The sequence below is a fragment of the Sphaeramia orbicularis genome, chromosome 22 (assembly GCF_902148855.1).
Source record: "Sphaeramia orbicularis chromosome 22, fSphaOr1.1, whole genome shotgun sequence".
In the NCBI taxonomy this organism is placed as follows: Eukaryota; Metazoa; Chordata; class Actinopteri; order Kurtiformes; family Apogonidae; genus Sphaeramia; species Sphaeramia orbicularis.
Window position 1 is genome coordinate 52265166 of NC_043978.1, and position 576716 is coordinate 52841881.

The 576716-nt window shown below is 37.9% G+C and overlaps 3 protein-coding genes across 4 annotated transcripts; all 3 read right to left on the reverse strand.

The window, feature by feature from the left end:
- Positions 1-14440: 14440 nt before the first annotated feature.
- On the reverse strand, positions 14441-80188 carry palm1b (paralemmin 1b). Of its 2 annotated transcripts, XM_030126889.1 has the most exons (7): positions 79945-80188; positions 44305-44347; positions 40317-40397; positions 23021-23136; positions 15605-15675; positions 14976-15360; positions 14441-14900 (listed from the first exon to the last, which is right to left on the reverse strand). In XM_030126889.1, the coding sequence occupies exons 2-6, from the start codon at positions 44344-44346 to the stop codon at positions 14984-14986; spliced, it is 687 nt and encodes a 228-aa protein (XP_029982749.1). In that variant the 5' UTR covers position 44347; positions 79945-80188; the 3' UTR covers positions 14441-14900; positions 14976-14983. The 2 variants fall into 2 exon arrangements, with proteins under 2 accessions (XP_029982749.1, XP_029982748.1); XM_030126888.1 differs by having other exon boundaries at positions 14441-15360.
- A 31780-nt stretch (positions 80189-111968) lies between these two features.
- Positions 111969-178586, reverse strand: plppr3a (phospholipid phosphatase related 3a). Its single transcript, XM_030127471.1, has 9 exons — positions 177982-178586; positions 149656-149759; positions 149050-149235; positions 140209-140338; positions 137973-138168; positions 133307-133364; positions 122952-123125; positions 120290-121111; positions 111969-113596 (listed from the first exon to the last, which is right to left on the reverse strand). The coding sequence occupies exons 2-9, from the start codon at positions 149734-149736 to the stop codon at positions 112586-112588; spliced, it is 2658 nt and encodes an 885-aa protein (XP_029983331.1). The 5' UTR covers positions 149737-149759; positions 177982-178586; the 3' UTR covers positions 111969-112585.
- Positions 178587-197690: 19104 nt separating this feature from the next.
- On the reverse strand, positions 197691-466864 carry grin3ba (glutamate receptor, ionotropic, N-methyl-D-aspartate 3Ba). The gene is made up of 13 exons (XM_030127637.1): positions 466039-466864; positions 332207-332907; positions 295847-296343; positions 287423-287694; positions 281391-281627; positions 260648-260794; positions 260214-260359; positions 244937-245052; positions 208220-208371; positions 206797-206961; positions 202350-202417; positions 198441-200566; positions 197691-197740 (listed from the first exon to the last, which is right to left on the reverse strand). Exons 1-12 carry the CDS (start codon positions 466576-466578, stop codon positions 199600-199602), a joined length of 4008 nt encoding a protein of 1335 aa, XP_029983497.1. The 5' UTR covers positions 466579-466864; the 3' UTR covers positions 197691-197740; positions 198441-199599.
- Positions 466865-576716: the final 109852 nt, after the last annotated feature.

The window sequence follows — 576716 nt, forward strand, 5'->3', positions numbered from 1 at the left end:
ATCCATGGTATTGTTTATATCCATGGTATTGTTTATATCCATGGTATTGTTTATATCCATGGTATTGTTTATATCCATGGTATTGTTTATATCCATGGTATTATTTATATCCATGGTATTGTTTATATCCATGGTATTATTTATATCCATGGTATTGTTTATATCCATGGTATTGTTTATATCCATGGTATTGTCATGCAATGCTGATGTGATATCACAATAAATTTCACTTTTATTTCCATCCAGTGTTGTATTATCTCGTATTGATGATGGAGAGTCAGACTGCGGTGTAAAATCTTCTCCATCACATCCCAGATATTCTCAGTGGGGTTTAAATACAACAGTGTAAACATACATGTGCCAGACATGAGGCACATGTGGCGTGGGCAGTTATTGCTCATTACATTGCGGTGTGGTGTGTGTTTACAGTCTGCACAGCCCAGGGGAAGAGGCTGTTAATAAATCTAGAGGTGGGAGATTTGATTGACCTGAACCATCGCCCAGAAGGCGGCAGGTCAAACAGGTGATGGGCAGGGTGGGAGATATCAGCTGTGATGAAGAGTTGATGGTTTAACACTGATCAAAAGTCTCTGAAAACTCAGTGAAACTATGAATGGGGAAGGAGGAAGTAAGTTTTTTTTATTTTATTTTTTTTAATATAGAATGATTCTTGGAAACAGGTTGATTAACTTTAAGAAGAACAATCAGAGAGGTAAAAAGTCAAACATTTTCATGTTGACACAAAAGTATGGAGGCCATGTTTAATGACCCTGAGCCGGTTCAACCCGTTCACACGTGTTTCAGTGTAAGTCAGTTCCTCCATGAGAACAGAACGAGTATCTGATGCATATGGGCACCGCCCTGAGGATGAAGGACAGGAAGAGGTGCATGTGGGACAGGTTTGTAGTGCAGTAGAGCCTCCTGCTGGACAAAACACATAACCACACATGTATGGAGTCAGTTTCCTGTCTAAAGCGGGGGGGCCAACCCTGGTCCTGGAGAGCCACTATCCTGCATGTTTTGGATGTTTCCCTCTTCCAACACACCTGACGGTTATTCTCAGGCTTCTGCAGAGGTGGATGATCGGTTCATCATTTGAATCAGGTGTGCTGGAAGAGGGAAACATCTAAAACAAATTCATTTTAGTTCAGTTCCACATTCAGCCTAATATGATCTAAAGTGGGCCGGACCAGTACAATAATATAAATAACAGGATAAGAACTTTTGAGTGAAAAAAGTTAATTCCATAATGAAAATGTTTGCATCTATGAATACTTGAACATAACATGAACAAATATAAACAACCTGAAAATTCTTTAGTAAAATAAGTGTAATGTTAACAATATTAGGCCTTAATTTATCATTTATACATGTGAATCACAACTTACAGATCACAGTGGATCTACAAATACACAAAACATTAAATAACAGGGAGAATATTATTAAAATTCTACATACTTCTCTTAAGACTTTTCAGATATTCACATTTTTTGTAAAAGACTAGTCTTTAAATGTGAACATTTTTGTGTAATTTTAGTTTTTACACTAAAACAAAGAGACAAATTTACAGTTTTTATTATTTATAGTTTATTCTGATAGCATTTTACTGGTCTGATCCACTTTAGATTGAATTGACCTAAAATGATTGTAACATCCTTGATTGTTAATATCTTTGGTGTAATTTTTGCATTTCATAAATTCATCCCCAGGGCCGGACTGGACCCTTTAGCAGGCCAGATTTGGCCCCTGGGCCACATGTTTGACACCTGTGATCTAAAACATGCAGGATAGTGGCTGTCCAGGACCAGGGTTGGCCCCCCCCCCGATCTAAAGATAAGAGAAAATATGCATTTAATCCAACTGTATAGTAACAAAGTAATAATACTTCACTATTGTACGCAAGTATGTTTTGGTAGAATTTGTACTTTACTGAGTATTTTTTATTTCTGTTTACTTTCACTTTTACTTCAACTTCATTGCATTTCCTTCCTCAGTTGCATACTTCTACTCCAATACTTTTTAATGCACAGTATCGTAACTCTTTACAAAAAAATAAATTAATAGAAATTTGGTGTTTTCACCACTGAGATTACTAGCGACTGCAAGAAGCTGATTTGTCACTGGGCCTCATCGAGTGATGAACAAGTGCAAACGACGGTCCACACTCAACCTGTTGATCTGTTGATCTGAGAGACAGTTGAATGAAGCTCTGCCAAAAAACAGGTTTTTATTATGCCAGTGGTTTAGACGTTGGATGCCTTGTTTACGAAGTGTAATGTAGGCTCCAGGTTTTGAGGTGCCACATGAGCTTCATAGTTTTCTTTTCTTCTTTCTGTTTTTTCTCCCCAAAATTCGGACATTTCTAATAGCAGCAATGGCCTACTCCTGTTGAGGTTCTTGAAACCTTCTTTATGAAGTGTGTGATATTGGCATCATTTTCAATATTTGGACTGCTTGTCTTTTACTTTATCATGTTTAAAAATCCTGGATAAATGTTATAATATTCAAAATTCTGACTGCCTTTGGATGTTATTAACATTTACTTTTACTTTTGCTTTTGTTACTTGAGTACATAGATTATTTGATATACTTAAGGACAGTGAATACTAGATACTTAACCCTTTCATGCATGAATTATGGAACCTTTGTCAATATTTCCTGAGTGTTTTTGTTCCTCTTTAGGCATGGAAAAAAAAAATGCGATCAAGGTTGTTGTTTTTTTTTAAGGAGTTACAAAAATGTCCACTCAGCCGGAGATCATGCATTTCATTTTTGAAGCAAAGAAACATGTATTTAAAACCTAATATCAGAAAGTGATATGGAAAACTACGCAATAAGAACATTTTTAATGCTGCTAATCATATGTTTTCTCACATTTTAACACACTCTAATACTATTTATTATTATATTATATTACTCAACTATTTATAATTCACTTCATGGAGATAATATGCAAAACAACAAAAACTTTTGGTGAAAAAAAAACAACCGTTAATTACAGTCTAATAACAATTAACAATTGCTTTACGCTCAAACATGTTACTGCAGATCAGGTTTATCAAGAACAGCAAAGTTACAGTAATGGTCTGAATGTCAGTGTATGAGTTGATGCATGAGTGTCCACTGTGTTCACTGATGTGGAACTGAAACAACAAAACCCATGAATATACAAGAGAACAGCTGGAGAAGAACTGACCACTGGAGTGACCACTATACATGAAAGGGTTAAAGACTTTAACCCTTTCATGCATGAATTATGAGAACCTTAATCAAATTTTTTTCCTGAGTGTTTTTATTCCTCTTCAGGTATGAAAAAAACAAAGTGATTGATTTTTTTTTTTTTAATGAACCTATTTTTCATGGAGTTACAAAAACGTCCATTCAGCTGGACACCATGCATTTAATTTATGAAGCAAAGAAACATGTATTTACTGTCATACTGTGTGAAAACTATGAAATAAATGTTTCTTTAATGTTGCTAATCTGACGTTTTCTCACATTTTAACATACTATAATAGTAGTTATTACTCACTCAAATAATATGCAAAAAACAACAAAACACAGTAACTTTAAAAAAACAAAAACAAAAAAACAACCTGTTAATTACAGTCTAATAACAATTAGCAATTGATTTACACTCAAATATGTTGCTGCAGATCAGGTTTATCAAGAACAGGAATGTTACAGTAACGGTATGAATTGCAGTGTATTATGGGATGGTGCATAAGTATCCACTGTGTTGGTTGATATGCAAGTAAAACAACAAAATCCATGAATATACAAGAGAACAGCTGTAAAATAACTGTCCACTGGAGTGACCACTGTGCATGAAAGGGTGAACTTGAGTGGCATTTCAGCTGATGACTTGAAGTTCTACCAAAGTAATTTTTCAGAAGAATAACAGATTAAATATACGACAAACAAACAAACAAACAAACAAACAAACAAACAAACAAACAAACAAACAAACAAACAAACAAACAAACAAACAAGTGAGCAGAATGAACAGCAGAACCGATCACAATGACATATAACAAATAGCAAAACTATAAACAGGTGCAGTTGTCCAGAAGTGTACCTCTTACTTTATACAACGCTGCTTTATTAATCACAATCTCCCTGGTTTTGCTGGTGTTCAGGAGCAGGTGGTTCTGCTCACACCAGTCCATGAAGTCAGTGATGCCCCCCCCCCATGTATTCCTAATCATTCCCTTCAGTCAAACTCATTTCAGTTCAGGAAAAGCATTCAGCCCAATATGATCTCAAATGAGTCGGACCAGTAAAATAATAACATCATTACCTGTAAATAATGACAACTCTAGATGTTTTAGAGTGAAAAAAGTCAAAATACATTATTATATTACATTACAAATTAAATTATTACATTATTATTATTATTATTATTAGGAAAATGTGAATAACATGAACAGCTATGAAAAACCTTAAACATTGTTAAAATTGCATATTTTTCTTAAGATGCTTCAGGTTTTTTATACTTGTTCAGTGAAATGACATCTTACATGATGGCCAATATGGGCAGATATTGATGTTTGGTTGATATGTCTTTGCATGTCTATTGAAAATTTAAAACAGACAAGGTCAAGGTCAAGGTTACTTTATTTATACACGTAGGTAGATTTGTTTTGCAGTCTAGGTGATTGCCTTGGCATTACAACAACACATACATTAAACATGCAAGACAGGCGCTTGATCACGCTTCCAGACAGGACAAAAAGTGCTCAGTGTTCCACCGTTCATCAGTACAGCAGCATGGAGAAGTAAATAAAATAGGTAAGAGCAAATAAATAAAAATAAGATGCAATAAAACACAATAAAAACCAGAAAAGATAAAAACAATCCGGGATAAAAACCCGAATATGAACATACAATTAAAAAATTAAAAAAAAAACTCGGTGGTAGAATGACACAGACCAGCCCAAAGCAGACACACTGTTGTACATTACAGTGGTTTGTCAAACTGCTTCTTTCATGTTTGTCCTGGTAATGCACATATTCCAAATACTGAAGGAGGTGTATGCCCTGCATCTCTCCCTGGAAATCAACATCTATGGATTAATACTGTAGCCTAGTTTTTCAGCAAACTTGGCATGAAGTAAAAAGAAAAAACTATGTTGTGTAGACAGTGTTGTTTCATACAGCAGAATACTGCCCCACTTGAGTTGCAGCCATTGTGCAGAATATTGTGCAGCAATATAATGAATTATTAAATTAGGTTCCACAGTTTAATTATTTTACAGGATGAGGGAGGAGGACTGAATGGAATTCCACCAATTGAAAATCAAATCACGACTTTCAACCAGTTTCTGATGAATTTAAATTTTTCACAGCTCAGTGCAGGACACTTCTAAATGTGTGCTTGTATGAGAGTTTGGATGAGCTTTGTTGGAGGTATGACCTAAAAAAAACAGACAATGTATCCTCTGTCCCATGATGTGGAACACTTCTAAAACATCCATTAAACTGTTACATTTGTCATAGCTGGAGGACGTGTTTGAATTTACCACATCCATTCTGGACTCCAGAGAGAATTTTTTTTTTAGATTGTGATTTATCAGAGGCAGTGCTGCTGCATAAAGACATTTAATTAAAGCTCTTCTGTCGATTTGCATACCTAACCTGCCTCTGACGAACAACCTGCTTAACCCTTTCATGCACAGTGGTCACTCCAGTGGACAGTTCTTCTCCAGCTGTTCTCTTGTATATTCATGGGTTTTGTTGTTTCAGTTCCATATCAGCCAACACAGTCGACACTTATGCACCATCCCATACACTGAAATACATACCACTACTGTAACGTTGCTGTTCTTGATAAAACTGATCTGCACTAACATGTTTGAATGTAAAAAAAATGACTGATTGTTATTTTACTGTAATTAACAGTTTATTTTTCTTTTTTAACCCATTAAAACCCAAACATCCACCATTTACCAAAATCATCTACTGATATAAACTGTTTAATCCCTGATAATCGACTAATCCATGTCAGTAATTGGTGTAAAATACAATTTTTCATCTTTTCATGGTCATCAGATTTGACCCATTTGGACGTTCAGAAGCTCTGTAGTTACCGTGGAAACACTGTCATCTTCTACAACATAGATTCACCAGTAAAACCCATGGAGTTGGATCAATAACAGTGGATGGACACACTGGGTTTATGTTCAATTAATGATACATTTTGCTGAAAAAGTAACTTTTTCTTCAGTTTTCTATATTTTTGAAATAGTAATCCTCAACTTTTCTCTGAGCTTTCATGAACATCTACATGATTAGTAAATTAAATGTCAGAAAATACCCGATTTTCACTGAAAAAAACACACAATACATCAAATAATATTACAATAATTGGTGATAAACCACTTAAGGATGATTAAATATGGAGAAAAATTCATTTGGGAACTGCCACAAATGTCACACTGGGTCCTTATGGGTTAAACAAAAAGTTGCTTTTTTTTTTTGCATATTATCTCCATAAAGTGAGTAATAACTAATGTTAGACTATGTAAAAATGTGAGAAAACGTCAGATTAGCACCACTAAACTTGTTTTTATTTCATAGTTTTTACACAGTATATCAGTAAATACATGTTTCTTTGCTTCTAAAATTCAACGCCTGGTGTCCAGCAGAGTGGATATTTTTGTGACTCCATGAAAAATAGATTCATAAGAAAATTTATTCACATTGTTTTGTTTTGTTTTGTTTTTCATGTCTAAAGAGGAATAAAAACCACTCGGGGAAAAAAAAAAAAAAATCTTGATTAATGTTCTCATAATTCATACATGAAAGGGTTAAATACCTCACCCTGTTTCTCTCCATTATTAACCCCCCCACACACACACACACACACACACACACACACACACACACACACACACACATTCTCCCTCTGTTCTCTCTCACACAGTCACACACTTGAGGTTCGTCATCATTATTTTCAGGCAGTAGACCAGTGCCCTCTGGTGGTGTGTTCTGGGTAGTGGAGTATTGAGCATCACTTTCTGTTCTAATCAGGCTGAGAATATTTAAGAGTCGTGCCTGTTGTTATTCGTCCTCATAATTGTTGAGAATTTTACATTTTTTACTCATTCTATTATGATGATGACATGTTTAACTTTTTAAAAATACAAATCAGTCAAGCTGAGGGACTCAACAAATACTGATTATTAAGAATTCTAAGAGAAGTGATCCATCCTGTGGTAGAATTCCCCTTACTGTAAGTCAATAATCTAACAGGGTGGAACTGTTTACCTGTGGATCTAAAATAGATCTACATTTAGATCAACATTTACTCCAGGGATAAAAACATGTTTTGTAAGACGTGTTTTGCATTTTTTTTGTCAGACAAATGTTCTGGATAAAGTAACTTCATATGCTTCATATGCAGTTATGTCACTTTCCGAAAATGACTTAAATGTTGTTGTTTTTTTTTGAAGGTGAAAAAGCATATTAACCCTCTGGTATCCGAGTGTGCTTTTCATGCACACTTTGCACTTCATTTTAAAAAACTTCATATTATTTTTCACAATTTAAATAAGGTTAGAATTCAAAAGTTGTTCATTTGTGCATGATCTTTAAAATTCTGGCCACCAACTAAAATGTGGACATTGTAAACAAAAGAAAATTACCAGACTAGCATCCGTCTCTCATGTGTGCCTAAAACGCACTATTTCTTCCATTAGAACCACTGTTTTTGATCCGAAAGCCATTAAGGCATAAATCCTGCTTTTACTGATATCTGGGCTTCATTTGAGAGGTGAGGGTCTAAATTAATTTATTAACATTGTTAATGTTGCTGTTAATCATTGACATATGCCGGGCTGCAAAAATCTAATAATATATAATCCAATTTTTATGTAGTATTTTGAAAAAAAAAAAAAAAATTCATATTTTGTGTTTTTTGCATCAGAAAATGTCGTGACATCATGATGAAAAGAGATCATTTAAAAGGTTAAAAAAATCTAAAATGAATGATTATTTGATCTGTATGATTAGGGCTGACCTTGATTTACAGAAATAAAATCAAATTAGAGCAGAAAAATAAATCAATATTTAATATTTAATAGTTTGATTTATAGGTGTGCCATTTTGGCACACTTGGTGACAGATGCTAGTATTTTTGAACATTTGACCTAGCGCCAAAAATAATAATGCAAATTAACCAATGTTGGAGTTAATCACTGACATATGCCAGGATGAAAAAATCAAATAATATGCAATCCAATTTTTATGTAGTATATTGAAAAAAAATTATTTTATGTTTTTTGCATCCAAAAAATGGTTTATTTACATTACAAACACGGCATTTAAAGGGTTAAAAAATGTGACAATTATTGGGTATTTGGTATTTTTATTTACGGCTCAAGTTGATGAAGTAGAAAAAAGTGTGAAAGAATTAAAAACAAACTGTATGAACATTTTTTTTGACATTATTCCACAAGTGTGCCAAAAAGGCACACTTGGTGCTGGTAAGGGCCTTGGTGGATGAGATACCAGAGGGTTAACAGTGTGGCAGTTCAGTGCAAAGACAAAGAATTTTGTTGTAAGATTCACCTTATTTTATCATATGACTAGAGACCCTCAAGACAAATTTATGACTAAAAAATATTATGAGGTTTTTCATCATTTCATGATTAATATTTCCCAATAAAGTTGATTACCATACTAAAATATAACATATAGTAAATACAAAATTTTCTATTTATTTTTGAATATTTTTCAGCGCTGGCTCTGTCCTAGGCTGCCCATTGGACTCCATCGAGGAGGTGGTGGACAGACGGATGTTGGCGAAGCTGATGTCCATCTTGGATAACCCCTCCCACCCCATGCGTCCCGCTGTAGAGGCCCTGAGCAGCACCTTCAGCTCCACACTTTTACATTCTCTGTGCAAGAAGGAGCGCTTCCACAGGTCATTCCTCCCACAGCCATCAGACTGGAGAACAGTTCACAGTGACCCTCCACCACCCCCACATCACATCATGTACATGTGCAATCACTAGGTAAATATCTTTAAATTTTTTACTTAAATTTTTATACTTTAAGAACATTTTTTTCTACCTGCCTTTCTTTTGCACTGGTATGTTGCATATTGCTGCTGTAAACTGTTAAATTTCCCCATGGAGGGATCAATCAAGTCTTTTCTCTCTTATTTCTTGATGTTTTTTTTAAATTATTATTATTATTATTATTATTATTTATTTATTTATTTATTTTTTTAATCACTGTTGAAGTCTTTCTGTTTTAAGTGTTTGTATCTTTGTGATGCTTCTTTGCTTGTTTTAATGTGATGCCATGTCATCGCAAATTAAAGTAAGTCCTCAATGATTTCTGGAATATACATAAAGGTTAATTGCCAGGATGTTCTGACATATTGGCTGGACATCAGTATCAGCCAGTATTTTGTGCTAGCAGCCAAACATGCATAATTTTTATGCTTGCATCTGTGCTCATTCAAATATGCTGCGACAAAGAGCAGAATGCTTTAAAATAGTCATTATTTTCCAGTTTATACAGGGTGGGGAAGCAAAATTTACAATGAACATTTAGTCGTTTTTTCTCAGCAGGCACTACGTCAGTTGTTTTGAAATCAAACATATACTGATGTCATAATCATACCTAACACTATTATCCATACCTTTTCACAAACTTTTGCCCATATGAGTAATCAGGAAAGCAAACGTCAAAGAGTGTGTGATTTGCTGAATGCACTCGTCACACCAAAGGAGATTTCAAAACTAGTTGGAGTGTCCATAAAGACTGTTTATAATGGAAAGAAGAGAATGACTATGAGCAAAACTATTACCAGAAAGTCTGGAAGATACTATTAAAGAAGAATGGGAGAAGTTGTCACCCCAATATTTGAGGAACACTTGCGCAAGTTTCGGGAAGCGTGTGAAGGCAGTTATTGAGAAAGAAGGAGGACACATAGAATAAAAACATTTTCTATTATGGACATTTTCTTGTGGCAAATAAATTGTCATGACTTTCAATAAACTAATTGGTCATACACTGTCTTTCAATCCCTGCCTCAAAATATTGTACATTTTGCTTCCCCATCCTGTATTGTAGATTTCTTTGTTAAGGGGTTAAATAACAAAAACAAAATAAACAACGTAACATCAGTATTAGCATCAGTTATGTGATTTTAATAATCTGAACTGACCAAGAATCATGCAGTCATTGCTTCACTAGTTGACTGAGTGTTTGAAATGCAAAAGAAGATCTAAATATATAAGCAAATAAAACAGGAATAAACCATGTGCTCAATAAACTAATGCTGCGTGAAAGAATTCCTTATTCTCATCTTCATGTTTCCACCTATTTTCAAAATAACACCTTTAACATCCATGTTGTCCTACTTTGTAAATCAAGGTTAGTTCAACTATAGGTGATTTCATCCTCAGTTTTCACCAGCAAATAGCCCCAGATTAATAATAAATAAATAATCTTTGCATATTTGCGTTTCTCTCCTGTACCCATCTGTGACGCCATCAGCTACAATCGCAGACCGCACACACTGTGTGTCCTGGGTTTAGTGTGTGCTTCTGTCAACAGTATGTGTGTACCTTTGGTTAATTACATGCACGCTTATCTGACTTGCTGTAAACAAACAGTAGTTTTATTCAAGATTAAACATTTAGACAACCACAGAATAGATGAACAGGCATTGGTCTAACACAAGGTTGCTTTTTCTGCTGCTGTCCCAGAGACCCACTATTGATCTAATATTTATCATAACATTTTTACACTATATGTTCATACGTATGTAGGCATACAAATATGCACACACTTATACATGTGTACGTACATAGGATGCCAGCTTGATTCCTGACTACACAATAATATCTCCCTTAACTTTAAGCCTTACAGGAGTTGAAAAAAAGATCCTATATGAGTGGCATAAAAAAAAAAAAAAAAAAATCCTCAACATGAAATCAGTTTTAAAAACTTGGGTACACATCTTCTGCGCTGCACTTATTTCTTAATATTGTGTGAAAATAAGTGTTATATTCTGCAGTTTAGTTGTGTAGAGACCCTCCAGTCTAGAAGGCAGTGTTTCAGGTGGGTCATCATAACCAGGAGCAGAGCGAGAAAAACCCTGGTCTAAAAATGGCGGCAGACAGACAAGTCCAACCAACTGAACCTGACAAAGGCACCAACAATACACAGATGTAGTCATCTTTTCTTTTAAAAATACACACATCAAATACAATATACTGCCTTGCAAAGAGGCTTTAGGAAAAAAAAAAACCAAAAAAAAACCATGAGAGTCAATATCAGAAACAAATTTGCAAGTTGTACAATTACAGAGGAACTGTACACATGGAAAGCATAGCCTACAGATTTCATCAGTCCACGCCTGATGAGCTCCCTTTGGAATGTTAGAAGGGATCATTTTTCTGGTGGTAAAATGTAGGCAGGACTCCAGAGAATGCATCTGGCACTGAGGGTTTCACAATACTCTCAACTCAACAAGTGTACGCAGGAGGCGGTAGACCCCCCCCCCTTTCTCCAGTGATCTTAACGAGACGAGAAGGAACAAGCTGAACAAATTGTCGGTGGATGGAAGAGTTAGACAAGACTCAGGATTAGCACCAACTTCAGAGGTTAGTTTTTTTTAACAGCGTGTCTCCGAGCATAGAAGGTGGAGCTGTGGTTTGACAATACAAGAAAGATGAAACGAGATGATGTGGATGGTGTGAAAGGTGAATCTGGGACATGAATGAGTCTGGGGGGAGCACAGATACTGATGGTAAAGCGTCACTGACCCAGATCAAGCATGGCCTCTACTGTCGACCAAACAAACAATGTGCCTGGGCCTAAATGTTTCCAGCGGCATACAAAGCTTTGTGTGTATTATCTGCCTTAACACCAACCTGAACAGCTCAGACGCTTTGACTGCTTCATTACTGTGACAGTTTTCAGCTAATTCTTTACGCTACCGAAGCAATAAATATTCAAAAGCTTTGGTACCTGGGCTCAACTACAGTGTTCACATTGTAATTTTTTTTTTCTTACATTGAAAACATCTAAGATTTGCACTCAAATGCCCAAAAATCTTGGTTCTCTGTAAATCTATTCAAGTACTAACGGGCCCAGGTCTACGGGTGAAGAGTCAGGGGTTAAACTGGGAGTGAGCAGGACAGAAACCAGCAGCCGATCAAAACACACAGTGAAATTACAGCATCAACATCTTTTATTTGGTTCATAAAGAGACAAAAAGCTTTTCTTTTTTTTTTGTTCGTTTACGATGGGCTGAGCAAGCCCGACTCTTCTCATCATGGAACAAATGAATCCCAATTTAACCCCTGGATTTACATTCATGTGAACGCGATAAGTGTATATAGAGACCTAACAGTGACAAGACAGTCTGAAAAGTTGCAAGGCTTCATGCAGTGCTACCTTATAAGATTTACATAGACTCTACTGTTGAGAACAAAATTAAGCATCTGTAATCATTGCGCAATGGTTTAAGATTGGTTCGTTATACTGATCATAAACTATCCATCTTATTTAAAAAATACAAAAGCTGTGATCTTAATGTACACGTGTCACACCTATGAGGAGATAATGTGGCTTGCAACAGGATCAGTATAGAGGGTATGCAAGGGTCTACACACCCAGAGCGGTACAACAACAATTCAGTCCACTGAAAGTTAACCTCCTACTGGAATTTGAGAAAACACAAAAATATTATCTAAAACACAGGTGTCAAACATGCGGCCCGGGGGCCAAATCCGGCCCGCCAAAGGGTCCAATTTGGCCCCTGGGATGAATTTCTGAAATGCAAAAATTACACTGAAGATATTAACAATCAAGGATGTTCAAATCATTTTAGGTCATTTCAGTGTAAAGTGGATCAGACCAGTCAAATACAATCAGAATAACCTATAAATAATGAAAACTGTAAATTTCTCTCTTTGTTTTAGTGTAAAAACAGTAAAATTACACAAAAATGTTTACATTTAAAGACTAGCCTTTTGCAAAAAAATGCGAATATCTGAAAAGTCTTAAGAGAAGTATGTGGAATTTTAATCATATTCTCCCTGTTATTTAATGTTTTGTGTATTTGTAGATCCACTGTGATCTCTAAGTTGTGATCCACATGTATAAATGATAAACTAAGGCGTAATATTGTTAAAATTGCACTTATTTTACTAAATAATTTTCAGGTTGTTCATATTTGTTCATGTTATGTTCAAGTACAATTCGTAGATGTAAACATTTTCATTACAGAATTAACTTTTTTCACTCAAAAGTTCTGATCCTGTTGTTTATATTATTGTACTGGTCCGGCCCACTTTGTGTCATATCAGACTGTATGTGGAACTGAACTGAAATGAGTTTGACAGCCCTGATCTAAAATGAAAAACAGCTGATGTGTGATTATGCAGAAACCTTCACATCTTCAGTATGCTTGCGGTATCCACTATCCACTACCGACAAACAGAAAAACAGGAAAATATTTAGCCTTCACAGCAACTGATTTCAGTGTGTCCAGAGTCAGACACATTTCAGCCAAAGTTCTGTTCAGTTTTTACTTCACAATTTAAGATGAATGGTTGTGTTGACTGTTAGCTTACTACGTGCATGCTAATAGCGATAATGCTTACAAAGTCGCTAACATCAATGCGTCCAGAGTTTGACCATTTAATTATTTGACAACTACTGATAAAAATGTTTGGTTATATTTGGTTAAGGGTCTACAAGTATCATTTATTACCTTTCTGACTATATATTACTTGAGCCATGTACTTTATTTTTGTCTTTAGCTGTAGTGGTTGCACTAAGAGCTACAGCCAATGCTTTCGCTATATCGCTAGCAGCTGTTTGTAGCTCACTATTGTCGCCAAGGACTTATGATAAATACAAAGTTATGAGATTTGTAGATTATTAAGAATACAGTTTAGCATGGAAAAAATATGTGGTTTTAATTCAAACAGAAAACCTTATCTCTTCAATCATAGCTACTAAATTCCTCAGTGTTGTAGCATGTTTTACCACTCAGTCCCATCTGAGGGGAAATGATTCAGTGCATACCCTCTATACTAACTTGCCTCTTTGTTTTGGTGCTGTAGAAACTTATCGCATATCTCTAACACTGCCAATTAAATGTATTGTTACTAGAGAGACTTGCGTAACTAAAGATATGAGTGCATATGAGTCTAAGAAAGCACAGACACTTGTTATGATTGTAACGCGATTCTGGTAGTGCTTACAAGCTGACATGCAGTTGATGACTGGAGATGATAGAGACAACCAAAAACAATAAATACATTGTATAAAACATAATTTCATATCAATATATTAAAATACTATTTAAAATAATATCTTAGACAATATTGCAATTATGAAATTGACCGATAAATAGTTGGTAGGCTTACACAGAGAAATATATATATATATATATATATATATATATATATATATATATATACACATATATAAGTATCTGTGTCCTTCATATTTTGTTGTTTTGACTTAAGTACAATGATTGAAAGATTCCAGATTTTCCCCAGTGGCTAGCAGTACAATCCAGAGAGCTAATACATATTCTTTTTTCTTTTCCAATGATAATAACGATGAACTTACAGTACACAGTCCCATAATAAAGATATACATACTGAATACAATATAAATGTCAAGACAGAAAAATAGAAAAATATCAATAGAAATCAAAAGTCAAATACATATCAGAGAAAGTATACAGAGGAAAGTGTACTTATGAGTCTTTGTGGTTCTTGTTGACGTAGCTAGAGCTTATATCAGCCCCCTGTGGTGTATTGGCTGTGTAACTGTAATTCCGGTTTTAGTTTTTTTCCAGTCCTGACACACACACACACACACACACACACACACACACACACACACACACACACACAGTTACACACATCTGCAGTTACAGACACATGCACTTGCACACATGACAGGTGTGTACACGTTCACACATACACATATTCCCATCTCACATGACCGTGCAACATTTGCAGGTCTGTTTCTTCTCTTTCTCCTTCTCTCCTTCCTCCCCTCCGTTGGCCTTTTCTTTTTCGGCCATGCTTCCGTTGGGTGGAGCCTGCTCTTCTGTCGCCGCCTCTCCCGCCACTTTGCCTTCGCCGTCCTCGATGACGACAAACTCTGCCTTGACGTTGCCATCGACCCCTTCCATTCCCAGGGCTGTGCGGGTCTCCGCCTCCTCCTCCACCGTCTTGTATCCCATGAACACCAGGGTGACGGGGTTGTCTGCACTTGCTTGGTCAGGACTGGGGCCCAACAGCTTGGCCTCAATCCCTGCCACCTCTCTCTTGGGGGTTTGACCAGAGGTCTGCACTACTCCGTTCTCACCTATAGGGTGCACCAGAGCATCAGTGAAGGGTCAGGAGGGTGCAGCAAAAGGGGAACCAGGGTGAGTCAGACAAAGAAAAAAAAAAGAAATAATCTTTTAATGAGTCCCAGGAAAGAGAAAGGCAATTTAATAGAGTCAATGAAGATGCTATTAGTGGCTCCCTTTCTCTTTCTGGTACAGGTGTCAGGCTGCGTTGCCATGGTTTCATGAGTCATCACATGTTGTCATGGGGACTGAACTTACCTCCATTTTCTTTGGCCACACCCTTATTAGCTGGCACGCCTGTCTCAAGTTCTTCGATCTCCTGCTCCAGCCTGGTTCAGAAACACATACATGAACTCTGATTATTAAAAACATCAATACATGACTGACTTTATGGTCTAGTGCAGAGGTCAGTAACCTGTACAACCTAAAGAGCCATTTTCGTCTCGAAAAAAGAAAGAAATCAGACTGGAGCCATGACAAAAATATTTTAACTAGGGATGCAAATTATCGATTAATTCATTAATTGTTAGTTGGTTGCCCTTATCGATTGATTAATGATTAATTGATAAGCGGCGATTTTCCTGAGAACCTGAATTTCTTTTTCAATACGGTCTATAAGAATAAAAGCTAAATATTGTTTCTATACTTCATGAAAAAAATCACGTCATATTCCTTAATGATTCATTTATTGAACCATTGGATACAGTCTGTTTCCTGTGGAATTCATCTGTTGATGGGGGGGTGCACGCGCGTGCCTTTTGTCGGGGGCGGGTACTCGCACGCGAGCAGTACGGTCGGGGGATGCGTGCGTGTTGGTTGGTAACCGCGTGCGTGCGTGCGTCACTTTCCGTCCTGCTACTAATACTATGGGGGTATGGTGCAGTCTGTGCCCCCGCAGAAGTGACAGTGAAACTTTTCACTGACTGTAGACTAGATCAGCCTCCAGGGAAAACGCTCCGATACCGACCCTGCATTTGTGCGTGTATTTATTCGGGGGTGCACCGCTCCTATAAACAGACGGTCGGTCTGTGTTTGGTCCTCCATGTCCATACACACATTCTAACTCATCAACTCCATGATCTGGTTCAATGACCGGCTATCTCAGCCGCAGCGCAGCACGGACAAACCGGCAGCCTTCGGACAGGTGTGGATGGGCGGAAAAGGGCAATTAACTGACAATTATTAATTTAATCGAGCAAATTCTTATCGACAGTTAATCGTTAGTCGATTAATTGTTTACATCCCTAATTTTAACCCATCTACATTTTACCATGAGGTGGCTGCTCTGCTGTGATAGTTAGCTATTTAACTTTGTATTTCCAAAACAATAATGCAATGTCTGGTGCATTTTTGAAATCATACAGCGACAAGAATGAAAACATTCAAGATTTGTAAATTTTTTTTTAAATGATGGACACTATTTCCAAAACATATTTATGTTGTGTAATAAAGAAGAAGCTTAACTTTCATGTATAGTGGCTTTCTTACAAACTACAAACAAACGCAAATTGAGCATCTTGTATTGAATTTGGCAAAAAAATAGTACATTTTGGTTTTTATACTGTCAAAATGAATTCATTCCATTTAAAGCCAGCACATTTTTGCAGATGGACAAAGTTAGAATATTTAGGCCTATAACAATGTTAAAACGTAATGCCTCATTCTGTTCATTTCAAATTGTTGCTTATGTTTTTAGAGCAGAGCCATAGGGGGGTGCTAAAGAGCCACATGTGGCCCCACAGCCACAGGCTGGACAGCCCTGGTCTAGTGGATCTGATCTGATGTAGATGTTAATTAGATGCATATAGGGCAGGACCGACCAACAGGTAAAGGTTCAGCAGAGACTTTACCCTTTAATGGGCAAGTGACTATTTTTGGTCTTTTCCACATACATTACAAGACAATGACAGCAACAGTTCCAGTGAAGACAGTGAATCCACAATCTCAGGTCCAATGTGGTCTACAGGGTCTGTAAGGTCCAATGTGGTCTACAGGGTCTGTAAGGTCCAATGTGGTCTACAGGGTCTGTCAGGTCCAATGTGGTCTACAGAGTCTGTGAGGTCTAATGTGGTCTAAAGAGTCTGTAAGGTCCAATGTGGTCTACAGAGTCTGTGAGGTCTAATGTGGTCTCCAGGGTCTGTCAGGTCCAATGTGGTCTCCAGGGTCTGTCAGGTCCAATGTGGTCTACAGGGTCTATCAGGTCCAATGTGGTCTCCAGGGTCTGTCAGGTCTAATGTGGTCTCCAGGGTCTGTCAGGTCCACCTCTAATGGAACTAATGTAAGGAATGATGTTCAAAGGGATCCTGTGGATGTGCACAGGTGTCGTAATGTTCTAACAGTGATGTTCTTTCACCTTACATGTGTTTATCTTGTATTTTTACACTTCTCGGATTTCTTTTGTTTTTTTTTTGTTTGTTTGTTTGTTTTTTGACACTTACAGGTAAGGAACCAAATATGGTAACTTCACTGTCCTTGATTTTCTACATAACAATAAAGAATTTCGAAAATGTTCACAAAAGATATACATTCTTTTTATGTCCTCCAATAACACACTAAGGTGGAAATTTTGTATTTCAGATTTTTTCTATGAGTGCACCATAAAGGGTTACGATGCACAATATTCAAGTAAATTATATTCTCACAATCTGGGAAAAACAAATAAATAAAATAAATCTACATGCGCATGCCTTTACTGAGGGAAACCAAAAAAAAAACCCCTCAATGTGACTTTTTCCAAACCAGAAAGAACTTTTCTTAAATGGGCAGAGAAAGGCCTGAGGACAGTTAGTCAGCTGTTTGCGAGGATGACTGCTGAGGCATCTTCCCAGCTTCAGGCTCATTAGATCATGCCTCTAATGATCTGGAATGTTTTTGTCATGTACAGCACTATTTAGAGGCACACAAGGAACAGGGTGAAATTAATTGGATTTACCAACGAAGTTTGAACAGTAGATGACTGAAGGGGTTGAGAACACAAATGCCCTGAGAAAATAATATTTTGCCTATACAGTATTTACATGAATTTACATGAACCCAATGGACAACACACTGGATGTGAAAAGTTAATGGAAATTGAAGTCCAACATCATATTCCTTGGTGGTCTGAGTGTTCTAAGTACTCATACTTGGAAAGAATTTGGTTGAGATTTAAAAAAAAAAAAAAAAAAAAACATTAGTAAAAGTCAACTATGACATTAGATCATTTTTGTTGAAAACATGTGGGCTAGTATGACATTTGTTTTTTTCATATTTCCACACACTTCTTACCCTAAATTACAAATTTACTGGCATAAGATTTTTGGACATAATCACTTCAGAACTAAATAAAACTAAATTATGGTTTGACAAAAATAAGTTGTCAATAAATCTTTGTAAAATGAAATTCATGATTTTTGGTAAATGTAAAACAAATAATGAGGTAAAGGTCCAAATAAAGGGTGTAGATATAGAAAGGGTGAATCAAAACAAGTTTCTTGGAGTGATAACTGATGATAAAATTTGCTGGAAACCTCCCATAAAATATGTACAAAATAAACTATCCAGAAGCGTCTCAGTCCTGGCCAGAGCAAAGGGGATATTAGATCGAAAATCACTTCAGATTCTGTATAATTCATTGATCTGACCTTATTTAAGTGACTGTTTGGAGGTATGGGGAAATACATATATAAGTTCATTACACAGACTTTTTCTACTGCAAAAAAAGAGCAGTAAGAACCGTTCACAATGTCGGTTTTCGCGAACACACAAATCCACTATTTTTCCGATCTAAAACTGTAAAACTCATCGACCTTGTGGACTTTAAAACTATTCAAATATTGTATAAAGCAAAGAATAACTGACTGCTGGGTAATATTCAAGAAATGTTTAGTGAAAGAGAGGGAGGCTATGATTTAAGGGGAAAATTTAATTTAAAGATTCTTAAAGTACGCACTAGGTTAAAAAGTTCCTCTGTGGTGGAAAACTGTGTGGAGATCAAACAAATATCAAACATGATTCAGTTTTAAAAAATATATAAATAATTAATTCTTTAGAGGTGACAGTGTTTAACCCTTTCATGCATGAATTATGAGAACCTTATAGTTGAGTTTTGTTTTGTTTTTTTGAGTGTTTTTATTCCTCCTTAGGCATGAAAAAAACAATGAGATTGAAGTTTTTTTTTCACAGGTTTGCAAAAATGTCCACTCAGCTACACCATGAATTTTATTCTTGAAGCAAAGAAACATGTATTTAAAACCAAATATGATAAAGTGATATGAAAACAGTGAAATGAAACCATGTTTAATGCAGTTAATCTGATGTTTTCTCACATTTTAACATATTCTAATACTAGTTATTACTCACTTCATGGAGATAATATGCAAAAAATAACAATTAACAACTGATTTCCACTCAAGAACCAATCAACAACAGCAAAGTTACAGTAATGGTACGAATTGCAGTTTATGAGATGATGCATAAGCGTCCACTGTGTTGGCTGATATGGAACTAAAACAAGTAAACCCATGAATATACAAGAGAACAGCTGTAGAAAACCTGTCCACTACAGTGACCACTGTGCATGAAAGGGTTAATACTGAAACTGAGGCCTGTTTGTTTCTGGATGATGTTGTACTGATAAATCTGCTGGAATTTTTGAAGGAAACTGTTGAACTGTTGAGTCTGTTTGTATGACTGCACTGACATGAACAGACTGGTGTGTAGAATTCAGTTACTGCATTATGGATTAGTTGTGGTTCGATACTAAAATTAGGAAAATAGTATTGTTTGATTCTTGTATTAATTTAGTGATAAAGGTGTAAAAGCACTAAGGAGTTGGATTAAATCAGTTTATATTTCTTCCTACTCCTTTTGCAAAATTCAGACTTGTATGTGCTTGAAGATAGATTCTGTCCATTTAAATGTTTTATTTTGTTTATTTTGTTTTGTTTTATTTTGTTTCCTTGCATGTTCGAAATAAATAAATAAATCAAATCAAATCAAATCAAATCAAATCAAATCAAATCAAATCTGCTGTAATTATTGAAGAAAACTGTTGAATTGTTGAGTCTGTTTGTATGACTGCACTGACATGAACAGACTGTGGTGTATAATTCAGTTACTGCAGTATGGATTAGTTGTGGTTCGATGCTAAAATTAGGAAAATAGTATTGTTTGATTCTTGTATTAACCCTTTCATGCATGAATTGTGAGAACCTTAGTCAAGATTTTTTTTTCAGTGTTTTTATTCCTCCTTAGGCATGAAAAAAACAATGTGATCAAGTTTTTTTTTGCCTATGGAATTACAAATATATCCATGCATTTAATTTTTGAAGTAAAGAAACATATGTTTAAAACCCAATATCAGAAAGTGATATGAAAACAATAAAATAAAAACATTTTTAATGCTGCTAATCTGATGTCTTCTCACATTTTAACATATTCTAATGCTAGTAATTACTCACTTCATGGAGATAATATGCAAAAAAAAACACTTCTTGTCTTACAAATAACAATTGATTTACACTTAAACATGTTAGTGCAGATCAGGTTTATCAAGAACAGCAAAGTTACAGTAATGGTCTGAATGTCAGTGTATGGGATGGTGTGTAAGTGTCCACTGTGTTGGCTGATATGGAACTAAAACAACAAAACCCATGAATATACAAGAGAACAGCTGGAGAAGAACTGACCACTGGAGTGGCCTATGCATGAAAGGGTTAAGTTAATGATAAAGGTGTAAAAGCACTGAGGGGTTGGATTAAATAAATTTAAGACTTCTTCCTCCTCCTTTTCGACCGTGCAGAGTTCAGACTTGTGTGTGCTTGAAGATAGATTCTGTCCATTTAAATGTTTTGTTTTGTTTTATTTTGTTTCTTTCCATGTTCGAAATAAATAAATAAATCAAATCAAAATCAAATCAAGATTAAAAAGGAAACAACAATGACTGTAGATTGTGATAAATCACTTGAACCACAGCAGATGCTTCCAGGTAATGTATATCCAAGAGAGTTGGGGAAAATATAATATTACATGCTCAGAGCTCATTATTAGCCAGAAAAATGATAACAGCAAGAACTGGCTCAGATTGCACCCACCCACTGTGGATCAATGGACTCAAAGACTTAAAGATATGAACTGTATGGAAAATATAAACGGCACAGTCTTAGCTTCAGATGGACATTTATTTAGAAAGGTCATCTGTTATACAATACCGTATAGTCTGTAGTCCAGCTATTTTAGGAGGAGATTTACTACTATGCATTTTAATAAATATTTCAGACTGATCTGTAATTTATTAATACCATTCACAGAGTACAAAGAGATAAGAATGTATAGAAACTATTTTGAGTGAATACATATGATTTTTTCTTTTTTTTTTTTTTACAAAAAATCAGCAAAAATGCCTTTATCTCTTCACTTTGGCTAAAAAAATTAATCCAACAAACCATTTTATAACCATTTCATGAAGAAAATATTAAAGTATACACTGGAAAAAAAAAAATCCTGTTGTTTTTACAGAAAAAAAACTGGCAGCTGTGGTTTCCAGAACAATACTGTAAAAAACACATCCAACTGTAAACATATTTACAGAGTAACATGTAGATTTAACAGTTTAAACATGTAGATTTAACAGCTTAAACATGTAGATTTAACAGTGGATTTAAATGGTAAATGTTCTGCACTTATTTAGCTCATTTTCTCCTCCTTCATGGTGTCCACAGCTCTTTCCAAATCCACCAGGTCCAACTGGGACCAGTTTAGGGTTCAGTGTCTTCCATGGACACTTGGACATATGGACAGTCAGAGCCAGGATTGGAACCACCAACCCTTTGGTTATTGGACGAGCCGCTCTACCAACTCTACCAACCCATTCATTTACAAATTTAAAATGGTACATTGGTAAATGTTTACTTTTTTATAACTTGTTTTTATTAAAAAAAAAAAAAAAAAAAAAGCAAATATGTCGTTATTTCAACATTATGGTCTTACAATTTAAACGGCACCACATTGTTTTTCAATGTACAGTTTTATTTTCTAAAAACAATAGAAATCCATCATTTCTACATCCAAATCTGCTTTTGTTCACATACTCTTCCTGTAAAAACTGCAGCTATATTTGATTCAATCGTTAACACAGAAATCTTTTCAAATACACAACTTTGCTTTGTATTGTCACCTACAGTTTTTTTATGTTGCAATTTTACAACTTTTTGGTGTTAATTCTACAGTCATTTTTCAGTGTATACACAAAATACTATGGCTACCTAGTTGTATTATTTCAGTATATTCACAAAGACAGCTCTTATACTAAATGGGTATCACTTGATTTAAGCCAAATACCAAAAGTCTCACACAAAACATGTATTTCTAATCAATTAAAGCACGCAGTCATTCATGGTTTTGGAGCTCGATTTATCTGTCTTCCTTCCTGTCTTGATTATATCACTTGTAATGCACGTAACTTCACATGGTATGAAGAATATTATTAGCCTGTGAATCAGCTGTGGCTTCAGATGAAAACATAGTGTTTTGTCCGACTGGCTGAGAGGAAATATCTAATTTTTTCAGCAGCTTATCGTTAAGCCTTGGAATGAAGTACTGATATTTTAACCACAAGAACTACACAAACCAAACGTATTCAAATGTATTCTGACCATTTTCATCCCAAAGATGCATGTGTGTTTAGACTCTGACCTGAGGATGACTTGCTCCAGGAGTTTGGTCTTCACCTCGTCCTCCTGCAGGCGCTTCTGGGTCTCCTCCTCCTCTGGAGCTCCATCTAACAACCAGCGCTCCCTCAGTGCCTTTGACTGTAAGAGACAAAAAATAGAAATCAGCTAAAATTTCCTTAGGGGGTCAAATGAGTGGCCATTTTTGTTAAAAAAAAAAAAAAAAGAAAGTTATCAAAAATGCATAGAACCATGTTGAAATAATGCTAATTAAAAAGCAAATAAAATATTAAAATTATAATTAATTAAATAAAAATATTAAAAAGCTTCCAGTTCAACAATTTCTCCATTTCCTCTAAGTTTTCAGTGTCTAGTTTTGTGATTTTCCTTTTAAAGCCCAAAGCATCATGGATGATACCACCCACCCTGCACATGGATTTTTGACCCTTCTCCCATCAGGCAGAAGACTACAGCACATCCAAGCCCGGACCACCAGACTCCGAAACAGTTTTTACCCAGAGGCAGTTAGAATGATGAACTCCTGCTGAACTTTGAGCCCAGAATGCACTTTAAATGAGCACTTTACTGCTGTGCACGTTATAAATAAAACTTTTTTTTAGTTATTTGTAAGTAATTTTTAGGAGGGGTGTTATTATTTTCTTATATCAGTATTTTATTATTTCATCAGTAACTTATACTATTTTTACTAAATGCTGCTGACAGTCGGGGACCTGAGTACAATATTTCGTTTCTGTGTATTTTTATATGCTGAAATGACAAATAAACTTGAATCTGAATCTGAATCCATTTGTGCACAGACTACTGATATTCTTTGACAGTGGAAGCTCTATTTTCATAAATATTGGATTTGGAATAGCACGTGGATGTGAAAACTTGTGCTGGTGGACAGACGTGACATTACCCATGATGCTCTGGTCAGTACCAGTACTTTATTGGAAATAAACTTATAGACTTACTATTGCTAATTGTGCTCTTCTTCATAAATGTTGGTATTGTGGATCTAAAACAATCCCAGCTGACACAAAAACACTAAATGTGTCAGTGGACGGATGTGACATGGTTGTTGTGGATCCCATCATACTGATGCTCTGCAGCCATGTCAGCGTTTACACTAATGATCCCAGAGCAAAAACTAGGAGCACTATTATTTATTGGATAGTTTATCATCAGACTAAAGAGGAAAGAACAATATAGAATTGTTCTTTCTGTATAAAAATGCTTCTTATTGTAAAACTGTTGATGTAAACAGTGCTGTGTGCCATTCTTCATGTATGTATTGGTGGAACAGAAGCAGGATGGATCAGCTCCATACTCCAGACTGAACCTGTACAAATAAAACATGTGATATGTAGGAGAGAATCTGGGAAGAAAAACTGCGGAATCTAAAAGAATAGAAGATTTGTTTTTCAGCTCAATTCAGTTCAAATAGAACTTGTCCATTTGTGACATGAAAATATAGCATTAATTGTGCTGAAATGGGACATTTTTGAGCTGAAAACATAGTTCATATGAGCATCAACATGTTGAACAGAACTGAAATCCTGTACATTTGAACAACTGTCATTTACCAACACAAAGTTCCTTTGGATTCACTGAGATTGATTTAATATGAACAAAGACACAAATAAGACCTCTAAGCACATTTTAGCCAAAATATGTATATGATGAGCTCAAAAGATGATTGAACTTTTCTATAAATGTTGATCACAAGGAATACGACTACACTGTTAACTGTGCTCCCTCCAGGTCTTTGGTGGAAGACTGTGCAGTGCACTGTAAAAAAAATCCTGTTGTTTTTACAGGTATATACTGTAAAAAACACATCCAACTGTAAACATATTACAGAGTAACATGTAGATTTAACAGTTTAAACATGTAGATTTAACAGTTTAAACATGTAGATTTAACAGTGGATTTAAATGGTAAATGTTCTGCACTTCTTTAGCTCATTTTCTCCTCCTTCATGGTGTCCACAGCTCTTTCCAAATCCACCAGGTCCAACTGGGACCAGTTTAGGGTTCAGTGTCTTCCATGGACACTTGGACATATGGACAGTCAGAGCCAGGATTGGAACCACCAACCCTTTGGTTATTGGACGAACCGCTCGACCAACTCTACCAACCCATTCATTTACAAATTTAAAATGTTACATTGGTAAAATGTTCACTTTTTTATAACTTTTTTATAAAAAAAAAAAAAAAAAAAAAAAAGCAAATAGGCCGTTATTTCAACAATAAAACAATAGAAATCCATCATTTCTACATATAAATCTGGTTTTGTTCACATACTCTTCCTGTAAAAACTACAGCTATATTTGATTCAATCGTTAACATAAATTTTTTTTCAAATAAACAACTTTGCATTGTATTGTCACTTACAGTTTTTTTATGTTGCAATTTTACAACTTTTTGGTGTTAATTCTACAGTCATTTTTTACAGTGTGCTGTAATGAAAGGATGTCAAGCAGATCCTTTTCTCATACATCCCTCAGCAGGAAGGAGTTGTTTAATTCATTAGCAGAACCTGTCTTTTCTACACTGGACCTCAGTATAATCTCTCATCCAGTGTGTGTGAGTTCATCTGCATGGACTGCTACCTCTCAGTGATTCGGTCACACACTTCAACCGCTGCCAACATGTTTGCCAAGTGGACTATGGCGTTGTGCCAGGGCATCAGCCTCTGGCAGTGACCAGAAGAATTCAGCCTTAGAGATAGAATAATACGCCCATTAAACTCAATTGAGCGTGAGACAGAAATCTGGCTCAGAATCTAAAGGATGTAAACAAAAGGTATTGTATCATGTAATCTATCTAACAGTGAAACTGCAGATTAAACTGGACACCCCGGCCCATTTTCACATGACTAATGAAAACATAATCTGTTGTATTTCACAGCTGAAAAAGTACAACACATCCTTAAATCCCTTTAAATCTCACATACTGGACCTGCAAACTGCATCAGATGTTTCCCAAGGCTTGACAGAAAATATCTTTATGGACAAACTGAAATTACAAACTGTTATTAGATCATCTCAAACCATATGCACATAAAGCAACTAGATCAGGGCTGTCAAACTCATTTTAGTTCAGGGGTCACATTCACCCCAATATGATCTGCAGTGGACCGGACCAGTAAAATAATAACATAATAATATATAAATAATGCCAACTCCAAACATTTCAATGTGTTTTATAGTGAAAAAAGTAAAAATTATGGAAACGTTTGCATCTACAAACTGTCCTTTTGAAAATGTGAACAACATGAACAACCATGAAAAAACTGAAATTTATTAAGAAAAATAAGTGCAATTTTAACTCTATTTTGCCTCTGCTTATCATGTGTAAACATGCATTAAAACTTACAGATCACAACGGATCTGCAAATTTACAAAATATTTTAGTAACTGGCAGAATATTAGTAAAATTGCACTGACTTCTCCTAACACATTTCTAGTTTTTCATATTTTTTGTGAAAGACTAGTTTGTATATTTACACATTTTCATGTAATTTCCCTTTTTTTTTTTTTTTTTACACTAAAATAGAGGAAAAATTTGGAATTGTCATTGTTTGTAGGTTTTTATGGTAGTATTTTACGGATCTGACCCACTTGAGACTAAAGTAGGGCTTTTTATGGCCCCTAAAGTAAAGCCATTCACTGTTAATATCTTGAGTGTAATTTTTGCATTTCTCAAACTCATCCTACGGGCCGGACTGGACCCTTTAGCGGGCCAGATTTGGTCCCCGGGCCACATATTTGACACCTGCGAACTAGATTACCACACCAACATACAATCATTTGTCCTTTTCGAACTGAGAATCAAAGCGCTCTTAGATTATTTGTCAATCAGCTCTGTGTCGGATATAAAACGTACTTGTACGGACTCACTGTACGATTAGATAAGATAATTAAATTCTCCCCCTGCATTAATTAAAGTCACCAACAACATGGGAGTAAAATGACACAAAGATTCAGCTCTGAGTCTCTGACACGTTTTCACATCTTCATATCTTTTTCAGTCATGTCCACTGTTGGTTTCCAAACAACTCTAAACTGTACCTTTATCTTAACTCTTTCCATCTTTCTGTCCCAACTCCTTTGCAGATAAGATAATATCAAAGCAAATACTTGGCATGCTTTGAGGTAAATATAAAAGTGTGTGTGTGTGTGTGTGTTATTCTCAGCTGTTAGACTGTGCAGCCAAACACAGCCCTGAACAGCCATATGGAAAAGTGCAAGAAAAAGTGCTTGTTTTCACAACTCAGAATGAAAATCTGGACCTGTGCATGATGTGAATTCCTCACTGATGATGCAACAAGAGCAGCACCCCCCCCCCCCACACACACACACACTCCCTTTTTTTTTTTTTTTTTCTTTTTTTTGTGTAGACCCACGCCCCTTCCTCTCTCATGTATGTATGCATCTCTATCCATCATAAGGTTCATGAACTTGTTCGTTTATGTTTTGCTTAATGAGCTGGCATTTGTCCGTTGCGTTTATCTGTGCTAATCCATTTTGATTTGTTTTCATATTTAAACGCTGGCTGTCATATTTCAACTATAACTTTATTCATTGAGTAATGCAGCTCCAGACACCCAGTCACACAGTATTTTAACCCTTTCATGCATGAATTAGGAGAACGTTAGTCCAGATGTTTTCCTGAGTGTTTTTGTTCCTCTTTAGACATTAAAAAAACAATGACATTGAATTTTTTTTATGAACCTATTTCTCATGGAGTTACAAAAATGTCCGTTCAGCTGGACACCGTGCGTTTAATTTTTGAAGCAAAGAAACATGTATTTAAAACACAAAAACAGAAAGTGATAAACTGTGTGAAAACTATGAAATAAAAACATTTTTAATGCAGCTAATTGGATGTTTTCTCACATTTTAAAATACTTTAGCAGTAGTTATTACTCACTTCATGAAGATAATACGCAAAAAAACCCCACAACTTTTTGTTTAAGAAAACTGTTAATAACATTTAACAACTGATTTACACTCAAACATGTTAGTGCAGATCAGGTTTATCTAGAACAGCAAAGTTACAGTAATTGTATAAATTGCACTGTATGGGATGATGCATGAGCTTCCACTGTAGGAATGTAACGATTACCGGTATAACGATAAACAGTGGTAAAATTGCAGATGGTTAGTATTACCATTTAAATTCTAATTATCATGATAACTGTGTTTGATTACTGCACTTTTCCAGAAAAAAACCCTACGTAAAGATTTGCTTTTATGTCAAATATGTGAGCGTAGTTTTAATTTATTACAATTTTAATTGGATATACCTAATATATGGAACCAATATTCACTTTTAAAGTCTTTGAAAAGGTTCGTTAAGCATCTGTGTGTTATCTTTGCAATAAATTATATACATTTTTCAAATCGAATTTTATATATTTTTTGTGTTTTCTGGCCTTATATGTTTTTATAGTAGGTTAAAGTGAAAAAAAGGCAGATGATATAGATGAAGTTGTGCTGAAAAAACAGATCCCAAACATGGGTATAGTAAACATTTGTTTATATAGTATATAAAGGCAAAATCAAAAGGACTGAAAAACGGACAAAATAGGCTCAGACCACTAAGGGTTAATATTTGAATGTTTCTGACACAGAAGGAACATTGTGACTATTATTTTCTTTGTTTTTTTTGTAGTTTTTCTTTTTCTCTCAAAATACAACTTGGTTAAATTATTTCAGTGTGTGTATTAGTACTTTTTGAACATTTTGAGCACAATTTCAATAATACCGTGATGATAACAATAAATGTGATAATTTTGGTCACAATAACCGTGATATGAAATTTTCATATGGTCCCATCCCTAGTCCACTGTGTTGGCTGATATGGAACTAAAACAACAAAATCCATGAATGTACAAGAGAACAGCTGGAGAAGAACTGTCCACTGGAGTGACCACTGTGCATGAAAGGGTTAAAGCCCCCCCCAACACACACACACACCCTCTCACATGTTGTAATTCAACACTCTTCATACCCCAGCCCTGCATGCTCTCCTGGGCTCTGAATATAACCCTACTTCCATTTCTCTCTCTTTCTCTCTTTTGCTCACCACACCCAGCTCCCAATGTCTGACATCACTTAATGTAGCTGCTCATGCGTACGCAAACACACACACACACACACACACACACACACACACACACACACACACACACACACACACACACCACACACACCAGTCTGCACAAATGCTCGTAAAGCTGGAGCTCTGAAGTTCTGTCTCTTCCATTGTTCTTTGGTGTAAAAGCTGCTAACGTAGCAGACAAAGGGCGGAACTGTGCTACAGACACACATACACTCACACACTCACGTACACACACATCCAAATGTACTGAGCAGCTGTAAGAATTTCACAATTTAGCTTGTTTGTTTCCCTCTACTGGAGGACGGCAATAAAACTGTTCACGGTTGGAAAATGCATTTTGTACGACAGCGTATTAGGGCCACATAAGAAAAAAAAACGCTAGTCACTACAAGAATAAGCTCATTATTTAACGAGAATAAAGTCGTTATTTAACAAGAATAAAGTCGTAGTTTTAAAAAAACTCATCATTTAACGAGAATAAAGTCATTAATTAACAAGAATAAAGTCGTAGTTTTAAAAAACTCATTATTTAACAAGAATAAAGTCGTTAATTAACAAGAATAAAGTCGTTATTTAACGAGAATAAAGTCGTACTTTTATGAGATTAAACTCGTAATATTTTGAAAATTCGACAGTTTCTGGTTTTACAGCGAAGGCCACAGGTGAAGCAGATCCTTTCCTTCTGCTGGACTCCTAAACTCACAGTCGAATCCACAGTTTGTTCAGAAACACAAACCCTGTGTGTTTAGTTCTGCTGTTTCCACTGATAGTCCTACAGACGAACACTGCAGCAGTTTGTCCAAAACAAAAGAGACACTTTACTACAAATCAGTTCAGTTCTGACAACAAACCCAAATGTGTGTAAACTGTCTTCAGAGTCCTTAAACTAATGTGTGGATGGAGGACAGACTCAGTATTTGGCCTCTGAGTCTAAACCCCAAATGAAAGAAGAACTGCACGAAAGGTTCACAGTTCCACATCCATGAGTGGGTATGACTGCTCATTATATTATGACTTTATTCTCCAAATATAACGACTTTATTCTTGTTAAATAATGACTTTATTCTCATTAAATAACGACTTTATTCTCGTTAAATAACGACTTTATTCTCGTTAAATAACGACTTTATTCTTGTAGTGACAAGCGGGTTTTTTTTCTTATGTGACCCTAATACGCCGTTGTAATTTTGAAAGTTAATACACTCAAAAAGAAAAGCATTAATATAATAGTGCTCATTTGTTCATATATGAACCTTTTCCACTCTTCATAGAACTAACCTGGGGTTAGGGCTTGACCTGAAAGGGAATCATCTAGTTTTTGTGTTTTACATATAACTGAAACATGATTCAATCTGCATTAAATTAAATATGACACAAATATGACCCCAACCCGCTCAGGAGGTCAACTTCTGTAACATAAGGCAGACTTACAGAATCAGCCCATTGTACATTCTATTTCACTGATGATCCCAGAACCACAAAACTTATTCCTTTGCTAAATGGTCTGAAATATGCTCCTAAATACTTTCTGGGAGACCAGTTCACATGGGACTGGAAAACCTGTGGACCTCAGCTGATTTGACAGTTAAAGCCAAGCTCAGTGTTTCATGTTGTGCTTTCACTTAGGGGGCAGTGGTTCTCAGTCTTTTTCTGCCCCCCCCCCCCCTTTGGAGGACGAAAAATCTCCAGGCCCCCCTCAACCCCAACAACACTGTAACTGTGGTGCAATTATAACTTTTATTGAAAGAAACATCAGTACTGTAACAATACTTTTAGCTTTTCCTTCAATTATTTGTTGCGCAAATTAAAAGTAACTTAGATTTTTGTGTGAACAATACAAATAAACTCAACCAGATTGCTCCCTGAGATGACATTTTTCCAAATAAAAATAGGAAATGTGTGATTATCTTACAACTATGACAATAAAGTTCCTTTTTTTAGAACAACAAACTAATTTTGGTAACAAAGACGAACATTTTAACAATATCAGTGGCTGCAACAGAACATTAAAGTGCAAACTGTACAAACTGTGCAAAAACACAAACATGTCACATGTTTCTTTTCCAGTCCAGTCCTTGTCCATTCTCCAAACCTAAACTCTTTGTCCAGTCTAGTGACAGATCACCATGGCAGTAGATTGGTTTGTTTTGTGTCCATAAAATAAGTCCAGGGTGCTCCAACGCTAAAACATTAGTTCCACCTGCTACATGTTCTAACCTGAAGAAAAAAAAACAAAAAAAACACCCAGGAGTGATCCCATGGCCCCCACAGCAAGCCTTCGCACAGTTTGAGAAACACTGACTTGGGGTAAGAGAAGTGTCCTTTTGTTTTTTTTCTTACACAAATGTACTGACATAATCCCCTGTTCTGATGTCAAGGCTCGGCGCTTACAGATAACTGCTGAAGACAGACAAATGCCATGTGACATCCACCTCATCATCTTTGGACATGTTGCTTTTCTGAAGGATTTAACTTTCCGTGAATATCTGTCCTATATCCCAACATGAGCCTCCTGAACCTGCACCCAGAAGACTTTTATAAAGTTCATTTATCACCACCAAAGCAGCCTCCACAGTGTGAGACCAGAAAGAGCCACAATGAATGAGCAGTGGAAACAAAGCATGCTGCAAACCACATCAAATCACAGGAGGTGGTGATTCACAGAAGAATATGATCACAGGATGTTTGCTGAAATAAGGAAAGCAAATCGCAGTGGAATTAGCCGCTTTAGCAGATTTTACAGAATTAAGAGCGCAGACGACCTCTCCAATAATCAGAAATGAGTAGAGTTCCGCAGGTCGTATTAGTAAATGGGGCTCATGTCACAGAAATGTTGGCAAAAAGGTTCAAAACTGAGTAAGAGTCTGTAGCAGCTCTATCATGGTCATTCTGTTGTTTACTTGGTATTTTATTTCACTGTTTTAAATTGTACAGCTGTTTTTATGTCTTCTTAATCTATTCTTGTATTTTATTTTATTTTATTTTATTTTATTGTATTACCTCCGCTAAGGAGGTTCTGCTTTTGTCGGTGTTGGTTTGTTTGTCTGTCTGTTTGTTTGTGTGCAGGATAACTCAAAAAGTTATGGACGGATTTGGATGAAAATTTCAGGAAATGTTGATACTGGCACAAGCAACAAATGATTACATTTTGGTGGTGATCGGGGATGTGGGGGGGTATGGGGCCCACTGATTGGCCTTGGCGGAGGTCTGCGCTCTCCGAGTGCTTTTCTAGTTTTTTATTTATTTATTAATTTTTTTATATTTGGTTTTCCCCTGTGAGTCTCTGTGGAAAAAAGCATCTGCCAAATGCATAAATGTAAATGTAACTTCGTGAAAAACTACTTCAAGAAGTCAGTTTCTTCTGCTTCTTTACATAATGGAGAGACATGGAATCAACACGGAATGGCTGAAAATGTCCAGACAGGATTTGGGTCCTTTAAAAAAAATGTCTTCCAAGGAAACAGAAGCATGTGGAGTATGTCTGACCTAAACCTAATCCTAATCTTCACATAGGGCGGACATTAAGAGGGTGTACTATACAAATAAATGTTTACTAGTCATTTATTTTACTCTAAATTCTTTCCTTTACAAATTTGCATATTTTACGTTTACAAAATCTAGACGTCTTGAACTTCCAGCTGCCACTTACGTAATACCATCTGCTGTGAGCGGACATTTGGAAAAACAGAAGTCTTATTATGTTTTCTGTGTTAACAACATATTACCTCATCTCACTATTTGTGTGTGTGAATCTGGTGTGCACTTTATGCAACAGTGTGGTTTTATGGTGTAGAAGGTACACCCTTATAAAAACGTGGTGTGTAAACGGAGATGTTTATTGGGTTTTCCACATGAATGCTGAACCTGGAATACTTGCTGCGGTTTGCACAAAAAGCCTTCTAATGCTTCTCTACTGTGTGATTATGCTTCCCCTCTATGTGTGTGTGTGTGTGTGTGTGTGTCGGAGTGTGTGAGCTGAAAGTGGGGTGCGGTGGGTGTAAGAGCTGTTTCCTGTTGGTGGGAGTGGGACAAAAATCTGTTTCCTCTGCCAAAGCCCTCTGCATTGTCTGGGTTCGTCTGTGTTCTTTTATGGAGCAACACACAAAAATGAAGCCACACACGAACAGATACACACTTACAAAGGTTTGCTCTGAAAATAGAAAAAGTGAGCGCACGCAACGGCAAAAGCGGGGACGCACGCACGCACGCCGCAACCTTTGCTCTTATCTGTGACCTGCTGGATTGTCCTGGGCTGGAATAGCTTTGATAGCACTGACACATACGCTGACAAAAGCCTCAGCTCTGATATAATGAATGTGTGTACGCATCCACGCTGATTTAAATGTGTGTGTTTTAGGGAGTGTGTGTGTGTGTGTGTGTGTCCAGCAGCATGTGGAGGAGCTGCTGCTGTTATCTGTCCATTCAGAACATTCCGTGACAGGGGGAGTAATGGAGTATCTCACTACGTGGGACTGATAGGTTGAAAAGGAATTTCTGAATTGTTGGGAGTTGTTCTTTGGGTTTTTAATATTACAAACATGTAGCATTATTCCCAGAAGCGCTGGCAGTAACTGGCAGTATTTGGGTCTGAATTGCTCTTGTAAGGCAGAGCTGTCAAACTCATTTTAGTTCAGGAGCCAGATTCAGCTAAATTTGATCCGAAATGGGCCGGACCAGTAAAATAATAACAGAATTATATATAAATAATGTCAATTCCAAATTTTTCTTCCTGTTTTAGACCAAAAAGAAGTTAATTTACATTATGAACAGGTTTACATCAACAAACTATTCTTTCAAAAATGTGAAGAACATGAATACACTGTAAAAATAAGTGTAATTTTAACACTATTCTGTCTCAGTTTATCATTTCCGCATGTACATTATAACATACAGATCACAGTGGATCTACAAACACACAAAACATTTAATAACAGGCAGAATATTGGTAAAATTGTACTTACTTCTCTTAAGACATTTCAGGTTATTCACATTTTTTGTAAAATTGCACTTTGTTTTAGTGTAAATACATGAAAATATTTACATTTACAAAGAGAAACATTTGGAGTTGTCATTATTTCTATGTTATTATGATCGTATTTGACTGGTCCTGCCCACTGGAGATTGAATTGTTCTGAATGTGGAACCTGAACTAAAAGGATTGTTAATATCTTAGTGTAATTTTTACATTTCACAAATTCACCCCCAGGGCCGGACTGGACCCTTTGGCGGGCCGGATTTGGCCCCCGGGACGCATGTTTGACACCTGTGTTGTAAGGGTTCACGTTTTAGATCCACTTCTTTTATCAGTGAAAGGCTAAAGGTTGTCAAAATCATCTGGTATCAGAATGTGTCTCCACATGCGTCTTAAGTTGCTCTTGCTCTATATGCAAATAAACAAATTCATCTGTAGCTGAAAACATGCCTCAAGCTCTCAAATCCAGTTGAGCAGGCTGGATTTGTAATGTTTTTTACAAATTTATCCCACTGTGTGGCTCAGCTTTTAAGATGAGGTGTTTCTTAACTGTTACTCCACAGCACTGGGTAATGTAAATCAATCAGTACACCTTAAAAATGTCAATATGCAACTTTGTGTTTTACTGGTTCTCTTGCATACTGTGTTCTTTATTAACCCTTTCACGCATGAATTATGAGAACCTTAGACAAATTTTTTTTCTTGAGTGTTTTTATTCCTCCTTGGGCATGAAAAAACCAATGTAATTGAGTTTGTTTTTTTTTTTTCATTGAATTACAAAAATGTGCATTATGTTTTTGAAGTGAAGAAACGTGTTTAAATCCCAATATCAGAAAGTGATATGAAAACAATGAAATAAAAACATTTTTAATGCTGCTAATCTGATGTTTTCTCACATTTTAACATATTCTAATGCTAGTTATTACTCACTTCATGGAGATAATATGCAAAAAAAAAAAAGTGTAACAATCAACAGCTGATTTACATTTAAACATGTCACTGCCGATCAGGTTTATCTAGAACAGCACAGTTACAGTAATGGTCTGAATGTCAGTGTATGAGATGATGCATAAGTAAAAATGAATTTAAAAATAAAAATGTGGGTCAAATTGTCCCTAAAATGTCCCGTCAGAGAGATTTTGAAAACTGTTTTTTGATCCTAATCAAGTTTTTCTTCCTGAGTGTTTTTATTCCTCTTTAGGCATGAAAAAAACAATGTGATTGAATTTTTTTTTTATGAACCTATTTTTCATGGAGTTGCAAAAATGTCCACTCAGCTGGACACCATGCGTTTAATTTTTGAAGCAAAGAAACATGTATTTACTGATACACTGAGTGAAAACTATGAAATACAATTTTAAATGCTGCTAATCTGATGTTTTGTCATATTTTAACATACTATAATATTACTTATTACTCACTTTATGGAGTTAATATGCAAAAAAAACCCTAAAAAAACAACAACTACAGTCTAATAACAATAACAAGCAACGGATTTACACTTAAACATGCTAGTGCAGATCAGGTTTATGAAGAACAGCAAAGTTACAGTAATGGTCTGAATGTCAGTGTATAGGATGATGCATGAGTGTCCACTGTGTTGGCTGATATGGAACTAAAACAACAAAATCCATAAAAATACAACCGTTTTGAATAACTGTCCACTGTAGTGACCACTGTACATGAAAGGGTTAATGCTTGCATCTTCAAGTCTTTCAAATATGTACATACGAGGGGGGGCTGAAAAGTTCATAGCCTGACTCAGAAGGAGTTCGTCCACAGCTATGAAACTGTGCATACATTAAATTCAACCTCTCCTCATACTAACTGCATGGTTTCCTTCCAGATAAACCCACAGTGGATCAATAATTCAGGACTTTGAACAGTAGTACTACAGACATTTGGTGAACTATCTGTGGCACCATGGTCTGATCAAATGTGTGCAGAAAAAGGGCTGAGCCCCCCCCCCCCCCCCCAGGACATTCATGCTGACATGGTGTCTATAGGGCAGGGGGGGTCAAACTCATTTCAGTTCAGTTCCACATTCAGCCCAGTTTGATCTGCAGTGGGCCGGACCAGTCAAATACTAACAGAGAAAAAAGTAAAATTCTACTCTGATCAGGTTTACATCTACAAAGTTTCCTTAAAAATCTGAATAACATGAACAACTTGAATTGTCTGAAGAAAAACAAGTGCAATTTTAACAATATTCTGCCTCAGTTTATCAGTTTATCATTTACACATGTGCGTTACAGTCACAAAAAACATTTAGTAACAGGCAGAATATTGGTCAAATTGCATTTACTTTTCTGAAGACATTTCTGTTTGTTCATATTTGTTCAGGTTTTTTGTAAAAGTATAGTTCAGTAATGTAAACATTTTCATGTCATTTTACTTTTTTGCACCAAAAAACCAAAGAGAGAATTTGGGGTTGTCATTATTTATAGGTTATTCTGATCCTATTTGACTGGTTCTGACCCACTGGAAATCTAATCAGACTGTATGTGTCTGTATGTGGAACCTGAATTAAAATGATTTGGACACCACTGATTGTTAATATCTTCAGTGTCATTTTTGCATTTCACAAATTCCTCCAAGGGCCGGACTGGAACCTTTGAAGGCTGGATTTGGCCCCCGGGGCACATGTTTGACACCTGTGCTATAGGGGCTGATGCTCCAGCTTTATCAACTATGCAAAACTGGGAAGAGGAATTCAAAAGGGGAGGGAGAACGAGGGAGGGGTGAAAAGCAAGAACTTTCATCAAATGTCTGTAGTACTACTGTTCAAAGTGCTAAATTATTGATCCAATGTGGGTTTATCTGGAAGGAAACCATGCAGTTAGTATGAGGAGAGGTTGAATTTAATGTATGCACAGTTTCACAGCTGTGGAAGAACTCGTTCTGAGTCAGGCTACAAACTTTTCAGCCCCCCCTTGTATGAGAAAAAATAGGACCAATGGCCCTGTAGCTTACCGGCCAAATGAGAAATGGGAAATGTATCCAGATGCCATTTATTCTCACCCAGCTATGTGTATTTATTCTGTTACAGAAATAGTCCATGTTTTGGTCATATTCCAATCAGATCTGTAAAAAATTCTAATTCCAACTTGATATCATTGATACTGATTTATTGGATCCATCCACTTCCTGTCTCTTATAATGGGAAAATTTTTCAAAGTGGCAACAAATCCAGAATCAGATCCAAATAATTTCAATCCCTTGTGTTGACATCATCATACAGAAGCTGTATACCAAGTTTGAAGTCAATCAGAACTGGAGTTTCGGAGAAGAAGATGATTGAAAGTTTTGTAACGGACAACAGACGACACATGACGACAACAGCTTACGGCCTGTCGGCCGGTAAGCTAAAACAGGGCATCCTGGTGCACTCAGCCTGCACTATACAGGACACAGTAATATGGTTATCACGTTTTGATAACACTCAAACCTCTTCACATCCCCCAGGTCACCAGCAACCCATTTTAGAGCTAGGGTTACATTTAGCTGTGTTTAAACTGGTCTGAAGTAGATTTAGTTTCAACCACATGTTAAACACAGATATTCCCTTTCAGATGAAGTGTAATATATGCATTTAGGACTTCATCACCACTTCTTCTGTTATAAGCCTCACTCTAACTCTACTAAAAGTTAAAATGACACTATCAGCTTTATTGACTCGGTAGAATGATGATATCAGACCACCTGAGTGATTGTATTTGGAATGGATGTTTTCACACCTTCCACTGGAGCGGTCCACATGTGATTGGATCGCTCAGGATACGAGTTAATACCAGGTCTGAACAGAGTCAAAGAATACACAGTCTGGTGGGAGGTGTAAATATGCTCATTCACCCACTGAAACTTGAAGTTTGTTTGTTTTTACCAGATGGTGGAATGTACAGGTCAAGGTGAGGGTGACGATGACAACAAAGAAAACACAAGCTACAACCACACTGTTCCACTTTTTTTTTTTTACATCATCATTGGCAAAAACAGGACAAAACTCTTCAGTGTGGCATCTCATGTAAGAGGTGACTGTCATTTTTTCTATGTCCTTGTTCAATCACTGGCCTTATTTGTGGAAATAAGGGATCTCACTCCAACTGGGACTGATTTTTTTCTCCCTACTGAGATCACACAGCAGTGGGTAAAATGGGGACATGTATTCCAAGGTTGCAGCTAAGCACAAAAAAGTGTGATTCTGCATTGACTGAAACTCAGTTTCATCTAAAGCAGGAGTCTCAAACTCATGTTCTTTCAGGTTCCACACTCAGTCCCGTTTGGTCTGCAGTGGGTCAGACCAGTAAAATAATAGCATAATAACCCATAAATAACGACAACTCCAAAATTTTGTCTGTTTGAGTGTAAAAACACCTACATTCAATTATGAAAATACTTACTTTTATAAACTAGCCAAACAAAAAAGATGTGAATGACCTGAAAAAACTGAAATTTCTTGAGAAAAATCAGTGCAGTTTTATCAGTCTTCTGCCTCCACTTCTCATTTGTCCATGTGCACTCTGGATCAGATCTACAAAGACACTAAACACTGAGGAACAAGAAGAGTTCAAACTGGGCTGAATTTAATACAGACATTTCAGGTTGGTCACATTTGTTCAGGTTATTCACATTTTAGTGTTACAGGAGAGTTTGGAAATGTCAATATTTTCAGAATTTAATGGGGGGTTTTTTTGCATTAAAATTTGAAATTGTCATTATTTACAGGCATAATGTTAGGTGTTTTTTTGGTTGATTTTTGAGTAATTTTAGGTGGTTTTAGGGTAATTTTTGGGTGAATTTTAGGTGTTTTTTGAGTAATTTTAGGTGTTTTTTTGAGTAATTGTAGGTGGTTTTGGGGTAATTTTTGGGTGATTTTTAGGTGTTTTTTTGACTAATTTAAGGTGGTTTTGGGGTCATTTTTGGGTGATTTTTAGGTGGGGTTTTTTTGAGTAATTTTAGGTGGTTTTGGGGTAATTTTTGGGTGATTTTTAGGTGTTTTTTGAGTAATTTGAGGTGGTTTTGGGGTCATTTTTGGGTGATTTTTAGGTGGGGGTTTTTTGAGTAATTTTAGGTGGTTTTGGGGTAATTTTTGGGTGATTTTTAGGTGTTTTTTTGAGTAATTTAAGGTGGTTTTGGGGTCATTTTTGGGTGATTTTTAGGTGGGGGTTTTTTGAGTAATTTTAGGTGGTTTTGGGGTCATTTTTGGGTGATTTTTAGGTGTTTTTTGAGTAATTTTAAGTGGTTTTGGGGTAATTTTTGAGTGAATTTTAGGTGGTTTTTGAGTAATTTTTGGGTGATTTTAGGATGATTTTTGGGTGAATTTTAGGTGGTTTTTGAGTAATTTTTAGGTGTTTTTGGGGTCATTTTTGCGTGATTTTTAGGTGTTTTTCTGAGTAATTTTAGGTGGTTTAGGGGTAATTTCTGGGTAAATTTTAGGTGGTTTTGGAGTAATTTTTAGGTAGTTTTCAGGGAATTTTTGGGTGATTTTTAGGTGTTTTTTTGGGTGAATTTTAGGTGGTTTTGGAGTCATTTTTAGGTGGTTTTAGGGTAATTTTTGGGTGATTTTTGAGTAGTAACTTCTCATTTGTCCATGTGCATTATGGATCAGATCTACAAAGACACTAAACACTGAGGAACAGGCAGAAAAGAGTTCAAATTGGACTGAATTTTCTGCAGATATTTCAGGTTGGTCAGATTTGTTCACATTATTCACATTTTATTGTTACAGAATAGTTTGTAAATATTATAAATATTTTCATAATTTAATGTTATTTTTGGTCATAAACAAAGACAAAAATGTGAAGTTGTCATTATTTATAGACATAGTATAATATTATTTTTTTCCAAAGCAAACTCAGAAGAAAATAATGAGTCATTCTTTTTTGTCGGTTCTTCTGCTGTTATTATTTGACTGTAGATCCGATTGGTCTGTATGTGGAACCGACACTAAAATGAGTTCCACAGCCTGGACTGTGGAATTTTTACACTTTGTAAATTCATCTCAGGGGTCGGATTGGAACCTTTGGGGGGGGACGCATTTGGGCCCCGGGATGCATGTTTGACAGCCCTGATCTGAAGCATTAATACATGTTAAATGAAAGCACACCAGGAACAGAATCACTGATTTGTTCTCCAATATTCTAAAGTAAATATCCTCACAAGTGCAGTTGTACAAACAGGTTAGGTTCAGAAAGTGTCAGTGTAAACGTGTGTACCTTAAGATGCTGCAGTTGCCGCCGGTCATCATCCAACTGCCTCCTCTTGTTTTCAATCTCTGTCTGCTTCTTCCTTTTCTCCTGTTATGACACACACAATGCAATGAATCATCTTTAATCATCTCACAACTGAAGGCATCACAACAAAACTAGGAAAATTATTATTAGATACTCTCAAAGGAGCCCACGCTGTCAGTACGATGACAGGGTAAGTCAAGTCAAGTTTCACTTATGTAGACCAACATCAGATCCAAGGTTTGGTGAATGGCTTTAACACCAGGCTTTAGTGACGGCATGAACTGTGTAAATGAAATAGACTGTCTGAACAGGAGACAGTGAGTGAGAAAATAAATGTTAGCGTTAGTGAATAGCAACATCCAACATTTGTTGTAATAAATCACTGAAGTCACACTAGAAGAATATCATCTGACTCAGAAATGAAAGAATACTTCAGAACTGACTGAAAATAAGAGGAAAATTGTTTTGTATTTTATTTCCATCTCTGTGTATGACTCTGACAGCTGTATACTAAAACTATAAATATAACTATAACTATAAATATGACTAAGACTAAAACTATAAATATAACTATAAATATGACTAAGACTAAAACTATAAATATAAATATGACTAAGACTAAAACTATAAATATAACTATAACTATGAATATAACTATAACCATATCAATAACTATAAATATAACTATATGTTTAACTAAAACTATAACTATAAATATAACTATAAGTATAACTAAAACTATAACTATAACCAGAACTATAACTATAAATAGAGCCATAACTATAACTATAACTATAACTATAACTATAACCATATCTATAACTATAAATAGAACCATAACTATAACTATAAATACAACTATAACTTAAACTATAAATATAACCATAAATATAACTATAAATATAGCCATAACTATAACTATAAATATAAATATAACTATAACCAAATCTATAACTATAACTATAAACATATCTATAACTATAAATAGAACCATAACTATAACTATAACTATAACCATATCTATATCTATAACTATAGCCATAACTACAACTATAAATATAACTATAACCATATCTATAACTATAAATAGAACCATAACTATAACTATAAATATTACTATAACTATAACTAGAAATATAACCATAACTTTAACTATAACTATACTATAACTATAACTCAACAATGGATACTTCAATCTTCAGTCAGTTCTTTTCTTGTATCTACCGTAGGAATTAGGGGCTTTTTTGGCCTGAAAAATTCATTCAGTGTGTGATATTCAGTATAGATATAGTTGTAGAATGTAACTAACTGAATACTCACACCACCCTCCGCTACAGCAGCTGCGAACAACAACTCCCTCATTAAAGTTCTATGCTTTTTAGTTGGGTTGATATTAACCCTGCTCCACGTTCAATCGTAGTAAGTGATCATAATGTACCATAATACTGGATGTCACCTGCTAAAAATGTGACGAATAACAAATGAAGTACTTTCAGAGGTACTGTAGAGACACAGTGGTGCGATATGGTCAACTACCATTCCCTCTGTAGTATTATAATATTGTAAACTAATGGAAATAAATCAGTGACCATATTTCAAAACCCTCATTATTATTGTATAACCTAGTGACTGCCTAGATTTCGACGTCATTTTGCCGTAGTAGTAGAAGGTGAATGCTGTACATGCCACCCTCTAACAGGCTGTGGCTCATGAGCTAGAGTGGGCTGTTCATAAAACAGAAGGTTGGCAGTTTGATCCCTCACCCCTATCCACATATTGAAGTGTTATTGAGCAAGATACTGAAACGCACTGAAACACTGCCTGTTTGAGTGGTGTGTGAATTTGACTGCATTTGTGGGTGTGAATGGATGAATGTGCCACATAAAGGACTGAATATATTAAAGGAGTGAATATTTATACTCAGCTACATTTTTGTACATCTGTCTTCTTTAACTAAATGAAGTGTGGGATCTTTCACCTGTTTATATCCCTTTGTTTTGTCCTGTCATATATCTGGACCCTGAGTCTGCAGTGAAGTACTGGTGGACTGATAAAGCAGAACTAGATGGTTCAACATATAGAGACAGAGACAGTCCTAGAAACACAGAGGCAGAGCTCTCAGCAGCTTTCAGTGACCTCTAATGGGTGAAGGAGACGAGGTCACAAAGGTTGAGTCATTAAGACCAGCTGTCAGAACCTGACAAGGACCAGTGATATGTGGTTTCTGCAGCCATCCATATATACCCTGAGTGTGTGTGTGTGTGTGTGTGTGTGTGTGTGAATCCCTGGACCTGCTGTGGTTCTTCTTCTCTCCTGTCTCCATCATCATCATTCATTTCTCCATATAGTTGTGATAGTGTTTATTCTATAGTTCCATGGATGGCAGATGTTTGTATTATTTATACTAACAGCTGCAGTAGCAGTATATCTAGGGATGGGAATCGATAAGAATTTAACAATTCCGATTCCATTATCGATTTTGCTTTTCGATCCGATTCCTTATCGATTCTCTTATCGATTCTCTTATCTATTCTCATTGGGTGAGGGAATAAAAGAGTACAAACAGGTGTGTTTGCATTAACGGTCTTTTATATATCCATCTGTACAGAAAATATAACACATACAGTATAAAGTATACAGTATAAATAATAATAACAGAATGATGCTGGGCCTGGTTCAGGGGTGGTACAGTGAAAGTGAAACTAAAGATGTTTTACTAATTCCTCTATGCATTTCCACTGCATGGAACAGTTTGACTCTGCTTGTCTCCTGTTGTTGTGCACCTCATTTCCTTTCCTCTACCTTCAGAAACTTGTATTTGAGGGGGTACGATATTTGTTGCCCGCACCGGATCCAGAACTGGGCCCAGATGACGGCCTGGTGTTCACTCTGCTGTTAGATTCACAAGCACCGTTAAGAAGAGAATCAAATACGTGACATTCCTGTAAATGAATCAAATGTGGACAAATGTTTGAACAGATTGGAGGGATTCCATCCTTTAGAAGAAATGGAAGCTGTGACAGTGTTCAACTGGACCTGGTGTGGTCTGTTTGGACCTGGTGTGGTCTGTTTAGACCTGGTGTGGTCTGTTTAGACCTGGTGTGGTCTGTTTAGACCTGGTGTGGTCTGTTTGGACCGTTTCTGCCTCAACCCCATGTTGTCTACATTCTGACCAAAACAATGCAGCGTACGAGTGACATCATCGTGCATGAGCAACCAAGGCAGAATTGATAAGCAGAATCATTAAGCAGGCAGGCAAGCAATTCCAAGGAATTGAGCTACTGGGATCCGGTTCTCAAAAAGAACCGGTTCTTGATTCCCATTCCTAAGTATATCCACAATTAATTCTTGTATTTGGAGTAGTAGCGTTAACAGTTATGGATATTTGTTCTAGTTACTGGTAGTTATACTAGTAACAGTAGTTCTAGTTACGCTCAGCCCTTGCTGCAGGATATTGTCATCAGTTCGTCGTCTGTCCGTCTGTCCATCCGTATATGCAAAAACTTTGGCGTGCACTAATAAGTCAGGCCGAGGGTTTTCAAGTGTGTGCACGTTTTGTTTTTTAACAGTTCTAGTTCAGTTTGCTGTGCATCCATGTGTCTCCCTCTATTTCCCCCCTTCTCCCCCCTCCCCAATCTCTCTCTCTCTCTCGTCCTTTAACCCTCTGTCTTTAACCCTTTAACTGGTCAGTTCAGTCGTCCATCCTCCTCAGTCTGGCTCTGCTCCAGGTTTCTAACTGTTAAAGGTAGTTTTTTCTTCCACTGTCACCAAGTGTTTGCACCTGGAGGATTCTGCTGAATTTTTGTAAATTAGCTTAGAGTCTGATTTAGCCCAGCTCTAAATGTGTAGTGTCATGAGATAACTTTTGTTCCGATGTGGTGCTATATAAATAAATCTGATTGATTGATTGATTGAATGTGTATGGGAGACAGAATGGAGAAAGAGAGTGTATCATCCTTTGCTGACTTACAGCGATGGCCTGGAGTCTCTCCTCTTGTGACACCTCAGCCATCCTGAAACAGAGAACACCACACAGAGATAGTCAGAGGCAGTTCCAACCACACGTGACCCACCACCGCTATCACACATGACACTCTGGGACATTCCTCGACTGTAACGACGGCTCACACAGCATTTACTAACAACTTCCTGGAGAGCGAGGCTAAATATCTGTCTGTCTGCAGTAAATCTCGGTGTCTTTTTCCTGTCAGAGGGAGTCAGCCAAGGTATGCTAATGTGTTAGCAGAGCACGGCTGGAGATTCCTGCTCTAATAGGTTCCAGACCAGAGCCTTAGGATGCAGGATGGATGGACGGAAGTGCTGCGAAAGCCTGGGGGAAGAAAGGAAGGAAGGACTGCTTCTACAACTGAGACTGGACAAAGTGAGCACTGCTTCATGGGCTTGGAAAAATCATAAACCTTTGTATAATTAGACTGGACTTTAGTTTTTCTTCTTGATGATGTGAGACAGACCTCTAATCTGATAGTGTTTCAGTCCAGTTCTGTTCAACTGTGCACAGAACAACTGAAAGGGTTCTATCTGCACTCTTCTCTTTTACTTTGTTTTAATTGATTATTACACTGGGTTACAAAACAATATTTTTTGCAAGTTGTCTAGGTTTTTTCAACTGAATTAGGACCATTTTGCACCACTAAATCCAAAAATGACATCTGTTTTTCTCAATCAGGTCAGGTTTTTTTTGCTAATTTGATTTTGAAAAATTTGATCTTCTTACAAAATTGATTACATTTTTGTGACTTTATCTTGGTCACCAAGTTTAATACCAAAATAAGATTGGTAAGCACACTTTATGAAACTTGTGACTTGATTCCTGTTAGGTACAATGGTGTATTCACCGCAGATGTAGCAGAATACATCAGGCTTATTTTTGCAAGATCTTCTAGTCGAAGCCAATTCATTCACCTGTAATATTAAAAAAAACATTAATCATAAATTGGCAAAAGTAAAATCTTCAGAACTTGTTTACTGCAAGAAAGATGAAAGAATTTTGTATCATATGATGTGAAAATGCCCATAAATGTAAGCAAAAATGTTAAAAAGCCAATATGTAGCAGAGCTCATAAAGTTGACCTGAATGAGCAAAATTAATGTGATTTTTGGATTCAGCACACCAAAATTATCCTAAATCAGCTCAAAAAACTTAAACAATACATTTGTTGTTGACCAGTGTTATTTATGTTTTATTGATTATGTTTTAATTATAATTGTGTGTTTTTAATTTGTCTCTTTTCCATTTTTGTAAAGCACTGTGAATCACCTTGTGCATGAGTTGTGTTATACAAATAAATCTGCCTTGCCTATTTTTATCATTATCTGCTGTTGGGGACCATACGAAGCATCAGCCATAAAGATGGACCAAACAGAATTTATCTCCCATTCTTTTAAGACAAACATCAACCAGCAACAGTTAAGTACCAAGGTTATTATCGTTAAGGAAAACTAATGAAATGACCAAAACTAGAATTGTAAAAACAGTTTCGTTAACTGAAATAAATAAAAACTATAATTAAAAGAAAAAGAACAGAACTAACTGAAACTGTATTGTGTGTTTACAAAACTAACTAAAACGGATAAAAATTATGGATAAAATTCACTTTGTCTTTTTGTCTTGGAAATGTCAAATTGATATAAAATCGATTTATTTCACTTGAGCAATTTAAGCTAGCAGCACCATACAACACTTGATGGTCCGTCACTTCTGGTCCCCACTCTACCTGGAAACATGGAGACTAAAGTTGGGAGAAAGCAGCAGAGTCCTGTCTGGGATTTATTTGAAGACGACAACAGAGAAGAAGAGACGACTAAACTAAGATTAATACTAAAACTAAACTAAAACTAAGCATTTAGAAGGAAACGAAAACTAATAAAAACTATCAAACCTGCTCTAAAAACGAATTAAAACAAACTGAATTAGATTTTTTTTAAAAAGTCCAAACTAAATAAAACTAAACTAGAATGAAAAATCCAAAACTATTGTAATCTTGGGGGGGGGGGGCACTGATCTGCCTTGGCGGAGGGGTCTGCGCTCTCTGAGTGCTTTTCTAGTTTACTTCTGATTTTATTGTAAAGCATTTTGTGAATTCTTTCTGTCAAAATGCTATATAAATCAAGTTTATTATTATTATTATTATTTAACATTGTGGTTGTTGTACAAGAGTTGTCGAATACTTCTCCAGGCTTTTCTTAACATTGATGTCAATGTGAAAATACGCAGAATACGCACATGCATTTCCATGTTCAATGGAGTTTAATGAGCCTTAATGGTGGATTTCATTGAGATGACCATGACAAAACAATGAGAGGACCGTTCTGAGCTATTGTCAAAATCTGACAGTGTAACCTGTGGACTCCATGAACAGTGACACATTACTTCTGTAGACATTAACAATTCATTCTAAAGTACAGGTGTCAAACATGCATCCCGGGGGCCACATCCAGCCCTCCAAAGGGTCCAGTCTGACCCGTGGGATGAATTTGTGACATGCAAAAAATCAATGGTGTCAAAATCATTTTAATTCAGATTCCACATACAGACGCATACAGTCCAATTAGATTTCCAGTGGGTCAGAACCAGTAAAATATTATCAAAATAACCTATAAATAATGACAACCCCAAATTTTCTTTGCTTTGTTGGTGTAAAAAAGTAAAATTACATGAAAATGTTTACATTACCAAAGTATACTTTTACAAAAAAATGTGAATAACCTGAACAAATATGAACAAACAGAAATGTCTTAAGAAAAGTAAATGCAATTTGACCAATATTCCTAATATTCTGCCTGTTAGTAAATATTTTGTGCGATTGTAATGCACATGTGCAATGATAAACTGATAAACCGAAGCAGAATATTGTAAAAATGATAAAATTGCACTTGTTTTTCTTAAGACAATTCAAATTCTTCATGTTATTTAGATTTTTAAGGAAACTTTGTAGATGTAAACCTGATCATAATATAATTTTACTTTTTTCACTGTTATTATTTTTCTGGTCCGGCCCACTGCAGATCACATTGGGCTGAATGTGGAACTGAACTAACATGAGTTTGACACCCCCCCCCCCCGTTCTAAAGTAACAAAAGCACAATGGTTCTTGTGTGATTATACACTGATGAATAATCTGTGCAGTTAGAGCCTCATAAATACCTCTAAATCTCATACATTGGACTGTTATGAGATCATAGATGCATATATATTTGCACGTTGGAATTTATGCACTAGGAAATTGATTATATGACATTAGATTCCATTTTATGCCTTCAAGGGTGGGTGAGATTTACGAACCTATTAGGGATAACATATGCCTTTTCCTCACATAAAGCTACACCTTATCTCTGATAGAATGATTCTGGTATAATAGAAAGACCCAGTTGGAACCTTCAGGCACTTCTACAGTCTAATTTCCCCCATTCTCCGTCTGATTGGTGTCTCCTTCTTTCTCACACACATTAAATGGAGCTGAGTCCAGTTTTCTACAGACTGAGGTTGTGCAGGAAGAAGTCAAAGCAGTTGGAACGTTTCAGTGTCAGCAAACCTTCCCCAGACAGGACTGAAACTGCATCATAACACATGTGGGATCCTCATTTCTCGACGCTGGTCCAAACCAAACATTTACCAAGAACTAGGACAAAACTACCGAACTTTACTCCCCACCCACCCGTCACAGTTACCAGTAAAATGCATTTAAATCATTTCACCACTTTTCGGGATGAACGTCTCGGGCACAGGTGCCAAACATGCGGCCCGGGGGCCAAATCCGGCCCACCAAAGGGTCCAGTCCGGCCCTGGGGATGAATTTGTGAAATGCAGAAATTACACTAAGATATGAACAATCCTTTTAGTTCAGGTTCCACATTCAGACCAATTCAATCTGCAGTGGGTCAAACCAGTCAAATACTGTCATAATATAAAAACAATGACAACTCCACATTTTTTCTCTTTGTAAATGTAAATATTTTCATGTATTTACAATAAAACAAAGTATAATTTCGCAAAAAAAAAAAAAGGGAATCACCTGAACAGATGTGAACAACTTGACATGTTTTAAGAGAAGCATGTACAATTTTAACAATATTCTGCCTGATATTAAATGTTTTGTGTTTGTAGATCCACTGTGATCTGTAAGTTATAATGTACATGTGGAAATGATAAACTGAGGCAGAATAGTGTTAAAATTACACTTATTGTTTCAGTTTGTTCATGTTATTCACACTGTTTGAAAGGATAGTTTGTAAATGCAAACATTTTCATAATGTAATTTTACTTTTTTTGCTCTAAAATATAGAGAAAAGTTTGGAGTTGACATTATTTCTCTATTATTCTGTTATTATTTTACTGGTTCGGCCCACTGCAGATCAAATTTAGCTGAATGTGGAAGTGAACTAACATGAGTTTGACACCCCTGGTCTAGGAGGACACCCACTGTCACATTTACATTTTCTTGCAACATTTCCTAACCGAGCTCTCACAAAGCTTGGATTGTGAAGTTTCAACAGATCACATTCCTCTATTATGCTCCTGCTATAGGAATGGTCTGATTGCTACACTTATTATTTTCCACACAAAGGCATGCAGTGTAACAACACTAACCCTTTATTCCACATAAAGAGGAATAGATTCTCTTTCATACTTCCTTACCTAACGCCCATTCCCTGAAGGTCTTATAAAAAACCTCAGGGACGTATGACAATCCATAGAGAGCAGCGTTACTGAGCACATTTCTGTTTTCCCTGAACACACGCATATACAACGCAAACACAACAGCACATTCCTCTCTCCTAACAAGCCACATCATCATCACATGAAGACCCTGTGAAGAAAAAGTACAACCACAATCATCTGATCGACCCACAAGTCCACACATAAACACAAACATAGTGTCTAGACACATCCTTTCTAATTTTCGCCTTTCCCGCTGAGCAAACAGGAAGAACAAAAAGACATCTGGAGATGCACTAACGCAGTGGTTCCAACCTTTTTTGGCTCATGACCCCATTTTAACATCACAAATTTCTGGCGACCCCAGACATTAAATACGGAGACATTTTTTTTACTAAAAATAATTTGTTTTTGATCATGTAATAGTTTGTTATACTATGTTGCAAATAAACGTTCATTTTTCTATATAATGTATATCCTTGGGTTCTGTTTGTTTGTCGTGTCCGGTGTCAATCTCTGTATCATGAGTACACTGTTTGAAATTATAGAAGTTATGCTTGTTAAATGAAACATTCTATAAATGTTGAAAAGTTCTATAAATAAAGTTTAAAAAAATAAAAATTAAGTGTGTCTAAAACATGAACCCTTACAGCAGTGGTTCCTAACCTTTTTTGGCTCCTGACCCCATTTGAACATCACAAATTTCTGACGACCCCAGACAAAAACAGACTTTTTTTTTTTTTTTAAATAAAATTAATTAGTTTTTTCTCATGTAATAGTTTGCTATACTATGTTGCAAATAAACGTTAATTTTAGACAACATTTAGTCTATATAATGTATATCCTTGGGTTCTGTTTGTTTGTCGTGTCCGGTGTCAATCTCTGTATCATGAGTACACTGTTTGAAATTATAGAAGTTATGCTTGTTAAATGAAAGGTTCTATAAATGTTGAAAAGTTCTATAAATAAAGTTTAAAAAAATAAAAATACAAAATAAGTGTGTCTAAAACATGAACCCTTACAGCAGTGGTTCCTAACCTTTTTTGGCTCGTGACCCCATTTGAACATCCCAAATTTCTGACGACCCCAGACAAAACAGACTTTTTCTTTTTTTTTTTTGATAAAATTAATTTGTTTTTTCTCATGTAATAGTTTGCTATACTATGTTGCAAATAAACGTTAATTTTAGACAACATTTAGTCTATATAATGTATATCCTTGGGTTCTGTTTGTTTGTCGTGTCCGGTGTCAATCTCTGTATCATGAGTACATTGTTTGAAATTATAGAAGTTATGCTTGTTAAATGAAAGGTTCTATAAATGTTGAAAAGTTCTATAAATAAAGTTTAAAAAAATAAAAATAAAAATTAAGTGTGTCTAAAACATGAACCCTTACAGCAGTGGTTCCTAACCTTTTTTGGCTCGTGACCCCATTTGAACATCCCAAATTTCTGACGACCCCAGACAAAACAGACTTTTTCTTTTTTTTTTTTTGATAAAATTAATTTGTTTTTTCTCATGTAATAGTTTGCTATACTATGTTGCAAATAAACGTTAATTTTAGACAACATTTAGTCTATATAATGTATATCCTTGGGTTCTGTTTGTTTGTCGTGTCCGATGTCAATCTCTGTATCATGAGTACATTGTTTGAAATTATGGAGGTTATGCTTGTTAAATGAAAGGTTCTATAAATGTTGAAAAGTTCTATAAATAAAGTTAAGAAAAAAAAAAGTGTATCGAAAACATTAACCCTTACAACAGTGGTTTCCAACTTTTTTTAGCTCGTGACCCCATTTGAACATCACAAATTTCTGACAAAACAGACAAAACAGAGACTTTTTTTTTGATAAAATTAATTTGTTTTTTCTCATGTGATAGTTTGCTCTAATATGTTGCAAATAAATGTAAATTTTAGGCGACATTTAGTCTATATAATGTATATTATTATGGACAGAGGCAGTAAATCCAGGTGTAGATTACTGCACAAAGGGAGAATTGGATTTTCCTTGGTCAGGATCTGTCCAGTCAGTCCAGCTGTGATTTACAAGGAGGACAATTAATACTGAACAAACAAGAACTGAAACTATGAATTATCTGAAACTGACCACAATGAACATTTGACACATAAACAGAACCACAGTGCTGCAGTTTCACAACCACAGTTTGTCATGTCTGTTGTGGATTACGATCGTTTCTCTCAACTCACCATAGATTTTTTTATTTAGTAAGTTTTCTATTTTATTTTTATCAATGACTAGAAATTTCAGGTGACCCCATTTGAATTGCAGGCGACCCCATGTGGGGTCCTGACCCCAAGGTTGAAAAACACTGCACTAAAGCTAAAACCAGGATGGACATGGGAAGTCTGACGCACACCTGAACTGAATACATGAGACACAAACACACACATTATAAAAACTACATATGTAAGGACTTAATTATATTTTTTGTTATTCTAATGCACAGGGGCCAAATCTGCCCCCCCCCCCCCCCCCCCCCCCCCCCGCCAAAGGTTCCATTCCGGCCCTGCAAGATGAAAGTGCATAAATGAACCTGAACAGTCCAGGTTGAACAAATCCTTTTGGTTCAGGTTCCACATACAGACCAATGGGATCTACAGTCAAAATAAGAACACAATAACCCATAAATAATGACAACCACAAATTTTCTTTGTGAAAAATTATGTGGATAAAATTTAAGTGAAAAAAATAACATTACAGTGTGAAAATATTTACATTTAAAAAAATATTCTTTCACAATAAAATGCAAATAAATACATAAATTAAAACAAAGATGAACAACCTGAAATGTGCAATTTGAACAATATTCTGCCTGTTACTAAATGTTTGGTGCATTTATGGATCCACTGGGATCTGGAGTTGTGTTCATAATAATAACAGATGGAATATTGTAGAAATTGTTCAAATTTTAGTTCCAAACTCCAAAATTTTAACAATATTCTGCCTGTTACCAAATGTTTACGTAATATTGTGTGTAAATGTACATGAATAAATAATAAGTCGAGGTATAATTTTGCTAAAATTGCATTAATTTTTAAAACGAAATTTCTGTTTTTTCAGGTTATTCACACTTTTTTTGTAAAATGTAAATATTTTCATAATTTAATTGGGTTTTTTTTTTTGTAATAAAACAAACAGAAAAATTTGGATTTATTGTTATTTATAGGTTATTCAGTCATTATTTTACTGGTCTGGCCCACTGCAGATCAAACTGAGCTAAATATGGAACTGAACCAAAATGAGTTTGACAGCCCTGGTCTAAGATGTGTGTTGTCAGTTTTTTTTTTTTTTTACAGTCCTGTTTCTCCTCTCTCCTGTCAGGTTGGAGTAAAAAAACAAAACAAAACAAAACAAAAAAACAGGTCTTTTTGCTAACGGGGCATCTACATCTGAATCAGTTAACAAGTGGGATGAGGAAAGCACTGGTTAGACTCTGACGTGTCGTGACCTGGGAACGCTCAGTGTGAGCATCATCAGCAGAAAACAGACAGGACACGCCCACCGTAGATAAGACAGGCAGGACGGAGACCGGACGCAGGCACAAAATGAAATTAGGTTCAGAGTGTTGTTTAATACAGTAATAATCCTACAAATACACTTAATCATGTGAAACAAATGAGAGTTAATGTTTACAAATAATGTTAGGCCATGTCGTCTGTGAGTGAATTTATGAATATGTAGTCAGACCTGGGCATCACTTCAGATGAGAAGCCTTTTATGCTTTCACATGGTCAGTGCGTGCTGATAAGGTACATACTTCCAGGCACTATGGTAGAAATGGTTTAGTGGATTTCATTTCCTGTACCTTATTAATTTTTCATATACTGCAATACCTTAGTATAGCTAAAATCCTAGCTGTGAGGTTTCAAGGCAGCGACTTACATAACTGTCCACCGTTAAGCGATGTGCAAAATTTAATGAGACAGTTATCTGTTCTTACCATTCTTTGTAGTCATTATAACTCCATAAAATGCAAATTAATACAATTAATATTCGGAGTAAATGCTCAAGTCATTAGCATATCTATTTCTAAAGCCTTTGGAAAATTTGCTTGATTTATGAAAAATAAATATGATATCAAAGTTCAGAGTCTCATTAAGCACCCACAACAATATGAGTGAAAATAAATGTTCATATCTATCAGAAAACCTCACTTAAAAACACCTTATTCTGCTGTTTAGACCATTTAATGTCAGCTCCTGTCTTCGCTGACATCAGGTTAACTATAATATGACCAGGGCTTAGCATTACCACATGTGTAAGTACACTGCATTCACTGGATGGTTAGCAACTTACATTAGCTCTGAAATAATAATTATCTAGCTAGCAGCCTGTGGTTAACAGTCAGCTGTTTGTTTGACAGAACAATTTAATTACATAATTTAGTTTTAGTTTAGTTTAGGTTATTTCAGACACAGACATAATTCAAAACATATGGAGGAAAAACAAAAAAGTAATAATAATAAACAATACATAAATAAAAAATCAAATAATAGAAAAAAAGGACAACTGTTGTGCCTGAAAAGGAGGAGGAAGAAGCCACTGCTTATCCAGTTCTACCCCCCCCCCCCCCATTCCAGTCCTCAGACTGTTAGTGTTTAATCGCATGATATACAACAGAAGATTATGATTAGCTATAAACACAGCCCTACAAACCTGTACACATACACACATACACATATACATACACACATGCACATATACACACATGCACATATATATAAACACATACAGTCACATACACATATACATGCACACATATACATACACACATACACATGCACATATACATACACACATGCACATATACACACATGCACGTATATATAAACACATACAGTCACATACACATATACACACACACCAGTTTATCTCAACAGCTGTACACCAACACACGTCTGCACCCCCATTTACAATCAAGCTTGACTCACATCCATTTCAAATCCACTGTCATTGTTAGGAAGTTATCACACGCAATTTGCATATTAGGGATGTAACAGTATGAAAATTTCATATCACGGTTATTGTGACTAAAATTATCACAGTTATCATTATTATCGTGGTATTGTTGAAATTGTGCTCAAAATGTTCAAAAAGTACTAATACATACACTGAAATAATTTAACCAAGTTGTATTTAAAAAATAAATAAATAATAAAATATAATAATAGTCACAATGTCCCTTCTGTTGCAGAAACATTCAAATATTAACCCTTAGTGGTCTGAGTCTATTTTGTCCGTTTTTCAGTCCTTTTGATTTTGCCTTTAAATACTATATAAACAAATGTTTACTATACCCATGTTTGGGATCTTTTTTTTCAGCACAACTTCATCTATATCATCTGTCTATTATTTTTTCACTTTAACCTACTATAAAAACATAAAAGGCCAGAAAACACACAAAAATGTAAAATCCGACTTGAAAAATGTATATAATTTATTGCATAAATAACACACAGATGCTTAACGAACCTTTTCAAAGACTTTAAAAGTGAATATTGGTTCCAAATATTAGGTATAGAAAACTAAAATTGTAATAAATTAAAACTATACTCAAATATTTGACATAAAAGCAGATCTTTACATAGGGTTTTTTCCCCTAAAAGTGCGGTAATCAAGCACAGTTATGATAATTAGAATTTAAATGGTAATACTAACCGTCTGCAATTTTACCGCCGTTTATCGTTATACCGGTAATCGTTACATCCCTATTGCATATTTCAAATATTTTACATTCTGTAGTTTATGCATTTCATATTGACCACATCCTATATTCTATCATTCTGTGGGAACCTCTTCATTATGATTACAGTAAAATGTTTGTTATGTGACACATTGTAAATTCACTAAATCATTTTTTTTTGGTCATACTGCAATACAAACATATTTCAGTGCTGAGGTTTGATACCCACTACCACACCTAATACTGTGACACAAATACCATGTGGATAGCAGGAAAAAAAAAAAGTCTGTTGTCATTGATCCTACCAAGATTAACGTTCTGTTTGATCAACTCGGGGTTAACTGCTCGATTTTCTCACCTTGTCCAACATCTAGGCTAAAGCTGTGATTAATTTTTAAAACCTACTGAAAAACATATCTGTCAGCCTTGTTAGAACATCAAGGGCCTTTGTCCCATTGCCTCTCATAAATTATGGACTAACAGGAAGAAAGCAGAGCCGACCGATGCTTCTAGACAGGCGTCTATGTGGCATAGTTAGAACAGTAATCACATTTATGACCGACACAGGGAAGGATCCAGAGGAGCAGGCGGTCGCTCACATGGACAGACTGAGACATACTGAGACAGATGAATGCACACACCGACAACATCAGCCAGAGTGGAATAGTGACAGACCAAGGAGCTGATTTACAGAAACAACACACCCGAAAAAACAATCTGTAAAGGCAGGTGCATGGCAGAAGAAGTGAAGGAAATGGGCTGATGACTGACTGGATTCCCAGTTGACTGCATTTCCAGGAACACATTAAGTGCATGCATTGAGCCCCAGCATCCTCTTCTAAAAGCTCTGTGCTCATGGTCACCTGACGCTCTTATGGTCTTTACTGAAATGTCTGAAAACAGATTACCTTAATGCTTATGGAGCAAAATGTAAAGTCATTCTTTAGGAGATACTTGCTGTACGGCCTGATCACAACTGAGGTGTACAAGTATATTTGCATCAGTTTTTAATCAGTATTGCAAACAGATCCCCCCAAAACCATCCCCAAAATGTTTCTTTGGCCATCTATTACTAGATCTTGCAATCCTCCACATTTGAAGAAAATCAGATCAAAACTGATAAAATGGCGACCCAATGAGCGTGAAAACATGTGAACGTACGGAAGACGGAACGTAGGGGAGGTAGAATGTATGGGAGGCGGATCGCCCAGTGTGAGATTTGTAGCAGCAGAGTTATTACCTCCTCCAAGGAGGTTATGTTTTTGTCAGGGTTTGTTTGTTTGTCTGTCTGTCTGTTTGTCTGTCCATTAGTGTGCAACGTAACTCAAAAAGTTATGGACAGATTTGGATGAAATGTTCAGGGTTTGTTGGAAATGGGATAAGGAAGAAATGATTAAATTTTGGTGGTGATCGGGGGTGGGGGGGCCCACGGGGGGGGCGCAGACCAGAAAATTTCATCAAAATCTGTCCATAACTTTTTGAGTTATGTTGCACACTAACGGACAGACAAACAGACAGACAGACAAACAAACAAACAAACAAACCCTGGCAAAAACATAACCTCCTTGGCGTGGGGGGGCCCACGGGGGGGGGGGGGGCACTGATCAGCCTTGGCGGAGGTCTGCGCTCTCCGAGTGCTTCTAGTATTATTCCTGTTTTTCTATATTCTATTGTCTCCAAAAATTGGGGGAAAAATGTTAAAAAATTCATAAAAGTATTAATAGACATTTTGAGGGGTTTTCTTTCTTCCTGTACCGAATGGAAAAAAAAACAAACTGTGGCTTTGAAAACTGAAAATGTACCGAACTGAAAATTTTGTGTACCGTTACAGGCCTAACATCTATGCAATAAACAATGCATGATTCTCCTGAGTGCTGAAACATTTGTATATCTGTGTAGGCATTAAATATGGAGGCTATTAGGCTGGAGTGTCCGTACACCCAAGAATTTCTGATTTGACAGGGGTACAAGCCTGACACATTTATGGTAGACACCACAATACAAACACATTTTGGACTTTAAAAGAGAAATATCAGACAAATAAAATGGCCTGTCTGATTTTTTGATACAGCATTAGTATTTTTTATCTATATGTGCACCCTTTCTGGTACCCTGGATTGTGATCAGGCCGTTTAGGATGTCATCTCTACAGAAAGTCTAAGGTTGATAAATTATGTATTACAATTTCTTCTTCCGCAATTATCATCCTTGCTCAGTAAGATTATATTCAAATGGTAGTATTGTAGGGGAACCTAGTTTTTGCAGCCAGTTACACTAACATGGCCTGAAACGTCGGTTAAGAAACACTGTATTCATTATTCATGCAACAGAGTCTGGGTATAAAAAGGTCATCAAGTGCATTCTGTACTGTACTGCTTTGGACACAAGACTAACAGTTCCACTGTGAGTCTGTGGGACAGTGAAGGTCCATCAGCTGTGGTGGGAGATTACACCGGGTTTCATCACTACTAATCTGGGATTATCTGTACCAAAAAACACAACAACCAGGAACTGAACATACTGGTTTTAATCCATCCTACAGCATTCACAGTTTCACACTGAGATAAAAGCTTGATTTTATAACATTTGATAATAGATTGATAGTAAAGACTTGAATACCTGATACATACATGATCCATTGATGTACATAGTAGTTGTGTGTGATTTTGTCCATAAAGGTCCCAATTCTGTGGCTCTGGCTGAGTTTTTTTTTTTTTTTTTTCCAATTGGTGAACAATGATGAAATGTATTTTGTACAGATAGACTTGTCCTGGATGACTGGTCCCAGAAAGTCCCATAGATCAGTGGGGTTCAATACATGCAGTTAATGTGTTCCTAATACTACTGATAGCACTGGTCTACAATTTTTAGAAATGATTTGCTTCAGAGATTAAATGTGCTAAATGTTATGTATTTTAATAAGATTAATTGGAAAATAAATGACAAAAGTGCCGGTTTCATGTTTTCAAGGTATATGATTAAGTGTTATTACACATATATATTGGTTGGTAGTGGACTGCAACAAAGGAAAACAGATAGAAGGAATACTGTCTTGTATCTGTTTTAGGGAAATTAATTCAAAAACACTGGGAAAAATAACATTTGAAACACAGAAATGCACTGCGCCCAGCCATAGTCTCAGTATATTACTGTGCCATGGCGCGTATCAACCTGTGAGCGTGGATTTAAAGTGTCTGGAAATGTCAGCGATATCAGAGTATTTTGATGTGTTTTACTCTGTCTGGTGACCCAAAGGAAAGGTTTGTCTGAGGCTCTTGAATAGAAAAGAATAGGGATGCGCCCATACCACTTTTTTCCAGACGTTACTTTTGTCACCGTCGTTTATTTCGTTAAATCTCCACACTGTTGACATTACTCCTCCATACCTGCTGCATTTAACTGTGAATGTCACGCTGTCATAAGTGGTATCGGTGCGGTTGTATCGGAGTACTTTTACGAGTATGAGTACAAGTACACACACTGCACTGTAAAAAATGACTGTAGAATTAACACCAAAAAGTTGCAAAATTGCAACATAAAAAAAATGTAAGTGACAATACAATGCAAAGTTGTTTATTTGAAAAGATTTTTGTGTTAACGATTAAATCAAATATAACTGTAGTTTTTACAGGAAGAGTATGTGAACAAAACCAGATTTGGATGTAGAAATGATGGATTTCTATTGTTTTATTGTTGAAATAACGGCCTATTTGCTTTTTTTTTTTTAAATAAAAAAGTAATAAAAAAAGTAAACATTTACCAGTGTAACATTTTAAATTTGTAAATGAATGGGTTGGTAGAGTTGGTAGAGCGGCTCGTCCATTAACCAAAGGGTTGGTGGTTCCAATCCTGGCTCTGACTGTCCATATATCCAAGTGTCCATGGAAGACACTGAACCCTAAACTGGTCCAAGTTGGACCTGGTGGATTTGGAAAGAGCTGTGGACACCATGAAGGAGGAGAAAATGAGCTAAAGAAGTGCAGAACATTTACCATTTAAATCCACTGTTAAATCTACATGTTTAAACTGTTAAATCTACATGTTTAAACTGTTAAATCTACATGTTACTCTGTAAATATGTTTACAGTTGGATGTGTTTTTTTACAGTATTGTTCTGGAAACCACAGCTGCCAGTTTTTTTCTGTAAAAACAACAGGATTTTTTTTACAGTGTGAGTATCGGATCCGATACCCGATACTGGCATCTGTATCGGTGGAACCCATAGAAAAGAAAGAAAGGATGAGTATTTTGATTTGTTAATATTTCATTATCTTTCTGGAATGTCCCAGATATGAATAAAACAGCCATTTCTGGTGATGCCTGAATGGATAAAGTGTCTGGAGACACCCCCCCAAGAAAAAAAAATGACACACACCAAATTACACTACCTGCCTGTCACAAAATGTTTTCTCCTCAGAGAGAATGGAAATGACTCTTGAGCTTAATGACCCGGGTCCTGCATTAGAAAACCCAGACACTCTGGAAAAGGAAACTAATCTGAAATCTCCTTCACACACACTGTGTTGGAGTGGCACTTCGTTCTCCTTCTCTCTCCTCCCCACTTCCACATCTTCCTTCCTTCAGGCCAAAAGAGCACCAAGACAATACCACTCCACCCTGACTGTTAGCGTGGACACACACATGCATACATAAACACACATGCACACACAATTGTCCCGGTCTGACATGAACGCTGTCACACATGCAGCTCAGCATCCTTCTATCTGAGGAATAATACAAACTCTGCCAAATAGAAACAACCCAGCGCCAATAAAAACTGGAGGAAGTCCTCTGAGGTCACATGTTAGCATTTCAGGGTCACAGGGTAACCCCCCCCCCCCGAGGTCAAACATAAATAACAGCTCTGTCAGTGTAGCAAAAGATGCACGTAGTACTGTGCAACATCTAGGGATGGGAATCGATAAGAATTTAACGATTCCAATTCCATTATCGATTTTGCTTATCGATCCGATTCTTTTATCGATTCTCATTGGGTGAGGGAATAAAAGAGTACAAACAGGTGTGTTTGCATTAACTGTCTTTTATATTTCCATCTGCACAGAAAATATAACATATAGAGTATGAACAAATAATAATAACAGATGATGCCGGGGACGGTTCGGGGGGGGGGCTGTTTGGAGTGAAAGTGAAACTACAGACATTTTACTAATTCCTCTATTGCCGCATATTGCCAGTTCAACTCTGCTCGTCTCCTGTTGTTGTGCACCTCATTTCCTTTCCTCTACCTTCAGAAACTTGTATTTGAGGGGGTACGACGTTTGTTGCCCACACCAGAACCAGAACTGGGCCCAGAAGATGGCCTGGTGTTCACTCTGCCGCTAGATTCACCAGCACCGCTAAGTAGAGAATCAAATACGTGACATTCCTGTAAATGAATCACATGGACAAATGTTTGAGCAGATTGGAGGGATTCCACCCTTTAGAAGAAATGGAAGCTTTGACAGAGTTCAACTGGACCTGGTGTGGTCTGTTTGGACCTGGTGTCATCTTTTTAGACCGTTTCTGCCTCAACACCATGTTGTCTTCGTTCTGACCAAAACAATGCAGCGTGCGCGTGGCATCATCGCACATGTGCAACGAAGGCGGAATCGATGAGCAGAATCGTTAAGCAGGCAAACGATTCCAAGGAATCGAGCTACTGGGATCTGGTTCTCTAATGCCGCATTTCCACTACATGGAACCGGCTCGACTTGACTCTGGTACCAGGTCCTATTCCAGACTGTTTCCATTACAGGACAGGACCGACTTTACAGTACCTGGTTGTCATAGCGATGCAGTGCATTACTTCTGTGTCGTCTGCTCAGAGTTGCTGATAAACTCACTCGTTGTGTGTTGTCTCATCAAACTCATGCTGAATTTTTGCGTCTGAACCTCCTGGACAAACCATGATGTAGTTTTACAGACTGTCATCATGTGGATTCACCTACCGACAGATTTACTGTCAACTTCTGCATCTGTTTTTTGTAAAAGGGCGGGTCACAGAGACGACTCTGACCAATCAGTGGTCTGCAGTGTTTACACAGTGTCACCTTTTAGTATCTGGTCCCCAGTCCTGGAACCTCAGTGAAGGTGATACCAAAAAACTAGTACCAGGTATCAGATTCTAGGTCCTTTTTCATAATGGAAACGCAAAAGTCGAGTCGAGTTGAGCCGATGCCACGTAGTGGAAACGCGGCAAAAAAGAACCGGTTCTCGATTCCCATCCCGAGCAACATCCATGAGAAACCACACATAAACGGAGAAATATGAGCCCAATGTGAGGTCTGACTCCTGTTCCAGTGTGAAAGGGGACAAAGTACGTTAATGAGCTGCAATTTGAAGGTATGTTAAAGATTAAACAAGCTGTTGTATTGTGAAAAAAAAGAAGAAAAGATGTTCTGCCTGACTCTAATAAGTCCACTTGAACTGAAGCCTCATTAGTGCCCCCGCCCTCAGCCTCTTTTCCCTGAATTCCTCCTCCTCCTCAACTCTCCTCACGGTTGCACTTCAGCGTTTCTCCACTTGACCACACTCGACCTTCATTACTTCTGCTACAATAAACCATTACGCTGCATTCTGTTGAACTGTGCTTTATTTATTTATTTTTTTTTATAAACATATCCAGGGGGAAACCATGCTGAGTTTACAGCTCTTATGACAACGTATGAATCCCTGTGGTTTATTTTACTGTCATGGAGGCCAGAGCACAGGTTCAGCTTTTAGAAAGAGTAGAAAAACAGACATTAGATTTCTGAATGATGTGCAAAAATAAATCAATACATAAAAAAAAAAACCTGAAAGATATTGTCTTTAAAATTAGATAGATAGATAGATAGATAGATAGATAGATAGATAGATAGATAGATAGATAGATAGATAGATAGATAGATAGATAGATAGATAGATAGATAGATAGATAGATAGATAGATAGATAGATAGATAGATAGATATTTGCCATTTGTACATATTCAGGTACATACGAATTATTATGCACTGAATATGATCCACATTTTATCACACTGTAAAAAATGACTGTAGAATTAACATCAAAAAGTTGTAAAATTGCAACATAAAAAAACTGTAAGTGACAATACAATGCAAAGTTGTTTATTTGAAAAGATTTTTGTGTTAACGATTAAATCAAATACAACTGTAGTTTTTACAGGAAGAGTATGTGAACAAAACCAGATTTGTATGAAGAAATGATGTATTTCTACTGTTTTTAGAAAATAAAACTGTAAATTGAAAAACAATGTGGTGCCATTTAAACTGCAAAGACCATAATGTTGCGTATTTGCTTTTTTTTTTTTTAATTAAAAAAGTTATTAAAAAAAAGTAAACATTTATCAATGTACCATTTTAAATTAGTAAATGAATGGGTTGGTAGAGTTGGTAGAGCAGCTCGTCCAATAGCCAAAGGGTTGGTGGTTCCAATCCTGGCTCTGACTGTCCATATGTCCAAGTGTCCATGGAAGACACTGAACCCTAAACTGGTCCCAGTTGGACCTGGTGGATTTGGAAAGAGCTGTGGACACCATGAAGGAGGAGAAAATGAGCTAAAGAAGTGCAGAACATTTACCATTTAAATCCAGTGTTAAATCTACATGTTTAAACTGTTAAATCTACATGTTACTCTGTAAATATGTTTACAGTTGGATGTGTTTTTTACAGTATTGTTCTGGGAACCACAGCTGCCAGTTTTTTTCTGTAAAAACAAGATTTTTTTTACAGTGCAGGGATGGTAATTTTTGCATTTCAGTACCAGTGTCCCATGAGGGTAGTGCAGATCTGTCTGCATATCTGTCTGTGTGTGTGTATGTGCCTGTACCATCAAATCTACAGTCATTTAACAGAAGGTAGGCCTCTGCTGTACCTTCAGCTTTCATAATGGAGCATTTCCAGACTGATTCACTGTTTGGGAGGTACAGTACTTTTTCATTTTGTCACAAATGAAGACAGGCGCACTGCTTTATGACAGTATCTTTCAACAAGATCCATTTCTTCCTGATTGGGACAACAATCTCCAACTGACAGCACATTTGCATTTTCTAAATCTGCCATATGTGACAGACGTTCACTGTCTGCCTGATAATAGACCTGACAGTAACCGACACTGAAATCAACTTCCCATTCCACCACAAATAACTGTGAAACAACTGATGACAGGAACATGAGTCCAAATCCAAGAGTTGTCTGAAGGGTCAAAGACTTTAGTAATAACAGTTATGTGTTTATTTTAGTGTGTATTCACTGAAAAAATGTCCTAAAATTGAATTGTAGGCAATCTGATCTGATGATGAGGAAAAGTTTTGCTGTGATATATTTTGCTATTTCTCAAAAATGAATAAATAAATAAATAAATAAATAAATAAAAATGAATAAAAATTAAAATAAAATATAGTAATAATAATAATAAAAATGAATAAATAAATAAATAAATAATAATAATAATAATAATAATAATAATAATAATAATAATAAATGAATAAATAATAATAATAATAATAATAATACATGGCATTTATATAGCACTTTTTTGGACACTCAAAGACGCTTCACAAACAATCAAAACAAAAAGAACAGAGAGAAAAGAAAGAGGCTCAAGAAAATGCAAGTTTGAACAGGTGAGTTTTGAGTAGTGATTTGAAGTTTAGAATTGAGTCTGAGTTCCTGATGTTTTGAAATTAAATTACATTTAAATATTGCAGCTTGTGTGACGTGGATTGCTTGCTCAGCCATAAAATAATATATTTCTAATATCATTTTATGAGAGTTCTATGATACCCAATTCAGACCATGAGTACAAAACTGTCATCCATGAACTGCATTTTGCTTTCTATGAAATATTCTTAAATTCACTCTACAACAATCTCTTCTGTTTAACTGACCGTGTGTTTTACGCAGATGATACAGGTGTGAACATTTGTACCCACCAGAGAGGCCAAAAGAGGAGTCAAGTGTCAAGTAAAACTGAACAGAGAACAAAATAACACCACCCTCAAATAAAACACAGGAGATCCAATGCTGTAAATAAACTTCCAGTGGTGTAGTGTAACACGCACTGGTCACTGTAGAAGCCTGGTGGCCATTCCAGCAGGAGCTGCTAACACCGGCTTCAGTAACAAAGCAACATGTACCATCTTACTGTTAAAGGAATTTATCTTCAGAATACAGACCATTCTGAAGATAACTTCCTCCACATATTTAGACAGTATTGGTATAAGCAGATAGTGGCTCCACACTAACATGGGGTTCTAATTACACTGCAAAAATCCAAATCTGACCAAGTGTGTTTTTCTCATTTCTAGTCAGAATATCTCATCACACTTAAAACTAGAAAAGCACTCGGAGAGCACAGACCTCTGCCAAGACAGATCTGCACCCCCCCCCCCCCCATCACCACCAAAATGTAATCATTTCTTCCTTGTGCCAGTATCAACATTTTCTGAAAATTTCATGAAAATCCGTCCATAACTTTTTGAGTTATCGTGCTAACAAACAAACAAACAAACACGCACACAAACACACAAAGCAAAGCGATCACAATACCTCCTGGTGGAGGTAATAAGACATAATCACCTAAAGAGTAACTTTTCAGTGAGATATAAGAACTGATTTTTAGACAATAGATCTGGAAAATCTTATTTCAAGAAATTTTACCAAAATAATTTTCACTTGTTCCATTGGCAGATTTTTTTTTGCTTAATTCAAGCAAAGCTGTTTTCATGATTTAAAGGTTTAATATGATAGTATTTTACTGGTTCTGACCCACTTGAGATGTTATTGGTCTGTATGTGGAATCTGAATTAAAATGATTTTGACATCCTCGATTGTTAATGTCTTCAGTGTCATTTTTATATTTCACAAATCCATCCTACAGGCCGGATTGGATCCTCTGGTGGGCCGGATTTGGCCCCCGGGACGCATGTTTGACACCTGTGTTCTAAAGAGACGTGACTGAAAGATGTGTTTTTTACAGGAAACACCTGACATGCGTACCTATGTAGAAGAGTAGAAGAGCAGCAGGTGGAATAATTGGCTTTTAGCTGAGTCTGTATCTTTTGCTCCTCCATTATAATGGCCTTGGCATTAACATTCCCCACAAACAGCATTGCTTTTATGTCTACAGGTAGTCCATTTCCATAGTCTACCATCTCCTGTGTCCTGGTGTGCTCCCTCAGTCTCTCTCTGGTCAATCAGAAACCTCCACATATCCGGATATAGGAAACCTATGGGCGTGCCATTATTGGACCAGTCTCAATCAGCGTTAACACAGGAACCATTAGACTAAATAGGTGCTTTCCCTAATGGCAAGATCCCAGTCCCCACTTAAGGCTCTCAAGAGGCTCCGAAGTTGTTTATATTAAAGATGTTTGCGTCTGTCTTATCTTTTCTGGGATCAAAACATACCATATTTTATTTGCAAAGCTCGTTTGCTGCTATCGGTTTAACCCTTTCATGTACAGTGGTCACTCCAGTGGACAGTTCTTCAGCTGTTCTCTTGTATATTCATGGGTTTGGTTGTTTTAGTTTCATTTCAGCCAACACAGTGGACACTTATGCACCATCCCATACACTGACACTGAAAACAATACTGTACCTTTGCTACTCTTGATAAACCTGATCTAACATGTTTGAGTGTAAATCAATTCCTTGTTATTGTTATTAGACTGTAATTAACAACAAAAGATTTTTTATTTTTTTGGCATATTATGTCCATAAAGTGAGTAATGACTAGTATTACAGTACACTACAAACAAAAAGTTAAGGATATTTCTTTTTTTCTTGTCATTTTTTTGGTCATTTTTGCCATTTGTAAATAAAACTATGTCTGGTCATTAAAAAAAAAGTGTTTCAATTCAATTCACACACAAAAAAAATAAAAAGTGTCGCGCAAGAATCCCAACTGAAAAAAAAAAAAAAAAGCCCAAAAATTAAAAATATCCATAACTTTTTGTTTGTAGTGCATGTTAAAATGTGAGAAAACATCAAATTAGCAGCATTTAAAGTTTTTTTGTCATAGTTTTCACACAGTAGATCAGTAAATACATGTTTCTTTGCTTCAAAAACTAAACACATGGTGTCCAGATGAGCGGGCATTTTTGCAACTCCATGAAAAATAGCTTCATAAAAAAAATAAATAAATAAATAATAATAATTGCATTGTTTTTTTAATGCCCAAAGAGGAATAAAGAAAAAAAATCTTGATTAACGTTCTCATAATTCATGCATGAAAGGGTTAAAGTGGATGTATGGAGTGGATGTAAAAGAGTGTGCAGGTTCAGATTATCTACACTGCGAAAAGATGGAGGATCTCTGTCTGACTCTTATCAATAGCGCTTTTGATATCATCCCTGCAACAACACTGGTGATCGTCATATGAGTGTGTGTGTGTGTGTGTGTGTGTGTGGTTAAGACATACATCTGACACACACACACACACACACAAATGCCATGCTGAACACATTTCCCTCTGAGATTAAAAGGACTTGGTGGCTAAAAATGACAGTTTATCAGAAGACAGACGATCTGCTGGGATGAGAGTACAGACAAAAACAACAAATTCCCTCTGGTCTTATCTGTCATGACAAAGCAGCGGGGGGGGTGGGGTGGGATGGGGGGGTTGTGACGTGAAAAGGTAAGAAACAAAGGAAACAAAAAAAAAAAAGTGACTATCGAGGAGGAAATGAAGAGGAAGACATTAATAGAAAGTGAGAAAAAACAAAACAAAAAAAACACATGAAGACAGAAAGGCCAAGTTGGATTACATTGCAACATCCAATAATATCTCACGTCTCTATCTGGCCAAACGTTCTTTCTTTTCCCTCCATATGCTCACTGAGCAGCCTTTCACTTCCTCTTCCTCCTCTTGCCCTACAATAACACAATTTAGCTCCAAACTGTAACTGTAATGCCCTTTGTAATGCATGTCATTCATTTTCCATGGTTTACTGGTTGGATTTCATAACCGCTGCACAAATGGCACAAATGACAGCGAGGTCAGTGAGGGTAATTAGTAATATCCATCACTCTGGGGCAACTTGCTCAGGGCAAAATATGAACCCGTGAGATGCCTGCTGTTCTCTATTAATGAACCTCTACCTACGCCGTACACTGCACAAAAGCCAGCAGTTGTGAAGTACTGGTGGTAATATCACATGTGGTGTAATGGTGGAGTTACCTTTAACACAAATTCCTGCTGTGCTGTGTGAGGGCTACCCCCAAGCATCTGATTCAAGTGAAAGAACATAAAGGCACCATATATTAACAACGTGTATGAGACCCACTATTGCTCTAAGACAGGGCTGTCAAACTCATTTTGGTTCAGTTCCATATTCAGCCCAATTTGATCTCAAGCGGGCCAGACCAGTAAAATAATGACTTAATAACCTATAAATAATGACAAATCCAAGTTTTTGTTTTTGTTTCAGTACAAAAAATAACCTAATTAAATTATGAAAATATTTACATTTTCCAAAAAAGATGTGAAAAACCGGAAAAAAACAGAAATTTTATTTGGAAAATTAGTGCAATTTTAACAATATTATAACTATAATATTTTAACTTATTATTTATACATGTACATTCCACACATTGTTACATAAACATTTGGTAACAGGCAGAATATTGTTAAAATTTTGGAGTTTGGAACTAAAGTGTGAACAATTTCTCCAATATTACATCTCTTATTATTATTATTATTATGAACAACTACAGATCACATTGGATCCATAAATGCACAAAACATTTAGTAACAGGTAGAATATTGTTAAAACTGCACATTTCAGGTTGTTCATCTCTGTTTTTATTTATGTATTTATTTGGATTTTATTGTGAAAGAATAGTTTTGTAAATTTTAATATTTTCACAGTGCAATGTTTGTTTGTTTTTTCACTTAAATTTTTTCCACATAATTTTTCACAAAGAAAATTTGTAGTTGTCATTATTTATGGGTTATTGTGTTGTTATTTTTTCTTGAGATCACATTGGTCTGTATGTGGGACCTGAACCAAAATGATTTTGACAACCTGGACTGTTCAGGTTCATTTTTGCACTTTCATCCCATGGGCCAGAATGGAACCTTTATATTTCACAAATCCATCCTACAGGCCGGATTGGATCCTCTGGTGGGCCAGATTTGGCCCCCGGGCCACATGTTTGACACCTGTGCTCTAAGAGTATGATGAATATGCGGAAATTTGACTTTTGACATCCAATATTTTCAACTAGAGTTAAACAAAATCTCTACTACAGAGGTGTTTTCTGTCAGACTGCAGTGGAAGTTCATCTGCCCCTAAAATGACTCCAATTAAATGCTCAAATCTGTTCGGTTGTGTTGACATTTCATTGACTCCAAATGTGTTGGAACACGTTCATCTCACAGACCAGTTTGTTCAGAATCAGCTTTATCCCAAATCAGTGGACTGGATGTTGTTCCTGTGTCTCTGTTTTCTCATTCGATCTCTGCTCAGTGCATTTGTCCGTAGACTCTCAGCGTCCATGCACTTCAATGGGACTGAGTGGAGCTGGTTTGAAAAACCACTCGAAAATGGACTATCATTGGAGAAATGACACCGTGTTGTGTGAATGGAGCTGTGGGCGGAGCTCGGCCGGGCCGGACACCGAGTTTCCGCGTGCCGATTGGAGGATCCCATTTGATTGACAGCTGTTTTCAGATCTGCTCCTTCTCTGACACAGTTCAGTTTAATACCGTCACACATTCTGCTGTGAAATCACAGAAACCAAATGAACTGTTCATTTACTGACCTGGAAAGAAAACACAACCATTGGACCAACTTGTTTCAATTTAACAGAATTTCAACGTTTTCTTGTTTCAGTTCCATAATTTAATCATTTCATTCATTCATTCATTCATTCATTCATTATCTGAACCAGCTTTATCCTCACTAGGGTCACGGGGGTCGCTTGGAGCCTATCCCAGCTACATAGGGGCGAAGGCGAGGTTCACCCTGGACAAGTCGCCAGTTCATCGCAGGGCTGAACATATAGAGACAAACAATCACTCTCACATTCACACCTATGGGCAATTTAGATTAACCAGTTAACCTATCAGTGCATGTGTTTGGATGGTGGAAGGAGCCAGAATACCTGGAGAGAACCCACGCAGACACGAGGAGAACATGCAAACTCCACACAGAAAGGTCCCACCCCCCGTCGACTGGTGTTGGAATCGAACCCAGGACCTTTCTTGTTCAGTTTAATATGGTTTTGTCGATGGTTAAATCAATCATACTGTTGGCTAGGTCGCAGTGAACTAACTATCCAGTCCCTGAAAAAGACGCCGACTGTGTACGATAAGGTCACTGAGCCTTTTCTGAAAAAGGAACGGAGGGACGAATTTATGTTTAAATAACTTGACAGTTTTTTTGATGTAAGCCGACAATGAGCTTCCCCTGTCTGAAAGACGAGCAGCCGCCACTGCTCTACTATTATTCTAAAATTAAAAATAAAGTCATCAGGCTGGCCAAACTAACAGAGGGAATACACATTATACTGAAATGACAGGGTTTTTCCTGGCTCCAAGTGTTTCTGAGGTCATACCATCAGCTAGCTCAAAAAACACCTTTTACAGAGCAGCACTGTTTGGTAGTTATAACAATGATATGACTGAAGAAAATGTCAATTAGCAAGTTCAAAACACACCAGCAGGAACACTGCAAAAAGAAGAAAACTTCATCAGGTCTATGAAGTCCTTTGCAGACTGTCTTTGTGTGTACACTTTAGACCAGGGCTGTCAAAGTCATTTGAGTTCAGTTCCACATACAGCCTAATATTTTATAAAGTGGGCCGGACCAGTAAAAAAAATTTAAATAATAGGATAACAACGTATAAATAATGTCAACTCCAAAGTTTTTTCTATGATTTTGAGTGAAAAAAGTCAAATTCTGTAATGAAAATGTTTACATCTACAAACTGTACTTGAACATAACATGAACAAATATGAACCTGAAAATTCTGAAGAAAAATAATTGTAATTTTAACAGTATTACACCTTAGTTTATCATTTATACGTGTGTATTGTAACTTACAGATCACAATGGATCTACAAATACACAAAACATTTAATAACAGGCAGAATATTGGTCCAATTAGAGTACTGTTAAGACATTTCAGGTTATTCACATTTTTTGTTAAAGACTAGTCTGTAAATGTAAACATTTTTGTGTAATTTTGACTTTTTTAAAACTGAAACAAAGAGAAAAATTTGCAGTTTTCATTATTTATCGTTTATTATGATAGTATTTTATTGGTCTGACCCACTTTAGATTGAACTGACCTACAATTATTTTCATTTCCTTGACTTTTAATATCTTCAGTGTAATTTCAGTGTAACTTTTGCATTTGACAAATTCATTTCAGGGGCCGGACTGGACCCTTTGGCGGGCCGGTTTTGGCTCCCGGGCCGCATGTTTGACACCTGTGCTTTAGACTGACTGAAAGGAAGACGATATCAGTGTGCTAAAGTTTCAAACATCCTTTTGTGCACCAGTACAGGAAGTTTTCTTTTTGGTAAAGATCATGTCAGAAAAGGTGAGTGATGGTCTTCCTTGTTTGAATATTTTGTTCACATTCAATCTTCAAATTACTTCTGAAGCAGGAGCTTTGGCAATTAGTCAACTGAAAACAATGTATCAACAAGCCAACAATACAAAGAACAGACATGTTATCATCCCTGCTAATTCCCTGTCTATCCTTTTACAAAATAACGTCATCACTATCACAGTTCAAACTGGTTTGTCCTGTCAGTACAGTGACATAAGGACACCTGTCAGAGCTTTGCTGCAGGAAAAACGAATAAAAATGGAAATGTGTAATGTTTAGGCATTTAGCCAAAGTGAGTATGAACTTCGATCTTTATCTGTAGCATTTGAGGTAATAATGTAAATATAATGGTGTGCTTTATCAGGTGAGTCAGCAGTGGCTTTTACAGCTAGACCTGACACCTGAACTGAGAACGGAACGCTTCCTATAAGTGGCTTTAATACTTAAGATGTGTTTATCAGGCCGCTTTACACAAGTGAGTCACTTTTTAAGGCTAAAGACGTTCATTTTGTCTTCTGTTTATGTAAATATACTATTTTCTTTTGTTCAGACAAGGAATAGTTAACATCTAAAAACTATTCCTTGTCTGAACAAAAGAAAATAGTATATTTATTGAGTCAGTTTTTTATCAGTTAACATTATTACACATGTGCTGTGGCTTCAGTGTGTAATAATATTTTGGTGTCATTGGACATATTGCATAGTCACCTTTAATACAATGATATGACGGAATAGTTCTAAAAAGGAAACATGTGCATCATTCTGGACTCTTTACTGACTGTAGAAAGCACACGATGTTAGCTAATGAGGTTAAATATTGTTAGCCTCATAGCTCGGGATGTGTATTGACCAGAATCTGGCGATACGATACAAATCACAAGACTAGGATCACCATATGATATATCACGATATATCATGATACTGTTAAAAAGGAAATTTTTTATTGGTTTTGTTTCTTTTTTTTTTTTAAAGATTATTTCCTGGAAAAATTGAATTACACCAGAAATCTGCACAAACACTAAACACATTTTTATTTGATCAGAACAGGATCTAATGTTCTATCACAAAATGTTCCTGTGTTCAAACTTAAGTTATGTTTTACAGACATTACAGTTTCAGATCCTGTTCAAATGTTCATATTCTGAGTTCACAGCTAACGTCAGAACAGTATTTGAGTTCAATCCCAACAAAGGAACTACCATTATTTAATAAAAGAGTGTTAAATAAGAATAAATAAAATAGAAACAAAATAAATGAACCTCCACAGCATCTGCATTTGAATAAATACCTAAAAATATTGATACAGTACTTTTTAATATTGATACAGTATTGTGAAATGAAAAATCCCGATATATTGCAGAACCGATATTTTCTTACAGCCCCACTCATAGCACAATTGCCTAACATACACTATATGAACAAAAGTATGTGGACACGTTGAATTCAGGTGTTTCTTTTCTAACAGGGGTCTGGGATACAAAACAATAATGACAAATGTCATAATATAATTTCATAGTGTGATAAATATCATATCGATTATTAATATTGATGATCTTACAGCTGCAGACATGACATGTTCCAATATTGTTGTCCATATAGTTTATAAACATCACTATTTCCTTAAAGTTTAATGGGAGATTTTTCTTCATAAGTAGATGGTTAGTTGCAGAACATTATTATTTACAGTCAGAGCGCAAACAATATTTTACAAATTTAGAGGTAGAACATTTAAAATCATAGTCATGGATAAAAAACAAAAAAAAAATCAATGTTGAGAAAAATTAAGTCAAAATCATCTCTGCAGCATTTTTGAAGCAAATATCACAATTTAAACCAAACTAACCAATGCACTGATATTTATCACAATATAAAACTATATTATGACATTTGTCAGTATTGTTTTGTATCCCAGACCCGTTAGAAAAGAAACACCTGAATTCAACGTGTCCACAGACTTTTGTCCATATAGAGTTTGACTTGGGCAATTACACTATGAGGCTAACGATATGTGAGTAGGTGTACCTGTGAACCACTGATAAGATTCTGTCCGATGCGACTCCACTGCTCTACTCTGCGGTTCGTCACAAAAAACAACAGTCGTCCGATATGGACCAAGAAGAGGGAACTACAGAAGGAAGGTTTTTATTTTGGCAATATGGACTTTTTTGCCATCTTGAATAGGGCTGGGTAAAAAAATTTATCTAATCAATCTTAGATCAATTTCGTTTTAATTTTGCGTAATCGATTAATAATGGATCAGATTGATTTTTCAGAGCAGGACCGGGAGTACGTGGAAGCACGACCGGCTCCGTCTTGCGAACCCCTGGGGAAGACGGGGCATCTTGGTCTCGCTCACAACGGCTCTGGTGCGGAAAAGACGCAGAGGAAGGGCGGGGAAAAGCCCTCCACTGGAGCTCCTCCTGTCCTCAAACTGGAACCTACAGTGTGAAGGAACTGGGTACATGGAGGTTCTCTGAGGAGAGTCGCAGAAGCCGGTCGTTCTTGGAATAATAACTTGGATCCATACTATCACCTATGGCTGAGTATGGAGTTAGAGGAAGAGGAAAGTGAAAGGGTCCCCTACCCACCCCCCACCCCACTCTGACCAACAATCATGGAGTGCAAAGTAGATGCCTCCAGCCATAAAACACAATAAAGATGACAAAGAAGTCCGTTCTGATCCACTGTAGAAACATGGACATGTTTGTGTCCTGTTCATTATTTCAGAGCAGATTCAGCTACCTCCTGCTGAAATGTCAGATTTATTTCCTTTCTAATATCAATATTGATGTGTTGCATGACTGCGGTTGTCAAATAATCAGGTTACAACTCAAAATTGTACTTTGATATCACTATATTAAACTGAATCAATCAATTAACACTGAATCGAATCGATATTGGATCGAATCGAATCGTGATTCATTGATTCAGACCTCATGAATCAAAACTGAATCGATTATGGAAATCGGCCATGATACCCAGCCCTAATCTTGAATGGTGCTTTGACTGTAGTTGATAGAAAATAGCATTACTCATTCTCATTTTGTCTAATTTTTTATGGCAATGAATGTGTTTCCGGTTAAAAGCCCATTTCCCCCGTCTGTCTAAATCAGTGAAAACAGATCCATCCCAGTGCCCAGCCTGCCACGCCATGATACAATTAACAGACAACTTACACACAAACAAACACACTCACACAACTCATCTTTTTCTTTTTTTTTCTTTTTAACACATTATGCACATACACACAGTCATACAAGCACAAACTACACACAAACACACCAGTGCGGCTGTCCAGAAACATAATGCCACATGATGACTGGGTGGACAAGACAAACGCTGTCAGCTCGACTGTGAGTTGCTGACACAACACAGAGCAGCCAACCGGATATAGACGCTCAGCTAACACCGGGCCTGGCCCAGGACTATGGCCGACTTAACAGGCCTCACTCATACAATAAAACCACTGAACACACAACAAACACTGGCAAAGGTGGAACACTGATGACTTTCTGCTTGTTGCCTCACTAAACGCTGACATCAACACAGACCCATTTCTTCATCCAAACGTATGCAAGCACCAAAACTTGAATGAATGAAAAAGGCGTTTATTTGGTTCGAACTAGAGCTGTGTGTTGAACTTTTAAACTTTTATGGCATTGACAGAGTTTCTTATACACTACTGTACAGAGTCAGTGTACGCAGGAGCAAAGATGCCTTTTATATCATTAATAATGATAGGATTAATAACTCATTTCAAGTCTTGGTAAATAGCGTTATGACAAAAATGTCAATGAAATTATGATTTGTACCATGATGTGTGTGCCAGTTGGTCTCATTTTGGAACTGATATCGAAGCCAAGGCGTTGGTACCGATACCAGACCTTAATGATAATGAAATCCCAAACAGCTTACATTAAACCGAAAACAGATTCATAATCCGAGCCCTGCGATTCTCATCTGAGCTGTTGTTTTCCTTGAAAAAGTGGAGCACAAAATGCTTCATTTGGTAGATATGGTTCAGTCTTTCTTGCTGTAATTCTAAAGCTTAAACCACAGGTGTCAAACATGCGTCCCAGGGGCCTAAACCGGCCCACCACAGGGTCCAATCCGGCCCACGGGACGAATTTGCAAAGTGCAAGTTAAGGCGTCAAACTGAAAAATAACATTATAATAACCTATAAATAATGACAACATAAATTTTTCTCTTTGATTTAGTGCAAAAAAACATTGAATTATGAAAATGTGTACATTAACAAACTATCCTTTAACAATAAAATGTGAATAACCTGAACAAATATGAACAACCTGAAATGTCTAAAGAAAATTCAGTGCAATTTTAACAATATTCTGCCTGTTACTAAATGTTTTGTGCTTTTGTAGATCTGATCTGTAATGCATATGTATACATACACACAGTCTGTTACATTGTTCTTATGCTAATGATTTAAAAAGATGTTTTAAAATGTGAAATAACTGCTAAAATTCATGTTTTTGAAATAAATTGTTTCAGAAATTAATGAGTTTGACTTTAATCCAAAGTTCTGTTTGGTAGCCTATTGTTTTCAAACAAAATAGCTGATTTAAGATGCCATTTCTCATTGTTTTGATTTGTGTCAGATTCGAACTCCGACCGCTGCATTTAAGAAGCTGAACCATGCCTTAAAACAATTCTTAAAAAAGTTAACTCAACTTAAAAAAATTTGTAACCTCGCTGCCTTAAAATATTGATTAAAGCTAGCAAATTATTTCAGGTAATTTCAACTCAAAACTAAGTTTCTTCAACTTAAAAGACCATGTTCACGTGACTTATTGCTTTGTTTTGGGAACTTTCTTTATTAGGTCAAATAAACAAATATTTTTATTGAATCAACAATGGAACTAAAGTAATCTCAACTCATTTTTAAATCTGGTTAACAAATTATTTCAAGTAATTTCAGCTTAGTTGTGGGTTGAATTTACTTTAAATAGTTAGCTAGACTAAATCAAAAGTGAGTTGAGATTACTTGAGTTCCATTGTTGATTCAATAAACATATTTGTTTATTTGACCTAATAAAGAAAGTTCCCAAAACAAAGCAATAAGTCACATGAACTTGGTCTTTTAAGTTGGAGAAACTTAGTTGTGAGTTAAAATTCCCTGAAATAATTTGCTAGCTTTAATCAATATTTTAAGGCAGCAAGGTTACAAATTTTTTTTAAGTTGAGTCAACTTGTAATTTTTTACAGTGTATGAATGGAAAGTCAAGGCAAAATATTGATAAGATTGTACTTACATTTCTTAACAAATTTCATTTTTTTCAGGTTATCCACATCCTTTTTGTTTGGATAGTTTGTAAACATAAATATTGGCATAATTGAATGTCATTTTTTTGTGCTAAACAATTTGGAGTTGTCATTATTTATAGGTTCTCATGCTATTATTTCACTGGTTTGGCCCACTGCAGATCAAATTGGGCTGAATGTGGAACCTCAAAGAACATGAGTTTGACATCTCTGTTCTAAAGCTTAAGCAAAGCTTTGGCAGACGCAAATAAAATATGAGTCATTACCAAGTCACCACACCAAAACACAGCATCCCTCACACTTGTACTGGCCTTGAATACTATCTTAAACATTCACACGTTGGGATAAAATGACTCGTGACTGAGATGATTCAGCTCAGAAGTACCTGAAGGAGGAGGACGAGTGTTTGTTTTCCCAGCTGAGCAGCTCTCCAACAGGTGTCACTGACTCCAGTAGTTTGACCAAATCAAACCAAACAGATCCTGAACTTCCCTTTGTGTACTTGGAGGACTCACTTGTGTTTCCTCTGTAATGTATAGGGTGTGTTATGTTTATGTGCTCAGCTATCATCACGCACATCATGCTGGTCGTGTCAACAAAGATGTTGTGCACAACAGTCCTTTCTGTTCACAGGGCACAAATCCAGGGGAGGAACAATGGAGTCAGTACCAAACAAAAACACTCTTTGTCTGGTAGTGGTTATACCTGCTGGGATCAAACCTGAGAGTCAAAATAACGGAGCAGGTCCACTTTAGATTGTTTCATTCAGAGTCAGGGTGAGAAGCAAAGTCTAGGACAGGGCTGTCAAACTCATGTTAGTTCAGTTCCACATTCAGCTTAATTTGATCTGCAGTGGGCCGAACCAGTAAAATAACATAACATAATAATATAGAAATGTCAACTGCAAACTTTTCTCCATGTTTTAGAGCGAAAAAAGTAAATTTACATTATGAACAGGTTTACATCTACTAACTGTCCTTTCTAAAGATGTGAATAACATGAACAAACTGGAAAAAATAAGTGTACTTTTAACAATATTCAGCCTCAGTTTATCATTTACACATGTACATTATAACTTACAGATCACAGTGGATCTACAAACACACAGAACATTTAATAACAGACAGAATATTGTTAAAATTACACTTATTTCTCTTAAGACATTTCAGGTTGTTCATATTTGTTCAGGTTATTCACAGTTTTTGCGAAATTAGGCATTGCTTTAGTGTAAATACATAAAAATATTTACATTTACAAAGAGAAACATTTGCAGTTGTCATTATTTCTATGTTTTTATGATAGTATTTGACTGATCCTGCCCACTGGAGATTGAATTGGTCTGAATGTGGAACCTGAACTAAAAGGACTGTTAATATTTTAGTGTAATTTTTGCATTTCACAAATTCATCCCAGGGCCGGACTGGATCCTCTGGTGGGCCGGATTTGGCCCCCGGGATGCATGTTTGACACCTGTGCTCTATGAGTTGGCACTTTACTGCTGTGCACTTCACAAATAAAACTTTTTAGTTACCCGCTACCCTCACCTATGGTCATGAGCTTTGGGTCAGGACCGAAAGGACCAGATCCCAGATACAAGTGGTCAAAATGAGTTTCCTCCTTAAGGTGGGTGGGTCCATCCTTACGGATAAGGGGAGGAGCTCAGTCAGGAGGGAGGAGCTCAGAGTAGAGCTGCTGCTCCTCCACATCCAGAGGAACCAGCTAAGGTGGATCAGACAGCTGGTTCAGATCCTCCTGGACTCCTCCCTAGGGAGGTGTTCTGGGCACGTCCCACCAGGAGGAGACCTGAGGGAAGACCTAGGACACACTGGAGAGACTATGTCTGTGGACTGGACTGGGAACACCTGGGGGTCCAACTGGAAGAGCTGGAGGAGGAGTCTGGGGAGAGGGAGGAGTCTGAGGAGAGGGAGGAGTCTGGGGAGAGGGAAATCTGGGCATCCCTGCTTAGACTGTTGCCCCGCGACCCGGCCCTGGATAAGAGGAAGAGGATGGATGGATGGACTTTTTAGTTATTTATAGATAATTTTTTAGGTGGGGTGTTATTGTTATAGTTATTTTATATCAGTATTTTATTTTATCAGTAATTTATAGTATTTTGCTGCTGACAGTCAGGGACCTGTGTACAATATTTTATTTCTGTGTATTTTTTATATGCTGGAGTGACAAATAAACTTGAATCTTGATCTTGAGGCAAAGTGTGGGGCGGCTGTGGCTCAGGTGGTAGAGTGGGTCGTGCAATAACCGAAGGGTTCGCGGTTCGAATCCCGCTCTGTCCTAGTCAGTCTGTTGTGTCCTTGAGCAAGACACTTCACCCTCCCTACCTCCAGTGCCACCCACACTGGTGTGTGAATGTTCGGTGGTGGTCAGAGGGGCTGTAGGCGCAGATTGGCAGCCATGCTTCTGTCAGTCTGCCCTAGGGCAGCTGTGGATACAGATGTAGTTTACCACCACCAGAGGGAGAATGAATAATGGGTCAATAATGTAAAGCACTTTGGGTGTCTAGAAAAGGGCTATAGAAATCCAATCCATTATTATTAGGGATGCTCCGAAACCGATACTCGTATCAGCATCGGCTCCGATACTCAGTGTGTGTACTTGTACTTGTACTCGTAAAAGATATCCGATACAAATGCACCAATGCCACTTATGGCTGTGTGACATTCCCAGTTCAGTGCAGCAGGTACAAGGAGGAGGAATAATGTGTAGAGTGTGGAGATTTTTCAAAATAAATGACGGTGATAAAAGTAACACTGACTGCAAGTAACATTAAAGATACAGACAGATACGGACGCAGCATTCCGTCCGTCCTCTGCGTACATTCCATCTGTTTTCCAGATGCTCGTGGATGCGTACACAGAATGAGAATACCAGCGGATGTACGGAGCGGTGCAGACCGCTGCCAACAGAAGTGAAAACCAAACTTATCACTCATTTCTCTTTTCTCTTCTTGCTGAAGCTAAACTTTTAAACCTTACCAGAGAAAATGCTACAACATTAGTATCACAGTAGTGTTCCCTCTACAGGTTTGTTATTACTGACTTTCTTCTTCTTCTTCTCATTAAACTTTCCTCTTCTTCGTGGTATTTGTCCAGTATGGTTAATTCAGAGTGGCGCCCCCTGGTGGATTAATTGACAAACGTTTATTCCAACACATTAAATGTCAGTAGCAGCACTTTGTTCCAGTCAGACTAATGACAACGACAATAAAGCACATTTACAAAAGGAACTAACAACTGGAATGGGATTATTAAGTACTAGTATCGTAGTATTAAGTACTCGGTAATGGCAAGTACTCAAATGTAAGTACTCATACTCGGTCTGGAAAAAAGTGGTATCGGTGAATCCCTAATCATTATTATTATTATTATTATTATTATTATTGTTATATTGTGAGAGGATGGGGGAGTGGGTTTGTCCTGGTTCAACTGACACTAACATGAGCTAAAGCCAGACCAGGGATGCACTGTGTGTATATGTGTGTATATGTGTGTGTGTGTTCTGTGCTGCTCCTCTAAACCCTACTTGCTTGCTCTGGTGCACAGTGTAAATTCCAGACAGGAGTATGTAATGGCCCAGGTTTATCAGCTCATGTGCGCCATGTTGGAGCAGACTGCTCACATCACATCACTACAGCCCATACTCCTCTGTCCTCCAGTCCACAGCCTGCAGCCAGTCAGCATCTCTCCCACCCGTGATGTGACGGCCATGCTCGGCTGGGGCTGCATGGCGCCACTGGAAATTCACCGTCGAGGCAAAAAAAAAAAAAAAAGAAAAAAAAAAAAAACCTCATGCTGAAACACTGTCCTTTGCAAAACAGATCGATAGTACATGAAGCATCAAAGCCGTCTGCGTAAACATGTCGTCCTGTTCCACCTGTCGGCCTGGTTGGACCAAACCTTAAAGTACAGTAGAGTAATAGAGTAACGCGGGCCTCCGGCAACAAAACACCGATGTTGACAACACACATCTACGCTGCATTTTCCATATTTCTGTATTTTTCCTCATCAAAATAAACATATTAGTTGGAATATTTGCATTTTCATGTTTGCGTTCCCATCCCTGGAGCGCGTCTTGTATCTGATCCAAGTTGTCACCTCATTTTATTCTAAGGATCCGTGTTTACACTAATGAATGTTCCCCGTGTGGACAGATGCTGCCACTGTTTTCATTTTCTATCATCTTTTCTCGCTCGACAGAAAAAAAGGATGCTGTCAAGGCTTAAATATTGCGCCTCTGACTGCAACCCAGCACCGGACACACACACACATTGACACACAAACACACACACACATAAACACACACATATACACCAGTAAAGCAGGTCAAACACGGGCTCACACTGGAAATAAATCACGACTTACTCTCAGTCGCAGATCGCTTCCCGCCACAGACGCCTTCCAAACAGTCTTCTGCTGTTTTTATTTCTGAGCGCTACTTCGGAATACTCTGACACCCCTTCCTCTCCTCCTCCTCCTCCTCCTCCCCCTCCTCCTCCTCTTTTGCTCCTTCTTCTGGCTCTCCTTGTGTTATTGCTGAGGTGATGCAGCCTGCGCGCACAGCCTCCTTAGAATAATACTAATGAGAAGAACAAGAGGAGCGACGCGCAAAAAAAAAAAAAAAAAAAAAAAAAAAGACGCACGACGGGACTTTGCGGTGCGCACACTGTGGAGGAGATCTGACGGCTTATGGGCGTCGGCAGAAGCAGGTTGTAGGCTAGTTAAAGTGAAAGAGAGACACAGAGAGGAGGGAGTCAGAGTGGTATGTGAAGGGGAGAGGGGAAAAGGATACGCCCCCCCTCTGCCTGCTGGAGATAAAGGGGGCCCTGGCCGTGCTGATCCGGTCCTCCTATCCAAACGGGGGCCCTGCTGGCTCTGCTCCAGCCTGATCAGATGACGTCCACAGAAGCAGGCAGTCTGCTCCAGCACACTGCAGGCTGGAGCTGTGGATAATGTCCAGCCTACATTTGGGATCAGATCCACTACAAGAGAGCAGAGGGAACCATTATTCTGTTTTCTGGCCCCAGTTCTCCATCTAGTGGTCGGAAAGATCAGTGTCCAAAATGTGCATATATGTTACACAACCTCAGGAAAAACGTGTCTGGATGGTTTTCACAACCCAACTCAGTGTTTGTTTTAATGGCTGGGTTTGTTTGATTATTCATTTTACAGGAATAAAAGCTAAATGTGGGTTTGCTGTTTTCCATTCTTACTGATTTTTCCGGCTGACCCATATTTTTCGGTCACATCTGCATTCTAAATTCCAGCAGCAGATATTGCACCTGCAGCGTTTGTCCACGAGATGGTGCCAGTGTTTCTGTTTTCATTTCAGTTTTTCAACCCAATATACTCATCTGCCTTATATTTGGAAGGGATTTTGTACAATATTAACCCTTTCATGCATACTGGTCACTCCAGTGGACAGTTCTTCTCCAGCTGTTCTCTTGTATATTCATGGGTTTTGTTGTTTTAGTAGCAGTAGTAGTAGTAGTAGTTTATTTCGAGCACATAGAATCATCAGATAAAGAATCACACAACGTGGTCAAAACAAATAAATGAATACAATTGTTTTGGCGCTCGAAAAGGAGTGGGAAGAAGTATACCTTATTGACTCCCACCCCCTTTTCACAAACTAATAATCAAACTACTACTAATCAAACCTCTGTATATTTTTTTTTACAATAACACAAAACATCTATAAAAAACATTCATATACACTTTTTTTAGTCACCACATACACAATCAGATTTGCAATAATCAACCGCTTTTAGTAGAAACTATAATATATATATCCACTTTAAATATTTACTCCAAATACAATGATCAATAAATATAATAGTATCTTCTTATCATGATAACCAATTAACTACAATATCTTATTTTATGCGTACTTCTAATGTTCTATATTTTGTTATTATAGTGTTTCCCAAACTGTGGGGCGGGCTTTCCGTGGGGGCATGGGATCATTCCTAGGTGTTTTGTTTTTTTTCTTCAGGTTAGAACATGTATCAGGTGGAACTAATGTTTTAGTGTTGGAGCACCCTGGACTCATTTTAGGGACGTATGACAAACAAATCTACTGCCATGGTGATCTGTGACTAGACTAGACCAAGAGTTTAGGTTTGGAGAATGGACAAGGATTGGACTGGAAAAGAAAAATGTGCAATGTTTCTGGTTTTGTACAGTTTGCACTTTAATGTTCTGAGATGTGCAATGGAAACAGGCTCATCGCAGCCACTGATATTGTTAAAATGTTCATCTTTGTTACCAAAATTTGTTTGTTGTTCTACAAAAAAAATTTACCTTATTGTCATAGTTGTAAGATAATTACACATTTCCTATTTTTAATTGGAAAAATAATGTCTCAGGGAGCAGTTTTGTTGAGGTCATTTATATTGTTCAATCAAAAATCAAAGTTATTTTCAATTTGCACAACAAATTATTCAAGGAAAAGCAAAAAGTATTCTAACGATATTGATGTTTCTTTCAATAAAAGTTATAATTGCACCACAGGTACAATGTTGTTGGGGTTGAGGGGGGCTTGGAGATTTTTCGTGCTCCAAAGGGGGGCCCGACAGAAAAAGATTGAGAACCACTGTATTAATGTAATAACACTATATTATATAGATTGAAAACATCAGATAACTGGTACTTATTTGTTTTCCAATTCATCTTATAAGTTTTAGTACATTTAATCTCTGATAATTTCTTTAAAAAAAAAAAAAAGGAAAAAAAAAAAAGATTGACCAGCGTATTCTTAAAGGACTGTATTAGTCGAATGACAGTTCCTTCAGCCCGCCCCCAACCCAGAATACAAGACGACATTTGAAAAAGGATCATGGCATGTATAACATTTGGCTACAGCCACATTAATAACATTTCACTTCATTTTACACATTTCTTAAAAATAATATTTGGATCCATGTCACACTAAGATATTTAAATTAATTCACTTTATGGGTGTTACATCAGTCACCTCTAAGAAGAATGCAAACAATAAGGAGTAGTACTTCAGTTTTGGAAACACACAAGCCTTTGTCTGACATGACATGAATTATAAAGCTACTATTCAGCTGTGACAGTTGGTTTGATCTGATAAAATCTTACAAAATCTTATAAAATCTTATAAAATCCTTAGCCTTATCAGACACATCACCTGCTGACATATGCCACTGAGATATATTTGTACAGAACAGTTCCTGTTTAGTGTCTGAGTGTCATGTTTTTACAGGTAAATAATCCTCACAGACCATTTTCGAGGTTCAAACCCTGCCAGGCTTCTTTTGGCTGGTTATTTTAGGCCGTTCTCGTCAGCTGTGATCACATTAGCAGACACCTGTATGCCAGACGGAGGCTCGTGCTCCTGTCCTCAGCTTCTCCGAGTGTGGAAGGATGGAACAGGTTGACAGGGCAGTCACTAAAGCAGATCAGGCGCTTTTGGATTGTCTGGGGATGTGCAGAAAGTTCAGAAAAGGGGAACTGTTGAGTCGATGTGGGAACAGTTGAGGAGAATAAGAAGGATTTCAACTCACTCTGTGAAATAAAACTGTGTTGTTTTTTTTCCCCCCTGCATCTCTTGCTTATTTTCTGTACATTATTTCATGTTTCTTTCCCTCTAGCTATTTCAAGTCCAAATCTGTATTTTTACTCTCCCGGCGTGGAGAGAAAAAGCAACATATGAATCAGAGGCTCCCCTGTGTTGGATGTCTGTCATGACATTGTGATAAGTATTAGTGACAGATGAGGGTCAGGCATGTTTTGGTACACTGTAAAAAAAAAAACAAACCCTGTTGTTTTTACGGAAAAAAACTGGCAGCTGTGGTTTCCAGAACAATACTGTAAAAAAACACATCCAACTGTAAACATATTTACGGAGTAACATGTAGATTTAACATTTGAAACATGTACATTGAGCAGTTTAAACATGTAGATTTAACATGTGAAACATGTAGATTTAACATGTGAAACATGTAGATGTAACATTTTAAATGTAGATTTAACAGTTTAAACATGTAGATTTAACAGTGGATTTAAATGGTAAATGTTCTGCACTTCTTTAGCTCATTTTCTCCACCTTCATGGTGTCCACAGCTCTTTCCAAATCCACCAGGTCCAAGTGGGACCAGTTTAGGGTCCAGTGTCTTCCATGGACACTTGGACATATGGACAGTCAGAGCCAGGATTGGAACCACCAACCCTTTGGTTATTGGACGAGCCGCTCTACCAACTCTACCAACCCATTCATTTACTAATTTAAAATGGTACACTGGTAAATGTTTACTTTTTTATAACTTTTTTATTTAAAAAAAAAAAAAAAAAAAAAAAAAAAAGCAAATATGCCGTTATTTCAACATTATGGTATTTGCAATTTAAACTGCATCACATTGTTTTTCAATTTACAGTTTTATTTTCTAAAAACAATAGAAATACATCATTTCTTCATACAAATCTGGTTTTGTTCACATACTCTTCTTGTAAAAACTACAGCTATATTTGATTTAATCATTAACACAAAAATCTTTTCAAATAAACAATTTTGCATTGTATTGTCACTTACAGTTTTTTTTATGTTGCAGTTTTACAACTTTTTGGTGTTAATTCTACAGTCATTTTTTACAGTGCACATGATCAACAATTAACACGTGGTGTTCACTGCAGTGGACATTTACTTTGATTTACAACTTGAGATGGTATGTTTTCCTAAATCAGTCATATATTCTCTTTCTGCAAAGAGGATTAATGACTGTTAATGATTTTTTTTTCTTTTTTATAAACTATAAGTACCATAAGAGTGCAAGTTAAATCAGCTCATGTAGTTGCATTTCATATTCCAAATAATACATCCAAAATCCACTTGTACATGTTTTGAGTCAGGAAATATGTCTTTTTAGTGTTGATTCTACAGTCATTTTTTGCAGTGGACTGACATCTTTTAAGAAATGTTTTTCCTCACTGACAAACAGAAACAGTGGGGGGGGGTTAAATATGATTAGAATAGTAGCATTCACGGACAAAACACTTCCATTTGCACGTGACGGGAAACTAAAATTGGTGCGTGTTGGTGGGAGGGTGAGCATGTCAGGGTGTGATATGCAAACATGTGCTTGTCTGTTCCAGCCGTTTGCTACCTTTTTTTTCATGTGTTTTAAAGCTTTTGCATGCGACTACTGTGTTTTGTGTATGTGTGTGTACAAACTGACTTGGAGCCCCCCCAGCCCTCGGGGGCCAGCTCAGCACTTGGCTTCTTATCTCTGTCTCAGAACCTCAGTCATGAATAAACATCGTCAGAATAAAATTATCCCAAAAATAAAAATACATTTTGGAGGAGGCGGGTATAAATCCATGGCAGGGGAGGGGTGATGAAAAAAGTGAATGGATAAGCGGGAGGGAGAGCGAGCTGAGAGGCAGATCGAAGCCTGGGGGAGAGTGAGTAGAAAGAGTTTCCTCCATCCTGGAATACCCACAGTGCACCGGGCCAGGAAAGTGTCCAAATGTTAGCCTTCCTTTGAGTCATTTTCTTTGCTTTCTGTCTACTATCTGCCTTCTATGGATCTGACTGTATCTTCTAAAATGTCAGTTGTGCCTCTGTGGACTACAGGAGCTGTGGATTGTTTTGTATTCTCCCTGTGCTTTGTGTGTGGGCGTAGCAAGGACAGAGAGAATTTTCACTTTGTTGTTTTTGTTGGATTTTAACAAGCTATTTCACTGAAGTACACTGTAAAAAATGACTAGAATTAACACCAAAAAGTTGTATAATTGCAACATAAAAAAACTATAAGTGACAATACAATGCAAAGCTGTTTATCTGAAAAGATTTTTGTGTTAACGATTAAATCAAATATAGCTGTAGTTTTTACAGGAAGAGTATGTGAACAAAACCAGATTTGGATGTAGAAATGATGTATTTCTATTATTTTTAGAAAATAAAACTGTAAATTGAAAAATAATGTGATGCCGTTTAAATAGCAAAGACCATAATGTTGAAATAATGGCCTATTTGCTTTTTTTTTTTTTTTTTAATAAAAAAAAGTAAACATTTACCAATGTAACATTTTAAATTAGTAAATGAATGGGTTGGTAGAGTTGGTAGAGCAGCTCATCCAATAACCAAAGGGTTGGTGGTTCCAATCCTGGCTCTGACTGTCCGTACGTCCAAGTGTCCATGGAAGACACTGAACCCTAAACTGGTCCCAGTTGGACCTGGTGGATTTGGAAAGAGCTTTGGACACCATGAAGGAGGAGAAAATGAGCTAAATAAACGCAGTCCATTTACCATTTAAATCCAGTGTTAAATCTGCATGTTTAAAATGTTCAATCTACATGTTTAAAATGTTAAATCTACATGTTTAAAATGTTAAATCGTCATGTTACTCTGTAAATATGTTACAGTTGGATGTGTTTTTTACAGTATTGTTCTGGAAACCACAGCTGCCAGTTTTTTTTCTGTAAAAACAACAGGATTTTTTTTCAGTGTACAGTATACATTCCTCTCTGACTCTTTAACTCTCTATGATTTGTTACTTTTCAACTTTTTTATTCCTCTACCCGCCCCCCCCCCCGTCGCAGTACAATACCACTGCTAAACTAGACATAAATAATGAAAGAAAAGCATTTGGTCCCATGTCTGAATGTTTTTTACTGTGACATTGTTTTCCTAATGGAGCCGTCCTTTTGAATATGCACACAAATGCATGTCAGTCTGTTCCTGCATCTGTGCTATAAATTCATCGGGGAACAATAATAGTGGTCATGCAATGGAAATGTGAGCGTATGAACTGATGTGTTGGCCTCATTATAAGGCGCCATCATTAGTTCCACACCTCCTGTCACTGTCCCACTGCTGCATCCACCCACACATCCTCACATGTTGGACTCATAGCACTGGGGCTGTTTTCACATTTTCTTTTTCTCTCTGTTTTACCCAGTGTCAGCCTCCCTGTCTGTCTGTCTGTCTGTCATACACACTATAATTGTGATTTCTTGCCCCCCCTTTGGTGCTGGATCAAGCTGGCATCAGATGTGACAATGTGTTAATGGGTGGCTGTTATGCAGGTCAGCAAGTATCATGGTGGAGCCAGTGATCCATTCATAGTCCCGACTGGGAGTTACAGTGGACTGACAGCTCTTTTCTTTCTCCTTTTCACGCTTAAAGTGACTTGAAAGTGGTTTATTTGAACAATTTTCTCTCTTACTTTTTTAAACTTTGGTTTTGGTCCTTAAAACTAAACACACCCATATACAGGATTTATATATGCTTATAATTAGGATATTGATCCGTTTTAAGCACTCAGTATGTCATAAAGGTGTTAAAACACATTAGGAAAAAGGAACAATATTGATATTGTTGTTGCCTGGTGGCATGGTTCGGTCAGACCTCAGCTGCGGAGAAAAACTCACTGAATCCAATCGTCAGATGGTCCAGTCGCCTGATTGGTCAGTCCCAGTCTTGTCCCTCCTCCCTGTCCATTAAACAGGACCAGAGGATGGCTTCATCAGTTCTGAATAATGACTCCCATCCTTTACCAGGTGAATTTCAGCTCCTTTCCTCTGGACGCAGGTTTTTAGTCCCAGGTGCAGGACACAGTGTTATAAAAACAGTTTTGTTCCTGTCGCCATCACTGAGCTCAATAACAAACAGTGACATTACACTTAATTAATTTATTTTAGTTATTTATTCTATTTCTTTGCTCTTTTTATTATTATTGTGACTTCAATTTTTTAAATTTTTATATTCTTATCCTGGTTTTTATCCCAGACTGTTTTTATCTTCTCTGGGTTTTTATTGTGTTTTATTGCATCTTGTTTTTATTTATTTGATCTTATTTATTTATTTTATTCTTTTACTTATCCATGCTGCTATACTGATGAATGGTGGAACGCTGAGCACTTTTGTCCTGTTTGGACGCTCGATTAAGTACCTGTCTAACATGTTTAGTATATGTCTTGCTAGGGCTGTGCAATTAATCGAAATTCAATTACGATTTCGATTATTACACGCAACGATTACAAAAATTATGTAATCGAGAAAAAACGATTATTAATTTTGAGTTGTTTTAATTCACGCGCACGCAAGCTACCATGAGCTGCTCTGCCCCGCCTCCCTCTAAGCTACTGCTGCCTGCTAGCCGGCAGGTCCACCCCAAGAGGAAAGTTGTACCTAGCGGTCTGGACAAATGGCAGGAGAATCACAGCAGAAGTGCTTGGTAAACAAAAAAGGCAAGTCAACTTCAATTGTATGGAATCACTTTGGGTTTGATGAAGAAGACGAAGAGCAAAAACACATCACGTGCAAAAAGTGTTTCGTAGTTGTGTCCGCACCGACCGGTAACACAACAAACCTTTTTAACCATCTAAAGTTGAACCACCGCCACCTTTATCATAATCTTATGAAAAACTAAAACACATAAAAACAACTTCGTCCGCAATGCAATCTTCAGTCTCCGAATCTCTTTATGCTGTAACTCCCGTATTAACCTAACCCTAACCCGTATAACCTTAACGTACGTATTCTTGATGGCTGATGTAAACAGAAGGCCTGAACTGAAACCTCACGGCACGCCACTGAATTTATAATGTTTCATACTACATTGAACATACTTGAATTTATAATTTGCACTTTACGTGAGTTTTTTTTTTTTTATTGCTACAGTTCTGTGGCAAGTCTATAGCAGTTTAATTACAGTGCACTATTTATTTACAAAAGGAAACACACTTGAATTTACAGTACACTTATTTGCATTCAAAGATTTTTTTGTTTCATTCAAAAGTGAACATAATTTGTTTTAGTGGTTAATAGCTTCATTTATGTTTAAAGAGTATATTTTACATTGCTTTGCAAGAAAAAAATAAACAACTTTAAGGTTAAAAAATAATCGTTTTTAATAATCGTGATTTCAATTATTGCTAAAATAATCGTGATTATTTTTTTTTCCTATAATCAAGCAGCCCTATGTCTTGCTGTAATGCCAAAGCAATCACCTCAACTGCAAAACAACTCTATCCGCGGATACAAATAAAGTAACCTTGAACCTTGATGTTCTTTAGCAAATAGTGAGCTCATGTTCCATTTACTGAAAGCCTCAGAATTCATTGGTTACTGAGCTTGTCCATCAGCATCATTCATTTATACATGTCAGCGTCACCATCATACCTTTATACTCAAATTGTTGAAAGTTTGACATGTCAAACTAACCGCTTCATGCAGTCTGAAAGGCGCCCTGTCTGATCACATGACAACTCACCGCATCAAAGTGTAGCCACACCATGTCAGCTCTGTTAACGAACTGTATGTGAGATCATTTAACGAGAACGCAAGTAGTTAAGTTTCCGTTCTAAATCTCCATTTATTTGTGTTGAGTACTGGACTGTTAGAGACGCACACAGATAACAAAACAATAGATCGGAATTGATAGATAATCGCTTTGATAAGTACTTCATCAGAAAGTCATCAGGTGTTTGTATAATTACCATTTGTTATGACCCTTGGTCATAATTTGTCTATTTCTGTTGGGGAGGAGCTAATTAGGGCTAGTTTGTTTGTCTTCTAGCAGCTTTTACTGGACTTTCTCTCATACAGATGAAACTACATATATACATTCAACTTAAATAACACTGGGTTACAAAAAAATGTTTTTTGCAAGTTGTGTAGGTTTTTTCAACTGAATTAGGACTATTTTGCACTACTAAATCCAAAAATGGCATCTGTTTTTCTCAATCAGATCAGGTTTTTTTTTGCTAATTTGATTTTGAAAAATGTGATCTTCTCACAAAATTGATTACATTTTTGTGACTTTATCAGTTGATTTTTTATACAGTTCTCACCCAAAATAGGTTTTAAGAGAAAAAAAAAATTATTTTCTAACAGGATGTATTTATTAAGTGTTACAAACTGTAGCAGAATATGTCGGGCTTATTTTTGCAAGATCTTCTAGTCGAAGCCATTTCATTCACCTGTAATTGTACATTGGCAAAAGTAAAATCTTCAGAACTCGTTTATTGCAAGAAATATGAAAGAATTTTGTATCATATGATGTGAAAATGCCCATAAATGTAAGCAAAAATGTTAAAAAGCCAATATGTGTCACAGTTCAGAAAGTTGACCTGACTGAGCAAAATTTATGTGATTTTTGGATTCAGCACCAAAATTATCCTAAATCAGCTCAAAAAACTTAAACAATAAATTTGTTGTTGACCAGTGTTATCAGTCTGAAACAAAAACAAATAAATGAAAGCATTAAATTCAAACCCTTTCAGTGTTCAATAATCACAAACAAACCAACGCACACATTCACAAAGCAACCTGTGCGTTTCATGGCATACCTATAGCAGGTACCTGAACCCATAACCCACCTGAGGTAAATAAAACAATGGCGCCATCTAGCGGCGTTAATAAACAAACGTGGCGATCACATACATACTCGATCCATAACTCCATATCCACCCCCCGCACTGACACAACAACGAATAATAAACCCCACAACACAACAGATAACTCGTTAATATGTAAACACTCATTAACGAGCTCTAAACTATGCGTCTTAAGGACCGTGACCGGGCCACGGCTCTAAGCTAACATGCTAGCGTGGCTAACATAATCATACAGAGAAAATTAGAGTTACATTAACCATATGTAACAAAACACACAAAACATGTACTTACTTTTGTTCATTAACTAGGAACTTATAACGGTGGTAAAGACGAACATGGGAAGGAAGCTTATATTCATACTCTACAAAAAAAAAAAAATCATACTCTATCATACTACACACATGCCTCTCAGCAGTCGGAACAGGAAACGACGAAACAACGCGAGATCACACACGTAATCTCGCGTGAATTCCAGTAAAGGGCTGAGCCTTTGTTACAATGTCTGTGTATATGTATGTATGTTTTCTGTTTAGTGTGTGTGTTCTCCCCTATCCTGTAGGGGTGCTGTGCCCTTTTTGTGTCTGTCTGGGTTTTTTTTGTAGGTGAAGTTGCTGATTGGTGGAGCGTAATAACCCAGCCTCTTTAAAAATGGCCCTGGACCCAACAGCTCTCTCTCTCCTTAGGCCCTTTCCCACCAAAAGGCCCAGGAACTTTATTACCAGGAACTTTTTGAGGTAAAAAAAAGTTCCTGGTAACTGCATTTCCACCGTACCCGAAAGTTCAGGGTAATTTATTCAGATCAGGTTGATGACAGGAGTGTGTTCAGCTCCAGGCTGCTGTCTCTGACCTGCTCCACTAACAGGCTCAGGAATTCTTTCATCCCCCTGGCCATCAGACTGTACAACTCATCACTGAGTGGTCATGGGGGGGTCTCGGTCTTGGCCTCAGCCATGACCATACTAGGACTGACTTAGTGAGACTTTAAAACAACCAAGCACCTTATGTAGTTGGACTACACCCACTGTCCAAACCACCGTAGAACACTTAAATCACTGCTACACTTTATATCACTGCTACACTTTATATCACTGTTTCACTTTATATCACTGTTTCACTTTTTCTTATCAATGCCCTGAAATGTGAATACAATCAGAAGTCTTTATGTACAGTACTGAACAGGAAGCACTTTCAGAGTAGTTTCTTTAGCAATTGTCTCTTAGAGTGTATATACTAACCTTTTTCTCAAGCTGGTACTAACCCACTTTTGTGTTGTGTGTTGTATGTAAACTGCTGAATACTTGAATTTCCCCCTGGGGATCAATAAAGTATCTATCTATCTATCTATCTATCTATCTATCTATCTATCTATCTATCTATCTATCTATCTATCTATCTATCTGTCTATCTGTCTATCTATCTATCTATCTATCTATCTATCTATCTATCTATCTATCTATCTATCTATCTATCTATCTATCTATCTATCTATCCATCGTAATGGGTCAGTGTGTTTTTCTTGTACTGCTGCTGTAGTAACGAAACAATTTCCTGCAAAGGATCAATAAAGTATCTATCTATCTATCTATCTATCTATCTATCTATCTATCTATCTATCTATCTATCTATCTATCTATCTATCTATCTATCTATCTATCTATCTATCTATCTATCTATCTATCTATCTATCTATCTATCTATCTATCTATCTATCTATCTATCTATCTATCTATCTATCGTATGAGGGAGCAGTAATAGAACCTGTTGTCCAGTTCATGTACATTCACAAACTAACTTCTAGTTGAATAAAATGACACACTACTTGAAGTGGACTGTTTGGGTTTAACATTTTACTGGTTGTTGAATCACTTAATCCATCTGGAATACATTTTAAATGAAGTTAACCATCATTACATATCCAAAATTTGTATTTAAAAATGGAGGAACATGTATTTTCAGCTTCTCATTCCTTAAACTAAACCCCATCTAACTTTCAGTCTGATGGATGGTTCTGTTTCATTTCTGTTGTTTTACAGATTTAGTCCAGGTTCAACCCTAAAGTCAGACAGATTTACTCACATACCTACATATAATTTAACTGCATATTACTGATAAAAGTACTTATACTCATGTTTTGATGCCTTGTAAATGAACAGACAGTATTAGGTTAGATTGTTTTTTTTGTTTTTGTTTTTTTTTAAATAAAAAATTGAAACAAAACAAAGGTGCCTTGAGATTAAAAGGGAAATAAACATGTGTGAAAGATTCAGGCTTTTGGACCAGTGTGTGGTCCAGCTGGTCCAGGACAGCTGGTCTGGAACTCCATGGTCCTGGTCCCTTTTTCGCTTTCCTACAGGAAAAGTAATAAAAATGTTAAAATGAATCACAGAACACATGATGACAGATGACATGATGTGACCTGGGCCATTGTTAACAGCAGTAGATGTTGGACCAGGACACAAATGAGCGACAGGTTCAGAAAAAGAGGCGAGTCTGTCCGGTCCATTTCAGGTGGAAATCACAAACATACAGAATAAATCAGTGTTCAGCTCACAGAGACAACACAAATACATCCAGTTCTGTGATTTAAATTTAGTGTCAGACTGTTGACCAGTTAGCATTAGGTTAACCGGACTTCACTGTTGACTAAACAGCTGATGCTGCTGACTACTGTAACAGCATGGAACCAACTAAACAGGGAATATTTCTGTCATATACAGACCAATGGTTTGTTCGACAGTCAGATCCACTGCGACCGTTGTGGTCCTTTAGTTTCTTTTAATCCTGCATAAATTTCTTCTTCTTTTCTCGTATTTCTTTAGGCTTGTATCTTATATTTGGCTCCGACAGCTTTTACTCGCTCGTTTCGTGTCAGCGATTCAAAGTCCGTTTGAATTTCTTCGTCGTCTGTCCTCTTGTTGTAGCTTCTCTTGTGGTCCATTTTCCGAATTATCAAAATACAAAGCTTGTGGAAATTAAATGAGTTAAATATTGGCGGTGAACAGAATGTGTAAATGCTGCCAGTCTAGTCCACCACTCAGCCTTCTCCAGCACACAGCCCCACCCCTTAAAGTTCCTGGTAATCTGAAAAGTACTACCTCTGTACCAGGAACTTCTTTGGGGTAAATTCGAGGCCGAGGGAGGGTCAGTTACCAGGGTAATTTTCGGTGGAAATGCACCAGGAACTTTGAAACTTCAGGGTAATAAAGAACGTTCCTGCAAAAGTTCCTGCGGTGGGAAAGGGCCTAATGACAACTCCAAATTTTGTCTTTGTTTTAGTGCAAAAAAACCCCCAAAACAAAACATTAAATTACGAAAATACTTACTTTTATAAACTATCACAAAAAAAACCCCTGAAAAAACTGAAATTTAAATTTGAAAAAAAAACTTAAATTTAGTGCAATTTTAACAATATTAAGCATCAACTTCTCATTTGTCCATGTGCATTATGGATCAGATCTACAAAAACACTAAACACTGAGGAACAGGCAGAAAATTGTTCAAATTGTGCTTAATTTTCTTTAGACATTTCAGGTTGTTTGTATTGTACAGGATAGTTTATAAATGTAAATGTTTTCATAATTTAATGTTATTTTTTTCACTAAAACAAAGAAAAAAATGTGAAGTTATAGGCATAATGTAATGTTATTCTTCTCACATCAAACCCAGAAGTAAATCTGCAGTCATTCTTTTCTGTCGGTTCTTCTGCTGTTATTATTTGACTGTAGATCAGATTGGTCTGTATGTGGAACCAACACTAAAATGAGCTCCACAGCCTGGACTGTGGAATTTATACACTTTGTAAATTCATCCCAGGGGCCGCATTGGAACCTTTGGTGGGCCACATTTGGCCCCCGGGCCGCATGTTTGACACCCCTGCTTTACAACTCTACACCAGGTTCATTAGCATTAGCATGTCTGTGGCTAGGCTAGCAGCTAAAAGTGTTTGGTTATGTCATCTGTCAAAGTTTAGACATTAATAAAACTGTTATTTTTACCACGTTACGTTGTTCTATGTCCTGTTTTATGTCATGTATTATTTAAATGTATCTTGTGGATTGTTGAAGCTTTGACAAATCGTACAAGATGTTTTTTTTCTCTTCTTTCTCTCAGCCTTCCTTCCTTGATTTCTTGTGTACCGTCAGTAGCAGATCCATTCTGAAATATTCATCATTTAGCTCATTCCTATTTAGATGGTCAATATCTCATCATCAGATAAATTATGAGTCACACCCAATTTGATCATTAAAATGGTTAAAAAACCGACACATTACATGTACAGAAATGTGGACAGTTTCAGATACATCCAGTCTTTTCCTCTGCTCTCTGCTTGTAGCTAATATTAAATAGTGCCGCAGTGCACTAATTTACTCATTAAGTTGATCCTCCCAAACCGACTGATTTAGACAGGATTAATAATGGGGCTGTCTTTTTTTAATTTCAGACTGGATTATTTGCAGATTTGGTGAAACACTCATGAGGGCTGTGGTTATAATATGCAAACATCTGCAGACATTGCCATTGTGCCATGATGTTGCAGCGTTAGCCAAATATTTGTGCTTGTGTGTTTTGTTTTTTTTTTCTTCGTATGTGCCGACATGCATAATGTCCCTTAGCATCTTAACTGTGGGGGATACGAGGACTGAAACTGGGTCAGATGGTTGGAAAAGTGCATGATCCTCTGCCAAAAGCTTGTGTAGAAAACTCATGCTCAGCTGAGAGTTTTTCATAGCAGGAAAGGGGTTTTTGTGAATTTGAGATGTATGTCAGTAGAAGGTGAAAGAGTGCTGGGAAAGGGGGATCTTCATGAAACATATGCTGTCATTACAGATGCGTATGATGGTAGATGGACTAATATATGCAACCACCAGAGGATGCAAAAGTCCACACATTCTTTACTCCACAGAAGCACAGATAGTGGTGAAAAAAAAACAAAAACAGAGTTGATTCAACTGCTTTACTGCAGTAAAATGAGAAAATTGCAGACCCTGAAATGTTCTGAACATAATGTTAATACTGATTTTAATACTGACCGTAAGTCTTCTGTTAGTTTATAAGACACCTATGACAGCTCTTCAGTTTTCATTCTCTTTCAAACCACAGGCATAGGAATACATATACATACATATTAGGCCTGTAACAGTACAAAAAATTTTCGGTTCAGTACGTTTTTGGTTTTCAAAGCCACGGTTCGTTTTTTTTCGGTTCGGTACAGAAAGAAAGAAAACCCCTCAAAATGTCTATTAATGCATTTATGAATTTTTTAACAATTTCCCCCCAATTTTTGGAGACAATAAAATATAGAAAAAACAGGAATAATATAATTCTGCTGCTATAAATCAAATAGAAAATAAAATAAATTATTAATATTACTAAATTTGTTTTAAACATTAGTATTGCACTTTTTCCTGAAAGGTAGTTTCGAACAAACAAGAAAAATCTAATCACAGTTCTGTCAGTTCACATTCTGCATAAAAATAACAAAAAAATTCCACATGAAGTGCAACATTAACAAGAGGGTAAACTGGTATTCTGTTGAAACAAACTGAAGAGAAACACTGACAACACAATGAACCAAATTATTTATTTTAGGACAGAGAACAAACTGTTTAGGACACTGTGTGTATTTGTGTGTGCCTGTGTGCACGGGGGAGTTTTTTTTTTTTTTTCTCAGAGCCGGGGGGTAGGGGAGGCGCGCAGTTATATACCTGAGGGTGTGGTCCATAACTAACGTAACGAACGCTGTCGTGAAACGAAAGTGAAATTTTACATACTCTCAACGTTCTATTTATTCCTCTATTATACAGCGTGCGTGATAGACAGACAGACAGACACACAGACACACAGACAGACAGACAGAGCTAGTGTCAGTGTTTTAGAACTACCGTAGTTCCTAGGGGCCAAACAACGTCCGTCTTATTAACGTCTCTTTCCTGATTGTTGTCTTTCACCTGAACCTGAACTGATCCAAACTGGACTGGACTGATGGTGGAGGGTCTGCAGTCTCTTCCTTCCAGGTTCACATCATATTTGTTGTTTTTTTTTTAACCTTATATCAGCTGCTACTTCATAGCGACAGCGTCATATATCATATTAACCAATCACATTTCAGATTAGCACAGGCTACTATAAGTTGGACTGACTTCCTGGATGGGTCAGAACTGACTTCTGAAAGAGGGCGGAGCTTCATCTGTCAGTTTGTCACTTGTGCACAATAAAGAAAGGCCTGATTGACAACCAATCCATTCTCCATGAATTTCTTTGTCGTTTACGCCTCCACAACAATAAGAAGTAGAAGTTGAAAAAAGTTCTAACAAATGAAGCATTAAATCATGGAAACAGATACAGCAGGTGTAGTTTCATCATGTTACACCTTTTATGTCATTTTTGTCTAGTTATTTTTTTATGTTTTTTTCATTGTGTAATATGTTTATATATTTCATGTCATTTGTGCCTTAATGTGTCTTTCACTTAATTCCAGTCTTTCCTGTTGTTATTTTCTTACATTTTTCATGTCATTTTCACGTCTGCACTCTTTGACATAATTTTTGCCTTTTACATTCCTTTCATCTTGTTATATACAGTATTTCAAATTTTTATTACCTTATTACATCTTTTGTCTAATTTTCATCTTATGTCTGTAATGTTTTCATGTTTTACATTGTTTTTGTCTTGTTGAATCTTTTATGCTATTTTCAACTTGTTTCATTTACATCTAATTCTTTTTAATCCACTTTTGTCTTGTCTCTATGCCATTGCTTCCATCTGTTTAAATTATCATCTTATGTCTTGTGTGTAGCTGCAATTTTGCATCATTTTTTTTGTCTTTTGGCATCTCTTACACTGTTTTTGTCTTGTGTGATTTCATCGTATTTCTTACACATCATTTTTTATCTTGTTGTCATTTTTGCTTTTGTTATGTCAGTTTCATTTTGTTCAGTCCTCCTTATTGTTTTCATCTTGTTTCATTTGTCGATTGTAGCCTTCACTGATGTGTAAAACAAGTTTTCATCTTTTCCATGTGTTGAAATTGGTCTTCATGTTCTGAAGGTGCACAATGGTGCCAAAAAAAAAAAAGAATAATTCCCCTCAAATGCATTAAAACCAGAACAACATTAGAAAATCTAAGGAGTAGAAAGAACAGAATTTTTGTTATGAATAAAAAACACAGATATCTGAAGAAACTACCTAAGTATAGTAACAAACAGCCTGATCACAGTCAAGGTGTACAAGTATATTTGCATCAGTTCTTAATCAGTATTGCAAACAGATCCCCCCAGAACCATCCCCAAAATGTTTCTTTGGCCATCTTATTACTAGATCTTGCAATCCTCCAAATTTGGAGAAAATCGGATAAAAACTGATAAAGTGGCGACCCAAAGAGCGTGAAAACATGGGCACAATTTGATTGTTATAAGAGCAAAATTATTGTCCATAATGTTTTGGAACACAATAAATAATTCCTACTCAACTCCTGTGTCTTTTTTATTCCAAATACACACATCACATTGCTTTTCATTTATTGATCCTTTTTGTTGAACAGCTGTTTGATTATCAATTCGTATTTTCAGTGTTAAGACAATCCACCATTTTGTTGTTAACCCCTTCTTTTCCAGCCCTTTAATTGGAATAATAGAATGGGAACCTGTTCTTTCAGTATTATTAGAACTAAATATGCACAACTAGACAGATGTGGCTCTGCTCTCTGGTATGCTGCAGAACATTTGGGAACAATGAGTCAAACGGATGTTTACGTCGAACCGCATGTTTTCAATGGTGCGTTGTTCACCCAAATTCATGGAGTGTCCATACACCAATATACTTCCATCAATAATCTGGACTACATGCCTTATAGATCTACTGTTCTCACTTGTTCCCAAATGTTTCTGTCCTCCTGTACCAGGAAGACTTAGTTCCAGATGGAACACAGATGCCACCATGTGCTCAGACACATTTCCATTCACATCTGCTAGAGTCCGTACACCAGTAGTGTCCGTACACCACATTCTAAATATATGGGTCTAATTTTATTGTTTGTCAATATATGGAATTTTTCAGCACGCATGCTTTGGACACCACATCTATGCAATAAACAATGCAGGATTCTCCTGAGTGCTGAAACATTTGTATATCTGTGTAGGCATTAAATATGGAGGCTATTAGGCTGGAGTGTCCGTACAGCCAAGAGTTTATGATCTGACAGGGGTACAAGCCTGACACATTTATAGGAGACACCAGAATACACACAGATTTTGGACTTTAACCCTTTCATGCATACTGGTCACTCCAGTGGACAGTTATTCTACAGCTGTTCTCTTGTATACTCCTGGATTTTTTTAAATACATATCTTTATTAAAGTTTTAACACAGTCCACATATCTTTTCTGACATGAATTGGTAACATTGTGTAGATCTCCCTGAGTATAAACCCCCAGAATCACAAGCCCCCCTCCCCCCATAGTTTTGACACAATTTATCAGTAAATACATGTTTCTTTGCTTCAAAAATTAAACGCATGGTGTCCAGCTGAGTTGACATTTTTGCAACTTCATGAAAAAAAGATTCATAAGAACATTTTCTTTATTATTATTATTATTATTATTATTATTATTATGAGTATTATGAGTATTTTTTTATTTTAATTTTTTTAACTTTACTTTTTAATGTTTTTTATATTATTTATTGATTATGTATTTATTAATCTTTTTCTTTCATTTGAAAAATTTCAATCGCATTGTTTTTTTCATGCCTAAAGAGGAAGAAAAACACTCAGGGAAAAAAATCTTGATTAAGGTTCTCCTAATTCATGCATGAAAGGGTTAAAAGAGAAATATCAGATAAATGAAATGGCCCATCTGATTTTTTGATAGAGCATTATTATTTTTTATCTATATGTGCACCCTTTCTGGTACCCTGGATTGTGATCAGGCCGAAAGCATTCGTACACACACACACACACACACACACACACACACACACACACACACACACACACACACACACTAGAATTCTTATTCCCATACTTGAGAAAGAGCAGATATTAAAGTGCACTTAAGGATTAACAGATGGAGGAATAGTGTATAGGATTCCCCACGACTGCATGGGGGTCACACAGACACAAACTAACACATGTATATTCAAAGGATCTCCTCCACACATATACAGTCATGTCTCAGACCCAATTAGTCTGCTTTGATAACTGTGTCAGTGTGTTACTACCCTGTGCAAAGCCTGTAGGGGTTTGATGCCATGAACTGTACAGTCTTACTCATGCATGTAAGCCCACAACCACATCAGCCCACTCATGCTCCAGTGGGCTGCACTGTGACCCCTATTTTCATGTAACATGAAGACAAAACAGTGGCAGAGCAAAACAAGTCATAGCTGTGTACTTGTGTTTTTGAATTCTTTATTCTAAATTCCCATACATATACAGCAGGGATGGTAGCTTAAATGCATACAACTCCTGATTTGGTTTGCAGATACTTCTTTATATAAAGTCACAAAAAATGTAAAAGCATGGTTTTAGTTTCTATGTGTAACAGGGTCAATTATTTCGCAGCAGTGTGGGTATGTAGAGGATATTGTGTATTGTTTGTTATAATTACACAAAATCTGTTCATTTTATTTTCATTTCTTTTGGTTCATATTTTACATTATGGGCCTCTGAGTCAGTATGTGGAACTTTTAATTTGAGTCTGTTCCCCAATGAGTAATTTACAGTGTGACACTGAATGCTATAACCACAGTTTTCGCACCTTTACCTCTTCCCTTTTGTTCCGGATCTCTATGGCAGAGGTACACTGAAAAAAAGAATCTGTTGAACTAACATAATAAAAGTATTGAAAGCGGTTCCACTAAATAAAGTTATGTTTTGGCAACTCATAAAAATCGTGTGCATGTTTCATGATCTGCTTATGTTACACTCACATGATTTTTTTCATGCTCTTTTAACATGTTACATTTTTGTTAAATATTTTTACTTTCCTTATTTTAACTGACCAGAGATATATTAACCAATAAAAATTCAATCATTTTAATTGGATTCAACTTCAAAATGATTAACTAAAATAATTATTTTATGTTACTTTAAAAGGTACCCTTAGCAGCCGTGCAGTTCATGTAATTTTTGGGTTTAGCCTCTGCTGATTGGATTTTTTTGTATGAACTGGCTAGTTTGAACTGTATGAGGTGCTTATGATGTGCTGGAACACATTTCCGTATCATTTGGTTTGTGCAGGGGCATGTTGTATGGGGGTCACTGACCAGAGGTTTTTGTTTTATGTCATTTTTTGTTTATTGTTAATCATGTCAGATGTAGCAGAATACGTCAGGCTTATTTTTGCGAGATCTTCTAGTCGAAGCCATTTCATTCACCTGTAATATTAAAAAAAACATTAATCATAAATTGGCAAAAGTAAAATCTTCAGAACTCGTTTATGGCAAGAAATATGAAAGAATTTTGTATCATCTGATGTGAAAATGCCCATAAATGTAAGCAAAAATGTTAAAAAGCCAATATGTAGCATAGTTCAGAAAGTTGACCTGATTGAGCAAAACTAATGTGATTTTTGGATTCAGCACACCAAAATGATCCTAAATCAGCTCAAAAAACTTAAACAATAAATTAGTTGTTGACCAGTGTAATTTAATGTATTGCCCTTTTGTTCTGGATTTCTATGGGAGAGGAGCATGTTTTATGGGGGTCGCTGACCAGAGGTTTTTGTTTTATGCCACTTTTGTCAGGAACGAAAAAACACAATAAACGGAGACTGCCTCCAAAGACATACATGCGGGTCTGGTCCTTAAAGGACACAGCGCAGAGTCTGACACCAGTGGTTACATATGTGCACCCAGGCATAAGAGGCAAAGGCTACAGAAATATGTTCTCCCCATCTCTATCTTCCTCAATTCTCAGAGGAGGGTATGAGAAGACAGCCAAGCAAACACATCACGCCTAATTGGAGAAGCACTGAGAGGGAGACTGAAAGACTTGCACATTCGTTGCTTGTAGAGTGGATGTGAGTAGAGTCAAAGTGTCAGAGAATCTTTGGAAACTTGACTTTCCAGGAATATTTAGAAACAGCCTGATTTTCATATTGGAGGTTATGTGGGGTTATTGAATCTTAGGATAGACATGATGCTTGTAATCCAGACCTTCAGGAGAGGAGAAAATGTTCATTCTTAGTTCAGCATAGCCAAAAAACGACAAAAAAACAAAACAAAACAAAACATGAAGCGCTTGTAAAGCAGCTCATAAGGTGAATAAACATGCCAGGGTCCCAGCTGGGCTGTGGATGTGAAACCGTTATCATGGAAGACTGGTGCTGATGTCACTGGGTCATTTGTAATTTTACAACAGTTGCACAAAATCAGTTAAACTGTATGATTAATTCATTCATTTTATGTATTTATTTATTTGTTTTTTGCCTCTTACCTGATCCTCAACTTCATTGTTTGATTTTCAGTCCTGTTACAAGTCTCTCTCTGTTTCCTCGTTGCTGGTTCTCCCTTTAATTCATTTAGATAGATAGATGAAACTGTATCTAATTTGCTTAGGGGAGAGGTTGTCACAGTCTTCTATTTCTTCTATTTCTTATTGTTACATATTTGTGTTATATCCCTGTGGCATCCAGGTGCGCCTTTTAGGCACACTTTGCACTTCGTTTTAAAAAACTTCATATTATTTTTCACAATTTAAATAAGGTTAGAATTCAAAAGTTGTTCATTTTTGCATGATCTTTAAAATTCTGTCTACCAACTCAAATGTGCACATTGTAAACAAAAGAAAATTACCAGACTAGCATCTGTCTGCCAAGTGTGCCTAAAACGCACTATTTCTAACATTTGATCTGTATGATTAGGGCTGACTTGGATTTACAAAAATAAAATCAAATTAGAGCAGAAAAATAAATCAATATATAATATTTAATAGTTGTTTTTATAGGTGTGCATTTTTGGCACACTTGGTGACAGATGCTAGTATTTTTGAACATTTGACCTAGCGCCAAAAATAATCATGCAAATTAACTGATGTTGGAGTTAATCACTGACATATGCCAGGATGAAAAAAAAATCAAATAATATGTGATCCACTTTTTATGTGGTATATCGGGAAAAATTTTTTTTTGTGTTTTTTGCATCGAAAAAAAAAAAGGTTTGTTTACATTACAAACACATCATTTAAAGGGTTAAAGAATGTGACAGTTATTGAGTATTTGATATTTTTTATTTATGGCTCAAGTTGATGAAATAGAAAAAAAGTGTAAAAGAATTAAAAACAAACTGTATGAAAATTTTTTTTCACATTATTCCACAAGTGTGTCAAAAAGGCACACTTGGTGCTTAGTAAGGGCCTTGCTGGACGGGATACCAGAGGGATATTTATGTGTATTTATATTTACATTTACACATGTATCCTAAATTAGTGTAACATCAGTGATCTAGTACAGCATGACATTTTGCTATCATGTTAGCTTAAAGGCTAAATGCTATAGGCTAAAGTCAAAGTAGTCTTGTTAGTGTTTGTGTTTTAGGGAAGATCTGGGCCTGCCCGTGACTGTGAACACTGAAGTACTTCCAGTCTATTAGGAGAATGACAGGAGTCCATCTCTGAAGAGATCCCTATGTGCTGGTTGATTTAATCCACCGTTTACACTCATATATATTGCGGCTGTGTCCAACCAATATCTCACCTTGTTCTATCTGTTTTAGAGGAGCTTGCTAGAGTTCAAGGAATACAAATGAAAGACTATATACATTTTAAAACACAAAGTTACTGTACTGTATGTTCAGTCAAATATCCAGTTCCCCTTCTGTTTCTGAAATGCCATGATGACTCCAAATGGAGTCCATTTGACTCCAAATTGGAATGAGTAAAAAGAAACATGCATATTAGAGAGAATGCAGTTCAGGTGTGGTGTCCTGAAAACCAGTATTTTTACCTCCACCAAGGAGGTTCTGTTTTTGCCGGCGTTGGTTTGTCTGTCTGTTTGTCTGTCTGTGTGCAAGATAACTCAAAAAGTTATGGACGGATTTGGATGAAAATTTCAGAAATGTTGATACTGGCACAAGGAACAAATGATTAAATTGACACGAGGGCCCACTGATCTGCCTTGGCGGAGGTCTGCGCTCTCCGAGTGCTTTTCTAGTAATCAAAAGTATTCAACCTGTCTTCATTTGAAGGCCAGAAGTTATTCTTAATGTAATGTGAAGATTGTACCAGAGTAACTGACCTTTTTTCTTGAGAGAACCACTCCGAAAAAAAGAACACAGGAATGAAAATTTTGAACGTTCAGGGAAATCATTTACATATTCTGGGAAAAAGTTACATATTTATATATGATGAAGTGATACCAGGAAATAGTTGCAGATGTATAAATGCTGCCCAATCCAGACAGACACCAGTAAAAACGTATCCTATCGGGGATGTAGCCAAGAATGGGGCTTCCGATATGGCTAGAAAAATGTTCAAAATATGATGAAAATGAAAAAAAGGGGTATGGTCTATAGTTAAAAGTCATCACTACAAAAATGGTCTCCTAAAGCGAAAACACCAGTTGTCTCTGCAGAATTCAACTCCGTGTTTATTTTGTTCTATAATAAACACTTAGTGCATCTCCAAACGCTGCCTGATCTCCAATTTTGTCTTTGACTCTGTGTGCAGTTACTCAATGAAGCTCCACAACCTTGACAGAACTATAGATGCATAAATTCAGTTTCTAGAACATAGTGCGGAAGGATTCCAAAGAGACCAGAGATGTCTACCACCTGCATCCCTGAAACTTCTGCAACATACGATTTTGGCAACTCTGTAAAAAACAGAACTATGTAAGTACTCTGTGTAGTTGAATGTGGTTACGTATGCTACTGTATTGAAATCAGTCCTAATGGTGGACAGTCATATCATTCCTGAACTAGTATGAGCTGAACAAATATGTGTGTACTTTTTGGCCACTTTCATTTTGTCAAATTAGCTCTCAGAGGAAAACATAAAAAGGTTGGAGACCCTTGTTCTAGTGTGTATCCTGGGAGGGAAATTAAATCTTGACAGAGGAAGGCTGGTGAATTCTGGTTGTAGATGTTAAATAGAAATGTTGAAACGCAGACCTTTAAAAAAGTGCTCCCCTGTCTTGGACCCCCAAGTAGTAACAAGCTTTAAAAAAAAAATACAGAACCAACTCAATGAAGCCAGCCTCCGAGAAATGTCAGTCTTCACCCCCAGATACGATATGTGCACGGCTGACTGGCACATTAAGGGTGGTTACAGTTTGGGATCCGGAAGAGCGCGCTACAAGGTCTGTGTCTGGTAGGTCGACAAGTGACAGGATTTCTAACATGGTTTAATGAGCCCTTGTGAGACTATATTTAATTTAGTATGGATCCTGGCCTGAAAAATTTTAACAACCATTACACCCTGGGAATATGAAACCGTCTCTTTAGCTTCCTTTTCATAAGAGGTGAAGCCCTTCCAGAGGGCTGTTTAACAGTCACTTCAGAACAGAATACTGTGTTAAATCCTCAAGCTTTGAGTTGTACTATCTAGCCAAGCAGCATGATGTGACATTTATGTGAAAAAAAAAAAAAAAGGTCAATATTTGATTTTTTGTAACGGCTAAAATTAGCTTAAATAAATACAAGTAAATGCATGGTAAATGCAAGTTCTGCAAACGTAAAGGATTTCATTTCTGTTCAACATGTTGATGCTCATATGAACTATGTTTTCAGCTCAAAAATGTCCAATTTCATCATAATTAATACTATATTTTCATGTCACAAATGGACAAGTTCTATTTGAACTGAATTTACCTGAAAAACAAATCTTCTGTTCTTTTAGATTTCCCAGTTTTTCTTCCCAGATTCTCTCCTACATATCACATGTTTTATTTGTACAGGTTCAGTCTGGAGTATGGTGCTGATCCATCCTGCTTCTGTTCCACCAATACATACATGAAGAATGGCACACAGCACTGTTTACATCAACAGTTTTGTAATAATTAGCATTTTTATACAGAAATAACAATTCTATATTGTTCTTTCCTCTTTAGTCTGATGATAAACTATCCAATAAATAATAGTGCTCCTAGTTTTTGCACAGGGATCATTAGTGTAAACGCTGACATGGCTGCAGAGCATCAGTATGATGGGATCCACAACAACCATGTCACATCCGTCCACTGACACATTTAGTGTTTTTGTGTCAGCTGGGATTGTTTTAGATCCACAATACTAACATTTATGAAGAAGAGCACAATTAGCAATAGGAAGTCTATAAGTTTATTCCTAATAAAGTACTGGTACTGACATGCATCATGGGTAATGTCACGTCCATCCACCAGCAAAAGTTTTCACATCCACGTGCTATTCCAAATCCAATATTTATGAAAATAGAGCTTCCACTGTCAAAGAATATCAGTAGTCTGTGCACAAATGGATTAGCATTATTTCAACACACTTCTATGCATTTATGACAACTGGTTTTTTTTTTTGGACAAAAATGGACACTCATTTGACCCCCTAAGGAAATTTTAGCTGGTAAGCAAAATTACCCCCCAGTATATTGATCTGACTCTAAGTAAAATGATCCCTATGACCCATCACAATCCTAATCCCTTATTCATGAAAGTGAGAGCTGAAGGGAAATCAGGATATATAAGCTCCAAATCGTTGTCTTTTCCATGTAAAGGTTTACGAGGAGCTGGGGTGAAATGGCAGAGGGCGTGGATCATAGCAACAAAGTGAATAAGATAAAAGCAGAGCAATGGACAAAAGGCTTTTTGTGTGTGATTCTGCAGCGGCAAATCAGTCCTGAAAAGAATGCCAGCAGCGTCCCCTGGACAGACGGTCCCTCTGACACACACATAGACCTGCCCGCACACAGCCGTAGAGGAGATAGAAAACAGACTCATGCATTCAGACAGCTCAGGCTGCATTTTCTGTTGCCTACCACAGTTACACACAAATACACACTTGTTGTATTTTGCTTTCTGGGCCAGCAAGGGAAGAGAGGAAGCGAGGGCGCTGCTGGCCTGCTGAGTGTGAGTCATGGACAGGCCGACTGTCCTCAGGCCTCAGTATACCATCTGCAGCCCCACTACCTTGCCTCTAATCACACAGCTCAGTGCTCTGCGGCACTGGACACACACTCATACACATATGCATACATGCAGATACAAACACTTAAAACTGCTCTATATGCATACACCTACTCACAAAGCACAAACTGACACATATTGGAATGGACACGTAACCTCAATACATCTGGAACATGCATCAGTGCACCCACATTGAATCACGTCCTCATAATCATCCACCCAAATTCATGTAAATCATGGTATAATACCACATACAGTTCTGGGGAAAAGTCTTAGGGTACCTTTAGCTGTGTCGTCTATGCAGAGTTGGAGTGAGTATACATATTTACTTCCTCAGTATCCTTATTCAGATACAGCAACACAATCACAACAACTGTGGACCTGCACACCCACCACCATCAGTAATTCTAATACAACAACAACAACAACAACAACAATAATAATAATAATAATAATAATAATAATAATAATAATAATTTGGTGACTATCTAACAAAGTTCATGTCGCTGAGCAGCTGAACTGGGGGAAATTGCCCGACGCGCCTCAGTCCAAAGAACAATCCAGGGTTTAAACAAGATGCCCTTATTTTGTATCACAAAAAATTCTTCAGGCATCCAAGCATTAAAACATCTTGTGATTTAGTTCATTGGCGTTAAGTTAATCCATGACAAGAAAATATACTTAGATGAACAAAACAAAGTGGTCAGCAAAAAGTGGGCTTCCTCCCATCACCCACTCACTACCAAACCACACCTAAAGTGAACCAGTGATATATATCACGAACTGCTACCGTCACCAACACCACGTGATCCAATTAAAATACGTCATTACATAGCTGCTACATCACCGAGCCTACATCTGTCTCCTGTAAAGGCAAGGCAGATTTATGAGTCTAGTACCATTCATACACAGGGTTATTCACAGTGTCTTACAAAGATGGAAAAGAGGCAGATTAAAAACACACAATTACAATTAAAACATAATCAATAAAACGTAAATAATAATCAATTAAAATAAAGTAAAAGGTCAGAGGTCAGATAGAACCCTTTCAGTTGAACAGCTGTTGTCAGCCTGGACTGAAACACTGTCACAGTTCAGGTCTGTGTGACGTCATCAGGAAGACTGTTCCAGAGTTTAACTGCATAGAACTGAAACACACAGAACTGAAACACACAGAACTGAAACACAGAGAACTGAAACACACAGAACTGAAACACACAGAACTGAAACACAGAGAACTGAAACACAGAGAACTGAAACACACAGAACTGAAACACAGCTGCACCTGTTTAGTCCTGACTCTGGGCACCAGCAAAAGACCAGTCCCTGAGGTTCTCAGGGTCCCAGATGGTTCATATGAGACCAACAGGTCCCAGATGGACTTTGGTTCTAGACCATGGACAGACTTCTAGACCAGCAGAGCTGTTTTAAAGTCTATTCTCTGAGCCACAGGAAGCCAGCGCACAGATCTGAGCACAGGACTAATATGGTGGTCCTTCCTGGTTCTAGTCTAGACTCGAGCAGCAGCATTCTGGATGGACTGCAGCTGTCTTACTTATAAATAATAATAATAATAATAATAATAATAATAATAATAATAATAATAATAATAATGCAATGAACTGGCAAAATGTCCAGGGTGTACCCTGCCTTTGCCCGTAAGTAGCTAGGATAGGCTCCTGAGACCCCCGTGACCCTAGTGAGGATGAAGCAGGTTCAGAAAATGAATGAATGAATAATAATAATTCAGGAATTCCAATCAAATATGGCAGATATTTGATTTATTATGGCAGAGGTGGATACACCCTGGAGATGTCGCCAGTTCATCACAGGGGTAACATATGCAGATAAACAACCATAGGTGTGAATGTGACAGTGATTTTTTTGTCTCTATATGTTCAGCCCTGTGATGAACTGGTCACATGTCCAGGGTGAACCCCCCAGAGACCCCCCGTGACCCTAGTGAGGATAAAGCGGGTTCAGAAAATGAATGAATAAACAACCATTCACTCTCAGTTTCACATATTAGAAAAAGCTATAGTGATCAGTTATCGTATTATGGTCCATGGTGTGGGATGAGGCTGGAGGAGCTGGATCGAACCCACGTGAACATGGGAGAACATGCAAATTCCACACAGAAAGTACTAATGATGGCACCACTGTGCTGTTGGTAAATTCCATTCAGTTCAGATTTATTTTTGTATAGTGCTAATCATAATACAAGATCATCTCAAGGCACTTCACAAATTAAGGCCAAGGCCTTGAAGAAATAAATCAGCAAGAAACTGATCGTGTTGATCGACATTGTCATGCCACATGTTTAAGAGCAGTAGTTAACTTCAGAAATTGACAAAACAGTTGAAAATCTCCCAATACTTCAGAATGTGGATTCATATCTGGACCCTCTTTGGGGAGGACTGTGATATGATTAGGGCAGTGTATTGGCAAGAATCTGGCGATACAATACTAATCACAACACTAGGATCACGATATGATATATGCTGATATATCATGATGCTGTTAAAAAGGCAATTTTTGTTTCTTTTTTTTTTTTTAAATGATTATTTCCTTGAAGAATTGAGTTACACCAGAAACATGCCCAAATACTAAACACATTTTTATTTGATCCCAACAGGATCTAATGTTCTATCCCAAAATGTTCCTGTGTTCAAACTGAAATTCTGTTTTACAGACATTACAGTTTCAGATCCTGTTCAAATGTTCAGATTCTATTAGTTCACAACTAACATCAGAACAGTATTTTTGTGTGACTCCAACAAAGGAACTAACATTATTTAATAAAAGAATGTTAAATAATAATAAATAAAAGAAAAACAAAAAACAAAAAATGAACCTCCACAATATCTGCATTTGAATAAATACTTAAAAATATTGATACAGTACTTTTTAATATTGATACAGTATTGTGAAATGAAATATCGTGATATATTGCAGAACAGATATTTTCTTACACCCCTAGATATGATCGAGGCCTACAGTATGTTGTGTACAGTGTCATACTGAAATATGTTGATTTGGAGTTACAGTCCCAGAGAAATATACCGACCTGACTGCAATACCTTTGGGGGGAGAGAAGAACAAGAAAATACAGGAATCATATGCACAGGAATAGACTCTGCAGGCAAGTCAGTATTTGCTGTGACCTCCATTTACATTTAGTACATCTCTCTTGGTAGACTGTCTTCTCTTCAGTAATTTTGTTATATATTATACAAAGCCTTCTTGAAAACTTCTTCTATAAACTTGTCTCAGTTGTTTTTAATATTGATACATGAGTGATAAATGCATATGTATGTAGGTCAGTATAATCTTCCATCAACAACAAACCTGGTGGCAGTTGTAGACTTTTGCACAACAAAACACTGTGTAAAATTTAGAATATATTATAAACAGTAGCATTTATTTTGCAGACATGCAAACTAATCATACAAATTCTTGCTCTGAACAAATGTATAACCACACTGTATTTTGCGGCTCCGGCCAAAGCCATCTCCATCCCTGCAGGTCATCTGGGATTGTCCAACATTCGAACAGAATTCATTACGGAAACCTGACACTAGCCCACAGGAAAGGAGCAAATGTTTCACTGCAAATACGCACAGAGTAAATCCATCTGGCTATGTGGCTTTGTGTTTGTGAGAGAGTGTGTACAACAACGTGTATGAGTGTATGAAACGAGCATGAAAGTACTCATAACCCAAGAATCAATGGAGGAGATCCTTTTCATTAGACTGGCGGTAAAAGCCGCTCCGGCATTGACCCCCTCTCTATTTTGAGACATGCCATGAACATCTGCTGCTTTCAAACAACAAAAGATGAAACCTCGGTTAAGAAGTCCTCATTTTTTATTCAGTAAGGTTCTTATTGTTACACATCACCACAGATAGAAAACATTAGCCCATAAAAAAGGACTGCAGAGTAATAATAGTATTAATAAGATTAGGTAATATCAAGTATTTTACAATCAAAATGGGGGAAAGTAGTACAATAATCACTAGCACTGAAAAATGCAGCATGTCTGTTTCTGTCAAAGGTTAATGGCGCAGACTTGAAGCACAGAAGTAAAATTTTTTAAAAACACGCCCATACACACATGCAGCACAAACCGACGAGCAACATTATCTACCAGCTCTAAGTTAGCAGAGCTCAACTACAGAATACAACTTTGTCCCATAGAACACTGCCCTTCCTGGCAAAACTTTACAAATATCACTTCATACAGGTAGGTCTATCCTAGTTGGGATGAGAACCAACATATTTAGACTGTTTGGGAGTTTATCTCTGTCTGAAATAAAGCACTTTTTATATCTAACAGAATGTTCTGATTAGAAAAGCTTGCATGTATAAAATGACAAAATTACTTCATACAAAAAATATATAAATAAAACTGAAGGAAACCAGCAGAATACACACTTCCCCCACACATGTATGACAAATCCATATATGTTAATATACTGACTCTTATTTAGTAAATGACGCTTCAGTCCAGATTCTTCTTATACAGCAGTTACAATGGAGAGTGACTAGATCTTCCTGAAGAAAACTTGGTAACAAGACTTATCTGTACACCACTGAAAGGGATTTCTTCACAATGTTGCAACTTAGAGGAACTTACTCTTACAGATCTATAAACCATAAATAAACATTTGTTAATAAAGTAACATTATAAGCATACCCATAAAGTATGCATTACTAGAGACTGGTACCAAAATATCTTAAATGCTCAAAAAGTATAAACACAGATTGTAGCAACACAATCCAAAAAGCTGCATCCAGCCAAAACTTCACTCAGCCAACAGACATACAACGGCATATTGCCGCGTTTCCACTACATGGAACCGGCTCGACTTGGCTCAGCTTAACTCGACTCGGGTACGAAGTCCTATTCCTGGAGACTGTTTCCATTACAGGATACTACCGACTTAGGAGTACCTGATCGTCATAGCAATGCGGTGCGTTACTTCCGTGTCGTCTGCTCAGAGTTGCTGATAAACTCACTCGTTGCGTGTTGTCTCGTCAAGCTCATGCTGAATTTTTACATCTGAACCTCCTGGACAAACCATGGTGTACTTTTACAGACTGTCATCATGTGGATTAACCTACCGACAGATTTCCTGTCAACTTCTGCATCTGTTTTTTGTAAAAGGGCGGGTCACAGAGACGACTCTCTGACCAATCAGTGGTCTGCAGTGTTTACACGTCATGTTTTAGTATCTGGTCCACAGTCCTGGAACCTTGTTGAAGGCAATGCCAAAAAACTAGTGCCAGGTAACAGATTCCAGGTCCTTTTCTGTAATGGAAACGCAAAAAGGCCGAGTCGAGTTGAGTCGAGCCGACACCATGTAGTGGAAACGGGGCAATAGAGTTGGAGTTGCTGGGCTGCACCAGTGGCTGGGCAGGTTTCCATTAGCATTCTCGTCACCATTGTGTTGTGCCAAGGGGCCAAACGCAAAGGGCTACGAAGGGAAGAGTGTGCGAGAATGGTTGATAAACAAATGCTAATCTCCTTAGTGCTGCTTCAGGCTCCATAGCAGGTTTCACACACAGCAAAGACAGACCGGCTGCCTGACTGGCTGCGCTGTGCATCCCCTCCACCCTCTTCATTTTAGGAACAATTCTCTCTGCATTCCACCGCTTCTCGTGTTTACAGCAGTAATCCATTCAGTGACGTCTGTATAGGGGAGCCCAACTGTGCATGATCCTTCTTATACCAAACCCTCCTTCTTCTTCTCTCACAACATCCAGAAGCCAGGCTCCCTAAGTCGACTCTCTGGTGGATACTGGCAGATTTGCTTGGCTTCAAACATGAAATTCCCCTTTTGGTTTGTTTATTCAGAGGAGTAAAAAAAGACCGTTCTGCTTATGTTGATGGCAGCTTACACTCTCGAACCTTGCAGAATTCTTTTACTTATTCCTTACTTTTAGGTTTTGCGTTGCATGATTTTGTCCAGTGGGTACAACAACAAATTCTAAGTGTAAAGCTTGGCATCTTTAAGCCATTCCAAGAGCAGCGGGTGTTACCTGTTGTTGTTGTTTTCTGTCTTATTCCTGTTTTCAAGGAAAGTCTTACTGAACATATCCGACACCATTCATTGTGATATCTCTCTTCCGGCTGGTTCCAGTTTCTCAAACAGACAAGGAGGATGTGCGCACTGAAACCAGGGGCAAACTAGGCTTCTTAATTCTTCACCCTGTTCTCTGCCTCCCCCTTCTTTCCCTTGTCTGTTCTTTTCCCAGTCCATGCTGTTGAGCTGGCGCTGTGGGCAGAGGCATGCAAGCAGGGAAAAACCAAACCTCCTGTTGTGTGAGCTGCCAGACCTCTCCACAGTCCTGGCCCCCCGCTGCCTCTCCATTCCCAGCATTGTGAATGAAGCTGCTGTTGGATTCCAGACTCTCTAAACCTTTTATTTCATTTGTTCACTTTTCAAAATTTATAAATCTCTCTTCACTTGCCACAATCCTTTTTCTGTCATTGTCTGTTCACAAGCATTGGTATAACAATAACGTCTGTACTCTTACTTCCTGTACTATAACATCCTCTCATTTTGCATGGCCTTGTAGTAGTGCTCCTGCTCAGCATGGCTGCGAGCAGAGACTGAGGGCCGACGTGGAAGGGTGGAGTTACGAGACAGCACCTGACTGTGGCCGTCCATCAGTAAGTCTGGGTGGGGAGGAGGAGGGAGCATGCTGGAGCAGGACGGGTGAGGAGGTGGTGGCATAGATGAGGAGGGGTGTGGTGGAGGAGGCAAAGGGGAAGAGGAAGGATGTGGAAGTGGTGGCATTTGGGAGGTTGATGGGTGTGGAGGTGGGGGCATTTGGAGGGAAGATGGGTGAGGGGGCGGGGGCATGTGGGAGGATGATGGGTGTGGAGGTGGGGGCATTTGAGACGATGACGGGAGGGGCGGCGGGGACATCTGAGAGGATGGATGAGGAGGGGGAGGCATGTGAGAGGTGGCAGAGTGAGGAGGTGGAGGGGGCATTGGGGAGGAGCTTGGGTGTGGAGGGGGCGGTAATGTGGACGAAGACGAGTGAGGAGGTGGTGGTGGGAGAGGGGATGACGAGAGCTGAGGCGGTGGAGGCAGAGGGGAGGAGGAGGTAGGTAAAGGTGGGGGAGGCAGATCTGCTCCTCCTCCCTCAGCGCTGCCGCTGGCCGAGGAGGAGCAGAGCGAGTCACTTTTCACCGGCAGAGTCCGGTAATCCCGGTAGTGACTCACATTGTCCTGTCGCTGCAAAGCCCTGTGGTGTTTGTCCCCTGCTGGGTCTCCGCCCATCATATTACCACTGATGGTGTTTCTCCACTCCCACGGCTTTCCGTTACTGGCCGACACACGCACAACTGGGTGGTGAGGGGCGTGAGCGTCGATGGTGACAATGCTCCCACTTCCCGCAATGCTCCCAGGGTTGCTACCGGTGCAACTGTCCCGATCCGATGGAATCCGGTAATAGGGCGACTCGGAGCAATTGGAAGAGCCACCACCAGAAGAAGAGCCCCCCTCTGAGGTGACCGGCCCATGTCCCTGCTTTGACATAGCTATGACCTAGAGGACAGAGAAGATCAGCTTAAGTACTGCACGCTGTGTAGTTGTTTCTGAACCTTTAATGATAAAAAGACAAGGCAGATTTATGAGTCTAGCACCATTCATACACAGGGTTATTCACAGTGTTTAGAAAAATGGAAAAGAGACAGATTAAAAACACACAGTTACAATTAAAACAGAATCAATAAAACAGAAATAATAATCGATTTAAACAAAGTCAAAGGTCAGAGGTCAGATAGAACCCTTTCAGTTGAACAGCTGTTTTTAGCCTGACTGAGACACATAGAACTGAAACACACAGAGCTGAAACACACAGAACTGAAACACAGTTGCACCTGTTTAGTCCTGACTCTGGGACCAGCACAAGACCAGTCCATGAGGTTCTCAGACCAGTCCCTGAGGTTCTCAGGGTCCCAGATGGTTCATATGAGACCAACATGTCCCAGATGGACTTTGGTTCTAGACCATGGACAGACTTCTAGACCAGCAGAGCTGTTTCAAAGTCTATTCTCTGAGCCACAGGAAGCCAGTGCACAGATCTGAGCACAGGACTAATATGGTGGTCCTTCCTGGTTCTAGTCTGGACCCAGTGCACAGATCTGAGCACAGGACTAATATGGTGGTCCTTCCTGGTTCTAGTCTGGACCCAGTGCACAGATCTGAGCACAGGACTAATATGGTGGTCCTTCCTGGTTCTAGTCTGGACTCGAGCAACAGTGTTCTGGATGTTCTGCAGCTGTCTTCAGCTGGTTTAGAGTCCAGTAAAGGCTGGTACAGCAGTCTAACCTAGTCCAGATAAATCATGAGCATGAATCAAGACCATGTGGTGCTACGTCTTTACCAATGGCAGGTTGATCTCTCAGTTAGCCTGGGAACCAGATGAATCCGCCAGAGTAAATGAACCATTTGTTGAAAGGTTTCCTCTGGCAGATCAGCCTGGCTCTGCTCTCATTAAAACTGATTTCCCCTCAGCAAAGATCCAGCTGAGCCAATCACAACCGTTCATCTGTTATTGAGTAGTCCCAGCGTGGTTTGATTCAATGACCACCTGCCATCTGGGATCCTTCAAGATGAGCTCTGACCTTTGTCTGTACAGGAAAACCTACTGGTCCTAGTCTGGTGATTTTCCAGTCCTGGCATAAACTTGACATGTCTTGACTTGGCACAGGTTTTTTCAGTGTTTCCACTGCATGAGAGCAGGAAGTGCCACATAATGTCACATACTATCAGATACTATTTCAGGTATTCAGCTATACCAGGGCTGTCAAACTCATGTTAGTTCAGTTCCACATTCAGCCCAGTTTGATCACAAATGGGCTGGACCAGTAAAATAATACCAGTGAAAAAAGTAAAATTATATTTTGATCAGGTTTACATCGACAAAGTTTCCTTAAAAATCTGAATAACCTGAACAACTTGAATTGTCTGAAGAAAAACAAGTGCATTTTTAACAATATTCTGCCTCAGTTTATCATTTACACATGTGCATTGCAATTGCACAAAACATTTAGTAACAGGCAGAATATTGGTAAAATTGCATTTACTTTTCTTAAGACATTTCCGTTTGTTCATATCTATTCAGGTTATTCATGTTTTTTGTAAAAGTATAGTTTGGTAATGTAAACATTTTCATGTAATTTTACTTTTTTACAGAAAAAAAAAACCAAAAAACAGAGAGAATTTGTGGTTGTTATTATTTATAGGTTTATGATAATATTTTACTGGTTCTGACCCACTTGAAATCTAATCAGACTGTATGTGTCTGTATGTGGAACCTGAACCAAAATGATTTTGACGCCACTGATTGTTAATATCTTCAGTGTAATTTTTGCATGTCACACATTCATCCCCAGGGCCGGATTGGACCCTTTGGTGGGCCGGATTTGGCCCCCGGGACGCATGTTTGACACCAGTGAGTTATACTAACCATAACAGACAATCATGCAGATCACAGATTGACTGATCCAGAATAGTCGTGTGTCAGTATACAGCATATGTGTGAAAAGGTTGTGAAGTGATTGGGAAATCTTCAAGAACACTGGACAAATGTTTTGGCTCTAATTCAGTTATTTGTCAGTTATTGGGTCGAGGACAGCTGACTTGTAGTACATTTGCTTGTGGGTGAGCTGTATTTATCACACATAACTGGATTATGATTTTTGGATGCTTAAAATATGTTTCCATGATTCTGTTACATTTAATGTGTCTGAGATCATTGCAGAAGTGTGAGAAAAAAAGACTTTAAAATGCCAGATAGAGCAAAATAATCTTATTGAACAGCCAAATCTCAATCTTGTGCACTGTAAAAAATAACTGTAGAATTAACACCAAAAAGTTGTAAAATTGCAACATAAAAAAAACTGTAAGTGACTATACAATGCAAAGTTGTTTATTTGAAAAGATTTTTGTGTTAAGGATTGAATCAAATATAGCTGTAGTTTTTACAGGAAGAGTATGTGAACAAAACCAGATTTGTATGTAGAAATGATGGATTTCTATTTTTTTTAGAAAATAAAACTCTAAATTGAAAAACAATGTGATGCCGTTTAAATTGCAAAGACCATAATGTTGAAATAACGGCATATTTTATATACATATATATATATATATATATATATATATATATATATATATATATACACACACAGGGTGGGGAAGCAAAATTTACAATATTTTGAGGCAGGGATTGAAAGACAGTGTATGACCAATTAGTTTAGTGAAAGTCATGAGAATTTATTTGCCACAAGAAAATGTACATAATAGAAAATGTTTTTATTCTATGTGTCCTCCTTCTTTCTCAATAACTGCCTTCACATGCTTCCTGAAACTTGCGCAAGTGTTCCTCAAATATTGGGGTGACAACTTCTCCCATTCTTCTTTAATAGTATCTTCCAGACTTTCTGGTAATAGTTTTGCTCATAGTCATTCTCTTCTTTCCATTAGAAACAGTCTTTATGGACACTCCAACTATTTTTGAAATCTCCTTTGGTGTGACGAGTGCATTCAGCAAATCACACACTCTTTGACGTTTGCTTTCCTGATTACTCATATGGGCAAAAGTTTCTGAAAAGGTATGGATAATAGTGTTAGGTATGATTATGACATCAATATATGTTTGGTTTCAAAACAATTGACGTAGTGCCTGCTGAGAAAAAACAACTAAATGTTCATTGTAAATTTTGCTTCCCCACCCTGTATATATATAAAAAGTTATAAAAAAAAAAGTAAACATTTACCAATGTAACATTTTAAATTTGTAAATGAATGGGTTGGTAGAGTTGGTAGAGCAGCTCATCCAATAACCAAAGGGTTGGTGGTTCCAATCCTGGCTCTGACTGTCCATATGTCCAAGTGTCCATGGAAGACACTGAACCCTAAACTGGTCCCAGTTGGACCTGGTGGATTTGGAAAGAGCTTTGGACACCATGAAGGAGGAGAAAATGAGCTAAAGAAGTGCAGAACATTTACCATTTAAATCCACTGTTAAATCTACATGTTTAAAATGTTCAATCTACATGTTTCAAATGTTAAATCAACATGTTGCTCCATAAATATATTTACAGTTGGATGTGTTTTTTACAGTATTGATCTGGAAACCACAGCTGCCAGTTTTTTTTTCCGTAAAAACAACAGGATTTTTTTTTTTTTTACAGTGTGTCAACATTCTCAGTCACGTCCAGTGTTATATTTCCCATCCAAAAATAAGTAATTGAATTTCAAGCCATAAATGACAAGAAAGATGTGTTCCCGTATTTCCGACAGCTGACTCAAAGTCCCACATGATATTTCTCTGACTGGTTGGAGGCCCATATCACTGCATCCAGAGGCATTTTGTTCTGTGCCTGTAGATGATGCCCCTTGGAAATACAAAAAATAAAATATGAGGTTCCAAATTAATTCTCATTTAAGAATTACTGCAGCAATGCCAGGCAAACTTTCAGTGGTAACTATAGACTGCAGATAAGAAAGTAACAGTCAAAGTTTTTTTTTGCTGACTCACTTGACTCTGACAAGTCCTCTTGTTGCTTTGATTGAAGTGAGTTCTATAAAGTAAACCATAAATGAACCATGACTCTTAACTTGATAGTTCAGCTTGATATAACTTAAGTGTCAAGGCAACAACATGACTTCTCAGAGTTGAGTGGAGTCAGTCAGCAAATCTTTTTTATAGTATATCACAGTTGTAAGTACTGCTATGTGGCTTCTATTTGGATTTGGATGCCTCAGTGTGACATCCACCCACCAATCAGCTGCCAGCAGCCTACTGGATTTATTTCTCACCATACATCTACACTATCGTCACAGTAACTGGTATTTAACCAACTGACCAAAGAGATGACAACTGACCAAACAGATAACTGACCAAAGAGATGACAACTGACCAAACAGATGACAACTGAACATCAAACTAAATCTGTACGATGGTTCCTACCTATAGACACTGAAATGACCTTGAGGAAACAGTCATTAGAAGTCAAGCTTCTTTCTTTCTTTCTTTCTTTCTTTCTTTCTTTCTTTCTTTCTGTATGTCTTTCTGTATGTCTTTCTGTATGTCTTTCTGTATGTATGTATGTATATAGGTGTTGGAGGGTGGATGGGTGGGTAGGTATCAGTGGCGGCTGCTCGTCTTTCAGTCAGGGGAAGCTCATTGTCGGCGTACATAAAAAAAAAAAGCCAAGTTATTTAAACATAAATTCATCCCCTCGTTCCTTTTTAAGAAAATGGTCAGTGACCTTATTGTACCAACTAAACAAGAAAACGTTAAAATTATGTTAAATTGAAACAAGGAAGTCCAATGAGTGTGTTTTCTTTCCAGGTCAGTAAATGAACAGTTCATTTGGTTTCTCTGATTTCACAGCAGAATGTGTGACCGTATTAAACTGAACTGTGTCAGTGAATGAGGAGATCTGAAAACAGCTGTCAATCAAACGGGATTCAGCCTTTGGACTGATCCTCCAATCGGCACGTGGAAGCTCAGCATCCAGCCCAGCCGAGCTCCGCCCACAGCTCCATTCACCCCCAGAGACGCCGAGCGTCCAGGGGCGGGACAACATCATGGCATTTATCCAATGATGGTCCAGTTTAGAGTCAGTTTAAACCAGTTCCACTCAGTCCCATTGAAGTGCATGGACACTGAGCGTCTACGGACAAATGCACTGAGCAGAGATGGAATGAGAAAACAGAGACACGGGAATGGAGGAGAAGTGAACAACCTCCAGTCCACTGATTTGGGATAAAACTGATTCTGAACAAACTGGTCTGTGAGATGAACGTGTTCTGACACATTTGGAGTCAATGAAATGTCAACACAACCGAACAGATTTGAGCATTTAATTTTCATAATTTTAGGGGAAGCCGAGCTTCCCTTGCAGTCTGTGAGAAATCGCCTCTGGTAGGTAGGTGGATGTGTTCTGCAAAAAACCACCACCAGAGGGCAATTGAAATATTTTGGCCACTCTTTTGGGGAATTTGTACAGTATCTTTTAATTTTTAGACCAAAATGGTAGATAAGTCCTAAGTGCTCAGACGAGTACTATTTACAGATCGATGCAATCTTTCTGCTAAAACTGGGACATATCCAAACGCTCTCTAACAGCTTCTTGCCTGGACCTTGTGGGAGGGCAGGATTGCTTTGGCAGCTACTGTTTTTAAGGTCAAAATGGACTTGCTGTCTAAAGTTCAGCAGCAACTATAAAAATCTTAATCAATCAATATGAATCCTGAGTTTTATTAGGGTCAACATTGTAAAGGGTAATGGTAAGGTATTTAATAACCCTAACACACATTTTAATCAGATTTAACTTCACCTATAATTAATGTCTGAACCCTAATGGCAGCATTTTACATTGGAAACTAATCAGTGAAATTGCTTCTGCCAGTGTTGTTCTGTGACAACTTTACAAACAAAATAAATCATATGTTTGTTCCGTACACTCTTGGCAGCTATTACATCTCTCCCACTTTAACTATATAGTCTATATTTCAGAGCTCCCTGCATACTAAAAGGTGCTGAAGACTTTCGTGACCAATTTTTCCTCAGATCTGTCCATCCTCAGTCATATCCTCAGTATCATGAATCTGTTAGTCTGTCAGTCATTACTCAGCTGAATCTCTTGCATTACAGTGAACAGTTTCTTAGTGCCATCCACCACAGACAGTCCATGTGTTTACAAACCGACCTGGGAGGTAATTAAGGCATCTTTGGAATTTTGTCGCGTAGTGCATTGTGGGAAGCGAAGGCTCGTGCAGCCGCCTGACAGCGGCAGCTGGAACAGACACAATTGGAAACAGCAGGAACTCCCTTCCTTCTGTGCATATTCCTCCAGCCGTTTCTGCGTTTCCGTGTGTTTGTTTCATCCATATAATACCATATGGTCATACCTCCGTTTCCCACAATGCACGTCGCGACAAAATTCCAAAGATGCCCGAGTGACCTCCCGGGTCAGTTTGTAAACACACAGTTTGTTTATAGTGGATGGAACTAAGAAACTGTTCACCATAATGCGAGAGATTCAGCTGAGTAATGACAGACAGACGAAGAGATTCATGATACTGAGGAAATGACTGAGGATGGACAGAGACGATGAAAAACTGGTCACAAAAGTCTCCAGCACCTTTAAAATCAAAGTGCAGTTCAGAGTTTGCATGAAGTTTCTATGATTTCAAGGTGTTGGTTTTGCAATCGTGCCTCACCTGAGTGACTCGTTGCTGGCTTGGAGGCTGACTGGGCTGCGTGGTGGGCACACGGGGAGTTGAGACGGCGATAGGCCCTGTTCCTGGCTCTTTGACCACTCCTCCCTCTGTGAGTGACAGCCACTTGGCACGGGTCTTGGCACTCTTAGGGGAGACGGGCGGTGGGCGGGAGGCCTCCTCAGGGATATGAACCAACGGGGGCGCCACCACCATCCTGGCTCCGGTTGGCGTGGCGGTGCCTTTGTTGGCTTGGACAGTGGGATACAGCGAGGACGGCATCGCCTGTTCTCCTTCTCCAACTGCTCCTCCTTCGTCTCCTCCGTCGGTTCTGTCGGCAGCCTCGTCCTCGTCACGTGAGCTCTGGCTGCGGAGCTCCAGGGAACGCTGCTTCCACTCCGACACCAGCTGCCGAGACCTCTGGGGGTCAAAGGGCACGTGGAAGGTCATGTGACGCTGTGTAGCAGCCGGTTCCTCTGTCGGGGAAATGGGGCTGTTGCCGTTCGCGACTCGAGGCAAGGTGTTACTGAACGTCACCATGGTTTCCTTCCCCATGGGACGAGTGGTCGCCAGGAGCTCCACGTCAGCGCTGGCTCGCTTTAGGGAGGCCAAGGATGCCTTCTCTCTCCTCACCTTACTCCGGGCTCCAGAGCCCATCCCCAGCTCCTCCCTGCTCTCTGACACCCTGGGAGTTTTTCTGTACAGCGAGTCGTGACTGCGCTGGCTCAGCACCCTCAGGCTGTCCTTCTGCTGGGCCGGGGCCAGTCTGGGAAAACAGGGAGCGTCCTCCTCTGATGCTTTGAAGTTTCCCACAGCAAACACAGCCTGACAGACGACAGAGGATATGTGGAGGAACAAGAGAGAGACCAAATCAGAGAAGTTAAATTAAGACTGTATTGTGAAAATGTATTTTCTTTAATCTTTTCAAGCTGATTTTCCTATTAGTTAGAAGCAAATGCATGAATAGGCAACTCTTTTCTTTCGCCTATTAAATGAGAGGTCAGCATGAATTAGTTTCTTCCCCCTCTTTCACAATTCATCCTTTAATGACAGGAGGAAACTGTCCCCCTCTTAAATAAGTGAAAGACGGCGGAAAAGAGACGGCGAGGAGGAGGAGGAAAGCGTGGAAAATGGCATAGACAAGTTTTCTTAAAATGAAGTGTGAAATTGTTCCAGAGAATTCTTATCGGATTATTCACTCTCTTTCCCTTCCCTCCGTAATAGAAAAAGCTATATATAGCCTGCCAAAAAAAGAAAAAGAAAAAAAAAACTGCTAGGAGAAAAAAGTATGGGAGATACAGGGAAAGGAGAGGTGATGAAAAAAGACGCATTTGTTAGAACATGCTGTCATAGTGTGAGAAAAATACAATGGAACGATTCAGTCACAGCCAAACTAAGCCACGTTATTAAAAAAAAAAGAAAAAAGTCTATTTATGTGTTTTTTGTCTTCCCTGCCACGCTGCATGCTGATTGTTAACTACTCCCTGGGGACAAAACAAATCCCTAAAAGCACAGAAACATATGCTGGAAGTCGTATCACCCAATCAACTAAAACATGAAAAGAGGAATTCATGTCATTTAATTTCAGTCGTTCAGAGTTACTGCACCATGAAAAGAGTAATCATATTGAAACCAGGGAACTAAATTAAAAATTGCAAAACTTTTCAATAATGTTTATCAAACTCTCCACCTTTAAATTAGCTAAAATTTCCTTAGGGGGTCAAATGAGTGGCCATTTTTGTCCCAAAAAAAAAAAGAAAGTTGTCATAAATGCATAGAAGTGTATTGAAATAATGCTAATCCATTTGTGCACAGACTACTGATATTATTTGACAGTGGAAGCTCTATTTTCATAAATATTGGATTTGGAATAGCACATGTATGTGAAAACTTTTGCTGGTGGACGGACGTGACATTACCCATGATGCTCTGGTCAGTACCAGTACTTTATTAGGAATAAACTTATAGACTTACTATTGCTAATTGTGCTCTTCTTCATAAATGTTAGTATTGTGGATCTAAAACAATCCCAGCTGACACAAAAACACTAAATGTGTCAGTGGACGGATGTGACATGGTTGTTGTGGATCCCATCATACTGATGCTCTGCAGCCATGTCAGTGTTTACACTAATGATCCCTGTGCAAAAACTAGGAGCACTATTATTTATTGGATAGTTTAGCATCAGACTAAAGAGGAAAGAACAATATAGAATTGGTATTTCTGTATAAAAATGCTTATTATTAGAAAACTGTTGATTTAAACAGTGCTGTGTGCCATTCTTCATGTATGTATTGGTGGAACATAAGCAGGATGGATCAGCACCATACTCCAGACTGAACCTGTACAAATAAAACATGTGATATGGAGGAGAGAATCTGGGAAGAAAAACTGGGGAATCTAAATGAATAGAAGATTTGTTTTTCAGGGAAATTCAGTTCAAATAGAACTTGGCCATTTGTGACATGAAAATATAGCATTAATTGTGCTGAAATGGGACATTTTTGAGCTGAAAACATAGTTCATATGAGCATCAACATGTTAAAATCCTGTACATTTGCAGAACTTGCATTTACCAACACAAAGTTCCTTATATTGATTTCTTATGCACAAAGACATAAATATGACCTCAAGGCAACTTTTAGCCGAAATACATCACACTTACCAGGTAGACTCCAATGCCAGCTCCTATCAGGTATCCCACATAAACGTCTATGGGATGACTGCGGTGCTGAGTTATCTGCGTCAGCCCAGCGAGGCCTGCTGCCATGCAGAACGCAAACACCAACAACGGCTTCAGGAGCTTAGTCGTGCTGCTGATGCTGGCATTGAAATACATCTGTGGACAGAGAAATATACATAAATTAGCAAAAGATGGGCAAGTCAGACATATGGTGACCGGGATGGAGATGTGTTTAAAAGACACCATGACTTTGGGCATAATATTAATAATAAAAGGCATATTATTTCCTGAACTGCAGCAAAAGTCTGACCTCAACACAGAAAGACATTTAGAGTTGAAATGGGTGAAGGGAGGAAAACACAAATGTACATTTTGTAACTTCAGATGATCTCACACACCTTGGTTTAACCCTGGGGTGTCAAAATCATTTCAGTTCAGGGGACACATTCAGCCTAATTCGATCTCAAGCGGGCCAAACCATTAAAATTATAGCATAAAAAGCTATAAATAATGACAACTCCAAGTTTTTTCCTTCATGTTAGTGCAATAAAAAACATTAAATTATGAAAATGTTTACATTTACAAACTATGTTTTCACAAAAAAAGATGTGAACCAGAAAAAAATTGAATTTCTTAAGAAAAATTAGCTAAATTTAAACAATATTCTGCCTCAACTTATCACTTGTACATGTGCATTACACACAATGTTACACAAGCAAAATATTGTTGAAATTTTGAAGTTTGGAATGTGTAATTAAAATAAGAATGTCTACAATATTATGTGTCAATTTATTAACACAACTAACAAAATTGGATCAACAAATCCACAAAACATGTAGTAACAGAAAGAATATTGTTCAAATTGTACTTAATTTTCAGGTTGTTCACATTTTATTGTAAGGGTTATCAGACTGTTATTTGACTTTAGATCACATTGGGCTAACACCAGTTCAACACCACAGACTGTTCAGATCTTCAGTGTCATTTTTGCACTCCATAAAATCATGCCACAGGCTGGATTGGACCTTTTGGAGGGCCAGTTTTGGCCCACGGGACGCATGTTTGACACCTGTGGTTTAACCCATAAAGACCCAAACATCCACCATCGACCAAAAGCATCTACTGATCTAAGCTGCTGATCCACTGATCCTTTCAATACATTTTCCCCTGTAAGTTGCTTTGGAAAAAAGTGTCTGCCAAATGCATAAACATAAACATAAACATAAATAATTGGTGTAAAATGCAGTTTGTCATCTTTTCATGGTCATAACCCATTTGGACGTTCAGAAACTTTGTAGTTCCTGTGAAAACACTGTCATCTTCTACAGCATTGATTCACTAGTAAAACCTATGGAGTTTGATCAATGGCAGATGGAAACATTGGTTTTATGTTCATTTATTGATATATTTGACTGAAAAATTCACTTTTTCTTCATTTTTTCCCCCTGTTTTTATATAAAAACTTTTGAATTTATTCTTGAGCTTTTATGAGTATCTACATAATCAACAAGTGTTCAGAGAACGCAAACCTCCGCTAAGCACCCCAAACAGTGTGCATGTGTGGATTGACTATTTCTGTTTAAATTCAACAGTTTCCAGGTTGTTCCATACAGCAGAAAAAGTTGAAGCTTGGTACCAGTCGTGTGTATGCCCAATTAGATTCAATTCCCATCAATATTAGTTGAGTTCTAATTTTAAATGTGTGGTAAATGGGATTTTCAGTGTTAAATGTAAATGTCCACAGAGTCCACATTCCACAGTGGATGTGGACAATTTAGTTCCAGATACAAGATATTGTTCTAAGCTACAGGTGGATCCAATTGGAGGCTAATCGGAGTCATTTTGAATTTTGGATGAATTTTGTAAAATTGCTCAATGATGACAGATGGAAAATTATAGATGTTGTGACCTTGCTGTGACCTTGAACTTTGACCTACTTGGCCCAAAATTTAGTGGGTTGGTCCCAGGGCCTAGGCCTATCTGTGGGGAAGATTTGGGAAAGATGGGTGGAAGAGTTTTCGCCTAAAGTTGATAACAAACAAACAAACAAACAAACTAGAAGCACCCGGAGAGCGCGGACCTCCGCCAAGGCAGATCAGTGGCTCTTCCCCCCCACCCCCGATCACCACCAAAATTTAATCATTTATTCCTTGTGTCAGTATCAACATTTCCTGAAATTTTCATCCAAATCCGTCCATAACTTTTTGAGTTATCTTGCACACAGACAGACAGACAAACAAACCAACGCTGACAAAAACAGAACCTCCTTGGCGGAGGTAACAAACACACAAACAAACAAGAAAAGCACTCAGCCAGCGCAGACCTCCGCCAAGGCAGGTCAGTGCCCCCCCCACCCCCCCCGATCACCACCAAAATGTAATAATTTCTTCCTTGTGCCAGTATCAACATTTAATGAAAATTTCATAAAAATCCATCAATAACTTTTTGAGTTATCTTGCTAACAAACAAACAAACAAACAAACACACAAAGCGAAGTGATCACAATACCTCCTGGCAGAGGTAATGAATGAAATATAGGAAAAAAGATTATTTTTACTGGAAAAAATGCAAAATTCAGAGGATACTATCATAATAAATGGTGATAAGTCAATTAGAAAAGGTTAAATACAGAGAAAAATTCATTTGGGAACTGACACAAATGTCACACTGGGTCCTTATGGGTTAAAGCTTCAACGCACATGATTTTGGAGAATCTAAGTGTAGAAATGGAACATAAAATTCACAAGTATATTTTCATTAGAGTTTAATCACATGAAAATAAGAAGTATGATTTATTTATGCTGTCTTAACTGAGCTGCCACACATTCGTACTGACAGCTCATCACAGATTGACGCTTGTCCAGAGCGGAATATTTTGATGTGTAAGAAATAAGATAAAACTATATTTATCCCACCGTGGGAGAATTTCACAGTTAACAGCAGCAACATACAAAAAGCAGTCGAGTATATTTAGAGTGTAATTTTTTGACACACAGGGAAGATGCACAAGCTAGTCTGACAGACGTCTACACAAATCTGTGGTGAACATTTGGGCACGTTAAGGCGGCAAAAGAGCAACAAAGACAAAAGAGAAAATGCAAAAACACACACAACAGCAAATAGGCCGTTAACAGAATAGTACTTGCAGCAGGCAAAAAAGCCATCACCAAATACTGGCTTAAAAAGGACCCTCCCTCAATCTCCTTGGTGATAAAAATGGTCAACCAAATCCATTTAATGGAAACGATGACATACAGTCTCCACCTACAACAGCACAAGGGTGTGAAGTACTGGAAAAAATGGGACTTTTTCATTCAATCTGTGGACAGTAAACAGTCTGTAAATGTCTGAGTGGACCTGGGACCATTTCTGTTTGTTTTGTACCTTATATTAAAACAATTAAAAAAATCAAGTACAAAAAATAAAAATAGGCCGTTAACCCTGGCCTGTGTGTCAGTCCACATCCTTCTGAGGGTTTTGCTGCTTCACAGCATCAGCTGACACGTCATCAACTTTCACCATCTGAGGACTAGGACTGGATGAGCAGGGTCATGTGGTCATGTGGTTTGAGGAGTCCAGACTAACCCTGTTCCAGAGTGATGGATGGATCAAAGTGAGAAGACAGGCAGATGAAGTGATTACCCATCATGCCTAGCGCCTACAGTACAAGCCTGTGACAACAGTGATTTATGATCTGGGCTTGGTTCAGGTGGTTCAGCAATGTTATATGTCTGTAGAAGCCAACGACGCTGTGGCGAATGTGTGCTGTTATCAAAGCTAAAGGCTACATAGGCTACGGCAAAATATTAGCATAGGGGACCTTCTTTTTGGCCAGGCTGTGGGTTAGGGTTAGGGTAGGGTTAGGGGATTTATGGTTAGGGGGTTAGGGTTAGATGGTTAGGGTTAGAGGGTTAGAGTTAGGGGGTTAGGGTTAGGGGGTTAGGGTTAGGGGGTTAGGGGGTAAGGGGGTTAGGGTTAGAGGGTTAGAGTTAGGGGGTTAGGGTAGGGTTAGGGGATTTATGGTTAGGGGGTTAGGGTTAGGGGTTAGGGTTAGAGGGTTAGGGGGTTAGGGTTAGAGGGTTAGAGGGTTAGAGTTAGGGGTTAGAGGGTTAGAGTTAGGGGGTTAGGGTTAGAGGGTTAGAGTTAGGGGTTAGAGGGTTAGAGTTAGGGGGTTAGGGTTAGAGGGTTAGGATTAGAGGGTTAGGGTTAGGGGTTAGGGTTAGAGTTAGGGGTTAGAGGGTTAGGGTTAGAGGGTTAGGGTTAGGGGGTTAGGGTTATAAATTATAGGAATGAATGAGACTGTTAGGCTCATTTTCCTGTGTTAAACTGTTCTATGTACTGTTTTACAGTTGTTTCCATTCACTTAATAACGTTAGGTGTCATTTATGCTGGATGGTCCGAACTGTGACATGACGAGTCAAAGTGCATTGTCACTGGGATACTTTCTGCTACAATGTTCATGTTTTTTATAAGAACCCTCTAGTGAAGCAATGCATTTTTACTGTTCACCCTCTGAAACGCTTTAACTGGGTGTCCTGTGAATGAAAAATGGACTGTATTGGGACACCCCACACATAGAATACAGATGCCAAGGGTTAGGGTTAGGGTTAGGGTTAGGGTTAGGGCTCATGACGAAGCAGCAAATGTTTTTTCCAAATACAACCCCATGATCAATTATTTTTCACCTTCTATAATTTAGGATTTGACTGTGCCTTCAGGTCATTAGTATGAACATACTTGAGCAGTAAAAGCATCAGAGTGTGGCTGAAAGCAGACAGACTGTGTTTCCACTCTGCATGCAGACCAACCATGTTTGATTCTATAAAGTAGAAGACAGCTGACGGATTGGCAGGAAAGCAGCCTTTGCAAAAACATTTTAACAAGCTTGTCAATCTGCCACTGGGGTTTAAATTCACGCCTTTCTTGATGCAAGAGGGGAGAAACTCCAGAGCACGATGACACTTCAGATGTTTCAAAATGACAATCAGCTTTTCCCACAGTTTTTCATATCAGCTGTCTATCGCTGTGAAGTGAGCAGGCTGATCTGTCGAGTGTTAACAGAAGGACAGAATCCTGGGAGGTGAGGTCCACTTGTTCAGAGGTTTGGACACCTGCAAACCTGCTGGAAGAAAGGAGTGTGGTGATGGTGGGAGCAAGAAAGAAGACCAGTGGAGGAAAAGGAGACGACACCAGTGGGTCTGAGCTTCAGCTCAACTGGACAGAAACTGGACAACATGATGGAACTCTAGCAACACATACGACTCCTCCTCCTCCTCCTCTTCTTCCTCCTCCTCCTCCTCTTCTTCCTTCTCTTCCTCCTCCTCCTCTCCACCTCCTCCTCCTCTTTTTCCTCCTCCTCCTCTTCTTCCTCCTCTTCCTCTTCTTCCTCCTCCTCCTCTCCACCTCCTCCTCTTCCTCCTCCTCTTCCTCCTCCTCCTCCTCTCCACCTCCTCCTCCTCTTCTTCCTCCTCCTCCTCCTCCTCTTCTTCCTCCTCCTCTTCATCTTCCTTCTCCTCCTCTTCTTCCTCCTCCTCCTCTTCTCCACCTCCTTCTCTTCTTCCTCCTCTTCCTCTTCTTCTCCACCTCCTCCTCTTCTTTCTCCTCCTCCTCTCCACCTCCTCCTCCTCTTCCCCTCATCACAAATGTGTCTGGTGAGCTTTAATGAGCACACACTGAGCTCAGTGATGCAGCAGTGATATGTCCAGTGGTTTGCTATAGCCATGGGATGGAGGGTTTATGTGTGTGTGTGTGTGTGTGTGTGTGTGTGTAGGAGTTTGTTGCCTCGTGGAGAACTGACAATGCTTGTTTGCCACAGAGTTCACATACCGCTGTAGTCAGCAGCATTAAGCTGAACGGCAAAAATCTACTTGGTATGTACAGCCGTCAGGCAAAGTGTAACCTTAAAAGGCAGTTCTCATTACTTTTACAATGTGAGATTCACATGGCCTGGGGACACTCTGCAATCAGGAAAACATAATCTATTAAAGCAAGTAAACAGAATTGTTACTTATATATTAAGTGACAGTGATTACAGAATGAAATTCTCTGATACACAGGAATTCATTTTAAGTTGCCTGAAGCAAAGTAAAGCCAGAATAAGGGAGGTCTCTCTTGTTATCATAATCACAAATAAAGAATAAGAGGATGACTGCCAAATCTGCAATAATGGTAAGACTCACTTATATTGTATTTCCTGGTTTTACTTATTTGAATAAATGTTTGTTTGATAAACAAAGAGCCAAACCAGTTACCATACTGAACCCTTTAAACCCTACACTGTAAAAAAATGACTGTAGAATTAACACCAAAAAATTGTAAAATTGCAACATAAAAAAACTGTCAGTGACAATACAATGCAAAGTTGTTTATTTGAAAAGATTTTTGTGTTAACGATTGAATCAAATATAGCTGTAGTTTTTACAGGAAGAGTATGTGAACAAAAGCAGATTTGGATGTAGAAATGATGGATTTCTATTGTTTTAAGAAAATAAAACTGTAAATTGAAAAACAATGCGGTGCCGTTTACATTGCAAAGACCATAATGTTGAAATAACGGCATATTTGCTTTTTTTTTTTTTTTGAATAAAAAAGTTATAAAAAAGTAAACATTTAACAAAGTAACATTTTAAATTAGTAAATGAATGGGTTGGTAGAGTTGGTAGAGCGGCTCGTCCAATAGCCAAAGGGTTGGTGGTTCCAATCCTGGCTCTGACTGTCCATATGTCCAAGTGTCCATGGAAGACACTGAACCCTAAACTGGTCCCAGTTGGACCTGGTGGATTTGGAAAGAGCTTTGGACACCATAAAGGAGGAGAAAATGAGCTAAATAAGTGCAGTCATTTAATCATTTAATGTTATTTTTTGCACAAAAAAATATGGAGTTATCATTATTTATAGGTTATTATGCTATTATTTGACTGGTCTGGCCCACTGGAGGTAAAATTGGGCTGAATATGGCCCCTGAACCAAAATGAGTTTGACATCCTTGCCCTAGGTGGTAGGAAAATGCCCCCCCCCCCCATCATTACACCATCAGCAGCCTGAACTGTTTACACAAGGCAGAGTGGATCCATGCTTTCATGCTGCCTACTCAACCATATGAGTCACTTGAATCAAGGCTCATCAGATCAGGTGATGCTTTATCCGTCATCTACGGTCCAGTTTGGATGTAGCCTCAGTTTCCTGTTCTTAGCTGATAGATATAGTACCTGGTCTACTGCTGCAGTCCGTCTCCCTAAAGGTTTGATGTGTTGTGAGTTCACAGATGCTCTTCTTCATACCTTGGTTATCACCAGGCCTTATGTGAGTGAATGTTTGTACCAGTTTACCACAGTCTGCCCATTCTCTTCTGACCTCTGGCATCAATATGTATCTTCACCCAATAAACTGCTGCTCACTGGATATTTCTCATTTTCAGATGGTTCTCTGTAAACCCCAAGGATGGGTGCGCATGAAAATCCCAGTGTGTCATCACTTTCTGAAATGCTCAGAACAGCCTGTCTGGCACCAACAGTCATATTCAAAGACACTTAAATGACCGTCTTCTTCATTCTGATGCGCAGTTTGAACTTCAACAGTCTTCATCTTCATCAACCTAAATGCACTGAGTTCCTGTCATGTTATCGGCTTATCAGACATTTGCATGAATGTGCAGTCAAACAAGTGTACCTTATGAAGTAGATTCCTAAAACACACTTCTTATAAAAAGCAGAAGATACTATATACAAGATGAGGATGCAACCACCTCGAACCCAGTTGAGTCAAACCCTGTTCTAAAATGACCTTGATGAAGTGTGGGTCAATAATACTGAAAAATCTAGTACTAATAGAAATCTATTAAACCTGGAAGAGCTGATATGGGATTTAGAAGTTGGAAAGAAAAGGGATTATGTAAAATAAAAGATCTATATAGGGAGGGCTCTCTAATGTCTTTTGAACAATTAATGGATAAATATAATTTGCCTAGGAAACATTTTTGTAAATATTTACAAATAAAGAATTACATAACTACACAAATTAAATCCACATCAGAACCTTCTCTATCCACCATTGAAAGTATCACAAAAAAAAAAACATTGTCATAACAAAGGTCTTCTGTCAAAATTTTATGATGCGCTGTTGGCAGGTATGAAGGACAATCCTATTTCTCATTCATCTGTTTGGAAAAATGATCTTCAAACAGAAACATCTGTAGAGGACTGGGAGAAGGCCTGTCTTCCAGCTCAAACACAAACAATTAACACCAGGTTCAGACTATTATAGTACAAATGGTTATTTAGAACATGTGACCCCTATAAAACTACACCGTTTTAATCCTAACATTCCTGACATTTGTTTATTTATTTTTATTTTTTTATTTTACCGTTATTTAACCAGGAAAACCTCATGGAGATTTAAAATCTCTTTTTCAAAAGTGTCCTGGCCAAGATGGGCAGCAGTTCATTAAATAGTTACAGACAGACTTCCATACATAAAACAAATGCAAAAAAGGAACATAGACAAGTCAAACCTTCCAAAGTCAACTTTGCAAAAAGTGCTCATGAAATGTAGACAAAGTGCGTTAGATAAAACATCTGCAGCCAGATGTCTCCCTCTCTAAGTCATACAACGTCCTCTTAAAAGTGTCCAATGAAACCAGATCCTTACGTTTCAGGTCTTTTTGTAGTTCATTCCAGGTGAATGGGGCCGCATACCTGAAGGCCTTTTTTTCTGTTCAGCTCTAACTTTAGGAACAGACAACAAGAAAAGATCCTGAGAACGCAGATTATAAGCGTCTGTGGTTCTCTGACTGATGTAGGTCTGAAGGTAGGATGGGAGCAGACCTAGGATAGACTTATAAATTAAAATACGCAAATGACTAAGTCTGCGAGTCAACAAAGACCATCCTACACGATCACAAAGCAGACAATGATGGGTAAGAGATTTAAAACTGGTGATGAACCTCAGAGCTCCATGATACACAGTGTCCAGTGACTGTAAACTGTGGGTGGAGGCATGCATGTACAAGACATCACCATAGTCCAACGCAGACAGAACTGGAGCTGAAACCAGTCTGCTTCTTGATTCGAAAGACAGACATGATTTAATTCAAAAGAAGAAGCCAAGTTTTAGTTTTAATTTTCTAACAAGCTGCTGAATGTGCGCAGAGAAAGAAAGGGAGCTGTCAATTAAAATGCCTAAATATTTATAGGTCGGGACGAGTTCTATCTAAGTTCCCTGAGTAGTGATCAGTGAAGGCAGGTTTGACAGTTTGGACCTTGAGTTTGAAAACATCATGACTTTTGTTTGATCTGCATTTAAAACCAGTCTTAAGTCATGAAAATTTTGTTGAACAGTACTAAAAGCAAGTTGTAACTGGGTAAGGGCTTTGACAGGAGTGGAAGCAGAAGTGTACATGACTGTATCATCAGCATAAAAATGAAATTTTGCGTTTGATATATTGAGATTGATATTATTAATGTAAATTATGAACAAAAGTGGCCCTTGGACTGACCCTTGTGGCACACCTTTTGTCAAGGTGAGTGAACTGGAAGTACAGCCGTCTACCTGCACACTCTGCTTCCTGTCTGTCAGGTAATTTTTAAACCAGCCAACTGCGTGTTCCGATACTCCTTCCGATACTCCTCCTTTGTACTCAGTGTAATAAGGAAACAGTCCCTTTGTTTCATTGTATGTGGACCTGTGAGAAATTTCAGAATGTTCGGAAAGAGACTCTTAATTTAACTGACAGATTTACAGAATGTGTTTTCCCTGTGGATCCAAAATGTTGTATTTTGCACATCTTCCCTGAGCAGTTTCAAGTAATTGGAAGAAAAAGGAAACTTTTAAATTTTTGTTTATTCCAAGCCAAACAAGTTATTTCTTTGAGATGGAAAGATATTCAAGGACCTACAGCGAACCAGTGGATTAAAGAAATGTCTTCTAACCTGGCAATGGAAAAGCTGACGGACCCGGCAAAAGGAAAAATCAAAGACTTTTATAAGATCTGGACACCTTTCTTGCAATTCTTAAAGGTCTTGTCTGTATAGTCAATTAAGTTGTGTCTGTTAAGTATGTTTTGTTGCACTGAGAGTGGGCGCATTTGTGTGGGTGGGGGGTGGTAGGGTTTGTTTTGATGCGTTTGTGGGTTTTTTTGCCTGTTCTTATAAAACAAAGAAAATGACAAATATATTTATGAAAACAAAAAAATGTATTATCAAATAATGAAACACTGAAAAAGTTGTTCCCCTCAAAACAAGTGATACATCCAATAAACCTAAAACATCCTGTAGGCCACATAAGGCCAATACATGACATGACTCAAACACAAATAGGAAGTAAAAACAGGAAATGCTTACGGAGATATAGACAGCAGCGAAGCCAGAGAGCGTTGCATGCTGGGATGGAAACGTTTTCCTGAGGGGAGAAAAGTAGGTGTTAGGTATGACAAAGCGATACAGTCCTGTTTTTACCAAAGTGCTGTAGAAACACTGGGTGGGTTTACAAACTCTGGAATAAATATGAATAAATCTGTTATGTCTGCTCGTGTTATTTGGGATGTCAAGGAAGGTCTCATTATGACATTAAACCATTGTACCCTGCCTCCAAGTGTGTGTGTGTGTGTGTGTGTGTGTGTGTGTGTGTGTGTCCTTGGATGTGGGCATTATTAATAAGCACAACTAGAATACCGTGAGCATTTGTTTGAACATTAGTGGAGAGTGGATGAGCAGAGGCCAGAGCTGCTACTTTTGTGTTTAGAAAACTGAATTATAAATTACATTTAATTAACCTTAATGAGATCTCGTTTGTGTGCATCAGAGTGTTTACCCTTGTGTTTTCAGCTTTTTAAAGGCCAGTCTCTGTGTGTGTGCTTATGTAAGCAGATATTTGGCCACGTGAAGAGAATTTAAGACCTTGAGACTCAGAAAAGTTTCAGAACATTCCTCAAAGTGCCACAGGCCTGTCATGTTTCAGTCTCAGGCTTAGATATAGTTGCAGTTGATGTAGTTTGTCCACCAAAGACATCAAAAACATGTTTTTTTTAGTAATGCTAGTATTACCCATGTTTCATCTTTAGTTATACTTGTTTGATATCTATATTACAGGGTTGTTTGTTTGTGTGGTGTATACCTCTTTTGTTGTTAAATATCAGAAAAATAGCAAAATCTGGCCGTAGGTGACACCCGACAGCCAGCTATAATGAGAATTTGTTAAGGTACTGTGGACTGTGCAGATAAATAAATCAATGATTTTGAAGTGCAGCTTACAGGTCATTACTGTATGAGAAAACAGTCAAATAACAGGATTTCTATACCTACTGTATATGTAGCATAACCTGAAATGCTTTAGCGACATTTAGAGGTATTTTTGTTGAAGGTTTTGGTTCACCTCAAAAAGCTTGTGAGACATAGAAAGAGGATGATAAGAAATAAGTGGATAGCAATGAAACAGCGATGCTGAAAATCTATACACTTGTGACAGCCTTATTATTATGTGTCTAGAGCACAGGTGTCAAACATGCGGCCCATGGGCCAAAACCAGCCCTCCAAAGGTTCCAATGCGGCCCGTGGTACAAAAATGACACTGAAGATATGAACAGTCCAGGGTGTTAACCTCCTCAGACCCAGGAAATGTCAGCAAAGTACCAGCTTTTTTTGGTTTTTACTAAATCAGTGCCTATATTGGAAACATCATGATGCAACAGTTTTTTCAGATGCAGTTTTAAAAATTTTTATGGAATGTCCTTTGTGGTGGACAGTTTTCTTTCTTTTTTTTTTTTTTGTATAAAGTTGTGAAACTCTTGTGCACAAATGTGGACAGAAAACCCAGAGCTGGGCCTGAGGAGGTTAAGCTGGTTTTAGTTCAGCAGGCAAATTCAGCCCAGTGTCATCTCAAGTAAAAGAATAAAATAAACAATAAAATATAAACCTGAAAATGAAGTTCAGTTTTAACAATATTTTAGTAATTGTTTTGTGCATTTTTAGATCAGATCTGTAAGTTGTTAACAATAATCTGACAAATGATATTGTAGAAATCAGTCCTTTTTAAGGTCCAAATTCCAAACTTGAAAATGTTAACAACATTATGCCTGTTACCAAATATTTGTGTAACATTGTGTGTAAATGCACATGTACAAATGATATGTTGAGGCACAATATTGTTAAATTTCTTCAGAAATTTCAGTTTTTCTGGTTATTCACATCTTTTTTGTGAAAGGGCAGTTCATAAATGTAAATATTTTCATAATTTTGTGTTTTTTATTGCACTAAAACAAAGAGAATAACTTGGAGTTGACATTATTTATAGGTTATTATGCTGTTATTTTAATGGTTTGGCCCGCTTGAGATCAAACTGGGTTGAATGTGGCCCCTGAAATGACTTTGACAGCCCTGGTCTAGAGGAATAAAAAGGATCCAGAACAGACAAAGATAAGGAGAAACAACTGTGATGAGGAGGGAGATGAGTTACAACGTGATGAAACTGAGCTTACTGTGTTAAAACTGTATCGTTCTATTTCTATCACATACGATACAGCACCAGAACAAGTTACTGCTTGCCACTGCCAAAAGTATGTAGATATTCAGATGCTTCTATGAAACTGGTACCTTTGGGTCTATTTTAAAAATAAATATTTACTGAGATAAGAGAAATAATTTTTCAGATAAAATAGATTTTTGTTTGACGTGCACATACAAAAATGTGCATGTAACACCGTAAAAAGGACACAAAAATTATGCGCTACTATTTTTTCGAATACTTTTTTATTCTCACAGGCGCATTTTGGGAAGCAAAGTAAATATGCACGGCAGAGTGTTAACAAAAATGACCACTGTTGTAAAATCCCTCAGTTTGTATGTGTTCAAATGGGCAGGTTCCTTACGTAACGTGAGTGGACACAGTGGGTTACACATAAAACCTGGAATGAGAAACCCGCATGTCTGGGTTAGAAAATCCACTAGGATCATCAAATTTAACACAGTGTCTTTATTTATAGCAGCATGTAAGACCATTTCAAGCAACATTTTCAAGATACAATGCACTGACACCTCGGTAGCTTTGGTCCTATTTTTGGCCCTAATATTTTATTAAAAATTCATTAATTTTGGGATGGCTCAGAGCAAGAGTATAATTTTTTTTTGCATTTATCTGAGGTCATCATTAAGTACATCCTGGGGGGAAATATGGCTATATTTCTCTTTTATTATTGGGTCTAAAAAGCTGGCAAAGTGCCAGATACCAAAATAAACCCAGTTTTATGGAAAGACCCATCTGTCATTTATATTTATGTAACATCTAAACTAGAATAAAAACCAGTGGTGGAGTGTTTCTCTTTTTGTGTCTGAGTCTCAGCTCTGGTGCCAAATGTCAGCAGAGCTGGAAAACCTGGTCTTAAACCAACACTGATACAGCTTCATCTGCTGACAGCAGCCTCCAGGACAGACACTAATACCATCTTATAAGGGCAGTATGACCTGAGTGAAAGGTGGATTTATTCGTCTTTTTGGAAATGTGATTTCAAAACAGGTTATTGGCTGTATTAAAGAGTGCAGAACCCAGCTAATGAAACATGGCTAATGTACAGATGGCAGCTGCAGTTGTAGTGTACATACTGTACTGTAAAAAAAAACAAAAAAAAGGTGGGAAAAAATTAACAAAAGAAAAATATTGGCAATTATATATTAATTATAGAACATTGCTGAGCTTCTTGAATTTCTCTGCCAGGAGCTGCATAAAGTCATCCAACAGCAGTGGAGGAGAAAGAAGACACATGAAAGCTGTCATTGAAAACCAGAGTTCTTGATATCTGAATGTTTCCCCAGTTCCAACATTCTCAGTAATGTGTTGTGTAGCAGTCAGTATGAACTGGTTTTCTTTGCATTATCTGAGGTCTGAAAACACCTGCATCTTTTTGTTATTTTGACCATGTGTCGTGTTCTGCAAATACACGCAATATTATTATTTGGAATTTTGGAGAAATGTTATCGGTAGTTAAGAGAATAAAACAAAAAAAAAAAAAAGAATTTTTACTCAAACACATACCTAAATGGTAAAATCAGAGAAAATGATAATTTTGCAGTGGTTTCTTTTTTTTTTTCCAGAGCTGTATTTAATTTTTCACTCATTTGTGGTTTTTCTATTGTCTTTTTCTCTGCACTTGCTTGTTGTATGTTGCTGCTATCTTATCTTATCTTATCTTATCTTATCTTATCTTATCTTATCTTATCTTATCTTATCTTATTTTATCTTATCTTATCTTAATGATATTTATTTGCTTTGGAAATCTTTGTAAAGAATTTGCCAAATGTGATTTGATTTGATTTAAGATGGATACTGTCCATTTAAATATTTTATTTTGTTTTGTTTTATTTTGTTTCTTTGCATGCTCGAAATAAATAAATAAATAAATAACTAAATTATATATAGTTATTTACAGTCCTGTTTGTTTACTGCATTACACAATGCACTGTAGCGGATCAGAGACAACTCTATGACATATTACTGTGAGTGTTGAAAGAAAGACCGTTTTTAAGAGTGAGAACAGTGACCTTTTCATTAAAAATATTCTTATAGTTTCCATTTAACACCCTGCAAAAATCCACAGAACACTTAACCTGCAAGTTGCGTATAGCTCATGAGTCTATAAGTAAAAAATAATTAAAAATTCCACCTGTAACTCTCTGTGGATTGAATCTAATATAGGCTGTTTGATTCCAGATTAGTTCTGATGACTTTACATATGCAGTTTGAATACACCTGGCTGTATAGTAGGAAGTAAATCTAATATGATTCATTTTTACGTCACAACGTCAATGTACTGCAGCCTTTTATTGGAAAAGAATATATTTGTTGGAGGAGAGCCTAAGCTGTGGACATGGATTCTATATAAAGTTTGTTATTGCTTCTGTGCTGACAACAGAGAAACAAGAGGCTGAAATAAACGGAAAAATTCAATGTATGTGTTTTTCTTTTTTAATGCATTCATTTTTTTTCTTTTTTTTTTTTACTGTGTGTGCTCCGTCTTACCGAGCTGACATGATGGCATACTGATCTTTCCCCATGCAGATGTCCTGTGTGATGTAGGCATTATTGTCACATGACACTCCCGGTGCTGTATAATTGGGTTGACATACGGTGAGGAAGAAAGGGGCGTGGTAACCGGTAGCGAGCTGGATGACATCTGTCACCAGGGCTGTTGCCAGGAGACCGAACACATGAACACCTGAGGGAGGCAGAGGTAAGAGACAGAGTTACAGGGACGCTCAGATAAATGATCCCGAAGCCCCTCCCTGGTGGCTGCGCTTGCATAAACACCGCTGAATTTGCTCCAATGTCCTCAAGTGCCACCAGAAGCCTTCCAGTTTGTCGGGTTATGAAGGTTTTCTGCAGCCAGCAAAATTTGGCAAGGTGATTTAATTACTCTTTCCACATCAAAGCTCAAAGTCTGCCTGGAGATCTTTCCCCTGTGGAGCATTCTGTCAAGCCTATTCCATTTTAAATCACCATTCATTTATTTAATGCATGTAATTAGCTTATTCCTCACCTCTAAAAATAAGAAATGAATCGAGGGCTTAGCTGGTAAATGCAATCATTTGTCCATGTTGAGCATCTATTTGTTAATTTGTTTATGTCTTTATGCCTTTAACCTTTTAACATTCACTGTTTTTACACTAGAGTTAGGCTTATGACAAAAGAAATATAAGGCCAAAATGTATGGATTAGAGCAGGGGTCACCAATCCTGGTCCTCGAGGGCCGGTATCCTGCATGTTTTAGATATTTCCCTCTTCCCGCACACCTGACAATCATTATCAGGCTTCTGCAGAGCTTGATGATAGGCTTATGGTTTAATCATGAAAAAAGGTGAACGACACGCACATCCAAAATTAGAGGTGTGCCGGATCCCAAAAAAGTAGAACGTGAGAAAAAATAAAGGAAGGTCCGCACAACCAGTGAGCTCCCATGGTTTAAATCAGGTGTGTTGGAAGAGGGATACATCTAAAACAAGCAGGATACCGGCCCTTGAGGACCAGGATTGGTGACCCCTGGATTAGAGTTTGTGTTCTTTGACTTCCATATGAATATTTGTACTGTAAAATCTTACATTTGTGCTTTAAAATGAGCAAAAAAAAGCATGTACACTGAACAAAAATATAAATGCAACACTTTTGTTTTTGCTCCCATTTTTCATGAGCTGAACTCAACGATCTAAAACTTTTTCTGTGTACACAAAAGGCCTATTTCTCTCAAATATTGTTCCTAAATCTGTCTAAATCTGTGTTAGTGAACACTTATCCTTTGCTGAGATAATCCATCCACCTCACAGCTGTGGCAGATCCAGATGCTGATTAGACAGCAGGATTATTGCACAGGTGGGCCTTAGGCTGGACACAATTAAAAGGAAGGCCACTCTAAAATGTGCACTTTTCTCACACAGCACAATGCCACAGATGTCACCAGTTTACCAGGAGGTATTGTGATCACTTTGCTTTGTGTATTTGTTTGTTATCAGCTTTAGGGGAAAACTCTTCCACCCATCTTTCCCAAATCTTCCCCACAGATAGGCCTAGGCCCTGGGACCAACCCACTAAATTTTGGGCCAAGTAGGCCAAAGTTCAAGGTCACAGCAAGGTCACAACATCTACAGTTTTCCATCTGTCATCATTGAAACATTTTCCAAAATTCATGCAAAATTCAAAACGACTCCGATTAGCGTCCAATTTGATCCACCCATAGCTTAGAACAATATCTTGTATCTGGAACTAAATTGTCCACATCCACTGTGGAATGTGGACTCTGTGGACATTTACATTGAACACTGAGAATCCCATTTACCACACATTTAAAATTAGAACTCAACAAATATTGATGTGAATTGAATCTAATTGGACAGACACATGACTGGTACCAAGCTTCAACTTTTTCTGCTGTATGGAACAACCTGGAAACTGTTGAATTTAAGCAGAAATAGTCAATCCACACATGCACACCGTTGAGGGTGTTTGGAGGAGGTTTGCATTCTCTGCATTCTCTCTTTGCATTCTCTCACTTGTTTTAATTGTTATTGAAGATAGGGTGTGAGCATGCATGTTGTTTTTTATATTTATAACCCTTTTTATAACTATTTTAATGTTCATTATACTCTATGGACTGTAACTATTTACATGTCAACACAAATACAAATGAAATAAATAAATAATACAAATAAATAAATAAATAAATAAATGAATAAATACATGCAACACCAGTGGTTGTTGGACGTACCGACAAAGCGCACAGTTCTGCGTAAGAAGGAGTTGAAGCTGCAGCCTCCAGCGTTGATGCTGCTCTCAGATTTGGGACAGGTCTTCAGTTTGGACTGCATACAGTACATCAGAGCCTCCCCCATCATAATCTAGAGAGTAAAGTGAAAGTGTCAGAGAAAAAACAAAGGAAGAGTGTGGATGTAGAGATACACTAATAGACGTTTTTGTCTTCGCTCTGTCTGTTGTGATACAATGTAGGTCACTTAGAGAAACATCCTTTAAAAGTCAAAGAATGAGACTGAGAAAAACATAAATGAACAAAACAAAGAGCAGAAGGTATTAATGTCAGATATCCGATCCCGTTGATCGTGATCTACGGTCCGAGAGAGTGTCGGAGCGAGAACGGAGGCAAGGTGCTATCGAATAGTAATCACTTCCAATCAGAGTGATAGATGAGCATTGCAGAGCTCTGTTGGTTTCCATGCTCCTGATGCATTCACTGTGTGTGTGTGTGTGTGTGTGTGTGTTCGTGTATTGATTCTGGGGCCTGGGGTGTGTTTGACAGGGTTTATTGGAATGTCAGGTGTATATTTATCAATGTGTCCATTGATTGTGCATTTCTGAGGGACGATTGAATTTTCTTTAGGTTTGCATATTTGTGTGATCTATGTATTTGTCTTTGTATGTGTGTGTCTGTGTGATGGATGGATGTGTGTCGAACTAGAGCAAATACCTCCCTGAAGACACAAGTGCACATTAGGTTGCTGATCCTCTGAGACGAGATTTACTCGTAGAGATTTGGTAACATGGTTTCCACCATGAGAGCTACTATGCCCGAGTGCAGGGCTGTCAAACTCATGTTAATTCAGTTCCATATTCAGCCCAATTTGATCTCAAGTGGGCCAGACCAGTAAAATAATGACTTAAGAACCTCTATATAATGTCAAATCCAAGCTTTTCCTTTTTGTTTTAGTACAAAAAAACCCCAATTACATTATGAAAATATTCACATTTTACAAAAAAGATGTGAATAACCTGAAAAAACTGAAATTTCATTTGAAAAATGAGTGCAATTTTAACAATATTATGCCTGGACGTATTATATATACATGTATATTTACACACAGTGTTCCATAAACATTTGGTAACAGGCAGAATATTGTTCAAATGTTGGAGTTTGGAACTAAAATTTGAACAATTTCTGCAATATTCCATCTGTTATTATGAACACAACTCCAGATCCCAGTGGATCCATAAATGCACGAAACATTTCAGAAAAGGCAGAATATTGTTCAAATTGCACATTTCAGGTTGTTCATCTCTGTTTTTATTTATGTATTTATTTGCATTTTATTGTGAAAGAATAGTTTTGTAAATGTAAATATTTTCACAGTGTAATGTTATTTTTTTCACTTAAAATTTTTTCCACATAATTTTTCACAAAGAAAACGTGTAGTTGTCATTATTTATGGGTTATTGTGTTGTTCTTTTGACTGTAGATCACATTGGTCTGTATGTGGAACCTGAACCAAAAGGATTTGTTCAACCTGGACTGTTCAGGTTCAGTTATGCACTTTCATCCTGCAGGGCCGCAATGGAACCTTTGGTGGGCCAGATTTGGCCCCCGGGCCACATGTTTGACACCTGTGCCCTAGTGTCTGTGCTCTGTACTAAACAGTCTGTGTGGTAAATCAAATCCAGCTGTTTTTCAAGGTGATGTGATTGGTTCAGCAGAACTGCTCAACTCAATAGTGCACCTCGAACACTTTGTTAACCTTAAAAACAGGGCGATTCTAGGATCAGAGGTTTAGGGGTGCTGAGTACCCAGAGTGCTGCCTGGCCAGGTAAGAGGAATTTCACTGTTTTGCACATTTTAATGCAATTTTGGACCATCATTCCCACATTTGTGAAAGAAAAGCATAACATTTTTTGCATATGAGAAACTCTGTGACTAAACCATCAAATCTGATCAAAGTTATTTAAATGCTGAGCCACAGTAAAAGAGGAATGGATTAGAATCATAAAAGAAATAAACCTGAACTCTAATTGCTAGTGGAAGACAATCCTCCATCACAGCACCTCTGAGGCAGATAATTTCAAGAAAAAAAAAAAAAATGTAGACCAGTGTATATGTTAAGCATCTCTCTGCTCTGCTCTCTCTCTTTGTGCTTTAACCAAAAGGTAAATAACCAAACAATGAGTTTTATATCTAATAGGAAATATAAACTGGTACATTTATCCAACTATCCAACTGACAATATCATTCTAATAGAATATTTGGTTGCTGTGGAAAATTAGGTTACACAAGTTGATCTTAGAATCATACCTGAATCTGGCTCTTTTTTTATTTTTAGAGAAAAAAAAAAACCAAAAAAAAACAAAACAATCGTACGTTCATGATGAGGCTGACTGTCTACACACACGCACACACACACACACACACACACACACAATAGGAGTTAATGATCATCCAGTCAGTTAGTCAGTCAGATAAAAACAGTCTCTCCTTGTCTTTAATCTGAACACATGCACACACACAACAGCAGCTTCTGTCAGTCCAGTTCAAACACAGCTCCCAGCCGGCATGTCCATGTGGGCCCCAGAAGGGTTATAATTGGGCTGCATATAAGGGTCCCATGTGGGTTTGTCCGCAGTTTCCATGGTGGCCCCGCATGTGTTTGCCCATATCAGAATCAAAGATCTGAATATCTCATATTATTTATTCTTCACACTATTCATCCTATGTTATTTATCTTTCATGTCATCTGCACTACTTCTCATGTTATTTGCACAACTTAAATTCTGTGTTTTACAAATAACTTAGTTTGCAATACTTTTTATTTTTTTTAATGTAAATAACTGTGCCTTTTACTGATATTTGTTGTTGTTTTACTGATATTTGTTGTCTGTCTGTAAATTCTTGCACTGAACCTGAGAACTCTACCTCAATTTCATTGTACTTGGAACAATAATGATAAAGAGATTCTGATTCTGATTCTGATTTTGATTCTGATTCTGATTCTGATTCTGATATGGGCAAACCCATGTGGGGCCACCATGGAAACTGCGGACAAACCCACATGGGACCCTTATATGCAGCCCAATTGTAACCCTTCTGGGGCCCACATGGACATGCTGGCTGGGGGTGGACTGAACCACATGAACAGAGGACAGAGGTGGACTGAACCACATGAACAGAGGACAGAGGTGGACTGAACCACATGAACAGAGGACAGAGGTGGACTGAACCACATGAACAGAGGACAGAGGTGGACTCAGCCACATGAACAGAGGACAGAGGTGGACTCAACCACATGAACAGAGGACAGAGGTGGACTCAACCACATGAACAGAGGACAGAGGTGGACTCAACCACATGAACAGAGGACAGAGGTGGACTCAACCACATGAACAGAGGACAGAGGTGGACTCAACCACATGAACAGAGGACAGAGGTGGACTGAACCACATGAACAGAGGACAGAGGTGGACTGAACCACATGAACAGAGGACAGAGGTGGACTCAACTACATGAACAGAGGACAGAGGTGGACTCAACCACATGAACAGAGGACAGAGGTGGACTCAACCACATGAACAGAGGACAGAGGTGGACTCAACCACATGGAACATTTCTTAAGTAGAAAAAACATCAGCTAACTCCCACCTAACTGCATAAACAGTGGTCTACAGTTCAATGCAGCAAAAATAGGGACTGGTGTAGATAATAATGTGTTGGTATTCAGTGGCAGAAGTAAACAAATGTCCTGGTTGAACCCAGGTACTTCCACCACTACTGTACACAACTGTAGAAGGCAGCGCCTGTGCACTGCTCTGTACAGGTGGAGCCCAGAGTCCAAGGGAAAGGGGGAAGGGATGGAGTGGACCAAACCATTTTCCAGACACGGTGGGTGGGGTGCTGTATTTTTGTTGTTAAAATATTACGTTTCAACCATGTACTGTATGTGGCTTTGACATTTTCCTGTCATGTTAAGAATGGACATAAAGTAAATAAGAAAAAAGAAACATTTCAGCATAGTTTAGGGGTGCTGGGAATCAATTTAGAGGTGCTTCAGCACCCCCAAAAATGGGCTAAAAACGCCCATGCTTAAAAACGACATCACTTGGAATGATTGTTCTCGTTTGGAACATTCCAGCTGCTCAGGTGTCTTATGTGAGCCGGTTGTTTAATGTTTGTATGAAAGCAGAGACTGTAAATAATGACTGAATGAAGGAACTGTGAGGTCACCCATTGTTTCTGCTCATTGCTTTGAGGCCAGCGGTTTGCAATTTGCCTACTGCCATGTTGACTTTTTGAGCCAGAAGTGACTATATCTAGACAAAAGGGGCGGAACTATGGGAGCACCAGGGGGCAGTGGTGAACTAAACAATATGAACTGTAAACTTCAAACCAATCATTTTACAGTCTTGTTAGTGGTACCTATTAACCACAACTACAGAGGAGCTGTCTTTCAAGAAAGAAAAAGTGTTTTATGAAATAAAAATTCCATCTTAACATGAAAGTAAGCTGTCACAAAGCTCTGTGAATCAAAGCCTGACATGGCAGACGTCAAACCCTCTGTCTAACCTGAGAACCTGAATAAAGGAGGAAAAAAATTATGATTTTAAAACCAGGTCACTTATCTGTCATTCCACATAAAACAAATCAAACCAGAATGACGCGTGGAAAAAACTGTGTTAGTATTTTTTGAGAACAGTTCACCATCTCCAGGAGTCAAACCCAGCGGCCGTCCGTGGTATTTCAACTAAAGCTGAGCTCCTTAGATATAATGGACGAAGCCTCTGTAGGAACTACAGTTTGAAGCTCCAGTTTGGCATTTTGGGTATCATCTTAATTTTTTAGGGAAAAAGTGAAGATATCTGGATAAGAGAGGAGAATTAGGGAGATTAAATAACATGGAGACTTTTGCTGAATAATGAAAACACAGACCACACTATGTCATTATAAGGTCACCAAGAAATACCATTTTAAAGCTTACACTTGTGTTTGATTTTGAAAGTTGTTAATGTCAACTTTACATAAAGAATTAAACACACTGATGAGCATTAGCTGGCCTAATCAGCAGACTAGCTGATAGACCACAGGTGTCAAACATGCGGCCCGGGGGCCAAATACGGCCCACCAAAGGGTCCAGTCCGGCCCCTGGGATGCATTTGTGAAATGCAACAAATAGATATTAAGATATTAACAATCATTTTAGTTCAGGTCCCACATTTAGACCAATTCAATCTGAAGTGGGTCATAATAACCTATAAATACTCACAACTCCAAATTTTTCTCTTGTGTAAATGTAAATATTTTCATGTATTTACACTAAAACAAAGAATAATATTGCAAAAATAGCTGCATAACCTGAACAAATATGAACAACCTGAAATGTCTTAAAAGAAGTAAGTGCCATTTTAATAATATTCCACCTGTTACTAAATGTTTTGTGTGTTTGTAGATCCACTGTGATCTGTAAGTTATAATGAACATGGGTAAATGATAAACTAAGACAGAATGTTGTTAAAATTACACTTTTTTTTTTCAATTTGTTCATGTTATTCACAGTTTGAAAGGACAGTTTGCAAATGCAAACATTTTCATAATGTAATTTTACTTTTTTCACTCTAAAACATAGAGAAAAGTTTGGAGTTGACATTATTTATATATAATTATGTTATTATTTTACTGGTTCGGCCCACTGCAGATCAAATTTAACTGAATGTGGAACTGAACTAAAATGAGTTTGACACCCCTGTGATAGACAAAAGAGTCCAGTACTAATTCATGCTAATGTATATAATCTAGGTTACATCCACATAAATCAACTTCATGGCAGAATCCACTGATGGTGTAGCCCAGACCTGGGCATTGTACGGCCCGAGGGCCACATGCGGCCTGATAGCTGACCCTGACTGGCCCGCATGAGGTCACTGGCAAATTAAAAGTCAATGCAAATATATATCACTGTAATAGATGCAACTAATACAACGGCAATGCTTTTATTTTGAAGAATCTGCTAAATTAGTATATTTTTGTGTGTACTTTCTGTACTTAGCACAAGGCTTATGCACTGATTGGTTTGTCAGTCAGCTAATGGCAAAAAAAGAAAGGTTGATTTTGAATGCAGAGGTTTTAACAAGACATGGACTGTAAGTATTTCTTCGCTGAAGTCAGAGGTAAAGAAAAAAAAAAAGAACTGAGATATGCAAACAAAGGTGGATGGATTTATTGTTTTTCATGTAAAGTTAATGTAGAGCTGGTTTTGCACATTTTCGAAAAGGTTTTTGTGAATATTCATTACATAGTTGTATCCTGTGCTCAACATTTTCAATGTATTGTTTCATTTACTGCTTTTATAGAGATGTATATAGAACAGAGCTACAAGTGTTTTGATCCGGTCCTTAACAACTGTCAAACTTTCTCATGTGGCCCCATGAGAAAATTAATTGCCCACCCCTGGTGTAGCCTGTCAGGAAAGAAACATTATATTCAATAAACAAAACCTCGAAAGGTCTGAAGCTGAAGCGCATGTCATCAAACCCACATAGCATAAATGGAGGGCATGACCCAAGGTTCTAATAGTTTTGGATTTTTCATTCTAGTTTAGTTTTATTTAGTTTTGACTTTTTTTCTCTAATTCAGTTTAATTTGTTTTTTGGGCAGGTTTGCTAGTTTTTATTAGTTTTTGTTTTTTTCTAAATGCTTAGTTTTAGTTTAGTTTTAGTTCAGTGGTCTCTTTTCTCTTCTTCTCTGTCGTCGCATTCAAATAAATCCCAGACAGGACTCTGCTGCTTTCTCCCAACTTTAGTCTCCATGTTTCCAGGTAGAGTGGGGACCAGAAGACGACTGGAAACCACAAGTGACGGACCGTCAAGTGTCGTATGGTGACAGCACAGAAAACTGATAGAGCCAAAGGAATCGATTTCGTATCAATCTGACACTGACAAAGACGAAAACAAAGGGAATTTTATCCATAATTTTTATCTGTTTTAGGTAGTTTTGTAAACACACAATACAGTTTCAGTTAGTTAAGGTTTTTTCTTTTAATTATAGTTTTTATTTATTTCAGCTAACAAAAATGTTTTTACAATTCTAGTTTTTGTCATTTTGTTAGTTTTCGTTAACGATAATAACCTTGGCATGAACGCAAAATTTTAACTCTTCATAGAATTTAAAGATGAGAATTAGAAAAACGTTCACAAACAGGGGAATTAGCTACAGAGATCAAAAGTGTTTTGTACCAGGGTATTAACCCTTTCATGGATGAATTATGAGAACCTTTATCAATATTTTTTTTCCTAAGTGTTTTTATTCCTCTTTAGGCATGAAAAAAACAATGTGATTGAATTTGTTTTTTTTTCATGGAGTTACAAAAATGTCCACTCAGCTGGACACCATGTGTTTAATGTTTGAAGCAAAGAAATATGCATTTACTGACATACTGTCAGAAAACTATGAAATAAAAACATTTTTAATGCTGCTAAGGTGATGTTTTCTCACATCTTAACATACTCTATTACTAGTTATTACTCACTTAAAAAATATGCCAAAATAAACAATAATAATAAACAATTAGCAATTGAAACACTAAATATGTTGCTGTAGATCAGGTTTATGAAGAACAGCAAAGTTACAGCACTGGTATGAACTGCAGTGTATGAGATGATGCATAAGTGTCCACTGTGTTGGCTGATATGTGAACAAAACAACAAAATCCATGAATATACAAGAGAACAGCTGGAGAATAGCTGTCCACTGTAGTGACCACTATGTATGAAAGGGTTAATACAGTGGTTCCCAACCTTTTTTGGCTCGTGACCCCATTTTAACACACACATTTCACACATTTTTGGTGACCCCACACATTCAAAACAGAGACATTTTTTTGGCTAAAATTAATTTGTTTTTGATCATGTAATAGTTTGCTATACTATGTTGCAAATAAACATTAATTTTAGACAACATTTAGACTATATGATATAAATTTAAATTAGTAAGTTTTAATTTTTAATTTTTTTTTAAATAAATTATTAGAAATTTCAGGTGACCCCAGACATTCAAAATGGAGACATTTTTTTGGCTAAAATTAATTTGTTTTTGATCATGTAATAGTTTGCTATAATGTGTTGCAAATAAATGTTAATTTTAGGCAACATTTAGGCTATATAATGTAAATTTTTATTAGCAAGTTTTATTTATTTTTTTTTAAAAATAAATTATTAGAAATTTCTGGAGACCCCAGATATTCAAAACAGAGACATTTTTTTGGCTAAAATTTTATTTTTTTTATTCATGTAATAGTTTGTTATACTATATTGCAAATAAACATTAATTTTAGACAACATTTAGGCTATATAATATAAATTTTAATTAGTAAGTTTTAATTTTTTTTTTAAATAAATTATTAGAAATTTCTGGAGACCCCAGAAATTCAAAACTGAGACATTTTTTTTGGCTAAAATTAATTTGTTTTTGATTGTGTAATAGTTTGCTATAATGTGTTGCAAAGAAACGTTAATTTTAGGCAACATTTAGGCTATATAATGTAAATTTTTATTAGCAAGTTTTAATTTTTTATCAATTACTAGAAATTTCAGGTAACCCCATTTGAATTCCAGGCGACCCCACGTGGGGTCCCGACCCCAAGGTTGAAAACCACTGGGTTAATGTGTATTTCTGCTGTAAAGTTAGTCTTTGTTTGTCTGTCTGTCTGTCTGTCTGTCCTTCTTTCTTTCTTTCTTTCTTTCTTTCTTCCTTTCTTTCTTTTTCCTATGTTCAAACAGCCTTGACTCCCAGTAACACATGGAAAAGCAGAACTGCCCCTTCACTTCCATCCAATTATCAACTTACAGAAGCAGCAGGACCGGCGAAGGCCAAACTCAGGAGCATCAGCAGAGGTATGAGCTCATCACCCGTTTCCACATAGGGCATAGAGAGGTCGCGGTCATGGCAACGGAAGGCCACCATCGCTGGCGACAACACATCAGTCAGCTCCAGGAAATACAGGGACACCAAGGAGGACAGGACTATAGGAAGCTAGATGGAAATACACACACACAAGGACACAGCCGACACACACAAGGACAAAACAAAGAATGAGCAGAATTTCAGATTTGCTTTTCGGAGAGAGCCGGTCCATCTCATGTTTATCTGTACTGACACCACTGCGGCGAATACACACCCTCAATTACACACACAAGGGCAAAGGAGAAAGTGATGACACCATTATAATTTACTCCTGAAAACACCAGCTTCAGCTCTCAGAAGATCAGACACAAGCAGATGTAATCTACATAAATGGCTTTATTTATGTGACTCAGTGGCTATACAGCAGAACAGGTTATTTACCTTCAGATGGATTCAGTGACATGAGTCACACACAGTAATGGGTTGACATCAAAAGGTGAGTCATCAATCCACATCATCTACTGCTCACATCAGCACACACAGACGTACCTCTACAAAATAAAAGCACGGCAGAAGCGTCATGCTGTCTTTGGGCGGCTTCTTCTTGGCCTTGCTTTTGGGGGACATCATCTTGGGGTGGGACCAGTCACAGCCTGTGGGGGGGGGCAGATTGCAGGAAAGATGTCAGTGAAGAAGTGTCACAGCACTTTCATTGATATCTTGCATCAAGGGATGGGAATCATTAAGAATTTAACGATTCCAGTTCCATTATCGATATTGCTTATCGATCCGATTCCTTATCGATTCTCTTATTGATTCTCATTGGGTGAGGGAATGAAAGAGTACAAACGGGTGTGTTTGCATGATCTGTCTTTTATATTTCCATCTGCACAGAAAATATAACATATACAGTATGTATAAATAATAATAACAGATGATGACAGGCCCGGTTCGGGGCGGGGGGGCGGAGGCGTACAAGTGAAAGTGAAACTACAGACTCTTTACTAATTCCTCTATTGCTGCATTTCTACTTCGTGGAACCGGTTCAACTCGGCTCGGCTTGTCTCCCATTGTTGTGCATCTCATTTCCTTTCCCTTCTTACTTTCAGAAACTTGTATTTGAGGAGTTATGGCGTTTGTTGCCCACACCAGAACCGGCCCAGTGTTCACTCTGCTGCTACATTCACAAGCGCTGCTAAGTAGAGAATCAAATACGTAACATTCCTGTAAATGATTCACATGCTGTGGACAAATGTTTGAGGATATTGGAGGGATTCCACCCTTTAGAAGACATGGAAGCTTTGACAGTGTTCAACTGGACCTGGTGTGGTCTGTTTAGACCGTTTCTGCCTCAACGCCATGTTGGCTACGTTCTGACCAAAACAATGCAGCGTACGTGTGATGTCACTGCACATGTGCAATGAGGTGGAATCGATAAGCAGAATCGTTAAGCAGGCAGGCAAACGATTCCAAGGAATCGAGCTACTGGGAACCGGTTCTCAAAAAGAACCAGATCTCGATTCCCATCCCTACGCATCAATATTTCTGAAAGGACCAAAATATGTTCAATATCTGATCAATGACTTTCAAGAACTTTTCAAAGACTGATTTAGGCTGAGAGAGTCCAACCCAGACACCACAGACACACTAAAATCTATTATGGGATATTTTGTGAGTGGAATTTGTTTGCTGACCTGCAGAATGAATTGCAGCCACAGTCATATTCACAATATGAGCTTATGTTATATTTATTGACTTTTTTTTTGCAGGGACAATATATAACAGTTAAAATGTGCTTAGAGGTCTTATTTGTGTCTTTGTGCATAAGAAATCAGTCTCAGTGAATCCCCAAAGGAACTTTGTGTTGGTAAATGACAGTTCTGCAAATGGACAGGATTTCAGTTCTGTTCAACATGTTGATGCTCATATGAACTATGTTTTCAGCTCAAAAATGTCCCATTTCAGCACAATTAATGCTATATTTTCATGTCACAAATGGCCAAGTTCTATTTGAACTGAATTGAGCTGAAAAACAAATATTTTATTCTTTTAGATTCCCCAGTTTTTCTTCCCAGATTCTCTCCTACATATCACATGTTTTATTTGTACAGGTTCAGTCTGGAGTATGGTGCTGATCCATCCTGCTTCTGTTCCACCAATACATACATGAAGAATGGCACACAGCACTGTTTACATCAACAGTTTTACAATAAGAAGCATTTTTATACAGAAATAACAGTTCTGTATTGCTACTTCCTCTTTAGTCTGATGCTAAACTATCCAATAAATAATAGTGCTCCTAGTTTTTGCACAGGGATCATTAGTGTAAACGCTGACATGGCTGCAGAGCATCAGTATGATGGGATCCACAACAACCATGTCACATCCGTCCACTGACACATTTAGTGTTTTTGTGTCAGCTGGGATTGTTTTAGATCCACAATACCGACATTTATGAAGAAGAGGAGAATTATCAATAGGAAGTCTATAAGTTTATTCCTAATAAAGTACTGGTACTGACCAGAGCATCATGGGTAATGTCACGTCCGTCCACCAGCAAAAGTTTTCACATCCACGTGCTATTCCAAATCCAATATTTATGAAAATAGAGCTTCCACTGTCAAAGAATATCAGTAGTCTGTGCACAAATGGATTATTTCAACACACTTCTATGCATTTATGACAACTGTTTTTTTTGGACAAAAATGGACACTCATTTGACCCCCTAAGGAAATTTTAGCCCATAAGCATTTCTATATTTAAAATGTGTGCAACCAATGAACTGAATGCAGGACTGGTAGCTGCAGCAAATTTTCAGACCTAGCTTTAAAGAAATAACATTAAAAGAAACATTGGGCCTGAAAGTGTGACAAAATACATATACTTTGACACTTATCAGGAAATTAAAAACTACAAAATTGTAAATTGAATGGATTTTAGGGATCAATAAAGTTAACTTGTATTTTTTTTTGCACTAGTTGAAGTATTTACAAATTCACAACTTAGAAAAGTAACATGTGGGGTCCCACAAGGTTCAGTTCTGGGACCCAAGTTATTTATACTTTATTTAAATGATATTTTTATGGCATCTAGTGAGTTAAAATTTACAATATTTGCAGATGATACTAATTTGCTTTATTCGGGAGCAAATATGAAACAAATATTAGAAACGGTGGAAAAGGAATTGGTCAAGTTAAAAAAATGGTTTGACGTAAATAAGTTGTCACTTAATGAAGATAAAACAAAATTTATGGTTTTTGGTGGTGCTAGGGGAAATTATGATATAAAACTGAAAATTAATGAAATTGAAAGGGTGTATGAAACAACATTTTTGGGAGTGATTATTGACCATAAACTCTGTTGGAAACCACAAATAGAATATATCAAACACAAAATGTCCAAAGCTGTTGCGATTCTTTATAAAACTTGGGACTTGTTAAGCAAAAAATGTTTGCATATGTTGTACTGTTCACTTGTAATGCCATATATGTCAGACTGTGTGGAAATATGGGGCAATGTGTATAAAACTAATTTAGACCCGATAATTAAACTCCAGAAAAAAAGCTTTTAGAGTCATAAACAAAGCTGGTTATCTCCAATCAAGTAATCCACTTTTTGTAGAATCTGGTTTACTAAAATTTTTCGATATTGTATATTTAAAAACAATGGAATTTATGTTTCGCGTTATAAGTAAAAACCTTCCTTTTTGTATTCAGAAAATTTTTAAGTTAAGAGAAGGACATTATAATTTAAGAGGGATGTTTGTGTTTGAAAAATGTAAAGTAAGAACAAACGTTAAATATCATAGTGTTTCAGTTATTGGTGTCAAGCTATGGAACAAATTGAAGGATGAAGTGAAATTGTGTAGCTCACTGTCGAGTTTCAAAAAGAATATAATTTGTCAAATTATGAAGGGCTATGAAAGTAATATGATTACAAAATGATTTATAACGCTGAATATAGTATAATTTGTGTTTACGTATTTATCTGCTGCTACTTCAGGTGTGGACTAAGGATGTGAATAGGAGAAGCAGAAATAAGCCTCCAGCTTCAGCTTCTTCCTTTTTCAGTTACAAAATGTGTTAATTTTATGTTTGTTTGTTTTTTTTTAATATGTATGTGTTTTGTTTTGTTGTTTTTTTAATATGTATGTGTTTTGTATTTTGTATTTAACTGAAATAAACATTCATTCATTCATTCATATTTCTGTTTATGACTGAGCTGCAAAGAAATAATTGTCTGAAATCTGTGCTTTTTGTTTTTTTATTTGCCAGAAATTTCATCCAAATCACAATCAAGTCCACAATAGTCCCACCACATCATGCAGCCCTGTTTGCTCGGTAATGAGGTCAATATTAGTGTTTGCATGTCATTACACAATAATTGGATATATAACTCTGAAGACATATATTTAACACAAGACTTTCCCTCGTTTTCTGGTGACTTAGGTGTTGTGGTTACAGTCTGCGTAGTGGGCTTTAGGGTGGTTTGATGTTATTTAACTAAAAGGATTAGCATTTTCATTACGATTAGAATACTGATCAAAAAGCGTGCATACATTTTAACTTTACACTGAGAAATTAGCAAGAAAGATGTAGAAAAATATGCTCATTAGTGAAATAAGTCAGGTCATCCATCAGAGTTTTCTATGGCACAAAAAACATCACTATAAAACGCCATTGGTGAAGTGTACGCCTTTTAGACTGACCATAAATGATCAAGTCTGGTAGAGAACTCTCAGATTAGTGTTTCTCCTCTAGACTGCAGTAGGGGTTGTGAAAATGTAGATTTCCCAGCCTACAATTACCAAACATGGGTGCTTACATGTAGGACACAGGTGTCAAACATGTGGCCCGGGGGCCAAATCCGGCCCACCAAAGGGTCCAGTCCGGCCCTGTAAGATGAGTTTGCAAAGTGCAAGTTAGGGCGTCAAACTCAAAAATAATATCATAATAACATATAAATATGACGACACCAATTTTTTCTCTTTGATTTAGTCCACAGGTGTCAAACATGCAGCCCAGGGGGCAAATCCAGCCTGCCAAAGGGTCCAATCTGGCCCCTGGGATGAATTTGTGAAATATAAAAATTACACTGAAGATATTAACAATCAAGGATGTTCAAATAATTTTAGGTCTGTTTAATCTAAAAATGATCAGACCAGTAAAACACTGTCATAATAACCTATAAATAATCAAAACTGTAATTTTTCCTCTTTGTTTTAGTGTAAAAAAAGTAAAAAATACCCAAATGTTTACATTTGCAGACTAGCCTTTTATAAAAAAAAACAAACAAAACAAACAATGTGAATAACCTGAAATTTCTTCAGAGAAGTATGGAGAATTTTAATAATATTCTGCCTGTTTAATGTTTTCTGTATTTTTAGATCCACTGTGATCTTTAAGTTGTATAAATGATACATTAAGGTGTAAAATTGTTAATATTGCACTTATTTTACTTAAGAATGTTCAGGTTGTTCATGTTTGTTCGTGTTAAGTTTGAGTACAATTCCTAGATGTAAACATTTTCATTATGGAATTTTACTTTTTTCACTCAGAAGTTCTTATCCTACTGTTTACATTATTATACTGGTCCGGCCCACTTTAGATCATATTAGGCTGAATGAGGAACTGATCTAAAATGAGTTTGACAGCCCTGATTTAGTGCAAGAAACATTCAATTATTAAAATGTTTACATTAAAAAACTATCCTTTAACAATAAAATATGAACAACCTGAAATGTCTGGAGTAAATTCAGTGCAATTTTAACAATATTCTGCCTGTTACTGAATGTTTTGTGCCGTTGTAGATCTGACCTGTAATACACATGTAGAAATTATAAGTCGAGGCATAATATTGATAAAATTGTAATCACATTTCTTAACAAATTTCTTTTTTTTTTCAGGTTATTCACATCCTTTTTGTTTGGATAGTTTGTAAATGTAAATACTGGCATAACTGAATGTTATTTTTTGCACTAAAACAATTTGGATTTGTCATTATTTATTGGTTATCATGCTATTATTGTACTGGTCCGACCCACTTCAGATTAAATTGAGCTGAATGTGGAAACTGGAGGAAAATGAGTTTGACAGCCCTGATGTAGGAGGACTGAACTTTGATAACTTTCCTAAACTATGGAACCGTCTGCCTCTCCATATCAGACACACCTCCTCTGTCTGTTTTTAAATCCCTTCTTCAAACCATCTTTTCTCCTTGGCTTTTGAAACCGTGTGAGATGTTTGAAGGTATTATCTTTATTCTATTGTTTTTCTTTGGTAGTGGTTTATTGTTCTTATTTATTTATTTTGTTGTTTTTAATTGTATGGCTTTTTAATCTATTCTTGTATTTTATTCTTTTTATTTGGTTTTATTTATTCTTCTGTATAGCACTGTTTTCTTTTTTGTACAGTTTCTATGTCGTTAAATCTATTTTGTATTTTATTCTGCTATTTTGGTTTTAATTATTCTTCTGTACAGCACTTTAGTCCACTGCAGTTGTTTTAAAGTGCTTTACAAATAAAGTTGGATTGGATTGGATTGGAACTTTATGGCACTGGCTGAAATCACCTGCTATCATTTGATACCAACTTAGGAGTAAATTTCGTTATCTTTCAGCATGTACTTATACATGTTATTTGGAAAATGGATGGATCTGAAGTTAACACAGAAATCAGAGCTGTGGTTAATAGGTACCTTTTAATATTGTGAGACTGCTTTGCATGTAAAAGTGCAAATGAGAGGGGGACTTTAATATTTAATGTAACATATTAAATATAATGTAATGTATTAAAATGAGAAATTGCTATTGAATTTTTTAATAATACTCAGACAGAGAAAGAATATTATCTTTATGCAATAAAGATATATAGAGAAAACACAAACTACAAGTATTTCAACTTCTGAAATTATGATTCTAGAGGTGTCGTCCCAGTGGGCTCTAACTGGGAAAGAAACACATACAACTGCCAAAGGGAAGACACGTAGAACCGTCTGATCCCATTTGGATTGTATCTCCATTATCACATTTGAAGTCAATTATTATTCACATGAATAATTTTATGATTTTATGAGACAAGAAATTCACAGTTTGTGGTAAATATCAGGTTTAGTGTGAAGTGACTCAGTAGAGTGCATTTCTCTTTGCATGTTCTACACATCACTGACACCAAAACCACCGCTGACTTTGGACATTTGACCTCATTCTTAAAGAGTGAGATGAAAAAGTAATAAAACCTAAAGGCTGTGTATTGGCAAGAATCTGGTGATACGATACAAATCACAATACTAGGATCACAACACGATATGTCACGATACTGTTAAAAAGGCAATATTTTGTTTGTTTCTTTTTTTAAATGATTATTTCCTTGAAGAACTGAATTACAGCAGAAATCTGCACAAATACTAAACACATTTTTATTTGATCCCAACAGGATCTAACGTTATGTCACATAATGTTCCTGTGTTCAAACTGAAATTCTGTTTTACAGACATTCCAGTTTCAGATCCTGTTCAAATGTTCAGATTCTGTTAGTTCAGAACTAATGTCAGAACAGTATAATCAGTCAAACTTTTTGTTTTTTAAAAACTTTCTAAAATACATGCGAGGGGCGGGGTTTGTTGTGCCTGGCACCACTTGTTTTCTTTAGTGTTTCATCATTTTTTTGTTCCAACTTTTATGCTTTTTTTGTCCTGTTATGTAACTTTCATCTGTTATTTATGTCTTGCAACAGTCAGTTTTTTTTCCTCCTTCAAAATGTGTTTTTTTAACCACTTTAATGCTGTGTTTGTGTTGTCCTTTTGTGCCTTCTTTGGGTTTTAGTTTGTGTGTTTTGTGTTTTTTTTTTTTTTTCATTTTTGTCCTGTTGTGCAACTTCTACCTGTTGTTTGTCTTCTCATGGCTATTGTATATAATTTTCATTTTGTGTTATTTATGTCTGTTTTATTTTGCCTTTTTTCATCTTAAGTTCTGTTTTTTTCTGCCATTTTTACCTTGTGTTCTGTACGTTCAGCTCAGAGCCTTTGTGCAGTTTGTGCTTTTTTGTTTACATCATTTACATCTTTTATCTTTACATCTTTTCTGTCTAGATTTTTTTGTTGTTTTCATGTCGAATGTTTTCATGGTTTCTTACCACTTTTATTCTTCTTTGTCCTGTTATTTTATGTCATTATATCAGCTCTTCTCCATTTTTGATTCAATATTGTTCTTCAGTTTCGACAGTATTGAAGCCAACGCTGTCACTCATCTCCCTCTTTCTGACACTCAGTGGGCGGAACCGCCGTGACATCCGCTAGCACTGACGTCACATGCAGACCCTCTATAGAAAAACATCATTGTACACAGATAAAACTAATCCACAGAAATCCACACTGGAGAGCCTCTGTCAACAGGACCCTGAAGGCAGTCAGGAGGATTACGAGCCAAAGGGCCCAAATGGAAAACCAAACACATTTAAATATTCACTGCTCTGCCTACAGCTTCATATCCTCCACTATCTCTGTGTGTCCTATCTCTACGTCCTCTACCCAGTTCTCTGCTCGTCTCTCCTTCAGTCCTACCCTTGCTGCATCTCCCGTTTCTCTTTGACCCATTTTACTTATCGGCCTCCCTCCATCACCTCCAATCCGCCCACCACACTTCAATTTATCCACACCTCCACTTCACATCTCTTTATCTGTCTGTGTCGCCTCTACTTCCCTACTACTCTATTTTAAATAACCAATATCCACAGTCCATCTGATATCTCTGTTTACTGTTGTTGGGTCAATATTTGCTTTTTAATAAAAAAAAAAAAAAAAAAGTGGAAGTGGAAGTGGAAGTGGAGTTCACATTTGCTCAGCTGCCTTAAGGCGTCGATGTGGCCAAAAATGTGACTGTAATAAAAAAGCTTCATATCAGCTGATATCGATGTCAAAATGAGAAATGTTGAACCACAGTTTCTGTCCAGTTTCAAGGATGATTTTTAAGCCTGAGTGAAAATAGTAGAAGAAACCAGACAAGACGTAACATGACCTGTAATGTACACTGTAAAAAATGACTGTAGAATTAACACCAAAAAGTTGTAAAATTGCTGTTGTAAAAAAATTTTTTTTTTATACAAAAGTTATAAAAAAGTAAACATTTACCAATGTAACATTTTAAATTTGTAAATTAATGGGTTGGTAGAGTTGGTAGAGCGGCCCGTCCAATAACCAAAGGATTGGTGGTTCCAATCCTGGCTCTGACTGTCCATATGTCCAAGTGTCCATGGAAGACACTGAACCCTAAACTGGTCCCAGTTGGACCTGGTGGATTTGGAAAGAGCTGTGGACACCATGAAGGTGGAGAAAATGAGCTAAAGAAGTGCAGAACATTTACCATTTAAATCCACTGTTAAATCTAAATGTTTAAAATGTTAAATCTACATGTTTAAACTGTTAAATCTACATGTTTAAAATGTTAAATCTACATGTTTAAACTGTTAAATCTACATGTTACTCCATAAATATGTTTACAGTTGGATGTGTTTTTTACAGTATTGTTGTGGAAACCACAGCTGCCAGTTTTTGTCTGTAAAAACAACAGGATTTTTTTTACAGTGTATATTTATCCATGAAAGACTGAAATATACTCTAACATCACATGAAACATAAAGTAAACGTTAAATGTAACTTGTTCAAATCTACAGCAAAATGTGTCAGCATCCATGTCATTTAGAATCTGCTCAGAAGCGTTTGGTGAGACCGGCTCCTTAAGTTTCAGGTCATTTTGTAAATTAATCCAAGGAAAGGAAGTAGCATATTTAATCCTTTTTTTCTCAGTTCAGTCAGGATCTTTCAGAACAAAGAAAAAGAATACATCCTGTGACTAATGATTGTGACTACCTGTGGTTTTTCACACTCATACTTTTAAAGCTGAAGGCAGGTCATGATTAACCTCAGTGCTCCATGATAATAAGAAAAAAAAAAAAAAAAGGATGCATGTAAGTACAGAACTGTGCAAAAGTCCTGTGACAGCATTAAGTTTGTTGCTTTAGAAAAGACATAATGAACATACAAATGCATTTCTCAACCTCTACAAACCTCTAGAAACCACAGTGGTCACATTTAGTGTGACCTCCCTTTGCATTAACATGTCTTTAACCCTTTTGTTCCGACAATATGAGACTTATTGCATTCATTTTTGGATGTTTTATACCAGGTTTCATTCAACATGTCAAATGTTTTTAACTGTTTGTGCTGCTTCTTGTCAGAGGTCAGAGGTCACAGTAAATAGTGACTTTAATAATTACAACCACTAGCGTCATTGTACGATAGCATGAGAGGCTAAAATCACCCAGCATACCTCACAACATATGAATACCAGTGGCGGCTGCTGGTCTTTCAGACAGGGGAAGCTCATTGTCGCCTTACATTTAAAAAATTGTCAAGTTATTCAAACATAAATTCGTCCCTCCGTTCCTTTTTTCAGAAAATGCTCAGTGACCTTATGGTACACAGTCAGCGTCTTTTCCAGGGACTGGATAGTTAGTTCACTGCGACCTAGCCAACAGTCTGACTGATTGAACTGTCAACGAAACCATATGAAACTGAAACAAGAAATGATTAAATTATGGAACTGAAACAAGAAAACATTGAAATTATGTTAAATTGAAACAAGTTAGTCCAATGGTTGTGTTTTCTTTCCAGGTCAGTAAATGAACAATTCATTTGGTTTCTCTGATTTCACAGCAGAATGTGTGACGGTATTAAACTGAACTGTGTCAGTGAAGGAGCAGATCTGAAAACAGCTGTCAATCAAACGGAATTCAGCCTTTGGACTGATCCTCCAATCGGCATGCGGAAGCTCAGGGTCCGGCCCGGCCGAGCTCCGCCCACAGCTCCATTCACCCCCAGAGACGCCAAGCGTCCGGGGGCGGGACAACATGGTGGCATTTATCCAATTAGCGTCCAGTTTAGAGTCAGTTTAAACCAGTTCCACTCAGTCCCATTGAAGTGCATGGACGCTGAGCGTCTACGGACAAATGCACTGAGCAGAGATGGATGAGAAAACAGAGACATGGGAATGGAGGAGAAGTGAACAACCTCCAGTCCACTGATTTGTGATAAAGCTGATTCTGAACCAACTGGTCTGAGAGATGAACGTGTTCTAACACATTTGGAGTCAATGAAATGAAAACAACCGAACAGATTTAACCATTTAATTGGAGTCATTTTAGGGGCAGATGAGCTTCCACTGCAGTCTGAGAGAAAACACCTCTGGTTCATTTTCTGTATTTTAGTGTATGCATACTGACTTACACAACCTTGGATCAAAATAAAGAAAGCCAGAACAATACGAGATCTTTTCTGACAGAGTAAAAGATGCTTATTTTCGGTTTTAAACTTTTCTTTGCCATTATGATGATTGTAACAATCCACTGAGTAAAAAAAAACAAAACAAACAAAACCAAAGACTTTTGCACAGGACTGTATATCACACATCGCTGTGATCCAACACAAACATAAATGATTACATTTACACGTACATCACTATGTTGTTGGTTTTTTTTTCTGAAAAGGACAATATACAAATCAGCTCTTTACATGAGTAATGAAAATAAATCTTCCTGTTTACATGCAACCTTGTTTACTCCATCAAAAATCGCGCTTTTTCAAAGTTGTCCACTGGTGGCAGATGTGTCACTGTGTGAATTCAGTCACCTTTTAATCCTTCAAACAACCTTCTGAAAAAAATCTGTTTTGTATATTTGCTCACATCAATAAACCTGTGATATCCTGTCATAGTGTTTGGCAGTAGCTGGGCTTCTCCTCCTGACTAGAAATGTGGACTTATTGGATTTCTGTTTGTACTTTGTCTGACCATAAACAAGGACCACAGTCTGCAGTAAAACACACAAAATAGGTTCATTTTCTGAATGTGCTGAGTACATGTCCTAAGATTCCTCATAAAAATGGAATAATACAAGGGCATCGCACATGTGTGAAGTGGAAAAATGCTCTGTTTGGAGTCTGCTGTTTCTATGACACCTATGAAATACAAAATATTGTTCTATTCAGAATAAGAGTGGATATTAGTGTACATGTAAACAGTCAATGATGCAGCAACAATTCTCTTTTAAGCGTTAGAACAAAGACAAGACATGATAAGACATGAGATGAAAACAATATATTACATGGAACAACGTGAAAAGCATAGTATGACAAAAGCAATATACTGATGGCCAGAATACAAAACCTCCTATCTGAAAAAAATCAGTTTTTTCAGGAAACAAAAAAACCTTTAGATTTATTATAGTATGGTCTTTGTTAAAGATTTCCAGGCATATTCTACTGTTCTCAGACTCTCTTTCTATATTATGTGTGAACAATACATACTACGTATTTATGCCTCAGAAAGTGCAGGCCATTTAATGTGAAAACTCAAAATCTAAAAATCTGCAGATAGGAGGTTTTGTTTTTTGGCCATCGATATAAGATGTAATGAGCTGAAAATGATGTAAAAGACATGAAGAGATGAAATACTACAAAACAGACGCATCCACATAAAAATTTCAATCAAGTGTCAACAAGATGACAATGATGTATGACGTCTAACAAGATGGAAACAACATAAAATATATAATGAGATTAAAACAACATAAAAAAACACAAGACGTGTCAATACAAACACAACATGATGAGAAGAGATGCATGTAGAAGACACAACAAGATGAAACCACATTCTGCAAAAATCCAAATCTTACCAAGTGTATTATTCCTCATTTCTTGTCAAAATATCTCATCACCCTTAAAATAAGACATAATCACCTAAAAACTAACTTTTCAGTGAGATATAAGAACTGATTTTTAGAGAATAGTCTCTACATTTTCACTTGTTCCATTGGCAGATTTTTTTCTTTTTTTGCTTGAATTAAGCAAATGAGAAAAATACACTTGGTAAGATTTAGATTTTTGCAGTGCAACAATGAAATGAGAACACAATATTAGACATAAGGTGAAAACGTTCTGAAAGATGCAAAATGACATAAAACACACAAGATGAAAATGACATAAAAGGTGCAACAAGATGAAAACAAAGGAGTGACATATTGTGACAAACTGTTAGTGTCATATTCTAAGGTTTTTTTTTGTTCATTTCAGTGGCAGCTGCTGGTCTTTCAGACAGGGGAAGCTCATTGTCGGCTTACATTAATAAAAATTGTCAAGTTATTTAAACATAAATTCGTCCCTCCGTTCCTTTTTTCAGAAAATGCTCAGTGACCTTATCGTACACAGTCGGCGTCTTTTCCAGGGACTGGATAGTTAGTTCACTGCGACCTAGCCAACAGTCTGACTGATTGAACTATCTACAAAACCATATGAAATTCAACAAGAAATGATTAAATTATGGAACTGAAACAAGAAAACGTTAAAATTATGTTGAACTGAAACAAGGAAGTACAATGAATGTGTTTTATTTCCAGGTCAGTAAATGAACAGTTCATTTGGTTTCTGTGATTTCCCAGCAGAATGTGTGACCGTATTAAACTGAACTGTGTCAGTGAAGGAGCAGATCTGAAAACAGCTGTCAATCAAACAGGATTCAGCCTTTGGACTGATCCTCCAATCAGCATGTGGAAGCTCAGGGTCCGGCCCAGCTGAGCTCCGCCCACAGCTCCATTCACCCCAGAGATGCCGAACATCTGGGGGCGGGACAACACAGTGGCATTAATCCAATTAACGTCCAGTTTAGAGTCAATGAAAAAACCAGTTCCACTCAGTCCCATTGAAGTGCATGGACGCTGAGTGTCTGCGGACAAATGCACTGAGCAGAGATGGAGGAGAAAACACAAACACGGGAATGGAGGAGAAGTGAACAACATCCAGTCCACTGATCTGGGATCAAACTGATTCTGAACCAACTGGTCTGAGAGATGAACGTGTTCTAACCCATTTGGAGTCAATGAAATGAAAACAACTGAACAGATTTAACCATTTAATTGGAGTCATTTTAGGGGCAGATGAGCTTCCACTGCAGTCTGACAGATAACACCTCTGGTTCATTTTCTGTATTTTGGTGTATGCATACTGACTTACACAACCTTGGATCAAAATAAAGAAAGCCAGTACAATCAGAGATTTTTTTTGACAGTGTAAAGGATGGTTATTTTTGGTTTTAAACTATTCTTTGCCATTATGATGATTGTGACAATCCACTGAGTAGCTGACCATTTCACAGACGTAGACGACGATTCATCTTAACAATCCTAATGATAAACTGTGATAATGTTTCCTCAGCATCAAAATACAGAGTGAAATTAGGACATTGGAGTGTTTTCTCAGTGTTTCAGTTGTTAGCCTAAACAGAATAATCCCTAAAGACGAAAGAAAAATGCATATCGTGATAGTGATATTCATGACAACCTGTCTTTATAGTTATTGTTTAATCACTCAGCTGTTCAGTGAAACGTAGTGCTGACCTCACAACCAGGATTAAGGACTTACGGCCTTTGTTGGACAGTTACATATGGTGTAAATACCATTTTCTACTTACTTTTCCCATTTTTGTCACACCAGTGGTCATATGGCTGACATGTGCTGATTGATGCAGTACAGATTAGCTTTAATCCGAAAATATTATTTGCAAGAAACCCATATTTGCTGAAAGCTGTCTAGGCATCTCTGCATCTTTCTCTTTCTGCCTCTGTCATCTTCTGCCTCTCTGTATTTAAGTCTCCCATTCGGCAGTTTTTGCTTATTTCTCTGTCTCGCTGGCCCTTTATCTCCTTATTTACATTCTCTGATGTGCATTTTAGGGCTGCACTTCTTCCCAAATCTGTTTTTTTGTGTCATATCTTTTTCATCTGCATCTGTCCTTTTTTCCTGGCACCTCACTCTACCTTTCCCCCACTTCTTTATTTATTTCCATCCTCCCGTTTTTCTCCCTCTCCTGCTGTTTGTGACTCTTCTTTTTCTCCGAGATAACAGGGCCTGACCCCGAGGCTGTGGAAACCACAGGAAAATCAAAGACTTCTGCAATCTAATTTCCATGACAGCTAGAAATGTACTGAAGAGGAGAGAGCAAGGAAAGGAAGGAGAGGAGAGGAGATAAGTGGAGATCAAAGAAATAAAAAAAAAAAATGATAAAAAAGAAGAATAAAATGCAATGCAAAAAGAGCGTGTAGCTCAAATGTGTGTGCAAATGTGTACGTCTGGCCGTCTGGAGTGTGTGTGTGTGTGTGTGTGGGGGGGGGGGGATCAGAGACGGTGAGGATATTGGGATGGATGGATTCCAGTGAGGCTGAAAGCAGCTTAGGAAGACGGCGAGGCCTGGGTCTCAGTCTCCCAGCCGCTTGGTCTCAGTGACCTACTCCAGTCAGCACTTAAACCTCACCCCCCCTCAGATCACACACACACACACACACACACACACACACACACACACACTGAGCCTCTTGATAGAAGAAAGGGAGTTGTTTATCGAAAAGAGCAGTGTTCGAGCTGGGTGAGGAGATCCCAGAGGGGATATGGTACAATATGTGGGAAACACACCAATCAACATCACAGTCACCTAAATGAAGAGAATTTAATTGGAAAAATCGAATTCGTTATTTCATCACACCTAAAATTAAAAGTAAACAAATGAATACTCAACAGCCGGGTTGGAGACTTTGTAATCACATGGATCCAGATCACACACACATGTTTTGGAAATGCTCACATATCCAACCCTTCTGGGGGAAGGTTCACTCAGCTCTCTGTGAGGTGTTGGATATGTGATCCCAAATTCTGGTCTTGTTCTGTGCCTCGGACATTTGGAAGAATCAGTGCATAAAGAAGACAGATATCTGGTCCAGATCCTCCTGGTGGTCAGGAAGAAGCCCATAATGAAGAACTGGCTTCAGACTGATGCTCCGTCTGATAAACAATGGATTTGAATCATACATGATAGACTTGTCATGGAACATCTGACATATAAACTGAGGTTAAAAGAAAATCTCTTTATGAAAAACTGGGGAAAATGGCTGACATGCAGAGACAAATGTATCTATTAAGGGACCTGAAATATTCTGACACTAACACAGGCTGTTGTTTTCATCTGTTTGTTTTTCTGTTTTTTTTGCTGTTCTTTTCCTGCTCCTCAGCCTGAGGAGATTGTATTGTACTGTTAAAAACTGAGAAATAAAAATTGTTAAAAAAAAAAAAAAAAAAAAAAAGCAGCGTTTGTCCTCTGGGATGCATCAAGTCTGTCTGCATCTGTGTGTTCATGCCTGCAAATGTATGGAAACAGAGCTATTTTTATGTTTGCAAACCTAAACGTGTCGTGCATGCGTGTAGAGTTTCTAGATTTCATATCACATGTCATATTTGGTGTGTGGAAAAGGCTGTGAGTCTGTCAGATGGTAAGAAAGATGCAAGACTCAGAGAGCATCAACACAACAGAAGGATGGAGGTGAAGATACTGAGCAGAAACTCGCACACTCCCATGGTGTATGAGAGTATGATGCAATGTGTTTTTCTCTTTTTGCGTTGTGTTGTTGTGGTGATATGGTGTGGAGGGGTATTTAAGGATGTATACTTTAAAGCCAGCTTTTTCAACTGGTGGGTGCTGATCCAAAACTGGGTTGAAGACTCCTTCCAAGTTTGTTGTGAAGTGTGTTTTTTAAGCTTTTTAAATATGAATTTCTAAACAACGATGATAAGAAGTAGAGATGGGAATCAAGAACCGGTTCTTTTTGAGAACTGGATCCCAGTAGCTCCATTCCTTGGAATCGTTTGTCTGCCTGCTTAACGATTCTACTTAGCGATTCCGCCTTCGTTGCACATGTGCAATGATGTCACGCATACACTGCATTGTTTTGGTCAGAACGAAGACAACATGGTGTTGAGGCAGAAACGGTCTAAAAAGACGACACCAGGTCCAAACAGACCACACCAGGTCCAAACAGGCCACACCAGGTCCAAACAGGCCACACCAGGTCCAAACAGGCTACACCAGGTCCAAACAGGCCACACCAGGTCCAAACAGGCCACACCAGGTCCAAACAGACCATACCAGGTCCAAACAGGCCACACCAGGTCCAAACAGACCATACCAGGTCCAAACAGGCCACACCAGGTCCAAACAGACCATACCAGGTCCAAACAGGCCACACCGGGTCCAAACAGGCCACACCAGGTCCAAACAGACCATACCAGGTCCAAACAGGCTACACCAGGTCCAAACAGGCCACACCAGGTCCAAACAGACCACACCAGGTCCAAACAGACCATACCAGGTCCAAACAGGCCACACCAGGTCCAAACAGGCCACACCAGGTCCAAACAGGCCACACCAGGTCCAAACAGGCCACACCAGGTCCACTCGTAACACTTGCAAAGCTTCCATTTCTTCTAAAGGGTGGAATCCCTCCAATCTGCTCAAACATTTGTCAACAGCATGGAGTTAATTTACAGGAATTTCATGTATTTGATTCGCTACTCAGCGGCGCTTGTGAATCTAGCAGCAGAGTGAACACCAGGCCGTCATCTGGGCCCAGTTCCAGTTCTGGTGCATCCAACAAACATCGTACCCCCTCAAATACAAGTTTCTGAAGGTAGGGGAAAGGAAATGAGGTGCACAACAACAGGAGACGAGCAGAGTCAAACCGGTTCCATGTAGTAGAAACGGGGCCCGGCGTCATCTGTTCTTATTATTTGTTCATACTGTATATGTTATATTTTCTGTGCAGATAGAAATATAAAAGACAGTTAATGCAAACACACCCGTTTGTACTCTTTTATTCCCTCACCCAATGAGAATTGATAAGGAATCGGATCAATAAGCAAAATCGATAATGGAATCGGAATTGTTAAATTCTTAACGATTCCCATCCCTATTAAGAAGGGACTAAAACTCAAGGCTATGACATGTCAGAGCTGAAATACTAAAAGTGAAATGTCATTTACAACTGAAACATACACTCTTTACAGCAAGATCTATTGGGGGAAAACAGCCCGTTCTGTTCGCCTTACGTGTCATGTGTACTGAATGCTCAATGAGTTTTTTATTAGAGGAATGTGCTCTGAATGCACTGATGAAAATATCTGCATATGTACAGATCCAAGGGATTGGTTGTAATGCCTAAATGGTTAATAATGGGACTGAGCTCAAGAAATCATGTTCTTATGGCATATATGTATGCATTTACATCCTTTCGCGTGTTATTCAATGCCATTTGATTACGTGTCAATTTACGCTAAGCTCTCTGGTTCACATAACCCTAACCCTCAGTGCGTGGTATGTGACGCAGCATGAACCTACACACGGAAAGCTTATGATGCGTACAGATAACACGCCAATTAACGCTGTGTATATTTACGCAAGTTAAGATATCACATTTTAAATGATGCTAGATATTTGTAAAACCTCTTGAATTAAAGCTAAAAGTCCACACTACCACTGTCAATTCGCAAAATTACATCTAACATGTTTTTTTTTTTTTTTAGGTGTACTAGTGAAAAATAGGTTTTCTTGGTTTGTATTATATAAAAGTGCACTTGCACCTGTAAAAAGCATTCACCCTCTTGAATGATTCCTTTTACTGCTTTTATAAACAGAATCATAGTCAATATAATTCAGCTTTTCTTACAAGAATTTACCAAGCCCAAACCTCCGTCCAATAGTGAATTTGTGGCTGAACTTGAAAAAGGCTGTTCATGTCCACTGTCGTGTAACTTGACGGAGCTTGAGCAGTTATTGCACAGAGGAATGCTGTAACATTGCTGTGTCCAGAGGTGCAACTACATGAAGGGGTGAATATTTATGCAATCACTTATTTTACATAATATCTTGTTAAATCTTTGAATACATGTCTTTTCGCTTTATAACCATGGTTCTGTTTATAAAAGCAATCAAACAGGAAAACATCCAAGGGGGTCAATAATTTAATAAGCATTGTAATGACCAGGAACCACTGCTTTAAAGGTTCAATGTGTGATTTTAGTGACATCTCGAAGTGAAGCTGCAACTAATGCTGCGTTTCCACTACATGGTACCGGCTTGACTCGACTCGACTTGAAAAAGGACCTGGAATCTGGTACCCGGTACCAGTTTTTTTGGCATCACCTCCGTCGAGGTTCCAAGTGACACTAAACCGTGACATGTAAACACTGCAGACCACTGATTGGTCAGACAGTTTTCTGTGACCCGCCGTTTTACAAAAAACGGATGCAGAAGTGGACAGTAAATAGAGTGGTACATTAATCCACATGATAACAGCCCAAAACTACACCACGGTCGGTCCAGGAGATTCAGTCTTTGGTGGCTGACGTAAAAATTCAGACGAGACAACACGCAACGAGCGAGTTTATCAGCAATTCACTGAGCAGACGACACGGAAATAGTGCATCACTATGACAACCAGGTGCTGTAAAGTCAGTAGAATCCTGTAATGGAAACAGTCTGCAGGAATAGGACCTGGTACCCGAGTCAAGTCAAGCCGAGTCGAGTCGAGCCGGTTCCACATAGTGGAAACGCGGCAGAACTGAATACCCCCCCCCCCCCCCCCCAAACATTCTGGGTTTTTTTGTTTGAAGAAGGTTATTACCTCTGATCCACATTCAAACATGCAGGTGACAGTAATGCTCATTAATACTGGATGTCATTTACCATAAAAATGAAAAGAAAATAAGTCCATTCAGAGCTTCAGTAGAAACATGCAACATGATGGACACTGAACTGCTTCTTCTCTATGGTGACAAAATCACAAACTCTCTGATTTTCATGTTGTATTATAACATGACCACATCACAACAAGAAAATATTCCAAGTAGAGTATGCAGGTTTCTGTTAAAGCCTTCAGCATGTAGGACTTAAACCTGCAGGAGCCAAAATCAGGGAATGAAATACCACAACTTGAAAATGCACAGCTTCCTGCTGCAGCTCTCACCTTTCGGCACAATAAAAACTAATTCCACTTTCCAGCTGATGGTATCAGACCACCTAGCCTCGACTTGGCTCAGATTTGGCACCAGAGCCCTGCATTTCCACTGCAGGTGTGGTAGCCCCTCACTGCAGCTTATCATATATAATGATTAATGTAAATTGTTTGGTCTGCTTGGATCCTTGGTGGAACCAGAAATTTCTAATAGCACCTGGTGGTCCCTGCTGAGTTGAGGCAAATCAAGCTGATCCCAGTGATGGAGTGACATAAAATAGACTAAATATCAACATATGTGACTTGACCTGATCATCATTTCAGCTTCTGTGTTGAGGCACAGAGTGGAACAGAAGATTCTGATCTGACTGAAGCTTTAAGGTGAAGACACACAAACCCAACTGCCGATCGTCACCAGAAAAGGTAGCCCAACTATCAGTTGGCTCCCGTCTCCCCGACATGGTCAAAAAAGTGTGATGAACCCACCAAATCCACTACCAACTTCAGCGTACGTTCTGCACTTGCGTGAGACATAAAACCGGAAAATGACTGAGCATCTCTCTAAACACAGAGCTCGCTGTCGTCAGTCGTTGTTGTCAGCAGAATGTTGAGAAGTCATGAAGGGTTGTTGTTGTTGTTGTATTTGTTGAACGGATGGCTAGTAGTAAGAAGATACTGTTGCTGTCAGCTCTTGGGCTTCTTCTTGTGGAAGAAGAAAGATGTCGCAGGTGAAAACTAAGGAGAAATCGCACTATGCTAACAATGCTAACAGTGTTCACTTCAAGGAATGAATGAAGTCCATAGTCAACACTGACTGGCACTCATTCAGATCCAATCTGAGCAGTGAATGGACTATTTTATAAGACAAAAATAGTGTGAAGTACCTTGGCACAGCTGGATTCACATGGAAAGTTCTAGTTCACTGATTCACTAGTCAAGGCCTATCCCTCCACCAATCAGATTGGTCCAACTGGATGATGGGTAGTAGCCGACTACATATGTTGAATCAGCAGAAAAGACTGGAGACAGCATTAACGATGGCCGATCGCAGAGAACACACCGACCAGACTCATGTCATGGACCTCGCCAGACTGCCTGATGACGTCCGACTGCCAAAAATCGGGTTGGTGTGTCTTCGCCTTTAGAGCAGTTGGTTATTAGAGCTGTCACCCATGATCAGCCAGAACATCCTATCATGGAGACTGACTACAGTTCTAAAACTGAGTCCAGAGAAGAAGGCAGGAGTCTAGTTTCCTCTCAGACCAATTACAAGACACTAAAGGCAATTGTGAAATTTTAGCCCAATGACGGCAAAAACTATCAAGCACTGCCATGGCTTTTCCAACTCCGATGCTAACAGAACAATAATGATGCATATGTTTCCCAGCTTGCATGGCCTTATGTGATAAGGTGTGTTTCCATCCAGTCTACCAGAGGGTAAACAAGAAGTCAGCTCCAGAGTTTTGGACAAAATGGTTGAAAGGCCTCTGGTTACATCTATCAGCTGCTCAGTGAACACCTCAGGTCATATGTTATTGTGTGAAAAATGATCTAACTGGCAGTGTTTAGACGTCTTCTGTACTTTATGTCATAATAAATGAGTTTAAAATGACAATAAGGAGCTGATGAATCAAACACTAAAGGACAGAAATGCACTAACTCACATTTTTTTTTATAAACGGCCTGATCACAATCCAGGTGTGCAAGTATATCTGCATCAGTTCTTAATCAGTATTGCAAACAGATCCCCCCAAAACCATTCCCAAAATGTTTCTTTGGCCATCTTATTACTACATCTTGCAATCCTCCAAATTTGAAGAAAATCGGATAAAAACTAATAAAATGGCGACCCAATGAGCGTGAAAACATATGCACAATTTGATTGTTATATGAGAGCAAAATTATTGTCCATAATATTTTGTAACTCAATAAATAATTCCTACTCAACTCCTGTGTCTTTTTTATTCCAAAATACACACATCACATTACTTTTCATTTATTGATCATTTTTGTTGAACAGCTGTTTGATTATCAATTCTTATTTTCAGTGTTAAGACAATCCACCATTTTGTTGTTAACCCCTTCTTTTCCAGCCCTTTAATTGGAATAATAGAATGGGAACCTGTTCTTTCAGTATTATTAGGACTAAATATGCACAACTAGACAGATGTGGCTCTGCTCCCTGGTATGCTGCAGAACATTTGGGAGCAATGTGTCAAACGGATGTTTACGTCGAACCGCATGTTTTCAATGTGCGCGTTGTTCACCCAAATTCATGTAGTGTCCGTACACCAATATACTTCCACCAATAATATGGACTCTATGCCTTACAGATCTACTGTTCTCACTGGTTCCACATGTTTCTGTCCTCCTGTACCAGGAAGACTAAGTTCCAGATGGAACACAGATGCCACCATGTGCTCAGACAGATTTCCATTCACATCTGGTAGAGTCCGTACACCAGTAGTGTCCGTACACCAGATTCAAAATATGTGGGTTTAATTTTATTGTTTCTGTCAATATATGGAATTTTTCAGCAGGCATGCTTTGGACACCACATCTATGCAATAAACAATGCATGATTCTCCTGAGTGCTGAAACATTTGTATATCTGTGTAGGCATTAAATATGGAGGCTATTAGGCTGGAGTGTCCGTACACCAAAGAGTTTATGATCTGACAGGGGTACAAGCCTGACACATTTATAGTAGACACCAGAATACACAAAGATTTTGGACTTTAAAAGAGAAATATCAGACAAATAAAATGGCCTGTCTGATTTTTTGATGATTTTTTTTTATCTATATGTGCACCCTTTCTGGTACTCTGGATTGTGATCAGGCTGAAAGGTTTTCCTCACATTCTGTTAAAATGTGAAATCCAGCTAAGTGTCATGTATTCCCTATTAAAATTGAAATGAGGGACAAAAATGACACAAAGTGGAAAACATGGTAACCCCACTGATTATACACTATACAATCACTGCCTCTAAAACCATCTAAATTTGCCACAATGGACCTTTGATATGGTGACACGATGACCTAAATTCACATTTTCTTGTTCTTCTATCATCTTTTTTCACTCCTCTTATTTCCTGTCATCTCATTACTGTCTATTTGTTAAGGCGTAAAATACTTCTTTAATACTGAAGCATAATGAGTCGTACTGTGGTGTTTAGAGCCGCCTTGATCTGTGAGAACACATTCACTGACACTCTGGCACAGATTCTGTGACTCTGAACCCAACTCCATGGATCAGCACTATTCTTCTAAACGCTCTGACTCTAGGTTTTGTTGATACAATTTTTCTTGATCTGACGGTCCAAAATTTCCTGTAGGGTAACGGACTCATATCTGCTGATTACGTATGCTCGCCATAGCACATAATTAGATTTTCAAGCCAATTAGCCTCCTGATGCTCATACCCCATATGGAAGCTACAATCATTGGGTTTTTCAAATCAATAATTCAGCTTATATACCTTCGATTGATCACAGGACTGTACATTTTGCAATATACACACCATAATATTGTGCAACATGGTACAGTACAGCAGAATGTTTGGACTTTTGGGTCGGGACTTAGCAGAGGAGAACATTTCTAGCAAAGTAATTCAAGCCAATCATCATGATTTTTGATGAAAAATAAAAATCCGCTGCCTTTCTGTGGCTGCAGTTACGACTACTCATATATGTGTAACCATAATTTCCCTATCATAACTGAATTACAATTATTTTTTGGTCAAAATAATGCACATCCCCCCATTATTCTACTTTACCTTTATCTAAAAACAGTAGAAAAGTGCAGAAAACAGGATGAACATGGGATCAGTACTAGTCTGTCCCCATAGACCACACACTTAAAGGTTTAGAGTCAGATGATAGAGGGAAAAAAACGCTGCTATTTTGACATCCCGGGCTTCATAAACATGAATTTGCAATATTAATTAATTAGACGAACAAGCTATAAATGAGGAGTGATTTTTTTTTTTTTTTTTTCTTTCACAAGGTCTCATTCGTTACTCTAGACTCATTCAATGTTTTTAATCAGCTGTGGTCAAAATGTTCTACAGTCCATCAGTCTGCTTCTGTATTTGTACAATCCAATCTAATACTCCGGTATGTGTGAGATGGTTTGAAGGTGCAGAAAGTTCAGCCCATGACTAGAAACACATTAGAGCTGTTATGTTCAAATGAAGTGATTTACATGCATGGCTAAAAAGGTGATTTCACCAAGACAAAGACACAAAACAAAGATGTCAAACTGAACCATGATCATATCTGTGGACTGCACAGGAAGGAATGAGAATACAGGAAATGTTTGAAAAGCATAAAACACAACAACAATGCATTTAACATTCTACTGTATTTTGATTTGTGCCTGAAATATGTGTTTTCCTTTTCATAAACAAAGACATTTTCACTCTAAACTGACATAGAAAGGGCAAAAATTTATCCAAGTGTTAAATGCTCAAAATGTCTGGTGGGAGGAACCCCAGACCCAGACTGAATGTGGTCCCTGTGCACAATGTTCACCTGAAAACTACACCTATGATGAGGAAAACACAGACCATAATAGTACCAGTTAGAGCTGGACGATAAAACCAGAATAATCACAATATTTATCAAGAAAAGCAAGGCACATATTTTATATTTCAATGTTAAATAATGCCCAAAAATATGTGTTTTGTTATGCTACTTCATTTTCTTCCTCTAATGTTGAACAAAGCATATTCTTATTGTTTTGAACGCTCTACTCCTGCTTTTTGACATGTTTTACTGTTTAGCAATAAGTGTTGGACTCAAAGAAGAGTTTGCAAATAACAACACAAATAACCACCATGGTTCCTTAACCCTTTCATGCACAGTGGTCACTCCAGTGGTCAGCTGTTCTCTTGTATATTCATGGATTTTGTTGTTTTAGTTCCATATCAGCCAACACAGTGGACTGTACTGTACACTGTAGAAATCTAAATCTGACCAAGTGTATTTGTCTCATTTCTAATCCAAATATTTCATCACACTTAAAATCAGACATAATCACCTATAGAGGAACTTTTCACTGAGATATAAGAACTGATTTTTAGACAATAGATCTGCACAATCTGATTTCAACAAATCTTACCAAGATAATTTTCACATGTCCAAAGATTCCACATAAAAATGGAATAATACAAGGGCATCGCACATGTGTGAAGTGGAAAAATGCTCTGTTTGGAGTCTGCTGTTTCTATGACACCTATGAAATACAAAATATTGTTCTATTCAGAATAAGACTGGATAGTAGTGTACATGTAAACATAGTCGATGCAGCAACAATTCTCTTTTAAGCGTTAGAACAAAGACGACATGATAAGACATGAGATGAAAACAATATATTACATGCAACAACGTGAAAATAACTTACAAAGCATAGTATGACAAAAGCAATATATCGATGGCCAGAATACAAAACCTCCTATCTGAAAAAATCACTTTTTTCAGGAAACAAAAAAAAAAACGTTTAGTTTTATTATAGTATGGTCTTTGTTAAAGATATCCAAGCATATTCTACTGTTCTCCGACTCTCTATCTATATTATATGTTAACAATACATACAAGGTATTTATGCCTCCCAAAGTGCAGGCCATTTAACGTGAAAACTCAAAATCTAAAAATTTGCAGATAGGAGGTTTTGTTTTTTGGCCATCGATATAAGACATAATGAGCTGAAAATGACGTAAAAGACATGAAGAGATGAAATACTACAAAACAGATGCATCCACATAAAAATTTCAATAAAGTGTCAACAAGATGACAATGATGTATGACGTCTAACAAGATGGAAACAACATAAAATATATAATGAGATTAAAACAACATAAAAAAAACCCACAAGACGTGTCAATACAAAAACAACATGATGAGAAGAGATGCATGTAGAAGACACAACAAGATGAAACCACATTCAAGATATAACAAGACACACTACAAAAATCCAAATCTTACCAAGTGTATTTGTTTCATTTCTAATCCAAATATCTCATCACACTTAAAATCAGACATAATCACCTAAAGATGAACTTTTCACTGAGATATAAGAACTGATTTTTAGTCAATAGATCTGCACAATCTGATTTCAACAAATCTTACCAAGATAATTTTCACTTGTTCCATTGGCAGATTTTTTTTGCTTGAATTAAGCTAAAAAAAAAAAAAAGTTACTCTTTAGGTGATTCGGTCTTATTTTAAGTGTGATGAGATATTTTAATTAGAAATGAGAAAAATACACTTGGTCAGATTTAGATTTTTGCAGTGCATGCACCATCCCATACACTGCAGTTCATACTGTTACTATAACTTTACTGTTGTAGATAAACCTGATCTGCACTAACATGTTTGAGTGGAAATCAATTGCTTGTTATTGTTATTAAACTGTAATTAACAGGTTTGTGAGGGTTTTTTTTTTTTTTTGCATATTATCTCCATGAAGTGAGTAATGACTAGTATTAGTGTATGTTAAAATGTGAGAAAACATCAGATTATCTGCATTAAAAATGTTTTCATTTCATAGTTTTCTCACAGTTTATCAGTAAATATGTTTCTTTGCTTCAAAAATTTAAATGCATGTTGTGCAGCTGAGCGGACATATTTGCAGCTCCATGAAAAATGGGTTCATAAAAACTATTTCAATTGTATTGTTTTTTTTAATGCCTCGAGGAATAAAAACACTAATGAATAAAAATCTTGATTAACCCTTTCATGCATACTGGTCACTCCAGTGGACAGTTATTCTACGGCTGTTCTATTGTTTATTCATGGGTTTTGTTGTTTTAGTTCTGTATCAGGACTCTTATGCATCATCCAAAACACTGCAATTCATACAGTTACAGTAACTTTGCTGTTCTTCATAAACCTGATCTGCAGTAACATGTTTTAGTGTAAATCAATTGCTAATTGGTATTAGACTGTAATTAACAAACAAATTATTATTATTATTATTATTTTTGCATATCCTCCTGAGACCCAGAAATGCATTTTGTCCTCTGTAGGGGACAAAAGTTTGACAGTTTTACTTTAAAAATGCTGTCCATTACAAAGGACATTCCATTAAAAAAAATCAATCAATAAATAAAAATAGTTTTCAAAATGCATCTGAAAAAACTGTTGCATTATGCAGTTTCCAATCAAGACAATTTTTTAATGTAAAAAAGCTAAAACTGTCCATTTCCTGGGTCTCAGGAGGATATTATCTCCATGAAATGAGTAATAACTAATATCAGAGTGTGATAAAATGTGAGAAAACAGTAGCAATTTAGCAATTAGTGGCATTAAAAATGCTTTTATTTCATAGTTTTCACACAGTATATCACTTTCTGATGATGATTTTTATAGAAATGTTTCTTTGCTTCAAAACTTAAATGCATGGTGTCCAGCTGAGTGGACATTTTTGTAACTCCATGAAAAATATGTTCATAAAAAAAAAAAAAAAAAAAAATCAATTGCATTGTTTTTTTCATGCCTTAAGAGGAACAAAAAGACTGACTAAGGTTCTCATCATTCATGCATGAAAGGGTTAAAAATCAGCCTTTAAACTGGAAAGGAAATTATTTGGCATATATTGTGATAACTATCTACATAACCTGGCATGAACATTTTAACCATGAAAACATTTTTCTACTAAACAGTGGCATCTATAAAATCTCTATTTATCAACATTATATATATGGAAACTTCTATGGCACAGGTGTCAAACATGCGGCCCGGGGGCCAAATCCGGCCCACCAAAGGGTCCAATCCGGCCCCTGGGATGTATTTGTGAAATGCAAAAATTATACCAAAGATATTAACAATCAAGGATGTGAGGGTCATTTTAGGTCAATTCAGTCTGAAATGGGTCAGACTAGTAAAATACAATCATAACAACCTATAAATAATGAAAACTGCACTTTTTTTTTTGTGTAAAAAAAGTACAATTTCACAAAAAAATGTTTATATTTACAGACTATCCTTTTGCAAAAAATGTGAATAACCTGAACACATATGAACAATATGAGATTTCTCAAGTCGTATGTAGAATTTTACCAATATTTTGCCTGTTACTAAATATTTTGTGTATTTGTAGATCCACTGTGATCTGTAAGTTGTGATTCACATGTATAAATGATAAACTATATTGTTAAAATTCCACTTATTTTTCTTAAGAATTTTCAGGTTGTTCTTATTTGTTCATGTTATGTTCAAGTACAGTTTGTAGATGTAAACATTTTCTTTTACGTCATTTAATTTTTTTTTTCACTCAAAAATATAGAGAAAACTTTGGCGTTGACATTATTTCTAAGTTTTTAACCTATTATTTATATTATTTTACTGGTCCGGCCCACCTTAGACCATATTAGGCTGAATGTGGAACTGAACTAAAATGAGTTTGACAGCCCTGGTCTATGGTGTCCACTGCAGGTCCCTCATCGGCCAAACAGACTGTGGGGGCCCTATGTTTGACATCCGTGGACAGTGGGGATGCTGATGGAGGGAAATCTGCCTTTATATTCTAGGAGAGTTCACCTACTGTTGTTATCTGGTATTAATATGTACTCTGATCCACAAACTGCTTCTGCAGACCAGTGGGTGGGTTTGTTTCCTGTCGTGAAATATGCTACAATAGTGGTTTGTTTAATTCAAAAAAAATAAATAAATTAAAAAAAAAAATCCACCACCACCCCCACCACCCCTCAGATAAATGGCTGTAGTTTAAAAATGGCATAGCTGTTACTCCACGGCAGATGCGTCGGAACTCATCAATGATGGAAAGGTGAAAACCATGTGCTGTGGTTTTTCTTCCCGTCTGTGCGTGGAGGTGGTGGTGGTGGTGGTGGAGGTGGAGGTGGGATGCATGCAGATCCACAGCAGACACAGAGGTGTGTGTGTGGGTGTGTGGGGTGTCGTGGGTGCTGATGGTGGGAACAGGAGCCACCTCGTAGCCCCCCCACTAGTAACCGGCCAGGCTGTGCGCACTCACCTCTGTCCCGGGGGCTCCGTGAATTCACCGAGTCCCGTCTCCCCCGTCCTCCCCGGCGTGGTCTCGCGTGCTGCTCCAGTTTTGCGGTGCGTGGATGAATACAGTCCCCCTTCTTTTTTTTTTTTTTTTTAATTTCAATCCATCTCCAAGCTTCTCCCAAGTCGACCCCCTCTATTTTTTTTTTCTTTTTTTTTTTTTTTTTTTAAATAGAAAATCCCACTGATGTTTTGGCTGAGAGCGCTCTGGTGGAGAAATGCTATTCTGGGATGACTGAAGGTGATGAAAGAATGAGGATGAGGAGAAAGTGGGGGACCTATGAGGAGGAGGAGGAGGAGGAGCAGGGATGGCGAAACAGGGGAGAGAGTGGTTGCTGATGGTGGAAAAGTCCAATGTGCGGCACTTGCGGATCCGTGCGTCCTCTTCTGTCCGTTTCCAGGCTTTGGTGAAGTGGGAGCTCAGGTCGCACCCGCTTCCTCCTCCTTTCCTTTCTCACAGACACCTGCAGGTTTTTCTGTTTTCTGCAAAATACACAGGAAGGATGAAGAAGGGCTTTTTTTTTTTTTTTTTAGTATCTTTTTTCTGTGTCTGTACTGTGCGAGGCATTCGTCACAGGGTTTTCGGGTACGCAGGCAGATTCACTACACACACACACACACATACATACACACAAAGGCGCATGAGGAGGTGTGTGTGTGTGTGTGTGGGGGGGGGGGGGGGGTGCATGGATGGAGGGAGGGAGGAGGAACAGGAGGAGGAGGAGGGGGGGGGTGGTTCAGTGGGAGGAGAGTGTGTGGTGTGTGCGCCTATGGTGGGGGGAGGAGACAGTCTGGTCTGCGCACGCACACACGCACACATATACACACACTATACACACACTATACACACACTTCCCCCCTACTGAATTCCTGATTCGGGGCTACCGACCAAGACAAAGGAGGGGGAGATTTTTTTTTTTTTTTTTTTTTTTTTTTGGACGGGGGAACGTATGTGTAGTAAATCGCGGCCTTGCGCATGTGTGCGTAAAATCGAGGGGGCGGATTTAGGAGACCCAAACCTCTCATCTCCAGAATAATCAAAAGCCACATTCACTGTAATTATCATATTAGGTTCAAGCATCACATGGAAATACCGCCACATAGATTTGTTTTTGGGGTTTTTTCTCCAGGCTGCGCGCCCATGTGTCCGCCTTTGTTTACTGTGGAAGGGTGTGGCAGGCAGGCGGATGACCACTGGGCTGCATTTGGACCCCCCCCTCCCCGGGGGATCCAGCCCACACGCACCATGGAAGAGCCCTTTACACACACACACACACACACACACACGCACACACACACACACACACATCCACGTCCACAGACACCTCAGATCTGATCCACTTGACTCATAGTGAATGACTTTGCGGTGATTAACACCAAAGACAAGCCTGACATGTTCTGTGGCTGTAAAATACAGAGCAGATTTATACACTGTTAAAAAATGACTGTAGAATTGACACCAAAAAGTTGTACAATTGCATCATAAAAAAACTGTGACAATACAATGCAAAGTAGTTTATTTGAAAAAAAATTGTGTAAACGATTTAATCAAATACAGCTGTAGTTTATAAAGGAAGAGTATGTGAACAAAAGCCGATTTGGATGTAGAAATGATGTGTTTCTATTGTTTTTAGAAAATAAAACTAGAAATTGAAATACAATGTGGTGCCGTTTAACCCTGTCATGCATGAAGTATGAGAAACTTAATCAAGATTTTTTTCCTGAGTGTTTTTATTCCTCTTTAGGCATGAAAAAAAGGCAATTGATTTTTCTAATGAACCTGTTTTTCATAGAGTTAAAAAAAAAGTCCACTCAGCTGGACACCATGCGTTTAATTTTAGAAGCAAAGAAACATGTATTTACTGATGTACTGTATGAAAACTATGAAATAAAAACATTTTAGTGCCGCTAATCTGATGTTTTCTCACATTTTAACATACCTGCATGAGGATAATATGCAAAAAAAAAACAAAAAAAAAACACAACTTTTTGCTTAAAAACAAAACTATTAATCACAGTCTAACAACAATTAGCAATTTTTTACACTCAAACATGTTAGTGCAGATCAGGGTTATCTAGAACAGCAAAGTGACAGTAATGGTCTGAATGTCAGTGTATGGGATGGTGCATAAGTGTCCGCTGTGTTGGCTGATATGGAACTAAAACAACAAAACCCATGAATATACAAGAGAACAGCTTTGAACAGCTGACCACTGTGGTGACCACTGTGCATGAAAGGGTTAAATTGCAAAGACCATAATGTTGAAATAATGGCATATTTGCTTTTTTTATAAATATAAAAAAGTTATAAAAAAGTAAACATTTACCAATGTACCATTTTAAATTTGTAAATGAATGGGTTGGTAGAGTTGGTAGAGCGGCTCGTCCAATAACCAAAGGGTTGGTGGTTCCAATCCTGGCTCTGACTGTCCATATGTCCAAGTGTCCATGGAAGACACTGAACCCTAAACTGGTCCCAGTTGGACCTGGTGGATTTGGAAAGAGCTGTGGACACCATGAAGGAGGAGAAAATGAGCTAAAGAAGTGCAGAACATTTACCATTTAAATCCAGTGTTCAATCTTTCATGTTTAAACTGTTAAATTTACATGTTTCAAATGTTCAATCTACATGTTACTCTGTAAATATGTTTACAGTTGGATGTGTTTTTTACAGTATTGTTCTGGAAACCACAGCTGCTAGTTTTTTTTTTTGGTTTTGTTTTTCCATAAAAACAACAGGATTTTTTTTTTTTTACAGTGTATCTTCTTCTCCCACAGTTATCAATTCTTAATGGGTGTCACTACAGATCTGGTTTCCTGTCTTGTTTCAGTCCAGAGTTGAGGTGGAACATTCAGACATTCTCATATGAGCAGGTGGAAGTGTCCTGCAGACCAGATTCCAAAGGTTTTTTCAGAGTGGGGCTTTGACGCATATGTGCTGATAATATCTAGTTTAAATATGGATATATGAATATATTATTAATATATAGGACAATATAGAATATTATAGAAATGTATATTATATATGTATAGGTGGGTTTTTTTTTTTTGTTCTTTAGTTTTTATTAATATCTGATAGGAAAAGTTATAAATGGGCATTATCATATTAGTGTATATAGGAAAAAGGATGTGTGATATTGTTATTGTTGTTGTTCTTCTTCTTATTATTATCATTACTATTATTATATTAACATTCATACAAAATAATAATTGATATATAGGGATCATAAGGAATAGAAATTGGGGGTAGGAGTACATAAGTTTTTACTTCTTCCTACTCCTTTTTGAGCATCTATAATTTCATTTCATTTGTTTTATTATTATTATTATTATTATTTTTAGTAGTAGTAATAGTAGTAGTAGTAGTATAAGTATTATTTATTTACTATTATTATGTATTTATTTATTTTGTTGTTTGTTTGCTATCAGTCATTTTTGTACCAGCACTTATATTTTGTTGGTTGATTTTTGTTTTAATTTCACTGTTTACATGCTCGAAATAAAGATTTCATTCATTCATTCATTCGTTTTTACACTCATTCAGATACATGCGCGCGCACACACACACACACACACCTCCCCCTCCCTCTCCATCTCTGTCATTTGGCTCTGTGTTGTCGCTGCTTGGTGTTAGATGAATGGGGCGCCCCATTTTAGTGTCGATCCTTTCCGTGTGGTTGCCAGGGAGTTTCTCTGGTTCTCATGGGGTACTCCCTCAGTCTCAGACCCCCCCCCCCACTCCTCCTCATTCCCCAGTCTAGATCCCCACCCACCCTCCCATCCACATCATGCACACACCCCCCACCCCACCCCACCAATAATACCCCAGGGTTGGTCACAGCTGGCAGGAGCTAATAAACTCATCACTCACAGAACCCTGGCTCCTATTTACTTACTAGACAAAGAAGTCCAGAGGGAGGGGTGGGGAACAAGGTGGAGGTGTTTGGACTGCCTTCGCTGCTTCCTGTAGCTGGATCATACTCAGCCAAACATGCTGAACTAGCTTAAGATGTGGCTGTCATCACAAAACTACTGTCTTGGAGTTTACAGAGTGCATTATCAGGTCTCTTTACCATTAAACTCAATTCAAAAGTAATTGATTGCCGGGGGGGTGGGGGGTGGGGTTCGTACATTTGGGATTCCCAAGTTTGATTAAAATTCCTCCTCTGCTGTTCACATGTGACCCAGTTACTTTGTCTGAGCAAAAGGCCATTTCCATTCAGATATAGACATGAATGCATTAGAGCTGCACAATTAACCACAGTCACAATTTGGGTACATTTATAAAATCACAAAAGACTGCAGTTTAACCCTTTCATGCACAGTGGTCACTCCAGTGGACAGTTATTCTACAGCTGTTCTCGTATATTCATGCACTGTAGAAAATGACTGTAGAATTAACACCAAAAAGTTGTACAATTGCAACATAAAAAAACTGTAAGTGACAATACCATGCAAATTTGTTTATTTGAAAAGATTTTTGTGTTAATGATTGAATCAAATATAGCTGTAGTTTTTACAGGAAGAGTATGTGAACAAAAGCAGATTTGGATGTAGAAATGATGGATTTCTATTGTTTTATTGTTGAAATAACAGCGTATTTGCTTTATATATATATATATATACGTAAGTTATAAAAAAGTAATCATTTACCAATGTACCATTTTAAATGTGTAAATGAATGGGTTGGTAGAGTTGGTAGAGCGGCTCGTCCAATAACCAAAGGGTTGGTGGTTCCAATCCTGGCTCTGACTGTCCATATGTCCAAGTGTCCATGGAAGACACTGAACCCTAAACTGGTCCCAGTTGGACCTGGTGGATTTGGAAAGAGCTGTGGACACCATGAAGGAGGAGAAAATGAGCTAAAGAAGTGCAGAACATTTACCATTTAAATCCACTGTTAAATCTACATGTTTAAAATGTTAAATCTACATGTTACTCCATAAATATGTTTACAGTTGGATGTGTTTTTTACAGTACTGTTCTGGAAACCACAGCTGCCAGTTTTTTTTCTGTAAAAACAACAGGATTTTTTTTTTACAGTGTGGGTTTTGTTGCTTTAGTTACATATCAGCCGACACAGTGGACACTTATGCAGTATCACAAGTACTGTTACTGTAACTTTGCTGTTCTAGATAAACCTGATCTGCAGTAACATGCTTTAGTGTAACTCAAATGCTGATTGTTATTAGACTGTAATTAACAGTTTTTTTTTTAAACAAAAAGGGTTTTGATTTTTTTTTTGCAAATTATCTCCATGAAGTGAGTAATAACTACTATTAGAGTGTGTTAAAATGTGAGAAAGCATCTGGTTAGAGGCATTAAAAATGTTTTTATTTCGTAGTTTACACACAGTATATCCACTTTCTGATGATGGGTTTTAAATACATGTTTCTTTGCTTCAAAAATTAAATGCACATTGTCCAGCTGAGTACATTTTTGTAACTCCATGAAAAATAGGTTCATAAAAAAAATAAATAAATCAATTGCATTGTTTTTTTCAGGCCTAAAGAGGAAAAAAATCACGCAAGAAAAAAATATTAACTAAGGTTCTCATAATTCATGCATGAACGGGTTAAAGGTCCGTTGTTAAGATTTAGGAGGATTCAGGGAGAACAATGGGAAAAAAATAAAAAAAATAAAATAAATATGACCTCTCCTGTATGGTGATATTTTAGAATTAATGATGTCTAAGCCTAAATATTCTGAATTACCACTTGCATAATGATACTTGGTCAAAATGTCACATTTTGAGTCATTTTCGATGCACAGAGTATGTGATATGTTTGTTTGATGATGCCTAGATTTGGTTAGGTTTGGACAAAACTTGGTTAGGGTTAAGAAAAGAATTTGGGAAGGGGATAAAATAAGAAAGACAAGCAGAGAAAATTCTAGTGTAAACGCAGCTTGAGACCCAACACACACTGTGATCTCCTGTGTCTTAAATCCACAGACTTTAGTGTTCCATCATAATCACCTCAACTATCTACGACTGAGGTTTTTACCTTCTGAACAACATGGCCTGGCTTGTGTCTGAATCTGTGACATCTAAGGACGTACATAGGTTTTTATCTGGTAACCCATGACAATAGGACCTTCAAGAGGATTTACATGAGGCAGACTGGGAAAGTGCATGTTTAAAAGCCCAAACACAATTAATTAACACAAGGATGAAACTCCTCCAGTAGAAATGGTTGATGAGAATTTATATCACTCCAATCAAACTGAGTCGTTGGTCGCCCAACATCCCAGATACCTGCAGCAAATGTCTAGAAGGAAAGGGTACTTTGTTGGACTGTGTCTGGAGCGGTCCAAAATTACAGAATTCTGGAAGTCAGTTATACAAACTTAGTCCAAAATTGTGGGTGTGATGGCGCCTTTTCGAGCAAAGACGTGTGTGTTGGGTTTCTTTCCAGACAGCTGTGTTTTTACTTCAAGTCAGTCAACACTCATTGACTTTGGACTCCTGCAGGCCAGGAGGATGGGATCTGTATACTGGAAGAAAATGGACTTACCCTCAATACATGTGTGGGTGAGGGAGATGACATCTTGTATTGTACTGGAACGACTCACTTCTATTGTTAAAGGAAGGGGAGGGGGTTTTGTGAAAATATGGTCACCTTTAACTGAGTTTCTCAGATGTTATGAGACCAATTAATTTTGACAATGGTGCTGATTTATGGAGCTGTATGCTGTTTATTTATGCTTATTTTATTTTGTATTTATTTTTATTTCATCCATCCATTATCTTCCACTTTATCCGGGGCCAGGTCGCGGGGGTAACAGTCTAACCAGGGACGCCCAGACCTCCCTCTCCCCAGACACCTCCTCCATATTATTTTATTTTATTTATTCATTTATTACCTCCGCCAAGGAGGTTATGTTTTTGCCAGGGTTTGTTTGTTTGTCTATTTGTTTGTTTGTTTGTCTGTCCGTTAGTGTGCAACATAACTCAAAAAGTTATGGACAGATTTGGATGAAATTTTCAGGGTTTGTTGGAAATGGGATAAGGAAGAAATGATTAACTTTTGGGGGTGAGCCGGAAGAAATCCTGGATTCTGGATCACTTTGAAATTTTCGTTAACATTGTGGTAAATGGGGCCAAAATTTTCGTTTCCCAATATCTCGCTTAATTATTGACCAAAACTCATGAAATTTACCTCAGGAATTGACAATGGGGTCCTCTATCACATTTCAAAGGCTGATCCGGATCTGATCCAGAAGGCGGATTTTATCTCAATTTATATAAAAAATGGGGGTGCCCTTACTTTTTGGCCTACTGTGCCTTTAATATTAAAGGTAGAAATTTCTGACAAGCGCCATCGTGTAGCTCAGTCAGTTCCGCATCGGGAGTATGCCACCGGATTTCATGTAGCTTTAATACTTAAGGAGCTAGATCCAGAAGAAAACCGCCATTACGAGAAATGTGATTTTCGTGAATAACTACTGAACTAATAAGGATATAATTATGAATCCAGTTGCTAATGGTATGTTTTCATGGTCAAGGAATCTTAAAATACAGGTAAAATAAATATGGGACTAATATTTATGGTGGAAATCACAATATGGGGAAATTGTGCAAATCTCATGCAATTTGACTCAGGGATTTACAATGGGGTGTTCTATCAAATGGCAAAGACTGATCCGGATCTTTCAAAAAGTTATGGACAGATTTGGATGAAAATTTCAGGAAATATTGATACTGGCACAAGGAACAAATGATTAAATTTTGGTGGTGATCGGGGGGGGGGGGGGGGGGGGGGGCACTGATCTGCCTTGGCGGAGGTCTGCGCTCTCAGAGTGCTTTTCTACTTTATTTTGCTGTCATTCATTTATTTATTTGGGGGGGGGGGGGGATACGTTGCTTATTGTTTGCTTTATGTTGAGTATATTGTTAATTCTGTAATATAAAGTTCAACAAAGATATTGTTAAAAAAAAAAAAACTGTGACAACTGGCTACATAACTGAAAACTGACTCTAAGGGTTTTGACAAAGGGTCAGTAAGTGACAACAGCTAGAGAAAGGTACAGTGTAAAATATGTAAAATGAAAAGTTACTGCATTTTTTTTGTATTTTTATGGCAGTTTGACTTAAAAAAAAAAAAAAACTGTAAGGAATCTAGAGATAGATTGGGGAAACATCAGCGCACTGATCTTCCTTGGTGGAGGTCTGCGCTCTACGAGTGCTTTTCTAGAAAAGACAGTGCAGACCTCCACATGGCCTAAAACAGTTCAGTTATGACTTTTAACAATGCAAATTGCACACAAAAGAGGGAAAAAATAACAAAACAAAGAAGGAAAATGAATAAAGAAAAAAAACATCTGCATCAGCCCATAATTTCACAATTCATTCTTCCTTTAAAAAAAATGCACATTGCAGAACGAGTAATCTTTGCAATTTCCTTGATAGTTATGTAAACGGACTCAAATTGCACAGTAATGACACTGCAGTTTTTTCCCCAAACCGTGCAGCCCTAGTATGGACGCTCACGTCTGCATGGAGACCAGCCTCGTGCAGCACATGTGCCTGTTTTCATGCAGGGATGCACCAACTACACACATGTGCATGTGTGCAGCGTAAAGCAGGGCCGTCCAGACGCGTCACATATGCACCGCATGGACACATCAACACACTTCTCCACCCATCCACAAAAGCCCACACAGTTCCACGTCTGGATCCCCATTGATTATTTCACAACCTGTTCGTTGCATCCACGGCACAGAGCGGCAGACACATGACAAAGAGACCATTGTTTATTTTATTACAACAAGGAGAATGGGAGCATGTGTGGGATGGATGCAGAGGAGAGTGATTGATTGGCTTTATCACCGTGTGATTATGTTGGCTTTACACACTCTGGTCGATGCTCCGGCACTAAATCATCAGCATGCTGCTCCCATCTCTGTCTCATCTTCTTCAAACATCCCACACAGTATTAGTCTCATCTGTACTGGAGAATTAATCACGTGGTATCAATTTCAAGTCTGTCTTTACTTAGTGTCATGTTTCAGAGAACCACTCAACTGCCGTATTACATAGTATTTCAACAGTATTAATGTTTCTAATTGATTCATTCTAATTAATGTGGTTAAACATTCCTCTATAACATCAAATACGGGACTCAGATCAATACAGATGAGAGGTAACATTGATTATCCTCTCCAGGTTATGTAGAGCAGTCATTCAAGAGATGACAAATATGCATATAATAATACAGTCTTATTTTTAGGTAAGTGATTAGAGCAGTAATGAGTAAAGGTGTCCTTAATGTGAAGTCATCCACTGCATGTTTATCCAGGCTCCAGGATAGATTTCAAGAGCCCCTGTGTGGTTGAACGACGTCACTGCATGATAGCTTAAACAATGCTATCATCCCCTCAGGTGGAGTAGTGCTTCAAACCGCCTCTTTCAATGGCCTTAGGTAATCTGTTATTTTTAGACCGCTGTCTCAGTGCTACGATGAAAGTTCACCACTAGTGATTTCCATCTCGTTTTCAATTCAGTTCGAGTCTGAGTTTGATGGAATAGGTTTATAATGAAGAAAATACACACGCAATTTGATGGATTTACGAAAGAGATTTACAACATATTCACTGGTAATACGAAGGGTTCAGATACTTTGTTTCTGTAGTTAGGTAGGGTTTTCAAGTATGATTAATATAATTTACATCAGTGTTTTCCAACCTTGAGGTCGGGACCCCACATGGGGCCGCCTGAAATTCAAATGGGGTCGCCTGAAATTTCTAGTAATTGATAAAAAAAAAAAAGAAAAAAGAAATTACTAATAAAAAATACATGGTGAGTTGACAGAGACAATCACAATCTGTAGCAGACATTATGTGTCAAATGTTCATTGTGGTCAGTTTCAGATGCTGCAGCTCTTTCATAATTCATAGTTTCAGTTCTTGTTTGTTCAGTATTAATTGTCCCTGTAAATCACAGCTGGACTGACTGTACATATCCTGACCAAGGAAAATCAAATTCTCATTTGTGCAGTAATCTACACCTGGATTTACTGCCTCTGTCCACAATAATAGACATTCTATAGACTAAATGTCCTCTAAAATTAACGTTCAGAGTATAGCAAACTATTACATGTCAAAAACAAACTAATTTTATCAACAAAAAAAAAAAAGTTTCTGTTTTGAATGTGGGCGACACGGTGGTGCAGTGGTTAGCACACGTGCCTCACAGCAAGAAGGTCCTGGGTTCGATTCCAACACCAGTCGACGGGGGGGTGGGACCTTTCTGTGTGGAGTTTGCATGTTCTCCCCGTGTCTGCGTGGGTTCTCTCCGGGTACTCCGGCTTCCTCCCACAGTCCAAAAACATGCACTAATAGGTTAATTGGTTAATCTAAATCACAATCAATAAACAATCAATCTAAATTGCCCATAGGTGTGAATGTGAGAGTGATTGTTTGTCTCTATATGTTCAGTCCTGCGATGAACTGGCGACTTGTCCAGGGTGTACCCCGCCTTTGCCCCTATGTAGCTGGGATAGGCTCCAAGCAACCCCCGTGACCCTAGTGAGGATAAAGCGGGTTCAGAAAATGAATGAATGAATGTTTTGAATGTCTGGGGTCGCCAGAAATTTGTGATGTTAAAATGGGGTCACGAACCAAAAAAGGTTGGAAACCACTGATTTACCTGTTTATTTTCTGATGATTTTTTTCTTTCACTGCTTACATTTTACCACTGATATCTGGACGTTTTGTTCCTTCTATTTTCCAAACTGACTTGCGACCTTTTAGTTTAACTTCATTGATCAGACATGACAAATATGTGCAAAAGGATGCGTAGATGTAAAAATCCAACTTAAACAGTGTAACAAGACTGAGACAAGGATGTTACACTCTGACTACTGTGTAAAAGACACAACAAAAAAACTACTTATGTTTTGGTCGGAACATCATTATTATTATTATTATATATATTTTTTTAAAATGTGGCCACTGTCATATTCATGTTCCGACCAAAACATAAGTAGTTTTGGTCAGAACATTATTATTATTATTATTATTATTATTATTTATTTTTTTTTTTTTAATGTGACCACTGTCATACTCATGTTCTGACCAAAACTACTTATGTTTTGGTCGGAACATTATTATTATTATTATTATTATTATTATTATTATTATTATTATTATTATTATTATTATTATTTATTTATTTATTTATTTGTTGTTGTTGTTTTTTTTTAATGTGGCCACTGTCATATTCATTTTCCGACCAAAACAACTTATGTTTTGGTCAGAACATTATTATTATTATTATTATTATTATTATTATTATTATTATTGTTATTTATTTATTTATTTATTTATTTTTAATGTGGCCACTGTCATATTCCAGTGTGAAGTAGTCACAGTCCTGCACTGAGTCATATAAACAAACCCAGGGAAGTTAGAAGTGTTCACACACCAGTACAGTAATGCAGATACTAAAAATATTCCACTACTACCTTATTACATAAGATATGTACTAGGTATTATTTTCATTGTTTAGTAAGGGGGTTCCTGTTAGTGTTTTACTGTTGAATAAGATGAATGAATGAATAGTTTATTTTGGTTTGTATATTAATCATTGCACTCAGTACAATAATTATAATCAGCATAAAAACCAAAAAAGGAGCAAGAGCTTATTTTGTGCCTATCTTTTCCACCTGATACACTGCTTACATTAAATTAAATGTGTACAGCTTCAAGAATTCTCATTATTACAAAAGAATCAACAATACTAAAAACATATCTACCATCTCAACTTAATATCCCTGAATGATTTTATACTTAAGGCCTTTTTTAAACTTTGTCAAAGAAGTGAACAGCTTAATGGTGCTGGAGACTTGTTTACCAGTTTTTCATCGTCTCCGTCAAAGCTCAGTCATATCCTCAGTATCATGAATCTGTTCGTCTGTCTGTCATCACTCACCTGAATCTCTTGCATTTCAGTGAACAGTTTCAAAGTGCCATCCACCAGAAACAAACCATGTGTTTACAGTCAGACCAGGAGGTCACTCGGGCATCTGAGGAATTTTTTGTCACGAAATGCATTGTGGGAAACGGAGGCTCGCGCTGCTGCTGGTGCTGCATGCGGCTGGGAGGTTCACGCAAGAGATTCAGGTGAGTAATCACAGACAGACTTCCAGATTCACAATGCTGAGGATATGACTGAGGTTTGACAGATTTGATGAAAAATTGGTCACAAAAGTCTCCTGCACCTTTAAATTAATCATCATGTCCATTCCATAATTTCACTCCCACAACCCAAATGCATCTAAACTTCACATTTGTCCTCATTCTAGTACATTCAAAAACATAAAGACTTCTTCATTTAAAGAAATCTTGAATGCTATTTGGGACACTCTTTTTTTTTTTTTTTTTTTTACTTTATAAATCATCTCTAATATTTTGATATATACAATATCCCACAATTTTAAGGTTTTAAGTTGAATAAATAAATTATTTAGTTGCTTCAAAATATCCTACTTTAATCATTCTAATAGCTCTCTTTGGAAATTTTACTAATGTATCTATAAAAGTTTTTCCTGCATTTCCCCAGATTTCTGCACAATGTGTTAAGTAGGGCATAATCAAAGAACAATAGATCATGTTTCGGCTGTTTTTGTTTAGTAAGTCCCTTGTTTTATACACTGTAAAAATGACTGTAGAATTAACACCAAAAAGTTGTAAAATTGCAACATAAAAAAACTGTAAATGACAATACAATGCAAAGTTGTTGATTTGAAAAGATTTTTGTGTTAACGATTGAATCAAATATAGCTGTAGTTTTTACAGGAAGAGTATGTGAACAAAACCAGATTTGTTTGAAGAAATGATGGATTTCTATTGTTTTTAAAAAATAAAACTGTAAATTGAAAAACAATGTGCTGCCGTTTAAACTGCAAAGACCATAATGTTGAAATAATATTTGCTTTTTATAAAAAAGTTATAAAAAAGTAAACATTTACCAATGTAACATTTTAAATTAGTAAATGAATGAGTTGGTAGAGTTGGTAGAGCGGCTCGTCCAATAACCAAAGGGTTGGTGGTTCCAATCCTGGCTCTGACTGTCCATATGTCCAAGTGTCCATGGAAGACACTGAACCCTAAACTGGTCCCAGTTGGACCTGGTGGATTTGGAAAGAGCTGTGGACACCATGAAGGAGGAGAAAATGAGCTAAAGAAGAGCAGAACATTTACCATTTAAATCCACTGTTAAATCTACATGTTTAAACTGTTAAATCTACATGTTACTCTGTAAATATGTTTACAGCTGGATGTGTTTTTTACTGTATTGTTCTGGAAACCACAGCTGCCAGTTTCTTTCCGTAAAAAGAACAGGATTTTTTTTTTTTTTTTAGAGTGTACTAAAGCATTATATTTGTGGTCTCTTCTGTCAGTGTGGGGTTGAAAGATCTGTGATGACATCCAAGAGGCTCCACTATAAACATTGTTGCTGTGCAGGAAGTTCTTCTGCATGTGCAAGAATAATGCACACAACACCGTGCATGTGAAATGGTTTCAGTGCAGCACATATTCATACATTTAACTCTAACAGAACAGGTCAAAGCATGGGGAAGGTGTTGTAGCTTCTGTTGTCATTTGAACAAATACTCAAAATATGAGCAAGTAAATATGTAAATAAATGTTTATTTCAAAACATGAGAATGGTATTTATGATAAATTTCAGTAATATGCTGATACAACTTTAATAAGGGGTAAATCTTTAAAAGTATTTGCTTAAATATTCAGTACCACAAGCTCTTTCTCGATAAAGACCTAAAATATTTTTGTCTTCATACACACCATGGCATGTGAACACGACCACTTCACACCACAGCAAAGGTTGAAACATTACATGTACAGAAGTTCTGTTTCAGCAGTGTCAGTGTCTGCGGACCTGAGGGCCACTTTACTTCCCCTACACCTGCTGCAAGTGTCGACACTCACACAAGATGGAGTACCACAGAGGTACACGCTGACGATGCATGGTACTCTTAGTGCTGGAGGGGATTTCATAAAAGCCTGATTTCCCCTGGTCCTATTCTGCTGCATGAAAACAGGACAAAGGCAGCTTCAGTCACCCACTGATGTTGATAAATCAATTGCCTAACAAGATTTATTCTTTTTTCTTCCAGAGTAAAACCTCAATCCACAAACCCTATCAGTCCATAGCCGTGGGAAGCAGGAGAGTGGCGCCCTCTGGTGGCTAAACTAATGAAAGCCCCTGCATGATGAGCCACTGAAGCCCCCCTGCTCATGTTTGACAGGAAATGACGGATATGAAGCATGGTGCAGATATTTGTGAGCAAAATGGACCCAGAGTCATGTGAAAATCATACGTTTGATGGATAATTATTCAAATCTAAGGCAGAAAATCAAGGTTGTTGCATTCGCATCAGACGGTTTTTGGATGGGTTTGTGAGATTTTGACTTGTTTCAGTTGAAAAAAGTTTCATAAACTGATTTGAGACGCAAATGAACAGCTTTCATCTATCTTTAGACAGTTTCAGATAAAATACCTTTAATCAATATTCAACAATCTAATTTTATGATGTTGTTACAAAACTAAAATGTACAACACCTGTCAGAGGTTTGCCAACCTCCAGCCTTTAACCGCTTTTGAGAGATACAGGTTCCTGTTGTTTACATGCAACAAACTACTGTTTAACAGTAGCAAGCGCTGTTTTGACCAGACAAATATATTGCTACAACAAGCTTAATATTGATCAAACTGTTACCTTGGGCAATAACAGTAGATCATGAATGAAATAAATGCGGCTATGTTATGTTCCACTTGACAAATTTCTGTTCCCAACAGGTTTGGAGAGCACGCTAACTCAGTCTATACCAGTGGCGATTTCTCACAGACTGCAAGGGAAGGCCGGCTTCCCCTAAAATTATGAAAATTAAACGGTTAAATATGAACAGTTGTGTTGACATTTCATTGACTCCAAATGTGTTGGAACACGTTCATCTCTCAGACCAGTTCGTTCAGAATCAGCTTTATCCCAAATCAGTGGACTGGATGTTGTTCACTTCTCCTCCATTCCCGTGTCTGTGTTTTCTCATTCCATCTCTGCTCAGTGCATTTGTCCGTAGACGCTCAGCGTCCATGCACTTCAATGGGACTGAGTGGAACTGGTTTGAAAAACCACTCGAAACTGGACGCTAATTGGATAAATGACACCGTGTTGTCCCGCCCCCAGACGCTCGGCGTCTCTGGGGTTGAATGGAGCTGTGGGGCGGAGCTCGGCCGGGCCGGACGCTGAGCTTCCGCATGCTGATTGGAGGATGGGTCCAAAGGCTGAATCCCATTTGACTGACAGCTGTTTTCAGATCTGCTCCTTCACTGACACAGTTCAGTTTAATACCGTCACACATTCTGCAGTGAAATCAGAGAAACCAAATGAACTGTTCATTTACTGACCTGGAAAGAAAACACAACCATTGGACTAACTTGTTTCAATTTAACATAATTTCAACGTTTTCTTGTTTACTTGGTACGATAAGGTCACAGAGCATTTTCTTAAAAGGGAACGGAAGGATGAATTTATGTTTAAATAACTGGACTTTTTTTTTTTTTTTTTTATGTAAGCCGACAATGAGCTTCCCCTGTCTGAAAGACAGCCGCCACTGGTTTACACATGTCCAGATGCTGATTGGACAGCAGGATTATTGCACAGGTGGGCCTTAGGCTGGACACAATAAAAGGAAGGCCACTCTAAAATGTGCACTTTTCTCACACAGCACAATGCCACAGATGTCACCAGTTTGGAGGGAATATGCACTGGTCATGTGACTTCAGGAATGTCCAGCAGAACTTCTGCCTGTGAACTGAATGTTCATTTCTCTACCATCAGCCATCTGCAAATGGGTTTCAGAGAATTCATGAAGAAAACTGTGTGAGGAAAATGGTGGTCACACCAAATACTGACTGGTTTTATCTGACCCCCCTGGACCAGCCACTACAGTAAAAGTGCACATTTTAGAGTGGCCTTCCTTTTATTGTGTCCAGCCTAAGGCCCACCTGTGCAATAATCCTGCTGTCTAATCAGCATCTGCCACAGCTGTGAGGAGGAGGGATTATCTCAGCAAAGGACAAAGGACAAGTGTTCACTAACACAGATTTAGACACATTTAGGAACAATATTAGAGAGAAATAGGCCTTTTGTGTACATAGAAAAAGTTTTAGATTGTTGAGTTCAGCTCATGAAAAATGGGAGCAAAAACAAAAGTGTTGCATTTATATTTTTGTTCAGTGTAGTTTCAGTTGTGTTTCATCTGCTCTGAAAAAACAAGGATATATGGGGATGTTTCTTCTCAAATCAAGTTCAATACATCCATACCAGCCTTGCATTCCTGTTATAAGCCAAACACTAACCCTAAAATGGATCACCAGTGATCTGGTGGATGTGCAGAGCTAATAATATTTTAAGTGTTGTAATAGACTAAAGCAGGGGTCAGCAACCCTGGTCCTCAGAGCCTCTATCCTGCATGTTTTAGGCGTTTCCCTCTTCCAGCACACCTGACGGTCATTATCAGGCTTCTGCAGAGCTGGATGGTAGATTGGTGGATCATGTGAACCAGGTGTGTTGGAAGAGGGAAACAACATGCAGGATAGTGGCTCTGAGGACCCCTGGACTAAAGGTTAAAATGGAGATACTTCATACAGCACATCTGTAAAAAAAAGACCAGTGTTGGGAATAATGGCCTTAAAAATAATGCCGTTACTAACACCGTTATTGTTTTCCAGTAACGGGTAATCTAATGAATTACTATTTAAAACGTTCCAACGCTGTTCCCGTTACCGGCAGCAAAATGTGGTGCGTTACTATGCACTGATACCTAACAGCTGTTATCTGTCCTGACTCGTTCAGACAGGCACCAGAGGTGGGACGTTCACGGATGAGTTGAGTCTTTTGAACGGTTCTTTTCAGTGAACGATAAGAACCGATTCATTACGAGCCGTTCGTTAACGAGTCGTTCTTCTATTCAGATTACCCACACTGCCTTCATGCTTCACCTGTGTGTCCATGAGTCTGAGTTGTCCACGCCCCCTTCACCTCAACGACTAATGACATCTGTGAGTTTGAGTTGTCCACAGCTAATTTAGGGGAGGAGTTATCAGCTAATTTAGGGGAGGAGTTATCAGTGACAGTCCATCTGACTGGACTGAACACATTTACCTCTGGATCAGGAGGAGGAGATATTAACGACTGAAAAAAGTACAGATGTGGATTAACTGGAGGAGCATCTGCTTCTATAAATGCACATCTGCACTGATGAGGTGGAAAAGCCGGGCCCTGGTGGACCCCAGCCTGGCCCTGGTGGACCCCATCCTCACCCCAGTCCTGGTCTTCTACCTGTCTGCTGTTCTACTCTATGAAACTGACAGTGAAACACACTCAAAAATCAATTTACTTTTACATACTTGAAGGTTTTTCAAAAAAGTAATGCAATAATTACTTTCCCTGGTAACTAATTACATTTATGAAGGAGTAACTCCATTACTAATTCAATTACTTTTTGGGGAAAGTAACTAGTAACTATAATTAGTTTTTAAAAGTAATTTGCCCAACACTGAAAAAGACTAATGCCCTCCCCACATTTACACTGATTTTTCTTCTTCTGTTCATTTTACAACATGAGTACAAATCAGGACAAACTGTGGATAATAGTGGACATAGCCAACGCAGAAGTTTTAATCTGTTATGAAGTGGAGCAGCAACAATCAGTTCAGCTGTAAATGTAGGTTATCTTAGGTGCTGTTGGGGGTTGTGGAAGTGTTTTCTTTACATGATGTGGATTTGTCCGTAACGCCTCCCTAAAGTATCTGAGCTGACTGTGATCTACTGCAGGTCATACACTGATTTATCCACCCACATTTGATGTTTCAGGTGCAGGTACAATACAAAAATACTTATGTCTATTTTATGTAAAAATATAAGCATAACAGACTGTAACGCCATTGTTTTCCAGTGTCTCAGTTTTCACTGAACACAGATTCACACAAGAACTGTAGTTAAAAAAAATCTTGACTCTGCAAAGTGTAAAAAAAAACAAAACAACTCCTACAACATTGTTTACATGTGAACGAGAGGAACAAACGCCGAGAAAAATATCTGTTTCGCAAAATATCTGCATTAGTGTGGATGAGGCATGAGAAGTCAGTGTGTACCTTTAGGATCTGCTCACTGATCATTACTGCACAATGAACTGTTTTAAAGCTTTATTTTATTCTTTGACTGTATACGGTAACACTGTGTGGGTTTCTGCTTGCCCTTTTCATCTCAGTCGGTAAACTTCTTTCCACTTTTCATGTGAACATAGGAGTGCTGTGTGTTTATGTCTAAATATGCAAATCTAACTCATGACCTTCCTTGCACTTTCCAGAATGTCTTCAGTTTGAATTCAGACATTCACAGCTATTCCACGTTCTGTACTGCTGGACCATCTCTTTGGAACAATTTACTTCACCCGACATCTATATTAATTTTATTCATTTAAAAAATATAAAATAACATAATCATAATAATATATATTATTAAGTATAAAACAATAGTGTCTTATTAAACATATGCTTCTATATAATCTGTAATCTTCTTTAAATGCTATTTATTCTTAGTTCTGAAACATTTCACAGACTTTTTACATTTTTATAGTAAATCAGTCTCAGCTCTTATGTGCAAACAACATTAATTAACTAAAATAAAAATGAACGCTCCCATGAATCAGTTCCCTGACTATAACTTTGTATTGTTTTGGCAGTGGCTCAAGATAAATACAGTTGTTTGAAGTGAAATTATTATTAAGTGTGAGACTGACATGATGTAACACTCCCTTGAAATTAATATATCAGATCTATCCAGTCGGCAACGGCAGCCCTTTGGGAAATTAAAACATTTTTTCACTGACACTGATATCCAAACACATAACTCTGACCCAAGTTTTGTTTTTGTTTTTTTTTTTCTTCTTTTATCTCTCTTTTTTGTTTTTTTTTTTAGCTATTACATTAAATATTAATGTTGTATACCTTTGAAAGAGCCTTGACAAGAAAAGGGAGGCTTTTTGAGCGGTAAGTGTGGGTGTAGATTGGAAAATCCCATCTCCACTTTCTTGCAACTGCATGTTGTAAACAAAATGGCCTCAGTATTTTTCACAGCTAACACATTCCCACCAACATGACTTTTCAGAATATGCCCTCTTGACTCCTGCCTCCACATCCTTTTCTTATGCTGAACACGTGTACCTACACCCTCAAAGTGTCTGTTTGCAAACTTTGATTTTTAAAGGAAGACAATTGTGAAGGATGTTGTTCTGATAATATCATCATTTAGAAAAGGGGATAAAAGGGATCAGTGTTTCATCAAGTAGATATTTAAGACCGTCTCATTCTCAGTCTGGTTTCCTTTCTTTATCTTTCAAATTCTGTGGAAACATATGTACAATTATGTTTTTATTCATTTGATAAATCTTACTTCTCGTCATATAGTGACGCTGGGTTAATTTCATTTTGCTGTGCTCATTTTACTGATGTTCACCTGTGCTTATTGTCTCTTTAAGAGTCAGCCTCGTACCAGAGTCAGGACCACTTTTTGAGAGTGTCAGTCTCATCTTAGCCTGAAATTTTTCTTGGTCTCGTCTCAGTTTCAGACAAGTCGAACTGAAGGTTTTATTTCAACATTGTTTTCGAGCATAAATGCATAATATCATTAACCCTTTCATGCATAGTGTTCACTCCAGTGGACAGTTTTTCTCCCGTTGTTCTCTTATATATTCATGGATTTTGTTGTTTTAGTTCCATATCAGCCAACACAGTGGACCCATACACTGCAATTCATACCATTACTATAACTTTGCTGTTCTTGATAAACCTGATCAGCAGTAACATGTTTAAGTGTAAATCAATTGTTGTTATTAGTCTGTAATTAACAGTTTTTGTAAAAATTTGTAGTTTTTTTTTGCATATTATCTCAATGAAGTGAGTAATGACTGGTATTAGTGTTAAAATGTGACAAAACATCAGAGTAGAAGCATTAAAAATAAATGTCTGCTAAAGGTTCGTACTGTCTTCCACATATAATTATTGTAGGTAATTCATTTATCAGACAAACTAGTAAAGAGAGTAAACAAACAACTGCCCCTGTCTGAGAAATGAATTACCTAAAATAAGCATTAAAAATGTTTTTATTTCATAGTTTTCACACAATATATCACTAAATACATGTTTCCTTGCTTCAAAAATGAAACACATGGTGTCCAGCTGAGCGGACATTTTTGCAACTCCATGAAAAATAGGTTCTTAAGAAAATTTTCTTTAGGCATGTTTTTTTTCATGCCTAAAGAGGAATAAAAACACTCAGGAAAAAAAAAAATCTTGATTAAGGGTCTCGTAATTCATGCATGAAAGGGTTAAACTGCCAGTGCACTCATTTATTCGTAGGCATCATTGCTGTGATTTGATGTAAAACCTCCCTCTTTACACGTTCACAGAAACGTCAAACTGCACATATTATTGACTTCCTCTCTGAAAAACTAGCACTGCATGAGCGACATCCTTCAACACACGCTAACTTTACTTAGATAGCCTGTGCATCTAGTTAGGTAGCAAACAGCTGGAAAACAACTGAAAATAAACAACTGAAACATACAATATGCTAATGTATTTATACATTGGTGGCTAATAAGACATTTCTGAACAGTTTTCGTACAGAAGCTGACTGCTAACGTTAACTGTGAAATGTTTCGGAGCAATGCTTTCAGGCTGTTTGCCACTCAGCCAGGCACACAAGCTAGCTATTATAGCTGGCTAGCATAAATTTGTTTATATATATTAAGTTCAGTATGTATTTAGGAATGCCACTGTCGCTGTGGTGGCTTGGTGAGAGACTGAACGGAGAGGAATAGTTTTCCCCGAATTGTCATTTTGGGTCGATATAAGTAATGACAAGACAGGCAGCCAACAAAAAGCTATTTCACTGCTAAAGTGACATCACAATGTTAGCGACTGACAACTCAGTCACTTAGTCTTTTCCACATTGACCGTTTGATACACTTGTCCCCTTCTATTTCACAGTCATGGAAAGAAATATTTTTGACAATATCCTACGATAGCAATCATTTTGTCATGGAACTATGCACAAAAGTTGATTGCCATGTACCCTTTTTGTGTATCTGGTCTGGTCTTAGTTCAAGTGGTTTTCACTACAAGTCAGCCAATAAATCTCTTAGTTCCTTTTATCTGCAAGCCTCTGTTTGTGAGCTGACAGCCACTGATTTATAGTTTCCTGTGACTTCACACGAAAACCTGTGATTTTCCAATAGCAAACTTACCCATAATGGCTCAAATGTTGATGTCTTTGCTTTTCAATATACTGGGCTGTGGTTATATTCTTTTAGAGTATAAGCAAAATTAATTCTGAGAATAAAAATCATTAGATTGCAGTGAAATGGCATGTAATGAGGAGTTAATGCACTATCAGTTTTCAGTCCTGCCGGACCTGAACCATTCCTACTGGAACACTTCCCACGGCTATGATGCAGAATCTAGGTCTAACGTCCCCTGGTTATCCTTCAATCAGGTCCTGCTTCCACTTGATGGACTGGCTTTTGTCCTCTCCAAAGTGTTCAGAGTACGTGCTAAGTTCGCTTTCTGTCTGTCCAGGCTAGAAGTGTTCCGTGATTGGACAGTTACATTTCCAGCCCCTGGTTGGTTGACTCGACTTCGTTCTAAACTAGAAGAAGTGCGTGACTGGACAGTTCTTTCACCTGTCAAAGTGTTGACGGAGCGTACTTCGTTGGGTCTCCCTCTGTCCAAAGTGTTAAGTGTGTTTAACTGGCTGTTCCTCCCGTGCTCCAGAGTCCCCGGACCGCCTGATTGGTTAGCCCTCCCTGTCTGTTGATTGTTCAGCGTTTGCAGTTGGCTGGTCCTGTCTCTGTCAGGGAGTTTTGGCTGGGTGGAACTGCTTCTGTCAGTGTTAATAGTTTGTATCCTCTGTCTCTCCCTTTCTAAACTGGTGTCCCTGCGCACTAGTCCACTCTTCTCTCTCTCCAGGCTGCTCTGGATCTCTGCTCTCCTGGCCAGAGCCTCTCTCAGTTGGGTCCGGAACGTCTCTATCTTCCCCTGCAGCTCCTGGAGCTCCCCCTCCCACAGGCTGGTCTGAGCCACCCTGCTCCCCAGCGGAGAGAGGACCAAGCCTGTGGAGGCCAGAGCTGAGACGGGGCCCCCGTTAGCGTGGAGGGTGATCTGCGAAGGGGAGGTAAAACTGCCCAGGCTGCCCAGCCCCAAGCCTCCGAGGCCTAGCCCGGGACGACCCACCATCCCGGGCCTGCCACGCACCGAGGCGGTGTGTGTGCGCAGGCGGTAACTGTGAAGCGTTTCCAGGTCAAAGTGCACACGTTTCTCCTTGGGCTCCTGTGATGGCGAAGAGGCAACTGTGTCTCCAGCTGTGGTCGAAGCAGGGAGGGATGTGGGAGGAGAGGGGGGAGGAGGCTGGTGCTGTTTCCGATGTAGAGTACAGTTCTCTGAGATGCAAGAGGACGGGCTGGTGAAAGAGAGGATGACAACACAGGACATACATCCAGTCAGATGGATTGCACAGCAAGCCACAGATTTACTTTCCATGAAAAGTAAAACAGAAGCCTATTTACAAATGGAATGTAATTTTATAAACACATTGTCAGAAAAGTTGGGACATTTTCTAACACAAACTAAAACCTAAAATCTGTGATTGCCCAGATTGCAAAGAGATACTGGGACGGATCTGGAACAGAATTGCACCCCGACTCGGCCCGAAACCATTTGGCAGATCCGTCCCGGTGTCCAAACGCACATCGGCCAAAACAGGTACTGCTCCACGAAACAGATCTTCTACAGAAACGGTCCAGCTCTGGACCAGCTCCGTTCAGTCACATCTAGAATATACACAAGAATCATGTCGGCCCAGATTCATATTACGATTCTGGTCCAGATCAGCATTAAAACTCTGAAAATCAGTCTTGGTTGTGTGATGGGAGACTGTTCTGGGCCGAATACGTAAGCCAGCACGACTCCAGAACTGTTGGACAGAGCTGAAAGACTGATCAGATGCAGATTTGGTCCAAAGTCAGAAAACAGATGGGAGCTATAAACGGAGGTAAAGGCTTTAGTGCGGATCTGGCCCAAAGGTAACTGCTATCTGGGATGTTTATAGTAATTTGGCCCCTGTATTAAACTGACAAAACTACAAAGAAAACATTTTCAGGGTTTTTATCAACCAACCTGAATTTTGTAAAACTAAACTAATTTTAATTTCAATGCCTATAACACACTCACACGTGCTACAGTGAGCATAAGCATTATACTACACAGCCTTTCTTCTTATTACACTTTTCAGTCATTTGGCAGCTGAGGACAGTCAGTGTCTGTTTCCATGACTGGAGCTGTTCAGTCTGTGGTGGCCATTGTTTGATTGTCCTCTTCATCGTGTCCATACATTTTCAACAGGAAACAGATGTGGGCTAAAGGTAGGACAGTCTTATTATGATGCTACGCTGTTGGACCTGCTGCAAATCAAGGTTATTATTGTTAATGAAAACTAACAAAATGATGAAAACTAGAATTGTAAAGACATTTTCATTAACTGAAATAAATAAAAACTATAATTAAAAGAAAAAAACATAACTAACTGAAACTGTATTGTGTGTTTACAAAACTAACTAAAACGGATAAAAATTATGGATAAAAGTCCCTTAGTTTTCCCTTAGTCTTTGTCAATGCTGGATTGATACTTAATTGATTTATTTCACTCTAGCAATTTTAGCTGCTGGCACCATATGATATTTAAGGGTCCATCACTTGTGTTCACTTGTGGTTTCCAGTCGTCTTCTGGTCCCCACTCTACCTGGAAACATGGAGACTAAAGCAGCAGAGTCCTGTCTGGGATTTATTTGAATACAACGACAGAGAAGAAGAGAAAAGAGACGACTAAACTACAACTAAACTAAAACTAAGCATTTAGAAAATAATGAAAACTAATACAAACTACCAAACCTACTCTAAAAACTAATTAAAACTAACTGAATCAGAGAAAAAAAAGTCAAAACTAAATAAAACTAAACTATAACGAAAAATCCAAAACTATTAGAACCTTGCTGCAGATTAAGGCCTGGCATCGTCCTGTATCTGCGTTCATCATCTGACCATGTCTGGTTTAGAACATGTCCAAACTTTTCTGGAATTGGGGTTTATACAATATACATGATAATATGCATTGTAACTACAGCAAATTGTATATGACAGTTAACAAAGTTGCTTGAAGTTGAACAAATCCATCAATAATTGATTACTTTTGATCAAGTCCAGTCAGCTCCTTCCCCACGTCCTGATATGTGGTGTGGAGGGCTCGGTGGATTTTCTGGGAACAGATGGGAAAAAAGAAAAAGAAAACACAAAGGGGAGTGTCTGATGAGTAATAAGAAATGTGTTATCTCTTCATCAGTTTTGAAATAAATCAGGGAAGATGGAGAATTAGAATTTCTAAGAGCCATTATTCCACCCAGTTGCACAGAACGTCTGTGACAGCTATTACAATTCCTGCTGTGGTGCCTTTTTGAATAATTTAAACAAATGATTGTAATTCAGTGAGAGGTTGTTCTTTCTCTCCTGCTTGAAATTTTGAGAAACATTAAGGTGTTGGTGTGCTATCCTTTTATGATTTAGCGACATAACTGCTAAAAAACAGACCAAAGTCAAACAGTACTATGGTGTGTTTTTTCAAACGTTAATATGCCTCAGGAGAAGTGAGAGTGTGGCTCTACGGGGGGATTATCTGGAAGGACTAACTCAGATGTCATCTTGTGATGAATGCTAGCGGCTGCTTGGGAGTGATTGCCCTTTGAGAATGATGAAGCAAACAAATATGTGCAGTTTTCATATCCACACTGCCAGTTACATTATGTACTCCCAGAATGCCACAGGCATCTTGGTTATTAATGGTTAGACTCGCATAAAATATTATGAATTTGAAGATTTACTGAAGTTTGCAATTATAAAGTTTCCAATATGTTGTTTATTTGGTGTTATGTACAGTAAACACAATATTTAAATTGCCTATTAGCAGTGAAATTATATTGACACGTACAGATTGTTTGATTTTTATATTGAAACAATACATTTTTGAAAGTATTTTGCTGTGGGGAATAAAGGTCAAAATAAAAAGTGACACAAGGAATGGAGACGTATATAATGTTTGCTGTAAAATGTTTATCATCTGCCCATACCACAGCAAAAACGAAAAGGTTTTACTTTATATTTAATAAAAACAAACAGCTTTATTAGGCCTAATAGTGGTTTGTCTTGGTAAGTAGCATTAACCCTCCGGTATTCGGGTGTGCCTTTTAGGCACACTTTGCATTTCGTGTAAAAACTTCATATTATTTTTCACAGTTTAAATAAGGTTAGAATTCAAAAGTTGTTCATTTTTGCATGATCTTTAAAATTCTGTCCACTAACTAAAATGTGCACATTGTAAACAAAAGAAAATGACCAGACTAGCATCCGTCTGCCAAGTGTGCCTAAAACGCACTATTTCTTCCATTTGATCTGTATGATTAGGGCTGACCTGGATTTACAAAAATAAAATCAAATTAGAGCAGAAAAATAAATCAATATATAATATTTAATAGTTAGATTTATAGGTGTGCCTTTTACGCACACTTGGTGACAGATGCTAGTATTTTTGAACATTTGACCTAGCGCCAAAAATAATAATGCAAATTAACCAGTGTTGGAGTTAATCATTGACATATGCCAGGATGAAAAAATGTAATATGTGATCCATTTTTTATGTAGTATATTGGAAAAAAAAAAAATTGTGTTTTTTGCATCCAAAAAAATGGTTCGTTTCCATTACAAACACGCATTTAAAGGGTTAAAAAATGTGACAATTATTGAGTATTTGGTATTTTTATTTACGGCTCAAGTTGATGAAATAGAAAAAAGTGTAAAACAATTAAAAACAAACTGTATGAAATTTTTTTTTGACATTATTCCACAAGTGTGCTAAAAAGGCACACTTGGTGCTTAATAAGGGCCTTGCTGGATGGGATACCGGAGGGTTAATAAAGTGATATATTTGACCTAGAGTTATAATAGTGTGATATAAACATGCATGTTATTATATTGTTAGAAAATAAAATTACACTTTATTTTCTATGAGGAAAGTGGATTTGATTGAAATAAACCTCATATTATCATGGAAACATCTGACAGTACAGATTTGCGCTTGCAGGTCTGCTGGTTTAGCAATATTCTAATGACCTTTCATAAGCATTTCCTAGTCTGTATCAATACACACACAAAAAATATGTAATCAGTATTAAAAACAAACATTTCAGAAAAAAAATGTCTCTACAGATCAAAGTAGTAAGTGTTTCGAGTGACCTTCCTTTGCACATCACATGTCTTTGGCCAGACAAGACGAGTTTAACTGCACCGTTAAACCATGTTTCATTCAACATGTGTCAAATGTGTTTTTTATTGCCACGATAATGGAGGTCACGGAGAATATTGCTTTACTGTAAAAACAACTGAGCCTGAATCTGCTCAGGGACGTGAGGGTGAATACACAAAAGACCTCAGCAACATCTTTGTGTTTTCTCGGTGGTAAGTGTTTTTGATTTGATTGTACATTTTTTGTGCATGCAGTGAATAGAAATCTGTAAAGACAGTAATACAGTTTAATATCATATCAGTAATATCATATATCATTTTAAGCTTCAATTACAAATATGTCACATGTTGTTAAAAGCTTAAAGTTACAGTTTCAGCATCTTATTCCCCCATAAAACTGTACATATACCAGTAAATGACAGCTTTAATCAAACCTCTCCACATTCTGGTTTTTACTGTTTTTTTTTTTGTTTTTTTTTGTGCCATGTCCTCTGTGTTTACATAAGATAAGATAAGATAAGATAAGATAAGATAAGATAAGATAATTTATTGTCATTATACAGAATGTACAATGAAATTCAGGTGAACTATCAGGATACAGACTCATAAAATAGCAATAGTAATAAATAGCATTAATAACTATAAAATATAAATATATAATAAAAACAAAATATAAAAGCAAAATACATGCACATCAGTATCCTGGTTATGACACTCATCATCATTTTGATCATATTTATTTGATTGATCATATACTACTATTGACATTAGCCTGTAGAGGCCATTGTTCAGATTTGTGGTGTTTTTAAAACTGTGCACATATTTCCACTGTTATCTTGTTATATCTGGACAAAGGGACTGACAAACAAATGTTACAGCAAAACTAAAACAAGAAAGAAGAAGATTTTTGCACAGTAAAGTGTTTGTGTTATTATGCAGCCAACTGTGATTTTCTGTAAAAGGCTCTTTAACATGACCTTTTGATATTTTGCTCTTTAATGTTATTGGTTTCTCTCTTCCTCATCATCAGATAATCTTTTTTTTATCTAATTTAATTTCTTACTGTCAAATTCAGTTTTTTTTTTTTTTTTTTATTGGTATTTACTTTAATACATCTTATTTCTTTATAAAACATGTAAAGTAATCATAGACCACAGGTGTCAAACATGCGTCCCAGGGGCCTAATCTGGCCCCCCCCGCCAAAGGTTCCATTCCGGCCCTGCAGGATGAAAGTACAAAAATGAACTTGAACAGTCCAGGTTGTCCAAATCCTTTTGGTTCAGGTTCCACATACAGACCAATGTGATCAACAGTCAAAATAACAACACAATAACCCATAAATAATGACAACGACTAATTTTCTTTGTGAAAAATTATGTGGAAAAAATTTAAATGAAAAAAAATAACAATACACTGTGAAAATATTTACATTTACAAAACTATTCTTTCACAGTAAAATGCAAATAAATACATAAATAAAAACAAAGATAAACAACCTGAAATGTACAATTTGAACAATATTCTGCCTGTTCCTAAATGTTTGGTGCATTTATGGATCCACTGTGATCTGGAGTTGTGTTCATAACAACAGATGGAATATTGTAGAAATGGTTCAAATTTTAGTTCCAAACTCCAAAATTTGAACAACATTCTGCCTGTTACCAAATGTTTATCTAACACTGTGTGTAAATGTACATGTATAAATAATAAGTCGATGGATATTGTTAAAATTGCACTAATTTTTCAAATGAAATTTCAGTTTTTTCAGGTTTTTTACATCTTTTTAGTAAAACGTAAATATTTTCATAATTTAATTTTTTTTTTTTTTTGTTCTAAAACAAAAAGAAAAACTTGGAATTGTCATTATTTATAGGTTCTGAAGTCATTATTTTACTGGTTCTGGTCCGCTGCAGATCAAATTGAGCTAAATATGGAACTGAACCAAAATGAGTTTGACAGTCCTATCATAAACAGACTTTTTGGGTCATATTTACAGTAAATTTCCTTCTGGCTTCACTTTTATGACAAATGTTGACCTTTCATTATTTTGTCATGGTCAAACTAGAATTATTTCCAAAGCTGTATGACTAAGATTTGGTAAAAGTATTTGGCTGTTTTCAAGGCTGCAGTTACAACACTATGACAGTAGAGGGCGTAGGTTACCAGAAAAAAAAAGGACATTCCAATGTGTAAGGACTTCACCAACAGCAGCAGGATGCTTCAGTCTAAGGTTTATGTAAACACTTGCCGATTGTAATCAGTAATAATCCAGATCTTTTTTTTACTTGATCATACAAATCTGTGTGTATGCTTATATGCACACACATGTTAGTGCTTACTCACCTGGCTGGTGTGCAGCCAATACTGTAGAGAGTTTGCACGTCGGAGGCGGGGGATAACCAGGTGATAGAAGGTGTGTTCACCTGCCAAGGTCAGCAAGGCTCCGCCCACCCCCATACACAACAGCACAAACAGGCCTGAAAAATGCTGGATCCCCATCTGTAGAGTCTGGAGAGGGGGTGGTGACAGAAAGAAAACGAGGTTGTGGGGAGGGGGGGGGAGTGTGTGATTCAGATTAGCAGAGACTTTAAGATGACAGAGAGGGAAATGCTGAGATTGATGATTTGCATTTACATAATTACCATTTAGGCTAGTTTTTGTGCATGTGCAATTGATATTCTGCTCTTGTCTATCTAGTTTGGCTGTGTAAACCCATAAGAATAGAAGCAGAAATACAGAAAAGGAATGGTCATAGAATAATGTGAACAGGCAGGCAGGGAAGGGGGGGGGCTGGGTGGGTGGGTAAGAAGATGAGGGGAAAGTAAAAGAGCAAAACTGAGAGTAATCGGAAGAAACAGCAGTAAGGAGGAAGATGGTAAAAGACGAGGCTGTTTAATTGAAGAGCGGTTTGTTCCCATTGGCTTCGCCCACATTCCCCCTGACATAACGTCTATCTCTTATGAGGCTTTCATCGGCCTGGAGGAAGTGGAAGAGGAGAGGCCCAGCTTTTTTTTCCAATGCACTCTAATCATGTTTCCTCTACCCGGCTCGTTCCTGCACCGCCGCAGATGGCAATTAGCCCCATGCTGACTCGACAAATTCATCTACGACAACACTGACCCCCTCCTGCTCCCATTCCAGGGGGCCAGATCGCACTCCGCCTAACAGCCACATTGTCTAAGCCTGGGCCGCTCTCTAGGCTTCAAATGCCAGGAATGGTAATAACTTCCTGCAGGGTGAAGTTAAGGTTTTCATTTCATTGGAGGAACCTATGACTGTGTAATTGCGTTTGTTGCAATAATATGATTCAACTTTGAAGTGGGATTTTTAAAGAATGGCCAAGGGGAGTTGAATGGCTTTTCTATTCACAAACAACAGATACAGATACAGACAGCGCGCTCTGTCTAGAGATTTCCAGTTCTTTAAAAGGAGTGGAAAAAAGGGAGGGCGAGAACTGAGAGTTCTCTGCTGTAGCGCAAATAAGTATCTACGCTCAGACAGTATGTGTCTGTATCTCCGGTTAAGGTCGGTAAATAGGCCTGAGTTTATGTGATTGTATGTCTTTGTGTGTGTGTGTGTGTGTGTGTGTGTGTGTGTTTGTGGTCATCCCTCTGTGTGTATGTGAGTGTATGCGGTTAGCTGGCAGGCAATTCTGTCCGTGTCCCAGAGGGGAGACTCATTTATAGAAGTACAACAGCAGACGGCTTTGCTTTACACACAATACACGTACACCACAGATGAACACACTCTCGGGCCGATGACTTACCTCAGTGACGGCAAAGACTCGCTTCCCACAGGGCACAACCTTGTACCATTTGTCATGTAGCATGTCCATGAAGCCGTCTGACTTGTAGCGACTCACAAACTCGGACACGTTACGGGTAAGAGGTGAGCCCTGGGGTAGGCCTATACCGTAGCCTGTGGGAGGAGGAAACCCAAGTGTAAGTACATCCAGTTCACTACAGGTAACACAGCTTAGAGCAACAGCCATGCCCGGGAAGAGGCTGAGCTGTCTAACCTGGTGTTCCTCTAAAGAAACCACAGTGTTTCTGCTGTAGTTTGCCAAAGGGCAGATGCCCTCTGGAAGAAAAAGGAGATTTATGGGTTTACATAGCTTCAAACCAACCAAACCTGTTTTTTTTTTTTGCCAAGTTTTGTTTATACCAGGGCTGTCAAACTCATTTTAGTTCATTCCGCATACAGCCTAATAGATCTAAAGTGGGCCGGACCAGTAAAATAATGTAAATAATAGGATAAGAACTGATAAATAATATTAACTCCAAAGTTTTCTCAATTTTTTTGAGTGAAAAAAGTCAAATTCCAAAATGAAAATGTTTACATCTACAAACTGTACTTGAACATAACATGAACAAATATGAACAACACTGTAAAAAATGACTGTAGAATTAACACCAGAAAGTTGTAAAATTGCAACATAAAAAACTGTAAGTGACAATACAATGCAAAGTTGTTGATTTGAAAAGATTTTTGCGCTAACAATTAAATCAAATATAGCTGTAGTTTTTACAGGAAGAGTATGTGAACAAAACCAGATTTGGATGTAGAAATGATGGATTTCTATTGTTTTTGGAAAATAAAACTGTAAATTGAAAAACAATGTGGTGCCGTTTCAATTGCAAAGACCACAATGTTGAAATAATAATATTTGCTTTTTATAAAAAAGTTATATAAAAGTAACATTTACCAATGTACCATTTTAAATTAGTAAATGAATGGGTTGGTAGAGTTGGTAGAGCGGCTCGTCCAATAACCAAAGGGTTGGTGGTTCCAATCCTGGTTCTGACTGTCCATATGTCCAAGTGTCCATGGAAGACACTGAACCCTAAACTGGTCCCAGTTGGACCTGGTGGATTTGGAAAGAGCTGTGGACACCATGAAGGAGGAGAAAATGAGCTAAAGAAGTGCAGAACATTTACCATTTAAATCCACTGTTAAATCTACATGTTTAAACTGTTAAATCTACATGTTTAAACTGTTAAATCTACACGTTTAAAATGTTAAATCTACATGTTTAAACTGTTAAATCTACATGTTACTCTGTAAATATGTTTACAGTTGGATGTGTGTTTTACAGTATTGTTCTGGAAACCACAGCTGCCAGTTTTTTTCCCCCGTAAAAACAACATGATTTTTTTTTTTTTAAGTGAACCTGAAAATTCTTAAGAAAAATAAGTGTAATTTTAACAATATTACACCTCAGTTTATCATTTATACATGTGCATCACAACATATAGATCACAGTGGATCTACAAATGCACAAAACATTTAAAAATGGGCAGAATATTGTTCAAATACTACATACTTCTCCTAACACAGTTTAGGTTGTTCATATTTTTTTGTGAAAAGCTAGTCTGTAAATGTAAACGTTTTTGTGTAATTTTACTTTTTTGACACTAAAACAAATAGAAAAATGAGCTTTTCATTATTTCTGGGTTATTATGATAGTATTTTACTGGTCTGACCCACTTTAGATTGAACATAATTGATTGTTAATATCTTCAGTGTAATTTTTATATTTCACAAATTCATCCCAGGGGCCAGATTGGACCCTTTGGTGGGCCGGATTTGGCCCACGGGCTGCATGTTTGACACCTGTGGTTTATACGCACTGCAAAAACACACATCCTGGTGTTTATATATGCAGGGAAACAAAGCACTGAAGCGCTAAAGCTGGCGTGGGTGTCCCCTGTGGTACAGAAGTACACAACTGATGTAATCTAATGTTGAATTCTGTTCCTCCCTTTATCACTTTCCACATTTCCTGAGAAGTTGTTGTCTGTGGAGCTAAAAGCAGTGGGTAAATGCCAGCATCAGGCTTTTTGGCATTTCTATATCTCTAGGCAGTGGCTTTGTCAGATTAGGTAATGGTGAGTTCTAGCTTGTGGCCTGAATGTCCTGCAGAGGTGATAGACCAGAGTGGACAAAGACAGAGCTCTGGGATCAGAACTGTCAACAGCTGCCATGTGTCTCCAGTCCCATGAACAGCAGCGAGACTGAAGACCAAAACACATTCTGACATCTTAGTCTTTCTTTCTTTTCCTTGTGAAGAATCCTCGCCTAAAGCTTCAGTACACAGTATTTTTCAGCAGCACTGGGAAAAAAAATTCCATAATGTAATTAACCCTTTCATGCACAGTGGTCACTACAGTGGACAGTTACTCTACAGCTGTTCTCTTGTATATTCATGGGTTTTGTTTTAGTTCCATATCAGCCAACACAGTGGACACTTATGCATCATCTCATAAACTGCAATTCATACCATTATTGTAACTTTGCTGTTCTTGATTGGTTCTTGAGTGGAAATCAATTGTTAATTGTTATTTTTTGCATATTATCTCCATGAAGTGAGTAATAACTAGTATTAGAATATGTTAAAATGTGAGAAAACATCAGATTAGCTGCATTAAACATGGTTTCATTTCACTGTTTTCATATCACTTTATGATATTGGGTTTTAAATACATGTTTCTTTGCTTCAAGAATAAAATTCATGGTGTAGCTGAGTGGATATTTTTGTAACTCCATGAAAAACAGGTTGATTTAAAAAAAAATTCAGTCACATTGTTTTTTTTTTCATGCCTAAAGAGGAATAAAATCACTCAGGAAAAAAAAAATCTTGATTAAGGTTCTCATAATTCATGCATGAAAGAGTTAAGCAACAATGTTATTCAAGTAGTTTGCAAGGTTAGAATAGTTTTGGATTTTTCATTCTAGTTTAGTTTGATTTAGTTTTGACTTTTTTTTCCCCAATTCAGTTAGTTTTAATTTGTTTTTAGAGCAGGTTTGCTAGTTTTTATTAGTTGTCGTTTTTTTCTGAATGCTTAGTTTTAGTTTAGTTTAGATTAGTTTTAATATTAGTTTCATTTTTTTTCATATATTTTATCTTCCTCACCATCCTATTCAAAGAAATTAGTGAGGCACGGATCAGCGGGTAACCCTGGACACTTTATTTGGGGGTGGGGTTAGGGCAGCTCACTGACTGAGCAGAGACACAAACATATGTACAGTAGGATGTATAAATTGCCTATAACAGGTTGGGGGGGGGGTAATGCAGGTGGGGCTGCGATCCATACACAACGTCACTTACGGGAAAATGAAACTGAAACTTTCCATACTTTCACCGTTGGCCTCTCGACTTCTATACCTCTCTTATTCCGCTGATCTAAGAGGAAATTTTCACATGTTCTATCCGATATCAACACTGACGAAGATGAAAACGAAGGGAATTTTATCCATAATTTTTATCTGTTTTAGTTAGTTTTGTAAACACACAATACAGTTTCAGTTAGTTGTTTTTTTTCTTTTAATTCGAGTTTTTATTTATTTCAGTTAACGAAAATGTTTTTTCAAGTCTAGTTTTCGTCATTTCGTTAGTTTTCGTTAATGATAATAACCTTTGTAGTTTGAGAGAAAACTAGACTGTTTATGTTTAGGTGAGAGCTGCTGGAGAAGGGGGGGGGGGGGGGGGGGGGGGGGGAGTTCTTTTTTACCTTGACTTCTGTTTGCTGTAGCTTTAAAGCAGTGTTTTTCAACCTTGGGGTCGGGACCTCATGTGGGGTTGCCTGAAGTTCAAATGGGGTCACCTGAAATTTCTAGTAATTGATAAAATTTTTAAAAAATTACTAATAAACAATATGTGGTGAGATGAGAGAGACAATCACAATCCATAATGGACATGACAAACTGTGGTTGTGAAACTGCAGCACTGTGGTTCTGTTTCTGTGTCAAATGTTCATTGTGGTCAGTTTCAGAGGCTGCAGCTCTTTCATAATTCATAGTTTCAGTTCTTGTTTGTTCAGTATTAATTGTCCTCCTTGTAAATCACAGCTGGACTGACTGGACAGATCCTGACCAAGGAAAATCCAATTCTCCCTTTGTGCAGTAATCTACACCTGGATTTACTGCCTCTGTCCACAATAATATACATTATATAGACTGAATTTTTTTTAAAATTTCCCAACTGACTCAGTGCTACTACAAACTAATTGCACTTTATGTATTTATCCTATTTTAACTGTTTTTTAATTGTGTTTCATTGTGTTTTACTGGTATTTTAGTTGCATTTTATTTGTACTGTTTATTTGTATTTTGCACTGTAAAGCACTTTGTGACTCTGTCTGTGAAAAGTGCCCTATTAATAAAATTTACTTACTTACTTTTACTTAAATGTCGTCTAAAATTAACGTTATTTGCAACATAGTATAGCAAACTATTACATGATCAAAAACAAATGAATTTTAGTAAAAACATGTCTCCGTTTTGAATGTCTGGGGTCACCAGAAATTTGTGATGTTAAAATGGGGTCAGGAGCCAAAAAAGGTTGAAAACCACTGCTTTAAAGGTTCAGTTTGACACTTGGTGACATCTAGTGGTGAAGCTGATCACAACCAACTGAATTGTGCAACTTGCCTCAAAATACGTTCCCCTTAATACAGTCAACAGGTGAGTTTCCATTCAAATGTTTAACAAATTTTAACAGAATTTTCTGTAAATTGGCAAAAGACAATGTGAATTTCCTTCCGCTCCTGTTTATTTATGTAAATCGGCTAAAATTTCCTTAGGGAGTCAAATGAGTGTCCATTTTTGTCCAAAAAAAAAACAAAAAACAGTTGTCATAAATGCATAGAAATATGTTGAAATAATGCTCATCCATTTGTGCACAGACTACTGATATTCTTTGACAGTGGAAGCTCTATTTTCATAAATATTGGATTTGGAATAGCACGTGTATGTGAAAGCTTTTGCTGGTGGACGGACGTGACATTACCCATGATGCTCTGGTCAGTACCAGTACTTTATTAGGAATAAACTTACACTACCAGTCAAAAGTTTGGACTCACCTTCTAATTTAAATGGCATGAGATGGACCGCAGATCGACAACAAGTGCCCAACATCACTGGGAACTCTTTTGGAAAACATTTCAGGTGACTACCTCATGAAGCTCATCGAGAGAATGCCAAGAATGTGCAAAGCAGTAAAAAAAAAGGAAAATGTGGCTATTTTGAAGAATCTAAAATACAAAACATACTTTGAGTTATGTCACACTTTTTAAAATAAATAATTCCATATGTGTTAATTCATAGTTTTGATGCCTTCAATGAGAATCTACAATGGAAATAGTCATGAAAATAAAGAAAAACCAAGTGAGTCCAAACTTTTGACTGGTAGTGTATATTCTTATTATTGATAATTCTCCTCTTCTTCATAAATGTTAGTATTGTGGATCTAAAACAATCCCAGCTGACACAAAAACACTAAATGTGTCAGTGGACGGATGTGACATGGTTGTTGTGGATCCCATCATACTGATGCTCTGCAGCCATGTCAGCGTTTACACTAATGATCCCTGTGCAAAAACTAGGAGCACTATTATTTATTGGATAGTTTAGCATCAGACTAAAGAGGAAAGAACAATATAGAATTGGTATTTCTGTATAAAAATGCTTATTATTACAAAACTGTTGATGTAAACAGTGTTGTGTGCCATTCTTCATGTATGTGTTGGCGTAACATAAGCAGGATGGATCAGCACCATACTCCAGATTGAACCTGTACAAATAAAACATGTGATATGTAGGAGAGAATCTGGGAAGAAAAACTGGGGAATCTAAAAGAAGAGAAGATTTGTTTTTCAGGTCAGTTCAGTTCAAATAGAACTTGGCCATTTGTGACGTGAAAATATAGCATTAATTGTGCGGAAATTGGACATTTTTGATCTGAAAACATAGTTCATATGAGCATCAACATGTTGAACAGAACTGAAATCCTGTACATTTGCAGAACTTGCATTTACCAACACAAAGTTCCTTTGGATTCACTGAGATTGATTTCTTATGCACAAAGACAGAAATAAAACCTCTAAGCACATTTTAGCTGTTATGTATATATTCATGCTGCAGTCCTTGATAGCTCCTTTTGTCATCACTGGGGCAAAAATTCCATAATTAACTTCGAGTATAATGTAATTCAAATGGTTTAAAAGAATCAAGTTTGTCTCACTTCTGTGGTCCTGGAGCTTCATTTCATGAACTCAGACACACTCACAGGTGTTTTAATGCAGGTAGGGGGGTTAAATATGCGACTGACAGCTGTAATTACTGATCACTGTTAGGATTTCATCAGACGTGACTCTAATACTGCCAAAGATACTAAGACTTAAGAGGAAAGATTCCAATCTGGCTGCTTTCCCTGAGGATGAAAACAGCCAGATTGGAACTGAAAATGGCTAACCTGCAGCTAATTAGCTCATGCTTTGATCAAGTGCATCACTGTGGTTTTCTTAGTAGTGATGGTAGAGATCAGAGACATGTTTGGTGAGTGTGGTGATTTTTACCTTGGTTTTGATGAAATAAAGAAGAAAAGATTTTTAGAAAAGTAATGTACGTTCAGCTCATGGTTTGGCTTCATCACCTCAAACTGTCACTCGTCTCACAAAAGGATCATTCAGTTAAAGTTAGATCTTACCAAGTGATATTGCAATAAATGAAATAAATGAATAAGTGAAATTGCTATAAATAAGAGATTAAAGATCATCGCAGACAACTTCTGACTGGTGTGGAACCAACAGTTTTTTTACAGAATTATTCAGTGAACTGTGTAATTTCTCCCATAGGATTTCATTCAGACAGATCAGACAGTGGTCTTCTCATAAGACCCCAAGGCTGGGACGTGGTTACGTCCCAAATCTTCAGACAGAAAATCGTTGCTACTGTTCTGCTCTATGGCTCAACAGAAGGTTGGAAAAGCCTCTCTGTATTCCACAGCAGCATGAAACTCTCCTTGAGTTATATATGTGTACGCTGTAAAAAATGACTGTAGAATTAACACAAAAAAGTTGTAAAATTGGAACATAAAAAAAACTGTAAGTGACAATACAATGCAAAGTTGTTAATTTGAAAAGATTTTTGTGTTAACGATTAAATCAAATATAGCTGTAGTTTTTACGGGAAGAGTATGTGAACAAAAGCAGATTTGGATGTAGAAATGATGGATTTCTATTGTTTTTAGAAAATAAAACTGTAAATTGAAAAACAATGTGGTGCCGTTTAAACTGCAAAGACCATAATGTTGAAATAACAGCATATTTGCTTTTTTTTTTTTTTTTTTAATAAAAAAGTTATAAAAAAGTAAACATTTACCAATGTACCATTTTAAATTTGTAAATGAATGGGTTGGTAGAGTTGGTAGAGCGGCTCGTCCAATAACCAAAGGGTTGGTGGTTCCAATCCTGGCTCTGACTGTCCATATGTCCAAGTGTCCATGGAAGACACTGAACCCTAAACTGGTCCCAGTTGGACCTGGTGGATTTGGAAAGAGCTGTGGACACCATGAAGGAGGAGAAAATGAGCTAAAGAAGTGCAGAACATTTACCATTTAAATCCAACTGTTAAATCTACATGTTTAAATGTTAAATCTACATGTTTAAAATGTTAAATCTAAATGTTTAAACTGTTAAATCTACATGTTTAAACTGTTAAATCTATATGTTTAAACTGTTAAATCTATATGTTTAAACTGTTAAATCTACATATTTAAACTGTTAAATCAACATGTTTAAAATGTTAAATCTACATGTTACTCTGTAAATATGTTTACAGTTGGATGTGATTTTTACAGTATTGTTCTGGAAACCACAGCTGCCAGTTTTTTCCGTAAAAACGACAGGATTTTTTTTTTACAGTGTAGTATTATTTTCCTGTGACTTTGGCTCCTGCAGCTTCAAGAACAGATGCTGTATTGCCGTCACAGGTGCCACTTAGATGGTATTTCATACAATAACACACGACCTGAGCTACTGACTGTGACTATCTGTGTGATTTAACCGTAGCCCATATTTGACGACAGAAAAACACTGCTGCTTGTTTGTCAAAGCCTGTTTGTCAGTTTGTCAAAGCCTTTGTCTAACACACAGGTGTCAAACATGCGGCCCGGGGGCCAAAACCGGCCCGCCAAAGGGTCCAATCCGGCCTGCAGGATGACTTTGTAAAGTGCAGAAGATATTAACAGTCAAGGGCATCAAACTCAAAAATAACAGCATAATAACCTAGAAATAATGACTCCAAATGTTCTTCTTGGTTTAATGTGAAAAAAATAATATGACATTATGCCTCTAAATACTGGCAACACTATTTTTTTTTCTTTTTGATTTATTGCAAAGAACATTAAATTGTGATATCCTTTAACAATAAAACATCAATAACCTGAACAGATATGAACAACCTGAAATGTCTAAAGAAAAATAAGTGTAATTTTAACAATATTCTGCCTGTTTTATCCCTTGGTAGATCTGATCTGTAATGCACGTGTATTAATCATAAGTTAAGGCATAATATTGATCAAATTTTTCTTATTATTTCTTCTTAATTTTTCTTCAGAAATTTAAATTTTTTTCAGGTTTTTCACATGTTTTTTGTTTGGATAGTTTGTAAAATGTAAATGATTTCATAATTTAATGTTATTTTTGGCTTATAAAAAATTTGGAGTTGTCATTATTTATAGGTTATTATGCTATTATTTGACTGGTCCGGCCCACTGGAGAGCAAACTGGGCTGAATGTGGAACCTGAAAGAAAATGAGTTTGACAGCCCTGCTCTGACAGATCTTTATCGATGTATTCACTCAGTGAATGTTGCAGTCCCCTCATGTTCCACAAATACAGACATAACTCTCTGCTAAATTGTTGAACATTGCCAACTTCTCCAACTTCTAGGCAATTTTGGCATTTCCACAAATTGAAAATGAGATTGGAGCAGCTGGATGGAAATGCATCTATTGTCTTCATTTTGTATATAACACCACCTGCTCAAAAATGAAAAAAGAAGAAGAGGAATTCCCTAGAACTATGGTGATGGTTCATGTGATCCACAGCAGATACAAATGGCTCATTCTAAGGCACTGAAAATACAAAACATATTCTCATTTATGTGTGATTCTACACTGAAGAGGACATAAGTATGAAAATTATTGTCTATTTCTTCAATTACATCCTCCTACACATTTTGCCGTGACTGTTTCCTTTGGATTATTTTCAGTTTGCTTGACTTTTCTCTGCATTTTCATCAATGCTTTCATATAAGGTCCCCTGGAGCTTGCCTGACGAATATTAAAAACTACATCACACCTCACACACATTCAGACATCAACCTGTGATATTCCGCATTCCATTCCATTCATCGTCAGTTTTCAAGGGGAATATGCTTAATAAAGAACTCTCAGTGCCTTCAGAGAAAATCCGCTACCCTTCTCCACCTCTCAGATCTGGTTTGTCATCAGAATCCTAGATGTGAACAAGACTGGGCAGCATCAATACAAATCAACCACAGCATCAAAAATAATTGGACCTCATGCTTCTCCTCTGACCTCATCGGCAAAGACGTCAGCTGCAAAACACTTAACATAATCCGTGATAAATGTTCATCCACTCCAGCCTCGCTTCACACCCATCCTCTCTGCTTCCAGATACAAGGCCGAGTTTTATTAAAAGGCCAAATAAATGCCACTTTCAGTGCACTGTGGAGAGGAACTTGATACCATGCTGTTACAGACCTGGGCTGTGGATCTCTTTCCTCCTGTTGATAGTGTTCTTCTGTAATTACTGTTTGGTGGTTGCAGGTGGCTGTTGTAGCTGTTGCTGTGTTTTGCTGTTTGCACAGCTTTAAACGGTAAAACACAAAATCCCCCCTTGAACTCAAAACGGAATTTTTTCTCCAATAAAGGAGAATGAAAAATAATATGATTTTAACTCGACTACATGCAACGTGGTTACACACAAAACCTGTCATTTGAAATAGTTTGCATTTACAGTTTGTCTGTGTCATTGTGTGAGAGATAAAGCTTTGTGTGTATCTTGCAGGAACCTCTAACAATGCAGTAAACAGTGCTAACCATTATCAGTCTTGTTTAAGGTCAGACCTACAGTATAGGGAGTAATGAGACTAGATACAGCAACTCCAGACTCAGCAGAACAATTACAGGGTTTTCCCAACAACAGTGAGGCTTAAGCAAGGCTCACAAGTACTTTTATGGAACACCTTAAGGTCCAGTGTGTAAGGTTTAGGGGGAGTTAGGAGGATCTAATTGTGGGAAAAGAACGTAATATTCACAACTGTGTTTTTATTAGTTTATAATCACATGAAAAGGATTATGTTTTCTTTACTTTAGAATGAGCCGTTTATATCTACATAGGGATCAAGTCCCAGGTCCTGTAGTCCACCACGTTGCATTTCCTTTACTTTCTATTACTGTTTTGTAGCAGGTGTCATCCAGTGTTGGTGCATTTCTGTCACCAGAGGCGATTTCTCACAGACTGCAAGGGAAGTTCCGCTTCCCCTAAAATGACTCAAATTAAATGGTTAAATCTGTTCGGTTGTGTTGACATTTCATTGACTCCAAATGTGTTGGAACACGTTCATCTCACAGAAGAGTTCGTTCAGAATCAGCTTTATCCCAAATCAGTGGACTGGATGTTGTTCACTTCTCCTCCATTCCCGTGTCTGTGTTTTTTCATTCCATCTCTGCTCAGTGCATTTGTCCGTAGACGCTCAGTGTCCATGCACTTCAATGGAACTGAGTGGAACTGGTTTTTTCACTGACTCTCAACTGGACGCTAATTGGATAAATGACACCATGTTGTCCCAACCCCGGATGCTCGGCGTCTCTGGTGGTGAACGGAGCTGTGGGCGGAGCTCGGTCAGGCCGGACGCTGAGCTTCCGCGTGCTGATTGGAGGATGGGTCCAAAGGCTGAATCCCGTTTGATTGACAGCTGTTTTCAGATCTGCTCCTTCACTGACACAGTTCAGTTTAATACCGTCACACATTCTGCTGTGAAATCACAGAAACCAAATGAACTGTTCATTTACTGACCTGGAAATACACAAAAACACAAATCACAAGGAACGGAGGGCTGAATTTATGTTTAAATAACTTGACAATTTTTTTTTATGTAAGCCAACAATGAGCGTCCCCTGTCTGAAAGACGAGCAGCCAACACTGACTGTCACCTATTGTTTGTTTTGTTTAATATGGGCCAGAGTTAATATCCTCTAAACTACAGTCCTGTCCAGACCTTGCATTAATATGTATCCTGAAACCTCTGAACAGAAGTGTCCAGCTCTAAGTGCGACTGTTTAAACCAATTATTGGAGTGATCAGTAAAACCCAGCATTCATGTTCATTTCAGGCTGATCAGACCACATTCAAAATGTTTCTTTGCAAATTTAATTCACTGTGGCGCTTCAAAGGAACTTTTAAGGTGGACTTCTCATTGTTACTCACTGCTTGAAATGACACCATGAATTAATCAATTCTCATTTATTATTCATCTGTTTTTCTGCATGACATGCTTTAGCAGTGATTGAATCTTCAGGTGCTTAAAACATGTATGGATCTACTGAATAATGTGAACTGTGGGTTTTCTTTTTCAAAGTAGAGCATTATTCAGGTGAGCTCACACACCACCATGCACACTGAACTCTCCATTAAGCAGAGTGAACAATTTTTGACAATGTGCGATGTCTTTAAAATATACAAGTGTTGGTGCACTATAAAAGATCAGAGGAGCTGAATGGGCAGTCCTTCAATGTGTCCCATGTGAACCTGTTCACTAGGAGAATGTGGACAAATGAATCCCAGACCACATCTAAATGCATGCTAACTGCGGTCAGACCTTGTAATAAAATTGGATGTTAATTCAAGGACTGAAAAGGGCCTAAAATGTTTTGTTTTATGTTTTTTTTTTTTAACCAGTGTAGATGAAAGAGGTGTGGTGGAATTCAGTTAGTTACAATCTGCAACTTCAACACTAGATATCACTAAGGCTACGTTCACACTGCTGGCCTAAATGCTCAATTCTGATTGTTTGGCTGTTCACATTCTATTTTGAAATGTGGCCTGTTTACAGATTGCTGTGTGAACAACTTACGCTCCTGAAGTGACCCGCATGCGCAGCTGATCAATAATGACCCCACGCACACAACAGTGTTTACAGAAGTGAACATGGTGGCAGCCAGTGTACTTTACAGCCCAATGCTAAAAACAGTGTGGCAGCAGCAGGTGATATTAAACAGGAGGAAGAGGAGAAGGAAAATATCTATTTTAATGATGTCTCTATACCAGTGTTTTTCCACCTTGGGGTCGGGACCCCATGTGGGGTCGCCTGGAATTCAAATGGGGTCGCCTGAAATTTATAGTAATCGATAAAAAAAACAAAACTTATCAACAAAAAATATATGGTGAGTTGACAGAGACAATCCCAGTACATAACAGACATGACAAACTGTGAGTGTGAAACTACAGCACTGTGGTTCTGTTTATGTGTCAAATGTTCATTGTGGTCAGTTTCAGATGCTGCAGCTCTTTCATAATTCATAGTTTCAGTTCTTGTTTGTTCAGTATTAATTGTCCTCCTTGTAAATCACAGCTGGACTGACTGGACAGATCCTGACCAAGGAAAATAAAAGTCTCCCTTTGTGCAGTAATCTACACCTGGATTTACTGCCTCTGTCCATAATAATATACATTATATAGACTAAATTAACATTTATTTGCAACATAGTATAGCAAACTATTACATGATCTGAAAAAAATGTAATTTTAGCAAAAAAAAAAAAAAAAAAAGTCTCTGTTTTGAATGTCTGGGGTCACCAGAAATTTGTGATGTTAAAATGGGGTCACGAGCCAAAAAAGGTTGGAACCACTGCTCTATGCGGAGCAATAGCTGCAACATCCGTCCAGAGGAGTCTGTGGATGCGGTGTCAGAGCCAGGAGTGGTGGACTCAGGATGGGACTGGTTTCACAGAGCAGGAGCTCTTCCACAACTTCAGAATGTCAAGGAATACCTTTCACCACATTTGTCAGTGCCTCGCCTCGAGACTTCTGAGGCAAGACACGTCGTTCAGGAGACCCATCTCCTTGAAAAAGCGAGTAGGAGTGAGGCTGTATTGGTTAGCAGTGGGGGCGGGTTACCTCACCTTGGCCAACCTGTTCAGCATCACAAAGTCCTCCATCTGTGCAATGTGTGTCATGACCACTAATGACGTCCAGGTTGCATTCAGTGTGACCTGGCTGTTCAGATTCCAGTCATTCATTCATTTTCTGAACCCGCTTTATCCTCACTAGGGTCACGGGGGTCTCTTGGAGCCTATCCCAGCTACTTACGGGTGAAGGCGGGGTTCACCCTGGACATGTGACCAGTTCATCACAGACTGAACATATAGAGACAAACAATCACTGTCACATTCACACCTATGGGTGATTTAGATTAACCCATTAACCTATCAGTGCATGTGTTTGGATGGTGGGAGGAGCCAGAGTACCAGAGAGAACCCACGCAGATACGGAGAGAACATGCAAACTCCACACAGAAAGGTCCCACCCCCATGGACTAAAGGACCCACCCCCATGGACTGGTGTTGGAATGGAACCCAGGACCTTCCGTCTGTGAGGCACCAGTGCTAACCACTGCACCACCATGTCGCAGATTCCAGTCACGTTTAAAAAAACACTATATATATCTGATTCAGTACCACATTTGAAAGTGGCCCAATCTGATTTGAAAAGATCAGATTCATGTGACTTGTGCTGTTCACACTGTCATGAAAGAATCTGACCTGAGTCACACGGGGCAGAAAATCAGATTTGGTCCACATTTGCCTGCAGTCTGAACATCGCCTCAGTGTCACACACTGAACCTTTAGGCTGAATGATGTAAAAAGGCATTTACCCGGTTTTAGTCTCTTTCACAACTAAAGAAATTGCTAAGATGACCGACTTATTTAGATATTATTGTGCTGAATTAAGTAGCAGTGGACAGCAAAGCTAGTCAGCTGACATATTAAGATACGTCATTGAACTAATTTATGTATCTAACATGGCTCGCTAAGCAATGTAAAGCTGTCCACCTATCTGTTTTTTTTTTTTTTTAAGGAAAACCACCACTGCATCTGTGGAAAACCACAGAAATCTCTGATTAAAGCCAAGTCAGTCTATTTTAGTTATTACCTCCGTCAAGGAGGTTCTGTTTTTGCCAGCGTTGTTTTGTCTGTCTGTCTGTCTGTTTGTCTGTGTGCAAGATAACTCAAAAAGTTACGGACGGATTTCGATGAAAATTTCAGGAAATGTTGATACTGGCACAAGGAACAAATGATTACACTTTGGTGGTGATCGGGGGTGGGGGTGGGGCATTGATCTGCATTGGTGGGGGTTTGCACTCTCGAGTGCTTTTCTAGTTTATTTATTTATTGGTTTATTTAATAGGGACCATACACATTTATGAACATTGCTGTATAAACTAGAAGCACTCGGAGAGCGCAGACCTCCGCCAAGGCTGATCAGTGGCCCCCCCCATGGGCCCCCCCACCCCCGATCACCACCAAAATTTAATCATTTCTTCCTTATCCCATTTCCAACAAACCCTGAAAATTTCATCCAAATCTGTCCATAACTTTTTGAGTTATGTTGCACACTAACAGACAGACAAACAAACAGACAAACAAACCCTGGCAAAAACATAACCTCCTTGGCGGAGGTAAAAATACACCCATGTAAATATGCAAGAATTAGTCAAAATAACTACTTTTCATCTGCAGTCCCTAGGCAGGTGACAGAAACAAGACATAAAACAGCCAACATTAATACACCCATTTACATCCAGTCACACAGACCTGTCTGAAAATGCCTGTGACTGGCAAAAACCTGAAGACAGCATGAAGAGAAGATGCAAGATACAAGTGTCGTTTCCTGTCAGACCATTTGAATTACAAGGTATTTAAAGGTAATTATATATTTAAGATAATCCACATATATTTCCATTAAATCTCATACAGGCTACTTGGTGGAACTGGTGAACCCAAGTGCAGTAAATGTTGCCATAATATAATGGTCAAATACTAGGGATGCACCGATACCACTTTTTTCCAGACCGAGTATGAGTACTTACATTTGAGTACTTGCCGATACCGAGTACCGATACTAGTACTTAATAATCCCATTCCAGTTGTTAGTTCCTTTTGTAAATGTGCTTTATTGTTGTTGTCATTAGTCTGACTGGAACAAAGTGCTGCTACTGACATTTAATGTGTTGGAATGAGCGTTTGTCAATTAATCCACCAGGGGGCGCCGCTCTGAATTAACCATACTGGACAAATACCACGAAGAAGAGGAAAGTTTAATGAAGAAGAAGAAAGTCAGTAATAACAAACATGTAGACGGCAGAGGGAACACTACTGTGATACTAATGTTGCAGCGTTTTCTCTGGTAAGGTTTAAAAGTTTAGCTTCAGCAGGAAGAGAAAAGAGAAATGAGCGATAAGTTTGCTTTTCACTTCCGCTGGCGGCAGTCCGCACCGCTCCGTACTCCTGCTGGTATTCTCCATCTGGGTACTCATCCTCCATCACCTTGAAAACAGATGGAATGTACGCAGAGGACAGACAGAACGCTGCATCTGTATCTGTCTGTGTCTTTAACGTTACTGTCAGTCAGCGTTACTTTTATCACTGTCATTTATTTGGTTCAATCTCCACACTCTTCACACTTCACACACATTATTCCTCCTCCTCGTACCTGCTGCGCTGAACTGGGAATGTCACACGGCCGTAAGTGGTATTGGTGCATTTGTTTCGGATTACTTTTATGAGTATGAATACGAGTACACACACTGAGTATCGGAGCCAATACCTGATACTGGTATTGGTATCGGTGCATCCCTATCAAATACAATGTTAAAAAAATGAAATCTTAAGATAATCTTTAGCTTTAATTTGCATATTCTGTATATGGCTCAAAATCCATCATTAACCCTTTCATGTATGAATTATGAGAACCTGAATCAAGATTTTTTTTTTTTACCCCCCAAGTATTTTTATTCCTCTTTAGGCATGAAAAAAAAAAACAATGTGATTGATTTTTTTTAACCTATTTTTCATGGAGTTACAAAATCATGTGTTTAATTTTAGAAGCAAAGAAACATGTATTTACTGATATACTGTGTGGAAACTATGAGATAAAAATATTTTTAATGCTGCTAATCTGATGTTTTCTCAGATTTTAACAATACCTACATGGAGATAATATGCAAACAAAACAAAACAAAAAAACAAAACAACTTTTTGTTTAAAAAAAAAAAACAACAAAACTGTTAATTACAGTTTAATAACAATTAGCAATTTTTTTTTGCAGTCAAACATGTTACTGCAGATCAGGTTTATCTGGAACAGCAGATTAACAGTAATGGTATGAATTACAGTGTACAGGATGATACATAAGCGTCCACTGTGTCGGCTGATATGGAACTAAAACAACAAAATCCATAAAAATATACAAGAGAACCCCTTTGAACAGCTGTCCACTGTAGTGACCACTATGCATGAAAGGGTTAAACTCCTTAAAAGTTAGAGTAGAAAGGTTGCTGTGTCCTGCCCAGTCTTCGTAGCTACATCTGTTTTACATTAAAGTCCATGTTCCTGCAGGTACAAAATGTATGAAATCTGTCCCTCCCGGAGATTTATTGCTATACACGACCCCCTGGGGTTGTTTGTTTCATTTCATTTCTGTTCTGCAGTCAAAGACACCGGGTGTGCCAGCAGCGTTTTCATGTGTGTGTACATGAGTGTGAGCGTCTCGGACCTGGCAGCTGTTTGTGTGTTTATGTGTGTGTCGGGGGGTGGGGGGTGGTTCTGTCAAGGTGTGTGAGCCTGATGGGGGTTTGCGGACAGAAACAGAATAGCAAAGGTTCACGTAACTGTCACACTCCGCTTCCTACATGACAAAGACCGTCTCTGCTTCCCTCCTGTCGCTCTTTCCTTCCTTTTCGACTCCTTTCTCGTTCCTCTCCAACCTCATTTTCTGATGTTTCCCCCCCCTTCACCTCTCCCCGCAGCCCCTCTCCTCTCATCTTTCCTTTTTTCCCTGTCCGAGGTCATTTCTCTCCCATCACCTCAACCAGTTTCGTCTTTAGTTAGTCTGCTCCTTATCTCTGTCATCCCTTCACTTTTGTTCAATTTCTGCTTCACTCCATTCTTAATCTCTTGACTGCTCTCCCGAGTCCACTGCTTTGTCTCAGCGTGTCTCCCTTCTCTTTCTTGCTTTTTTTTTTGTCTTCCAGCAGACAGACAGCACTTTTCTATCGTCGGCCTATCTCTATCCGCACTTCTTCAGAGCACTCAGTCAAATTGTGAAATACAAGTGGGCAGCTACTTGTCATTTGTTTAGAATCTTTTCCCCAGACGTCCACACATTCCATCACGAGCCTCCTGTCCCACAGCTGTCACTCCAAACTCTCTTGCACACTTACTCTTTCACAGACACTCCCCTAAAGAGTGTTATGCCAAAAATTCTCTATGTAGGTTTGTAAAAACTTTGCCAGAGACAAAAATAACTCCTTGCAAAGAAATATATTTTTTGATGTAGTGCTTTTACGACCACGTAGAAATGACGATCTTCTGAAATTAGAGGTCAATAGATAATGTTTCTTTAAAAGCCCAGGGGTTAAAAAAAAATCAACACAGTTAGATAATTATTGTTCTGGAGCCCATTCATATTCTACCACTTAGTAGCCTAAACTAAGGCGCCCACCTCTCCAGCTCATCCAGGGGCGACACTGAGGGATTTGTACACTCACAGTCAACGAAAACTTTGAGACCATATTTTTTGACATAATTTTTATTTTGAAACCCTAAACTGGAATTTTTTCATATGAATCATTTGTTTAGGATATTGGCATACAGAAACAAAAATGTAAAGTTTCAAGAATAATTTCAAAACAAAAAACTTAACAGTAGAAAATGTCACCTGCCAAACACACAGTCCCAACAGTAGTGGTCCTGGTCCTGGTCTATGCGGTCTCTGTTCACCAGAGCCTGTGGTGTTCTCCCAGGTTTTTGGAACAGCCCATCCATAGTCCTGGCTGTATGACTGGAGCTCAGACCGGCCTCCACCATACCCAGGTCCAACCCACAGACGACGTTCAGGTGACAGACGTGGCATGATGCCGTTCACTGGACTAACAACGGAGGCCTTTTTTGGGCCTTTATATAGGCCTTCCAAACCAATCCTCAGATTGTGCACAGACCCACTGAGTATTCCTCAATGTGTGTTTGGTCCACTTTAGCAAAGAGACCAACCCATGTGCAATGAACCGTGACAACATGACAACTCATCATTATCTGAACTACCCCAGCACTAAGGGTGTATTCACACCAGGAAAGTCCGATAGTTCACTTGCTTTGGTCCGGACCAAATTTTTTTTTATTTTTTATTTTTTTTATTTGGTGCGGTTCGCATTCACATTGTACATTTTTGTAAGTGGACCAAAATCTGTAAACAAAACCACGTGTGCTGAGGTCGTTCATCCATTGGACAGAAATGAGCAGTGTCGATTGACGCGCTCAGTCCAAAGTGAAAGGAGAGAATCATGGAAATTTTGCATGCTGTTTTTGTTATCGTCATAGCGGTTTTTACAGATGCAGACGTTTGCACAAGTGTTTGAGCAGCAAGAGCGTTTGATGCAGCGTCAGGTTTACAGTATTGTAGATTTCATTTCTCAATGATGAAGACATGGGGCCAGACCGCTATGGAGGACAGTGCTCATGTGTGCACATCATGTTGTGACTGTTGGTCTGATTCACGCAAGATGTAACAGGTATGAAGTATATCCAAACACTGTTATCAAAAAGCATTAGTGCTACGTACTGCTGACCCATATGTAGCTATCTTATATCACCGTTCAGTTTAGCCAGGGACAGAATTCCTTAACGCAGGTAAAGTTTGCTGGGGGTGATGAAGTCGTTTATTATCTTTTCTTTTCAAGCACAACAGACAAATCTAACCGTCATCCTAATCATTCTCTTGCTGAACAAGCTGAAAACATCGGAGTTTTGACGTGTCCTTTCTAGCAGTTGTGTTATATGGACATCTGCCCAGATGTCCAAAAGGCAGCGTGTCTGTTCCAAGCTCCAAGTTTGACCACGGCTCATTTTCAGCTATGTAGCCTATTTTCACTCTGAGCGCTTCTCTGGTATAACTCTGTTGTCCATAATGCTTGACACACGACGGGAGCTCGTTAGGTACAAAAAACCCAACTGTGTCGGATCAGGTCCGGTCTGCTTTCACACCTCAAACGAACCGCACCAGGGTTCGTATGGAACCAAGCCAAGACCACCTCTTCAACTGGGTCTGGGTTCGCTTGTTTGGTCTGGAACAGAGTTCGGTGGATTTTATTCACACCAGCCTAAAAAGTCCAAATCAAGGGAGCAAACAAACTATGGTCTGTTTTAAATGGACCAAACAGGCAGGTGTGAATACACCCGAAGTCATCAATAAATTCACAATGAATAATTACAACCCCCCTACAAGTAGAAATATGCAGACATTTAGAGTGTATTTACTCAGAGAGCGCTAACCTCCGCCAAGACAGATCTGCGCCCCCCCCCCAACCCCCCGATCACCACCAAAATTTAATCATTTCTTCCTTGTGCCAGTATCAACACTTCCTAAAACTTTCATGAAAATCTATCCATAACTTTTTGCGCTATCTTGCTAACACACAAACAAACACGCACGCACGCACGCACACAAAGCAAAGTGATCACAATACCTCCTAGCAGAGGTAATAAGTTATAACATTATTGTCCAAAAGCTATTACGTCAACAGTTGAGGACTTTTATTACGTTATTGGCCTAGTACATTTTAAAAATGGCAAATTTATTACATTATCAGCTGTTATTCCATTATCAGCTGTTATTCCATTATTGGCTTCTACAAGGAGGAAGACAGTCAATAATATCAAGCGTGGCAGTGACAGAGGAGGTGTTATTAATGTTGATATTGAGAAGAGTAGTTGTCATAAACATGTCAGTGGTGTTTCACTAATTCACACAGTCAACACTGGCCTCAGTTCCCAGTGTTACTGCTCTGTACTCTCTGAGGACGGACAGAAATACGGACATAATGAACACAGAGGACGGTATATGAACACATTTGTCTGTATATGTATGCGACTTTAACGTAGAGAATAAATGGGCCTTAAGGATGAGCCCAACCCCCCCCCCCCGGAGGAACTCATTTCACCTACTTATATCTGCGATCCTGTTCTTTCGGTCACTACCCACAGCTTGTAGCCATAGCTGAGGATAAAGATGTAAATCAACCAGTAAATATTCACCACAACAGTTCGCTATCCGCTTCATTGCAGACGCTGTCCCAGTCTAACACTTGATCTTCTGCTCAATGGTTCCCTCCTTTGTGATCAGGACCCCGAGATATCTAAACTCCGCCACTTAGGAGAGCAACCTATTCCCAACCCGGAAAAGGAACTCCACCGTTATCCGGCTGAGAACCTTGACCTCTGACTTGGAAACACTTATTTTCATCCCGGACATTTCACACTTGGCTGCAAACTGCCCCAGTGGAAGCTAGAGGTCACAGCTTGATGAAATCATCAGGAAAACACCTGAGACCAACCTCTGGCTCCATTCATACGAAGGGTCGAATAGCCTGTAGCAGTGAACCGTGGACCCCCCACTCCTGAAATACTCCCCATCTAAAAACACCTAAATCAATCTAATAAATACAGAAATTATTAAATTAAGTGAAGCCGGGATAAATTTCACACACAACATCAAATGCAGTTTTATGAGGAATTTATTTTCTTTCTGCTAATGTCGTGAAATTGTGATTTTCAGATTTAATAATAGTTTGCTATACTATGTTGCAAATAAACATTAATTTTAGAAGACATTTAGTCTATATAATGTACATTATTCTGGACAGAGGCAGTAAATCCAGGTGTAGATTACTGCACAAAGGGAGAATTTGATTTTCCTTGGTCAGGATCTGTCCAGTCAGTCCAGCTGTGATTTACAAGGAGGACAATTAATACTGAACAAACAAGAACTGAAACTATGAATTATGAAAGAGCTGCAGCATCTGAAACTGACCACAATGAACATTTGACACATAAACAGAACCACAGTGCTGCAGTTTCACATTCACAGTTTGTCATGTCTTATATGTATTGTGATAGTCTCTCTCAACTCACCATATATTGTTTATTAGTAATTTTAAAAAAAAAAAATGTATCAACTACTATAAATTTCAGGTGACCCCATTTGAATTCCAGGTGACCCCACATGGGGTCCCGACCCCAAGGTTGAAAACCACTGGTTTATAATAACTAAACAGCAAATACAAACAGTACCTTCAGTATTACTCTGTCTTTCCCCACATTTCCTGTTGATGGGTTGGATTTTTTTTAGGCTCTGGCTAAGTATAAACCTTTCTTTACTGTGTACATGAGGCTTTCCCCACATCTGCTGAAGATTAGTTTAACTTTGGCAGATGTTAAACCATCCATGAACATAGTATTGATTGTGCTTTAGCCACGACACATAGGATTATATAGAATGAACTGGGGTGAACGATGTGACATAAAAGCTATATAAAGACAAATGATCAGGCCTGGATCTAATGGAACCTGCAAGAAGGATTACTGCTGCCTTTCTTGTGTTGGCTGATGGCCGATGTTGGCTGATTTCTAATAAATAGAAGTATTATCAGCAAAATGTACTGAATGTATGAAAAGCAAAATGGCTCTTGTTAATGTTTTATTTAGCGCTGTCAAACGATTAAAATTTTTAATCAGATTAATCATGATGATGGATTTCTCCACATTAATGTGTTAATTTTGACAGCCCTAGTTTTCTTATTGTATATGATGTTCTGGATTAATCTTCCTGCTGTAGCCATATGTATGGTATATTTCACTTCTATACATGTTTAATATGCTCATTTGAACTACTTTATATTCAGCTCAATTAAATTTTATTTGTAGAGCCAAATATCACAACAAAATCGCCTCACAGGCTTTACAGAAATGGTTGAATTGATTAAAAAAAAAAAAAAAAACACAATGAAAACAGTCAAGTAATCAGTTAGTAAACAGTCAGTGAAGCAAATGGAACAATGTCCTGGGCATCCCCTGTCCTTAGACCCTCTGTAGGTTTTCCAATAAAACCTTCCACTGGAGCTTATGGCTGACTCGTGTTGAAAAAAGTGTGTCCTCCACAAAAGTTCGTCTTCTCAAATTTATTGAACAAAAATATGAAAAATAATAAGTACATACATAGAAGAATCCACTGCGTAAGTTTTCTGTCCAAACACGGCAAAAATACAAACAAACTTATCCACGATAGTCCAACACGGTTCAACACGGTCGGAAAAAACGTGAGCTCCTCTCGGCTCCAACGCTGTATACCCACCCCCCCCCAGGCACGTAGCACCCCCCAAGCTCAGCGCAACTTCTTAAAGCTGCAGGCTCTTATATCCATCCTTAGTAACCTGCCCGTACATCGACACAAAACAACCAAAACACCATGACTGTGCAAATAATAATGCAAATATTAAAATAAAATCATGCGACACCTTTCTAAATGTAATTAAATTATAAAATTACTAATCACTCATTAATGACAGAACCGAAATTGTCATCAAGTTACACATTAGAATTTTGAATTTGCATGTATTCTGTAAATGCTCGAAATAAGTAAAAAATGAATGAATGAATAGTTTTCACACAGTATATGACTTTCTGATTATGGGTTTTAAATACATGTTTCTGTGCTTCAAAAATTAAATGCATGGTGTCCAGCTGAGTGGATGTTTTTCCAACTAAATGAAAAACAGGTTCATAAAAAAAAAAAAAAAAAAAAAAAAATTCAATCACATTGTTTTTTTTTCATGCCTAAAGACGAATAAAAACACTGAGGACTCAGGTTCTCATAATTCATGCATGAAAGGGTTAAGATCAGTCATGACGATAATGGTGGAAAACATTTGAGAACAACAGCTTCAGCTTATCAGAACTTGGTTTCACCGAAGTAGCTGAAGATGTCGGACAAATGTAAAACAAGATTTACCTCTTAAACAAAGTGGACTAGAAGTATGAAGCTGAGAGTACTCAAGTAAAGTATGAGGCTTTAGGAGGTCATAGGAAAAAAATGAAAATACCACCCTTCCTTCTGCTGCTCTCTCCAAATGAAAGGACTAAATATAAATAGAGATGACCTGAGGCCATTTCACGCCGCTGTGGACAAGTGAAGCCACTTCTCCAAATTTCTGTCCTGAGTCAGAGTAGAGCAGTAGAGTCACGTCTGACTGAATCTGAGCAGCGATCAGTTACTCCAGCTGTCAATCACATATTTAACCCTTCTTCCGTCGGAAAACACAAAAAACATCTAATCACGGGGTAGATTTTTCAGAGCCAAAAAAAGAGCCAAGAGGCAATGTAGGGTTCAGCTCCTTTTCCTGTAGCAAAGTAAAAGCGCTACAAATACATTCTGTCTCTTAAGCTGCAATCAGTTTATTTCTTAGGATTTGGATTCATGAGATCTACAGCGATAGACATGTTTACTTTGACATGACTGATGTGGAATGACTTTGTGTACCCGTATTTCCACACCAAAGTTCTGATAGTTTTGGATTTTTCATCATAGTTTAGTTTTATTTAGTTTTAATTTTTTTTGTCTCTAATTCAGTTTGTTTTAATTAGTTTTTATGTATGTAGTCTAGGTTCCATCCACATAAATCAGCTTCATGGCAGAATACTCTGATGGTGTAGCCTGTCAGGAAAGAAACATTATATTCAATAAACAAAACCTTGAAAGGTCTGAAGCTGAAGCGCATGTCATCAAACCCACATAGCATAAATGGATGGTATGACCCAAGGTTCGAATGGTTTTGGATTTTTCATCATAGTTAAGTTTTATTTAGTTTTGACTTTTTTTTTTTCTCTAATTCAGTTAGTTTTAATTTTAGTTAAACTTTAGGTAAGTTTAGTTAATTTAGTTAGTTAATTTTTAGTTTTTAGAGCAGGTTTACTAGTTTTTATTTGTTTTCATTATTTTGTAAATGCTTGGTTTTAGTTTCGTTTTAGTTTTTTTTTTTTAATATCTTTTCTCTTCTTCTCTGTCATCGTATTCAAATAAATCCCAGACAGGACTCTGCTGCTTTCTTCCAACTTTAGTCTCCATGTTTCCAGGTAGAGTGGGGACCAGAAGACGACTAGAAACCACAAGTGAACACAAGTGACGGACCCTTAAATATCATATGGTGCCGCTAGCTAAAATTGCTTGAGGGAAATAAGTCGATTTTATATCAATCCGACATTGACAAAGACGAAAACGAAGGGAATTTTATCCATATTTTTATCCGTTTTAGTTAGTTTTGTAAACACACAATACAGTTTCAGTTAGTTATTGTTTTTTCTTTTAATTATAGCTTTTATTTATTTCAGTTAAAGCTATACCTACCGATGTGGCATTTCTCACAGCAGTTAGCAAAAGTTTGAACATGAACAACCTGCCTCCCTCCAAAGCCCCGCCCGCTCATCCCAAGTCGTTAGAAATGGACGCATGGTCAGAACCCCGTAGCGGCACTATTTGACGCAGGGGGTACTCCTTCTGCGTAGGAGTTCGACGTGGAGGGCGGCCTGATGGAACTGCATGTAAATCCCTCAGTGTCGTTGAGCTCTGACGCTCTCCTCCTCTTACCTGGTGGTGGAGGTCCGCTTCAGCGTGTCCGTGGACCCCTCCCACAGTAATCAGATACATCATCCACCTGCCGCGGCTCCTGTTTCATCAGTAGACCCTGTATTTAAGGGTGTGGTCTGTATTTAAGGGTGTGGTCTGTGCAGTTCTGGGTCAGTGTCTTCAGCTGATGAGGTGTCCAGGCGATGGGTGCGCGCACTGTGGATACACGGCCTCCACGAATTTTCCGTGGACATTTGAAGATACATTTATCATCCTACGTCATCCTACATTGTGTGACAGCAAGTACATGTACCTGTATGAGTCCTGTGGTCATAAAAGCTGACCTTTGACCTGTCTGTTCAGTCCACTACACCAGTATACTGGACTTTTATCTCCATCCTTCATTCATCAGACTCCTGTTTGTTCCCCTTCATTGTTGTTTCTGTTCATAAATCCATTTTTTCCTTCATGTGCATTTGAGTTCTATCCATACACATCCTAGACAGTAGACTGTGGTCAGTGGTCAGTAGACAGTGGTCAGTAGACTGTGGTTAGTGACAGGAGGAGCAGAACCAGTGAAGCGGCAGATTCAGAGGTACCCATATCGGATGCGGGGACGGCAGTAATGGGTGATTGACAGGAGGCTCAGCCCGGTTCGGCCAATTATTTGACTTGGACCGAATAAAATGATTGGTCAGAATTTTATCAGAAATATGAGCAATATATGAGAATTAAACATTTTTGAGTTTCAATACCTGGTGGATTTCTTTTACATTTTAGTCTGACACGTTTATTAGGGGCATTTGAAGATGACAAAAGAAAAGTGTAAAAATGCCACATCATACGGTAGAGCTTTAACGAAAATGTTTTTACAATTCTAGTTTTCGTCATTTCGTTAACGACAATAACCTTGTTCCACACACACGCTTGCACACAAAAGCATGTGCAGACAAAGGCGTCAGCATGTCATTCAGCTCAACACAAGCCTCGGCCCAGCAACAAATCTTCCGCCAGCCTCATTCTGATCTTCAGGCGTGCTCTGTCCTGCTTGACTGAGCTTGTGTGGACCACTTTGACACACAGGGACACACACTCACACACTCACACAAACACCTCACACAACACATCCAAACAACAAGCATCTAGCGGCTGCGTGTTCAGCTTCAGTATTATTAATGGGGTGTATCTAGGCTGTCGTCTCCCAGCAGCGCTCTGTGAAAACAGACGCACGGCGACACCTCCGCATCTCACTCTCCACTTAAGTAGCCTGTGGATTTGTGCAGAGCACCTTCGCCTGCAGCGACTCCACACTCCAAACCAGGGCTCTAAAACTCACCAGTAAAATACTAGCATAATAACCTATAAATAATGACAACTGCAAATTTTTGTCTTTGTTTTAGTGCAAAAAAAAACAAAACAACCATTAAATTATGAAAATACTTCTTCTAAATTTTTCAAACAAAAAAGATGTGAATAACCTGAAAAAAAACAAAAAGAAATTTCTTAAGAAAAATAAGTGCAATTTTAACAATATTATGCCTCAACTTATCATTTCTACATGTGCATAATGGATCAGATCTACAAAGACACTATTGTTTATCCATCAGTCTCAATGTCGACCTTGACTTCAGTTTTTGTGGGTCCTCCAGTGGCTTGTCAGCCCGATTTTTGCCCTTAAGTATCTGCTACAAAGACACTAAAGGAAAAATCAGGCTGAATTTTCTTTAGACATTTCAGGTTATTCATATTTGTTCAGGTCATTCACATTTTATTGTGACAGGATAGTTTGTAAATGTAAGTATTTTCATAATTTAATGTTATTTTTTGCACTAAAATGAAGACAAAAGTATGAAGTTGTCATTATTTACAGACATGATGTACATTTTTTTTCCACATCAAACCCAGTAGAAAATCTGCAGTCATTCTTTTGTGTGGGTTCTTCTGCTGTTATTAGTTGACTGTAGATCAGATTGGTCTGTATGTGGAACCGACACTAAAATGAATTCCACAGCCTGGACTGTGGAATTTTTACACTTTGTAAATTCATCCCATGGGCCGGATTGGAACCTTTGCCTGGCCGCATTTGGGCCCTGGGACACATGTTTGACACCCCTGCTCCAAATTCTCTGACCTGTCTATATCTTCCTGAGCACAAAGCGCTCTGTAATTCCTGCCCACATCCTCGTACTGACCAAATACCACCTCTCTACTTCCTTCCTCTCTTTCTTCCCACTCTGTCTCTGTTTCCCTCTCCCTCACTCCATCTGCTTGGGGTGAAGGTTTGTCTTGATTAGGGGGACTCTGTTGGCTGGCTCTTTTATCACTCGCGGTGCAGAAAGGCACAAACTGGCAGTGGGCAAATGAAAGCCCTCTATCTCCTTCTGGTACTCAACTCCCACCTCCCTCACCTCTCTCTCTGGTCCTTCCTCTTCATTGTTGCTCTTTCTCTTACTTAATTTTTCATTCTATCTCATATTGCCTCCTCCATTTTTTTTTTTTTGTTTCATTTCCCTCCCCCTCCTCTTTTGTTTTCCCCTCTTATATTTCCTGTTTGGGACATTTCCTACTTTTTTATTCCTCTCCCGTTGAGAGTTTTTTTTACTCTCATCCAGTGGCGGCTGCTCATCTTTCAGTCAGGGGAAGCTCATTGTCGGCTTACAAAAAAAGAAAAGTCAAGTTATTTAAACATAAATTCATCCCTCCGTTCCTTTTTAAGAAAATGCTCTGTGACCTTATCGTACCAAGTAAACAAGAAAACATTGAAATTATGTTAAATTGAAACACGGAAGTCCAATGAGTGTGTTTTCTTTCCAGGTCAGTAAATGAACAGTTCATTTGGTTTCTCTGATTTCACTGCAGAATGTGTGATGGTATTAAACTGAACTGTGTCAGTGAAAGAGCAGATCTGAAAACAGCTGTCAATCAAACCGGATTCAACCTCTGGACCCATCCTCCAATCAGCTCGCGGAAGCTCGGCATCCGGCCCGGCCGAGCTCCACCCACAGCTCCATTCACCCCCAGAGACGCCGAGTGTCCAGGGGCGGGACAAGACGGTGTCATTTATCCAATTAGCGTCCAGTTTAGAGTCAGTTTAAACCAGTTCCACTCAGTCCCATTGAAGTGCATGGACGCTGAGCGTCTACGGACAAATGCACTGAGCAGAGATGGAGGAGAAAACACAGACACGGGAATGGAGGAGAAGTGAACAACATCCAGTCCACTGATTTGGGATAAAGCTGATTCTGAACCAACTGGTCTGAGAGATGAACGTGTTCCAACACATTTGGAGTCAATGAAATGTCAACACAACCGAACAGATTTGAGCATTTAATTTTCAGAATTTTAGGGGAAGCTGAGCTTCCACTGCAGTCTGGGAGAAATCATCTCTGCTCTCAACCCATTTCTTCCTCAACTGCAGACCACAAATGGTTGCATAGCTATGAAAGACATCGCAGATTCTCTGGCTTTTCATGTTGATAATGAATCAAACAGTCTTTAAACTGACCCGCTCTATGTGCCGAAGAGACCTGCTTTCTCATCCTCACAATCGCGACTAATACCACAGTCATGCCTCATGGCTCATTTTGTCTTACACAATAAAGAAAGCATTAGAAAATCTCTCATGTACACCAGTTCTTCCATGAATAGGCAACGTAGGAGTAGGGTCTTTCTGAGGCTATGCTTTGACTGACAGAGAACTGGTATCAAAGTTAGCATTGGTTCCCATGTGGCAGCCTTACTAGTCTTTGTTTACTGTGCATATACTCCTTTGTACCTGTCTCAGCGGTGCTAGGAGAAGAGAAGCAGCAGAACTGAAACTAAAAACTGCACTCGCATACACACTGTTTATGCATGCACATAAATGTACATCAGTGAGGGGTCCATGAGCATGCACAATAATTCCATTCCCATAAATAACTACGATGACTAAGCTAAGATTGGGCTGGAGGTTACACATGAGCAAAAACTGCACTTCAAAGTCACCTTCACAAGGCGTATATATATATGTGTGTGCAGATGCTGTGTGACTGGAATACTGTAAAACATCCAATAAAAAACGGAGGCTTTATTTACCTCAATGAAAAGCAGTGGCAGTGCTTTTATTAGTGCAAGAGCATAATTTCTTTTGGCGGGCTGACAGAAAGCCTTATTTTTAAAGTGCAATTTACTGCCGTTCTTTAAGACAAAATCCCAGCGCTGATGTGTATTCAGAAGTGCACAGCGTACACTAAACTGTAACCACCACCACCCTCGGATCCAATGGAACTTATAAGGTCAGTCAATAATGAAACATAAAATACTGTATGTGCATCTGATTATACTAATTAAGTAATTAATCAAAAGTGCTGCTGGTAATTTATCACTCAACTTTCAAACACGTTAGTCATTAGTCTCTGAACACGGTATCTATAGCTCAAACCTGAAATGAAATAAGACCTTATTGACTTATTGACTGACACAGTCCAGGCTGAATTGTGGTAATAACACAAGCTACAGTTATGTTATGGATTATGTCAGTGGAAGCAGACAGCTCTGTCTGCATAGATACATATATCATATGAAAAGGCACATATTTCTATATTCATAGTATATTTATGTCATTTATGACTTTGTTAAGTTACAAAAATAAACAGATATCCTTTTGATAGTTTTAGTTTAGTTAGCAAACAGATGAAGTGTGTTTTTTTTTTTTTTTTTGCTCTGCTGCTACTAGGACTGGGCGATACCTACAAAAACATTAGGATAAAAGTGTTGATATCTGGGTCAGTCCATGTGAAATCACCAAAAACCTTCCATTAAACCGTCTCATCACTTTTTCTTCATACTTTAAGAAAATGATATTATTAGCTTAAGTAAAAACCATACAGAGCATTCATTCATTTTTGAGATATTGGGGCTTTGAAAATGGGATTTTACTGTAAAATTGATAGCATATAAAAAGATGCTGAGCTCAAGAAGTCATTACTTTTGGACTGTTGATGGTAGCTGCATGAGATTTTCAAGAGTTGTTTTAAGAGAATATCACTCATGAGCAATATGCATTTTTAAAACAGGTGTGACTTTTTTTCTTTCATTTTAAATTCCTCATGAATTGGAAAATTTTATGTAGATAAACTGGGACAAAGTTCCTCTGACACAAGTATTATTATTTTTTCTTTACAGTTTTCAGCAAGCTATAATTTGGTATATATGTGATTTTCAGTCTTCTTTTACAGAAGCTAAAAACATCTTGATCTTGTGTCTTAGAAGAACTCCTTGAAATTTGATCCATTTATCATGAACAGTACAAAAGTAATGACTTCTTAAACTTGGCATCTTGTTGTGTTCATGTGGTTTTATTACCAAATCAGGGTCACAACCCATTTTCAAAGTCCAGATATCGCAAAAATAGTGAAGATGTGGCTAAAATTTTGTTTGGTGTTTACCTGCACTGGTAGCGTTACTTTCTGACAGAATGAAGTAAATTGGAAATAGTTATTTTGGAACATTTTCTGAAATCTGGTAAGTTGAGGTGGAATTCCCATCAGTATTGGTAATTATAAATGTGATGATTCTTTATAAATTTAATAGCGGGTAGGCTGATGGTTGACAAACAGATGGACATTTTTTGGTTTAAACTAATTGTAAAAAATGCAACAACTGCAACAAGACAAAAACAGATGAAAACAATAAAAAGTATAAAAAAATGAAAGCAATGCATTTTAAAAAAGAAAAAATGAAAACCTGTTACAAGGCAAAAACATCTGTAGTCAGTGATTTTGATTTAATACTTATTTTGCTCATTTTCTTTATATTGATTTAATCAACATAAAACATAATTATGTTGATTTAAGTAACATAAAGAAATGGGGGACAATCTGCACAGTACAAGTACAATTAAAAACAACAAATTTAGCTCAGAATATACACAAAATTACAATATCAACCATAAAGACAAACTAAAACCCACTGGTGTCTCTTATCTTTGCACACATTCCAAAGACAAAGGCACAACACACACACATTCTCTCCATTCCCAACTCCAAATCTTGTTTTGCTCTCAAACCCTTTTTTTTTCACACTATCCCCCGAAATCCTATCAAACCCATGAAAAAGTACCAGCATGTGTTCACGCATACTGTGTGAGATCTGTATGATGTGTTATATTTGTGCTTTGCATTATCCTGTGCTCTTCACTGCAAATTTCGAAGAAAAGGGTTCTGTGGCAGCGCACCAGTTGCGGCGGCCCGATGTCCCTAATCATCGAATGTAATCTCGTTTACTGTACTCTGTGCTGTCAAATGACAATAAATAAATAGCAATTCAATTCAATTCAATTCAAAATGTATGTCATGATGCTATGTATTGCAGTATCAAATGACATATTCATGTGACATTAAAGCTGGATAAAGGACTCAAGTATCTGTTATAAACCACCAAGACCAGCCGGTGTGTGATCATGTGTGATTTGCAATGCTAATATTCAAGCAAATTGTTTTTTTAATACTTTAAGCCAGTGGTTTTCAACATTGGGGTCGGGACCCCACACGGGGTCACCTGGAATTCAAATGAGGTCACCTAAAATTTCTAGTAATTGATAAGAAAATAAAAATAAAAACTTACCAATAAAAATATATGGTGAGTTGACAGAGATAATTCCATAAATAAAAGACATGACAAACTGAGTGTGAAACTGCAGCACTGTGGTTCTGTTTATGTGTCAAATGTTCATTGTGGTCACTTTCAGATGCTGCAGCTCTTTCATAATTCATAGTTTCAGTTCTTGTTTGTTCAGTATTAATTTGCAGTCTTTTAAATACAAGCTGGACTGACTGTACATATCCTGACCAAGGAAAATCAAATTCTGCCTTTGTGCAGTAATCTACACCTGGATTTACTGCCTCTGTACATAATAACATACATTATATAGACTAATTGTCCTCTAAAATTAATGTTTATTTGCAACATAGTATAGCAAATTATTACAAGATCAAAAACTAGAAAAGCACTTGAAGAGCACAGACCTCGACCAAGGCAGATCAGTGCCCCCCCCCACCCATGATCACCACCAAAATTTAATCATTAGTTCCTTGTGTCAGTATCAGCATTTTCTGAAATTTTCATCCAAATCCATTCATAACTTTTTGAGTTATCTTGCACACAGACAGACAGACAGACAGACAAACCAGCGCCGGCAAAAACAGAACCTCCTTGGCAGAGGTAACAAATACATTCTAGCAAAAAAAGTCTCTGTTTTGAATGTCTGGGGTCACCTGAAATTTCTGATATTAAAATAGGGTCACAAGCCAAAAATGGTTGGGAACCACTGTTTTAAGCCCAGGTGTAGCTGCCACTAGTGGGGATTTTCTCATAGAATCGAGGACCTTAGACTGAAAAATGTACCACGAGTGAAAAGCAAAACAACTGACCTACACACTACCACTGCTCAAACAAAAATCCAACCGCTCATATTCATATCACAAATCAAGTCCGCTTGAATGTAGATAACCCCCTGTGTGGGTCATTAGCTGTTTTCTGACTTGGTAAGAGTTTGTCTGTGCAACATGACCACAGTCGGTCCAACCTGAGAACGTTAAGGGTGATGTCTTCTGACTGGCCGTTGCAGTTAATAATAGATGCTTGAGTAGATTTACCCTGCAGCGTTATAAGTTCACGCGGTGAAGCGCAGTGCTCTTCTGCCAGTCATGGAGCCAGAGTCAGCATTTGATCTGTGATGTTTATGTATGTGTGAGCGTGTACCGCCATGATAGGTCTATGCACATGGAAGCAGATGTGTTTTTTTCCCCTTAAGGCGCAAATATGTACAAGTACATGTTTATATGTTGTGAGAAGCCTGTGGTTTTACACACCAGACACTGACTGATGGTGAACTTTTAAAGGCTGATATCACAACCAGAGTTTGGAATAGGCCTATAATGGGGGGGGGGGGGGGGGGGGGGGGGGGGGGGGGGTTATTTCAGAAAAATGCTCAGATTCAACTTTAGCCCAGATTTTCTAATGCTCCCATGTCTTGGGAATATAAAACTGTGAAAAAATTTCAAATCAAGCCCAACCCCCCCCCCCACACACACACACACACACACACACACACACACACACACACCCGAAGATTACTTTTTCCACCCTGAAAACGTGGGGTTTTTGTCAACTTTCAAACCTTCTGCACTTTTGATAAAGTACAGTGTGTCAGTCTGCTAATGCTGGGCCTTCAGTGTTTTTTTGTCAGACATGTCATGTCTTCAGAGTGCTTTGCACTACAGAAGGTGTAGAGTCAAGGTCCAATTATAGGTCAAAGGTCACCCAAATGGTCCAAATGCATATTTGATAGAACTCAGCTGTTCATGTGGGTTCTTCCAAATGTTGGCCTCAGGTTCTCTCCTCAGAACACATCTACTGACCACATACAACTGACATTCAATCAGACACATTCAACACAACTGTTTACTCATGTATTCTCCATACAGACACGAAAAAAGAACAGACAGGAGTTTCACATGACTTTGACATTTACATGAATATGTCCTGTTGTGGGTGACACAGTGGTGCAGTGGATAGACCTGGAGCCTCACAGACAGAAGGTCCTGGGTTCAGTTCCAACACCAGTCCATGAGAGTGGGGCCTTTAATTCATGTGGGTGGGGCCTTTAATCCATGGGGGTGGGGCCTTTAGTCCATGGGGGTGGGACCTTTAGTCCATGGGGGTGGGACCTTTCTGTGTGGAGTTTGCATGTTCTCCTCGTGTCTGTGTGGGTTCTCTCTGGTACTCTGGCTCCTCCCACCATCCAAACACATGCTCTGATAGGTTAATGGGTTCATCTAAATCACCCATAGGTGTGAATGTGACAGTGGTTGTTTGTCTCTATATGTTCAGTCTGTGATGAACTGGTCACATGTCCAGGGTGAACCCCACCTTTACCTGTAAGTAGCTGGGATAGGCTCCGCCCCCATGACCCTAGTGAGGATAAAGAGGGTTCAGAAAATGAATGAATGAATGAATGAAGTGCTAGTGTTTCCCGCCACACTAATGTACTGTCCATGTTTGAATCTTTAGTCTGTAATGTGTCTTTAAAGGGCCAAAGGCCTTGGGGGGTCCCACCAGGAAACCAGAGGGAAGAGAACTGAGGACAGATTTGATCAAATGTCATAATGGTATGAATGCTTGAAAAAACTAGTCATTTTGGTGACCTTTAACCCACAACATGACCTTGACATTAGACTGTTCATAGTCCACAGTACTCTGACCATACAATATGGCACTGACAGGATCATTAACCGGCCCATCATGAACATATTTATCCACCGAACTGGACAAAAGAGTGGAGCGGCTGGGAAAGAGGAGATTTTCAGAGTTAGAAAAGTAACTTTCGGGGTGGGGTGGGGGGGGTTTGGATGAAAATTTCAAAAAAATTACACAGGAGTGCTTAGAACATCTTGTTGCATCAGAAAATCAGGGCTAATGCGGTATTTGATACTAACCCCCCCCACACACACACACACACACCTATAAATAATTAACTGGCTTCTATCATCCCTATCCCTGAAATTAACTAATTACTTTAGATTTTATTAGAAGCCTGATTGCTTTTCAAGTAAATGTAAGTCAAAGTAATAAAGGCTTAAATAAATAAATGTGAATTATTGAACATCAAACTCAAAGTAATTAATCAATAAATGTATAACTGAACATATGACTAGGCAATGTAGCAAGTTTTTGAGCTTTTGAGCTAATATTTCTTTGTAAGTCAGTATTTCCAGTATAAAAGCCTAATATCAAACCTGCCTTAGAATCCATATCCCACATGAGTATGAAAGTTAGTTTTATATAGCCTTATAGAAGAGACAAATAAAAAAAAGAAAAGAAAACATGCACAGGAAAAGAAAGAGACAAGACATATACCACAATAAACAATGTTATGAAACAACTAAGTAGAGTGCAAACATATGTCAAGGAAGCTAAAGTCACCAAAACAACAGACTATTCACATACTTCATGAGAATACTGAGGATGAAATAATTGTCTTTTATGCTGTTTATTACTGTATTATTACTAGATTTGGGTTTATTGATCCTAAATATGCAAATATATGCAAATTGACTCATTTTATGCTGTATTTGGAAAATGGTCCAAAGATGTCCAGTTAAAGGCTAAAATAAATCCATGACAAAAATCTTGATATAGTAAATTTAAGTGGAATTATCTAATGTGACCTTGACATTTGACCTTTCAAGAACTGTTAAATAAAACATGCATGTGGTAAATTAGAATAAAATCTGATACATTTTGATTTGAATGTGGTATTTCAGATTTTTTTCTGACCTTGACCTTGAATGTATCATGTATAATGTAATGCTACTAGGGATGGGAATCAAGAACCAGTTCTTTTTCAGAATCGGATCCCAGTAGCTCGATTCCTTGGAATCGTTTGCCTGCCTGCTTAATGATTCTGCTTATCGATTCTGCCTTCGTTGCGCATGCGCGATGACATCACACATACACTGCATTGTTTTGGTCAGAACGAAGACAACATGGTGTTGAGGCAGAAACGGTCTAAACAGACCACACCAGGTCTAAACAGACCACACCAGGTCTAAACAGACCACACCAGGTCTAAACAGACCACACCAGGTCCAAACAGACCACACCAGGTCTAAACAGACCACACCAGGTCCAAACAGACCACACCAGGTCCAAACAGACCACACCAGGTCTAAACAGACCACACCAGGTCTAAACAGACCACACCAGGTCCAAACAGACCACACCAGGTCTAAACAGACCACACCAGGTCCAAACAGACCACACCAGATCCAAACAGACCACACCAGGTCCAAACAGACCACACCAGGTCCAAACAGACCACACCAGATCCAAACAGACCACACCAGGTCTAAACAGACCACACCAGGTCCAAACAGACCACACCAGGTCCAAACAGACCACACCAGGTCCAAACAGACCACACCAGATCCAAACAGACCACACCAGGTCCAAACAGACCACACCAGGTCCAACAGACCACACCAGATCCAAACAGACCACACCAGGTCTAAACAGACCACACCAGGTCCAAACAGACCACACCAGGTCCAAACAGACCACACCAGATCCACTGTCAAAGCTTCCAGTTCTTCTAAAGGGTGGAATCCCTCCAATCTGCTCAAACATTTGTCCACATGTGATTCATTTACAGGAATGTCACGTATTTGATTCGCTACTTAGCGGCACTTGTGAATCCAGCGGCAGAGTGAACACCAGGTCGTCATCTGGGCCCAGTTCTGGTTCTGGTGCGTCCAAAAAACGTCGTTCCCCCTCAAATACAAGTTTCCGAAGGTAGGGGAAAGGAAATGAGGTGCACAACAATGGGAGACGGGCAGAGTCAAACCGGTTCCGCGTAGTGGAAATGCAGCAATAGAGGAATTAGTAAAGAGTCTGTAGTTTCACTTTCACTGTACACCCCCCCCCCAAACTGGGCCTGGCGTCCTCTGCTCTAATTCTTTGTACATACTGTATATGTTATATTTTCTGTGCAGATGGAAATATAAAAGACAGTTAATGCAAACACACCTGTTTGAACTCTTTTATTCCTTCATCCAATGAGAATCCATCAGAGAATCGCTAAGGAATCGGATCAATAAGAAAAATCAATAATGGAATCGGAATCGTTAAATTCTTATCGATTCCCATCCCTAGATGCTACTGTCAGACTCAAAGAAAAAAAAAATCAAGATGATCTGATCAAACTTGTGGATGTTAGGATGCTAACATACCATCAGCCTTAACAACAGAACCTGAACAACAGTAAGTTGAGGCTGAGGTCAAATGAGAGAGGCTTGAAACAGGGAATAAATGTAAGTCAATACAATGTCTTTACAAGTGATAAAAACAGCTGTATTTGTGTGCATTTGTGTAAGTGTGTGTGTTTGTGTGTGTTGGGTTTGCACCTTCAATGGCGAACGGCTTCCCCACAGTGAGCAGTTTGCAGTCTGCATCGATGGAGACCTCAAAGTCCAGCAGGGCTTTGTCCATGATAAACGCATCCAGGGCAGGAGGATCTGTCCTTCACCACCAACACACACACACACACACACACACACACACACACACACACACACACACACAAACGCCACACACACATTCACACAAACACCACAAGAGAGGGAGAGAAGCATTAAGTGAAGATCACTAACCCTTAAACTTTTGAAGACCTCTAAATCAGATTTTCTTTGGCCAAACTTTTCCTGGCTGCCTCCACAGGGACCCTGCATTCGGGGCTGTCATCCTACTGTGTCATTTATACAGAGGATTAGATTAACTGCATTCTAATACACTGTGTAAACACATACATCATTACCCAAACCAACAGCCGCTGTGGTGAACTGATAAGGCATTATACACACCGCCCAAGACTCTCCTGCTCCGGCAATATCGATCCAATTGACCCTAATTGACCCCTAATTATAGAGTTTTCCTCTGTGTGCAGCCGTTGGTGCTGACCACGGCCAGCAGGAGATAACTTTCAGGATACTAAGCACATATCCGATGAGAATAATATAAACCCACACCAACACACTAATAACAAATAAAAGAGGTTTTGTGGGGCACATGCCTAGACATCTAAATTTACAAATCAACTCACAGAAATAGACCCACTGCCACCCACACACACTCAAATGACAAACACATAAATAAGCATAACGTATTGGAAAAACCACACACACACACACACACACACACACACACACACACACACACACACACACACACACACACACACACACACACACACACATAGACAGCAGACAGTCCATTGGGAAAAATAGACCAGACTGATCAAATTACCTGAAACTTCTTGTTATTCAGGACATTTGCTGCTAAACAAAAGATTGACTTTACAAAGTCTTCGCTGTGCTGGCAAAGCAGAAAAGTGTTTTTCCTCTGTCAAGACCTGTCTAACACTGTGCGAGGCCCAGAGAGTACAGAGTACAGAGTACAGAGTACAGAGTACACAGGATAGAGGGCCGGATCTACTCAGATCCCAGTTTGCGTGTAGTAACTTGCTTGCACAATCTAGAATTTTGCGTGTGGGGTGTGACCACAGTTTGCGGGTGATTTACTCAGATTACTTGCGCAAATTACAGCAGGTGCAAAGTCTTACAGACCAGCCTATTTAAATGAGGATTTGATGAGACAGTACGCTGGAAAAACTGCTCTGGGATACAGCAGCATTAATGGTAACAGAATGATCCAGACGAACAGAAATGTGACGTTGGAGGAGTTTAGTCATAGAAGGTATGGCATGACTCATTCATTCATTCATTTTTCATTTTAAAGGCGTGTGCGTGTGTGTGTGTGTGTGCAGTGTGTGTGTGTGTGTGTGTGGTGTGTGTGTGTGTGTGTGTGGGGGGGGTAGTTGGATTGAATGACTGTCATACACACATAATTTAGTCCCACTGTAGCCGAATGTCGATGTGTATTTTTAATCACAATCATCAGGAGCTGTAAGGTGCGTGTGTGTGTGTGTGTGTGTGTGTGTGTGTGTGTGTGTGTGTGTGTGTGTGTGTGTGTGTGCGCACGCATGCATGTGTGTGGGGGGGGGATACGTCTCAATTATTTTTTCTTCCGTCATTCCAAAAACATTGACACATGGGTGAAAAATACGTTCTCTGCATCTGGTTTCATCATTTCTTTGTCTCCTATCCACTTCCCTGTGTGTAATTACCCATCCAACCCGTTTGCTCCTCCTTTTCAGACGCGTTAAATACAGACTCAGTTACTCAGTATAACTTATTTGTTATAGGTATTATTTATGCGAACGTGGTATACAATATTTTGTTCATGCTTTCTTTTCTTATATTCATCATTTCATAGGTCTTATGTTTTTCATTGTTGTGTTTTTTTGATTTTTTTTTGTAGTTTTGTTTGTTTTGTTTTTTTCTCTCTCTTTTTCTCTCGTTTACTCAGTTCTGGTTGTAGTTATTATTACCATTATAATTGTCTCCATGGTTGTTACTGTTTGTATTGTTGATACGTTCTTGTGAGGGTCTTTGCCACCTTCTTTTCTCTTGCATCCACCCCCCCCCCCCAATGTCAGGTCCGGCATCGAAATGTGGTTCAACTAAACTCATAATAAACACAGTAGAATATCAAAGGGTGCTTCATATACTTTATGAAGTTACCCTCGGCAAAGCACATTTGTTCAGCACCAAAAGGAACCAGACTACCATTCTGCTGTTAGGACGCTGGACAAGACAAGTAGAAAAAAAAAAAAAAAAAAAAGTAGTGTGAGATACTCCCTGATAAAATGTCCAAATAAAAGAGGATACACAAGCAAAGGTGTCAGAAAAACGGGCAATGATGACTGGGAGTACAGTTGGTGTCGGCTGCTGCCTTATCGGTACAGACAGCTGCCTGTCAGCCCGCTGAGCCCATAAAAAGAAGAAGAAGAAAAAAAAAATACAGACTCAGTTTCTATCAGCAAAATTTCTTTCTGGTTTGATAAATCACTTTGTGTGTGCTAAATTAATATATTTACATTTTCTTCTCCCACCACTCATACAACTATGTGTAAATGCCCCATATTTCATATTAATTGTGTCAAATGTACTAACTGGATGCAGACACACTATTCTGCACCTTTGAAAAACGCACCCTTATTGCGCACTGTTACTAAATCAATATGGACATTTTTGTGCATGTGCAATGAGTTTGCACATGTTTTAATACACGCAAACCTTTGACAGATCCGGCCCAGAGTCTTCTTTTGGGACTGAAGATGACCAGAAGTTATCGAGTATGTGCCAATGTGCATGTGTATTGGGCATAAAAGTGTTAGTCTGCTGCTAAGTTGTAACCCTTGGTATGTGCTTAAGCATCATTATTTCCTCTGAGCTGCTCCTTTTGTGCGCATGTGCATAGCCTTTGGCATTCTGCCTCTACAGGAGAAGACTTGAAAGATTTTTTTTCCCTTTAAGATTTGAGTCCAGTATTGGGGTCAGTGGTTTTGCCAACATAGTATTTTACTCTCTTACTCCGGGTCTGTGCACTGCTGTGATTTCCACTTCTGCTCTGCTTCTCGTGCAAACAAATGCTGCCTTCATCTTCACTGTTCTCATCTGCTTTCTCTGAACAAGCGCTTTATATCTTCCCACTTGTATCACAAAGTCAGCACATGCTCTATCTCAGCATCTGTACTGCTGTACTCCATGGAGCACACGTTGTGTTAGAGGGCTGGATCTGCTTCTGGCTGAGGCTGGAGGACACTATGCATGTGCAGCTCTCATCAAGGGGAACTGGGGTAACCAAGGGAAACACATTTTTATTCCTCTTTTAGTATTTTTTGTATGTATATCGGCTAAAATGTGCTTAGAGGTCTTATTTGTGTCTTTGTTCATAGTAAATCAATCTAAGTGAGTCCCCAAAGGAACTTTGTGTTGGTAAATACAAGTTCTGCAAATGGACAGGATTTCAGTTCTGTTCAACATGTTGATGCTCATATGAACTATGTTTTCAGCTCAAAAATGTTACATTTCAGCACAATTAATGCTATATTTTCATGTCACAAATGGCCAAGTTCTATTTGAACTGAATTGAGCTGAAAAACAAATCTTCTCTTCTTTTAGATTCCCCAGTTTTTCTTCCCAGATTCTCTCCTCCATATCACATGTTTTATTTGTACAGGTTCAATCTGGAGTATGGTGCTGATCCATCCTGCTTCTGTTCCACCAATACATACATGAAGAATGGCACACAGCACTGTTTACATCAACAGTTTTGTAATAATAAGCATTTTTATACAGAAATAACAATTCTATATTGTTCTTTCCTCTTTAGTCTGATGATAAACTATCCAATAAATAATAGTGCTCCTAGTTTTGCACAGGGATCATTAGTGTAAACGCTGACATGGCTGCAGAGCATCAGTATGATGGGATCCACAACAACCATGTCACATCCGTCCACTGACACATTTAGTGTTTTTGTGTCAGCTGGGATTGTTTTAGATCCACAATACTAACATTTATGAAGAAGAGCAGAATTAGCAATAGTAAGTCTATAAGTTTATTCCTAATAAAGTACTGGTACTGACCAGAGCATCATGGGTAATGTCACGTCCGTCCACCAGCAAAAGTTTTCACATCCACGTGCTATTCCAAATCCAATATTTCTGAAAATAGAGCTTCCACTGTCAAAGAATATCAGTAGTCTGTGCACAAATGGATTAGCATTATTTACACACACTTCTATGCATTTATGACAACTGTTTTTTTTGGGACAAAAACGGACACTCATTTGACCCCCTAAGGAAATTGTAGCTGATATGCATACAAAAATAAGTCATCCCCATGCCTGTGTGTCCTTTGTGTCCTGTTACCATACGCTGTATTAGGGCCTAATTGGTGAATATGTTTATGCAAGACATTTATAGAGACTCTGCACTGACTTCACCCAGGAACATTCTGTTTGTTTTAACCCTTTCATGCACAGTGGTCACTCCAGTGGACAGTTCTTCTCCAGCTGTTCTCTTGTATATTCATGGGTTTTGTTGTTTTAGTTCCATATCAGCCACAGTGGACACTTATGCACCATCCCATAATAATACACTGACATTCAGACCTTTACTGTAACTTTACTGTTCTTGATAAAACTGATCTGTAAACCACTGTTTTTTTGTTAGACACAAAGGTTTTGTTTTTTGTTTTTTACATATTATCTCCATGAAATGAGTAATAACTAGCATTAGAATATGTTAAAATGTGAGAAAATATCAGATTAGCAGCATTAAAATGTTTTTATTTCATTGTTTTCACATCACTTTCTTACAGAAGAGGATTAGGGCCACTGAAAAATAAAAAAAAAGTGTAATATATATTTATTGTTATTCTGAGGAAAAAGTCAGAATTCTGACTTTAAACTCTGAATTCGGACTTTTTTTTTCAGAATTCTGGCTTTAATCTCAGAATTCTGAATTTTTTCTCAGAATTCTGACTTTTTTTTCAGAATTTTGACTAATCTCAGAATTCTGACTTTAAACTCAGAATTCTGACTTTTTTTTTTCTCATAATAATAATAATAAGAATAAGAATAAGAATAAGAATAAGAATAAGAAGAAGAAGAAGAAGAAGAAGAAGAAATACATATTGGACCTTAGTTTGTTGTATTTTTTTCCAGTGGCTCTAATTCTCTTCTGTACTTTCTCATATTGGGTTTCAAACACACGTTTCCTTACTTGAAAAATTAAATGCATGGGCATTTTTGTAACTCCATGAAAAAAAAAAAATCACATTTTTTTTTCATGCCTAAGGGGGAATAAAAACACTCAAGAAAAAAAATCTTGCCTAAGGTTCTCATAAGTCATACATGAAAGGGTTAATGCATAACTAATCTAAGGTCCACATTTCTGTATTTCTTCTTGTTTCACACTACTGACCCAGTTTAGGTCTGTAAAAATTCACATCTATGTAGTAATGTGGATGCAGTCAGGATGAATTCTGCTGGAATAAGAGGTCGATATTTCCATCATGCTGTGGCAGGATTTTATCATTCCCTTTATTTCCTCCCTCGCTATGTGGAGGAACAACCTCCAAGCTGCAACTACCCTCTGAAAATGACAAGTTTTGACAAATACTGTACATGTCTTTTTAGACATTAAATTCTCATTTAGAGTTTATACAGTTGTGTATGGTGTTGCTTCCCTAAGCTGGCATGCATTGTCTCATTTGTCTTTTATAAAGGTTAGGGAAGCAAAATTTACAATGAACATTTAGTTGTTTTTTCTCAGCAGGCACTACGTCAATTGTTTTGAAACCAAACATATACTGATGTCATAATCATACCTAACACTATTATCCATACCTTTTCAGAAACTTTTGCCCATATGAGTAATCAGGAAAGCAAACGTCAAAGAGTGTGTGATTTGCTGAATGCACTCGTCACACCAAAGGAGATTTCAAAAATAGTTGGAGTGTCCATAAAGACTGTTTATAATGGAAAGAAGAGAATGACTATGAGCAAAACTATTACCAGAAAGTCTGGAAGATACTATTAAAGAAGAATGGGAGAAGTTGTCACCCCAATATTTGAGGAACACTTGCGCAAGTTTCAGGAAGCGTGTGAAGGCAGTTATAGAGAAAAAAGGAGGACACATAGAATAAAAATATTTTCTATTATGTCAATTTTCTTGTGGCAAATAAATTCTCATGACTTTCAATAAACTAATTGGTCATACACTGTCTTTCAATCCCTGCCTCAAAATATTGTACATTTTGCTTCCCCACCCTGTAGATATTTAGACATTTTAATACCATAAAGCACTCTTTTGTACAAATGTTCCAATTTAAACAATGTCTCTCAACTGTTCGGTTAAATAGTGCTTTTTCTTTGACTACATCACAGGTGTCAAACATGCAGCCTGCGGGCCAAATCCGGCCCTCCAAAGGGTCCAATCTGGCCCCTGGGATGAATTTGTGAAATATGAAAATTACACTGAAGATATTATCAATCAATGATGTTCAATCTAAAGTGAGTCAGACCAGTAAAATACTATCATAATAACCTATAAATAATGAAAAAAAGCTAATTTTTCTTTTTGTTTTAGTGTCAAAAAAGTAAAATGACACAAAAATATTTACATTTACAGACTAGCCTTTCACAAAAAAAATATGAACAACCTAAACTGTCTTAAGAAAAGTATGTAGTATTTGAACAATATTCTGCCTATTATTAAATGTTTTGTGTCTTTGTAGATCCACTGTGATCTATATGTTGTGATGCACATGTATAAATGATAAACTGAGGTGTAATATTGTTAAAATTACACTTGTTTTTCTTAAGAATTTTCAGGTTCATATTTGTTTATGTTTTGTTCAAGTACGGTTCGTAGATGTAAACATTTTCACTACAGAATTTTTTTCACTCAAACAGATTGAGAAAACTATGGAGTTGACATTATTTATAAGTTCTTATCCTAATATTTACATTATTTTACTGGTCCGGCCCACACTGTAAAAAAAAATCCTGTTTTTACGGAAAAAAACTGGCAACTGTGGTTTCCAGAACAATACTGTAAAAAACACATCCAACTGTAAACATATTTACGGAGTAACATGTAGATTTAACATTTGAAACATGTAGATTGAACACTGGATTTAAATGGTAAATGTTCTGCACTTCTTTAGCTCATTTTCTCCTCCTTCATGGTGTCCACAGCTCTTTCCAAATCCACCAGGTCCAACTGGGACCAGTTTAGGGTTCAGTGTCTTCCATGGACACTTGGACATATGGACAGTCAGAGCCAGGATTGGAACCACCAACCCTTTGGTTATTGGACGAGCCGCTCTACCAACTCTACCAACCCATTCATTTACTAATTTAAAATGGTACATTGGTAAATGTTTACTTTTTTTATAACTTTTTTATTAAAAAAAAACGAAATATGCCGTTATTTCAACATTATGGTCTTTGCAATTTAAACAGCACCACATTGTTTTTCAATGTACAGTTTTATTTTCTAAAAACAATAGAAATCCATCATTTCTACATCCAAATCTGCTTTTGTTCACATACTCTTCCTGTAAAAACTACAGCTATATTTGATTTAATCGTTAACACAAAAATCTTTTCAAATAAACAACTTTGCATTGTATTGTCACGGACAGTTTTTTTATGTTGCAATTTTATAGTTTTTGTTGTTAATTCTACAGTCATTTTTTTACAATGCACTTTAGAACTATTAGGCTGTATGTGGAACTGAACTAAAATGAGTTTGACACCCCTGGACTACATTCACAGCAGGTGTTCATCCCCCCTGGTCGTGTATTATGTACAAACTAAAAACACTTCGATGGACAGATACTGTTTAAAAGCACTAGTGTGGCTGCAGCCTAAGTGCATACAACATCAAATTCTGGCTCTGAGAAATCCAAATATGGATGCCAGAATACAGAGATAGAGGTAGTAAGGGATGCGAGCATGTAAAAACAGATGCTTAGGTGTGCCCTAGTTTCTGTGATGGAGAGCTGTAAGACATATAACACCATCCCTGAACCTGCACTGCCTTCATAATCCAGGTTAAAACCCTTTGTCGTCACTGGTCTTTGAGGGAACCTTAGCTACTCATCCTGTCGTCTTTCTTGTATTTGCACTTCGTCAATTTTAAAAACTTGTTCCTAGTCTTTTTGTCTTGTGTTACGACTCCTTTAATTTTTATTTATTTATTTATTTTTTTAGTTTTAAACAGATTCTGTAAAACATTTTAATTGCTTTGGTGAATTAAACAAGCCTGCTTTTCTTTCTTTCATCTGCTCACCATCCCCATCCGACATCTGATTCCTCCATTAGTCCTTGGCTCTCACTTCATTAATCTGTCCCTGAAACTCATTCAACAGTTTTCTTTAATAATCAAAATGAATTCTTAAATCTTTGTTTTTGTCTTTTCAAATTCATAAGCCTTTACCTCATGTACACAGTACGCTAAATAATGAGCATCTCTGGATAAGGAGCAGTGCATACAAATGTGTGGGGTAAAAATATGCAGCAAACAGAATGATGAACATTTGATTCTATCTCTGTCATGTGAAAAAGCAAACAGTTTGTTGGCTATAATAAGAAAACTGCTGGTGGAAAAAAAAAAAAAAAAATCAAAGGAAAATTTCAGTTAAACAAAAATGACATTAAGCTGCTCTGAGCTAGTTCACTGATTTTAGATAACAGTAGGAGGTAGGAACAGAAATAACACTTTGTTTGTACTGTGATGTATTTTACTGTGACTGAATGATTGACTGAACTTGTCAAGGTTTTCGATAGAAATATTCGACTCAGATCTGAATATAGGCTATGCAGAGAGTCAATCTGAAAAGCACAGAGGAGTTGGAGGTGTTATTCCATTATTTACTGTCTGTGAATCAGCTCCAGGATCCGTCTCTTGGTGACATCATGAAAAGTAATATCTTTGCTGTAAGTTCAAAATGCATCTGTAGGGTATAAGAAAAAAAGTACACGTGAATTTTATCTCAGAGTTAAAGGTCCTGAGTGTAAGATTTAAGGGGATTTATGGTTCTATTAGGGCATAATCATGCAGAAATTTGAGTCATTGTATTTTCATTTATCTTTAGAATAAGCCGTTTATCTACATAGAGAGAGCTCAGAACAGACTTCATCTTCTTTTATTTCCACAGTGTGCCTGCAGTATTAAGGTAAATTACTGTCACCTACTATGTTTAAGTGTAGACTTCAGGTTGACACTGGAGTGGATTTTCACTTCGATACCATCTTATAAAATACTCCTGTCCTGCCCCAGTTCAATCAGAGCCTTGAAACAACAAATCATTCCCATCTCAATCTAAGAATTTTAACTGTTTATGTATTGTGTTTTATTTTTATGAGGAGGAATAGTCTTTAGGTCAGTGTTTTTCAACCTTGGGGTCAGGACCCCACGTGGGGTCACCTGGAATTCAAATGGGGTCGCCTGAAATTTCTAGTAATTGATTAAAAAACAAACTTGCTAATAAAAATATATGGTGAGTTGAGAGAGACAATCCTAATACATAAAAGACAAACTGTGAGTGTGAAACTGCAGCACTGTGGTTCTGTTTATGTGTCAAATGTTCATTGTGGTCAGTTTCAGATGCTGCAGCTCTTTCATAATTCATAGTTTCAGTTCTTGTTTGTTCAGTATTAATTGTCCTCCTTGTAAATCACAGCTGGACTGACTGTACATATCCTAACCAAGGAAAATCAAATTCTCCCTTTGTGCAGTAATCTACACCTGGATTTACTGCCTCTGTCCACAATAAAACTCATTATATAGACTAAATGTCCTCTAAAAATAACGTTTATTCGTAATATAGTATAGCAAACTATTACATGATCAATAACAAACTAATTTCAGCAACAAAAAAAAAAGTCTCCTTTTTTGAATTTCTGGGGTCGCCAGAAATTTCTGATGTTAAAATGGGGTCATGAGTCAAAAAAGGTTGGGAACAACTGGTTTAGGCACATCTGGCACCTTGTGTTTTGCAAAAGAGGTGATTTTCAACTATAGCCACCTTTACACACAGATCCTGGAAAAAAGGTGACATGGTGATCCCATCTTCTTTCCACCACTGACCGATTTACTCAGCCAAGCCAAAGGTGTACCAGAGGTGAGACGGGCTGGACTTTTACACAGCAGACCTGCGTTCCGGAATCAAAGAGGCAGTGATGTGATGCAGCGCTCATTTTTAAATCCCACAGCACAGGAGAGACAGCAGGTGCATATGGAGGCACCGGCATGGCTTCATGCCCCGGTTGAAAATGGCCCGTAGCCACAGAATCATGCCAGTACCTCCATACGCACCTGCTGTCTCTCCCGTGCTGGGGGTCGCTGTCATCAAAACGTCACACCTTGGTTGTGAAACGAGAGGCTTTCCTTTTACAAAATGTTCCAGGATCATAATACCATCTTTATCATGGCTCTGTTACTACCTCCAGAGGCGTCACAAAGCCGCGATAAAGATGGGGCCAATGCGTTTACATAGATATTGTTCCGGAATAAAACCGAAATATTCCCGCAACGGACATGCTGAGTAAAAAGGGCTAGTGTCTCATTTTATTCATTATATATTCATGTGTTCATCATACAACTGTACACACACACACATATATACATATACATATACATATATATATATATATATATATATATATATATATATATATATATATATATATGCACACATTTATATATAATGAGAGGCTTCTATGTCTTGTGGCAACTGGAGTTGAGCACTTTAGGGGGTATTCAACTGGTTTTAATTAGCAACTTTAGTTGTCACCAGATATCACAGCCTAAACCTTTAACTTATAGCAGATGATGAATTTAACTTGACTTTAATTGGTGTTGTTGTTAGTCCACTTGTTTTTCAGAAAGGATATGGAAATGAAAACTTGACTGGACAGGGTATTCCCCAAGGTTTGATCCTAGGCCTGCTCCCTTTTAGTAACTTTATAATTGACCTGCCTACAAGTTGCCCAGAGGCTGGCTGCCAGCTTTATGCAGATGACATGGTCATATATGCAGCAGCTAAGTCACCTAACAAGGCAGTGGAGATCTAAACTGTGTACGTGGATGTTATAGATGAAAATTTAAACTGAAGATACAGAATGAAGACTGAGGGAAAGGAAATTATTCCAGATTGTTGGAAACAGTCTGAGATCCACCATTAAAATTTAATAAAGATACAAAGAAGCTTTCAAAACAGAAGACACTAGTCTTAATTGTTTCTTCTTAATCAGTCATACTGTAGCCACCGTGGCAGCTCACTGATTTATGCATTCTGACTGTCTCTCATTTTTCATATTTTATAAAAGTATTGAGTCTGGCAACATCTATGATCAGCAGCTTCACATTCTCATACACTTAGACTCTGAAAAACATGAACCGATCAGATCGAATCACTGTCACATCCTGGGAGGAGATACAGTCATACTAAGGGTGAAGAGCTCCGGTCATTTTTGTTTTCTCAAATTAGCCTCCAAGTAAATCAACAGTTTGGCCCCAGAGCCTCTGTCAGATCTATAAAAAGACAGGACGGTAACAGACTAACTGGGTACACAGTGAATGGCATCTGTAAAAGACTGCATCGTAGATCTAAACTTCAACAGTCAGCTTTCTCCATAAAGGCCTGTCAACTCTGGAATACAGCTGCAACTGAAATTGAATTAGATACAGATATAAAATCTTTTATAACAAAGGTCGAGAGCCTGATAAAAACAAAGCAGAGCTGTAACCATTTTTAGCTTATTGTACTTTTGGTGAACGAATTTCATTACACTTCTGTATTTGTGGTGTTCTGTGATTTTATAGATAGAGACTATATTTTATGTGTTACTCTGTATCTGTAAGTCCAACAAGGGATACAGATGATAACTGCAAAAAGATGATCAAAGCCCATGCAACAGAGGTGGTTACAGCTACTGACGGTATGGTGAATACTTTCAGAAACAAGGTTTTCACATCTGTTTATAGCAGCATCAATGACTGCTGATGACGTAACAGGTCGCAAAGGGTTGTGCCATTTCATAGGGGGATGTTTCAGCCACTACCCATGAAAGCTTCGTTTCAAGGGTTAGTGCCAAGTGCAAGGGCCAAGGGGTAAGGGTAAGGGCTAGAGCTAAGGCACAGGTGTCAAACATATGGCCCGGGGCCAAATCTGGCCCACCAAAGGGTTCAATCCGGCCCGTGGGATGAATGTGTAAAATGCAAAAATTACACTGAATATATTAACAATCAAGGATGTTCAAATCATTTTAGGTCATTTCAGTCTAAAGTGGATCAGACCAGTAAAATAATATCATAATAACCTATAAATAATGAAAACTGTAAATTTGTCTTTGTTTTAGTGTAAAAAAAAAAAAAGTAAAATTACACAAAAATGTTTACATTTACAGTCTAGCCTTTAACAAAAAATGTGAATATCTGAAATGTCTTAGGAGAGGTGTGTGGAATTTTAATAATATTTGTCCTGTTAATTTAATATTTGTCAAGTTATTTATTTGCCAACTTTTCCTCAGCTTTTAACAAAATGCAGCTCCACATTTTAATGGAGAGGCCGGCATCTTACTTTTGTCTTCCAGACCAGCTGCTCATGTTACTGCTGAATTTCCTAACAGAGGGTCCAGCAGGTTTGTGTTAATGGTCAAATGTCCAGGAGGACACTATCAAACACTGGCTCACCACAAGGTTGCGTATTGTCTCCACTTCTGTTTATCATGTACACTGACAGCTGTAGAACTTCTTTAGAGGACAGGTTTATTGTGAAGTTTTCAGATGACACCATCCTTTCATCCCTCCTTCAGGGGTCAGAGTCCGCTCACGGTCCATCCTCATCAAAATTTGTCAGCGGGTGTGATGAAAATCATCTGGACTTGAATGTCTCAAAAACTAAAGACATGATCATTGATTTCAGACACAACAACAATGACCACAAAGTGAGTCTGATCCATGGTGAAGATGTTCAGATAGTGGATTCATACACATATCTGGGCACTACTATTGACTGTAAGCTCAGGTTTGACGCCAACACTGAATCTGTGGTTCAGAGGAGCCGACAGAGAACCCACCTCATGAGGAGACTGAACTCTTTTAATGTCAGTGAGAAGATTTTAAGAAACTTTTATTGTTCATTTATTGAAAACCTTTTAACTTTATAGCTTACTGGCCGACAGGCCGTAAGCTATTATCGTCATGCATCCTCTTTCGTCGTCTGTCGTCTGTTACAAAACTTTCAGTCGTCTTCTTCTCCGAAACTACAATTCTGATTGACTTCAAACTTGCTATACAGCTTCTTTATGATGATGTCAACAAAAGTTAGTGAAATTATTTGGCTCCGGATCTGATTCTGGATTTGGTGCAACTTTGAAAAATGTTCCCATGATAAGAGACAGGAAGTGGATTGATCCAATAAATCAGTATCAATGACATCAAGTTGGAATTTGAATTTTTTACAGATCTGATTGGAATATGAGCACAACATGGGCTATTTCTGTAATAGAATAAATACACAGAACTGGGTGAGAATAAATGGAATCTGGATACATTTCCCAAAGCTTTCATTTGGCCGGTAAACTACAGGGCCATTGGTCCTATTTTTCTTTTATCTGTTGGTTCAGTGTTTTAACTTTGAAAGACAAGAACAGTCTGCATGCTATTGTAAAAATATGCTCCCAGATCACTGGAGTCAGACTCAGAGACTTGTCTTCCCTCTGGGAGCTTCAGGTGGTGAGAAAAGCCTAGTCCATCATCAGGACCCTCACCATGTGTTACATCTGAAGTTTGCCTTAATGCCTTCAGGCGTTACGACGCTCCTCAGAGGAGAACCAACAGATATTCAAAATCTTTTATTCCTTCAGCTATCACACTTTTAAACCCTGACAGAAGCCATTTTAGTCATTTTATATGATTTTTTTGTACTTGTTGTTGTTTTTTTTTTATATTAGCAGAACCAATATGGTCTTTTAGTCTGCATTGGTATTTATTGATTATTTATTGTTGATTATTTAAATGCATTTATTCATAGTTGCATTCAATAGTCCTGTATTTGCACACTGACTTATTTATGTTTGTCACATTTCACTTTGGATAAGCTGCAAATGAATTGCCCATATGAGATAAATAAAGTTTTCTGAATCTGTATCTGTTTTGTGTATTTGTAGATCCAATGTGATCTGTAAGTTGTGATTCACATGTATAAATGATAAACTAAGATAGAATATTGTTAACATTGCACTTATTTTACTAAAGAATTTTCAGGTTGTTCATATTTGTTCACGTTATGTTCAAGTACAATTCCTAGATGTAAACATTTTCATAACAGAATTTACTTTTTTCACTCAAAAGTTCTTATCCTATTATTTATATTATTTTACTGGTCCGGCCCACTTCAGATCATATTAGGCTGTATGTGAAACTGAACTAAAACGAGTTTGACACCCCTGGGCTAAGGGGTGAATTGGGATTGGGCCGAAATTTAACATGGATGCATATAACAGAACTTTTACAAACCTTCACTTTGTAAGGCATTTAAAAAAATACATTTTACTGACCTAAAGCACCATTTACATACGAATGAGAAGAGAAAAATGACGACAATATCCATGTTAGGGCTGAACAGGAATGAGTCTTGTTCCACTTTAACCCTTTCATGCAGTGGTCACTCCAGTGGACAGTTCTTCTCCAGCTGTTCTCTTGTATATTCATGGGTTTTGTTGTTTTAGTTCCATTTCAGCACACAGTGGACACTTATGCACCATCCCATACACTACAATTCATACCATTACTGTCTTTTTGCATATTATCTGCATGAAGTTAGTAATAACTAGTATTTGAGTATGTTAAAATGTGAGAAAACATCAGATTAGCTGCATGAAAAGTGTTTCATCTCATTTTCTGATGATGGGTTTTAAGTACATGTTTGTTTTTTCTTCCAAAATTAAATGCTTGGTGTCCAGCTGAGTGGATATTTTTTTAACTCAGTGAAAAATAAGTTCATTTAAAAAAAAAAATCAATTGCATTGTTTTTTTTTCATGCCTAAAGAGGAATAAAAACACTCAGGGAAAAAAATCTCAACTACGGTTTTCATAATTCATACATGAACGGGTTAAATGACTGTTCCACCTTAAAAAACTCAAAGTGTGAATGTCATCTTTCGCTGATGTACTTGAGGTGCGTGTTTCTGTCTTACTTCAACATATGGACGCCCTCGGGAGTTGTGGGCTGGTTGAAGCGTCTCATGTAGTCGTGCATTTCGGGGAAGCTCTTTTTCATGTAATCTTCGGCGCTGCTCTCCCTCACCGTCCCAAATCGGAATCCCAGGGAGGGATGGTGCAGCTGGGTCATGACATGACATGGGCAGACATGGGTGATAGAGAGAGGGAGAAGGGGTGGGTGAATGAGGGGGGCAGATATCATAAAGGGTCTCATATAATATTCACTGTAGCCATGAACTCCCTATAGGTTTACGGATATGGAAAGCGATAATCCTTCACAAATAATTCTCTGTGCTCATTAGCTTGTCCTTGTGTGAGATTACGTTGTGTGTTCATGAGGTTGTGTGTGTCCAGATGTGTGTGAAGGTGCTAACATGCATGCACTTTACGTCCTTGTAAACAGTCAAACCTTGTCGTCATGAATTCCAGAGACCTGCTCGAAGGTCTTCTCCCCAACCATGACTGCAGCCAGGTTGGCCGTGTAGCTGGACAGAACCAGCAGACAGAATATGGCCCACAGGTTCATCAGGAAACGGCCCGTCCAGCATTTCGGAGTCTGCACAGAGGAGATGTTGTGGTGTCAGAAATCAGTATTTTAATCACAGTATTAGAAACCAGTATTTTAATCAAACTATTCACTTTATAATCAAAGTATTCATTTTACAATCAAAGTATTCATTTTATATTTAAAAAGTATTCAGTTTATATTCAAAAAGTATTCAGTTTATATTCAAAAAGTATTCAGTTTATAATCAAAAAGTATTAATTTTATATTCAAAAAGTATTAATTTTATATTCAAAAAGTATTAATTTTATATTCAAAAAGTTAAATTTCAGTGTAATGTTTAGATTCTGACAGATCGTTGACTTTTTTTTCCCGGGGAGACCCACAAAAGAACAAACACGTGCAGCCATCGAAAGAACACGTGAATTTGTGCAAAGTTACAAAACGGGGCAGGCAGAAAGAACATGTGAGCTCATGGAAAGTTCTGGAAAACGTGGTGTACGAAAGAAGTACATGTGAGTGGAAATTTTTGAACATTCTGGGAAGTACCTTTTCTTGGAAAAAGTTACATATTTATATATGGTAATCAAATACTGGGACCAGTCCTGACAGACACCAAAAAGACCTTACCCTATTAGAGACAAGCTAAACAGGGGGGTTTCAGACGTGACTAGATTAATGTTCAAAATATGATAAAAATGGGTATGGTTTGTAGCTAAACCCACCCTACTTTTGACGATATAAAAGTGGTCTCCCAGAGCGAAAAGTCAGTTGTTTCTGCAGATGTCAACTCCATGTTTATTTTGTGTATGAATAAACACTTTATGCGGCTCCAATTTTGCTCGATCTCTGAGTTTGTCTTTGGCTCTGGGTGACTGTTAGTGGACGAAGTTCCACTCCATAGATGGGAGTACAGACATAAATACAACTGGGGAAGAGCGTCAAAGAGACCAGAGATGTCTCCCACTTATGGTCGTAAATTTTACACGACAATGTAAAAGCAAGAGTAAGTTTTGTTGTTTGGCTTTGTCTTATTAAAAAAAATAATTAAACAGAACATATAAGAAAAAAAAAACCAAGCAGATCTAAAAATACCTGTGCTAAAAATTAACCCTTTCATGCATACAGTGGACAGTTCTTCTCCAGCTGTTCTCCTGTATATTCATGGGTTTTGCTGTTTTAGTTCCATATCAGCCAACACAGTGGACACTTATGCATCATCCCATACACTACAATTAATAACATTACTGTAACTTTGCTGTTCTTGACAAACCTGATCTAACATGTTTGAGTGTAAATCAGTTCCTTGTTATTGCTATTAGACTGTGATTAACAAAAAATAGGTTTTGTTTTGCATATTATCTCCATGAGGTGAATAATGACTAGTATTAGAGTATGTTAAAATGTGAGAAAACATCAGATTAGCAGCATTAAAATGTTTTTATTTCATAGTTTCCACACAGTATATCAGTAAATACATGTTTCTTTGCTTCAAAAATTAAACGCATGGTGTCCAGCTGAGTGGACATTTTTGCAACTCCATGAAAAATAGCTCAATAAAAAAAAACGTATCACATTGTTTTTTTTAACACCTAAAGAGGAATAAAATCACTCAAAAAAAACAAAAAACAAAACTTGATTAAGGTTCTTGTAATTCATGCATGAAAGGGTTAAACAAATGTCATGATGTTAAGATAAAAAAATAAAACTACAAAAAAAATGTACACGATTAACCCATTTCAAACCAAACCAGTGTAAGTGGTGCTTTCAGGTGTCTCTGTAAATATCAATGCTCCCCTAGCACTCTCTACATCCTCTCCTCTCCATCATTTTTATTTTTATTCAACCTTTATTTTTAAATTTTTTTCTATTGAAACTGAATGCAGGTACAAAACACATTTCACTGCGCATTGTACTGTGTATAATTATGTATGTGACAAATAAAGATTATCTTATCTTATCCTCCACTCTAAAATCTGAATTTAACCCCTCAGTAGGTGTAATCGAGTTGATCAAAACAGACGAGGAGAACTGCTACTGCACGTCTAACAAAGAGTGACTGTTTGTGAGACACATCAGAAATATCTTTTCCGTGAAATTGTCCGCCTAAGGGAATGTATCCACCTGAACACTGTGATCATTTATTTATTCTTCCAATTAAAATCCACTTAACAGAAGGAAAGAGATGAATTTCTGGTGATTTAAAGGGCTCGTGATTAATGAGACATTAATTATACAAACAAGGTTGTAACCCATTATTAGGAAGGTGTTCACAGGCCCCTGAACTCGAAGCATAATTAGCTGCGGATCTTAATGAAAGGGTGAAAGGGAAGGCGAACACACTGTATACTTGAAAATGAATGTCACAAATAATGATTCTGAAGTACTTAGTGAATATGATTAGAATCTAGGAGAACACAGGCCTACTATAATTGCTCCAAAACTAGTCTTAATATTATTTTGACACATTGAACATTATTTCTTTTTAAAACCCCTTGTGGAGGGATTATAAGTGTACTTACTTTAGGAACTAGTAAGAATCAATAACGACATAATATACTGTATTTCTCGAATAAAAACCTAGAGTCAACAGCTGGTGTTGAGGTTGACATGAACAGCCACTCTCAAACACCATCACATGTTGAGTTCTGTTGAGCTGCAGTCACTTAGTATACATACAACATTCATTGTTTTTAGTTTAAATTTGGTTTATTAGCACTTTGATAATACACTGTCACTAGATGGAACATGCATAGTTAGTTTACATTGTCATTTTGCTATTAATTATTTTTTCTTTTCTTTGAATTACCTGCTGCTGGGTGGCATTTCCTGCTGCAGACAAAAGATGGGGTTGAGGGTGGAGCAAGGTTTTATACTGAAGCCCCTCCCATGGACCAGACCAAGAGCTTGTGCATCAGAGGGGGGATTAGGGTTTCTGTGTGTTCGTTTTTTTGTTTTTTTGTAACTTATATTTTATTAGTTTTAAAAAAACAACAACAAAAAGAAAACACAACAACATATATAAGTCTGGGTAGCACAGTCTTATCAATTATTACCTCCGCCAAGGAGGTTATGTTTTTGCCAGGGTTTGTTTGTCTGTCTGTCCGTTAGTGTGCAACATAACTCAAAAAGTTATGGACAGATTTTGATGAAATTTTCAGGGTTTGTTGGAAATGGGATAAGGAAGAAATGATTAACTTTTGGGGGTGATCCGGAAGAAATCCTGGATTCTGGATCACTTTGAAATTTTCGTTAACATTGTGGTAAATGGGGCCAAAATTTTCGTTTCCCAATATCTCGCTTAATTATTGACCAAAACTCATGAAATTTAACTCAGGAATTGACAATGGGGTCCTCTATCACATTTCAAAGGCTGATCCGGATCTGATCCAGAAGGCGGATTTTATCTCAATTTATATAAAAAATGGGGGTGCCCTTACTTTTTGGCCTACTGTGCCTTTAATTTGGATAAAAATTTCAGGAAATGTTGATACTGGCACAAGGAACAAATGATTAAATTTTGGTGGTGATCGGGGGTGGGGGGGCCCACAGGGGGGCCCACTGATCAGCCTTGGCGGAGGTCTGCGCTCTCCGAGTGCTTCTAGTTTTGCTTATATAATGTCCATTTTTTCCACTTTTTGTTGATTTGTGGTTCTTGTAGTCTCAATCTGTGTGTTAGTTTTTCCATTAGAAATATGTCCTCGATCGTAGTTATCTATTGATCCTTTGATGGTACATTCATCTTCCCCCAATTCTTTGTTATACTTTTTTTTTTTGCAGCTATCAACATCACCTTTACCAAATATTTATCGTATTCACGTATAATGCCATCACCAAAGTTGCATAAATAAAGAATTTCAGGTTTCTTTGGAATTGTGTATCGTATACTTGACATATGACATTGCAGATCATTTCCCAATATTCTGAAAGTTTTGAACATTTCCAAAAAACATGAAAATGGTCAACATCCATCTCCCCGCATTCTCTCCAACATTCCTGATGCCTCTGGAACTGTTTACTTTTAAACTTGGGTGTAATAAAAAAAATCTCATAAGGTTTTTCCAGGCAAATTCCCTCCATGTCCGAGAGCTAGTAGTTGTATGATGTAATTTCCACATGTTTAGCCAATCTATATCACCAATTTCTATGTCAAATTCTCTTTCCCATTTCACTTTTAAATAGTAAGTTGTTTGCTTATCGAGATTTATTAAGGCTTTATATCATGCTGAGATTATCCTGGTATTACTATCTTTACATGCTTTAGTCATGATTTGAACCACATTGCTCTCTTCCATGGTGGCTCCCACCTGTATTTCCCCTTTATAATAGTCTCTCATTTGAAGAGAACGGAAAAAATCATGTTTCTCAAATTGATATTTTTGTGCCAAAGTTTGGAAACTCTCCATCCTCCCATTATTTTCCAGAACGCACCAGGCTGTGACTCCCTTGGTTACCCAATATTTATAGTTTTGGTCAATTTTGGATGGCATAAATTTACAATCATATGCTATCCATTTTAGTTTTGTTGCATGTCTTTGGACTTTAGGTGTACGCAGCATTCCAAACCAAATATTAAATGCATGTTTAGTTATGAAGTCTAAATTAATTTTATTTTTTCTGTGTGTTCGTTTTAGTTTATGTCTATTTCCTTTCCCCCTGTGTGTTAACTGTGGTTTACTCTGTTAGTATATTTACTGCCCCAGTGTCTTTGTGGGTACGATTACATGATGTTTTTTCAATCCGATTTATTTTTCCAGAAGAAATTAATTCAGAACTAAAGTATTTTCTCTTCTGTTTACATGGAAATGTTAAACCCAAAGAAAGGTTTACATGAGAAACGTTTATTCGGTTCTCGCAGCCCTTCTGTTAGCTTAGCTTAGCATAGTCCCTGCATTTCCATGGTCACACGTAGCCGGTTTTTTAAAGGTGATTTGTCGTCTTTTGTCAGTGATTTTGTGAAATCCGACTCTCTCTAATTATTTCATTAGATCTGCGACTTACTGCACTCATACAATCTGTGGACTGTTGTGTTGACGGAAGTTGGAAAATCTTTTTGTTGGAAGGGATGCATGTGCTAAACTAGCTTTGCTTTACCGATTTAGCTTTGCATTAGTTTAATTTCCCAAGATTTTATTAGTGCAGTAAGTCACATGACCATAATTTGAGCCTCAGTTTGTGATCATATTGACCCCAACGGACTAAAGGAATGATTAGGGAGAACTGAATTTACCAAAATCACTCCTAAAATACTACAGATTGCCCATGAAAGCCTGACTACGTCTGAGCAGAGAAATGAAGCCATTATGCTAAACTCGGCTAAGCTAAGCTAACGGAAGGGCTGTGAGAACAAGGCAATCGGTGCAATGCAGTGCAAACTGATTTGGCCACTTATGGAACTCATTAGTTCATGACAAATGAATGAATAAAACAACAGGTGTTGAACTGTTCCTTCAGGGTTTTCCAGGCTGGTAGATCCCATCAGAATAGCCCACTGGAAAGCTTTGGGAAGACCAGACTGCAGTGCATATTCTTCCGCCAGTGCAGAATGTGTGCGTCATGGCCGCAGGACAAGACACTGAGCATGTGCAGAATGGAAGGAATAAAGTCCAAACGGAATAAAGGGTTTACATGTCCAGGAAGAATTTAGACCGCAATTAAAAGGGAATTAAACTGGTGACTTTATTTGGATTTAAATTTATTCCAAACTATTCTTTTTCAACTGGAATAAGGTGTTTACATGGGCATCTGAAATAGGATCTAACATTTATTCAGATTAAACCAGGAATAAAAGTTGTCTGGCAGGTCTGTTAGTTGAGTTCATGTCTAGTTTTGTTCGCATTTTTCTTCAGTAGAGTTCTATTTTGTTGACCTCTTTTAAGGGCCCTATAACTCCTTTTTCAGTTATCTATTTTGTAAAGATTTTTTCCAGGAAATAAATCCCTTTTTCCAGAACTTTAAACCTGTGTTTTGTGCTTTGACTGCTTGGTCCACGACAACAAATAAATGCCAATACACGGTAATATCTCAGTTAACTGATAAATTGTTTCTATTAAGCGAAATGCTGAAGTTAAGGAAGTGTTGCATGTGTAGGAAAGCACATTGCAGCACTTTGCAAATTGAGGTTTTGTACTAAACAGGGCCATTGCCATTCATTAAAGAGAGGAAATTAGAAATAAAGGCCTGGCTCCAATACAACACCCCTAAAATAAATGAGCAGCTTCATTTATTTAGAGAAACTGTCTTCATTCACCTGTATAAAAGTAGCTGAATAAAACTGAAATATTGTATTTACATCATTTTTAGTATTAACTAGAAGCACTCGGAGAGTGCAGACCTCCACCAAGGCAGATCAGTGGGCCCCTGTGGCCCCCCCACCCCCACCCCCGATCACCACCAAAATGTAATCATTTGTTCCTTGTGCCAGTATCAACATTTCCTGAAATTTTCGTCCAAATCAGTCTATAACTATTTGAGTTATTTTGCACACAGACAGACAGACAGACAGACAGACCAATGCCAGCAAAAACAGAACCTCCTTGGCGGAGGTAATAATTTCTTTGTTTTTCTCAGTAATAGGTTCTTTACATTTAGGTCAATTGTGCAACAGCTATCCTGCAAAACTGTAATTATGTTACGATGTTCAGTGCCAATAAATGGTTCTAAGGTCTACTATATGTAAGGCTTACCCTTTAATAATAGCATAAAATGAACGGATAAAGATTAAACATCAATCACAGGTTTTTATGACAAATTATCATCAACTGAAATTGTTCTATGACAGCTCTAATAATGATTTTCTTGGCATTTTCTTACTATTTGCACCTATTGAACCGTATTATGCAAATAAATGCAGATTCAGATGCTCCATTTTTTATTTTTCACTCAGGAGAACAGTGGTCCAAAGATACCCCAGTGAAAATGTCAAACAAACCAGTGTGTATAACTCTTGACATTCAGTATTGTCAAATAGTCTACTGTGACCCTGACCTCTGAGCTATAAAGGTCAAACTCTTCATAGCAACAGGTCATGTGTGAGTCAAATCAGATCAGATAGGACTGAAATATGGATGGAAAATATGGGTCAAAATTTCCCCTCAGTTAAAAAATGTTTAATTACCTCTGCCAAGGAGGTGATGTTTTCATTGGGGTTTATTTGTCTTTTTGTTTGTCTGTTTGTTAGCAAGATAACTCAAAAAGTTCTGGACGGATTTTGCTGAAAATTTAAGGAAATGTTGATACTGGCACAAGGAAGAAATGATTAAATTTTGGTGGTGATCAGGGGTGGGGGGGCCCATGGGGGGGCCCCACTGATCAGCCTTGGCGGAGGTCTGCACTGTTTTTTCTAGAAAAGCACTCGGAGAGCACAGACCTATGCCAAGGCCAATCAGTGGGGCCCCCCCAACCCCGATCACCACCAAAATTTAATCATTTCTCCCTTGTGCCAGTATCAACATTTCCTGAAAATTTCATGAAAATCCGTCCAGAACTTTTTGAGTTATCTTGCTAACAAACAAACAAACACGCACGCAAACACATAAAGCAAAGCAATCACAATACCTCCTGGCGGAGGTAAAAATAGATATAACATTTCTTAGGTCATATAGTTATTCAAAGACCGGTCAAATTAATGTAAGGATAACTATTAAAGTTTAAGAAACTGTTCCACCTCGACGTTTCATTTAACTAAGCTGTTCATAATATAGTTTAAAGAGCCTATAAAGGGGAAACTGAGGATATTTCCATCTTTTGGGAATTTCATTTATATTTTTGATACCTGCAGGTGTGTTTATATGTTTTAAATGACTGTTTATGTGTTTTATTATCATTGTTCAGTAAAATTTCAATTCTACGGTTAAAGTACCTGGTCTCAGCCAACATTTTATGCTTTTCGCTCCACTCCTTCCAAGCCTAGAACTGGTCCAGTAGCCCTGTTAGTGTATAGGTTGGTACATGGGCTACAGTAGGAAAAGACCAAATGGTTAAAGTACACTGTAAAAAATTACTGTTAAAAAAAAAAAAAAGGAAATTTGGACAGCATCATGCTATTATTTGTAAATACAGTATAATGCTGTAAATAATGAGGTCTTTAAGGTGCAAATTAGTAAGACAGTAAGCTACTGCAAAATTTGACAGTATTCTACAGTATTTTCTTCAGTTCCTCCACTACTTTCCGCCCATACCTGATCTGAACAAAATCATCTGGTATCAAATCCTACCACCTCATTTAGAAAAGATTCCATCAAATGAATGTTAAGTATAGACTTACTGCATCAAAGGTAAGTGGTTCTTTTTTGAAGCAGAAGGATAAAATAAAAAGAGAAAATAACTGAGGATAACTATTTTCACCTGGACTGAACCCCATACAGCACTGGAACGGAACCACCTGAGGCTCCTGTACCAACACTGCCAGAACTCCATCCTGCTCCAGTTGTTCATTTATCAGGTAATTGTGATTTTATCAATGTAACTGTGGCATTTTGGGTTCATTAAACATTAAATTGCCTCCATAAACTGCGTTCACACTGGACGCAGCTTGCACGGTATAACACGTGTGATAATACTGCTTCATATTTCAGGGTGTTAGCCGTATGTAGCAAACATGCAGCTTATTTAAGTTGAAGCATACTTACTAGCTGCAAAGTGGACACTGTTAAACTAAACAGTGTGTCAAATTACGCAGTTAAATGTTATAATGTCATCTCTTGTTTGAGCTTTTTCTAGCAATGTTCATGATTTTGTATTTTAAAATGTAATTTGAAATGTTAAAATCCTATCTTTTTGCTGTGTTATACTGTAAATATTACATTAAATATGTTTGACAGTAATATATTGTTTCTTGGAATACGATAGTTACTGTAAAATGCAGCAACTGTGGCTAACAGTATTTTACTGTAAAAGGAACATTCTATACAGCCTATACTGTCATACTTTTTACAGTAAGAAACTGTAGTTGTAGATTACAGCAGATACTGTAGAACAGGGGTGTCAAACTCATTTTAGTCCAGGGGCCACATTCACCCCTGTTCAATCTCAAGCGGGCCAAACCATTAAAATAATAGCATAATGACCTGTAAATAATGACAGCTCCAATTTTTTCTCTTTGTTTTAGTGCCATAAAAAACATTAAATTATGAAAATATTTACATTTACAAACTATCCAAACAAAAAATTTGTGAATAACTAGCAAAAAATACCAGAAAAAACAGAAAAATAAGTGATTTTTTAAAAAAAATATTATGCCTCAACTTTTCACTTGGACTTGTGCATTACACACAATATTACACAAACATTTAGTAAGTAAAGTAAATTTTATTTATAGAGCACTTTTCACAGACAGAGTCACAAAGTGCTTTATCAATTCAAATCAGAATCAAATTAAGTTTACAGAGACCCAACAGAATCCTTCAGGAGCAAACACTTGTGATTGGTGACAGTGGCGAGGAAAAACTTCCCTTTAACAGCAGAAACCTGGAGCAGACCCAGACTCCTGAAGGATGGCTGTCTGCCTTGACCAGTTGGGGTTAAAGAGAGAGAGAGAGAGTAAAGGAGGAGAAAAGAGAGAGCGATAGAGATATAGAGAGACTGGGGGGGGGGGGGGGATGACACATGGAGTATGTTATGATGAATACATAGAGTGTAATCAGTCTGTGGTGGTCCTGGGTCAGGTGGGAGACTAAAAAGCCTTTTTGAACAGGAGGGTTTGGAGGTGTTTCTTAAAGCTCTGTACAGAGTCCATGGACCGTAGGTGTAGAGGCAGGTCATTCCATAGACGTGGTGCCACAGCTTTAAAAGACCTGTCACCGCGTGTGCTAGAACAGGTCCGTGGAACCATCAGCAGGTGCTGTCCTGAAGACCTCAAGCTACGAGTCGAGCCGTAGGGCTGGATCAGGGAAGCAATGTATGCAGGGGCCTGGCCATGTAGGGCCCGGAAAGTTAGCACAAGAATTTTGAAATGAAGACGATATAGAACAGGGAGCCAGTGGAGAGATTTAAGGATGGGAGTGATGTGGGTTCTCCTGTTTGTGCGGGTCAGGAGCCTGGCAGCAGAGTTCTGGACAAACTGTAGACGGGCCAGCTCCTTCTTGTTTAAGCATGTAAACAGGCTGTTGCAGTAGTCTAAGCGAGAAGATACGAAAGCGTGAACGATCATCTCGAGCTCATTTGTGGACACCATAGATCTGAGTTTGGAGATGTTGCGTAGGTGGAAGAAACAGTTTTTGACTAGGTGTTTGGAGTAGAATTCTAAAGACATGTCCTGGTCAAAGATGACACCCAGATTCCTCAGTTTTGTCTTTACCGAGGAACTCAGGTCTCCAAGGTGATGTTTGATCCCTGGGATTGCACTATCCGGGGCAATGATGAGGGTCTCAGTTTTGCTGGAGTTCAGCTGGAGGCTGTTCTCATTTAGCCACTGCTTCAACTCTGACAAGCAGTTGATTAAGGAACTCAGTTTGTGGGGCTCAGAGGAGTTAAAGGAGCAGTATATCTGGATGTCATCCGCGAATAGATGATAGGAGACATCACTATAGTGTTGGATAATGTGGCCAAGTGGGAGGACATAGAGTAAGAATAGGACTGGTCCCAGGACAGAGCCTTGGGGCACACCACACAGTAGATCCGCTGAGTCAGATTGGAAGTTGTTTATTGACACAGTGAAGCTTCTGCCGGTCAGGTAAGAGGAGAACCAGTCTAGCACATGACCTGACATCCCTACCAGGTCCCTCAGTCTCTCAATCATTATGGTATGGTCCACTGTGTCAAAGGCCGAGGAGAGATCTAGCAGGACCAAGACCGTGGATTTGGCAACAGTCATACTATTGTTGAAATTTGGAAGTTTGGAATTTAGGACTAAAACAAGAATAACTTCTACAATATTATATGTCATCTTATTATTAACTCAACTTACAAATCAGATCTACAAATACACACATTTACTAACAGGCAGAATATTGTTAAAATTGTACTTACTTCTCTTAAGACATTTCAGGTTGTTCATATTTGTTCAGGTTATTCACATTTTTTGTTTTAGTGTATATACATGAAAATTTTTACATTTACAAAGAGAAACACTCGGAGTTGTCATTATTTATGTTATTATGATAGTATTTTACTGAATCCTGCCCACTTCAGACTGAATTAGTCTAAATGTGGAACCTGAATTAAAAGAATTGTTAATATCTTAGTATAATTTTTGCATTTCACAAATTCATCCCAAGGGCCAAACTGGACCCTTTGGCGGGCCGGATTTGGCCCCCGGGCCGCATGTTTGACACCTGTGCTGTAGAATAACAGTAACATGCTGGCAACTCTAGCTGCCAGTATTTTACTGTTATTTAACGGTAAAATTTGTTACAGTGTAAGATTTCTGACATGATTGAAAAGAGAGTGGATTTTCTGGTGTAAGTCGCTCAGATAGAATTGGAGCCGAGAACTGATTCGTAAGTGTTTTTAAGGGTCAAATACAAAGTTACGGCATCTGAGGACTGATTTGTTTCATTACAGACCATCCGAACAGGCTCAGTCCTGTAACAACTGACCCGTATCCTATAGGTGACTCCAGAGACAGAAGAAAATATTACCATTTAGTAAATAATTTAGCTCTGCAGTGTTTGGCCTCTTGCTGTTTGACTCAGCATACCGGGTCCAGCGTTTTGCTCAAGGACATTTGAACAGGTCACAAGGCTCTTAATGAACACAACCTGTTAATTGACACATTGCCAGTAGCGAGGATCAAATCTACGACCTTTCAATTACAGCAAGGTCTTTTTAATCACTTGGCCTCTGTTCCAAACGGAGTCATTTGCCCAATTTCCTTCGGGGACAGTGTAAAAGTGAGGGTTATTAAGTGGTCAAAGAAATATTAGGATGGGATGCACATTCACTTAGAGAGACTGGAATAATTTAAGCAAATGATGTTTTCTATGTTTCATCCCAATAAGCTGCATAAAATATTTCCGGAGTAAGCATAAGTTGACATAATGACGGGCGTTGGCGCAGTGTGTGCTGCGATTTAAAAAAAACAAAGTGAGCTGTTTTTCATCACTCTTGTAGCTTGATAAGTGCGTAGACAGTTTTTCTTTCTTTTTTTGGGGGAAACGCTGTTGTTGCAAAAGCACATTTAATATCTCTGGTACCAAATAAATGACATAAAGCGTTTTTTTTTTTGGTTGTTTTTTTTTGTCTTGTTTTCAGTTTGCTACATGTTTTATTAATGAAGACATTTTACACTGGTAGGTCCATTTGTCTCACATTTCCCTCTCACTCACTTACCTCCACCACCTGCTTCTCCATCTACTTGCCTCCTCCCCTTTACATCATCCTCTGTCTGCACACCTCCACGTCACCCTGATTCTGTTTCTTTTTTTTTTCTGCTCTACCCATTTACCCTTTCAACCCCATCTCACCGTCTTTCTGTCAACCTCCCCATTACCTTCTTTTTGAAGCCCATTTCCTGGTGTGCCCTCCTGCCTTTCCACCCCTCCATTGGTCCTCTTCCCTTTGCCTGCTTGTTTTCAACTTGAGCTTTCGTACTTCAGGGAGCTCACCTCTACTCACCCCCTCCTCTTTTCTACCTTCATCCATCCCCATCATCCTCGCCATAACTCCTTCAATCTCTGTCGGCCCACTTACCCTTTCCCCTCTCCCTCCCTGTATGTGCATTATCCTCCCTGTGCCTCTCTAATTCATCACTGCCTACCTTCTTAACCTCTTCCCTATCCATCTTTTTCTTTTCCTGGCCATCTCTATCATCTTTCTCCATCTAACTTCCCCCTATACCTTCCTCTTTTACACTAGCGTTTACTCTTTGTGTACTCCTTCCCATATTTCCTGCCATAACCTGATAAGATCCTGCAGCCTTTCCAACGGACATGGCTTTTCTAGGATATATACATCTATGATTACAGTCATAGGTTGATTGATTGATGAATGTTGAATACAGTTTGTCATCCACAATGTTAGACACCAAGTGAACGGCAGCAGAGCCACATCCCCTTTTTTCAGCAAGCATGACCAACAGTGGGGCTGGGAGGAAGCATCGGGTGGGATTTATACCACTTCATCCACTGATCGCATCAGCTCAACACATCTCAACTTTGCTTGACTTGCCTCTATGTTGATAAAATTACATTGAATTTCCACTGTGGGTATGTGGTGCACCCAAGTATGTGCAACCACATTTGGGATAATATTTATTAGGCCTGTAACGGTACACAAAATTTTCGGTTCAGTACGTTTTCAGTTTTCAAAGCCACGGTTCGTTTTTTTCGGTTCGGTACAGGAAGAAAGAAAACCCCTCAAAATGTCTATTAACGCATTTATGAATTTTTTAACATTTTTCCCCCAATTTTTGAGATAGAATATAGAAAAACAGGAATGATATAATTCTGCTGCTGCAAATCAAATAGAAAATAAAATAAATTATTAATATTACTAAATGTATTTTAAACATTAGTTTTGCGCTTTTCCCTGAAAGGTAGTTTCGAACAAACAAGAAAAATCTAATCACAGTTCTGTCAGTTCACATTCTGCATAAAAACAACAAAAAAACTCCACATGAAGTGAAACATTAACAAGAGGGTAAACTGGTATTCTGTTGAAACAAACTGAAGAGAAACACTGACAACACAATGAACCAAATTATTTATTTTAGGACAGAGAACAAACTGTTTAGGACACTGTGTGTATTTGTGTGTGCCTGTGTGCACGGGGGATTTTTTTTTTTTTTTTGTCGGAGCTGGGGGTAGGGGGGGCGCGCAGTTATATACCTGGGGGTGCGGTCCATAACTAACGTAACGAATGCTGTCATGAAACGAAAGTGAAACTTTACATACTTTCAACGTTGTATTTATTCCTCTATTACACAGCGTGCATGACAGACAGACAGACAGACAGGCAGACAGACAGACAGACACACAGACAGACAGACAGACACACAGACAGACAGACAGAGCTAGTGTCAGTGTTTTAGAACTACCGTAGTTCCTAGGGGCCAAACAACGTCTGTCTTATTAACGTCTCTTTCCTCATTGTTGTCTTTCACCTGAACCTGAACTGATCCAAACTGGACTGGACTGATGCTGGAGGGTCTGCAGTCTCTTCCTTCCAGGTTCACATCATATTTGTTGTTTTTTTTAACCTTATATCAACTGCTCTTTCGTATTTCGGGTCAATGTGTGCTCCTTCAGTGTGTCCGTGTGAAACTTGCGCGGATTTAAAGTTCCGCATCGAACGACGTCTTTCCTTCCTTTTTCTTTTTCTCATCATACTGTGCCGTTTCGGTACAGCTGTGTACTGAACCGAACAGATGTGTACCGAACCGAACAGGTGTGTACCAAAACGGTTTGGTTCGGTACGTGTACTGTTACAGGCCTAATATTTATTGTATTGTAGGTAAAACCTTTTTGTTTTCACTATTTGTACAAATATACTCTCAGAATTAAAGGTGGGGTTTGAGATCTTGGAAAAACGGTTCCAGCAGCTACATTTTGAAAATACCCCTTTCTTCAGACGTCCCTCTGAAGCCACGCCTCCACAGTAGTGGCACGTGCAATGCTTGTTCCCAAGGGTTCCCGAGCGCTGCACAGCAACAAGTGGCCGGCTGAGGCTCTGCTCTGTCCCCGGGTTGGGCTCCGACGCCGTCTACGGTCCGGTCCGGCCCTGGCCACAGCTCCGTCCTCTACACGGGCTGGGGCTCCCTCACCGGCTACGGCCCCGGCTGAGGCGTATCCATGCATACCTCCTTCAGTCTCCTCCAACCCCCCCACTCTTCCAGAACAGAAATTTTAACTGTAATTTAGTATTCCTGTGGTCAACATATTAAGATAGAGTCTTAAAAATGTTCTCCATTTTTCGCAGATATTTTCCCATAGTGTTGGTATCCTATGTTGCAACATGATGACACTTTATTTGTATTTTTGTATTAGCTATTTTTATGCAACTATGATTCAGACGCCACTTGTCTGTGAGCTGCATGGTTTTACATCGCATGTCGTGTGGCTTTACCTCAGTCTGAACCTTGGTGATGGTGACAGTAGAAATAATATCTGACAGTGCATGGTGGTCCCTGCCCTCACACATTGGAAACACACAAAATAATATGCGTTGTGTCGGGCCGAAAAGAGCTGATACCAGCAGTGGAAAAGTAGCATTTGTCTTGCTCACAGGATGTAATTTGTTGGAATATTCCTGCCATTGCAAAACTATTTCAGGCTTCATTGTCTTCTTCCACAATCCAGGTTTTACCATTTTTAAAGTTTGCCCCCGCAGTGTCAAAAAACAACAACAACTGAGCTGCAACTACACACTGCAAATGGCAAGTTTTGACTTGTATTTTTATGTGAAGCTTTGTTATTGTGGGGATTTAGTCATTTTAATAGCTTGGCTTACTTCTCCACATGCACGTTCTACCAAAACAACTTCTCCCCTGACACTGTTTTGGAAAGGTGCTGTTGCTGTATCCTGAACTTGCTGCCCAAGTCGAGCGTAACTTGATTAAAGAAATATAAATTTTGCCAAACAACCCACAGGGAATGGTGCCAGACCCCTCTAACACTGGTATGAGAGTATGTTGAGTGTGGAAATAGGTCTAGCTCTACAACACTAGTACATTTTACACTATAAATCAGGCCACTTCCAATTCTGGATCCCTAAATCCTCACAGACTGTTCTGATGTCAGCTGGTTAGTGTCTGAGTGTGAGAGGCTGGAAGGATGGAAGATGATACAAAAGCAATGGGAATGCTTTTTACACAAGTCATCTGACCTTTTCTTTAAATGAAATTAAATGAAATTAACCCTTTCATGCATGAATTATGAGAACCTTAGTCAATATTTTTTTCTTGAGTGTTTTTATTCCTGTTTAGGCATGAAAAAAACAATGCAATTGAATTTTTTTTATTAACCTATTTTTCATGGAGTTTCAAAAATGTCCACTCAACTGGACACCATAGGTTTAATTTTTGAAACAAAGAAACATGAATTTAAAACTCATCATCAGAAAGTGGATATACTGTGTGAAAACTATGAAATAACACCATTTTTAATGCCGCTAATCTGATGTTTTGTCACATTTTATCCTACTTTAATATTAGTTACTACTCATTTCATGAAGATAATATCCTCTGAGACCCAGGAAATTCACAATTGTACCTTTTTTACACAAAAAAAACCTGTCTTGTCACTAAATCAAATTGTCAGATGGTCCAGTCGCCTGATTGGTCAGTCCCAGTCTCGTCCTACCTCCCTGTACATTAAACAGGTCCAGAGGATGGCTTCATCAGTTCTTAACAATGACTCCCATCCTTTACCAGGTGAATTTCAGCTCCTTTCCTCTGGACGGAGGTGCAGGACACAGCGTTTATAAAAACAGTTTTGTTCCTGTCACCGTCACTGAGCTCAATAAGAAATAGTGACATTGCACTTTACTAACTTATTTTAGTTATTTATCCCATTTCTTTGCTCAATTTACTATTATTGTGACTTCAGATTTTTAAATTGTTTAATTTTATGTTCTTATGCTGGTTTTTATCCCGGATTGTTCTTATATTCTCTGGTTTTTATTGTGTTTTATTGCATCTTGTTTTTATTTATTTGATCTTATTTATATATTTTATTCTTTAACTTATCCATGCTGCTATACTGATGAATGGTGGAACACTGAGCACTTTTTGTCTTTTTGTTTTGTCTGTAAGCGTGATCAAGTACCTGTCTTACATGTTCAACGTATGTACTGTTGTAATACCAAAGCAATCACCTCAACTGCAAAACAAATCTATCTACAGGTACAAATAAAATAACCTTGACCTTGACCGTGACCAGTTTTTTTCAGATGCATTTTTAAAATAATTTTTTTTTTATTTGTTGATTTTTTAATGGAATGTCCTTTGCAATGGACAGCATTTTAGTAAAACTGTCAAACTTTTGTCCACTATAGAGGACACAATGCATTGCTGGGTCTCAGGAGGATATGCAAAAAAAAAAAAAAAAAAAAACCTTTTTGTTTAAGAAAACTGTTAATTACAGTCTCATAACAATTAGCAATTGATTTACACTCAAACATGTTAGTGCAGATCAGGTTTATCTAGAACAGCAAAGTTACAGTAATGGTCTCAGTGTCAGTGATGGTGCATAAGTGTCCACTGTGTTGGCTGATATGAAACTAAAACAACAAAACCCACGAATATACAAGAGAACAGCTGGAGAAGAACTGTCCACTGGAGTGACCACTGTGCATGAAAGGGTTAAAAGAAAAAAACATTATTTAGGCTACAAAAATATAACCATAGTGCTTCATGCCTTTGTGAGTTTGGGACTTGAAATGAGTTTACTAAGTTGTGTAAAAACAGTATTATAAAGTAAAAAATAAAAGACGTGGTTGATGAATAGATGTAGAATCAGATGAGTGCATTCCTCTGATCTGAAAATCCTTTTATAAATCTTAAATGTAATACTTCTTTGTACCAGGATGCCTGCTGTTTTTTTTTTTTTTTTGGCTTTGGGGCTTAGATAAACACATGTTTCATGACACAAAACTATGAATTGTGGGTAATTCCCTCTGAAAAAGTCTGCAGAAGTTGCAGGCTTGTAAAAAGCGTCCATAAAAGAGTTCAAATGTCTGTGATTTAAATCCTACTTTTAATTCACACTTTGACAGCGGAACAGACCAAACAGGAATGCATCCATGGGTGTGGATATTGAGCCACCGGTGTTAAGGGAAATAATTTGACTAAAAATTATGTTTAATGTTAACACAAGAAAACATCAAGTGGAAATGTCATAGCTGATTAAAAACAAATCTGTCTAGTGAAATATCGCTTTGACTTTTAACAGCTGTAAAAAGTTTAATCAGCTGATAATGCATTTGGTTGTTTTCACATACAGAATATTCAACTCAGCGAAATCAATAGTGGCTTCTCATTTCTGAAACAACCATCAGTTTGATAAAGAACATAAAGATTGGACTTTGCTTTGTTGGAAAAAGGTTAAATGGTCTGATGAGTTCAGACTGACCCTGTTCCACATCAGGGTGAGAACAGAGGTGGATGAAGTGATTACCCATCATGCCTGGTGCCTACAGTACAAGCCTGTGGGGGCAGTGTTATGATCTGGGGTTAATTCAGTTGATCAGGTCTATATTCAGAAATGTTATGTGTCCAGAAAAATGATGGATAGAAATAAATGATTATATACATTTAATGAAACAATATTATGATGAGTTTTTGTCATGATCAAAGCTAAAAATGATCCAGTGAAATATTACTGTTGGACTTTTTTCTGGCTGCCTAATCCAAATTAACCATTTCATAAATTGCATTTCTTCTCCATTGTTAAGGTTAGGTTAAAGGTTAACCCACTTTATTATTTATTATTATTTTACTATTTAACCTAGCATTCACATTAGTGATTAGCGTTAGCACTTAGCTGCCTTTGAAGGTACTTGGGGACCCACTGTAGACTGAACTCACAGTCAGTAAAAGGACAAGGATGCTGACAGCAGAATTAACGTTTAGATGTTAAATGTTAGAATTAATGTATACCTGTTAATTGAAGGGAAGAAAAAGAATACAGAGATAACAGAGTGACCACAGTTTAACTCAGGGGTGTCAAACTCATTTTCTTCCGGAGGCCACAATCAACCCAATTTAATCTGCAGTGGGCCAGACCAGTAAAATAACAGCATAATAACCAATAAATAATGACAAATCCAAATTGTTTTAATGCAAAAAATAACGTTCAGTTATGCCAATATTTGTTTACAAACTATCCAAACAAAAAGGATGTGAATAACCTGAAAAAAAGGGAATTTGTTAAGAAATATAAGTACAATTGCATCCATATTATGCCCCAACTTATCATTTACACATGTGTACAAAACATTTAGTAACAGGCAGAAAATTGTTAAAATTGCACTTAATTTTCTTAATTTCTTCATTTTGTTCAGTGTTCAGGTTATTCACTTGTTATTGTTAAAGGATAGTTTGTTAATGTAAACATTTTCATAATTTAATGTTTTTTGCACTAAATCAAAGAGAAAAAAATGGTGTTGTCATTATTTATAGGTTATTATGATATTATTTTTGAGTTTGATTTGCACTTTGCAAATTCCTCCCACGGGCCGGATTGGACCCTTTGGCAGTCTGGTTTTGGACCCCGGGACGCATGTTTGACACCTGTGGTCTAACTGAACTGGAAATCTGGGCTTAACCCTTTCATGCATAAATTATGAGAACCTCAGCCAATATTTTTTTCTTAAGTGAGTTTATTCTATGAAAAAAAAACAATGCAATTGAAATATTTTTATGAACCTATTTTTCATGGACTTACAAAAATGTCCATTCAGTCAGACACCATGTTTTAATTTTGAAGCAAAGAAATGTGTTTAAAACATCAGAAAGTGATAGACTGTGTGAAAACTAGGAAATAAAAACATTTTTAATGCTGTAAATCTGATATTTTCTCATATTTTAACATACTCTAATACTAGTTATTACTCAAATCATGGAGATAATTCACAAAAAAGAACCTTTTTGTTTAAGTAAACTGTTAATTACAGGCTAATAACAATTAGCACTTGAGTCACACTAAAACATGTTACTGCAGATCAGGTTTATCAAGAACAGCAGTAAAAGTATGAATTGCAATGTATGGGATGGTGCATAAGCGTCCACTGTGTTGGCTGATATGGAACTAAAACAACAAAACCTATGAATATACAAGAGAACAGCTGGAGAAGAACTGTCCACTGGAGTGACCACTGTGCATGAAAGGGTTAAAGTGCTAACTACTGTATATAATAAGTAGTAATTTTTTAAAAGATGTGTGATACATCTGAAGTATGAATGTATATATATATATATATATATATATATGTGTGTGTGTGTGTATATACAGGGTGTGGAAGCAAAATTTACACTGAACATTTAGTTGTTTTTTCTCAGCAGGCACTACGTCAGTTGTTTTGAACCAAAACATATATTGATGTCATAATCATACCTAACACTATTATCCATACCTTTTCAGAAACTTTTGCCCATATGAGTAATCAGGAAAGCAAACGTCAAAGAGTGTGTGATTTGCTGAATGCACTCGTCACACCAAAGGAGATTTCAAAAATAGTTGGAGTGTCCATAAAGACTGTTTATAATGGAAAGAAGAGAATGACTATGAGCAAAACTATTACCAGAAAGTCTGGAAGATACTATTAAAGAAGAATGGGAGAAGTTGTCACCCGAATATTTGAGGAACACTTGCGCAAGTTTCAGGAAGCGTGTGAAGGCAGTTATAGAGAAAGAAGGAGGACACATAGAATAAAAACATTTTCTATTATGGACATTTTCTTGTGGCAAATAAATTCTCAAATTCTCATCTCAATAAACTAATTGGTCATACACTGTCTTTCAATCCCTGCCTCAAAATATTGTAAATTTTGCTTCCCCAGCCTGTATGTATGTATGTATGTATGTATATATATATATATATATATATATATATATATATATATATATATATATATATATATATATATATATATATATATATATGTAATTATATAGTTTTGAACTTTAAACATAGTTGGGTTATGAATTTGTTCATCTGTGTGTTACCTGCCATGTGCTGCATAATGCAGATGTATTACAGAGTCTCTTTACCTTTGTGGCAACGGTTCGTCCAAACAGGATGGCGTAGCAGAGGTTGAGGGCGGAGGAGTATGAGAACACACGCAGTCTGTTCCTGCCGTGCGGTGTCATGCCAAAGGGACTGTTCCACTCGTACAGGGTGAGGAAGAGGGCGGTGAGATGCAACGTGACGAAGATGCCCACCCACATGGACCAGTGCAGAGGCCACATGAAGGCTCCGATGGGGGCTGCAGTGTCTCGACTACGTACCTGGTTAGTGAAAAACAAACAATTTGGCAAGGTAGTGGCGCATAGGTGATTATGCTCTGAATGAATAAAGAGCAACGTCATTAAAAAGTGATTTAATTCAATCCAGTCTGTAAACAATATAAAGCTGTGGTTCCTTTTATTTAAAAGTGGGATTACTTAGTGAAAGTCAGCTTTAGGCTGGTCATTTTCCACATGTGGGATCATTAGGATGATACCAGCCTTGCCACTGTTCTTCTTCTGAATTTTCTCAAATAGTTTAAGATCATTCACTTGACAAGTAACAAAAAGCCAACAAAAAATACCCCCTGTTCAAAAGTATACAAACGGTTTTAAAAAGATTCAAAGTGAAAAGTGTTTCTGTTTACCACTATGAAACAAATCTGATGTATTAAGGGAGAAAAGGTTTTAGAATACAAAAAGTGTCAATGATATCTAACAGGATGAATGGTGTCTGTGTGGAAACACATATCCTTAATCTGTGATACAGATGCTTGGGAAAATGTACTCCTCTATCACTGCAAGAAGTTTGAGAATCATTGAAAAGTATCCACACTTCCTTTTCATCACTGAGTAAGAAACCATTTTGTCAAACTCTCATTTTCAAGTGGAGTAGTGTAGTCTGATCAGTGGTGGGCTGTCAGCAAGGCCTTCTCTGCCGGCATAAACATCATCAGAAACACTGACCTACATTACAACCTAAAATGTAATATTTGTTCCATGAAATTATATTCATTTATTTCCAATACAGATTCTCTTCATTTCTTCGCATTTTTCTGGGCTGCACTGCTTCCAGTACATGTATGTGAATGTAAGATACTTCGTCCAATCAGATTTCTGTCTCTGTGTTGCCATGGTTAATCTAATCTTCCCTGGGCCTTCAGAATGAATAGTGAAGGCTCATGTAACTTAAACTGCAGAGCATCGGGACTGCTTCTTTAACCAATCAGACTTCAGGTTCAGCAGACAGGGCCAGCTACCCGGCCCCCAATGTCGTCAGCATTTATCCTCCCTCTGATTGGATGGTAAGAACAAAACTCATCTGATATGGCTTTGGCAATATTCTTTTTGATTCTGCCAATAAAGCTCATTGAACTGAACTGAATTGAACTGAATTGAACAATTAATATATTTGAGGTAGAATTTTATATGCCCACAATGACTGACGGAGGTTTGGTCTCAAACATATTTAAAAATTAGATTAAAAAAACACAAGCCTGGAGTGCTGCGTGGGTATCATTGGTCTTCTTTCCTAGCTTCTGGTGCTCATCAGCATTGGGATCCAAATACTTGTTGTTTGTAAAAACTGAGGCACTCAGAGTAGGGCTGAAATTAAAAAGCCTTTATTTCAGCATGGCCAAACAAATAAAAACTGAGCCGACATGTTGCGGCCTATGGGCCTTCATCAGGGCTGATATAAGAAGGCCGCCCATATGGATCCTCCTATATATAGGGAGAGGTCACATGACTGGGCGGACCTTAAACACAGAGATTAGAGAATTAAAAATTGAAACAGACAAAAAAAAACAAAAAAAAAACAGATATATATAGGAGGATTCAAAGGCCGCAACGTGTCGGCTCAGTTTTTATTTGTTTGGTCATGCTTTAATAAAGGCTTTTTAATTTCAGCCCTACTCTGAGTGCCTCAGTTTTTACAAACAACTAATATTTAGAAATCAATTTTCAAGGCGGCACATGGTGAGTCGAGTTCAGACAACCCCAACGCTAGCTAGCTGATCAATCGGACATTCTCTGCATAATAGAAACTTATGCCAGGAATACGACTGGACAGAGGAGACACGCAGCGTTGGCCTCCATGGACATAAAAACAGGACTTACTAATGGAACTGAAACACACAGATCACCAATGACAGTCACTGAAGTTTTACTGCGCAAAGAAAGGAGGTTGGATTTTATATATAAATAAAGAGCATATCTGGTGAGTAGGTTATGATGGGGTTTTTTTTTAATTGAAATTTTGTATGTTGTGGTCATGTTATTAGATAAATATTGATTGTGAACTGCTCCAGATAATGTACATCAGTGGTTTCCAGCCTTTTTTGGCTCATGACCCCATTTTAACATCACAAATTTCTTGTGACCCCAGACAGTCAAAACAGAGACATTTTTTTTGCTAAAATTATGTTTTTGATCATGTAATAGTTTGCTATACTATGTTGCAAATAGTATTATAATATAATATAATAATATACTAATAATAATAATAATAATAATTAAAAAAATAATAATTATAATAATATAATATTTAGTCTATATAATGTATATTATTGTGGACAGAGGCAGTAAATCCAGGTGTAGATTACTGCACAAAGAGAGAATTTGATTTTCCTTGGTCAGGATATGTACAGTCAGTCCAGCTGTGATTTACAAGGAGGACAATTAACCCTTTCATGCACAGTGGTCACTCCAGTGGACAGTTCTTCTCCAGCTGTTCTCTTGTATATTCATAGATTTTGTTGTTTTACTTGCATATCAACCAACACAGTGGATACTTATGCACCATCCCATAATACACTGCAATTCATACCGTGACTGTAACATTCCTGTTCTCGATAAACCTGACCTCCAGCAACATATTTGAGTGTAAATCAATTGACAATTGTTATTAGACTGTAATTAACAGTTTGTTTGTTTTTTTAAGTTGTTGTGTTTTGTTGTTTTTTGCATATTATTTGAGTGAGTAATAACTACTATTATAGCATGTTAAAATGTGAGAAACATCAGATTAGCAACATTAAAAAAAAAACATTTATTTCATCGTTTTCACACAGTATGACAGTAAATGCATGTTTTTTTTGCTTCAGAAATTAAACACATGGTGTCCAGCTGAGCGGATATTTTTGTAACTCCATGAAAAATAGATTGATAAAAAACAAAAATTTTAATCACATTATTTTTTTCATGCCTAAAGAGGAATAAAAACAGTCAGGAAAAAAATCTTGATTAAGGTTCTCATGATTCATGCATGAAAGGGTTAATACTGAACAAACAAGAACTGAACCTATGAATTATGAAAGAGCTGCAGCATCTGAAACTGACCACAATGAACATTTGACACATAAACAGAACCACAGTGCTGCAGTTTCACACTCACAGTTTGTCATGTTTTTTATGGATAGTGATTGTCTCTCTCAACTCAGCATATATTTTTATTAGTAAGTTTTATTTGTATTAATTACTAGAAATTTCAGGCGACCCCATTTGAATTCCAGGCGACCCCATGTGGGGTCCCGAACCCAAGGTTGAAAAACACTGATGTACATGGTACAGTTGTGGTTGTAGTGTAGAGGTTTGGAGTTGTCTGAACTGGGTTTCTTTTAGTATTAACCCTCAATACGGATAATGTCTCTCTCTCTCTCTCTCTCTCTCTCTCTCTCTCTCTCTCTCTCTCTCTCTCTCTCTCTCTCTCTCTGTCTCTCTCTCTCTTTAATGCCACGCCTTGTAATTTTGTGCAGGAGGTTTGTATAGTATTGATGGTTTCTATAACTGTGACATCATAGTGGTGGTATTAAGAGGTGGATTAAGTCGAGTACGTCCCCACTGAAAGCCCAGGTACTAAATGCACGGCCCACCACTGAGTCTGATCATATTATGCTCTGCAATTCGTCAGCAACGGAGAGAGATGTTCAAATCAAATCAAATAATAACTGCAGCATGTTTGAAGACTCTGCTCAGACGTCTGTACCCAACGTCTCTCAGGCACATTATACACCACTGGAGTGCCACTCATTTGAAACTTTAATATCAACATACCCAGCCAACACTCAGCCAACTAATTATTCACCGACTAATAATCTCTCGTTCTCCACCAGAGGACCTCAATGAGAGGGGCATGAGGGTGAAAGCAGGGTGAAGTAATTGTGGACCACATCACTGAAATCTTGTCAGCCAAAAAGAGGAGAGATTAAGAAATCAAAGTAACACTGAAGACACAGGATTCTGCCACTGTCACACCATGTGTTATATTTTTAGACATAACCTCTGTCCTCCACTGTCATTAAAATGCAAACTCCTGACTCTTACAAACTAATGATGACTTTAACCCTTTCATGCGCAGTGGTCACTCCAGTGGACAGTTCTTCTCCAGCTGTTCTCTTGGATATTCATGAATTTAATTGTTTTAGTTCCATATCAGCCAACACAGTGGACACTTATACACCATCCCACACACTGCCATTTCTACCATTACTGTAACTTTGCTGGTGATAAATCTGATCTGCACTAACATGTTTGAGAGTAAATCAATTGCTTGTTATTGTTATTAGACTGTTTTGTTTTTTTTTTGCATATTATCTCCATAAAGTGAGTAATAACTAATATTAGAGTATGTTAAAATGTGACAAAACATCAGATTAGCGGCATTAAAAAAAATTATTTCATAGTTTTCACACAGTGTATCAGTAAATACATGTTTCTTTTCTTCAAAAATTAAACACATTGTGTCCAGCTGAGTGGACATTTTTGTAACTCCATGAAAAATAGGTTCATAAAAAAAAATTCGGTAATACTTTACTTGAAGGTCTAGTTTATAATGCATTAAGCGCACATTCATAAGACATTATAATGCATTATAAAAGTCATTACAACAGTTTATGATCATGTACAACAACTTATACCAAGGTTAATAAAGTATTATACGTGTAGGCATACTGTATTATAAATTCAGCTTTCATAATGTTTTATACATCCATACCAAAGTGACAACAGTGTCTGAAGGAAGAATCTCCAGTCCTGGGTTACAGAACACATTCTAACCATCAGAACTGTAGCCAGTTATAAAGACACAGAGAACTGTTCTGACATGTAGTTTTTGAAACTGAATAATGCCTTAGAAACATCAATAATAAGTTACAGGAGGACTTTAAGAGCTTTTAGTAAAGTGACAACACTGTATAAGGTTATTAGCAATTGTATGATATCATAACACAAGTATGATGACGTATGAGCAGTATCTGCTGGATCTAAGTAAAGTGTAAGTCCAAAATTATACATCAAAGTGTTCTGAATAACTCTTTATTTTGCAAAAACCAAACATTAAAAGAACAGAGACAGGAAATAGAAGTGTTATATGTTGCTTTATACATAAATTAAAAAAAAAATGTAGCAGCTCTAAATCTCTGTTATTTCAAACACATACTGTTTTTTTTTTTTTTAATAAATATGAAATCCCTAAAATAGATGGGTATAGGGACCAGTGACAAAATCTAACAAAAGTTCCCACCTAAAAAAATAAATTCCTTCTCACTGCTTTGGTATGGATGTATAAAACATTATGAAAGCTGAATTTATAATACATCAGGCCTACACTTATAATACTTCATTAACCTTGGTATAAGTTGTTGTACATGATCATAAACTGTTGTAATGACTTTTATAATGCATTATAAATGCATTATAATGTCTAATGAATGTGCGCTTAATGCATTATAAACTAGACCTTCAAGTAAAGTGTTACCAAAAATTCAATTGCATTGTTTTTTTCATGCCTAAAGAAGAATAAAAACACTCACGAAAAAAATCTTAATTAGGGTCAAAACACAGTTTTCAAAATCTCTCTGAAGTGACATTTTAGAGACAATCTGACCCACATTTTTACTTTTAAATTCATTTTTGCTTTAGTTGGACCATAAGGCATTATCCAAAACATGGAGCTACTTTATATTCAAATAAATGTTGGAATGGCGATCAATTAAAGTTCGCTCTCTGACGGGACATGACTGTGTTTTGACCCATTAAGGTTCTCATAATTCATGCATGAAAGGGTTAAGCAGCTGTACCAGAATGCCCAGGCTGGTGGAGTAGAAGGGCGAGGTGAAATCGATGACTCTGCTCCTGGCAGAGTTGATGGAGAAAGAAGTGACAGCCATGTCAGCGGTTCCGCTCAGCAGATCCCCGACCAGCCCTGTCCAGCGTCCGCTCCCGCTCATCGCCCCGTACTTCCCATCTCCGACAATGTAGAGGTCGAAGGTGAAACCCATGTCCTCCGCCAGTTTCTCCAACAGGTCGATGCAGTACCCATAGCAGCACTTCCTCAGGTCCTCCGGCAGGTCTACAAGGACACACATGATGATGATGATATGAAATTTATCCACTCTTGTCTGAATATTTATGCTTTGGAAGTGCAGAGATCGCACTCCTGGGAATTTATACACAACAGTTGGTTATGAATCAAGGAAAATGTTGATATATCCTCATAGGACACTCACACGTGTGTTTTTTAAATGATCCTGGCTCACGTCAGGCCTACATTAAGTCATATTACATTCTGTTCTGACATTAATTTCACTTTTTATACTTTCTCGATTAAATTTTTTTGGCAAACATTCTTGCAAACTCACTCAAAATCCAACAGTATGCCAGTTGCTCTTAAAACTTGGCACTTGTACGTGTGCTGTCTGTCCAAGAACCATCCTATAGAATTCGGTGATCACATATTTTGTAATGACATTGCAGCAGCTATTACCTCTGTGTGTTATACAGTCTGGCTTATATCTCTTTAACTGCTGGCTATTAAATGAAAACGTTTACTTTCTTTAGGTCCTGGGTCATCTTTAATACCAACACCAATTTCAGTTAGCTTCCATATTTGCCATTAGTTGATTTAAGTCAAAGAAAATGATGATGCCTCACAATTTACAGCTACTCTCCACTATAGTACAGGGGTGTCAAACTCATTTTAGTTCAGTTCCACATTCAACTAAATTTGATCTGCAGTGGGCCGGACCAGTTAAATAATAACAGAATAATATATAAATAATGTCAACTCTAAACTTTTCTTTGTGTTTCAGAGCGAAAAAAGTAAATTTACATTATGAAAAGGTTTATATCTACAAACTATCCTTTCAAAGATAAGATAAGATAAGATACTTTATTATCATTATACAGAATGTACAATGAAATTCAGGTGCACTATCAGGATACGGACTCATAAAATAACAATAGTAATAAATAGTATTAATAACTATAAAATATAAATATATAATACAAACAAAACATAAAAACAAAATATGCATCACTCACATATCAATATCCATACATTCATTCCCTCACACATCCACCTCCTTCTTTATCACACAGCGATACATCACACACACATCCCGTCAGTGCCAGTGTATACAGTGCAATGTACAAAATAGTACAATTTAAAAAAAAAAAATGTCTGTACTTTAGTGGTTGAGTTTATTGTTTAGAAATTTCAATAACATGAACAAAGTGAAAAAAATAAGTGTAATTTTAACAATATTCTGCCTCAGTTTATTATTTACTCATGTACATTACACTGTAAGCCCGGAATTTATATTTACTAAACGGCTTTAATTACAATGCACTTAAATGATTTAAGTTTTATGATGTTACTATAAAATCTTAAGTATATTCTACTAATTTGTAGACATAGTTGAAAGCACGAAAAAGTTTAAGTTGAATGGAATTAAATCACTAAGTTTTACCTTTTTATCTTCGCATTGCATTGTGGGTATTGGGCATGTTGTTGAAAATGTGTTCTTTTTCTGTGCAGGGGTTGTGGTGTTAGTGTTAATTTGGATTTAATGTGTGTATGGCAGTGTTTATTGGCCTTTTTGTGTTTGTTTTTGTATTTTTGTAGAGCTGCACCATGAGTCAGAGCCAGAGGAAGAACTATGGCTTCACTGTTCATCTGAGACTGATATTATACAATGGAAATCTTAATGTCTTAACATATTAAAAGCATTTCCTGTGTAGGCAAGACATTGAGCTAACTTCCATTCATACTACAATACCTTAAGTTTAATAATTTTATACCTATTTTGGTCAGGAATAGGATTTTGAGTTTAATTAATTTAAAAGAAGTTGTTAAATCAATGATAAATTCATCTGGCTTCAATTGAGAAAATTAGTCAGTGTAACCTAAAATGCTGAGTTGAATGGTTGGATAGTGGGGTTGATTTTACAACAGATTTAAAGTACATATAACTTGTCTTTTAGTGTTTTCTACTTAATAATTTAAGTTCAATACTTTTAGCATTAAAGTTGAACCTACTTAAACCAATTGATTAGTCAATCATTACTCAAATCATTTAAGTGCAATCACTTGCCTCAAATTTTTTGAGTAACCGCTACTTATCCGGGCTTACAGTGTATAATTTACAGATCACAGTGGATCTACAAATACACAAAACATTTAATAACAGACAGAATATTGTTAAAATTGTACTTACTTCTCTTAAGACATTTCAGGTTGTTCATATTTGTTCAGGTTATTGCCATTTTTTGTGAAATTATATTTTGTTTTAGTGTAAATACATGAAAATATTTATATTTACAAAGAGAAAAATTTGGAGTTGTCATTATTTATACGTTATTCTGATAGTATTTGACTGGTCCTGCCCACTGGAGATTGAATTGGTCTGAATGTGGAACCTGAACTAAAAGGATTATTAATATCTTCAGTGTAATTTTTGCATTTCATAAATTCATCCCAGGGCCGGACTGGACCCTTTGGCGGGCCAGATTTGGCCCCCGGGACACATGTTTGACACCTGTGCTATAGTACGTTACCGTAGTAATACTGTGCAAGTGCTCTCAGGAGCAAGAGATACAGTATCAGGTATTTCTTTGAAGTGGACTCAGTGGACTTGATCTTTTATTGATTTATTGTGTTTAAATATCTTATTCATGAAATAGAGGCGTAGGTGCAGTGCCATACCCCTGATCTTTACCTGGTGGTGCTGTTGAACTGGACTGACCAGCCATGATCCCATATTGATTTTGTTTTTGATATCAACTTTCAATGTTCAAAACTATTCAAATAACGTATAAAGCAAAGAATAACTGACTGCCAGGGAATATTCAAGAAAAGTTTTGTGAAAGAGAGGGAGGTTATGATTTACGGGGAAAATTAAATTTCCAGATTCATAAAGTAGGCACTAGGTTCAAAAGTTTCTGTATGACCATCTGTGGAGGAAAACTGTGTGTGGAGATAAAAAACAAATATCAAACATAATTCAGTTTAAAAAAAGATAAAAATAATTAATTCTTGAGAGGTCCAGCATTTAATAATGACACTGAGGCCTGTTTGTTTCTGGATAATGTTGTACTGATAAATCTGCTGGAATTATTGAAGAAAACTGTTGAACTGTTGAGTGTGTTTGTATGACTGTACTGACATGAACAGACTGGTGTGTGTAATTCAGTTACTGCATTATGTGTTTGTTGTGGTTCGATACTAAAATTAGGAAAATAGAATTGTTTGATTCTTGTATTAAGTTAATGATAAAGGTGTAAAAGCACTGAGGGGTTGGATTAGATCAGTTTATATTTCTTCCTACTCCTTTTGCAAAATTCAGACTTGTATGTGCTTGAAGATAGATTCTGTCCATTTAAATATTATTTTGTTTTTGTCTTAATTTGCCTTGTTTTGTTTATTTGCATGATATAAATAAATAAATAAATAAATAAATAAATAATGAAATAATGAAATGAAATGAAATGAAACGAAACGAAATGAAACTTCAGATTTGAGGAAAGGTAGAACACATGTAGGTAGATGCCAGAGTAAAGGGATCTAACCCAAATGAGTTAATAGCAGTGTTGGGGAGCAGTGACCTGAATGTATTTGCCATAACTTTCTAATATTCCAACTACATTTAAATTCGCATATCGATCCCCCCAGGGGTGCAAGAGAATGATCACAGCAGTTGTGAATTTGTTTGCAGAGCCAAATTTTGTATGTTTCAGTCTGCTGATAATGTGTGATATAATATTTGAGCAAACTCCGCTTGTGTTTTAGAGTTTTAATAGTATTTTAGGAAAAGGAGATATGACTGGTTTCAAAACCCAGTTTTCCACATGACAAACCTGCAGCCTGACAGTAGTTAGTGTAAGGGGGCCCTAATTAGCCCTATCGTTGAATAGCCAAGGGGTGCTTGGCCTCATACTCTATTGTCCCTGTGTAAAACTTAGAGGTGTTAAAGCTGTTTTCACAGCTAATAGACTCAGCATGATTGGGGTTGGAACATTCAGCTGGTCCAAGTTTGCTTTCACACTGCACTTTGTCAAATGAACCCAATCTTTTTAATAACATATCCTCCTCCTTGCTGCATCAACAATTACTGAAGGATCAATTGTGCTTTCTCACCTGCCCAAACGAACCAGACTTTCTGAGCAAACTAGACTGGATTAAACAAAGCTGGTGTGAGTGCACCCTTAAACTACTGTCCTTGTGTAAAACTTAGAGGTGGAAGAGGCTGAACAGGACAAAACTTTATTGCCTGTGACATTTAGAGCAGGTTAATTATCTGTTCATGTTCATTCTGGAGTCCTGAAAATGTCTATATCTCACTAAGGGCCACTTGACGGGCCAAAATCATCTGAAATTATCAGGACAAGAAAATAAAAGTAATTCTTATTGGCAAGGGTTGAAAAATGGGTGCCCTACACTGATCATCCAATGACAACAGTCTCAGGTCACCTGCTAACTCACTGTCAAAGCTAAGGCTTCACCAGCTCTGCACTCTGTCACTATTGTCAAGACGGAAACGATGGATGTTGAAGAACTATTGGAAAATGAGATGGTGATTGTGTTAGAAAAGCAGAATGTAACAGAAACTTAACCAAAGCACAGAAGCATTCACATATCGAACATGTTGAACCTTTAATTCTCTCTCACCTCTGTCCTCCTTCATCGTCATCACTCACTTATCCAAATAGTTCTGATAGTGTTTATTATACAGTTCCATAGATGGTAGAGGTTTATAGTATTTGTACTAACTGTTGTAGTAATAGTATATCCACTGTTAATACTAGTATTTGTAGTAGTAGCATATCCACTGTTAGTACTTGTATTTGTAGTAGTAGTATATCCCCTGTTAGTACTTGTATTTGTAGTAGTAGCATATCCACTGTTAGTACTTGTATTTGTAGTAGTAGTAGTATATCCACTGTTAGTACTTGTATTTGTAGTAGTAGTATATCCCCTGTTAGTACTTGTATTTGTAGTAGTAGTATACCCACTGTTAATACTAGTATTTGTAGTAGTAGCATATCCACTGTTAGTACTTGTATTTGTAGTAGTAGTATATCCACTGTTAGTACTTGTATTTGTAGTAGTAGTATATCCCCTGTTAGTACTTGTATTTGTAGTAGTAGTATATCCACTGTTAGTACTTGTATTTGTAGTAGTAGTATACCCACTGTTAGTACTTGTATTTGTAGTAGTAGCATATCCACTGTTAGTACTTGTATTTGTAGTAGTAGTAGTATATCCCCTGTTAGTACTTGTATTTGTAGTAGTAGTATACCCACTGTTAGTACTTGTATTTGTAGTAGTAGTATATCCCCTGTTAGTACTTGTATTTGTAGTAGTAGTATATCCCCTGTTAGTACTTGTATTGTAGTAGTAGTATATCCACTATTCTAATTACCATGATAACCGTGTTTGATTACCGCACTTTTAGGGGAAAAAACACTAATGTAAAGATCTGCTTTTATGTCAAATATTTGAGTATAGTTCTAATTTATTACAATTTTAATTTTCTATACCTAATATTTGGAACCAATATTCACTTTTAAAGTCTTTGAAAAGGTTCGTTAAGCATCTGTGTGTTATTTATGCAATAAATTATATACATTTTTCAAATCGGATTCTATATTTTTTGTGTGTTTTCTGTCCTTTTATGTTTTTATAGTAGGTTAAAGTAAAAAAAAAATAATAGACAGATGATATAGATGAAGTTGTGCTGAAAAAACAGATCCCAAACATGGGTATAGTAAACATTTGTTTATATAGTATATAAAGGCAAAATCAAAAGGACTGAAAAATGGATAAAAAAAGACTCAGACCTCTAAGGGTTAAAATTTGAATGTTTCTGCAACAGAAGGGACATTGTACCAATTATTTAATTTATTTCTTTGTTTCTTTATTTTTTCTAAATACAACTTGGTCAAATTATTTCAGTGTGTGTATTAGTACTTTTTGAACATTTTGAGCACAATTTCAATAATACTGCGATAATAATGATAACTGATAATTTTGGTCACAATAACCATGATATGAATTTTTCATATCATTACATCCCTAATTTGGCGCGAAATAAATAAAATTTGATTGACTGATTGATTGATTGATTGATTGATTCAATTTCTCTCTGGCGTACTTCAAATACCTCCAGTGGGAAATGGTAGGTAGTTTGCAAAACAATGCTTTCAAAGTCGTTTCCCCAACATTGGCAAAGAGTTCACACAACAAACTCAGATTACATGAATTAGACCGCATGTCCTCCTTTATATCTAAGTACACATCACATACTAGTAGGGATGTAACGATTACTGTAAAATTCCCGACGGTTAGTATTACCGTTTAACACTTTCAGTGCCATGGGCCGATTAAATCGGCTTTACGAATACAACCTTTAAAGTGCCACGGGCCGATCAGATCGGCTTTGGAGAACACGCCATATTTGTGTACAAACAAACCATCCGCCCCCATTTCTTTCTCACATTTCGATGACGTTCTTTCTGTGTCCCCCTTTTGAGACCAAGCAGACGGGAATTTGAGGTCACGCGACCGAATAATATTTTTATATCTTTTTAATGTTTCTTATTCTCCGGTGTTTCATCAGAGGGAGCCCTCCATGCCGGGGGGCGGCTGTGGACTCCGGGGGCTGTGGCGCCTTCTCTCACTGGGGTCCGCTCCTTTCTGGTGGGTGGGGGTCCCAGTTGGCCCTCTCCCACTAGTTGGGATGCGGGGCTGTGTTGCTGGTGCCTGGTCGCCGGGGTCGGCGGCTGCATCCTGGTGCGGATGGCTCCCTGAGACAGCGCCTCCTAAACTGATGTTTTACTTTTACTTGTACATTTTTGTTCTGGTCTACCCGTGCTCAGTCAGTCTTCTTAAGTATGTGTGAGCTTGTGGGTTTACATGTATATGTGTGTGTGTGTGTGTGTGTGTGTGTGTGTGTGTGTGTGTGTGTGCGGGTGAGTGGGTGGGTGTGGGTGGGGGGCGGTACTGATTTTTAAACTGATATGTAAAGCACTTTGTGCTACAGTTTTTAATGTATGAAAAGTGCTATATAAATAAAGATGATGATGATGATTATTATTATTATTATTATTATTATTATTATAATAAATTATGCAAATTACGATCAATAATGAATCGGCTGCGTCCGGTGCGTTTTGGATCTAATCAGCAATCGGTCGGATGTTACCGAGCGGTTTCCTGCAGGATTCTTCAAATATTATACAAACGACGCGAAACACTGAAAAATGGCCAAATTCTGTGGCACTTTTAAGGCTTATTAGCCCCTTAACTGTCTGGCACCGAAAGAGTTAAACTCTAATTATCATGATAACTGTGTTTGATTACTGCACTTTGAAAAGTCACAGTACTGCACATGTCCTGAATCATTGTGCTACTGATTTACATTTAGTTTTATTCATTTTCTTGCCAATTTTGGTCAGTTTTTATTCATTTTATCTCGTTTTTTGTTCATTTTTCATTGATTTTGCTGCTTATGTTTGTATTTTTGTCCTATTTGTTCCTTATTTTGTTCATTTGTCGCTTATATTCAACATTTCTATGAAGTTTGCTTGCATCTATCTATCTATCTATCTATCTATCTATCTATCTATGACAAAATAAACTACAACAACTCAAACTTGATATGGAAAAGGGTCAAACAGTGTCCATAAGCTGCCATCTTCAATGCACATTTGTATGTTTGATGTTTACATGTTAATATTGTTCATTGTTGATTCTGTTGGGTTTCTGTAAATTGACTTAGAGTCTGGTTTTGACCAACTTTATATATAAAATGTCAAGAGATAACTTTTTTGTGATCTGGCGCTATATAAATAAAATTTGATTGATTGAGTGATTTAATTGGTTTTCCCCTGTAAGGCGCTTTGGAAAAAAGCGTCTGCCAAATGCGTAAACATAAACATAAACATAAACATAAACATAATATTGGAATATTTCTGCAACAGAAAGTACATTGTGCCTATTATTATTATTATTTTATTTTATTTTTTTTTTTTTTTTTTCAAAATACAGCTTGGTTACATTATTTCTTCATGTGTATAAGTATAAATACCGCAATAATAATGATAACCATGATAATTTTGGTCACAATAACCGTGATATGAAATTTTCATATGCTTCCATCCCTACATACTAGTACTTGATCTCTGCTGTGGAGTGTGAGGACAAATCCCAAAACCAAACTCACCAATGCTGTCCAGGTCTACAGCGGTGGAGTTTGGGTTGTGCAGCTGGTTGAAGAGGCTGTTGATTATATCTGAGCGGTTGGTTTTGGGGTCCAGACAGAGCTGACCAGCTGGACACAGACCGTCCTCATCCACCTCCCGTGTGAACACAAAGGGATGCTCCACTAGCGTCACCACTCTCAGGCGGTGACCCTCCACGGATAATCCGGGCCTCCATCGTCCTCCCACGTGGCCGTCCCCCTGGCCGTCCCCCCCTCTAACACCTGCTCCAAGACCTTGGCCCTGGCTGCTGCCAAAGCCTCCCACCAACCCCAGGACCCCCCCTTCTAATTCCAGGCTGCCGCGGGTCCACTGGCCCACAGTCACCCATGCCGGCTGGCCCAGAGCGCCCCTCTTCAGGCTCCAAACATGGAACAGCTGGGAGGAAAGGACTCGAGATAGACCAGCATCCACTTGGATCAGGCCAGTGGCACCAGTGAAGGAAGTATTGGAGAGAAACCTAGGAACGAAAGAGGCAAAAAAGAGAGAGAAAATGAAAAATGATTTCCAGAAAAAAGGCTGTGATTGAAGATACATGAAATGTCTTTTTTTTTTTTAACCTTTATTGAAGCAACACCAAGTGATATTATGTACAGTATTATACAATATTTATATTACATCATCATAATGTGTGTGTGTGTGTGGGGAGGGGGGGGGGTGTAGATATATGGCATGTAATAAACAAAAGAAACACGTCAGTCAGTAGTAAAAATCAATGTCCTGTCCTGGTTGTGTACATGTTCTGTGTGTAGCGTAGTGTGTAAGATGTGTAAGTGGTGTGACTGATGTGATGTGGACTTCTTAAGAAGAAAAATTTTTTAAAAAGTAATAATAATAATAAAATAATAATAAATAAAAATCAAATTAAGTCAAATCAAATCAAATAAAGAAAAGGAAAGAAATAAAAGTAGGGATGTCTGATATTGGCTTTTTTGCCCAAAACCGATATGCCGATATTGTTCAACGCTTAATTTCCAATTCCAATATCTACCGATACCGCTGCCAATATATGTGGGATATTAAACTAATTTTAGGTAACATCACATATCTCCTGTCATGGAATTAACACATCATGCCTAATTTTACTGTGATGCCCCATTGGGTGCATTCTCAAATGCAACAAGGCTTTCAAAATGTAAACACTGTCTGTGCAAAGAATACATACTTCAACTGAAGTTGTGGAAAAAATGCCATATTTATTTATTTTCTCTCCCTCCCTCCATTAGTCTATTACAGTGTGGCAACTCTACTGTACAGTTTTGAAAACTTCACATTTCTTTCAGCTACAAACAATGCTTCATTTACGCGTCGGTAAATGCCGGCGAAATCAAGGCATTATTTTATCGGTTTTAATGATAGGCAAAAAAAACCGATAACGATATTCACTGATATTACATTTTTATGCCAATGTCGGACATCCCTAAATAAAAGAAAATAAAAGTCAAGGATACGACCAAATATGATCATTAGGTAGCTGAAACTGAGTAAGAGGAGGAGAAAGGAAAAGGAGAGAGAGAGAGAGATTGAGAAAGAGAGAGAGAGAAGAAAAGGAAAGGAAAAAAAAGAGGGAAAAAAAAGGAAAATAGGGGGTTAATAAAAATGAATAAGTAAATAAATGAAAATAACCAAATGTGATTCAAAGTACAATTTATCAACATTTGATGCTATTGCCCACGCTGGTTCACCTCGCCATCCCAGCACTGCTGCAGGTTTATGTATTTAGCCTATTTATTTATTTATTTTAAAATTGTTTTTATATATTTATTCATTTTGCTTTTTCAGCGGTGAAAATAAACTCCCGGCCTATGTTGGGAAATGTTAGTATGAAAGTGTCTGTACTGTGCATTAAAAACACACAAGCTTGTTTGTTCTCACTCCTTGCTTAGCCTCCCTCCTCATTGTGTGTGGATTATTTTTTGCTACATGTATGGCTCCCATTTATTTATCACCATTAAAAAACATCGCACCTGTTGGTGTAAAATGAATCGAATTTACAGAAACTAGGGTTGAATGTTGGAATATGGGGGCAGAACCAGGTATATGATGGCAATAGAGGCGACGGCAGCAAAAACAACACCAATAGTACACTAACAACAATATGTAACTATTGTATTAATACTATAATATACTGAGGATGAGAATAAAGAGAATGGAAAGAAGAAAGAAAGGAAACAGAAAGACATCAGGAAAAACAGAAAAAAAAAGGATGAAAAAGACATTTCCTGTCAAATTATATTGACAGGAAATGTCAATATAATTTGTTATTGAAGGATTCAGTACTTTTCCAACTCGCCACAGTTTTTATGTTTAGGCTGGAAAACACTGGTTTGGCTCAAATATTATTTCAGACATTTTTTTCCACACTTGTGCTGAGTTCCTCTGTATTAAACCCATTCGTTTTTAGGCTTAAGCAATAGAAATGCTTTCTATATGCCAGGGCTGTCAGACTCATTTCAGTTCAGTTCCACATTCAGTTAAATCTGATCTGCAGTGGGCCGAACCAGTAAAATAATAACAGAATAATATAGAAATAATGTCAACTCCAAACTTTTCTCTATGTTTAAGAGTGAAAAAAGTAAATTTACATTATGAAAAGGTTTACATCTACTAACTATCCTTTCAAAAGGTGTGAATAGCATGAACAAACTGAAAAAATAAGTGTAATTTTAACAATATTCTGCCTCAGTTTATCAATTACACATGTACATATTAACTTACAGATCACAGTGGATCTACAAACACACAAAAAATTTAATAACAGGGAGAATATTATTAAAATTGTACTAACTTCACTTAAGACATTTCAGGTTGTTCATATTTGTTCAGGTTATTCACATTTTTTGTGAAATTAAACTAAGTTTTAGTGTAAATACATGAAAATATTTACATTTACAAAGAGAAACATTTGGAGTTGTCATTATTTATATGTTACTATGATAGTGTTTGACTGGTCCTGCCCACTGGAGACTAAATTGTTCTGATGTGGAACCTGAACTAAAAGGATTGTTCATATCTTCAGTGTAATTTTTGTATTTCATAAATTCATCCCAGGGCCGGACTGGACCCTTTGGTGGGCTGGATTTGGCCCCCAGGACGCATGTTTGACACCTGTGCACTAGGACAGAGGCAAAGATTGTGGTTTGGTTTAAATATTAACAAATATATATTTTTTTACAATCACCTTATGAAGGATTTGTAACTTGTCTATGATGAGGTTAATAACTACTTTATAAAGTTCAGCTTTAACGTTTAAGATATGTGCTGTCTGTAAGAACACCCATGAAGCAATCTGTATTAATCTGGTGTGTATGTCAGTAAACAGCTGTAAGAAATAAGCAGATTCACAGCCACATCTGTCATGATACTTAATGCACCAGAGTAGAGCTTAGAGTTTTAAAGAACTGCTTTCTTTTTTTCACATTGACATTACTGGAATTGCAGCAGTATTACATAAAGCATTCTCGTAGTTCTTAAAATAAAGGTGCATTCCTGTAAATGCATTTCAGTTGATAGCAAGAGAAAGTAATATTTTGATCCACTTTGAATTATTCATCATTTACTCTTATGATATTTTGCCGTTTAAAAGATCATTTTACAAGTCAAGAATGTTTGTTGTAAAACTGATGTAACTGTCTTTTCTACAGTCTGTTCAGAGTTGCTGAAGATGTCTGTGCATCTTCAATATGACCAGACATGAGTGTTTTTCACTTGCTTCAATCTTTTTTAACCTTTTGCAGAATGAGCTGAAATAGGCCAATGCAACATCCATTTTGGTGTTGAGATTAGGGCTGTTAGAAAATATCGGTTCTGCAATATATCGCGATATTTCATTTCATGATACTGTATCAATATTAAAAAGTACTGTATCAACATGTTTAGGTATTTATTCAAATGCAGATATTGTGAAGGTTCATTTTTATTTTTTGGGTTTTTTTTATTGTTTTTAATCTTATTTAATATAATTAAACACTGTTTTATGAAATAATGGTTATTTGAATCATCCTAAAAGCACTCTGTGCTGTCTGAGAGGCAGATGGGAGTTCCTTTGTTGGGATCGCACAAAAATAATATGTTAGATCTGAACTAATAGAAATGAACATTTGAACAGGATCTGAAACTGTAATGTCTGTAAAACAGAGTTTCAGTTTGAACACAGGAACATTTTGTCACATAACATTAGATCCTGTTGGGATCAAATAAAAATGTGTTTAGTATTTGTGTAGATTTCTGGTGTAATTCAGTTCTTCCAGGACAGGAAAAAATTGTAAAAAAAAAAAAAAAACCAAAAAAGCAAAAAAACAATTAAAAAAAAAAAAAAAAGCCTTTTTAACAGTATTGTGATATATCATGATATATCGTATCATGATATATTGTATTGTGAGTCTAGTATTGCGATTTGTATCGTATCACCAGATTCTTGCCAATACATAGCCCTAGTTGAGATGTACGTCACATGTAATAAGAGATGCAGTCCATTAAACTGTTTCCACACAAAATTAGATGTTAGTTTACTATCATTACCACAAACTGCGACCTTTGTAAAAGAAATGTAAAATGTTAAAAAGACAAAAGTCATATCTGTAGTTGATGACACAATTCAAAAGGGATCGAGAATTTCTCTTACCATCAACCAAACATTCTTTTTTTTTTCTGAGAGAAGGTGCATGAGGCACAGATAAAGGGTCAGTTAGCATGCTAACCACTAGGGAATTAATCTCTAAAAAGCAATTTAGTCAGTTTATCAAAGAACTTAAGTCATGTCTCATTATCATACACTTATTGTCATGGATGTGCACAGTCCAACACACAAGTCACTGCAGATTCAGGCAGGAAAGAAGTAATAAACTGAGTTGAATGACATGGGTGAGGTACATGCACACATGTAGTGGTTGTGTGGTGAAATCTATTCAGCAGGGCTGTCAAACTCATTTGGGTTCAGTTCCATATTCAGCCCAATTTGATCTCCAGTGGGCCAGACCAGTAAAATAATGACTTCATAACCTAGAAATAATGACAATTCCAAGTTTAGCAGCTTATCGGCCGATAGGCTGTAAGCTACTGTCGTCATGCGGCCTCTGGCGGCCAAGGGCGGCATTGTCGTCTGTCGTCGTCTGTCGTCGTCGTCTGTCGTCGTCTGTCGTCGTCGTCTGTCGTCGTCGTCTGTCGTCGTCGTCTGTCATTGTCGTCTGTCATCCGTTGCAAAACTTTCAATCGTCTTCTTCTCCGAAACTACAATTCCAATTGACTTCAAACTGGGTATACAGCTTCTTTATGATGATATCAACAAAAGTTAGTGAAATTATTTGGATCCGGCTCTGATTCTGGATTTGGTGCCACTTTGAAAAATTTCCCCATCATAAGAGATAGGAAGTGCCGGTAAGCTCCAGGGCCATTGGCCCTATTTTTCTTTTTGTTTTAGTACAAAAAACCCCCAATTAAATTATGAAAATATTTACATTTTACAAAAAAGATGCGAAAAACCTGAAAAAACTGAAATTTAATTTGAAAAATTAGTGCAATTTTAGCAATACTATGCATCAACTTATTATTTCTACATGTACATTTACACACAGTGTTCCATAAACATTTGGTAACAGGCAGAATATTGTTCAAATTTGGGAGTTTGGAATGAAAATTTGAACCATTTCTACAATATTCCATCTGTTATTATGAACACAACTCCAGATCACAGTGGATCCATAAATGCACCAAACTTTAAGTAACAGGCAGAATATTGTTCAAACTGCACATTTCAGGTTGTTCATCTTTGTTTATATTTATGTATTTATTTGTATTTTATTGTGAAAAAATAGTTTTGTAAATGTTAATATTTTCAGTGTAATGTTATTTTTGTCGCTGAAATTTTTCCACATAATTTTTCACAAAGAAAATGTGTAGTTGTCATTATTTATGGGTTATTGTGTTGCTCTTTTGACTGTAGATCACATTGGTCTGTATGTGGAACCTGAACCAAAAGGATCTGGACAACCTGGACTGTTCAGGTTCATTTATGCACTTTCATCCTGCAGGGCCGCAATGGAACCTTTGGTGGGCCAGATTTGTTTGACACCTGTGCTATACGGCATAGACAGATATAATATACTATACAGATATAAAGAATACACTTCAACAATTTAAACCAACACATATGTTTCCCTGATTTTAAAACTTGTCATTGTTGTTTAATTTCCTGACAGACTAAAGCCTCAGAAGTGTCCACACAGTTTAAAGTCCATCAGAAAACTATGGTTCGTCTGAGTGTTTTGTGACACTTTGGAGTCATTTATGCATTGTAGTGAAGACATGGAGGATAAATACCAGTCCAGAAAAGTATCTGTATTAGTGTGGATGAAACATAATAAAAAGACTCCTCAATGTGAAGCGGCAGTCAGAGAATGACTAGTGTAGAGATGTTCAACAACTCTGCATTACAGTGTTTACTTGTAAAATGTAAAATATACTGCTAATAAATATTTAAACAATGTTTTTCCTTGCTTAGTTTAGTTTTTATCTTTTCAATTAATCTTCTACACCATTACGCCACTTTTATTATAAGCAATAAGAAGCTCTTCTTTTTATGTCTTTGTCTTAGTAAACTGCATGTTTTCATAAAGACATTTGCTCAAAGAAGGGACAACACGATCTTATCAGAGACTAAATATTTGATAAGAACCAGTGGTGTTATACATTTTATGTAGTCTGGGTTTGGGCATGTACTGTGTTCATTTATAATTAAAAGGGTTGTAAAATCAGTTCAAGTAAATTTTAGCATGACTTTGTCCACTTTGAAACCTATGACATATGGGGCCTGATTACGTCCGCCAGGAGGTTTTGTGATCACTTTGCTTTGTGTGCACGTGTGTGTGTTTGTTTGTTTGTTAGCTAGATAACTCAAAAAGTAATGGACAGATTTTCATGAAATTTTCAGGAAATGTTGATACTGGCACAAGGAAGAAATTATTAAATTTTGGTGGTGATGGGGGGGGGTCTGTCTTGGCAGAGGTCTGCGCTCTTCGAGTGCTTTTTTTGTTTACTAAAGGTTTGCGCGTGTAAAAACGTGTGCAAACTTGAGTGTGCACTCAAAAACACCTTGAAGCTGATCTACTAACAGGACGCACCGAGGTTTGCATCTCGTCTGTCGTCCGTTACAAAAATTTCAGTCTTCTTCTTCTCTGAAACTACAATTCTGATTGACTTCAAACTTGGTATACAGCTTCTTTATGATGATGTCAAAAGTTATTTAAATTATTTGGATCCGGATCTGATTCTGGATTTGGTGCAACTTTGAAAAATTTCCCCATTATAAGAGATAAGAAGTGGATGGATGCAATAAATCAGTATCAATGATATCAAGTTGGAATTTGAATTTTTTTTACAGATCTGTTTGGAATATGACCAAAACATGGGCTATTTCTGTAATAAAATAAATACACAGAACTGGGTGAGAATAAATGGCATCTGGATACATTTCCCAAAGCTTTTAATTTGGCCGGTAAGCTACAGGGCCATTGGTCCGATTTTTTTTGTCTCTAATGTGTTATAACAGCTTATTAATGATTTATAAAGCATTTACAACCTAAATAATTCCCTAAATATAATCTTTACCTAGGGATAGAGAACTGGTTCCCAGTAGCTCAATTCCTTGGACTTGTTTTCCTGCCTGCTTAACAATTCTGCTTATCGACTCCGCCTTTGTTGCACATGTGTGATGATGTCACACGTACGCTGCATTGTTTTGGTTTAGAATGAAGCCAACATGGTGTCGAGGCAGAAACGGTCCAAAGTAAGGCTATATTTCATGCAAAAACATGACACCAAGGCCATTTGTAACACTTGCAATGCTTCCATTTCTTCAAAGGGGGGAAATATGCTAAAAAACGTGTCCACACAGCATGCCATTGATTTGCAGGAATGTCACATGTTTGATACGCTACTTAACGACACTTGTGAATCTAGCCGCAGAGCAAATACCAGGGCGTCATCCAGGCCCGGTTCTAGCGGGGGGCAACAAATGTCTTGCCCCCTCAATTAAAAGTTTCCGAAGGTCGGGAAAAGGAAAATGAGGTGCTCAACAGCTGGAGACATGGAGGAATTACAAAAGCATCTTAAGTTTCCCTTTCACTTTGTACGGTCGTATGGTGTGACACCCCACCCCCACCCCCAATAGGGCTGTGTATTGGCAAAAATCTGGCGATATGATACAAATCACAATACTAGGATCATGATATGATATATCACGATATATCATGACACTGTTAAAAAGGCAGTTTTTTGTTTGTTTCTTTTTTTTAAATGATTATTTCCTTGAAGAACTGAATCACAGCAGAAATCTGCACAAATACTAAACACATTTTTATTTGATTAGAACAGGATCTAATGTTATATCACAAAATGTTCCTGTGTTCAAACTGAAATTCTGTTTTACAGACATTCCAGTTTCAGATCCTGTTCAAATGTTCATATTCTATTCGTTCACAACTAACATCAAAACAGTATTTGAGTTCAATCCCAACAAAGGAACTACCATCTGCCTCTCAGACAGTAAAAAGTGCTTTTAGGATGATTTAAATAACCATTATTTAATAAAACAGTGTTAAATAATAATAAATCAGATATAAACAACAAAGAAAACCACAAAACAAAAATAAACCTCTGCCATATCTGCATTTGAATAAACACCTAAAAATATCCATACAGTATTGTGAAATGAAATATCGTGATATATTGCAGAACTGATATTTTCTAACACCCCTAACCCCCCAGTCACCACTTCCATCACCGGCATATGCCACCTTAACATTCCTGATTGCCGTCTCATATATGTCTATCTGGAACCGGGCCTGGTGTCACCTGTTATTATAATGTGTGCATACTGTATGTGTTATATTTTCTGTGCAGATGGAAATATATAAGACAGTTAATGCAAACACACCTGTTTGTACTCTTTTGTTCCCTCACCCAATGAAAATCAATGAGAGAATTGATAAGGAATCGGATCGATAAGCAAAATCAATGATGGAATTGGAATCATTAAATTCTTATCAATTCCCATCTCTATCTTTGACATAAACATATCAACTGTAAGTGTGCTCTTATCCTAAAGTTGTATAAATAAATATGCCACAGTCACTTTTTATCACATCTTTGCAGACTTTTAAATTAAATCAAGCCTTGGCATTTCTCATTAGTGCTTAAATGTTAGAATTTTGACTTTAATATGCATGTAATAATTTGTTTCAGACAGTTAAAAAGTGTCATGCGTAATTAATCACTATGGCTAATGTAGCAGGGTATATCAAGCAAGGCTGATATTAAACCTATATTTGATATGGTGCGTATCCATGATAGACAGGAATATACAAGGATAACATTTCATTCCTGGGTTTTGGAATTAAATCTAAGATGGGATGTTGAAAATGAAAAATGTGTAAAAGATGAAAAAAGAAGAGGGAAAAAAAACCTGTTAGAGTTACATATGATACAGACGGTCATGGTGTGGTTATGGAGCTTTAGCAAGTCTGGACTCAGATGGGTAATTGCATTTTCCAGAAAGTCATAATTAAAAGTTAATGCAGTGCAGTGAGGGTCTTCTTCTATCTGCCAGTCCATACAGACAGTCATTGCTATTCGTCTCACTCGCCCAGTGGCCCCACATCGGTCTTTACGGAGGAATATATTAGGAAGAGCAATCCCCGCTCGCACATAAATCTGCCCTGGCCTCTTGAACCATGCCGCGATTGTTAGCTCATGTCTTAGCATTTGCTCATGTGGACATAGTCAGCTGATGTGTCAGAGCGAACCCATACAAGTACTGTTTGATCATGTCTTGATTAGTGGGGGATTGTCCGGAGGTCATTGTAAATCGTAGGGGTGGTTGTTTAAATGTTAAAGTATGCAGGGATCACCGCATTTGCTATGGGTGCTGAACCGTGATAGGACTGTTGATTATGTCTGGGTCATGGCTAAAATGGCAAGTTTCCCTTCCTGTTAATGAAAAAGGCTGGTAAAGTCACAGCTCTTTCTCAGAGCAGAAAAAAAGCTGTTTTTTGTTTTGTTTTTTTTTTGTAACCCCCTTTTCCTCTTTATTTTATTCTTTTACTCTTTATTTTACCCTCTCCTCTGTATCTATGAAGTGACAAGTGTGGAATGGAACCGCTGCAGGAGAACTTCTTCTAATAAATATGTGACAGGCTTTGGAAAATGAAATAAGTAAAATTCATCATAAGGGTCATTAACTGTAGCTCTGAGCTTAGCCTTAGATTTGTGCCACACAGAAGCCCAATACAACACATGAACATCTGTACGCGCTGCCCTTTCTGCACCTTCACAGTCTAATTTACTTCAACGGCACAATATCAATATAAAAACCCATCCCATGCACTATATTTCTCAAGAATCTGATTAAAAAATGTCCCTGATTTGAAAGTCATTCCCATCCTTTCCCGCTTTAACTTATGTTTCCTCATCAGCGGCTCCCTCAGTCTCTGCGACCATAAAGCGGAAGTGCTAGCCTCGCCTTGCGCGGATATCAGTCAAAGTAATAGTGCGGCTGAATCATCACATCCCATAGACAGCAGATTCATCAAGCAGGCCACTCTAGACTCATATACTTTATTGTAGGGGCCACGGTTGGCCACTCAAAGACAAAAAAAAGAAAAAAAAAAAAACCAACCCACCAACATAGGTTTCATTATCGGCTAAAATGTGCTTAGAGGTCTTATTTATGTCTTTGTGCATAAGAAATCAATCTCAGTGAATCCCCAACGGAACTTTGTGTTGGTAAATGCAAGTTCTGCAAATGGACAGGATTTCAATTCTGTTCAACATGTCGATGCTCATATGAACTATGTTTTCAGCTCAAAAATGTCCAGTTTCAGCACAATTAATGCTATATTTTCATGTCACAAATGGCCAAGTTCTATTTGAACTGAATTGAGCTGAAAAACAAATCTTCTATTCTTTTAGATTCCCCAGTTTTTCTTCCCAGATTCTCTCCTACATATCACATGTTTTATTTGTGCAGGTTCAATCTGGAGTATGGTGCTGATCCATCCTGCTTCTGTTCCACCAATACATACATCAGGGGTGTCAAACTCATTTTAGTTCAGGGGCCACATTCAGCTAAATTTGATCTGAAGTGGGTCGAACCAGTAAAATAATAACATAATAATATATAAATAAAGTCAACTCCAAACTTTACTCTATGTTTTAGAGCAGGGGTGTCAAACTCATTTTCGTTCAGAGGCCACATTCAACCTAATACGATCTAAAGTGGGCCGGACCAGTGAAATAATATAAATAATAGGATAAGAACTTATGAATAATGTCAACACCAAAGTTTTCTCTATGTTTTTGTGTGAAAAAAGTAAAATTCCGTCATGAAAATGTTTACATCTACGAACTGTACTCGAACATAACATGAACAAATATGAACCTGAAAATTCTTAAGAAAAATAAGTGCAATTTTAACAATATTACATCTTAGTTTATCATTTATACATGTGAATCGCAACTTACAGATCACAGTGGATCTACAAATGCACAAAATATTTGGTAACAGGCAAAATACTGGTGAAATTCCAAAGACTTCTCTTAAGAAATTTCAGGTTGTTCATATTTGTTCAGGTAATTCACATTTACTGTAAAAGGATAGTCTGTAAATATAAACATTTTTGTGCATTTTACTTTTTTTTTTTTTTTTAAACACAAAAAAAAAAGACAAAAATTTGGGTTTTTCATTATTTATAGGTTATTATGATTGTGTTTTACTGGTTTGACCCACTTCAGATTGAATTGACCTGAAATGATTTTCACATCCTTGATTGTTAATATCTTCATTACGATTTTTTCATTTCACGAATTCATCCGAGGGGCCGGATTGGACCATTTGGCGGGCCAGTTTTGGCCCCTGGGCCGCATGTTTGACACCTGTATTTTAGAGTGAAAAAAGTAAATTTACGTTATGAAAAGGTTTACGTCTACAAACTATCCTTTCAAAAGATGTGACTCACATGAACAAACTGAAAAAATAAGTGTAATTTTAACAATATTCAGCCTCAGTTTGTCATTTCCACATGTACACTATAACTTACAGATCACAGTGGATCTACAAACACACAAAACATTTAATAACAGACTGAATATTAGTAAAACTTTATTTACTTCTCTTAAGACATTTCAGGGTGTTCATATTTGTTCAGGTTATTCACCTTTTTTGCAAAATTATACTTTGTTTTAGTGTAAATACATGAAAATATTTACAGTTACAGAGAAAAATTTGGAGTTGTCATTGTTTCTATGTTATTATGATCGTATTTTACTGGTCTGGCCCACTGCAGATTAAATTGGTCTGAATGTGGAACCTGAACTAAAAGGACTGTTAATATCTTAGTGTAATTTTTGCATTTCACAAATTCATCACAAGGGCCAGACTGGACCCTTTGGCGGGCCAGATTTGGCCCCCGGGCCGCATGTTTGACACCTGTGACATACATGAAGAATGTCACACAGCACTGTTTAAATCAACAGTTTTCTAATAATAAGCATTTTTATACAGAAATAACAATTCTATATTGTTCTTTCCTCTTTAGTCTGATGATAAACTATCCAATAAATAATAGTGCTCCTAGTTTTTGCACAGGGATCATTAGTGTAAATGCTGACATGGCTGCAGAGCATCAGTATGATGGGATCCACAACAACCATGTCACATCCGTCCACTGACACATTTAGTGTTTTTGTGTCAGTTTTGTGTTTTAGATCCACAATACTAACATTTATGAAGAAGAGCAGAATTAGCAATACTAAGTACATACACTACCAGTCAAAAGTTTGGACTCACTTGGTTTTTCTTTATTTTCATGACTATTTCCATTGTGGAGTCTCATTGAAGGCATCAAAACTATGAATGAACACATATGGAATTATGTAGTTTAAAAAAGTGTGCCATAACTCAAAGTATGTTTTATATTTTAGATTCTTCAAAATAGCCACATTTTGCTTTTTTTTACTGCTTTGCACATTCTTGGCATTCTCTCAATGAGCTTCATGAGGTAGTCACCTGAAATGTTTTCCAAAAGAGTTCCCAGTGATGTTGGGCACTTGTTGTCGATCTGCGGTCCATCTCATGCCATTTAAATTAGAAGGTGAGTCCAAACTTTTGACTGGTAGTGTAAGTTTATTCCTAATAAAGTACTGGTACTGACCAGAGCATCATGGGTAATGTCACGTCCGTCCACCAGCAAAAGTTTTCACATACACGTGCTATTCCAAATCCAATATTTATGAAAATAGAGCTTCCACTGTCAAAGAATATCAGTAGTCTGTGCACAAAGGGATTAGCATTATTTCAACACACTTCTATGCATTTATGACAACTTTTTTTTTTTTTTTGGACAAAAGTAGACACTCATTTGATCCCCTAAGGAAATTTTAGCCATTATACATTTCTTATCTGAGCAAACAAGTTCAAAGCTCTCCTTGAGACATTTTAGGATTCATGCCTACAGATAAGAATGTGAGATGAGCCAGAGATAAGAAACAGCTGTGAAATAATATGGCACACTTTGAAGCAGCATCACCTTTTTAGTTCTAAGTGATGGGAGCTGTTGTGTTGCATCAGGCCAGAGGATGAATTTAAAGAATGGCTGTGTTTGTCAGAGCAGGTTGATAAGTCAGCCTGCGGTGGCAGAGATGGAAAGCTTCCTCACGCTAACACCTGGCTGCAGTTTACGTGCTCCGGTAAATGATGGCTCTATAACCCAGGTGTGGGGATATGTCTCAATCTCTTATCGCTCCATCTCCTTTAGTTTGGAAGAGGAAAGTTTACTCTCTCCATCTTTGTCTGTCTATCTGTCCAGATTGATAAAAGCCTGCTTGTTTCAATAGTTTTAATCTCTTCAAGGGAAGATGGAATCAGCATGTCGACTGAGATGGCACTGACTGGCAGATCTCACTCCGATAACAACAACTCTCCATCTCTTTCCTTCCCCCGTCCTTCTTATTTATTTATTTTTTTTACCTCCTCCCTCACATCCTTTTCCAAACAATCACTCACTCTATTCCTATTTTCTTTAACCCTCCGGTATCCTGTCCAGCAAGGCCCTTACTAAGCACCAAGTGTGCCTTTTGGCCAAAAAAAATCAAATCAAAAAAAAATTTCATAGTTTGTTTTTTATTCTTTTACACTTTTTTCTATTTCATCAACTTGAGCTGTAAATAAAAATACCAAATACTCAATAACTGTCACATTTTTTAACCCTTTAAATGCCGTGTTTGTAATGTAAACAAACCATTTTTTTGGATGCAAAAAACACAAAAAATTATTTTTTTTCAATATACTACATAAAAAGTGGATCACATATTATTTGATTTTTTCATCCCGGCATATGTCAATGATTAACAGCAACATTGGTTAATTTGCATTATTATTTTTGATTGATTTATTTTTCTGCTCTAATGGGATTTTGTTTTGGTCCTAATGTTTTTGCCCTAATCATACACATCAAATGGAAGAAATAGTGCGTTTTAGGCACACTTGGCAGACACATGCTAGTCTGGTAATTTTCTTTTGTTTACAATGTGCACATTTTAGTTGGTGGCCAGAATTTTAAAGACCATGCAAAAATGAACAACTTTTGAATTCTAACCTTATTTAACCCTTTCATGCATGAATTATGAGAGCCTTAATCAAGATTTTTTTTCCTGAGTGTATTTATTCCTCTAGGCATTAAAAATACAATGTGATTTTTTTTTTTTTTTTTTTATGAACCTATTTTTCATGGAGTTGCAAAAATGTCTACTCAGCTGGACACCATGCATTTAATTTTTGAAGCAAAGAAACTTATTTATTGATATACTATGTGAAAACTATGAAATGAAAAAAATTTTAATGCAGCTAATCTGATGTCTTCTCACATTTTAATATACACTAATACTAGTCATTACTCAATTCATGGAGATAATATGCCAGAAAAAAAAAAAAAAAAAAAAAAAAAAAAAAAATATATATATATATATATATATATATATATATATATATATATATTAATGACAGTCTATTAACAATACCAAGCAATTGATTTACACTCAAACATGTTAGTACAGATAAGGTTTATGAATAACAGCAAAGTTAGAGTAATGGTATGAATTGCAGTGTATGGGATGATGCATGAGTGTCCACTGTGTTGGCTGATGTGGAACTAAAACAACAAATCCATGAATATGCAAGAGAACAGCTGGAGAATAACTGTCCACTGTAGTGACCAGTATGCTTGAAAGGGTTAAATTGTGAAAAATAATATTAAGTTTTTTAAAAAAAAATTTGCAAAGTGTGCCTAAAAGGTTCACCCGGATACCGGAGGGTTAAACCGTTTCCTACTTCCTCTGTCTTTCATCTAACTTGTGTTGGACTACTTTCTTCATTCTCTAATGTATTTTTTTTGGGGGGAAAAAAAGTGCCCAGGGATGTTTTTATGTTATTTATTTTTGGTGGACATTCAGAAGAACTGCATCAAAAGTGGTTAGTTTCTGGTGTTTTATTCTAGCCCTTTCCTTCATTGCTTCACTGCTTTGAATCTAAAGTATTAATACTCTGCATTCTTTGCTCTCCGTCTGCCTCTTACTTTTTTTTATTTCTCTCACTTCTATCTCCAGACATCCTCTCTCCCTCCCTGCCCTCCTCGCTCTGTCCCCCGGGTATTGAGCTGTTAATTGCCTTTTCCACGTGGAAGTCTCTCACTTCCTTTAGCTTTGTTTAGGCTCTCCAGAGCAATGGCACGTCGAGCTGTAGCAGGAGGGGGATAAGAATCAGGGACTACACTGGAGGGTAAAGGAATCTGACTGGACTGGTTTGAATAGGGCATCAGAACAGCTTATTTTATCAGTCCCTCACAGGCCATGAACAAAGGTCACTGACACTGCATTGTGGAGGACTCTATTTTAAATAGCCTTGACTATCAGAGTTGACTAATTCTTAATTGGTTCTCCACATTAATGGGACATTTCTGGGTAGAGTGATCAAGTTGGACTCGGGCTTGTTTAAGCTTTACAAACCATTAGTATTGGCAGAAGTCAGTGTTGATAGTGTCTGATAGCTTTAACTATGAACCAGTGAAAGTAGGTAAAAAAAATACTGGCTCTTAGATTTTGTATTGAGTCTGCTGAGATTTTATCGATTCATTCCTTTGACTTAAATGTTCAATTATACAAATGTGTTTATTAAGTGTTTATTACGGTGACTGTGCAAGTATCCTGTTTCTAACAAAGTGAACATTTTCCAAAATGGATAATGCAATTTCAGTGTACATTTTTTTTTTTTTTTTAAGGGGGGGGTGGTGGGGGATGGGAATGCCATTAGCTGTATCCCATAAACCTTATATAATTTGTGGATAGAGGAACCATCATGAACCACTTTGCTTCCAAACTGCTGTTTTGGTGCCAGTAGTTTATGATTTGATCACTGACTTGTTGGATTTTTGGAACTGGAAGTGACCTTATTTAGGCATAATGGGCGGAGCTACAGCCGCAGCAGTGCCAGAGTTCTGAGAGGAGTAATTTGCAAATTAATGCTTGATGATAGGGTTAGGAATCTTAGCTATAAGGCCAATATGATACGGATGTTGATACAGCATTTCCGATCCAATATATTAACCCTTTCATGCATGAATTATGAGAACCTTAGTCGAGATTTTTTTCCTGAGTGTTTTTATTCCTCTTCAGGCATGAAAAAAAAGGAATGAAACTGAAATTTTTTTATGGACCTATTTTTCCGGGAAGTACAAAAATGTCTGCTCAGCTGGACACCATGCGTTTAATTTTTGAAGCAAAGAAACATGTATTTAAAACCCATCATCAGAAAGTGATAGACTGTGTGAAAACTATGAAATAAATTTTTTCATTCTGCCAATCTGATGTTTTCTCACATTTTATCATACTCTAATACTAGTTACAGCTAACTTCATGGAGATATAATATGCAAAAAAAAACCAAAACTTTTTGATTAAGAAAACTGTTAATTACCATCTAATAACAATTAGCAATTGATTTAAAACATGTTAGTGCAGATCAGGTTTATCAAGAACAGCAAAGTTACACTACTGGTCTGAATGTCAGTGTATGGGATGGTGCATTAGTGTCCACTGCGTTGGCTGATATGGAACTAAAACAACAAAACTCATGAATATACAAGAGAACAGCTGGAGAAGAACTGTCCACTGGAATGACCACTGTGCATGAAAGGGTTAAAGGTACATGTGTGGCGTGGCGTGACGCAAAACGATATGATTCACACCCAAATCATAATACAGAGCGATTAAGCACATTCTGATTTAACACATTCATTCTGGTAAAAGAATATGCAGTGCAATTGAATGAGCTTGATTATTGAATTTGAATTGTATTCGTTTTGTCAGCTCATCCATCTCTCCTGTAAAATCTGTAATGCTGCCAAACTTAAGATTCTAAAACAAGAGGAGGAGGATAAATTTGTTCTTCTGACATGTTTCCAAAGTCGTTTCTCTGTATGTTTCTCACGCTGAACTTGCTCCCTCACTGAATCAATATCGTATTCATGAATGGCGCACATGCCACGGGGCACCTGCGGAGCTCATACTGTAGTGTGCAGTGTCCACATTTTAGACAGGACTTCTGTGTAAGTCTATTGCTGTGTTTCCACTACGTGGTACCGGCTCAACTCGACTCAACTCGGCCTTTTTGCGTTTCCATTACAAAAAAGGACCTGGAATCTGGTACTTGGTACTAGTTTTTTGGTATCATCTCCGTTGAGGTTCCAGGACTGGGGACCAGATACTAAAAGGTGACGTGTAAACACTGCAGACCACTGATTGGTCAGAGTCGTTTCTGTGACCCACAACAGATGCGGAAGTTGACAGTAAATATGTCGGTAGGTTAATCCACATTAGGGCTGAAAGATATAGCGTTATCGTATCTATATCTAGATATGAACATTCAAGATATTAATAACGAAAAAGCAACGATATAAACGATATAGATTTCCCCTTTTCGCTCGCCCTGCATGTACAGCTCTGGAAGTCACAACAAATCTCATTTTTACGATTGCCCTTGAATGCACCACTAAGGCCAGCCAACCACAAACCTTATTTCATGCTTGCTGTGGATTGACAGCTGAAGCCGACCAATGACAAACATATGAGGGCAGGAGTGAGGACCATTCTGAAACTCTATAATGAGTGTAAAATAAATGTTGAATCCATATCAATATCGTATTGATAGCAAGATATCTGGCATGAATATCGAGATAGGAAATTTTGTCCATATCGTTCAGCCCTAATGCACATGATGACAGTCTGTAAAACTACACCGTGGTTTGTCCAGGAGGTTCAGGCGGAAAAATTCAGCATGAGTTTAACGAGACAACACGCAACGAGTGAGTTTATCAGCAACTCTGAGCAGACGACACAGAAGTAACACGCCGCATCGCTATGACGACCAGGTACTGTAAAGTCAGCAGTATCCTGTAATGGAAACGGTCTGGAATAGGACCTGGTTCTTGTGTCAAGTCGAGCTGAGTCAAGCCGGTTCCACGTAGTAGAAACGTGGCATATGGCGACCAGGGCCTTTTGGATGCAATCCCAGCTGCTGTTAGCAGGATATTTAACTTTCAAATACTTCTGAATGAGCTTCATTCTGAAGCCAAGGTCCTTGCCCCTTGCTTTATCCTCATATCACCCTTCAAAAATCCCTCATGTAAAGGAAATCCAGAGTTTATTTTCTAAACACATCATGCATATTAGAATAGTTGCTGACAACATGAAAAGACTTTGAAGTATGTAGCACTAAATTGTGAAAACTGCCAAACAGTTTTTCATCAGTTTTGTGTGTTCAGGAGTTTTTCAGGGGGTTGGAAATAGTGGCTTGATGATGCATTGGAACCATAATCAGCATGGCCACAGTAACAACAAGCAAACCCAATTGCATTAGACAAAGTGTTATTCCCACTGATCATGGCAAGATTACAGACTGATAAATGATGGAAAAAAATATAGCCATATGGTATTTGACATTTGAGAGAGGCTGCACCTTTCATGCATGTCGGCAGTGTCCCAGTTTGGAGAGGCACACAAGAAACCCACCAAAAAGTCCTGGCTCCCATAGACTTACATCGAACTTCCGTCTAAAAATACTGACAATGATTGTTTTCCAGGATTTTTTTCTGGTCTCATTGGTTTTATGTAGACCACAGGTGTCAAACATGCGGCCCAGGGGCCAAATCTGGCCCGCCAACGGTTCCATTCTGGCCCACAGGATGAAAGAGCAAAACTGAACCTGAACACTGAACAGTCCAGGTTGTCCAAATCATTTTGTTTCAGGTTCCAAATACAGACCAATGTGATCTACAGTCAAAATAACAACACAATAACCCATAAAAAATGACAACTACAAATTTTCTTTGTGAAAAATTATGTGGAAAAAATTTCAGTGACAAAAATAACATTACATTAACATTTACAAAACTATTCTTTCACAATAAAATACAAATAAATACATAAATAAAAACAAAGATGAACAACCTAAAATGTACAATTTGAACAATATTCTGCCTGTTCCTAAATGTTTGGTGCATTTATGGATCCACTGTGATCTGGAGTTGTGTTCATAATAATAACAGATGGAATATTGTAGAAATTGTTCAAATTTTAGTTCCAAACTCCAAAATTTTAACAGTATTCTGCTTGTTACCAAATGTTTATGGAACACTGTGTGTAAATGTACATGTATAAATAATAAGTCGATGCATAATATTGTTAAAATTGCACCAATTTTTCAAATGAAATTTCAGTTTTTTCAGGTTATTCACATCTTTTTTGTAAAATGTAAATATTTTCATAACTTATTTGGGTTTTGTTTTTTTTTGTACTAAAACAAAACAAAAAAAAACAACTTGGAATTGTCATTATTTATAGGTTATGAAGTCATTATTTTACTGGTCTGGCCCACTGCAGATCAAATCGGGCTGAATATGGAACTGAACCAAAATGAGTTTGACACCCCTTATGTAGACCCTTTAATGAGAGATTAGGTGGTCTTTCTATTTTTTGTCTATTAATCACATCTTTAGTCAAACAGAAGACTTATTTCTGCCATGTCAGGTTTTACTGATGAGTCTATACGACAGCTCACTGTAAAATGAATTTGTTACACACTGCTTCATGAAGTTTACCGTTTTAAAGCAAGAGTGTGGCATTAGCTCACCTCTGACCCTACAGGCTCCTGTAGTTCTGCCAAATTTATCCAAATATAGTCGCTTCCAGCTCCAAAAAGCCAACATGACACATCCAAACCATAAACTACTGGCATCAAAACAGCAGTTCAGAAACTGATGGGTAACATCATGGTTCCTCTGTCCACTACAGTCTGTGCCGCCAACGTGGAACTAACCTGGCCAAACATCAGTTTAAGAATTCAGTGTGTAATACGTCACCCTGGCTCTGACCTTCGACGGCAGCCAAACATGCCTGATGAAGTCCCTCATTAGAGCCAGTGTTTGTTTTGTCTGTGCTGAGGGTTGAGTTAAATATAAACTCTGATTCGCACGTAAACCAAGTAGAAGATGGGAATCAGCTGAAATGTGCTTAGAGGTCTTATTTGTGTCTTTGTGCAGAAGAAATCAATCCCAGTGAATCTTCAAAGGAACTTTGTGTTGGTAAATGCAAGTTCTGCAAATGGACGGGATTTCAGTTCTGTTCAACATGTTGATGCTCATATGAACTATGTTTTCAGCTCAAAAATGTCCAATTTCAGCACAATTAATGTCACAAATGGACAAGTTCTTTTTTTTTTTTTTTCTTTTTTTATGGACAAGTTCTATTTGAAGCGAATTGACCTGAAAAACAAATCTATTATTTTAGATTACCCAGTTGTTCTTCCCAGATTCTCTCCTCCATATCACATGTTTTATTTGTACAGGTTCAATCTGGAGTATGGTGCTGATCCATCCTGCTTATGTTCCACCAATACATACATGAAGAATGGCACACAGCACTGTTTACATCAACAGTTTTACAATAAGAAGCATTTTTATACAGAAAGAACAATTCTATATTGTTCTTTCCTCTTTAGTCTGATGATAAACTATCCAATAAATAATAGTGCTCCTAGTTTTTGCACAGGGATCATTAGTGTAAACGCTGACATGGCTGCAGAGCATCAGTATGATGGGATCCACAACAACCATGTCACATCCGTCCACTGACACATTTAGTGTTTTTGTGTCAGCTGGGATTGTTTTAGATCCACAATACTAACATTTATGAAGAAGAGGAGAATTATCAGTAGTAAGTCTATAAGTTTATTCCTAATAAAGTACTGGTACTGACCAGAGCATCATGGGTAATGTCATGTCCGTCCACCAGCAAAAGTTTTCACATACATGTGCTATTCCAAATCCAATATTTATGAAAACAGAGCTTCCACTGTCAAATAATATCAGTCGTCTGTGCACAAATGGATTAGCATTATTTCAACACACTTCTATAACTTTATGACAACTGTTTTTTTTTTGACAAAAATGGACACTCATTGGACCCCCTAAGGAAATTTTAGCCATAATGCACTTTAACACTGGGTGCTGCCCATCCTAAGATGAAATCTCTGTTGATAGAGACTAATGCTAAGGGGGAAAAAAAAGCACCAAAAATGTATATTTTCATGTGATTACACAGCAATTAATCCAAAATTCTGATACATTTCTAGATCATATAAAAGCCTCTTTAATCTTATAAACTTGCCCTTTAAGTGCACACTATATTTAGAATCAACACTTAAATTTGCACAAGACAGCCGTTCCAAATCCTTCCTATGTTCTATTGGGTAAAAGGACTATTTTTGTCATGGGAGTTTAGTGATTTTGGAGAAAGTTATAAAATGGCTTCACTTTGGTTTTACTAAAAAGGTCTTTCTGACAGCAAGGTAAAGCTGTGAACATTCCCATGCATGCTAATTATTACTTACACTTGTTATCGGGGATGTAAGAAAATATCAGTTCTGCAATATATCACGATATTTCACTTCATGAAACTGTTTTGATATTAAAAAGTACTGTATGGATATATTTAAGCATTCATTCAAATGAAGACATGGCGGAGATTCATTTTTGTTTTTGTTTTTTTTCTTTTTTGTTCATCCTGTTCTTTTATTTCTGTATTCACATGGGTATTTTGCTCTGTTGTTTGTATACTACAAAAGTAGTATTGTGATATTGCAGGTCATACATGTAGTTTTTTAAAAAATTGATAACGGTTACTTCAAGCGTCCTGAAAGCGCTTTTTACTGTCTGAAAGAGGCAGATGTTTTTTGTTTTTTATTGAAATTGCACAAAAATAATGTTCTGATGGATGGTTCAGGGACTGAACACTTTGCATTTTTTTCACAACTAACAGAATATAAACATTTAAGCAGGATCTTAAACTGTAATATCTGTAAAACATCATTTATTTATTTGTGTGTTTTTTTGTACTGGTAAAGCTGCATGTTAAAACTTTATTTATCCAAATGCTGTACTTTAAGTTTTTCCAGGACATGATCTTTTAAAAAAAGAAACAGAACAAAAAATATCGCCTTGTTAACAGCATTGTGATATATTGCGATATATCGTATCATGATCCTAGTATTGTGATTTGTATCGTATTGCCAGATTCTTGCCAATACACATCCCTACTTGTTATATTGTTTTGATGCATTAAAAAAGAAAAGAAATGCAGCTGAAATATGTTGTTTTTCAAAACCCCATCCACAGGCTGCATTTCTGAGCTTCTATGTTGGATGCCTCCAGCATTTTAGAGCAGGCTAACGGTCTATTTATTCATGATTTTGAAACCTAATTTCATATACTTGCTGATTTTATTTCTCGGCGGTAATTAACACATTTTTCTCTGGTGTGACACAACTCGGAACACATAATTATTACTGCTTTACACAGACTTCAAGGTTAATCACAGGAAATGTAATAAACTTGCTGTAGCTCTCTATGACTCCAATAACATTTCGGCAAACGCTCTACTAAACTACGGATGGAGGGGAAGCTGTGTGCTCTGCTAAACTGCTTGAAGGAGGGAATGCTGTGAGAAGACGGCATGTGATTATGTGGGTGTTGTTGATGATCACTCTCAGCTGGCAGGCTCTGTGTGTGTTCAGTGTTTGCTGTGTGCTCGGCTCAAGTCACAAATCCTTCCCTCACTAGTAAGGCATGACCACAAAAGTTGGATACACGCTGTTTTATCCAGTGCACCGTTTGACAAATATCCATGTCAACCGGAAGATATTTTTTTACTCTGGACTGACTGTACAGGACGCTGCTCAGTACATCTCAGAGTATCATCCACATATGGCTTTAACCCTTTCATGCGCAGCGGTCACTCCAGTGGACAGTTATCCTACAGCTGTTCTCTTATATATTCATGGGTTTTGTTGTTTTAGTTCCATATCAGCCAACACAGTAGACACTTATGCACCATCCCATACACTGACAATCATTCCATTAGTGCCATTTTGCTGTTCTTACTAAACCTGATCTGCAGTAACATGTTTGAGTGTATATCAGTTGGTAATTGTTGTTAGACTGTAATAAACAGTTTTCTTGAACAAAAAGGTTTGTTTTTTTTGCATATTATCTCCATGAAATGAGTAACAACTAGTATACTCAGTGCCAATGAAAACGCAACACTTGAAGATTCTTATATTTTTTTAAATCGATGAGGATTTTTATTCCATAAGCTCTTTGGAATTAATCATAGGCCATTTCTATACAGTAAAAATAAAAAATCACATCCAAATTTGTTGACAAAAAATAAGGATAAAGAAAGAAACTTAAGGACCCCCAAAACCAAAAGTCACAAAGCGGTCCTGGAGGTGCTGCAGCTCAGTGTAGCGGTCCTGCTGTGGCGTGGTCACACGTGCTCGTCCAGGACCAGGTCTGTCTGCAGCTGGGCCAGTTTCTTCATGCCTCTGTTGCATCCTGACTGTGGTGGACACATTGCATCCAAAACGGCGCGCCACCTGCCGAGCAGAGATTCCGGCCTCCAGGAGCCCCATAGCATGGCATCTGTGGTCACGTGTCAGTCCAGGCATCGCTGAGTTATTGCAAATGATTTTCGTACTTTTCAGTTTGCCCTTATATACAGAACATGAGCACCCCTTAACTGACCACAGTTCCTTAAGTTGAGCAGTTCATTGCTGACCACTGAGAAAAACAAGTCTTATGAATGCAGACAAGTTCATTCAAGCGTGACAATAGCTCAACCCGTCTCAGGTTGTTAAGAAATTGTCTGGGATTATCTCATACAGGTGAAACTTAAACATATTGATGCAGTTCAGGAACAATAAAACACATTCAAATGTTGCATTTTCATTGGCACTGAGTATATGAGAGTATGTTAAAATGTGAGATAAAGGCCTTAGTGGCATTAAAAATGTTTTTATTTCTTATTTTTCACACAGTATATCACTTTCTGAAGATGGGTTTTAAATACATGTTTCTTTGCTTCAAAAATTAAACGCATGGTGTCCAACTGAGTGGGAAAAAAAATCAATTGCATCGTTTTTTTCATGCCTAAAAGAGGAAACAAAAAACCTCACTCAAGAAAAAAATATTGACTTAGGTTCTCATAATTCATGCGTGAAAGGGTTAAGGGAGGGTCTACACTATGTCTTTTTTTTTTATACCTTGATGCATACAAATAGAGAGGCATTTTCTGCTTCAATCTGCGGGGACTGAAAAAGCAGCAGCTGCAAAGGAAAAACACACTAAACTCTCTGGTGTCAGTCAGTGAATCTGTATGCCATAAAACCCTCCTCCCCACCCCTCAGTATGACAGCGCTATTCAGAAGGCACCACCCCCGTGGTGCAGAGGACAGACAAGGGCAGCAACCAGAGCGTACAGTACCACAAGTGGAGCGAGCGTCTTTTCACGAAAATGCCAAAGTGTCACTCAGAAAGCAAATGAGGTTTCAAGTATTAAGTGACACGACCATATTTAATAGTAGTTTTTCAGTTTATCTGAATGAGCAAACATTTTAGATGCCCAGAGAGGATTGTGAAACAACAACAGAAACAAAACTGTTTGGCCTAGAGACGTCAGGTGCAGCAGAGACCCATTTCAGACACTGTTAAGTTTGACTATATCTGCATTACCTAAAGCCTTACATTTACAGCCATGTTTTTGATATAAACATCCCATTATCCACCCTGCTGGTGTTCTTAAACAAACCTAATCCATCTGTAGAACATGGTTTTACAGCGGAAAAAATGTTAGTATTTTTCACATCCTTCTCATAGTAATTTAGATACAGATGATTGTCCTTTTGTCAGTTGTCATTTTGGGGTTGTGTTCTGGGTGGTCCCAGTGGCATCAACAGGTGTGTCCTGAAGTGTGTCCAGTTATTTCCAAATGGTTGTAAATGGGATCCATTGGTGGAGTAATATATGCTGCGCTTAAAAACAGTAGTCCTTTTGGATGGATTTTTTTATGTTTCTAAATGTTTTAATAATAATAATAATAATAATAATAATAATAATAATAATAATAATAATGATAATAATAATGGATTAGATTTCTATAGCGCTTTTCTGGACACTCAAAGCACTTTACATTTTTGACCCAATATTCATTCGCTCACACATTCACACTCTGGTGGTGGTAAACTACATTTATAGTAGGGATGCACCGATACCACTTTTTTCCAGACCGAGTACGAGTACTTACATTTGAGTACTTGCCGATACTGAGTACCAATACCAGTCCTTAATAATCCCATTCCAGTTGTTAGTTCCTTTTGTAAATGTGCTTTATTGTCGTTGTCATTAGTCTGACTGGAACAAAGTGCTGCTACTGACATTTAATGTGTTGGAATGAGCGTTTGTCAATTAATCCACCAGGGGGCGCCGCTCTGAATTAACCATACTGGACAAATACCACGAAGAAGAGGAAAGTTTAATGAAGAAGAAGAAGAAAGTCAGTAATAACAAACATGTAGACGACAGAGGCAACACTAATGTGATACTAATGTTGCAGCGTTTTCTCTGGTAAGGTTTAAAAGTTTAGCTTCAGCAGGAAGAGAAAAGACAAATGAGTGATAAGTTTGGTTTTCACTTCCGCTGGTGGCGGTCCGCACCGCTCCATACCTCCATAATATTGTAAGTAGGGTGGAAACGGACCAAACCCTGGGCAGCTGTCATAAATCTGTCAGTAGTTTTTCTCTAACTCACACATGGCTCTTTGAACAGATCCTCTACCTCCACAGTTCCCAGTGGTATTCTCCATCTGGTTACGCATGCGCGAGCACCTGGAAAACAGATGGAATGTACGCAGAGGACGGACAGAACGCTGCGTCTGTATCTGTCTGTGTCTGTAACGCTACTGTCAGTCAGCCTTACTTTTATCACTGTCATTTATTTGGTTCAGTCTCCACACTCTTCACACTCCACACACATTATTCCTCCTCCTCGTACCTGCTGCACTGAACTGGGAATGTCACACGGACAGAAGTGGTATCGGTGCATTTGTATCAGATTACTTTTACGAGTACGAATACGAGTACACACACTGAGTATCGGAGCCGATGCCCGATACTGGTATCGGAATCGGTGCATCCCTAATTTGTATCCACAGCTGCCCTCTGGCAGGCTGACAGAAGCATGGCTGCCAAATTCGCACCTACGGCCCCTCCCACCACCACCAAACATTCATACACCAGTGTGAGTGACACCGGAGGCAAGGAGGGGGAAGTGTCTTGCCCAAGGACACAACGGACCAAAGTATTAATAATAAGTGCTCCCTCAAGTGTTTGAGGTAATCTCTATAGTTTTTTTAACATGGCCGGCAAATGGTAATAAAGGCTATGTGCAACAAAAAAGCTCGATTTGGGCTGGTTTTCATTTGTTTCAGTCCTTTCAGTGTCTTCACAAGAGCAACTTCATGTGTTTCAGTTAATTTCTGAGGCATTTTAATGACCAAACAGTCTCTGATTTTGGAGTAATAAGGCAAAAATGGTCATTTTGGACAGTGTTTAAGGGGTTTCAATAGAATAAAAAAGGGTGTCTAAGTTTATTTCTAAGCCAATTAATTATAAGTAAGACTGACATTCCTTCCAGTAGATCATTTTCAAAAAGTAAAGTTTACCAAAGGGGATCAAAGGGACAGGAGAATTAAGATAGCATATATATATATATATATATATATATATATATATATATATATATATATATATATATATATATATATATATATATGTATAGATATATATACAGGGTGGGGAAGCAAAATTTACAATGAACATTTAGTTGTTTTTTCTCAGCAGGCACTACGTCAGTTGTTTTGAACCCAAACATATATTGATGTCATAATCATACCTAACACTATTATCCATACCTTTTCACAAACTTTTGCCCATATGAGTAATCAGGAAAGCAAACGTCAAAGAGTGTGTGATTTGCTGAATGCACTCGTCACACCAAAGGAGATTTAAGAAATAGTTAGAGTGTCCATAAAGACTGTTTATAATGGAAAGAAGAGAATGACTATGAGCAAAACTATTACCAGAAAGTCTGGAAGATACTATTAAAGAAGAATGGGAGAAGTTGTCACCCCAATATTTGAGGAACACTTGCGCAAGTTTCAGGAAGCGTGTGAAGGCAGTTATTGAGAAAGAAGGAGGACACATAGAATAAAAACATTTTCTATTATGGACATTTTCTTGTGGCAAATAAATTGTCATGACTTTCAATAAACTAATTGGTCATACACTGTCTTTCAATCCCTGCCTCAAAATATTGTAAATTTTGCTTCCCCACCCTGTATGTATGTATAAGACCATGTAAAGTCCATACAGAAAGGCTCTGGTCCAAGTGGGGATCGACAGGGAAAATGTTTACAATTTCATGAGAAAAAAGTCTCCATCTGGATTTAACTCAGCAAATAGGTAAGAGCTTTACATTGGGTAATTAATGCAGTGATTAATATGTTTTAGCTGAACCGCTTCAGTAAACCTAATACAGTGAGTACTGTCTCATTTTCTACATAGAGAGTCTGAACGTGACGTCAGCGCTAGTGTAAGTCATGGTGGTTCCGCCCACTGAGTGTCAGAAAGAGGGAGATGAGTGACAGCGTTGGCTTCAATCCTGTCTAAACTGAAGAACAATATTCAATCAAAAATGGAGCAGAGCTGTTGTGAGATTGATTGTATGAACAGGTTCTTAAAGCAGTGGGAGCTATCGTTTTACAGACACCCAAAGACAAAGAAAAGAGAAGGAGATGGATCCACAAATCCAGGAAACCAAACCTAGATCTGTGGATCCTGTTTGGTGTCAGCTAACATTCACTGATGCTGTATTTTTGGGTCCAATCAGACCTGAAATGACCTATTGTTTTGGCTAACGGTCCTTCTTAGTGCAGCTCTTGGTTTCATGATCAGATCTTTCATGGTTTTTGTCTTCATTTTGTGATTGTGAACCTTGTGCTCCTACATGATTAGTAAACTAACTGAAACTGAGGCCAACCTAGTTTTACAAATACGGAGGAACTGGAGAATAAAGCTACGACGGAGTATTAGGACCACAGAAGAAAAGAAAAACACTGGTCACTACGAGTATAAAGTGATAAAATATCGATATAAAACCCATCATTTTATGAGAATAAAGTCGAATACAAAAAGAATCACAATGTTATGAGAATAAAGTCGTAGTTATAAAAAAAAAAAATCATAATTTAACAAAAATGTCATTGGTTTATGAGATTAAAGTCGTCATATTCTAACAATAAAGCCATAATATTCTCAGAATAATGTGTTAATTTAAACCAGGTGTGTAAATCTGCTAATTTCCCAGAATCCAGTGGTGCCCTGCTGGTCCACAGCAGTAGTATCTGTGTTGGATAAAGGACTGGATCTGAACTAGACTCAGTAAATCTGCTCAGTCCCAGTAGATCATGCATATATTCACTGGGGTCAGTCCACGCTCGACTGGAAATGACCTTTGGATCAGCTGCTTCTGGTCCTAGTTTTGGACCCTTTGGATCAGCTAGTTCTGGGCCCTAGTTTTGAACCCTCTGGATCAGCTGGTTCTGGGCCCTAGTTTTGAACCCTCTGGATCAGCTGGTTCTGGGCCCTAGTTTTGGACCCTTTGGATCAGCTGGTTCTGGTCCTAGTTTTGGAGCCTTTGGATCAGCTGGTTCTGGGCCCTAGTTTTGGACTCTTTGGATCAGCTGGTTCTGGTCCTAGTTTTGGAGCCTTTGGATCAGCTGGTTCTGGGCCCTAGTTTTGGACTCTTTGGATCAGCTGGTTCTGGGCCCTAGTTTTGGAGCCTTTGGATCAGCTGGTTCTGGACCCTAGTTTTGGAGCCTTTGGATCAGCTGGTTCTGGGCCCTAGTTTTGGACCCTTTGGATCAGCTGGTTCTGGACCCTAGTTTTGGAGCCTTTGGATCAGCTGGTTCTGGGCCCTAATTTTGAACCCTCTGGATCAGCTGGTTCTGGGCCCTAGTTTTGGACCCTTTGGATCAGCTGGTTCTGGGCCCTAGTTTTGGAGCCTTTGGATCAGCTGGTTCTGGGCCTAGTTTTGGACCCTGGTTGTCAGTCCTGATGAAACCATGTATATTTGTTTCAGGTCCAAATAGCGCTGACCCCCTCCCCCCTGGATCAGGTCTGGATCCTCCATTTGTGTCCACATGTCAGTGTTCATGGACCACTTGTTCTTTGGTAGCTCGTACAGATCCATGTCCAGTCCAACTGTCCTTCATTTGATTTCAGATTTCCCATGGTCCTTTGCTCTGGCTGTGTTTACTGCTATACTCCGTCATGTTGAGCAGGTTGGTTTAAGACACTCAGTCTGACTGAGAGGGGCGTGGCCTGGGGGGGAAGTGACAGATGTGCAGACCCTCTATAGTTTGCCAAAGAGCATAAAGACCGGATTGGACGTCACAGAGTCCACACCTGAACCACGTTGGGAACCATTATGGGATGTCCTGGAGATGATGTGAGGCAGCAGTCTGCCCACTGCAGGAGCACTGTGTGGTATAAAGGATGTTACAGTGAATGTGTGCTGTAATCAACGTTAAGGGCGATCCAATGAACTATTGCAACTGGGACTTTTTTTTGGCCATTGTAGTGTATTTCATAAATAAAGGGATAACACTGGTCAACAACAAATTTATTGTTTAAGTTTTTTGAGCTGATTTAGGATAATTTTGGTGCTGAATCCAAAAATCACATTAATTTTGCTCAATCAGGTCAGCTTTCTGAACTATGCTACATATTGGCTTTATAACATTTTTGCTTACATTTATGGGCCTTTTCACATCATATGATACAAAATTCTTTCATATTTCTTGCAATAAACGAGTTCTGAAGATTTTACTTTTGCCAATTTATGATTAATGTTTTTTTTAATATTACAGGTGAATGAAATGGCTTCGACTAGAAGATCTTGCAAAAATAAGCCTGATGTATTCTGCTACATCTGGGGTGAATACACCATTGTACCTAACAGGAATCCTGTTAGAAAATGATTTTTTTTCTCTTAAAACCTATTTTGGGTGAGAACTATGTAAAAAATCAACTGATAAAGTCACAAAAATGTAATCAATTTTGTGAGAAGATCAAATTTTTCAAAATCAAATTAGCAAAAAAACCTGACCTGATTGAGAAAAACAGATGTCATTTTTGGATTTAGCGGTGCAAAATGGTCCTAATTCAGTTGAAAAAACCTAGACAACTTACAAAGAACATTTTTTTGTAACCCAGTGTAATATATCCCCATTCATTTCTGAGGGAAATTTTAAATATTGAAGAATAAGGCTGTGATAGGAATGTGGAAGATTTGTTAATAAAGTAAACTTGACTTTTACAGGTTATATTTGCTTTACATTTATGTTAATTTTGTTCGATATAATCCATTAACTGGGCTATAGTTCAAGTAAAACCCTGAATATACAGCCGTTTCCTCAGCAGCCTGCTCTACTTCTCTAACCTGCTGCTGTGTTAGTTACTGGTGACCTTGTGATTAAATTTACGACGAGATTATTGATCTGACAGTTTGATATATCCGCCCATAAATGTTTACTCCTGCTGACAACCTGATTACTTGACAGGATCCAGGATTATCTTGCTAGTTAACACTACCTAACATGGTTAAATACCAGATTATTATTTTCCACAGTGGAAAAGTGGTGTCTTAGGGCCTTTTCACACAGTGTACTCGAGTCCGTATTTGAGTGCGCTGGGCTCCAAAGTCCGCTTAATTTTATCCATGTGAATGCAACCGTTCTGTTCCCGAGTCCTGGGTAAGGACTGCCCGGACTCCAGCACGGTACATTGTCATGTGAATGCGAGTCCAGAAGTGACCTGATCACCACTCCGACAATGGAAGTGGCTTAATCACTACGAGACCATAGATGGCGCTCCTGTCGTCTCCTGCTAAAGCCTTGGATCCACACGGCATGGGTTTGCCTTCTCAACCGAACCACTGGGTGATATATCAGGGACAACGAAGGTCGCTCTGCTTCTCTTAGCCTCAAACAGGCTAACAGATAGGTAAGGGTTTGTCTAGTGAGATGTATCTTACGTTAAATGGAAGTTGAATGTGTGACTTTAAATCTTGCTCTAAAATGTCAGATGACCATCATACATCATACGTCATGAACCAAAATGGAAAAGAAAAAATTAAATGTTATAAGTTGTTTTGCAAGCCTAAGTTGTTATATTCTGATTTATATTTTGTATCTGTATTTTGTAATTTTATTTTCTGTGTGCTGAACTTGGAGAAAAGGTCAGATTCTACATAAAAGTGTCTGTTTTGCAGATTTGGTTATAGTGGTTAGGGCAAGTTGAGTTAATCTAGGTTATGAACTTAAAAGGGACTCTCTGTGGTCAAGAAATGCTAGTTTAATTGCGCAAGAGTGTACTTCCTGAAACTCTTTGTGGTTAAACTATGCAGTGCAAACTGAATGATTGGAGCAGACATCAAACCAAGGTTTGATTGACAGGTGTCCATAGCATTTGTTAAACTCAGGTGAACTTTCAAATGTGTTTTTTCTTAGAATTAGTTTATGTGGGGTGACTGACGTATGTCTGACGTGTTTTTACCCAGCAACGACTGTGACCAGTCACTGAGACCATGCACCAAATATGGACGTCTTCAGAGAGTGACTGAAGACTATGAAAAAACAGAAGGGGAAGAGACAAAGAAAGAGATGAATAGTGTGTTTGATGCTAGACTAGTTGATAACTGACTTCTTTCTTTCTTGTAACTTTTTCTATTTTTGCCTGAAGCAATAAATCAAGCTTTGTTTTAACTTTTTAAAACCTCAACCCTTCTTTTTGGTGAATTCTTCATTTCTCCTGGTTTGGTCCTTCCATCCAAAACTTAACTGATGAGTTAATTTTAATTACGCGACCCCCCCTCTGGTGTTCAGCCTAAATGGAGTAGTCCAGAGCCACCATTGGTCCAAAAATCTCTAGAACACGCAGCTTTTTGCCCAAGATAACCGGAGATTTATAGTACCAAGGTGGTTTAAAGATAAAGAAACTGGGGCAGTAGTTCATTAACCGAAATTATTTGTGGTTTTTGAGATTTACTGCTCGCTGCGTGTTTACAGTCTTCTTCTGACTTCCACGTTTGTATGACAGCCACAGAATTCCTTCCACACTGCCACCTACTGTTTCCACCTGTAACACCCATTTGTACTCGGGCACAGGCTGCGATACGCATGTGTGAATGCAACATCTGCGAGAAAGGTGTGAACGTATCCAAGTACGTTACGGACTCGAGCACGCTGTGCGAAAACACTCTTACAGTCTGGGTGGAAGAAAATCTCCTAGCACCATTTCTCCTTTTTAATGGTGTTATTACAAACGTGTGAACATGGACAAACTTACATTATATGTGTTGTACAATGTGTAGTTACTACATACTGCGATGAGAATTCTTATGTAAACCAATAACATCCTGAAGGATAATGTTAACAAGTTCAGATGAATATTAGTGCGTGCAAATCTGTCCCTATGGTAGTCTATGGCCTTGAGCTCAACTGTACACAAGGTTATGTTTGTCCTGCATCATAAAAAGCTAACGTGAGCAGCCTGTCCTTCATGAGTTTAGATCTGATTACGTGCAACAAAAAGGTGAAAGTCCTGTAACCTTCATACTTGTGATTTGAATCATGACACAAATGATGTACAGTACAGAATGCTCAAACACCTTTAAGGGTCGACGTCCATGGCTCTGTTGACCCCACCGCTAAATTAATAATAAACATGCGGAGGTCCTACCCACAAAGATATTCCCCAATCATTAGTGGGTATTTGGCACCGATGCTTACAGAAGTTCATAGGTGTTTCTGTACGTCTTGTTTCTATTTTCAACATACAAACAATGGTGGAATGTAACGGACCAAGCAATTTTGCTCAATTACTGTAATTTTCAGTTTTAAGCACCTTTTTACCTCCACATCCCAGAGAATACAATACTTATTACTCAGCTGGCCTGCATTTGACTAACATCTTTAAGTACTTTTTAAATCCCAATTTTTACACTTTGTCTAAAGAAAACTATGCATCAAATATTTAAATATGGTGAATTTGAAGTTTTATGATGAAGTTATAGAAGGATGCAGTGTTTCTGTATGGGCTGATCAAGTCCAATTATTTTTCAAACCAAATAAACTATTTGACTGAGCTCATGAAAAGTTGACTTTTTAGTCTTCTGTGATTCTCACACAACAGCAGCGCTACAAATATATGATGATTTCATGCACTGCTGCCTTCATGCATTATAGATTTAACTTCCCAACAGTATATAAGGCAGTTAAAATGAGCTCAACCATACATCTACAGGAATAAATTTGACCATACAATGCAGAAGTATAAGTGCTATTACATAGTGAACCAGTGATGATGGTGAAAGGGTTTATTTTCCACAAATGACAGACTCAATGTACCTTATCGAGCATATTACACAACTATGTACTGGAGAAATCAATAATTTGACAAAACGTATCAATACCACTTCTAAATTAAATGGTCTAACATAGAAACTGTCATCATAATGGTTTGGTATAGAGAAATTATAAACCGTACAATACCATCATTGATCAGGACTGAGAATTCAACAGTAAAAGGAACAGCAATAAAGGAGTGTATGCACTGACTGATTATATGTGCACTGAAAGAACTGAATGGTCAAACATGCAGCAGCACAGCTGGACAGCCATCCTTACATCTGACTGGTGATCTATAAACACTGACACCAGATGGATTTCTGACATTTATATGTAATTCCCTGATTTCAGTGACAGGGAACACACTAAGAAAAGCCTGAAAGCATATAAACCAGGATCCTTGGCACTTAATAATCACACTTCTACACTTGATGTTTACTAAACTCCGAGTTCAGGCGCATCAACCTCATTTTAGTTCAGGAGCCAGATTCAGCCAAATTTGATCTGAAATGGGCCGAACCAGTAAAATAATAAACTTAACTAGAAGCACTCGGAGAGCGCAGACCTCCGCCGAGTCAGATCAGTGGGCCCCAGTGGGAACATCATTTGTTCCTTGTGCCAGTATCAACATTTCCTGAAATTTTCATCCAAATCCGTCCATAACTTTTTGGACCCTTTGGCAGGCCGGATTTGGCCCCCGGGACGCATGTTTGACACCTGTGTCCTAGTTCATGGTAGTTACATCACATGCAACTAAAACATCTGTGATAGAGCTGTTTTCCTAGTGCTGGTAAAGACAAGTTTAAAGTATATGGTTCAAACTAATGTATAAAACATACATTTTACATGCTAGTTTTCATCATTAGGTAAAATACAAACTAAAAATGTCACCTAAAGGTCAGATGCAGAACATTAGTCACTGTACAAGTCTGGTGATTAGGAGTTATGTAGCCTTATGTTAAATGGTTCTTGAACATAGTGTTTTATTGAAATGGACATTTCAGGGTATTTTCAGCCATACAACAAGAATGCAACAGTAATAAGTGACATACAGAAAAGATCCTCTGTACCTGAACTCAGCTGCCTGTGGCTCATCTGCTGCTCTATGGAGGTATTTACTGTTTTTGATTTACTCTGCCAAATTTTTGATTCAATATTGTTCTTCAGTTTAGACAGTGCTGAAGCCAACGCTGCCACTCATCTCCCTCTTTCTGACACTCAGTGGGCGGAACTGCCATGACTTCTGCTAGCACTGACATCACGTGCAGACCCTCTATATTAGGGTGGTCCAACAATCCTGGTAAAAAATAAAGTTTCAGATAACCTCAATTAGAACCCTGCATTAGGTTTTGGCATTCAAAAGATGATTTAGGAAAACATTTGGAAGAAAAAGGAGATGTTTTACAGGTTGCACAAGTTGCTGGAAGTTTCCTGGAAATGGACTAATTGTTCATTTTCAGCATAGCCGAGCTGACCTGTAAGAGAAGAGCAGTACTATCAAAACCAAGGTTTGAGTGATTCATCTAGAAATATATGTATGAAGTAAGACCGCCTACATCTGTGGAACTGGAGTGAAGAACTGGTTGTCCTGGCATTCTGTGACTCCAGTGTGACACCAGAGCAGAAGCAGCTGATGGTTCACAACATGATGGAAAATGAAGGTTCAGAGGTGCCACTAAAGCGTTGGGATGTCCTTAATCCATCAGATTCTGAAGGGAAGCAGATCAGGGGTTTTGTCCCCAGCAGCACCATGTGTTTGTTTGAAACTTTGGATCTTCCACAAACCTTCTTCAGAATTCCTCCAGTAGACTGGGCTGATGATGCAGACTTTCAGAAGGAGGAGAAAACTGTGCATTCCACAAAAGTTGTCAGTGATGTCGCTGACAGAGGGGCGGAGCTTATTCCAGATTTCAACTGTAGCCGAACAACAAATGCAGATCACAAACAGTACTGGCTACAAGTTGTCAAAGAACACAGGAACATTTTTGGTCATTTCAATAAACCAACAGTGGTTGCTGGACTTTCTAAGGAACATTTTTTATGCAAGTTGCAGTTTGATTTTGAGAATAAAATGACAAATTATTCTAATCTGCCTTATTCATTTGGCTAGTTCTGTTATAGTATATGAAGCAATCTGCATCTGTCTTGTGCAACCTCTAAATATTAATTAATTTGCATAAAATTTGGACCGAAGTAATTTGGCCACATATGGAACCAAATGCAGGGTTCGAATCCAGAGAATCTTAAAAAAAAAATTTTGGACCACCCTAGTCCATATTGGTTTCACTACTGGATACACCTACATGAAAATATGTGTTGCATTTAGGTCAAAGTAAACCCGTGGTGTGTTTGTGTGCATACCTGGCCAAATATTGTCCTGAGGAGGGGAGCTCATGTCGGTTTGGTTTGTCGTAACAGTTCACCATGTTCTGAATCAGTGCCAAGTCCGGCCTCACCAGGGTTGCAGCACTGACAGCACGGCTAATCAAATACAAAGCATCCCGAATATAGAAGCTGAGAGGCTTACGGCCCACCTCCCCGTAGGCTAACAATCCCAGGGGACCTCCCAAAGTGTGTAGTGAGTCTGGAGACAAGGGGTATCCCATGATCCACTGCAGCGCCGGTAGTGATGTTGCGAGACGTTGAGCGGCACGTAAAACAGAGGAGAGACACTCAGGGTCAGAGCCAAGGAGGAGGACAGAAGAGATAGGGGAGGGGGAGCGCAGGAGTCGTGTGGAGAAGATCCTCAAAGCCTCTTCTTCCCTCTGATCCTCCCTCCTCTCCTCACTGGCTTCCCCTCTTCGATCTCCGCCCCCCGAGACGTGGGTCAGGTTGATTATGTCCCACAAATGCCAGGCCGAGCCGCTGTGCATCTGCAGGTGAGACAGCAACCCTTCGCCTCCTTCCTCCCACCCGGGGCAGATCACAGCTGCTCCTCCCCAGCTGCCTTCGCCTCGGCTTCCTCTGTCCCTTTCGCCATCTCCGCCCCGCAGGACCGCCAGCAGCAGGCTGCCCAGGGCTGATGGAGGCACTCGGGCTGACATCTGCAGGTGGAACCGGTTCTATTAGACAGGAGAGGAAAGGGAAGGGGGAGAAAACAAAAATGCACTGTGAAAAATGACTGTACAATTAACACCCAAAAGTTGTACAATTGTAACATAAAACAGCTGTAAGTGACAATACAATGCCAAGTTGTTTATTTGAAAAGATTTTTGTGTTAATGATTAAATCAAATATAGCTGTAGTGTTTGCAGAAAGAGCATGTGAACAAAACCAGATTTGGATGTAGAAATGATGCATTTCTATTGTTTTTAGAAAATAAAACCGTAAATTGAAATACAATGTGTTTCCGTTGAAATTGCAAAGACCATAATGTTGAAATAACGGCGTAATTGCTTTATATATATATATATATATATATATATATATATATATGTAAGTTATAAAAAAGTAAACATTTTCCAATGTACCATTTTACATTTGTAAATGAATGGGTTGGTAGAGTTGGTAGAGCGGCTCGTCCAATAACCAAAGGGTTGGTGGTTCCAATCCTGGCTCTGACTGTCCATATGTCCAAGTGTCCATGGAAGACACTGAACCCTAAACTGGTCCCAGTTGGACCTGGTGGATTTGGAAAGAGCTTTGGACACCATGAAGGTGGAGAAAATGAGCTAAAAAAGTGCAGAACATTTACCATTTAAATCCACTGTTAAATCTACATGTTTCAAATGTTAAATCTACATGTTACTCTGTAAATATGTTTACAGTTGGATGTGTTTTTTACAGTATTGTTCTGGAAACCACGGCTGCCAGTTTTTTTCCGTTAAACAACAGAATTTTTTTACAGTGTGGCAAAGAAAAAAAAAGGGTAGAAGTGACATATTTACGGGAGTTAAAATGATAAAGTTGAGAACAGAAATAAATAAGCAGGAGGAAAATGGGAGGGGAGAGAGAAGAGAGAAAACAAGATCAAAACAGAGATTAATCGATATTGCCTAACTGCCAACACCTCGAGGCTGAGCAACATCAAAATCACATTAAACACAGCTTTTATGAGCACCACAGTACTGTCCCTGTCGCTGCAGCGATTCGCCACAACGCTGATCAGAAACAATCAGTCACATTTGTTCATTATCTCTCACTCTGAATGAGAGGAGTCGCGCTGATACAAACAAGGAGTCAATGATTCGCATCTAATCTGCCGCATCACAGTTGGCTTGGCAAGACAACAGTAGCAACCACAGTTCATCCAGAAGCCCTGCATTTCCAAAGCCCACTGAAAACACTGGCCTGTTTCATACTGTTCCAAAATGGATAACACTGTTGTCCTTGAATGCAGCTCACAGATGGACCTTCCCCCTCCTTCCTCAGGGGCTTCCATCCATTTTTCATCCTATCAGTGCCCGAGGCAAGGTTGGGGGGAGGGGGGAGGGGGGTACTTCTTTTATATACAGGGTCCAAAGTTTAGCTAAGCGTGAATTAAGATTTGCTTCAGATGGCTCCACCTCATTGAAGTGAGATGATAGGTATGCACTACCACCTATACACTTAAATACCCTTTGGATGTTTCAGTGCATACATATTTTCAGCATCTTTATAGCTTATGCATTGCACATTTGCACCCTAGAACTAAACTGAATACTGTAGATGCATGCAGGTGCATACAGAATACATAGATAAACTTGTAGAATCCGCTCTCTGCCAAATGTATCTGAAGATGAGCTGCAGCTGCAGCTCAGACTCACACATTTAAATGGAAATATCCCACCCGGGAGTACAAAGTAAACAGAGCGACCCTCTTCTGAAGTCCTTGAGTCTCTTAAGAGAGGCAAAAAAGAAAAAGAGGTATGGTGACAGAAGTCTGCAGAGACATGGATGAATTAATGCGGTATGTGTATTTATCCTCCTGGGAGAAAGTAAGTGTATTTGAGCGGATGGGCAAAGATAGGCCTCTTCTTTTGAACTCAATGGGGGGTCCTAAAGTTGGTCATGGACAGGCGGTAGCAAGTGGTGAGTTGATGGTATTATGTGAATAAAGAGAGGAAGGAGGCGTTTTCTACAGGTGTGAGCATCATAAGCCATATCACTGTTAGGAAAGAAACTAACATCCTGAATATATTTCATCAAATAAGTCAGACAACCCAATATGTGGTGGTAGAAGATCAAAACAGAACCTCAAGGCAAGTGGAATTACTATGCAAATCTACGATATAGCTGCTCTCATTCCAAATAGCTCCGGGTAAAACAATCTATACCATCAGTTCCTTAAATATAAGTGGAAGGCTAAATATCAACGTAAACACAAAAATATGATGTTGTGGCAAAAAAAATGCACATCATGTTTCTTGTAAGTATAGCTTGTTAAAGACACAGAAGAGAATTCTTACTAAATACATCATTGTCAAATTAATTGGAGTAATGATCATCTGCAGAACATCCCACAGCTGCGTCATCTGTTTTGCACCGGCGTTTATTATTTCTTTTGCATAACAAGAGTTATAAGTAAGTTGCTTGACTTTTGGAGAGATTCTTTTACAATTTCATTTACATTTAAAGTCACTTAGCAGGCGCTCTTATCCGGAGCTACTTACAAATGAGCACAACAGTAGAATTACTCCAAGAGCCGCGACGTGAGGATAATAATAAGAGAAGAAGTGGAGCGGCTGTATAGAAGTTGTATTTAGAGTTGCTGCTCTTAGAAGAGGGAACACAATTAGAGAGAATGGAGGAGGCAGATGTGGGAGACGTGATGTGATTCTGAACAGATAAGGTGATATGAGCCTTTGAAGACACGAGTTCCAGCCCATAAGATGTGGAAATACACTCCTGTTTTGACCACAGGAAGGAATTAAATGAAGTTCTGTGGGCAATCAAACGTACCAAGGACCAATGAAAAATGGGGGGAAAAGCACATTACCGGAGTTATAGCTTATTATTATTAGAGCTGCAGTCGCTTCTTGCCAGTATTTGGATTTTTTCAGCACAATTAATTCCAGTGATATATTGGAGCGATAATACTCACGAGAGCACTCTTTCTTGTGTTTTATACGTACAAATGTGATGTTCGGTGCTTTCTCAAAAAGTTTTGTTTAAACTAGTGCAGAGAAAAATAACACTTAACAGCAATAAGCGCCGTGAGAAATATCAAACGGTGTTCCTCGGCGAACACAACCTTACAGCTTTGTGCCGTGAAAACACAATAGGTACATATATTGTTTACTCAAGCAGGAGTGCAGATACTGGTGTTGAAAAATACATTTGGGTAAAAGTGGAAGTACTGATTCAACTTCTTTACTCGAACAAAAGTGAGGAAGTAGAGGCTATTGGATGTGTACAAAGTATTAAACTAAAAAGCAGCCCATTGTAGTATATTTTGGCTAAAATTACCTTAAGGGGTCAAATGAGTGTCCAGTTTTGTCCAAAAAAAAACAGTTGTCATAAATGCATAGAAGTGTGTGTAAATAATGCTAATCCATTTGTGCACAGACTACTGATATTATTTGACAGTGGAAGCTCTATTTTCATAAATATTGGATTTGGAATAGCACGTGTATGTGAAAACTTTTGCTGGTGGACGGACGTGACATTACCCATGATGCTCTGGTCAGTCCCAGTACTTTATTAGGAATAAACTTATAGACTTACTATTGATAATTCTGCTCTTCTTCATAAATGTTAGTATTGTGGATCTAAAACAGTAACAGCTGACACAAAAACACTAAATGTGTCAGTGGACGGATGTGACATGGTTGTTGTGGATCCCATCATACTGATGCTCTGCAGCCATGTCAGCGTTTACACTAATGATCCCTGTGCAAAAACTAGGAGCACTATTATTTATTGGATAGTTTATCATCAGACTAAAGAGGAAAGAACAATATAGAATGGTTCTTTCTGTATAAAAATGCTTCTTATTGTAAAACTGTTGATGTAAACAGTGCTGTGTGCCATTCTTCATGTATGTATTGGTGGAACAGAAGCAGGATGGATCAGCACCATACTCCAGATTGAACCTGTACAAATAAAACATGTGATATGTAGGAGAGAATCTGGGAAGAAAAACTGGGGAATCTAAAAGAATAGAATATTTGTTTTTCAGGTCAATTCAGTTCAAATAGAACTTGGCCATTTGTGACATGAAAATATAGCATTAATTGTGCTGAAATGGGACATTTTTGAGCTGAAAACATAGTTCATATGAGCATCAACATGTTGAACAGAACTGAAATCCCATCCATTTGCAGAACTTGCATTTACCAACACAAAGTTCCTTTGGATTCACTGAGATTGATTTACTATGAACAAAGACAGAAATAAGACCTCTAAGCACATTTTAGCCGATTTGAACCTTGTGTTACATTCATTTAATGTGAAGATGAACAAAAAACAACTACATTGAAAATAATATACATGAACATAATGAACTTTTCTTTGCAAATCACTTTTCAATGTTGCCAAAAAACTTGAAAAATTACGATCAGTCTCCATTTAAATTGTCCTTTACTATTTATTTATTTATTTATTATTTAGCAGTTTGTCTTTTAGCAGTCATACACTGCCCAGCCAAATAAAAAGTCACACATGCCATATTTCACTGCACCACCTTTGGTTTTGATTACAGAGGACATTCACTGGATTTAAGTAAGCAAATAGTTCAGATCCTTCCATGGGTAAGTACTGCAGTGGTTAACTAGAAAAGCACTCGGAGAGCGCAGACCTCTGCCAAGGCAGATCAGTTGATTTTTGCAGTGTATCCAAGTGCTGGTTTCCACACTGACGTGTTATTCTACAGAACCTTATTTTGACCAAACCACGACAGGTTTCCAGAGCTCTATATCTACATGTCTGCAACTGTAGAGAATAAACATCATAACCTACACCCACGCGTTTCTGTAGAGAGAATATTTATGCAGAGCACAGCATCAAGAGTGAACTGAAAGTGAACCCTCAACTCTGTTACACCACAGCACAAGGAAGGAAGGCACTGCCTGGTGGTGCTGTTTGGTACAACACATTAACCCTTTCATGCATGAATTATGAGCACCTTAATGGGTCCAAACACAGTCATGTCCAGTTAGAGAGTGAACTTTAATTGATCGCCATTCCAACATTTATTTCAATATGAAGTAGCTCCTTGTTTTGGATAATCCCTTATGGTCCAACTAAAGCAAAAATGAATTTAAAAGTAAAAATGTGGGTCAAATTGTCTCTAAAATGTCCCGTCAGAGAGATTTTGAATACTGTTTTTTGACCCAAATTAAGATTTTTTTTTTTTTTTCCTGAGTGTTTCTATTCCTCTTTAGGCATGAAAAAAAAAAACAATGCAATTGAAAATTTGTTTTGTGAACCTATTTTTCATGGAGTTGCAAAAATATCCACTCAGCTGGACACCATGTGTTTAATTTTTGAAGCAAAGAAACATGTATTTATTGATACACTGTGTGAAAACTACGAAACACATTTTTTAAAATGCTGCTAATCTGATGTTTTGTCACATTTTAACATACTCTAATATTACTTATTACTCATTTTATGGAGATAATATGCAAAAAAAACCCAAAAACTTTTTGTTTAAGAAAAATGGTTAATTACAGTCTATTAACAATAACAAGCAATTGATTTACACTCAAACATGTAACTGCAGATCAGGTTTATCAAAAACAGCAAAGTTACAATAATGGTTTGAATGTCAGTGTATGGGATGGTGCATAAGTGTCCACTGTGTTGGCTGATATGGAAATAAAACAACAAAATCCATGAATATACAAGAGAACAGCTGGAGAAGAACTGTCCACTGGAGTGACCATTGTGCATGAAAGGGTTAACAGGACACTGGCTGTTCCACTTGGTTTGGTATTCGATGTTGCAACATGACACATACATACTATATACAGTAATGATTCTGGATTGAACCATCTGTATTGAGTATCACTTTGTCCCGCTTGTAACCTCAGCGAAGGTCGTACTACAAATAGTATCTGATAGTGATAATGAAATGCCAAAGAAGCTGTGCCAGGTCAAGGGAAGCCGAGTTGATACCAGCAGACACATAACTGCATATTGTTCCATCCATTTAAGAAGTAATTCCTTTTAAATGTAATACAATTGAAGTCATGTAAGAAGTAGAATATAGAAATATATCTGTGTTACAATTTAGAAAGTGAAAGCCAAGGATAAATATTCAAAAACCATTTATGTTTGATATCTGAGTACAGCATATTTAAGTATTTGTATCTGAGGACATTGTCTCTTTGCTTGGGAACACGTGGGCGTATGTTCTCTCTTTAACTACTCAATAAAAAAATCCTGCATTTAGTCATTTCAGGACCCTGTAAGTATTTGAACAACAATAAAATCCTTGCCAGTCATCGCTCCAGCTTAATCCAGCATGATGGTACATCTCAAAACAAGCTGACAGCATCGGTGTTTATCCCTACAACATACCAGATTTAATGTATGTGTGTATAATGAATGCAGAAGTGGCTGTGTACTTGTGTTTGAATGCTTATGACAGATTTCAAGACCACTGGGGCTGTGTCCAACCATTTGTTTGTTTGTGATATCCAGCTTTTTTGTCTTTAGTCTGGGCTAAAGCCACTGTCGCACTTATCAGACATTTAAATTTTAAATGGCTCTCTCTCTCTCTCTCTCTCTCTCTTTTTTTTTTTTTTCACTGGACCTGAGGGAACGTGAGCATAGTTCTGATCTCAAGAGGACTACATTCAGTATTTTTCATGCCATAGTCTAGACAAGATAAAAAAAAAAGTGGCTGCACTGCCTTGGATTGGAATCTGTGCAGACCATAGGCAGTTTCTTGTGAAGCTCAGAAGCATAAGGATATTTCCCAGGTTGCAGGCCAGATCAGGTGGATCTTTTTCATTGGTCAGGAACACGGCTGATGTTTTCCCTCTAAGCAGTTTCCCATTTTGGACCTGTAACAATCTCTAGTGTGTGTGTGTGTGTGTGTGTGTGTGTGTGTGTGTCCCATGTGTGAATTTCTGTGTGTGTGCTCTTATCTTTTTTCTATTCCCAGGTAAAAGCTCCATCTGTAAGCACAAGGTTAGAAAGACTCAGGATGCAAGATAAGCACAGCTGAAAGGAATGTCAGCATTATTCTGGAATAAAATGCAAAATCCATATCCCTTCTCACACATCTGCAAATTGGAAGCCTTGAACTAAACCTTTGCCTCTATACCAGATAAATGGAGAGGAGTGTTTGATGCCCTGCCTGAATATTTCCAGGTGTTCTAATAAAGTGCATGTGCATATGCACTAAACCCCCTCCAGGCACAAACAGACGAGCACAAGGCACCGTTGCAAGATGCAAGACTGAGGATACAATTCAAACACACCGTGGTGTGAATACTCCAGCACAAACCCACAGGGATCTTGGGGCAATGTGGAGTAAGCAAACCGACAGGAGCGCGTTGAAACAGAACAGGAGGGAGAGTCTCCCAGTTACTGAGCTCATTCCTTATTTAGGTTTCCATAAGAAAAGCATCAAGACTTGGAAGGTTTGAAAGTGAATGCATACTGCCAAAAAAGAGGGGGGAGAGAAAAAGACTTCTTGGAACAAAAAAATTTACACACAAGAAACAGCAGCACCTGCAGATTCTGAGCTTATTAACCCTTTCATGTATGAATTATGACAACCTTATTTAAGATTTTTTTCTTGAGTGCTTTTATTCCTCTTTACGCATGGAAAAAACAACGATATTGAATTATTATTATTATTCTTTTAAATTAACCTAATTTTCATGGAGTTACAAAAATGTCCACTCATTTGGACATCATGTGTTTAAGTTTTGAAGCAAAGAAACATGTATTTAGATGCAATATCAGAAAGTGATATACTATGTGAAAACTATGAAACAAAAGTATTTTTAATGCTGCTAATCTGATGTTTTCTCACCTTTTATCATATTCTAATACTAGTTCTTACTCACTTCATGGAGATAATATCAAAAGAAAAAAAAAAAACTTTTTGTTTAAGAAAACTGTTAACCCTTTCATGCACGAATTATGAAAACCTCAATCAAATTTTTTTTCCTGACGGTTTTTATTCCTCTTTAGGCATGAAAAAAAAACAAGGTGATTGAAAATTTTCTCCTGAAAAAGAAATTAAAAAAATAAAATAAAATAGAAATAATTTTAAAAATTAAATAAATAAATAAATAAATAAATAATGAAAAAAAAATTCTTATGAACCTAGTTTTGATGAAGTTGCAAAAAATGTCCACTCAGCTGGACACTGCATGTTTAATTTTTGACGCACAGAAACATGTATTTACTGATAAATTGTGTGAAAACTATGGGGAGGGCTTGTGATTCTGGGGGCTTATGCTCAGGAGAGATCTACATAATATTACCAATTCATGTCAGAAAAGATATGTAGTGTCTTAAAACTTTAATAAAGATATGTGTAAAAAAAAAACAAACAAAACAAACCCCCCAAAAAAACAAACAAAAAAAAAAAAGCGAAAAGAACAACAAAATCCATGAATATACAGAAGACCAGCTGTAGAATAGCTGTCCACTGTAGTGACCACTATGAATGAAAGGGTTAATTTCAGTCTAATAACAACTAGCAATTGATTTACACTCCATCATGTCACTGCAGATCAGGTTTATCAAGAACATAAAGTTACAATAATGGTATGAATGCCAGTGTATTATGGGATGGTGTAGAAGCGTCCACTGTGTTGGCTGACATGGAACTGAAACAACAAAACCCATGAATATATAAGAGAACAGCTGGAGAAGAACTGTCCACTGGAGTGACCAGTATGAATGAAAGGGTTAAAAAGACATTTGAGGTGGAAGAATGTAGGGATGTAACCATATGAAAATTTCATATCACGGTTATTGTGACCAAAATTATCACGGTTATCATTATTATTACGGTATTATTGAAATATGCTCAAAATGTTCAAAAAGTACTAATATGCACACTAAAATAATGTAACCAAGTTGCATTTTGAAAAAAAAAACTAATAAAATAACATGCACAATGTACTTTCTGTGGCAGAAACATTCAAATATTAACATGTAAACAACAAACATACAAATGTGCATTAAAGATGGAACCTTATGGCCAGAGATATCTGCATATTGGGTGGGAATTGGTAGGATTTTATCAATATCAATGCCATTGTCCATTCTGTTTACCAATCCAATTTCTTATCAGTTCTCCTATCGACTCCTGAGTGTGTTTGGAGTTTGGAAAAAAAAAGGAGTTGGACAGGTCAAAGTGGAGCTTGTTTGACCACTTACATATCAAGTTTTCTAGTTTTCTTAGTGTGGTAACTGAACACGGTTATCGTGATAATTAGAATTTAAATGGTAATACTAACCATCAGAAATTTTTACCACCGTTTATCGTTATACCGGTGATTGTCACATCCCTAGAAGAATGTGTCGGCCTGATCACAATCCAGGGTACCAGAAAGGGTGCACAGATAGATAAAAAGTACTAATGCTGTATCAAAAAATCAGCCAGGCCATTTTATTTGTCTGATATTTCTCTTTTAAAGTCCAAAATATGTTTGTATTCTGGTGTCTCCTATAAATGTGTCAGGCTTGTACCCCTGTCAAATCAGAAATTCTTGGATGTACGGACACTCCAGCCTAATAGCCTCGATATTTAATGCCTACACACATATACAAATGTTTCAGCACTCAGGAGAATCATGCATTGTTTATTGCATAGATGTGGTGTCCAAAGCATGCCTGCTGAAAAATTCCATATATTGACAGAAACAGTCAAATCAGAGCCACATATTTAGAATGTGGTGTACGGACACTACTGGTGTACGGACTCTAGCAGATGTGAATGGAAATCTGTCTGAGCACATGGTGGCATCTGTGTTCCATCTGGAACTAAGTCTTCCTGGTACAGGAGGACACAAACATTTGGAACCAGTGAGAACAGTAGATCTGTAAGGCATATAGTCCATATTATTGGTGGAAGTATATTGGTGTACGGACACTCCAGGAATTTGGGTGAACAACGCGCACATTGAAAACATGCGCTTCCACGTAAACATCTGTTTGACACATTGTTCCCAAATTTTCTGCACAAAATCTGTCTAGTTGTGCATATTTAGTCCTAATAATACTGAAAGAACAGGTTCCCATTCTATTATTCCAATTAAAGGGCTGGAAAAGAAGGGGTTAACAACAAAATGGTGGATTGTCTTAATACTGAAAATAAGAATTGATAATCAAACAGCTGTTCAACAAAAATGATCAATAAATGAAAAGCAATGTGATGTGTGTATTTTGGAATAAAAAAGACACAGGAGTTGAGTAGGAATTATTTATGGAGTTACAAAACATTATGGACAATCATTTTGCTCTCTTCTAACAATCAAATTGTGCCCATGTTTTCACGCTCATTGGGTCGACATTTGATCAGTTTTTATCCGATTTCCTTCAAATTTGGAGGATTGACAGATCTAGTAATAAGATGGACAAAGAAACATTTTGGGAATGGTTTTGGGGGGATCTGTTTGAAATACTGATTAAGAACTGATGCAAATATACTTGTACACCTTGATTGTGATCAGGCCGTGTGTGTTGCAGGGTTTGGGTGGTTCTGGGAGGATAAAGGGGCTAAAGATGTGGGTTGAATTGCTCTAGGAAAAAAAAAAAAAGACAGAAAAGAGAAAAGGTGTCTCCTCTTGTCCTGCTTCCACAGCTCCAGGCAAGGGATCTATTGCATCTTGACTTACTGCTAACACTCACTCTAGTCCCATTTGGGCTTAACATTGCTGGCGTGAATCATTTGCATCAAACACTGGTGGAAAGGATGAGGGGAGGGGAGGGGAGGGGGTGGTTGGCGTCAGGACTTGGAGTTGTCCTCCCTGTTGCATCCAGCTGTGTGGAACTCTTCCTGAGCCTCTGAATGGCTGCTTAGCTCCCTGCTCTGTCCAGAAACAAAGCTCACGGTCAGGGCAGGACTCCAAACAACAACACTTCACTGAACACATTAATATTTCACCAGCACTGTCACCAGGTGAGCTGGCTGTATGTAACAGGGAGGATGGAAAGAGATAGGCTGGAAAGAGGGAAAGACAGAGATTGGTTTGTGGATGTGAATATATGTTTGAGATGAAGGAGAAATTGATAGGTGGTTTAATATCCGTGTTTTTGAAACGGGGTGAAAGGTGATGGTTTGCATTTGAATGTGTGTCTGGGAAAAAAAAAAGAGCAAGAGAGAGAGAGGACGAGAAAGACGGTCATGATGGTGTTTGCTTGTAACGAGACGATGACAGAGGAAGATTTTCTCGGCAGGGTGCATATTTTAAAGACCTGACATGAAAACTAAGCATATCATAATCTGAATGTCAGACTAAAATGTCATAGCAAATGTGGGCTCGGGTGCACATAATAGTCTAAATCCAACCTGAACAATTTGATTCAACCTCTAGTGCAGATGTAGTTTCCTGTCAAAGGCCCCAACCAGAGCAACTAGCATTACCCGCTAACTCAGGGCTGTCAAACTCATTTTATAATAATAATAATAATAATAATAATAATAATAATAATAATAATAATAACAATAATAATAATAATAATAATAATAATAATAATAATAATAATAATAATAATGGATTGGATTTATATAGCGCCTTTCTAGACACCCAAAGCACTTTACATTATTGACCCATTATTCATTCGCTCTCACATTCTCCCTCTGGTGGTGGTAAACTACATCTGTAGCCACAGCTGTCCTGGGACAGACTGACAGAAGCGTGGCTGCCATTTTGCGCCTACGGCCCCTCCGACCACCACCAAACATTCATACACCAGTGTGAGTAGCACTGGTTCAGTTCCATATTCAGTCCAATTTGATCTCAAGCAGGCCAGACCAGTAAAATGACTTAACCTATAAATAATGACAAATCCAAGTTTTTTCTTTTTGTTTTAGTACAAAAAAACCCAATTAAATTATGAAAACATTTACATTTTACAAAAAAGATATGAATAACCTGAAAAAAACAGAAATTTCATTTGAAAAATTAGTGCAATTTTAACAAAATTATACCTCGACTTATTATTTCTACATGTACATTTACACACAGTGTTCCATAAACATTTGGTAACAGGCAGAATATTTTTCAAATTTTGGAGTTTGGAACTAAAATTTGAACCATTTCTACAATATTCCATCTGTTATTATTATGAACACAACTCCAGATCACAGTGGATGCATAAATGCACCAAACATTTAGGAACAGGCAGAATATTGTTCAAATTGTACATTTCAGGTTGTTCATCTTTGTTTTTATTTATGTATTTATTTGCATTTTACTGTGAAAGAATAGTTTTGTAAATGTAAATATTTTTACAGTGTAATGTTATTTTTTTCACTTAAATGTTTTCCACATAATTTTTCATAAAGACAATTTGTCGTTGTCATTATTTCTGGGTTATTGTGTTGTTATTTTGACTGTTGATCACATTGGTCTGTATGTGGAACCTGAACCAAAAGGATTTGGACAACCTGGACTGTTCAGGTTCATTTTTGCTCTTTCATCCTGCAGGGCCGGAATGGAACATTTGGCGGGCTGGTTGTGGCCCCCAGGCCGCATGTTTGACACCTGTGCGCTAACTCATGCATTATGAATAAAGAAACTGTTGAATGTGTGTAATTTTTTCTGACTTTTCTCACAGTCCAGATAAACGCCGGTCATTGAATAAGGCCAGCCACAGTTGTTTGCATAGTTAATGAGGTAACGCTTTGCAGAACGCTTTCGTCGACGAGACGGTACCTAACCGAACAGTTTGCTGTGGCGTCGTGTAATTATATGCAAATAGCATTGTTTAATTTTCTCCTAATGTCTCCTTACGTCTCTTAGCACAAAGTGTAATATTGGTGACTTTAATCTTTCCCAGCCATGCTGCAGGGGACTGGTGCTAAGTTGGTGAACGAAAGAGGCTGCCAGCGTTAGACACATTAAACACGGCTACAAAACTATAATGCACACAAAAAAGCGGCGGCAGAAAATTACATTTATGTGCTTACACATGCATGAAACTGCACACTCACACACACGCAAAACACAACTGTGAAGCAATCAGCCACTTAACACAGCAAATGACTATGGTTATCTAAGCATAACAGCCTGTTGGCTCAGAGAAACAGTGATAAGCAGGAAGATACACACTATTAGGCACCACCACAGGACCGGCCACAGAGCCTCTGAGAGAGAGAGGGGCTAAATCTGGTTTCACAGCTGATGGAGATGGTACTGTGAGACGTATCTTACATTAAATGGAAGTTGAATGTGTAACTTTAAATCTTGCTTTAAAATGTCAGATGAACATCATACATCATGAACCAAAATGGAAAAGAAGAAATGAAATATTATAAGTTGTTTTGCAAGCCTAAGTTGTCATATTCTGATTTATATTTTGTATCTGTATTTTGTAATTTTATTTTATGTGTGCTGAACTTGGAGAAAAGGTCAGATTCTACATAAAAGTGTCTGTTTTGCAGATTTGGTAATAGTGGTTAGGGTAAATGGAGTTAATCTAGGTTATGAACTTAAAAGGGACTCTCTGTGGTCAGGAAGTGCTAGCCTAATTGTGCAAGAGTGTACTTCCTGAACCTCTTTGTGGTTAAACTATGCAGCGTAAACTGAATTATTGGAGCAGAAGTCAAACCAAGGTTTGATTGACAGGCGTCCAAAGCGTTTGTTAAACTCAGGTGAACTTTCAAATGTGTTTTTTCTGAGAATTAGTTTATGTGGGGTGACTGACGTATGTCTGACGTGTTTTTACCCAGCAACGACTGTGACCAGTCATTGAGACCATGTACCAAATATGGACGTCTTCAGAGAGTGACTGAAGACTATAAAAAAAAAAAAAAAAAAAAAAAAAATAGGACCAATGGCCCTATAGCTTACCGGCCAAATGAAAAGCTTTGGGAAATGTATCCAGATGCCATCTATTCTCACCCAGTTCCATGTATTTATTCTATTACAGAAATAGCCCATGTTTTGGTCATATTCCAATCAGATCTGTAAAAATTCAAATTCCAACTTGATATCATTAATACTGATTTAATGGATCAATCCACTTCCTATCTCTTATAATGGGGAAATTTTTCAAAGTCGCACCAAATCCAGAATCAGATCTGGATCCAAATAATTTCAATCCCTTGTGTTGACATCATCATACATCATACAGAAGCTGTATACCAAGTTTGAAGTCAATCAGAACTGGAGTTTCAGAGAAGAAGACGATTGAAAGTTTTGTAACGGACAACAGACAACAACGATAGACGACAGATGACAAATGACGACGACAGACAACGACAGACAACAACAGACAATGACGACGCCGGACGCTGCATGACGACAATAGCTTACAGCCTATCGGCCGGTAAGCTAAAAAAGGGGGATAGACAAAAAAAGAAGACGAATAGCGTGTTTGATGCTAGACTAGTTGATAACTGACTTCTTTCTTTTTTGTAACTTTTTCTATTTTTGCCTGAAGCAATAAATCAAGCTTTGTTTTAACTTTTTAAAACCTCAAACCTTCTTTTTGGTGAATTCTTCATTTCTCCTGGTTTGGTCCTTCCATCTGAAACCTAACTGGTGAGTTAATTTAAATGACGTGACCCCCCCTCTGGTGTCAGTCTAAATGGAGTAGTCCAGAACCACCGTTGGTCCAAAAATCTCTAGAACACGCAGCTTTTTGTCCAGATAACTGGAGATTTTTGGTACCAAGGTGGTTTAAAGATAAAGAAACTGGGGCAGTCGTTCATTAACTGAAGTAAATTGTGGTTTTTGAGACTTACTGCTTGCTGTGTGTTCACAGTACCATGTCTCTTTTGATTGTCACCACCGGATCACTTTTTTTGCAAATACCTTGACTCAGTCTAATTCTGATTGGCCCATGCAGTGAGCATATGGAAATGGTATGCAGGAGACCAAGGCCCATCGGGGAGCTGTGAAAACAGCAGGTGAAAAAGTGTAAAACACATTTTGAATTAGGTTTGATTAGGAGGGAGAAACGGTATGGCTCAACACTTAGGTTTCTCATAGCTGTGGTAATTTGGCAAGTGCTGCTAGAGGAAGGGGAGATAAAGTGTGTCGAGTCCATTAAACATAAGGACCTTGTTAGTTTCCTGGTGGTGTGGTGAGTTGAGAGGGGGCAAGCGAGCGGTGTGTGTGCGTGCATGTGTGTGTGTGTTATACAGTAGCATCATAAAAACACCATTGTAGTCCTGAACGATTGTGGGTAGAGCCATAAAAGTCTGGACGGGCCATGTCTCCTCTTTTCCTCCAGGCTTTGAGTTTATGAGGATCATTGTGAATGGAAGAAAAGCCTGAGAGAAAATGGGATTCGCTCATTTTCGCACTCTCGTGTCAAACCAACCGTAGCAAGGTGTATGTGTAGCTGTGTCAGTAAATGCATAGGAGGAAGTGCACTCAAACTATTTGTGTCTATTCCCTGTGTGTGTGTCTGCTCCACAGTAAATTGTATACGTGTTACATCTGCCATTATGTTTGTGCTAGGGATGTTACGATTACCGGTATAATGATAAACGGCGGTAAAATTGCAGACGGTTAGTATTACTGTTTAAATTCTAATTCTCATGATAACTGTGTTTGATTACCGCACTTTTAGGGGAAAAAACGCCTATGTAAAGATCTGCTTTTATGTCAAATATTTGAGTATAGTTTTAATTTATTACAATTTTAATTTTCTATACCTAATATTTGGAACCAGTATTCACTTTGAAAGTCTTTGAAAAGGTTCATTAAGCATCTGTGTGTTATTTATGCAATAAATTATATACATTTTTCAAATGGGATTTTTTTTGTGTGTGTGTTTTCTGTCCTTTTATGTTTTTATAGTAGGTTAAAGTGAAAAAATAATAGACAGATGATATAGATGAAGTTGGGCTGAAAAAACAGATCCCAAACATGGGTATAGTAAACATTTGTTTATATAGTATATAAAGGCCAAATCAAAAGGACTGAAAAACGAACAAAATAGACTCAGACACTAAGGGTTAATATTTGAATGTTTCTGCAACAGAAGGAACATTGTGACTATTATTTTTATTTATTTGTTTATTTATTTATTTATTTATTTTCAAAATACAACTTAGTTAAATTATTTCAGTGTGTGTATTAGTACTTTTTGAACATTTTCAGCACAATTTCAACAATACCGCGTTAATAATAACCGTGATAATTTTGGTCACAATAACCATGATATGAAATTTTCATATGGTTACATCCCTAGTTTGTGCATGTGCGTGTGTTTGCGTGTGTAAATTTGTATGACTGTCATTTACAAACCACTGGATGGAATAGTGTTCTCAGCGTGCCTCGAAAATTAATTTGAATGATCAAGACACTGAACACATCAGCACTTTTTCCCCTGGAGCATTGTGACTGAGAGCAGCCAATGAAATGCACACATGCACTTACATATTAGGACACACCGACACAGACAAAGTCATCACATACTTAGCAAAGTGCTCCGGGCTTTGCACCAGTGAAGAAGTTTTTACTACAAGATTTTCAAGCCAGACAGTTTAATTACATGTGATCCAGAGGGAATAAGTAAAATACAAGTCTGTATCAAAGTATGCAAATGCACTCCTGCTAGTCTGTATGGTGTTGAGTAAATGAAGTAATCCAGTGCAGAGTGTTCACTTTCATTATCAGCTGACTTCTGATTTAATGAGCCTCCACGGGCCCAGCGAACGTCCTGGTGTCATCAATAATAATCAGATCGAGGGAACAGCGGGGGTACCAAATATGCTGTTGTGGACTGGTTAGTCAGGTCTCTAGTCAGCCAATGTTAGTGCTGAGTGCACCGCTAGCATTGGTGAAGGCTGTCATCTCAGCACGCTGCATCGGCGCCTCTTTTGTCAGGAGCTTCTTTGATCCCCTTCGTTGCAGAGATACAAGCCCAAAGCAGAAATATGCTGAATGGATTCATGTATCATCCTCCCCCCTACAAACAGCCTCTGGCCCGCTCACTATTTATGATCATAATAGCTGCCGTTATTTATTAAAGAGAGCGATTGTTGTCCTTGCTCTATAGACAATGTTGTTTTTTCTGCCGGAGAGAATAATATTTGTCCTCTTGGTGCGGCCCTGTGTGTGATATGAGGCGGCATAGTGAATGTGATGGTGATTGATTCCTGTGTTGAACACTGGAGCGAGGTACAGAAGAAGGCTAATCTGAGTTATGATTGCCACTGTAATCGCATTTTCTCCTCTGACTCATCCATCCGCTCTACAGTAGTGTATACAGGCTGTATTCTGATTACGCCACACATCTGTCAATAACGTAGACTATACGATGGAGCGAGAACATTCTCATTCTCCAACACCTTGCATCCCCGCGATTATCTAGATCATAATTCTCTTCTGCCCGACGCCCTCTCTGCACATGTGTTTTATCTTGCTCTCATGTTAACCTGCTGCAGGTAGCATCAAGCATTTCCAGTAATCATGCCATCATGTTGGGGATAAAACAAGTTGTTGCTTTTTTTTTTTTTTTGGAGAGGTGGGAGGGTGGTCTACTGAGCCAGTACAAGGGACCGTCATGGAAGAAATAACCTCTTACTGCAGGGCTGTCAAACTCATTTTAGTTCAGGGGCCAGATTCAGCTAAATTTGATCTGCAGTCGGCCGAACCAGTAAAATAATAACAGAATAATATAGAAATAATGTCAACTCCTAAATTTTCTCTATATTTTACAGTGAAAAAAGTAAAATTAAACAACGAAAAAGGTTTACATCTACAAACTATCCTTTCAAACAATGTGAATAACATGAACAAACTGAAAAAATAAGTGTAATTTTATGTTTATGTTTATGTTTACGCATTTGGCAGACGCTTTTTTCCAAAGCGACTTACAGGGGAAAACCAATTAAATCACTCAATCAATCAAATTTTATTTATATAGCGCCAGATCACAAAAAAGTTATCTCTTGACATTTTATATATAGAGTTGGTCAAAACCAGACTCTAAGTCAATTCTACAGAAACCCAACAGAATCCTCCTGGAGCAAACACTTGTGACTGGTGACAGTGGCGAGGAAAAACTTCCCTTTAACAGCAGAAACCTGGAGCAGACCCAGACTCCTGGAGGATGGCCGTCTGCCTGGACCAGTTGGGGTTAAAGAGAGAGAGTAGAGAAGGGGAAAAAGAGAGAGCGATAGAGATAGGGACTGGGGGAGAGGGGGAGAAGGGGGGAGTAGGGGGAGACACATGGAGGCGGTTGAGGATAAGTGAGTGGTGATGATGAGGGCAGGGAAGAGGCCGGACCACCGCAGCAGGTCCAGAGATAATCGTGAAAGAATCTGTGGTTGTCCTGGGAAAAACCTTATTAGAATCTTTAAAATGGAATGTTTGAAAGTGCTAGGACAGGAGGTGCTCTCGGAAGAGCTGGGTCTTCAGGAGCTTCTTGAAGATAGGCAGGGATGACTCTGTTCTTGGAGCACTTGGTAGAGCGTTCCACCAACGTGGAACGACCCATGAAAAGAGCCTGGATTGTCTTGTACAAGGTCTGGGGACCACCAGACTACGTTCCCCAGACGAGCGGAGTGGTCGTGGGGCGACATAAGCTTTTATTAGTGCACCTAAGTAGACAGGAGCAGACCCACGGAGAATTTTGTAGGCTAGGATTAAAGATTTGAATTTGATGCGGGCAGCTATGGGTAGCCAGTGTAACTCAATGAGTAAGGGGGTGACATGTGCCCTTTTAGGCTGATTGAAGACCAGACGCGCTGCTGCATTCTGGACCATCTGTAGTGGTTTGACAACACAAGCTGGGAGGCCCGTTAGAAGAGCATTGCAGTAGTCAAGACGGGAGATAACCATAGTCTGCACCAGGAGCTGGGTGGCCTGTTCGGTTAGGTATGGCCTGATCTTTCTTAGGTTGAACAGAGTGAAACGGCATGATCGGGTGACAGAGGCAACGTGATCCGTGAAGGTCAACTGATTATCAATCATGACTCTCAAGTTACGTACTACACTGGTAGGAGCCAGAGGTATGGAGTCAATAGTGATGGAGATGTCCTGCTGTATGGTTGGCTTAGCTGGGAAGACCAGCAGTTCAGTTTTGGACAGGTTCAGCTGAAGGTGATGGGCTTTCATCCATGCAGATATGTCAGAGAGACAATCTGAGATCCGCACTGAGACTGTGGAGTCATCAGGTGGGAATGACAGATAATTTTAACAATATTCTGCCTCAGTTTATCATTCACACATGTACATTATAACTTAAAGATTACAGTGGATCTAAAAATACACAAAACATTTAATAACAGGCAGAATATTATTAAAATTGTACTGACTTCTCTTAAAACATTTCAGGTTGTTCATATTTGTTCAGGTTATTCACATTTTTTGTGAAACTATACTTTGTTTTAGTGTAAATACATGAAAATATTTACATTTACAAAGAGAAACATTTGGAGATGTGAGTATTTATAGATTAGCAAAGAGACCCCGCTGCTGTCGGTCGAAATTGAGAAGCACTTCAGAGCGGTGAGTGACAATGTGAAGGAATTCCAACGGGTGGTGACGCAGTCGGTGGACAGTATGCCAGACCTGGACGGACGGGCTGTGGACTCGTATAAGAAGTTGGATTACATCGCGGGTCAGACTGCAGAAGGACTGAGAGCAAATGTGGAGGGGCTCCGTCAATCTGCAGGACTGAAGGAGAAAGTGGACGAACTGTGGAGAGACCTGACCGCTCAGAAGTGAGAAATGCTGAGGCCAGGTAGAACAAAATGTAAGTTATACTAAATTAAAGCAGAAATCAAGTTTCCCCCATGGCCAAATTGTTTTCCCCTGGGAGCGGAGGAAGTGCTGGATTCTTCTCTAATCTACTCCCCCTGCAGTCAAAACATCTTCCATGGCCAGGACAACAGTAGGAGGGAACTGATAATAAGACTGGAAACAACTGAAGGACAGATGGACCCACTGTGTCTCTTATCGTGCACACATTCCAAAGACAAATACACAACAAACATACACTTCTCCTTTGCCCCAACCCCAAAATCTTGTCTGCTGTCCATAGGGATGGGAATCGAGAACCGGTTCCCAGTAGCTCGATTCCTTGGAATCGTTTGCCTGCCTGCTTATCGATTCCGCCTTCGTGGTGCATGCGCGATGACGTCACACGTACGCTGCATTGTTTTGGTCAGAATGTAGCCAACATGGCGTTGAGGAGGAAACGCTCTAAACAGACCACACCAGGTCCACTGGAACACTGTCAAAGCTTCCATGTCTTCAAACGGTGGAATCCCTCCAATATCCTCAAACATTTGTCCACAGCATGTGACTCATTTACAGGAATGTCACGTATTTGATTCTCTACTTAGCGGCACTTGTGAATGTAACAGCAGAGTGAACGCCGGGCCAGTTCCGGTGTGGGCAACAAACATCGTAAGTCCTCAAATACAAGTTTCCAAAGGGAAGAAAGGAAAGGAAATGAGGTGCACAACAACGGGAGACAAGCCGAGCTGAGTCGAACCAGTTCCACGTAGTAGAAATGCAGCAATAGAGGAATTAGTAAAGAGTCTGTAGTTTCACTTTCACTGTACGCCCCCCCCAAACCGGCCCAGCGTCATCCGTTATTATTATGTGTTCATACTGTATATGTTATATTTTCTGTGCAGATGGAAATATAAAAGACAGTTAATGCAAACACACCTGTTTGTACTCTTTTATTCCCTCACCCAATGAGAATTGATAAGAGAATCAATAAGGAATCCAATCAATAAGCAATGATAATGGAATCGGAATCGTTAAATTCTTAACGATTCCCATCCCTAGCTGTCTACCCTGTTTTTTTCACCCTATCCCCCAAATTCCTATCAAATCCATAAAAAAATACCAGCATGTGTCCACATGTACTGTGTGAAAACTGTATGATGTCTTATATTTGTGCTTTGCATTATCACGTGTTCTTCACTGCAAATTTTGAAGAAAAGGGTTCAGTGGCGGCGCACCAGCTGCGGCGACACGATGTCCCTAATCATCGATTGAAATCTCGTTTGATGAGCTCTGTGCTGTATGTACTCTGTGCTGTCAAATGACAATAAAGAAATCTGTAATCTGTAATTATTATGACAATATTTGACTGGTCTGACCCACTTGAGATTGAATTGGTCTGAATGTGGAACCTGAACTAAAAGGATTGTTCATATTAGGGCTGAAAGATATATCGTTATCATATCTATATCTAGATATGAACATTCAAGACATTAATATCGAAATAATAATGATATATCGATATATGGATCCCACTGCTGCCATAGAAGCTGAGCTGAGTGCCCACATGCAGTCCTCCACAACTGACAGCGAACAGGACCCCCTTCTGTGGTGGAGAGCTCTCAAAGTCAACTTTCCCCGGCTCAGCAACATGGCAAGAAAACACCTGTGCATGCAGGCCACCAGCTCTGCCTCAGACAGAATCTGTAGTGCATCAGGACACATTGTGAGTTGTGAGAGGTCCTGTCTGAAGCCAGACACGGTTAACAAACTAGTGTTCCTGGCAAAGAATCTGTAGAAGTTGTGCTGTAACTACCTCTGTTCTGTGAGAAGCAAATGCATTTTCTGCAAACAGTTCTGTTGTCTTTAGAAGAATAGAACATGTTTCACTTCAGTGCACTTTCAGTGTTTCACCTTCCACCAGCTGCTGCATATATTTATTTATTGGTAAAGCAGAGCTACAGTAAAATGTTTGATTTGTAATTTATTTATTCGTACTTTATGTTAATGTTGATGACTGGCAGTGAGTTCTTATAAATAAAACTGCACTTTCCACATTCTTTTGTATTAGGATGTTTGTATTTTTCTGAAAAATGGTTGGTTTTCACCGAACCCGTAGTCATATCGTACCATATCGATATCGAGATATCTGGCATGAATATCGAGATATGAAATTTTGTCCATATCGTTCAGCCCTAACGTGAACCAGAGCCAGGTTGTGCAAGTCGTGCTTGGCGAAAATTGCGACAAAGCAAGGTAGCACAACAAACATGTTTCACACCTGAAACAACACCATCGCGGACTGCACGAAGAGTGTATGGCAATGAGAGAAACACCGGGGACTTCTCAGTCATCCCAAAAGAGGCCGAAGCAAAGTTTGAGGGCTGATGCGTTCAGTAGCGTTACACCGTACAAGTCGACATAAACTAGACACAAAGACATTACAGAAGCTAGAGCATACCACATTGTAAAAGACATGGTACCCATGTACACAGTCTCACAAGAGGGCTTTAAAAAAATGGTTCAGACGCTGGACAAGCGTTATAAAATACCATCCCGAACACATTTTACATTTCTTATAAATAAAACTGCACTTTCCACATTCTTTTGTATTATGATGTTTGTATTTTTCTGAAAAATGCTTGGTTTTCACCGAACCCATAGTCATATTGTATTGATATTGAGATATCTGGCATGAATATCGAGATATGAAATTTTGTCCATATCATTCAGCCCTAGTTAATATCTTCAGTGTAATTTTACATTTCACAAATTCATCCCACAGGGCCGGACTGGACCCTTTGGTGGGCTGGATTCAGCCCCCGGGACGCATGTTTGACACCTGTGTCTTACTGGGTTGTAATTCCGCCAGGCAGGCAGCTGGACCAGTGAGACAGCAACATTATTTAGTTACCAGGCGAATGATACAAACAGTTCCCTGAGTACAGATGCAGAATGGCGTGATGTCATTAACAGTCAGCCCACGGGGAACAGAGCCACAAACAGCAAAACTTCAGGGTGGAACATTTATTCACAACACCCCAGTGAAGAAAGCGCACCATGCCAGTAATGAGGTGTCTAGAGCTTTGGGCACAGGGTGCGCTTCAGAGTATGTGTGATATTTCTTCATCTGAGGGTGTGTGTGTGTGTGTGTGTGTGTGTGTGTGTGTGTGTCATTCTTGTGTGCTTGTTTTGGTGAATGTGTATGCTCGGGTGTGCAACCAAGCTACTTTTTAATATAAAAGATCCCTTTGCTCCGGTCATGTTGAATACTGAAACACAGCGCCGACTTCCCAGGAGTAAAATAATACACCTGGAGAGATGGAAGTCATTTAGGGCTAGTGTGTTCATTCAAGAGTGTGTGTCAAGTCACAGGAGGGTGTGTATGTGTGTGGGTTCCAGGATGGATGGGCCGGCGGTGAGTAAATGACCTGCCTTGATTCAGCCTATCAGCTGAGCTCTCCACCCAGACTCCCTGATATCCCTTTTCATCCATCTCTATAAGGGAGAGATGACGGAAAGATGGAGAGGCAGAAGGGAGGCCGGCTGAAGAGAAGAATGTGCACAGAGGAGAGCAAACGATTTCAAGTGCAAGAGCGAGAATAAAAGGGACTAATTAGCGAAGTGGGAAAAAAAATTTGGGGAGGAAAGAGACACAGACACAGAGGAAGTGAACAAAAGGACTATTAGACTCCAATCTGAATCTGGGGTAATGCGTATGACAAATGACACTGCGTTCACACCACAAGTGCTTCTCTAATGTGACTATGGGAGCCAATGGATTGAGGAGCCATTTGAGGTGAGTCAACCCGAGGCACGACCCACTTCTGATGCTACATAATCAAGATCAAAGTCATGACATGATCTGTAGACGGGGGCCAATGGGCAGAAAACATGCAAGAGGTCTGTTTCAAAGAGTGGTATTAACTCAGTTTCCAACCTTTTTTGGCTCGTGACCCCATTTTTACATCACAGATTTCTGGTGACCCCAGACATTCAAAACAGAGCCTTTTTTTTTTTTTTTTTTTTTTTTTGCTAAAATTAATTTCTTTTTGGTCATGTAATAGTTGCTATCCTATGTTGCAAATAAATGTTAATTTTAGAGGACATTTAGTCTATATAATGTATATTATTGTGGACAGAGGCAGTAAATCCAGGTGTAGATTACTGCACAAATGAGGATTTGATTTTCCTTGGTCAGGATCTGTCCACTCAGTCCAGCTGTGATTTACAAGGAGGACAATTAATACTGAACAAACAAGAACTCAAACTATGAATTATGAAAGAGCTGCAGCATCTGAAACTGACCACAATGAACATTTGACACATAAACAGAACCACAGTGCTGCAGTTTCACAACCACAGTTTGTCATGTCTGTTATGGATTGTGATTGTCTCTCTCAACTCACCATATATTTTTATTGATAAGTTTTTTTTTCTTTATTTTTATCAATTACTAGAAATTTCAGGTGACCCCATTTGAATTCCAGGCGAACCCACGTGGGGTCCCAACCCCAAGGTTGAAAACCACTGCATTAACTCCTTGAAAAGAAGAGGCACTTACTCTGAAAATAATTCCAGGCACATTTCAGATTACTTCAAAAATGAGTCATACGAATGCCTTTGCTAAGAAAATTGTTCTGTTTACCAGATGAATATAATGCATTTCGTAGGAAATGAAATCCAGCAGTAAATGTCCTTGCAGTGTGCTATGGCTGTACAAACCCAATCCACTGCCCTCTGTCCCCCACCCACAATCAAGGCTGGGGGCATTTTAGATTTCTGATTTGTTTGCTGCGTCAACTTTAATTTTTGGTAAAAAGCACAAAATGTGGCTTAGAGAAAGTAATTTAAAAGACATGAGATTTGTCTTAGAAAATCCCAGAGAAGGGCATGGTTACTGATACAGATAGAATCAGATGCAAACCGTACAACTGTGTTGAAACCACACATTATATGAGATCTGGGACACAGTGGCATTACCACAGCACTGAAAGGCTACAAGGAAAGCCAAAAGTTAATCTAGATCTAACCTACTTTATTCAGAGTAAAGGTAAACTAAAACGGTCTTGGATTTTTTTCTTCAGGCTTAAAAAATCTCTCAGAGAAAAGTGTGTGAAACCTCAGAGTTACAACCTACAATTCAAGGTTCAAGGTTACTTTATTTGTACCCGTGGGTAGATTTGTGTTGCAGTCGAGGTGATTGCTTTGGCATTACAGCAAGACATACATTGAACATGTTAGACAGGTACTTGATCGAGCTTCCAGACAGGACACAAAGCGCTCAGAGTTCCACCATTCATCAGTATAGCAGCATGGATAAGTAAAAGAATAAAATAAATAAGTAAGATCAAATAAATAAAAACAAGATGCAATCAAACACAATAAAAACCCAGAGAAGATAAAAACAGTCTGGGATAAAAACCAGGATAAGAACATAAAATTTTAAAATTTGAAGTCACAATAATAATAAATAGAGCAAAGAAATAGAATAAATAACTAAAAGACGTTAGTAAAGTGTAATGTCACTGTTTCTTATTGAGCTCAGTGATGGTGACAGGAACAAAACTGTTTTTATAAACGCTGTGTCCTGCACCTGGAACTAAGAACCTTTGTGCAGAGGAAAGGAGCTGGAATTCTGACCTCTGTTCTGCTTAACCCTTTCATGCATGAATTATGAGAACCTTAGTCGAGATTTTTTTCCTGAGGGTTTTTATTCCTCTTTAGGCATGAAAAAAACAATGCAATTGAATTTTTAAAAATAAACCTGTTTTTTATGAAGGTAGATTTGTTTCTTTATTGCTTTAACTAAAAAAAAAATTCTCAAGAAAAAAAGTGTTTGAATGCCAAAAAAAAAAAAACATGATCCAAAAAATTGCATTTAAACACTTTTTTTCTTTAAAGTGATTTTTTTTTCCAAATTGATTTTTTTTTCCAAATTGATTTTTTTTTTTTTTTTTGTTAAAGCAATAAAGAATCAAATCTACCTTCATAATATTTCATGGAGTTCCAAAAATGTCCACTCCGCTGGACACCATGTGTTTAATTTTTGAATATCAGAAAATGATATACAAAATCAAAACACTTTTCAGGCAGCTAATCTGATGTTTTCTCACATTTTATCATTTGCACAATTTTTATTAGCAATTGATTTACACTCAAACATGTTAGTGCAGATCAGGTTTATCTAGAACAGCAAAGTTACAGTAATGGTCTGAATGTCAGTGTATGAGATGGTGCAAAAGTGTCCACTGTGTTGGCTGATATGGAACTAAAACAACAAAACCTATGAATATACAAGAGAACAGCTGGAGAAGAACTGTCCACTGGAGTGACCAGTATGCATGAAAGGGTTAAGGTTCAGTGTGTAGCCAATAAGATCTACTAGCAGTGTCTACGAGGAGTGAAGTGGCAGGTTTCTAACATCTGAGTATCCATGCTTCACCCTCCCCTAGGAAAAAGACCTATTCAAAGCTACTGCATTATATTATATTATATTATATTATATTATATTATATTATATTATATTATATTATATTATATTATTGTTGGTTAATGTTTATCTGTGGTAATGCACTTGACACTAGATGTCATCAACCATAACCAAAAAAGGAACTAAAGTAAGTTTGTTTTGGCAGCTGCTGAAACATGTTAACGTACCACAGTGGATCTCCACAGAGGGGATTTGGTCTTGTGTCGACATAAACAGCTCGTTCACAGGTAACAAAAATACAGCAATTTGTGTTTTCAGGTGGTTATACACTGATGACACTGATGAATGTATACTGACAGTCAATAGAAACTTTAAGGTCTAAATGTCTGCATATTTCTACTTGTAGTTGGTTGTAATTATTCACAGTGGATTTCTTGCTGCCTTAGTGCTGGGGTCGTTCAGATAATGAGGAGTTGTCATGTTGTCACGGTTCATTGCACATGGGTTGGTCTCTTTGCTAAAGTGGACCAAATACACACTGAGCAGTACTCAGTGGGTATCTGCGCCATTTGAGGACTGGTTTGGAAGGCCTATATAAAGGCCCAAAAAAGGCCTCCATTGTTAGTCCAGTGAACGCATCATGCCACGTCTGTCACCTGAACGTCGTCTGTGGGTTGGACCTGGGTATGGTGGAGGCTGGTCTGAGCTCCAGTCATACAGCCAGGACTATGGATGGGCTGTTCCCAAACCTGGGAGAACACCACAACACCACAGGCTCTGCTGAACAGAGACCGCATAGATCAGGACCAGGACCAGGACCAGGACCAGGACCAGGACCAGGACCAGGACCAGGACCAGGACCAGGACCAGGACCAGGACCGCTACTGTTGGGACTTTGTGTTTGGCAGGTGACATTTTCTTTTAAGTTTTTTGTTTTGAATTATTCTTGAAACTTTAGATTTGTGTTTCTGTACGCCAATATCCTAAACAAATGATTCAGATGAAAAAAAATTCCAGTTTAGGGTTTCAAAATAAAAATTATGTGGAAAAATATGGTCTCAAAGTTTTCATTGACTGTGAGTGTATTATTATGAAAATGAAGGCAAAATGTGCAAATGCACGGACCAGGTCGTATAAAAGCTGCACACCTCTGCTTCCCTACAGCAGACACATGGGCCGACATAAGGCCCATGCCCACATAAATCCAGTGCATCTGTGCCTGTCATTAGCTCAGTCTGCCAATAAACTGTGAATAAACTGCTCTAATGTTGTTCTAATGAATAACTTTCAAGAGAGGATTACTTGCAGTAGCTGCTGCTGCAGTAATTCAACTTAGATTTCTTACAAAAGCTACCTTGTAACATCTATATTTAAACCTTTATTTATTCCTGGGTGATTTTCTAAGCACGCTGAGCATGCATGTTCTTTTACAGCAATGGCTGACATTAATACATTTACAGATAGCTGCAGCACACGCTGATCCCTCAGTGAGCAGATTCACAGGTTAAGTGCTTTGCTCCTGGACAGTTGAGTTGACATTTATGAGGGTGAGGAAAGTATGCGTTCAATATCCACACCAGCATATTGTAGGCTTCAAACCGGCGATGATGGCTCGCCAGATGTTTGATTTCTAAGCAGTTATTATGATAATGTATCCCTCACACTGTGTTTTTCATCAGTGCCTAAACAACAAAATATATGCAACAGCACTGCACCCATCAAATGCAGATTTTAAACTACAGGAAGCAAGTCACAGGAGGAAATGATTTTTCTCCCCTCTCTCTTTGTTGGATAATAGTACACAAGGACATTTTCATAGGCTGTTTGAACCTTCATTCAAACAAAGGAGGGATTCACTGTATATTTTGATTAGTGATGGGGCTGTTGGCTCTTTGAAAGGAGTCGTTCAATCAGGAGTCGTTCACTGAAAAGAGCTGTTCAATAGACTGGCTCTTTTATGTTTTCTGCATTATTTTGAAACACCAATGTTTTCATGACTAAATAGGCTACATGTGATGATTGACATTACATTTTAAAGGTGTTTAATTGGTGCGGCAGTAAATATTATCTTACTGTAAAAAAGAATAGTTAGTTCAAATGTGTGGGTGACATGAGAGGTGACATTAAGCAAATGATGGAATTTGACAAAAAACATGACGGTACATTATGTGGACTAGTCTGTAGACTAAAAATGAAGAAGAAAATAAAACTTTTTATTATGAAATAACATTTTATTCTCCTCAAAACAAGAACAATAAATGTGTGTAAATGTAACGGCTGTACATGTGTGTTGTGAATGATTTTCCAACACGATCCTTTGTCTTTCATTGCCGTTTATTCTGGCACAAAAAAATTACATGTCTCATGAAAACCATGCAGTCCGTTCTATCAGGCAGAAGAAAAGGATAGCAAAACTGCTATTTTTCTCAAACAACAAAGTAAATATAAAGTAAATAAAATACATACCTGGCACAAAAAAATATATATGTCTCATGAAAACCATGCAGTCCGTTCTATCAGGCTAAAAAAAAAAAAAAAAAAAAAAAAAAATCACAGTTAGCTAACACCACAATCATACCACGAACATACATAAAGAACATTGCCATTCAAAAAAAATACTCAACCAACAGAGAGCCGATCATTACACAAACACAACGGTACATAACAATCATTCAAATCTGAATTTGAATTGAATTTGAAAAAAATGTAAAATAATGATGGGACCAACATGCGCGTACCCACCAGGAGAAAAGGATAAAAAAACTGCTGCTACCTCCCTGGGGTGCACGACCCTTGTTTGCAGGGATGTGGTGTTCAATGTCCCCAAAATAAAATTGTAATTAACACAACAAAACAGTCTGCGATGGCAAGTGGAATCCTACACTATATACATTAACTCCGTTACAGAAACATATGGAAACTAGAAGCACTCAGAGAGCGCAGACCTCCGCCAAGGCTGATCAGTGGCCCCCCCCGTGGGCCCCCCCACCCCCGATCACCACCAAAATTTAATCATTTCTTCCTTATCCCATTTCCAACAAACCCTGAAAATTTCATCCAAATCTGTCCATAACTTTTTGAGTTATGTTGCACACTAACGGACAGACAAACAAACAAACAAACAAACAAACAAACAAACAAACCCTGGCATAAACATAACCTCCTTGGCGGAGGTAAAAATTGCACAAAACACAACAGTGATTAATCACTGCAATTACTTAAATACCTGAACGGTAGTGCAGTTCTCAGAACAAGAACAGTATGTTGGTAAACATACAGAAAAAATGCACAAAACACAAAAGTAATTTATCTTTGCATCTTTTTTTCTGCTCGAACATTCTCCTGCCCAATCCCTCCCCAGTGATGCTAAATTGACAGGCAATCGGACACTCCCTCGTTAAAAAAAAAAAATGAACGGCTCTTTACAAAGACTCGGTTCCCATCGTTCATTTCAAAGAGCCGTTCAAAAGATTTGATTCGTTCATGAACGTCACACCACTAATTTTGATGCAGGACCGAGAGGTTTAAATTGTGACCTCTGTGGAAGCAAACACTCTACTTTTTGTAGCTGTAACAAGGAAACTAAATGCCCCAGTGATCCCAGATTCAATCAGATAACCACTGTGCAAAATGTCTGCTTTATGTAACCGCAGCTTTGTGTCCATCCACATCCTTCCTTTGAAGTAAAAACAATAAATCCTTTCTCATTCAATTTCTGCTCTATATATGTCATGACAGATTTATACATTATCTGCAGGTACAAACAGTGACTGTAACGGTTTTTAACAAGATGATAAGCTGTCACTTTGATCACTTAAGCAATCCATTAAATAACAACTGTTTCTTCAAGAGCTAAAGTGGTGTACTTATCATGCTCTGGGGGGGGGGGATGCATAATTTAAAAAACTCACAAGTAATATTATGAGACCTTTGCACTTAACATTCGCCCCTGAGTCCCTTCTCCTTGTTCATGTGCCATTAGTCATTTAGATGACTCATCCAGCACAGAAAGGTCTAATTGTTTACACCAACCTACCACTTAGGTTGTAACCTTTAAATAACCTTAAGAAGAGCATGTGTGGAACATGTTATGCCATTTTTATCTGTTACTTCAGCACCAACCAAACATTCACACAAAGGTGTTAATAAGTAACACACAGAGAGCTGGAGGTCACCTGATATTGGATTTTCATACGACAATATATATGGATATTTTGGCCAAAAGCCAGATCAGGCCAATATCATCCCCTGAAAACAAACCTTGAAACCAATGAAAGATTGTGACTTCGGATTAAGTGTTGAACTGAACATACAAATCATTACCACATTTCCTCCAATAGTCTCCAGGTCTTTTATTTCTCTCAACTGCTGCTGCCTATCACCACCAGATCAACTGCCCATTTGTGCATGCACGATGCCAACTCTGAAATCTCACATCATCACATAAAGACTATTTTTAACTTCTCTTAACTGATTTATCACCATTTATTCTAATATTATGCTCTATATTTTGTACTTTTAAGCATAAATCAGGTATTTTCCTATATTTAACTGACAGATTATGTAGATGTTCCAATTAAAGCTGGGGGTTATTATGTCACAAACAAAGAAAAATGGAGAAAATGGGACACTAGGAAAACCTATCATTAACTGAACATGAACCCAGTGTGTCCATCCACTGTCATTGATCCAACTCCATGGGTTTTTCTGGTGAATCAGTGTTGGAGAAGATGACGGTGTTTCCACGTTCAGTACAGAGCCTCTGAACATCCAAACAGGTCATATCTGATGACCATGAAAAGATGATAAACTGTATTTTACACCAACTATTTCTATGGATTGATAGGATTAGTGGATCAACAGGTCTTAAACAGTTTAGATCAGTAGATGGTTTTGGTCATCCGTGGATGTTTGGGTCTTTATGAGATGTATAAAAATGACAGAACATAAAACTCACTATATAAACACGGAACTGAACTTCAGGCTGACATAAAAATCTTGCCAATTCTTGAAGAGGTATTAATTTTCTGAGCAATTATTTTCCCTCATTGCCAAAATATATGTATGAAATTGGTGGACACAAAAGTGTGACAATTACCAATTGATTAGATGTAGGAAAAAATATATGTATCGGCTAAAATTTCCTTAGGGGGTCAAATGAGTGTCCAGTTTTGTCAAAAAAAAAAAAAAAAACAGTTGTCATAAATGCATAGAAGTGTGTGTAAATAATGCTAATCCATTTGTGCACAGACTACTGATATTCTTTGACAGTGGAAGCTCTATTTTCAGAAATATTGGATTTGGAATAGCATGTGTACGTGAAAACTTTTGCTGGTGGACGGACGAGACATTACCCATGATGCTCTGGTCAGTACCAGTACTTTATTAGGAATAAACTTATAGACTTACTATTGCTAATTGTGCTCTTCTTCATAAATGTTAGTATTGTGGATCTAAAACAATCCCAGCTGACACAAAAACACTAAATGTGTCAGTGGACGGATGTGACATGGTTGTTGTGGATCCCATCATACTGATGCTCTGCAGCCATGTCAGCGTTTACACTAATGATCCCTGTGCAAAAACTAGGAGCACTATTATTTATTGGATAGTTTATCATCAGACTAAAGAGGAAAGAACAATATAGAATTGTTCTTTCTGTATAAAAATGCTTATTATTACAAAACTGTTGATTTACACAGTGCTGTGTGCCATTCTTCATGTATGTATTGGTGGAACATAAGCAGGATGGATCAGCACCATACTCCAGACTGAACCTGTACAAATACAACATGTAATATGTAGGAGAGAATCTGGGAAGAAAAACTGGGGAATCTAAAAGAATAGAAGATTTGTTTTTCAGGTCAATTCAGTTCAAATAGAACTTGTCCATTTGTGACATGAAAATATAGCATTAATTGTGCGGAAATGGGACATTTTTGAGCTGAAAACATAGTTCATATGAGCATCAACGTGTTGAACAGAACTGAAATCCTGTCCATTTGAACAACTGTCATTTACCAACACAAAGTTCCTTTGGATTCACTGAGATTGATTTCTTCTGCACAAAGACACAAATAAGACCTCTAAGCACATTTTAGCCGATATACATATCTTGGTCAAGGTTAGGAGAAGATCACAGTTGGGGCTAAAACATGAATAATAAGTTACATGACAAACATTTCAAACACAGGAGGCTGGATAGTAGCCCTTTTCAACGTCAATTTGCTATTTAATGTTGATATTACAGACAGCCAACTAACCCAGTGAAGCCCCCAGGGTAACACTGAAGCCATCCAGGAACCAATCACCACTCAAGTCAGCTCCTTGATATTTTGTGTGCAGCCCCAGAGACCAACTAAAAGATAATACTCTACTTAGCTTTCCCTGCTCCTGCTTTTCTGTGTGTCAGATTGAGCAATTTGATTAAACACTGCAAAATATCCACCATGTCATCATAACTGAAGATAAATTACAGGGTGGGGAAGCAAAATTTACAATATTTTGAGGCAGGGATTTAAAGACAGTGTATGACCAGTTAGTTTATTGAAAGTCATGAGAATTTATTTGCCACAAGAAAATTTCCATAATAGAAAATGTTTTTATTTGTGTCCTCCTTCTTTCTCAATAACTGCCTTCACACGCTTCCTGAAACTTGCACAAGTGTTCCTCAAATATTCGGGTGACAACTTCTCCCATTCTTCTTTAATAGTATCTTCCAGACTTTCTGGTAATAGTTTTGCTCATAGTCATTCTCTTCTTTCCATTATAAACAGTCTTTATGGACACTCCAACTATTTTTGAAATCTCCTTTGGTGTGACGAGTGCATTCAGCAAATCACACACTCTTTGACGTTTGCTTTCCTGATTACTCATATGGGCAAAAGTTTCTGAAAAGGTATGGATAATAGTGTTAGGTATGATTATGACATCAGTATATGTTTGGTTTCAAAACAATTGACGTAGTGCCTGCTGAGAAAAAACAACTATATGTTCATTGTAAATTTTGCTTCCCCACCCTGTAATCAATGGGATAAAATTGATGAATTGCCTCTTTCCATGAGAGGACCTTCACAGTATAGCCTGAAGACATTTTCTGTGTCCATTTAAATGACTGCAATATGTTGCTAAACAAAATTCTGGTTAATGAAATTACCGCAACATTGTAACTGCCAGTCAGTCATTCTAGGTCACTGGTGTCAAACATGCGTCCTGGGGCCAAATCCGGCCCGCCAAAGGATCCAATCTGGCCCCTGGGATGAATGTGTGAAATGTAAAAATTACACTGAAGATATTAACAATCAGTGGCATCAAAATCATTTTAATTCAGGTTCCACATACAGACACATACAGTCTGATTAGATTTGAAGTGGGTCAGAACCAGTAAAATATTATCATAATAACCTATAAATAATAACAACTCCAAATTTCTGTGTGTTTTTTTGGTGTAAAAAAGTAAAATTACATGAAAATGTTTATATTACCAAACTATACTTTTACAAAAAATGTGAATAACCTGAACAAATATGAACAAATGGAAATGTCTAAAGAAAAGTAAATGCAATTTCACCAATATTCTGTCTGTTACTAAATGTTTTGTGTGATTGTAACGCACATGTGTAAAAGATAAACTGATAAACTGAGGCAGAATATTGTTAAAATTGCACTTGTTTTTCTTCAGACAATTCAAGTTGTTCATGTTATTCAGATTTTTAAGGAAACTTTGTCGATGTAAACCTGATCATTATATAATTTTACTTTTTTTACTGTTATTATTTTACTGGTCTGGCCCATTTGAGATCAAATTGAGCTGAATGTGGAACTGAACTGAAACGAGTTTGACAGCCCTGTTCCAGGTTAATACAGAACCCTGAGGGATGTTCTGCAAAGGCGAATTTACCTGTATTTTATTTTGGTTTTCACAGACTGACTGAATGATTGATTGAGTCACTGAGCAGCTGGTATTTAAACCTTCCTGATCTGGATCACAGTGCACAGAATGTCTTAGCAGGAGCCATTTTATTGTAGGCCAGAAGGACTTTAAGACCCGCCCCCTAATTATGTACAAATATAATCACTAAAGCATCACTGGGCATTTGGCCTTTTCCCTTTAGGCAAAAGAAAAATTAAGTAACTAATCTGCCTCCACTCTGTTACCTCAGTTATACTATTAATTGCAGCATCAAATAAATGGGGCAAATCTCTACACTGGGTCCTAATCACTTATCTGCCATTAGCGCCTCTAGCCAGGGGGTGTAATTGAAGCAGTTCACAGTTGTGGAAAACAACTTGGTGTTATCGACAAAGACACAAGGGTGGCCCACTTAGAACATAGCAACGACTGTCAGGGCAGACGGAAATATGAGATTAGATGTGAGTTCTCTGGCATCGACTGTGGGAGCTGATATCCAGCAGAGACACCGGGTCATTGAAGACCCACGTTACAGAAGGGTTAGGGGTGTGAAACTATCACGATGACCCTCCTCAGCAGAGAGCGGCTTCCTCAACGGTGTGAAGCGGAGGATCAAAGGGAATGCTCGAACACATGACACTCAACGTACAATGAACTGCAAGTTGGCCTTCTGCTCCAGCAAGATAAAGGCTTAGGGTTAGATTTGATTAAGGTTTAAGCTAATGTGGTTTGAGTTGTGTTTCAGTCACATGTTAGACACAAAACTACAAGATGTTCCTGCTGAAATGAAGCCTCATGCATAACCTTACACTGAAAAAAAAGGGGAAAAAAACCCCTGAAAAAACAAACGTTAAAATAATCATGCGTGAAAACCTACTCAGAAGAAGTCTGAGGTCACCCTTAGCTAGGTTGTTTTTACACAGCTGTAATGAGCACAACATCTATTTCTCAGTCTATTTATTAATCCTCTGATGCATGAATTATAAGAACCTTAGTCAAGATATTTTTTCTTGAGTGTTTTTATTCCTCTTTAGGTATGAAAAAAAACAATGTGATTGATTTTTTTTTTTTTTTTTAAATGAACCTATTTTTTATGTCGTTACAAAAATGTACTCAGCTGAGCATCATATTACTATTATCATTAAATGTATTACATGTTTAATTTTTGAAGAAAAGAAACATGCATTTAAAACACAATAACAGAATATGATATGAAAACTATGAAATAAAAACATATTTAATGCAGCTAATGTGATGTTTTCTCACGTTTTATCGTACTGTAACACTAGTTATTACTAACTTTGTGGAGATAATTTGTAAAAAAAAAAAAAAAACCTTTTTGTTTCAGAAAACTAGCAATTGATTTACACTCAAACATGTTAGTGCAGATCAGGTTTATCAAGAACAGCAAAGTTACAGTAATTGTGTGAATGTCAGTGTATGAGATGGTGCATAAGTGTCCACTGTGTTGGCTGATATGGAACTAAAACAATAAAACCCATGAATATACAAGAGAACAGCTGGAGAATAGCTGTCCACTGTGGCGACTGTTAGGCATGAAAGAGTTAAAATACAAAATACTACTACTACAACTAATAATAATAATAATAATGATAAAACAAAAAAGAGGGGAAAATCATGCACAGCATAAAAACTGCATGACTTATACAGGAAACAGTCAGTTTTTAATGTCATCACTATTCCCATGACAAAAGTAGCTCTACTAATAAAAAAACACGAGACACGTTGAATCAACCTGATGTAAAACACTTGGAGATGACTTCAATAAATCATAACCACAGTAAATCTTGGATACATTGGTCTGTTTTTAATGCTGTTCTGTATTTCAGTTGTGTCTTGGTACACAGAAAGGCGTTCATAAATTAGAATTAATCAAGATACGCTTGCTACAACAACAACAACAACAAACCTTCTTGTTGCCGAAAACGTTTGCACAGTACTGTAGGTCATCCATTCATGATCAATTATGATTTTACCGTCCAACATTCTTAAAGTGTTGCAGCTGAACTGTGCTAAACTCAAATGTGCATGTTCATTAAAAATCAACCATGTATTATTTTATCATTAACTAGTATTAACTGGGCTTAAAGCCTTGATTGTAGAAATAAATAATGAGAAATTAAAGGGAGGGTGGGAGATCATGGAAAAACGGTTTGAGCAAGCTACATTTTGAAAATACACAATTCAAAAGTCCAAACCCATTTCTTCAGTCTTCCCCCAGAAGCCACACCTCCAGTATTTTGGAATGTGTAATGCTTGTTTCTGAGGGTTGATGAAAACTTCCACCCATCTTTCCCAAATCTTCCCCACAGATAGGCCTAGGCCCTGGGACCAACCCATTCAATTTTGGGCCAAATAGGCCAAAGTTCAAGGTCACAGCAAGATCACAAAATCTACAATTTTCCTATTTGTCATCATTGAAAAATTTTCCAAAATTCATCAAAAATTCAAAACGACTCCGATTAGCCTCCAATTCAGAACAATATCTTGTATCTGGCACAGAATTGTCCACATCCACTGTGGAATGTGGACTCTGGACATTTACATTGAACATTGAAAATCCCATTTACCACACATTTAAAATTAGAACTCAACTAATATTGATGTGAATTGAATCTAATTGGACAGACACATGACTGGGACCAAGCTTCAACTTTTTCTGCTGTATGGAACAACCTGGAAACTGTTGAATTTAAACAGAAATAGTCGATCCACACATGCACAGCGTTCAGGGTGACTGGCGGAGGTTTGCGTTCTCTGAACACTTGTTTATTATTTTATCTGCCTCAGATTAAATGTGCTGAATTGTACATTCTTTAATCAGATGAACTGTTAAACAAATGACAAAAGAGCTGGTTAGCTGTTATTTTCAACATATATGATAACGTGTTATTACACATATATATTGGTTTATGTACATTTCTATTTCTATTTCTGTTAAGATTTCTAAATCTTCCACAAGAAAGAACCTGTAAAGTGATGTATTGTAATGTGCAGACAGTGTTTTGAAGTAGATCTATAGCTCTGAGATAAACATTCCTTTTGTGTAGAACCTATTCTCTCATAAATTCTAAGAATTTCACATTATGACCCAAAACTGTATCTTAGAAATTACAGCCAAGCAGCATTTTTGACTTCATTTTTCTTTATTACGGACTCAAACTTGCTAAAGTTTCTCTACTTACATTCTGAAGGCATTTTTACTTGTAGACCAGTGAAGTTAATCAGACTGATCTTAGTAATGGTGGCTAAAATTATAATGGTGGATTAAATTCAGAGCGAGTAAATCAGGAGAAATAAACAGGGTATTGAAAGTGATGAAATGCAACTTGAACATCACCCATTATCACCCGTTTCTTCTTTAATGTGTATTTTGGTGGGATTAGGGCACCTATTTTTATGTAGCCCTTATTTCTTTTGACCTTTGATGATGTGACGCTTGTGACAGGTTAACAGTTTCAATGTATGGAACTAGGGATGCAATCATATGAAAATTTCATATCACAGTTATTGTGACCAAAATTATCACAGATATCATTATTATCACGGTGTTATTGAAATTGTGCTCAGAATGTTCAAAAAGTACTAATACACACACTGAAATAATTTAACCAAGTTGTATTTTGAAAAAGACAAAAAAAAAAAAACAACCCAAAAAACAAATAAAATAATGGGCATACTGTACTTTTTGTTGGCAGAAACATTCAAATATTAACATGTGTAATGGCTAAATTACTTATGTCCATATATGTGCGTGTATTTCATATATCATATAGGCTTTTAACCTCATTTCAGATATCTTCATGTGCATACACATGTCACTGTGTATTATGGAGCAGTTTTTGACCTCTTCTAAACATCAAACATACAAATGTGCATTAAAGATGGCACCTTATGGACACTGTTTGACCGTTTTCCAGATCATGTTTGAGTTGTTTTAATTTCTTTTTCATAGATAGATAGATAGGAAGTATCGCTTTCTCCCTCTCTTTCAAAATGTGGTAATCAGACACGGTTATCGTGATAATTAGAATTTAAATAAAAATACTAACCATCGGGAATTTTACTGTGGTTTATCGTTATAGTGGTAATGGTTACATCCCTATATGGAACAATGGAAATTCAGTCCTGATTGACGGGATCACCTCCAGACCTCCCAGCTGCAGATGCCTGTGTATTCAAGGTCCAGGATAACATTAATGGTAACCTGGACCAATAAAACATGCATCTTTTATGGTGTAATGAAATTAAAGGAGGTTTAAAGGTACAAAAAGGTTGGCTGAGAGGTCAGTAATGAAACCTTTTCCCCTAACCCTAGGCTTAAGGTAAGGGTTAACTAAGGGTTAAGGATCCATGAAAACAGAGGATGTTAAAAGGTTAAAGATGGTGGCTGACACTGACTGGAGTGTGCCAGAAGATATCGATACACTTTGTTGAAGAGAGACAGCGTGTGTGTGTGTGTGTGTGTGTGTGTGTGTGTGTAACTGCTCTGTATATTAAAACTCAACAGACATATCCAGAAACAAAGTCAGCTGCTGATAAGACACAGACTTGCCTCAGAGACAGAAATTGTTCTTTCTTGACAGAGCCCAGTGATAACTATAGCCCTGCTCTTCTAACGCTGAAGTCACAAAAAAAGAAAAGAAAAAGGCAAAAATCTTTCTATAAATGCCAGCTCAGAGTTTACCACTCCACAAAGTCACCTCCAATTTAGATTCATAAAAAAGATTGCAAGCGTCAGTTCTTCCTAAGTAGTTGGACTTCTAGAAGCCAAACTTAATTTCCTTCCTTGGCAAACACCTCGGCAATGTGTGATCTTTCAATTATAGGGAGCAGCTGTGACACTGGACAATCTGTGGATGTGGGTCTATAGAGGGTCTGCACGTCACGTCAGCACTAGCGGAAGACACCATAGTTCCGCCCACTGAGTGGCAGAAAGAGAGAGTAGAATCACAGCGTTGGCTTCAATCCTGTATAAACTGAAGAACAATATTGAATCAAAAATGGGGCAGAGCTGTTGTGAGACTGATTGTATTTTCAGGTTCTTAAAGCAGTGGGAGCTATCGTTTTACAGACACCCAAAGACAAAGAAAAGAGAAGGAGATGGATCCACAAATCCAGGAAACCAAACCTAGATCTGTGGATCCTGTTTGGTGTCAGCTAACATTCATTTCTGCTGTATTTTTGGGTCCAATCAGACCTGAAATGACCTACTGTTTTGGCTAACGGTCCTTCTTAGTGCAGCTCTTGGTTTCATGATCAGATCTTTCATGGTTTTTGTCTTCATTTTGTGATTGTGAACCTTGTGCTTCTACATGATTAGTAAACTAACTGAAACTGAGGCTAACCTAGTTTTACAAATACAGGGAACTGGAGAATAAAGCTACAACGGAGTATTAGGACCACAGAAGAAAAGAAAAACACTCGTCACTACGGGAATAAAGTCATAAAATATCGATATAAAACCTGTAATTTTATGAGAATAAAGTCGAATACAAAAAGAATCACAATGTTCTGAGAATAAAGACGTAGTTATAAAAAAAATCCTAATTTAATAAAAATGTAATTTGTTTATGAGATTAAAGTTGTCATATTCCGACAATAAAGCCATAATATTATGAGAATAATGTGTAAAAACAGGTGGTGTAAATCTGTTAATTTCCCAGAATCCAGTGGTGCCCTGCTGGTCCACAGCAGTAGTATCTGTGTTGGATAAAGGACTGGATCTGAACTAGACATAAATCTGCTCAGTCCCAGTAGATCAGGGCTGTTAAACTCATTTTCTTTCAGGTTCCACATTCAGCCCAATTTAATCTGAAGTGGGTCGGACCAGTACAATATTAGCGTGACAGCCCATAAATAATGACATCTACAAATTGTTTTAGCACAAAAAATAACATTCATTTATGGCAAAATTTACATTTACAAACTACCCAAACAAAAAGGATGTGAATAACCTGAAAAATGAAATTTGTTAAGAAATGTAATTACAATTTTATCGATATTCTGCCTCGACTTATCATTTCTACACGTGCATTACAGATCTGATCTACAAAGACACAAAACATTTAGTAACAAGCAAAATATTGTTAAAATTGCACTGAATTTACTTAAGACATTTCAGGTTATTCACATTTTATTGTTAAAGGATAGTTTCTTAATGTAAACATTTTCATAATTTAATGTTTTTTGCACTAAATCAAACAGAAAAAAATTGGTGTTGTCATTATTTATAGGTTATTATGATATTATTTTCGAGTTTGACGCGTTAACTTGCACTTTGCAAATTCATCCCACAGGTCGGATTGGAACCTTTGTTGGGCCGGTTTTGACCCCAGGGACGCATGTTTGACACCTGTGCAGGAGATCATGCATATATTCACTGGGGTCAGTACACGGTCTACTGGAAATGACCTTTGGATCAGCTGGTTCTGGGCCCTAGTTTTGGAGCCTTTGGATCAGCTGGTTCTAGGCCCTAGTTTTGGAGCCTTTGGATCAGCTGGTTCTGGGCCCTAGTTTTGGAGCCTTTGGATCAGCTGGTTCTGGTCCTAGTTTTGGAGCCTTTGGATCAGCTGGTTCTAGGCCCTAGTTTTGGAGCCTTTGGATCAGCTGGTTCTGGGCCCTAGTTTTGGACCCTTTGGATCAGCTGGTTCTAGGCCCTAGTTTTAGACCCTTTGGATCAGCTGGTTCTGGGCCCTAGTTTTGGAGCCTTTGGATCAGCTGGTTCTGGGCCCTAGTTTTGGAGCCTTTGGATCAGCTGGTTCTGGGCCCTAGTTTTGGACCCTTTGGATCAGCTGGTTCTGGGCCCTAGTTTTGGACCCTGGTTGTCAGTCCTGATGAAACCATGTATATTTGTTTCAGGTCCAAATAGCGCTGATCCCCTCCCCCCTGGATCAGGTCTGGATCCTCCATTTGTGTCCACATGTCAGTGTTCATGGACCACTTGTTCTTTGGTCGCTCGTACAGATCCATGTTCAGTCCAACTGTCCTTCATTTAATTTCAGATTTCCCATTTTCCCTTTTCTCTGGCTGTGTTTACTGCTGTACTCCGTCATGTTGAGCAGGTTGGTTTAAGACACTCAGTCTGACTTAGAGGGGCGTGGCCTGGAGGGGGGGCGTGGTCTGCAATGGCATTTGACCCTGTAATATATGAAGTCAAAGGACGGCGATTGTCACTCATCTGTTTAATATCCTCCCTCTGGTTCCCTCTCCGGCTGCATTTTTCAGTCTCAATTAATATGAAGCGCTGCATTCCAAGCGCTGATTGATGTTGATTGAAACATGTAAAGGGCATCAAAGAGCAATGAGAACTGGCTTGTCGGCCCACACATACATCAGGCTATGAAACAATAATGAGCGAGCGTACAATGTGTGGATCGCATTTGTGCATCCCTTTGCACTCAGTATGCCCAAGGAGGACCACATAAATTACAAAATATCAGAGATAATCGTGTCCAGATTAACGATCTCATTTTGATTAATGCTTAATGTTTAATTAACTCTACTTTAGGTCTTCGGTGTCGTTGGAGGGTCCTCCTGCATAGTAAACAGGCTTCCTGCTCTTCCCCAGGTACACTGTGGGCACCAGTGTGTGCTTGTGAGGAAGTGGGACACATACATTTTATATTAATCTCCTGGGATGATATTTGTGGGCTGCCAGAGGTGATGAATAATTAATATTTCCCAAACAAAATCAGGAACAGCGAAATAATAAGTAGCAGTTGGAGTGAATGTCTATGTACAGTTGATTTATATACACACACACAAGTTTACTTCTTCTACAAAACATACAGTATGTCATGACATATTGGGCATGTGTGTGTGCTGGAAGATAACTGCTGTGTCTAATAGACTACACATGTGATAAAAGTGTGCAAGCTTCCAACTGAGCGCGCACATGCCAAAGCAGGGGAGATTATGCCAGCGCTGTGTGTAGTATGCATGAGCATGTGTGAGCGCATATTATGTCGGTGATTATACGCTCCTCTCTCTATCGAAGACATTTCTTTGAAGCTTAGGTTGGTGTACAAGACAAAGTAACCATGAAATTGACACCCAATCCTATTGGCCGGACGGCATCCCCATCCAAAACGGACCACTTTAACTGAGCTGGCCGCAGAAAGTGAAGCTCTCTAGTAATAAATCAACAATATAAAACTCAGCTTTTCAACGTGTATTATTTCGTAGCCAGGATATGAAAGTCGACAGTGTCTTCAACAGTTTTTTTTCCTGACTCTGAGCCCCTCCTCCTCCAGCTTTCTTCTCCCGGCTGGCATACCCTGTGCCGGTCTGATAACGTGATTTCACGCAAAAGTGAAATCCTCCTCGTGTCTGATGTGTGCATCACTCACTCAATCCCCCCCCCACCTCCAACAGTCATCCCTCCTCTTCCTTCAACCCCACCGCCACTACCCTACCTGACATTTGTAAGAAGGCTGCTCCAAAGGAAAAGGTGATTTACGGCACTGGCAGGTCAAAGTGTGTGTGAGAAAGACAGAAAAGAGAGAGCGGGTTAGAAATCAATGCCTTTGGCAGGTGTGTCCTCGTATTTAAAGAAAGACTGAGAGCAGGACCGAGGTATAGGCAGGAAGAAGGAGTAGGAGGGAGGTGTCATTGGCAGGTGTGCATGTGTCTCAGAGGTAAATGGGAGCTCTGAAGGGTAGTGTAGCATTTGGGAGTACATTTAATATCAGATTAAGTCTGTGACAGATGAGGGAGAGAGAGGGAGCAAAACTACACCCTTAAGAGAGACAGAGAGAGAATGAATTTTTGAAAGATAGCCAAGAGATAAAATGACATTTACGGATCAGAACTTCACACATATTTCATTCTCCAACATCAAGCAGCCCGTCCTTTCCTGGGACTGATCTGTCACCTCAGCAGGGCCCCTGAGCTCAGAAAAAAACACATGCAGATGGAAATTGTGTACCCTCGAGAAAAAAATATCACTGGTTCCTTTGACTTCCAGAAAAGTAGAAGAAAGAGAGCAAAGAGCTCTGTCAGGGTGTTTTCTTCCCATTGTACATTTCTCCATGCACCAGCTTTGACATATTCACCTTTCAGGGTTTAATGCCAGTTCTCTTCATGTCACAGTTTTGTTAAAAATATACTTTTTCAACATTTTCCCAGTAGCAACCATCCAAACCTCCCTTGACTACCTCAAGGCTTTAGGGGATGCATGACCAAATCGATCCACGTAGGGGTTTTATGGCTCTGGGAGTGGTATGGGATCCCTTCAAAAGGGTGTGAAATAAATGAAATATAAGAACTCGGGAATAGGCACCTCTGGTTCATTTTCTGTTTGGGCACAAAACAGGGGAGATGTAAGAGCACTACAGGGAGCATAATCCACCATTTCCTGCAGGAGAGGTGGGGTGACCAACTTGGCTGTTAGACGTACAATCTCTATGCACGGCACTGCACATGAGTACAGAAAATCGGCAGAGGAAGCAAGAGCAAAACAGACAAAAATGGCCTTTGGCAGTGCCCACAAAAGCATTTCTGCTGCTGTGCTGCAGCCATTTTGAGGACATTCTGCACGGTTGACTGTTGGGTCATTTATTATATCAGGTCCTAGAGTTAAGTAAGCTGTCACTAATGTATTTTTATACTTTCAAGTTGAACCAGGGCTGCACGATTTGGTGAACAAAATCATTGTGAACACAGTAGCATTTGGGGTCCACTTGCTTGGTTATTGTTAGGAATACACAAGGCTTGGACCCAAATGCACGGGACTGAGACAAAAAGAGCTTAGTTTGAGCATTTATTAACTCAATGAATAAAAGTAACAAAAATCTCTTCACAATCTTGGAATTACAATGAACACAAAAGTCTTCTCAATCGAGGTATCAAAGTCGAACAAAAAGATCTTCACATATGTGGAATCAAAAATTAAACAAAAAAATCTTCTCTAACGAGGTATAAAAATCTAAAAGTTCTTCACAAAAACGTGGTATCAAAAGATAAACAAAAAGGTCTTCTCTCATGAGGTATCAAAAATCTAACTAAAAGTTCTTCACAATACGTGGTTTCAAAATACTTACAAAGCAGCACAGGAGAATGTCATGGATAGGGATGCACTGATACCGATACGAGAATCCGCATCGGCTCTGATACTCAGTGTGTGCACTCGTACTCGTAAAAGACATCCGATACAAATGCACCAATACCACTTAAGGCCGTGTGACATTCACAGATAAGGGCAGCAGGTACGCGTAATGTGTGTGGAGTGTGAAGAGTATGGAGACTTTTCAAAATAAATGACGGTGATAAAAGTAACGCTGACTGACAGTAACGTTAAAGACACAGTCAGATACAGACGCAGCGTTCTGTCCGTCCTCTGCGTACATTCCATCTGTTTTCCAGGTGCTCGCAGATGCATACACAGAATGAGAATACCAGCGGGAGTACGGAGCGGTGTGGACCACCACCAGCAGAAGTGAAAATGAAACTTCTCACTCATTTCTCTTTTCTCTTCCTGCTGAAGCTGAACTTTTAAACCTTACCAGAGAAAACGGTGCAACATTAGTATCACATTAGTGTTGCCTCTGTCATCTCCATGTTTGTTATTGCTGACTTTTTTCTTCTTCTTCTCATTAAACTTTCCTCTTCTTCGTGGTATTTGTCCAGTATGGTTAATTCAGAGTGGCGCCCCCTGGTGGATTAATTGACAAACGCTCATTCCAACACATTAAATGTCAGCAGCAGCACTTTGTTCCAGTCAGACTAATGACAACGACAATAAAGCACATTTACAAAAGGAACGAACAACTGGAATGGGATTATTAAGGACTAGTATCGGTACTTGGTATCGGCAAGTACTCAAATGTAAGTACTCGTACTCCTACTTGGTTTGGAAGAAAGTGGTATCGGTGCATCCCTAGTCATGGAGATCTTATCTTGGCAAAGCATGAAAAACACACTGACAACAGACACGAGGAGCGGAGGGAATATAAAGGATAGAGGTAATGAGCCCCACGTGAAGATGATCAGGGATCAGGGAGGACACAGACAAGACAGACACAGAGCACACAAACGAACAGAACCCCTCACCAAAATAAAACAGGAAATGAATGAAACCAACTAACATGAATAATTAGCACCGCTGAGGGCGGTGCGTCACAGTTATCAAGGAAAATTAGTAGATTATTGATCACTTTGAATTGTTGTTTTTGTTATTTATAATCCCATCATATGAACTTAAACTAGTAATGAAAATACACAATATGTTCAACTAAGAAAAAAGTAATGAGTTTAAGTTTGCCTTTTCTGTACCTTTCACTGATCAGTGTCACTGAATCCACAGTAACATGACACACACTGGACCTTTAAATTGCAACCACTGTAATTATAGAATTGTACTATTTCATGCCTCACTGAAAACATGTCAGACGTACGTGTATGATTTGATCATTTGACTTAATTTTAGTGTTTCAACTGTAGATAAGGTAGGCCCTATAGTTAAAATGTCTTTCAGTCTGTTTTACTTCCTTTCACTGACTGGCAGCAGCTACAGCCAAAGTAAAACCAAAGTAAAGCAGAAAGTACAGACAGTCAAAGTTAAGTTGAGCTGTGAATGTAGATCACGTAGTAGTGATTGTGTTTTCATTTGAAAATGGACTTGGAGCTTCATTCTACTGAAGAGAACTAAACTAGTGTTGGATTGTTTCTGGGACGATCCTTTGAACGTGGACAGGTGGAAAAAATATAATGGAACAAACTTCGTGCTCCAGTCACAATCCACACTCAGAATCACAGTTTTCTCACTTCATGTCTTTTTGAAAATAGCTGATGAAGTTAACATTAGTCCACATGTTCCTGACTGTACATACAGCTGCGATGCTGGCTCCTATTAAGTACATAAACTGTAGATACATAGACTCTTAATTGTCTGGCAGTAGATTTAGAATGAAACAAATATGTTTTTACACTTCAACATAACTCCAAAGCATCTCTGTGATTTAGACTCCAGGGTTCAGAACCGGATTGTCACAAATTCTGCACTGTAAAAAATCCTGTCGTTTTTACGGGAAAAAACTGGCAACTGTAGTTTCCAGAGCAATACTGTAAAAAACACATCCAACAGCAAACATATTTACAGAGTGACATGTAGATTTAACTGTTTAAACATGTAGATTTAACACTGGATTTAAATGGTAAATGTTCTGCACTTCTTTAGCTCATTTTCTCCACCTTTATGGTGTCTCTTTCCAAATCCACCAGGTCCAACTGGGACCAGTTTAGGGTTCAGTGTCTTCCATGGACACTTGGACATATGGACAGTCAGAGCCAGGATTGGAACCACCAACTCTTTGGTTATTGGACGAGCCGCTCTACCAACTCTACCAACCCATTCATTTACTAATTTAAAATGTTACATTGGAAAATGTTTACTTTTTCATAACTTTTTTATTAAAAAAAAGAAGCAAATATGCCGTTATTTCAACATTATGGTCTTTGCAATTTAAACGGCACCACATTGTTTTTCAATTTACAGTTTGATTTTCTAAAAACAATAGAAATCCATTATTTCTACATAAAAATCTGGTTTTGTTCACATACTCTTCCTGTAAAAACTACAGCTATATTTGATTTAATCGTTAACACAAAAATCTTTTTCAAATAAACAATTTTGCATTTTATTGTTACTTACAGTTTTTTTTATGTTGTAGTTTTAGAACTTTTGGTGTTAATTCTACAGTCATTTTTTACAGTGTGGGTAACAATGCAAAACAGAGCAAAACAAGTTAACTCGGTGTAAGAAAGACACTTTAGTGCATGTTAGCTTAGCAACATTAATGCTCGCTGGTCATAGTACAAGTCAGTAGTGGTTGATTTATGCCATATAATATTTGTCAGTTGAAAAGAAATTTTACATGTCAAGACAGTTGAAGAGATAGTGAAGGAACATCTGTTTTGTGTTAAACAGCTCAGTGGACTGCATCTCTCAACAATTATGATACATGTAACCAAGACCAAAAAGCTGCTGCCTGGGTACATTGTATCTTAATGTCTAAGAGCAAGGTGAAAAAGTCTTAAAAGAGATGAAAATCACCATAGTCTGGTCATACTGACACTGCACAGATGCCTACAAACTCTCACCAGATCATGGAGAGACATTTAGTATGACGTTATCTCTGCGTCCTTTAGGTAGTAGTCTTTCTATGTATGGATTTTAACGGTCAAATAAGTTTTCTCACATATTGCAACTTTCTTGACCAATAAAATTACTTAGTAATAAAATTATTATTACACATGAAAGTGTTGTCAGTTCATTCCGAGGTAAACTTATACAGACAGACAACTATTCACTCTCACATTCACACCTATGGGTGATTTATATTCATCAGTTTAGGGATGTAATGATTCCCGGTATAACGATAAATGGCAGTAAAATTGCAGACGATAGTATTACCGCTTAAATTCTAATTATTATGATAATCGTGTTTGATTACCACACTTTTCCAGAAAAAAACTGTGTAAAGATCTGCTCTTATGTCAAATATTTGAGTATAGTTTTAATTTATTACAAATTCAATTTTCTATACCTAATATTTGGAACCAATATTCACTTTTAAAGTCTTTGAAAAGGTTTGTTAAGCATCTGTGTATTATTTATGCAATAAATTATATACATTTTTCAAATTGGATTTTATATATTTTTATGTTGATATAATTGGTTAAAGTGAAAAAAAATTATAGGCAGATGATATAGATGAAGTTGTGCTGAAAAAACAGATCCCAAACATGGGTATAGTAAACATTTGTTTATACAGTATATAAAGACAAAATCAAAAAGACTGAAAAACGGACAAAATAGGCTCAGACCACTAAGGGTTAATATTTGAATGTTTCTGCAACAGAAGGGACATTGTGCCTATTTTTTTTTTTTTTTCAAAATACAACTTGGTTAAATTATTTCAGTGTGTGTATTAGTACTTTTTGAACATTTTGAGCACAATTTCAATAATACCGCGATAATAATAACTGTGATAATTTTGGTCACAATAACCGTGATATTAAATTTTCATATCATTACATCCCGAGATCAGTTAAAGGTGGGGTCCAAGATGTTTTCCTGGAGCCTCAGCCAGGGTCAGAGCTGGAGCTGGGGCCGTACGGAGCCGGAGCCTCAGCCGGCGAATTGTTGCAGCGCGGCGCTCGTGAACCCTCGGGAACAAGCATTGCACGTGCCAGTACTCTGGAGGCGTGGCTTCAGAGGGACGTCTGAAGAAAGGGGTTTAGACTTTTGAATTGAGTATTTTCAAAATGTAGCTGCTGGAACCATTTTTCTAAGATCTCACACCCAACCTCTAACCTATTAAAGTGCATGTCTATGGACGGTGGGAGGAAGCTGGAGTACCTGCAGAGCACCCACACAGATGGGGGGCACATGGAAACTGTGTTAAGAAAGGCCTGGAATCCAACAGAACCTTCTCATTGTGAAGTGTCATTGGAAACAGCTTGTGTTTTAATTAGTTCATGAGACTAAAAATGTTCAGCTTTATATTTTTTTCTACTTCTCCCTGTTTCTCATTATCAGGGTTGGGAAAATTACTTTTAAAAAGTAATTAGTTATAGTTACTAGTTACTTTCCCCAAAAAGTAATTTAATTAGTAATGGAATTGCTCCTTCATGAATGTAATTAATTACCCTGGAAAGTAATTATCGCGTTACTTTTTTGAAAAACCTTCAAATATGTAAAAGGAAACTGATTTTTGAGCGTGTTTCACAGGTTAGTTTCACAGAGTAGAACAGCAGACAGGTACTGAAGACCAGGACTGGGGTGAGGATGGGGTCCACCAGGGCCAGGCTGGGGTCCACCGGGGCCAGGCTGGGGTCCACCGGGGCCAGGCTGGGGTCCACCGGGGCCAGGCTGGGGTCCAACAGGGCCCGACTTTTCCACCACATCAGTGCAGATGTGCATTTACAGGAAGCAGATGCTCCTCCAGTTAATCCCACATCTCTTTTTTCAGTTGTTCCTCCTGATCCAGCTGGAAATGTGTTCAGTCCAATCAGTCGGACTCACTGAAACTCCACCCCTAAATTAGCTGCGTTCAGGTGCCTGTGTTGTGCTGGGACAACTCAAACAGGTAGATGTCATCAGTCGTTCAGGTGAAGGGGGCGTGGCCAACTCAGACTCATGGACACACAGGTGAAGCATGAAGGCAGTGTGGGGGATCTGAATAGAAGAACGAACGGCTCGTCAACTAATCGATTCTTATCGTTCACTGAAAAGAGCCGTTCAAAAGACTCGACTCGTCCGTGAATGTCACACCTCTGGTGCCTGTCTGAGCGAGTCAGGACAGACAACAGCTGTTAGATCTCAGTGCACAGTAACGCACCATATTTCACTGCCAGTAACGGGAACGGCATTTGAACGTTTCAAATAGCAATTAATTAGATTACCCATTACTGGAGAACAATAACGGCGTAAGTAACGCCGCTATTTTTCACGCCGTTATTCCCAACAGTGGTCATGATAGTTTTCTAGTAAAAACAAGCTGAGTTTTCTATTCACACACATACAACATACACATTAAAAAAAAGATGAAGTTGATGTCTCAAAGTCAATAAAATCAAGAAATCTGAAAAACAGGAAGCTTTATTTACATATCACATCAGTAAAATGTCTCTTGAGGAGTCTGTTCAGTATAACATGTATGTGTGTGTGTGCTTTCTAACCTTATTTGGCCAAGTGCACAAGTGAAAGACCTAGGAAATGAATCACTAGGTCTAGTATTCAATTGAAGTATCCATCATCAGCCAAAGGCAGAATGTCTTCTTAGAGGTTTAAGATAAAAAACCATATTTCCTTCCCTTTAGGCAGTTAGGAAAATGACAAACTATGCACGACAGAGAGATATAAATTGAGTGAGGGTAGTGTTTTTATTCACAGCAGAACACAATTGTAGATATCAATATCATTCATCAACCCCACAATCATGATAGAGAATTTCTGCATAAGTGAATGTCTGGCGGTCGAGTTTTACAAGCCAGCGAGAAGGTGGCAGCTGACTAAAAATAGCCCTGCAGCAGGGTCTCATAAATGGAAAGGAGAAACAGTAAAGGGGAAAGAAAAGAAAAACACACACACACACGCACACACACACATGCGCACACACAGCCAAGTGGTGATTTCATTTCCCTACCTGTCGTAGCGCGGCTAAATAACTCTGGTCAGGGTATTACGAGCTGTGGGCTCGATGGCTCTGAACAGCAATCCCATGCAGGTGGGAAATGAGCGGGAGGAAAAAGGATGGAGAGAACGCAATGAGAAGGGAGTGAAAAGGGTGGAAGAAACATGGAGAGGGGATAAGATGGATAGACCAAGAAGTACAGATGAAAAGAGAGAGTGAGGCGTGGAGAAGAGAAGAGAAGAGAAGAGAAGAGAAGAGAAGAGAAGAGAAGAGAAGAGAAGAGAAGAGAAGAGAAGAGAAGAGAAGAGAAGAGAAGAGAAGAGAAGAGAAGAGAAGAGTGATGGAAACTAGGAAGAGGAAGCCAGAAGGAGATAAAGAGAAACAAGAGAGGGGGGAAGACAAGTCTTAAAAGGAAAAAGAAGGATGGAAAAGTAGAACGGCTGGAAGAACAGGAGGCCGTCCTGCCGCCTACGCTCATGCACACCAGTCTGGGTTTCATACGTTTAAGGAACTGGGAACTCTTTATTTGAAGGTCTAGTTTAGAATGCATTAAGCGCACATTCATAAGACATGATAATGCATTATAAAAGTCATTACAACAGTTTATGATCATGTACAACAACTTATACCAAGGTTAATAAAGTATTAAAAGTGTAGGCCTAATGTTTTATAAATTCAGCTTTCATAATGTTTTATACATCCATACCAAAGTGACAACAGTGTCTGAAGGAAGAATCTCAAGTCCTGGGTTACAGAACACATTATAACCATCAGAACAATGAACCATTGCACATTAAATGTAAATTAAGCTTATGGTTTGTTCTTGAAAGTGCACTGTTTAGTTCCTCAGATGCTTGGTTTTAAGTTTAACGTTCTCGGATAAACATTGGGAGATTTGGATTCAGGCACAGAAGCAGTGTGAAGGAATTTAGTTTTTTAGGTGAGAACTTTTATTAGGTTTTGTCACTGGTCTCTATACCCATCTATTTTAGGGATTTATTTTTTATTAAAAAAAAAAAAAAAAAGTATGTGTTTGAATTAACAAAGATTTAGAGCTGCCACATTATTTTTTATTTATGTACAAAGCACCATGTAACACTTCTATTTCCTGTCTCTGTTCTTTTGTTTTGTTTTTGCAAAATAATGAGTTATTAAGAACACTGATGTATAGTTTTTGACTAACACTTTACTTAGAGCCAGCAGATACTGCTCATACATCATCATACTTGTGTTATAATATCATACAATTGCTAATTGCTACAATTGTCACTTTACTAAAAGTTCTTAAAGTCCTCCTGTAACTTATTACACTGTCACTTTGGTATGGATGTATAAAACATCATGAAAGCAGAATTTATAATACATTAGGCCTACACTTATAATACTTTATTAACCTTGGTGTAAGTTGTTGTACATGATCATAAACTGTTGTAATGACTTTTATAATGCATTATAATGTCGAATGTGCGCTTAATGCATTATAAACTAGACCTTCAAATAAAGTGTTACCAAGGAACTTGTCCATTGATTTACATTCATTCATCTTTCCTTAACCTAAATGATAAAAACTTGTCTAAACCTAACCCTAAAAAGTTTTAACCCTCAAACTTAATGATTTGCATTGTGTGCACTGACAATAGAAGCTTTGTCTCAGCTTGTCACAGTTATTACATAACCATTATTACATTTTTTTTTTTTTTTTGCATAATTGTCTCCATTCAGCTATGTAAAAACAGGTGGATGAAACTGACAGAAATTTCATATTTCACCACTATTTCTCATGACATCATTATCTACCATTTCAGCTGTATTCATTTAATGGCCTTACCCAATTCCAACTCTGTCATACCAAGATGCTAAATGTCCATGGGTACCTGGCATTATTAGTCATTTCTTTGCATTATTCACTAATAGGCTTTACACCGTCATTCATGGCAAATTTGTCTTGTGCAATTTTAATTAACAAATCCTGAAGGCAAACATAAATGTTATTTTTAAGTATGTGTTTCACTGCTCAGTGCTGATATCACCTCTTCTTCCTTATGTGCACAGAAAAAAAAACCATTTGTTAGAAGTTAAGAATATAAAGGCAAATAAATATTCAGATGCAATCATTTTTTTCACATCCACTTTCATTGTTTTGACAGGCCAAGCAATATTCCACAACGTGATATAATGTAATAAATATATGGCCACAAACAGATGTTGCGTTTGTTTTCTGGAGGTTTATTGCAACTCAGAGGTTGGCAACTTTTACCATCCAAAGAAGAAGAAAAAAACTGTCTTTGATTCACAAAATCTTAAAATATCCGAGCCCTTTATGGTCAGATTATGCACTTGACATATGGATTATTTTACACCTTTTCTTACTTATCGGTTCACACAGCTCCAGGTCCCAAGTGTTTTTGTAGAGCTCAGAAAATCAACACTAAAAACACCAAGATGGGGAAACAGCGTGTTTAAATTTTATGCTCCACAGAGGTGGAATAATTTACAAAGACTGCTGAGGTTGGACAGTCTGATCCCATATGCTTGGTTCAAGGCTCTCGTGGTCGATTTGGAGCTGTTTGAGTGCATGTGTTTTCTTTGACTGCCTGTGAAGTGTTGATTTATACTGCTAATATATATATATATATGTTTTTTATTGTATATTGTATTTCTGAGTTATTCAAATATGTTGTTTTCTTACTCGGACATCAAGGAATTGCAGTCTGGGTTGATGATTATTTGTTATACAAATACGTGCGAGTAACCACGGTATTATTTAAAGGTTAAGTTGTTTAATTATCTCCGAAGGGAAAATGGGTCTGTGTGTTTACTCATCCTGATGCGCATATTAGAGACGGTGAGCTGCCACTGAAGGCACTCAGGGTCCAACTTCAGATCGTCATCAGCACCATCACCAGAGACACCGACAGGAGAATTAACATTTACCTGCTGTTAATGGCAGAGTAAACACACACAGCAATGATGAAAACAGGTCAATTCAACACAGAAAGGCTCTGGTCTGACGGAGAATTGTCTGTTCTGTTAACTTTACCTCCCGTCTGTATTGTAGGTGTATTAACTGTTGAACTGTACACAAACAGCTCAAGAAGAACAGCCGTGTATTGCCAAAATTCAAAACAAACTGTTCTCCATTGAACCTACAACACTAAGATGCTACCATTAAAAGAGTCCCAGTCCAATGGTGGAAAGTGGAAATAATAATGAAATATGATATTTCTGTTTTCTGTTGATCTGTGAATGGTTACAGTTATAAAGATTATGAAAAATGGTGGTGCAGTGGATAGTACGGGTGTCTCACAGACAGAAGGTTCTGGGTTCCATTCCAACACCAGTCCATGGGGGTGGGACCTTTCTGTGTGGAGTTTGCATGTTCTCCCCGTGTCTGCGTGGGCTCTCTGCGGGTACTTCAGCTTCCTCGCACCATCCACACACATGCACTGACAGGTTAATGGGTTAATCTAAATTGTCAATAGGTGTGAATGTGAGAGCGATTGATTGTTTCTGTATGTTCAGCCCTGCAATGAACTTACTGTACCCCCCCTTCACCCATAAGTAGCCGGGATAGAGGGTCTGCACGTGACATCATCGCTAGTGGAAGTCACAGCAGTTCCGCCCACTGAGTGGCAGAAAGAGGGAGATGAGTGACAGCGTAGGCTTCAATCCTGTCTAAACTGAAGAACAATATTGAATCAAAAATGGGGCAGAGCTGTTGTGAGATTGATTGTATTTTCAGGTTCTTAAAGCAGTGGGAGCTATCGTTTTACAGACACCCAAAGACAAAGAAAAGACAAGGAGATGGATCCACAAACCCAGGAAACCAAACCTAGATCTGTGGATCCTGTTTGGTGTCAGCTAACATTCACTGATGCTGTATTTTTGGGTCCAATCAGACCTGAAATGACCAATTGTTTTGGCTAACGCTCCTTCTTAGTGCAGCTCTTGGTTTCATGATCAGATCTTTCCTGGTTTTTGTCTTCATTTTGTTATTCTGAATCTTGTGCTCCTACATGATTAGTAAACTAACTGAAACTGAGGCCAACCTAGTTTTACAAATACGGGAGAACTGGAGAATAAAGCTACGACAGAGTATTAGGACCACAGAAGAAAAGAAAAACACTGGTCACTACGAGTATAAAGTCATAAAATCTGGAGATAAAACCTGTAATTTTATGAGAATAAAGTCAAATACAAAAAGAATCACAATGTTATTAGAATAAAGTCATAGTTATAAAAAAAACTCATAATTTAATAAAAATGTCATTGGTTTATGAGATTAAAGTCGTCATATTCTGACAATAAAGCCATAATATTATCAGAATAATGTGTTAATTTAAACCAGGTGGTGTAAATCTGCTAATTTCCCAGAATCCAGTGGTGCCCTGCTGGTCCACAGCAGTAGTATCTGTGTTGGATAAAGGACTGGATCTGAACTAGACTCAGTAAATCTGCTCAGTCCCAGTAGATCCTGCATATATTCACTGGGGTCAGTCCACGCTCAACTGGAAATGACCTTTGGATCAGCTGGTTCTGGGCCCTAGTTTTGGACCCTTTGGATCAGCTGGTTCTGGGCCCTAGTTTTGGACCCTTTGGATCAGCTGGTTCTGGTCCTAGTTTTGGAGCCTTTGGATCAGCTGGTTCTGGGCCCTAGTTTTGGAGCCTTTGGATCAGCTGGTTCTGGGCCCTAGTTTTGGACCCTTTGGATCAGCTGGTTCTGGGCCCTAGTTTTGGAGCCTTTGGATCAGCTGGTTCTGGTCCTAGTTTTGGAGCCTTTGGATCAGCTGGTTCTGGGCCCTAGTTTTGGAGCCTTTGGATCAGCTGGTTCTGGGCCCTAGTTTTGGAGCCTTTGGATCAGCTGGTTCTGGGCCCTAGTTTTGGAGCCTTTGGATCAGCTGGTTCTGGGCCCTAGTTTTGGAGCCTTTGGATCAGCTGGTTCTGGGCCCTAGTTTTGGAGCCTTTGGATCAGCTGGTTCTGGGCCCTAGTTTTGGACCCTGGTTGTCAGTCCTGATGAAACCATGTATATTAGTTTCAGGTCCAAATAGCGCTGACCCCCTCCCCCCTGGATCAGGTCTGGATCCTCCATTTGGGTCCACATGTCAGTGTTCATGGACCACTTGTTCTTTGGTAGCTCGTACAGATCCATGTCCAGTCCAACTGTCCTTCATTTCATTTCAGATTTCCCATGATCCTTTTCTCTGGCTGTGTTTACTGCTATACTCCGTCATGTTGAGCAGGTTGGTTTAAGACACTCAGTCTGACTGAGAGGGGCGTGGCCTGGGGGGGGAAGTGACGGATGTGCAGACCCTCTATAGGTGTCAAGCGACCCCTGTGACCCTAGTGAGGATAAAGCGGGTTCAGAAAATGAATGAATGAATGAAAAGTAATTTAAAGTATTTCAGATAATTCCATTATGGTTCTTGTCATAACTGAATTATGCACATACAAACAGTACATATATACATACATATATATTTCTGTTTGCCCTTTGCAGATAGGTTATTACTGACACATTAAATCAAAATACAATTCAAAATAAGCCGTTTTTTTCTAAGGCTGGGTGATGTCATAATATCAGACAGTCATCCATCTTCATTTGGGATACGATTTACTTTTCAGAGGGATCACACTGATCATGTCATGAAAAACAATACATGACATTGCTGTCAAAACTTTGCTCATCTAACCCTTTATCAGTATAATAACAGTATTTTACAGTAAGAGTGACACAGACGCTGAACTAACCGCTGTGTCTTTATAAACACTTCAGTGTTCAGGTTTGCTTCACATTATCATTTTTTTTGTGTAATTTGTTGTTTTGCTGCTGTTTTCTAAATGGGATGAAAACTCAGAGTTCATCAGCTGTGGCTCCGGCTTCTGAACATCAACATGCAGTGAGTCTGACTTACACAGATGCTTTAAAGTGACATCTGAGTGTAAAAATATTGTTGATTCATTCTAAAACTCCACTGGGGCAAATTAGGCTGCTGCTTTCTACGTAAATAATGAAACACTACAGCTGTGAACAATAATGTCCCCTGTGTTTACTTCATCCAGATATTGTCAATAGTGTAATGTTGATCCAAAATTATGCAAAATCAGATAAAAACACAAAGCTATCACACACAGCCTAAACCGTCAAAAACAAGAGACAACTACAACATGTCATAATTTGCTGGTAACTCAACTACATCTATAAGAGGTGAGAGAACTGGGATTCAGGTGCTTCTATGAAACTGGTCCTAAAAACAGGACATGGGGGCAAAAGATTCAAACCAGATGTAGACTAATGTTATGAAGCAAGTTTGGAAGCACTTTGGGTCTATTTGAAAAATAAATACTTACTGAGATAAAAGAGAAACTATTTTTCAGATAAAACACGTTTTTATATTATTTTTCATTACATTTAATACAAAAATCTGTATGTAACATGGTCAAAAGGACACAAAAATTACGTGCTACTATTTTTTTTTAATATCTCTATATTCTCTCACAGGTACGTTTTGGGAATTCAACTAATTATTCTAGGCGGAGTGTTTCACAAAAATGACCGCGGTTGCAAAATCATTCACAATTTATATACAGTTAACTGGGCAGGTTCTGTATGTAACACCAGTGGACACGATGGGTTACATACAAAACCTGGAATGATACTGACAATTCATGAAAAACCCACGTCTGGATTTGAAAAACCACTAGGATCATCAAATTTAACACAGTGTCTTTATTTATAGCGCTATATAAGACCATATTTTCAAGATCAAATGCACTGACACCTACTGTAGGTAGTCTTTCACGTCCCAATTTTGGTTCTTTTTTTTGGCCCAAATATTTGATAAAAAATTCATACATTTTAGGATGGCTCAGAGCAAGAGTCTAATTTTCCTTTTTTTTTTTTTTTTTTTTTTTTTTTTTTTGCATTTATCTGAGGTCATCTCTAGGTACATCCTGGGGGGAATACGTCTAAATTTCGCTTTTATTATTGGGTTTAAAAAGCTGGTAAAGTGCCAGATACCAAAATAAACCCAGTTTCATAGAAGCACCCATATTCAGACCATGAGTGATGACTCTACCTCATGAGATCATCATATGATCCTTTGGGTCAGGCTTCCCAGCCCTCCCATGATGTATGGCCAAAAAAGGCCATAAACTGAGCAGACACAATATATAACGTATATGAACCAAACCCATTACTGGAATATCAGACTAAAGCTCAAAATCAGCTGCTTTGGCACTAGTTCTCCATTATACTCACAACATCAATGAGGTACAACAAGATGATATCATTAAAAGAACGCAGGTCAAACAATGGAAAATGATGTCTTTCATAAAAGTCTTTCAGTCCTCATATCTTGGAATAAATATAGATTCAAATATGTAAACTAAAGAAAAAAATTGATGAAAAGACACTGTATATGTTGATACTAGGGATGGAACCATATGAAAATTTCATATCATGGTTATTGTGACCAAAATTATCACAGTTATCATTATTATCGTGGTATTGTTGAAATTGTGCTCAAAATGTTCAAAAAGTACTAATACACACACTGAAAGAATTTAACCAAGTTCTACTTTGAAAAAAAAACAACAAATAAAATAACAGTCACAATGTCCCTTCTGTTGCAGAAACATTCAAATATTAACCCTTAGTGGTCTGAGCCTATTTTGTCCATTTTTCAGTCCTTTTGATTTTGCCTTTATACACTATATAAACAAATGTTTACTATACCCATGTTTGGGATCTGTTTTTCAGCACAACTTCATCTATATCATCTGTCTATTATTTTTTTTCACTTAACCTACTATAAAAAAAAATATAAAAGGACAGAAAACACAAAAAAATATATAAAATCCGATTTGAAAAATGTATATAATTTATTGCATAAATAACACAGAGATGTTTAACGAACCTTTTCAAGGACTTTAAAAGTGAACATTGGTTCCAAATATTAGGTATAGAAAATTAAAATTGTAATAAATTAAAACGACTCAAATATTTGACATAAAAGCAAATCTTTACATAGGGTGTTTCCCCTAAAAGTGTGGTAATCAAACACGGTTATCATGATAATTAGAATTTAAATGGTAATACTAACCGTCTGCAATTTTAACGCAGTTTATCGTTATACCGGTAATCGTTACATCCCTAATATGTTGATACCAATATCAGCAAATATCAGCCAGTATCGATGTTCAGCCAAAATATTAGTGCATCCCTAATAATTATGGCATGTTTTCCTAAGGTACCTAAGGTGTAATTACTGTCATTAGCCTTCAGTGTGTAAATACAGTTTGATTAAATGTAGGTTTTATTTTCTGTAACCTCTTAAATCTCTGGAGGGAGGCTGGAGCCTGTCCCCGCTGACATCAAGTGAAAACGATGGACACGATCCTGGACGTGTCGCCAGTCCATCACAAGACAGAGACAAACAGCCATTCACGCTCACATTATGGGTGATATACAGTCAGCAGATAATCTATGAATAGTAGAAGGAAGCTGGAGTACCTGGAAAACCCACACAGACACGGGGAGAAGGTGCAAATTCAACACAGAAAGTTCCACAGCAGCCCGGGTGGGTTCAGTCTCTGGATGTTCTTCAAGGTTTCTGCAGGTTTGATGAAGCTGAAGGTGTCTGGTCAAATTTAAGACCTTATATTTACAGAAACAAACAGTACGACCGCTCTCATAGTTACTGCCTTGAACCAGTCTAAACCATGTTTCAGTGAAGCTGATCTTACCATTTCTCCACAACTAATGTCTCTCCTACTGACGTTCAGTCTGTGAAAGCTCATATCTGATCCCCTCCACCCATAAGTGTTGGAGGCTCCACTCATCCACATCTCTGTTACACTAAAATGCAGAACACTAAACCAGGGGGGTCAAACTCATTTCAGTTCAGTTCCAAATTCAGCCCAATTTGATCTGCAGTGGGCCAGACCAGTAAAATAATCACAGTAAAAAAAGTAAAATTCTATTCTGATCAGGTTTACATCTACAAACTTTCCTTAAAAATCTGAATAACATGAACAACTTGAATTGTCTTAAGAAAAACAAGTGTAATTTTAACAATATTCTGCCTCATTTTATCAGTTTATCATTTACACGTTTGTTGTGCCAGTATCAACATTTCCTGAAAATTTTGTGAAAATCCATCCATAACTTTGAGTTATCTTGCTAACTAACAAACAAACAAACAAACAAACAAACAAACAAACACGCACGGGAGGCAGATCTGTCTTGGTGGAGGTCTGCATTCTCCAAGTGCTTTTCTTGTTTATTTATTTATTTATTTAGGTTTATTTTCTCAATACAACTTGGTTAAATTATTTCAGTGTGTGTATAAACATTTTGAACACAATTTCAACTAGAAAAGCACTCGGAGAGCGCAGACCTCCGCCAAGGCAGATCAGTGGGCCCCCGTGCCCCACACCCATTTCCTGAAACTTTCATCCAAATCTGTCCATCACTTTTTGAGTTATCTTGCACACAGACAGACAGACAGACAGACAGACAGACAGACAGACAAACCAACGCCAGCAAAAACAGAACCTCATTGGCGGAAGTAACAATACCGCAGTATAACCGTGATAATTTTGGTCACAATAACCGTGATATGAAATTTTCATATCGTTACATCCTTAGTTGGAATTCAGCAGACACAGGAATGGAATGGCTGTCATACATGCACACATGCTGATTTCAGAGGAAATTGCAGTAATCTTTTAATTTTTTTCCAGAGCTATATATAGGCAAAAATAAGAAATTTGGTGTTTATGTAAATATTTATATAAATATAGATTTAGAATTAGAGTTAAATATTATTACCTCCTCCAGGAGGTATTGGGATCACTTTGCTTTGTGTGTTTGTTTGTTTGTTAGCAGCTTTAGGGGAAAACTCTTCCACCCATCTTTCCCAAATCTTCCCCACAGATAGGCCTAGGCCCTGGGACCAACCCATTCCATTTTGGTCCCAGTAGGCCAGAGTTCAAGGTCACAGCAAGGTCACAACATCTACAGTTTTCCATCTGTCATCATTGAGCAGTTTTCCAAAATTCATCAAAAATTCAAAACGACTCCGATTAGCCTCCAGTTGGATCCACCTGTATCTTAGAACAATATCTTGTATCTGGAACTAAACTGTCCACATCCACTGTGGAATGTGGACTCTGTGGACATTTACATTGAACACTGAAAATCCCATTTACCACACATTTAAAATTAGAACTCAACTAATATTGATGTGAATTGAATCTAATTGGACAGACACATGACTGGCACCAAGCTTCAACTGTTTCTGCTGTATGGAACAACCTGGAAACTGTTGAATTTAAACAGAAATAGTCGATCCACACATGCACACTGTTCAGGGTGTTTGGAGGAGGTTTGAGTTCTGAACACCTGTTTGCATATTTACATTTTGGTTGCACGGACACAAGGTGTTTACTGAGAACTGTTGCATAGTCAAAGGATTAAGGATTAACTATCAGTTTTAAGAATAATCAGTCTACTTTAAGACAATCAAATATAAAACTTGAAGACTTTTAAAGGATGAGACACCCTGCTTCTTGCTGTGAGCTAACACTGCTAAAACCTATTTAATCCACTGCATAGGTACTCATCTTTCTGGTCGCCTACCAAAGCCCTTCACTCTAAAATTTAATCATTTGAATTACGGGGTCCAGCAATTTGGCCCTCATGAAGCCGCTTCCGGTGTTTGGACATGACGGATCCAGAAAAACATGCCCTTCCCACACTCTGTCACACACATACACACAAAGAGAGACACACTGTGCAAGCCAGCGAGCTAGAGTCTGACAGATGGAATTACACACTCCTATAACTCTGTAACTGTCCTGGAACACACACAAAGGTGACAGTTGACTTTCTGATGCAGGAGTTCTCTGGGCAAGGTTACTTCCTCAGCAAGTTTTCTGTCTACCTCCCTCCACACACACACACACACACAAACACACACTCATATATATATATATATATATATATATATATATATATATATATATATATACAGAGACGGAGAGAGAGAAACAGAGAAATACTCTTTAAGTGATTCCAATCTGTACCATATTGCACTGTGTGTGACAAACTGCAGTTGTCCCCGCCAAAGAAGAGATAGAGACGGGGGGTGTGAAGGAGTAAGAGAGGTGGCAGTAGAGAATAAAAATAGTTCAACACGGGAGAGAGAGGAAATACTGGAGAGACACAGCATGAGACAAAGACCACAAGAGGGAGGGAAAACGGAGGAAAAGTGCATTTTTTTTTGCAGCTACACTGTAAAAAATGACTGTAGAATTGACACCAAAAAGTTGTAAAATTACAACATAAAAAAAAACTGTAAGTGACAATACAATGCAAAGTTGTTTATTCTTTGAAAAGATTTTTGTGTTAACGATTAAATCAAATATAGCTGTAGTTTTTACAGGAAGAGTATGTGAACAAAACCAGATTTGGATGTAGAAATGATGGATTTCTATTGTTTTATTGTTGAAATAACGGTGTATTTGCTTTTTTTTATGTGTATATATAAAAAAGTTATTTAAAAAAAGTAAACATTTACCAATGTAACATTTTAAATTTGTAAATGAATGGGTTGGTAGAGTTGGTAGAGTGGTTCGTCCAATAACCAAAGGGTTGGTGGTTCCAATCCTGGCTCTGACTGTCCATATGTCCAAGTGTCCATGGAAGACACTGAACCCTAAACTGGTCCCAGTTGGACCTGGTGGATTTGGAAAGAGCTGTGGACACCATGAAGGAGGAGAAAATGAGCTAAATTAATGCAGAACATTTACCATTTAAATCCAGTGTTAAATCTACATGTTTAAAATGTTAAATCTACATGTTTAAAATGTTAAACCCACATGTTACTCCATAAATATGTTTACAGTTGGATGTGTTTTTATAGGATTGTTCTGGAAACCACAGCTGCCAGTTTTTTTCCGTAAAAACAACAGGATATTTTTTACAGTGTAGCGAGGCTACAGCGACAGGACACAGTCTGCTATTAGATGACAGCGTTCCAGCGTCAGTCATTAAAGTCTGTGCACACAATGGGCAGGGCAGGTATTCCACTTAAAGGGATCACAGTCTTCCAGCCAGGATAAGAGTGCATGATCTGAGTATATTTGGGCTTCAAGGACACTTGATTGAAGTCATAAAAATGAAAGATGACTTGTTGGAACGGAGTCACTGCGGAATCTCTCTCCTCAACTTCTCATCCCTCCCTCTTTTCCTTCTCTTTATTTCCCCCTTCTCTCCCTCTCTCCTCTGCGGACTCTTTATCCTGCCAAAACAGTGCCTCTGTCCGTAACCCTCAGAGGTACAGGCGGGGATAATTGAAAAAGTTCTCACAGTGGGAGTTAAGTAAGGCAGATAAGAAGAGGGTGAGGTGGGGTAGGGGAGGGTGGGGTGGGAGTGGAAAACGTTCTCCGCAACAACAAATACAACAGGATGAATGTGCTCAGTCTGTGAGAATGTTTGCAGTGAGACAGAGAAGGAAACACAGGAGGGGAAGGCTTTTCTGTACCCAGCCAAAGCAAGGAAAATAAAGAGGAAGCAGTAAACAGACAGAGTTAGTGTGTGGTAAACGGGTACGGGTGGGAGGGAGGGGAAGGGAAAATGAAAGCTTTATCTACTTGAGCCATCGCTACTGTCCACTGGCTCAGAGTATAATACCCACTTATGCAAATACATCCACATCTCTGCTCCCTTGATACTGTGGAAGCTCTAACAATGTTTAACAAAGTGTGGGCTTATGTGTGCGAGGAAACGTTTGTGCTTTTACGTGTGCTCAGCTCAATGCGCCTCACGGGTCAGCGTGTACTGTATTTTCTGGACTATAAGTCGCACTTTTTTCATAGTTTGGCCAGGGGTGCGACTTGTACTCCCGAGCAACTTATATGTGAAATTATTAACACATTATTATGTAATTTCACGTTTGTTATTTTTACACTGACAACCGCAAGAGGGCGCTCTAGGCTTGTGTACCTGTATCTGCTACGTCTGTACCAAGGTTATTATCGTATTATCGAAAACTAACGAAATGACGAAAACTAGAATTGTAAAAACATTTTCGTTAACTGAAATAAATAAAAACTAGAATTAAAAGAAAAAAAACATAACGAACTGAAACTGTATTGTGTGTTTACAAAACTAACTAAAACGTATAGAAATTATGGATAAATTCCCTTCGTTTTCGTCTTTGACAATGTCGGATTGATACGAAATCGATTTATTTCACTCAAGCAATTTTAGCTGCTGTCACCATATGATATTTAATGGTCCGTCACTTGTGTTCACGTGTGGTTTCCAGTCGTCTTCTGGTCCCCACTCTACCTGGAAACATGGAGACTAAAGTTGGGAGAAAGTAGCAGAGTCCTGTCTGGGATTTATTTGAATACGACGACAGAGAAGAAAAGAGACGACAAAACTACAACTAAACTAAAACTAAGCATTTAGAAAATAACAAAAACTAATGAAAACTAGCAAACCTGCTCTAAAAACAAATTAAAACTAACTGAATTAGAGAAAAAAAAGTCAAAACTAAATAAAACTAAACTAGAATGAAAAATCCAAAGCTTTTATAACCTTGTTCTGTACCACTGAAAATTCAAAATTTCAACATTGCTGGTAACTTATAAAGACAACTGAGAAGGGCTGAAAAAAAAAAAAGCCATCAAAAAGAAAATCATATTCTGCAGATTACAAGCTGCAAGTAGCTGAAAACGGTAACAGTGAACGGTACCTCCAGAGTTGGCAGAGTTGTTTAGAAGTGACACCGAGGATGAAGAATTCAATGGATTTAGTGACTGGGAGTGAAATTGATGGTTGGGTAAACTTGTTAGCGTGTTCTTCATGCTATAGTTATCTGAATAACTGTTCATATGTTCCATTAACATACCAGACACGTGCTCAGTTTGTTGTCTGTGTGTCATGTAGCTGAATGTGTTACGTTAGCGTACCGTAACCCTATTCGGCCTGTTGTTCTTTAATCCATTATTATTTTAAATTGCCTTTCAAGATGAAATGTCTGTTCTTGGTCTTGGGTTTTATCAAATAAATTTCCCCAAAAAATGTGACTTATAGTCCAGTGCGACTTATTTATGTTTTTTTCTTCTTTATTCTGCATTTTTTGGCTGGTGCGACTTATACTCCGGAGCGACTTACAGTCTGAAAAATACAGTAGTCGAGTGGATGTTGTTTGTGCAGGAGTCAGTGCTCTGGCAGGAGGGGACATGGCCACCCCCCCACCTCCGCCCTTCCATCCTTTCTCCCTTACTGCCCATCCCTCTGGTCCAGCTTCCCTTCATCCCTCATTCCCTCTCCCTGTTTCTTCCCGCTGACATCTCTCTCCCCAAACCCTCTCATTTTTTTTTCCTTCCTTCCTTCCATCTAAGGATGTAACCATATGAAAATTTCATATCACCGTTATTGTGACTAAAATTATCACGGTTATCATTATTATCGCGGTATTACTGAAATTGTGCTCAAAATGTTCAAAAAGTACTGATACACACACTGAAATAATTTAACCAAGTTATATTTTGGAAAAAAATAAAATAAAAAATATATATATCAATAAAAAATAAAATAATTGGCACAATGTACCTTCTGTTGACAGAAACATTCAAATATTAACCTTTAGTGGTCTGAGCCTATTTTCCTGAGCCGTATTTTTCAGTACTTTTACAGAAATGTTTACTATACCCATGTTTGGGATCTTTTTTTTCAGTACAACTTCATCTATATCATCTGTCTATTATTTTTTCACTTTAACCTACAATAAAAACATAAAAGGACAAAAAACACAAAAAATAGATATAAAATTCGATTTGAAAAATGTATATGATTTATTGCACAAATAACACACAGATGCTTAACGAACCTTTTCAAAGACTTTAAAAATAAATATTGGTTCCAAATATTAGGTATAGAAAATTAAAATTGTAAGAAATTAAAACTATATTCAAATATCTGACATAAAAGCAGATCTTTACATAGGGTTTTTCCCCTAAAAGTGCAGTAATCAAACACGGTTATCATGAGAATTAGAATTTAAACCAGTGGTTCCCAACCTTTTTTGGCTTGTGACCCCATTTTAACATCACAGATTTCTGGCGACCCTAGACATTAAAAATGGAGACATTTCTTTGCTAAATTTAATTTGTTTTTGATCATGTAATAGTTTGCTATACTATGTTGCAAATAAATGTTAATTTTAGACAACATAAAGGCTATATAATGCACCTTTTTGGTGCGTGTTTGTCAGTTTCTCTTGGAGATGTCTTAGCAGGACCAGGCGGGTGACGAAATCTTTCTCTGTTTAGTCTGGTTTTCTGACTAAGACTGTGTCCAGGCAGGTTGAAGCATAGTAATGCATGCAGTCACATGATTGGGTCAATCAAGATATGCCCTCTCAGATATTATATGCTGCATTTTATTTGAACTGGGTTTTTATTAGGAAAAGAGTGTGGTGTTTTAATTGTACTGAAATATATATTGAATCATAAAAAAATATTTTTTATTAGTAATTTCTTTTTTCTTTTTTTTTTCTTTAATCAATTACTACAAATTTCAGGTGACCCCATTTGAATTCCAGGTGACCCCACATGGGGTCCCGACCCCAAGGTTGAAAAACACTGATTTAAACGCTAATACTATCCGTCTGCAATTTTACTGCTGTTCATCATTGTACCCATGATTGTTCCATCCCTACTTCCATCCGTTCGTCCCTTCCTGCCTCCTCCACAGTTTCTTTGCTCCAACCTCTCTGCCCTCTTCATCCCCCGCCCCCCCCCCCCCTCCTTCTGTCACTGCCTTTGTCTTTCCACAGCCACCTCAAATGGCTTCAGATCAATCAAAGGCACTCAGAGGAGTTTGTTAGTGAGCCACTGTTGTGGGTGAATGAAGCCATGCACCCAGGGGTCTGCCGCCCTCATAATTAAATAGCTGGAGGACTGAATGCTTTCCTCCTGAGAACCTCCTGCACTCTCCGCTGACAATATACCTCTGAGCCATTTGTGCCACGGCAAAACTAATCACTTAGGCTCGTGCAATCTCAGGCATGCTATAGAGAGAAAAAACAGCAATATTATTAGGTTTTGGAAAATATCCACTGTTAATAAATGCTCCGGGAGAAGCAGCTGATGCTGATTTGAAAGCACTGTTAACCTACTGTCTGCTGGCAGAACGGCGGTACGCTGATGAAATAAACAGTCGATGGGATGGACAGCTCCAAACCCCGGACCTGTCAATCACAAAGTGATTTACGTAAAGCAGGAAAACAACTTGTGTGTGCAGCGATCAATATCTCATCATTTAAGTGCCAGCAAAGAATTACAACTGACCAGTGCTCTTTCTACTGTATGACCTAAATACTGTTCACTTACATGGCCGCTCTGTGGTAATGCACGAGTACTCCGACAGTGTTTGATCGACTCTGAATCAAATCAGATGATCAAATAGAAATGCTTCCAACTGCTTTAAACAAGTTGGAATTAAAGTTAAAAGTTGCTCCACAAAACTTTTTCATTGAATATCATTGATGTTCACAGTGGATGAAATGACTATGTATGAGCTTTTCCAGCCCACAGGGGTGAAGCCCCACAGAGTCATTTAACTCTGCGTTTCCCATCACGTTCAGAGGACTTCAGTTCAACAGTGGACGCTTGTACAGTCATGTGTTGTATTAAAAGGTCCAGGGTGTAATATTTAGGGGGATTTAGTTGTATCTTAATGTAGTGTATAACTAGAAGCACTCGGAGAGCGCAGACCTCCGCCAAGGCTGATCAGTGGCCCCCCCCCGTGGGCCCCCCCACGCCAAGGAGGTTATGTTTTTGCCAGGGTTTGTCTGTCTGTTTGTTTGTTTGTTTGTCTGTCCGTTAGTGTGCAACATAACTCAAAAAGTTATGGACAGATTTTGATGAAATTTTCTGGTCTGCGCCCCCCCCGTGGGCCCCCCCACCCCCGATCACCACCAAAATTTAATCATTTCTTCCTTATCCCATTTCCAACAAACCCTGAAAATTTCAACAAAATCTGTCCATAACTTTTTGAGTTATGTTGCACACTAACAGACAGACAAACAAACAGACAGACAAACAAACCCTGGCAAAAACATAACCTCCTTGGCGGAGGTAATCACACCAAAATGACAGCTTGTTAGAACTCCTTGGCATGTGAAATGGAGGACTCAAATGCTCAACTCACAAAAACTGAAGATTTTCACAAAAGTATTTTAATAATGCAAAAAGTGATGAACTAAAGGCACTCACGAAGAGGATATAAAAAATCGGACCAATGGCCCTGTAGTTTACCGGCCAAATGAAAAGCTTTGGGAAATGTATCCAGATGCCATTTATTCTCACCCAGTTCTGTGTATTTATTCTATTACAGAAATAGCCCATGTTTTGGTCATATTCCAATCAGATCTGTAAAAAATTCAAATTCCAACTTGATATCATTGATACTGATTTATTGGATCAATCCACTTCCTATCTCTTATAATGGGGAAATTTTTCAAAGTGGCACCAAATCCAGAATCAGATCCGGATCCAAATCATTTCAATCCCTTGTGCTGACATCATCATACAGAAGCTGTATACCAAGTTTGAAGTCAATCAGAACTGGAGTTTGGGAGAAGAAGACGATTGAAATGTTTTCCCCATCAGAGCCCATGTTAAATTTTCCGTAAGTTCCCGGATCCAGAAGAAGATCCTGATCAGCATGTGGACATTATGTTTGGGTCATCTCCCCATCAGGGCTGGACTGGAGACATTTACACTGGATATCATTTAGATTTACTGAGTTATTGCATCCATCCACTTCCTATCTCTTATAATGGGGACATTTTTCAAAGTCGCACCAAATCCAGATTCAGATCCGGATCCAAATAATTTCACTAACTTTTGCTGACATCATCATAAAGCAGCTGTATACCAAGTTGGAAGTCAATCAAAATTGTAGTTTCGGAGAAGAAGACGATTGAAATTTTTGTAACGGACGGCAGACGCCGACGCCGGATGCCGCATGATGACAATAGCTTACGGCCTGTCGGCCGGTAAACTAAAAAACTACAAACAAATCGCTATGATAACAGAAAAACTTGAAGCATGAAACTTGACAAACATGGAAAAACCTGGTTGGCTGCTTGACGTGAAACCAATGACAGAATCAGACGAACTGGCACAAGACAAAGGGAGACAGGACTATTTGTATAAGAGGGAGGGGAACACAGGTGACACCAGTCAGGGGTGGGGCTAACAGACACACTGGAGGGAAAACACACAAAGGGAGGAAGTCAGGGTCTGAAATGAGAGGGAGGAGATGTGTATGAAATAAAACAGGAAGTGCAAGACAGGACCAAATGTGATGAATGAAACAAAGCCAACAAAACATGAATCCAGACTCATCCATGATAACAGCCTTTCTATGTGGTGTCCTCAGGTCAGATCTCCCACTTCTGCTCATTCCCTGGTTATGTCAACTAATTTTATCAACAATCAACCTGTTTCCATCACAACCCAGACTTCAACACAAAGTCATCCGAGCATGCACATGTTCCACTTCAGGTGGTTGGTTTCCTGTAGTCTCTGTAGCTGACATTGTCCAGTGGAGCTGTGAATAACCCTTGACCTCAAAGTCTGATTCATCCATGATTCTGTTAACATGAATGAACTGTATCCTTACTTTCTATATTAACCCTTTCATGCACAGTGGTCACTCCAGTGGACAGTTCTTCTCCAGCTGTTCTTTGTATATTCATGGGTTTGGTTGTTTTAGTTCCATATCAGCCAACACAGTGGACACTCATGCATCATCACATACACTGACATTCAAACCATTACTGTAACTTTGCTGTTCTAGATAAATCTGATCTGCACTAACATGTTTGAATGTAAATCAATTGCTTGTTATTTTTATGTGGCTGTAATTAACCAATTTCTTAACCAAAAAGGTTTTTTTTGGTATATTATCTCCCTAAAATGAGTAATAACTAATATTAGAGTATGTTAAAATGTGACAAAACATCAGATTAGCAGCATTAAAATAATTGATTTAATAGTTTTCACTCAGTGTATCAGTAAATACATTTGTCTTTGCTTCAAAAATTAAATGCATAGCGTGCAGCTGAGTGGACATTCTGGCAACTCCATGAAAAATCGGTTCATGAAGAATTTTTCAAGCGCATTGTTTTTTTTCATGCCTAAAGAGGAATAGAAACACTCTGGGAAAAAAAATCTTGATTAGGGTCAAAACACGGTATTCAAAATCTCTCTGACGGGACATTTTAGAGACAATTTGTCCCACATTTTTACCTTTAAATTCATTTCTGCTTTAGTTGGACCATAAGGGACTAGGGATGCACAGATACCGATACGAGTATCGGCATCGGCTCCGATACTCAGTGTGTGTACTTGTACTTGTAAAAGTAATCTGATACAAACGCACCGATACCACTTACGGCCGTGTGGCATTCCCAGTTCAGTGCAGCAGGTACGAGGAGGAGGAAGAATGTGTGTGAGTGTGAAGAGTGTGGAGACTTTTCAAAATAAATGACAGTGATAAAAGTAACGCTGACTGACAGTAACGTTAAAGACACAGACAGATACAGACGCAGCCTTCTGTCCGTCCTCTGCGTACATTCCATCTGTTTTCCAGGTGCTCGCGGATTAGTACACAGAATGAGAATACCAGCGGGAGTACGGAGCGCTACGGACCGCTGTCAACAGAAGTGAAAACCAAACTTATGGCTCATTTCTCTTTTCTCTTCCTGCTGAAGCTAAACTTTTAAACCTTACAGTGAAAACGCTGCAACATTAGTATCACAGTAGTGTTCCCTCTGTCGTCTCCATGTTTGTTATTACTGACTTTCTTCTTCTTCATTAAACTTTCCTCTTCTTCGTGGTATTTGTCCAGTATGGTTAATTCAGAGCGGCGCCCCCTGGTGGATTAACTGACAAACGCTCATTCCAACACATTAAATGTCAGTAGCAGCACTTTGTTCCAGTCAGACTAATGACAACGACAATAAAGCACATTTACAAAAGGAACTAACAACTGGAATGGGATGCTTAAGGACTGGTATCGGTACTCGGTATCGGCAAGTACTCAAATGTAAGTACTCGTACTCAGTCTGGAAAAAAGTGGTATCGGTGCATCTCTATAAGGGACTATCCAAAACAAGGAGCTACTTTATATTGACATAAATGTTGGAATGACGATCAATTATAGTTTGCTCTCTGACGGGACATGACTGTGTTTTGACCCATTAAGGTTCTCATAATTCATGCATGAAAGGGTTAATGTGCATCCATTAATACCAGCGGTCACATAAATTGGAACTCCTATTTATTTATTAAATGGTTTCAGAAATCACCATGACAATGTCTAATACAAACAATTGTGTCCTTTCAGCGCTGATATCACAGGACATGAAAGTAAAAAACAATGCATAAACCCTAACGCAGTTCATTACACATACAGCTGTGAATATTCCCCCGCCTGAGGATTTGTGATTACTGTCATCGCCATAATGACATTTTAGTTCAGACAATAACAACAAAATTGCCTTTTTTGTTTTATTGTGGCAACTATAGCATAAGCCTGACAACAGCTTATTAACACACATACTGTCCACCTAATGACAAAATACAATATGTGCGTATACAGACATACGGTACTGTGCAAAAGACTAAGGCCAGCTCTAGGTGTAGAAATGAGCATATATATTTATTTATCGTTCTCTTATTTTAATACAGAGACTGAGAAACCTAATGTTGACCTAGGACTTTGACACACTAGTGAGTATATACACACAGACGAAAACAAAGTGATGCTCAATAGTGATGGAATAAGGACACATTTGTTCATATCTGTCTTCAAATAAAAATTGTTTTTCAATCATGATTACGAAAATGCCAAATTATTATGGTTACCTCTAATGATATAACAAATAAAATGTTTTATTATTATCTCCACTCTCTCTTCCTTTATTTTGCTGGTGCTCTGTTAACCATATTGTCTCATTTCACCGCAGTCATCTTCAATGGAAAAAGAAGCGTGGTAGTTTAATTTGATTTTGAACCTTGCTCCAGTATTTCAGTAATAGATTTTGATTATTAACTTCCATCATACCTACCCAATTTACTTTTAAGCTTTTCTGGCCATTAGAATTTTTAGATCACGGTGCCTCATTTATTCTGTTTTGTATCTTGGTTGACTATTCCACTAATGGACTCTGTGTGTTAAAATGTTATTATATCTGCTATACTGAACTTTTATTAACGAAAGGAAAACAGAAGTTGTTTAAGTTTCAACCTTTTATGCTTTATAAAGTGCATATACATAATCCAACAGTGGCATGAAGCTAACAGAACAGATATCAAATAGATTAATGTAATTATGTGTACAACAACCAACTTACATTTGCCATCATAGTCTTATATTGGAAATATGTAATAACTGTGACAGGCCTAATCTCAATATCCTCACTTCTTTTGTTCAGTTCAGTCCAGTCCACAGTGAAATAACTGAAATGTATATATTTTTTCTAAATGTGATATGAAGATTTTCAGACTCAGAACTGTGGATTTAATGGATTTTGAGAAAGATCTTATCCACTCATCCACAAATACCAAAATGCACAACGGCTAAAATGTGCTTAGAGGTCTTATTTGTGTCTTTGAGCAGAAGAAATCAATTTCAGTGAATCCCCAAAGGAACTTTGTGTTGGTAAATGTAAGTTCTGCAAATATACAGGATTTCAGTTCTGTTCAACATGTTGATGCTCATATGAACTATGTTTTCAGCTCAAAAATGTCCAGTTTCAGCACAATTAATGCTATATTTTCATGTCACAAATGGCCAAGTTCTATTTGAACTGAATTGACCTGAAAAACAAATCTTCTATTCTTTTAGATTCCCCAGTTTTTCTTCCCAGATTCTCTCCTCCATATCAGATGTTTTATTTGTGCAGGTTCAATCTGGAGTATGGTGCTGATCCATCCTGCTTCTGTTCCACCAATACATACATGAAGAATGGCACACAGCACTGTTTACATCAACAGTTTTCTAACAATAAGCATTTTTATAAAGAAATAACAATTCTATATTGTTCTTTCCTCTTTAGTCTGATGATAAACTATCCAATAAATAATAGTGCTCCTAGTTTTTGCACAGGGATCATTAGTGTAAACGCTGACATGGCTGCAGAGCATCAGTATGATGGGATCCACAACAACCATGTCACATCCGTCCACTGACACATTTAGTGTTTTTGTGTCAGCTGGGATTGTTTTAGAGCCACAATACTAACATTTATGAAGAAGAGCAGAATTATCAATAGGAAGTCTATAAGTTTATTCCTAATAAAGTACTGGTACTGACCAGAGCATCATGGGTAATGTCACGTCCGTCCACCAGAAAAAGTTTTCACATACACGTGCTATTCCAAATCCAATATTTATGAAAATAGAGCTTCAACTGTCAAAGAATATCAGTAGTCTGTGCACAAATGGATTAGCATTATTTACACACACTTCTATGCATTTATGACAACTTTTTTTTTTTTAAATAAAACTGGCCACTCATTTGACCCCCTAAGGAATTTTAGCCAACAAGAGTCCACAAACATAACCCCAGACCACACACATCTTTCACTACAAACATTATGACAGTAATATTCACACATGCATACTAAGCGTAACATTGGCAGAGCACTGACACAGCTGGGAAAGCCTTGGCAGTCTACATGTTGGCTAGAAGTGCTCCAAACATGATGGTCTTATTGAGACTGACACAGAATGGACACAGAACTGGAACGAGCAGACCGAAAGGGCACATCCCGGTCTGTCGGCCATCTTTTAACCAGAGCTGACAAGGCTGCCAATGAATGCTGCAACTGTAATACAGTGCCATTTGGAAAATTAGCACTGTTAAACAAAGTGAGGGAGCAACTGTCACTGAAATGTCCAATATAATGATTGCCTCACTGAGTCATAAGCTTTGCTTTGTTTCCTCTGCCAGAAAAAAAACAACAACTAAACATTAAATACAATCACCAGAACACAACTGGATAACCATATCCACCAGTGACTGGATGAAAGCAAATCTGGAGCATCCCTGTTGATTTATATGGAGAATTCAAATGTTTATTGAGTTGGCACACAATATACAAGTACACTGAAAGCATTACATTTCAATTTCCATGCTTGATGTTTAATGGGAAATGAATCCAACTTTTTTTCATTGGCAAATGGAGGATTGTGGGTAAGCAACATTTAGGCTGGTTAGTCCCTAAGAAACAAACATGTTATATAACCCTGGCACATCTGCACACAGTCCAAACTGAGACAGGGGTCTGTAGAGGCCAATAATATAATAACAACTGATGACGTAATAACGGTTGATAATGTAATAAATTTGCTGCTTTTAAAATGTAATAGGCCAATAATGTAATTTCTGGCCAATAATAATAATAAAAGTCCTAAACTGATAACGTAATAACTTTTGGCCAATAACATTATAACTTATTATGTTATTGGCTCAGTTATTACATTTGCAAAGAATTTTTTTTTACCAGGACAATAACGTAATAACCAGCCAATAAGTTATAACGTTATTGGCCAAAAGTTATTACGTTATCGGGTCAGGACTTTTATTACGTTATTGGCCAGATATTACGTTATTAGCCTATTACATTTTAAAAATAGCAAATGTATTACCTTATCGGCTGTTATTATGTTATCGGCTATTATTACATTATTGGCTTCTACAGGGTCACTTCATACAATACATTCAACAATTAATTAAAAATCTGTTTTATTTGTAAAGACTAAGTGGAATTACTTGGTTTTGTTGCATATTCGAAATAAATAAATAAACTAAACTAAACTAAACTAAACTAATATTTCATGATAAATACATATGCAAAAAGTAACATTTCCCTCCCAAAATAAGAATCACTGTTTTCATTCATTAATTTTCCATAACTGATCCTATCCCAGACTTCAGGTCTGGGGTATGCCCAGGACAGGGTTAGTTTATCAAAGATAAACCACCAATTAGAGAAACCAATTAAACTATTTCAGTAAATAGTTTTGGACTGTGGGAGGAACACAAAATACCCAGAGACCTGCTGCTGTGAGTCAGCATCATTAACCTTTACTCCACTGTGTCGCCACTTGAGTGACTTGAACAGTTATTTTAATTTAGATATTGTTCACTTTCCAACAAAAAAGTTGCTTAGTTCTTGAAAAATGAATAAAACAATAAAATCGTAACTTTCCTCAAATTCTGACTCTAGCCTCCCAGTACACAATTCTGAAATGTTCTACGATATGAGAAAGAGACTGAGAGGTGTGGCTGCTGCGAGTCCTTCAGAGAAGCTCAACACAGCAGTTATTTGGGCTTTTTGTTTTGCTTTACCATCCACAAAAGCCCCATCTAAAAATATTTGTACTATTTTTAAGATTTAGTTTGAATAGTTTCCCCACTTTACCTTGCCAACATACAGTCCTCTCCCACAGGTGATTTGAAGCCCTTTGAACCAACCACATTCATTCATTCATTCATTCATTCATTCATTTATTTTCTGAGCTGCTTCACACTCTGGAGGTTGACGCAGACGCTGGAGCCTGTCCCACCTCCCATCAGGTGAAGCCAGGGTTAAACATGTTGCGATAATTACTATATTGACTTATCGCTCGATGAATAAAAATGGGCACAATCACATTTTTAGACTCGATCAAATCTCGATAAGAGCTTGCGGGTTGCATTACATGAGAGGAAGCTCACATAAAGGCGCTTCAAGTGTGTGTTGCGCAAGACCCAGCTGAAACGTCATCACACAGTCTTCCCATACTTTCCATCTACGAGGCTACATCCATGGGCTAACCACACGGAACTTCTTGCAGAGAGGCGGGGTAGTAAATAAGACAACGTGCACTGCACTTGGCAACGGCAGACCGAGAGGAACTAGTTAAAAAGCCACACTCAACTGCTCCCGTGTGGGATCATTTTGGATTCAAAGCAAACGAACACGGTGAGCCCCGCAATATTAACGAGCCGGTATGTTGCTTGTGCATGAGAATGGTTGCTACAAAGACTGGAAATACATCGAACTTGAGAGCTCATCTGAAACACAATCACCCTAGCATATATGCGCAAATGGGGGCAAAGAAGGTGACCGCTGAACAAGAAGAGCCTCATCATCACAAACAAAGTTCAATCGAACATAGCTTTGCCCAGCAGTCAAAATACAAATGTGACAGTGTCAAATGGCGCTCGCAAACTGATGGTGTTACTCATTACATCGCAAAAGAAATGTTACCGTTCAACACAGTTCATAATACAGGGTGGGGAAGCAAAATTTACAATGAACATTTAGTTGTTTTTTCTCAGCAGGCACTACGTCAGTTGTTTTGAAACCAAACATATACTGATGTCATAATCATACCTAACACTATTATCCATACCTTTTCACAAACTTTTGCCCATATGAGTAATCAGGAAAGCAAACGTCAAAGAGTGTGTGATTTGCTGAATGCACTCGTCACACCAAAGGAGATTTCAAAAATAGTTGGAGTGTCCATAAAGACTGTTTATAATGGAAAGAAGAGAATGACTATGAGCAAAACTATTACCAGAAAGTCTGGAAGATACTATTAAAGAAGAATGGGAGAAGTTGTCACCCCAATATTTGAGGAACACTTGCGCAAGTTTCAGGAAGCGTGTGAAGGCAGTTATTGAGAAAGAAGGAGGACACATAGAATAAAAACATTTTCTATTATGTCAATTTTCTTGTGGCAAATAAATTGTCATGACTTTCAATAAACTAATTGGTCATACACTGTCTTTCAAGCCCTGCCTCAAAATATTGTAAATTTTGCTTCCCCACCCTGTAGGGCTGAACAATATGGACAAAATTTCATATCTCGATATTCATGCCAGATATCTTGATATCGATACGTTACAATATGACTACGGGTTCAGTGAAAACCAAGCATTTTTCAGAAAAATACTAACATCCTAATACAAAAGAATGTGGAAAGTGCAGTTTTATTTATAAGAACTCACTGCCAGTCATCAACATTAACATAAAGTACAAATAAATTAAATTTGTTGTGACTTCCAGAGCTGTACATGCAGGGCGGGCGCAGGGGGAATCTATATTGTTTGTATCGTTGCTTTTTCGATATTAATATCTTGAATGTTCATATCTCAATATTGATACAATAACAATACATCTTTCAGCCCTAGTTCATAAGCCATCTTTTAGAGAAATGCTGCAGAGGTTTGACAGAGGTTTGACAGTTACCAAAAAAAACTTACATCTCAGAAACAGCTATACCAGCACTGTCCAATAAAGTAAAAGAGCACGTTATAAACGACATAAAAAACATATTATTCTTCTCAGCAACTACAGACATGTGGTCCAGCTCCAATATGACCCCTTACATGAGTCTGACATTACATTACATTGATGAAAACTGGATGCTGAAGTCAAAATGTTTAGAGACAACATTTGTACCTGAGAACCACACTGCTGCCATCCTTGCTGAAAACCTCCAATGTGCTTTAGCTGACTGGGGACTGCAGGACAGTAAAATGTCCTGTATAACCACAGATAATGGTGCTGATATAGTGGCTGCAATTCACAATCTTGGCTTGGCTACTTGATACAAGTTTGCACTTTGGTTGTTATACTGAATGCCAAAGATTCAATAAATATTCATTTAATTAGATGCTTTGATACTGCTTTTGTATTCATTAATTGCACCAATATTTAATTTCAGTTGCAAGCAGTTTTAAATTGTATTTATCGAATATTATTGTTAATCGAAATATTTTCTGAAACAATATATCGTCCTTAAAAACAAATTATTGTGACAGGCCTGGGCAGGGTACAACCTGGGCATGTTGTCAGGGTGTACCCTAGAACAGTGGACCCCAACCTTTTTTGTACTACGGACCGGTTTCATGCATGAACATTTTCCGCGGACCGGGTAGAGGTGCGGGGGTTCCAAAAACAAAACCCTTTGTCAGTTCAGAGCATGTGATCTGAAACACTTCAACTGTATATCAGACAATTCCACTGATTCTACAGGAGAATATCAACTCACCCTAATGCAGAACCAGTGGAACCCTGGACTGGTTGAACTGGAACTAGACGGTCCCATCTGGGGCTGATGGAGACACACAGTCCAGGTGTGTTCCGTATATAAACCCAGACACAAAGATCTGAGGTCGGAAACAGAAGACGGACTTCCAGGGCTTTTGTGGCGATATCCGCATATTCTGCTTTGACTTGAATCCAGAATGCACAGAGGTTTGAATTTGTCTCAGACATGGATGGATGTGTCGCAGCAGTTTGGAGGCACTTGTGTGTCACCTGAAGCTGCTGATTGGTGGAGCGTGATAACCCGGCCCCTTTAAAAATGGCCCTGGACCCCACAGCTCTGTCTCTCCTTGTCTACTGCCAGCTCCCAGCTGTGTTTCCTGTGTGTGGTCATCAGTCTACGTGCCTTCGTGTGATAATTCGTATTAGTAGATAGTTGTAAACAGAGTTTTTGTAATTGGATCCTTTTTTTCTGGTAGGGGAGGACGGCTCTTTCATTTTCACGTTTTCTCTTGTTTTGTCACAGGGAGTTTAAGTTAGTTTTCTGTATTTTATTTCTTGCATTTATGCCTCGATTCCACTGCGTGGTATTGGCTCGACTCGACTGGGCTCAGCCTTTTTGCGTTTCCATTACAAAAAAGGACCTGGAATCTGGTACCTGGTACCTGGTACTAGTTTTTTGGTCTCACCTCTGCCGAGGTTCCAAGGAGTACTAAACTGTGACGTGTAAACACTGCAGACCACTGATTGGTCAGACAGTTTTCTCTGTGACCCGCCCTTTTACAAAAACCAGATGCAGAAGTGGACAGTAAATCTGTCCGTACATTAATCCACATGATAACAGCCCAAAACTACACCATGGTCAGTCCAGGAGATTCTGTCTTTGGTGGCCGACATAAAAATTCAGACGAGACAACACACAATGAGCGAGTTTTTCAGCAACTCTGAGCAGACAACACGGTAATAACGCACTGCATCGCTATGACAACCAGGCACTGTAAAGTCAGTAGTATCCTGTAATGGAAACAGTCTGCAGGAATACTGAGTCGAGTCGAGCCGAGCCGAGCCGAGCCGGTTCCGCGTAGTGGAAACACGGCATTAGTTTGAACGTTGAGGAAGACTTTTTGTTTGTTGTTTTGCCGAACCCTCCCCTAACCTTCCTTTAGTTGTTTAAAAAAAATAAATATTGTGAACTTTAGTTTTTTTCTGATGCGTGTGCTTGGGAGCTGGGAGGGGACAAAAGTGAGCACATTATGTTCGCCCTGGTAAAGCCCTAGGCCGGGGTGGAACACAGAGCCAATGGGCTTTGTCCTGTATATTCATGTCATAGCAGAGCTAAGATGTCAAAGATGTCAATCACTTAGTATTTCAGCCAATCACCTTCCCTGTAGTGAGTTTTTTTGTGAGAAAGGAGCCAAAGATCATCTATTGATCCGCTCTGTACAAGATGTCTCACTTTGTTGTGGTGCCAAGTCCAATCATTTACTGAAGTGAGTGCATAAGGCTCTGTGTTTGCAGGCACACCTACAAAAACAATGCTATCTTTTGTTTGTGCTTTTGATATATTTTATAATTTTTTTTTAGCTTTTTTATGTCATGTTGCTTATCTTTACACAGGTTTTATATGGTGGCAGATAGTAAAGTGATATATAGTAGATTTCAGTAGTGTTATGTATGGAAGACCCCAGCTCCCATAAGGTCAGGTTAGTTGACAAGATGTAGAAGATATGTGATGATGTAGCATAAATCTGGTGTAAAGCATTTTCTAGTAACAGTTGTTTAAATGTAATGTAAATTCTGTTTGAACCACATGTCAAACAAACACAATCTAATACAGTTGAAGATGTTATTTGTCCATTCGATATCATACAAGTGTATCTTGGCCTCACAGCTCTTTTGTTATACACGTATGCATTTGTGTTTGCCAAAGACTCCACCCACAGGTGCCAAACATGCGGCCCAGGGCCAAAACCAGCCCGCCAAAGGGTCAGTACGACCCGCGGGATGAATTTGCAAAATGCAAAAATTACCCTGAAGATATTAACAGTCAAGGGCGTCAAACTTGAAAATAACAGCATAATAACAGAAATAATGACTCCAAATTTTCTTCTTGGTTTAATGTGAAAAAAAGTAATATGACATTATTGTTATAAATAATGGCAACACCAATTTTTTCTCTTTGATTTATTGCAAAGAACATTAAATTCTGATATCCTTTAACAATAAAATGTCAATAACCGGAACAAATATGAACAACCTGGAATATCTAAAGAAAAATTAGTGCAATTTTAACAATATTCTGCCTGTTTTGTGCCTTGGTAGATCTGATCTATAGTGCACATGTAGAAATCATAAGTTGAGGCATGATAGTGATAAAATTTTGCTTATTTTTCTTCAGAAATTTCTGTTTTTTAGATTATTCACATCTTTTTTTTTTGTTTTGGATGGTTTGTAAAATGTAAAAATTTTCATAATTTAATGTTATTTTTTGCACTGAAAATTTTGGAGTTGTTATTTATAGGCTCTTATGCTATCATTTTACTGGTCCGGCCCACTGGAGATCAAATTGGGCTGAATGTGGCCACTGGAATAAAATGAGTTTGACAGCCCTGACTCCACCCACTCTCTGCTCCAGCAGTTTCATGATCCTCCTCATTCCAAAAAGTCTGTTCCACTGTCGGTCAATCATCATTCCAGTTTTCTGCCATTTATGACTGGAATTGTTTGTAATGTTCCTTAAAACTCACCTCATTCAGTCTGCTCTTGACGTTTAAAAGGTCAGAGATACGCTTCTGGACCACAGCACCTGTTTTTAGCTTTTCTGTTTGTTATATGTCATTGTGATCGGCTGTGCTGTCCATCCTGTTTGTTTGTTGTATATATAATCTGCTCTGTTGTTTGTTGTATATGTAACCTGTGCTGCTATTTATTCTGTTTGTGTGCTGCCTCAGCTCTCAACTAACTTACCTGGTTAAATAAAAGTTAAATAAATAAATAAATAAATAAATAGGTGACAATGTCATGAAAAAGGAGTTCATCCTTTTTAGTTCACTCATAGAAATACTCTGAAATTCAATTTCCATTTCAACCTTAGTGTGTTATTGACGGACATAACCAGACTATTGTCATGTAGAAAATCAAGGTAAGTGAAATTACCATATTTGGTTCCTTACCCATAAATGGCAAAAAAAAAAAAAAAAAAAATCCAAGAAGTATATATAAAAAATACAAGAAAAACACATGTAAGGTGAAAAGAACATCACTTTTAGAATATTCCAACAACATCAGTGCTGGTCCAGACCCAGTCCACATCCACATGATCCCTTTGAACATCATTCCTTACATTAGTACCATTACTGCAAGGTACTGAACAAAGCACAGGTGGACCTGACAGACCCTGGAGACCACATTGGACCTGACAGACCCTGGAGACCACGTTGAACCTGAGATTGTTCAACACACAAATTAGGAGCAGATAGAACGGCCCTCATTTTGTTTTGTATTGACATCGATGTGGACTGTAGACTTTTACACAGGTCTGAACGTGACGGTTTATTGCGACCCACTGCCGTTCTGTGTCCGGATCCGCTGTCTGTCTGATCGGAGTCTGCGTAGAACGGTCTGTCCCCATGTTAGGGCAAGGGAGGGGCGGGGTCTGGAGGGGGACGTTAACAGGCCGGGTCTGACCGGGGACTGTCGGAGTGGAACCGGGCCACAGTAAGAACCAGACAGACCTGTTTAGTGTGTGATCACAGGTCCTCCGGCCGTGTTCCGGTGTTTCCATTGGTCTGGGTCCAACCCCCCCTGTTTGCAGCTGTGAATGGACTCGTCAGCGGGCCGCCTGTAAGCCCATTGCAATTTTAAAACCAACTAATACCTCAGAAAGTATTGGTCAAATCAATAAGCTGTTTTTTCCTGTCTGATCCTTGACCCAAAATACGTAAGTACTTTAAAGGCAAAGGCTGGATCTGTCCAGTTTTCCAGTTATAAATAGGGATGGGAATCGAGAACCAGTTCTTTTTCAGAACCGGATCCCAGTAGCTCAATTCCTTGGAATCGTTTGCCTGCCTGCTTAATGATTCTGCTTATTGATTCCGCCTTCGTTGCGCATGCGCGATGACGTCACACGTACGCTGCATTGTTTTGGTGAGAACGTAGACAACATGGTGTTGAGGCAGACACGGTCTAAACAGACCACACCAGGTCTAAACAGACCACACCAGGTCTAAACAGACCACACCAGGTCTAAACAGACCACACCAGGTCTAAACAGACCACACCAGGTCCAAACAGACCACACCAGGTCTAACAGACCACACCAGGTCCAAACAGACCACACCAGGTCTAACAGACCACACCAGGTCTAAACAGACCACACCAGGTCCAAACAGACCACACCAGGTCTAAACAGACCACATCAGGTCTAAACAGACCACACCAGGTCTAAACAGACCACACCAGGTCCAAACAGACCACACCAGGTCTAAACAGACCACACCAGGTCTAAACAGACCACACCAGGTCTAAACAGACCACACCAGGTCCAAACAGACCACACCAGGTCTAAACAGACCACATCAGGTCTAAACAGACCACACCAGGTCTAAACAGACCACACCAGGTCCAAACAGACCACACCAGGTCCAAACAGACCACATCAGGTCCAAACAGACCACACCAGGTCTAAACAGACCACATCAGGTCCAAACAGACCACACCAGGTCTAAACAGACCACACCAGGTCTAAACAGACCACATCAGGTCTAAACAGACCACACCAGGTCCAAACAGACCACACCAGGTCCAAACAGACCACATCAGGTCCAAACAGACCACACCAGGTCTAAACAGACCACATCAGGTCCAAACAGACCACACCAGGTCTAAACAGACCACACCAGGTCTAAACAGACCACATCAGGTCTAAACAGACCACACCAGGTCCAAACAGACCACACCAGGTCTAAACAGACCACACCAGGTCTAAACAGACCACATCAGGTCTAAACAGACCACACCAGGTCTAAACAGACCACATCAGGTCTAAACAGACCACACCAGGTCCAAACAGACCACACCAGGTCTAAACAGACCACATCAGGTCCAAACAGACCACACCAGGTCTAAACAGACCACATCAGGTCCAAACAGACCACACCAGGTCTAAACAGACCACACCAGGTCTAAACAGACCACATCAGGTCTAAACAGACCACACCAGGTCCAAACAGACCACACCAGGTCTAAACAGACCACACCAGGTCCAAACAGACCACACCAGGTCTAAACAGACCACATCAGGTCTAAACAGACCACACCAGGTCCAAACAGACCACACCAGGTCTAAACAGACCACACCAGGTCCAAACAGACCACATCAGGTCCAAACAGACCACACCAGGTCTAAACAGACCACACCAGGTCCAAACAGACCACACCAGGTCTAAACAGACCACACCAGGTCTAAACAGACCACACCAGGTCCAAACAGACCACACCAGGTCTAAACAGACCACACCAGGTCCAAACAGACCACACCAGGTCTAAACAGACCACATCAGGTCTAAACAGACCACACCAGGTCCAAACAGACCACACCAGGTCCAAACAGACCACACCAGGTCTAAACAGACCACATCAGGTCTAAACAGACCACATCAGGTCTAAACAGACCACACCAGGTCCAAACAGACCACACCAGGTCTAAACAGACCACACCAGGTCCAAACAGACCACACCAGGTCTAAACAGACCACATCAGGTCTAAACAGACCACACCAGGTCCAAACAGACCACACCAGGTCTAAACAGACCACACCAGGTCCAAACAGACCACATCAGGTCCAAACAGACCACACCAGGTCTAAACAGACCACACCAGGTCCAAACAGACCACACCAGGTCTAAACAGACCACACCAGGTCCAAACAGACCACACCAGGTCTAAACAGACCACATCAGGTCTAAACAGACCACACCAGGTCCAAACAGACCACACCAGGTCCAAACAGACCACACCAGGTCCAAACAGACCACACCAGGTCCAGTTGAACACTGTCACCGCTTCCATTTCTTCTAAAGGGTGGAATCCCTCCAATCCGTTCAAACATTTGTCCACATGTGATTCATTCACAGTATTTGATTCTCTTCTTAACGGTGCTTGTGAATCCAGCAGCAGAGTGAACACCAGGCCGTCATCTGGGCCCATTTCCGGTTTCAATGCGTCCAACAAACGTCGTACCCCCTCAAATACAAGTTTCTGAAGGTAGAGGAAAGGAAATGAGGTGCACAACAACAGGAGACGAGCAGAGTGGAACTGGTTCCATGCAGTGGAAATGCAGCAATAGAGGAATTAGTAAAGAGTCTGTAGTTTCACTTTCACTGTACCGCCCCCAACCGGGCCTGGCATCATCTGTTATTATTATTTATACTGTATACTTTATACTGTATATGTTTTATTTTCTGTGCAGAGATGGAAAGATAAAAGACAGTTAATACAAACACACCTGTTTGTACTCATTTATTCCCTTACCCAATGAGAATCGATAAGTAAGTACATGTTCAACATATGTGCTGTTGTAATACCAAAGCAATCACCTAGACTGCAAAACAAATCTACCTATGGGTACAAATAAAGTAACCTTGACCTTGACCTTGTAATCAATAAGGAATCAGATTGATAAGCAATAATGGAATCGGAGTCATTAAATTCTTATCGATTCCCATCCCTAGTTATAAACCACACACACACACACACACACACACACACAACCATACAGAGGCCACTTGGCTTTTATAATATGAACTAGTGATCACATTTTTAGTCTGTGCTTTTTTCATATTGATTTTAGTATTTTGGATTAGTTTATGTTTTCCAGGGCTAATGGAAAACCGTTGTTGATATCTGTCTACAGGGCCATGAGGCATCCAGGAAAGGTAGTTTCACACCTCTGTGGCTGAGATGGAAAAGTATTAAAGTGGAAACAATATGTTTAGACACTGTTTTGAAAGCATTTCCTTGATGTAAACACCTGCGTGATGAGAAGAGCTTCAACATGTGGGTGAGACGCTCTTCCATCCACGGGGCACCTTCTATTATTCTTATGTCACATTATCACACGCTCGACTGCAAACATCTGAAAGTACATTTTTTTTAGAGTATATCTTCTAATGTACTCGTTTGGGATTTCTCTCTCCAAATTGAGATGTCTCCACTCATGTCTTATTTTCTTACCTGACAGATCTCTACAGCAGTCCACACCAGTGAGCTGCCAAATAAAAAAAAAAGACATCTCCATCCAACCATTCTGCCTGACTATCTTGCCCGAAAAGGAATTGTCTACCAAACCATTTCAGCTGAATGCATCAGTGCAGACTCGCTCATACAAAAAATATATAAACAACTTTCTCCAGCAAAGAAACCATCACATCCATAAAAAAAAAAACAGACCGCTACCTGCCCATAATTGCTAAAAATTTTCTATGCTTATCCATTCAGTCCTCCTCAATTAAAAGTCTTGACTGCTGTATTTTCTCTGCCTGAGGTATGACACAACTCATTGATTTCTTCCTGTGCTGCTTCTTGCTGCAACAGCCTCTTGACAAAACCAGAAAACATTCTATTTTTCTTCTCTTCAACTTTTAAAGGAGCAATTCCAACTTAGTATGACGCTGCTGTTTGCTTTCATCACGGCGTCGCATCCGGATAAAAACGCCATCGCCACACAAATGATGACTTGTTCATGTTAGATGCTACATGCTATTTATCATTTTACCTGAACGAATGCATCTTCTTCCTGAATATTCCAGCTCTCGCTCGTAAAACATATTTCCGATAAATATGTACAATTTTATGGTGTCAGGAAGCAATGTGAATGGGGGATAGATGCAAGATGTATGCACGCCACTGACCTAAATTACAGTGAAATATTGCTCTGCTGTGTAGCGTGACTTGGCATGAGATAAGTGCGACAGGAGAAGCTACTTTAGCGCTATCCGCAGGACGGTCTGTCCTTTTGTTGTGAAGGGCAATGAGAAAGGAAAATTGATCACATCCCATTTCTCTGGTCTCTATCACACTTTTCTTACCCTTTACTTCACTGCCTCTTCTTTGCCTTCTGTGTCACTTCACCCTCCTACTGTCATTTATTGTCTCCTTGGCTCATTCACACATCCATTGCCTTCAATCTTCCCCCTTTAAAAAAAAATTCTGTTTCCTCCCCCTTGCTACCGTGTGTCTCCTACTCTCTCTATCTGTTACACCGTGTTTCCTTCCAGCCCATAAATAGTGTTTATGTGTTAGCTGTTGTACATATGAATATCAGATCGTCTTGATGTTTCTCCTGCTCCGGCAGTCGGCCCCCAGAATATCAGGATTTATCTGTCGTTCCGCTCCACTCTGCTTTACTGTGACAGCTCACACACAGAGGTCAATACAGAAAGTGAGAGGGAGAAGAGAGAAAACCCAAAGCTGACTTCCAACAAATGACATCTGCTTGTGTATATGATGTATCTGCTGAAGGATACAGTCTGAATGAACGGACGTATCCATGCAAACGTGCGGTAGAGCTCTGACTGTTGTGTCTGAGAGTGTGCCAGTGTATGTATGTATGATTGCATCTGCAGCAATATGTCTTTGTAGTGATGGCAGCTACCGGAGATTCCAGGTGTGTTACAAGGTGTGTGTTCCAAGGTTATTATCTTTAACCCTTTCATGCATCGTGGTCACTACAGTGGACAGTTCTTCTCCAGCTGTTCTCTTGTATATTCATGGGTTTTGTGGTTTTAGTTCCATATCAGCCAACACAGTGGACACTTATGGACCTTCCCATACACTGACATTCAGACCATTACTGTAGCTTTGCTGTTCTTGATAAACCTGATCTGCAGTAACATGTTTCAGTGTAAATTAATTATTTGTTAGAAAAAAAAGTTGTTGTTTTTTTTTTTTGCATATTATCTCCATGAAAAGAGTAATAATAATTAGCATTAGAATATGTTAAAATGTGAGAAAACATCAGATTTTATTACATTGTTTTAATATCAATTTCTGATATTGGGTTTTAAACACGTTTCTTTACTTCAAAAATTAAATGCATGGACATTTTTGTAACTCCATGAAAAAAAAAAACAACAACTTGATCATAGGAATAAAAACACTCAAGAAAAAAAATCTTAACTAAGGTTCTCATAATTAATGCGTGAAAGGGTTAATGAAAACTAACGAAATGATGAAAACTAGAATTGCAAAAACAGTTTCGTTAACTGAAATAAATAAAAACTATAATTAAAAGAAAAAACCATAACTAATGGAAACAGTATTGTGTGTTTACAAAACTGACTAAAACCGTTAAAATTCTGGATAAAATTCCTTTCGTCAAGGTCAAGGTCAAGGTAAACTTTATTATCTCCGAGGAGCAATTTGTTCTACAGCCAGCAGTTTCACACGGATAACAAACCAACAATAAATACAATAAATAAAATAAATAATCCATAAAGACAATAGTACCAACATTACAAAGAATTATTCAGCAGAACAATGGCTGCTGCAACCAAAGAATTCCTCATCCACTCGTTTTCGTCTTTGTCAATGTCGGACAGATGTAAAATCGATTTATTTCCCTCAAGCAATTTTAGCTGCTGGCATCATATGATATTTAAGGGTCCGATACTTCTCATCACTTGTCGTTTAGTCGTCTTCTGGTCCCCACTCTACCTGGAAACATGCAGACTAAAGTTGGGAGAAAGCAGCAGAGTCCTGTCTGGGATTTATTTGAGTACGACGACAGAAAAGAAGAGAAAAGATGTAAAGAAACTAAAACTAAGCATTTAGAAAAAAATGAAAACTAATAAAAATGATCAAACCTGCCCTTAAAACTAATTAAAATGAACTGAATTAGAGAAAAAAAAGTCAAAACTAAAAAAAAAACTAAACTAGAATGAAAAATCCAAAACTATTAGAACCTTGGTGTGTTGTGTACATGGCTACAGTGCATGTGTGGCCTTGAGTGTGAACCTGTAAATGTGGATTTGGATGAGTGAGAAAAGTTGCAGAGTTTCAAAAGTACGTAGACGTGTTTTTGAATCGAAGCTCCACTGATACAGTTTAAATTAGATTTTAAAAGGATTCATAACATAAAATGCTGACTGTTTGCTTTGAAGCCCTCTTCATACAGATCTCCAGTTTGGGGAGACAGAAAGTGCTAGGATGAGTTAATGAACTAGAACAAATCAAGATACTTAATGTTTGAAGGAACTTCTTTTGCACGTTGACGTACGTGACTCGTAGCCATCAGCAGATTCCTGTTTTTTCTCCTGGTTATGCATTAACACAGTCTACGCTGCAGAACTGTCCTTCTGTTGGGGTTTCAGTAGCAGTCAGGATTATTCTTAAATACTGGAAAACACTTCAAGCCCCACAGTTTAAAGCACTGGTTCCCAACCTCTTTTGTCTCGTGACCCCATTTTCACATCACTAATTTCTGGCGACCCCAGACATTCAAAACGGAGATTCATTCAGACATTCAAATTTTTTTTTAGCTAAAATTAATTTGTTTTGATCATGTAATAGTTTGCTATACTATATTGCAAATAAATGTTAATTTTAGAGGACATTTAGTCTATATAATGTATATTATTGTGGACAGAGGCAGTAAATCCAGGTGTAGATTACTGCACAAAAGGAGAATGTGATTTTCTTTGGTCAGGATCTGTCCAGTCAGTCCAGCTGTGATTTACAAGGAGGACAATTAATCCTGAACAAACAAGAACTGAAACTATGAATTATGAAAGAGCTGCAGCATCTGAAACTGACCACAATGAACATTTGACAGATAAACAGAACCACAGTGCTGCAGTTTCACAACCACAGTTTGTCATGTCTGTTATGGACTATGATTCTCTCTGTCAACTCAACATATATTTTTACTAGCAAGTTTTTTTTTAATCAATTACTATAAATTTCAGGTGACCCCATTTGAATTCCAGGTGACCCCATATGGGGTCCCGACCCCAAGTTTGAAAAACACTGGTTTAAAGAATGGGTCAACACAATGATAAAGACTGCTTCATATGAATGTGTGCTTTAGGTTAACAATAGGGATGGAACCACAGCACCAGTTTGGAACCATTCTGGTCTGACAGAACTATGACTGACAGTCAGCAGGATGACAGATGAACTACTGCCCTCTTGTGTTTAATTAATTAATTAAATAATTAATTATCTTTTTTTTTTTTTTTTTTCTTCTTGAGAACTTTCACGCTTTGTAGCATTTCTTTTTGATACTTTTCATGTATGTACAGAAGCCCTCAATGTTAACATTAAGCAACATTGTATGAATGTCGTGATCCAAGTGAAAACTCTAATAAAAACTTGAATTATATAGAACTGTCCTTCTGTTAACCCTATAACGCCACACGTGTCATATTTGATACATGAGTTTTGAAGCCCTCTACATGATCCGTGTGACATTTTTTTCTTGAAAAACCTGATGTATACAATTAGATACATGCAATACACAGATAATCCACCAGGGGGGAGGAATTAATTCACCTGAGGCTTTTCCAGTCACACTACAAGACTGTCACTAATGAGGAAGGAGGAAGAACTTTTGCCAATTTTGAAAAGAAATTATCAATTTGTTAGACATGTTTGTGTTGTATTACGTTTTTAATTGTTCAAAAATAATAATATTTGAGCATTGAGATCTGATGGATCAAAAATGATACAAAATTGAAACTCATACATGGAAATTGATATTTGAAAAAGCAATGTTTTGGTTGTTCAGATTCAGATTCAGTTTCAGATAACTTTAGAGTATTCAGATTTTGAGGCTAAGAACTGGGTTGGTTTCTGGTCCAGCCAGTCTGTTACAGTAGGAGCTAAAACCAGGTTGATTTATTCAGACTGGCTGAAACAACATCTGTTCTTACCACAGACTGTGTCAAATGAAGATGGGTCCTACACGTGCTGCCGGATGGCATCAGCATCACGCCGCTAAATCCAACTGGCTGTGCATCAGTAAGAAGCAACATGACAATGTGATAAATGTAATATTATAATGCTGTTATATATTCTATAGTTATAAACAGACTGCTGCTATCTGACAAAACATAAGTGATTTTCTGTCAAGTGGAAGCTGGTAACCCCATGGTTCTCAGCAGAGGGAGGAGGAAGATGCACAGGATGTTTGTTGTGTTTGTTTACTATTAGGGCCGGGCAAGTTAACACATTATTACCGCATTCATTAAATAACGCCCGCAATTTTTTTATCTCCCGTTAATGCCGTTTTTTTCTAACTCCTATTCTTCTGCTTGTGTGCGTGTAGCGACTAGCTCGGCAGATAGACAACAGGACAAAACATACATTAGTGCAACTTATTCCCACCACTAGAGGGCCCCCTTTGTTTGCTTTGAACAACTGAACATCACATATTATTGGGTTTATTAGTATTAGTGCTTATTAGTAGGCTTAAGACTCCTGTCAATCACTCACAAGCGGAAATAAACTGGTGTGGACATAAACATGTGTAACAGTAGCAATCTGTTCCATGGACATTTTCATTTTAAATGTCTTCAGATGGTGGGGGGGGGGGACACAGGTGTTTGGAAGCACTGACGTGCAATTATTTTTATCAGCGGAGTACTTCCAGTCTGAAATATCACTGAAAGGAAATACACACTGTTGATGCCAGCAACACGCCCCCATATAACTATGCGATTAATTGTGATTAATCGCAGAAATCCACACGATTAATTGCAATAAAAAATTTAAATCGCTGCCCAGCACTAATTACTATACAATTCAAATGCTTTTTAGGGCAGCATCCGAGACTAAAACTGCACCAATATGGCAAAACTTGAAGATAAGGAAAGAAATGAGAAAGACTAAGTCAACGACACAGCTTACTAACACTGCAGGTAGAAAGTTGAAGCACACCTGTTTATAGAGCTGAATAAGTTTCACATAGCCAACCCCATCTGAACAGCACTGAAGATGGCACTGCTTCCTCCTCCTCCTCCTCCTTCTCATTATTTAGTATTTATTGGCACTTGGCAAACCAGCTTAGATGTGCATTAGCACCACCAACACTAATTTAAGGACTCCACTTACAGTCATGGGCTCTGGTACTCTAATTTTTCTCACCTCAACCGACCTTAAGTACCATACCTAATGGTAAAATCTGATATACTGATTTGATCTGGTGTTAGGTTGAAAAAAAATAAATAAATCACTGTCTACACTGTAAAAAATGACTGTAGAATTAACACCAATAAGTTGTAAAATTGCAACATAAAAAAACTGTAAGTGACAATACAAAGTAAAATTGTTTATTTGAAAAGATTTTTGTGTCAATGATTAAAATCAAATATAGCTGTAGTTTTTACGGGAAGAGTATGTGAACAAAACCAGATTTGTATGAAGAAATGATGGATTTCTATTGTTTTATTGTTGAAATAACGGTGTATTTGCTTTTTTTAATAAAAATGTTATAAAAAAGTAAACATTTACCAATGTAACATTTTAAATTTGTAAATGAATGGGTTGGTAGAGTTGGTAGAGCGGCTCGTCCAATAACCAAAGGGTTGGTGGTTCCAATCCTGGCTCTTTTTTTTTTTTTTTTTTTTTAAACATAAAAGTTTTTTTTTTTTTTTTTTGCATATTATCTGAGTGAGTAATAACTAGTATTATAGTATGTTCAAATGTGACAAAACATCAGATTAGCAGCATTAACCTCCTGAGACCCAGGAAAATGAAAATTTTAGCTTTTTTCCGTTAAACAATTGTCTTCATGGGAAACCGCATAATGCAACAGTTTTTTTTTTTTGTTCGTTTTTTTTTTTTTTTATAGATACATTTTTAAAAATTATTATTTTTTATTTATTTTTTTTAATGGAATGTTCTTTGCAATGGACAGCAAGTAAAACTGTCAAACTTTTGTCCCCTACAGAGGACAAAAATGTATTGCTGGGTTTCAGGAGGGTAAAATGTTTTATTTCATAGTTTCCATGCAGTATGTCAGTAAATGCATGTTTCTTTGCTTCAGAAATTAAACGCATGGTGTTCAGCTGAGTGGACAGTTTTGTAACTCCATGAAAAATAGGTTCATAAAAAAAAATAATAATAATAATTAAAAAAAATCACATTGTTTTTTTCATGCCTAAAGGGGAATAAAAACACTCAGGAAAAAAATCTTGATTAAGGTTCTCACAATTCATGCATGAAAGGGTTAAGCTGCATGTGGCCTCTGAACTAAAATGAGTTTGACACCTCTGCTCTAGTGTCTACATGAAAGATGAAAAAATGTGTTATGTCATACTCCTATTACATGATAAATACTAATATCCCACTTACTGATCATTGCTGCTGTTTATGCCGGTGCCCTAATGTTCTCACAGTAATTGAATCTGACTGCTGCCCTAATTTTGAATTCACGTGACTGTGCTGTAGAAAATGAGGCAACATTGCGTAACAGCATGCCCACTTTGTTGTGGATTTTGCTTATTCACCTTACTGCTAGCGATGAGAGACACGAACGACAGGAAAACACACTTTGTTACCACCTAGAACAAGGGAGCAGTGGATTAAGATACATGGACGTCATGTATCCTGTTTACTGCAGACCTGAACTGCATTCTGTTGTTTTTCAATAGTCTATTGATTCATTGGAGTTTTGAAAGACACAGCTGTTCTTTCATCACCACAGAAGTGAGACAGTTTGGTTGCCACAGTCATTCTTAGTATTTCAGTCACTTGGTGCCTGTGCAGTAATCCATACCTGCCAGAAACTACGATAAGGTGTAAACACAAACAATATCTTTTTTTTTTTTTTTTTTTTCCCCCCCGAGTATTGCTTTGAGATTACTTGGGATTCTCAGTGAAAGGTCTTCTCCTAGGTGTCTGAAATTGGGATATGATGTTTATATGTGCAAACACAGAAAGGGCACTTAAAAAACCTGGACAATAACCAGGATTTACAAGTCCATGTAAAGGCATTGACAGAAATTAGAGAGAAACATTCAAAAGAATAATAGGAACTTTCTGCAATAACAGTTATGAAGTAGCAGAGGAAAATCCACTTTAGAGATGCAAATTATCGATTAATTCATTAATCATTGGTTGGTTGACCTTATCGATTGATTAATGATTAATTGATAAGCGGCGATTTTCCTGAGAACCTGAATTTCTTTTTCAATACGGTCTAAAAGAATAAAAGCTAAATATTGTTTCTATACTTTATGAAAAAACCATGTCATATTCCTGAATGACTGATTTATTGAACTATTGGATACAGTCAGTGTTTCCTGTGGAATTCATCTGTTGATGTGGCGGTCTGTAATGGGGGGGACACACGCGTACGTTTCGCCAGTGTGTGTGTGTGGGGGGGGTACTAGGTACGGCGGGGGATGTGTGTGTGTTGTTTGGGAACCGCGTGCGTGCGTCGCTTTCCGTCCTACTTCTAATACTATGGGGGTACGGGGCGGTGCAGTCTGTGCCCCCGCAGAAGTGACACTGAAACTTTTCGCTCATTTATCTTTTCCTGAAGCTTCACAAACCTGTGGCCCGCTTCAGGAGCCTGGAGGATGTTTTCAACTCCTGTCTCACTGACCGTGGACTAGACCAACCTCCAGGAAAACGCTCCGATCCGATACCGACCCCACATTTGTGCGAGTATTTATTCGGAGGTGCACCGCTCCCACAAACAGACGGTCGGTCTGTGTTTGGTCCTCCATGTCCATACAGACTTTCTAACTCATCAACACCATGATCCGGTTCGATGACCAGCTATCCCAGCCGCGGCGTCGCAACGTGGACAAACCGTCAGCCTTCAGACAGGTGTGGACAGGAGGACAAGGGCAATTAACCGACAATTAATAATTTAATCGAGCAAATTCTAATCGACAATTTATCGTTAGTCGATTAATTGTTTACATCCCTAGTCCACTTAGTTAGAGCTACCTTATCTTTATAGTGTAACGTGTCTGACCCACCAAAATCCCCTGTGTTTGCTCTAAGGCGCTAACTAACTCTAGGCTGACTGATGCAGCTAACGGTAAACCAATATTCACTGGAAGTTATTCATGTTAGTCAGTGCCATTTCACCTGAGGCTGAAAAATGCTGTACAACACATTCCTGAAACAAGTAAAAATGTTATTTATTTGACAACATTTACAGTTATATGCAAATATTTGGGCACCTACCGAAAAACAGCATAATTTGGTGATTTTACCAGGACGATATTACCAACAATATTAATGCATAGTTGCTTTTCATTTCATAAATTGCAGATAAACAGTATATACTAGGGTATTAACAGAAAAGCCAGTTTGTCAATGTGTCGACAACTGTGGTACAAGTCGACGTTACTTTGTTGGAGTCGACTAGTCGTGTGTTATTCTCTCTCTCTCTCTCGCCTTCATTCAGCGCATGTCGACACTCTCATCTTTCTACATAAAAACATGGAGCGCAAGATAGTGATGCGTGGATCAGTTGGACCTGGGGCGGGTTGGTGCGGGTCCAAAAAATCGCACTTTATTTGTGGGGCAGGTCAAGTAATTCCATAAAAGCGGGTTTGGAAAAAAAAAAAAAACCCTGACCCACACATCACCGGCACAAAGCCAAGACTGAAGGAAGAAGACGACTCAGAGTAGGATTACTAAATTGATTGTGATCTAGAAAAACTATCGTCTCAGTAATGTTCTGTGAACCATGTAAGCACAACCAATAGGACTGGGTAAAAAAAATCGATTTAATTGATTTTGGATCGATTTCTTTTTAATTTTGCGTAATTGATTAATGGTGGATGAGGTCGACTTTTCACAGCAGGACTGCAAGTAAATAACACGGAAATCGCCGATGCGGAAGCACGGCCGGCTCCATCTCATGAGCCCCTCGCGTAGACGGGGAGTGTTGGTTGCGACGGTTCTGGCACGGGAGGAAGACAGAGGAAGGGTGGGGAAAACCCCTCAGTGGGAGGAAGGGTGGGGAAAACCCCTCAGTGGGAGGAAGGGTGGGGAAAACCCCTCAGTGGGAGGTCCTCCTGGCCTCAAACTTGAACCGGCAGTGTGGAGGAACTGGCCAGCGGAGGCAGGTCGCAGAAGCCAGTCGTTCTAGAAATATTAACTTGGATCACCTGTGGCTGAGGGCAGAGTTAGAGGAATAGTCAAGCGGAAATCACGAAGCTCCGCCCACCGACCCCCTCCAGTCAGTTTCTTGTACTAAGGGCCCAACGTGATTCTGTTCCAGGGGGGCCAAACTGGTGTCAGTGCCCCAGGGTGAAAGTAATGTGCTTTAAGGCTGGAAACAGCAGGTATAAAACAGAATAAAGATGAAGAAGAAGTCTGTTCAGATCCACTGGAGAAACATGGACATGTTTGTGTCTGTTCATTATTTCAGAGCAGATTCATCTGTTTACTGATGAAATGTCAGATTTATTTCCTTTCTAATATCACCACTGATTCTGTGTTGCATGGCTGCAGGAGTCAAATAATCAAGTTACAACTCAGAATTATACTTTGGTATCACTAAATGAATCTGAATCAATTAATTAATACTGAATCGAATCGCAATTAATCAGTTCAGAACCTTATGAATTGAAATCGAATCGATAAAGGAAATTGGCCATGATACCCAGCCCTAACAACCAACACTGAATGATAATTTGGACCGCCAGTGTGTTTGGATTATTCTGTTCATTTAGTTCATTCAGACAGTGCGCTCTTTTCTCTAACATACTGTGCGTCTTCTCTGCCGCTGTCTGAACCTTTTCCCACTTGATGTCGTTCACTTAAATCTAAAAGAAAATTCCAGGTGTTAGCCTATGTTTTGTTTTGGTTAAATGTCTCAGAAGGACTGTTGATGCTTGTGTCTTTCCAGGTTTTTATTGTGCTCTTTACTGTACATTGTTAATGCTACAGTAAACATTAGTACAAGTTGCTTATTGTTGATCAGCTGTGTGTCTGTGGTGTTCCTCATCTGTCAATGTGATGACATCATCACACGACAAGTCGACTTGACTTCAACTTTATTGACAAGTAAGTCGATCTCAAAAAATCTGAAGTCAGTAATGCTCTAATATACACACACATGCCTCGTAGAAAATGAAGGAATGTATTAGAATATGAAAGGAGCTGTAGAATTTATGAGTACCAGTATGAGTATTATTGCCTTCATTTGAGTCTTTGGCTGGTGAAATGCAGGGTAATTTGGACAGAAGTCAGGTCTCATGTCTAATTTTCTCTGGCTGATGCATGTGGCACCATTTCCTTTCAAGCAGATTTCCAAAGCTGGCCAATCACAGTTATTTATCTGATTTGGGGCGAAACGATGGCAGACAGCGGAACGGCACCCAGGCACTTTCTTCAACTCCCAACATGGCTGCCGCTGATGTGCAGACTTCTGAATCCACTATTGCATCACCTTTAAAAGTACTCCACAGTGAGTTCATTGTTAAGGATGTGTGTGTTATTTCATCAGTGTTTCATTCTGTTTATATTTTGAAGCTGTGACTGGTTGTCGGTCCATAATAACTGCATCCAGAGGCATTTTGGACTGCACCCCTTGGAAATCAAAAATGAACTGAGATGGTCCAGACTAATTCTCATTTGAGAATGGGTTTCTCCAGCCGGCCTGTTGATTCACTCCGCTGAGCAGGAGCGCTGTGCAGCATCGGAGAAAGTCTTTTGTTTACCCGTCGGGATGTTAAGGAGCATTCTCCTTAAAGTCAGCAGGGTAACCTCGTACTGATTATTTAATTTCACGTCCAACAAGCTGGAGCGGAGCCAAGTGGGAGAAACGGCGTGCGTCTTTACACAAGTAACTGATGTAAACGATGTAACGATGCGTGTTTATGTGTGGACGTGACTGCCACCGGTGCACCGTTGTGTGTCTCCTTGCAGGCAGCTTTTCCTCTGTGGGCAGGTGGTGTTGAAGTCCATCCAGATGGGCTCTAAATCATCCCTGTTTTCTTGCCAACTCCCAACATAAATATCCCAGAAGGAACGTAGAAGTTACCTTGGGGTCCACCATCTTTCAATCCCCTGTCTTTGCCTAACCCGCCTCTCACATAACTTCATCTCTGACAGGTTTTCTCTCTGTCACATTTTCTCCAACTTCTGGCTTCTCTTTTTTTTTTCTCTTCTCTATCTCGTACTAGCTTGTTCACTTTACTTTGCCGTTTGCCAGTTTTTTAATCTGTCCCCTCTTGTCTGTCTATCTGTCCGGATCACTCACTGTTGCCGTCTAAGCCTGCTTCTCACACACTGTAAAAAAAATCCTACTGTTTTTATGGAAAAAAACTGTCAGCTGTGGTTTCCAGAACAATACTGTAAAAAACACATCCAACTGTAAACATATTTACAGAGTAACATGTAGATTTATTATTTTAAACATGTAGATTTAACAGTGGATTTAAATGGTAAATGTTCTGCACTTCTTTAGCTCATTGTCTCCTCCTTCATGGTGTCCACAGCTCTTTCCAAATCCACCAGGTCCAACTGGGACCAGTTTAGGGTTCAGTGTCTTCCATGGACACTTGGACATATGGACAGTCAGAGCCAGGATTGGAACCACCAACTCTTTGGTTATTGGACGAGCCGCTCTACCAACTCTACCAACCCATTCATTTACTAATTTAAAATGTTACACTGTTAAATGTTTACTTTTTTACAACTTTTATATATATAAAAAAAAAAAGCAAATACGCCATTATTTCAACAATAAAACAATAGAAATCCATCATTTCTACATCCAAATCTGGTTTTGTTTACATACTCTTCCTGTAAAAACTATAGCTATATTTGATTCAATCGTTAACACAAATTTTTTTTCAAATAAACAACTTTGCATTGCGTTGTCACTTACAGTTTTTTTATGTTGCAATTTTACAACTTTTCGTTGTTAATTCTACAGTCATTTTTTTTACAGTGCAGCATTTCTTCTTTTTTTCCTCCATCTTAAATTTTGACTGTCCCCTTTCTGGACATTTACCCCACTTTCCCATCTTCACCCCCAGGTGTTTTCGTGAACCTGCTGCTTTGGCACTCACTCAAGCGTGTCCCGCGGCCATCTGTCAGCATCTGTTTAATCTCACATGGGCGCATGTCTCTCTCCCCTTCTCACACCTGTCTCACTTCCTGCCTGCCTCTCCCCTCTGCTCGTCTTTCACCTGTGACCTATGGGAGCTTCTATAGGGCCTTATGCATTGTATGTGTTGTCTCCAGGTCTGGCCTTATCTCTGAAACCCACCTGGCCTAGATTTCTGGTGTTCTGGCTCAGCTGTCGCCTACTGTAACACAATAACACACTTCCTAACCTGTACACACATTAACCCACACTAGCAAACAGCTGCTGCTCAATCAGCAGCATGAACTGGCTCTCAGTGGAATAGAGGAAAGATAGAGGAGACCTTTGAAGAATGTGAAAAGTTTGGAAGTATATGTCAACATGATTCCATTAAGTTTGTATCACGGCTAAAATTTCCTTAGGGGGTCAAATGTGTGTCCATTTTTGTCAAAAAAAAAAAGTTGCCATAAATGCATAGAACTGTATTGAAATAATGCTAATCCATTTGTGCACAGACTACTGATATTCTTTGACAGTGGAAGCTCTATTTTCAGAAATATTGGATTTGGAATAGCACGTGTATGTGAAAACTTTTGCTGGTGGACGGACGTGACATTACCCATGATGCTCTGGTCAGTACCAGTACTTTATTAGGAATAAACTGATAGACTTACTATTGCTAATTCTGCTCTTCTTCATAAATGTTGCTATTGTGGATCTAAAACAATCCCAGCTGACACAAAAACACTAAATGTGTCAGTGGACGGATGTGACATGGTTGTTGTGGATCCCATCATACTGATGCTCTGCAGCCATGTCAGCGTTTACACTAATGATCCCTGTGCAAAAACTAGGAGCACTATTATTTATTGGATAGTTTAGCATCAGACTAAAGAGGAAAGAACAATATAGAATTGTTATTTCTGTATAAAAGTGCTTATTATTACAAAACTGTTGATGTAAACAGTGCTGTGTGCCATTCTTCATGTATGTATTGGTGGAACAGAAGCAGGATGGATCAGCACCATACTCCAGATTGAACCTGTACAAATAAAACATGTGATATGGAGGAGAGAATCTGGGAAGAAAAACTGGGAAATCTAAAAGAATAGAAGATTTGTTTTTCAGGTCAGTTCAGTTCAAATAGAACTTGGCCATTTGTGACAAGAAAATATAGCATTAATTGTGCTTAAATGGGACATTTTTGAGCTGAAAACATAGTTCATATGAGCATCAACATGTTGAACAGAACTGAAATCCTGTCCATTTGCAGAACTTGCATTTACCAACACAAAGTTCCTTTGGGGATTCACTGAGATTGATTTCTGATGCACAAAGACACAAATAAGACCTCTAAGCACATTTTAGCTGATCATCTTTGTGCACAACGTAACCATTAGACAGAATGTGTGCATGTGTATTTACTTACTTATCTGTATGGGCGTATGTGTGTATAGGAGGGTGTGAGGGTGTTTTTTCAATCACAGATAGCTCCAAGTTATCACTCACTAATCCTCTAATGAACCGGCACAGTTTAGATAAAACCGCCTCCATCAAACACTTCACTGGAAGACGAAGCACAAGGCCCAGACCTCCCATCATCCTTGCCTGCATTCTTCCAATAACCCCATCTCCTCCCACCCTCCCATTCCTGCTTCAGTCCCACAAACATTCGATAGAGCTCACTTCCTCTGCTGATCCTTCCTTACCTCGTTTCCTGTTTACTGATTGTGTTGTCTTTTTTCCTTAATTGCTTCATCCCTGATTCCTCCTTTGGTCCTTGATTTCTCCTTCCTGACGCTGTGATTGTTCTTCTTTCACCTTCGTTTCTCATCATCTCCTGCTTCCATTCCTAATGTGTCCATCTAACTCAGTGTTTTTCAACCTTGGGGTCCGGACCTCACATGGGGTCGCCGGGAATTCACATGGGGTCACCTGAAATTTCTAGTAATTGATAAAAATACAACAACAAAAAAAACCTTACTAATGAAATATATGTTGAGTTGACAGAGACAATCACAATCCATAAAAGACATGACAAACTGTGAGTGTGAAACTGCAGCACTGTGGTTCTCTTTATGTGTCAAATGTTCATTGTGGCCAGTATGTACTTATTGATTCAAAATTCTTTAATTGTTCGGTGATTCATTGCAGCCTTGTAAATCACAGCTGGACTGACTGTACATATTCTGACCAAGGAAAATCAAATTCTCACTTTGTGCAGTAATCTACACCTCGATTTACTGCCTCTGTCCATAATAATATACATTATATGGACTAAATATCATCTAAGATTAATTTTTATTTGCAACATAGTATAGCAAACTATTACATGATCAAAAACAAATTAATATTAGCAAAAAAAAATTCTCTGTTTTTAATGCCTGGGGTCACCGGAAATTTGTGATGTTAAAATGGGGTCACAAGTCCAAAACAGGTTGGAAACCACTGTTCTAACTGGATCCCTTCAGAAGGTTGGGTGGTCTGGCAGTCTTAGTTTACCATATGTTCTGCTTATTAAAGGAATTGGACAGTTTGCACCAGTAAATACATAACAAGGAATTTCCACCCCATTAATATTCATTTTAAATGGCCTGAATAGCAGTGTCATTATGGTATTTTATATAGATTGTTGCCTCATGGGTCATTTGTACCTCTAATGTCGTTAGGTTAGTGAATTTATTTAAGGCTCTTCATAGTGACTCGACAATGACTCTGAATAAAATGCCCCTCTGTGCTGCTCTAAATCCCCACACAGCCCCATGTTAACATATCGAGCTTTAACCCAGCTTTCTCATGCATGAATTATGAGAAACTTAATCAAGATTTTTTTTCCTGAGTGTTTTTATTTCTCTTTAGGCATGAAAAAAATGTGATTGAACTGTATTATTATTATTATTATTATTTTTTTTAATTAATTTATTTATTTTTTAAATTTATTTATTAATCAACCTATTTTTCATGGAGTTACAAAAATGTCCACTCAGCTGGACACCAAGTGTTTAATTGGTAAAACAGCTTTTTCCTACGACGCACCATGCTCATGGAACAATTTGCAAAACTCACTTCAGCATTTCATGACCTCGGGTGAATTCAGATCTCTTCTACCAAACTGTCTAACAGAAGTGTGTAACTGCTATTCTTAAACTGGTTTTTAGCTTTTATGTTTCTAGTCATTTTATGTTGTCTTAATTGTATGTAACTTTATACACTGTTAGTTCATTTGTGTTGTACTGATGTGCCTCTTGGTCAGGTCTCCCTCGAAAAAGACATTTCATCTCAAGCGACTTCCTGGTTAAATAAAGGTTAAATAAAAATAAATAATTTTTGAAGCAAAGAAACATGTATTTACTGATACACTGTGTGAAAACTATTAAATAAAAACATTTTAATGCTGCTAATCTGATGTTTTCTCATATTTTAACATATTCTAATACTAGTTATTACTCCATGGAGATAATATGCAAAAAAAAAAAAAAAGCTAAAAAAAAACAAAAAAACAAAACAGTTATTTACAGTCTTATAACAATTTGCCTTTTTTTTTTACACTCAAACATGTTACTTTAGATCAGGATTATGTAGAACAGCAAAGTTACAGTAATGTTATGAATTACAGTGTTTGGGATGATGTATAAGTGTCCACTGTGTTGGCTGATATGGAACTAAAACAACCAAACCCATGAATATACAAGAGAACAGCTGGAGAAGAACTGTCCACTGGAGTGACCACTGTGCATGAAAGGGTTAAAGCAGAAATAAACACGTCTGGTATCTGGTACAAAAAATGGTTATGGTTTCTCCAGTTAATTTTCCCACTCATGACAGCTGTATAACGGTAGAGTTTTATAAGACTCACCAGCTGAAATTATATTAAGGCTTAAAGTCACATAATTACAGCATGGCTGCTTTGACTGAGCCCATGTTAGCTTTTATTAACAGCGAGCTTGGCTGCTGAATTATACTTCTGGATCTTTCGTTTACCGAATAAAACATACTTTTATCTGACATACAGCTCGACTGTAGCTGTGTTTTACACTATCAGGACCGTTAGAGGATTCCTTTGTGAAATCTACCAGCACTAAATACCAGTAAGTGGCGGGGCTCTGAAGTTTGGAACTGACGTCAGAGTGAGATTCTGGTGGCGGCAGTGGGGGTGGGGATTTGGTTCAGGTGGGGATGGGGGTCTGATCTGATAAATGACATGTAAAATCATACAAATAAAAATATTTATTTAATTCAGTTCTCTTCTGTCATGTTCTTGTAGCGGGAATATCTAAATCTTACCTGGATACAGCAATGCTATTTTTTGATTGGCTGTTCAGTAGCTATATTTACCTCTGTCAAGGAACGGCGGAGGTTATGTTTTCATCAGGGTTTGTTTGTTTGTTTGTTTGTTTGTAAGAAAAGTTATGGACAGATTTTCATGAAATTTTCAGGAAATGTTGATACAGGCACAAGGAAAAAATTATTAAATTCTGGTGGTGATCGGGGGGGGGACTGACCTGCCTTGGTGGAGGTCTGCGCTTTCCGAGTGTTTTCTAGTCTTGTTATTTGATGAGCTGGTGCGTGGCAGGCGCCTTATGAATTCTACAGGGAACCCACTTGATACCTACCAGGGGCGGACTGGGGCAAAAAGTGGCCCAGGAATTTGTACCTGACATGCCCACTCTCCAGGGGGCATGGATGGGGTGGTAACGGTCAGCTGAAAAAATGTCATGTCCCATAAAATATTGATATTATTTAACTGACACATATTTTTATTAAGAAAAGCAAAAGCAGAAAAGAAACAAATACAAGCACTTGCATGATGTATTCCTAAATATTTTAAGATAAGATAAGATATGCCTTTATCAGTCCCACAAGGGAAAATTCCAGAACAATGGCAAACAAAATGGAACAATCCTGCATGTTTTTATATAATTAGTTAATTGTAAAAGTAATAATAATAATACGCACCAGTATGTGCATTTTTTATATACTTCAAAATTGTGAAAAGGAACGTTCTCACTCACTCAATAAAATTTCAACAGCATGTGCCGCTGTATTTCCAAAGGATTTGACCTTTTCTAAATTCACATATGCTGTCAAAACATATCAGTTAAAAACAGAACAGAACTGTGTGCGCATAAACCCAGCATCACCCTATCACTTCTACAGAGTCATCACACTGGAGTGAAACCCAGAGACACATGTTCAGGTCTGACTCCAGCTGTAGCACATACACCGTCTTATGTTTATGGTCCCGGTCGGAATACTCATTCCACCACCGCGATCATAGCCTCTTTAATTCTAACTCCATGTTTGTGCTGGTCCAGGATGTGAACCATGTGATATTTTGCTTTATTCAAAAAATTGAATTATGCATTTTAAAACATTTCTCTGTGGAAAAACTGTAAATGCTCTGCTTGGGTCTGAATTCTTCATTAACTCAACTCCACACGTCCATCTTCAACCCTATTTCTGAATAATGACACAAGAAAGGTCATTTTGAGCGCTGGCCCTTTAAATGCACATGAGCCACTTCAGGCCCCGCCCCCTCCAGGTTATTGGCTGTGCTGCTCTGTCCTGTTCAACCAACAACTGAACATCTGAGGGAATGGGCTCCAAGTCTGGACATATTTTCAGTCAGGACTACAACCGCTGCTGCTGATGAACTATTATGGCGCACTCTGAGAAATGTTCATCTGCAGTCTGGATCTTACATGTGCAAATGTTGTGACGTAACTAGTTATAGACGTAACAAATAAACCTCCTCAGACCCAGCTCTGGGTTTTCTGTCCACATTTGTGGACAAGAGTTTCACAACTTTTTCCAAAAAAAAAAAAAAAAGAAAAGAAAACTGCCTACCACAAAGGACATTCCATAAAAATTTTAAAAACTGCTTCTGAAAAAACTGTTGCATGATGATGTTTCCAATATAAGCACTGATTTAATAAAAAAAAAAAAAAAAAAAGCTGCTACTTTGCTGACATTTCCTGGGTCTGAGGAGGTTAAGCAGGAATTACTACAGGTTGTAGAAATCCACTCGATTTTTGCTTAAATGAATATAAAGATGGCTTTGCAGCACCTGAAGAGTTCAAATTAAAATTTTCTGAACTATTAGGGTCCAAATCCACAAATAAATGTACCAAAGACTAATAAAAGTGGGTTTAGCAAAATATGAGCCCTTTAAATGACGCCTCTGTTGAAGCACTGGCTTCTTGGAGGATCTAGTGAACATGGACTGTTGTTTTTGAGTTTAGTTTTCAGCTCTTTTACCTTCTCTTATGGAGGCTGATTCCCACTGGAGAATCATGGGAAAAGTTGCTGTGAACTTTGGTGAAATGCCGCTCCACTTTTCATCTTCTACCGATGCCAGGCTCACACCACAGATCAGATACACACACACACACTTGTCTTTCACATTTGTGAAACATAGGTCTGCATCCCATTGTTTGTGAAAATAACTGGACTCCACCAACACTATTGCTCACTACCTGCCTGTCACCTGGCTCATCATGTTCTCCCCCAGGCCCCGCCCCTCTACCAATGACAGACAACAAACCAGCGCAAAAGTTTGATTGACAGCCAGTTGACTGTTTCATCTCAGGAGGGGGGGGCAGGACATTTGTAATTTTGATTGGATGGAAATTTAGACCTGTTCTACTAGGTGATGAATCAACTTTGTATTGTTATATATATATTATATTGTTAACTTTGGCGTTATCCTGGTAATTTCTCTGCGTGAATAATACAAAGTGTGGCATGTGAGCGGGTTGAAATGCATGTCCCACACCCAATGTGTGAGACTTGAGAGCCCTGAAGTAGCTATGGAAGTTAATGTTAGCATCAGGGGTGTAAGAAAATATCGGTTCTGCAATATATCACGATATTTCATTTCACAATACTGTATCGATATTTTTAGGTATTTATTCAAATGCAGATATTGTGGAGGTTCACTTTTGTTTTTTTGTTTTTCTTTATTGTTTATATTTTATTTATTCTTATTTAACACTCTTTTATTAAATAATGTTCGGTCCTTTGTTGGGATTGAACTCAAATCCTGTTCTGATGTTAGTTGTGAACTAATAGAATCTGAACATTTGAACAGGATCTGAAACTGGAATGTCTGTAAAACTGAATTTCAGTTTGAACACAGGAACATTTTGTGATAGAACATTAGATCCTGTTGTGATCAAATAAAAATGTGTTTAGTATTTGTGCAGATTTCTGGTGTAATTCAATTCTTCCCAGAAAAAATTGCCTTTTTTAACAGTATCATGATATATCGTGATATATCGTATTGTGATCCTAGTATTGTGATTTGTACTGTATCGCCAGATTGTTGCCGATACACAGCCCTAGTTAGCATTAGTTTGTACTCAGTTTGTTAAATCTGTCAACTAGCCTGCTAATTAAGACAGTTAATTGTTGTGTTAATACAATATGCAAAGTTAAAATTACATTTATCAAATGCAACTCTGTGATAAGAAGTAGCTGAAATTACTCAGTGACTAGGTAAGTTTCTTACAGGCACTTATGTCCATAAACAGCAGTACTCAAACCAGGCTTCATTAACTATGTCCATGATGCGGCTTCACAAGACATGGCAGATATTCAACATGCAGTTTACACAGATGTTTTATCGAAGCAGTGGTGCAAGACAGAAACCAGAAGCACTCGGAGAGCACAGACCTCCGCTAAGGCAGATCAGTGGTCCACCCCCCCACCCCTGATCACCACCAAAATTTAATCATTTGTTCCTTGTGCCAGTATCAACATTTCCTGAAATTTTCATCCAAATCCGTCCATAACTTTTGGAGTTATCTTGCACACACACACAGACAAACCAACACTGACAAAAACAGAACCTCCTTGGCGGAGGTAACGACGGCCTGAGGTGGTAAGTTCACTGTAACATTATGACTTATAGTTTTTCACAATCGCTAAGACACATTTTTCCAAAGCTGAACCCCTTTTCTCAAAACTGAAAACACAAAACCCAGAATTCAAACTACATTCACAAATCCTGTCATTCTTCTTGCAAATGCAAACAATTGCCTCAAAACTATTGTACCTGCACTCAAAGGCAAACCCTGCTTTCAGGTCACACACACACAGGCAACATGTAGACACTACCGAGCAGTCATTACACACTACACAGCAAAATGGAAAACACTGAATCCACCACATGTACAACGGAATGTTTATTCCATATTGTAAATACATTTAGCATTTCTGAAAAGACCAAAGGAAACTGTCAAAGAAAAGCACATCACTGTAAAACACTCAAAAATCTTGTACATCTTCAAATCAAACTTCTGCCTCAGCATCATGTCTTTGAGGACTTCATCCACATCACAGACCATATCGTCCCTTTTGCAGGGAATGGGGGAAAACCCTCTGGTGTGGGACCCAGCCTTAACAACACTCCACACTTACATCAGGACCAGGATAAAGTGATCCACTCGACTAAAACAAAGGCAGCAGCAGCAGCAGCAGCCCACAGACGTCACCACAGACCATGTCCACTGCTTCTACAAGATCTTCCCTGGTATATGTGTTCAGTCACAGACCTTCCACTGCCATGCACAGGAACATTCTTCTATGGGGTTGAGGAAAGACCTGTACGGTGGAAGTACGGATGTAACGATTACCGGTATAACGATAAACCGCAGTAAAATCACAAACAGTTAGCATTACCCTTTAAATTCTAATTATCATGATAACCATGTTTGATTACCGCACTTTTAGAGGAAAAAAAATACGTAAAGATCTGCTTTTATGTCAAATATTTGAGTATAGTTTTAATTTATTACAACTTTAATTTTCTATACCTAATATTTGAACCAATATTCACTTTTAAAGTCTTTGAAAATGGTGCGTTAAGCATCTGTGTGTTATTCATGCAATAAAGTATATACATTTTTCAAATCGGATTTTATGTTTTTTTTGTGTTTTCTGTCCTTTTATGTTTTTATAGTCAGTTAAAGTGAAAAAATAATAGACAGATGATATAGATGAAGTTGTGCTGAAAAAACAGATCCCAAACATGGGTAAAGTAAACATTTGTTTATATAGTATTTAAAGGCAAAATCAAAAGGACTGAAAAACAGACAAAATAGGCTCAGACCACTAAGGGTTAATATTTGAATGTTTCTGCAACAGAAGGAACATTGTGCCAATTATTTTATTTTATTTTATTTTTAAAAATATTACTTGGTTAAATTCTTTCAGTGTGTGTATTAGTGCTTTTTGAACATTTTGAGCACAATTTCAATAATACCGTGAAAATAATGATAACCGTGATAATTTTGGTCACAATAACCATGAAATGAAATTTTCATCTGGTTCCATACCTAGGTGGAAGGCATACATTTATGAAACTGGCTGATACTGAACCACTCCTACGTCTGGACATTGTCCCAAACCACAACACAGACTGAACCCTCTGCCTGTCAGGTTGTTTCCATCCATTGTTGGAGTCCGGTGCACTCTGAACTGGCTCATACAGGGGTTGGACAAAATAATGGAAACACCTTCACCTCAAGATGATAATGCCATACAGCTAGAACTGTTAAAGAATGGCATGAGGAACATTCTAATGAAGTTGAGCATCTCGTATGGCCGGCACAGTCCCCAGACCTCAACATTATTGAGCATTTATGGTCAGTTTTAGAGATTCAAGTAAGACGTCGATTTCCACCGCCATCGTCTCTAAAAGAGTTGGAGGGTATTCTAACTGAAGAATGGCTGAAAATTCCTTTGGAAACAATTCACAAGTTGTATGAATCAATACCTCGGAGAATTGAGGCTGTAATTGCCGCAAAAGGTGGACCTACACCATATTAAATTATATTTTGTTGATTTTTTTAAGGTGTTTCCATTATTTTGTCCAACCCCTGTATCATGTGCAGTTGGTTTGAAAATAGTGTGTTCAATTTTGAGTGGTTGTGTCTAATTGTTGACCACTGTGCTGTATCTGTGTTGAATGTTTGCCTCCTGTGTTCCCCACTTTACAGCTCATGTGCATCACAGTGAGAATGTGTGTAGAGTTGTGCAAAAAGTGTGGTACAGGTGTGAAAATTGCGTCTAAGTATGAGAATCAGCTTTAGGTTGTGCCAAAAGAGTGACTGATTTGATAAATGAGTTTGTGCAACTGAGTAGTTGAGTCAGAGAATGAGGTTTAGTGTTTTAGCAATTCAGAAAAACTATAATTGTGAAATAAAGAAATCCATCAAATATTTCTAGTCTGCTCCTACTCTACAGTTCATTGCAAATAGTCACAAAATTATTGAATTTTTTTTTTCAAACATCAACAAATTAAGAAATCTTGCTATTTGTTTCCACTAAAAGTTGATGGATAGTGGATTGTTAAGGGACGATATAATAATGATAGATAGGAGAATACAAATGATAACAGCTAGAGCCTGACCGATTAATCGGCCGGCAGATTAATCAGGCTGATTATAGCTTATCAGCAATTAATCAACATCAGCCAATATGTAACCGATTTATTAACGTTTTTGCTGCAGAGATTCTGTCGCTCGCTGCTCCTGTGTGTGTGTGTGTGTGTGTGTGTGTGTGTGTGTGTGTCAGAAGAACAGTAAAGCCTGTCAGTTTCACTTTCAAGACCCCACACACACACACACACAATCATGGAATCACGGACTGCCGTCCCCCCCATCCAAAAATCACGGACTGACCCCAACCAACCCCCCCCCCCCAGTCTTATAAACTATTCACCCCCCACACACCCCCATGTCCGTGCACTTCCTGTCTACCTCACAGTTTCATTCTGCAGGTACACCTGGGTGTTAATAGTGTAGGGGAGACTGGGGACAGTTGTAACAGGGGTCAGTTGTAACTCTTGCAGTTGATCCAATCAAGAACAACTTAGGACTCACCTTCACTCTGCACATGCTCAGTTTAGTCCTTAGTCCACATGGAAGTTGTAGTGCCGTGAGGCAGACACATGACACTTTGTGAGTGAAAACAGAATTTTGTGGTCAGTCATATTTTTTACTCTAATTATTTTTGTGATTCTGTAGTTTGTTTTGTAGTTGGACTCATTAAAGGCAGATGTCACTCACATTTTAAAGAATGATTTACCAAACAAGAGGATCAGCACCTCCAAATCCGAGGCCATGGTTCTTGATCAGAAAAAGGTGGTCTGCCCTCTCCGGGTCAGCGGAGAGTCTTTGCCCCAAGTGGAGAGTTTAAGTATCTGGGGTCTTGTTCATGAGTGAGGGAAGGATGGAGCGTGAGACTGACAGACGGATCGGTGCAGCGTCTGCAGTGATGCAGTCGCTGTACTGGTCGGTTGTGGTTCAGAAGGAGCTGAGCCGAGAAGTGAAGCTCTCAATTTACCGGTCAATCTACGTTCCTACCCTCACCTATGGTCATGAGCTTTGGGTCAGGACCGAAAGGACCAGATCCTGGATACAAGTGGCCGAAATGAGTTTCCTCTGTAGGGTGGCTGGGTCCACCCTTAGGCATAGGGGGAGGAGCTCAGAGTAGAACCGCTGCTCCTCCACATCCAGAGGAACCAGCTGAGGTGGATCAGACATCTGTTTCAGATCCTCCTAAACTCCTCCCTGGGGAGGTGTTCTGGGCATGTCCCACTGGGAGGAGACCTGAGGGAAGACCTAGGACACACTGGAGAGACTATGTCTGTGGACTGGACTGGGAACGCCTTAGGGTCCCCCCGGAAGAGCTGGAGGAGGAGTCTGGGGAGAGGGAAGTCTGGGCATCCCTGCTTAGACTGTTACCCCTGTGACCCGGCCCCGGATAAGCGGCAGATAATGGATGGATGGATTACCAAACAATTTTTATGTCACTACTTATAAAATCTGGACTCACATCTTTTTCAAAAGTCTGCTCTGCCCAGCATAAAAACTACCACATCTACAGCCCCTGGTTCCACAGGTCACAGACTAGTCTGACATCAGACTGTTATACAGAGGTTTAAGGTTGTGTCAATCATCTGTGTGAGATAAACAAAGATTGATGCAACTCTTAATCTACCTGTTCACAATTATCTAATATAAGATTATTATATCCTGTGCAAATCAATGTTCTTATTTCATATATCGGCCAATATATTGGTTATCGGCCAATATTGGATATCGGCCGATATAATGGATATTGCCTTTTTTTTCAGCCCCAATATCGGTATCAGCCCCAAAAATCCCATATGGGTCGGGCCGTAATAATACCCATGGAGCCACCTCATCCATATTCTGAAACTAGGTATCTGCTGAAGTAAACATCTAAGTCAAACTAATGAATATACAGTATGTGGAACTGAATATCAAACTAACAAGCAAAGATCGACCTGAGGCTGTTATTTTCCCACAGAGTCGGGTTTTTCTCCCCAGAATTCTAACATTATCCATCAGCCACTATCTGTACCAAATTTAGCCAATACCAGTAATTTGTCAAATCCATCTCTAGTTTCCACAGTTTCATCCACAGCCTGTTATTTTCTTCTACGGTCGCTTCTGATCCTTTGATTCTTCTATTTCATCTGCGGTGCCTTCTTTCTTCGGTCTAGTTTCTCCCTTTTCTCCTTCAGTCCTACTGATTCCTCTCTTGGTTTTCAATGATCACTTTTCCATTTTTCCCTCTTTGAACCATCTTTCCTGCTTAAGCCCTTCTTTCCATATTTCCTTCCCCCTGCCTCATTTTTTCCTCGTTTGATCCCTCATTCCTTTATCCCTGCAGATCTTCCTCCATCTCTCAGTTAACTCCTCATAATGATAGTCACATGTCCTAACCTCCCTGATGCATGCAGACACTCCTGTTCCTCCGACTGTATCCATCACTGGTCTGTTTAACCCTTTCATGCACAGTGTTCACTCCAGTGGACAGTTCTTCTCCAGCTGTTCTCTTGTATATTCATGGGTTTTGTTGTTTTAGTTTCATATCAGCCGACACAATACACTGCAATTGATAACATTACTGTAACTTTACTGTTCTTGATAAACCAAATCTGACATGTTTGAGTGTAAATCAATTCCTTGTTATCGTTATTAGACTGTAATTAACAACAAAAGTTTTGTTTTTTTGTTGGGTTTTTTTTTTGACATATCTCCATGAAGTGACTAATATATATATATATATATATATATATATATATATATATATATATATATATATATATATATATATATATATATATATATATATATATATATATATATATTTGTCTTTTTTCCCGTTGTTGCCATTTGTAAATAAAACTGTCTGGTCATGAAAAAATGTGTTTCAATTCACACACAAAAAAGTAAAAAGTGCTGTGCAAAAATCCCAACTGAAAAAAATTGCCCAAAAATTAAAAATATCCATAACGTTTTGTTTGTAGTGTATGTTAAAATGTGAGAAACCATCAAATTAGCAGCATTAAAATGTTTTTATTTCATAGTTTTCACACAGTATATCAGTAAATACTTGTTTATTTGCTTTAAAAATTAAACGCATGGTGTCCAGCCTAGTGGACATTTTTGCAACTCCATGGAAAAAGGCCTCATTAAAAAAAAATAATTAAATTAATCACATTGTTTTTTTTAATGCCTTAAGAGGAATAAAGAAAAAAATCTTGATTAACGTTCTCATAAATCATGCATGAAAGGGTTAAATTGGTTTTGCATCTCTATGGAGAAAGATATACACTGTAAAAAAATGACTGTAGAATTAACACCAAAAAGTTGTAAAACTGCAACATAAAAAAACTGTAAGTGACAATACAATGCAAAGTTGTTTATTTGAAAAGATTTTTGTGTTAACGATTAAATCAAATATAGCTGTAGTTTTTAAAGGAAGAGTATGTGAACAAAACCAGATTTGGATGAAGAAATGATGGATTTCTATTATTTTATTGTTGAAATAACGGTGTATTTGTTTGGTTTTTTTTGTTTTTTTTTTTATAAAAAAGTTATTTAAAAAAAGTAAACATTTACCAATGTACCATTTTAAATGTGTAAATGAATGGGTTGGTAGAGTTGGTAGAGCGGCTCGTCCAATAACCAAAGGGTTGGTGGTTCCAATCCTGGCTCTGACTGTCCATATGTCCAAGTGTCCATGGAAGACACTGAACCCTAAACTGGTCCCAGTTGGACCTGGTGGATTTGGAAAGAGCTGTGGACACCATGAAGGAGGAGAAAATGAGCTAAAGAAGTGCAGAACATTTACCATTTAAATCCACTGTTAAATCTACATGTTTAAACTGTTAAATCTACATGTTTAAACTGTTAAATCTACAGGGTGGGGATGCAAAATGTACAATATTTTGAGGCAGGGATTGAAAGACAGTGTATGACCAGTTAGTTTATTGAAAGTCATGAGAATTTATTTGCCACAAGAAAATGTCCATAATAGAAAATGTTTTTATTCTATGTGTCCTCCTTCTTTCTCAATAACTGCCTTCACACGCTTCCTGAAACTTGCGCAAGTGTTCCTCAAATATTGGGGTGACAACTTCTCCCATTCTTCTTTAATAGTATCTTCCAGACTTTCTGGTAATAGTTTTGCTCATAGTCATTCTCTTCTTTCCATTATAAACAGTCTTTATGGACACTCCAACTATTTTTGAAATCTCCTTTGGTGTGACGAGTGCATTCAGCAAATCACACACTCTTTGACGTTTGCTTTCCTGATTACTCATATGGGCAAAAGTTTCTGAAAAGGTATGGATAATAGTGTTAGGTATGATTATGACATCAATATGTGTTTGGGTTCAAAACAACTGATGTAGTGCCTGCTGAGAAAAAACAACTAAATGTTCATTGTACATTTTGCTTCCCCACCCTGTACATGTTTAAAATGTTCAATCTACATGTTACTCTGTAAACATGTTTACAGTTGGATGTGTTTTTTACAGTATTGTTCTGGAAACCACAGCTGCCAGTTTTTTTTCCATAAAAACAACAGGATCTTTTTTTACAGTGTGGAGTTTGTGGGGACATTTGTTGCACCAGGGGCCAAAACACCAACCAAAACATAAGGCAAACATTAAAACACTAGCTCACATGCCATACTGAGCAGCTCAAACAAGCCCACAGTCCTTTTGGTAATACTTACTCCGCTGTTTCAGCTTTGCTCAATTAATCTGGCTCAGTCAAGACTGCACTGAACTGTCATCATAACACTAATAAAGAAAAAGCTTTGAGCTGTTTGCATTAAGTGGGCTGCTTGTCTCACACTGTCAGTTTGCCTGCAGCTCTGGCTCAGCGTAACTTTTGTCCCTCTCTTTTCCACTCATTTATTCCACTGTGGTCGGGGCACAAATCCCCTCATCATCATCTCAAAGGAAAACACTAAAGGCAGCATGGCCTTGTAAAGCCTCATTAGTCTTAATAACCTTTAGTGAGCACTGAGGACACACCGTATACGTGTGAATGACATATATGAAGGTATGCTTTATATATGAGGCATGTGTGTCCTTGTATGGATGTGTATGTGTGAATGTGTGTGTGTGTGTGTGTGTGTGCGTCCTTTGAGAACAGGGCTAGCTCGGAGCCACAATGCGTCTTATTCAGCAGGGTCGCTGGATTAAAATGTAATTTCATTCAAAGTCGCAAATTGGGTTTTTTACTGTACTAATCTTCATTTTACTAAGCAGAATGAGGTATGTCATTAAAAAAGAAGTGACTTAATGAAAGTAGTACGCAGGAGAGATAGATTGCATGGACGAAAGCGCTTCCCTGTGAGAGTGATAAAAGTTATTCCAATTCAAACATTGAAATTCCCGACTCTGTTCAAGTGTATACATAGTAATAAAAGCAACAACATCATTTGTAGTTGAGGAATTAAGCATATTGTTTTAACCCTTTCATGCACTAATTATGAAAGCCCTACAGTTCTTTTTCCTGAGTGTTTTTATTCCTCTTTAGGCATGAAAAAAACAATGCGACTGAAAATTTTCTTATGAGCCTATTTTTCATGGAGTTCCAAAAATGTCCGCTTGACACCATGCATTTAATTTTTGAAGCAAAAAAACATGGATTTACTGATATATCGTGTGAAAACTATGAAATAAAAACATTTTTAATGCTGCTAATCTGCTGTTTTCTCACATTTTTACAAACTCAAATACTAGTCATTACTCACTTCATGGAAATTATATGCAAAAAAAACCCCAACTTTTCGTTAAAAAAACCCCAGTTAATTACAATTTAGTCACAATAACAAGAAATTGTTTTTTTTTTTGTTTGTTTGTTTTTTTAGTTTAGTTTATTTTGAATATGCGACAAGACAAAGTAATCTTACTTAGTCTTTAGAAATAAAACAGGTACTTTTTGAGAACCGGTTGCCAGTCTCGATTCCCATCCCTACCGAGGGGTCAGAGGTGAACTAATGCTAAACACTAACTTTCTGATTTGGTAACACTGTTACTGTTCTTTAACAACTGTAATAAAGTCAGCACAGTCCTGTTTGTGGAACCTCTGAAACACAAGCACACCGGGACTACCTGTCTGGGAATGTGTTCTACCAAATATATCGAAACTCTGAAAGTCTGACTCAGTGGGTGAGTGAGCTGTCATACAGACCTGTCAATCCAAGTCTAACACTGCACACATTAAAGTTTCTATGTGACCCCAGACCGGTTTAACGGAGCAAGAATTTAAAGATGGATCCGACCACTTACAAGTCAGTGTAAATAAAATCAATGAGACTAGAATGACACTTAAAAACAAATTGTTGACAGTATTTTTTAGAGAGAAGTTCAATGTACGTTTACAGAAGCCAGGGCTTTCTGGAGCATCCCCCAGTGGCTGTCAGCAGTATTACAGCTTTAAGATTCTCCTAAATAGGGCTGTTAGAAAATAACAGTTCTGCAATATATCGCGATATTTTATTTCACAATACTGTATCGATATTAAAAAGTACTGTATGGATATTTTTAGGTATTTATTCAAATGCAGATATGGCAGAGGTTTATTTTTGTTTTGTGTTTTTCTTTATTGTTTATATCTTATTTTTATCTATTGGCTGCCTGTCCGTCAGAGGATAGACTTTCCAGTTCTGTTGCTGGTCTATAAAGCTCTGAATGGTTTAGGACCCAAATCCATCAGTGACCTCCTGACCCATTATGAATCCCCCAGACCCCTCAGGTCATCTGGATCCAGTCCTCCTGACCCAGTATCTGGATCCAGTCCTCCTGACCCAGTATGAACCCCCCACACCCCTCAGGTCATCTGGATCCAGTCCTCCTGACCCAGTATGAACCCCCCACACCCCTCAGGTCATCTGGATCCAGTCCTCCTGACCCAGTATGAACCCCCCACACCCCTCAGGTCATCTGGATCCAGTCCTCCTGACCCAGTATGAACCCCCCACACCCCTCAGGTCATCTGGATCCAGTCCTCCTGACCCAGTATGAACCCCCCAGACCCCTCAGGTCATCTGGATCCAGTCCTCCTGACCCAGTATGAACCCCCCAGACCCCTCAGGTCATCTGGATCCGGTCTGTTGTCAGTTCCAGAGTCAGACCCCGACCTGCAGAAGCTGCGTTCAGCTTCTATGCTCCACATGTCTGGAACAAACTCCAGAAAACCTCAGATCAGCTGAAACACTCAGTTTATTTACATCCAGGTTCCAGACCCACCTGTTCTCAGCTGCGTTTGAATAGAGTTTGGATTCATCAGTTCAGATCTGCACTGTTTCTTTTAAGCTAAAAGTTTTTATCTGTTTTATCTGTTTTATCTACTTATCTGATTTTTGTTTGTTTGCTTGTTTGTTTGTTTTTCTCATGCCTTCTGCTGTAATGCTTTTAATGTTTTATGTGAAGCACTTTGAACTGTCTTGTACATGAAATGTGCTATAGAAATAAACCTGCCTTGCCTTACCTTGCCTATTTATTATTATTTAACACTGTTTTATGAAATAATGGTTATTTAAATCATCCTAAAAACACTTTTTTCTGTCTGAGAGGCAGATGGTAGTTCCTTTGTTTGGACTGAACTCAAATACTCTTCTGATGTTCGTTCTGAACTAACAGAATCTGAACATTTGAACAGGATCTGAAACTGGAATGTCTGTCAAACAGAATTTCAGTTTGAACACAGGAACATTTGGTGATAGAACAATAGATCCTGTTGTGATCAAATAAAAATGTGTTTAGTATTTGTGTAGATTTCTGCTAGAATTCAATTCTTCAAATAATCATTTTTAAAAAAGAAACCAATAAAAAATTGCCTTTTTAACAGTATCATGATATATCATGATATATCGTATTGTGATTCTAGTATTGTGATTTGTATTGTATCACCAGATTTTTGCCAATACACAGCCCTACTCCAAAATAGACCTTTTTCACAACTTCCATATTTTTGACCAGAAATAAGCAGTCGTCGCAGAATTGTACTTACTCACCTATCAGAGCAACTACAGCACAAACGAAGAACAAGAGGTTTTGTAGCGTTCCAGGTTACTCTTATTATGCCCAAAAACAGCCGTATATGTCTTTTCATTCTTTTCTTGTGGACAGTGAGGTTAGGCAGAAATGGATTCAGGTGATCCGGTGGGATGAGGGGCCACAGTTTGTGATTAAAAAGGGTTGTATGTGTGTCTACAGCAGACATTTCACGTCCGAAGATTACGTGCTGAGAATCACTGTTCGGTGCCTGAAACCTGGGGCTGTTCCGAGCTTTTTCTCATGGAACAGCTTCATTTCTGTTCAGAAAAGGGACTCTGTTTAATAAACGTTACCTGAAAAAAAGGTAAACAGATGACATCATTCAGCTAACATTAGTGTCGCTACATAGAAAACGTCCACTTGGACAACCCTAAACAGAACAAACTGATGTCATAATCCAGTGGTTTCCGACCTTTTTTGGCTCGTGACCTCATTTTAACATCACAAATTTCTGGTGACCCCAGACATTCAAAACGGAGATTTTTTATTTTTTTTTGCTAAAATTAATTTGTTTTTGATCATGTAATAGTTTGCTATACTATGTTGCAAATAAACATTAATTTCAGAGGACATTTAGTCTATATAATGTATATTATTCTGGACAGAGGCAGTAAATCCAGGTGTAGATTACTGCACAAAGAGAGAATGTGATTTTCCTTGGTCAGGATCTGTCCACTCAGTCCAGCTGTGATTTACAAGGAGGACAATTAATACTGAACAAACAAGAACTGAAACTATGAATTATGAAAGAGCTGCAGCATCTGAAACTGACCACAATGAACATTTGACACATAAACAGAACCACAGTGCTGCAGTTTCACAACCACAGTTTGTCATGTCTGTTATGGATTGGGATTGTCTCTCTCAACTCACCATATATTTATTATTAGTAAGTTTTTATTTTTTATTTTATCATTTACTAGAAATTTCAGGTGACCCCATTTGAATTCCAGGAGACCCCACATGGGGTCCCGACCCCCAGGTTGAAAAACACTGCTATAATGCTTCATTCAAAGCAGACTATGATGCTTTCGTAAGTTCGACTGTACATTAGACTTAAACTAGAAGCACTCGGAGAGCGCAGACCTCCGCCAAGGCTGATCAGTGGCCCCCCCTGTGGGCCCCCCCACGCCAAGGAGGTTATGTTTTTGCCAGGGTTTGTTTGTTTGTTTGTTTGTCTGTCTGTTTGTCTGTCCGTTAGTGTGCAACATAACTCAAAAAGTTATGGACAGATTTTGATGAAATTTTCAGGGTTTGTTGGAAATGGGCCCCCCGGTGGGCCCCCCCACCCCCGATCACCACCAAAATTTAATCATTTCTTCCTTATCCCATTTCCAACAAACCCTGAAAATTTCATCAAAATCTGTCCAAAACTTTTTGAGTTATGTTGCACACTAACGGACAGACAAACAGACAGACAAACAAACAAACAAACAAACCCTGGCAAAAACATAACCTCCTTGGCGGAGGTAATTATGTCTCAGTAAACACACTTGTCATTCTAACCAGCAGTTCAGTAACAGCCTGATGGCTCTCTACTTACCTTGAGATTCATGGACAAATTCCTCAGGAAAAAATCTGTACTCTTTATTGATTTTGGTCTTTTTGGTCTTCAGTGAACCAAATGGGTCTGGCAGGTTGTGTCCACGCTCTTATCCATTTTGTCTCAGTGTGTGTTGACGTTTGGCAGTCCTTTTCTGGGACGATTCCGTATTTCCGGCAAGTGTGATAAAGGTCAATGGGCTTTATTTTGGAGCTGAGGACCTCCCACTGGGCACAAACCAAAGACTGACACAACAAATCCTTATTTTATTTTGGGTGAAAAGGCTGCATGTGGTAAATCTAAGGCAGTGTTTTTCAACCTTGGGGTCGGGACCCCATGTTGGGTTGCAAGGAAATCAAATGGGGTCGCCTGAAATTTCTAGTAATTGATTAAAAAAAAGATTTAAAAAAAACAAAAACTTACAAACAACAATATATGGTGAGTTGAGAGAGACATAAAAGACATGACAAACTCTGAGGCTGAAAATGAAGCACTGAATTGATAAAAAAAAATAAAAAAATTGAAACTTACGAATACAAATTTACATTATATAGACTAAATGTCGTCTAAAATTAACGTTTATTTGCAACATATTATAGCAAACTATTACATGATCAAAAAGAAACTGATTTTAGCAACAAAAAAAAAAGTCTCCATTTTGAATGTCTGGGGTCGCCAGAAATTTGTGATGTTAAAATGGGGTCACGAGCCAAAAAAGGTTGGGAAGCACTGATCTAAGGGCTATTACTGCACATTCCCACCAAAGTTCTACAAAAACAACCGGCAGACGTAGAGCACAAATATCACATGACGCCAATAGAAACATGGAAGTGAGCTGCACAGTGGAGATAACTTTGCCCTGTTGGCGGGTGGGCAGGGATGGAACCATATGAACATTTCATATCACAGTTATTGTGACCAAAATTATCACGGTTATCGTTGTTATTGCACTATTATTGAAATTGTGCTCAAAATGTTCAAAAAGCACTAATACACACACTGAAAGAATTTAACCAAGTTGTATTTAAAAAAATTAATAAAATAAAATAATTGGCACAATGTCCCTTCTGTTGCAGAAACATTCAAATATTAACCCTTAGTGGTCTGAGCCTGTTTTGTCTGTTTTTCAGTCCTTTTGATTTGGCCTTTATATACTATATAAACAAATGTTTACTATACCCATGTTTGGGATCTGTTTTTTCAGCACAACTCCATCTGTATCATCTGTCTATTATTTTTTCACTTTAACCTACTATAAAAACACAAAAGGACAAAAGACACAAAAAATATATAAAATCCGATTTGAAAAATGTATATAATTCATTGCATAAATAACACACAGATGCTTAACGAACCTTTTCACAGACTTTAAAAGTGAATATTGGTTCAAATATTAGGTATAGAAAATTAAAATTGTAATAAATTAAAACTATACTCAAATATTTGACATAAAAGCAGAGCTTTACATAGTTTTTTTTCCCCTAAAAGTGCGGTAATCAAACACAGTTATCATGAGAATTAGAATTTAAACGGTAATACTAACCATCTGCAATTTTACCGCGGTTTATCATTATACCGGTAATCGTTACATCCCTACAGGTGGGTGCTTATTCTGAACAAACCCTGATGAATATTTTTATTTGACCAGTATTTAAATAACCTGATTCTGAGATGGTTTGTTTCAACCAGTGGAGACATTCTTTTTTATCGATACTGTTATTCAGAGTGACTTAAACAGCTGCGGTGAAATAATCTCAATCCTGAATCATACCAGATAATTAACAATGCTATAAAACAAAGCTGCATTAAATCCAATGAGTCAGAGGCAGCGGTTCCTGTGAACCTGTAATATTCATACATATGAAAGAGGCCTGGCCTTTGTGAAATATGAATGAATAAAATGCCCCTCTGTGCTGCAGAGAATATTGAACATTTAAGAAGTTAAGATAACTGAACTACAAAAAGGAAGAGGGAAAAAAAATCTGCATTAAAAATTAGCCCCTGTGAAATTCAGTGCTGCACAATGTATTCTATGAAATCATTTCAGGGTATATTTCTTAGAGTTAAATGTAGCTGGGAATAAAGTGGCAGTAAGTGAGCTGCAGGAACACAGCATCTACTGTGAAGAATGACAAATAATGAATTCACACTATGGCAACCCTGCTCTCACCTAATCACATTCAGGAATCAGCAAAACCATTTCCTCCAGCTCCCACTGCTAATGCATTTCCAGAATAGAAATCATGATCCACAAAATAATTTCTGTGATGTTATCAACAAATCTAGAATTGTTTAAGCCCGTGCTTTTAAAGGGTTGGCTGCGTTTAGAATGAAGTGAGATCGCATAGTTGTTCATTTTCAATTAAATCTGCTGGAAATTCTGTGACAAAACGACTATGACGACTATGCTTCTATTACCAACACAATCTTATACATGCTAGTGGAATACCAATTCTTAAAGCAATACCATTATTGTTTTAGGTTAATTAAGGTTATTTTCTTCCCTGCATTCTTCATTTCTTAGCCGTTCTATGGAAAGCGACTGATGAACAAATCACCTGCCCAAATGCCTGTAATGGTCCTGATGGGATTTAGAAGCCCATTTCCTTCTTCTTCTTTTTTCCCTCCTCCCCCCTCTGTCCCTCCTTCTCCTCTCCTCTCCTCCCTCCCATCCTTCCTGCGATAGATGGACATGGGAGATTTACAGTTCGGGGTCACACAGTGGTTCTAATTAGCTTAAGTAGGTTGGGAGGAATATAGGCACTTCCTCGCTCAGACACATGGCCGAGTCCCACAGCTCTGTCTGACTAAGCAGAGAGAGAGAGGCCGATGCAGATGGACCAGCGCCTCCTTCTATCTGTCTGCGTCTGGCCTTCTGTCCCCGTCTGTCCATCTGTCCGTCTGTCTGTCCTTCTTTGCACACACTCCCCATATAGTCCTTATAGTATGTTAAATTAAAATGCATGCTGATGCCGTATGTTTGACTCTTCCCTTCATGGGTTTCATGTTCTTTTGTTGTTTTTTTAAATGAAAAATTTTTGACTCTTGTTGAGCCGCATTATGTAATAAATTCCCATTATGTAATAAAAGTTCAAAATGTAATAAGAATGTCACGTCATCTTGTAATAAAGCTGCATTCTGTAATAAGCTGACGCATTTTGTAATAAACTACGTCAACGCATTATATAGTAAATTTTTTCACATTGTGTAGCAAGTTATTACAATTTGAGAAATTTATTACAAAATGCACTTGACACATTTTTATTTAAAAAAAAATGTAATAACATTGTTCATTATGTAATAACAATCCAAATTAATATAATTTCAGAGCAATTTAGAAGAAATTAGTCACGGGAGCTCCAGGTAATGGAATCAGAACTTTAACCACACAGTTTAAAGATTAATTTAGCACATTACATTTTCCTGAAAATAAAAATGTGTCAAGTGCATTTTGTAATAAATTTCTCAAATTGTAATAACTTCAGTGAATCAAATATTACTGCAAGATTTCTGGCAGTTGGTGTAATATTTGAAGATAGAGGACCGAGGCAGTTTTTTATGGCAGTGGTGGAGTTTGGCGGACCGAACAGTATGACTTCTGATTTAGAGTTGTTTAATTGCAGGAAGTTCTGCATGGCTGAAAGGAGACACATACCCACTATAAATGACTGGACTGATGTAGTGTACAATAAATACGTCATGGAGAGAATCACATTTAATTTAAGATGTAACACTGATATTTTTACTGAAAATTGGTCAAAGTGGTTCACTTATGTTGTAACTGTAAGAGTGGACTTTGTATAATTTCAAAGGATCTTCAAACTTTACTGTAAAGGAAAAAAAAAAAAATATGGTTATACAAGTATATTGATGCATGTGTGTGATGTATGTACAGGGTGGGGAAGCAAAATTTACAATATTTTGAGGCAGGGATTGAAAGACAGTGTATGACCAATTAGTTTATTGTCATGGGAATGGGCAAAAGTTTCTGAAAAGGTATGGATAATAGTGTTAGGTATGATTATGACATCAGTATATGTTTGGTTTCAAAACAACTGACGTAGTGCCTGCTGAGAAAAAACAACTAAATGTTCATTGTAAATTTTGCTTCCCCACCCTGTATATGTGGACTAGATGCTGCTCTAATGTTGGACTCTCCCCCCTGTTGTTTGTTTGTTCTGTATTGTTTTGTTCGTGTAAGTATTTGTGTTATGGTTTTCTCAAAAACAAAATAAAAAGTAAATAAAAAAAATAAAAAAAAAAATTGGGCTGAATGTGGCCCCCGGAAGAAAATGATTTTGACACCCCTGTTATAGACCCTATCGACAGAGAAATTCAGGTTCTTAGGAAAATCACTGTATATCAATTAATCGTTAATCGATCGATAAGGTCAACAAACTAATGATTAATGAATTAATTGATAATTTGCGTCCCTAATCTGGTTATTACAATTATCTGACTACTCCAGTTATCAGACTTTTATGGTCTTGTAAACAGGCTCACTGTTACATGATCCACATGGTTTCACTGGGGGACCAACAGGGACCGCATCAGTCAGACCAGGACCACCACCCCCTTTGTCCAGGTCTCTGGAATATGAGCATTATAGGATTTTGGATTTCTGAATGAAATATGCATAGATGTTCCTGAAAAAGTTGTCATCTTGAAGGTACCATGAGTTGCTCCAGAATATCTTCTCAGCATTAATGGTGCATCCCAGTTGAAATGACCTTTGCCCTTTTGCACTGGTACATCCCTACACCATTCCAGACCCTGCCTTCTGGTAATAGTCTGTACTCTTATTGGTCTGGAGCACAGCGCATCCATTTCCTCTGCAACAGGGGTGTCAAACTCATTTTCTTTCAGAGGCCAAATTCAGCCCAATTTGATCTGCAGTGGGCCGGACCGGTCAAATAATAACAGAATGACCTATAAATAATGACAACTCCAAATTTTTTAGTGCAAAAATTAACATTAAATGACAAAACTATTTCTATCCAAAACAAAAAAAGATGTGAATAACTAGAAAAAAAGAAATTTCTGGAGAAAAGTAAGTACAATTTCATCAGTATTCTGCCTCAACTTATGATTTCTACATGTGCATTACAGATCAGATCTACCCAGACACAAAACAGGCAGAATATTGTTAAAATTACACTTATTTTTCTTTAGACATTTCAGGTTGTTCATATTTGTTCCGGTTATTGACATTTTATTATTAAAGGACATCAGAATTGAATGTTCTTTGCAATAAATCAAAGAGAAAAAATTGGTGTTGCCATTATTTACAGGCATGATGTCATTATTTTTTTCACATTAAACCAAGAACAACATTTGGAGTCATTATTTTTAGGTTATTATGCTGTTATTTTTGAGCTTGATGCCCTTGACTGTTAATATCTTCAGGGTAATTTTTGCCTTTTGCACTTTGTAAATTCATCTCATGGGCCAGATTGGACCCTTTGGCGGGCCGGTTTTGGACCCCGCAATACATGTTTGACACCTGTGCTCTAAAAAAAACCTGGATATTGATTCATCTGAGCCCAACGTGTGATGCTTCTGGACACAGTTTCCTTTCAGCTCGGTAAAGCCTGAACTGGCATCATATCGCTGTATTGTAGAGTTGGACAAAGGTTCTCCACAGTAATCCTGACCCACGTGGTTCTATCAGCTGTAGATGAATAATGGTTATTGATCTGGCATCGTGTGAGGGATCAGAGATCACTGTGTTCAGCTGAACACCCACATCCATGTTCCTTCAATCTTTTAACTCTGTTCTGCACCATAAAGGCGGAAATTTCCACTCCAAAAACACTCAGGAGTTGATAGGAGAACTGATAAGGAATTGGACTGGTACACAGCATGGACAATGGTGTTGATATTGATAAAATCCTACCAACCCCCCCTAACGCAGATATCTCTGGCCATAAGGTTCCATCTTTAACGCACATTTGTATGCTTGTTGTTTACATGTTAATATTTGAATGTTTCTGCCCCAGAAAGTACATTGTGCATGCAGAGGTTGTACTAGACATTTTTATTGTCCATCATTTTGACGGACAGGGTCGTAAAATTCCGACATAACATATTATTATCTGTCATTTCAAATTTTTATTTTTTAGTGATAATGAGATATATTTAGTAGTATTTAATTTTCAAAAACATGTCAATGATGCAGCAGCTGTAGTTGCTGCTGGCTGATAAACCAACGTGATATCACAACTCACATAATTCTATACGCCACTTTTAACTGGTGTGTTATCTGCAGACATTCTAAACTTTCCTTGTGTTTTTTCACGCAGTGTCAAATCCCATGCACTGAGGGTTAGAGTTCAGGTTCTGTGAACCACAGATCTGGAAACAAATTGACATGCCATCAAATAACACATGAAAGGTAGAAAATGCGTACATATAGCACACCAAATGCCATAAGAACTGGCGTATTCCTTGCTTGTTCGTCACCCTTCACCGTATCAGTCCCTCTTTTTTCACCCCGTTTATCATTACCATCACATTTACTGGGCTTTCTAAAATAACTAAGGACACTCAGCTGTCTGCACATTTTGCACTACCAAAGTGGAATCTAATTTCGGCTAAAGTTCAGCTAAACAACAACACAAGACTTGACACTGACTGATTAATATTCACACTCACCATCTACTGGACAGGTCTACTACAGGTGGACAAATGGTGAGTCATGTGACTGCAGTACGGCTGTTGTATTCAGTGTAGTTGTGAACAGTGGTGCTGTTGGTTCTATACAGGTAGGATGCTGTTACGGAATGTTTGATGCCTTGTTAAGAGAGAGACAGACCAGCGATCCTGCAGCAGGTTCTGTTCACAGTGTTGTGTGAAAACTTTCTTTGGTAGTTTACCCTCTGTATTTTAATCTGTCAAAATGACGGACAGCCTTCAGAATTTTCCGTCATTAAAAAAAAAAATCCATCAATGACGGAATATTTTCGGCTTAACGCGACCTCTGTGTGCATGTTATTTTATTAGTTTTTTTCAAAATACAACTCGGTTAAATTATTTCAGTGTGTATTAGTACTTTTTGAACATTTTAGGCATATTTCAACAATATCGCGATAATAATGATAACCATGACATGAAATTTTCATATTGTTACATCCCTAATCAGGATATATCATATCGTGCTCCTAGTATTGTGATTTCTATGGTATCACCAGATTCACACCCCTACTCAGTAACGGGTGCCTATATGTATATTTTACAAATGACATACTGTCTGCAATAAAATACAAGTCAAACTACATTTTCCAACTTTCCTTCTTTCTTTCTTTTCTTCCTTCTCTGTCTCCTTTCACTACCATGTTGAAATCCTCTGGGCATTGTAACACAGGGAAACTTTGACAATAGAAGACTCGTGTGATAATTTATGGGTGAAATTTACTTGTCAAACGCATAATGATGACAACCCTTCTGCGGGGGCTTTGGACGCGCTGAAAGGTTGTCTGGAAAATATCTCATCACCAGCACCACCAAGAAATGTCATGCACGCTACATAATGCCTCCATCATGGCTGCGCCGAGTGCAATTCATTGTTTTATTCTCCGGATAAAATGTGAACGACTGTGCGGTCTTTATTAGCAGACACTGACGTGGATGGAAATCACGCCATGTACTAATTAATTTTTTAAAAGATTCTTTGTTTGTTTCTCTCAGACATGCTCTTTGACCTTGATTAGGTCTATTTATGCATTTCTGTCTCGAAAGCAAGTACATTCCATAAGTCCTTTCATTTTTTGTGACATTTGAAAATCTGGACAATATTTTATGTGGCATTTTGGAAGAAGGCACTGCAAGAGTCTGTGCCTCCAAGTGTAAAAGTGTCTTTATTCCCCTCTGTGCGTCTATCTACCTCCCTCTGATGTCCAGGGGAGGGATCTGTTCACTAGAAAAACCTGGGCCCAATTCCCAATGCCCTGCAGAAAAATTACCACATTTTCAAAAACACACGGGAAAGACTGTCCTTCCAGAAACAAACAAACAAACAAAAAAAACCCTCTTTTTTTGGATCACTATGATACCGAGGAGGCATTTTTTTGGCAGAGGCATTTGTTTTGGTTCTGATTTCTCCAGCCCTCCTTCCTCCTCTCAGGAGCACTCCCTCTTCCAGTACAAAATGTAAATGGATTTTTTAATTAGAATCATATCTTCAGTTTGCGTATTTTGCGATCAGTGAATGCGGTGAATATTCCCTGTCTGTACTGAATGACAATTTGGCTTCCTGTTGACCAAACCCACACCTCACTGCTTTCCCTGTGTGTTGAAGACCTGCCTACCTCCTATTATCTCATTTCTCCCAATGCTCCTTTTGTTTTGTTTTCAAGGTGAATGTCAGAGAGAGATAGAAATACACTATATGTCTTTGCTGTGTAAATATGTTCATGCATCACTAGAAAAAGGTTTGACCCTTCAGTTAGGCCGTCAGTCCCAATTGTATTTAAAACACTTTGCAGCAGGAAAAGCCAGACTGAATCAAAAGTCTAGTTCAAAGGCTCAGTGGGACTCAAGGAAGAACAGAAAATAGTCTGGTGGTCAAAGTCCACTTTTATGAATGTGAAATGACATGAATCACATGAAGAAATGGAGTGAAGATCAAACTTATTAGATTTTAAAGGCTTCAAAGTGAAGGCTGTGTGACCTGGCAAAAACATCACATGATAATTGTTTGAGCAGCTAAAATTTCCTTAGGGGGTCAAATGAGTGTCCATTTATGTCCAAAAAAACCAGTTGTCATAAATGCATAGAAGTGTGTGTAAATAATGCTAATCCATTTGTGCACAGACTACTGATATTCTTTGACAGTGGAAGCTCTATTTTCATAAATATTGGATTTGGAATAGCACGTGTATGTGAAAACTTTTGCTGGTGGACGGACGTGACATTACCCATGATGCTCTGGTCAGTACCAGTACTTTATTAGGAATAAACTTATAGACTTACTATTGATAATTGTGCTCTTCTTCATAAATGTTGGTATTGTGGATCTAAAACAATCCCAGCTGACACAAAAACACTAAATGTGTCAGTGGACGGATGTGACATGGTTGTTGTGGATCCCATCATACTGATGCTCTGCAGCCATGTCAGCGTTTACGCTAATGATCCCTGTGCAAAAACTAGGAGCACTATTATTTATTGGATAGTTTAGCATCAGACTAAAGAGGAAAGAACAATATAGAATTGTTATTTCTTTATAAAAATGCTTATTATTGTAAAACTGTTGATGTAAACAGTGCTGTGTGCCATTCTTCATGTATGTATTGGTGGAACAGAAGCAGGATGGATCAGCACCATACTCCAGATTGAACCTGCACAAATAAAACATGTGATATGGAGGAGAGAATCTGGGAAGAAAAACTGGGGAATCCAAAAGAAGAGAAGATTTGTTTTTCAGCTCAATTCAGTTCAAATAGAACTTGGCCATTTGTGACATGAAAATATAGCATTAATTGTGCTGAAATGGGACATTTTTGAGCTGAAAACATAGTTCATATGAGCATCAACATGTTGAACTGAACTGAAATCCTGTCCATTTGAACAACTGTCATTTACCAACACAAAGTTCCTTTGAGGATTCACTTAGATTGATTTCTTATGCACAGAGACATAAATAAGACCTCTAAGCACATTTTAGCCGTGAGGAAGAATTACAGTCTGTGATCTGAGTCACAATGTTCTCACCTTGCATAAAATATCGGGGAGTTTCTACATACTATACATTTTCCTGTAGTTTTATGAAATAAACACGAGTCGACATTTTTCGGTACATACACCTGCAGTGTCTCCATTAATTACCTTGACAGCAGGTAATTAATCCTACTGGACATCTACAGTGAATCAAAAATGTTGTTACAATCTAACATAACTCTGAAGCATCTGTGTGAATCAGGCTCGCTGCATGTCAGAGTTCAGAAGCCGGACCCACAGATGACGGACTCATGGTAATTGTGCATTCTTCAACACTTTAGTGCAAAGAGACACTGAAATATTATTATAAATGCACGGAAATAAACTCACTAGCCTTGAAACACTAATGTCACACACCTATAGATTAATGCAAAGCTCTGTAAAATACCATAATTATATTAACCCTTTCATGCACAGTGTTCACTCCAGTGGACAGTTCTTCTCCAGTTGCTCTCTTGTATATTCATGGGTTTTGTTGCATCATCCTAAACAGTGCAATTCAGACCATGACTGTAACTTTGCTGTTCTAGATAAACCTGATCTGCACGAACATGTTTGAGTGGAAATCAATTGCTAATTGTCATTAGACTGTAATTAACAATTTTCTTAAACAAAAAACTTTTCTTGCATATCATCTTCATGAAGTGAGTAATAACTAGGGATGTGTATTGGCAAGAATCTGGTGATATGATACAAATCACAATACTAGGATCATGATATGATATATCACGATATATCATGATACTGTTAAAAAAGCTTTTTGTTTTTGTTTTTTGTTTTTTTAATGATTATTTCCTTGAAGAATTGAATTACAGCAGAAAGCTGCACAAATACTAAACACATTTTTATTTGATTCCAACAGGATCTAATGTTCTATCACAACATTTTCCTGTGTTGAAGCTTAAATTCTATTTTACAGATCTTACAGTTTCAGATCCTGTTCAAATGTTCATATTCTATTAGTTCACAACTAACATCAGAACAGGATTTGAGTTCAATCCCAACAAAGGAACAAACATTATTTAACAAAAGAGTGTTAATAAGAATAAATAAAACATAAGAAAAACAAAAAAAAAACAAAAATGAACTTAAACAATATCTGCATTTGAAAAGGTACCTAAAAATATTGATACAGTAGTTTTTAATATCGATACAGTATTATGAAATGAAATATCACGATATATCGCAGAACCAATATTCTCTTACAGTTCTAGTAATAACTGGTGTTAGAGTATGTTAAAATGTGAGAAAACATCAGATTAGCTGCACTGAAAATGTATTTATTTCATAATTTTCCCACAGTATATCCTATTCAGATATTGCATTTTAAATACATGTTTCTTTGCTTCAGAAATTAAACACATGGTTTCCAGCTGAGTGGACATTTTTGTAACTCCATAAAAAACAGGTTCATTAAAAAACATTCAGTCTCATTGTTTTTTTCATGCCTAAAGAGGATTAAAAACATTCAGGAAAAACATCTTGACTAAGGTTCTCATACTTCATGCATCAAAGGGTTAATGAATGGGATGTTTAAAACTAATATTAGCTGAGCAGCAAAGTTTTGCCATGGCTATAATTTATTATATAACGACACGCAATCTGGACAATCCCTCTGAAAAGCTAATCATAAGCCAAAACACAGTCGGTCACAGTCAGACATCATGAGATTACACAGCCTTACCCAAAGGTCAAAGTTCAGGGTCACTGTGGGTTCACAAAAACATATGCATGACTCAGGATTTCAGATACTGATGCAGGGAAAGTGGAGGCATCTGACTGAAAGTATTTGTCATTTTAATGCTGGAAGTAGCAGTTATTTGACTGATTAATATGTCTTGTGCAGTACTGAACCACAGTAAGTGAAGAACAGACTGATCCTTATTGTAAACTGTTTTCATAGCTGCTTTCATTCATATAGGTTCAATTTGCAACCAGGGATGTAATGATATGAAAATTTCATATCACGGATATTGTGACCAAAATTATCACGGTTATCATTATTATCATGGTATTATTGAAATTGTGCTCAAAATGTTCAATAAGTACTAATACACACACTGAAATAATTAAACCAAGTTGTATTTTGAAAAAAACAAAACAAAAACAACAACAAAACCAAATGAAATAACAGGCACAATGCACTTTCTGTTGCAGAAACATTCAAGTATTAACCCTTAGGGGTCTGAGACTATTTTGGCCGTTTTTCAGTACTTTTGATTTTGCCTTTTATACTATATAAATAAATGTTTACTATACCCATGTTTGGTATCTTTTTTTTTTCCCGCACAACTTCATTTATATCATCTGCCTATTATTTTTTTCACTTAAACCAACTATATCAACATAAAAGACCAAAAAACACACTCAAAAAATATAGAAAATCCAATATGAAAAATGTAAATAATTTATTGCATAAATAACACAAAGGTGCTTAATGAACCTTTCAAAGACTTTAAAAGTGAATACTGGTCCCAAATATTAGGTATATACAATTAAAATTGGAAAAAATAAAACTATACTCGAATGTTTGACATAAAAGCAGATCTTTACATAGGCGTTTTCTCCAGAAAAGTGCGGTAATCAAACACGGTTATCATGAGAATTAGAATTTAAACGGTAATACTAACTGTCTGCAATTTTATCATGGTTTATCGTTATACCGGTAATCGTTACATCCCTATTTGCAACTAAAAACACGAAGGAAAAGAAGCAGTGGAATTTTGGCGTTTTTTTTTTTTTTTTTTTTTTTGTGGTTGATGATTCAGATGCTTTTAAAGTAGCATGATTCATTAATGAATGGACCACAGGTTCCAGCACTTCACTATTCACCAGAACAAGTTTTACACAAAAGCAGAAAGGAAACATTACATACATTAGACACAGATCAATAAGTCAGGGCCAATGGGACATTTTACAAACAATCTGTGTCTGCACAAGTGTGAGGTGACACTGGCTGATGAGTAATAGCAGGCTTCCAGACTGGATGTACTGACTGAGGAAAATAAGAACACAAAGGAGAAAACGTGATTCATTACTTGGAGTTTGATGTTCAGTGATCCAGCTTTATGTATTTAGGTATTTATTACTTTGACTTAGATGTTCAGGTCAGCTGTTACTGTTTTGAAGGAGGTGACAGTCATGCATAAAGCATCGTCAGAGTCACTTTTTGGGGGAGAAACAGGAATGGAACCAGTTAATTAATTGGCTGCTGGCTTATTCCCGCTCCAAATGGATTATTACACATGCTGTTAAAAATCTACTATTGTCAACCTCAAACATGTATATTAACCCTTTCATGCATGAATTATGAGAACCTCAGTTGAGTTTTTTTCCACAGTATTTTTATTCCTGTTTAGGCATGAAAAAAACAAAGCGACTGAATTTTTTTTTTTATGAACCTATTTTCCATGGAGTGACAAAAATGTCCACTCAGCTGGACATCATGCATTTAATTTTTGAAGCAAAAAAAACATGTATTTAAAACCCATTATCAGAAAGTGATAAACTGTGTGAAAACTGTGAAATAAAAACATTTTTCATGCAGCTAATCTGATGTTTTCTCACATTTTAGCATACTCTAATACTAGTTATTACTAACTTCATGCAAATAATATGCAAAAAAAACCAAACCTTTTTGATTAAGAAAACTGTTAATTACAGTCTAATAACAATTAGCAATTGATTTAAGACATGCTAGTGCAGATCAGGTTTATCAAGAACAGCAAAGTTACAGCACTGGTCTGAATGTCAGTGTATGGGATGGTGCATTAGTGTCCACTGTGTTGGCTGATATGGAACTAAAACCACAAACCCATGAATAGACAAGAGAACAGCTGGAGAAGAACTGTCCACTGGAGTGACCACTGTGCATGAAAGGGTTAAATTCTACAAGATGTTCTTATTATTTATTATTGTAAATTATAAATTTGAACATACTTTTCCCAGCCTCATAATCCTTGCTCACATTCGTTATTAACTTGAAATTTCTGATCCAGAACATTTCTTCATATTGTTACCCACTGGAGCCCCTCGTCTTCTGCTTATAAAGAAACAGCTGTTGCTGCTGGAAGAAACATGAGACACATCACGTCCCATGAACCCAGACAGACTAGCCTGACATAGTGCAAGAAGAAAAAAAAAACAAATTTCATGAATTTCATATAAAGCTGAACCGTGCTGATTGCTTAAATACAAAAGCTTACCAAAGCAGGCATTCATTTATATGAAAATGTTGCTTGAATTCGCTGCTAAAAATACTAAAACACGGAGCCACAGTCTTTTTCTCTTGCCCAGTGACTACTTGGCACAGTTGTGCAAACTGGAATGTCTCCTACAGCTCCAAAAAAAAAAAAAAAAAAAAAAAAAAAAAGGAAAAAACACTCCTCCTCTCCTTTTGCTTTCTTCAGACCCACCTCCTCTTCTCTTCCTCCCTGCATCCTTTCCTTTCCGTTCTCCCTCTGCTTTTTTATCTCGTTGCATTGCCGACACATTTGTCAAGTGTTGTGACTTCTCATTCATGCAAGTTTTATTGAAATCGAAGAAGCAATCCATTGTTGACAAAGAGACGAGACAGGACAAAGATTTCAGGCTTTAACTATAGATCTTTTTCTCTTCCTGGTCTCTAATACCACCTCTTAGTTCAGCCTGTGTGTGTGTGCATGTATGTGTGTGTGTGTGTGTGTGTGTGTGTGTGCATGTGTGTGTGTGTGTCAAAGTCAAACCTGCATGAAAGTTTAAAGCCCTCTTCATGGGCACATTGCCCTCTTTGTGCGTAATGCCATGAGTGCAAATGCACGAACACAGAGCATATGTCTGTGTGTGTACGTTTGTGTGTGTTACAAACAGATGCACTTGGCTGCTCACTTGGATCCAGGCGGATATGACTGGAGCTAGATTGAGTGACTGGCAACCTGCTCAACTGCTGCTGGGAATACTAACAAACACACGTTTTATTGCCTTCCCACAAATTTGGACATAAACCGACACACTCGCAGAGGGAGAGAGAGAGAAAACCTAACAATACTCACACATAAACATACATGTGTTATCTTGTACACGCACCAACAATGAGCACAAGCTGCAGGTGTCACAGTTCTGCACGCCATCAATGGATCAGCATCTTCAACCGTTTGAATGATTCACCGAGAAAGGTGCCAACACACAGCCGTCTTCAATCATACATCACACACACACTCTGGCATAGTCACACTCTCCTAACACACACACACACACACACACACACACTATAGAGGTGAGCTTAAAGAAACCTTTTTTTCCCCTTGAAACCTGTGCTGCTGAAGAGCCCCAGGGTTCAGTCTAATACCTGGGCAGAACCAGCACATATTCAACATGCATGTGAAGGCCTGTAGGTTCCAGCTCAACATCAACCTTTGCTTAAAGAGACGTTTATCTGTTTAACTTTGGAGTCTACAAACTGACATTTCTGTTTCAAACTACTACTGGAATTATTTTTGCTATTTCCTGATGTTGTTCGATTAAACACAGTCAAGATGGTCTTAGAAATAAAGCGTTCCTTTCTCCAGCCACAGTCACTGTTTCTTCTACTGTCCCTTTGCCATCAGCTGGCACAGCTGGTTGTTTTTGCTGCAGCTCAGACACTAAATCCTCACCACTGGCTAACAGGTCAGTTTAAGACTCATCCGTAAGCGCCAACTCTCAGATGATGCTCAGTATGCTTGGCTTTGTGATGTGGAGGAGTACAATGTCCAAAAGTAATGGGACATCATATGTTCTATGGCACATGATGGAAGTGTGCATAGAACATCTGCACTCTGACCTTTTACTTTGTTTAAAATGATTATTATTTATGTTTGACTGAGTCTGTTTTTACTGTAATTGTGTGTTTTTAATCTGTCTCTTTTCCATTTTCGTAAAAACAGTGAATTGCCCTGTGTATGAATTGTGCTAGACTAATAAATCTGCCTTGCCTATGATTTTCCATTCTTTAAAAATGACTTCTACGGGCGCAAGGGGACAGCTCACTAACACACACACACACACACACACACACACACACACACACACACACACACATCCATACCTTGGTCCGAAGCGGTTCTGTGTCCTCCAGGATGGAGATGAAGGGGATCTCCAAGAAAGATGAGAGGAACTCCACCTGGATCAACTCCTCTCTGCTGCGGGGGAAAGCCAGCACGGCGGACACCCCCCTGACCACCAGGTCCTGACAGGCACTACGGGACAACGACTCCGGGTCTCCTCCCGAGGGCGACCGAGCCACCATCTCCAGGCTCAGGTTGTACGGGAGCAGCGGAGGAGGACTTTGGGAGGTTGTCGCCGAGGAGTCCGACCCTCCGCCGCTTTGGTGCCGGAGGCTGGCCAGGGCGCGGTTGAGCGCGTTTTGTATCCGTGCCGGCTGACGGGTCGGCAAGAGCGCACCGAGGCGCACGGTATGTCCTATCCGGGCGAGGATGTGGCAGGGCTGCGGGTGCGGGAGGCAGGGCTCCGGGGAGGAGATGACGGTCAGTAAGAGGAGCAGCAGGAGCAGTCTGGCAGAGTGGAAGAGGAGAGGTCGTCTCCCGGGGGCGAGGCAGTAGGTCCAGAGTCCAGACACAGACACCATGCTGCAGCTCCGACGCACAACACTGGAGGAGTGGAGAGTGCGCGGCGGGAGATGGCATAGCTCCCTCTGGCTCCAGGATCCAGCGCGGTTGGTCGGACTTGATGGTTCTTTTCTTGTTCCCCCCTCTTTCTCTTTATAGTAGCAGCGGTGATTTATTGGCGTTTTTGACGTTTCTCTCCCCACCTCTTCAAAGTTTTTTATTTTTTTTTATTTTTATGTCAAGAGTCAAAGACGCGCGATAGAACACAGAGATGAGCGCTCCAGCTTCGAGCGGCCGCCCCGCTTCTGTCAGTCTGTACTGGAGGAAGGCACACCAGCTGTGAGGGGTGTGTGTGTGTGTGTGTGTGTGTGTGTGTGTGTGTGTGTGTGTGTGTGTGTGTGTGTGTGTGTGTGTGTGTGTGTGTGTGTGTGTGTGTGTGTCCAGGCGCCTGCCCGCCAATAATCTAACCTCTCACGGAGCCTGCCTCTTGTTGAATTTTAATGAAAATTCGTCGGGTAACATTTCCTTCCGTTTCCTCGGGCTCCACAGAGAATTCGTTCTTAATGTTTTCATTCAGACTTCAGACTAAAAGAAATGGAAGATATTCCATTGTAATTACTATTTTATGAATCTTATACGAAGACAGACGGGCCAATATACAGATGAGTTTGCGCGTTTATTCTACTTTGTGTGTCTTTGAAAAGAGGGATAAACTCCCTAACACACACACACACACACACACACACACACACACACACACACACCCTTTAAAACACATTTAACCCTTTCATGCACAGTGGTCACCACAGTGGTCAGCTGTTCTCTTATATATTCATGGGTTTTGTTGTTTTGGTTCCATATCAGCCAACACATTTGGCACTCATGCACTGTAAAAAATGACTGTAGAATTAATACCAAAAAGTTGTAAAATTGCAACATAAAAAAACTGTGACAATACAATGCAAAAGCTGTTCACTTGAAAAAAAAAATTGTGTCAGTGACTGAATCAAATATAGCTGTAGTTTTTACAGAAGAGTATGTGAGCAAAACCAGATTTGGATGAAGAAATTATGGATTTCTATTGTTTTATTGTTGACATAACGGCATATTTGCTTGTTTTTTTTTTTTTTTAAGTTATTAAAAAGTAAACATTTAACAATGTACCATTTTGAATTTGTAAATGAATGAGTAGGTAGAGCGGTTCGTCCAATAACCAAAGGGTTGATGGTTCCAATCCTGGCTCTGACTGTCCATATGTCCAAGTGTCCATGGAAGACACTGAACCCTAAACTGGTCCCAGTTGGACCTGGTGGATTTGGAAAGAGCTGTGGACACCATGAAGGAGGAGAAAATGAGCTAAAGAAGTGCAGAACATTTACCATTTAAATCCACTGTTAAATCTACATGTTTAAACTGTTAAATCTACATGTTTAAACTGTTAAATCTACATGTTTAAACTGTTAAATCTACATGTTACTCCATAAATATGTTTACAGTTGGATGTGTTTTTTACAGTATTGTTCTGGAAACCACAGCTGCCAGTTTTTTTTTCCGTAAAAACAACAGACGTTTTTTTACAGTGTGCATCATCCCATACACTGCAATTGATCCCATTACTGTAACTTTGTTGTTCTTGATTATCCTGATCTGTAGTCACATGTTTGAGTGTAAAGCAATTGCTGTAATGAACAACAATTTTTTTTTTTGCACGTTATCTCCATGAAGTGAGTAATGAGTAGTACTAGAGTATGTTAAAATGTGAGAAAACATCAGAAAAACGTTCTCATTTGATAGTTTTCACTCAGTACATTTGTAAATACATGTTTCCTTGCTTCAAAAATTAAACGTATGGTTTCCAGCTGAGTGGACATGTTTACAAATCCATGAAAAATAGGTTCATAAATTTTTTTTCAATCACATTGTTTTTCTTGTCTTTTTGCCTAAAGAGGAATAAAAACACTCAGGAAAAAAATCTTGATTAAGGTTCTCACAATTCTTGCATGAAAGGGTTGAAGCAATAGAAGTATTAAACTATAAGTTTTACGGACTAAAGGGAAAAAAGAAAAACTGATGATTTAATTAAATCTGTGTGCCATTTGTTTTGTGAGGTAATGGGCTACTTTTAGCACCTTTCAGCTCTGACCACCAATGTCCCTGCCAGGCTGGCCAACACAAAGCTAATAGCTTGCTGAAATCTCAATTTTCCTCTGAGATTTATTCCCATTTCCTTTCTTGTCGTCCAAGCAGAACATTATCCGTTGTGTAACCACATCTTTTCAGCACCACGGACAGCGCCAACGCCATAAAAGAGATCTACTGCGCATGCTAATTTGGCTTCATGCAAAGGACAGCGCTCATTCCACCCCTTCATTCATTCTGCGCCCACTTCTCTTTCCCCCCTATCTAATTTTCTGTCGTTAGAGCAGAACATTCAGTAAATCTCTGTGTCCACAAAGTGAAATCTGGTCAGTGGGGTGTGATTCTTAGGGTCCCAGCACTCCCTTTTCTGATAATTTCTTGTTTATCAGGAACTACTGATGCCTAAAATATATCCCTCTCCCTCTGTGTTTCTTGCCCTCTGTGGGCTCTGGCGTGGGTTAAAGCCGCAGGGTCATTTCAGTATAGGCTTCGACATGAAAAGGTTTCCACGGTGTACCTGCAGATAGAGGTATCACTGCCTGCGTCTGTCCCGCACACACACATTTCTGGGATCAACAAGTCATTTCACAGCCTGCTGGGTGACCGGGTGAGATACCAGAGCAGTTTACTGACAAATCTAAGACAGTTCAGCAAAAAAAATTCTTTTACCTGTCCTCTTTTTCCTCATGCTCTACTTGCTCAATATGGAGTGAAGATGAAAACCAACACTGTGGGCTTTGTTCTGCTGCAGAAACCAACAGCATTAAAGTTGCATGGCTCCTCACAGACACTCCCTTAGGTACCTGTTGAAGCTGGGCAGGAGCACAAACTGCATGTCTGCAAATGCTTTTCTCTCTGTTTTCATCTTTGTTATAAAATGTACGGATTACTGGGTAGGGTCAAGTTCATGTGCCTGATAAAGCGAAGAAATTATAAAAGTATTCTGATGGTAGGTGTGTAACCTGGACCCCTAAGTGCAGGTGTTAATTGGTTAGTTCAGGAACAGCCAATGAGAGTGGCAGGAAGAGCACACAGGGTGGAGAGGAATACAGGAGATCTGTTCCCTTTGGACATGGGGGTGAGTGTGTCATGGTTTCTTATTTCACATACTCCCAACCTGTCAAACTGTGATGCAATTTCTACCTGGAGAGCATCATTTTTCAATGCATGGAGGAGTCCAAAAGATGTTTCTACAGCACAGGTGTCAAACATGTGGCCCGTGGGCCAAATCCAGCCCACCAAAGGGTCCAATCTGGTCCCTGGGATGAATTTGTGAAAAGCAAAAATTACACTGAAGAAATTAATGAACAATGGTGTTAAAATCATTTTAGGTCAATTCAGACTAAAGCACAGGTGTCAAACATGCGGCCCGGGGGCCAAATCTGCCATGGGTTTTCCCTCACTGTAAAAAATGACTGTAGAATTGACACCAAAAAGTCGTAAAATTGCAACATAAAAAAAACTGTAAGTGACAATACAATGCAAAGTTGTTTATTTTAAAAAAAATTGTGTTAATGATTAAATCAAATATAGCTGTAGTTTTTACAGGAAGAGTATGTGAACAAAACTAGATTTGTATGTAGTAATGATGGATTTCTATTGTTTTATTGTTGAAATAACAGCATATTTGCTTTTTTTTAATAAAAAAGTTATTAAAAAAAAGTAAACATTTACCAATGTAACATTTTAAATTTGTAAATGAATGGGTTGGTAGAGTTGGTAGAGCGGCTCGTCCAATAACCAAAGGGTTGGTGGTTCCAATCCTGGCTCTGACTGTCCATATGTCCAAGTGTCCATGGAAGACACTGAACCCTAAACTGGTCCCAGTTGGACCTGGTGGATTTGGAAAGAGCTGTGGACACCATGAAGGTGGAGAAAATGAGCTAAAGAAGTGCAGAACATTTACCATTTAAATCCACTGTTAAATCTACATGTTTAAACTGTTAAATCTACATGTTTATAATGTTAAATCTACATGTTACTCCATAAATATGTTTACAGTTGGATGTGTTTTTTACAGTATTGTTCTGGAAACCACAGCTGCCAGTTAGTTTGTTTTTTTTTTCCGTAAAAACAACAGGATTTTTTTATAGTGCTGATTTCAGCTCCTCCTGCACCTTTACTTCTCGTTCATGTTCAAAGTATGTGACATTAATGAATCTTAGCCAAAACAAAAGAGGATGAAGTCCACTGTGAGCTACTGTAGAGACATAATAAAAAAAAAAAATGTGGATAAGCATTTTGTGTGATTTTATGTAAAGTGATAACATATTGTTTTATTTTGTTTCTGCAAGTACCTCCACCTAAAGCTGATAAATCTTACACACTGAACCTTAAACAGTTCAGTGGGAGTTTGGCAGTTGGTTCTTGTATAAATACTGCTCGCAGCTACATATGGAATCACAAGGATTTATGCAAAGAGACCAAAGATTTGCAAGTAGACTAAACTGTTGACAGCGTTGCAGGTAAGGCTGGCAGCAGCGTGAACTGCTCAAACAAGTTGATTGCATCACCTGTGGTTCAGCTTGACAAACACCCAGTGTCTGGTTGTAGAACATTGTACTATGTTGCGTCTGTTTGTCTTATTACGGGTAGTGCAGTGTTATTATCAGCCATTTCCCTGGTAAAATCTTGTCTTGACAGTTTGTGTTTGTTCTGTTTATTAGAGGTGACACCAGCTCCTCTTTACAACAGAACTGCTACAGGAACAGGCTTCAGAAATCCTCAACCTACTTGCTTTTGGAGGGTTTTTTTTATCTTTTACACTGTAAAAAATGACTGTAGCATTAACACCTAAAAGTTGTAAAATTGCAGCGTAAAAAAACTGTCAGTGACAATACAATGCAAAGTTTTTTATTTGAAAATATTTTTGTGTTAACGATTGAATCAAATATAGCTGTAGTTTTTACAGGAAGAGTATGTGAACAAAACCAGATTTGGATGTAGAAATGATGGATTTCTATTGTTTTTAGAAAATAAAACTGTAAATTGAAAAACAATGTGGTGCCGTTTAAACTGCAAAGACCATAATGTTGAAATAACGGCATATTTGCTTTTTTTTAATAAAAAAGTTATTAAAAAGTAAACATTTACCAATGTACCATTTTAAATGTGTAAATGAATGGGTTGGTAGAGTTGGTAGAGTGTCTCGTCCAATAACCAAAGGGTTGGTGGTTCCAATCCTGGCTCTGACTGTCCATATGTCCAAGTGTCCATGGAAGACACTGAACCCTAAACTGGTCCCAGTTGGACCTGGTGGATTTGGAAAGAGCTGTGGACACCATGAAGGAGGAGAAAATGAGCTAAAGAAGTGCAGAACATTTACCATTTAAATCCACTGTTAAATCTACATGTTTAAACTGTTAAATCTACATGTTTAAAATGTTCAATCTACATGTTTAAACTGTTAAATCTACATGTTTAAAATGTTCAATCTACATGTTTAAACTGTTGAATCTACATGTTACTCTGTAAATATGTTTACAGTTGGATGTGTTTTTTACAGTATTGTTCTAGAAACCACAGCTGCCAGTTTTTTTCCGTATAAACAACAGGATTTTTTTTACAGTGTATAATCAATACCAGATATGCAAGACAAATTACAACATTTACAACAGCAAATTACATTCAGCCACAAAAAAAAAGCATGAAAAGCAGTTAGCATATAAATGCAGACAGGCAGAGCTATGGAAATAATCCACCATCTGATCTGTGTGTGAACTGGCAGGTTTCCAAAGTGTAGACAAACAATTTGCAAGTTTTTAGTTTGTCTCATCACAATTCGCTGGTTTGAAATGAGGTGAAAGGTCATCAGTCTGTTCCCCACAAGATCACAATGGGTACAGTTACATGATGGGTTTTTAAATCCGATTCATTTTTCCAGAAGAAATTAATCCGGAACTAAAGTACTTTCTCTTCTGTTTACATGGAAATGTTAAACCCAAATAAAGGTTTATATGAGAAGCGTTTATTGGGTTCTGGCAGCCCTTCTGTTAGCTTAGCTTAGCATAGTCACTGCATTTCCATGGTCACACGTAGCCAGTTTTTTAAAGGTGATTTTCGTCTTTTGTCAGTGATTTTGTGAAATCCGATTCTCTCTAATTATTTCTTTAGATCTGCGACTTACTGCACTCATACAATCTGTGGACTATTGTGTTGACAGAAGTTGGAAAATCTTTTTGTTGGAATAGATGCATGCGCTAAATTAGCTTTGCTTTAGTGTTTTAGCTCTGCATTAGTTTTTATTTCCCCAGATTTTCTTCCTGCCGTAAGTCACATGACTATGATCTGAGCCTCAGTTTGTGATCATATTGACCCCAGCGGACTAAAGGAATGATTAGGGAGAACTGAATTTACCAAAATCACTCCTAAAATACTACAAATCAGCTCTGAAAGCCTGGCTACGTCTGACCAGAGGAATGAAGCCATTATGCTAAGCTAGGCTAAGCTAAGCTAACAGAAATGAATGAATCCAAAGCCAGTGTTGAACTGTTCCTTCAGGGTTTTCCAGGCTGGTAGATCCCATCAGAATATCCCACTGGAACGCTTTGGGAAGACTAGACTGCAGTACAGATTCTTCCACCAGCGCAGAATGTGTGCGTCGCCACAGGACAAGACACTGAGCATGTGCAGAATGGGAGGAATAAAGTCCAAACGGAATAAAGGGTTTACATGTCCAGGAAGAATTTAGACCGCAAGTTAAAAGTGGATTAAACCAGTGACTTTAATCGGGTTTAAATTTAATCCCAACTTTTCTTTTTCAGTTGGAATAAGGTGTTTACATGGACATCTGAAATAGGATCGAACCTTTAATCAGATTAAACCAGGAATAAAAGTTGTCATGGAAACACACAGATTCTGAATTACCAGTCTTACACGCAGCACCAAACAGACCTGTTATGCGTCACTGATGTTTGGAGCGTTTTCCAGTCTTTCATCATCAGACCCCTTCACCCAGACGACCCAAACTGGGCCGCTCAGACCCCAGCAGCAGCACTGGTTCAGCCCTCTTGATCTATCATCACCTAACTGCTCTGTCTGAACCTTCAGCTACTGATCATAGGTCTTTCATCTTGGCCACCCCTGTGAAGCGCAACAAGCTTCAAGCCTTTAGGACTGAGCATCTACATCCCACTTGGATTGGCTCACAGCGGGGTCACTATCCAGCCACACACTCTGGCTTTGGCTCTGACACTGCTCCACCACTTCTGGATAACTTGCTACACATAGTTTCTTTCTTCTGGGACACTGTGAAACTCTGACTTTGTGGAAAATAAAGAGTCATGAGTGGATGCCCCACAGCAATCATAGTAGCTGTCTTAGACAAGATTAAAGAAAGCAAAACAATAAGCTTGTGAAGTCTAATACAACATTTCATATCAGCAGAGAGCAGGAAATACCTGTTATCAAATAGAATCAAACAGAAACATCTGAGGATACACACCTGTCACATTTACTGTCTGGAACATTTCACAAAAAGAAAGTTAATCTTTTGACTGTATATTCATAACAGAATAAATACAAGTCTTCGGCAAACCACAGCCAAGCACCCTGAACAGTGTGCATGTGTGGATCCACTCTTTCTGTTTAAATTCAACAGTTTCCAGGTTGTTCCATATGGCAGAAACAGTTGAAGCTTGGTCCCAGTCATGTGTCTGTCCAATTAGATTCAATTCACGTCAATATTTGTTGAGTTCTAATTTTAAATGTGTGGTAAATGGGATTTTCAATGTTCAATGTAAATGTCCACAGAGTCCACATTCCACAGTGGATGTGGACAATTTTGTACCAGATACAAGATATTGTTCTAAGCTACAGGTGGATCCAATTGGAGGCTAATCGGAGTCGTTTGGAATTTTTGATGAAATTTCAAAATTTAATTGATTGATTGATTGATGTATTTATTTCGAATATGAATGTCAAACAGAAGAAAATAAATAAACCAAACACTTAAACATAAGACATATAATACATATTCGAAAAGGAGTGAGAAGAAGTACAACTTATAAAATCCCACTCCTTCTCCTTATATAATTAATAATAATAACCTTCCTAGTCTAAGCAGATCTATACTATATACCATAATATGACTGATACTTAGTATTAAATAATTTGGTTTCCAGCTTCATATTATTATGAACAAATATATGATTTACATAAACACATAATATAACACATATATGTAAATACATATTCATACACAGATCTATTCACCCACACATATACACATACATATATACACACACACATATACACACCTATACATACATATACATACACATACCACAAACTTGTAATTTGCTTAATGTTGACAGATAAGAAAATTGCAGATTTTGTGACCTTGCTGTGACCTTGAACTTTGGCCTACTTGGCCCAAAATTTAGTGGGTTGGTCCCAGGGCCTAGGCCTATCTATGGGGACAATTTGGGAAAGATGGGTGGAAGAGTTTTACACTAAAGTTGATAACAAACAAACACACAAATACACAAAGCAAAGTGATCACAATACCTCCTGGAGGAGGTAATAAAGCATGTAATATATAAGAAACACACTTGTCATTTCTGATATCCTACAACATTCTATCCTCATCACCATTGGAAAATCTGAAGAATGTTTACTTTTTCGATAATCATGCATGTCAAATCCATTGGCTTAAGAAATAATAACAATCAATCATAATAAAAAAGGGAGGACAGACAAAAAAAAAATCTTACAGTAGAAAATGTAGAGCTTTTACAGATAAACAGAACTTTCTCAGAAATGTTTTACAAACTTTTTTGCTCAACAAATATTGTGGATAAAATCTCTTAACTGGGTGGAACTTTAAGACTGTGAAAGGTAGGATAGTGTTGTTTTTTAAAGGTAAGATTAATAGCTTAACCATACTTCGATTTGTACAACCGAATTCCTGGAGAAATATATATGAGCCTTCCTGAGAATGGTCTCTGTGGATTTGTACTTTTCTTTGGAAATTAAGAAAGTATCAACAGGGTGGACTATAAGTTCAAGGACACAGTAAATAAAGACGAAAGAAAGTAAAAAAAAAAATAATAATAATAATAACTGCAGTGTACTGTTTTAAATATATAATTAGACAGTTGAGCCTAATTTATAAGAACTTAAGAATATATCCAGGTTTTTATCATTCCATCGGTTATACTTGTTTACAGTACACTGAGGACATAATAAAACTGAATCGATATATCAATAATAATAATAAAAAAAAAAAAAGCTCAGTAAAATGCACTACCTAGCCAAAGTCTCCACCTGGATTTAACTCAGCAAATAGTTCAGATCCTTCCATTGAATAATTACTGCAGTGATTCAATATTTCAGATTCAACAAGTTCTTTAACTGTAACTAATGCAGTGAGAAGCTTCTCATTTCTTAAACAACCATCAGTTTCAGAAACAGCATAAATACTGGACTGTGTTTCGTAGAAAAAGGTCATGTGGTCTGATGAGTCCAGATTGACCCTGTTCCAGAGCGATGGACGCGTCAGGGTGAAAAAAGAAGTGAATGAAGTCAGACTACGTAAGCTTATTGAAACGATGCCATGATGAATGTGTGCAGCGATCAAAGCTAAAGGCTAAAGGCAAGGCTGTGTACACATTTTTATTATTTTTTATGTCCATTATCTGTCGGTAAAGTCATCAGCACAGAAGGAACAATCCATACATTTGGGCTTGTAGTAATAATATCCAAACCAATCCAATCCAACTTTATTTGTAAAGCACTTTAAAACAACCACAGTAAACCACAGTGCTGTACAGAAAAATAAATCAAAACCATAAGAACAGAGTAAAACACAAGAATAGATTAAAAATGAATAAATAAACAAACAAATAAATAAATAAATAAAAATACAGAAGAATAGATGAAACATGAATAAAACCATAAAATTCAAGAATAGATTAAAAACAAACAAAAAAAAGCTGTACAATTAAAAACAACTACAAATAAGAACAATAAACCAATACCAAATAAAACAACTGAATAAAAATAATACATTCAAACATTTCACGTGGTTTATAATAAAAATAATAAAAATAATAATGATTATTATTATTATTATTATTATTATTATTATTATTATTATTATTATTATAGGTAGGCTGTATCTTTCCATTCCGGTCCTGCAGGATGAAAGTGCATAAATGAACCTGAACAGTCCAGGTTGTCCAAATCCTTGTGGTTCAGGTTCCACATACAGACCAATGAGATCTACAGTCAAAATAACAACACAATAACCCATAAATAATGACAACGACAAATTTTCTTTGTGAAAAATTATGTGGAAAAAATTTTAGTGAAAAAAAAAATAACATTACACTGTGAAAATATTTACATTTACAAATCTATTCTTTCACAATAAAATGTGAATAAATATATAAATAAAAAAAAAAAGATGAACAACTGGAAATGAGCAATTTTAATAATATTCTGCCTGTTCCTAAATGTTTGGTGCATTTATGGATTCACTATGATCTGGAGTTGTGTTCATAATAATAACAGATGGAATATTGTAGAAATTGTTCAAATTTTAGTTCCAAACTCCAACATTTTAATAATATTCTGCCTGTTGCCAAATGTTTATGGAACATTGTGTGTAAATGTACATGTAGAAATAATAAGTCCAGGCATAATATTGTTAAAATTGCACTAATTTTTCAAATGAAATTTCCTTTTTTTCAGGTTATTCACATCTTTTTTGTACAATATAAATATTTTCATAATTTAATTTGGGATTTTTTGTCCTAAAACAAAAAGAAAAACTTGGATTTGTCATTATTTATAGGTTATGAAGTCATTATTTTACTGGTTCTGGCCCACTTGAGATCAAATTGGGCTAAATATGGAACTGAACCAAAATGAGTATGGACAGCCCTGACATATACTGAGACCACATTTCGTTTTTAACATATTCTCCCGTGCATTCCACACACTTCTCCCATTGGGTGCGGCACTGCTCAGATCCCTTTGGTAAAGAAGCTTTCATCCTACTGGTGAACGAAGACGCCGACAGCAGATATGACCTCATTATCGGTGCAATGCCACTTCCCAGCCAAATGTTTTTTTCGCATCGAGAAACAGATGACAGTCAGATGGAGCTGAATCAGGGGAGTACGGCGGCTGATGGACCAGTTCAAAGCCATAGTCATGCACAGCAGCCATTGCAACTACAGACTTGTTTGCTGAGGCACTGACCTTCATCAGTTTTCCTCAGTGTTTGGTCTTGATAGCTTTTCCTAGCTGCCTCAGGAACTTGGCATAGTGCTCTCATCTACGGCTCCGGCCCTTCGGGAAGCCGTCACCTTCCCTGCTGATGAAATGACCTTAGCCCACTTTGAAGGAGGTGGGGAGGGGTGTCGCCACTGCACGGATTGTCTCTTCGTCTCTGGGTCAAAGTGATGGACTGGCGCTCATCTTGGGTTGGGAAATGTTCAATGTAACTGGCTGGATCTGCTTCAATATGTTCTCCCATGACATGACCAACCTACAGGTCACCAGTCACTATGACAAAGTCTGCAAATACAAGTGCCCCCTGACCCATCAAACATGGATGGAAAAAAACAATGCGGTTAGGAATCAGAAGAGTAGAAATGAATACGTGACAAGTTCAATCACTCTGACTGATCAATTACTGATCACTATGAACTAACAGCCTACACTGTAAAAAATAATCAGTTTGCTCAATGTAAAAAATTGATTTAACAGTTTCCATTAATCTTTTGAAGTCATTTCAACGTGGCCACAATTGCGTAAATGCCACCAGACTTCTGTAGTTCGGCAAACTCTATTACTTTAGTACAAACAACATGATTTGCTTTTTACTCTATAAGCTTAATTAAGGTGAACCAACTTAATTTTAATTGTGTAAAAACTACTCCATTTAGTGATGTGACGTTCACAAATGAATCGAATATTTTGAACGACTCTTTGAAATGAACAATGGAACTGAGTCTTTGTAAAGAGCTGTTCTTTTTTTTTTTTTTTTTTTTTTTTGTTAAAGAAGAGTGTCCGATTGCCTGTCAGTTTTGCGTCACTGGGGAGGCATTGGCTTTATATACAGAGTAGAAGTGACAGAACTCCTGATGTGGTATCATTTTGATATTTACATTAGAGATATCAGGTATTTTACAATGTTACTTGAAGTATTTTATGTGCACTACAGTTTTTTAGGTATTTAAGTACTGGAATTACAGTGATTAATCACTGTTGTGTTTTGTGCAATTTTTCCCGTATGTTTACACACATTTATTGTTCTTGTTTTGAGGAGAATAAAATGTTATTTAGTCATCTATTTATCTATTTAGTCATTAAAACATTGGTGTTTCAAAAGAATGCAAAAAACATAAAAGAGCCAGTCTTTTGAACAACTCCTGATTGAACGACTCCCTTCAAAGAGCCAACAGTCTCATCACTAACTCCATTTAGTTAAACTAACTTATTGTTTTACTTTTATTCTACTCTAAAATGTCCATTCAAGTAGTTACCTTCATTTATTGAGTTGGTCTAACTTATTACTGTCTATCAGAATAAATTCCACACAGAAATTCCACTTACATGATCAAACTGCCTATTTCTCTATGCATCTTAATTACTAGATCTGTCTGCAAGTTAATATCTCAATTGTACACAACACTGTTGACCCCATTCTATTACAGACAGTAAATTACATTTGTCATACAGTGAGGAGTTGCATTGAACAATATAACTGCAATTTACAATAAACAGTAAAGGCCTGTTTGGCCTGTGGCTCTGACTCATGGTGCAGTTCTATAAAAATACACAAATAAACACACAAAGGCCAATAAACATTAGCATGCGCACATTAACTCCAAATTAACACCAACACCACAACCCTGCTGAACCCCTGCACAGAAAAGAACACATTTACAACAGTATAGCCAATACCCACAATGCAATGCAGCAAACACGCCACAATATAAACTACAGTTTTAAATTAGAAAGGAGCCAAATGTGTATTATTCAGTCCTTGAAGAATTAAAACTACTGATGCAGAAACAAAGCAAAATTCTATCAAGCCTTAAAGTTTAGTTCAGTTCTGTGCAAAATCGTGTTTCTCCTTTCTTTTTTTTCGGTGCTTCCCTCCATTTCTTGTGGTGGGCATTGTCTGTCGGTAAAATGTGCGCAGGTACGACAGATTTGGACTCAGCTTTAAGAGGAAGATTAAAGATTTATAAGTTGTACTAACTTAATCTACTTCTATGTTAAGTTAAAGGCACAAATGTCTGTTCAAAATCGATATGTGATTAAGACTGTTTTTCTTGTTTTTCATTTAGACCAACTTAATAAAACAACTTATCAGCTGATTTAAATGTGTACATGTAACAAACTGAATTTTTTAAGCAGAGAAAGCTCTTGATTTTAAGCTTAACTTACTAACCCCATGAATCATTTTTTAGAGTGTAGGAATGCTTCAAAATACTCTCTTATGTTTGGTTTTATAAGGAGACACTATGGTGATTGGCATTATAAGTACAGAAATCTAATTAGCCTATAACAAATGTCCAAAATTAAAGCTTTGACTCTCAAGACAATGGACTGGGGCATAAAAATGTACCAGGAGACCAAACGTGCATATTAGGCTTGACTTGACTATTAAATTATTAAGAATGCTGCAGTAAAACAACCTGAAAATGAGTATTATTCAGCATTGCAGAGGGGTAGTGCAATCAAACACTATAATAAGGAATATATTTGCCAATGAGATAATTCTGTTTAGGTAAAAATCGATAGGATTTTGATTATATACTGTGCCTTCAGCTGAATTTGAAGAGAAAATACCCATGTGCACATGAACCCCTGCACTGTGCCCACTGGATTATCAAACCCACATCATTACAGTTTTAGTGGGATGTCTAGATATTACAACAAAAACTCAGATAGTGAGGGGGAAAATCACACAAATAAATCTGCTATTAAAGCGTAACCTTAGCCCTTTTCTGAGTCTAACTCCATCTGCTGCATCATTCTGAAAATGACTACAAAGTCAGAAGGAGGCTGAGGATGGGCTGATCTGGGACTGAATGCACAGGTGTGAATGGAAGACAGGAGGAGTTCAGGGATGTTCTCGCATGCTGAAAGTACTCTGCTAGAATAAGGCTGAAATCTTTCATCATTCTCCTTCGTTCTGCTATCTGTGCGTTACATTTTGAAATCTGACCTCGTTATGTGGAAGAACAGCAACCGCCACGCTTAAACTGCACCTTGAAAATGATGAGATTTGAAGCCTCATGTTTTTATGTGTGTAGTTTTCATTTGTAGGGATTTGGTCAGTGGAATATCATAATGTGCCGATGTAACTAAACATGTTTGGCCACAACAGTCTGTCTCCCAACACTGTTTTACAGTTGGTCTGCCACAACATTCATCACATCCCAGATAGCAGTTACCTTTGGGCCGGATCCGCATTAACCCTTTCTTTTTTTTTTTTAACTTTTTATTTATTAGTTTTCAGAAGAACAAACGATGAACATGAGATCATTATGGGTGTTACAGTTAAACTTAAAATATTCTTTTACATCATGCACACATATATCATTGTACAATTATGGTTGTATTAATCAAGGTGCATACACAATCTATTTTTCCCAGCGTTCAATACATTTCTCCAACTCAAGTCTTAAAGCAAAAGTAAGTCTCTCCATACAGTAAATTTCTTTAATAATCCCACGCCAGAGGTCCAAAGTTGGAGGGTCAGGTTGCAACCATTTTCGGGTTATAGCTTTCCTACTACTTGCCAAAAGTATCTTCAATAAGTATTTATCCTTCCGCATTAACCCTTTCATGCATGAATTATAAGAATCTTAATCAAGATGTTTTACCTGAGTATTTTTATTCTTCTTTAGGCATGAAAAAAACAATGTGATTGACAATTTTTTATGAACCTATTTTTCATGGAGTTACAAAAATATCCACTCAGCTGGATCTCACACATTTAATTTTTGAAGCAAAAAAACAAAACAAAACATGCATTTACTGGCATACGGTGTGAAAACTATGGCATAAAAACATTTTTAATGTGTTTTCTCACATTTTAACATACTATAATACTAGTTATTAGTCAAATAGTATGAAAAAAAAAGTTCTTGTAAAATAAATAAATAAATAAATAAAAAACTGTTAATTACAGTCTAATAACAATTAGCATTTGATTTACACTCAAATACGTTGGTGCAGATCAGATTTATCAAGAACAGCAAAGTTACAGTAATGGTGTGAATGTCAGTGTATGAATGATGCACCTCACTGCAAAAATCTAAAGCTTACCAAGTGTATTTTTTCCTCATTTCTAGTCAAAATATCTCATCACACTTAAAATAAGACATAATCACCTAAAGAGTAACTTTTCAGTGAGATATAAGAACTTATTTTTAGACAACAGATCTTGAAAATGTTATTTCAAGAACTCTTACCAAGATCATTTTCACTTGTTCCGTTGGCAGATTTTTTTTTGTTTGAATTAAGCAAAATAATCTTGCATTAAGTAAAAAAAAAAAATCTGCCAATGGAACAAGTGAAACAGATTTGAATCACTGTCCACTGTAGTGACCACTATGCATGAAAGGGTTAAAGCCTTTACCTCCGTTTATAGCTTCCATTCCTTTTCTGACTTTGGACTGAATCTGCATCTGATCAGTTCCGGAGTCGTGCTGGCTTACAGATTCGGCCCAGAACAGTCTCCCATCACGCAACCAAGACTGATTTTCAAAGTTGTAATGCTGATCTGGACCAGAATCCTAATATGAATCTGGACCAGAGTCGTAACACAAATCTGGGCCAACATGATTCTTGTGTATATTCTAGATGTGACTGAACGGAGCTGGGCCAGAGCTGGACCGTTTCTGTAGAACAGGGGTCTACAACCTATGGCTCCTGGGCCAAATGTGGCTCTTTAGCCCATCTCTATGGCTCCCTGTGGCTTTGTCAAAAAACATAAGGAACATGTGGAAATTAACTGAATGAATTCATATTTTTTTTTAACATTGCTGTAGGCCTAAATCTGTTCTTACATTGTCCAACTACAAAAATATGCATACACTTTGGTTGAAATAATGATCAGAAATCAATCATATGCATCAAAAATATGCATACACTTTGGTTGAAATAATGACAAAATCTTTTTTTTAATCATATCAACTAAGGTATATATCAATGCTATATTTCTTTTTTTTTTTTCTGCCAAAGTCAGTAAGACATATTTCCTTTTCATTTGTTCATAGTTTGTCTGTTTCAAAGTAAGCCTATTAACATGAAAGTGGAGTTTTTTTCTCCATTTATACAACGTTACATTAAAAACAGTAAAAATTTTGAATATTTTCTTTATTATAGTCGTATCATCTCATAAATGCACCAAACTTTCCATTATTTTAATGGAAAAGCAAAGTTAAATACAAACTAATCATAAATGGGCTACTGCAGAACAGCCTCCTCACAGTAAGACGTAGATGAGTTTAGATATTTTATTCATGGCTCTAGACAGATTTCTTTCTTCTTTTTCATGCCCAGAATGGCTCTTTAGATTGTAAAGCTTGCTGACCCCTGCTGTAGAAGATACTGTACGTTTCGTGGACCAGTACCTGTTTTGGCCCAATGTGCGTTTGGACACCGGGACAGATCTGCCAAACGGTTTTGGGCTGAGTCGGGGTGCGATTCAGTTCCAGATCGGTCCCAGTATCTCTTTGCTATCTGGGCAATCACAGTGAAGCTTTAAACCACATGTTAGTTCAGTATCTAAAGTGTTCAGATGCAAATCTGTGGCCACTGCGCCTCATTTTACTTTTACACATAATTTTTAAAGGCTCTGCTGACTATTCAAATGAAATATTCTATTAAGATAAAGAGCACAAAGGCTATAGAAAAGTATTAGATTTTCCTCTGTCGGACTGGGGGGGGGGGGGGGGGGGCTGGAGGTCCGAAATCGCGGCCACTATCCATCATTATGGTGATGTGGTGGTTAGCACTTCTACCTCACAGCTAGAAGGTTGACTCAGTGTTAGTCAGGTTGACTCAGTGTTAGTCAGCCTTTCTGTGGTGAGTTGACCTTTTTCATCCATGTCACACAGGTTCCCCCAAGCCCTCAGGTTTCACTTGCCATTTAAACAGGACTACTTAAAAAATCCATTAGACAACTGCAGCTCATTCACAACTCTGCTGCTACAGTCCTCACTAAGAAACGTCATTTCCAGCACATTGAGCTAACTCCCATCTTCAGTCAGTTCACATCGCTGTAGCCAGACGGCTGATATCTGATATCTAAATAACTATTTTAAGAACATTCTACTCCAGCGCGGTGATTATGAGTTACAGACTGGCCCGTGGTATCATATGAAAGCCTAAAGCCTCAGGATTCCAACCATATCTGTCACTAGACTGGAAGTAAACATGACCGCTTGCCACACAAGATGGCCGCTCGCTGTGGTAATTCAAGAAACGGAAACGGATCTATACTTCCCACCCGTCTGTGCCAGTCTGCTTTAACTATGGGACAGCCTTCCCCATGAGGTCCAGTCACATGATGAAGATGGGAGGGGCTTTGGGACACACACAGTTAATGGACAGTTTCACAGCTAACATATGGCCTCGTTCACCAGTTCTGGGGCAGAGCCTGCAGGTGTACGGCTGTGAGCCGGCTGGAGCTGGGAACACTGGTTTTACCTCCCAGTTTTGCACGCATCACTGTTGGTAGTAAACATGGAAACTCATCTATGGTGCCGTTATCACAAGCAGACATACTCACAAATAACAAAACACGCAAACACCAGTCCAAAGAAAAACACCAGATAAAGCAACAGTTGTGACTTTCTGGATCCAGATAGTGTGCCTACCAATATGGCGGTGTAAACAACAATCACATGACCAGTGACATCAGCTGCAAGTCCTCAATATGTTCAGCCCTGCGATGAACTGGTCACATGTCCAGGGTGAACCCCACCTTTGCCCTTAAGCAGCTGGGATAGGCTCCGCCCCCGTGACCCTAGTGAGGATAAAGTGGGTTCAGAAAATGAATGAATATGTATACATATTTTATCTGCATATATACTTTTATACTGTTGTTGTTGTTTCTATATTTTTTTATATATATGGTTGTTGTTTCAGCTGATTATAGAAGAAAGGATATGTTTCTTGTCATTTTCAGACATGTCTTTTTCATATTTTTTACTTTTTTTTTTTTTTTTTTTAAATAATCAAATCTAAGAAAATAACTGATAGATTAATTGATTACAAAAATAATCTATGGCTACAGCTCTAGTCACCACACTCTATGACAGTGATTTTCAACCTTGGGGTCAGGACCCCACATGGGGTCACCTGGAATTCAAATGGGGTCGCCTGAAATTTCTAGTAATTGATTAAAAAACATAAATAAATAACTTACTGATAAAAAAAAAATAAAAATAAATGGTGAGTTGACAGAGACAATCCCAATCCATAGCAGACATGACAAACTGTGGTTGTGAAACTGCAGCACTGTGGTTCTGTTTATGTGTCAAATGTTCATTGTGGTCAGTTTCAGATGCTGCAGCTCTTTCATAATTCATAGTTTCAGTTCTTGTTTGTTCAGTATTAATTGTCCTCCTTGTAAATCACAGCTGGACTGACTGTACAGATCCTGACCAAGGAAAATCAAATTCTCCCTTTTGTGCAGTAATCTACACCTGGATTTACTGCCTCTGTCCACAATAATATACATTACATAGTGTAAATGTCATCTAAAATTATTTGCAACATAGTATAGCAAACTAATACGTGATTAAAAACAAATTAATTTAGGAAAGAAAAAAAAAAAAAAATCTCTGTTTTGAATGCCTGGGGTCGCCAGAAATTTGTGATGTTAAAATGGGGTCACGAGCCAAAAAAGGTTGGGAACCACTGCTCTATGATGTACACGAACAATAAGCAGTCTAATCCACAATGAGAGAGAAAAGAATGTGTGAAATATAACATTACATGCATTATTAAATAGAGACACAACTCCAGAGGCTGGTAAGTGGCAGGATGACATTGGAAGAACAGTGGGAACGGGAATGTTCTTTTATTTTACAGAAGGCATAAACACAGCTGAATAAAACCTACATTCAGATGTAATTTTATTTTCGGGCAAGGTGACTTGTTCCAACTTGTTGCTCTCTCGCATGCATATCGAGCTCTGTCCCGGAACAGAATGATGATACAGTTCCAATTCATCAGAACAACACTTTTCAGGAGGGTGCTTATTAAAAGCCTCCAGTGTGATTAGAACACTGACACCCCGTCATCCTTCTCCCTTTAGCACCTGCAGGGAGGGTGAGGAATGGGACATGTCCTTAGTTTGTCCCTGTACACAGGTGTCCCTGCATGCACTCTTTATCTGTATTACTGTTTCCTATTAACAGCTTCTTCCCCCCTCATGGGTGTATTTGTTTTTATTATGTACATTGTAAGGGATTAATATGGAGAATAGGATTAAGCAGGCATCAGAAACCCAATTAAAGTAGCCCTTCATCTCTGCTAGCGGGAGCCATGTCTTTCTTTCACAGTGTGCAATCCCTCCTCCTGTTCACTCATCACCTCCCGGCGTCTGATTTTTTTTTCCTTTCACCTCTGCATCATCTTTTACCCATCCTCTGTCTTAACATTTTAAATGCACACACATCCTTCAAACCTTTTTGTCTCTATCCACCCCCTTTTCCTGTCATCTGTGGCTTAACCTCCATCCCCTTCTCCTCTGATCTTTTTCCTCCCACTCCCTCATTCTCACTTTCATACTTTGTGTCTTTTAGAGGAAGACAGCAAATTTGCCCCCAAACGTACGACCCACACCATTAAACCACATCGGTGATTCATTCCTGAACCGAAAGTGCAATTACGTTAGTAAAAGACTGTTGGAGAACATAGTGGTTCAGTGGAGGGGTGAGCCAACAACAACTGCCAATTTGAGTAAGGGTGAGCGCTCTTCTGCAAAGGAGGGGAGGGGAAAAAAAACAGTCTGTGCGAATGTAATCCTAAGTAATCTGTCGGTACAGACCCAGGTGCTAACACTGAGGCTGCTGAAATGCCAGGGAGCTTTGAGTTAGCATTCCTGGCACAGTGCTAATATCGCCCTTTAACACAATGCTTGGTAACAAGGAAAAAAAAAAAAAAAAAAAAAAAAGACAGCAGGACAGGAACACAGGGGAAGAAAGAAAGACAAATAATGGAGTGTAGCAAAAGCTGGAATGGGTTGTACGGCGCATGAGAAGATACACAAATGTGGAGCGCTAGGAATGTTCATGGAAGACTCGTTGTGTCTTTGGAGTTGAAACAATTTAACAACATGAGTTCATTCATCTCAGCTCCTTTTACCCTCTGCTCGCCCTGACGTACAAAGACACTGGTCCATGGAGAGAAACTTATCTGGAAGCAGCAGCAGCAGCACCCTGCATGGGGATATCCAGAGTGTGTGTGTGTGTGTGTGTGTGTGGATTACAAGTGGGGTTATATATGTGGAGTGGCTACTGCATGTGCATGTCTGAGATATATGTTCTGTTTCGGGTTACATGTGGTAAGGAGTGACCATATAAACTAGTGATGGGACTTTTGGCTCTTTGAAGGGAGTCGTTCAATCAGGAGTCGTTCACTGAAAAGAGCCGTTCAAAAGACTGGCTCTTGAATGTTTTTGGCATTATTTTGAAACACCAATGTTTTAATGACTAAATAGGCTACATGTGATGATTGACATTACATTTTAAAGGTGTTTAATTGGCGCGGCAGTAAATATTATCTTACCGCAGAAAAGAATAGTTAGTTCAAATGTGTGGGTTAAATCCATGACATGAGAGGTGACATTAGACAAATGCTGGAATTGGACCAAAAATATCTTCAAATGGCGGTGCAAATTATTTGTTGACCCAGACTTGAAAGATATACATTTTTTGCAAATATGGCAAGTTTCATGCTCATCTTTTCTTTCTGAAAAGTGCATCCAAATACTCCTCCTTTTTCTTTGGCTCATTACTCACAGGTGCTCACTCTCAAACTTTTCTCTGGTTTCGATCAGTCTTCCAGCTCCACCTCCTCCAGTATGCTCACCTCACGCTTCAAACTGTTGTTTTTTTTTGCTAACTTTTTGCCATGAGACATACGCAGTGCGCAGGCACTCTTTTTTTTCTGCTGGAACATTCTCCTCCTGCCCAATGCCTCCCCAGTGATGCTAAATTGACAGGCAATCGGACACTCCCTCCTTAAAAAAAAAAAAAAAAAAAAATGAATGGCTCTTTACAAAGACTTGGTTCCCATTGTTCATTTCAAAGAGCCATTCAAAAGATTCGATTTGTTCGTGAACGTCACATCACTAATAAAAACTTATCTAGAAGTAACATGTATGTGTGTGTGTGTTCTGTGTGTGGGATTTGTGGGAATGTAGGACTGTGTGGAGTTGTATGTGAGAACATACGTTTAGGGTGAGTCTTCAATATAATAGAGTCGTGACACTTCCATAGACTCCCCGGACAAAATATGGACGTACTTATGGAGGGGCCGGTAGTTCCAAACATTGAGTGTAGCAGCATCGGAACACATTCATTTCTATTGCAGCTGATCTAGCAACTCCAGCACTAAGTTAAAAAGATATTGTCATCTTTCAAATTAATATAAACAAAATGAAATGAAATTTAATTTATATAGCGCCAAATCATAACTGGCTAAAATGTGCTTAGAGGTCTTATTTGCGTGTTTGTGCAGAAGAAATCAATCTAAGTGAATCCCCAAAGGAACTTTGTGTTGGTAAATGACAGTTGTTCAAATGGACAGGATTTCAGTTCTGTTCAACATGCTGATGCTCATATGAACTATGTTTTCAGCTCAAAAATGTCCCATTTCAGCACAATTAATGCTATATTTTCATGTCACAAATGACTAAGTTCTATTTGAACTGAATTGACCTGAAAAACAAATCTATTATTTTAGATTCCGCAGTTGTTCTTCCCAGATTCTCTCCTACATATCACATGTTTTATTTGTACAGGTTCAGTCTGGAGTATGGTGCTGATCCATCCTGCTTCTGTTCCACCAATACATACATGAAGAATGGCACACAGCACTGTTTACATCAACAGTTTTCTAATAATAAGCATTTTCATACAGAAATAACAATTCCATATTGTTCTTTCCTCTTTAGTCTGATGATAAACTATCCAATAAATAATAGTGCTCCTAGTTTTTGCACAGGGATCATTAGTGTAAACGCTGACATGGCTGCAGAGCATCAGTATGATGGGATCCACAACAACCATGTCACATCCGTCCACTGACACATTTAGTGTTTTTGTGTCAGCTGGGATTGTTTTAGATCCACAATACCAACATTTATGAAGAAGAGCACAATTAGCAATAGGAAGTCTATAAGTTTATTCCTAATAAAGTACTAGGACTGACCAGAGCATCATGGGTAATGTCACGTCTTTCCACCAGCAAAAGTTTTCACATACACGTGCTATTCCAAATCCAGTATTTCTGAAAATAGAGCTTCCACTGTCAGAGAATATCAGTAGTCTGTGCACAAATGGATTAGCATTATTTACACACACTTCTATGCATTTATGACAACTGGGTTTTTTTTGACAAAATGGACACTCATTTGACCCCCTAAGGAAATTTTAGCCGTAACAAAAGTTATCTCATGACACTTTACATATCAAGCCGGTTGGAACCAGACTCTAAGCCAATTTACAGAAACCCAACAGAATCCTCCAGGAGCAAACACTGGTGACTGGTGACAGCGGTGAGGAAAAACTTCTTTATAACAGCAGAAACCTGGAGCAGACCCTGACCTCTGGAGGATGGACGACTGACAGGACCCGTTGGGGTGAAAGATAGAGGGTGAAGGAGGAGAGAGAGAGAGACAGAGAGACAGAGAGAGAGAGGGGGAGAAGGGAGGGGAGTAGGGGGAGACACATGGATGGAACTGATGCCCTGAAAACTGAACTAGAACTGTCCAGAGTAGATCAGCTGGTGCTGGCACAACCACCAACAACCAGAACAAATGTCCATGACAGTTAATAGAATTGGAATCATGAAGCACGAGACATGATGTTCAAGCGTTCATTGTGCCAGTAGATGCACATGAGGCTTGCCTTGATGTTGAGTGGGGGATGGGAGCTGTACCTCAGACATGGGAAGGACGTACATTTCAGGACACATCATCAGTCGTGTTGCCTTTATGGATGCTGGAACCAGCAGTCCACAATACTTAGACCAAGTCGCTGGACCTCAGGTTTGTTCTTATTTATAAATTACCAAGTGTATTTCCTGTATTAGCGGACATTTATGTTGTAAATTCTGTTTTCTTTGGTATGTGTTAGCGTTTGTATAAATTTATATTTTAAACAACTGTTATGTTGGATTTTCAGCTGTAGCCCTATAGTTAGCTAGCTTGACTTGTCCAGCTGTTGAGATTTAACCACTAGAACCACAAATTATGGCATTTTTAAGATAAGGAAATGTTAGTACAAATGTTATCAGCGGGTTTATTTTTAGCTGTTTTGCTGAACCTGGTGGTGTTTGGTTCAGTTTGTCAGCTGAGGTCATGTGACCATTAGGAGGAGAGTTTCTGTAGAGCTGAGCTCTGATAAATAAAAGTTCATTAAAGTTATTATTCATGAGTTAAAGGAAGTGAAACTTCTGTAACTTGGTGTTTGTAAGATTCGACTCATCCGATAAGAATTCTGTTGAATACTGAGTTCGCTATTGTTGAGTTTTAATGAGTTTAGTGTCCGTGCTAATGCTAGCATGCTAAATTTGCCGCTATGGTATCCGCAGGTTAATGTCATAGTGTGTGTGTAACGGTTAGAGTTTCAGGTCATCAAGTTGCTATGGCAACACAGTAGTTTATTAATCTGATCATTACATTTTAGATTTTTTGGGTTAATTTTATTTTGCACATCATTATTGAAATAACTGACTTGTTGTAAGTTCAGTCATTTTAAGTCAAATAAGTATTTTGCACTAAGTAAGTTCGTCCTGGTCAAAGTTCATGTATAGTCATGTGACCTCCAACACGGAAGCGAAGGACAAGGCAGGAGGAAAGGACAGCTCTGGCAGGTCCCAACAGAGAACACTATACCCCCGTCCCATTTTTCTGTTGGTTATCCAGGTGAACACGGTGACAGTGACTTTTAATTTATGTGAACAGTTTTGTGTAAGAATGACGTTTAAGTAAAACCTTGTTCAGTTTTCTGTTTGTATTTCATTTTCACGGTGTACCATCGCACTATCTTCTGTGAAGAATAAACTTGCTGTGGACATCAGTACGAAGTGTGGACACATTCAATAACCGGCAGTCATAGTGTGTGTTCTCAGAGCAGAGCTTGGCAGACACACAGTGTTCACAGATAAGCACTGTTTTCTGCTGGACCTCAGTCATATAATAGTAAAACTTAAAAATGGTAAATTACCTATTTCCTTACCAGTACAGTACAATTGCAGAATGAATGAACTTGTAAAGTTAGCACCACTCACGCAAGTAGCCTATCCAAGCTAACAGCAACCTTTCCCCCAAAATTTAAGTTTTCAATGTAATAAATTCAGTCCTTGCAGTGGTCAACGCCACTACTCAAAAGCATAGCTGACACAATAATACCTACAGTAGTGCAACAACAGCTGTGTGGTTTATTCTCAGATTTATCATGTTCACTGCTGTTTGTGACAGCACTTCGTTTGGAACTATTCAGGCTTACATGAACCATGTGATCACCAGAGCAGCGACATCAAAGCATGTCATAACTGTCTTTACAGGGCTCTGGGGTGAGTGTAGTCTGTGTGGAAAAAGACACATAACATTACACACATTCTTTACTGAAGCAGACGAGCAGTCTTTCATTTATCCTGGATGATCCCGTTGAGATACAACATCTGTTCTTCCGGCATCAAACAGTGTCACGTAAAATTATTTCATATATAAAATACACTAAATATACTCAAGGAAAAAAGAAACGCACCATTTTCATTTTCTTGATTTTTCAGAAATACGACAGTTATTGCAAAATTGCAAACTACAATGAGTTCAGTACTATTCTGAGTCCAAATGAAATGATTGTTTTCCTGGTTCCAGTTGATTGACTTTGATTAACAATAAGAACTGTATTTGTGTGTTCCTCACCCATGTCTGCTCATGAGTGAAACTCACAGATGAATTGGACCTCTCCTCAATTGTGCACAACCATTCCCTATAAAAAAACACCAAAATGGAGCAAAAACACATTTGTCCACAATGCCACCACTACTGCAAACAGACAGAGAGGTGGCCACCGGCGTACTTCAAGCTGGATGGAGCAGACAGGCCGTAGCCAGGGTGTTTGGACTCCACCACTCTACCGTTGGATGCCTTGCTGAGCGTTACCACACCACCAGCTCCTCCAACCACCATCCCAGATCTGGTCGACCGCCTGTTACAACCGCTGCACAGGACCGGGACAATCATCTGCTCCGTCCAGCTTGAAACATGCCAACGGCCCGATCTCTTTCCGGTTGCAGTAGTGGTGTCATTGTGGACAATTGTGTTTTTGCTCCATTTTGGTGTCTTTCTATAGGGAATGGTTGTGCACAATTGAGGAGAGGTCCAATTCATCTGTGAGTGTCACTCATGAGCAGACATGGGTGAGGAACACACAAATACAGTTCTTATTGCTGATCAAAATCAATCAACTGGAACCAGGAAAACAATCATTTCATTTGGACTCAAAATAGAACTGAACTCACTGTAGTTTGCAATTTTGAAATAACTGTCATATTTCTGAAAAAACTGTTAAAATGAAAATGGTGCGTTTCTTTTTTCCTTGCGTGTACATAAAAGGAGCATAAGGTGAACAGTAAAAGATGAGTAAAAGACAAATAATGAAAGTATGTGATATCCATAACTCACATTCCTCCACAGAGCGAAAGCAGCTCGTGTGAAAAATATGTATTCAGATAAAACTACAAAAGCTCTGAACTGTACTCAGAGAGCCAACGTGAACAGTACTTCTACATTTCTACAGCTGTTCCTCTGTAAAGCACCTGAACCTCACATCATACATGTTTTATAAGTGTGAGTTCTTCTGGTCCTGACACGTCAGCTGGTTCATCCTAGTGTTATTATCTCCTTAACCTTCACCCCACACGTAGGGTTACGACCCAAAAAGTGTTTTTACTGGGTCGTCAACTGACTGTGTAATGACCTTTTCTCTACTGTCGATTCTCCCTCTTTTGTCTGTTTTATCACATCTTTTACGTGGCTGTAAGTGTCATGCATAATATGTGCTGCTCTATAAAAGGGTCATCTGTTCTATGTGTTAAATGTGTCGAGTAGAAAGTAGTAGAAACTTTACCTTAAAAAATAGAAATATATATATTATACATCAGGGCTGTCAGACTCATTTTGGTTCAGTTCCACATTCAGCCTGATATGATCTAAAGTGGGCCGGACCAGTCAAATAATATAAATAACAGGATAAGAACTTTTGTCTGAAAAAATTAAATTCCGTATTGAAAATGTTTACATCTACGAATTGTACTTGAACATAACATGAATAAATATGAACCTGAAAATTCGTTAGTAAAATAAGTGCAATGTTAACAATATTACACCTCAGTTTATCATTTATACACACGAATCACAACTTAGAGATCACAGTGGATCTACAAATACACAAAACATTAAATAACAGGACAAATATTATTAAAATTCCACACACTTCTCTTAAGACATTTCAGATATTCACAGTTTTTGTTAAAGGCTAGACTGTGAATGTAAACATTTTTGTGTAACTTTACTTTTTTTACACTAAAACAAAGAGACAAATTTACATTTGTCATTATTTATAGGTTATTATGATAGTATTTGACTGGTCTGATCCACTTTAGACTGAAATGACCTAAAATGATTTGAACATCCTTGATTGTTAATATATTCAGTGTAATTTTTGCATTTTACAAATTCATCCCACGGACCAGATTGAACCCTTTGGTGGGCCGGATTTGGCCCCTGAGCCGCATGTTTGACACCTGTGCTAGACATTAAATTGACAAAAATATTGATACACACTGAATTCAGGTGGGGTTTTTTTTGTTCTATAGTTTTTTTACTAAGGGGTCTTGGCAACAAAACCATAATGACAAAAGTTATTGCGATCATTGCATTAACCCTTTCATGCATGAATTGTGAGAGCCATAATCAAGATTTTTTTTTTCCTGAGTGTTTTTTTTCCTCGAGGCATTAAAAAACAATGCGATAGAAGTTGTTTTTATCAATCCATTTTTCATGGAGTTGCAAAAATGTCCACTCAGCTGGACACCATGCTTCAAGTTTTTGAAGCAAAGAAACGTATTCACTGATAAACTGTGTGAAAACTATGAAATGAAAACATTTTTACTGCAGCTAATCTGATGTTTTCTCACATTTTAACATACACTAATGCTAGTCATTACTCACAATGAAGAAAATATGCAAAAACAAAAAAAAAGTAAAAAAAAAAAAAAAAAACTGTTAATTACAGTTTAATAACAATAACTAGCAATTGATTTACACTCAAACATGTTAGTGCAGATCAGGTTTGTCAACAACAGTAAAGTTACAGTAACGGTATGAATTGCAGTGTATGGGATGGTACATGCACTGCAAAAATCTAAATCTTACCAAGTGTATTTTTCTCATTTCTAGTAAAAATATCTCATCACACTTAAAATAAGACAGAATCACCTAAAGAGTAACTTTTTTTTTTTTTGCTTAATTCAAGCAAAAAAAAATCTGCCAGTGGAACAAGTGAAAATGATCTTGGTAAGATTTCTTGAAATCAGCTTTTCCAGATCTATTGTCTATAAATCAGTTTTTATATCTCACTGAAAAGTTGCTCTTTAGGTCAGGGTTGTCAAACTCATTTCAGTTCAGTTCCACATACAGCCTGATATGATCTGAAGTGGGCCGGACCAGTAAAATAATATAAATAACAGGATAAGAACTTTTGAGTGAAAAAAGTAAAATTCCGTATTGAAAGTGTTTACATCTACAAATTGTACTTGAATATAACATGAACAAATACACTACAAACAAAAAGTTAAGGATATTTCATTTTCTTGGGTCATTTACAAGTCTGAATGTAGACAGAAACTGCACGATAAAGTTAAACAGTGAATGAGATAATAAGGTTATCTGGGACGTTTTAGAGCTTCTGGCATCTGGACGGAAGCAGGAGTTTTGGTGTGGGGGTTTTTGTCTCCGGTTTGAACTTCTACAGACCCCCACATGATGGATGAAAAGAAAATGGAGGCAGGAAAGGATAAATGGATGAGAGAGAGAAGGGTAGGGTGAGGAATGAGTGTGAATGGATGAAGAAGGAAACAGCGGGCGTGTCCTTGCTCCTGAACCTTAGTTAACTTCATTATGGTTTAGAACTGAGATGATCTGTCTTTGTTTTCAATCTACAGGATGGGAACTGTTGAGTGATGAAACCGGTTCATCAGGCTGTTATGTAACGGTAAAGAACACAGGGTTAGTTAGTTTTGTTCACCTTGTTTTCATTTTGTTTGTGACTTGCTTTGGTCAGGACACTAATGCTGCGTTCCAGGTTCCAGGTTTTTGAGCCTTCAGTCACGACTCATGACTGTGTAAAGTTCCAGACAAGTCACGCCAAACTGCCTGAGCGCAAGGAATTGTGGGAGCTACACATAAACCAGGGGTGTCAAACTCATTTTCCTTCAGGTTCCACATTCAGTCCCATTTGACCTGCAGTGGGCCAGACCAGTCAAATAATAACAGAATAACATGGAAATAATGACAACTGCAAATTTTTGTCTTTGTTTCAGTGTAAAGAAAAAAAAAAACATTAAATTATGAAAATACTTACTTTTATAAACTATCCAAAGAAAAAAGATGTGAATAACCTGAAAAAAACTGAAATTGCTTAAGAAAAATCAGTGTAATTTTCTCAGTCTTCTGCCTCCACTTCTCATTAGTCCATGTGCATTCTGGATCAGATCTCCAAAGACACTAAACACTGAGGAACAGGAAGAAAAGAGTTCAAACTGGACTGAATTTAATACAGACACTTCAGGTTGGGCACATTTGTTCAGGTTATTCACATTTTATTGGTACAGGAGAGTTTGGAAATGTCAATATTTTCATAATTTAATGTTATTTTTTGCACTAAAAGAAAAAAATTGAAGTTGTTAATTCAAATTAATTCATTCATTTTTTTTGCTTAATTCAAGATTTTTTTTTGCTAAATTTAAGATTTTTTTTTTTTGCTTAATTCAAGATTTTTTTTGGCTTAATTCAAGATTTTCTTTTGCTTAATTCAAGATTTTTTGTTTAAGATTTTTTGCTAAATTTAAGATTCCTTTTTGCTTAATTCAAGATTTTTTTTGCTTAATTTAAGATGTTTTGCTAAATTTAAGATTTTTTTGGCTTATTTCAACATTTTTTTGCTTAATTCAAGTTTGTTTTTTGCTTAATTCAAGATTTTTTGCTTAATTCAAGATTTTTTTTGCTAAATTTAAGGTTTTATTTCGCTTAATTCAAGATTTTTTTGCTTAATTCAAGATTTTTTGTTTAATTCAACATTTTTTGCTCAATTCAAGATATTTTTTTTTACTTAATTGAAGATTTTGTTGGGTTTTTTTGCTTAATTCAACTTTTTTTTTTCCTTAATTCAAGCTAAAAATTATTTTGCTTAATTCAATTCAAGACTGTGTAATTTTTGACTTTGCAAAAACATCCCACAGGCCAGATTAGAACCTTTGGCGGGTCAGATTTGGCCCCCGGGCCACATGTTTGATGCCCCTGATATAAACAAACCAGCATGGCAGACCGCAGGGGGCTTATGTTCATTTATAGTCATTTCGATCCCAGAGGTGCCTGCTTCTTGCTTATTTGAGGAAAAATGGTGCATAAGGCACAGGAAGCTTTTACACCTTTTATGTTACGTCATTTGTACATTATACATATTTGGTATTAATTTATTCTTGTCCTAACACCAGAGTAGCTGCTGATTATGCATAACACTGGCGAATAAATTACGTTGGAGCAATACTTTGTTTTTTTTTTTTCCTTTTTTTTTTTAATACCTTGTTTTAATAAACAATTTGGGATAAACCCAGCATCCATGAGGGCCACCATTGTTGTTTGACAGGCTACGTGATGGCAGAGCTCAGACCTGGGAGTACATGGATCTAGTGCGAGTTCAGTTTGGCTGCCATTCCAGTACATTTTCACTGGTAGAAGGTTGGAAAAACATGAGTTACAGGTTGCCTGGAACGCAGCATAAATATGAGCCAGTTCTCAAGTTGCCACATTCAGCTGCTGGTCATGAACCCTGTTTTCATGCCTAAACCTAACCACATCTTAAATGCAGCATTGTCTAAACATTTATCAGACTAACTTGTGGATCAACATGTGACACTGACTGTGCATCAGAATGTCATGATTTGGGAGTGAGAATGTATGTGTCTTTACTTCAGGTCCTTTTGTCCACTCTTCCATCCACCATCCCCTTGTTTAGTTGCACTGTAAAAAATGACTGTAGAATTAACAGCAAAAAGTGGTAAAATTGCAACATAAAAAAACTATAAGTGACAATACAATGCAAAGTTGTTTATTTGAAAAAAAAATTTGTGTTAACAATTAAATCAAATATAGCTGTAGTTTTTACAGGAAGAGTATGTGGACAAAACCAGATTTGGATGTAGAAATGATGGATTTCTATTGTTTTACTGTTGAAATAATGGCATGTTGGCTTTTTTTTTTTAAATATAAAAAAGTTATAAAAAAGTAAACATTTACCAATGTACCATTTTAAATTTGTAAATGAATGGGTTGGTAGAGCGGCTCGTCCAATAACCAAAGGGTTGGTGGTTCCAATCCTGGCTCTGACTGTCCATATGTCCAAGTGTCCATGGAAGACACTGAACCCTAAACTGGTCCCAGTTGGACCTGGTGGATTTGGAAAGAGCTGTGGACACCATGAAGGAGGAGAAAATGAGCTAAAGAAGTGCAGAACATTTACCATTTAAATCCAGTGTTTAATCTACATGTTTAAAATGTTAAATCGACATGTTTAAAATGTTCAATCTACACGTTTAAAATGTTAAATCTACATGTTTAAAATGTTAAGTCTACATGTTACTCTGTAAATATGTTTACAGTTGGATGTTTTTTACAGTATTGTTCTGGAAACCTCAGCTGCCAGTTTTTTTTTTCCATAAAAACAACAGGATTTTTTTTTACAGCGTGCTGTTATCCTGAGTACAGCTATATTTGTTGAGTTCTTTAAAGACCTAGTTATTAAATAGATGTCATATTGAATGTTGCATTTGTTTAGCTAAATAAAAAACAAACAAAAAAAATAAAAACAAAAACCCCACCAAAATAAAATAAAGAAATTCACCCTTTAATCCTCTCTAGTCTTTGTTTTACTTCTTGTTTCCTTTAACATAATGCATGTGTGTTTCTGTGGGCTCCATCGTGTTCCAAGAATTTCTTGTTCTTGTTTATCAGTCGATGCTCATTACAGATTCCCATTCAGATAAGGCTTTGTGGCATTATAGAATAATTTCCTGATGGAGGGAAAGAAAACATAAACACACAATTTTTTTTTTTTTTTTTATGAACATCAACAATGTGCATTCTAGTCGAGAAAACTGAGCATACTGAGGGAGCAGTGAATGAGAGAATTTACTATATATACATTATTCTACTTATGTGTCTGAAATTTTACCTAAACACAAGTCACATGCATAAACCTGGCATAAAATCCCTAACTATTAAGAAAAAAATAATCACTTTAACATGTTTAAATAAATAAATATTAAATGAAGATAATCCAATCTGAAAAAGAAAAAAGTCACTTAGACACTGTTGCATTAACAAACTTTACTAATTCATGTCTTAAATGTGTTTATGCCATCAGCACACTATTAACCCTTTCATGCATGAATTATGAGAACATTAGTCAATATTTTTTTTCTTGAGTGTTTTCATTCCTCTTTAGGCATGAAAAAAACAATGCGATTGAAATTTTTTGATGAACCAATTTTTCATGCAGTTAAAAAAATGTCCACTCAGCTGGACATTTTTTTAACTGCATGAAAATATAAATAATTAGTGTAAAATACAGTTAGTCATCATTTCATGGTCATCAGATATGACCCATTTACACATTCAGAGGCTCCGTAGTTACCATGGAAACACCGTCATCTTCTACAACACTGATTCACCAGTAAAACCCATGGAGTTGGATCAATGACAGTGGATGGACACAATTGATTAATGATCAATTTGCTAAAAAAGTCACTTTTTTTCTGTTTTTGCTGTTTCTGATTCAATAACCTTTGTATTTACTCGGAGTTTTAATGAACATCAACATGATCAACAGGTTAAATATAGGAAAATACCTACTCTACACTGAAAAAATGCTAAATGCAGAGGATAACATAATAATAAATGTTGATAAATACTTGAGAAAGGTTAGAGAGAAAAAAAATAATTTGGGAACTGCCATCAAAGAAGCGCTGGGTCTTTATGGGTTAAATATTAATAACATTTTGTTTCCTAGCCTTTATATTCACTTATGCAGATATTATGCAGGTACTGTTTTAGAAGTTCAGGTTAAATTACATTGTAGAATAGCTGTCCACTGTAGTGACCACTATGCATGAAAGGGTTAAATAACAACAGGGTCAGGAGTTATTTCACAAAGTACAACAACAAACTGAAGCCTAATATTGTTGAGCGAAATTAAATCAAATGTTAACTCATAATATGACTAGGATATTCAGATTTTATCAAATGTAGCTAAATGTATTTAGATAACTTTAGTATATTAGTAAATTTAAACCTTCTGAATAATATTATGTCACAACTTGTGTATTTCCACTTATCTCAGTAACACACGATATAAACATTTCACAATATTTTTTTTTGTGTGGAATTTTTGCATTAATTTTTCACTCGTCCAATTATCACTAAACATCATTTGATCATTATATATGATTTCCAAAAACACAACAAAATGAAATAGCACTAAAGTGACTTTGAAATCAGCTAAATACATCTATTTCCTTACATTTTCATTGTTAAAGTCTATTTTAGCTGAAAAATTTCCTCCAAAATTTGCTAAAATATGTCAGTAAATGTTTGAAACCGGTATAATTTTCATCAATATCAGTCCAAACTACCATAAACCTGTTTGATTTAGTGAATGTTGCATTTTTGTTGACTGTGTATTTTGTGTGTGAAGGATTCATTCAACCTCGTTTGTCTTGTTCCAGTGCAGGGTACAAGCTCCTGCAGCACATGTTGGACCATGTGGATCCTACAAACTGACAATAACAACAAAGAAATGCTTTCAAATGTTTAAATTATTTCACACAAAAAGCTCTGAAAAACTAAACATGAAAAATTCACTGTTTAAATGTACCAGAGAAGGGTACAGCTGAAGGTACATGTCCCTTATAATGTATTTTTTAAGTAGACTGTAAATATTTATGTTTAACTTCAGAACTTCAGTAGGAAATCTGTTCCCATCCACAAGTGTGCTGCAGTTTTCAGCTGACCCTCTAATCTATTCCAGGGTTGCTGAAAGAACTGTGGCTGATCAGCAAATCGAGTTAAGATGGTGTCCTTAAAAAGACCTTGAGTTAGAAACAAAGCAAAGAACATTGAATTGTACCACTGCTCTGCTGTAGCCTGCTGCTACGCAAAGACGTTCCAATGCATAATGCAAAGACAATATAGAAAACGAGATGCAATTGGATTTTTTTTTCAGCCTGGAACTTCCTGCCACACAAAAATCACTCTAATCCAAGCCGGAGTAATAAACTGTCATCTACGCTGGCACCAGTTTTTCATAACAAAAGCATCATCAACAGCGCTGTCTTATTAGCATTTTGCCTGCAGTACAATATCATCTTGAGCACTCCTGTGACCACACAAGTGGTTCGTTTTCATGATTGAATTCACAAACCCATTAAAACCCAACTGTCAAGGTAAGTTTCTGGGAAAAATACATTGTTGTTGTTGCATGAATAGACAGAAGATGGAGGGATGACTAATGGCGGGGGTAGTAGCAGATTCCGTCAAGGACCATCTGCAGTGGAAGGCTGCATTGATTAGCCTAAACAGTCTCCAAAACCCCCTGTGTGTAAAAGGGACTTCCAGGAAAACAATGGCATGCACACCAGTCCATCTTTAAGCCCATGTGTGATTTAACCCTTTCATGCATGAATTATAAGAACCTTAATCAAGTTTTTTTTTTTTTTTTCCTTACTGTTTTCATTTCTCTTTAGGCATAAAAAAAAAAGTGATTGATTTTTTTTTTTTTTTTTTTTAATGAGCGTATTTTTCATGGCACTACAAAAATGCCCACTCAGCTGAACACCATGTGTTTAATTTTTGAAGTAAAGAAACATGCATTTACTGACATATTGTGTGAAAACTACGAAATAAAAACATTTTTATTCTCCTGAGATCCAGCAATGCATTTTTGTCCTCTGTAGGGGTACAAAAGTTTGACAAATTTACATAAAAAATGCTGTCCATTGCAAAGGACATTCCAAATAAATAAATAAATGTATTTGAAAAAACAAACCAAAAAAAATAATGTTGCATTATGCAGTTTCCAATCAAGACAATTGATTAATGGAAAAAAGCTAAAATTTTCATTTTCCTGGGTCTCAGGAAGTTAATGCTGCTAATCTGAGGTTTTCTCACATTTGAACATACTATAATACTAGTTATTACTCACTCAGATAATATGCAAAAAAAAAAGAAACCTGTTAATTACAGTCTAATAACAATTAGCAATTGATTTAGATAAAAGGAGAGTAAAGTTACAGTAATGGTCTGAATGTCAGTGTATGGGATGGTGCATAAGTGTCCGCTGTGTTGGCTGATATGGAACTAAAACAATAAAACCCATGAATATATAAGAGAACAACTGGAGAAGAACTGTCCACTGGAGTGACCACTGTGCATGAAAGGGTTAATGAAGTACATTTATACGCATTTAAAAATGAAAGCAGTGATATGAAAATGTACTTTGTGTTTCATTGTAGAAAAGATGAACAAAATATACTGTATTTCATGTGTTGATATACAGCCATTCCTGACATTCAAGAAAACAACTGGAAGAGGAGCAATTTAGGGCTAATAGAGAGTTAAAATAATGAAATAACTGTGATTTGAAACAGATGACGTGAACAGATGATTATGAGGAAGATTTGGGACAAAAGCAGCATCCTGGAAAAGCCTCGTCTTGTAGGAAGAAATGTGGCAGAGGATGGCCAGTTTGAGTGAGAGAAAGACTGAAATGTTTAAACAACATTCCTCACAGGCAGGAAGGGATTTGGATGTTTCAGCCTCTACAGCACAGGTGTCAAACATGTGTCCCGGGGGCCAAATCCGGCCCGCCAAAGGGTTCCATCCAGCCCCTGGGATGAATTTGTGAAATGCAAAAATCACACTGAAGAAATTAACAACCAAGGATGTTCAAATCATTTTAGGTCATTTCAGTGTAAAGTGGATCAGACCAGTCAAATACTATCATAATAACCGATAAAAAATGAAAACTGTAAATTTGTCTGTTTGTTTTAGTGTAAAAAAAGTAAAATTAAACAAAAATGTTTACATTTACAATCTAGCCTTTAACAAAAAATGTGAATATCTGAAAGTCTTAAGGGAAGTATGTGGAATTTTAATAATATTTGTCCTGTTATTTAATGTTTTATGTATTTGTAGATCCACTGTGATGTGGTTTCTTTGTTAGATTGTCTTTAAAGGTGTTAAATGTGGTCCAGTCTGTTATTGGAGCTGGATCCTCCTTCCACACCTCAGTTCTTTTGACTGATAACACCTGTTCACTGAAGGCTGTGTCTGAGTGCTACTACACACTCCCCTCATGGAGGCTCTGGTTCCTCTGCCTCTGGGGCTGGATTTGAACACAATCAACTCCTCCAAATTTCTGAAAGTTTTCAAAACTTAGAATATTGTATTTTCAAAGTATAGGGCAATAGGGCTGGGTATCATGGCCAATTTCCATAATCAATTCGATTTCAATTCATAAGGTTCTGAATTGATTAATCACGATTCGATTTGATTCAATCCAATATCGATTTGCTTCAGTATTAATTGATTGATTCAGATTAATTTAGTGATATCTAAGTACAGTTTTGAGTTGTAACCTGATTATTTGACAACCGCAGTCATGCAACACATCAATACTGGGATCAATACTGATATTAGAAAGGAAATAAATCTGACGTTTCAGTAGGAAGTTGATGAATCTGCTCTGAAATAATGAACAGGACACAAACATGTCCATGTTTCTACAGTGGATCTGAACGGACTTCTTCGTCATCTTTATTGTGTTTTATGACTGGAGGCTTCCACGCTGCAGCGGGGGGGGGGGGGGGGGGGGGGGTAACGTAGCGGTCGGACATTGTGGCTTTCCTCTAACTCCATACTCAGCCATAGATGATAGTATGGATCCAACTTATTATTCCAAGAACGACTGGCTTCTGCGACTCTCCTCGGAGAGCCTCCAGGTGTCCAGTTCCTTCACACTGTGGGTTCCAGTTTGAGCTGGGAGGACCTCCAGCAGAGGGGTTTTCCCCACCCTTCTTCCATGTCGTTTCTGCAACAGAGCCATCACGAGTGAGACCAATGCCCCGTTTCCACTGCGTGGTATCGGCTCAACTCGACTCGACCTTTTTGCGTTTCCATTATGAAAAAGGACCTGGAATCTGGTAACCAGTACTACTTTTTTGGTATCACCTCCGCTGAGGTTCTGGGACTGGGGACCAGATACTAAACCGTGACGTGTAAACACTGCAGACCACTGACTGGTCCAACAGTTGTCTCTGTGACCCGCCGTTTTACAAAAAACAGATGCAGAAGTGGACAGTAAATCTGTCGGTACATTAATCCACATGATAACAGCCCAAAACGACACCATGGTCGGTCCAGGAGGTTCAGTCTCTGGTGACCGATGTAAAAATTCAGACGAGACAACACGCAACGAGCGAGTTTTCAGCAACTCTCTGAACAGACGACACGGAAATAACACGCTGCATCGCTATAACGACCAGGTACTGTAAAGTCAGTAGTATCCTGTAATGGAAACGGTCTGCAGGGATACCGAGTGGAGTTGAGCTGGTTCAACGTAGTGGAAACGCAGCACAAGACGCCCCTTCTTCTCCAGGGGTTCGCAAGACGGAGCCGGTCGCGCTTCCACGTACTCCTGGTCCTGCTCTGAAAAATCGATCTCATCCACTATTAATCGATTACGCAAAATTAAAACGAAATTGATCTAAGATCGATTAACTCGATTTTTTTACCCAGCAAAAGGATTTCCTATCCAATACTTTTACAGCTTATTTATTTATTTTTTGAAAGGAGATTCTGTTGGTTTTACTGTAGTTAAGCTTGCCAATGACCAGTTGGTGATACAATATTCTATGTGAGAAAAGATCATACAATAGACACATTTTTACAGCTTTCTCTGGCAGTAACTATCTGATTTGCCTAAAGTTGTTAAGGTTAAAATTTACAGTTTTACATATATTTTGACATGTTTTTAAAAGTTAAATTTGGGGGAAAAGAAGGAAGTTTTGTGCTCCAGACCAAATATGACATAGCTTAGTACCAGATGACAGGGTCTGTCATGGTGCGTGTGAGTGCAAAGTGCAAAGGTCATTTGGACTGTGACGCACCATTACAACTGAGAAGATATTTTGGAGCAACATATGCGGTCTTAACCATGACAACTGTTCCAGATACGTCCAAGTCCATTTCAACAAGACCATGTTAAACCCCACTGGGCACATGTTCCAGACAGGAGGGTGTGGGACCGGCCTGATGCAGTCACCACTCATCTCCAGTAGAGAATGTTTGGAGCATCTTGAAGCACAAAATCTAACAGCCTGTACTTTTGGAAACTTTTGTAGGAAGAATGAGCTGAACTGACACCTGTAATACTTCATCACTTGGCGTCTCCTGTCCCTGAATGTCTTCTTAAGTGCTAAAGAAGAAGTAGGAACAGTACAAAGTGTTACTGCTCCCTTTTTGGAATTTATTATGGGATTCAAACTTGAAATACGTGTTGGCAAGAAGTTTTATGAGGTGAAATGTCAAAGAACACTGTGTTTAATGTTTGCATTGTAACAGGTGAAAGATAATTGGGTAATCACTGTTCTCTGTTTTAATTTGGACTGAATGTTCTACCCCAAGTTTTTCTCATTTTCCTATCTATACTTGGCAGAGAGGACTTACAGATATATGCATATGAATGTGTATGTGTATGTAATTGTGGGTTTGATTACATCTGTCCTCTGCATTACCTCCCTATGAGACTTTGAAGGTTAGTGTAGGTGACGGAGGCAGAGTGTTAATCAGGAGCTCAGGCAAAGTCTCCATGAAATCAGTGCAAGTGTGAATTAGACAAAGGGAGAGAGCATTTGTGTAGCTGCATCTACGGGTACGGTTGATTAACCCTTTCATGCATAGTGTTCACTCCAGTGGACAGTTCTTCTCCAGCTGTTCTCCTATATATTCATGGATTTTGTTGTTTTAGTTCCATATCAGCCAACACAGTGGACCCATACACTGCAATTCATACCATTACTGTAACTTTGCTGTTCTTGATAAACCTGATCTACAGTAACATGTTTAAGTGTAAATAAGTTGTTATTAGTCTGTAATTAACAGTTTTTGTAAAAATTTCTAGGGTCTTTTTTTTTTGCATATTCTCTCCATGAAGTGAGTAATGACTGGTATTAGTGTTAAAATGTGAGAAAACATCAGAGTAGAAGCATTAATAATAAATGCCTGGTAAAGGTTCATACTGTCTTCCACATATAATTATTGTAGGTAATTCATTTATCAGACAAACTAGTAAAGAGAGTAAACAAACAACTGCCCGTCTGAGAAATGAATTACCTAAAATAAGCATTAAACATGTTTTTATTTCATAATTTTCACACAACATATCACTAAATACATGTTTCTTTGCTTCAAAAATTAACCCTTTCATGCACGAATTATGAGAACCTTAATCAAAATTATTTCCTGAGTATTTTAATTCCTCTTTAGGCATGAAAAAAACAATGCGATTGAAGATTTTCTTCTGAAAAAATAAACATCAAAAAATAAATAAAATAAAAATAATTTTAAAAATGTAAAAAAAAAAAATAAAAAAAAATACATTAAAAAAAAAAGATGAAAAAAAAAAATCTTATGAACCTATTTTTCATGGAGTCAAAAAAATGTCCACTCAGCTGAACACCACACGTTTAATTTTTGATGCACAGAAACATGTATTTACAAATAAATTGTGTGAAAACTATGGGGAGGGCTTGTGATTCTGGGGGTTTATGCTCAGGAGAGATCTACATTCATGTCAGATTACCAATTCATGTCAGAAAAGATATGTAGTGTCTTAAAACTTTAATAAAAATATGTGTAAAAAAAAAACAAAACAACGAAAAGAACAACAAAATCCATGAATATACAAGAGAACAGTTGTAGAATAGCTGTCCACTGTAGTGACCAGTATGCATGAAAGGGTTAAACACATGGTGTCCAGCTGAGTGGACATTTGTGCAACTCCATGAAAAACATGTTCATAAGAAAATTTTCTTTAGGTATGTTTTTTTTTTTCATGCCTAAAGAGGACTAAAAAACACTCAGGAAAAAAAAATCTTGATTAAGGGTCTAATAATTCATGCATGAAAGGGTTAATATATGAAGATTATAATCCAGGATAGTATGTGTGTCTGTATCCTCATGAACACACTTGGAACTTGTCTCTCCTATAAATTCCACTGATCGTACACTGAACACCAAGCAGCAATCTCCTTATAGAAGATTAGGACCGGCCTAATTTGGCTGCACTTTTGTTTCCTCTAAGGGTTTCAATTGAGATTCAGAAAGGAGGGACTCAGGCTGGCTCACACATTCCAACATTCAACCAATCAATGCTTCGCTAATGGGCTGTCAGTCAAACGACAAGGCCTGGGACGGGTCAGGGTCGCAAGAGGAATGCCTTAATTTCTCAGCCGAATTGGACAAAATAGGCCAGATAACATTCAGGCCAATGGGGGCAATTATAGAAAATGATGAGGTCCAATAGTAGGACACCACGCATAATGAGCAGGATAGTAGACAGGGGTCAGACTGGGAGCGTTTGAATCATTTAAGCTGATCCCTGGGCGCTGGTTTGAACCTGCCTGAAGCTGTTTCCTGTTTCTTCTCTTTTTATTCTACTTGATTTTTGATTGTCTCTGTGTGTTCAAGATTCAAGTTTATTTCAAGTGAATGGAAGAAGACAAACACACACACAGTAAACTGGCCAGTGTAAAGAATGCAGTGTCAGATTATTTTAATTCTTTCGGAGTTATTCCAACAATGGACAGAGTAAAATTTAACAAGATAACTTCCAGTGTTGGTGAAAATAATTGGAGTTAACAGAGGTTTTACACCAGTGGTTTTCAACCTTGGGGTCGGGACCCCACATGGGGTCACCTGGAATTCAAATGGGGTCGCCTGAAATTTCTAGTAATTGATAAAAAATTAAAACTTACTTATAAAAATTTACTTTATATAGTCTAAACGTTGCCTAAAATTAACATTTATTTGCAACATATTATAGCAAACTGTTACACGATCAAAAGCAAATTAATTTTAGCCAAAAAAAAAAAAAAAAGTCTCAGTTTTGAATATCTGGTGTCGCCTGAAATTTCTAATAATTTATTAAAAATGTAAACTTACGAATAAAAATGTACATTATATAGTCTAAATGTTGTCTAAAATTAACATTTATTTGCAACATATTACAGCAAACTATTACACGATCAAAAACAAATTAATTTTAGCCAAAAAAAAAGTCTCCATTTTGAATGTCTGGGGTCACCTGAAATTTCTAATAATTTATTAAAAAATATATGAAAACTTACTAATAAAAATTTACATTACATAGTCTAAATGTCACCTAAAATTAACGTTTATTTGCAAATAGTATAGCAAACTATTACATGATCAAAAACAAATTAATTTTAGCCAAAAAAAAAAGTCTCCATTTTGAATGTCTGGGGTCGCCTGAAATTTGTGACGTTAAAATGGCGTCACGAGCCAAAAAAGGTTGGCAACCACTGTTTTACACTGTCAGTGTCATATATTCAGTGTTAAAGTAAATCGACTCTCTCAAAGTTAATTCAGCACCGATAAGAGCAAGATACCTTTCAGTGTTAAAAAGTAATGACTCTGAAAAGCCCCGCCCACCAACCTCCATGCTCAAACTGAGTGAGAAGTTGGACTCTGGCATCCCCGTCTTCCTGGCATCGAAAAACTGGTAGTTTTGTGTAAATAAACTATTGCTTTTGTTATTTCATCCAAGCAGAAGCTCTGTGCAAGAATAAAGTTACGTCATCATTGTCAATTGTGGGTACGTGTTTTCAAATACCGAGTTTCAAATGAATAAGGTGATATCGGGTCGGCGGCTTTCATTTTACATGTCATTTTATGTTTACTTTTAATTGCAATATTTCATTTTTACTTGGAATACACTGGGTACAGAAATAATTGTATCTTTTTTTCCACCCTACAGACACTGGGAGTATAGTCCATCATATGTAACACTGGTAGGAGGCAGTTAAAAATCAACACTCTTTGGAGTAATTTATTTATCAACATGTAGTGTTAAGTAGGTTTAACACTGGAAAAGTTATTTCTTAACCATTAACTCTTCAGTGCTGAATGTGAAAAACACTATGGATGTTACTTCTCACATAGTGTAAAACTTGATTGACACTAATGTAGCGTAAAATATTAACTCTTACTAGAGTAAAGTTGACTCTGGAAATGTAACTCTATTTTCCAGTGTAAATTTTACACTTTGTAGATAGGGACCATATGTTCACTGAGGTAGTGTTAAAATTAACTCTTTAAGTGTTATATGAACACTACACTGTAAAAAAAAAATCCTGTTTTTACGGAAAAAAAAACTGGCAGCTGTGGTTTCCAGAACAATACTGTAAAAAACACATCCAACTGAAAACATATTTACAGAGTAACATGTAGATTTAACAGTTTAAACATGTAGATTTAACAGTTTAAACATGTAGATTTAACAGTGGATTTAAATGGTAAATGTTCTGCACTTCTTTAGCTCATTTTCTCCTCCTTCATGGTGTCCACAGCTCTTTCCAAATCCACCAGGTCCAACTGGGACCAGTTTAGGGTTCAGTGTCTTCCATGGACACTTGGACATATGGACAGTCAGAGCCAGGATTGGAACCACCAACCCTTTGGTTATTGGACGAGCCGCTCTACCAACTCTACCAACCCATTCATTTACTAATTTAAAATGTTACATTGGTAAATGTTTGCTTTTTATAACTTTTTAATTAAAAAAAAAAAAAAAAAAAAAAAAAAGCAAATATGCCGTGATTTCAACATTATGGTCTTTGCAGTTGAAACAGCCCCACATTGTTTTTCAATTTACAGTTTTATTTTCTAAAAACAATAGAAATCCATCATTTCTCCATCCAAATCTGGTTTTGTTCACATACTCTTCCTGTAAAAACTACAACTATGTTTGATTTAATCATTGACACAAAAATATTTTCAAATAAACAACTTTGCATTGTATTGTCACAGTTTTTTTATGTTGCAATTTTACAACTTTTTGGTGTTAATGCTACAGTCATTTTTTACAGTGTGGCAATTTTACTGTGTACCTGCAGATATTATTTTTATTTTAGGTCAGCTGACATATGCACGTAGCACTTGTTGATGCGGTACAAACAGATGAAATGCATTATGGGAGGGCCTGGACTGGAAATAGAACAGCTTGTTCTACTTTGATCTGTCATTTTACACACATGAAAGTGAACATATGGAAGAGGTAAAGAACGGGGCACATACTCAATCCTAAGATGTGGATAAAAGAAACGTACAAATTGACTTTATAATCTGACAAGGCTATATGTCATTTTGACTCCAAGACTAAGCTTCTTGTCGAAGCAAAGAAGCAAGTGATGTGCCGTCGCTAATATGACACAAAGATTGCTTGGGCACAAAACACGGATGCTGGCATTTCATTCCCTCATTGTCACGAACTTGATTTTATTGGCTTGTGAAAATTCCAGCCTATGACAGCCACATATCATCACATTACAGAGCAAAACAAACTGAATTAAAATTAAATGTTGTATCTAATAACAATGACAGGCTGATGGGGACTGTGTGACGGCGTCTGGATCATTTACTCAAACAATTAAAAAGACAAATATAGTTGTGACAATAGTCAGTTCATATATATTCTTTTTATAACAGAAAGGGAAATTTGTTCAAGTGTCATTTTACAGCTGTACTTATTAATATTTTATTGAAGTGGATTAAATTAGGGAGTGTAATGTGAAAGGTGGCACCTGGAGTGACAAACATATGGAGAGTTATGAATTACCAATGAAGCTCCCCTCAACTGTGCAGAGCTTTCTAGACTTAGAGCTGTTTTTAGATAAGCAGCTCTCATAAACTGACTACTACACCCTCCCAGCACATCCACGGAGAAAGTAATGACCATGGCCAGCGAATATTGCAGAGCAGTTAGCATCTTAAGAGCCTGAAATTACTCTTTAGGAGTTGGAGAGAAAGAAAAAAAAAAAAAAAAAACTGAGGTGACTGCAGCATTTACATCCAGAAATATGACGATGAAAGCAGGCAAACATTACGGCTTTTCTCACGAATGTCTAAATGGACACATTTAGGGCACTGTGCCAGTGTGTGTTTTATATGTCAAGTTTATGTTCACAATGTGTTCTATTGTGCCCAAGTAGCAAAAAAAAAAAAAAAAAAAAAAAAAAAAGAAAGCACACGAGTCCATCTTTAAGCCCATGTGTGATTTAATAAAGTACATTTATATGCATTATATGCATATAAATGTACTTTGTGTTTCATTGTAGACCAGATGAACAAAATATACTGTATTTCATGTGTAGATATATAGCCATTCCTCACATTCAAGAAAACAACTGGAAGAGGAGCAATTTAGGGCTAATAGAGAGTTAAAATAATGAAATAACTGTGATTTGAAACAGATGATGTGAACAGATGATTATGAGGAAGATTTGGGACAAAAGCAGCATCCTGGAAAAGCCTCGTCTTGTAGGAAGAAATGTGGCCGAGGATGGCCAGTTTGTGTGAGAGAAAGACTGAAATGTTTAAATACAACATTCCTCACAGGCAGGAAGGGATTTGGATGTTTCAGCCTCTACAGTGAAGGAAAAAAATCAAACAATTCAAGGAATATGGACGTAATTCAGTGAAAAAAAAGACTAAGGCCTCAAGCCTAAAATGAACGCCATACTCTTGGATCCCTCAGAAACAGGGCTGTAAGAAAATACTGGTTCTGCAACATATCGCAATATTTAATTTCACAATACTGTGAATCAATATTAAAAAGTACTGTATCGATATTTTTAGGTATTTATTCAATGTAGATATGGCGGAGGTTCATTTTTGTTTTTTTGTTTCTATCTTATTTATTTTTATTTAACACTCTTTTATTAATATAATGTTGGTTCCTTTGTTGGGATTGAACTCAAATACTGTTCTGATGTTAGTTGTGAACCAACAGAATCTGAACATTTGAACAGGATCTGAAACTCGAATGTCTGTGAAACAGAATTTCAGTTTGAACACAGGAACATTTTGTGATAGAACATTAGATCCTGTTGGGATCAAATAAAAATGTGTTTAGTATTTGTGCAGATGTCTGCTGAATTTCAATTCTTCAAGGAAATAATTATTTTTAAAAAAAGACACAAAAAAATTACCTTTTTAACAGTATCATGATATATCGTGATATATCGTATTGTGATTCTAGTATTGTGATTTGTTTTGTGTTGCCAGATTCTTGACAATACACAGCCCTACTCAGAAAAGACTGCATCAAGAACCATCATTCACCTAGAGCTGATAGAAGCACACAGGTTACAGACACAGAGACACCAATGCCAGTTCAGGCCAAAAGGAAGACTTCTGTGAATTATATACTGACATATGATGGACTGATCAGACCAGACAATAGGCAGTTCTTTTATTATTATTATTATTCTTTTTTCATTTATTTAAAGGGACGGTGCATATGTTCACAATGTGTTCTATTGTGCCCAAGTATCCAAAAAAAAAAAAAGAAGAAAGAAACAGCAACACATGAAGCCAAATAAAGCTGACAAAAATGTTCTTTTTGCTGCCAACGTTGCACAGTGTCTCTGCTCCCATGTAAGCATAGGTAAACAGCATCTGAGTCCAAAATCACACCCTGATTCAGCCTTTCGCTCCACTCTATAATAAAGACTCAGTAGTTCACTCAGTAGTGAGCAGCAAAACTGAAATTTCAGCAATTTGCATCAAAACTGACAGCTGGAATGACAGTATAAAATCCAATGCAGTGCATTTTGGGATTGTTGGTAGAAAAGAGTGCACATAAAAACTTTGATTGCCCACAACTAAAACTCAGTATATTGCTCCATTTCAGGACTGCCCAGCAAAAAGAGTAATATTTCTGCCATTATGCACCAAAAGTGGTTCTCAAAAGGCACCAGAGGTTTGTATTTTTTATCCAATCTCTTAGTTTACTCATTTTAATACTGTCAAACAATTTACACAGATGAGAAATTAACCTTAATTTCTGTTCATTGGCTACATTAGTGTGTATTGGAAAAACTGTTATGAATACACAAGGCTTGAACTCAAATGCACGAGAGACAAAACAAGCTTAGTTTGAGTATTTATTAAATCAGAATAAAAGTAACAAAAATCTTCAGTCATGGACAGTGGCAGCACTAAGGGGGGGCATATATACATACATTATATATATATATATATATATATATATATACATATATACATATATATGTATGTATACACACAATATACATATATATATACATACATTATATATATATATATATATATATATATATATATATACACATATATACATAGATAGATAGATATACATAGATATACATACATATATATATACATACATATATATACATACACATATATATACATACATATATATACATACATATATATACATACACATATACATACATATACACACATATATATACACACACATATATATACACATATATATATATATACACACATATATATACATAAATATATGTATGTATATATATATATATATATATATATATATATATATATATATATATATATATATATACACACACACACACACACCAAAATAAAACAGGAAATAAACGAAACCAACTAACATAAATTACAAAAACTACAGCATTATTTTGGATTGAAAGTCAAAGAGCGTCTGAACACTTTGGTGGACATGCTACTTCTCACTGCATTGCATTAGACATCGTTGGATACGTTGAGTCAGTTATAGAAGGTAGAATACACCACCCAGCCAAAAAAATGTCACACAAACTGTTTTGTTGGACCACCTCTAGCTTTGATTATGGGATGCATTTGCTGACAATGTTTATGCCGGGCACTGCTTATGCTGTGTCACAATAAATGTCACAACATTTATTTCTGCCCATAGTTGGATTAAACTTTCCACAAAGATCTTTTATCGATGATGGAGTCAGACCACTCTGTAAAGTCTTCTCCATCACATCCCAGAGATTCTCAACGGGGTTCAGGTCTGGACTCAATCTATGTGTGAAAATGATGTCTCATTTTCCCCGAACTACTTCACAATTTGAGCCTGATGAATCTTGGTATCATCATCTTGGAATACGTCTGTGTCATCAGAGAAGAAAAAAATCCACTGATGTTCAGATCTGGTCATTCAGTATATTCAGGCTCAGCTGACCTCATTTTTTGGACACATAACATTACTGAACCTAGACTAGAGCCCGACCCATATGGGATTTTTGGGGGGGCTAAAAAAAAAAAAGCCGATATCCAATATATTGTCCGATATCCGATATTGGCCGATATATGAAATAAGAACACTGATCTCCACAGGATATAATAATCTTATATTAGCTAATTGTGGACAGGTGGATGAACAGTTGCATAAATCTTTGTTTATCTCACACAGATAATTTACACAACTTTCAAATGAAAACTATGCAATCACAAAAGTAATTAGAGCAAAAAATATGACTGACCACACAATTCTGTTTTCACTCACAAATTTGGATGTGTCTGCCTCACAGCACTACAACTGCCCATGTGGACTAAGGACTAAACTGAGCATGTGCAGAGTGAATTAGGTGAGTCCTAAGTTGTTCCTGATTGGAGCAATTGCAAGAGTTACAACTGACCCGGGTTACAACTGTCCCCGGTCTCCCCTACACTATTAACACCCAGGTGTACCTGCAGAATGAAACTGTGAGGTAGACAGGAAGCGCACGGACATGGGTGTGTGTGTGTGTGTGGGGGGGTGAATACTTCATAAAACGGGGGGTCCATGATTTTCGGAGCTGGGGGGGGGGGGGGTCGGAGTGGGGGGGATTAGCAGTCCATCCTTGTCAGAGCTGGGGGAGGGGGGGGTAGCTCCATGATAATGTGATTGTGTGTTTGGGGGTGATAGCGTCATTGTCCAAGCAGGAGTGAAAGTGAAACTAACTCGCTTTACTGTTCCTCTAACTCTCTGGGCAGCGCGCGCACACACACACACACACACACACAGGAACAACGAGCGACAGAATCTCTGCGCAGAAAAAAGTTAATACATCGGCTACATATTGGCCGATGTTGATTAATCGGTGAAACGCTATAATCGGGCCGATTAATCACTTAATACACCTCTCTACTCATGTTGATGTGACCATCCCTCTGGAACAGGGTCAGTCTGGACTCATCAGACCACATTGTGATGGTAGGAAAACGACAAAGACTTCATGGAGAATGGATTTGCTTCAATCAGGTGATCCGTTTATTTGTGCACAAATGAGAAAACTGACAGACGACGCTTCACCCTCTCTCAAGAGTCAGTTCTACCTAATACAGAAAATCAGTCTAAGTTACAGAGGCCTGCGCTGAGCTTACATGAGATTGGTTAATATTAAATATGATGTATGATGCTGTCGCTAAGCAGAAGAAAGAATGTCAAATGGACACAGGACAGAATGGAAGACCCTGGAGTGGGAAGTTGGAAGAGTTACTCTTTGTTGTTGAATTCCAGAACTGAGAGCTCATGCTCTGCTATGGGCTAAAAGTTCAAACTGTACCTTGTGCTATCTTTGGAGATAAAGCAGCTTACAATATGCAGAATCGAGAAGCTGACAGAAACATTCATGTTTTGAAGGACACAGGTGTCTGACAAACTAGCAGTTGTAAGGAGATACAGACAATTCCAAGAACAGAAAACTTGTGGTCAGCATTAAAATCAGTATTAACAACATGACCTTTCTCCACTCAAACACAGTCCAATCTTTATGCTCTCTATCAAACTGATGGTTGTTTAAGAACTGAGAAGCTGCCCACTGCATCAGTTTGGGTCATTTTTTATGGTGTGATTTTCACTCTACAGACATCATTACAAAATGGAATACTCAACGTAATGTAAGAGACGGTACATGTGTACAGAGGGATTATGCTCCCAGTCAACACGTCTGCCACTGCCAGTATACAATGCACCATCAAATATTACATCCATAGTTTGAAGATGTTGGATTTTCTACGAAGAAGGTAAAGTCATGTTCCATTTGAGCAGTAATCAACCCTTTCATGCACAGTGGTCACTCCAGTGGACAGTTCTTCTCCAGTTGTTCTCTTGTATATTCATGGGTTTGTTGTTTTAGTTCCATATCAGCCAACACAGTGGACACTAATGCATCATCTCATACACTGACATTCAGACCATTACTGTAACTTTGGTGTTCTAGATAAACCTGATCTGCACTAACATGTTTAAGTGTAAAAAAAAATTGGCAATCGTTATTAGACTGTAATTAATTTTGTTTTCTGTTTTGTTGTTTTTTTTTAACAAAAAGGTTTTTGTTTTTTTTTTTGCATATTATATCTCCATACAGGTATGTTAAAATGTGAGAAAACATCAGATTAGCAGCAATAAAAGTGTCTTTATTTCATAGTTTTCCCACTGTATATCAGTAAATACATGTTTCTTTGCTTCTAAAATGAAATGCATGGTGTCCCGCTGAGTGGACATTTTTGTAACTCCATGAAAAATAAGTTCATTAAAAAAAAAAAAAAAAAAAAAAAAAAAAATCAATCAAATATTTTTTTTTTTCATGCCTAAAGATGAATAAAAACACTTAGGAAAAAAAATCTTGATTAAGGTTCTCATAATTCATGCATGAAAGGGTTAAATGCGGTCATAACACAACAAATCCCATCACTGACCTGGTGAGACAGCTTGAGATGGTGCGAGTGGAAATTAAAACGGTAACCAGGAGCAGTGACGACTCAGTGGATGCTACAGCCAACACAAGGAGCGGATGTGAAAGACTCCAAGGTAATCTATATCACATTATATGAAAGACTCAAGACACTGCAGTGGAGAGGAGAGTGAGGGATTTAGTGACATGGTAAATACTTTAGAGCCCTGGTACAAAATACAAACAGAGAGCATTTCTCCAGCTAATGCCTGTGAGAGCTATGCATGAAAGAGGAGTAGGGATGCACCCATGCCCATACCAGTGTCGGGTATCGGTCCGATACTCAGGGTGTGTACTCGTACTCGTAAAAGTACTCCGATACAACTGCACCGATACCATTTACGGCTAGGGATGGGAATCAACAAGAATGTAACAATTCCGATTCCATAATTGATTTTGCTTATCGATCCAATTCCTTATCGATTCTCTTATCGATTCTCATTGGGTGAGGGAATAAAAGAGTACAAACAGGTGTGTTTGCATTAACTGTCTTTTATATTTCCATCTGCACAGAAAATATAACATATACAGTATGTACTAATAATAATAACAGATGATTCTGGGCCCGGTTCGGCAACTTGTATTTGAGGGGGTACGTTTGTTTCCCGCACTGGAACCGGAACTGGGCCCAGATGATGGTGTGGTGTTCACTCTGCTGCTAGATTCACAAGCGTCACTAAGTAGAGAATCCATGGAATCATGTGGACAAATGTTTCAGCAGATTGGAGGGATTCCACCCTTTAGAAGAAATGGAAGCTTTGGCAGTGTTCAACTGGACCTGGTGTGGTCTGTTTAGACCTGGTGTGGTCTGTTTAGACCTGGTGTGGTCTTCTTAGGCCATTTCTGCCTCAACACCATGTTGTCTTCGTTCTGACCAAAACAATGCAGCGTACTCGTGACGTCATCGCGCATGCGCAACGAAGGCGGAATCGATAAGCAGAATCGTTAAGCAGGCAGGCAAACGATTCCAAGGAATCAAGCTACTGGGATCCGGTTCTCAAAAAGAACCGGTTCTCGATTCCCATCCCTACTTACAGCAATGTGACATTCGCAGTTCAGTGCAGCAGGTACGCAGTGGAGGAGTAATGTCAGCAGTGTGGAGATTTTTCAAAATAAACGACGTGACAAAAGTAACACTGACTGCAAGTAACATTAAAGACACAGACGGAGCGTTCTCTCCGTCCTCTGTGTACATTCCATACATAATTCTGTCCATTTTCCAGGTGCTCGCAGACGCATACCCAGACAGACAATACCACCGGGAACCATGGAGGTAGCGGATTGTGGAAGGAAAGCGAATTATTGCTGATTCATTTTGTCTAAACTTTGTACTTGTTATTCTGACGATATTAGACTTTGCAGTTGTCATGCTGAAGAGACTGAGTAAATCAATAAAATCTAGTTAAAATCAGATACTATGGGGACATGTTATGGAACTTAGGTAAACATACCTTCCTGACTTACACAGTATAAATGATCTTTGCTTTTAGTTGTTTGTGTCCAGCCTTAGCAGACTGCCCCCTGTTGGCTAACAGTGAGATTTTGTCTATGAATCTGTGTGTTGATCATTGCTGATTATTACTGGTTGTTCATTTTAATTTGAAACATCATTTTGTAATAAATGTTTATAAATCTACAGGGTTATTGTGCTTTTTTCATTCTCACCATAAAATCTAGGCCCCGACACGGATCTTTTCAAAGAGCAACTGTGTGAGTTAGTGAAAAACTACTGACATATTTACGACGACTACCTTCATCAATATCAACATCAGTATCCACATTAGTATTACCTTCTCTGTCGTCTCCATGTTTGTTATTACTGACTTTCTTTATCGTCTTTTCAAAAAACGTTACTTTTCGTCGTGGTATTTGTCCAGTATGGTTAATTAAGAGTGGCACCCCCGGTGGACTAATTGACAAACGCTCATTCCAATACATTAAATGTCAGCAGCAGCACTTTGTTCCAGTCAGACTAATGACAACAACAATAAAGCACATTTACAAAAGGAACTAACAACTGGAATGGGATTATTAAGGACTAGTATCGATATTTGGCATCGGTGCATCCCTAAAGAGGAGAAAAGAGTTAAATGACAATTAATAAATGCAGAGAGTGGAAATGCTGAGTGCCTGGTCATCACATGGACACTTCTGTGGCATATAATAACACCATGCATCCAACCATATACGCATGGAATCATCTAACAAATGAAACACACACACCCAGAGGAATAAATGTCGAGTTGATTTACAGCACACGATAACAGGAGTCATTTTTTAACACAAGCTAAATTAAACCTTTGAGACGTCCATGTGATATTATGCAGTAGAATGAGTGAAAAGCTTAAGAATCACTTCCAACATATTTATCCTCTTAAGTAAAAATTAAGAAAAACATTAACTATAATGCAGCAAATTTAGGGAGGGGGGGGTGACAGGTCGCAATGTTTGCTTTACCTCAGTAAGTAATGAGGTTTAGGAGAAAGGCGATCTTAATTTAGAGAAGCACAAGCGCTGAAAAAACAAGACCAGCAGCATGAGATGGAGTCAACCAATCCCCTCAGCCATGGCTCCATTTGTGTAGGATAATTATAGCAGGGTTTGTGAATTAATTTGACTATGATATATGACATTTGTATTCATTTCTTCTTCATGTAGAATATGTAAAAAAAATAAATAAATCTGCATATGTATTTTTCAAAACATAACTAACGCCGACACACTGCCCTTTCATTCTGTGCTTTATTTCTACCATTTTTTTGATTCCATTTGGTCTATATTAGGTTGAGGGTCTGAAAAAAAAAGTTTTCTGGCTGACTTATGTTCTTGCTTTATATTTCAAGAAAATTAAGATCTTCATTTCATCATTTATGCACTCCATTTCATCACTGCATTCCAGTCTTTGATCCAGGATATTGGTCCATTTTCTTGTAATCTTACAATCTTTTAAGATTGATTAAGCTGCATACTGAGCGTTGGGACAGCTGTGGTTGAGATCTTATATCTGTAGGATCTAAACAAATACAGAGCAAATTATCCTTGATGAGCTGTATATGTGCGTATGAGCTGAGTGTATGTGTTGTCATTTTCTGCCTTGAGGATGTGTGGGTTAATTACATTTTGGTTCATTTACAGGGGTAAAAAGATTAGCTGTACCTTGCAACAGTCATTTTATTTATTTATTTATTTATTTTTGACAGCAATTTTCTGAGCTGTGTGGAGAAATCTTCCCAGAGAATCCCTTGGAACAGCAGTATATAGATGCAGCCTATATTCAACATTTCTAGATCAGTTTCTTCATGCTGTGTGGAAAAAAAAAAAAAAAAAAAAAAAAAAAGAAGTCAGACTGCAGCAGACTGTCATAGTGAGGAAGATGTACATGTTGAGTTCCACAGGTTAATGTCCCTCTGGCTAACTGTGAAGGTGTGATAATAGGTAAGAGCTGTTCCCATTACTCCCATTGTCGTACAGGAGGGTGTGCAGTGCTGAGCTGGCAGTGCTAGGAGGGGCCACGGATTACATTAATATAGGCCACTATGCCTCTCCCCAAGTGTCCCTAGCACTTTGCAACGTGTACAAGGAGAGAGGAGGAGGAGGGGGAGGAGGGGGAGGAGGAGGGGGAGAGATGGAGAGACAAGCTCACCTCAGAATAAGAGCACAGGCCAGCTGGGTAATAACATGAGGTCCTGTATGAGGCTAATATGAGCTAATCTGTGTCTTCTATGATCTATTTCAATCTAATCAGCCTCTTTCCAGCTCGGGCCATTTGTCACCGCATTAACATGGGACCTGTTAATGAAGCTGACGGCACAGAGGCCGCCCGGCTGGCCTTACATCCCACTGGTCTGATGTAATTACGCCACCACAGAACCATACGTCTACCTCAGTGGTTCTCAACCTTTTTTGGCTCCTGACCCCATTTTAACATCATACATTTCTGACAAGTCCAGACATTCAAAATGGAGAAATTTGTTTTTGCTAAAATTCATTTGTTTTTGATCATGTAATAGTTTGCTATACTATGTTGCAAATAGGGATGGGAATCGAGAACTGGTTCTTTTTGAGAACCGGATTCCAGTAGCTCGATTCCTTGGAATCATTTGCCTGCCTGTTTAACGAATCTGCTTATCAATTCTGCCTTTGTTGCGCGTGCGCGATGACATCAAGCGTACGCTGCATTGTTTTGGTCAGAACATATTTCAAAACCTTATTTTTTATATTGAACCTTTATTTTTATTTTTTTCTTACTTGAACCTTTATTTTTAAATTTTTTTCTATTGAAACTGGATGCAGGTACAAAACACATTTCACTGCGCATTGTACTGTGTATAAATTGTGTATGTGACAAATAAAGATTATCTTATCTTATCTTAACGTAGACAACATGGTGTTGAGGCAGAAACGGGCTCAACAGACCACACCAGGTCTAAACAGACCACACCAGGTCCAGTTGAACACTGTCAAAGCTTCCATTTCTTCTAAAGGGTGGAATCTCTCCAAACTGCTCAAACATTTGTCCACAGCATGTGACTCATTTACAGGAATGTCACGTATTTGATACGTTACATAGTGACGCTTGTGAATGTAGTGGCAGAGTGAATGCCAGGCCCAGTTCCAGTGTGGGCAACAAATGTCGTACCCAAATAGAAGTTTCTGAAGGTAGGGGAAAGGAAATGAGGTGCACAACATTGGGAGATGAGCTGAGCCAAGTCAAACTGGTTCGACGTAGTGGACATGCGGCAATAGAGGAAAAAGCGTTTTTAGTTTCACTTTCACTGCACAGCCCCCACCCCTGAACCGGGCCCGGTGTCATCTGTTCTTATTATTTGTTCATACAGTATGTTATATTTTCTGTGCAGATGGAAATATAAAAGACTATTAATGCAAACACATCTGTTTATACTCTTATTTCCTCACTCAATGAGAATCGATAAGGAATCGGATCGATAAGCAAAATCAATAATGGAATCGGAATCGTTAAATTCTTAACAATTCCCATCCCTAGTTGCAAATAAATGTTAAATTTAAGACGACATTTAGTCTATATAATGCATATCGTCGGCTTCCTGATAAAACCTCCTAAGTGACATTTTTGGTTGGGAATAAAAACCTGCTATCTCCCCTATTATAGCTTCAGATTTCAGTCTCCTGTGAAAGTTGTTTACATTCCATCAGAAGTACCAACATTAAACGGACAAATCTTTTTTGTCATATTTCACAGTTCCCTGTTATATAAACAGTTTTTTGTTTCTCCTGTAAAACTTGCCAAAAGTCACAGAGCAGGTTTTATCAGGAAGCCAACAATATTATTGTGGACAGAGGCAGTAAATCCAGGTGTAGATTACTGCACAAAGGGAGAATTGGATTTTCCTTGGTCAGGATCTGTCCAGTCAGTCCAGCTGTGATTTACAAGGAGGACAATTAATACTGAACAAACAAGAACTGAAACTATGAATTATGAAAGAGCTGCAGCATCTGAAACTGACCACAATGAACATTTGACACAGAAACAAAACCACAGTGCTGCAGTTTCATAACCAGTTTGTCATGTCTGCTATGGATTGTAATTGTCTCTCTCAACTCACCAAATATTTTTTATCAGTAATTTTTCTTTGCATTTTTATTAATTACTAGAAATTTCAGGTGACCCCATTTGAATTTCAGGCGACCCCACGTAGGGTCCCAACCCCAAGGTTGAAAAACACTGATCTACTTGGTCCGAGTGTCGCTTTTCATCCTCTAACTCTAATCCCTCACAACCCCATTTTTCACAAACTTAATAGTTCAGATAAGTCTTCTGTTTATGTTTATTCCTCCTGATTATCTGCCTCTTTACATTGATTTTTACATTTCATGGAGAGATTGAGCTTTGCAGTTCGCCACCTTGCATGCAGCTAGCAGATTAGCTGATGTAAATCCAAAAAGTTTCATGTAGTTTAAGTGAGCTAAATGATAACTTCTTGTCACTGTGACCTCACTTTCCCTTCGTATCCGCTGTAAATACATATTTATATAAATATGTACTTTGCGCAGCTTTAAAAATTCATGACGCTGCAAGAAATTGAATATTTCATGGCCTCAGCTATTAATGAATGTCCGTGCTGTAGCTGTATTTTATTTTTTTGACTTTACTGTTTGAGATTCATCAGGGCTCAAGCAGGAATTAACTGCTCTGGCCGGTCATGTTGACAGGAGCAATTACATTTCAATTTGATGATGAGACATCATAAATTCATGTACATCATACCATAAAACTGACAAAAATTGATTGCAGGTTCACCTTTTAGTCTTACTTAATCACTAGCTTACTCAAACACTTCATCATCCCTTTCTTCTACCATCTGTCCATTCCCTTTCTCATTCTGTTCCCCCCTGATTACGAACAGTGAATCCAACTGTGTAAACATTTCATTTTTTTGTTTTTGTTCCTTTTTCAATATATCCCACTGCACAGTAACAATACTTGTATGAAACCTCATAATTAGGTTCACTGTAAAAAATGACTGTAGAATTAACACCAAAAAGTAGTAAAATTGCAAAAAAAAAAAAAAAACAAAACTGTGACAATACAATGCAAAGTTGTTTATTTGAAAAAAAATTTGTGTTAACGATTAAATCAAATATAGCTGTAGTTTTTACAGGAAGAGTATGTGAACAAAACCAGATTTGGATGTAGAAATGATGGATTTCTATTGTTTTATTGTTGAAATAACAGTGTATTTGCTTTTTTTTTTTTTTTTTAAGGTATAAAAAAGTAAACATTTACCAATGTAAGATTTTAAATTTGTAAATGAATGGGTTGGTAGAGTTGGTCGAGCGGTTCGTCCAATAACCAAAGGGTTGGTGGTTCCAATCCTGGCTCTGACTGTCCATATGTCCAAGTGTCCATGGAAGACACTGAACCCTAAACTGGTCCCAGTTGGACCTGGTGGATTTGGAAAGAGCTGTGGACACCATGAAGGAGGAGAAAATGAGCTAAAGAAGTGCAGAACATTTACCATTTAAATCCACTGTTAAATCTACATGTTTAAAATGTTCAATCTACATGTTACTCCATAAATATGTTTTCAGTTGGATGTGTTTTTTACAGTATTGTTCTGGAAACCACAGCTGCCAGTTTTTTTTCCTGTAAAAACAGGATTTTTTTTTTTTTTTTTTTTTTTTTTACAGTGTACTGGTTTGGGTAATATTTCATAATACATTAATATTCTTGACAGTGACCTGTTACTTTCAAGATAGTGAGCCCATTACATACAGTATTTATCCAACCAACCAATATATAAATTAGTACCATTTAACCACCATTAGAATGTCCTAGCCTTCATAAACATTTGGACAAAAACATTTGGCGTTTCAAATGACACTAAAACATGCAAAACTGCCGTATTAGCACAATAACGATTTTTAAACAGACATGTTTACTCTCATGTTACATGTTCAATTGCAATTGCATATAATGTACATAAAGTATGTATATAATAACTAGAAAAGCACTCAGAGAGCACAGACCTCCACCATGGCAGATCAGTTCCCCTCCCCCCCCATCACCACCAAAATTTAATCGTTTCTTCCTTGTGCCAGTATCAACATTTCCTGAAAATTTCATCAAAATCCGTCCATAACTTTTTGAGTTATCTTGCACATGGGCAGACGAACACACAAACTAACAAACAGACAAACCCCAATGAAAACATAACCTCCTTTGGCAGAGGTAAGAATCTGTATGTGGATGATAGTGTTACGTTCAGGGGTCACTTCAGTTGGTCAGGTCTCGGTTCAGTAATGTTGTGTCTGAAAAAACTGAAGTCAGCTGACCCTGAATGACCAGGTCTGAACATCAGTGGATTTTTTCCTTCCCTGATGACACAGACATATTCCAAGATGACAAATCCCAGGATTCATCAGGATCAGATTGTGAAAGAGTGGTTCAGGGAGCATGAGACATTATTTTCACACATGGATTGGCCCCCACAGAGTCCAGACCTTAGTGATGGGACTGTTGGTTCTTTGAAGGGAGCCGTTCAATCAGGAGTCGTTCACTGAAAAGAGTCGTTCAACAGACTGGCTCTTTTATGTTTTTGGCATTCTTTTGAAACACCAATGTTTTAATGACTAAATAGGCTACATGTGATGACTGACATTACATTTTAAAGGTGTTTAATTGGCGCGGCAGTAAATATTATCTTACCGTAAAAAAGAACAGTTAGTTCAAATGTGTGGGCTAAGTCCATGACATGAGAGGTGACGTTAGACAAATGATGGAACTGGACCAAAAACATCATCAACAACATTATGTGGACTAGTCTGTAGGCTAAAAATGAAGAGGAAAATACAACATTTTCTTATGAAATAACATTTTATTCTACCCAAGACAAGAACAACTAGAAGCACTCGGAAAGCGCAGACCTCCGCCAAGGCTGATCAGTGGCCCCCCCCCGTGGGCCCCCCCACCCCCGATCACCACCAAAATTTATAATTTCTTCCTTATCCCATTTCCAACAAATCCTGAAAATTTCATCAAAATCTGTCCATAACTTTTTGAGTTATGTTGCACACTAACGGACAGACAAACAGACAGACAGACAAACCCTGGCAAAAACATAACCTCCTTGGCGGAGGTAATAAATGTGTGTAAACAAACAAAAAAAACTGCACAAAACACATCACTGCACTTACAGTACTTAAATACCTAAAAAACTGTAGTGCAAATAAAATACTACAAAATACAAATACAAAATACCTGATATCCCTAATGTACATATCAAAATGATACCACATCAGGAGTTCTCTCACTTCTGCTCTGTATATAAAGCCAATGCCTCCCCAGTGACGCTAAATTGACAGGCAATCGGACACTCCCTCCTTAAATAAATAAATAAATAAATTTTTTTTAATTTAAAAAATGAATGGTTCTTTACAAAGACTCGGTTCCCATCGTTCATTTCAAAGAGCCATTCAAAAGATTCCATTTGTTCATGAACGTCACATCACTACCAGGCCTGAACCCCACTGAGGATGTTTGGGATGTGATACAGAAGACTTTACGAATAGAAATAAATGTGACATTGCATAACATTAAAGACACAATGCCACAGAGAATTCACAGAGTATTCAAAGCTGCAGGCAATCCAGCAAAATATCAGTCAGATTTTTTTTTTTTTTTTTTTTGGCCAGGCTGTGTTAAAGGGGAAAGAATATGTTTTATTTAATATGACTAGACTTGGACCAGACTAAACATGGGCGCTCTACTCCGCGTTTATCTGTATCATGGTAGTATCACTGTAGCAGTGGCTGTGAAAATAGTAATAAGTTTCATGGTTATCTTTTACAACTGTATAGACACCGGATTAATAAAGACATAAAAACATGAGCACTTTGTGTTTGTTTCTGCTCATGAGCCTGTTCCACCTCCTAAGTCACAAATCCAAATTGTATTTGGTTGGTCGGTCATGAAAGTCAGTGTCTTTTTCCAACATCCACATACCCGTGTAGGGTAAATTTTTTATGTGCCGTGCATGAGTACCCACTACAAGTCCCACTAAGTCCTTAAATGTTGGAAAAAACTATGACATGGGCAACATGACGTAGTTACGTAAGGACAATCTTTATTACAAGGTGGTTGGGGTGTTTTTGGTAGAACAGAGGAGACCAGGGCTCATGTCGTGTTCATGTTGTGTAAGAGTTTGTATTTTATCTCTTTATCTTTGTGATTTTAGCCTTTCTCTTGGTTCTTTGTGTAACCAGTGGTGTCGAACTCTGCGTTGTGTTTTTTTAAGGACGAGATCCGCACGTACGGCTCTGGAGGCAGTCTCCGTTTATTGATTTTTCGTTCCTGACAGAAGTGACACAAAACACAAAAACCTTCGGTCAGTGACCCCCGTAAAACAAGCTCCTACACAAACCAAAATGATACAGAAATGTGTTTCAGCACATTATGAGCACCTCATACAGCTTGAACTAGCCAGTTCATCTAAAAAAAAAAAATCAGCAGAGGCTAAACCAAACCTTTTCATGAACTGCACAGCTGCTTACCTCTGCCACAGAGATCCAGAACAAAAGGGAAGAGGTAAAGGTGCGAAAACTCTGGTAATAGTGTTCAGTGTCACACTGTAAACTGCTCGTTGGGAAACAGACTCAAATTAAAAGTTCCACATACTGACTCGGAGGCCCATAATGTCAGGTATTAACTAAGGCTGGGCAAGTTAACGCGTTATTACCGCATTAACGCATTCATTAAATAACACCGACAATTTTTTAATCTCCCGTTAACACCGTTTTATTCTAACTCCTATTCTTCTGCTTGTGTGCGTGTAGCGATTAGCTCGGCAGATAGACAACAGGTTTACCAAGAAAAGCCGGACGCCCAAAACTTCTGTCCAAATCTGTCCCTGTAGACTCACTGTAAAACTGACACATACAAACAAAATATGTCTGAGTTCTGTTCACTGCCTTAGTACATTTACATGGCATTATACTTTTAAATCAATGGGAAAAAGATTGCTAGCTTGATGCTAACTTGAATGGGAAAATCCATAGACATGCTAATGATTAGCATTTATACATTAACTTAAGATTTACGTCTTTTTATCCAGCAACAAAGGTTCACATCAGAGATATTTGATACTATTCATTCTTACAACTGAACATAAAATAGTCACAGGCAAACGTTTTTTGGCCATACAAACAGAGTCAAAGAAACGTGTCTGTTAGTTCCTCCTTATGTCCGAACTGGCTACGGGAACACCACAAGGACAAAACATACATTAGTGCAACTTATTCCCACCACTAGAGGGCCCCCTTTGCTTGCTTTGAACAACTGAACATCACATATTATTGGGCTTATTGGTATTAGTACTGATTAGTGGGCGTAAGACTCCTGTCAATCACTCACAACTGGAAATAAACTGGTGTGGACATAAACATGGAGAAAAGTAGCGGTCTGTTCCATGGACATTTTCATTTTAAATGTTTTCAGATGGTGGGGGGGGGGGGTCACAGGTGTTTGGAAGCACTGACATGTGCAATTATTTTTTTTTTTTTTTTTTGTTATCACCGGAGTACTTCCAGTCTGAAATATCACTTAAAGGCAAAACATGCTGTTGATGCCTCCCACCCCCACCCCCCACCATAACTATGCGATTAATCACAGAAATCCACACAATTAATAATTTTAATCGCTGCCCAGCACTAGTACTAACCAAAAGAAATGAAAATAAAATGAACAGATTTTGTGTAATTATAACAACACACAATTTCCTCTACATACCCACATGGCTGCGAAATAATTGACCCTGTTACATTTGTACCAACCCCCACCCCCTAACCATAACCCAAATCCTCAACCAAGTTCTTTTAATAGCCAAGCCTTACTAAGATTATGTTTCAGGCTAGCTTGAATATCAAATAATAATGCCTCTCCTGTGCACAGAATAAGGACGCCTATGCAGCAGTAAAAATGATGCTCTAGAGATACTCCATGCATCAAAATATGGCACCGTGGCCAAGCACCATTATGTGACGAATAACTCATAACTACCATTGTATGATGCACCTTACACTTTACAGTTAAGTTCTTTTTGCCTTGGATAAATTGCAGTAACACACTAGCAAATGGAGTAACACGCTGACCAGTAAAGGTATCTACTTTGTCAAAGTGTGAGCATGAATTAGTATCAACACTTTATAAGTTAATACTGATTATCATGTTTACAACTTAATTAATTCCATAATTATAAACCTGATGAGGCTACTCTGACTGTAAAGTGCTAGTTCTTATTTCAACTCCCTTGTCTGAATCATGAATCATGTCTTTACTGAATTGTTTCTTGCAGGGCACTGTGTTTTACCTCCTTCCGTTTCCTCACCCACTTGCTCGCCCCCTTTTTTTTCCCTCACTCCTTTTCTCCATCTGTTCATTCTGTTGCTTCCTTCATCCATCCTTGTCACTTTGTCTTTGGCTTCCTTTTGTACTCCGTTTCCTCGTTGGTTCTCGCCAGCTTCCTACAGATGATACTTTCCTACCCTCACTGCCCCTTAACCATGCACTCTTTTGTTCACTTTTCTGTTTTTCTACCTCTCACTGTACCTTCTTGCTCCTGCTCCTCCTCTCTTTCTCCTTCCCTTCCTTCCTTACGTTCATTACTTTCCCTCTCCCCCCTTCCTCCCCACCTATCTTCATGTACCCCCCCCCCCCCCCCCCCCCTTTCCCTCTCCTCTTATATTTCTCAATGTCTCTCCCCTGCTTTCCATTCACTCTGAGCGATGGCTCTATTGATTCTCTCTGTGATGATATTGCCCAAGGACAACCACAGGGCAGAAAACCTCTTTAACTTACCCAGGTGTCTGTGTACAGTGTGTGTGTGTGTGTGTGTGTGTGTGTGTGTGTGTGTGTGCACGCACGTACAACCAGAGGCCAGTTTAACTTTTAGGAGTCACCACTGATCACATGTCAGAAAACAGCCACTGGCCTCTGTGTGTTCTATATTCGTGTGTGTATTTCTGAGTTAAAGGTGGGGTTTGAGATGTTTTTCTGGAGCATTTTTTTTTTTTTTTATTATATTCCTTAAAATCGCCTTCACACCCTGATTACAACTAATTAATTAAATGCTCAAACACAAAAATTAAAAAAAAAATCAGTCACCTGTGGAACAGACAGGACTGAAAAAACACCATCCAATCATTTTGAGCGCCCACTCGAAATGATTGAACGGTGTTATGTCTATCAAACTCAACTGCCATTCACCCCTCCCCCATTCCCCCTCTGCACGTACCCCTCTTCGCGTTCCCAGAGGCTGGAGCGCTTGTACAGGAAGCATAGCCAGAACCTGGCCATATTAGTTCTATTAGGATGGAAAGTTCAACGGCAAACTGTTTAGTCACAAACATAAACCACTAGGGAATGTAACATTAGCCCCATAGGTCTGAACTGGGGCTGTTCTGGAAGAGCGGGGGGGTTAGAGGAGACTGAATGAGGTGTGCATGGATACGCCAGCCGGAGCCTCAGCCGGGGCCGTAGTCGGGGTAGGAGCCTGAGGCGTACGGGAGCGAAGCAGGGGACGGAGCCTCAGCTGGTGTCAAAGACGGTTCGGCCGGACCGGACTGTAGACGGCGTCAGAGCCCAACCCGGGTACGGAGCAGAGCAGAGCCTCAGCCGGCAAACTTGCTGTGCAGCGCTCGTGAAGTAAGTAAGTAAGTCAATTTTATTTATAGAGCACTTTTCACAGACAGAGTCACAAAGTGCTTTACCAATTCAAATCAGAATCAAATCAAGTTTACAGAGACCCAACAGAATCCTTCAGGAGCAAACCCTCGGGAACAAGCATTGTGCGTGCCACCACTCTGGAGGTGTGGCTTCAGAGGGACATCTGAAGAAAGGGGTGTGGACTTTTGAACTTAGTATTTTCAAAATATAGCTGCTAGAACCGTTTTTCCAAGATCTCAGACCCCACCTTTAAAATCCCCTTTACACTCAGATTACAGCTAATTAATTAAATGCTCTAACACAAAAATTAAAAAAAAAAAATCAGTTACCTGTGGAACAGACAGGACTGAAAAAGCACCATCCAAACATTTTGAGCGCCCACTGGAAATGATTGAACGGTGATATGTCCATCAAACTCAACTGCCATTCACCCCTCCCCCCTCTGTTCGTACCCCTCTTCCAGCATGAATCGTGTGTTCTCAGAGGTTGGAAGTGCTTGTACAAGAAGTGAAGCCAGAACCTGGATATATTTGTTCTATTAGGATGGAAAGTTCACCGGCAAACTGTTTAGTCACTGACATAAATCAGTAGGAAATGTAATGTTATGCCCCGTTTCCACTGCGTGGTATTGGCTCGACTCGACTCGGCCTTTTTGCGTTGCCATTACGAAAAGGACCTGGAATCTGGTACCCGGTACTACTTTTTTGGTATCACCTCCACAGAGGTTCCAGGACTGGGGACCAGATACTAAAACGTGACATGTAAACACTGCAGACTACTGATTGGTCAGACAGTTTTCTCTGTGAACCACCGTTCTACAAAAAACAGATGCAGAAGTGGACAGTAAATCTGTCGGTACATTGATCCACATGATAACAGCCCAAAACTACACCATGGTCGGTCGAGGAGATTCAGTCTTCGGTGGTCGATGTAAAAATTCAGACAAGACAACACGCAACGAGCGAGTTTTCAGCAACTCTCTGAACAGATGACACGGAAGTAACCCGCCGCATCGCTATGACAACCAGGTACTGAAAAGTCAGTGGTATCCTATACTGGAAACAGTCTTCAGGGATACTGAGTTGAGCCGAGCCGGTTCCACGTAGTGGAAACACGGCATTCGTCACATAGGTCTGAACTGGGGCTGTTCTGGAAGAGCGGGGGGGTCAGAGGAAGCTGAATGAGGTATGTACGGATACGCCAGCCGAGTCTCGGCCGGGGCTGTAGCCGGTGAGGGAGCCTCAGCCGTGTAGGAGACGGAGCTGTGGCCGGGCCGGACTGGACCGTAGACAGCATCAGAGTAAAGCCGGAGCCGGAACAGAGCCTCACGGCAAATTGTTGCTGTGCAGCACTCGTGAACAAGCATTGTGCGTGCCACTACTCTGGAGGCGTGGCTTCAGAGGGACGTCTGAAGAAAGGGGTTTGGACTTTTGAATTTAGTATTTTCAAAATGTAGCTGCTAGAACTGTTTTTCCAAGATCTCAGACCCCACCTTTAAGTCTGTGCAGAGTTTTGAACGGCATCTGGTTGCTTGTTTGGTTTCATTTGAAGCCAGTGGGTGTCTGTGTGTCTGTTTTTACTGAGATCGAACAAGTTAAAGCTAAAAGTTTCATCCTCTACTTTATTTTTTTTTTCTCTAATCTTGTGCTTTCGGGTGTGGCCACAAATCTCCAACTGCCTTCATGGCCAGACATCAGACGCTATCAGCCTGTGTTTGTGATAATTCGCCACCCTTCTCTCCAAGCTCTTGGAAAGCCTTCTGTACTGTTGGCTTGCACAACAGGTGGACTACCGCCGTCTTAGATGCAGATGCTCCTCAAGTCGCCAGATTGCAAGCGCGAGCGTCCTGCAATCAGGAAAAACAAAACGCACTGTAGACGACATGCATGCACACACACTCTGAAAGTGATTCATTTCCAGGACCTTCTGCACACATGTACATATGCAGATAGGAAAGATACCACAGCGAGAATAAACAATGAAAAGCAGAGTCGGCAGAATGAGTTGCTCCCTAGCTGTACATTTATTTAGGTTCCGTGACATTTTGAGCCGCACAGCAGATATTTATTCAATTCCTTGAAAATGAACCTGCAGTGGTGGCTATTGTAGAAATTCGCCGTGCATGCAAGCTACCCTGCATTAGTACTGCAGGATAGCTACAAGGAAGCAATTTGTTTTGGTTACAGTATCCCCCCGTAAGTACAGCAGTGGTGCGGAAAGCATCTAAAATGTGTCTTCCCTAGTTCATCTGCATTCATCCCCATAGGCTGCATTTAATTCACTTATGTAATGTTGAGCTGTTAAGTATCTGTCCATAAACCTTAAAACTCACTGGAAAAAGGCAGCAAATAAGCTGACTAAGCTGGACTGAATGTATACCAGTGCGACATTTCAAATTACGTCCATTAAAAAAATGTGTACTGCTGAATTCTAATATTCAGAGGAAAAGAGGTATTTTTTATTCATACATCATGGCCAATCATGTATATTTTCACTGCCTATATATCTATAGGTTTGCAGTGTGTTTTCACCTCACCGGTGATCTAGATTTATACATAAAAACTTCATTACCAAGATAATATCATCTTTACTTCATTTTTATCTGGAAATATTACAAGTGACCCGTACCATTTTTCAGAGAGGCATGTTTTTATTCATTTTCACACCTGGAGGCTTAAAATTTCTACGGAGAGGATCATTGAGCAGCAGTTTTACTGATGGGCACCTGGGTGGTTTATGATGAGACGAAATTAAAATGAACTTAGCGACTTATCCGATCAGGGACCTCATCCAAAACATTTAGGCCAAAATTTAATCATTAACTTCTGCTAACAGCTTAAGGAGTTTCAACTGCGAGTGTGTTTATTTTATTATTTTTTTTCCTCTTTGCTTACTTCACATTTTCGCTGCCAGTGTGAAATACCCGAGGCCAAAAAAACCCCTCATGTTCTACTCTAGTGTCGTATTTAATGATATTCCTCATTCCAGCATTAATCAAAAATTACTGGCTTTTACTCACTTAGTAATCAAAGTTTAATGTTGACCTTTTTGTATATTCTACACCCTTGGTGCCGTCGACTTCTTACGTGTATAACAAATTGAAATTTTCCCAAGAAGTGTGTCGAGCCATGTTATCGTGTAATACAGTAGGATGTTACAGTATGAATGTTAGCTTGTATGCTGTTGCTTAAAGCTAAACGTGCATGACCCGAGCCACGTTTAATTTGTAACACCTCCTGAGATATGGTGTACAATAATTGCTCTGAACCGCAGGCGCTTTGGCTGTTTTTCTGGGATAAGATAACATAGCGTAAGGTCTAATGGAGTTCCCATGGAGTGCAGAGAGAGACAGAGAGCAAGCGAAAATGAAAGAGAAGAATGGAGCATGGGAGTGATGGGAAACCCTCAATCTTTACCTTATTCACTCTGCGGGGGCCGCGCTCCAGCACCCGGCGCACATGCATTCACACTCCTGATCACATGTGCATTCATACGGAGTAAATGTTTCTGTCACATACATATGGCCTCACACAAAAAACCACATATTCATGCATGATTGTGCACACGTATTCATTCTCACTTTACTAAGCCAATAATAGTGAGTGAGGGCACGCATAAATTCTTGTCAGTGGTAGCAGCTTGTCCTATGAAGGTCAGAGCGCTGTTTCTCAGTGTGCCTGCCGTTTGACAGATCTCCGCTTCCTCCGTCTGCATCTGTGCACAATCGGTTCTTCTGTCTTGCATTTTCTTACTTCATCTTTTTGTTCTTCATATTTTTATTTTTTTGGTTGTCATTTATCATTCTTGCCACTTTTTCTTTCATTTTTATCCTTATTTTTCCATTTAAAGGAGCTCTATGTAGTATGGACATGAAATATTATTTTAATTTAGATAGTTGAATTCTTAAGTTTAATCACGTTAGTCAGTATTGGTCAGGATTCTTTTGTGTCACTAGATTTTCTTTGTTTCACTGGTCGGTCGTAAATTTCTTAGGATAGTTCACATCTTGGTCACATTCTAAACCAGTGTTTTTCAACCTTGGGGTCGGGACCCCACATGGGGTCGCCTGGAATTCAAATGGGGTCGCCTGAAATTTCTAGTAATTGATAAAAAATTAAAACTTACTTATAAAAATTTACATTATATTGTCTAAATGTTGCCTAAAATTAACATTTATTTGCAACATATTATAGCAAACTATTAGACAATCAAAAACAAATTAATTTTAGCAAATAAAATGTCTCCATTTTGAATGTCTGGGGTAACCTGAAATTTCTAATAATTTATTAAAAATGTAAACTTACTAATAAACATTTATATTATATAGTCTAAATGTCATCTAAAATTAACGTTTATTTGCAACATAGTATAGCAAACTATTACAGGATCAAAAACAAATTAATTTTAACCAAAAAAAAAAGTCTCCATTCTGAATGTGTGGCGTCGCCTGAAATTTCTAATAATTTATAAAAAAAAAAAAAATTAAAACTTACTAATGACAATTTACATTATATGGTCTAAATGTCATCTAAAATTAACGTTTATTTGCGACATAGTACAGCAAACTATTACACAATCGAAAACAAATTAATTTCAGCCAAATAAAATGTCTCTATTTTGAATGTCTGGGGTCGCCTGAAATTTCTAATAATTTATTAAAATTTGTAAACTTACGAAAAAACATGTACATTATATAGTGTAAATGTCATCTAAAAGTAACGTTTATTTGCAACATAGTATAGCAAACTATTACAGGATCACAAACAAATTAATTTTAACCAAAAAAAAAGTCTTCATTCTGAATGTGTGGGGTCACCTGAAATTTCTAATAATTTATAAAAAAAAAAAATTAAAAAAAAATTAAAACTTACTAATAAAAATTTACATTATATAGTCTAAATGTCACCTAAAATTAATGTTTATTTGCAACATAGTATAGCAAACTATTACATGATCAAAAACAAATTAATTTTAACCAAAACAAAAAAATCTTCATTCTGAATGTGTGAGGTCACCTGAAATTTCTAATAATTTATAAAAAAAAAAAAAAAATTAAAACTTACTAATAAAAATTCACATTATATAGTCTAAATGTCATCTAAAATTAATGTTTATTTGCAATATAGTATAGCAAATTATTACATGATCAAAAACAAATTAATTTTAGCCATAACAAAAAAAGTCTCCATTTTGAATGTCTGGGGTCATCTGAAATTTGTGACATTAAAATGGGGTCAAGATTCTAAAAAGGTTGGGAACCACTACACTAAACTGACAGATTTATGATCACAGGACTTTATCTTAGGTACACTTTTAAATACACATGCTAACAGCGATCGTAAACAACTCGAGATTAAGAGATAAACACTAAATAGGGGGTTTTATATAGAGTTGAGGTATCACATCTGCCTGGCTTTAGAGTCAGATGACCCCAGTCCATGTTCTGTGATCCAACCCACCTAACACAAGGAGGTGAGCCCATAGTGTGGAGATCAGTTTACAAGGATTATAAAAGTGATGTGCATTGAAATGTCTGGATCCACTTTCCCCACTTGGGGTGTGGATCCTCAGCTGAGTTATATTTTGTTTGTGATCAGATACTTTATAAAAATGAGACCAAAAAGAGTCCGGACTTATTCTTGGAGCTTCCAACAAAAGAACACGTTAACAGACAACCCAGAATATCAGCAGCAGGAGGAAGTGCTGAATGCACCTGTGACTGGCAAAACCACCAATAAAGTAACGGCTTGTACCCACAGACTGTATCGCTCACTGGATAAAGTGTCAAACTCATCGTTGACTCACTTCTGTATCATGAAAATATCTCCTTCAAACACACAGCAGTCGGTTAAAATAACATTGTGTCTTCTAATCTTCACGTGCTGCATTGGACAGTAGAGCTCTGTTAGCTTAGCTCAGTTTTTAGCAGTGTTGTGCAAGTCACTTCCAAACTGTAATTCATTACAGATTACTTGTTACTGTCATTTAAAAGTAATTCCTCACCTTACAATATTACTGTCTCTGTGTAATGTGTGACTCCTGAATTACTTTTGAATTACATAGACTCTCATCATAAATGGTACTGATGGGCGATTCACAAATCATTCAAAAGAATTGATTCATTCAAGTGTACGAATTGAATCGATTCGAGTATGGCTAGTATGGCTGGGAGAAAAAGGAGTGTGGTGTGGGCGCTTTTCACCTGTGGATAAAACTATGGTAAAGTGTAGTCTGTGTAGTAAAAATGTACAACACTGCAGCAACATCAGCCACCTTTTAAACACCTGAACATTAGCCCAGTTCTGTCAGAATTGCAGTCAATTTAATTCTTTTTTTAACTTCTTTTTGTTATAAACATGTGAAATGAGTAGGTCTTGCTGAAAAAAAAAGGTCTTCGGAGTTGTGACATCTTCATTGTATTCAATAAATACATTCAAATTATGTCATTTTTTCATTTATGTATATTAATTTTCATTCATATGTGTTAATAAGGCTATTTGTTATTTAAGTGTTTCATTTTAACATTTTTATTCCATTCATATTTATATTTATTTTGTTTTATTTTTATATTTTAATTAATATTTATGTTAATTATTTATTATTTGTGTTTTTCATTACTTAAAAAGAAGGCCTCCTAAAATTATGCACATTAAACCTGTTAAATGGACAGTATTTGTCATGTGACATATCTTTTAAGTGTAACATTTTAATTTTTTTTTTTAAATCACTGTAAGTATCAGTATCGGGTATCGAATATATATGCCAAAAAAGTAATTGGTATTGAATCATAAAAGTGTGGTATCACCCAGCACTAAAGTACGGTACTATACATGTAACTCCTTTAATATTTCTTCCACCTTCTATGTCTTTGCTTTATTTTCATGTCTTTGTTATTCTTCCTAAAATTGCTCTGAGATTCATCCCCCATCACCAATCACATGGTTTATTTATCCTTCTGTTTATTCTGTGGCATTATTATTCATTTATTTGGTTATTTCTCACAACATTGCAGAGTACATATTGCAATTACAAGATGAGAAAGTGCTATAAATTGGTAATCGTGTATTTATTGGCATATGCAAACACAGACAAGGGATGAGTGTGGAATTCTTGTATCCTCTCAGCCCACTTGAATTTCAATACGCTGAAAGGTAATTATGAGTTTTTTGCCTAGGGATGCAGAAAAATTATCATGCATGCTGCTTCAAGGGAATTTAAGAGGATGAGATAGCAGTGTATAATAGTGTTTTGATACCTTAGGATGATTGATACATATTCTGACAGACCAGGTCACCGTTCCATCTTTTTGCCTTTTATATCAGGTTGCATCCAACGTTAAGGTGCATTAGTGCAGCATTTCCCAACCAGTGTGCCGCGGCACGTAAGTGTGCCATGAGAAATCATCAGGTGCACCCTGGAAGGTTATCCAAATTCACCTGACTGGTGATGTAAGCAACTGGTATGATATAGATGAGGACGACTGTACGCACCAATGATCCACTCTACAACAACAGTCTCCTGTTTCTCTTTGCAAAATAAAAGTGAAAGTGAACCTGCCCCAATGCGGTACACTCTGGTGATAAAGCCCCCCTCACCAGGGATGTGTGGATTAGTGGGTTACCCACAAACCCCAGGTATCAGGTTGGGGCGGGGGGGATATGCCTCCTCATACTATTATACAATAGACCTCAATACGTAAACCCGGGGGTCTGACCAAGGGGTCGCTGATGCACCCATCTCAGCTTTCTTGACAATGTTGCCCTTGCTTCCCCGATGTCCTCTCGTCCCCCTGGGAGAGTGTCCAGTGACTGCTGCCACGGAGTTCCTCATTCTGGAAAACAAAGCTATTTCAGTTGTGTTCCCTTTCTCCACAACCTATCTATGTGAGGTTGGCTTTTCAAGCATGACTGATGTAAAGACTAAAAAAGAGACAGACTCAGCGCTGTTGAAGAAGACTCATGTGTGTCTTTCTTCAATTCCTGCAAGAATATCAGCTTTGTGTTCAACTAAACAGGCCCAGGGTTTACAATGAGTAAGTAAATTGAGACTAGATTTGCATTATATTTCAATAAATATAATTTTGTGACATTTTTGTTTGGTGGTGTGCCTTGTGATTTTTATCATGTAAAATATGTGCCGTGGCTCAGAAAGGTTGGGAAACACTGCATTAGTGTTACCTACTATGATTGCATGTGCACTTAAGTTAATATCTCAGAACAAAGCAAGTGTTAACTCTAATGGAGGACATCCATTTTTTGCAGCCACTGTAGGTGAAAGACTGTATTCACTTGGCTGCAATCTGCAACTCCACCACTAGATGTCCCTGAAAATCACATACAAACAGTAGCTGGCAAAGTTTTATGAGAATACGTGCTAGTAGAGTAATTTTAACCCCTTACAGAGAAATTGTCTCATATTATATCACAGATGTAAGAAAGAGTGAGAGCCATCAGAACATACAACAGTTCTCAGTAACCCCCCCCCCCCTTACACCATGTGCATTTACAACCACAATGTATGTAAATAACATTTAACTTTAATTCTATATTTATAGCTGAATAGCGTATTTCTTACTGTTCTCTTTATATTAAATGTTTTACTTGTTTGTGATTTTTTTTTTTTTTTTTTACCCATTTTTGTTTGTTGCTGCTGTTATCTGTAAAATTTCCCCATGGTGGGATAAATAAAGCCATATCTTATCTTATCTTAGATATGTCCTTGGGCTCTGCTGTTATTCTGCAGATCACGTGGCCTGCTAAAAATTAATATTCTAATTAACCCCTTCAAGCATAGTGGTCACTCCAGTGGACAGTTCTTCTCCAGCTGTTCTCTTGTATATTCACGGCTTTTGTTGCTTTAGTTCCATATCAGCCAACACAGCGGACACTAATGAATCACCCCATACACAGACATTCATACCATTACTGTAACTTTACTGTTCCTGATAAACCTGATCTGCAGTAACATGTTTGAGTGCAAATCAATTGCTATTTGTTATTAGACTGTAATTAACAGTTTTGGTTTTTTTTTAATTTATTTATTTTTGCATATTATCTCCATTAAGTGACTACTGGTATTAGCGTAAGTTAAAATGTGAGAAAACATCGGATTAGCAGCATTAAAAATGTTTTTATTGCATAGTTTTCCATATTCTGTTCTGATATTAGGCTTTAAATACATGTTTCATTGCTTCAAAAATTAAATGCATGGTGTCCAGCTGAGTGGACATTTTTGTTATTCCTTTTAAAAAAAAAACAAAAAAAACACTCGATGGCATTGTTTGTTTTTTTCATGCCTGAAGAGAAACAAAAACACTCAGGAAAAATATATTGGCTAAAGTTCTCATAATTCACACATGAAAGGGTTAAAAAAAAACAACAGATGTGTTGTGGGTCGGCCGGCCATAATTCATGAATAAGAAGAAAATAGTAATTAGGGGTGTAAATGGCAGACTAGACACTTACGAGGAGCATTTGAACGCATTATATTCTTTGTAGCAGGTGGTGTCAGCTGTGTGAGGGTGTTGTGACTCACTGAAGATCAATAATATGGACTGTCTATAACCACTGATGTTCGCCTGAAGGACAAGTATAGTAATTATGACCCTTAAGTTCTGAACAGACCTCTGCTATTTTCTTATTTCACACCAGATCACATGGGAATTGTCAGCATGAATCATAAATAGTTCTGCCAACATGTGCCGGTGGTAAGAATGATGATGATGACATTCTTTATTCAGTCATCACATAATAATACAACCAGTGTCAACAACAACACTCCAAACTCTCCAAACATTACCAAAAGGTTAATGACTGAAAAGGCCCAGGCAGAAGCAGAATGCTTCTATTAATGCCTGTCCGACAGAACAAATTCAGTTACCCAGCATTCAATATAGGAAAAAGAAAAAACGATGCATACAACCAAACAAACAAGCAAAACATGACAAGGTGAAACTAAACCAGAAAAATAGAAAACTTAACCAACCAAATTAATGGTAATTTAATGTAGAATCAAAAATAAATTATTTACCTATTACTTATTAGAGCTTAACAATTGTATCCTTCAAAAATTACCTTAAATACCATTTTTTGAAATATCAAAAATGGGCTACACATTCTTAAATCCATGCTGGCCTCATTCCATAGTTTAACTCCAACAACACATACATCTTTTTAGTCTCTTTTTTAGTTTTTTGTACAACAAATTTACAAACATCTCGCAAATCATATTTAGACTCGTGTTGAATGACTCTATTCCAGGGGTGTCAAACTCATTTTAGTTCAGGTTCCACATTCAGCCCAATTTGATCTCAAGCGGGCCAAACCATTAAAATTATAGCATAAAAACCTATTAATAATGACAACTCCAAGTTTTTCACTTCATTTTAGTGCAATAAAAAGTATTAAATTATGAAAATATTTACATTTACAAACTATCGTTTCACAAAAAGATGTGAATAACCAGAAAAAAATTTATTTTCTTAAGAAAAATAAGCTAAATTTTAACAATATTATGCCTCAACTCATCACTTGCACATGTGCATTACACACAATGTTACACAAACACAATATTGTTGAAATTTTGAAGTTTGGAATGTGTCACTAAAATAAGAATATCTACAATATTATGTGTCAACTTATTAACACAACTTACAAATCGGATCTACAAATTCACAAAACATTTAGTAACAGACAGAATATTGTTCAGATTGTACTTAATTTTCATGTTGTTCACAGTTTATTGTCAGGGTTATTAGACTGTTATTTGACTTTAGATCACACTGAGCTAAAACCAATTCAACACCCTTGAGTGTTAGTATCTTCACTGTAATTTTTGCACTCCATAAAATCATGCCGCGGACCGGATTGGAACCTTTGGAGGGCCAGTTTTGGTCCATTGGATGCATGTTTGACACCTGTGCTCTATTCCCTCTGCGACAAGAGGTGGCCAGGCCTGAGCGAGAGACTTTTCTGGTGTCGTTTCAACATCTGTCAAAACGCAGGTGTCCTGGGGCGAGATCAGGGAGGACAGACACCTCTGATAAAGCCCAGAAAATAATGTGTTGGGGAGGTTAGGTGGACGATGTGCTCACGTATGGATTCAGATAGTGTCGGCGCTGCTCCACATTTCAGCCGATAACGATCAGTGGATTGATCGGGGTATCCTTAATTCCCCTCTTTTGGTGTATTTCAATAGGAGCTCTTTTCGCCTCTTTCCAATATCCGTCGTCTTTTTCCTCCTCGGGTCTGTAACTCTCTCCCGTTACTTCTTTCTTTCTTTATTGTTTGTCTTTGATCTGCGTCCAACCTCTGCTCACTCTCTCCTCTTTGGTGACAGGATCTGTGACTCTGCTCTTTCTCCCCCCGCCCCCCCTCTGCATCACTTTACTCACTCTCTGTCACACTGCTTCACTTTCTGGTTAATAAGCTGCAAGACTGGCCAGGGTTTTATCTTTAATGATGAACCAATGAAGTACACAAACATGTGTAAGCTATCATCTGGCTCTAATCCTATCATCACCACTGTCTCTGTTCTTTTACGCCTCCCTCTTTAAGATACATCCCAGTATTCATTGGTGTGTGTATGTATGTGTGTGATCTAAGGAGGCTCTGTGTGTGTCTATCAGACGCAGAGCTAATTGAGGTCATTGGTGGAGCACATGCAGAAGCAGGGAGATGGTGAAAAAAAAAAAAAAAAAAACTTACAGCTTTGAACCTTCAGTGCTCAGCATACTGCCAAAAAATCCTCCCCCCCTCTCTCATCATCATACACTAATAACACACATACACTCCTTTACACACTCTCACACAGCACAGTAAACACATATGCACAGCTTTACTGAAATTCAAGGATTAAAAGCTTGTGTTTGGTCACAAATGTGCGTGTCGGTGTGTGTATATGCGCACGCTGCACTCCCTTTTTTAAATGAATATGAGGGTTTGTGCAGTACTCCTATGAGGTAAAGTCTAGAAATGAAAATAAATCAGGGAATGCTACATCCTCTTTTAACCTGGGGGTGTTTCTGTCCTCTGATGGTGTCAATATCTCTGCGTACACACACACACACACACATATATATATAAACACAGACACAGAAGATCCCTCATGACCTCTCCAACCCCCCCAGTGCTCAAGGGGCAGCTGATGTTGACTGATAACTTACTGAGGCGGAGGAATAAACCAAACTGTCAGTGTTCATTTCAAGACCGGTGAATCCATTCAGCCTAAAGAAGTTCAGGAAGCTCCCGGGACAAATGAAGCTGCCCTGTGGTAAAACACACATCAAGGAGTGTGTACATGTAGACAAAACAAAAAAGTAAATAAAAAGGGGATATTTGAACTCGGGCGGCAGAATGAACAAACACACCTGAACTAAATCACAGTCGCCTTTAACATCTAGAGTGTAAGGTTTAGAGCAGGGGTGTTAAACTCATTTTAGTTCAGGGGCCACATTCAACTAAATTTGATCTGTAGTGGGCCAAACCAGTAAAATAATAGCATAATAATATAGAAATAATGTCAACTCCAAACTTTTCTCTACGTTTTGGAGCGAAAAAAGTAAATTTACATTATGAAAAGGTTTACATCTACAAACTATCCTTTCAAAAGATGTCAATAACATGAACAAACTGAAAAAAATAAGTGTAATTTTAACAATATTCTGCCTCAGTTTATCATTTACACATGTACATTATAACTTACAGATCACAGTGGATCTACAAACACACAAAACATTTAATAACAGGTGGAATATTGTTAAAATTGTACTTACTTCTCTTAAAACATTTCAGGTTGTTCATATTTGTTCAGGTTATTCACATTTTTTGCAAAATTATACTTTATTTTAGTGTAAATACCTGAAAATATTTACATTTACAAAGAGAAAAATTTGGAGTTGTCATTATTTCTATGTTATTATGATAGAATTTTACTGGTCCTGCCCACTGGAGATTGAATTGGTCTGAATGTGGAACCTGAACTAAAAGGATTGTTAATATCTTCAGTGTAATTTTTGCATTTCACAAATTCCTCCGAGGGGCCAGACTGGACCCATTGATGGGCCGGTTTTGGCCCCCGGGCCACATGTTCGACACCTGTGGTTTAGAGGGATGGAATTGTAGATATGGAACACAATATTCACAGTTATGTTATCATCTGTGCATAATCGCATGACAATGAAAATGACTGTCTATGAGAACGACACAGTCACATCTACAGAGGGAGGGGGTCACCATGTTGTGCCACCATATTTTTAGAAGAATCATCAGGAGTGGAAAAGAGAAAAATACGTTCTCTGCATCTCGTTTCATCATTTTTTGTCTCCTAACCACTTCCATGTTTGCACAATTACCCATCCAAACCATTTGCTCCTCCTTTTGAGACGTGTTAAATATAGATGCAGTTTCTACGAGCAAAGTTGCTTTCGGGTTTGATAAATCACTCTGCATGTTAGGGTGGTCCAAAAAAATTTTTTTAAGATTCTCTGAATTAGAACCCTGCATTTGGTTCCATATCTGGCCAAATTACTTCGGTTCAAATTTTATGCAAATTAATATTTAGAGATTGCACAAGACACGTGCAGATTGCTCTATATACTATAACAGAACTAGCCAAATGAATAAGGCATATTAGAATAATTTGTAATTTTATTCTCAAAATCAAACTGCTTTTGTGGAATGCACAGTTTTCTCCTCCTTCTGAAAGTCTGCATCATCAGCCCAGTCTACTGGAGGAATTCTGAAGAATGTTTGTGGCAGATCCAAATTTTCAAACAAACGCATGGTGCTGGTGGGGACAAAACCCCTGATCTGCTTCCCTTCAGAATCTGATGGATTAAGGACATCCCAACGCTTTAGTGGAACCCAAAGAACCTGCATTTTCCATCATGTTGTCAACCATCAGCTGCTTCTGCTCTGGTGTCACACTGGAGTCCCAGAATGCCAGGACAACCAATTCTTCACTCCAGTACCACAGATGTGGGTGGCCTTACTTCATACATATATTTCTAGATGAATCACTCAAACCTTGGTTTTGATAGTACTGCTCTTCTCTTACAGGTCAGCTCAGCTATGCTGAAAATGAACAATTAGTCCATTTACAGGAAACTTCCAGCAAATTGTGCAACCTCTAAAACATCTCCTTTTTCTACCAATTTTTTTCCTAAATCATCTTTTGAATGTCAAAACCTAATGCAGGGTTCTAATTGAGGTTATCTGAAACTTTATTTTTTACCAGGATTGCTGGACCACCCTATTGTGTGTGCTAAATTAATATATTTACATTTTCTCTTCCCAGGACATGCACAACTGCATGTAAACTCCCCAAATTGTATATTCATTGTGTCAAATGTAATAACTGGATCAGACGAACTATTTTGCACGTTTGAAAGACACAACCCTTATTGCGCACTGTTAGTAAATTAATTTGTACATTTTTTGCTTGTGCAATGAGTTTGCACGCGTTTTAAAGGTCCCATATTATGCAAATCTCACTTTGTGAAAGTTTTCTTATATTAGTGTGTGTTGCAGTAGCCTCATTATGAGGTTCGAATTTGAAAACTGTCTGTTTCCTCCCTGCCTTGCTACACCACATTTTGTGAAAATGCCTGCTCAAACGGCCAAGTTTGAGTTGGGTCCGCTTATGACGACATAAGCGGATTTAACTCCTCCCCCTGACTGTGCCCCCACCCTGCATGAAAAGGTAAGCCCCACCCTGGCAAAGCGAGCCCCACCCTGGTAAAGTACCTCTTGGACAACAAACATGGCGAAGGCGAGACGCGCAAGTTGTGGTGTTGTTGGCTGCACACACCAACACGAAAGTTTATTTTTGCTCCCCACTTCCAAGCCTCACCAAAAAAAGTGGCTGGATTATATCTTTGACGGTCATGTACCAAACAACATTCCGAAACGCTTGTATGTGTGTGCCCGGCATTTCACGGACGAGTGTTTTTCGAACATGGGCCCATACAGCTCCGGCTTAGCACAAAGACTTCGAATCAAGAAGGACGCGGTACCAACGCTTCATGACCCAAGTACAAGTGTGGGAGATGTAAGTTCTGATCATTTTTTTGTATCTTTACTGCACAACCCTACATTACAGATAAGCTGGTGGTTGATGTGTACGTCTAACGTTAGCATGGCAGCTAACATAGCTCGGTTACTGCTGCTAACGTTTGCGTCCCCGTTAACATGCAAGAGCTGATAATATCGAGACATTCAACATAACTACTTTGAACATGGGCCTTTTGTGGTTGGCATCAGTATAGTTAGCATCAAGCTTGTTAGTAGCTGCCTGCATTAGTGGCGGCAGGCGTCTTTCCGTGTCAGGTCCACGAACCCAGCACAACACCACTGTTTTCCGTCAGGGCTAAATCATGCCTCAAGGCAAAGAAAGCCCGTGTTTGGAAAGACGTTCTGTCTGTGACGTGTATTGTAGACGAGAGAGGGGCATTTCAGACAGGTGACTTGTGTATTCAGAAGAGCGAACGCTAGCGTAAGCCACATCCTCTCCCAGAGAGGGGAGGGGGAGTGGGCGTGGACAGATGTGTTCATTTGCATACCCGGAAGCAGGCCAGAAACAGCCCGCTCTGAGGAGGGCTGGTGAGAGTGACTTTTTCGACCGCTGAAACTCCGAACAAAGGATGATTTTGGGGCGAACAAACTTAAATACTATGTTTTTGGGCTTCTGAGACCTATTTGACGTGACTGAAAAATTGCATTATATGGGACCTTTAATACATGCAAACCTTTGATAGATCCGGCCCTGTGTGTCTAGAATATGACATAAATAATATGGTCAAATATCGATGCATTTGGAATACACTGAGTTTTTTTATGAGAGTTTATAAAATGAACCCAGAATGACGGCACAAAACTTTGTCACTTTCCAAACAGTCACACTCATGAAACTCCTCAAATTTTTTTTCCCCACAATGTTTTTCTCATTTCAAAATACATTTTTCTGAAAATATAATTACCTACCCAAAAATATAAGTTTGGTGTAGATTATTGTAATTAAATTTTTTTGACCAGATGTTAACCTTCCCTTGGCTTACAGTTGTTTGCTGTACATTGTTTTATGACACCAGTGTCAAAGTCGGGAAATATATAAACACTCTATTAACAGATACCTTAGCTTGTTAGGTCGCTAGCTGACAGATTATATAATTTAATACAAATGAATGCTAACATCAGCTAATACAGCTAAGTCATACGTTAGCCTAAGTGTTATTACATAGTGGTACAACCTCCCTACAGAATCCTCTGACAGTCTTGATGGAACTGTTTTGGGGTTTGTTTGGTTTTTTTTCAGACTGTGAACTGTGTCCCCAGTGGACATTCAGGTTAGTGAAAATTTTGACATTTTCACACTCTCAAAAATAAATCCTGCACTAAACTAAGACAAAAACATTTACTGACATGTTAAAATGGTTAACATCATCAAACATATGTCAAAAAAATAAACTTAGTTTAATTTCCAAGATGTTTCATAAATAATAATAACAATAATTACAATAACATCAAATCTTTTGATTGACAGAAGCTCTGGAAGTCTGACATGACCTTCATCAAAGCCTTCTATTCACCCTTTAGTCTGATAAATGGAAAACTACTTTAAAAATTAATAAAACACGGGGTTCAAATGAAAAGACAGACACCAGAATGGCTTCTGAGGGTGGGGGGAAAACTCCCTTTGGAGCCCATTCACTTGAAATAACCAATAGCTCAGAATCTGGAACAGCTTTAAGAGTTAAGTAGGTGATCTTTAGTGACATGTAACCATGACAATACAGATTACCTCAAAATGTGGACGTCCCTTATCACAGTCAGTGATTATTTTGTCAGTTCTAGGCTTTTTCACTATGGGGATATTAACCCTGGGTCACACTCTAACATAGTAGATTAAACACTAATGAAAACATAATATTCCATTTGTGCAATTAGATCCTCTTGGAGCCTCCAGATTTTACAGACTGGACCTGTAATTGTCGAATGTCTTACATTTCAAGAGTGTTTAATCTTATCTACAGAGTCACTGCTGGCAGAACACAAACACAACTGAAGTTCACTGCAAAAATCCAAATCTTGCCAAGTGTATTTTTCTCATTTCTAGTCAAAATATTTCATCACACTTAAAATAAGACATAATCACCTAAAGAGTAACTTTTCAGTGACATATAAGAACTTATTTTTAGACAATAGATCTTAAAAATCTTATTTCAAGAAATCTTACTAAGAAAATTTTCACTTGTTCCATTGGAAGATTTTTTTCCTTAATTACTTGAGGAGGTTCTGTTTTTGCCGGCGTTGGTTTGTCTGTCTGTCTCTGTCCATGTGCAAGATAACTCAAAAACTTATGGATTGGATGAAAATTTTCAGAAATGTTGATACTGGCACAAGGAACAAATGATTAAATTTTGATGGTGATCGGGGGGGTACTGATCTGCCTTGGCGGAGGTCTGCGCTCTCCGAGTGCTTCTAGTTCAAGATTTTTTTGCTTGCCAAATTATACTTATTTTTTCAGTTTGTTCATGTTATTCAAATTGTTTGAAAGGATAGTTTATAGATGTCAACCTATTCATAATGTAAATGTACTTTTTTGCTCTAAAACAGAGAAAAGTTTGGAGTTGACATTATTTATATGTTATGTTATTATTTTACTGGTTCAGCCCATTTCAGATCAAATTTAGCTGAATGTGGAACTGAACTAAAATGAGTTTGACACCCCTGGTTTAAACACTGACCCTAAAATGGTCTGCCTGGACTTTTTTTTTTTTTTGACAATAAAAAGGTTAGAAAACATCACCTCCAACACATGATCAATGAATCAGAGACATCATGCTTAACATAAAGTTAGAAAAAATTAGGTGCACCCTAGATAACTCTATCAATAAATTTTAACAAATATGGGAGCCTCTTTTACACTGCGTGAATATGTTGCCTGGCCTGGAACTTTAACCTCCCAAGACCCAGCTATGGGTTTTCTGTCTACATTTGTGGACAAGAGTTTCACAACTTTATATATGTCACAGTAGAGATTGAAATCCAGTAGGATTCGTAATCCTACTAGGACAGATAGGAATTTGATTGAAATTTTAGTTTGTCCTAGGACAAACTGAAATCCTACAAGAAATTAGGATCTGAAGATTAACCCTAACGCTAACCCCCCCCCCCCCCATCCCTAACCCTAACCCTAACCCCTAACTCTAACCCTAACCCTAGGACAGATAGGAATATTAGTTTGTCCTAGGTCAAACTAAAATTCCTATCTGTCCTAGTAGGATTACGAATCCTACTGGATTTCAATCTCTACAGTGATATATATAATAAAAAAAAAAAAAAAAGAAAACTGTCCACCACAAAGGACATTCCATAAAAAATGTAAAAACTGAATCTGAAAAAACTGTTGCATCATGATGTTTCCAATATAGGCACTTATTTCATAAAAGCAAAAAAAGCTGGTACTTTGCTGACATTTCCGGGGTCTTAGGAGGTTAAGCAATTTAAGATCTATTGTCTAAAAATCAGTTCTTATATCTCACTTACAAATTACTCTTTAGGTGATTATGTCTTATTTTAAGTGTGATGAGATATTTTGGCTAGAAATAAGAAAAATACACTTGGTAAGATTTGGATTTTTGCAGTGTTGAAAGTCTCCTGTGATCTCCTTTTGACTTTCCTCCTCCTTATGTAAATGTACACAGGTCTGTACCTCTGACTTATCAAAGAATCACTTACTCTCCACTGCATTTTTTTTTTTATTTCACCTTTTGTAACACAGACCCAGCCCGTATGAGCTTGATCCCCATCCAAGCACTGGAAGGGCTCCAACACTTTTGCATCTGTCATTGTCTCTGCAGAAAAGGTCCAGGACTTCGAGAACTCTAAACGCCTCTAAATGTATTCCACCCACTTTTGTAACTCTGTTATGGTCGTGCCAATACAGCTATTCTAAATCTGAAAAGAATCGGAAAAAGATACATTAATTTGTACTGACAAGTCCCACTCATGATGCATCACCTCCGGGCGCTGCTGCATCATTCCTTATGTATAAGACAATTTAGATCATCGATTAACAGTCAGTCTGCAGAGGCTGAGGAGCACAGGGTCACAGGGTATGAACTCGCCAAGGGCTCCGAGGAGAAATGATATTGTACACGGCTGTTGTTGCCTGTGGAAGGCGCCACCCTGGAAAATGATAACCATTCATCATGCAAGCATAGTATTAATTACAACCATTCATAATCAAGCTCTAAGTTGACAAGTAATGAATATTGATCTCGTGGGAGTAAAACACTTTCTGTATATGAACAGCACGAATGCTAATTTCTATGATCGATATTAAAACTGTGATTTAATGTAAGCTATCTACACATAAGTCAAGGTCAACCATTTGGAAACAGATGGAAAACTGTCAGTGTCCTAATATGTCACATCATAACCATCAGTATCGCCATGCTACAGTGAGTATCACTATAGCAGTAATCAGTTTCAAAAGCACGAGACCAGTTGGAAGATGTTTATGATGTGATGTTACTATCATACTGAGAGACATAATAATGTCCTGCTGGGTGTGTTTGTCTCACACGGTAAACAGATCTGTTTATTGATCCGCCAGTGTGAACTCACTCATTAAAGACAGAAAAGGAATATACTCGTCCTCATAGGTAATAGTCGAACCTAATGAGAAACGTGATTCCATTATGGTCAATTTAATTTGGAAATCCTGGTTTGACACGGGGGGGGGAAATAAAAATTATCTTTCTGAAGAGTGCCAGAGATTGCATATGTGGACATGTTTGATATAAATGAAAAAAAGAAACAAAGATTTGAGCTAAATGCATCCCAAAAGTTGCTCTTTTTCGTATTTCATTCATGATTCCTTCTCCAAGACCCGATTCACAGCTGGAGTAAAAGGGAATCAATAATCTTGCCATGGAAAATCAGACATCAAAGAAAGACATTTCTTTAACTTTAAAGAATATAAAGTAGATATCTGACCTTGTACTTTAACTATTTTGCCGCAATCCAATTAATTTCTGCAGTTCAGAAATATAGCCTCTCCAGACATGGCTTATTAATCCCAGGCATAAATTTGTAACTCTTATATCTGATGATCCTAATTGCTTCATAAAGTCGTGTGTTATTAAATGCTGCTGTGTTTTGTGCTCCTCGGAGCTATACTGCATGTAATGGCTGTGCAGTGTTAATGCCATATATAGAAAAGATTTAACTCAGCCAACAGCCAAGTTCATTTCTCATAAGACACTGGATAATAATCCTGCCAGAACAGTATTAGAGAGATCTCAACAGTAAATAATCTGAAAATGCAAGGAGGGAGATTTACAGCGGACTGTAAACAACTTTAACACAGAAGTGATTGTCCTGAACGATCATAAAAAGGAAAAGACTCAACCACCTAAAACCCCAGCATTTCCTTACGTCCCCTCTCCTCGTTCCCTCTCATTAACTCTCCTCTCCTTGTGTAACACCCTACCCATGTGACTAAGAATACTTACAATGAATTATGTCAATTTATCACTCTGGGCGGGCTCTGGGTTCTTTAGTTTTGTTTTGTGGTGCCGTATCAACTTAAAATAACAGTTGCAACAGATGATATACTTTTAACCTTCAGGAATAAGTTAAGTGAATGAATTGTTTGGTGCCTCCACTTAGTAGAACATGAAACAAAATATGATGAATCTTAGAATAATTATGAGTTTAAATAGTTTGATGTGGGCTGGTCCCTATCTTTGTTTCACTCAATATATATTAACTCTGAGCTAAGAATAATTGTTATTTTAAACTAACCAATATTTATAATGAATTCTAACTACCACTCAGACACAGTACTTTAAAAATAAAGTCAGTGTATTCCGTTTAAATGTTGAATATCACTTATTAAAGGCAATAAACCCACTTATAATTGATTCACAATATTCACAATATCTTTAACAACACAACATTCAATATTCAAGAACAAATGTCTGTATACACTCGACATAGGCCCAAACAGTTTCCAAACAAACAGTGCAGGACTGAGTCTATGCTCAGGGTCGGTGAGGCGGTTGGCCCTTTCGTATGCAGTCGTTATGTTCCAGGTCTCATCTACGTATGTGCACTGTATATCTGTCAGAATGGCGGCTAGTACAAAGCGGAAGAAACGAACAGGCAGGAATATATTCATGCGAACAGTAGCGATACGTGCACATTCATTGTATTCTTTCACATGATGACCTTTATTAATTGAAATATTTTGAAGCAAGCAACCACACACCATGTCATATAAGCATTCAGCACAAGTCGGGGACAGGGCAGTTGTCAGTCAGGGAATTCCCTGGGCTCTCCTGATTCAATCAGGATCTGTAACTCTGCAACATGGGATTTATGAAACAGGTCATTTACTTTACATTCATTAAAATATACTCAGAGTAAGCCAGAAATGGCCTTAGCCTTTCTGTAGAATACATGCAGGGTTCTTGCTAGCGTCACTGAATGTCGGGGCCCCCGACGCTGTCCTGGGGGGCCCTGATGCTGAGATTTGACCTGCGACGCTGTCTTTCAACCAACGTAGCGGTGTTTTTTTTGTGTGTGTGTGTGTGTGTGTGTGTGTGTGTGTGTGATCGTCCAGCATAATGATAACGAGATTTGAATTAGAAAATATATATTCCTTTGTCTTGGCGCAAAGCGCTGCAGACAGGAAATGAGAACAATATAATCAACACCCCTTTGTGTGCCTTGGTATTGTCTGACGCCAACCCGGCAACATCACTTGCCTTACACTCATCGGCTGACAATGAGACTTCAATCAATTTAAACGGACCGATCACCCATGGAAAATTATATCTAAAATTTAGCCTGTGCATGCATGTAGTGTGTACTTCATTCCTCAAAATTTGCCCCTCATAATGCAGGAAATAGTGTTTCAGAGTTATAAATTTCAAAATTTTCCAGGGGAGGATGCCCCCAGACCCCCCTTACAAAACTCACGCCATGTACGCGGCACACATGTGAAATGCCCCTACGCTGTGAAAAAAATCCTAATGAGTAGGGCTGCTCGATTATAGAAAAAAAAAATAATCACGATTATTTTAGCAATAATTGAAATCACGATTATTAAAAACGATTATTTGTTAACCTTAAAGTTGTTTATTTTTTTCTTGCAAAACAATGTAAAATATACTCTTTAAACATAAATAAAGCTTTTAACCACTAAAACAAAGTATGTTCACTTTTGTACGAAACAAAAAAATCTTTGAATGCAAATAAGTGTACTGTAAATTCAAGTATGTTTCCTTTTGTAAATAAATAGCGCACTGTCATTAAACTGCTATAGACTTCCCATAGAACTGGAGCAATAAAAAAAAAAAAAAAAAAAAAAAGCTCACGTAAAGTGCAAATTATAAATTCAAGTATGTTCAATGTAGTATGAAACATAGTAAATTCAGTGGTGTGCCGTGAGGTTTCAGTTAAGGCCTTCTGTATACATCAGCCATCTAGAATACGTACGTTAGGGTTATACGGGTTAGGGTTACGTTAATACGGGAGTTGCAGCGTAAAGAGATTCGGAAACTGAAGATTGCATTGTGGACGAAGTTGTTTTTATGTGTTTTAGTTTTTCATGAGATTATGATAAAAGTGGCGGTGGTTAAACTTTAGATGGTTACAAAGGTTTGCTGTGTTAGCGGTCGGTGCGGACACAACTACAAAACACTTTTTGCACGTGATGTGTTTTTGCTCTTCGTCTTCTTCATCAAACCCAAAGTGATCCCATACAATTGAATTTGACTTGCCTTTTTTGTTTACCAAGCACTTCTTCTGTGATTCTCCTGCCATTTTTCCAGACCGCTAGGTACAACTTTCCTCTTGGGGTGGACCTGCCGGCTAGCAGGCAGCTGTAGCTTAGAGGGGGGCGGGGCAGAGCAGCTCATGGTAGCTTGCGTGCGCGTGAATTAAAACGACTCAAAATTAGTAATCGTTTTTTCTCGATTACATAATTTTTGTAATCGTTGCGTGTAATAATCAAAATCGTAATTGAATTTCGATTAATTGCACAGCCCTACTAGTGAGAACCCTGATATGGGACTTGAAATGTAAAATATATGAATATATGTGATTTGAAATGTGAAAGAATACAATGAATGTGCACTTATTGCTACTGTTCGCATGAATATATCCCTGCCTGTTCGTTTCTTCTGCTTTGTACTAGCCGCCATTCTGACAGATATGCAGTGCACATGCGTAGATGAGACAGATTCTGACAGATTACAATGCGCATGCGTAGATGAGATCCGGAACATAACCGTTTATGAAAGGGCCAACTGCATCGGCGAGGTCAAAAACTTAGCGACCGTTTCGCTTAGACAAACAAAATAAAATAAAATACAGGCATGTGCAACTGTTTTTTGTACTCACACTGTCCGTCCTCAGTTAGCGTGTGGTGTGTGTGGATGATGGGAAAAGGATGAGGAGGTGATGGATGGATGGTGAAGAAAAGGGAAGACCGGAGATCCATGACCGCGGCCTTGACCCACGTGACTTCTCGCTCTTTGCTGACACGCGCCGCTCGCAGCTCCAACGGGACACAAGGTCCAAGAAGTGTGTGTTGGTCCTGTCCTGTGGAAAACATACAAACATGTCCTTTAACCCGTCATATCAACAGTCTCTATGCACTTTTATGAAATCATTCTGAGTTCACATAGCACACCACATTAACACACAGTTAACACAAGTGAAGTGAGGCTACTACTGTTTAGCCTGTGTAAACCACCGTTAGCATGCTAGCGCCATGCTAATTCGCTAATCGCATTTAGCTTAACATTGGAACATTGTTAGCAATAACACAGTCCGTGATTACCACAATATAAACATTTACCTTCTATATGCGTCTGTGTGCCCATTTACCACCGACCAACTCTGCATTTATCCTGGTAGGAGGACAATACTCTGACATTACAGCACAATCACAGGTAGTTTGTCCGACGTTCTCTCAGTCTCTTTTCCGTGTCGATCTAACCTGCCTCCCGGATGTCCCGCCCCCATATCTCACGATTGGACGACAGTTAAATAACAACTGAGCAGGAAAACCAATTGACAAGCTTCACAAAATAAATGACATATCAAAACATTTTTTTGCACATGCAAAACCCAACAGACATTATTATAGCATTAACATTAATGACTGTCTTATTTCTTCTGAACAGAAACACAAACCAATTCCTTATTACAAATACAGGAATTACAATCAAATGAACATGTTTTGTTTTTATGAACTTAACTTATTTATTTATTTATTTATTTATTTATTTATTTATTTATTTATTGAACAGATTACCTTATTCATATTTATTACCTTTTTTTAAGACCAGGCTACACTTGTCTCCTCTCCTCTCCTCTTATTTGCTTTTTCCTCTCCTCTGCTCTAATCTTGTCTCCTCTCCACTCCTTTTGTTTCCTCTCTCCTCATCTTGTCTCCTTTCACATCCTCTTATTTCCTTTCCAATCCTCTTTTTTTCTTTTCCTCTCACTTGGTCTTATTTTTCTATTTTTTCTTGTTTCTATGCTCCTCTTTCCTCTCCCCTTATTTCCTCTTTTGTTTCCTCTCCTCTTCTTTCCTTTCTTCCTCTCTTTTCTCCTCTCTTCATTTCCTCTTTTGTTTCCTCTCCTCTTCTTTCCTTTCTTCCTCTCTTTTCTCCTCTCTTCATTTCCTCTTTTGTTTCCTCTCCTCTTGTCTCCTCTCTTCATGTCCTCTTTTGTTTCCTCTCTTGTCTCCTCTCTTCATGTCCTCTTTTGTTTCCTCTCCTCTTGTCTCCTCTCTTCATGTCCTCTTTTGTTTCCTCTCTTGTCTCCTCTCTTCATGTCCTCTTTTGTTTCCTCTCTTGTCTCCTCTCTTCATGTCCTCTTTTGTTTCCTCTCCTCTTGTCTCCTCTCTTCCTCTCTTGTCTCCTCTCTTCATTTCCTCTTTTGTTTCCTCTCCTCTTGTCTCCTCTCTTCCTCTCTTGTCTCCTCTCTTCATTTCCTCTTTTGTTTCCTCTCCTCTTGTCTCCTCTCTTCCTCTTGTCTCCTCTCTTCATGTCCTCTTGTTTCCTCTCCTCTGTTCTCATCTTGTTCCCTCTCTCATTACCTTTGTCATTTCCCCAGGTTTCCTCTCCTCTCATTTGCTCTTGTTTCCTCTGGTTGTTACTTCTCTCCTCAAATCAATCAAAAATCTAAAAAAAAAAAAAAAAAAAGAGAAACAAGCAGCAAATTACTTGCAGAGATTGATGTTTTACAACATATTCCGTGTCGAATGAAAAGCAGTTCAGCAGACCACAGTGAAATGTGCAGCTCTCTTCTCTCTCATCTCCACAGCTGCAGATACAAAGATGAACTTCTCTTTTTCTATAATTTCTAATGTTGATTATCAGAATGAGATTCAGATTTAGTATCATATACTGAAATATTCAGCGTTGTTATCTAATCTATGGTTGTTTCTGTACCATTGTACATTACATGGCTGTAGATGTTTAACGACTGGACTAATAAGGCCTTAGAGGTGTGTGCAGCCTTTACAAAACAGTCCAAACAAACTGCACAGTCTCTAGTTGTGCGTCTGATTGGGCACAAACAAGTTTTTCCTCCTCTAATGCTATTTGGTGAAAGTAGAAAAAGCCAACTGTTTCCCTGCCCTTTTCTAACTAACTTTCACGCGGCTTAACTTTGTCCAAACAAAAACAGAATCTAATTTGGTGTCAGGCTAAGTTGCACAACTCTTTTTTTTTTTTTTTTTCTTCTCAGGTTTGTTTACATCTTCCTCAGACTCCCCTGGCTCTTAAGAGTTCCACAAATGTAACCTTTGGTTAGCTGAAAAACACAGGAAAGGACAAGAAGACAGGAAGAAGACAAAGTGGATTAAAATTGAAAAGAACATTTTGACCTTGTGTGGGCAGTAAATGGATACTTAACTCACCACGTTCACTTTCAAACAAGTAACATCAATAAATCACTTTCTGAATGATGTAGTTTCAGTACTTTCGTGGAATTCTGTCCACATTAATGAATATTTCTAAGCTCATTGAACAGGGTATTGCACAGCATTCACTGTTTCTGTGCTACTCAAGGTTACTGCGCTAATGTTGGAAAAAACAAAATTTGCAACCAAGTGCAATTCAGCCTTTGTTTTGCATCAGATTTTAAAGTGTTTCAGGTATTTTTCCACACTTCTGCACATCAACTGGTCCATCATGTCTGCTGTCAGTGCGTCTTTCATGACATGCCAAGATAAGATCTCCCTCGACCTTCTCCTGTTCCCCTGTGTTGCCTTGTCACGCTCTTATTGTAAGTTTGTTGATTCCATGACTGGGAAGACATTTTTGTTAATTTTTGATACCATGATTGTGAAGACCTTTTTGTTAGTTTTGATTCCACATTTGTGAAGATATTTTTGTTCCTTTATTTTTTGAGTAAATAAACACTCAAACTAAGTTCCACCTGTCTCAGTCTCATGCATTTGGGTACAAGCCTTGTGAATTCATAACACAAGATGCACATACACAGGGCTCTCCACAATCACAAGTTTCCTGTTTTTGCAGAATTTCATGTTTGTAACACAATCTATGTCCATCAAAAATAGGCTCCAAATAATTTAATTTCAGGCAGATCTAACATAACATATTAATGTCTAACTCAAAATGATATTATTTGTGACAGAATCGACAGAACCATTAGTCCTGATGACCTGTTTGGTGTCACAGCTGGATGTGAGCCACGACATGTTATGTGTTCTGTCAAGGTTACACTATGGAATTGTGGGATAGTAAATACATACACATATACATGTATATGTAATAAAACAATGTTATCCTCAGTGTTTTTTTGTTGTTTTTTTTTTAATATTTTTATCTTTCATTATATTTAAGTACTGATAATCTGTACCAATAAAACACATACCAACCTGATTCTTCCAATATGGGACTGAAGATTTTGCACCTGATTATATTAATCTAATTTCATTCAAGCCTCCTATAATTGTAGATTTGGAGGTACAGACATATACAGTCTTTCTGTCTGTCTGTAAACGTCTGTACCTCCAAGTCTGAGGTGAGTTTTCAACACCAGTTTTCAGCAAATGGCATCTTCATCCCCCAAAGTCTACGGTACAATTTGTATAACTTTGTGATTTCATTTGTGGTTTGATGTTTTTTCCCTCTAAGGCTTATTTACATAAAAATAGTTTTTGCACCAATATTTCACCAAATATGAATTTTCCCTCATTTATATCCATGTAAATTACAAAGGCACAACATTGGCGCTTTCTGCATGGCAGCCCACTTCACTGAATTTTGTGGCTGCTTGGTCAATTACATGTTATACTTTTGACTCATTGGAATTTGCTTTTTTTTTTTTTAGTCATTGTAATCTTTTTGTTGAACTGCCCCCTAGTATTTAGCTTAAAACACTGGATTAAATTGGTCTCACATAGAACATGTTATGATATAAAATGAGTCATTAAATTTACATATGAACGAAAAATAATTATATGTTTTTTTCAATAGTTTCCATTTCATTCGACAATTTTTCTGAAAATCCATAGCAGATCTTTCACTGGATAAATAAAACACATATTTGATTTAATTATGCTGTTTTTCTGTTATATTTTATTTTATTTTGTGTTTTTACAGTTTTTTATTAATTACTTACTCGCTTATTCTGTGGTATCATGGCTGTTCAAACTGTGGAACACATGGTCCACCAGGGTTTTGATGTTGGACTTTTAGATTTGCATAATGCTTGATTTTACTCCTGTTATTTATTATTTTATTTAGTTATAACCACTTTTGTTTTATGTGTCAAATCTAGTCATGTAATTATGTCAAAGATCACACCTCAAAAAAGTCACAAAGCCCTTTTCTCGATGCCATCGGTTTCTTCCAAAGATTTGTGCACTGAAAGTTTTTATTTTGCTCTCACTGTTGAAGTAACAAAACATTGAATTCAGTTCGATATCTGCAGGTCACGATGCAGACAGAAAAATTCTTTTTTCTTTAATGCAGAGAATATCAATAATTATATTTAGAACCAGGTTTCTGTTTGAGATGAAGTTCAGGGTTCCCCAGTGGTTCACCTGATGGATCAACCCACACGGGCCAAGACCCATTCACAGAGACCTGGGTTTTATTTGCACCTCCATCTCCCCATCTGTCTCATCTGTCTATACTCCTATTATCCATATACTATCTAAAAAAAAAAGATTTATTGCGAGCAGGTGTGTTTCCTTCTTGGAAATATCTGCAGAAATAACTGGAACATTTGTTACTATTTCAGACAAATAAAGGGACGATGGTGATGAAGGTTAACGTTGCTCTGTTTGTACCACGCAAATATACAGTAACTGAACTCCAAATATAATAATAATATCAACAACACCAGTGTGAATATTATGTCTGTATAATCTTTTTTTTGTGACAGAAGTGTAGAAGCTTCTGGCTGATATAAAAATCTCTTTTCCTAATTAATACACAGCATTTACACTGAAATAAAGTAAAGCTTTTTTTTTAGTTACAATAGCTCATTTAGAGATGTTTCAAGATAATTCCATGGTCTATGAAGAGAATATCCTCTGAACGTGCGTGAATCCCCTTCATTTGTAGTCACATTTTTCTCACTGTGCCACAACTGTAATGTGAAATTTTCCAACAGTTCAGTGCATCCACTCGCAAAAAAAAAAACAAAAAAAAAACAAACAGCAAAATAGCCAGACTTCAGAAGAAAACGACAAAAAAAAATCTCTCTTTCATAACATGCTACAATATAAACTCATGGAAGAAAAAAAACACAATCAAATTCTACTGCAATTTACAACAAAAATGGGATTCTGCTAGACTGTAAGAGATGGGATGGAAGGTTTCTAGATCTGTCTTCTGTCATTGTCCTCATCACGTCATCTGTGGACAGACAACAGAAAAAAAAAATCTGTTTTTCCAAGGTGCCAGTAGCCAATTTTATACATGTTTTGTATTTTTAATAGATGTATTTTTACTGTGCATGAGCTTTTATACAAGATGTCTGATGTGTACTATGTTGTGCTGCAAAATTGCAAATACAGCACAAAGCAGAACATGTGTTTGTAGTTTTTATGGTTTTGTCTAAGGCATGGTCACATGAATCTGTGATTCCTTTGTCTACTACAACTACCTGTGAGCAAACACTTGCTGTAAGCAAATAGGCAGAAACTGTAGTTAAGCATTCAAAAAAAAAATTCAGTTGCCCAAAACTAAAACCTCTATTTTATTCTTTCCCTCATGACAGTGATTTGTTGAAATAACAGTTTTCAGAATTCTTCACAAACCCTTAATTTATCACTATTGGCAGCAAGTGTTCATTTCCAAATCACTGGTGCTCAGTATCATTAACAAGTTCAAACTGTTCGCACAGAACCTGAGGATAGAAGAGACATGGGTCCATTCATTGTTTATGAAACAAATGGATTCAAGAAGACATGAGACATTAGGGGGGCGGCCATGGCTCAGACGGTAGAGCGGGTTGGCGGATATAATGAAAAATCCAAAACTATTAGAACCTTGGTTGGGTAAAATGTAAATATGTATATATGTGTTTTGTATAGTGTTGTTTTGGGTATTTGGTTTGTATTAATATTTGTAAATAGTGTATTTCGTGAGTTTGTGGTGTTTTTTAAAGGTAAAAAGAAACTGTATAGTTAGTGTGTTGTTACGCCCCGGTTAGGGGACCCAGGGTGCAACACGAAGTTTGTGATCACCTTTCCTCACTCTCAAGCCATAGAAAAAAGAACCCTGGACACGGGTTTTGCAAGTTTAACAAAAAAAGGTGATTTATTTACAAGGTGCAACAAAAGGATATTGAAAACTAGACAGAAAACAACTGAGACTTCAGGGTGGGCTCCGGCCAAAACAACAAACAAAACTGCACTAATGAGAAATTAGGCTGACCTGCAAAACAAAAGAAACCAAAATACAAGGTCTAACCTTCCTACCAAAAACAGGAGAAAACGAGATAAAACAAACAGGGCATCCCACCCCTACTTCTGAACAGGACATCTGGCGGAATGGAGGCAGGGTTGGGAGTGGAGGAAGAGCGACACCGTGACTGGCCCAGCTCCGCGGTCTTTAAAGGTCCGCCTTCCGTCGCCGCTCCAATCACAGGGGAGCATCCGGCGCAGTACCTGTAACACATCATCCACTCACACACACAACAAAGGACACACCCACAGAGTGACACTACGACCCACCTATGGGTTGTAACATGTGTATATTGTTTGTTTCCCCTGTGGTTATGGTTTATTCCCAGTCATGTGCGCAGTGCACTTTTGTATATGTTTGGTCCATTTAGTGTCTGTAGGTTGATGGTGAAGGTTGTGTTTTTGACTCTGTGGAGAAAATAAAAAGAAATATGTATTTTTGCTACAACACCTGGGTCCAAGCTCCTTCTTGAACGCGTCTTGACCGCTCTAGCTATTACAATGCTGATGTATCCTCCACATCAAATTATCTTTGTTCATGTGTCCAGTTTCAATTTCACCAAAAGGAGGAGAAAGGGGTGGGTTGTAATTGGCCACCAGGTCATGTTCAAAGTCACTGTGACCATGTGTGTCACCGTCAGCCAACGAGGGCTCCTCCACTACCACCCATGGTCTGTTCAACAGCACGCATCTGACCACTTCCCACAATGGTCTGCAAGATCAGACAAATCCCAGCGACACCAGTGGGAGTGGGCTCAAGCACAGCAGCCATGATATGTTGGAATAGATCAGTGGTTCCCAACCTTTTTTCACTCCTGACTCCATTTTAACGTCACAAATTTCAGGCGACCCCAGACATTCAAAATGGAGACTTTTTTTTGGCTAAAATTAATTTGTTTTTGATTGTGTAATAGTTTGCTATACTATGTTGCAAATAAACATTAATTTTAGACAACACTTGGACTATATAATGTACATTTTTATTAGTAAGTTTACTTTTTTTTTTTTTTTTTTTAATAAATTATTAGAAATTTCAGGCGACCCCAGACATTCAAAATGGAGACATTTTTTTGGGGGCTAAAGTTAATTTGTTTTTCATCATGTAATAGTTTGCTATACTATGTTGCAAATAAATGTTAATTTTAGGCAACATTTAGACTATATAATGTAAATTTTTATTAGTAAGTTTTATTTATTTTTTTTGTCATTTATTTTTTATTGACATTCAGTATCAAACATTTACATGTAGTAGAACACATAAACATATTGCACATTTCTGTTGTCTGCTCTACATGCCAGAACAATATATATTTGTAACTAAAACAGGGGAAAAAACGAAAAGGAAAAAAAAAAAAAAAAAAAAAAGGAACTACCAACAAGCAGGGAGTGATCTCTTCCATCCAAGACAGTCACTAAGTTGTGAAAACAAAGTCAGGCCTATAGGGTGTGACATATTATATGTCACACCCTTTATTAGTAAGTTTTAACATTTTTTTTTAATAAATTATTAGAATTTTCAGGCGACCCCAGACATTCAAAGTGGAGATGTTTTTTTGGCTAAAATTTATTTGTTTTTGATCGTGTAATAGTTTGCTATCATATGTTGCAAATAAATGTTAATTTTAGGCAACATTTAGACTATATATTGTAAATTTTTATAAGTAAGTTTTAATTTTTTATCAATTACTAGAAATTTCAGGCGACCCCATGTGGGGTCCCGACCCCAAGGTTGAAAACCACTGTAATAGATGATGTCAGTTTCTACTTGGCTGCTCTAGTTCGTTCCTGGTTTGTAAACAATCATAGATTCGGTCAGCTCTTTCTGCCAGCATATCCTCCATTTCTAAACCCAATGACAGGTTTGACTCTGGCACGGCGGTGGACAGTTTTTGACAGACAACCCTTCTACCTCTGTGTTCAGCCCCTTCAGGCCATGGGGAGGTTTGTTTTTGTTTTGACGCTGTAGCTGAGGTTTACCAGGGTGGCTAAAGCCAGCAGGAGGTTTCCTTTTTTCCCTGCTGTATGGTCAGAGTTAATATCGTTTGTGATGTTGACGAGAATCTGTGACCCGACCTGACGATGTTTCATTTTAATTCATTGAATGAAGACTTTGAATTTCAATGATAAATGTTGTGTTCATCATTCATGTTCATCACAGAGGTTATTCTGGGACAAAAGCACAAGCACCTTTCATTTATGGCAGTAACAGGTTTTTACTGCAGTGTTTTGAATTAAATCCCACCGGTGTGTGATGACTTGTGTAGCGATTGTGCTGTAGATAGCTTTTGTGTGATGTTTGAGGGCAGGGTTTGGGCTTGGTGCAGGACTACAAGGTTTTGAGTGGAGAGATTGGTTTTGACCTGAAAGTTGGACGCTTGTGGAGATGAGCGTGTCACTGTGCATTTGTGTTAAGAGTTTTGGGAAGTGGAGCATGAATTACAGGAAATGTGCACAACTGTGTATTTGTAGACATGTGTGGATGGGTTTATGTGTAGATTAGCATGGCAGGTTAAAATGCCTTATTTTTTTGTAACTTAAAAAGCACATTATTTCTTTGAGATGTTCTTAATGGGTTATTAAGACATCTGGTTGTTCTCAGGTATTATTGATTTGTATGTATTGGTACTGAAGTGCACAGGTGCATTATGGTTACATTTATGTTTAGTTAATGAGAGAAAATACAGGTTTATATAAATTTAATATTACATTTAAAATTGTTGTTATTAAAATCATTACATATTTTGTTTAAAAAGCGAATGCATTTACAAATGTTTTATGTTAAACAAGTGATGCACTGTTTTGTTCAATGTTTCATGCCTGATTGAGTCATACTGTCTAGGACAGGAGTGTCAAACTCATTTTCTTTCAGGTTCCACGTTCAGCCCAATTTAATCTGAAGTGGGCCGGACCAGTTCAATAACAGCATAATAACCAATAAATAATGACAACTCCAGATTTTTTTAGCGCAAAAAATAACATTCAGTTATGCCAATATTTACATTTACAAACAATTCAAACAAAAAGGATGTAAATAACCTAAAAAAAAAAATGAAATTTGTGAAGAAATGTAATTACAATTTTATCAATATTCTGCCTCAACTTATCATTTCTACATGTGCATTACAGATCAGATCTACAAAGACACAAAACATTTAGTAACAGGTAGAATATTGTTAAAACTGCACTGAATTTACTCCAGACATTTCAGGTTGTTCATATTTTATTGTTAAAGGATAGTTCGTTAATGTAAACATTTTCATAATTTAATGTTTTTTGCACTAAATCAAAGCGAAAAAAAATTGGTGTTGTCATTATTTATAGGTTATTATGATATTATATTTGAGTTCGATGCCCTAACTTGCACTTTGCAAATTCATCCTGTGGGCCGGACTGGACCCTTTGGTGGGCCGGTTTTGGCCCCCGGGACGCATGTTTGACACCTGTGATCTAGAAGGAAGTTGTTGTGCGCATGTGCGTCGTTGAGTTGATTGTTGTAATGGCGGCTGTTGAATAAATCACGGATGAGTGAGGACACGTAGCGAGTCCGTGGTCATTTCAATAACACATACAACGCAGCCGTCTCCCTCGAACGTTCAGGCAGCGAGCGCAACATTAGAACTTCTTTTTTTTCCCTTTTCCTGGTGAAATTGTACCAGTTGACTACTGACGCCTGTCAACTCTGTGATATGAAGGAGACGATTGGCTCCCAGTAGGAGGTGTGGGCACTTCCAGGGTTGGTTTTCCTTCTGCTGAACTGAGATTGCAGAAGCTTCAATAAGGAGATAGCAGCGGTTAGCCAACCCATGATGATGAGCACAGCTTAAAGAGGCCAGTGCAGGACTGATAGCTTTTTGTCCACTATTGGCCCGTCGTATGATTCTGTTTAAGTGGAAGGAACCTCTGCCTCCCACCTTTGGGCAGTGGGTGCATGATTTATTTTTCTTTTTAAAGTTGGAAAAGATTAAGTTTTCTGTTCGTGGACAAATTCATTTGTTTTATCAACTGTGGAATCCTTTTTTTTCTACTGTCAACAAGAGTGTCCTGCTGTCTCCTATGTCCTTTTGACGGAGAAATTTGTTGTTAGTATACATTATATCAACTCTGAATCAGCCCTGAGCATTGGAAAGAGGAGCTGATAACATTATTACCTCCGCCAAGGAGGTTCTGTTTTTGTCGGCGTTGGTTTGTCTGTCTGTGTGTGTGTGTATGTGTGGTGTGTGTTGTGTGTGTGTGTGTGTGTGTGCAAGATAACTCAAAAAAGTTATGGACGGATTTGGATGAAATTTTCAGTAATGTTGATACTGCACACGGAACAAATGATTAAACTTTGGTGGTGATGGGGGGGGGGGGGGGGGGGTCCACTGATAGGCCTTGGTGGAGGTCTGCACTCTACGAGTGCTTCTAGTTTATGTTGTTGTTCTTTTGTTGTTGTGGGTTTTTTTTTCCCTCTTTTTTTGTGTTTAATAGGTTTGTTGTATAATTTATTACCTCTGCCAAGGAGGTTCTGTTTTTGCCGGCATTTGTTTGTCTGTTTGTCTGTCTCTGTGTGTAAGGTAACTCAAAAAGTTATGGACAGATTTGGATGAAAATTTCCTGAAATGTTGATACTAGCACAAGGAACAAATGATAAAATTTTGGTGGTGATCGGGGGTGGGGGGGCGTGTGTTCCACTGATAGGCCTTAGCGGAGGTCTGCGCTCTCCAAGTGCTTCTAGTTTTTGTATGTATTTGTAATGTAAATGTATAATTTAAATTAAAAAAAAAAAAAAAAAAAGAAGTCAGTGCAGGGGAGATCAGCTCAACTGAATGACTGGGTAACATGAAGGTTCGTTGGTGGTTAATGGTTCATTCTTTATAAAATGAGACAGCAGGACAGAGACGGATTTTTTCTTAAACAGTGCTTTATTTTTCACACATGGCAACTACCGCCACAACACTTCCTGACACAACTCCTCACATGACTGAACTAACCAATCAGGAGTTAGCAGTACTTAGCTTGATAAATGTAAGTGATTTAGAAAAGCAGATTCAACAGATTATCTTAACTGCTTGTATTCTACAAACGAGAATGTTTAAATGTGTAAATGTGTAAATAAAAGTTCTGCAAACATAAATGAAAATAGTTAGTTGGATAAACACTAGGCCTGTAACGGTCCACGTACCGAACTGCACCGTTTCAGTACACACCTGTTCGGTTTGGGTACAGTATGATGAAAAGAAAAAAAAAAAAAGGAACTTAAGACGTTGTTTGATGCAGAACTTTAAATCCACGCAAGTTCCACACAGACATGTTGAAGGAGCGCACATTGACCCAAAATATGAAATAGCAGCTGATATAAGGTTAAAAAAAACACGACAAATATGATGCAAACCTGGAAGGAAGAGACTGAAGACCCTCCACCATCAGTCCAGTCCAGTTTGGATCAGTTCAGGTTCAGGTGAAAGACAACAACGAGGAAGAGACGATAATAAAGTGATTTCCAACCTTTATAGGCTCGTGACCCCATTTTAACATCACAAATTTCTGGTGACCCCAGACATTCAAAACTGAGAATTTTTTTTTTTTTTTAATTAATTTGTTTTTGATCATGTAATAGTTTGCTGTACTATGTTGCAAATAAACGTCAATTTTAGACACATTTAGTCTATATAATGTATATTATTGTGGCCAGAGGCAGTAAATCCAGGTGTAGATTACTGCACAAAGTGAAAATGTTATTTTCCTTGGTCAGGATATGTCGAGTCAGTCAGCTGTGATTTACAAGGAGGACAATTAATATTGAACAAACAAGAACTGAAACCATGAATTATGAAAGAGCTGCAGCATCTGAAACTGACCACAATGAACATTTGACACAGAAGCAGAACCACAGTGCTGCAGTTTCACACTCACAGTTTATCATGTCGTTTATGGATTTCAACTCACCATATATTTTTTTTTATTAGTAAGTTTCTTTGTTGATTTTTATTAATTACTAGAAATTTCAGGCGACCCCATTTGAATTCCAAGCGACCTCACATGGGGTCCCGACCCCAAGGTTGAAAAACACTGCATTATACAGTATTGATATGATATGAGGTTCAGTAAGTAAAACGCCTACTTTTTACACTTACAGCTCGTATAAAAGTTTTACTTGAGAGAATCTGAATCAGTGCTCCTACTTTTACCACAGTATGTCATCTTGTAGTTAAATTCAGAATGTGTGTACTGATGCCACCTCTGCCAGTGGCCTGTGGGATAAAGCGCAGCATGGATGGGATGCTGTGGTACTGTCTGCCAGGCGACAGCAGGTAGAACAGTTTGTGGTTGGGGTGATTGGGATCTTTGATGATCCTGTTGGCTGTCTTCCTGCACCACTGGGTGTAGAAGTCTTCAGTGGATTGCAGAACTTTCCTTCCGATTTGTGGAACAGTCTTCACCACCCTCTCTTAGTGCCTTGCAGTTGAAGATGCTCCGTGAGTTATACAAGGCAGATATGCAGCCAATCAGGATTCTCTCGATGACAGGGCTGTCAAACTCATTTTAGTTCAGTTCCACATTCAGCTAAATTTGATCTGAAATGGGCCGAACCAGTAAAATAATAACAGAATAATATAGAAATAATGTCAACTCAAAATTTTCCTCTATGTTTTAGAGTGAAAAAAGTACATTTACATTATGAAAAGGTTTACATCTACAAACTATCCTTTCAAAAGACGTGAATAACATGAACAAAGGGAAAAAAATACATGTAATTTTAACAGTATTCTGTCTCAGTTTATCATTTACACATTTACATTATAATATAAAAAATACACCAAACATTTAATAACAGGCAGAATCTTGTTAAAACTGTACTAACGTGTCTTCAGACATTTTAGGTTGTTCATATTTGTTCAGGTTATTCACATTTTTTGCTAAATTAATCTTTGTTTTAGTGTAAATACATGAAAATATTTACATTTACAAAGAGAAACATTTGCAGTTGCCATTATTTCTATGTTATTCTGATAGTATTTGACTGGTCCTGCCCACTGGAGATTGAATTGGTCTGAATGTGGAACCTGAAATTAAAGGATTGTTTGTATCTTCAGTGTAATTTTTGCATTTGACAAATTCATCCCCAGGGCCGAACTGGACCCTTTGGTGGGCTGGATTTGACACGTTTGACACCTGTGCTCTATGGTGTACCTGTAGAAGTTATAGGTAAACATCATGGAATCCACGATGAAGAGTACTGGGTTTGGAAATGTCTCCTTTTCTTATACCTCTGCTCATTGACCTTGTGGAGTTCAAAACTATTCAAATATGTATAAAGCAAAGAATAACTGACTGCAGGGGAATATTCAAGAAATATTTAGTGAAAGAGAGGGAGGCTATGATTTAAGGGGAAAGTTAAATTTACAGATTCATAAAGTACGCACCAGGTTCAAAAGTTTCTGTATGACCATCTGTGGAGGAAAACTGTGTGTGGAGACAAAACAAATATCAAACATAATTCAATTTAAAAAAGATATAAAGAATTGATTCTTAAGAGGTCCAGTATTTAATAATGACAATGAGGCCTGTTTGTTTCTGGATGATGTTGTACTGATAAATCTGCTGGAATTATTGAAGAGAACTGTTGAATAGTTGAGTGTGTTTGTATGACTGTACTGACATGAACAGACTGGTGTGTAGAATTTAATTACTGCATTATGGATTTGTTGTGGTTCGATGCTAAAATTAGGAAAATAGTATTGTTTGATTCTTGAATTAAATTAATGATAACGGTGTAAAAGCACTGACGGGTTGGATTAAATAAGTTTATATTTCTTCCTGCTCCTTTTCAACCATGCAAAATTCAGACTTGTATGTGCTTGAAGATAAATTCTGTTCATTTAAATGCTATTTTATTTTTGTCTTATTTTGTTTTGTTTTATTTTGTTTCTTTGCATATTATAATTAAGTAAGTAAGTAAGTAAATATATAATGAGGTTGTGTGATATTTTGCCAAATAATCATTGCGTAAATTTTCTTGAGACTTGGTTCTAGGGGAGGGCATGGGCCAAGGACAGATCTGTCAAATGTTGGGTCAGATCCATAACAGTGGGTGTAGGAGGGATTTTTCTTATTGCTTTTTCTAACATTGCTAGATATGGTCTGTCATTCAATTACAGAAATGTGGGGCGGAGAAACAGTATGTGATCCTAGATTGCAATTCTAGTTTGTTGTGTTTTCTTGTATGTCTCATTCCCTTTGATTTCATTTACGGTATGACATGACAGTAAAATCCAATATGTAGAGGTGTGTTCTATGTGTTCTGTGAAGCGATACATTTTGGTATTGATTTGGGGTCAAACCACATGAAGGCTGCTGACAGAAAAGTGTTTATTTGTCCAGTGTAGTAATACCATGTGACATCTATTTAAATATATACATTTATTATACATTTACAATTGAATTGGATATCCACAAGACCAAATTAGCATATGTTTTAGCATTATTTTCACAAATATGGGTAAGTCAGCATGAAGATACTGGAAATAACATTTGTTTATTCATTCAAAGGGTTGTCAATCTCACAGGTCTACACCCATTCATCTGAAAAATTTTAACGTTGGCTCTATAGCGCCCCCTACAAATTTAATTTTACTAAAATTGGTTTAGTTTGGACATACGATCACCTATTTGGCTCAAATTTGAATCAGTTTTCAATCTCCCAGGCCTACAGCCATTTGTCAGAAGACATTGAAAATTCACACAATAGCGCCCCCTACAAATTTACCTTTATGAAAATTGCATCCGTTCGGACATACGAACACTGATTTACCTCAAATTTGACTGAGCAGTACATCTCGCAGGCCTACACCCATTCAGTGGAAGAAATTGAATTTTGGCTGCATAGCACCCCCTACAGATTTACTTCTACAAAAACTTCTTTAGTTTGGACATACGAACACTGATTTACCTCAAATTTGAATCAGTTTTCAATCTCCCAGGCCTAAACCCATTCATTAGAACACATTAAAATTTAGTGCTAGAGCATCACCTGCTGAATGATGGACATACTTGTACTGGACGTGCCCGTGGCGAGGGCCTTTCAATGCCGCTTGTGGCTTTAATTACCTCCGCCAAGGAGGTTATGTTTTTGCCAGGGTTTGTTTGTTTGTCTGTTTGTTTGTCTGTCCGTTAGTGTGCAACATAACTCAAAAAGTTATGGACAGATTTTGATGAAATTTTCAGGGTTTGTTGGAAATGGGATAAGGAAGAAATGATTAAATTTTGGTGATGATCGGGGCGGGGGCAGACCAGAAAATTTCATCAAAATCTGTCAGTAACTTTTTGAGTTATGTTGCACACTAACGGACAGACAAACAAAGAAACAGACAAACAAACCCTGGCAAAAACATAACCTCCTTGGTGTGGGGGGGCCCCACGGGGGGGCCACTGATCAGCCTTGGCGGAGGTCTGCGCTCTCCGAGTGCTTCTAGTTCTTATTGCTTTCTCTAACATTGCTAGATATGGTCTGTCATTCAATTACAGAAATGTGGGGCGGAGAAACAGTATGTGATCCTAGATTGTAATTGTAGTTTGTTGTGTTTTCTTGTATGTCTCATTCCCTTTGATTTCATTTACAGTATGACATGACAGTAAAATCCAATATGTAGAGGTGTGTTCTATGTGTTCTGTGCAGCCATACATTTGGGTTTTGATTTGGGGTCAAACCACATGAAGGCTGCTGACAGACAAGTGTTTATTTGTCCAGTGTATCACATATATCATGTGACATCTATTTAAATATACACATTTATTATACATTTACAATTGAATTGGATATACACAAGATCAAATTAGCATATGTTTTAGCATTATTTTCACAAATATGGGTAAGTCAGCATGAAGATACTGGAAATAACATTTGTTCACTCATACAAAGGGTATGTGTTTGTGGTCCCTGAGGGAAGAGGTTGCAGAGCTCAACTGATCTTCCTGTCACTGTCAACACTGGGTGAAAATGAGTGAGGAAACACAACCCTGAGATCCTAATCATGTAATTATTGCATGAGGTATTTCTAATAATTGTCAGTTCATCTTAATTATGTGTCATCATTTTAAGTTTTTCAGTAGAAGACAGATGGATAAATTCCCCTCAAATCACCAGATTTCCAACCATCTCCGATTTTCTTCAAATTAATAAATACTTTTTTTTTAGCTTTATGTCTTCTCTTGTTTTTGAGATGCTGGGGCTTTGAAAATACTACATAACACTGATTTTCCCATAAAGCCAGTGTTACAGAAAACTATGTTCAATAAGCTCCATAAGTTGTTACTTTTCAACTATTCATGACAGAGACATGAAATTTTCAAGAGTTGCTCGAAGGTAAAAGATGTCTTTAACTTTCGTGAAAGAAGATCCACAGTTACATATCTGCAATTTGCTAAATACGGTAATGTACTTGCATAAACAGTAAAGTACGTGCATGAGTATAAAACACACATATACACAGCATACTCGGGCAACGTCAGATGAGGAACAAGATGTTCAAGTAACAGTCATGCATTCTCCTGTTCCCCTTAAGACTTACAACTGGCCCAGGAAGGAGAATATCTGTTGGATCCTTCATGTCCTGAAGATTATTGATGACCCACTTACACCAACTGGCAGGCAGTATTTACTTCTATCCAATGTAGAAAAGCAAATAAATACACTGTTCAAACTCAAATAGACAGTATTTGTTTAAATTTTTGCTTTTACTGACATTGGAGTTTGTTTAAATATTAGAACTGGATGCATTGTAAAAATCTGACATTAAGACAATGTGAAAATGAATAAACAAAATGCAGATATTATGTCTTTGATACAGATTTCTGTCTGTAGAAAATACATCAGTGTTTCCCCTAGAAATGTTTGCAGTGGCGGTGCTGTGTCAGGGTGTTTTCACACTGGGTATCTGGATCTGTGCTGTGCGTGGTTACGCTCACACCTTTACCACAAATGTTACGTTCTCAGCACATACTGCGGCCTGAGCCTGAGTGGGTGTTACAGAGCTGAAACAGTAGGTGGTGGTGGGGAAGGAATTCTGTCGCTATCCAACAAACGCAGAAGTTAGGAGAAGACAAACCCTTATGTAATCAACCAAGCGACTGCTCTGTTCATTTGTCTACAACGGCAGCAAGACAGGCCCTACTTTTCTGTTAGCCTGTTTGAGGCAAAGTGAAGGAGAGCGACCCTCCTTGTCCCTGATATATCAGAGTGGTTGGGTCTACTGACCCTTTGCATCGACGTCACAGTTATCACATGACTAGGGGTGCAGCGCCATGGTGGACGGCAAAAGCAACACAACAAACAAATGAGCGACGGATTATGGCTACCAATACTGAAAATAAAGTTTTGGAGTTGTCCTGTGAAGTGACTCACCTTACTGGAAGGCACAAAGAATGTTATTTGGAGAAGCTAGCGAAAGCAGGGCTAGCTACAGACCCATACCTTCTGCCTCCTGATGGGTTTACGGATCTATCAAAATCCTCCAGTCTACCAGAGTTTAATGCACACGATCTGTCCCATTCTGTTCTAAATGCAGTGTCCCCATACACAGGTACTGATCTAGAAGCAGACTGAAGTCTGGATGATCCCAGTTCTTAGTCTCAGGTTCGATTCCCCAGTCGCTGTACTGCGCTCACGGCAGAGGAATGGATCACATAATGGTAAAGGACAGAAACAGCTAACGTTAGCTAGCTAGCTGTGTATGTTTTAACATGTTTCCTCATCATGCCATCCAAACTCAAACAGACTGGAACCAAAAGCAGCTGTAATGAACCAACACTGTGTAATAATGTGAGTGTGTGTCCTCAGTATCCTACAGTATTAGCTCTGGTGATGAAGTGTCTGCCTTTCTACTATCTACACACAGTAACATGTACAGTTCCACCACTTGAACATGTGGAACAGCATCAGGACAATAACAGTATTTCATAGAACATAGTGGAGCTGGTCCAAAGGCAGACACGACAACTACAGAGCAAATACTGAAGGAACTGATGACACACACTGGAACACAGTGGATCACAGTAGTTAACCCAGTCTACCACCTAGCTCGCATTAGGTGGAGCTAATGCTAATGCTCTGGACACCAACAGAGCCTGTTCTGTCTATAATATCAGGTCCATCAGATCCAGGCTCTGTCTGGAACCAGCTGAAACCATGGATGGAACTGTTGTGTGCGACCACTGGATGTGGAAAGCAGGGTTAAAACTGAACAAAAATGACAACGTTGAGATCAAATTCTATATTAGCCGGTTTGCCCTCCAGTGTGCAGTCCGACACTTCCGCCGTCCGGCATGGCGCTTGTTTGTGGTGGGAACACATAATGTGCAAAGGGTCAATAAGGCAAGCCTGTGCTGTGCAGATCCGAGGCTTTTTCAGGAGACAACAGGAGCGCCGTCTATGGTCTTGTGGTGATTAGGTCACTTCCGGTCTCGGGTACAGATTGCTCTCACCTGACAACGTACCGTACTGGAATCCACACAGTCCGACTACCTTCTCAGCTGGACTCAGGTTCGGTACTTGTGCATGGAACATTTGCATTCACATTGATAAAATTAAGTGGGCTTTGGGGTCCAGCATACTTGGAAATGGTCTCAGTAACCTGGCATTACTAGAGGGTCCGTGGTCATGCTCCCCTTGTTACGGCACAACACTCGGTGTGGACCCAAATACACGAGACTCTTTGAGGTTCAGGGGTCAAAGAGATTTATTTTAACAAAAAACTTCAGAAGTACAAAAATGGATGAACAAAGGAGGAAGCACAACGCGCTCAACAGTAAACCTACAAAAACCGAACGAACTGAAAGAGGAAGCACAATGTGCTCTATGTTAAACTAAAAACCTGATTCACAATAACACTTGGAACGAGATACAAAATACTTAACATGAGGAGTTCTTCACTTGGACACAGAAGCGATGCACTGACAACAAAGGGAGAGGGGAGAACATAAAGGGAAGGCAGGGATCCCAAACAGGTGTGGACAGTTACAGGAGGAACAGCAGGTGAGGGCAATGAGGGGATTAAGGACGACAAAGACAAGACTGACAGAGACAGGACAAAACAGGAAGGAGACACCATCACCAAAATAAAACAGGAAAAGACAAAAACCAAAACCCTAAACTAAATCAACACACACAACGACGCATGACACCCCTGTAGGAAAATTTTGCAATTTAACCCTTTAAATTGTGATTTTTGGTGAGTTTCGTGTAAAGAAATAGACAAAGACTCAAGTTATCTTGAACTAGTTACCTCATTTAAATACCATCAAAACCAGTTACCTCAGAATAAACGTTGACAGTGAGACGTTCTTTAGCTGTTTTCAGACCTGCCAGCCCGGTGTTGGAGCTGGTTACCGCACCAGTTACACTGGGAGCTGAAGTGTTTGCCCGTGTTCATACAATTATGCGAGCCCATGACGTGTCATTGACAGAGGGCGCTGCTTCATTACCAAAGAAGAGAAAAAAAAGGGACATGTCATATTGCTACTGTTTTGTCCCTCGACACTTATTGCACATGTAGTAGGACTGATGCATGATGGGATAGGTTGTAGGTGAAAAATTGCATGTCTGCGAGTGAATGTATGAGCGACAGTAAAGATGACACAGAACTCTCAAAAGATGTTTTTTATTGAATGCAACACAGAACATTAGAACTCAGTTTCTTGGCCATTTCCACACTCATGTTTTCTTGGTTTGTTTATTTTTCTGCTTCTGACCTGGATCAACCTGGTGACTTCCACGCATGTCATCACGGTTCGCTTAGGCATGGCACCGCTGCAGAATGTATGTAGAGGAAATGCAACATACTTGATACCTTTAAAAATATAGTTTGATTCAAGTCACCAACTTCACAATTCATGGGTATGTAATTTTTTTTAATTTTTTTTATTTTTATCATGATTTGATTTTCCTTTTTAATGCCTCTTACATCATATTTTTTTGTCTTTCAGAAATATACTTAGTCACCACAATACAACTACATAACAAAAATAATATTAAATATCAAAATTTGAAAGGTGAGATATGCTTCACTGTGGACATACAATGGGCTGACACTACTGCGGAGCACAAACACCTTCTGTAGATCTTCTGTTACAGAAGTTAAAGAAAAATAAGTTAAAGACATCTTGTTCTTTAGACCAGCCCCTGAAAATTTCATGTATCTATCATGAATTGTTGAAAAGTAATGACTTAGAATCTTGTTCTGTACCACTTGGACCCCAGCCCATAACAGACAGTGCTTATGCACCTGATTTATCTTCACAAAATAAGTTGGTCTGTGAAAGCACCAAAAATCTTTTCTTTGTACTTTTGTTAATAAAGGCTAAAGTGAATAAATAAATCAAAGAGTGATTTTTTTTATTGCATCTCAGACAATCCTGTTGTCTCTGTAAATCAGGTACGTAAAATTACTGATGCAGTTATTTTGAGATAGAATGCCAGTCTATTTTACCATGGACCAGCAGCCATATTATTTACCTTTATGACCAAATCTCACATGCAGCAGGTGCATTTGCTGCGTCTAGGATTGGCCTCCAAATTTGGACAGGAAAGGATTTCCAGTAGTACTACTGAGAGCTGAGATAAAGCAGATCCTCTGAATACCAGTGTATATACTGTACATAGACCACATCAGCACCGGTCAAAAATTACAATGCTTATGCATGTGGTGGCACATATGTTCAAGAATGCACATACATGCACATGCATGCGAACAAAAATGCCCCATTTGTATCATATTGAAATGCAAGGATGTACACATCCAAACAGACACACACACACACACACACACACACACACACACCCGCACACACACACAGGCCTTAACAGGCTAAGCAACTGATGACCCACGGGTAGCTTCTCTTATCAGTATAAGCCGGTCCTGGCTTAAGGATAAGCAAAAGGAAACCACTGGAACTGACACTTTGGATAGATTTAGCAAAAAACTGTGGAATTTCTTCAGCCATAAATGATTAACTCTGCTATTTCACTATGTATTGCAAAATTGCCTCCTTAACACATAGTGTTAAATGTGTTATTTGAGTCTGTGGACTGGCTGTGGTTGCATGATATATACATATATTGCAAAGTGTACCCGCAGGGCAATGGAGAGTATTTTCCCCCACAATGATCACTTTATATTACAACCTGCTGAAAGGAAAGTAGTCAAGAGCTTCTTTGCCCCTGAGGTTTTAAATCTTACATTCATGTATTAAATTTGTCAAAGACAGATCAGTCAGTGGATTGAATCAGAGGAGTAAAAACTGTCCTCGAGTTTCTCAGCCACTTAAATCCAACATGAGCAGAACTCGCCAAGGCATCGCAGTCATTTCAGCAGTCAGTGGTGAACTTGCAAATCCCTTTTTATTTTGCCTCTCGCAGCTTAGGGCTGCAGAGAGAACGCAGCAGCGGGCTACAGAGGGAGTCTTAAAGGTAATCAAACACACACATGACTGGACAGATGAAACTGCCTCTAGGGTGGTCCACTTTCACTCAGGTAGGCCAGTGTGTATTCATGTGTGTCTGTGGGCGTGTGTTTGTGCTGGTACTGCACGTACATGCATGCCTCAGTTTATATGTGCGTATTTATATGTGCACATAGTGTACATTCATCGGAGGGCGCTTTTGTGTGAGACTCCCGCGCCTTTCCTGACGCCTGGCCCAGCACTGATAAGGACGCGATCCTCTCAGGACTTAAATACGCTGCAAATTGAAGAGACAATTAGTGCTCTGTTGTTTTACAATCAATAAAGTTGCTGCAGCACTGTTAAACGTAAACACAATTGAATCAGCGGGATGACAGGTCGCTTGTCGCCACCGCGGCCACTTACAAAAGTGCTTTTTGTAACAGGTGTGCCAAGTAACAATTGAGCTGCCTTGACTTGAATACTGTAATAGACTGCCATTCATTAATTTCCGAAGCTCAAAGTGGCAGCTTGAGGCTTGATTTATCCACTGGTAGCTTGAATATCCAACATTAATCTCCGGTGTTGGACAGTTCCCCCTGCCTCATTAATTGTCAGCACTGGCTACCTCTCCATAACACTCTATAACACAGGAACCAACCATCACCGGCGCTACTTTCTGCGGCTCTCAAAGACAGACTGCATTTGTCATCATAGTTGCACTGTATCACATACCAATCCATCTCTACTCCCAAAATGCCCGGCTGTTCTCTCAATTTATTCAGCCCCTGTGAGGGCCCCTCCCCTCCTCTCTACAGTAACTCCATGTCTTGTCTTTGCTCCTCTCCACGATCCCTCAGGCCAAGATCAAACTGTGAATTACAAAAGTCCTTGAGAAAGCCTGATTCAGATGATCCGGTGTCAGTTCCACAGCCCTCCCACGTCCCCCTGTGATCCCTGCACGTCCATCTATTACTCCCCTTTAGACAACTACCCCTCCCGCCTCTCCCCTTCCTCCCCACCAGCACTTCTGATACTAAATCAACTCCAAGGGTTATCTCTTGCTGCAGGAGGGATGAGATGAGCAAAAAAAGGCAATGAAATAAAAGAACTCTCAAAATTATGTGACACACTGAAGAGAGTATCCACAGACATCACTTTCCCTCTGAACACTCTACCTCAGTACTTAACATAATGGCAAAACACATTGCTTTACTCTTGACTGTAGAGAACAACCCATTAAAATTGAAGTTACATTAACCCTCCGGTATCTCATCCACCAAGGCCCTGACTAAGCACCAAGTGTGCGTTTTTGGCACACTTGTGGAATAATGTCAAAAAAATTTTCAAACAGTTTGTTTTTAATTCTTTTACACTTTTTTCTATTTCATCAACTTGAGCTGTAAATAAAAATACCAAACACTCAATAATTGTCACATTTTTTAACCCTTTAAATGTCTCGTTTGTAATGTAAACAAACCATTTTTTTGGATGCAAAAAACACAAAAAAATATTTTTTTTCAATATACTACATAAAAAGAGGATCACATATTATTTGATTTTTTCATCCTGGCATATGTCAGTGATTAACTCCTACATTGGTTAATTTGCATTATTATTTTTGGCGCTAGGTCAAATGTTAAAAAATACTAGCTTCTGTCACCAAGTGTGCGTAAAATGCACACCTATAAATCTAACTATTAAATATTATATATTGATTTATTTTTCTGCTCTAATTTGATTTTTGAAATCAAGGTCAGCCCTAATCATACAGATCAAATGGAAGAAATAGTGCGTTTTAGGCACACTTGGCAGACAGATGCTAGTCTGGTAATTTTCTTTTGTTTACAATGTGCACATTTTAGTTGGTGGACAGAATTTTAAAGATCATGCAAAAATGAACAACTTTTGAATTCTAACCTTATTTAACCCTTTCATGCATGAATTATGAGCGCCTTAATTAAGATTTTTTTTCCCCAAGTGTTTTTATTTCTCTTTAGGTGTGAAAAAAAC

Excerpts from the sequence above, each read along its gene's own strand:
- palm1b (XM_030126889.1), bottom strand. The coding sequence starts at position 44,346 with ATGGCTGAGGTGTCACAAGAGGAGAGACTCCAGGCCATCGCT. Across the intron at positions 15,676-23,020 it reads CTGGAGCAAGTCATCCTCAG|GCTGGAGCAGGAGATCGAAG; the intron begins GTCAGAGTCTAA and ends TTTCTGAACCAG. Across the intron at positions 15,361-15,604 it reads TGTGGCCAAAGAAAATGGAG|GTGAGAACGGAGTAGTGCAG; the intron begins GTAAGTTCAGTC and ends TGCACCCTATAG.
- plppr3a (XM_030127471.1), bottom strand. The coding sequence starts at position 149,736 with ATGATGTCCCCCAAAAGCAAGGCCAAGAAGAAGCCGCCCAAAGACAGC. Across the intron at positions 133,365-137,972 it reads TATGCCATCATGTCAGCTCG|GAAAACGTTTCCATCCCAGC; the intron begins GTAAGACGGAGC and ends TTCTCCCCTCAG. Across the intron at positions 123,126-133,306 it reads TCGCTGCTGTCTATATCTCC|ATGTATTTCAATGCCAGCAT; the intron begins GTAAGCATTTCC and ends CTCTGTCCACAG.
- grin3ba (XM_030127637.1), bottom strand. The coding sequence starts at position 466,578 with ATGGTGTCTGTGTCTGGACTCTGGACCTACTGCCTCGCCCCCGGGAGA. Across the intron at positions 296,344-332,206 it reads TCAGGACAATATTTGGCCAG|GTTTCTCTCCAATACTTCCT; the intron begins GTATGCACACAA and ends TTTCGTTCCTAG. Across the intron at positions 287,695-295,846 it reads TGTAGACCTGGACAGCATTG|ACCTGCCGGAGGACCTGAGG; the intron begins GTGAGTTTGGTT and ends GTGTCCTTGTAG.